This window comes from Cyprinodon tularosa, unplaced genomic scaffold (assembly GCF_016077235.1).
Source record: "Cyprinodon tularosa strain WSP-4 unplaced genomic scaffold, ASM1607723v1 ctg20, whole genome shotgun sequence".
Taxonomy (NCBI): Eukaryota; Metazoa; Chordata; class Actinopteri; order Cyprinodontiformes; family Cyprinodontidae; genus Cyprinodon; species Cyprinodon tularosa.
Genome location: NW_024038734.1, coordinates 579,761 through 1,156,476, shown reverse-complemented (window position 1 = coordinate 1,156,476; position 576,716 = coordinate 579,761). Strand labels below are relative to the sequence as shown.

At 38.7% G+C, this 576,716-nt stretch overlaps 8 protein-coding genes, 1 long non-coding RNA gene and 1 pseudogene across 31 annotated transcripts; 5 read left to right on the top strand and 5 right to left on the bottom strand.

Moving 5' to 3' along the window:
• Positions 1-3,026: 3,026 nt before the first annotated feature.
• Positions 3,027-3,091, bottom strand: LOC119783233 (annotated as a pseudogene).
• Positions 3,092-25,359: 22,268 nt separating this feature from the next.
• On the bottom strand, positions 25,360-29,005 carry hbegfa (heparin-binding EGF-like growth factor a). The gene is made up of 6 exons (XM_038284604.1): positions 28,755-29,005; positions 27,857-28,102; positions 27,110-27,308; positions 26,866-27,018; positions 26,695-26,781; positions 25,360-26,603 (listed from the first exon to the last, which is right to left on the bottom strand). Exons 1-5 carry the CDS (start codon positions 28,795-28,797, stop codon positions 26,709-26,711), a joined length of 714 nt encoding a protein of 237 aa, XP_038140532.1. The 5' UTR covers positions 28,798-29,005; the 3' UTR covers positions 25,360-26,603; positions 26,695-26,708.
• Positions 29,006-32,007: 3,002 nt separating this feature from the next.
• On the top strand, positions 32,008-43,735 carry rufy1 (RUN and FYVE domain containing 1). Its single transcript, XM_038284600.1, has 17 exons — positions 32,008-32,338; positions 32,574-32,753; positions 33,134-33,251; positions 33,421-33,522; positions 34,279-34,402; positions 34,486-34,547; positions 34,631-34,766; positions 34,842-34,943; positions 35,027-35,143; positions 40,087-40,254; positions 40,335-40,432; positions 40,510-40,629; positions 40,787-40,916; positions 42,487-42,581; positions 42,660-42,708; positions 42,819-42,896; positions 42,972-43,735. The coding sequence occupies exons 1-17, from the start codon at positions 32,008-32,010 to the stop codon at positions 43,113-43,115; spliced, it is 2,154 nt and encodes a 717-aa protein (XP_038140528.1). The 3' UTR covers positions 43,116-43,735.
• Positions 43,736-53,516, bottom strand: LOC119783214 (heterogeneous nuclear ribonucleoprotein H-like). 2 transcript variants are annotated; one of them, XM_038284602.1, is made up of 11 exons: positions 53,385-53,516; positions 52,454-52,550; positions 51,076-51,231; positions 50,835-50,978; positions 49,175-49,313; positions 48,302-48,480; positions 48,057-48,169; positions 47,827-47,962; positions 47,651-47,734; positions 45,010-45,102; positions 43,736-44,483 (listed from the first exon to the last, which is right to left on the bottom strand). In XM_038284602.1, exons 2-11 carry the CDS (start codon positions 52,533-52,535, stop codon positions 44,476-44,478), a joined length of 1,134 nt encoding a protein of 377 aa, XP_038140530.1. In that variant the 5' UTR covers positions 52,536-52,550; positions 53,385-53,516; the 3' UTR covers positions 43,736-44,475. The 2 variants fall into 2 exon arrangements, with proteins under 2 accessions (XP_038140530.1, XP_038140529.1); XM_038284601.1 differs by having other exon boundaries at positions 43,736-44,479.
• A 1,849-nt stretch (positions 53,517-55,365) lies between these two features.
• Positions 55,366-108,900, top strand: ankhd1 (ankyrin repeat and KH domain containing 1). Of its 15 annotated transcripts, none has more exons than XM_038284588.1 (40): positions 55,366-55,824; positions 58,244-58,397; positions 76,135-76,158; positions 76,716-76,839; positions 76,981-77,143; positions 77,223-77,370; positions 77,450-77,683; positions 77,795-77,889; positions 79,530-79,691; positions 79,948-80,029; positions 80,199-80,390; positions 80,491-80,600; positions 80,721-80,808; positions 81,068-81,195; positions 81,290-81,433; positions 81,539-81,641; positions 82,927-83,189; positions 83,277-83,564; positions 88,569-88,980; positions 89,082-89,221; positions 89,310-89,421; positions 89,501-89,646; positions 89,749-89,891; positions 90,938-91,151; positions 91,274-91,449; positions 91,543-91,705; positions 91,790-91,885; positions 95,377-95,493; positions 95,576-95,744; positions 95,843-96,042; positions 98,232-98,593; positions 98,701-98,853; positions 99,017-99,166; positions 103,737-105,267; positions 105,349-105,541; positions 105,733-105,858; positions 107,441-107,692; positions 107,775-107,959; positions 108,037-108,204; positions 108,275-108,900. In XM_038284588.1, the coding sequence occupies exons 1-40, from the start codon at positions 55,549-55,551 to the stop codon at positions 108,332-108,334; spliced, it is 8,046 nt and encodes a 2,681-aa protein (XP_038140516.1). In that variant the 5' UTR covers positions 55,366-55,548; the 3' UTR covers positions 108,335-108,900. The 15 variants fall into 15 exon arrangements, with proteins under 15 accessions (XP_038140516.1, XP_038140520.1, XP_038140514.1 ...); XM_038284591.1 differs by having other exon boundaries at positions 55,367-55,824; positions 76,996-77,143; XM_038284592.1 differs by lacking the exon at positions 76,135-76,158.
• A 3,295-nt stretch (positions 108,901-112,195) lies between these two features.
• On the top strand, positions 112,196-115,046 carry higd2a (HIG1 hypoxia inducible domain family, member 2A). The gene is made up of 2 exons (XM_038284564.1): positions 112,196-112,409; positions 114,114-115,046. The coding sequence occupies exons 1-2, from the start codon at positions 112,226-112,228 to the stop codon at positions 114,278-114,280; spliced, it is 351 nt and encodes a 116-aa protein (XP_038140492.1). The 5' UTR covers positions 112,196-112,225; the 3' UTR covers positions 114,281-115,046.
• Positions 115,047-118,846: 3,800 nt separating this feature from the next.
• Positions 118,847-126,318, bottom strand: cltb (clathrin, light chain B). 4 transcript variants are annotated; one of them, XM_038284607.1, is made up of 7 exons: positions 125,893-126,318; positions 123,605-123,639; positions 123,363-123,480; positions 123,118-123,229; positions 120,673-120,693; positions 120,254-120,307; positions 118,847-119,824 (listed from the first exon to the last, which is right to left on the bottom strand). In XM_038284607.1, the coding sequence occupies exons 1-7, from the start codon at positions 126,047-126,049 to the stop codon at positions 119,653-119,655; spliced, it is 669 nt and encodes a 222-aa protein (XP_038140535.1). In that variant the 5' UTR covers positions 126,050-126,318; the 3' UTR covers positions 118,847-119,652. The 4 variants fall into 4 exon arrangements, with proteins under 4 accessions (XP_038140535.1, XP_038140536.1, XP_038140537.1 ...); XM_038284608.1 differs by lacking the exon at positions 120,673-120,693; XM_038284609.1 differs by lacking the exon at positions 120,254-120,307 and having other exon boundaries at positions 125,893-126,317.
• Positions 126,319-136,391: 10,073 nt separating this feature from the next.
• On the top strand, positions 136,392-195,665 carry pdlim7 (PDZ and LIM domain 7). Of its 2 annotated transcripts, none has more exons than XM_038284562.1 (11): positions 136,392-136,558; positions 143,987-144,085; positions 159,004-159,155; positions 166,492-166,519; positions 167,324-167,520; positions 185,991-186,043; positions 186,200-186,440; positions 186,839-187,019; positions 187,115-187,235; positions 194,417-194,532; positions 194,797-195,665. In XM_038284562.1, exons 2-11 carry the CDS (start codon positions 143,990-143,992, stop codon positions 194,881-194,883), a joined length of 1,272 nt encoding a protein of 423 aa, XP_038140490.1. In that variant the 5' UTR covers positions 136,392-136,558; positions 143,987-143,989; the 3' UTR covers positions 194,884-195,665. The 2 variants fall into 2 exon arrangements, with proteins under 2 accessions (XP_038140490.1, XP_038140489.1); XM_038284561.1 differs by lacking the exon at positions 136,392-136,558 and adding an exon at positions 139,818-139,975.
• Positions 195,666-198,027: 2,362 nt separating this feature from the next.
• unc5a (unc-5 netrin receptor A) lies at positions 198,028-447,143 on the bottom strand. Of its 4 annotated transcripts, none has more exons than XM_038284572.1 (16): positions 446,572-447,143; positions 331,636-331,851; positions 281,820-281,963; positions 275,137-275,240; positions 273,887-274,067; positions 265,365-265,532; positions 256,167-256,331; positions 242,783-243,010; positions 241,757-242,056; positions 233,275-233,362; positions 232,639-232,807; positions 227,105-227,338; positions 209,128-209,277; positions 207,515-207,679; positions 207,200-207,378; positions 198,028-201,299 (listed from the first exon to the last, which is right to left on the bottom strand). In XM_038284572.1, exons 1-16 carry the CDS (start codon positions 446,657-446,659, stop codon positions 201,134-201,136), a joined length of 2,745 nt encoding a protein of 914 aa, XP_038140500.1. In that variant the 5' UTR covers positions 446,660-447,143; the 3' UTR covers positions 198,028-201,133. The 4 variants fall into 4 exon arrangements, with proteins under 4 accessions (XP_038140500.1, XP_038140501.1, XP_038140502.1 ...); XM_038284573.1 differs by having other exon boundaries at positions 242,822-243,010; XM_038284574.1 differs by lacking the exon at positions 265,365-265,532 and having other exon boundaries at positions 446,572-447,142.
• Positions 213,768-227,944, top strand: LOC119783205. Its single transcript, XR_005280765.1, has 3 exons — positions 213,768-214,758; positions 226,530-226,679; positions 227,059-227,944. It is a non-coding gene; the product is annotated as an uncharacterized LOC119783205 (long non-coding RNA).
• Positions 447,144-576,716: the final 129,573 nt, after the last annotated feature.

Here is a 576,716-nt window from a genome sequence, read left to right as displayed (position 1 = left end):
GTTAGCGTGGCTATCGAGCAAGTTTTATCGGAATTACAGAGTATTTCTTCACTGAAAGAATAGCAAAACACTGCTCTGGAGGCTTTTCTCAGAGGAAAAGATGTTTTTGCTCTTCTCCTGACTGGCTTGTGGTTGTGGTTTCGCTCTGTTAGTACGTCATATGCTTCGTTGATCTGATTGGTTTATTTGGTCTATCACCAACATAGGCCAATCAGCTAACCAGTATTTTCGTCCCTTCCCAAAATTACTTCAACGGAAGGTTTCCAGATGGATATGCGGAGCAAATCCATCTGGCGGAGTCAGGTTAAGTATTTACAGCATTTGGCTAATCTTTTCCATACGATTTCAGTAAAATAAATCAAATCGTATAATTTTAACAGGACAAAACTAAAAGGGTTCTGGTGGCACTGATGCTTTAAAAGGCACCGCCAAATGATGAAAGTGACAGCATATCTCTTTAAGTGACCTATGTGTGTTTCTAGCAAATAAAGCAAGATGACAGCTAATACCACTAATTCCAGGCAATGGCCAGACATTTGTGTCTGTCCACCCGTCATCCTCAGCTTCCTTTGCTTCCCCTTATTTTTAGCTTACTAGGAAGATTATATATTCAGCCCCGTCAGCTAACTTCAGGCTGCAAAGTGGCATTTCAACAGAAAGTTTCTGAAAATAACTCAACTGACAGACAAGTGGAAGAAAACCATGTGTGTAATGGCGAGTCCAGCTGGAAAAAAAAGGAAAACAATGAACAATCTGAGTGTTTGTGTAAGACCGGCCTTTTCTTGGGCGTGTAGGGTCAGTGGTGTATCGTCAGTGAGCTTGTAGACTTCAGTGGGTGTCTGCGTGTTGGTGTCCCAGTCTGGGTTTCCGTTTACGACTATGGAGTAATCAGCCAGGAGGAAGAGTCTGCTTAAGTGCAGACAGCGTATCTCCCTTTGCCTGAGGATCCACCCACTGTCACATACAAAAGCCCCCAGATTACATACACACACCCAGGCACACACACATCTTTGTTTTTTTGCTATGTCATTTAGAGTATAGAGGCAGCAATGTGTAGGGTTTAGATTGCAAACTGCAAAAAAAAAAAAAAAAGGAAAAAGAAAATACCAGGAAGAAACTAATAAAACGTTTTGGAAAAAGAAAAGAGCAGCAGTGAGACAACATTGTTGGGCTGTTTTCTGTGGCATAAATAGACACAATGGTCTCGACAGAAGGGTTATTTTTAGAAAACTGAATGTCAAGATAACAAATAGAATGTGTAAGAAAAGAAAAAAATGTAGGAATGTGCCAAGCGAGAACTGGAGAGGGGTAACACGTATGTCAACAAATAAATAACTGAAGTTATCTTGATGTCATTAAAAGCTTTAATAAATCAGGAACTCTGCATTATAAATTTAAACCAATTCAGTAAGTTGAGGGTTGTGAAGGCTATAAAAATATGTTTGCCCCTAAAAATTCATCCATCCATCTCTTCAGTTTCAGCTTCAGTAAGGAGGCCCAGACGTCCCTCTCCCCAGCAACTTGGACCAGCTCCTCCGGGGGAATCCCAAGGCGCTCCCAGGCCAGCCAAGAAACATAGTCCCTCCAGCGTGTCCTCGGCCTCCTCCTGGTGGGACGTGCCCAGAACACCTCACCAGGGAGATGTCCAGGAGGCATCCTAATAAGATTGGCCTAACCACCTCAACTGGCTCCTCTCGATGTGGAGGAGCAGCTGCTCTACCCTGAGTCCTCCCCGGATTACTGAGCTCCTTACGCTATCTTTAAGGGAGAGCCCAGATACACTACGGAGAAAACTCATTTCAGCCGCTTGTATCCGGGGACTCGTTCTTTCGGTCATGACCCAAAGCTCATGACCATAGATAAGAGTAAGAATGTAGATCGACCACTAAATCGAGAGCTTTGCTTTTTGGCTCAGCTCTCTCTTCACCACAATAGACCAGTACAGCGCATGCTTCACAGCAAAGGCTGCAACAATCCTCCTATCGATCTCCCGCTCCATCTTTTTACTTTTTCTTTACTTTTTCCAGAAAACAAAAATCTCACCCAGACATATAGCACCAGCACAATACAGTGAGCTACAACTCTGGTCTCAGAATGAAATCACATTGAACACGAAGACGTCTAAAAAATAAATGGTTTGATAATCACCATACTTTCTGACCACCCTGGCTGCCAACATCAGCCCAAGCAGATAAACATATTTTACTTGGTTTTATGAAGTTAAGCCGGCAAAAGGAGATAGAAGCTCCCTCAAAAGTCTTTTGATGCAAAGGAGCAGCAGCTTTACTTTGAGCCCCTCCAACATGGCCAAGCTCCTCACCCTAGATCAGAGGTGTTCAAGTCCCGTCCCCAAGAGCTACCATCCTCTAACTCTTACATGCATCTCTTTTCTAACACACCTGAATCTAAAGGCTCAATACTCACATTTATTAGCTCAGTAGAGGCATGGTAACAAGCCACTCATTTGATTCAGGTGTGCTAAAATGGGGTGCATCAAAAAGCTGCGGGTTAGTAGCTCTTAAGGACTGGACTTGAGCCCCCCTGCCCTAGATGATCCTTTCCAAGGGAGTGCCTGTCCACCCTGAAGAAGAAACCTTCATCTGCGATCCAGTTCATTTGGTCATTACCCAGATTTCATGACCATAAGTGAGGGCAGGAACATCAACCAAAATCAACAGCTTTGCTTCCAATCTATTGGGATGTCATTGTCACAGCCTCAGGTAACTATTTGGTGCTAGTTGCATGTGGCCTGTGAACATCACTTGCTGTCAGACTGTTAGCTAAAATATATTTCTTTATTTTCCCAGCGTTTTATTTTCTTTACACTGTTACAAGTACAGAGCAATGAAATGAACTCTCTGTATTTAACCCATCCCCTTGGGGAGCAGTGGGCTGCCATTGTGTGGGAGCAGTGTGGGGTTAAAGCTGTTTGCTCAGGGACTCAGAGTGGCAGTCTGTTTTAGTGGGGCTCGAACTCAGAACCTCTGGATTCCAAGCTCTATGCCCTAACTACTAAACCCCCACTCTTGTTGTTCCCCTGCAAGGAAATCTTTAGCAAAAGGTGAAAGATTTATACAATCTGAAGAGAAACAAGGCTGCATCCATTAGTGATATATTGAAATCCACTGAAAATAGAAGTTATTGAAGATTCTTTGAAAGCAATATATAGTTCAAAGGAAATTTTTATTAACTATGAACGGTTAAGAAAAGTCTAGCTCTCTGACTTTTACTTTTTTTAGACTTTGATCTCAAAAGATTTGACTTCTGTGTATAATAAGAACAATTTGTCAAATTTGAAAATTCAACACCATAAACTCCATAATATGAAGTAAGAACGACTTAATCAAATGTAAATAAAGGTGACATGGATTTACTTTAATGTTATGGCTGAAAAACAATTTTGAAAATGTGAGTGATTACGTCTCTTTTTCAATACAACTCTCGGTATCTGCCAGTTTTATACTGTTTTTAACCGTGTAGTAAAACTTTTATGGATAAACCAAAAGAATGCATCCAAAATGCCTGTTTAGGTGCTAGGATGGTAATAAGAGGTTAAAACAACTGACCCTGTGTGAAATCATTTCCGAAAGAAGCTCAAACAAATTTGTCAAAACATTTCACAAATCACACAAACAAGAAAATAAAAATAAATAAAAATTCTTGTAATCCTAAGTAGAAGTTTCAAAGGATGATGGACTAAGTTTGAACTAAAAAAACATATTGATCATGTCTACAGTACAACTGCAGCACACATGCAGAAAAGCTTTCTTGCACTAACATCTGCGATCAATTACTCCCACCCAGTCCTCTATAGTATCCAGTAATGACTGTAAAGCACTACAGTCAGTTTTTATGATGTTGTTTTCCCTGCCTGGCATTGCTTTCAGTTACTATAGAGATGGACGGGGCAGACTGGCACTAATTCAGAGGATATAGTCCAGCTCATGTGTTACAGTTGGGCAAGAAACTTTGACCGTTGTAAACTTTGAGTTTCCTTTTATGTTTCCCTACATAAGGAGTCGCGCTGAGTTCTCTTTATCACACCAGCCTCTCACACTCACTCTTCCTGTCTGTTAGAGGAAAGCCGTGGTGGACAGTAGCCAATACTTACTCACTTTACAACAATCTCCCTCTCATTATTCCTAACTCCAACTGACATGGGTTCGTGGTGATCTAACGCTCTTAAACAAAGACTACTGATGTGGCAGCTTCACTTACTGGCAACCTTTTATTCTTACTGATGCGGGGTCTTTGTTGGCAGACAAGAGGGTGATGCTATACCCCACTATAAGCTGGATAACACAATTGTAATGTGGACAGAAGCAGAAGGACGTTAAGGTCAGTTGGACTGTGGCTACGTGGTTTACCAAACTCATTCTTCCCCCTGCTGCGTCAATAAAGCCTTTGCTGCACTGACGCATTGCCGCTCTATGGACTCGGAACTGAAAGCAAATATAGAAAAAAACAAAACAACAGAAACACCAATAGAGCATTTTAGGAGGGACAGAGTTATGTGGGCACACGGACGTTGGTCTTGATGCTATAATTAGTGCAAGGAAACTCCCATAGCGGCCTACGCACCTGCATTCCCAAGCCATCGCTCCACTGAGAAAGAACCAAAGTTAGCTACGAAGGGAGATATAAATTACAAATGTGTGTGGGAGGAAATGCTGCAATTCCAGTGATGAGTAGACAAGTAGCCTCTTTTTGTTTTGCTACAGCAGAAACCTGAAACACCTATTTCAAAGATGTCAATCAGAGCAGCAGATTTGACTTTTACCCTCATAAATACAAAGTGGTCCAGATATGCCGCAAGATAACGTCAACTTAATTGGCAAGCATGTCATTTGATAAACTGCTTTTGCTGGCTTTGTTTTGCTGTTGTCAGGGAACACCTCTGAATAGGTAGAGACAGATAAAAAAAAATCCAAAATAGTAAACAGGTTAAGTAACCATTGCTAGAAATAACCGATTCCAAGTATGACAGTGAACCATAAAACAATTCAGAAAGCTGATATCATACAACCTGCAGAGCATTGTGTTAGTTTGTATTACAATGAGAGGCGATCCCTATTAGTTATGACAACTACAAGGGCGACAGTGGCGTCGGATGTAGGAGTTTGCCATGAAATCGAAGGTTTGATGGTTCAAGCCCCGGCTCTGACTTTAAGTGTTGTTGTGTCCTTGGGCAAGACACTTCACCTGCATTGTGTACTGATGGTGGTCAGAGGGCCCGGTGGCGCCAGTGTACGGCAGCCCTGCTTCTGTCAGTGAGCCCCAGGGCAGCTATGGCTAGAATGTAGTTAGCCACCATCAGTGTGTGCGTGAGTGAGTGGGTGAATGACTGAATGTAGTGTAAAGCTCTTTGGTCAAGTCTCCTGACTTGAAAAAAGGCATTATATAAGTACAGGCCATTTACAAATACAAATTAGCAGACCTGTTCTGCACGACACATCATATAGCACCGTAAGTAGATTTTTCTGGTAGAGTGCAGTATCATCTGCATAAAGGCTAATGCTACCTTCACACCACAAGCAGCAGGAGCAACAAAAACGCACATGCTGCTTCATTTTTTATGCTTGTGCAAGTTTAGTTCTGAGGCGCAGCTGAAGCATCTAGGCTTTGAGTTTGAAAAATTTGTCTGATGTGCGTTTGGCGGAGCTAACCTATCCTTTCTTTGCCTGTAGCAATGGCAGCCATATTTGCTGTGATCAGTGAGTAAAAAGTAGTTTTATTATGTTTTAAGTGAGAAAGTCCACCTTAAAACGTCATCTGTGCAGTCAGTTCATCAAGATTACAAATCTGTCTTCAAATATTATTTTGCTGTCGGAGCCCCTCAGACCCCCGTACACCGGCGGTGCGCTGTCACTAGGAACCCAGTTCAACAGCTACCTCTGACCTGGTCACCTCTTTGTGGTTTTCCACTACTGTCCGTGGCGGCTGGAATTAGATGTTAGCGCTTTTCACGTATGTAATCCAAACTGCAGGCATCAGAAAAATAAAAATGAACATATTTTGCTGGCAGGTTTCGACATTTTAAGTTAATTTAGGCGTTAATGAAATGTTTCAGAAGAGTGATCTTAGCGATCTGCATCAGCAGTGCTGTGTCTGTCTCCCTGCCAGCTGCCAGATCAGCTTCTCTGATTGGAGATCTGCATCCAGCAGCTGCTGCCTTCGCAGCGCATCGTGCGTCAGAAGCTCATGAAATGCTGCAGCAACAAAAGGTCCATGTGCTGCGGGACCTTTAAGCTATTAAGTTTGCATGTAAACTAGCTGCTTCTGCTGCCTCTGCTGCATGCGGTCTGAACGTAGCATTAGTTCTATGGTTAACTAATATCATTTATAATGCTTTTCCCCTTAGAGGCAGTGAGTCCTGATAGGCAGTGACAGTATCTCTAATCCAACGCTGAACCTTTTAGTGAAAATCACTGTCACGCAAAAATAATCTGTCATCATAATGCCAGTCCACTGACCACAGAACAGCGACAGGCACACCCCACTAATTGTTCTCACTGTTCAGCCGCAGCTAATTGACAGCATGTTGCTGAAGAGTAAAGTGTTGCTTCTTTATGTGTCACTTTAGAGCCTGAGTTATTCCTCTCTGGTGCTCAAATAAAGCATAAACACTACTTCCAGCTATTCCAGCTCATAGAAGAATGATCTGGGGATATCTATAAAAACAACAAGCGCTCCCACAGTGATGTGTCACATTCAGATGGAGGCCTAATTGTCCCCTGACAGAGCTTTGGAAGCCAAATTCCCAAAAGCCACATATGGAGAGAGGGGCTCAGGAAAGAAAGATATTTTTCACACTGAGGTGCAAAGCCATGACTCACACGAAGGGGCTGACTAACCATAATAAGCATCATTCTGCCGTCTCGACTTCTGCTGTGTGAACATGGACTCTTCATCCATTCATTTTAATGCCACATATAAGATCACTCTTCGGTATGAGACAATATTGCTGTCGAATTAGCTTTGTCAGCATATGTATGCACTGAGCAGGCTAATTGTCGTGGTTTACAAATCAGCTCCATCTTTCAGGCAGTAATGGGGAAGATTATAGTGGAGCTTTTAACATGGCTGAGCCCGCTAAAATGGTCCACAGGGGACTTTTGCAAAGCCAGCTGTTGTGTGTGGCTTGTTGATAAAGACACGACAATCTGGCTTTCGAGATTAACTGCGTTGTAATGGGCAGAGATGAAAATTAGATGTCATCTCTCTGCCATTCCTCCCTAAGTGTGTGCGTGCTTGTGTGTGTTGGCAGATGGAGGTCAGGGGCGCGTCTGCCACAAGCTCAGCTCCCGCTCTGGGAGCGCCATCACCCATGATCTCATCCAAGGAAAAATCCCCTCTTCAGCCTTTCTCTGCTCCAGAAGCTGAGCACTCCTTCTGCATTCTTGCTCTCTGAACAGCTCCCACACTGTCCCAAGGCTGCGGCAAGAATGAGGCAACACAGAGTTTCAGTGAGGAGACCTTCAGAGTCAGGCAGCAGCAGAGGGAGAAGCTTTGCTGAGGTCACAGACCTCTAATAGTCCGTTAGCTGCTTAGGCGGGTTAGCAGGGAGTATAAATCTGTCAGAGAGATGAATGCAAATGAAGAAGAAATTCACAGAGCTTAAATCATGTGGCCGGGTTCAGATGATTTTAAGTCCATCATGTAACGACCAAAGGTCAGCACAACATCCTGAAAACCTATCATATACACTTTATCTTGTTTTAGAGAATTGCCATATCCTCTACAGTGTTGTTACTGAGAAGCAACGACACATCACGGCAGATTTCTAAGGCTCTACCAATATAAGAATATTGACGATCTGGAAAACATGCAAATATGATTAAGTTGAGAAAACAGTATTAATAATAATAAGCTGTTCATGTTTTCATGACTATTTTTTTTTTTATTTCTACAAGTTTAACATCTCAGTTACTGAAATACACATCTTATGAGGGCATCAATGGCAGTTAGAGATCCTCTAAATATATCATAGGCATATATGTAAACTTGAGGATCTGGAAATGAGATAGCTCTGAGTAACTATTGCATCCCAGCATTCCTTTATATTTGCAATGCTGCATGCTTTAATATTGGGATGATGATCTCTAACAGAGACAATTGAGTCCCTACTAAAGATCCTTCTTGACACACAGACACACAAAAATAGCTTTGAATATTTATTTAATGACATAATTAAGCACCAAGCACCAACTGAACACACACTGAGTTTTCTATGGTCTAATTAAGGACAGCTAGTGGCCGCACACATATAATAATCTAACAGGCAATCTTTGGTGTCTGGCTGTTTGTGGGCCGAATGACTGGGCTTCAAGCGTGCTAATGCATGTTAAAAAAAAACAGATTGATTAAATATTTCTTGAGTCAGTTTTAGTAATGATTAATAATGCCAATGAGCAATAAGGAAGACATTTTGGAAAAGGTCCCTCAGGGTCTGACTTGAGTTAAAAACATAATTAATTTTTAAATGAAAAGCTATTTCTGATCAAAACAGCATAAAGAGTGTTCTAAACTGTCCTAAAATATCTACCTGATCCACAAGAAACTGAGAAAATATTGTGTAGTTCCTGTTATATTAGTTAAATAATTTAGGCTTACAGAATGTGATAGAAACAAGTTAGCATATCATCATGCTTAAGCATGGTAGTGGAAGAGTGGTGATCTGTAGCTCTTTTGCTCCTCCAAACCTGAGTAGATTGTTGCACAATAGTTAGAACCATGAATTTGTTTCTTCAGCAGAGACCTTTCAGGGGAAGGTGTGATCATCTGTTTCTGTCTTTATTCTGACATCTACTTGATTTATCCAACAGAACAATGATCTGAAGCATACAGTCTTTATCACCTCTGACCATGCCATAGTAAAGCCAGGGTAAAGGGTGCTTAGAGTGTGCAGGTTTAAGTCTGGATTTATTTGAAAAAATGAAAAATAAAATTCTGCCTGCGCAGTGGAGACTGGTAAATTATGTTGCCTTGTATCAAAAAGCTTTTTTAATTTTAAACTCTGAGTTTTCATCTTCCCTGTGTGTTTCTCTTCCTCCTGATCCTCGTCCTCCTCTTTCTTTAGTACAAAAGCAATAACTTAATTCGAACATAATTAAAAAAAATTACTGCTTATTTTAAAAAACTTTTTTTAATGCTTCAAAATACTTCAAATATCTCTTTTGGTCTTCGATCAGACAGGGTATCCAGACCTGATGTGAAATTGACTGCTACAGAAGATCCTTTCTACCTACAAGCCTAGGCTGAGATGTGGAGCCACCAAGTCATCAATATCTCATGTATTTATTCTACCCAGCCACTGAACCAGGTGAGTCCAACCTGCACCATTACATGGTTGTCAACCTGCACCGGACTCACCTGGATCTATGGCTGGGCAGAACAAATACATAACATAAAGATGTCTCGCTGAAACCACATCTCTAACATCTGCCAACTACCAAGCACTATGATCTACAGAATTTAATTCACCATCGGGATTAATTAAAAGTTATTGAATTGAATTGAATATGCTCTGAGGGCTGCTCAGTGGCGCAGTGGTAGAACTGCTGCCTTGCAGCAAGAAGGTTCTGGGTACGATTCCTAGCCCAGCCCAGGGTCTTTCTGTTTCTGTTCTCCCTCAGCATGCGTGGGTTCTCTCCGGGTACACCGGCTATGACTGTTGGGTTAATTCTCTAAATTCTCCTTAGGTGTGAGTGTGAATGGTTGTTTGTCTCTGTGTTTCCCTGTGATGGACTGGCGACCTGTCCAGGGTCCCGTTGCAGCACCCCTTGCGACCCCACTGGGATTAAGCGTGTCTGAAACTGGAAGGATGGATGAATATGATCTGCTAGGATCCAATCCGACTCAATCTAGTCAAATCCAATCCAAATGTAATTGAAATGGATCGGATTAGATCAAATTGAAAGTAATAAAATGTGTTGACTTGAGTTGCATGGGAATGAATCAAATCAATTCAAATTGAGTTTAATCTAATCCCCTTGAATGAATTGAATTAAATCCAAGTAATACATTTGCACTAACTATTAAAAGATTGTAAATGATTCTCGACATCCCATTTTGTAAAAAACTATGTATTGAAAAAAAATTGTTTCCAAAATGAATAATCCTGTTACACCCTTTTTTTGTTTTAATATCTTTTAAAATTGAACCTGTGTCATTTTCTGTAGGATCAAACCTCTTGGTTAAAAAGGAATATTTCTAGGTCTGAATATGCCTTCCTATTGATTAAATAGGCCCCCTGCTATCTTGAAAGATAAAAATAACTTAAATTAATGGATCAGCCTATTAGCATGAAAACCAATGGTATCATCCTCGATAGCACACTATCTTTCCAATCCCATATAAATAACATTACCCGGTCTGCCTACTTCCAATTAAGAAACATCAACCGCCTCCGTCCCTCCCTCACCCCACACACTACTGCCATACTTGTGCACAGCCTTGTCACCTCCCGACTAGATTACTGCAACTCCCTCCTCTTTGGACTTCCTCAGAAATCACTCCACAAACTACAACTGGTCCAGAACTCAGTTGCTCGAATCATAACAAGAACTCCCTCTATCCACCACATCACTCCGGTCCTCCGACAGCTCCACTGGCTCCCCATACAGTTCCGCATTCAATATAAAATTATCATGATGACTTTCAAGGCACTTCACCACCTTGCCCCCCCATATCTGTCAGACCTCCTGCATGTTCCCACCCTCTCCCGTGCTCTTAGATCCTCATCTGCTTTTCACCTGTCTGTCCCCTCCGCCCGTCTCACCACCATGGGGGGCAGAGCATTCAGCCGCTCTGCACCCCCGCCTCTGGAACTCTCTACCACCCCAACTTCGAAATACGGACTCAATTCTCCATTTTAAAATACAACTCAAAACCCATCTGTTCAAGATTGCTTATTCTCTTTAAAAATATCAATTTCACTGTCACAGCCTCTGTATTTTTTAAATGTTTTTAAATGTCTTTATAATTATAATTTTTATTTTTTCTGACACTTTTTATGTTTTTGTACGGTGACCTTGAGTGTCCAGAAAGGCGCCTTTTTAAATAAAATGTATTATTATTATTATTATTGCAATAGGAAAAGCAAGACATCAGATAAGCTTCCCGAAAAAAAATAATTTTAATGTTATAGGGACTTGTGGGCAAGACAAGTAGGAAACACCTTTTACACAGTCATGGTTAAGGTATGAAGAGGTGTTTCTCCACCATTAAAATCCATACACCTTTTGTTTGTTTTTTTCCTTTAGAACTCTCAGAAACAAAGCACCCCAATAAGTATTTCTCAGAAGTGTTTGCCTTGGGGGTGAGGAACGGTGTCGAAGGGTAAAAAAGATACAAACATTGCAGAACCACAAAGGAAACATGATGAATAAGAGGCTGGAGCTCTTTGCTTGAGGTAACATGAGTCTGCTGCCTTCCTCTGACATCCGATGGCCCCTCCTTTGTCCTAAGCTGTGGCGTCAGCCAACTCAACCAGCCTGCACGCGTTTGGCTGATCCTCTAAAACCACCAGAATGCTCCTGCTTCTCCACACACATGTGCATACTGGGCGGATATGAGAGATTTCTTTTTCTTTTTGCACAAAGAACCACAGGCTATATTGTAAGTAGGGAAAACAGATGAGTCAGGCATGGAGTCAGTCATCACACCTTCCTGTCTACTTTATGGGATGCTGTTGTTTAGGTTCTTTTCTTCAGAGTGAGTCTCTGCACTGCTGTCATTCCTCCTGTTTTCTTCTCCTTTGCCCCCTGATCACCTGCCAGCTTTCCCTTTTAAACCCAGCTTCAGTCCTTCGCTCCTCTCATTTTACCCAGTAGGTAACGTGATGCAGCCGTCAGGCTCAGTAAGGCTTAAATAGACTCCAGTGAGAATTCAATAGTGTGACCATGATACGTAACATGTTAGGGTCTCTGGGGTTTTTCTGGTGTGAGTGAGCTTCCTGTCACAGAGAGGATCTTTGCTAGTGGCTGGGCTGACAACTCATCTCTATTAATTCACTGAATTGCTGATACCCAGTTGCTAGTACAGGGTCTAGTGAAGCCACCGGTCGCCATATTGGTACTCCCTAGTAAGACCGGACACAATGTAAACAATACGTGCACGGTCGCATCAAACAAAGATTATATTCTCATTTTCTGGGAAGCTTAAAATAAAGATAAATTCATCACTTGGACACACGCTTGCTGTTTCATAGCATAAGTAGATCACTGTAACTTATTCTCCTACATGCAAATTTTGCATGCATGTCTCCATATACTTTCATGTTGTGTCCGTGCATTAGCCTTTAAAAATGTTTGAGTTGCTTTTTTTTCCGTCAATATAACATACAATACATTTCAGCACATGACTTTTTCAAATTAGAAATAGAACAAATACTACAAGAACGACAGAATCATCCTCTTAATAAAGAATTACTACATTAACATTTCACAGTGATTTACTTTCTATTTACTCTACTTTCTATTTTCTAACGTTAGACACAATGTCAATGGCTGACTCAGTCAATATCTTGGAGTCAGTCTGGGATAGGCAGACTAATGTTATGCTACCTACTATACTATAGGATACATCAGCGTATAGATGAATTTTCTGGTTTAATGCATCCACTGAGTAAAAATTAGCTGCGAAACGTCTTCCCAAAGCTGGCAAAGTGCTTGTTTTTGCAGCCAAGCACCACACACGTAGGCATTGTTATGGAGTGACTCCGTGGGAGTGGGGAGTACCATTATGGTGGCCAGTGCCCTCACTTTTTTCAGGCTAACAGCAATCCAGTGAATACATAGAGATCAGTGGGGCTGACCCATGTTGCTGCACAACTAAGAACTCTTTTGGAACTGGCTGAAATACATGGTATTCCAGCCAAAGAAGAACATCCTTCTTGTTGAAATGTGTCTTCTTGTTAATCTCTTTTATTGTGGATTCTGTTATTGTTCCAGACAACCTGTGAACCCCAGTTTGCCTCTGATCTTCATAGAAAAGGTCTCACCTGTGTGCAGCAGTTCTCAATCGTCATCACCTGCCCGTCCGCTCTCCAGCACGTCGTCTCTTAGAAGTACCAACACTCTTGGTTCTCACCAGAGATGGCAAAAGTACTCACTTTCCGTACTTGAGTAAAAGTAGAGATACTTGTGTTAAAAAATACTCTGGTAAAAGTGGAAGTACTGATTAAACTTCTTTACTCAAGTAAAAGTAACAAAGTACAGGCTTGTAAATTTACTTAAAGTATAAAAGTAAAAGTAGAAACCACTTTTTTCATGTCGTTGCCTACATTTTAAATGGATGTCTGCCAATAGGACTAGATCTCCGTTATGTTCATTTTCAATCATCTCGTCGTCCATGCTACTATGCTAACGCCACCGCCACCAAGCTGCAATGATTTGCCGTCAATGAATACCGCCGAATCTGTCGATTCATCTTGTAGTGGTGCGTCAAATGCAACGTAGATTCCCATCCAATTAGATAGAATTTGGTATTGATGACGTGAAAAATAATAACGGGAACTCCATTGAAATGATTCAAAACTAAAGTAACGAGCCAATTTTTAAAATGTAAGGAGTAGAAAGTACAGATATTTGTGTAAAAATGTAAGGAGTAGAAGTAAAAAGTCGCCATAAAAATAAGTAGTAAAGTAAAGTAAAAATATCAGAAAAATCTACTTGAGTACAGTAACGAAGTATTTGTACTTCGTTACTTCTTATCTCTGGTTCTCACTCACATTCTCCTGGAGCTCTGAGGTACAGTCTGCAAAGCCCACTGAATCAAACCCCTACACATCCATGCTAAATCCTCTTCATCCCTAAAACCAACAGAAAATGTAACTGACTTCCTGCTTCTCCGTTTCCAGATTCTTGTTGCTTTTGTAAATAAAATGTTAAAATTCACTGGTTCTCTCCGTGATTCTTCATATGAACAAAAAAACTACAAACCCTCATGACATAACAAGTGTCTGCTCAGCAAGGGGACATAAGAAGACATAAGAAGATCTGTTGGCATCATAGGCTCAGCTGCTATTGATTTCGGGAGAAGTGAAGATGCTTTTTCAGCAACGGCAACAGCAGCAACACAGTGATCATAAAGGCAAGGAGATTTAGTCTAAACCTAGCGTCTGTGGCGTACCTTTATCAAAGTGGTAGAAATAACATTTCAAAAGTCATTTGTGGGAACCCTCTTTGGCATCCCATTTAAACAACATACTAAATATGCTGAAGTAGATGCAAAAGATGCATGAGTTACATGATTTCTGTGCCTAACCTTAAAGTTTAATTCTATTTTTAATTCTCTATGTTCCCTATGTGCCCTCTGTTCATACATTAGAAGCAGTGCAGAAACCTGTACACACCTTTGCTTACCTGTTTTTTAAAACCATATGCTAAAGTCCTTTTTTATCTGGACTTAAAATCACAGTCTACAGGATAAAAGAGATATCCTCCCCTTCCTCCACTACCATCAATTCTGATATGTTGAGTAAAGGCCCTGAACATCCACTGTTTCTACTGTTAATACCGGTTCACCGAGCGCAAACCAGCTATAGATGGTAGCTTAAGAAACACCATAAAATACTTTTAGTCCTTTGAAAGTTTATTCCTTAAAGTGCAGTGGATTAATTAGATCTTTCCTGAATTAAAATCAGATACTTTTAATAAAATTTTAAAAAAGTCAAAGAACATTTGAGACAAACTGTATTTTTAAAGCTCAGGAAAAAAAGTTATGAGTCATTACCTGACTGTTAAACCACATTCAAGCGCTACAAAAAAGGATATGTCTCTCAAGTAAATAATGGAAACTGGGCTAAGCATGCAGCAGCATAGCAAAAAAATAAAAATAAAATAATGAACAATTATTTTGAGATAAAAACATCCTGCAACAAAATCAAATATAAAATGAGGACAACCGCTCAACCAACCAATACGTGTCAAAAACCGCAAAAGTTTTGACAATTTAAAGGCTTACATAAAGTCATGGACTATACATTTCAGCCCTATATTTGACTATAGTGGGCATGAATTTAAACAAATCTTTCAATTATGTTTAACATTATATGTTGAAAGATTGAGAAAGAAGTTATTTTCTAAAAAAAAAAAACATCAATAATATTCTTTTGTCTTTAGAAGAAATAAGACCTTCCTTATCTTGAGGATTTTAGCACCAAAAACTTCATTATATTGTGACATAGCAGCAAAAAACAGCAAAAAAAATCTATATTTTGTAAATCGTCCAGGCAATCAGTACAGATGTAAATAATTGTTGTTTTTTTTAGAAGAGAAATAGTAGTATCCACAGACTGATCAAGTAGTCTTAAAAAAATAGTGTTTTTAATTCAGAAAATAATTGTGTTGGAGGGTAAAGATGTTTCACCTTAACTAGAGCTTCATTTTGATTCAGTTGAGCAGCTGCTTTGGTTTCTCGTAGGTTATTATTGCCATACCGCCTTTTCAGGTGTAAAGAAGCGAAGGAAGAGAAGACAGGAAAAGGATATGAGGAGGGCCGGAATAAGGAAAATGAGGGGCTGATTCACAGGAAAAGGAGGGCAAAGGCCAGAAGGAGGAAGACGGAGGGCTATAATAGGTAGCGACAGAGTTCTCTGACACATTAATCTCTTTCTATATCTAACATGAGTGAAGACAAATCAGCACCCTCTTAAGTAGAAGTTCTCACCTTGACTCAATCTCCATCCTTCTCTCCTCGTCTCTCTCTCCATCCTCTCTTGTTACCCTCATGACCTCTAGCTCTTTCTGTTTGCCCCACCCCGTCTGCCTTTGTTGTAAACGTGGTTGCACAGATGGCGCACCACACGCTCATCCATCGTAGCTTCTCAGTGTCATGCAACCATGTCTGTGTTTCTGTCACCACCTCATCAATCAAGCCTGAGTGGTGTGCTGACGTAAACCGTCACTAAGGCCGATCATACTTCATGGCACATCTTACGAACCCTGTTTCACTCTGCTGGAATAATAAACTGTATTATTGTGCATCTCAGGCTGATTCTGGGTTATGCTCATTTGTAGATTTCAGGTAATAACGCACTCCAGTTTATAAGATCCGGTAAGAGCATGATTGTATTTGCAACTGCCGGTGTGCGCACTTCCATCTCGGTGTGGAAACTACCCATTGTTGCTCCTCAGCGGGGCAGGAAGCACCTTTCACAACAAACGCGCCCTCCTTACACTGGTGCAATCTATTACAGCTGCTACTGCTACCTGTCCACTGCAATATTTTGCCTATATATCAATCCATCACTTTACTAATGGATTTAAAGAGACATACCTTGAATAAACATTTTAAATATATATATATAATCTTTCTTTATATATAGTGGCCTATTATACAGAAGCAGAACTGGGCCAAGACCAATATGACCCTGTTAATTCCCAAAGGCATCTTGCTCACAACAAATTGATCTCCTTCCAATCAATTTTGGACTACCTTTGAGGAAATGCCTCCAAAGCTGTGAAAATATTCTTTCTAACTCTCTTTAGGAATGCTAGGAAACATCCAGAAGGTGAGGGGAAAAAACATGTACTGAGACTCATAGGAGCCAACCCTGCAAGGGTAAATGGTACACTGTGCTGGGCTTGATTTCCTGGCTCTGTGCCACCAGTCCTGCTAGGAAGACTGGGCAGTGAACTCCCAGTTTTTCTCCCTGCGTTCTGGCTCTTCTGCGGCCGTCAGCCCCGGGAATAGCTGCTATGCCAGCATGACTCCACAGCACTATTTCTGTGCACTCGGCTACTTGACATTGAGAGGCCAGGATTAGGTGGCTTCACTACTGTAAAATGCATGTGTGACTTGTAAATACATACATAGATTGGATTTAGAAACACATTTTGTTGCTGTGCAAAGTCAAAAAATGAATAATGACAATTTATTTTGTTTCATTTAGTTTGATAAACCAGCAAACAGTAATACTATACTTTTAAATAACAAGGAAAATGAAGCATGTTTTTAAAACACCTTTCAAAAAAAAAAAAAATCAAATGTGTGCTGTGCATATGTTTTTAACCCCCTTTACTTTGATGTGCATGAATTAAATCCTTTGCAGCCAAAGGCCTTCAGAAGTTTTTGATCAGTAAAGAGTCTGCGGCTTTTTTGTCATTTGATCCATACAGCTGCTCTGAAGGCCTCTGAGGTCCTTGATCAAGGTCACCAGAACTTTAAATCAGTGTGTTTTTTGTTCATTTGATTTGCTTTTGGAAAAAAAGAAAGAAAAACAAGTGGCTATGTGAGTTTTGTTTTGGAATACAAACATTTAATTCAGAATACAAAGTCGTTTTCTGTTCTGTCAAGAAGAGACGAGCAAAACATTAAAGATAATTTGAGGTTTGTCTTCCATTTCAATTTACAAAAAATTTAATTACTCTAAAACAGAAATGGAAAATCATCAATTTGTTCATGTTCTGACAGAAATACACACTATTTCAGACATATGCGTTTCAGCTCAGGCTCTTCTTCAGATTCATTTGCAAATCACCATGCATTTAAATAAAAGAACAATCCAGCAAAAAATCTAATCAACCAATCATTTATTCACAAATAAAGCCACCTAAAAACTTATTTTACAGTATTCACATGAAGAATTACAGCACCGAATTTGACAGAGTGATGTTGTTGATATAGCCCTCAAAAAGATGAATAAAATTATTTGGTAAAACAGGGCCTGTCATCCAAAGAAATCTCAGCAAGGATGTCGAAGGTGGGTGAAGGAGCTAGAACATTTATAATTGAACTTTATTAATCTCACATTGGAGAAATTTACCTCTGCATTTAACCCATCCCCTTGTGGAGCAGTGGACTACCATTGTATGGCGCCAGGGGAGCAATCAGGGGTTAAGGGTCTTGCTCAGGGACCCAGAGTGCAGGCTGCGGCGATCACGCCAGGTACTTAAGACCTTCTCAGAGCACAAGCGCACCACTCTAACCACTAGGCCAACACTCCCCTAGTTTTTTTCCACAAGAAACGTGAGATTTTGCAATGAAAATATATTAAATAGTCTGAACTTAGGGCACTGTCATGCCAACTGACAAAAAGCACAACAAAAACAGCAAACAGAACCGCTTTCATTCACTTCCATAAACAAAACTAATCTTCAGGCAGACCTGCAGGAGGCAATCGATCATTTGCATTTTGCATCATCACCAGCAAAGCACTACAACCAGCTTCCTGTCAAGGGGAGGAACTTCCTGTTAAACGGCCATTTTGAACACCAGTTCAATACATGCTGTGGAGGACAAAGGAGGAAAGTTTGTTGAGAGCAAAAGTTTGAAGAAACAAGCCAAACCAAGAAAACTAAAATCCCTTAGTTCACCGTCAAACGCAACTGGTAGGAGATTTGACTTTCTGCTTAACCATGTGGACATGTAAAATGTTTGTCACAGTTTGCATCTGACTTAGTTTATTTTAATGTTAGTGGCTTTCAGTGAATTATTTTCACTTAATTTGTTTGCCTAGGTTGAAATCAGAAGTTTATGTCAAGCTTGACGATGCAGCTTATCGTTTAAATTAGTGACTCAAACCAGTCCAATTGTTTGGAACAGCAAACCTGATGGCTTTATTGGATTTATGCTTTTGTTTGACACTCCCTTATTTGCATATCTTATTTACTTAAGTTACATTTTAAACAAGATATTTGTTAATGTGAGATTAATGCTAAAACTTAAAGGTTTATTGGCACTTATGCTGACTTAATGCTAAGGCATTGCTAGTTTGGTTGCATTCAAAGTTAGTTGTAATTGGTGATAAATTAGTGCTTTATTGATCTTTATTGTTACATTTGAATGATTTGTGTTTGTTTAAACTTGAAATAACGCAAATCTCCTGTTACTCTTCTGTTCAAGGTTTTCAACCTGAATGACTGACTGACCCCTTCACCAATCAAATCAAGAAAACAAATTTCAATAAAAACAAAAAGAGGAAATCCTTGTTCTGAGTTGTTCCTTGCTGACTGGGCTCTTTCAAGTGGAGCATTACTGAGGGGAAAAATCAAAATCACAACAAAAACTTGAAAGGCACTTTATGAAGATGGAGGACTCCAAAGCTTTTTCACACGACATGGATGCTTGCTTTACTATGTCAGAACAACCCTGACAGAACAATCAGGCCCTCTGACAACCAAAAGTAGGCAAGGCAGGGGAGTGTTTCCCCTAAACACCTGTGATGGTTAGAGCATAGGCTTGAACCAACAACCCACCACTTCCTCAAACCTCTACCCCCTGAGCGATTTGATTGCAATATCTCCTTACATTTTTTGCAGAATATCCTCTTCCTCTTGTGGTTCTGGTCCCTGTCAAATTTGAGGCTCTTGTGAAATAAGTGACCACAAACAAAACGGCCATATTTTTCATTTTTGTTTTAAAGTAATTTCATTTTTAAGTAGAAAACAAAACTCAAACTATTTCCTAAATTTCACTGATACCTTTTTGACACTGAAAAAAGAGAAATTATTCGTATTTCAAATTTAATTTTAGTGTGTTAAAACAAAAATTAAACAGCCCCATTTTTGTTTGTTTAATTTATTTTAAAAGGAAAACCAAATGACCAAAAGATAGACACTAAGCGTAAAGATATGGCAGCTGATAAACTATGGAAAAAAAATACTGAAGTTAAACACAACCCCTAAAGAAAAACTGGTGCAGACCTAAACAGAGTGGAAGTTCACCTCTCAGTAGGATGATGTGTGTTTTCCCTTTTCATTGACTATTATTTTCCATCATAATCCCACAAAATAATACACATTTTGCACCTTCCTACATAACCTTCTCATTGAGTGTTTCCATTCTCCTTAGGAACTTTTGTTATCCAGCATTTTCTGGTTTCTGCTGATTTTAGTTCATGCATTGTTGTCCGTTTTTTGTCATGTTGTACTTCATGATGATTGTGTTCTGGAATATTTGAGGGAGTTTAGTATGTTTTCTCCTTCTGTCTGTCAGGATAAGCCAGGATAAGCTAATTTTGACCCTCATACTGTGGGCGGAAAGCCATACCTAACACAGAGGCTGGAAACAAATGATATGAACTGTTTTGGAGCAAAAATGGACAGCTTGGAAATACATCCAGGCCAATACAACAAACAAACAGTAGTAAGTAATCAAATTTGAGAAATAATAAACTGCAAAAAAACATAAATCTAAATTTGTAATTTTTTTTCTTCAAAAATTTACACAAGTAGAGATACTCAGGTTGCTGCCTTACCTCGTGGCAGATCCATGTCATAGTCTCCTGACATTTCCTCCCCGACCTAATCATCGTAGTAGTATTCGTCATCATACTAGTCTTCCTTGCCTTCCTGGCCGTGCTGTACTGTTGTGGCACCTGTGTGCCGCTCCTCCTCCACTCTGTTGTCCATAAGGTTAAAGACAGACGTGTGCCGCTGCCTCTCGCCTTCATACCTGTCCACGGCAGCCCCACTGGCCAGTCTGGACACAAGCACAAGTGCCATTTACAAAATGCACTTATTTGAAGAAAAAAATGGCACTTGTTAAGGCAGAAAAAACAAGTGCATTGTCTTATTTTATGTGCATATTATCTAATTATCTTATTTCGAGTTAAAAACATTAATTCCATTTGCAAATCATCTTATTTAACTAATTAAATTAAGAGTAAATACAATTATTTAAGACATTTGTACTATTTCTAGATTATTTTTGCAGTGTTTCCAGGAAAATCCGGCTGAATCCTGGAATCAAGTTTTGCAAAAACTAATGGGCAATTATTTCCATCACCTGCAAAGCTTACAGAGAAATATTGCAAAGATTTTCAGCAGGGATAGCACAGGTTTGTCTACATTAGGGTATTAGGATACAGAGGTTCACCACACTGGAAAAACGATCTAGAAATATATAAAAATGTCTTAAATTAAGTGTATTTACCCTTAATTTGAGTAGGTAAATTAAATGATCTGCCAATGGAATTAATATTTTTACTCTTAAAATAGGATAATTAGATAAATGCACTTGAAATAAGACCACACGATTGTATTTTCTAAATTTAAATGTAAATTTAAGAACAAATGCACTTATTTTAAGAAAAAATTACTTATCTAGATTTTGATTTTTTTCCAGTGCACACTTTAAAGTTTTATTTGTTGGACCTTTTTGGTCAACTTCACAGTTATACTGTATGCTGTTTTCTCTTGGTTCATCAGATAAACCCTGAAAAATGTGTAGATGCTATAACCCTGAAGGACTAAAATCATATAAATTAAAAGTTTTTTTTTTTTTTGCTATTTCTTCCTGAAAAGAAAAAAAGTTTTCTATTTTTTAGTTTCTCAACAGATGTTATGATGAAAGCAAGTACATTTTGAAACAGATACCACACCCTTGGTCAGGCTGAAGATCTGCTTTTTAACCACCATCAACCACATTTATCATATCTTGTTTGCTCCTTAAATATAAAAAGCATGAAGTCAAACTAAAAAACAGAATTGAGGGGCATTAGCTGGTAAACATGTATGTTTTAAAGTGGATTTATGCTTTTAATGGTTTTGGTTTTAACCACATATAGTCAGAGTTGAGGCATTCCCACTCACACACCAAATTAACACACATACACAGAACTGGTGTAACAACATCCGTGTAGGAGTTAATTCAAGGGATGACTAAACTCAGGCTGGGTTTGAGTCCAGCTGGGGCTTTTTATCATTGCTACCTCTGTAAAAAAAACCTGCGTGCAGGCAAGCATGACAGCCGCTATGGCTGCCGGTACTTGCCCTTCATGGTCTCTCTGAACCTCTTTGACGCTCTTGTGCCTCCTGATGTTACACCGCCTGTCCCTTTGAACACAACAGCTGTTTGCTTGTGTGAGTAATAAAGTACGTGAGGCTGCAGTGTGACGTTCTGGTAGCCGAGTATCAGGTGTTCTCTGGTTTACACTTCTTCACATCTGCTACTCAAAATGTTTGCTTTCTCAAGCTCCCACACAGTGGGCTGCTTTTTATTTCGAGAATTTTATTTAATCAAGGCAGGACATAGAAAAAAAGCAACAAAAAAAGGTAAAATAAATTGCTATTAGAACCACACAGAGAGCCATCCAACATAGATATTCATTTTTTAGACCCAGTCTCAGCTTATGTGTTTAAAATGTTATAATTTAAAAATATAAATATTATAAAAAGCTATTTAAACTTAGTTAAATTTGACACATACACATATAAAATCGATCAAGAAGATTATCGGCAGAGAAGAATAAAAGTGCAGGCCATTCTAAGCTGTGCAGGCGTGTTTTCAGTGTTTGCAGATTTGTCTTTTTTCAGCCTCAGTTTCACCTTGAATGTAAAAACTTTCAAATTAAAAGTAAATGGAAGAAAACTAATCAAACCGTTAATTAAAAAGAGGTCTACCCAAATTAGATTGTGTAACATATTGAGTTTCAGCCCTTCATAGCTCTATTTTTATTTTACTCTGGATTCTACAGTGATGCCTCTTCACTGGCATTGAAAATGTTCATATGAGTGGGATATAAAACGGTCTAAGTGGGAATTAACAGCCTGCAATATCAAAGGACATTGTTGTTATATTTGGCACTGTTTTTGTCCAGTCGAACAATGACCGTGTGAAGTTACAGTGGCTGAGCCCACCGGCTATATCAATCCACCACATCAACAGTGACTCAGCGTTGCAGACCCGCTCTGCCAAATAAAGTGAACCTTTGAACCTCTAATTAATTTCACAGCTCCATAAATGTTGAGCTGTTGCAGGTTTTTGTGCATTTTGGAGAACATTATTATCAAGCCATATTGAGGCTACGTCATTTTCCCTGTTCTTTGCACCCTTTGCGTTGACATTTCAGGAGATGATGGCAATAAAAGAGAAGTGGGCCTAGATTAAATCTGTGTGGTACACCCATTTTACAGTAAAAAAAAAAAAAAAAAAAGTTTCATAATGTGAATTCTAATTCACGATGAGATTTTTGTAACCATACGTAGAAGAGCCGTTAATTTACGTTAAGCTTGGTCCAGCATTACAATGCTGTGAAAATGTGTTTGCCTGCTTACAGCAGTGTTGTGGTCAAGACCAGCTAACCCGAGACCAAGACAAGACCAAGACCAGAGTGTATTGAGACAGAGACAAGACCAAGACTTTTAGGGTCCGAGACCAAGTCAAGACCAAGACCGAGGGAAGTCGAGACCGAGTCAAGACCAAGACCAGCGCCAGTATGTGACAATAAAATGTGAAACATGATCAAAATCACTAAAATTGATCTAAAAGACCCACATTCACATTAAAAACACCTAGATATTTAACACACAGAACTGGAATAAACATCTTTTAAAGCTACAGTGTGTAATTTTCAGCGACATCTAACGTCCAGACTGCAGACCACAGCAACATGAACATCCCCCCCCCCCCCACCGCTTCTCCCCCCCAACAGTACGGCGAGCGTTACGGGACAAAATCTCTTCCACGACGTCCACATCACCTACCTTCTCAAGTGATGAGGTTTGTTTACATAGATAATTTTACAGATAGTATTTCATTAGTCTGTGTGTTCAGTACCGTCTCAGTTCATCTCTCTCAACTTGCCGTAGTTACTTTCGAGCGTAATGGGCGATCTCGCAATCGCTAGTTTGTTGGCTCTGCGCTGCCGTAGCGCAAAGATGTCTGCCTCCATGGCTGCGAGACCCGCTCCTATGTAATTATAAATAACGAATTCTAAGGCAACGCAAATATTAAGGTTAAGAGGCTGAGCTCGTAGATGATGATAAATAATAAAGTTATGTATAATATATTACATTTCTGACTGTATATCCTTGTAATTATTACACACTGTAGCTTTAAGTAATAAGTTGGACGTAGTCCCTACCGTCTCTGTTAGTGAAGCACTGCAGAACTTACATTGCGCTGTATGCTTTTTTCTCAATGTTGCTTTACGAATATATTCTTTGTGATTTAAATATCCGAATTTTATAACTGATGATTTGGCCGACATCTTATCCCATTCTCAGACAACCACTTGTGACTTTCAATTGAGGTGCTGCAGCCTGCGCAAACAAAAAAAAACATGCATTTACCAATGGATTTGAATCCAAGCATCCAATAAAAAGAAGGATCTTAGAGAAACTGATAATATTCTGACGATTAGCGTTATTTCCACAGTTGTGGTCTTGACCGGTCTTGAAATAAAATGCAGAGTCCTCAGCGCCTGAGACCGAGACAAGACCGAGACCAAATGCGGTCAAGTCCGAGACGAGACCGAGACCATCAAAAAATGGTCTTGAGACCGGTCTAGAGACCAAAACCGATCTCGAGTACTACAACACTGGCTTACAGATCTTCCCCATTGTAAGATATACATAACCAACATTATAGGGAGTTTGAAAACAATGAATAATGAATGAATTTGTATTTCCATTGCTTAGTGCTGATATTAGAATGTGTTTAATCAGCTGAAACATGAAATTATGACCAGAAAAGAACAACAAAGGCAGAGGGAGAAGAGAGGAAGATAACATTCATTTAAAGGCATTTTTAAACAGCTTTTCAGTTCTATCACGTTAGCAAACCGCCATCATTTCTAATTAACGATCTGATTTCACTTTTTTTTTAACTGCTCTGTAAATTAGTCTATATTTAAATCTGGATATGGTGGATAGGATTCTGATTGGTCTACAGTGTCACGCTGAGGTATGATCAGCAGACGTTGGAACCAGAGATAACAGGTCTGCTTTAAAGAGCCTCCCTATTAAAAGAAAGATACTATTATAATGACCGAGATTGATCTCTCACTGAAACTTATGATGCAATCAACATGTTTGACAAAGCAGTTTTAAGCAAGGAAAGCAAACATTATAGAATATATTTAATTTTACAATTATATAGCCATCCTCAGATTACCAAAACTAGCTTAATGACTTCATATATAAACTAAAAATATTTGCCTTTTAAATGCAGCAGGACATAGGAGGTCAGGATACAGGTGCCGTGGCTAATAAAGGTTGCAAATACGTCACAGGGAGAGGAAATCAAAATATTATGTTTACTATAATTACACCAGAAAAGAGGAAACTGATGGTATCTGTGTAGAGCCATTAATAAGTGGACCAAGTCAGGAAGTTGAAGACAGAGAGAAAATAAAGTTGGCCCTGCTAAAGAGATTAATGGAAGTGCGTGAAACATCTGGATACTTTTTGTCAGGTGAGAGCAGCTAAAAATGATGACTAAACACCAATGTTTCTAGTTTATAAGCCTTTTTAATGATCAGAACTAAAGAAGTGCTTAATGTAAAAGGTCAAATGTCTTAAAGATGCCAAATTATTCCAAATACTGTTCTATTTAAACACCCAGGATTGTCACGTCCTGAATTGAAAATCCAGACCAACATAATGAAACATAATGAAGCAGAAGCTCTCGTTAATAGTAATATCCTTTTATTTTGCAGTGAACAAATCAATCACAAATCACTTCAAAAGTTGTGGATCAGGATTTGAAAGGGTGGAACACTTTAATTCACATTTTCTCTTTGACAGCTTGACACTTTCTCCTCCGATAAGACAAAAAAAACAAACATCGAAACTTTTTTTCCCCCACGCATACAGTTCTCACGGCAGTGCATTTCATACTGGACTCTGTTCTTATTGTTTTAAAAGAAAAGAAGCTAGCCCATTCAAAAAGTTGGTGCAGAGGTCTTAAAAAAAAAATAAAACCTTTCCTGACCTGTTTTTAAGAAACCAAAGATTTATTTTCTGGCCTTATGATTCCTGAGCCTGCAGGATAAAGACGGGTGAGGGAAAGGTGCACCCCCTAATCTTTAACTCTTATGTGCCATTCATCAAAGGCCCAAAACCCTTCTAGATCTATTGGTTTCCCTGCCTAATAATCCAGCCCACCTGGTATGAGATGGAAGCTTCCAGAATGCCGTTCACACCATAACAAAATAAACAGAATTTTCTTTTTAAATTAAAAAATAAACATTTATTTGGTGTTTGTTACCTCTACTTCTTTGGATCACTTATTTATGGGTTTATCATAAATAAAGCTGAATAAATGGAGGAAAAAATAATAAAAATCTGATTCAATCAAAGAGCTCTTGCGATTTTCTTTTTCTGTTGTTTTTATAAATATTGTTCAATAGCAAATATAAAAAGAATTGTAACATTAGAATTTTAAAAACTACTAGAGGGAATACAATCCCTATAAATACATTTAAATAAATAAATTAAACTTATAAATATAACGTTTACTGTACAGAAAAAGAGATTTGCAGGAAAATACAAAATCTTCTCTCATGAGAGAAATAGAGTCCAGATTTAGCTATACTTGCTGTTTTAACATTTTTTCAGCTCCACTCGAAAAGGTTTTTCTTTTCACACAGTCAAGAAGCAGAGCAGAGTCTAAACATCATCCCTCCTTTTTCTTTACTTCCTGCCGATTCCATCCTTATTGGCCGTTAAGTAATTTGCTTCCCAGTGGAAGCCTTCTACTCTCCTGGACGACTGCGGGGATGCCGATCGAGTCGGCCGCAGTCGATCTGAAACTGAACGTCCCTCTGAGCGCGTTTCTCATCTCCACGTACGTTCATCCTTCTTCCTGGAACTCCTGTCGCAGTACACTTCTGTTTTTTTTTTCCAGTTGAGGTAGAATTTTTGCATTCATGACTGAAATGGCAGAAAGAAATTCATTGGGTTAATGAAGCATAAAGAGGCTGGTAGTTAAAGTATAATTCTAAGTTCAATTCTCACCACTTACCTCCATTTGTGTTTTCAGTTGTTGGACGCAAGACCTAACTTGACCTTTTCCTCACTCTCTACGTCATACGCTCCACGCTTGTGAAATCTAAAAGAAAAAGGGGGGGATTAGTTCAAATATTTCACTTCTTGATTCTTCTTGAAGGCATACGATGTAGGTTATTTTACTTACCTCAGCATTAATAGCAAGCCAATGATGGTGAGGCAGACGGACGAAAGCACCACAGCAATCACCGCCAAGGCCGTGGTTCTGCTGTAGCCCTCTGGGGTATGCAATGGCAAAGTAAAAAGCTGGCACCTCTCACCAGAGTAATCTGGTTCGCAGCTACAAACAAACCAAAGCATCGATCAGATGACATTGTTCAATGTTATTTCTGTAGACGATATCCAAGTAATGGCAGACGTTTGGTACTTACATACAGGACGGGGCACGGAGTTCCCTGAGGTACTGGCAGGTGCCGTGAATGCAGAAGTCCTTGTACTTTTTCAGGCAGGGATTCCTCTTCTTTCCTTTGCCTTTCCCCTTCTTTCTCCCCTTTCCCTTTCTTTGTGTTGTTTCTTTGTTTTCGGTCTCCAGTAAAGATGAAGGGTCTTTGGGTTTGCTTGACATCGCGACTAAACCAAAAAAGAAAAAAGAAAAAATGAGTAAAGTCCAGTTTTTTGAAGATTATCCAGCTCTTATTCTTCTAGACTAAGACTTTTGACAGTAAGACTTGAGCTTTTCACACTGATATTCCCTTCTCAAATTAAGCAAAGCACCCATACTTTTCTTGACTGCCAATTTACTCCTCTCATACGGACTAAATCTGAGACGTTTACCTCACTTCAAACAAGCAAGTCCACACAAAATACATTTCTATACGGCTGTTTGGGACTAGACGCAGGTGTACTGAGAAAGTTCTCAGGGTATTGATCTCTCAGTAGTGCCTGAGGAATTTACAGTGATTAGGGAGGGTACTCTAAGAAGACTTCCACCGTAACAGAGCAAATATGGCTATACTAATGGAAGTTGAGAGATTGTCTACACTGTTTGTTGAGCTGCTTTCATGATAAGGGCTGATTTCTTTGGTCCACTCAAATGTCGGTAACTTTTGTGATTAAAAACAAAAGAATAAGAAGATATACTACAGGTTTTGCTAATATAACTCAGGTTGCTGCCTTACCTCGTGGCAGATCCATGTCATAGTCTCCAGACATTTCCTCCTCGGCCTCATCGTCGTAGTAGTATTCGTCATCATACTCGTCTTCCTGGCCTTCCTGGCCGTGCTGTACTGTTGTGGCACCTGTGTGCCGCTCCTCCTCCACTCTGTTGTCCCTGGTGGTTTCCATAAGGTTGAAGACAGACGTGTGCCGCTGCCTCTCGCCTTCGTACCTGTCCACGGCAGCCCCACTGGCCAGTCTGGACACAACTTGAAAGAGAAGGGGAAAAATACTGGGATTTAATGAAAAGAAATTAACAAAAAAAGTATAAAACAGAAGATGAGGCCTTCAAGGGAAAAATTCCATGAACTGAAACTCTACCTAGAGGGAACTCGCTGGGCAAGTTTAGACATGTCGCACTCAGGGAAGCCTCAGGTGGGAGTAGTAGGGGAGGATTTTATATTTAAAAAAAACACTACTGTTCCATGTTTGGTAATGAGTAAATTGACTTATTGGGCTTTGATCCAGAGACTACAGCAAATGGTTAATATTTATGTAGTTTGGGATTTAAATGTAGTTTTATGTAAGACCCAAACATTCACACCCCCAAATTGCATAGATAGACTCTTAGCTAATGACATGGTAAGAATATGGGTTAAAAATAAATGTATCTTGTTACATAAAGCTTGCTCTAAAATAGAAAGAGGACCCCATTAGCTCCAGAACAGTCTGATACATACGTGGAAAACAATTTAAGATTTAATTTCACGTTAAAATATTAAGATTTGATTCAGGGATTTGATTAACTGTCAACTCATGTAAAATATGAGAGCAAAAGAAAATAGATGCTAAACCTGTTCCATTTGGACAAAGCAAATAAAATAAATAAAAACCCTCCATAGGAGCTGTCTGAACACTTACCCAGACTGTGAACAAGCAGCAGCGCAACGGGGAAAATCCTCATGGTGTCCAATCTTTTAAAAACAACAGCCAGCTTAGATATAAAGTAAAGCAGCAACAGGTTGTATTCCAGTAAATATCCTCTCTTCTCCAACTTTTTTCCCGTCTGGATGTCTTGTCTTTCCTTTCTCTTTTTTTTTTATTTTTTATGTTTAGATTTATTCCGCCTAGAGAGCTTAGACGTCCAGAGCTGCTCTGCTGTCCCAACTGTGGAGAGGCTGCGCTTTTACGCACTGCTGTAATAAGCACTGCTGACCACGCCCCTTCCCTCCTCCTACTGGAGACAGGAAACATGCGGTGTGTGTGTGGAAGGTGGTGTGGTATGGGATATCTATCTATCTATCTATCTATCTATCTATCTATCTATCTATCTATCTATCTATCTATCTATCTATCTATCTATCTATCTATCTATCTATCTATCTATCTATCTATCTATCTATCTATCTATCTAGCTATCTATCTATCTATCTATCTATCTATATATGTATACACATGATCATATATATTATATATATGTTTATAGTATGATACCTGAAATGCCAAAAAAACGGTGGTCATGTGTACACACACACACACACACACACACACACACACACAAATATATATATATATATATATATATATATATATATATATATATATATATATATATATATATATATATATATATATATATATATATATATATATATATATATATATATATATATATATATATATATATACGTACATATATATACATATATATATACATATATATACATACATATATACATACATATATACATACATACATATATATGTATATATATATATATATATATATATATATATATATATATATATATATATATATATATATATACATATACACACATAGATGTGTATGCATGTGTATACACACACAGACATATATAGGCCTATATATATATAAGAATATATACATATATATAAAGATATGTATATACACACATAGATGTGTATACATGTTTATACAGTACAAACAAACATAAATAGATATACATGTATGTATACATATATATATCTATATATCAATATATATATATATATATATATATATATATATATATATATATATATATATATATATATATATATATATATATATTGTTTATATATGGGGATCGAACCGGATACTTGCAATCTTCTCAATGCACAAGCGCACTTCTCTAACCACTAGGCATCACTCCCAATACATATAAATATATATATATGAGTGTGCCGCCAACTACCACATATTTGAGGGCTTTCGTGCTACAACTTCATTCTGTGGAATTTCCAAAGAGATCCTTGAAACTAATGCATAACACCAGTATGTGGTAAAAGCTTATGACTATGTAATGAGCACAGTCTGCCTGCACCACCTGTTGGTGAAGCTGTGAACTGTTCATATTTCTGCTGGTAGACATTTCTGGACTTGTCCGAAAAATGTCTCAGGCAAATTTAGCGGCCCACCATGATTGGCTATATTTTATGGGGAGACACATATTGTACTAGAGGATATATGCACACGCTGAGTGGTTTCAAGAATGAATTTATGGCAATGGAAATGAATCAAGCATAAAAAACTGTTTGATAAAAATATTATCTGTTCTAACTTCTCTATGTCAAGACTCCGTAAGCTCCGTAAGGTTCTTGAATCAATATTCTATACATACGATGTACCCTGGTTGAACAAAACGTACATTTCTCTTACAACATTTTAATAAATCTATGATAACCAAAATTAGGACAAAATATTTGAAATTCTCAATTCCTCCTAAATATAAAAAATTACAATTTTAAATAATAAATGACATATATCCTTCAAATGAGTACTTAAGAGAGATTTAAATTCAATGTTGGGAATTGTCGTTTCTGTACAACTCAATCGGAAACTACTTATCATTTGTTTTATGAATGTAAAGAAGTAAGAAACCTATATGGGATCAACTTTAGATCTTTTTATCTTCTAGATCTTTAAATGTGGACTTTAATTTCTTACAAATAATTCAGTTTGGTTTATATATCAATGTAAAAAATGTGGAATTCTTAGTTAATGCTTTGATTATAACCAAATATTATATCCATAAATGTTGTTATGCAAAATGCTCCCTCTCATTCTCTCCAGGATGGAGTCACAGCCAAACAGGAACAGACCAGATGAAGCTACTATGAGAAAAAGCAGAGAGAGCAGAACGTTAGAGATTGACCTAATAGATTTTGCAGAGTGGGAGAATAGAGACAGAATGAAGCAGAATTATGAAAAAGAGGTCCCTATGTCCTCCAGCAGTCTAAGCCTATAGCAGCATAACTATAGAGATAGATCAGGATAACCTGAGCCACCCTAACTATAAGCTTTATCAAAAAGGAAAGTTTTAAACAGATTTTTAGATAGCTTTGCATGTGCGAATTGATTTTATAAACATTTAAATTGAACCTGCGACTACTAATTTTGTTTCTGAAAATGTGACAGTTCCTTTTTAAGGGCCTTTTGGGAACCTGAAGAAAGGAGATTGTTTACTCAAGTTAGACTTGTGATACTCACAAGAATTTGACTAAAGCAAAAGTAAAAATTAAAGTAAAGTAACACTACTTCTGAAATAATTTTTTCATTTTAAAAGCGATTTAAGTAAATGTAGCTGAGTAAATATAACTAAATACCTAACCGCCTCTGCCTATGATATATCATATAAAGCTGTGTTCTTCAATGCAAGTTCAGGAATAATAAAATCTGTTCCATTTAGTTGAATAACTTCGCTTAAATTTTAAACATATTTTAATCGGTTACTTTTAGTAGTTCCCTTTAAATCTCCAAACCATAACTGAATAAACTGTGTCCAGTCTGGTTCATACTCCAATTCGGTAGGTGGCGGTAAAGCGCAACCTTTGCTTTTTACCGACCGCAGAGAAAAAGAAGAAGAGAAGAAGAAGAAGCAGGAGAAGAAGAAGAAGAAAAAGAAGTCACAACCACCAACTCATAAGCCGCTTTATATAATTACAGTCATAATTCTCTTGTTCCGCGCCGTGTTTATACGTTTTTAAAAAACGAGGCTTCGTATCTTTACATCATTTCTATCATATATCATGTTATTTTTAAGAAGAATGCCATGAACCAATGGAAAAAGGGTTCATTTCTTACGGGGCGTATGATTGAGCTAATCTGGTCACGTGGAAGTGAAGGGCGGAGGAGGAGGGGTGGGGAGCAAACATGGCCGACCAAACATTGGAAGTAAACACAGCTGTCAAGGATCATGTAGAAAAAACCGAGAATGAGGAGCCAGAAGTTTCGAGTCTTCCGACGAACGAAGAGCCCTGTGACAGGCAGGGTCGGGACTCTCCAGAGGAGCCGCATCCGGCCGCTGCAGAGAGCAACTGGTCGGCTCCGATCCTGTCTCTGGCTCGGAAGGCCACGGAGACGATCAGCATCGGGATGAGCTTCGCCGCTGCCCCGAGAAAAGCCTCTCAGGATTCTGCTGTGAGTTCTCCAGGCGAGAAGGAGGCTGAGAACAATCGGAGGAGCTTCTCAGAAACGCTTCCCGGTAAGCTGCAACTGTTTCCCACTTTATTCAACCCAACTAAGTTTCTTCCAAGTTGCAAAAACCAAGCGTGTTACTTCCTCTTTAGTTTCTATCAGCTGTCAGACACATGACTGTGGCCATGGAATGGAGTTAAATATCTGATTATAAGCAGTCATCTCACTGTGTTTGTGTTTTTATGGAGAAGTAGCGCCTGTTTTGCTGATGTAGCTTCTTTATGTATGTATTTATTTCACAGTTGTGCCTCTCAAAGACCCCATGGCGATAGAGAGATCCAACCTCCTCAGTATGATGAAGTTAAGCATCAAAGTTTTGATCCAGTCCTCCCTGAGCCTGGGCAGAACCCTGGACTCTGAGTATCCTCCTCTCCAGCAGTTTTTCCTGGTCCTTGAACACTGCCTCAAACATGGTCTTAAAGGTGAGCTTTCTGCTAGATAGGAGCGGACATTTCTGTCTCCTTGAACCCCAGTCGTCCTCGGCAGATGGCCGCTCACACCGAGCCTGGTTCTGCTGGAGGTTTCTTCTGTTAAAAGGGAGTTTTTCCTCTCCACTGTCGCTACAAGCATGCTTAGTGTGAGGGATTGCATTCGAGTCAATGAGTCAATGCAATCAACTGGTTTTCCTTTGATAGAAAACTTTGAATCAATTTGACTTTATGAAAGGTGAACTGTAAAGTGCCTTGAGATGGCATGTGTTGTGAATTGACACTATAGAAATAAACTGAATTGAATTGAATTTGTTTTCTGTAATGACAGAGTTAGTCAGCATGACTGACTTTTATATTTTCTGTTCTTTCAGCCAAGAAATCGTTCATTGGACAGAACAAATCCATATGGGGACCTCTGGAGCTAGTTGAAAAGTTGTGTCCAGAGTCTGCCAACATTAGTACAAGTGCCAGAGACCTGCCTGGTATCAGGTATGTTGTCCGCAGTTCCTACATAGACTGGAAAAGTAGGGAATTTGTGTACTTTTTGGACTGGATAAGTATAAAAAAGGGAAAAGTGATGTAAAATATGCAGGAACCCTCCATGTAAAAAACCCTTCAGTCTGTATGATTATGTACATTTTCTGCTACTTTACTGCAGAACGGGCTTAGGAAGAGCGCGTGCCTGGCTGCATTTGGCGCTAATGCAGAAAAAAGTAGCAGACTACTTGAAAGCCCTGCTGGACCACAAAGACCTCCTGAGGTTGGTGGATTCAATCAGTAAGAATTTACCCTGCAGCAAGAAAACGTCACTCATGTAAATTGAGTTTTTTTTCCATTCCAGAGTAACTTTGCTTGTTTCTCAGATTTTTTTTTTTAAACGTATGTCACATTTATTTATTTTTTTGTCTTTTATTTCATCAAATTTTTAATTTTTCCAAGTTTTTGTTTGCATTTTTCTGCTCATTTATTCACATTTATTATTGTTTTTTTATTTTTTTTCTAAAAATGTTTTTATAGATTTTGTATTTTCATTTTTTCCAGATAAAGGTTTATGAATTGCATTTTTTCAAATTGTGTTTTCCAGATTACCTTCTTTTTACTGTCCTCTGGAAAGAGGAACATTTCTATTGGTTTGCATGAATGACTATTTTTTTATTGATCAAAGTGCACATCAAAAATTAAAAAAATACAAAATTCTGTTTAAAACGAAAATATGAAAATATAATAAGTCTAAAAAGAAGTAAAAGAAAATGCAAATCTTTAGGGAAAAACTTAAAAGAATAAAATCAGGGGGAAAAAAGCAAAGTTATTCTTTTTTTTTTTTTTATTGCTTTCAAAGTTAATTTCTGGATTGCTTTCTCTTTTATTTTTTTTTATTTTGATTCGGCAAATGTAATCTTTGCTTGAAGCAATCTTGGAACAAATATCCCCCCTTCCCCACACTTTACATGTGGATTTTTTTAAAGAGGATAATCATTTCATTTTGTTCCTTCACGTGTGCATTTTAACCCCCCAGTGAGTTTTATGACTCTGGAGCTCTAATGCTGGAGGAGGAAGGCGCAGTGATGGGGGGGCTGCTCGTTGGCCTCAATGTCATAGATGCTAACCTCTGTATTAAAGGGGAGGATCTAGATTCTCAGGTCAGTAATCCAGAAAAAAGCAGCTTGAACTCTAGTTTCTGTTTGAACATTTATCTGATAATTACCTTTCCTCTCACCTTAAGGTGGCGGTCATTGATTTTTCCCTCTACCTGAAGGATCCTACAAGCAGCGAGACCCCAAAAGAGTTGGTGGATTCAAATTGCTTCTGCCCTAAACAATTATCTTAAGTGTTTATTGAATGCTTTAAAGTTTCTTTTTTCCTCTCAGCGATGCAAAGATGACAGCCATACTAGACCAGAAGCACTACATAGAAGAACTGAATCGGCACTTGACCGGCACCGTCACCGACCTGCAGGCGAAGATGGACTCTTTAGAGAAGACCAACAACAAGCTCGTCGAGGAGGTTTGCAGACTATAAAACCATAAGAGCCCTGTTTTAATCTTCACCAACTAAATAGAGTAAATGTTTTCTCCGTAGCTGACTGCAGCAACGGACAGAATCAACTCTCTGCAGGAGGAGCAGCAGCAGCTCAGACAGGAGAACGACTCCATCTTGCTGACGAGCCAGAAAAAGGAAGAGGTTCGGAAGTACTTTAAAACTACCAGAATCAAAAAAGAAAAGAAAGAAAGCTAAAGGAATGAACCATGATTTTATGTTTTCAGGCAGCACTTCAGGATAGCCAGGTGGAGCTGGAGACATACAGACAGACTCGCCAAGGTTTGGATGAGATGTACAACATGGTGTGGAAACAGTACAAAGAAGAGAAGCGGATTCGCCAGGTTTGTTTCTGATGAGCTGCTGTAAAGGAACCAAACATGTTTATAGAGCTAGGAACAATAATATACATTTCTTTTTGTTTTATTAGTTAAAGTTCAGGGTGACAGACCAAAACAAGTTACTACACAAATGATAAGTAAAACTAAAATAAGACAAACCTTTAACTGAAAAGTGTGGAGTGATGGTTGGTACACCTGACCTGCAGTTCTAGAAACGTTCTGGCTACAGTGGTTCATTCATCAGTATTATGCAAAAAGTAGAATTGTGCTTGGTTGATGTATTTCTGAGTAATCCTCATGAGTTCTGCTGCCTGACCAAAAGCCCCTTCCTTTCTGGTGAAAACAAGAGCCCCCTTTAGGAATCACCTGCCTGCAAACAAACACCCCTCTCTCCCATCAGAGGGGTAATTAAAACCCAGGTCACAACGTTTGCAACGACTTTTTAAACTTAGATCCGTTTTTTTTTTTTCCCACCTCACACTGACTGCGTATAGAGAGGCTCCTACTATGCAGAGCAGATCCAGATGTCCAGATTTTTTTTATTTTTTTTTTTTATTCTGTCTCGGTGTCCCACAAACTGTAACACTGACTTAAATTTGGGAAAGATTATAAAAAGCTATGGCTGCAAAGCCCAACTTCAGAGAATAGACTGCTCAAACCAGAACAGATGGAGGATTTTAAAAGGCTTATATTAAAAATATAATGGGAACTATTTTTAAAGAATAGACAACTTATATGCTGAGTGAGGCAGTGAGAGGTTATTCTCAGAGAGAGGTCTGTGGAGTTGAAGTTTTGTTTTTCATAAACAGGGAAGAGTGATAAGTTGAGCTTACCTGCTCTATTTGCCCCTCATTGTTTTGTTTTATATGAGGCTCAATGAGGATCACCATTTTATTACAGCTGTTTTCTGTCCACCTGAGGTTTTTTTTCCCTTGAGGAGAGTGGTTAGCTGCACTTTCCTGCACTGTCCCTCATTGTTTTTGCGAGGCTCAAAGAGGATCACTACTTTATCCGTTTTCTGTCTTCCTGAACTCCTATCATGGATGCATTAATCTGTTTTTTTTTAAGACTTATACTTTTATTATTTTTTACAGAGCAATTATACAGCCATACATCAATGGTACATAACACAAATGTTGACAATATAAAGTCTTCCATAAAATGAACATCTTAGCTAAATATCTTATGATCTCAGCCTCACATTTGTAGGCTCATCATCCTAAAACCCTAAAATAAGTAGGGATGCACGATATAATCGGCCCCCTATCGGTATCGGCCTTAAAACTGAATATCGGACATCGGCCACCCCACCGATATTTAACCCGATATTTGATCAGCTTCTGAGTTTCTAAAGTCTAAAAAAATAAATAAATGCTACTTCTTCTTTTTCCTCAAAAACTTTTTTTTTACAGACTTAAAAACTTCTAAAGACGAGGGGAAAAATATTGATACATTAAAATATCCCAATATCTTCATATGCTGATATATTGCCATTTAAAAACACCATATCAATCTCTTTTACTAATGAAATATTGCTATATGTCATCGTTATGCTACGAAATCCCCCGAAAATTCACAAAATTTTGCCATATTTTTATATGTTGATATATTGACGCCTTATCGATCTATTTTACTGACAAAATATCACAAGAATTTGCAAAATGTCGCGAGAGTTTGTAACAGAACGATGAAATTCCACGAGATTTTGAAAGTAAAATAGATCGATACCGCGTTTTTAAAAATCGATTTGATATCAGCATATGAAAATATATTTGAGTATATTATTTTTCAAAGTGTCAGAAATGGATAACAAAACTGCTATTTTCAATGACTACTTATTTTTGTCCAGCTTTAACATCGGTATCGGTTATCGGCTACATGAGTTTTAAAATATCGGCATATCGGCCAAAATCCCAATATCGTGCATCCCTAAAAATAAGGACACACTTTGGGCGGAATAGCTAAACATCTTATGCCAAGAGACAAACTTGTTGAGCTTATTTACATCAGCATAGCTTCTGCTGGCCCCCAGCGCAGGCTAAAAGTGGTTTTTTGAAGTCTTAATGAGTAGGTTATCTTTTCCATTTTATACAATTCTCTTACTTTTTGTACCCATAAGTCATAGGAAGGAGGCTCCAACGGCATCCACCTGATTGTAATGCCTCATCCCAAAAGTTTTGAAGTTTGGGACATGACCAAAAAATTTGTGTATGATTGGGGACCGCTGGGCCAGTTTCTCCAACACAAGCTTGGTACTCTAGGATCCATCTTGGCAACAAGACCTGGGGTCCTGAAATATCTACTAATAATTTTCCATTTATATTCCCGCCACGTATTGGAGTTTGTAGCTCGATGTGCCTCAGTCCAGATTCCCTCCCATGTTTCCTCAGAGATTATTCTGGCCGTCTCTGCCTCCCATCTTTGTTTTGTCCAAGTGGGATCGTTAGTGTTCATTGACAGAAACATACTTTATAACTTTGGAATCAATTCTTTATCACCTCCCCTTTTCTAGTAATGAATTTCAATTGCTGTGGGATTAAGTACTCTTTCCCAGTCCCTGTGTGCAACTAGAAAAGAGATTAATGTTTTTTAAGTATGTTACTGATTGTTTATGCTTGAGTCTGCTATATGCACTTTGCGACTCCAAACCTGACTGTTTGCCTGTGCAATTGACAGATTTTATTTTGTATTTCCCCCAAAGCGGGTGCATTTTACTTTGTAATTGCCTCTCGCTTCCTGTCGGACCCATGAAATTGCTGCTGAGTTGTTGCGTAGTCTAAATCAGAGCTATGCAAGCCGTCTTACAGAAAACAGAGCGCAATGATCATGGATCAAAGGTTAGATTAAGTCGGTATTTTAGCAGCTAATCTACACAAAGCAGCAACCTCTCTTTTTATTAGCTTGTAAAAATCATTTTCAGAATCTATTCAGCCTTCGAAGTGGTGTGATACACGTACAGAATTAAATTAGGCAGCACCCAGACAGGGTGACGCTGCTTTACTTTGAAGGCAAATCATTGGGGCTTTTTTAAATCACAGTTGGAAGAAAACGACTATATTTCATATATATTAATATATCATAGTGCTGTAGGCATTATTTCTTAATATATTTATCTATGGGTGATTTTGAGGAGCTTAAATAACAGAAGAGGGAGATAAAAATCCCAAACCTACACGGGCCTGTGTGAATAACTGATTCACCTTCTGTTAAAACTGCTCTTAAACGTGGTTCGTCACATTTTCAGCCACACTTAGAACCAGTTACCTCCTCATCTGTTCTCAAACAAGTCACTTAAATTGACTTAAAAGCTAGAAGTCCTACGGTGATCCTTAGAAATCAGTTTGGAAATGTTTACAAAGCCACTTTGAGGACCCTAGTAGAACACACTGAGACCCGTTATCCACAAATGGTTAAAACGTGGAACAGTGGCAAACCTTCAAAGGAGGGACTGGCCAACCTAAATTACCCCGAGAATGAAGCGACAACTCCGCTTAGAGGTCATAAAAGACCTTCCACAAGATCCAAAAAGTGCTGCGTTCATTACCACGTTGAAAGGTCGGTTTAGACTTTTGGTAAAATATTCTGGGCACTGATGAGATAAAAGTTGAACGTTTTTGCAATGTTTGTGTCTCGTTATTCGGTGTAAAGGAAACGGTATTTCAGAAAAATAAAACATGGTGGTAGTGGTGTGATGGTCTGGGGCTGTTCTGTCGCTTTAGGACCTGGAAGACTTGCTCTGATAAATGGAACCATGGATCCTAAAGGAAAACGCCTGGCCGTGGCATCAACCAGAAATGTACACCAGGACAATGATCCAAAACACACCAGCAGGCCCTCCTCTGAATTACTGAAGGAAAACTAAAACCTTTAAAAAGAAAGTTTGTTGTATTAAAAAACCACCAATGTGGCCAAAATTATTGCAATTCTGTCAAAATGAATGGGCCGACATTGGAAAAGAATCAATTAAAGCTATTGCTGCTAACGCTGGTCCTGGGAAATAGCTTTTTCACACAGGGCCATGTATGTTTTTTTCCCCCAGCTTTATTTATAAAGAAAGTCATTAAAAAAAGGAAGAATTTTGCATTGACTTGTGCTTTATTTTAATAATATTTGATTTTGTTTGCTGTTCTGAAACATTTAAGTGCACCAAACCTGCAAAAAAAGAAAAGAAATCAGGAAGAGGCAGAAATTTTTTCCCTTTCATGTTACCCTGACAGCTTTGCACAATTTAAGGCAAGGCAAATTTATTTGTATAGCACAATTCAGTACAATGCAAAGTGCTTTACATGATTAAAATATAGGAAAATAAAACAGAATCTAAGCAAGTAGGAAAAAAACTAAAATAAAAAATGCAGAAGCAAAAAATAATATTAAAAACAGTTGGACTAAAGAAAATAAAAAAGTTGAACTAATGATGTTTCAGTTGAACTGTTTAACTAGAACAGTCGAAGGCGATCCTAAACAAATTTGTTTTTAGTCTTGATTTAAAGGAACTTTTACAGATTTCTAGAAGTTTGTTCCAGATAAGCGGAGCATAGGAACTAAATGCTGCTTCTCCATTTAAGACCTAAATTGCATCTTTGAGGTGGCAAGTTTCTCAGTTGGATTTAGGTATGAACTGGGAATGAACTATGCAAACATGAATCTGTGTTAAACTCCTTTGTTCTTGAAGGTAAACCTCTGTTTAGAGAATCAAGTCTTTGCAACCTCTTATGCAACCTTTTATACATTTTAGTCCTCTGTTAACTCAATCTTTTATTAAATCAATCTCGGAAAATAAAGTAAAAACACTATAGCATGATGCTGCCTCAACCGTGTTTCCCCTCTATAAGGGTGTGTGTAGGTCAATCACATGGACACTCTTACAGGGCACTCTACTCACATACTCTAGAAAAGAGAAAATGTATTTGACTTTACTTTCTGTCCTTATTTTATGTGATTGGAAGGAGTTGGAGCGTGAACTTGAGCTCCAGGTGGGCCTAAAGAAAGAGATGGAAGTGGCCATGAAGCTACTGGAGAAAGACATTAACGACAAACAGGACACGCTGGCGGCGTTACGGCTCCAGCTCGACCAGGTCAAGACTCTTAACCTGCAGATGTTCCACAAAGCGCAGGTAGGAACAGAGGAGCATAATGTGTTTCATAACAACCACACTGTACATACTGGCTTCATGTTAACTGGGTTGTCTCCTAGGACTCGGAGCGACAAGCAGAGAAGAAGCAGGCGGAGGCGGTGCAGCTGGAACAGAGAATAAACAACATGGAGAAAACCATGGTGGAACTGGAGCGGCGGTGTGCATTAACACTTGCAGGATTTGCCCCTGTTCTGTATTAAAACATTCGCTTAATTAGTCCTCTTGACTTTTCAGACTGCAGAAATCGGAGCAGGAGCGCAGGCAAACCGACCAGTCGGACAAAGACATGAGAGTGGAGCTGGAAGGGAAAGTTGACACGTTCGAGAAACAGTTGACGGATTTGGAAAAATTAAGGTAAACTCAAACAGAAGACGATTACAAGATTTCTACAGCACTATGAAATAATAAAAAAAAACCTATTGCAAACTAAGAAAACGTCCAAACAGCTTAATAGAACATCAAAGCTAAAAGGTAATGATTTTAAAGCGAAATGCATCTCTTTTCTACACAGAATGGGTTTAGAAAATGAGCTTCGCTCAGAGAGAGAGCAGAGGCAGAGTTTGCAGAAGGCTCTGCAACGGGAACAGGACAACAGTGTTGAACTGCGCACCCAGCTGCAGCAGCTCCAGGGCCTCAGCACGGTCAGTTCACCTCACACACAGGTAGAAATATCAAGTTCAATAATGCCAGGAAATAAAAAAATCCAACTTACTTTAAGAATTTCCAGTGTCTCAATAGCTAACTGCTAATAGGTTTGGTCTCTTGACAATTTCACATACAATTAGTAAAAATCGATACAGAAAAATAAAATTGAAACCCTGTAAGAGGGGAAACGCTGTTATTAGGCATATAACTGGAAGTGGAAGCAAAAGGTGTGCAGAAGCATCAGGATTGAGAAATTGTGAGAGCTCTCTTCTGTTTCACCATTACTAGTCTCACACATGTACCAAGTTCCAATGATACCCCCTGAATTAAAAATCAGAATATAAATATATTTAGAGTTTTTTCTTTTTCTATAATAATGTTGTTGTGAAACAGAATAGCATGTGGGCATGGTTTCAGTGGACAACCACCCAGCGTCTCATGCTTTTTTTCCCTTACTTTTGAGACTTAATTTTATGCACTTGGTTTTTTTTAATCATTTAAATTTGGTTGGGTGATTAATAGCGCTCATTTATACTTTACATGGTCTTTAACAAATATTCTAAGCTAAAATCCCTTTATTTCTACCGTACACCTGAAATGATAAGAAGCATCTTAGCTATGCTAAAGAGAAAAAGGAAGAGGTGTACTTGGAAGTTGAAGTCATGTTTTCAGATGAGGTCAATTCTGCTTTATATTTAGGAAGTTTAGAAAAGTATTCATTTATAAGATGGGATTTTACCTGTAATTGAATAACTGAAACCAGCTTGGTTTTAAGATGTACCTGTTCACACATAAGCTTGATTTAAAAGTATTTGATTTTCACATATAGGCTACAAAATAGAATTCTCCCGAAAAGCTGCATGCTTTTCTACAGAAGAGGATTAGGGCCACTGGGGGAAAAAAAAGTTAGCTGATTTTAAAATTTTATTTCAATTTAGTATGGGAAAGAAGTCGGAATTCTGACTTTTTTCTCGGAATTCTGACTTTTTTCTCGGAATTCTGACTTTAATCTCAGAATTTTGGATCTTAATGTAGATGGGCAGCATGAAGGAAGAGATGTGGGAGCACTCAGCTTCACTGACAAAGATGTATGAGGTGGCCAGTGACACATTGGTGGAAAATGACGGAATCAGGCAACTCTTTACGTGCCTGAGGGGTCCCCTCATTAATAGAGGAGCAGAAGGTCATTAAAACAAGAGAGCTAGTCTCTAAAACAGACATGGCTATGGCTTAATGCTAACACGTTTGTTAGCTGTCAGAATTCTGAGATTAAACTTGGAATTCTGAGATTAAATTCAGAATTCTGAGAAAAAGTCAGAATTCTGACTTTTTTCATGTTACACTAGAATAAAATTAAAAAATCAATTCAATTTTTTTTTCCAGTGGCCCTAATCCTCCTCCGTACTTTGCTTTTTAATGAAGGTTGCATTTATACTTTGTGGGCACTATGAGGATCGACCTGGGTACTTAAGACCTCAGCACAAAAGCACACTGCTTTAACCCACTAGGCAAACACTCCCCTCCTAATATGAAATTAAACTTTTTTATTTGTTGCTTCTCTTGCAGGAGCTGCAGGATTTAAAGAAAGAGAAAAAGCAGCTGCAGCAGAAGTGTGAACAGCAGGAGCAGACACTCCAGGAGATGGGCTTACATCTTAGCCAGTTAGTAGCAGCAGCTTTTAACAGCAAAGCTTCCTGCTTAATGGAACATCTTTAATTCCGTTCTCTATCCTCACTCAGGTCTAAACTGAAGATGGAGGATTTTAAGGAGGTCAATAAGGCCCTGAAGGTAAATATTAATAATTTGATTAAAAAATACTTCAAAATGTTGCAATTCTAACAAAAAACTGCAGGATTTTTTTAAACTGAAAATAAAAACGTTTGATCCCACCTTCGCAGGGCCATGCATGGATGAAAGATGATGAAGCTACACACTGCAAACAATGTCAAAAGGAGTTCTCCATTTCACGTAGAAAGGTTTGTTTATTTTTAAACTCCCATCTTTTGTTATCTAGTGTGGCAGATCTCTTACTCTACTTAACATCTGTGCAGCATCACTGCAGAAACTGCGGCGACATCTACTGTAACAGCTGCTCGAGCAACGAGCTAGCCTTACCGTCCTACCCTCGGCCTGTGAGAGTGTGCGACGTGTGTCACACGCTCTTGTTGCAGAGAAGCTCCTCCACAGGCTCCTGACAGAAAAACGCTGCAGAGACTTCTTCTAACCACTAATGTTAGGGGACTAATAAGAGGGTTTGGTGTTTAGTGTTTGTTGGTCAACCTGAAATTCAGGTGCCACGTTTGTAACCAAGATGACCATGTGGACTAAAACTGATTTATACACTTTACTAGCAGAGAATAAACACTGGGCTAGCTGTTGGATACTAAACATTAACCCTGAGATGCATCATTGTCCCCTAAATTTCAGACCAATTACAGATGCTTTAGTTTTTTTTAGGTTTATTAAATGTTTTCATCATTAATTTGGATAACATTTAAATTTGCGGTTGGAATCAAAGTTGTTTCTTTAAGCCAAGAACTTGATCTTTGCATCTCTAATAATCTCACATAACATAACTGGATGTATGTCACACTGATAAAGACTGTTAGGCTTTCTGCTTATTTCTAACTTCAGCGGCCTTGTTGCTGGATGCAGGTTTATGTAAAGTAATTGTTAAATCTTAAATAATCACACTATTAAAGAATGTATTTAATGATTTTGTAGATCATGTCAACTTCTACTAAACCTGTTTATAAAACCAGGGATTGATTGACTTTTTTAAATAAATTAATAAAACTTGTCTTTCCAGCGCTTATGTCATTGTGGTATTTCAGACTACTTTATTCACTTTGTGCACAGAAAATACAAATAGCATTCAAAGCTGTAAAAACCTCCATGGTAGCAGATTTTAGGTTCATTTGCCATCCGGTAGCCCTCTTCAAGGAAAAAAAAAAGTAAGAACAGTCATAACATCAAGAAACAAAACCCCTGCGCACCTTGAAGTCAAACATACATTTCAACTGAAACACTGAACCAGCAAAATGAGGTCAAACATCCAAAAAAATACAAGTTTTTTTTTTTCTGCTCATGCACTCAAGAGTCGTCCACCAGCATGGGAAGAGTTAACCTTCAGAAACGGGCCGGTGTTTGGAGAAAACATCAAACTTCAGGACAGTGGAAAATTAAACATGTGGGGGGTTTTGTAATGAGTTGGGTCTGAGAGGAATGGGGAAGACAACACTTCGGTTACATTTCTTGTGACAAACAAATCTCGCATCTCTCTGTAAATCACCGGCTTAAAAAAAATATAAACCCCCTCCCCTCCATATTTTCAGAGAAAACAACCTCACCTCATCAGCCTATGTTTAACAAAGTGAGACATTTTCCAGTCTTTTTCAGCAAAATGCTGAGTTAAAAACATCAAATTAAGGGTTGAGAGTGAGAAAAAAACAAAAAAAAACAAACTACATTCCCCATCCCCCACCAAGTCCATTCATCGAGCCTCTGCTTCCGCCTCCACCACCGCCATAGTAACTGCTTCCCATCCCGCCCTGGTTACCTAACAAGAGAGAGAATAGACACCATAGGACCCAAGGGTTCACTTTAAACAGTCATGCACGGTAAAATGCGCTACATCTGTTATGAGGGACACCAGAAGGTTTTCCCTTAAACGTGTGTATTAAACCATTAACGTTTATAAAAGGAATTGACTTGGTTTTTTGTCTAATAGGCATCAGGTGATGTTTCACTATTTCATAGCACAGCAGGCTTTTATTTTATATAAGTTTTATTTTATATAATTTTATTTAGTAGATGCATTTCATTATTATTTTAACCAACAGCCAAAATTAATTTCATGCATTTTTGCTTAAAATTTAGCTAAATTATTTTTTCTCAGCATAAGCAGCTGCTTATTTAAGAAAAAAGGGAATAACAAACATCAGGGAAGTGTTGCTTTTGATAATTTGTTAATAAACACAGTAATCAAATATTTCACATTTTAAGCTAAATAAAACAGGTGTGACTTATAAACTCAGAAATAAAGTGTTTAATCAAATATGAAAGTAAAAAAAAAGAGCCAACACTCACTGTATTCACTGTAGCCACCCATGCTTCCTTGGCTGTTGTACCCACCAGAGTACCCTGAGCTCAACTGGCCTCCGCTGTATGAAGACTGGTTACCTGTGGTGGAACAAACCGAAAGGGGACTAAGAGGAAACTCCAGCTACACATTTATTACATAAAACCTTTGAAACAAAACCACTTTGATCAAAATCAGATTTCAGAACAATTACAGAACCCTCTGAACACATTGGCAAATTTTACACGAAAAGACGTGTAAAAAGTAGGGACGTTCCAATCTGACAAGCTTAAAAAAAAAAATAAAAAAATCGGTCTGCACCTATATCCAATATTAGGCTGAAGTTTCTGTGTTAATTTCTCATGGGTAACTTGTTTTCACAGTAATATTGCTTGATGAAGCATTTTCTAACATTCTACATTATAAAGTAATAAAAGCCGGTATGATTCATGCCAATATCGGTATCGGCCAATTCTCAATATCACTGCGGTATCCTACTGGAAATGAAAAAGTTGTATCAGGACATCCCTCGTAAAACGTTTTCAAATTAAGCACTTAAAAACAGGTCATTTTCTGATCCTGATTACAGGTGCTGGTCATAAAATTAGAATATCATGAAAAAGTAGATTGATTTCAGTAATTCCATTTAAAAAGTGAAACTTGTATATTATATTCATACATTACATACAAACTCATATATTTCAGATGTTTATTTTGTTTAATTTTGATGATTACAAATGACAACAAATGAAAATCTCAAATTCATCATATCAGAAAATTAGAATATTGTGAAAAGGTTCAAAATTGATGGCCCCTGGTGCCACACTCTAATCAGCTAATTAACTCAAACCACCTGCAAAAGCCTTTAAATGGTCTTTCAGTCTAGTTCTATAGGCTACACAATCATGGGGAAGACTGCTGACTTGACAGTTGTCCAAAAGACGACCATCGACACCTTGCACAAGGAGGGCAAGACACAAAAGGTCATCGCTAAAGAGGCTGGCTGTTCACAGAGCTCAGTGTCCAAGCACATTAATAGAGAGGCGAAGGGAAGGAAAAGATGTGGTCGAAAAAAGTGTACAAGCAAGAGAGATAACCGCACCCTGGAGAGGATTGTGAAACAAAACCCCTTCAAAAATGTGGGGGAGATTCACAAAGAGTGGACTGCAGCTGGAGTGAGTGCTTCAAGAACCACCACACACAGACGTATGAAAGACATGGGTTTCTGCTGTCGCATTCCTTGTGTCAAGCCACTCTTGAACCACAGACAGCGTCAGAAGCGTCTTGCCTGGGCTAAAGAGAAACAGGACTGGACTGCTGGTGAGTGGTCCAAAGTCATGTTCTCTGATGAAAGTAAATTTTGCATTTCCTTTGGAAATCAAGGTCCCAGAGTCTGGAGGAAAAGAAGAGAGGCACTTCATCCACGTTGCTTGAAGTCCAGTGTAAAGTTTCCACAGTCAGTGATGGTTTGGGGTGCCATGTCATCTGCTGGTGTTGGTTCATTGTGTTTTCTGAGGTCCAGGGTCAACGCAGCCACATACCAGGAAGTTTTAGAGCACTTCATGCTTCCTGCAGCTGACCAACTTTTTGGAGATGCAGATTTCATTTTCCAACAGGACTTGGCACCTGCACACAGTGCCAAAGCTACCAGTACCTGGTTGAAGGACCATGGTATCCCTGTTCTTAATTGGCCAGCAAACTCTCCTGACCTTAACCCCATAGAAAATCTATGGGGTATTGTGAAGAAGAAGATGCAATACACCAGACCCAACAATTCAGAAGAGCTAAAAGCCACTATTAGAGCAACCTGGGCTATCATAACACCTGAGCAGTGCCACAGACTGATCGACTCCATGCCACGCCGCATTGCTGCAGTAATACAGGCCAAAGGAGGCCCAACTAAATACTGAGTGCTGTACATGCTCATACTTTTCATGTTCATACTTTTCAGTTGGCCAACATTTCTATAAATCCTTTGTTTTTATTGGTCTTCAGTAATATTCTAATTTTCTGATATGATGAATTTGAGATTTTCATTTGTTGTCATTTGTAATCATCAAAATTAAACAAAATAAACATCTGAAATATATGAGTTTGTATGTAATGTATGAATATAATATACAAGTTTCACTTTTTAAATGGAATTACTGAAATCAATCTACTTTTTCATGATATTCTAATTTTATGACCAGCACCTGTATATTGAGAAATACCAAACTTTTAATCCAAATATTTTTGATTTATTGGTTTAAGAGACAATATAGAGAAGTAACTTTACAAAATCATCGGTGACACTTTTTGAATCCCATTAAATACAAGTTGCAACTGTATTTATTTTTTTTTTATCAATCTTTAAGTAACTCCTGACTTCCTGTTTCTTCCCTGGAAATAATAATGGCATGACACAAAGCTACATATAGCCCCTCCCCCAAAAAACCTATTGTAATTTAGAAAAGTAAAAAGCATTTCTGCATAAAAGTTACTTATTGGAATTACTCCATTTTCATTTGTTATACAAAAAATTTAATTTGATCCAATAAAGTGGATCAAAAAATACAGATGGAAACCATGAAATGGCTTTATTAACTAGAAGATGAGGGGTGTTTTAAGCTACTAATAATCTGGTTCCCTTACAGCCCTGATACCTACTCATGCCACCCATCATCTGACTGCCATAGGCGCCGTTACTGCCCCCTGCTGTGGAGTTTAAGAACAGCTCCACGTAGCGGTGCTCTGCAGAGGAAAATAAGTCATTATGATCGAGTAACTTCCGAATGGAGCTCTGTTAAATACAGTTATTTCAAAGTGGATCCTAACAAACTCACGCATGTTGGCTTTGTCTTTGGACATTGCTGCAACGGCATCTTCGTGTGTCGCAAACTCCACATCTGCCTCCCCCGTCACCCTCCCATCTGGGCCGACCTCAATGTGGACCCGAACAGGATTCAGCGGAGAGAAGAACTATAAAAGTGAGGGAAAACAAACGTTCGCTCAGGAGATTCTTGATAAAATACATACTCCACTCTGAAGCCCATGACAGTGAGGCGTCTCTTACATTGTATATATCTGTCTCTGTGGCTCTGTATGGCAGCCCCCTCATGTGGACGCAGTGGCCTGTTGTGCTTTGAAAGGAAGAGCCGCCGTCCCCATACCGCCCATCAGATACACCTGCACACACAATCAGATTAACACACGGTCTTATATGGACTTTACACCTTAATCTTGTTATCATTAAGAGCAGCACTGGTACAGAGAACACGTTCTACAGCAATGGTTAAAAGAATGTAAACGAACACCCACCTCCTCCATAGCCTCCTCGACGCAGCCTTTCATAGGATCCTCCCCGGCCCATCATGTTGTAACCCCGTCCAGCCGAGGGCCGGTCGTAGGGGCTTGGTCTCTGCATCCCCATAGGCTTCCGCTGGGGTTCGTAGTGGGTCCGCACCTCAGCGCGGCTGCTCTTGAATATCTCAATGTACCTAAGAGTATAGAGACAAAACACTTAAGGCCCGGGAACGGGTGAGACTGCATTTTTTTAATACTGGGCTATGCAGATGCTGTTATGATGTATTCCATTGGTAGCAATGCCTATGAGTACCTAATAGTTATTAAAACAAGCTGAATTATTTAACAACTGAGTTTAAGAAATTTTCCAAATTAACAAGGACCTTGGTAACTTTGAACTTTTCTTATGGTTATCAGAGGCAATTTAGATATCTGATGCATAATCTCTCTCTTTACCATATCTGCCAGTGTCCTGTTTTTTTTCTTTTTGGAGAGAACTCCAGCCCTACTGAACACCACTCTAAAGCATTGCCTGTAGCAGTGGGCTCTAGATCCATGTTGCATTGGGACTGATGTTACCACGACAGAGAGAGAGTCCTAACCATTTAAATCAACCTGGATTCAAACAGCTTTTATCTTCAAATTTATTTTGTTTTCCAATCAGGGTCTCATATTATTCTTTTTTTTTTTTTTTTTTTATGGGCCCTAGCATTTTTTTTCCCACGGAAAATCTTTGATGTATGCAGAGTTTATTCTCATGTAGAAGTTTTTGTGTGTATTATTTAATCATTGTTTAAGTGTAGTGGAAGTTTAGCATTTGATTCAGATGTTGAATGTACACACCATAAGAAAAGCAACTTATCCAGCCAGCCAACCAACCATCCCCACCTGTGCCCTATTCTTTCCTTGTGTTTCTTTAGAGCCTTTTCAGCTATATCCTGTGAAGCAAACTGCACGAAGGCCTCCCCCGTACTCCTCCCCTGGATGTCCACCGGCAATGTTATCCCATTTGGCACGATTTCCAACCCTTCAACCCAAGGACAGATAACCCCAGCAGGGGACATATTAAATCACATGCCCAATAACAGTGAGAACTTTCTCTAAAGTGAGAGAAAATTTTACATCACATATACACCAGTTCAGTTTTAACTGGCCATTTTAAGGAGTCACATTTATTACACTCTGGGGATAAAGAAGAAAATGAAAGGATAGAGTAAGCATATGAAAAGGGCGGGATTCGTGTGGGACACCAGGATAGTATTGGAGTGTTGATGAACAAAGAACAGGAGCTTGGTGGGTGACATGAGCAAATTTACTGTTTTCCTGTATAAATCTAAACAGTGGTCTTAAACTGTAAATAAAAATAACGTATTAGGAGACAAAACTGGGAGATGGGAAAAAGAAAAAAACTTAAAACATGAGAGGAGATCTCATCAGGGGAAAGTAGAGATGCACCGAAAATTTGTCTGGGAACTAGAAATGGTCGATTTTCCAGCCTCTTTGAAAACATGCTACCTTCTTTGCCACACAGACCAAAACACCACTCAGCATTGCAGCCCTAAAGAGAACAAAACTCTAAATACACCATTTCCAGTAATGTGGATGTTATGGTATGAACGCAGAGGAAATCAGATGCAAATCATTCAACCTACAACAGAAAATGTTGCTTAAAAAAAAAAAAAAAAAACATGGGGGGTTTGAACATCTTATAAAAAAGGAGCCAACAGAACGTTTTGTAATCATCCCGATGAAGACCACAAGCCAAAACGCATTGGTCAGCAAATTAAAATCCACTTCCTAATACTTGCAGGAGTCTTTACCTCACTAGATATTTCATCCTCTAAATCCGTCAAGTTTTGGCACCTTTTTTATTTTAATTAAAATTCTGGACGTTCTGTTAAAACAGCTGAAGGAGCATTACTTGTTGAATTTTCTAACCAAAACCTTCTGAGTTTTTTTTTTTTTACCTTTTAAAGGAACAAACCGAGTTCAGAAATTCTGGCAGCCTTTTAGAAATCACCAAGCTTGGGTAAAGGTCTGCACCGGAAGTTTATACACCACCTTAAAGGAAGCTAAAGTAATGTTATGGCCTTTAAGTTTAAAACTTTTTAAAAAGGGTTAACCACAGACCAGAGACTGGTCCCTAATCTTTGATCGGTGCATCTCTAGACGACTGTAATACAATCAGACCCGAAAAAATTGAAGCGACTGCTCTACATGGAATATGGTGTGAGGATGAAAAAGGGCATTTACAAACACACTCCAGACCCTTAGAAAATGACCAAATAAAAACCTAGCTTCAAACTTTAAACTGCCTCCCATTTATGGGTTAATTTCCATTTATTTACAAAATCATGAGCTAGATCATTTTTATTAATCTACACTCTTTCCTAACACTGAAAGTTAATTATCCTAAAGATCCCTTCTTGCACAGAACCAGCAAGAGTCAGTGCTATAAAAGAAAAGAATAAAGAAAGAAAAATGGAGTACTAATGTTTAAATCACCAACCCTAAAGATTTTACAGTAACAACCAAAAACAATTCCTACCTGAGAAAAACTGGACGATCTCTTCCTTGCTGCAGCCAAAGGGAAGGCCCCGGAGGCGCACAAGTCCATCTCCTGCTGTCTCGGGACAATTTGGGCCAGTGTGCTTCATGACCCAATCCATCTCAACATTGTTGGATTTAAACACTGCATTGAGTAAAATAAAAAAATATATTTATGTTAAGAAAATGTCCAGGAATAATTACACCACATGCAGTGGAAAACAGCCTGCTGCTGTACGCACCCTCTACATATCTGTGACCCATGGTTTCTCTATCCTTCTTCACTGCTATCTTCAGATCTTCCTCGGTCTCCAGTTCCACAAATGCCTCTCCACTTGGACGTCCCTCTCTGGTGTAGGTGAAATGTATTCCACCTCCATTGTTCAGAATTTTGCAGCCTAAAAAGAGGTTTTAAAGAGAAACAATGCCAACGTTGCAAAGTGACAAGGCAAAAAAAAACATTAAGTAGATTTAGTGTTGACCTATCAGCCAACCGTAGCCCAGGCGAAAGAGCTTTAGGCTTGCAACTAGCAATAATAACCATTTACAGTGTAAGGAAAAGTATCACACCTAAGTGAGAATGTACTTTATAGAGATACTTTAGGTACTACTGAGTGGGATCATTTTAGTGTCTTGTTGCCTTTGTCGCCATGCACGAAGCCATGGGCAAATAAAGGCAGCATGACACCGTCAAGCCTTGTAAGATCAGTGAAACAGCATGCTCACAAAAAAAAAACAGATCTATGGTATAACTATCACACCGAGTCTGTTTTTTTTGGTATGTAAGGGAAATAAAAAATACCAAGATGGAAATATTAGCTATAGAGCAGGGATCTGGAGCTGCAGATCACAATTATTTTAATGATCGATTAATCTATAGATCCTTTTTATTTTATTTTTTTTACATTCATTTAACAAGAACACTAAATTAACATTCATGGTACAAAAAAGAAAGTTTGGCACATCTTAATTGGATTCTAAAGGGCAAAACATACATGGCAATATAATAATAAAACATTGAATTTGCTAACTGATCAATTTGTTAACTACGTTAAGCAAATGGTGTTTTAATATATACATTATATAAATAAAAGAAATGCTAAAATGAATTAAATTTCCATAGCTCACGGTGAGATCAGTTTATCACTTTTCTTAGTTGTGTAGGACGACTGAAATAAAAGCTAGTTTTTGAACTCAACATGATTGTTAAACTAATAATAATAATAATAACAACTAATAAATCACATGATCAGAACTGCTAGATAAAACAATATATATAAATAAAACTATGCCACTTAAGTTAGGGAAACAGCATATTTATAGACAAAGGTCAATTTATATTTAAATCATAATTAGTAGTTTTATATGCAATACTTAGATTTTTAGTAGTTTTGTCATTTTTTTTCTACAATATTGTCTATTAAATAACTCGTCTTTCAAACGCCCCTTGTGTTTTTGTCATTTCAGAGAAGAATGAATACTGAAAATGAAAATTCACAGAGGTTTTAATATAGAGCACACAGCTGTAAAATTGGTGAACACTCCTTGTGTTAAAAGACTGCATGACATGAGTTCACATTTACTGTTTAAAGGTATTTCTTCCCCTTTTGGTATACATACCTGCAAAAAACCTCTGTACTTCATCCACTGAACAAGACCAAGGCAGACCCCTGATTCGAACAACGTATCCCTCATCAGCCATAATTGGTCCCAACCCCTGCAAAAAAAGAAGAAAAAATATATTTTATTTTGCATTTATTTAACCAAGAATATGGTAAAAGGAGCAGTTTATCTGCAACTTTTGATTTTTATTTACACACAGATCCTGAATATCATCATACTTGGATACCAGTTAGTAGCACTTTTTCAATATCAGGAAGCAGAGCAGCTTTCCTTAATTATATTAAAAGCTGTTTCTTTTGATATCTACTATAGAAAACAAAAAAGAAACTATTTATGATTACAGTTTTTTTTCTAAGCTCTATGACGGCTCTGTAACAGCGCCCCCACGAGCCCATTTTGTATATTCCCCGCTATATATCATATCATATAAAGTACAGTTCTGTATGTGGTGCAAAACTACAACGAGACGAGAGAAAACATCGAACAATTAAACAAAACATGGCTACTTTAATAAAATATCTTAAAGGTTTGGAGTTAGCGTAAACTGGTAACAGTTTACGTGGCTACAAAAAAGTCGTAGCTAGCTGCAAATATTCAATCGACATTTCCCTTAAAGTCGATGCCTCTCGATAACACTGGACACTGTACCCCCTTTAAATGCTGTATATTAAATGACCTACAACTGTGTTTGTTATAAATTATCGTTTGGCTACAGCATTCTCGCGCCGCACCCGGATACAAGAACAATAGAGGCCCTTTCAACCAGCGCCATGTTCTTAGCTTCAGATGCTAACTTGTTAAACTAACGCAAAGGCACATCTACCGACTTTATTTTACAGACCATACTCTGATAGCAAAATAGTCAGGATGATAAACGATTAGCAATAATACAATTGATGAGAACGGTATATGGTTTTTAAACATTTACCTTTTGAGCTACGGAAGAAACACGCCGGAGATCAATGGCAGGAGCTACTATCTGATGCGGCTGAAAGCTCGTGCTGTGTTGCCAGGTTTGTCTGAATGGCCCCCTTCAGCACGCCCTTTCAAGGCATAACAGAAAAGGCATAGATCTAAACACCCACTTAGTAGTCACGTCTTTAAGACGAGATGGTTATATTTCTACTAATTTTAACTTTATGAATTAGATTCAAATCAGATGACGACGCAAGAGTCAAACATTTGTGGATTTTTTTAGAAACGTATTAAAAGTACGCAAAGTGTGGATTTTTCTGCGTGTCTGGCAATCCCCAGCAGGATGACGTTGCTGCCCAAGGCCCAGTCTGGTCTGGCCTTCAGCATTCCCTGGCCTATAAATCTTAGTAAAAGTGATATACAGTGATCATCACCATTACTTTCTATTTTATTAAAACCTTTGCATATGTAAGTCACTTTTAAACACCAATCAGAATTACAATTATTATTATTATTTTTTTAAATGCTTTACGCTGAAAGGAGATATTTAGATTGCTGTGATGAATAAGTGTAACAATAACATAGGTATAACTAAAGATGTAAGATCTGATCAACAAAAGTTGCTTTTGAAAGCAGTACGGGAAAGTATGCATGCTAATTAAAATAAATAAAACCTCTGCTTGTCTTATTTAAGCTGTTTAGTAACCAGATAGACTTTTAGATGGCAATTTTGTGAATCTGAAAGATGCTTTTCAAATAAAAATTGAGCAATTTAAATAATATATTTGTAGCACTTGTTTCTATGTATATGATGATTAATTTAGCCTAATATTTTTAATTTATACTCTAATAATCCCAGAGGGAAATTACTTCTTTGCATTTAACCCTACCCCTTGGGGAGCAGTGGGCTGCCATTGTGAGGCGCCCGGGGAGCAGTGTGGGGTTAAGGGTCTTGCTCAGGGACCCAGAGTGGTAGTCTATGGGAATGGGGGATCAAACTGACAACCTCAAGATTCAAAGCCCTATGCCCTAACCACTAGTCCCTTCTTAAATACAATTGAATGCTACATATTTTTTTCAACTAATAGCTAATATTTTATAAGCTTTAAATTTTGCTTATAGTTTAACAATATTCCCACAGAAAGCTTTAATTTCTAACAAAATTTGAACTTGTCAAATAACCATAGAGATTATGTACATTTTTGTGAAACTCAAGTCTTAATTAAATTTAATTAGGTCCAGTGGTCTCCCAGTTGGACTTGTTCTGTCCAATGAAGGATTTCTTGGCTGAAAAAACAGCAAAATATAAAAATGTAAAAGTCACTCATGCTGACTAACTCTGTCATTACAGAAAACAAATAGAATTTCATTTCAAAGATTTCAAAGCCAGGTAAAGAAAGATAATTGTACTGAATTAAAATAAACAAGAAAATTTATTTTAAGCATTTTATGTTTAGACGGATTTGACTATTTCCTATGAGTTCTTTTGGGTTTGTAAAAAAAATATGCAAGGCTTTTGTTGCAAATATATATATATATATATATATATATATATATATATATATTTTTTTTTTTTTTTTTGCAACAAAAGCCTTGCAAAACTGCCAGAAAGTCCCCAAATAAAGGATACATTCTGATTTTAAACATATATTTTCATATCAATAGTATTACTTTGAAATAAAAAAATAAAGTCGTTATGTAACATAAAAATCAAACTTCATCGAAATGTACAAAGTAGTATAATTATTGATTTTTCTTCCAAATGTGCAGATTTCCCAAGTGAATTAGAGTAAACTAATAAAACTAGTAACTAGTTTAGTTGGCCTACCATGTCATGTTCCCTCAGCAGCCTCGTGATATTGGTAAACCTAACATGACGTTGCGGTCTCATATTTGACAAGCAGAAATGTGGGCCAATAAGATGCAAAAGTCCATCTTGCTCAGCCAATAAGCTTAAGAGGATCCTCCACAGAGGCGGTCTTTCTGAGAAACAGTGCGTATCGGGTTAGGTTGTTAGAAAGTTAATGGCTGGGGGAAAGAGAACCTCCTCAACCCTCGCTTCGGGAGAGTTTCTGGATTCCCTGAAGTAAAATCAAGCAAATATCTTCAAAGAAAGCGCCTGGACGGACGTTTAAGTTAACTACTAGCCCGTTAACACGCGTTTGGTGAACATAAGTATGCAGGATGCAGTAGCCGGGACGGCAATGCTGACAGACGGCTTCGAGGACGAGATTGACTCGGTGACTCCTCGCTCCCCAGTGGCAGGGATGGGGGTAGGAGCGACACCAGGAGTCGGACTTGGAAGCATTGGGATTGGTGTAAGTGGGAAGAAAGTGCGTTTGTACGGCGAACCTGGCGGAGCGGCCGCAGAAAGACTGGATTTCAAACTAGCGGCCGCGGCCGTCCTCTCCTCGGGTCCGGGATCCGGCAGCGACGAAGACGAGGTTTCCGAGGTAGCAACGCTAAGCTAGTTAGCTTAAGCTTAACCGTTGGCAACCACCCCCTCCCAGGCCGCTTAAATAACATAACCTAACTAATAAAGTGGTGATATTGTGTCTCTCTACAGCTTATACGTTTACGAACAGCTTGGTGTTCGCCGGTTTTGCTAATACTGGGGCAGTTATTCATGCCAACAGGCTGAAATGTTTTATTTATGCAGCGCAGGCTGCGGCCACGGCCTAGTTCGGGTGGAAGCGACTACGGCCTCGTTCGGTGCTGTCGTCTCGCAACACCCATCACAAGTTTGCATTCCCTCAGCAGCCTTCCAGCCACAGCGTATGCTAGATGTCCAGCACGTCTCGGACGCACAGGGCCAGCTAAATGCCAGCCATTTCGTAGTTGTGGTGCAATTACGTCACTTTCTAAATCATGTAAATCAACCGGGATCTTAACCTCTGCGAACTTTTCCAACACATTTAGATGATCACGTTGAAACCGAACAACTCCAGTGGCCCACATTTGGTTCTGATGAATAGGCAGAGCTGTCTTTACAAATCTAATCTGACCACCAAACAGTGGCGCCACACATTAGAACATCTTGGATACCTGTTTTTCATGTGTCCAACTTTCCACGTCTTTTCACGGAGGCAGGTGTGATTGCATCTGTGTGTTTATTATGACGCCAGATGTACATGTCTGGTCTATTTCTCTTCTATATATAAACTAGACAAAAACAATCCGATTATGGAAGACATCTGGCATTAAGATGAAATTCTACAATTGGCATGCAACATTTTATAACATCACTTATTTATTGAGAACATGAACTTAAATGTGATTGTATTTAACAAATGTATACTCACAATTGGATTGCTTAAGGTTAAATTACTTCACCTGTAAAGTTCTCATTATTATGATATCTGTTTTACTTCTATGCAAAGTTTACTATTCAAAGCTTAGAGGTGGATTGTTGTGCGATGTGAGGAGATTTGACACCACTGACCCTTGGACGTTGTTCCTGTTGAGGTGCCTCTGTTATACTTTACAAACATTTGAGCCAAGGATTATCTGTCTGAAATCCTAAAGTCATGGCAGCCGAGTAAGGATATCGGCTGACACCGTTGTCAATATGATATGGTGTTTTTTTTTTTTCTGCCTTAGTATCTGCATTGTAATTGGGGAAAGACACAATATCAGTTTTATCACCCACCCCTAATTCAGACAGTTGAATCAAGTTGCAAATGCATGGCCTCTCTGCCATGTTTACTGACTTGCTCTGTATTTGGAGCAGAAATTGGACATTTGTTTTTGTGTTTTGCTCCAGTGGGAAGCTTGCTGCTCTGGGCAGTGGCTAAAATCTGAGCCCCAGGATTAAGCAGATGCCATTCTAGGCCTTTCCAGCTCTCTGGATACCAACTCTCTGGGAGCTGTAGTTCATTCAAAAGGGAGAGACTGATATCCATTGTTTATCATAAAGGCCTCTCAGAACTACATCTCCCATGCTCTGATGTGCTTTATAACACAACTGAATGTCTCCTTAACACTGAATGTGGATTCACTTCTCATATTCGCTCAAAGAACGAAGCCTGTCTTAGTTTTAGTGGACTTACAAAGCAATTATTGTCCTCCTAATTTTTTTTTCTTCCGTTAGTGGACTTATAATTTAGCTTATAGGAATACTTCATCGGTTATATTGCAGTTCTGTATGATTTAAAATATTTAGTAATTATTCTGAGACGAGGTGCTTATACCTGCCTCACTAATTTACTCATCTTTCTAAGCTGATCATGATTTTTAAAATCTTTGAGGATTAATGAACCAGACCAATTGGAAACTGTTTATTCACTCATTTAAATCTGGTTTTAGTTATAATTAATCAAAAATATAATAAGCTAACCCCACTGGAAGATAATTTCTAGAACGCTAATCACTAGATGTTTTCTGTGCATGGATAAACTAGAGTGCAAAGCTTGACAAAGTGTGCCAAAGTTTAGGTATGAATTTGGGCAGCTGACTCCCAGCTGAAGCTCAATGTGTGCAGATTATTATTCCCAATTTTTATAAAGCTCCCTTTGCTTTGACTTTTGTTCCTGTGCTCTTTTCTGTTTCTTTTTTGTTTCTCCTGTTCAGATAAACTGTAAATAAACAAGAGCCACATGCCTGGTCTTTTTATAGATGGTACACTTTAGTGGATGGTTTGGGGACTACTTTTATACAGTAGAATGTAAACAATAGTTTTCAGTAAAGTCAAACTTTGATTTACTTTATTTCCCTTGCTGATTTATTTTATTTTTCAGTCACTTGCTGATGTTTGCCTTTTAAACGAGTACCTGCTAAGTTGGATTCAGGATGTCCCTAGAAGCTAACATGAAAGCAGTAAAAAGCAGTAAAAAAAAAGTGAATTAATCACCCGCCTTTTCCAATCTCTCTTAGGTGGAGTCGTTCATTTTGGACCAGGAGGACCTGGACAACCCCATTATGAAGACGGCCTCAGAGCTGCTTTTGTCCAGTGCCACAGACGGAGTCGATTTGAGGACCGTAGATCCAGAGACACAAGCTCGACTTGAAGCGTTACTCGAAGCTGCAGGTATGGCTGCTTTTGTCTGAATTAATTTCACCTCCAGACTTAACACATGGTAATCTGCTGCTAAATCCTGCATTAATGGTCACACCCATTTTTTTTATATACTCGTCTGAAGTCGTGCCTTAACATATGCTAACTTTCAGTAGGTCAGACCACACCTTTTTTTCACCTTATCCCTACAAAGGTAGTGGCCTTATATTTATCAAAATAGACATACTAACCTTTTTTAGATTTGACATCCATTTCTATGTTTGGAATTACAACAGCAAGACAGCACTGCTCTTTTTTTTTTTTTTTTTTATCTTTTACTATTTCGCATTTACAATTTTTTAAGGAGAAGGTTATAGGAAGTGAGTAAACCACCCATCTCTGGAATTTTTATATTTAGGTTTAATTCGCAACCTCTTGACGAGTCGTAGAGCCACATGGTGTGTTGAATCAAAGCCTTAATTGCAACATCACAACACCCAAAGAATTGCTTGGATACAGTATTTGTCAGTATTATATTTTAAGTCGCACCTTTCACCCCTTACCATGTCAATATTCTGTAGTCTTCAGTCATATGATACTCAAAAACCTTGGGTATGAAACGTAGTCGTCTGCTGCTGCTTCTACTGTCGATCTGTTGGTTCTGAAGGATGTTTCTGACCTGCTTGGACAGCCAAAGAATTGAATAACTGTTAGAAAGGGCAAAATATGTCAACCGGATACTGTGGTTACTCCAGTGGTCATAAGGTGTCATATTTTATAGTAGAAGATGGACATAAACTGTTCTCGGATAGAAATGAAATGATTCTGAATTAGAAAAAATAAATAAATAAAAAATCCAATAAGCGGAAATACATTTCAATAATTGGATTTTTATTGTTAAGTATTTGGATCACAATTCAGCTTAACTAGTCATGGAAACCTGCAGCTACAAAGAGGAGTGTAAGTAGAGGAGTACTTTGTAGTATCAATAGAAGTATGACTCGATAAAATGGTTATTATGGGTAGAAAAGTAGCCCTCTAGCCAGCATGTTTAGAATAGAAAGGTTCTTCTTGTCAGTATCGTATCACCCAGCAGTTTGACAGTGATTTGGGTAAATGTGCTTCATTAGAACCTGTAATCTCTGTTTAAGAAGGTCTGTATGTATTAATCCAGTAGGGCTGGGTGTCCTGGCCTCATTTGGGCTTGTGAACATTACGATGCAGATTAACGCTGGAACTCGCTTGAGCCTCCACCGCGTGTGCAGCGTTTGTGTTCAGCAGCTAATGGCTAATCTCACCCTAGTCTCCTTTCTCCAGGGCCTGTCCTTGCATAATGGACCAGTTTTGTTTTTTAAGAAAGCCCATATGATAATTTTTTTTAATTGAGATGGCATTTTTTTCTCATATATCTTTCTGGTTTTTCTATTGTATCAAAAAAAAAAGTGATGTAACTAGCGAGATATTGGCCTGAGGAAAATAACCGTAGTACCCTATCAGTTCATCACCAAGATTTTTTATAACTGAGGTGATCATTTGCTGTAGACGTACAGCAAATGTTAAATGCATTTTAACACTCGAATAAGTTGGTAGGGTGAACTTTTTTTACTCTTATTACTAAATTCTGCTGCTTCATATTGTACAGCAAAGACTGTGAGTTGATGGGATACAATCAACTATTCTCACTCTTTAATTTTGATGTAAACATAGAGCGATCAAATTAAGGTTCTCTTATGGCAGCTTAACCTCTGCAGTTTTAGCTCTGTTATAAATTCAGTCTTTCTTTTCTAATGGCAGCCATCCAAATAAAATGACATCATTGTCTCTGCTTCCTGAGGTGCTTGGATCGCCTAACACAAAGATCTATATTTTTATTACCCTCAGCAATACTAATGCTACGTTCACACTGCAAGCAGCAAGAGCTGCAAAAATGCGTGTGCTGCTTCTTTTTTTATGCTTGTACTTGTTTAGTTCTGATGCGCGGCTGAAGCATCTTTGCTGCTCTAGCTGCGCGGTGCAAAAGTGGGTCTGAAGCGCGTTGGTCGGAGCTACCCTATCCTTTCTTTGCCTGTAACAATGGCAGCTATATTCGCCTTAATCAGTGGGTGAAACGTAGTTTTTAACATGTTTTTCAGTGAGAAAGTCAACCCGAAAACTTAATCTGTGCAGTCAGTTCATCGAGATTACTATCCTGCCTTCAAATATTATTTCTCTGTCGGAGCTGCTGAGACCCCCATATACCAGCGGTGCTCTGTCAGTAGGAATCCCATTCAACAGCTGCATAAGGCCCGGTCGTCTCTTTGCGGTTAGCATTGGCGGCTGGAAGGTGATTTTTATGTACGTAATACAAACTGCTGGCACCAGGATAATAAAAGTGAACATGTTTTGCTGGCAGATTTCGTCATTTAAAGTTCATTTAGTCGTTTATAAACTTTTTCAGAGGACTGATCATAGCGCTCTGATTGGTTGATGTGGCAGGTCGAGCAGCAAAAGTAAAATTTTTCCAGTTCCAGCAGCAGCTACGTTTTTAGTGTGTGCCGCGTGTCAGATGCTCCGAAGCCCACGACACCCTGCTTCAAAACGCGATGTGGGACGTTTTGCTGCGCCTTGATGCGCGTCAACCATTGACTTTGCATGTAAACCAGCTGCTCCTGCTGCCTCTGCTGCTTTAGGTGTGCATGTAGCATAAAAAAGACACTTAATTTGCTTTTTTAATTTTTTTAAGTTGCCAGGATACTATAGGAACTCACTAACTGGTCTGCCTTTATGATCTTCTAGATAAGCTACACTATGTGGCCTGGCTGGAGGTGTGGGTTAGTCTTTCCGCCTGCCACCTGTCAGTAGAGGTGACATCATCAGTAGTAAGCGAGTGTGGGGTGTGCTACAGGTGCACTGGCTGAACCCCCCCCACCCCCATGGTTTTAAAGCTCTGTGCTGATCGCCTGCCAAGACTAACACAGCAGTCGTTAGATATATAGCATTTCATTTGAGGTTATTTTCCAGATATAATTTTAATGAACCACAGTTGCCTCATCCAGCCCAGTAAATGAAAGATAATGTTGAGTTGGTCTATAGGATTACGTAATAATGATCCCCATTTCTGCACGTTTCTCAGTAAAATATTGGAGTTCAAAGATGCTCTGCAGGCTTAATTAAAACAAACAAAATCTAAGATGACTGAGAATTTGATTATTAATGCAGGCTTCAGTTACCCCTGGAAATAAAAGTGACTTGGAATAATATCTAACATTAAGATGTTTAAATGTAGTGTGAATGAAATGTCAGGATTTAGGAAATGAAACTAAACGTAACTTGGATGGGATTAATTCTGAGAAGATGACTTTGATGTTTGATTCTTTACCAACTATTAGCCATACCTTCCAGTGTCAGGGCAACTCAGCTGTGGCTTTAAAGATTTTAAAACTATCCTTCCTATGCTGATGAAGGTTCTCAGTCATCCAGGTCAAAGTCAATGTCTCAGAGACATTTGAATTGAGAAAGCTTCCTGGAGAGGTGGCGAAACGTCTTCAAATCTTGAAAACCAAGTCCAGTGGATATTTTTTGAATTTTTACGGAATATCCTTCCTATCATTTTTGTCGTATAATCCTTCTATTTGTATTACAGAGGACAGGTTTTCCCCCGTTTGAAAAATAAAACCGCATAACCCCTCCTTCAGCTGTTGCTGCACACTACCAGTCAGAAACATCTTGCAGTCTTATATTACAACACAGAAATCTTCCTGATCTTAATTCCTTAAATAATAGGTAATTGTAAGTAGGGCCAGGCAATTCATTGCATTTGCAATATAATCATAATTTAACAAAAATAATGTTCAAATCAAATAGGCACTTAATTCTGGCAACGGTAGATTATACTTCTCTAACTTCGCAAACCAGTTTTGCTGGTATCCTTCTGCGCCGTCGGTCTGGAATTTCTAGGGACGCACAGCAGTTTCCCCCCAAAGCGCAAGGGGGTGCCTATTTGAGAACTTCGGCGGATGGTCACGAGAACTGCGGCGGCGGAAGTGTTTATCTTCCAAAACAACAATAGCGCGTCGGCAATATCTCACCGAGATGGATCTAGAGTTGCTAGACATGGAAGAAGGAACGGGTTCTGTTGATGGAGTTGCCATTGTAGTTGTTCCTCGGTTTTTAAAAATGGCTTTTACCAAGTACCAATCACAGCTGCTTTTTGTCTGGGCACTTCTGCTTGAGGTCTGCACGGTTTGCGACCGTCCGACGCGTAGTCAGGAGTTTTTTGAGGTGCGCGGCGAGGCACAGATGTGTGCAGAGGCTCTGCATCAGAAGCATAAATTGGCCTTTACAGTTAACACTAAGACTGTTTTCTCACTCCAGCCCTTCAGGTGGCAGTAATATGTTTAGAGTGGGTTTGCTGTCACAAAAAGGAAAAGAGAAAAAGACTGCAGTTATTTGCTTTAAAACGAAAGTTACGTATGTAACTACGGTTCTATGAATCCCGGATGACCGCCAGAGGGCGGTGCTGAAAGCACTGAATGTTCCCTTCGGGCATGCGCAGTTCGAGTAATTATACCAACAGAGTCACACCTGTGACACCGGATGACCACTCAGAAGCTATATAGCCTGGTGTCATCCTTTGCTCTGCTCCTACAGAATCTTCTCGCAAAAGCAAGGATTCTGAGTGACAGAGAAGCTCTGGCGGTCATCCGGGATTCATAGAACCGTAGTTACATACGTAACTTTCGTTCTATTTCATCCCTACTGACCGCCAGAGGGTGGTGCTGAAAGCACTGAATGACTAATGCCAACGATGTCACAAGGAATCCTGAGCACATACCTCACAGAGGAGGCCCAGCAGAACCTTGTAAAAGGACCTGACCCAGGGGATGAGGGGCAGCCACATTGACACTGTAGAACCTGGTGAAGGTGGTTGGGGAAGCCCATGAAGCAGCAGCACATATAGCTTCCAGCGGAACCCCTCTCAAAGCAGCCCAGGAAGCGGTGACGCTCCTGGTGGAATGTGCTCTCACACCGACTGGCAGGGAGCAGTGACCTGCAGCGTAGGCGTGGCAGATGACACTCACAATCCAATGGGACAGACGCTGGTTAGAAAGAGGACAGCCTAACCTTGGACCCCCATAGCATAGGAAAAGCTGGTCCGAGCGTCTCAGATTGGCGGTGGCTGCAATGTATGCCTCCAACGCTCTTACTGGGCACAACAACTCAGACTCGTTCTCAGTTGTACCAGATTGAGGCTGAAACCGAGCCAGCCGCAATGGCTGGTTACGGTGAAAAGGAGACAACACCTTAGGCACAAACGCAGTATTAGGCCACAGGGTAACACCAGAGCCATCTGGATTCCACCTGATACACCTAGGGCTGACAGAAAGAGCATGCAGCTCGCTGACCCTCTTAGCTGAGACGATAGCCATCAGGAAAGCAGTCTTGCAGGAAAGCCACTTGAGTTCTGCTTGTGCCAAAGGCTCGAATGGAGGGTGGCACAGAGCTGTGAGAACCAACGGCAGATCCCAATCTGGGGCTCGTGGGGCTGGCTGCTGGCACAACCTACGAGCACCACGCAGAAAAAGTGAAACCAGTTCATGGCGCCCCACTGTACGGTTGTCAACAGTTCGGTGAAGACATGAAATTGCTGCAACATACACTTTTAAGGGTCGAAGGAGAGCGGCCCTTATCAAGGAGAGACTGGAGGAACTCCAAAATAGTGGGCACCGAGCAGGAAACTGGGTTCTCATTGTGGGCAGAGCACCACTGAGAAAAGAGGCGCTATCTGTTAGCATACTGCAGCCGAGTGGAGGAAGCCCTAGCACTCAATACGGTGTGTCTCACGGTGTCTGAACACCCAGTCAACCTCCCAGGGGCCATGCCCACAGCTGGAGACGTTGAGGGTTGGGGTGCCATATCTGTCCCCCCAACTGAGACAGCAGATCCCTCCTTGCTGAAAGACGCCATGGAGTACCGTGACACAGACTCCAAAGCAGCGGGAACCACGGCCGCGCTGGCCAGAACGGAGCTACCAGCAACACTCTGTGGCCCTGCTCGAGAACCCTCCGTAGAGTCGGCCAAATCAGTGAGAGGGGTGGAAAGGCATACAGGAGAACCTGCGGCCATGGATGAGCCAGTGCATCCTGGCCCAGTGCGCCCGCCATCCCGGTTAGGGAATACCATAGGGGGCAATGGGTCGACTCCTCTGTGGCGAACAGATCTACCTCTGCCTGCCCAAAGAGGTTCCAGATTATGCGCACTATGTCGCGGTGAAGAGACCACTCTCCAGGAGTAGGTGCCTGGCGGGATAGAGAGTCCGCAACCTGGTTCTGCCGTCCTGGCAGATACGCTGCGCGCAGGGTACACAGACGGGGAAACGCCCATTCCAGGAGATCCCTCGACACCTTCAAGAGACGTGCTGACCTGGTGCCACCTTGGTGGTTTATATGATAAACAACAGAGGTGTTGTCTGTCCGAATCAGCACGTGCCTTCCCTCTAGGTGGGGCAGAAGGCACCTGAGGGCCATGTGCACAGCCCGCAGCTCCAGCACATTTATGTGTTCGGTGCGCTCCCTTGGGTCCCAGAGACCCCGAACAGCTCTGTGTTGCCACACGGCACCCCAGCCCATGAGGCTGGCATCCGTGGTGACCACCTCCCTTCGACACACTACTAGCCCCATTGGAACGCCACTGGACAAAAGGGTCCCGTCTCGCCAAGGAGCTAGGGCATGGAGGCAGCTCCTGGTCACCATTAGCCTGCGATGCCTGTGCAGCCTGGCGTCTAGGCGAAAGCTGTTGAGCCATCGCTGCAAAGGACGCAGAAGGAGCAGCCCTAAGGGCACGACACGAGTGACTGATGTCAGTTTGCCCAGCATTCGCAGGAAGATGATGTAGGGAAACTCCCTGCCCAGTCTGAATCGACGGACAAGCTGGAGTATGTCGTCCACCCTGTGAACAGATGGACGGGCCATCATGGTAGCAGAGTCCAGATGCATCCCAAGAAAGGTGGTTGTCTGAGATGGAACAAGACAACTCTTTGCCAAGTTGACTTTGAGGCCTAACAGTGACACATGAAGTAGAAGCTGGGACGTATCCCGAGAGGCAGCTACCTGAGAGGGAGCACAAAGAAGCCAATCGTCCAGGTATGGCAGAATCCTGACTCCGGAGGCCTGTAGAGGAGAGAGGGCTGCTTTCACGCATCAAGTAAACACCCTCGGGGAAAGTGAGAGCCCGAATGGGAGCACCCGGAATTGCCAATGGCGCCCCCGATAGGCAAACCTGAGAAAACGGCGATGTTCTGCCGCAATAGGCACGTGAAAGTAGGCGTCTGTCAGATCTACTGATGTAAACCAATCTCCCGCCACAATGGTCTGAAGGACCTCTGTTATGGTGAGCATGTGGAAGGGAAGGACCTTCAGGTACCGATTCAGTCCCCTTAGATCTAGAATGGGGCGAAAACCGCCGGTCTTCTTGGCCACAAGGAAGTATGTGGAGTAGTAGCCTCTGGGTTGCCGCAGAGGATCTACAGACTCGATTGCCCCCTTGCCCAGGAGGGCGGAAAGCTCCTGGTCTAGTGCCTGAGATTTCACCGGGTCCGTGATGACAGTCATCTTGACCCGGTGTGAGAGGGGGGGCCGCCGTCGGAACTGGAGCCTGTAGCCATTGATTAAGGTGGCAACCACCCATGGATCTACGGCATGAGCAGCCCAGAAATTCAGCTGCTGATGGGGAAAAATGTCAGACGGCTGGCCCGGTGGCATCATCTTCTATCCCCACGGCCCCTGGGGGGAGGGCGTCCAGGATTTGAGGCCCGGGTCTGTCTAACAGGGCGGCAGACTGGCTCACGAAAGTCCCTCCTCGGTCTCTGCCGCACATCATGGGGATAGGAACCAACAGGTCTGCCACCAGTCTGAGGTCGTGGCTGAACGCTGGGGGTAGTGGCAGGGCGGCCCGAACGCTGGGGAAAGGCAGGTATGCTCCTGCGAAGGCCGGAAAGCTACTGGCTAGTCTGACGTGCCTGAGCAGTCCGTTCCAGCGCCTCCAAGGCAGCTGATCCAAACAGCTCCCCTGGTACAACCGGGACACCCCTGAGGGTCTTACGGCATGCTTCAGTCAGAGGAGATTGTGCCAACCAGACCTGTCTACGAGCTTGGACAAGGAAAGACATGACCCGTCCAAGCTCTCTGGTCATCAGCGCGAAGGCCTGCAGCGCTGCGTCACTATAACCAACCGCCGCACTTGCACCACCAGTGTCCTGAACAGATGCAGACAGGGCAAACATGAGGTGCGCCAGAGAATTGCCAAGGCGGCCAGAACGCGCTCCTGCATTGTACGCCTTACAGAGGAGGTCATCTGTAACCCGACATTGAGTCCGCGGGCACCGGACATCAGGACGCAGGGCTTCATCTGGTGACACAATCAGTGAAGCAACAGCTGGTTCAATTGCTGGCATACGGTCCAGGCCGGCCTTCACCGACTCATGCATGGCAGCTAATACACGACCATCCGATGAGAGACGCGACAGCGCTCTCGGTTCCCGCCAACAGGCGTGTAACTCCTTCAAGTACTCCTCTGATGGAGGTACAGAAAAAGGAGTAGGAGCCCTTCCACGTCTGAAAAAGGCACTGCCGGAGCTGGATGCCTCTCCTTGTGGGAGTTCCAGCTGCAGCTGCTTCAGGGCCATAGACATGACCTCCTGCATGGAACCGTCACCGGCCTCTCCAACCGCACTCTGAGATGAAAATGAACCAGCCTCAGAGGCTTGAGAGGACCCTGCCTCCTCCTCATCTCTAAAATGAGAAGCGGAAGCAGCCAGAGAGATAACGTCATCCTCTACAACCAGCTCGGGCATTGGTGGGGAAGAGAGCCCAACCACTGGGAGCGAGGGATCAGATTGCTGTGTCTGCAACAAGGACTTCATCTCTGCCAGCTCTGCTGACATCTGCTCCACCCTTGTGGACAGGCCCTGGTCAGGTTTGGCCCGCTTCCTCCGGGGGAGGGGCACAGATGCTGTGGTCCCACCACAGCGCTTAGAACGCTTGGAGGGAACCACCTGCCCAGAGGGCGTAAGGTCCGAGCCCTCCTGGGGGCACAACTGGGCCAACCGGGCCACCCTCACTGCATGGGGCATAAAGCTGCAGTTCATACAGGGGTTCTCAGACAGCGCCTCCAAAAGGTGCTCATGTCCAAGGCAGGTAGGGCACAGGTCGTGGCCATCCTCTGCCTGCAGGGCAGCCCCACAATCCATGCAGCTGTGAGAGCCATCCATGTCGAAGGCCGACAAGGCTTAAAGAACAGAAAGTTATCGAAAATCGGGAGAGGGGGCGCAAACGCAGCCGTCACCAATTACAGCAGAGAAACGAAAGAGGCTGGGAGCACAAGGCAGCCGATACTGGGAGAGGGGGCGAGAACCGCTACCGTCACCAGGTATAAAACCAATAAACCAAAAAAGCTAACAACGTTAGCTGTATGGAAACTTAAGTTGGGAGTAGGAGCGAACAACGCTGCCGTCACCAATTAAGAGAGCAGACCAACGAAAAGGCTGCAAAAAAGGTTGATTTTGGGAGAGGGGGCGAAAACGCTGCCGTCACCATTCATAACTAAGCAGACCGATGAAGAAGGCTGCAAACAAACCAAAAAAGGCTAACAACGTTAGCCGTCTCCAACTTCGGCAAACGAAGTAGACCACACTTGGTTGGGAGAGGGGGCGAAAACCGCGGCCGTCAGTAATTATAGCAGCGCAGACCGGTGAAAAAAAGGATGCAAAAGTAGGGAATATACTGGGAGAGGGGGCGAAAACCGCTGCCGTCACCAGGTATAACACCAACAAACTAAAGAAGCTAACTACGTTAGCCGTATATAACTTCGGCAGTGAAGTTATTCACACTGGGAGTAGGGGCGAAAACGCTGCCGTCACTAGGTCGAAACAAAACAGCACGAAGCTGTAGGTAAAAAGCTAAAGTCGTGAGCCGGGAGAGGGGGCGCGGACGCTACCATCACCAGCAAACAACTCACTTACCTTCCGTAATCCTCAGAATCGACCCGTTGCAGCCCTGGGAGGGCGGAGAAAAACCGCAACTCCGGTCAAGATACAGGGGCTTCAGACAACGGGGAAGTTAGCGAACCGCTTGCGAGAAGAAAAAAGGAGCAGAGCAAAGGATGACACCAGGCTATATAGCTTCTGAGTGGTCATCCGGTGTCACAGGTGTGACTCTGTTGGTATAATTACTCGAACTGCGCATGCCCGAAGGGAACATTCAGTGCTTTCAGCACCGCCCTCTGGCGGTCAGTAGGGATGAAATAGAACTAGCATGAGAATCTCAGCCCAGTGCATGAAAACATACGCCATTTCTGTGTTTTTCTGCTTTTTATTTTTTTGGAATGCTTAAGCTTGAACAGATTGCTGTCCTCTAGATTACATTATAGGGAGTAAAAGCTGCGCTTCCGTTTGTGTTACTTATTAAAAGATTGGTAAACCCCCCGGGGTTGCTTAAATCAATACATTGGTGTCAGAAGTGGATAGAGCTTTTAGGGGTTCTTGACTAAGCTAACTGAGTCATTAGACAGAGACAGTGATTCAGCTTTTGATTTGAATTCAACATATGAAGAGGCTCATCAGCTAAGTTGTAAAGGTGTTGGCTTCCAGTGATCTGCTGCTTGAAGCATCCAGTGAAAATCACTCCAGAACCCTTCATGGCTGTGACCCTGTACTGCTTGCATCTTTCTGTGCTTCAGCACAGCAAGATGCAGGGCACCATCCCTTGAAGACTGTAGTTGTATCCCCCAGCTGCATCCTCATCTGTTAACCATCATACTGTTGTTGTGAGGTGATCACCACTAGTTCAAACATACAAAAGTAAATTGGGGATATTTGACTTTGCAGATATGCAGACCATGTTTACCTATAGATGTTTCTAAACAGTCCTGTTCTACCCATCAACCCGTGTGTACCACCTCAAACTTGCCATTATTGACGGAAAGTATAGCTGATACGTGATAGTAATGCAATAAGGATTCAATTTGTGACGAACAAACAAATAATTGATGTCTTTCTGCTTTGGGTTCAAAGCAAACACAGATCCCTCATAATGAACTGTCCTCTGCTACTAGGGAAAAATAAAATGTATGTTTTTTATGTCAGCAGCAGTGTTTTGTCATCAAAGATTTCCTTCTTGGGATCTGCTGATTTTCATTGAATCACCTTCTTTTTAGTTTTTTTATGATTTTACTAAATTATTAAGTTAATATAAATTGGGTTGATCTGATTGATCTACTAATTATTCATTTGGTAAGTGGCTGTTTTCTTACAAAAATATTCTTCTGTTGTATCAATATGGCCCTCTGTCGAAAGGTGGGTTCATTTTCTTTTTTAGTATGCTGAATTGAATGAAAAGCCAAGAAGCGCATCAATAATTAAATCTTCATTTGTTTGCATCCCTAATTGATCGGCCCATCCACATCCCTGCCTTGTGAACCTTTTGCTACTACAAAAAACAGGTGTTTAGCTAAAACTTCCCAGGAATTCATCCAAGAAAAATCACATTAAAGGTAGATCTGTTCTGTTAATTCTAGACAGTTAAAAGATAATATTGTGATAATGATGAATCTGAAAGCTAGCTCTAGCAACACTGGCACACAGCAGGGACCCCTAATATCTACAGGGAAGTTTAAGATTCAAGAAAGTGATGTTGGTTCTTATTTTTTTTATTTTTTTTGGACTTCCAAGTAGACTAGGAAACAAATATACATGCATGTGGGAAGCATTACAAGGGTGCTAGTTCAGATTTTTTATTTCCAAGATTTAGTCTTGGACATTGGAGCGAATTACTTCATTTAAAAAATGTATACTAGTCCTACTAATTTAAATAATTTGACTTGACTCTCTTATAAGACTCAGATTAAACAACTGAAAAATGAGAGAATGACAATTTATTAGTATAAGAATATATAAGTTTATCAATATTTGAACTCATTTTGTTTTATTGGATTTCTACTAGCAAGAGAGGTCAGTCTGTGATTTTTATATTTTATTCTGTTTTTTTTTAGATTGTGGTCAACAAGACTCCTTTGGAAGGTTACAAATGTTAAACTGCTTAAAGTGAAGCAGAGATCTTGTTTTAGTTCTCCTTCTGCAAAACTGAACCTCCAAGCCCCTAAAAACCTGCCACTCCTTCAGACCTAAACTGCTGTCTGTAATGAAAAACATCAACCTTGTATTTTCTATTTCTATATATTACGCCTTCAAATTTAATGATGTGAAAGTTTTTTTTTTCTTTGAGGTCAGGTCGAGCACAGAGGTCTTGTTTAGATTTTCCCTCTATGTTCACTACAGCTGCCATGTTTTAATCAGGCGGATCAGCCGTTTATCGCAGGTTGTGGGACACTAAAGGGACTCAAACTTGCTTTTGCTTGTACAGACCCCCTGATGCCTATCAACTGTCTATCAGCATGATGAATAAAATTTGACCACCATGTCTTAAGCCATGACATCTGAGACGGGGAAAGTTACTCTAAGTATAGACATGAATAGATATAAATTAACTGACGCATGTTGACAGCATTACCAAATTCTCTCTTTGAATTAACTGACACTTGTGGTTCTTATGATAGAATATTTATTTGTATTAAAACATTTACTATAAGTGGATTTAAATAACCAGGCTGAAGATGCAGCTTTTGTTCCTGTTCCTACTCTTTTAAAGATCCGATGGTAGAAACAGTTCAGATGGCTTATATGTGTTACGTTATTGGATCCACTTTGCCTCACACACAGTCTTGGAAGGAGAGCGATTCACAAGTACAGATAATATTGGAGCATCTTGCTAGCAGACCCACTGCTATGATGGCAGAGACGCAGATTGGTGTCCCCACTGACTCCCCTGAGATCTGCCTGTCGCTCTTAGATTGACACAAGGCTGGATTGTCACACATTTCACTCTTACTGTCCATACAGCCACATCAAAACTCTACTGCTACTGGAAGCAACTCTTTATAAGTGAGATTAAACGGTTTGAAGAAAAAAAAGTCAAATAACAGCATAATTCAGCCTGCTCTTTTAATCCAAATCTGTTTTCTGGTACAGAAAAAGTTCATTCCTTTTTTGCGTGAATGTTTTAGTTCACGCTTCTGGGCAAGGAGGTGTAAATGAAAGGAAAGTCTTTTACTAAGAAACAAATGTGCTGAATGTTTGTATACTCTCCTTTAATTTATAGCAAGTATGTTTGTGCAATATTATGCACACTATAAATGCTGCAAAGGACTGTTTGAAAGGCAGAATATATGTTTTGTATCCTCTGTATAAGAAATATATTATCTTGTCAGTAATATTCAGGTTGCTGGCTGTAGTAGAGGCCCAGTAGGGTTGTCAAAATACGAGAATTTTAACTCTTATCAATACATAAAATAAAATATTTTATTCTCAACACCATTTTCAATCCCTTGTTTAACATTAACGCTAATTTTGCAATTTTTTGCAATCTCAACCTGGAACATGCTTTGTCAACAGAATATCAGATTCTATTATTTAAATCAGTGTGTAAAAATACATGTAAAGTAAATAACAAATGTTACACAACTTGACTGCGTATAATATTTTTTATGCAAATAACTTAAAAACTATTCAAACGACACTTGTTTTGTATCAATAGTTTTGCTCCACCTGGGAAAGATGACAGAAGGTACTGAGAGTTAATATGACCTTAGTTTCCAGGCTTTTTTTGCCTGCTTTTTATTACACCTAAGTTTGAGTTCTACAGTGAAAGCCAGATTTTATTTAACTCGGGGCTCTTAACGACTTATTGACCCGGCGACATACTGCAGACACATTTCTCTTGTCCAAGGCAGAATTTATCTTCTATAATAATCATTACTTGTCACAGTTCAGGAGAAAACTAAAGCATTTTTTAGTTCTTGCTTGTGTCCCTTGAGCATAAAGCGCTGTAAAGAATTGTAAGGCGTTAACCCAACAGTCATTGTGATCCCAGATGTTTCCTACAGTTCGAACTTTTACACCCAATGTTGGAACATTTATTTAAGTGCTTTGCATTGCTTTTTATACTAAATCCTGGTGTTTTTTTTTGTTGTTTTTACCCCAGTACTCTTATATCAAAGCTCATGTTGTCAATGTAAATATGACGGTTATGGGCGTAGAGCTTGCTTATGGATAAACACTAGCTGAATAGGTTCTTTTTAAATTGAAAACAGATGTTTCTGTGTCCTTGGTGTTGAACTAAAAATAAGAGGAGAGTCTTGGTCAACCTTTTGCATATTAATGGATTTTGAACGCAGCTTTCATATTTATATTTGATGGATTCCAATTAATTAAACATGATCTGTTGTGCTTATGTTAGCTTGACAATATTTTTTTTAGAAAGGCTTTATTTCAGTAATTGATGTTTCTAAGATTCTGGCTCAAAGGTTAGATGTAGATGTTTGCTTCTTTTTCCTCCACTAGAAGTTTGTTTATGTTTTCATTTGTGATCTCTGATTGGTTTATGAAAAATACTGTGACGTTTTTAACCTACCAGCTTGTACATAGTTATTCAAGCAGATTTTGCTTCATTGTTGTTACAAGTAACAAGTTAAAGTTTACCAAAAAACCTTAAGTTCCAGAGTACCGTCTTCAGTGCTGTGAAAGCTCCAGATCTTTTCTACTGTACTAAAAATAGTGAAACATAAACAGGTAATGGTTGGCTGGCAAAGAGAAAGCAGCTCTCCAGTCAATGCAATCCTGTTTAAACCTTGTTATCTAAAAAAATATAATTTAAACTTACCCTAGCTATTCCAAAACCTACATTGTCTTCCTAAGAAGGCGTTCTTGTTTTGTTTTTATTTGAAGTATAGAGCATCTCTTTGCGATTCACTATCATTCAAAGCTCTCTTTGTCTTCAGCTCAGCTCTAAGCAGCAGCTAAAGATAAACATTTTTTATTAAACGATTATTTTAGCCCTAGTAGATACCCATGGCTTTTCTATCCAAATGATCTGGTGCTTAATAATGACATTCTTGTTTTTCGAAATTGGTTTGGGGAAATTGTGGGTCAAAGTTTAATGTTTGGTTTCATCAGACTGTAGGAAACAAAAGTGCTGGGAGCCTGAAGCCAGGCCGGGGTGTTTACTTTGGAAGAACTACTTCCTTGATCTGGACATGTATTTGTCACACATTTTATTCAGTGTTGCTGATGACCTCCTGGCAGCGTCACAAAGTAGTTGTTTAATGATTTCAGTGAAACCTCCTGGTCCTAAAGTGTTTTTTGCTATTTTTTATTAGATAATGAGTGACTGTCTTTCCCATGCTATGTAAAAATGTAATGCTAAAGATTTTTTTTTCTTCTAACTGATACCGTCATATAATGATATCTTCTTGATCCTTTAAAGTTACATAGTCATGCTCTTTTTAATTTGTTTTTCAAATTTATATGCAGGTAATTCACTGTAGTTGCATATTCAGATTTTTCTGAATGATTACTGTGTCCTGCTGGCATATTAGTGGTTGTTTTTGCTCATTCTGTTAGTAACTAAAGCCCCTTGTGTATATTTACAGTTAGGGCTGGGTATTGTTCAAAAATTTTCGGTACCGGTACCAATACCGATACCTTCACTTCGATACCGGTTCCTGAACGATACTTTTTTCGATACCAGTTTTATAATATCAATTCGAAGAAAAAGAAAATTACACAACATAAAAAAGTACAAATCTTGAGTTTTATTTTAAGCTCTGATTTTTCCATTTACATTTTTCCTCTTACATAAAAAAAAAAAAAAAATCAGTGTCTAATATTCACTGTAACATTGTGAGGACCTTTTTACTTAGCAGTTTACCATGTCTGACAAACAAGCCCGTTGAATGGGATCCTACTGACAGCGCACCGCTGGTATGTGGGGGTCTGAGCGGCTCTGACAAAGAATATTGGAAGGCTGATATGGATGAACTGACTGCAGTGATTAAGTTTTCAGGTGGATTTTCCCACTTAAAAACATAATAAAACTACTTTATTCCCACTGATCACAGCAAGTATAGCTGCAAGGCAAATAAAGGATAGAGTAGCTCCGCCCAACGCGCATCAGAGCCACTTTTGCACCGCGCAGCCAGAGCAGCAAAGCAGCTTCAGCCGCGCGTCAGAAGCTGGAACAAGCATCAAAAAAGGAAGCAGCAGACGTGATTTTGCTTCTCCTGCTGCGTCCAGTTTGAAATTGCAGCATTATTACAGCATTACTCCGCTCTGGCTTTGCTCTGCCCACGGGCTGCTGAGAGGAGGATGGTCGCGCCGGCTGCGGTCCGCTCTTCTTGCAGTCAAACACCGAGCAACTTTCCGGTCTTAAATTGTCTCCGTGCACGATGTATTGCATTGCGCACTATTAGCATCAGTCTTAATAAAGTGAAGCCGCACTTTTGACCTGGGGGGCATTTTAAAGGGTTTCCGCGACGCTCACAACCAGTTCACAACAGAAACACATGAACCCTGGCTGTAGGCGTGACCACCTGTGTATTTTTCCTGGATGACGCAATCACGTTAAGTGTTACAGCCAATCACCGAAACTTGGTACCGAAAGACGAGGCATGTTTCGATACCCTGTAGAACCGAAGCATTTCGGTCGGTACCATAAAAGAACCGAAGTTCGGTACCCAGCCCTATTTACAGTAACAGCTATGTTGTGACACTGCACATGTGCTCATGGGGTACACAAGGAAGCAACTAATGGCTAGCAAGTTAGCATCTTTCAGTATTGTAGAAATGGTTAAAAAGTGTGAAATAATGCAAAAAACATGTGAGAGCAATAAGACTATAACAGTGTTGGGAATATAGTATGAAGGCAGGAGTAAACAGCCATATTAATACTATAATGGTAATTGCAGTGCTATTCTACTCTACAGTTTGAGTATAAATGACAATATTGATCTTTGATTAATCTGTTTATGTTGGCTAATTCCATCCAGTGCTGAAATTCTATTTTGGCTCAAAATAGACTAAACACTGTGACGGTGGATGCTTGGTATATATAATCCTATTCTATCATGATCAAATGTTCCTTTTAACATTTCTTTAAAGTCTATTACGTGACCGTTTAACTTTTAATCTCAGCAGACTTAAGCTTTAATGATGCCAATGAGGACCTTTTTAGTTTTGCTATAATTGATGGGCAGATATCCAAAAGGACAGGCGGAAGTTTTTTTGCTTTAACTAGATGGGCTGCTATAAATAAACAAATTATATAAATATGCTAATTTATTTCAGCAATCGGTCAGAAATGGTATATGAGGAGAAAATTGCGCAGCTCATGAGGGAGAATTAATTTACGATTTTCATCGCAACAGCAAGGTCTTATTGAAAAGTCGTTTTCATAGATGGCCATTGTTTCGGTATTAAAACAACTGTTTTCTTTCTACCTCCTCTTTGAAGAAAAAAAATGATATTTATGATGCATCAAACAAGTGTCATAAACTGAATGCATTATTATTCATTAGCTGGCATTTGTTGCTGTCCAAGCACTTCTTTGTGTTATGCATATCACACCCACTTTCATTGGAATAACTGAGATTTATGAGATGGTATGAACCTCCAGAACCAAAGGCTCACACCCTCCTCACTCTATAGATGCTTTATATGAAAATACATGTATTTTTATTTTCAGTGTTAAACATGTCTGCTTTTCCTAAACACCAAGATGTGTTGTTGTCTCTCAACATAGCTGTTTGAGTCATCAATTTAGTGCTTTGCTGTGTTGTCTTTTTGCTTGTCCTTTTTTTTTCCCTCCCTCTTTTGGGGTTTCTATTCCTTTTATAACAAAATTAGTCACAAACACATTTTTGTCTCATGGTAATTTTGATGTCTTAATATGTTCATTACTTTTAAACTCTCTTCAGTTTCTCATTCTCTCAGTCTTCCTCTTAAGCTTCCAATATTCATAAATTATGTTTTTCCTTCTTTAACCATTAACCACTTTAACCATTTGCTGATGAGTTTTTAAGGACAAAAAAAACACAAAACATTTTCTTCCTTCACTGCAATTCTTGTAGTTTTTGGCGCAAATCTGAGCTAATGATACTATTGTTTCTAAATGAGAATTGTTTTTACTTCAATATTATTGGGGTGGGAAATATTTGTATATTATGCTGCATTGAAAGTAGTGACAGGATATGTTGAGCCAAATTAACATATGCTTTTGTATGTTTTCTGTGTGTGGGTTTTATCTCCCCCCCCCATTTGATTTGTGTATGCTGCTACTAACCCTGGATTGGATTGGCTGAACTGGAATTGCTTCTTCATCTGGTCTGGTGTGGTTCTGCCCCCACTGTGGTTTGCATTGCCCTATGCACCTCTGCCTTCTTGGTGTTCGGCAGGCATCGGTAAACTCTCCACTGCCGATGGTAAAGCTTTTGCAGACCCCGAGGTTCTACGTCGACTAACATCGTCCGTGAGCTGCGCGCTGGACGAGGCAGCCGCCGCCCTGACCCGAATGAGAGCTGAAAACACACTCAACGCCGGCCAAGCCGACAAGTATGTATCTCACCCGTCCTTTCAACGTCACTCTAGTTTTGAAACCTCTCCGCATGTGTGATGTGCTTTACTGTGAAGTGGCGGTGTGAACATGAGGCGTGCGTGTGTATCCACCTGTCACCGTGGCAGTAATTGTAGCAGTCTGGTTATTTTCAGCCGTAGTTTAGCGGAAGCGTGTTCGGACGGGGACGTCAACGCTGTGCGCAAATTGTTGGACGAGGGACGAAGCGTCAATGAACACACAGAAGAGGGGGAAAGCCTCCTGTGCCTCGCCTGCTCAGCTGGCTACTACGAACTTGCACAGGTATGAAACGGATTCATCCTATTTTACAGCTTTTATTCTATGTTTTTCCCCACCTCATTGTTTCACATTTCATCGACAGGTTTTGTTGGCGATGCATGCCAATGTGGAGGACCGGGGCATCAAGGGGGACATAACCCCATTAATGGCTGCCGCCAGCGGAGGTTATGTGGACATCGTGAAACTGCTTTTGGTCCACGGGGCAGATGTGAACGCACAGTCCTCTACAGGTAAAATAATCTTAAACAGACATATTTTTGGTGTGGATTATCTGCTCTGTCCAGGAGTGACCCGGCTCTCGTCTCCCAGGCAACACAGCTTTGACATACGCGTGCGCGGGCGGCTTCGTGGATGCGGTGAAGGTGCTGCTTAAAGAAGGTGCAAACATCGAGGACCACAATGAGAACGGACACACGCCCCTCATGGAGGCAGCCAGTGCGGGGCACGTGGAGGTGGCCCGGGTTCTTCTGGAGTATGGCGCCGGCATCAACACACACTCCAATGAGTTTAAGGAGAGCGCGCTCACACTCGCCTGCTATAAAGGTCTAAACCTAAATATGATGTCTCAGTGTTGTTTGTGTGTTCCATAAGTCACTGATTGTTGGGTTTTTGTGGTTAAAACTGGGACGCTGCTTCATTGTGTTGGTCCTCCAGGTCACCTGGATATGGTTCGCTTTCTGCTGGAGGCCGGAGCAGACCAGGAGCATAAAACAGATGAGATGCACACAGCGCTTATGGAGGCTTGCATGGTGAGCATCTGACCCACATCTCAGAGGAAACCCCTTTATGACCCCAAATATGATGCACTCATTTTTATTCTAATATCTTAAAGATCATTTTACCTTTTCTTTCTCCTTCCTTATATGGATGCCATTCATCCAGTTCCAGGCCCAAAAATGTGTGAATCTTCAACTTGTCTTTTTTTTTTCTTCATTTATTCCTTCTTCCAGCTGCATTTAAGTGGTTTTAAGTGTTGGTAGAATTGAATCTGAAAGTAAACGCAGGTTGAATATATTGTTTAAGATGACTACAAGTTAGTCTCCTGTCACACTGTAAGCGGCACATATACACTCAACTACTCTTAGTGATGGGTATCATTAAGGATTTATCGATACTAATACTCTAAACAATACCCCTTATTTATCCGATATTTTATTGGTACCCTTATTGATACTATCAAACAAAGAATTGATGTATGGACGCATGAAAGCACCAGAATTTCCCTTTTGTGGGACGATAAAGAGATTTTCTATTCTATTCGAAATTGATAAAAGTGCAAATAAATAACTCATACATTGACTAAAATACTATATTTTCAAAAAAATGTTGTATAATCAAAGGAGAGAGAAGTATAAAAATTTGTTTGGAATATGCTTAAAAATGAAAGAATTTATTTATATTTTACCAGAGCCAACACTACGTATATGTATATTTGATATATTATCTAATTGAACCATTGGATGGCAGGATAGTAACCCAGAGTGGATCAGATGAGAGGCTAAGTGTGACTGAGTTAGAGAGAAGATCTAGGTTCAACAGTGTTGGAGAAAAACAAAAAAACCTTCAAGATTATATTTTCATCCTGCTTTGTAATCAAGGGTGGATTAAATGAAAGCTTTCCTCAAATGTCACCGTGTTCCCTCCAAGCTGCTGCACAGCAATCCTGACTGACCATCACCTCTCTATCCTTTGAAACTAGGAGGGATTAGCGGTCACCAAACTTGTCACCAAGTCTCAAATACACACAAAAGCCACTAGAATCATCAGTAGTCACTTTTGGGGAAAAAAATAAGAATTGAGTGATTCTGATCAGTTGCTAAATATAGAGCCAGTGGTGATCATTGTAAGCCTGACCAACATGTAAGAGCAGGACATAAGCCCCTCCCATCAGTCCACTGTTGCGCAAGGAGGAGCTCAGCAGTACGTGTTTTCTGAGTTGGAGTTGTTTTGACTTTGGTATCATAACCAGAAGTCAATATTTACAAACCAGCTATTTGCTGTTATTATTATTGGCTATTATGTTTGAAAAATAGTTTTAATTAAAAAAACAAAAAAAAAACAAAGTTGTAACTAAAAAAAAAATCAACTAATCATTAAATTAACTCAAAAGATCGTTTAAAATTTTTTTTTCCTACTTGGTGAAAGTTTAAACTTTTTTTTATTTTAAGAGATTTTAAAAACAAAATCAAGAAATATTGTTACTGATTCCCTTGTTTTGTTGCTTTAGTAGTTCCATTGATTATGATGAACAGAAATGGGACTCCAGCTTATCTAATCATACCTTCGAGTGTTTTTCTATCCAGGGATGTCGGACCAATTCAGCTCCTTTTGCAGAATGTTTGTATGTATTTATTCAGGTGCTTATCTCTACATTCTCTGTGTCTCGCTGTCCCAGGACGGCCATGTGGAGGTGGCGCGGCTGCTGTTGGACAGTGGCGCACAGGTCAACATGCCAGCTGACTCATTTGAGTCACCTCTCACCTTGGCTGCTTGTGGAGGACACGTTGAGCTCGCAGCGCTGCTCATAGAGAGAGGCGCCAATTTGGAGGAGGTACTTAGAGACACATTTTTCATCTTTACACTGAAAAACTTCAAAAGGTGAAGTTGTGAAACTTTATTTTCTAAAGGACCTACCAACAATATCAATAGTTGAAATGAACTTAATCATTTATAATGGGATTAAACATAATTCCTCAACCTATTTTATAATAAGAAAGTATAACTTTGAAAATGAAATATTTAAAAGTGTCTTAGTCTTTAATCTGTGGACGGAAGCCTCTTGATGTTGGTCCTCTTCTTGTGTCCAGGTTAATGATGAGGGCTACACTCCTCTGATGGAGGCAGCAAGAGAAGGCCATGAGGAGATGGTAGCATTGCTTCTGGCTCAAGGTAGGACTTTTGTTAAAGAAGCTTCATCATCCAGTTTGTGACTTATTATTTATCTGATTCCTAATTATGTCAAAAAAGATTATTAATGAAGTTTCCTAAATAAGAAAAACGTTGATGGGGTAGGTCTGTGTGTCCTTTCTTTTATCATTTCTCTTCATTTGTTTTCCAGGTGCTAACATCAACGCGCAAACAGAGGAGACCCAGGAAACGGCATTGACTCTAGCATGCTGCGGAGGTTTCCTGGAGGTGGCCGACTTCCTTATCAAAGCAGGAGCCGACATCGAGCTGGGCTGCTCCACTCCTCTGATGGAGGCTGCGCAGGAGGGCCATCTGGAACTGGTGAAATACCTGCTGGCTGCAGGTGAGCCGCCAAAATATTTAGCATGCATGTCATGAAATTCAGAATCCCAAGCTTTAATCTTCTTTACTGCAAATTTCACGCCTTCTTTTCCGCCTTTCAGGAGCAAATGTTCATGCCACCACGGCAACAGGTGACACAGCTTTGACGTATGCGTGTGAGAACGGACACACTGATGTGGCAGATGTGTTGCTTCAGGCTGGAGCCAATCTGGTATGCTCACATCATCCCTAATAAGTCTTTGTGGGGTAAATGTTGTGAAAATAATGAAATGAAGTTGGACTATAAAAACAAAAAACCTGATTGTTAAAACCAGATTTTTCTGATATTTAGGAACATGAGTCTGAAGGGGGGCGGACGCCTCTGATGAAGGCTGCAAGGGCAGGTCATCTGTGCACAGTGCAGTTTCTTATCAGCAAAGGTGTGTCTTTAATCTGCTGTTCATATTTACCAATGTTGATGTATGAGATCATTTCTTCTAATATTTTGTTGAAAGTCTAAGATGTAGACCTCAAAATGAAATCCTACATTACTAGTTGAATCTATTCCTGTATTATGTCCTGTATGCAACATGAAGTTACTGCATTTATAGCAGTATATAGATTTATGTTCTCTTTATTAGATGGTTTGTTTTTTAATGGTGTAAATTAATCATGCGGATCCGTGTTTCTCCTGTTCAGGTGCTAATGTGAACAGAGCTACTGCCAACAATGATCACACCGTGGTGTCCCTGGCCTGTGCTGGAGGGCATCTGGCGGTGGTGGAGTTGCTGTTGGCGCACGGAGCAGATCCCACACATAGACTCAAAGTAATGCTGCCATTCTTAACAAAGACCAGCGTCGCCTCTTTCTGCATCCGGTTGCGACTCATAATGAAAACCCTGTGATTCTCTGTCTTTGTAGGATGGTTCCACCATGTTGATAGAAGCTGCTAAAGGTGGCCACACTAACGTTGTGTCCTACCTGTTGGACTACCCCAACAACATTCTATCTGTCCCGGCCCCTGACCTTTCCCAGCTCACCCCTCCATCACAAGATGCTTCTCAGGTTCATATCACATTTATCCCTTTTTTTTTCTTTTAATATTGTTTGCCTCTTCCCATATAAAGCCACGCTCTCCTACCTATGTCTAACATAATACTGTCTTATCAGGTTCCTCGTGTTCCATTCCAAGCTCTCGGTATGGTAGTGCCCCCCCAAGAGCCCGACAGAGCCCCATCAAACATCGCTACATCCCCACCCGTCTCCAACAAAGGTAAAAGAGGCTTTAATCTAAGCATAAAATTAGTTTTTTTTTGTTTTTTTTTCCCCATAAAGAGTGGTTTCTATATACCATTGAATGGCCCTACCTGCTGTGATTGTGTTGATTTGAAGCTGTTTTTCTTTTCTTTTCTTTTTTTAAAGCAACATAATATAATTTCTGAATGAAATATTAGCTTAATGTGAGATATATATATATAAAAAAAAAAAAAAAAAAAAAAAGTCAGGTCAGGATTCAGTACGTGGTGCGTAACGATGCTCTGTGCTTTAAAAACCATTTAACATGAGAGGGTCGGATCCGTCATGTGAACCAGAGCGACACTTTACGGCAGTCTGAGCTAACCTTAAACACAGCTAACTAAGCCACAGGTCGTTGTTAGATTTTTTATTTTATTCAAATGGTTTTATTGTTTTAAACAAACAAGAGCAACAATTAAACAAAATAAAAATGATAACGGGTGCTAACAACACATATCACAGGTCATTGTTGGATAACAAAATGGAATGACATCTTTTTATTTTTAATTTTTTAAAAAATTTTTATTTATTTTTTTTGGAATAAAAATGTATTCCAAAAATTTTGGAAATGGAATTACATCTGATCAGATGTAGTTTCTGGTTCTCTGATGTGGATTTAATCCACAGATAACTGTATTGTCTTTACAAATAACACCATGACTTCTACATCTGCCAGCAATCAGGGGTGCTAAACCTTGAGTTGAAACGTCTTTCTTCCCTAGAGGCTAACTGTTAGTGTTGCTTTTAGATTTTTATTTTTTTAATAGAATGATCATCACTCTAAGCTAAGCAGTGGTGAACTTGTTTAATCCTTCACCGTTAGCCTCTTGACACCATGATCATGTTGTCAATTCACTGGTCTGAAATGGATCTTTTCATTTTATTCCTCTGAAGGCATCATGACGATATTGTACGCATTAACAAATTAATTTCAAGATTTTAAGGTCACAAGAGTTCAATCTTTTTTTCTTTTTTTTTTTTAAACATAATGTTGAAAAATTAATGTTTATGTTGCTGTGATATTAATAAAACAGTTCAAATCTACTAAATATCTACTGACATGATCCGATATATTAATGCAGTTATGAGTGGAAGTCTACAGTTAAGAATGTATGATGCTAAACCCTCAATGCTGCACAATGAATAAACTAAAAAAACACTTTTTGTCTCAAGATTTTTGCCTCAAAATACTGAGGCAAATACTGAGGATTTTTGAGCCATGCTTGAACATCTTTTTAACTTGTAATCTTTTTTTTAATCAGCCGTGTCCAAACAGAGGCCAGCAGCCATTCAGCCAGGTGTCCCCAGCACGGTCGGCCGTGGGCCTGAAGCAGAACCTTTGCCGCCCTTCCACTTGTGTCCGCCGTTGGAGTGCATAGTGGAGGAGACGGAGGGAAAGCTGAACGAACTGGGTCAGAGAATAAGCGCCATTGAGAAGGCTCAGCTACAGTCGCTGGAGCTCATTCAGGGGGAGCCACTCACCAAAGACAAGATTGAGGAGCTGAAGAAAAGCAGAGAAGAACAGGTATATTCCATCTACCACATCCTGAGTGCTAATCCTCGTTAAAAGATATGAAATGGGCAAATAAAGAGGTTTTTATGGTGTTCTTAGGTACAGAAGAAGAAGAAAATCTTGAAGGAGCTTCAGAAGGTGGAGCGCCAGCTGCAGCTTAAAACCCAGCAACAGTTCACCAAAGAGTACATGGAGGCAAAGGGCTTAAAAGAAGATCTGGAGGCGGGGCAAAGTCAGGGTCCGGGTCCAGGGCCTGGGAGTACAGCTACCGTGCCGGGACAGCTTCCTTCCCCACCAGGTGGTCCCCTACCCAGCGCCGCTAAAATATACGAAGACGCTAGCACAGAGGGGGAGCAGGAGCAGCCGCCAGGGGACGAGGGGGAAGAGGTAAAATTCTCCCTCACTCTTCCTATTTTCTAAATGTTTTTCTCTGGGCTTATTTTAACCTTTTTAGTAAGTATTCTTTTAATGAGAAGCAAAGGTGGTGTTTGAGCGAGCAGGGATTATGTGGTGGACATAAAAAAACAAAAAAAAACAAAGAACATTACTTTCTCTCTGTGTTTATCCAACACAACGTAGAACATTAATTCTGAAATGTCAAAAAGGCTATATGCTTAAAAGTAGAGCATAACAAAGAAGCTCAGCCGTCCTGTTATCTGCTGAGAGTCTTTGTTTCTCAGATCCTGAATTAACCACAGGCATTTCTGTAAATGCACATAATGGTTTCCTTACATCTTCCTTCGACTTCATTTTAACCAGCTCACAGACGCTCACTTTGATCCCTTCATTCAAAGTGTGTTCTGATCAGCTGTAAGGGTGTGGGGGGGGGGGGGGGGGGGCTTTTGCGGCTGCCTGATATGTCGATTTTTCAGGTCCTAGTATCGATTTTAAAAACAAAAAAATTTAATTTAAACAATGAGGGAAGATGGCTACCTCTGTCTGGTGTATGTGTATATGTGTGTATATATATATATATATATATATATATATATATATATATATATATATATATATTAGGGCTGCAACAACGAATCGATAAAATCGATAAAAATTTTAAAAGCGTTGGCAACGAATTTCATCATCGATTAGTTGTGTCGCGCGATTATTGCGTCATCCGCCGCGCCGTCATCACTGCCTCTTGACTGAAAGAGGAAGAAAAAAAATACGGCAGAGCGAGTCAGCGCCGCAGGTGCAGTGTTGCCAACTCCGCGACTTTTCAGACCCCTCCAGCGACTATTTTTCAAAAAAGCGACTAGCGACAAATCTGGCGACTTTTTTCGGTGTCACTGGCGGCTTTTGGAGACTCTTACGTGAAAGCATGCATGTTCCTACTCTGCCGTGGGGCGCCTCCCCCCACTCCCGCAGGAGTCCCTCTCAGTCAGAGCCTCAGCGTCCAGACTGCAAATGAAGCGCGCATGCACCGGGATTGACGGCGCAAATTGATCACAATAATTAAAATAGCCTGCGCTTTGTAAAGCGAAAAAAGTGATAACATGCAACTTTTTTCAAAAGAAATTAACATGGCACGGAACCACCATGTTTGTTTGGTTTTAAAGTGGGGAAACGTAACGTTAGTTTCTCAGGTAGCTCATCTGATGCTTTCCTTACCGTGTTAGTAGGTTACAGACAGTGATAAGGTTGGCTACTTATTTTACTTTTAATTTCATTTGAATTAGCTTAAGCAGCGTTTATATTTACTTTATAAATAAATTAACTTGCAAATTATGAGGGCAAGACTTTTAAAGTTTAAATCTTCTGGCAAAGATAAAGTAAAGATGATCCTGCAATTTATAGAAGTAAAGCAGAATAAAATCCAGCAAGATCAGTAATATGTCAATTAATTATATGCCACATTCCCATGTAAATATCTGTCTTTGGAGGATGTGTTTTTTAGCACCCCTAGTTCTCTCATTTTTATTCCAAATACAATTTATAATTTGAATCACAGGGCTATTTTTATCTCTATGGTTCAGTATTTTCTCAAGTAGCAACTTTAACTGCTGTACTTTCCTGTCTTAAAAGGCAGTACTCTTCTAGTCTAAAAAAAACTCATTTGTTGAAATGGGGGGCCTATTGTTTGAACCCCTTAGAGGCTTTTAAAAACAAAAATGTCTTTTTTTGCGCTTTATGAAACAAAGTACCCTATATTTTGTGGATGTACAGCTACATTTCTCATGTAAGTTTGCGTAGTTTTAACACAAACATTTATTTTTCATATTGCACCAGTACAGTTAATGAGCAACCTGTACTTGTGTGCTTGTTTGTTCTGTCTAAAATGTTTATTTTGGAATAAAGAGGTTAATATAAAAAATATTTTTTGTCCGATTCATCGATTAATCGAAAAAATAATCGTCCGATTCATCGATTTTTAAAATAATCGTTAGTTGCAGCCCTAATATATATATATAACCATGGAGCCCTTTTGCTGTAGAGCGCAGTGCCATACCTGTAGCTCAGGCAGTGGAAAACGGGCACTGACTGACTTCAAACAGCATGGACACCAAAATAATAAATGATCAATATCTCCTGATGAACATACACAGCACTGGCTGTTTCATCCATGCATGTAATTTTCATAGGTCGGAAAAATATCGTAATATATAGGGATGTTGAAATATCACGATAATATCGTATCGTGACCCAAGAATTGTGACCTGTAACATATCACAACACCCATGCCAGTACTCGGCCCTAGTCAGCACAGCCTAGTTAGTTCACTTGGTCACTGATTGGCTTTTTAAATTCATGACCAGCTGTTTTTCCTCGCTGCATCTCTCTGACCCCTCCCCTTAACAATATACCACCCACATTTCTATAGATTGTTCATACCCAAATGCCTTTGGTCAATAAAATAATAGTATAAATCCCATATACTTGTGATGCATCCCATTTGAAAGCATTCAAATAGAAAAAAAAGCACTTTTTTATATTCTATATTTTGGATATACAGGTGCTGGTCATAAAATTAGAATATCATGAAAAAGTAGATTGATTTCAGTAATTCCATTTAAAAAGTGAAACTTGTATATTATATTCATACATTACATACAAACTCATATATTTCAGATGTTTATTTTGTTTAATTTTGATGATTACAAATGACAACAAATGAAAATCTCAAATTCATCATATCAGAAAATTAGAATATTGTGAAAAGGTTCAAAATTGATGGCCCCTGGTGCCACACTCTAATCAGCTAATTAACTCAAACCACCTGCAAAAGCCTTTAAATGGTCTTTCAGTCTAGTTCTATAGGCTACACAATCATGGGGAAGACTGCTGACTTGACAGTTGTCCAAAAGACGACCATCGACACCTTGCACAAGGAGGGCAAGACACAAAAGGTCATCGCTAAAGAGGCTGGCTGTTCACAGAGCTCAGTGTCCAAGCACATTAATAGAGAGGCGAAGGGAAGGAAAAGATGTGGTCGAAAAAAGTGTACAAGCAAGAGAGATAACCGCACCCTGGAGAGGATTGTGAAACAAAACCCCTTCAAAAATGTGGGGGAGATTCACAAAGAGTGGACTGCAGCTGGAGTGAGTGCTTCAAGAACCACCACACACAGACGTATGAAAGACATGGGTTTCTGCTGTCGCATTCCTTGTGTCAAGCCACTCTTGAACCACAGACAGCGTCAGAAGCGTCTTGCCTGGGCTAAAGAGAAACAGGACTGGACTGCTGGTGAGTGGTCCAAAGTCATGTTCTCTGATGAAAGTAAATTTTGCATTTCCTTTGGAAATCAAGGTCCCAGAGTCTGGAGGAAAAGAAGAGAGGCACTTCATCCACGTTGCTTGAAGTCCAGTGTAAAGTTTCCACAGTCAGTGATGGTTTGGGGTGCCATGTCATCTGCTGGTGTTGGTCCATTGTGTTTTCTGAGGTCCAGGGTCAACGCAGCCACATACCAGGAAGTTTTAGAGCACTTCATGCTTCCTGCAGCTGACCAACTTTTTGGAGATGCAGATTTCATTTTCCAACAGGACTTGGCACCTGCACACAGTGCCAAAGCTACCAGTACCTGGTTGAAGGACCATGGTATCCCTGTTCTTAATTGGCCAGCAAACTCTCCTGACCTTAACCCCATAGAAAATCTATGGGGTATTGTGAAGAAGAAGATGCAATACACCAGACCCAACAATTCAGAAGAGCTAAAAGCCACTATTAGAGCAACCTGGGCTATCATAACACCTGAGCAGTGCCACAGACTGATCGACTCCATGCCACGCCGCATTGCTGCAGTAATACAGGCCAAAGGAGGCCCAACTAAATACTGAGTGCTGTACATGCTCATACTTTTCATGTTCATACTTTTCAGTTGGCCAACATTTCTATAAATCCTTTGTTTTTATTGGTCTTCAGTAATATTCTAATTTTCTGATATGATGAATTTGAGATTTTCATTTGTTGTCATTTGTAATCATCAAAATTAAACCAAATAAACATCTGAAATATATGAGTTTGTATGTAATGTATGAATATAATATACAAGTTTCACTTTTTAAATGGAATTACCGAAATCAATCTACTTTTTCATGATATTCTAATTTTATGACCAGCACCTGTAATTCATTGTTGACACCTTCAGCTAACTAAACTTGTAAATTTCTGATCTCTGATCCCAAGCATTCTGAATATATTACCCTTTTCTATGCAAAAGGACAATTCGGCACAAGTAATCCAAATTAGAACCAACGGAACCAAACTGGATTATTTCCATTTTATGAATGATTTGATCATAAAAAAAAACAAATTTCTATACATAAATTTACTCACATTTTCATTCAAGCACTTTCTTTAAAATATTTGTAATTTTCAGCTTTCAGAATTTTGACTATGTATTTTCTCTGAGTATCCCATTATTTCTCCTCACTCCTTATGTACATAAAGACTTATATCTTCAGCCTGCACCAACACGTCCTTAATTGAAATGCTTATTTGCTAACAAAACATGTCAAAAGTTTAATTGGTCTTTAAGTTAGCTGGTTCAGCTACACAAAGACTATAGACACACATGCCCCTGGGGAGGGTATTTCTTATATGAGGGAATTGTTTGAAGCATTCTGCAAACTGAGAATGGAACTAATTTGGGAGCAAACCGATTGGTGAATAAGCCCACATAAAGTAGGCAGTCCAAAATGGTGGACATGCGTCATTACTCACATGAGAAATCTGTTTTTATCCTCATGTTTTTACTTTTTTTCATGGGGAAAAAAGGAGCTTTGTTATTATAGTATGATGTGGTTTTATTTTATAGGAATAAAACAGGATATTACAGACAAAATGAGTCCATTTGTGTCCACCTGAGTCCGGTGGATCGAAGTGAAGGGGTTAGTGCCCTTAGAAACATTCCTACAGCCGTAAAAGACTCCAAATACTCTGTGTGTGTATATTTAGGATGAGGATTACGATGACGAAGATGAGGGCTCAGAAGACGACGCGGACGGAGAGGAGGACGAGTACCCCAAGCTTCCTCAGGTGGGCACAATCCTCTACAGGGACGGGCCTCAGCAGCCTCCTCTTCCTCCTTCGCCTCAGAGCCAACCTCAGCCGCCCCCTCCTCCTCTTCAGCCCGCCTTCGCTCCTATCCAACCCCTGCCAGACTACAACCCTGCAGACTACCCTGGAAGCACAAGCCCAGAGCTGGAGAGGGTGCTGGTGGGGCAGCAGATGTTGGGGCAGCAACAAGGTCAGGGCCCCCAGCTGGCTGCTTTAGGCCCTGGAATGATACCCCAGCCGGCTCCAGATGGGCTCATGGTGGCGACACCTGCACAGACGCTCACAGACACACTGAATGATATCATGGAAGGTGAGGATGTTCTTTTAAAGCGGATAATGCTTTTTTTTTTTTTTTAACTCTTCCTTGCTAAAACACTTCCGGATGTTCTTTCTGTCCCCTCTGTGTTGCAGCTGGGGGAAACCGCGTGCCCATGCTACCCACTACAACCTCACCCACACCCTTGTCCCAGCCGCCCACGCAGACCAACCCAAACATGGCCTCTCCCCCCTCCGTCTTACCCCTCTACCCGTCGGTCGACATCGATGCACACGTAAGTCTTAAAGCTATTGTTATGTGAGGCTGTTTTAAAAATAAAAAGTATCTAGATCTGAGGAGAAATGTTTGCTGGTTCCTCACAGACGGAGAGCAACCACGATACAGCCCTGACGCTAGCATGTGCAGGAGGACACGAGGAGCTCGTGTCGGTCCTTATTGCACGGGGAGCCAACATTGAGCACCGGGATAAAAAAGGTATCAAGGAGGAACAAAAATATGGAGGGGGATGAGATTGGAAAATTTAGGAGTAACTCAGTGTTTCTGCGCTCCACAGGTTTCACCCCTTTGATCCTCGCTGCCACTGCTGGTCATGTAGGAGTGGTGGAGGTGCTCCTAGACAAAGGTGGAGACATCGAGGCTCAGTCAGAGAGAACCAAAGACACGCCCCTCTCCTTAGCATGTTCAGGAGGCCGACAGGAGGTAACACACAACATACAGACTTTATTTTTCAACTTTTTTTTTCTAATAACTATGATTTGTAACTGTTTTCTTTTTGTTTATTAATATCTTTTAATCCGACAGGTTGTTGAGTTGCTGCTGCTGCGGGGAGCCAATAAGGAGCACCGCAACGTTTCAGACTACACGCCTCTTAGCTTGGCCGCCTCAGGGGGTTATGTCAATATCATCAAGATACTCCTGAATGCTGGTGCTGAGATAAACTCCAGGTGAGCAGCAAAACGATTTATATAGACCTTTTTGTTTTTATTTTTAGCCTCGTATTCAGCTGAGCTAAGAAGCCACTGTTTGTTTTTACTAAATGGGACTTGGGGAATCAAAGGCAGCGTATTCAGGGTATCAGGGGGAAAAAAGGGAGTATGAAAAGTTATTTGGACTTCCTGTCCTGTAAAGATTTGATCCATACCTTCACATTTGAATATGAAGGATTAGTTTCTGTTCCAGTTCCTACCGATTCAGGTTGTTCTAAGAGGAGAATCAGAAAAGTTCACATTAGACCACTTCTAGTCTGGATGAATGAAAGCCTGAATTCCTTAATGAATTATGTGAATTTTTATTAACTTAAAATTATATTTTGTCTATTTGAACGAGTTAGTAATTATCAAATCTTGAAACTATAATATAAAAGTCATACGTTTTCTTTTTTTTATGTCTGATAAGCTTCTCAAGCTTAGTGTTTTGCACTAGAGGTAAAGGGAGAAACAGTTTTGTGTTCTTAATACCCCCACCTGCTGGATTGAAGATGTATTGCAGTTTCTCTCACGCTGAATGTGCAGGGCAGTGGGAAGGGAAGGCACGCTGACGAATAACCCTGGATTCCCAAAACCTGGCTATTGAAAATCCTGTTGATTTTAGCTTAAATATTTCAGTGAAAAAGGGATTACTGTTGCTTGGACCCTCTGGCGACTTCTTCAGTCAGTGGATTTTAACATCAAATTTAGGAATCCATTGTTAAAAATGTGAATAATTACTGGATAATTGGTGCAACAGAACAGATTCCAATCAATTATTTTCTTGAAAAGTTTATCCTGGTATCTCTTTCCTTGCAGCTTTATTGTTAGAGGGCCCAGGTTTAAATACTGACCACTCTTTGAAATGTTATTAAGATTGAAATGGTCACATTCAACCAAAAACACCACTGAACATTTTGAAAACGTCTTTAATACCAAGATGTTTACTTGGAAAATTTGTTTGGACTCTGAAATGCAAATAGTGTCCTGTTTCTCCTTTCATTGAATATTTGCTTTTTCTTCAGGACTGGCAGTAAGCTGGGAATCTCTCCTCTGATGCTGGCGGCTATGAACGGTCACGTGCCAGCGGTGAAGCTCCTGTTAGATATGGGCTCAGACATCAACGCCCAGATCGAGACCAACAGAAACACTGCTCTGACCTTAGCCTGCTTTCAGGGGCGAGCTGAGGTCGTCAGTCTGCTGCTAGATCGCAAGGCTAACGTAGAGCACCGAGCTAAGGTAGAAGCATTTAGTTTCATCTTTTTGTTTTCAATGGGTGTTAATCTTTTTTTAAGTGGATGTATTAATTATTTTTGGATTCTGCATATTTAACCATTAACTTGTCTTTCCTGTTCCTCCAGACTGGACTGACTCCGTTGATGGAGGCAGCCTCAGGGGGTTACGCAGAGGTGGGCCGAGTTCTGTTGGATAAAGGTGCTGATGTCAACGCTCCTCCTGTTCCTTCCTCACGAGACACCGCCCTCACCATTGCTGCCGACAAGGGTCACTACAAGTTCTGTGAGCTACTCATTAACAGGTACTTGTTCATAACACATCTGTTTTTCTATTGTGCTGCTGATTTCAATCCCTAATTTTAAATCCTTAATTAAACTATTATTTCTGCTTCCAGGGGGGCTCATATTGATGTACGAAACAAGAAAGGGAACACTCCCCTTTGGCTGGCAGCGAACGGTGGTCACTTTGATGTGGTCCAGCTCCTGGTGCACGCAAGTGCTGATGTGGATGCTGCAGACAACCGTAAAATCACCCCACTCATGGCCGCCTTCCGCAAGGTGAGCACTCTATTTAACGTTAGTTGTTCCCTCGCTGCACTTTAACCTTTGGCCTTTGTCACTAAAACTCCTTTACATCTTTAGGGTCATGTGAAGGTGGTGCAGTATCTTGTGAAGGAGGTCAACCAGTTTCCATCAGACATCGAGTGCATGAGATATATTGCCACCATCGCTGACAAGGTAGCAACACCACGGGAAACAGAGTTATACTGTGTCGGATACACTGTGTATGTTAACGCAGATTAACAGCAAACCAAACTCAATTTTTATGAGCCAGGAAGCTGAGCGTCTTGCTCCTTTATTACGGTCTTCTTACAATTTTGTACAATTGTGTGGGAAGGTCGATGAAAGCTTTGAGTGAAGCTACAAAGCGAAACGGAAAATAAATGTGCATCAGCTCTAAATGCACATAACAAACTTCCAGCATTATAAAACATAAATGGGGGGTTTTCAGGTGACGTCACGCTCACGTGACTACTCAGCGCGTCCGCCATATTGGGTGGCAGCCTTAGGCAATATTGACAGTGAAAAATGGTGAAATCGTGTGTAATTGTTGGTTGCACGGCCCGTGGAGGTGGAGATCAACGCTCTTTCTATCGCATACCAGCCGTAATCGTGAATCAATGTGAAAAAAACAAAACGGCTATCTGAACAACGCCGTCACCTATGGCTGACACGCATATCCAGGTCCGATTTGGACGGTGTTAAGCTGGAATACGCCAGAGTCTGCAGTGCTCACTTTGTCACAGGTAATTAACTGTCAAGCATTTAAAACATGTAAGAATATATTAATAATAGGGCTTGGGCGTCATGACGTATTACTTTCTGTGGCCGCAATGTTGACTGCCTCCGCCGCCGCTACTCAGACTACTGCCTATGACTACCGCGTACTGGACTCCCTCTCTCAGCCGTGTTTTAATTTGATTAATTTCACCTTAACTTGATTTCAACCAGCGGGAAAAGGCTCAAATATGTGAAAAATATGTTTAGGGAGGTTTGGGGAGGTTTGGCAGTTAACGTTACTAACCAAACCTTTGAAACACATAGCAGCTAGTTAAAAGTACATTACCGTATTTTCACGACTATAAGGCGCACTTAAACGTCTTTTTTTTCCCTCAAAATGTGCGGTGCGCCCTATGGTGCGGTGCGCCTTATGTGTGTTGTAACTGCGACTTTTGAGACCACCTCATTGAGGAAATGATGAAAGAGTGGCTGAATGTAAGGAGACCAGGTGTTTTTTTTTCCACTCATCACCATCGCTGTTAATATGTAACTCCATGCGTGCCCATCTCACAGCTGATGTGAAAAACATGGGGAAACAAATTAACCCTGTGCTCGCTGTTCAACCGCTCGACATCGGTGTGAACCGGACCCAGCAGGTGCAGCAGAAGCAGCGAGTTTACATGCAAAGTCAATAGTTGACGCGTGTATAGGCGCAGCAAAAGGTCCCGCAGCGCGTTTTGAGCTGCAGGTGCAGCACGTCGGGAGCGTTTAAGCATCTGACGCACCGCCAACGCGCTGCTGCTGCTCGAGATGGAAAAATTGAAGTTTTGCTGCTGGAAGCGCCGCATCAACCAATCAGAGAAGCTGATCTGGGAGCTGACAGCGAGACAGACACAGCGCTCTGATGACATATGATATTAACGCAAATGAAAAAGGCTGGATGGATGAGAAGATGATGAAAGGCAGGTGTATGTGAGGAGACCAGGTGCTTTTTTCCACGCATCACCATCGCTGCGTGCCCATCTCACAGCCGATGTGGAAAAAAAGGTGAATCAAATGAACGCTGTGCTCGCCGTTATCCCGGGGGGTCTGACAAAGGAACTTCAACCGCTCGACATCGGTGTGAAGCGGCCGTTCAAAGTAAGGCTGCGAGCGGCGTGGGAGCGGTGGATGACAGACGGAGACCACAGTTTCAGGATAAGTGGAAGGCAGCGCCGGGCAAGTTACGCCACCGTTTGCGGATGGATTGTAGATGGACTAATGTGTCTGCTGGCTCTATTGTTCAAGCTTTCGCAAAAGCCGGCATTAATTCTGAGGAGCCGCGCTGCACGGAAAGTGACTCTGACAGCGAAGAAGGGGAAACTGGCATGTCTGATTTAGCGCAGCTGTTTAATTCAGAAACAGAGGAGGATGACTTTGATGGGTTTGATTAATACTTTGTAATAAATACATGAATAAAGCACAAACATACTCAGTTTTGCTCCCGCTGTATTTTTCTCCCTGAAAACTTAATTCAACAGCAGCCTCTGGGCGCGTCTCCTCCTCTTCACCGCGGTGGCTGGCAGGTGTTTTTTCATCTAAATAATCTAAATCTTGCAGCTATATTTGCTGTGATCAGTGGGAATAAAGCAGTTTTAATATGTTTTTAAGTGAGAAAGGCCACCTGAAAACTTAATTGCAGTCAGTTCATCCAGATTATCTATTTCTGTCGGAGGCGCTCAGACCCCCACATACCAGCGGTGCGCCGACAGCAGAAATCCCTTCAACAGCAGCCTCACACGGCGGCTGGCAGGTGTTTTTCATCTAAATAATTTACAGTGCAGGCACCAGGATACCGGCAATAAAAGCGAACATATTCCGTCGGCAGGTTTCAGGATTTTAAGTTAATTTAGGAGTAATCACAGCGCTGTGTCATCTGCGATGTGTCTGTCTCATGGCCAGCTCGCAGGTTTGATTAATACTTTGTAATAAATACATGAATAAAGCACAGTCATACTCAGTTTTGGGCCCGCTGTATTTTTAAAATACGCAGTAGAGCTATTTAAAGGTAGTGGAGGATATGTACCTGTATATAAAAAATGCCCCTTTTAGTACGGTGCGCCTTATGGTCGTGAAAATACGGTACATGCCTGAGTGGTTGTTAGCACTAACGGTTAGCACTGTTTGCTGGCTTTATGAGCTGCAGCTCCTGAACTCATCCATTCGTAAACTGCACATGAGACTCCAAGGACTTGTAGCTTTGGAACTGTTCGCGCACCGCCGGCCGTTAGCCACCTAGCATAGCGAGCCCTGCGACGGAATGTTTACATTTTTACCATCTTATTAAAACTCACCCGTCCACGTATGATGGCGATTTCCTTCATGTACATCACTTCGACATCTCGTACCCAACCAGATGTGAACTGGTTGTGAGACTCTAGACCCTTGTACGCTCTCATTTCCTCAAGAGTGTGCAGAGGGTTTTCACTGAACACCGGGTAATGAACTATGTCGCCATGCTCTACATTTGGCCAATCATCTGGATTAGATGCGATCCTCCTATTTGGTAATTACTGCATGGACTGTTCAATGATGAGCGTGGTCGACATTAAACATTAAGCAAGAGCGGCGTCTTCGTTTAAACCCATTAATCTCCACTAGACATGTTATTAAGTTGTATTAGAATTGGGCATCTAAGTACGGAAGAGGATTAGGGCCACTGGAAAAAAAACAAAAAAACAAACAAAACAAAAAAGTTAACTGATTTTTATTTTAATTTTATTTCAGTTAAACATGGGGGGAAAGTCAGAATTCTGACTTTTTTCCCCATGTTAAACTGAAACAAAATTTAAAAATCAGTAAACTTTTTTTTTTTTTCCAGTGGCCCTAATCCTCTTCCGTATCAAAATCTGATTTTTCAGGTTGGGTTTTATTACATATTAGGAAAGTTCACGTGTTTTCTCCTGCAGGAGCTGTTGAAGAAGTGTCACCAGTGTATGGAAACCATCGTTAAAGCGAAAGACCAGCAGGCAGCAGAGGCCAATAAGAACGCTAGCATTCTCCTGAAGGAGTTGGACTTGGAGAAGGTAAACGCATTACCTCAGTCCTCTGAAGACGACCGGTGAACAGCAGCAAAGCAAACGTGTGTAACTCTGTGGTGTCCAACAGTCTCGGGAGGAGAGCAAAAAGCAGGCGCTGGCTGCCAAGAGGGAGAGGAGGAAGGAGAAGCGCAAGAAGAAGAAGGAGGAACAAAAGAGGAAGCAGGAGGAAGAGGAAGGACACAAAACCAAGGAGGAGTCCTCTGAGATGCTGGAGCAGAAAGAGGATTCATCTGAGGGTAACCTTTGACCCATCTGACGCCTAACACAGAAATGCTGAAGCACTGAGGTTTGTCCTGTTTTTCCCTATCTGAATGGTTTCCTTTTTGTCTCTCAGAAAAAGAAGTCCCCATTGAGCCCCCAAGTGCAACCACAACCACCACCATTGGTATCTCTGCCACCTCCACCACCTTCTCCACAGCTTTTGGTAAGAAGCGAGCAAGTGTGGCCACTACCCCAAACACCAACCGGAAGAATAAAAAGAACAAGACCAAGGATTCAGCGCCCAATGAGCCTATCATATTACAAGATCCACAGGTGAGCTCCGCTCTCCTTATTTCACCAGTCACATGAAAATGGAACACCATCATATAAAGGACATTAATTGAAACTTGGAAAATATAGATTTAGTACACAGTGATATATTCAGTGTGCTTATTTTTGTAAAACCTTGGGCTGGTTATCCTCTCGTTATCTGAGCTTGTCACAGATATTTTTGATTTATGCCCGATATTGAAGCTTGGTCTGTCCCTCTTGCGTTGTGGCGTGAAATAACAGCACAATCAGGAACTAGCGGTGGGTCTAGATACGGCAGAGGTGGTGAGGAAGTGGGGGAAAGTTTGTGCGACAATGGAGGGACATGAGGGTGAAAAAGAGCGGGGATCCAGGTGGAAAAAGGGTCTCAGTGTTCTCACGTACCTTGCTCTTCCAGCTGGTCCAACTTCATGTGTCGTTTTCCACAATGATGGTCATTCAAACAAAATAAGCTGGTAAGGTACCAAACAATTCAGTTTTCAATTCAGTTTATTTCTATAGCGCCAATTCACAACACATGTCATCTCAAGGCACTATACAGTTCACCAGATCATCCAGTCAGATTCATTGAAAGTTTTTATTTATTTAAGGAAAACCAGTTGATTCCATCGACTCATTGACTCGAATGCAACCCCTCACACTAAGCATGCTCGTAGCGACAGTGGAGAGGAAAAACTCCCTTTTAACAGGAAGAAACCTCCAGCAGAACCAGGCTCAGTGTGAGCGGCCATCTGCCGAGGCCGACTGGGGTTCAAGGAGACGGAAGCATATATCCAAAAGGCAACTGTAAAAGGCGGCCCTGTCCAGGAAACAAACAGCAGGGCAGATGAGGTCCGAGCCAGCTCCCATGTCAGAGGATGAAGAGAGAACATCCAGCCAGTCAGTCAGAGAAACAGGACTACACTGGAAAACAGGCCGATCTCCAACATCTATAAACAAAGGTGTTGATGGAAGCAGCACAGCTGATATTTCTCTCCAGGATGGTGTCACAGCCAAACAGAAACAGACTAGTCGAAGCTACTATGAGAAAAAACAGAGAGAGCAGAACGTTAGAGATTAAACAGATTCTGCAGAGTGGGAGAATAGAGATAGAATGATGAAAAAGGGGTCCCTATGTCCTCCAGAAGTCTAAGCCTATAGCAGCATAACTATAGAGATAGCTCAGGATAACCTGAGCCACTCTAACTATAAGCTTTACCAAACAGGAAAGTTTTAAGCCTAGCCTTAAAAGTAGACAGGGTGTCTGCCTCACGGACTAAAACTGGTAGTTGGTTCCACAGGAGAGTAGCCTGATAACTAAAAGATCTGCCTCCCATTCTACTTTTAGAAATTCTAGGAACCACCAGTAAACCTGCAGATTGAGAGCGAAGTGCTCTGTTAGGAACATAAGGAACAATCAGATCTCTGATATAAGATGGAGCTTGGCCATTTAAGGCTTTATATGTGGATTTGGATTCTGGATTTAACAGGAAGCCAATGAAGAGAAACCAGGATAGGAGAGATATGATCTCTTTCATTTTCATCAGGAAGCAGGAAATACACATAGTGTTGAGCGGATGTAGATTTGACCAATCAGAGACCTCCTGTCTGGGGTCACCTATGATTTTGGAGAGGTGCAGCAGAATGTCTGCGGAAGGGGCGGGGCATATTTGCTTTACTGCAACACAAACCCAGACGACCGGTTTCTGAGTATAAATCAGCCTTAATTATAACTGAAATGTTGAGTGAAAGGAAGAAATACAAAAGTTGCACAGCTCTTATTTTTTAGAGAAGCTGTATTTTGGAGGTTCATAACCTCAGTATTCACGAAAGTGTTGTAATCAACAATCATACATATTGACATAAGTGCTTGGTGGGAGTGGTGGCCTAGTGGTTAGGTCATAGAGCTTGGAATCCTGAGGTTCTGATTTCGAGCCCCACTCCCACAGACTGCCACTCTGTGGTGCTCCCCGGACGCAGCACGATGGCAGCCCACTGCTCCCCAAGGAGATGGTTTAAATGCAGAGGTAAAGTTCATTTAAAATTAAATGAAATGGTATGTAATACATCTTTAAATGGATTAACTTTTTTGGTGGAATTTCTCAAATTTGGTTTACATGATTTCCATATGTTGTGTTTTTATTTTATTTTTTTTGCGCTCTAAGATGACCTTAATTTAAATGAAATCTAATGTTTGGTTTTATTTTTTTTAGGTTGCTCTTGCACAGCACAAGGCTGACAAGAACAAGATCCACGGTGAGCCACGGGGTGGGGGCGGGGGAGTCACAGGTGGCAACAGCGATTCAGACCCCCTGGATAGCACCGACTGTGCCAGTGAGAGCAGCAGCAGCGGGGGGAAGAGTCAAGAGCTCAACTACCTCCCTGACCTCACCTCATCCGCCTCCTCCTCCTCCTCTTCCTCCTCTTCTTCCTCCTCCTCCTCAGCCCCCTCCTCAGGAGCAACCCAGTCCCAGGCCCTCATGCCCGGCCCAGAGAAGAGGCACTGTCCTCAGCCGTCGACAGACACTAAGGTGGACAACAAGGTCACAGTCTCCATCTCGAAGCCAACTCAGAGGTGAGTCCCAGATGACTGAAAGCCGTTTTACCTCTTATATCTGGCACTAATGCCAGGACATGACTTAAAGGTATCCCTGATATCTGAGCCTTTTTTTTTTATCACAGAGCACCGGATGCAAGCGACTCGTCCTCCAACTCCCTGCCTTCCCCGTTTAAGACCATGGCTCTTCCGATAACCTCTCCTAACAGTAAACTCAGCCTCACGAGTCCGAAGAGAGGCCAGAAAAGAGAAGAAGGCTGGAAAGAGGTGGTCAGAAGGTCAGTTTAGAAGAAGAGGTTTTATTTGACTCATTTAAAGGTGTTTCTCTGCTTAATTTCCTGTATAGATTTATGTATTAACTTTAGAGATGGAAAATTTAAACCACTTCTCTAAGTTAGTCCAGTGCTTACGTGACATTTAAATTTGCCGCTTCTTTCCTAGATCAAAGAAGCTCTCTGTACCCGCCTCCGTTGTGTCCCGGATCATGGGTCGGGGGGGCTGTAACATCACGGCCATCCAGGACGTGACAGGAGCTCACATCGACGTGGACAAACAGAAGGACAAAAACGGAGAGAGGTTGATCACAATCAGGTAAAAATAAAGACAGAATACGCTCTTATGGACTCTAGATGTCACTCCAGCTGTGACTTTAACCAACTAAGTTAATATTTTGCTTTATAACATCTCGATGGTCTAGTATTAAATGCATTGGTTTGATTAATTTTGTCAAAATAGAACTCATCAATGATTTATTCAGTCCTCAAAACTTTGCTTCATATCATTGTTCAGCGAGCAGAGCCTCTGCTGCTGTCGTCTCCACTCCCCTGACCAATATTTTTATCTGTTAAATTTAGTATCCAAACTGTTTCCTTGCTTCTTCCTCGTTGGCCATTTATTTACTCTAATCTCAAGTTTTGATCTTCAGAGGTTCTGTGAGATTTCTTGTCTGACTTCAGAACTTTCCTTAAGATCTGCTCGGGGCGCTGTCCTTTCTTATGACGTCATCATACGGTAACTCCCCTCGGACAAACTGTATTGCACCCGTTTCTTAAGACTAAAATCTCTTCTGCAGTCTAAACATAGTATTACCCACATTTGCTATTATTTAACATTTCATTGCCGATCTAAAGTAGCCAAAAGTAGAAATCGATCATTCTCAGTCTTGAAGGAAAGCAATGCCTTCTAAGAAAGACTGAGCTCTGCCATTTAACAAGACAGAAAAGTCTCAGCTTATTTTTATTCTTTTATTAAGATCTGAGGGCAGGGAGGACAAATGGAACGTCCTAAAAAGGTCTTTTGTAGAGATTTTAGACCAAGAAAACAGTTATTCTACAGGTGCTGGTCATAAAATTAGAATATCATGAAAAAGTAGATTGATTTCAGTAATTCCATTTAAAAAGTGAAACTTGTATATTATATTCATACATTACATACAAACTCATATATTTCAGATGTTTATTTTGTTTAATTTTGATGATTACAAATGACAACAAATGAAAATCTCAAATTCATCATATCAGAAAATTAGAATATTGTGAAAAGGTTCAAAATTGATGGCCCCTGGTGCCACACTCTAATCAGCTAATTAACTCAAACCACCTGCAAAAGCCTTTAAATGGTCTTTCAGTCTAGTTCTATAGGCTACACAATCATGGGGAAGACTGCTGACTTGACAGTTGTCCAAAAGACGACCATCGACACCTTGCACAAGGAGGGCAAGACACAAAAGGTCATCGCTAAAGAGGCTGGCTGTTCACAGAGCTCAGTGTCCAAGCACATTAATAGAGAGGCGAAGGGAAGGAAAAGATGTGGTCGAAAAAAGTGTACAAGCAAGAGAGATAACCGCACCCTGGAGAGGATTGTGAAACAAAACCCATTCAAAAATGTGGGGGAGATTCACAAAGAGTGGACTGCAGCTGGAGTGAGTGCTTCAAGAACCACCACACACAGACGTATGAAAGACATGGGTTTCTGCTGTCGCATTCCTTGTGTCAAGCCACTCTTGAACCACAGACAGCGTCAGAAGCGTCTAAAGAGAAACAGGACTGGACTGCTGGTGAGTGGTCCAAAGTCATGTTCTCTGATGAAAGTAAATTTAGCATTTCCTTTGGAAATCAAGGTCCCAGAGTCTGGAGGAAAAGAAGAGAGGCACTTCATCCACGTTGCTTGAAGTCCAGTGTAAAGTTTCCACAGTCAGTGATGGTTTGGGGTGCCATGTCATCTGCTGGTGTTGGTCCATTGTGTTTTCTGAGGTCCAGGGTCAACGCAGCCACATACCAGGAAGTTTTAGAGCACTTCATGCTTCCTGCAGCTGACCAACTTTTTGGAGATGCAGATTTCATTTTCCAACAGGACTTGGCACCTGCACACAGTGCCAAAGCTACCAGTACCTGGTTGAAGGACCATGGTATCCCTGTTCTTAATTGGCCAGCAAACTCTCCTGACCTTAAAGCTACAGTGTGTAATAATTACAGGGATATAAAGTCAGAAATTGAATATATTATACATAACTATGTTATTTATCATCACCTATGAGCTCAGCCTTTTAACCATAACATTTGCGTTGCCTTAGAATTCGTTATTTATAATTACATAGGAGCGGGTCTCGCAGCCATGGAGGCTGACATCTTTGCGCTATGGCAGCGCAGAGGCAACAAACTAGCGATTGTGAGATCGCCCATGACGCTCGAAAGTAACTACGGCAAGTTGAGAGAGATGAACTGAGACGGTACTGAACAATAGATGGCAGTATTATGCCTGAAAAGCGTTTAGTCTGCCTGAAACCAAAGAAGAAGAAGAAGCAGGTATACGGCGCTTCAGTAACAAGAAAGGTAAACAAGGCGGCAGGCGTGAGTGACTTTGCAAACTGTTTGGCCAAACATCAGACGAATGGAGGATCATGCCTACTCTGTATCACAACGAAAAGCGGCGGACACCGAACCCCCGTCATCTAAGAAGCGGAAACACGACCAGAATAAACGCAAGCGTGACAAAAAACGCGGATCAACATTGGCACGGCATTTACACGATGGAAGTCACTGATGGAGGAAAAAGGTTTTCAAAGTGACGCTCAAGTCGCCAGTTTTCTGTTGGACAGGTAATTAATCCTACACACACAATTGTCTTTTTATACACGTAATACCCCACCCCCACATCCCGTTTCAACCAAACTATTGTCAAGATGTCTGGTAGCATTACCTAGATAAGGCCACAGCTTCATAAAATTACCACAGCTGATAGTGGCGTGTGTGAGTGTGAGAGAGACAGATATATGAAGCTGCATATTAGCGAGCTACGGATATATACCTCGGTTACTTCTCTCCGGCTCCTTTGTAGATCTTCAAGCCTTTCCTCCACTGCTGTAGGCACCTCTCCCTCGGCTGGCCCTAGCTGCACGCCCACCCCGGCCTCTCTGCCCTCTTCCTCTCCCTCTTCCTTGCCTTGTAACCCCCGTGCCACAAACAAGACTTAGACTCTGTAAACGGGGAATATATATTCTTCCAGCGAACACAATCTCGCTGTTAAACTAATGACTACAATTACTTCGTCTGTTTATATCACCATGCAAAGCAGCTCACCAAAACGTCACAACGATGTAGAAAAAATAACGGGTATATTTATTATCTAAAGTCTACATGAAATCTGTACCCTACACAGACTAATGAAATACTATCTGTAAAATTATCTATGTAAACAAACCTCATCACTTGAGAAAGTAGGTGATGCGGACGTCGTGGAAGACATTTTGTCCCGTAACGCTCGCCGTACAGTTGGGGGGGAGAAGCGGTGGGGGGGGGTGTTCATGTTGCTGCAGTCTGCAGTCTGAGCGCTAGATGTCGCTGAAAATTACACACTGTAGCTTTAACCCCATAGAAAATCTATGGGGTATTGTGAAGAAGAAGATGCAATACACCAGACCCAACAATTCAGAAGAGCTAAAAGCCACTATTAGAGCAACCTGGGCTATCATAACACCTGAGCAGTGCCACAGACTGATCGACTCCATGCCACGCCGCATTGCTGCAGTAATACAGGCCAAAGGAGGCCCAACTAAATACTGAGTGCTGTACATGCTCATACTTTTCATGTTCATACTTTTCAGTTGGCCAACATTTCTATAAATCCTTTGTTTTTATTGGTCTTCAGTAATATTCTAATTTTCTGATATGATGAATTTGAGATTTTCATTTGTTGTCATTTGTAATCATCAAAATTAAACAAAATAAACATCTGAAATATATGAGTTTGTATGTAATGTATGAATATAATATACAAGTTTCACTTTTTAAATGGAATTACTGAAATCAATCTACTTTTTCATGATATTCAAATTTTATGACCAGCACCTGTACTTGTAGAAAACAAACGCTTGTCGTTGACGAAACGTCTTCAAACAAAGTCCAGTGGGTTGTTTTTTTGTTTTTTTACTTTTTTGGAATCACTGAAAGAGGCTGACCTTTTTTTCCCACATGCTGCTACAAAAATAGACAATTTTTCAAAAAAAAAAAACATCAAAAACTAAACAGATGGACTGAAATTAATGCTGCTGATGTTTGACCACTTATCTCCCACCTGTTTATAGCGTGTCCACAAATGAATTGCATACCCAAATGCCATCAGTCAGTAAAATAATATTATAAATGCTTGTGATAAATCCCATTTGAAAGCTAAGCTGTACATAAACACTATCTTTTCAGCCCACTCCTACAAAATATGCCAAAGTTTGATCAGTCACTGCACAAACACTCCAATGATGCATCGTTTCTCCAGTGAGGAATGTTTCCGCTCATTCCGTGAAGAATAAGCGCTTTTTCTTGTATATTTAACTCTTGGGGAAAAAAAAAGAGCCTTTGATTTTTATTGTTATCCACTGTGAAATGATACGGATAAAATGAGCCCATTTATGCCTGGATAGTAATTTTTTTTAGAATCCCAGAAAATGGGAAAAAGAAATTAAAGTTATGAGTTTTAATTTGATAACAGATTATTAGTTGTTGGTTTCTGTGGATTATATTTGGCTGACAGTTGAGTTTAGGCCATTTTCCTTAGGATCGCCTGATTCTCAAGAGCTATAACATGTTGCGTTTTGTTTACAGATAAGCTTGATCGATGTGTAACACATTGCGAGTTGTTCTGACTGAAACCAACTTTGTCGTTTCAGAGGCGGCACAGAGTCTACTCGGTATGCGGTCCAGCTGATCAACGCTCTGATCCAGGACCCGGCCAAAGAACTCGAGGATTTGATCCCTCGGAATCACATAAGAGCCCCGGGCTCTAAAGCCGGCTTGCCCTCTTTCCCCAGTACCACGGGGCCCAGCGGTGGTTCTACTGCAGGCCCCAAACCTCTGAGCTCGTTGGTCACTTCTTCAGGGGTCGTGTTCCAACCTCCATCATCTTCATCGTCGTCCTCCTCCTCTCAGGCCGGAGGGAAAATGGGGAAGGGCCTGCCTTCAAACGTCCGGCAGCCTTTCCCTGTATCCCTGCCCCTGGCGTACGCTCACCCCCAGCTGGCGCTGCTAGCAGCTCAGACCATGCACCAGATCAGACACCCTCGTCTGCCCATGGCTCAGTTCGGGGGCACCTTCTCTCCAGCTGCCAGCACCTGGGGACCCTTTCCAGTGCGCCCTGTGAGTCCCGGCAGCGCCAACAGCTCCCCGAAACACAATGGAGGAGCCAGCAACCCCGGGGCCCAAGCTAAGCCCTCCTCGGCCCACGGCGAGCACAGCAGCACAGCCAGCTCAGGAACTCCGGTCACCACCACCAACACCATGACCACCAGTGCGCCCAACAAATCCGTAGCCGCATCCTCGCCTCACACCCCGACTCCATACAACCCCCAACCCAGCATCCCCACCCCTTCGTCTGTCAGGAAGCAGCTGTTCGCTCCGGACCCCAAGCCGGCGGGCGTCACGCCTGTATCTAACGCAGCCGCCACTAGTGTCGGTAACGTAGTGAGAGGCACGGCTTCCACTGCACATCCCACTTCCACTACGACGACGGCTAACGCCTCCCAGCAGCAGGGCGGACCCATTTCCCAGCCTCCCATCCAGCCCACTAAAACGGAGCCCGCTCTTTCCGCCGCTGGAAAAGAGAAGCCCACCGTTCCTGAGAATCAGCCCGTATCCGTCAGCGACGCCATCAACTCTGTGGGTTTCCCTTCTCCCGCTTTAGCGTTAGGTACCAAGGCAGAACCTCGACAGCAGTTACCTCCGCCGGCTTCTTCCGTACCTTCCACAGAGGCGCACCCAGCGCTCCACAGCTCGCAGGCCGGCTCCTGCATTCCAGGATCGTCTCCCGCTCACTCACACAACGTCGCACATCCAAACAACACTGTCCCCCACTTCTCCGCTCCCGCACCCAGAGTCTCCCATCGTATGCAGCCACCGGGGCCTTACTACTCCCTTCCTGAGCAGCAGCAGTCACAACAACAGCAGCAGTTTGTACCTTTCAGCGTTCAGCAGGAGATACCAAAACAATCCCAAAGCCACACGTCCCAGCCGGCAAACTTCCCCCCTCCGCCCCACAGTCAGGGCCAGGCGCCTGGCTCCCTCCAGGCCTCGGCTAATCTGGGGATCATGAACGGTTCCCAGATGCAGCACATCGCCGGTACAGGCAAGGCTCAGCAGATCCCGCCCAACATCAGCCATGTAGGTCTCTTCAATTTCAGCAGCATCTTTGACAACAGCAGCCAGGTGACTATGAATTCCTCCACTCTGTCGTCAGCAGCATCATCGTGCCAACAGTCCGTTTAATTTTACTGTTTTTACGTCCAGCAGGTGGGAAACAGTGCAATGTGGGGTGCATGCCACTTGCCAACGCGTTCACCTCCAGAGCAGTCGTATTCAGCGCCGCCGGCCTACATGAACATGGGTCAGATGGAAAACATGATGCCCCCGCCTCCCACAGAGAGCTCCAAAGCCCCCGGCTACCGATCGGCCTCCCAGAGGATGGTCAACAGTCCCATTGGTAGGAGTCCTCCTTTTTTGATCCAAATTTGTTTGCGCAATAACGAAATATGAGAGTTCTTATTTGGATTGGGTTGTCGTACAAAAACAAAATCCATAAAATCTTAAGTTCTCTGCAACGGTTGCCATAAATGAGACAATCCTGGTGGAGAGTTCTTCCTTTAAACTGAGGTATCTGATTGGTTTTCACAGCGCTGACCAGCTTTGCCACCAGTATCTCTGGCAGCCCCGTGTATCTGCATGGTCACGCAGGGGTCGGCGCGCCCTCATTCAGCAGACAGCACTTTTCCCCTCACCCATGGAGCGCATCCACATCAGGTAGAATCCTCTCTCTACTTCATTAGGCTGCATGATTTTGCCCTAAATAAATTTAGCCATATTTCCCCCCTCAAAACGTCTTTTATTCAGGGTTCCCGCGGGTCCTTAAAAAGTTGAATTCTTCAAAATAAAACTAAAGCCTTAATTGGTATTAAAATGTCTTAAATTAGTCTTTCATGGGTCTTTTTTTTTTTTTAAACATCATAAATAGGATTATTTTTATTACGATTTATTTTTGTAATCTAAATAAAACATTAAAATTGAAAAAAAAAAACATTTTTTATTAAAAAAAAAATATATAACTTCTCGCCATTATTGGTTCTGTCCCGATAGTGGAACCAATAAAAGTGTTGTTGTGGCCGGGACATTTGGAAGATGCGAAATTTTTAAGTTTTTCAAAATTTGAAACATTAGTGCAGTGGTTTATGTTATAATAAACCTTTGGGTTAAGTTGTCGCAAGCAGGTTTTTCTTGTTTCTTGTGAATTTTGTCTTACATTTTTATTTCATATGTCATTAAAAAGTCTTAAGTCTTGAATTTAACTTGCCTTATGCTGTAGGAACCCTTTTATTTTCTATTTTCCTTTGCACTGAAAAGAGTTTAATAGATGTTGGGTTTCAGGGTTTGATGGCTTCTTAAAAGAGCTCTTTTCCAGAATCGCTAAAAAAGTGCCATGAGCATTGAGCTGCAGCCTCCGCTTCTCCTCTGTAGCAGCAAACCCACTCCAAGCGTAAAAGCTCCACCTAATGTGCTGGATCAGGAAGTTAGGCTTTGTCCAAATGTGCGCCTTAACCCCTAGATCCCTAAATCACTATATAGAGCAGGGACTATTTAGTGCACTTTATAGAGAACTCTGTTTACTTACCACTCAGACAGATGGTCACTACTTTTCACTCCCCTTTGGTCACGAGACTCCGCCTGCCCCGCCATCTTTAATTGGGCCGCTGTGACAATGAATCTGCTCGTCTAGTTCACCATGGATGATCATTTTTCATCCACTAAACATTCAGATACTCATCTAAAACGGCGTAATCACTATATAGGGCCCTATATAGTGATTAGGGCGGACGTTCGGACACAACTAATGTCTTACTCTTATAAAATGGCAAAGATTATTTTCTCTCTCTTTAAATTGAGCAGCTTTGGGTTATTATGTTCAGCTTTCAGTTATTTGCTGACATCTCCGTCTGTTTATGAGTCATAGCACAGAACAAACCGCAGCCACATCTCTTTGCAAAATGGAAAATGTCTGGAAGCTTTTTTTTTTTTGCTTTCTTTGATTTTATTTTAAATACCTCTGAGGTACGGATGAGCATATTTCATTATTGTGATAAAGAATGTTACTTTATAACCTAAAATATATTATAGATAAATTAGAATTTATGATGATTTTAAAACTTGTCAGAATTTTTACTTTTTTATAGTTTTCTTTAAAAAAATCGATTTGGTACGATTAATCGGATTGTTTAAGCCGTAATCTCTTCACTGATTGATTAAGACATTTGATGTCATAGATTCAGTTTGAAAGCTGTCCAGATATATAAACCTTTTGGTTCTCTTTTTTTTTTTTTCCCCTGAACAGGTGAATCCCCAGTCCCACCTCCTCCCACGGTATCCTCCACCGCCCTCTCCACCTCAGCCATGGCTCCCCCTCCCCAGCCTAAACAAGGCAGCTCCTCCCAGCAGGACAGAAAGGTCCCCCCTCCCATCGGCACCGAGCGGCTGGCCAGGATCAGGCAGACGGGTTCGGTCAACCCATCGCTTCTCACCACCAGCTACACAGCTTCTGTCGGACAGGGCGGCATCTGGTCGTTTGGAGTCGGCAGCGCCTCGGGTGAGGGTTCATTTATCGGTTTTTTAGCGACCCGCCATGAATAACGGCGTTGCGGACGAGCTAACTCTGTGTTTTGGTGCAGAAGCCATGTCTGGTTGGTCCCAGCCTCTGATGAACAGCCACATGATGCACCCCCAGCTGCAGGCCGAGCAGTCAGCCTTCTCCCAGCACCAGCCCATGGAGCAGGACGACACCGGCATTGCTAACCCGGCTAACAGCTACCACCAGCCTCAGCATTTGCCCAACAGTTACATGGACTTCCAGAAGGTAACGCTCTGATTTTCTCCTGCCTGTATATGAGGAAGGGGGGGCAGTGTTAAACCTATTCCCTTTTATCTGTGCAGGGGATGCCTGTGTCAATGTACGGAGGAACCATGCTGACCCCCCACCCTCCCATGGCAGAAGGCCCGGGGGGTCCGATGTACAACGGCATGCACGCAGGCGACCCCGCATGGAACCCCATCATTAAAGTGGTCCCCAACAACGCAGACAGCTCCGACCCACAGCAGCAGGTTTGTTGACGCTAATTTAAACAGTTTTAATCTGTAATTACGAAACCAAAAACTACTTTTATTTCTTCAGGTTTGGCCTGGTACCTGGGCTCCTCATGTGGGCAACGTGCACCTGAACCACGTCAACTAAGCGGCATCCACAGAAGTTAAATGCACACAGCATGACCCACCGTGCAAACGTGATACCATAAGACAGAAGAGACACGGCGAGAAAATAAAATAAAAATTCAAGTCCCAACATAGTAACTTTAGAGGCCTGAAGGTGCAGAGCAGGGGTTGAAGAAACGGAAGTTCTCTTTGACGCCATTCTTTGATGTGCCTATCTCAAACATGGAAGAGAGGAAATCGGGGCATCATTCACGTGATGATACAGTTGTTCGAGTTCACCTGTTCAACAGGATCTATTCTCTGCGTAGTTTAGCGATTTTGACTTAAACCCACATACACCGTTCTTGGGCTGCAGGGGGCTCAAAATGAAGTAGCTATTTAAACTTGGCCCAGAACTAGCTGATGATGATGATGATTACCTAAAGAGAAATCAGAACCTTTTAGAGTGGTAAATACATGTATAATTGTTTACATACTAAAAAGGGTTAAAATGAGAGTAAATTTCATGTCGTATAGTGGCTCTACTTTATGTAGCCTGTATTAATGTGAAATATTTACCTTAATATTCAATAAAAAGATTGAAAAGTGTCTGGGCTCTTTGATGTATTTTTCTTTAAAAGGATGCTTTGTTTCTTGGTCCTTTTCTTTGTCCCTGTGAAAACAACAATGGACTGGAACTTGGGCTGCAACTAACGATCATTTCGCAAATCGATAAATGTCTAATTTTTTTAATTAATTGATTAATAATGGGATAGCCTGAGTTTCCTTTACAGAGGATTTTTTTTATGAATTTAAACCAGGTGAAACTAAAACTTTTCCACTTGAAGAGTTCTGGATAGGGCATGTTGACGGATGAAAACAGTTTTTGTTTTTATCTTAAATGCAAAATATTTCTCTTTTTAATTTTTTTTATATAATTTCTGCTCTACGTGGGTCTCTCCGTCAGCTAAAAGGCATGTTTTAAAGTCTCTATACTCCGATTAATCAATTACTTAATTGAGAATTATTTCAAAAATTGATTACTCATGATAAGCACTAGCTGAAACAATCTTTTAACAATTTAAAGCCTGATCCAAGAATAAAACAACAGAAAATTACTTTTTTTTTTGGTTTGAATTCCCTATTTGCCTTTTTAACAAAATATGTAGAAAGAAAAAACAGAAATACATTTTTCATAATTTATTACTATGCGATAAGTCAAGATTATTTTTTGTGTAGTCTTCTACTGGCTGTTATCAGGTATACAGGTGCTGGTCATAAAATTAGAATATCATGAAAAAGTAGATTGATTTCAGTAATTCCATTTGAAAAGTGAAACTTGTATATTATATTCATACATTACATACAAACTCATATATTTCAGATGTTTATTTTGTTTAATTTTGATGATTACAAATGACAACAAATGAAAATCTCAAATTCATCATATCAGAAAATTAGAATATTGTGAAAAGGTTCAAAATTGATGGCCCCTGGTGCCACACTCTAATCAGCTAATTAACTCAAACCACCTGCAAAAGCCTTTAAATGGTCTTTCAGTCTAGTTCTATAGGCTACACAATCATGGGGAAGACTGCTGACTTGACAGTTGTCCAAAAGACGACCATCGACACCTTGCACAAGGAGGGCAAGACACAAAAGGTCATCGCTAAAGAGGCTGGCTGTTCACAGAGCTCAGTGTCCAAGCACATTAATAGAGAGGCGAAGGGAAGGAAAAGATGTGGTCGAAAAAAGTGTACAAGCAAGAGAGATAACCGCACCCTGGAGAGGATTGTGAAACAAAACCCCTTCAAAAATGTGGGGGAGATTCACAAAGAGTGGACTGCAGCTGGAGTGAGTGCTTCAAGAACCACCACACACAGACGTATGAAAGACATGGATTTCTGCTGTCGCATTCCTTGTGTCAAGCCACTCTTGAACCACAGACAGCGTCAGAAGCGTCTTGCCTGGGCTAAAGAGAAACATGACTGGACTGCTGGTGAGTGGTCCAAAGTCATGTTCTCTGATGAAAGTAAATTTTGCATTTCCTTTGGAAATCAAGGTCCCAGAGTCTGGAGGAAAAGAAGAGAGGCACTTCATCCACGTTGCTTGAAGTCCAGTGTAAAGTTTCCACAGTCAGTGATGGTTTGGGGTGCCATGTCATCTGCTGGTGTTGGTCCATTGTGTTTTCTGAGGTCCAGGGTCAACGCAGCCACATACCAGGAAGTTTTAGAGCACTTCATGCTTCCTGCAGCTGACCAACTTTTTGGAGATGCAGATTTCATTTTCCAACAGGACTTGGCACCTGCACACAGTGCCAAAGCTACCAGTACCTGGTTGAAGGACCATGGTATCCCTGTTCTTAATTGGCCAGCAAACTCTCCTGACCTTAACCCCATAGAAAATCTATGGGGTATTGTGAAGAAGAAGATGCAATACACCAGACCCAACAATTCAGAAGAGCTAAAAGCCACTATTAGAGCAACCTGGGCTATCATAACACCTGAGCAGTGCCACAGACTGATCGACTCCATGCCACGCCGCATTGCTGCAGTAATACAGGCCAAAGGAGGCCCAACTAAATACTGAGTGCTGTACATGCTCATACTTTTCATGTTCATACTTTTCAGTTGGCCAACATTTCTATAAATCCTTTGTTTTTATTGGTCTTCAGTAATATTCTAATTTTCTGATATGATGAATTTGAGATTTTCATTTGTTGTCATTTGTAATCATCAAAATTAAACAAAATAAACATCTGAAATATATGAGTTTGTATGTAATGTATGAATATAATATACAAGTTTCACTTTTTAAATGGAATTACTGAAATCAATCTACTTTTTCATGATATTCTAATTTTATGACCAGCACCTGTATCTGATTGTGTACAATAGGATTTAGAGCAAAATTTTTACCATTAAATTATGCAAAAGGTGTCAGACGCAAAACATTTCAGAAACCGTATGTATCAAATACGATACATTTGGCATTACAGGGTTAAAATGCAGCAAGATCTAGATTTTGCTTAACTGTTTAGTTTTTTTTAGAAAACTGAACTATTATGAGGCATTTCTTTTTAAGCCTTTATATACAAGTCTGCAAATGTTGCCTTTTCCACCCATTAACATTATTTTTTTAAAAGCTCATTACATTCCCTGTATATTTTAAACTATAACACCCATACAGTTATGGGTGCGGTAGGCCTCATAAGGTCCATATTGGTTTGTTAGTTTCTGAAGACAGATTTTATGATAAACTTTGGTTTAAGCACTGGCGTAATACAACTAGTTCATAAAAGCCTGAGTTATGGTGGAACAATAATAATAAAAAAAGTACTAACCTAAACCCTATTGATGATTTGAAATAAATTATTTCTGCTGCAGAAAACGCTGCTTGAAATGAATTTTGCCAGTTATAAATGGAAAAGAAAAAAATAGAGATGGCAAGCTTGAGTGGTTACCAAAATAATAGTTTTATTTTTATGGTGTAATTGCTTTGGTTACAACTTTAAAGATTTGCACATTTTTAATACAATTATAAACTAAGTATCAAAAGAAACGTTTAAGCGCATTATTGAAATAAAAGCTAACAGCCTTATTTACCTTTATGTATAATTCTAAAGATTTGGATTGTACAATGCTGCCATCTAGTGGTGAATGTGGGGTAAAATCTCACAATGGGGAAATTGTGGCGTTACAGCAGTAAAAGATTACAGCAGATGTAAATTAAATTTTAACGAAACATTTGCGGACATCTTAAGATAGAAATATTGCTACTATATTTATGAATAAATGTCCACTGCTAAAAATGTGCTAAATAATGAGGTTACCTTCCTGTTTAGGTCTTGGTAAATCCCACTTTTATTGTGAAAAGATCGGATAACTCAACCGGAAGTGCCGCTTTTATAATTGACAAATATTCCAATTTCAACATGGCGGTGGCAGCAACACCAGCTGTATCTGATCAGACCGAAGCACAGACTCCGGGGCAGATACCGTTTGACCTGTCCCAGCCCCCGGTCATCGAAGGATTCACCCCGTTAACGAAGGCCAAAGACGAAAGCTTCAAGGAAAAATTCCTGAGGAAAACTAAGGAGAATCCATTCGTCCCTATAGGTGAGTTACACAAGCAGGAAGACCGCTGGCGGAAGTTGTACAACTGTAGTCCTCTGTGTCCTCCAGTGCACTTAGCAGAGTTAGCATCTAATGCTACATCATAACACTGCGAGGTAACGGCCTGTAGAGCCACAGATGTTTACACCTTTTTGTAAACTTTTCTTTTATTTCAACCCTTTATTGATGTTTGGCCTCAAAGTTAGCAGCGCTAACATTTGTCTTTATTAAGCGAGGAAGGACCTGCCTGTTTAATTAAGGGTAGTGATGGTGAGAGGAACATGTCACCACCTACTGGTTAAGCGCAGAACTACAGTTGACAATATAATCTGATTTTTTTGCAATTGTTTTTCTTGTTTTTTTCCCGTTTAAGTTCCTTAGAAATTGTTAATGATTGGTATGTATAATATATTTTGTTAGTTTTTTATGCGTAAAATGTTTAAGAAGAGAAAAATCACAGTTTTTCTGCCATTTTAGTGAAAGAAGCTCTAGCAGACAGTTAAAGTGCTTGTGCAAATTGGACATTGAACAAAAGGAAAGGTGTTAGTCACTTTATTCAAACATAATAGTTTTTGGTTTTTCATCAGGTCTAAGGTTATATGTTCAACCAATCTAATTTGGCAGTGTTTTTACCCAATCTATATATGTTTTAGGGCAAACCAATACATATCAGTCACATTAGCCGCAAAAAAAAGTTTAATCCCAACTTTCAAAAGTCTGAAGTGGGTGTTGAACCATCAATCTTTAAGAGTGGATCCATCTCTTACAGATGACAAGCAAGATGACAATGATCCTAAAAGCAATCCTACATAAAACTCAATACATCTGTAAGCAGTGACTTGGTCGGATTTTGATCACTTATATTGTTTAATCTAATCAAACTAGTTTTAACCAACTAGATTGGTTGATTTTCCAACCAATCTATTCTGCAGCAGATTCTCAAATCAGACACAGGTGATGTTTCCCTAAATGCTAAAGTCATGGAAGAATTGATGGACCCTAAACCCTCCCATCTAGTGGTTGTGGGGGCTCCCCACTATTGAGCATTTTCCCTTTGGATAAACTTTTCATGCATAAATGCACTCTCACAAACAACTGCAGGTGCTTAGAGATTCACTTCCACACAGAAAGCCCATATTCTTATCTTCAGCTACTGCAGTATACATGTCAGATTAAATAATACTTAAATACTTATACGTGAGCGATAGTATCAAGGTGTTTATTGTACCTCTTATACTTTATCCGTTTGTCGTGCTGTTCTTTACACCTCTTTGCAGTGGATGAAGCAGAGTGAAGATGTTTTATCTCCTCTTTCTTTCATCTTTTCTCCTTCTTTTCTGTTTTTCCTTTCCTGTTCTACTTACATTGCAGTGTCCATAAAATCTGTAATACTCCCTGCATGAATTATAATAAAGATATTTATATGCACACTATGGCGATTGCCGTACTGCTCCACTTATGAAAGCAAAATCTGTTGGGCTCTTTTTGGCATCAAGTCAATTATTCATATTGTCACAAGATGATTTTCTCTTGCAAAATGTTATTTTGAAAGACGAGTATCATTTCCCTCTTCTTTACACTCTATGCCTTATTTTGTCAATCCTATAAAATCAGTACATTTTATGCAAAAAAAATACACTAAACAGTATAAATGCGTTTTTCATGTTCTCTTCATCCGTAAAATCCTGCTTTTTTTCTGTTCATCAGGTTGTTTGGGAACAGCCGGAGCTCTGCTGTACGGTCTCCGCGCCTTCCATCAAGGAAAAACCAGACAGTCCCAGATGTTGATGAGGGGCCGTATATTCGCTCAAGGCTTCACCGTTGTCGCCATCGTCGTGGGCGTCTTCGCCACGGCGTTGAAACCAAAGCAGTGAGGGTTCTTCGGTTGACGCTCCTCAGCAGTGTCCTTTAAACTCTGTATAAAACTAGATCCGCTGTGGACTCTCTGAATAACAAGCCATACATGTGACGGCGCTCGGATATGTAGCTTATTTATTGTGGAAAACGTTGAATTTGCTCAGGTTGATAAAAATGTTTTGCTGTAAGTCGGCTGAGTGGGAAAAGCAAAGCAGTTTCATCTCAAGTAAGCGGAGTCTGGTTTAATAACCCTGAGAGATTTTTTTTCTTTTCCACGTGGTTTATCATTGAAATAAATGAAGCAACATGTTTCTTCTTACAGAAATTCAACATGGAATGTTTTTTTTTTTCTGTTTATAAAGGTGCTTTATTTAAATTTTGTCATCTTGATGTTAAGATTAAGCCCTCCCTAACCCCGAAATCCCTCCTCCTCCATCCCCGCTCCGTTGCCGCCCACCTGCACAAAGCCAACAGCCTCCGCGGTTCCTCCCTTCACAGGAGAAAAACATGCGGTAGTAAACGTTTAATTTAACATGACATGATTAAAACTCACCATCAGCATCAATCACACACGTTTGCCCAAACATATTTTCTTCGTTGTGGGTCTTTGTAAATGAGGATTATCATACAGAATTGGTTTGTTCTCTACTTCCAAATTCAAGATTTCTTCATCCATGCCTGCGAGAAGTTTGTTTTGAAGTTATCAGATGCTCTCTTCAAAGTTGTTGTGACTGGATTTGGTGAAACTTTTAAGCCTTTCAGTATAAAAATTATTTTGATCGAGATGAGAAATCCGCTTCCTGTTCTGTTGAAGTACCAATAATTTCAGTGGTGTCAAAAGTACACACATTTGTTACTTAAGTAGAAGTATAGATACTGCAGTTTAAAACACTCTGGTAAAAGTTGAAGTATCAACTTGATCTATTTACTCATGTAAAAGTGAAAAAGTATGTGCTCCAGAAAATACTTAAAGTATAAACGTATAAAGTCACCTTTAAAAAAAACAGCCAAATGCCACTATATGAACTTAAAGGATGAGGGAGGTCTTGTTGGTCTCCGTCTCCCGATACGCTCTCGCCTGTTTCCGACCTTTCAGACGTTTCAACATCTTTTTCTGAATCCTACATTGTAGCATGGCATAGACAATTCACGTTTGCAGTTTGAAGAACACCTGCTTGCTTCTGATGATTTCCTTTAGCTAACCAATGAGTGTTTGCGTTATATGACTCATCCAATTACACAAGTTTTCACTAGATGTGTATGGTGCCAATGATCTGCATTGGATGGAGCACATGACAGGAAATAAATATTACATTAAATAATACATAATAATACATTAATACATTAAATAATACATTAAACCGAAGCCAAGAGTAACGAGTAACGTTTTGAAACTGTAAGGAATAGAAAGTACAGATACTTATGTGAAAATGTCAGAAGAAGGAAGAAAAACAAGTAATGGAGTAAAGTATAGATACCTAAAAAGTAGGGATGCACGATATAATCGGCCCCCTATCTGTATCGGCCTTAAAACTGAATATCGGACATCGGCCACCCCACCGATATTTAACCCGATATTTGATCAGCTTCTGAGTTTCTTCTTCTTCCTCAAAAACTTCTTTTTTACAGACTTAAAAACTTCTAAAGACGAGGGAAAAAATATTGATACATTAAAATATCCCAATATCTTCATATGCTGATATATTGCCATTAAAAACACCATATCAATCTCTTTTTCTAATGAAATATTGCTATATGTCATCGTTATGCTACGAAATCCCCCGAAATTTTGAAATATTTTTATATGTTGATATATTGACGCGGTATCGATCTATTTTACTAACAAAATCTCACAAGAATTTGCAAAATATCACGAGAGTTTGTAACAGAACGATGAAATTTCACGAGATTTTGAAAGTAAAATAGATCGATACCGCGTTTTTAAAAATCAGTTTGATATCAGCATATGATAATATATTTGAGTATATTATTTTTCAAAGTGTCAGAAATGGATAACAAAACTGCTATTTTCAATGACTGCTTATTTTTGTCCAGCTTTAACATCGGTATCGGCTACATGAGTTTTAAAATATCGGCATATCAGATATCGGCACAAATCCCAATATCGTGCATCCCTACTAAAAAGTGTACTTAAGTACACTTAGTGTAACGTCAGATCTTCTCAACGTTCCTTTTCCTGTTTTGGTGCGATTGCAATTGCGGATCTTGACCTGGCGGCTTCCAACAGACTGGAGCGGAGCAAAAAATAGCTTGGATCCTTATTTTGACGGAGAAGACGTACGTGGACGGTGGATATGGTACAGTTCTCATTAACATGAGTGGAGTGCTGATGGAGCATGTGGAATCTGGAGGTCAGACTTTAAACAGAAGCGGACACAATGTGGCTCATTTAGTGTTAAACATATTTGCCCTGTTGAGAGATCCAGCGAATGGCTCATTAGGGTGCTTCCATACAGACATCCTAATAAAGGGATTCAGCTGATTAATTTATCAACCAGATTTTTTTTATTAAAGTATTTATAATTCATGGGTATTACAAGATTATTTTTCTCTTTTGTAAGGGAAAAAATGCACTTGAAAAAATTAGAATCTACATAAGTAATTTTTTCTTAAAATAAGTGAATTTTTCTTAGACAAGGAGGCAAAACAGACATTTTGCCAATGGAACAAGACAATTTACACTTAAAATAAGAAAACATAATTGCATTGTCTTATTTCAAGTGCATATTATCTAATTATCTCATTCCATTGGCAAACTAATTTACCTACTCAAATTAAGGGTAAATAAAGTTAATTTAAGAAACTTTTACTTACAGGTGCTGGTCATAAAATTAGAATATCATGAAAAAGTAGATTGATTTCAGTAATTCCATTTAAAAAGTGAAACTTGTATATTATATTCATACATTACATACAAACTCATATATTTCAGATGTTTATTTTGTTTAATTTTGATGATTACAAATGACAACAAATGAAAATCTCAAATTCATCATATCAGAAAATTAGAATATTACTGAAGACCAATAAAAACAAAGGATTTATAGAAATGTTGGCCAACTGAAAAGTATGAACATGAAAAGTATGAGCATGTACAGCACTCAGTATTTAGTTGGGCCTCCTTTGGCCTGTATTACTGCAGCAATGCGGCGTGGCATGGAGTCGATCAGTCTGTGGCACTGCTCAGGTGTTATGATAGCCCAGGTTGCTCTAATAGTGGCTTTTAGCTCTTCTGAATTGTTGGGTCTGGTGTATTGCATCTTCTTCTTCACAATACCCCATAGATTTTCTATGGGGTTAAGGTCAGGAGAGTTTGCTGGCCAATTAAGAACAGGGATACCATGGTCCTTCAACCAGGTACTGGTAGCTTTGGCACTGTGTGCAGGTGCCAAGTCCTGTTGGAAAATGAAATCTGCATCTCCAAAAAGTTGGTCAGCTGCAGGAAGCATGAAGTGCTCTAAAACTTCCTGGTATGTGGCTGCGTTGACCCTGGACCTCAGAAAACACAATGGACCAACACCAGCAGATGACATGGCACCCCAAACCATCACTGACTGTGGAAACTTTACACTGGACTTCAAGCAACGTGGATGAAGTGCCTCTCTTCTTTTCCTCCAGACTCTGGGACCTTGATTTCCAAAGGAAATGCAAAATTTACTTTCATCAGAGAACATGACTTTGGACCACTCACCAGCAGTCCAGTCCTGTTTCTCTTTAGACGCTTCTGACGCTGTCTGTGGTTCAAGAGTGGCTTGACACAAGGAATGCGACAGCAGAAACCCATGTCTTTCATACGTCTGTGTGTGGTGGTTCTTGAAGCACTCACTCCAGCTGCAGTCCACTCTTTGTGAATCTCCCCCACATTTTTGAAGGGGTTTTGTTTCACAATCCTCTCCAGGGTGCGGTTATCTCTCTTGCTTGTACACTTTTTTCGACCACATCTTTTCCTTCCCTTCGCCTCTCTATTAATGTGCTTGGACACTGAGCTCTGTGAACAGCCAGCCTCTTTAGCGATGACCTTTTGTGTCTTGCCCTCCTTGTGCAAGGTGTCGATGGTCGTCTTTTGGACAACTGTCAAGTCAGCAGTCTTCCCCATGATTGTGTAGCCTATAGAACTAGACTGAAAGACCATTTAAAGGCTTTTGCAGGTGGTTTGAGTTAATTAGCTGATTAGAGTGTGGCACCAGGGGCCATCAATTTTGAACCTTTTCACAATATTCTAATTTTCTGATATGATGAATTTGAGATTTTCATTTGTTGTCATTTGTAATCATCAAAATTAAACAAAATAAACATCTGAAATATATGAGTTTGTATGTAATGTATGAATGTAATATACAAGTTTCACTTTTTAAATGGAATTACTGAAATCAATCTACTTTTTCATGATATTCTAATTTTATGACCAGCACCTGTATTTCTAGATCTTTTTTTCCAGTGTGAAGTCTGCCAGAAGCCACACTTTGCAGCACTGCAGATCTAGAACGCCAAACTCTTTAGTTAACCTTCAGTCATGCTTGACCTTCTCAAACATCATAAAAGTCTGACACTACGCATGAGGATACTGGGCTACACACGACTTTATTCAAGGGATCTCCAAAGTTTATGAAATAGTAACAAGCTTGGCAAGGAAATGTTAAATTAAAGAAATATGAAAAAAAAAATTTTTTTTCTTTTATTCTCGTCCCTTTTTAACATTCAGTGATTTAATATTTATTATGTCCAAACAGGCAACATGTGAACAATGTGCAGATGTCACATTTGAAATGAAAACCTGTACTTTAAACGTTTTAGTGTGCTGTTGTGATACAAATATGAAGAAAAAATAAGTAAAAAAAGGTGCTAATTTAAATTCCTTAATTTAGATGCTAGCAGAAGTCTTTGGTTGGGAGTCTTTACCTTTAATTTTTTTTTTCCAATAAAGTAACCCAATTGAATAACTATCAGGCTTAATACTCCTGAGGAGAGAAGGAGCGACATCAAAAGGCCACAAGCTTATGTCATTAAAAAAAAAACAAGTATAACCTTATTAATTATTGATTTCATGAATTAAACAATTGTTTTATGGTTAAAAACAGGCATGAAGGGATACAATCTTGTTGACATTAAGTGTTTTGAGCAAAAAAGGCAATCCAATGAAGTTGACCTCAAATTATAAGTTAAAGAAAACATAAAGTAACAGTATTTTCTTCAGTAAAGTGGCGTTGAAAGGTGTAACAGAGCGTTCTGTTTTCTTACAGGAGCCTCAGGTTAGGTTTATCAATATATAGGCATCAAGAAAGGCAAGAAAAGGTTCAGCATGTCAGCAACTCCTATGGAAAAGGTCTAAAAATCATTCGGATACAGCGTGTCATTCAAGCTGCTGCTGTTAGCGGGCTAAAGGTGTCTGTTTTAGGGAGATGAGAACCGAGCGCATCCTGGAGACGTCCTTCGCCTGCTTGCTGGTTTTAGGATTGAAGTCGCACAGGCGAGCAACTCGCTCCCATTCGGAGCCGGGGCTGTCGCCGTCGCTCTCTGCCAGGAAGGCCTCCTCGGACGCTCTGTGGGGTTGCAGCGAGATTAAGAGAAGAGGGGGAAAAAATGATGAGAATATGTAGGGGAGAGGTTTAGAAAAAGCTTTATTTGGGTTTTATCACGATGCAAGTCAAAAACCACTGCCATCTTTATTTATTTCATTTTTAATCAAATAACAAAAGGACACCCAGTTTTAGGAATGAATACAAAGACAAGCCACAGTTCATTTTAAAAAACACAAAAAAAAACATGCTTACGGTGACAAAAGCTGAAAATTATAAATGTTTCACTAAGAGTCCTAATGTGACCTGAGGCTTTTCAAGTTTATTTAGATATGCACTACAAACATTTACAGATATCTGATCTGATGATCCGACTGCAGGCTACAGGGAGGCATGCATCAGGTAAGAAGGAGGCGGAGGAGCATACAACGTTAGAAAGAACTCTAAACGTACACGAAGCCTATAGCATCAGAGTTGGGCTGTTTGTAGAATGCTTTGTCAGCAATCCTAGCGCACAGCCAAGGCCCAGAAAGCAGGGGGGGGGGGGGAAAGAGAAGAGTTTTAGTCTCAGAACAACAAGCAGAGCGATATTAGGCTGTGATTTAAAAGCGCTGAGAGAAAGCTCTGATGAAGAGGGAGTTCAAAAAGCTCCAAAACAAACTTATCAGCAGGTTTGGAGGAACAGATCAGAGCAGACCACCCTGGTGGTGGAAGCTGGGAGGAAAAATGTCCTCTATGGGAGCCGTCTAAAAGAAATAGTTTCTTTTTCAATACTTGGGAGGCTGGCTTTGGATTAATATCTCATCAGAACATTTTTCTCAGGGCTCTGGAAAAACCCAACAACACTACAGCTAACAGATGCAGAGTGATACCGTGCCAGACTTGGACAGAGTCTGTTGGAAAGTGGTGAGAAAACATCTAGTTAGCATGAACAAGAACAGGAGAGACTAAAAAACAATTAAATGTGTAAAAACCAGCAGTTCTTCTTTGAGAAGATCCAAACAAAGTAAAAAAAAAAAAAAAAAACAATCCACTAGACTTTGTTTCCAAGTTTGAAGATGTTTTGTTTCCCATCCAGAAAGCTTTTTCAATTCAAAATATCAGAAATCAGCCACGCCAACAATTCCATTTACCAACTAGGGCCCTATAAAATCTGTTTAATTTTTTTCCAAATTCTGTTTTATTTCCGTTTTAATTTTTTTTAAATTCCATTTTTCACATTTTATGTATGTATTTTTGCGCTTCCTATCAATGGAATGTTGACAAAACTTGCAAAACAATAGTTCACCCGACACGTAAAAGTCACAAGGGAACTGCTCGGCTCTGTACTCAGGGCTTAGCGTTGTGTTTCTCAACCTTTTCGCCGAAAGCGGAGCTGTGGAGAGCTGCTTCGCCATTTTTTTCAATGTTTTGATATTTTAGATTTTTGTTATTTTATTACTTTTTTTATACTCTAATAATCCCCAGAGGGAAATTACTTCTCTGCATTTAACCCATCCCCTTGGGGAGCAGTGGGCTGCCATCGTGCGGCGCCCGGGGAGCAGTCTGGGGTTAAGGGTTTTGCTCAGGGACCCAGAGCAGTCTGTGGGAGTGGGGGATCAAACTCACAATCTCAGGATTTAAAGCCCTATGCCCTAACCACTAGGCCGCCAGATTTGCGTCCCCCGGTGTGCATTTCCCCCCGATGTACCTTCTCCCAGACAAAAACAGGATTTCATTTCAAATGTAGAAATTCCACGTTAATTTGTCAATTCCACGATTCATTGATCGCGGAAATTATAGGGGCCTAAACGACCCCCCTTTCAGAGACATAGACAGGTATGGGTCATTGCAGGCAAACAAAGAAGCCAGATGACCCAGATTCCTAATGGGCCGACCCGTTCGTCTGTTTCAATATGCATGTTTTCTAAGCAAAAACAAGGCTCTGTTGGGTTACTGCATCAGGACTGAGTAACTTGTTAAATGCGTTTTATTGCTCTTGGAAATAATTTTAATGCCATCAACAAATACTCATGACTCTCATATGTCTATATATAAAACACAGCAAAATCCTTCGTCATCTTTACCGTTTATAGGCAGCAGCCACGTACAAATTCCTCGTTTTCCGGTCACTTTTGTTTAAATTAGCATTTTCCCATTCTCTAGCTTCCTTTCCGAACATCCGGCTTTACGATCAACTGGAAGCAGTTAGTTCTATGATATAATATATCTGACGAAATAGTTTTTATAAACATTTTAAATGCCACAATAATCACATTTAATGAATTTTAATACCAATAAAGGCCTTCATTTATCAAATAATAATTTCATGACTTTTAATGATTTTTAATGACCTGCGGAAACCCGGGGTATAAAGCCTCGAACTCGAAGCTATTTCTGACATTTTGCATTTAAAAAGCTTCCTGGATGGGAAGCAAAGTGTCTTCAAACTTGGAAACAAGGTCCACTAGATTGTTTTTAACTTTTTTTGGAATGACTATGACCTGTATGACTGAGAATCTTCACCATCATATTATTTAAGAAGCATTCCCCCCTATTAAAGCTAAATGGACCACACTGGCCGTAGGGATCAGATCGGGGTTCTGCAACCTTTCAAATTCAAAGAACCTCTTCTGCCATCATGAAATAACATTTGCCAAGAACTAAGATAAAGTTTTTATAAATAGTAAAGGCCAAAGAAATCAAGATAAGATTTTCTATTTCATTTAGGTTTTTAAAGAACAACGTTCATTTACCCTTTTAGAAAGGGGGGTAATTTTTTAGAATGAGTCAAGCTGAGTGAGCCACCATAAATAGCAAAGATGAATAAATAAAACTAGTTAAAGCTAAAACTTTTGCACCACTGCTGCTATGCTGTTAAAGATATTCTCTTCAGATAATCCACAATGAATAATGTTGCGCTGATGCCATTTTTTTGGCTTCGATACCTGGCTGTGCAGTATCGGCCCATACCGAATCTGTTTGAAATTGATGTGTGTATTATGAAGAAATGTAAAATAATTGCCATCATGGCTTTGTCAAGCTGCTGCCTACCTTTGTAAAGCAGGAAAAAGAATAAAACAAAGATAATCCAGTAGGACTTTTTATTGCCTACCTGGAATGGGTAACAATAGTTGAATGATCTTTTGGCTCTCAAAATGGTATCGGTGCCCTATTTGTTGGTACTCGCCGATACCAATACCACCACTTTAGCGCTGGATCAGTGAAAATATAATAACTACTATTGCCTTAATGTCTAGTTTATTTAGAAGTGAAGGGGGGAAAGAGAACCTTGAGCTGCACAGTAGCCGAGATCAGGGGAAACTCTGGTGTCTCACCTGTTGTTAGCCTTGTTCTTCTCCATCTGCTCGCTCTGGTGTACGTGCCAGTCCTCCAGCTCCTTCTTGGCTTTCTCTCTCCACTCTTCCTCTGCTGCCTTGGAGGCGGAGTCTGAAACAATCAAATCAGTCTGACTTTATAAGAGCTTAAATTTGAAGCTAAGCTCATGAGTTCTCATCACATCCTATTTCCACTTGGGCAGGAGAGACACTGGAAGCCATTTTTTTATTTATTTTTTAACTACCTAATGCTTCAAGGCGAGCCTTCTGCTCCTCCCTCCACTTGCGCAGACTTTCAGGTTCCTGCCGTTGAATATCGACCTGGGCGATGGCTGCATAGCTGTCTGTTGGCCCATTAGACTCCTTTCAACCAAACAAAACATTAAATAATTAATTAAACCAAAAGATAAAACAATCTATGCAAACATGGTCACATACACTCACAGAGAGATTTTTTTTTTTTCATCTGAGAAAGAAACAAGCTCACCGGGAACAAATCTCCATTCAGCGTCGCAGGCTCCTCTTCAAAGTCGTCAAACATAATGATTAGAAACAGAAAAAGTAACGTTAAAACCGAATATTTGAGGAGTTTTCCAGGAAGCCTCTGGTTACAGTCTGCTTGTAACTTCCCCGTCTGTACGTCCCGACTGAGCGGGTGTCGCTTCAATCTTGAAACAGTGAAGAGCTTAGAAATGCTGCTGCACCTGTTTGGTAACCTCCGCTCCGTTGGCCAACAAGGACAGGATTTTCAAGCGTAAAATCAACGCCTGTGACATTAGATTTTCAAGGCCTTGGGAATAAATCTCATGTTTTAAAAGTACAAAAATAAAAGCTAGGGTTTAATGTGTTTACACTGTGCTTCTGAGAACATAATTAAACATCATCAACGTGCTTTTTGTCTGAATTATGTGCATCAAAGAAGGTGTTTGCCTGCATTGGTGGGTTAAAGAAAGTGGAAGCTCTCAGTTCTGATTCCTTTATTTCTGTTTTTCTATTTGTTGGATTTTCTTTTCTTTAGACTTGAGATAACCATCACAAGTCAAGGAAAAACTAATAACTGACACTGGAACTATTGATCTGAAACCAACATAAGTCTAAATATGATTTTCCCTTACAAAGTTACAAACTTATTCATACTTTAGGAAGACTTTTTTTGGATGAATATATATATATATAAAAAAAAAAGTTTCAATAACAGGATCATTGTTTTGGGTGGAATTACCATAGCTGTTTAGTCAACTGTGGGCTGTCTTAAAAATACTCTCCTTCTTCTATGCTTTTTGATGGTTTCACCAGTGGGAGGAGCTTAACAAACATGTACTTACTACCTATCAACAAAAGTTTTGTTGGAATTATATAAAATAGGGATGAACCGAGTATTCAGCCAATTGTATGACCTTCTATTTCCTTAATTTTGGAAGATTTGCCAATACTTGGATAGGAAACCGATCTTATCCACGCACTTTATTCACATCAGCAAAACACCCATTGTCAATGCTCTAACCTTTGCATTTATATTCTAGAGCACTACCTATAGATCAACATTTTAAGTAAGATAATATTGAAATATAGAAGGTGTAATGTGATCTTAATAACAACAGACGGTGTCATTTATAATTTTTTTCAAAGGTTGAAAACCAGTGATCGGCCCAAAAACTGCAATCGGTGCAACCTTATTTAACAATGATCATTCCAAGGGCATCAATTAAAATATTCCACATTATCTAAATAGGGTTGTCTTTTTTCCTTATGTGATTTAGTTTCATTTTCCCATACTTTGAAAATAACTATAACTGACCTGTTTAATTCAGCCGATCCAATTAAACAAAGGCAGTAATTTTGAAAGTTTTACATATACATATATATGTGTACTTCTATACAGTTAATTAAATAAATAATTTTGCTTTAGATTTTTTTTCTTTAGCAGAAATAAATGAATAAGGGAATGAATCAGTTTTTTTTTCATTAAGGTTTTTTTTTGGGGGGGGGGCTGAGAGTGCTTGATTGATGCTATTAATTTAGCTCCATTTTTACCATTTTAACTAATTTTTGATTCCTATTTAGCACAGAAATGAAATATGTTAAATACATATTAAATATGTATTTCAGAAAAGAAAAATAAATAAACAGCAAAGGCAAGACTTTGCTATTGACATTAAATGTTTATTTTGTGTGTTCCAAAGAAGATTTACTTTCCAAAAAATTATATATATAAAAAATTAGTATGTAACTCAACTGCTAAATAAGAACTTTGGTAATAAGTAATTTGGTAATGATTGTTTCATTAATTAGTCGTAACTTAACAGAAAACCAAAAGCAGGAGTTGACCTTAAGGGACGACGGAAACAATGACATTTGCAAACTTTATTTTATTATTGGCTACAGGATTAGATTAATTTATTGACAAATATAACATTTATTGATAATTTCAGGATTTTTTTTGTTTTAGTTCTATTTGATTTAATATAATTCCTCGTTAAAAACGGTAGAAAGTTCATTTCTAATCGCGATACGCAGGTGAGTTAAACAAGCACACCCCTACAGCTATGCTAGGCTAAAAAAGCTAAAATTTTGTCAGATTTTTCCTCAAAGCTATGTCCACCCTGCAAACTAAACATATTTCCGTCGCCCTGTTGTATTGTCAGTTAATGTTACGACAAATGGATGCAGTCGATATTATTTTTAACAAACATAATTTTGTAGGAGCTAATAAAACAAATTGGCCAGTTGGCTCATTAATCTGCTAGCATTTAGCGAATAAACCCCAAAACTTACCATAGTTGGCCGTCTGAGGGGGCTGCGCATCGTCCGCTCCCTCTAGCGCCCCAAAGCCCTCGGCGTCGTTCTCGATCCCCGCTATCTCATTCTCTTGTTGGGCCAGGAAGGCTGCCGCAGGGTCCTCTTCAGTCAGTTGCGCCCCGTTGTCGGCCATAGTACACAAAAAAGTACAAAACTGAGGCTACCTGGTTTAGCTAGCTGCTGTTGGAAATTAAAATAACTGTTCGGTTGTTTTAAAAAGAATCAACTCGTTACACGGGTTTCCGTTGTTTCAGAAACGCAGCTACAACTAAAGATAAAAGCAGTTAAGCCGTCTATACCAAACAATAAAGGTTTCAGTGTAATAAGGCCCTCACTGGTGATTCATGATTTCTCCACTTGTTAATCCACTGTGGTGATGGGAGAAGGGCAGCAGCACCACCCAAAGGGGACCGCTGCCATTTTACTGCGTTTTGTCTCCATCTGCTGGCTGAATCAGGAACTAACCATGATACACAAAACTGCAGCAGCATTACACTTCTGTTACATAAAAACTAGCTGTTATAACTACGAAATAAACTTTTTTGGTTGTTTTTTTTTTTAACAATATATCTGCTTGATTTAGAGCTAAAAAAGTCTTAACATCACAAGTTTAAATTAGTTTAGTTGCCAGGAGCAATGTACAAAATAGAGACTTAGAGAGAAAAGAAACGAAAAGAAATTTCGTTTAGAAACAGCTCTCTGGATAAGTTCATCTTTTCTTTTAAAGTGCAGCCTTGAAAAATAGTAAAAATGACTGTACATTTTTTTTTTATTCATATTTATTTTCAATGAAAAGATGCTTTGTACCAGATTTCCAACACTAAGCAAGACTACGATGCACATCACATTATAAGATGACATATATATCTTCAAATATTAAAATGCAATTTTTATGTAGTTAGAAGAATACGACCCAATTTTTTTTGTCCCCCCTCCAATGTGACATAAATCGGATTTTAAGTGACAGAAACAACATTTGATTGAGGTTTTTTAATTTAGTCTCATTGAACACAAATTTGATCAACAAAATAAGTTGTCTAATGAAGTTTTTCTGTAAATTCACTTTAATAATGTATTACCTAAACTGGATATCAGAGGCCAATCAGAGTTCATCACTTCTCATAACTCTTTTCAACAAACACATTGTGAGTGTTCCTTAAAAATGTACTAATATAATGTAAAATAAAGGACACTTGCTAAATTGAAGAACTAAGTACACTAACTAAGTGATAATGACATTAGTTATTCTCTAGCACAATGAATCTTCTTTTACTACATTTAAAAATAACACACAGTACAGTTATTGACAAGAAAAGTAAGGTATCCAGGCCGAAATCACTTAAAAGGGTATTGTAATATAAATCAATGCATGTTTTTATTGGCTATATCTTGAGTTATTCCAGTTGCAGTTGTTTAAAATGTTATGCTTATGCTTATGCTTATGCTTATGCATTCCCACTTATTGTTGTTCACTTTAAATTTTTCTGACTCTAACTAGTCCCGCAGTTTTCAACCGATTTCAACAATTTTGGTATCAAAACGTTCAGCTTGTTCAGGAGAATTGTGCTATGTCTTTTGGTAAAGATATTTTTTGTAGTTTTTCGCGATATTCTGCTTTTTCTGTGGTTTTTTTGTCCCATTGAAATGCATGTAGAATTCTTAGATATTAGCAAAATTCAGCTAAAACTTTATCATCTTCGACCTTTAACTACTTCAGCATACTTTCAGCTAGAAACACCATTCAACTTTTAAAATGTTTCCGTATCTTTCTGCTATTACTGTTTAACTCAGCTTTTTGCTAACTTATACAGTTTTGCTTCAGTGAAGCTTCAAACTTTAAAAGAAAATTTTAAGATTTTCAGATTTATAATGGAAGTCTATGGACGGAATTCTTCAACTTCTAGAGTGCGTGCTCTAGCTTTTGAGCTGTTCTGGTTTTTTAGAACAAATTCTTCTCACTCCCTCATTTTTCAATCAATTGAAATAAATTATACATCAAAATGTAGGGATTTTTGTCAGGATTCAGGAAATGTAACCCTCATTTGTGTGGCATTTACAGTTTTCCGACAGTTTGGCCCAGACCACGTAGAAGTCTACACTTCCCCAATAGAAATCCAATGAGAGACTTTCCAAAGATCACAGACAAAATCCAAAACGATACATATTTTCGTATCGCTCCCATTTCTTAACTATTTGATGTACAAACATGAAACTTGGTATACAGCATCTCCAGACGCTTCTAGCACTCACATTGAAGGAATTTCATCAATATCATTTATGGTTTAGCTGTTTAGCTAACTTGTTCGTGCATAGGAAAACATTGATTATGAGAAAAATCCTCAAACTCAAAAAATGCACATTTTTACATCGTCACCATGGCCAAATAGTTTTTAGTAAAAACATGAAAGTTGGCACAGTCGAAGCTGAATGATGGCTGATGTCCATGGTGAAAGAATTTTTTGAATACCTTTTATGGTTTTGGCTCACCACTCGTTTGTTCGGAGGAGAAGTTTTGCTTTTGACAGCTCACCTCTACCATGGAACTCCATGTTATTTAATGAGACCAGCAGGATTTACAAACCTTTATATTCCTCCTTCCCATTAAGGTTGTGAATGAGCTACATCCATGAAAGTTATCCCAATCGGAGAAAAAGGATAGCTGTCGCTTAGACTGAAAGAATTTTTTAGATACCATTTACGGTTTGTCTTCAGCACTCGTTTGTTCGGAGATGACATTCCCATTCAAAAAAGCCTGAGAGGAAAGGAACGAAAGTGAAGCGCATGTCTCTCTGTGACTGACAGGCTCGTTAAGCGTTGTCAAGGTAACCAAGCTTCAAAGGATTTTACCTCTGCCACTTTAAACAGCACATATTGATCTAATGGAGGGAGAAAACACTGATTTAACATTAGAAAGTGGATACAATATGACTACTGGCCATGACCCTTCCCTTCACACGCAACCCTGATAGACTTTCAAAATAAGATGCCGGGGACCCTACAAAATAAAAGCACCTACATTAAACTCATATTTTTTTCCCAGCATATGGCTGAACATTATGACCCAAACTCAACCACTTTTTTAAAATTAGACTCTAGTGGGGTTTTCAGAACACACCCCACAGCAAATTTCAAAATAAAAGCCTCCCATTGCCACTTCCTTTGCTGCCCTAATAACAGGGGAAAAGAGTGATTTAACGATTGGAAAGTCATCAAGTATCATTGCTGGGTCCGACCCTTTTATCAACACACAACCCTGCTAGACTTTCAAAATAAGACTCCAGTGACCCTACACAATAAAAGCCTCTATAATATACTTGTGTATTCATTGATTCAAATGGCTCAGCATTGTGACCCAAACTCTACCAGTTTGTTTCTATTAGACTCTAGGGACCTTTTCAAAACATACCCTGGAGCGAATTTCACAATAAAAGTCTCCCATTTACGCTCTAATACAGCATCTATTCACCCAATAACATGGAAAACCAGTGATTTCACATTTAGAAATGGATTCCATATCACTGCTGGGCATGACCCCTCCCTTGACACACATTCATGATAGACTTTTGAAATAAGACTACAGGGACCCTACAAAATAAAAGCCTCTTCCTTACGCACACTCATTCATTGTGCCATATGGCTCGTAGCTATGACCCAAAGTCAACCAATTTCTTCAAATTACACTACCAAGGCCTGTTGACCACACACCTCAGTGCACATTTCTTAATAAGGCTCTAATATATACACTCTAACAAAGCATCTGCTAACCTCGTAACATGCAGCCTAATCCTGCCAACAGTGCTTTCATCACGACAGCGGCTCGTAACATGCAGGTTAGTTGTTTTTTTTGATAAATTCAGCTCCTTAAGTGGTATTATCTCTCTTTCTATAAGCTTCTCTCTCTGTCCTTCCTCTGCTTCTCATGGTCAGTCTTGCACATAGGTTTGTAGATTTTAAATCCTTTAAGGATGACAGTTTTCTTTATGCTGATCAACCGACACATTTTAAATCATTTCAAATTGTTTTGCCAAGTCTTGACATTTTGACAATTTCTAAATTTTGATACTTATTCAATACCATCTTCCTCAACATTTTACTTCCCATCCTTGAGCTACTCATTTTTTCTTCAAACATATAAGAGTCAAGTTTTTCTTTGTTATTTCTTTTCTAATTCAGCTAATTTAATACTTTTCAGCCTATGCTGAGAACTTTGGCTTCATTCTGCTCTCTTTCTGGACATGAGTTAAGCTTTTCTGTTTGCTGCTAATTCATAACACACCTGACATGTTTTTGGAAAGTAGGTAAACCCCGCTTCAAAATTTCTTTAGAAATTTTTCTAGAAACTTGGGAGACATTATATTAAAAACCTTCTAGTGCACACATTAAATACATTTTTTGATATTATGTATGGTTTGGCTGTGCAGCTTTTAAGATGAGTCTGTTTCTGCCATTTTGCTGCCAAATGATTCTACCCTACAAAATCTTCAGATGATTCAATTGTGTTCTGCAGTTTGAAGTTTCTGATGACTTCCTTTCACATTTTCATATGTTCCTCAGCTAATTTGTGCTTCTTTTCCTTCTCACAGTTTCTTTAGCTAATTTTTCTCTTTTCATTCAGCAGAAAAAAGCATTCCCACTTTGCTGTTTCAGAGAAACAGCTTTTTCTAGTCTTTAATTTTATAATTTCTTTTCCAAATAGCACTTTGCTTTGCTATTATATATTTTCTCCAATTTATAAAGCAGTATTATTCACTTTATATGCTTTAAAATAATATATGCCTCTGCTATATGATCTCATTTTGACAAAATAGTTCTTTTTTTTTCTCACTGTCCTGCATGTTTAAGGTGTTACCTAACTTTCCCACCTGATATCAGCTGATAGCAGATGGACAGGCTTTGCTGAACTGCAATGACCTCGATCAGTTGTGTTGAAGCACAGAAACATGTAAAACATGCATGGCAATGTGCCTAAAGGCTAAGGTTGAAAAACACTGATGTCGGTAGTCATAGTACATAGTACATACAGGTGCTGGTCATAAAATTAGAATATCATGAAAAAGTAGATTGATTTCAGTAATTCCATTTAAAAAGTGAAACTTGTATATTATATTCATACATTACATACAAACTCATATATTTCAGATGTTTATTTTGTTTAATTTTGATGATTACAAATGACAACAAATGAAAATCTCAAATTCATCATATCAGAAAATTAGAATATTGTGAAAAGGTTCAAAATTGATGGCCCCTGGTGCCACACTCTAATCAGCTAATTAACTCAAACCACCTGCAAAAGCCTTTAAATGGTCTTTCAGTCTAGTTCTATAGGCTACACAATCATGGGGAAGACTGCTGACTTGACAGTTGTCCAAAAGACGACCATCGACACCTTGCACAAGGAGGGCAAGACACAAAAGGTCATCGCTAAAGAGGCTGGCTGTTCACAGAGCTCAGTGTCCAAGCACATTAATAGAGAGGCGAAGGGAAGGAAAAGATGTGGTCGAAAAAAGTGTACAAGCAAGAGAGATAACCGCACCCTGGAGAGGATTGTGAAACAAAACCCCTTCAAAAATGTGGGGGAGATTCACAAAGAGTGGACTGCAGCTGGAGTGAGTGCTTCAAGAACCACCACACACAGACGTATGAAAGACATGGGTTTCTGCTGTCGCATTCCTTGTGTCAAGCCACTCTTGAACCACAGACAGCGTCAGAAGCGTCTTGCCTGGGCTAAAGAGAAACAGGACTGGACTGCTGGTGAGTGGTCCAAAGTCATGTTCTCTGATGAAAGTAAATTTTGCATTTCCTTTGGAAATCAAGGTCCCAGAGTCTGGAGGAAAAGAAGAGAGGCACTTCATCCACGTTGCTTGAAGTCCAGTGTAAAGTTTCCACAGTCAGTGATGGTTTGGGGTGCCATGTCATCTGCTGGTGTTGGTCCATTGTGTTTTCTGAGGTCCAGGGTCAACGCAGCCACATACCAGGAAGTTTTAGAGCACTTCATGCTTCCTGCAGCTGACCAACTTTTTGGAGATGCAGATTTCATTTTCCAACAGGACTTGGCACCTGCACACAGTGCCAAAGCTACCAGTACCTGGTTGAAGGACCATGGTATCCCTGTTCTTAATTGGCCAGCAAACTCTCCTGACCTTAACCCCATAGAAAATCTATGGGGTATTGTGAAGAAGAAGATGCAATACACCAGACCCAACAATTCAGAAGAGCTAAAAGCCACTATTAGAGCAACCTGGGCTATCATAACACCTGAGCAGTGCCACAGACTGATCGACTCCATGCCACGCCGCATTGCTGCAGTAATACAGGCCAAAGGAGGCCCAACTAAATACTGAGTGCTGTACATGCTCATACTTTTCATGTTCATACTTTTCAGTTGGCCAACATTTCTATAAATCCTTTGTTTTTATTGGTCTTCAGTAATATTCTAATTTTCTGATATGATGAATTTGAGATTTTCATTTGTTGTCATTTGTAATCATCAAAATTAAACAAAATAAACATCTGAAATATATGAGTTTGTATGTAATATATGAATACAATATACAAGTTTCACTTTTTAAATGGAATTACTGAAATCAATCTACTTTTTCATGATATTCTAATTTTATGACCAGCACCTGTACATATTGGTGCCTTATCCCCCAGATCCCTGGGAATGAGGAGGTCTTGGGAGAAGATAAAAATAAAACAAAAAAGCATAATTTTATCTGGTTAGTTGGACTTCAACAATGTTTGGGCTACAATAAAGCTGGAAGTTGATGCCACAAGTGAAAGATATTAAAACAAGAAGGAGTTAATCTGAGTGAGATCATCCCTATTTCTGAGCTTTGTTAGAACTCAGCAGGTATAAAAATCGACTCCACGTTAAACTAAACTGTATGAGACTGTAAGTAATAATTCTACATTTTTATGTTGCCCTCAGGAGCTTGGGGCCCCCAGTAACCTCCTTCTGATAACTCCGCCCCTGTGTGCCTTTATAATTCAGTCCCCTTGAAGCAATGCTTTGTAAAGCCCGAATGGAGGTCATTTAGCAGACTTGGGTTTGTGGCACCTCCCACTGTTAGGAGCTTCCCCACCACAACAGTTTTTCAATACCCAGTGAATGGAAAATTTTCAAATGAACTTAAAAGCAATCATAGATAAATGGTTATAATTCCCTGATATTTTTAAATAAATGGATCTCAAACACAGCAAGAAGATTAATCTTAACATCCACCTCATTTTGGGAAATTCTCTGCTATTTTGTATACGCAAATGGAAAAGCAAATAACTTAGGAACTGTAATCCCAAATCACATGTGCAATACATCATTTTAAAGCTAACGCCCTCTAGTTTCTGAATGTATAAATATATAATTGGGTGAAGAGAACACAGACCAAGCTGCATCAGTTTAAACATGACTCAAAGTCGTTGTTTTTTATCCTCGAAAATGATAGTTCTTTTTTGAACAGCAGTAATAAAGACATGCTTGATAAAAGGCAGGTCTCATTGTATTACATTTGTTCTACATCATGGCAACCAAAAATGCTGAAAATTTCAGACCTCTAGCTGCAACAGTTCCAGCGCTGTGGGGCTTTGAACTTTTGGTGTCACCAGCATCTCCAAAAATCCTCAATTGTGCCAAATGCTTTTACTCTGCTTTACTTTACTATTTGACCCATAGAATAACAGTGAAGCATTTTGATGGCCAAAAAACATTTATAAAGCAAGTATTTTCCAGAATCAGTGTATATAACAAAATGTAGAATTTTTACACCTATAATTGCATAAAAATCTATAAAAGAAAATGGTGAAACTGCTGCTTTACATAATATAAATAAAAATATGGAAAACATTTTTTTAACAATTTGGGCATTTTTACTTCATGAGCAAAGTCACTTTTAGACCCGAATGTTTTTTTTGTTTTGTTATTTTGACTGGACAATCATAAACATTATTATAAAAAATGTACAAAAACTACTTTACTTGGTATCAAAGTTTTATAACTTCAGTGTTGTTGCATAAAGTATTTACAAATTGAGGGGTGTGCTCACTTTTAAAACTGAATTCAATACTTTTTCTATGCTTTAGATGGGTAGACTGTTGTAAGCGTCTAAGCAGCAGCTTAGTTCAGGTATGCCTTGGGCTGGCTCTACCTTTTAGCTGCAGCCTTTTGGGGGTAGGTCTGTTCTTGCTTTGCACGTCTAGTAAAATTTATGTTCAAAAAGCTAAATTGGATTAGGTCCGGAATTTTCCGTAAACATGTTTTGTTCTAAACCACTCCTTTGTGTGCATGTTTAGAGTATCGCTGGAGGCACAGACTAACCTGCAGTGTGAAACTTTTTGCAGCCTGTAACAGGTTTTCTTCTTTCTCCTGCACCATAACCATCATCCTAACCATTTTTAACAACAGGGATAAAGTGCATTTATTTTACAGCGATTGGTTTCCATAAGACTCTTCTTGAATCTCCTGTCAGACCAGGGGGAAGGCTGCTCAAACATAGCCTGGTTCTGTTGGAGGGTTCTTCTTGTAAAAAGAGAGTTTTTCTTCTTCATTGTCATTGCATATATGCTCGGTGTTAGAGATTGCTTAAGAGTTAACAGCAAAATACAAGCAAAATGTAATTGAAAATGCAAGCTCATCCAGAATGAGTGTGTCCTGCAAGTCAATGACTGGATGCAATCAACTGGCTTTCCTTAACAGAAACTGTATTGTCTCTGTAAAGTGCTTTAAGATGACATGTGTTATGAATTGGCGCTACATAAATAAACTGAATTCCATTTAGATGGCGCACATGTGCATCCTATCACCTAAATGTGAGTTGCGTGATAATATTGTTTTTTGTCCTCATTTTTTTTTTCCAGAAGCAGTTTTAATTTCACTTTTTTTTTTTTTGTAAACACATGTGAACAGGCTTAGACTGGGAGCATTTTCGGCCTTGGCATTTTTCCATCTCTAAGCCCCCCAAAAAAACAAAACAAAACAAAAATAAAGATATATATATATACGCATAATACGACAACTATCACCAAGACTTCTATAATGCAGTTTTTATTGGTTATTAACACAGACACACAGTAACTTCAGCAGGGTTTCCAGATGTCACTGACTCACGTTTTCCAGCCCAAAAAACCTGTATATACAAAATCTCACCCAATTTGAACCAAAGTCTATTGATCTCTTAGGCCATAAATCAAAAGTGGCGCGTGTATGACGTCATCCGCGCGCGGACTGGAGTTCTGACAGGCAGCCCGGGCCACAGCCGGCTATGCTCTACCCCTTCTATTCATTCAGCGAGCTAATCTGAATCATTCAATTGCATTTGGAGAGCGAGATCATCCGTGTTAGTAGCACTAGACATCTTCCAGGCATGTGAGGAAAACTAGCAGCAGTTCAGCGGACAGGAAGAATGAACGGTAGCCGGCGCGCCGATGATATCATGCACACTCTGCTTTGTTTTAAAAAAATATAAATATAAAAAATTTAACTGCGGATGCCTGGGGGACAGTGATTCTCCTACATGTTATGAATGCTGGCGTACCATAAAGAATTAATTCTAAACAGTTTAGTTTGTGCCTTCAAGTCACTTGCCCATAGGAAGATGTTACTTGGATATAACCTAACCTATCTTCAGAACAGCTCCAAATGACACAAAACTCATATGGGTGAGTAGAACATAGATGTAATAACGTAAAATCAAAGGCCCAATGTAAAAAAACAGAAGTTCCCCTTTAAGCAGAACAATTTTTGATTAAAGTAGGTGAGTAATGACAAAGGAAAAGATGCTTGCCCCAGACATTTTGTCCACTATACCTTTTATTTAGACAGCATTTAAATATATGCATCTATTTGTAATCAAAAGGAAAGTATAGTTTGTCTTTATTTAGAAAATATGGATGTTGTACTCGTTCCTGTGGGACCCTGAGGTTCTGCCCCCCCCCAGTTTACATTGGTTTTTGACTGGCCACCCCTATTACAATTTTCTGGCTACGCCTCTGCCCGTACTATGGAAGACGATTAGGGCCACTGAAAGAAAAAAAAAAGTTAACTGATTCTTACATTTTATTTCAGTTTAATATGGGAAAGAAAATCAGAATTCCGACTTTAATCTCAGAATTCTGACTTTAATCTCAGAATTCTGACTTTGATCTCAGAATTCTGACTTTGATCTCAGAATTCTGACTTTTCTCTCAGAATTCTGACTTTTTTTCTCAGAATTCTGGGGAAAAAAGTCAGGATTCTTACTTTTTCCCCATATTAAACTGAAATAAAAATAAAAAATCAGTTAACTTTTTTTTTTTTTTTCATTCAGTGGCCCTAATCGTCTTCCGGACTCCACTGCTGCGGTCATAACTGACATATTTGTTACAACACACACATATCTGCGGCGATGATGATGATGGTGATGATGATGATGGTGAGAGGGAGCAGACATGCGCGCGGCACAACAATGGAGAACGCACCCACGTGACACGTTACGTCACAGCGGGGTCCTGCTGGAAGACTCAGCAGGAGGAGGAGGACTTACTGCGGCTCCTTGACCTCCGCTTTGAGGAGTAAAACTCCAGAGTTGACTTCAGACGGACTTTGTTTCTTATCGCTCGCAGGTTTTTCTTCGTCACGTCCAGCGAACAGAAGGAGGAAGAAGAGGTGAGCTGCTGTTCTGCTTTCTGTCTGTGAGGAAAAGTCTTTAAAACAACTTTCAGCGGCAGTTTGGGTGTGTTGTTCCACATCTAATGAGCCGCCTGAGTCCTGCTGCAGGGGACTTCTCTTAACTTTAAGAGATTTTCTAGTTTGTTTTTGTTTTGTTTTTGTCTTTCATTCTCGTCCAACTTTTTCCACAGTTGTGAGTCTGCACAGCATGAGCTTTAATTTGCACTTCTCTTAAAATCATTTGAAAGCAGCTCTATAAACTCCCTCCGCGTGTTTCTGACCGATTAAAGCTCCTTTAAACAAAAAAAAAAAAAAAAAAAAACAAAGTTTCAGAAATAATTTAAGATTATATAATTCTATGGTTTTAATTAATCCAATATGAATGAATATGATGTTTTTTCAGGGTTGCATTAACTGCCTGTTTAACAGCTGAATGAAAGTGCTGGTGTGACCTGCATGTTGCTGCTGTGGCTGTTTCTGTTCACACACATGTGGAAATATCAAGTTCAAAACTTCTGTCAGTACAGCTTGGAAACTTACATTTTTGTCATGCACAGCATAAAGATCAGTAGTATTGATGAAGAGCTTGAAATCAGCAGTTTTTTTTTTTCAGGGATCAAAAAAAAAAAAGGAAAAAAAAAATACAGACAGTCAAAAGACAAATATTAGAATCAATAAATTCTTAATTTATTTATTTATTATTTTTTTCCAGTTCATGAAACTACAAAAGTTGGTTAGGAGTAACCAACAACATGAGATTAGATTTTGACATCTTTTTTTTATATGCTTAATCTGGATTGATGTGTGTTATAAACTATTTATGTTATAAAATGTGTTGGTCCACTCTATAAACCTTGAAACTTAACACTAATCCAGACATTTTTATGGGAAGCGAAACATCTTTAAACTTGGAAACAGAGTCTAGTGGTTCGTTTTTTGAACTTTTTTGTAATGACGATGACCTGGATGACTGAGAATCATCCAGGTCATCGTCCAGGTGCGTTGTCGCAACACAAATATAGAGAATTTAATATAATTTGAAGCATTTATGGGGATAATCTATTTTGTTGTTGTTTTTTTTAACGCAGCGGGTTCTTTAAGGCAGATGCCGACACCGATTTTTTTTTTTTTTTTTTTTACATCAGTCTAATCCAAGCATATCCAACATCAGTCCTTGAGGGCCTCTGTCTCACAGGGGCCCGTTTGATAAAGCAGGTTTAACAAACTCGGGCTCAAATGCTCAACTCTAAATTGATCTAGCCTAAGGTTGGAAACTTGGTTTTATAAAAGCTGCTGTGAGTTAGTTTAATCAACTCTGAGTAGGTCCATTCAGTTTTGCACGTACATAAGAAGTGTAAAAAGCCATTATCAGTGGAGCCCAGATTGGACGAGTCACCATGGCAACAGGAAGTGACAATTTCACCCCACTGAGGGAAGATTATTTTACGGACTGTAGATTTTTTAAGGAAAAATTAAAAAAGAAATTGGAGAATGTGTTTAAACGAAAAAGCATTAACGCTACAGCCACATGGGAAGAAGATGGGGTAGGGTGGAGGTCTTCAACAGGGGGTCTGCGACCCCTAGGGGCTCTGCAGAAGAACTGCATGGGGGTCACGAAAGTTTTGTGTTAATGGCCTTTTTTTCAATATTCCCCCTCTGCAATTTTTTCCACTAAATGAAATGTCTTTAAATACACATTAACATGAATTCAACACACTGTAGTAAACAGATAAATGGAGGCAGAAGATGTCTTTTAATCATCAATGCACACATTCAGCTACACACAGGAGCTCTTTCAAGCTGGGCACCGTTTCATTCACAACACCTGTCCCATCAACCAGGGATCAGAATCAGAAATACTTTAATAATCCCAGGGTAAAATTACTTTCATTACATTACTCTATATGCAATAGAGTGACTATATGACCAGTTTGATATAACACAATTTCAAACAATATATATAATTAGGGGGTCCCCGCTCCATCTCGCCATCAGTTTTGGGTCCTTGGCCTGGAAAACATTGAAGACCCCTGGTGTAGGAAGAGATTGCTGCTCAGGTTAATGCGTAGGTTTATATGAAGTGTGATTTGGCAGGATGTTTTAACATTTATTAGTAGCGCTCTGCTCTCTGTTGTACCTTTTGTAAATCACAAATTTTTTTTAAATTTCTTCCTGTCAACATCACATTCATAGACGGAACTGTACTAACAGATATTCTAAATTACATTTCTGCAGCCGAAACTGAATTTGAGAAAACAAGATTATACTAGTAAGAATTAAGTTTTGTATACCTAGAAATGTTTACACACATTTTAAGTTGCTGTTTTGACAGTTATCAGATTGGCTGAATATAGACACAGGGTGCATTGGAAAAGATCAGATATGTATCGGATTCAGGACCACATAGCCGAGCGGCCTGGGTCGCATTGTAAAAAATCGGATCCGTGTTGTTCAGACAACCATGAAAAGATCGGATCCAGGGCGCATATGGGCGAAAAAATCGGATTTGGGTCGCTTCAGGCTGCTGTGTGAACGTAGCCATAGTGTTCCTCCTCATTCTATTTCTGTCTTCCATTACACAGTAAATAAGTGGTTGTTTAACGGAAACAATTACCACTGCAGTAATAGGCCAATGCATGCACATAGTGGCTGATACCCAAGGAAAACAATGCTAATATCTGCAAGAATATATTGACTGGCCGATGTATAAATCTGTCAACCTTCAAATTAGGGTCCAGAGAGACCCTAATTTTCAAGATTTACAATCCTTAAAGACCTTAAAGAAAACCAGAGAGCATGTCTACCTATAATTATTTCAGTTTTCAGGTTAAGTTCATGTTTAGTTCCCCGTTTTGCATTTTAGGTTTTATAGAGAGGTGTTAAATTAACTTTCTCAACAGGCAAACCACTGCTTCAGTTCTCTGTAATACAGAGGGAGGGGACCATCAACTCCTTAAAGCTGTTGCTTTAAGGAGTTGATGGTTGAAATGTAATTGGTGGTTTGCTTGTAATGCATCTCATTCCTTTTAGGAAGAATGCACACTGTCATTAGTTTTATATCACTTGTGGCTCTCTGCTGGTTCTCAAGTGCAGTTTCAAAAGAAAGGCGAACAAAAAAAGAAGTTTATGTAGAGGGCCTTTGCCAGAGCCTCAAGGCAGTTGACGTTACCTCTCCCAGTCCTCCTCCAGCAGCCCTCCTCACCCTCCTCCCTGTGACTCATGTGGGTGTTGGGCTGAAATAGTTTGGTGTAGTTTTACATTCCTTATATAGCCTCTGAGGATTGAGTAGAAGCTAAGGCTCGCCTGTGTCACACACAGCATCGGGGGTAGACACAATCTCCTCAATCCCCATTTCACGGACTCCCCAGCTTTTCTAGCAGGTTTGGGCTCCCCAGCTGGCCACTTGTGGATAAGGTAAGTTATCACAGTTCTCTCTTGGCTGGAAAGGCAAGTGTCAGGAAGACTAATGGCATCTGGTCAGATTGAGGAACAGAAGAAAAAGGAGCAAATAGTATCTGAAGCGAGGTCAATGTTTAGGTCAGAGTGAGAGCCATTGACAGTCTCTTTGAAAGTTGGCTTTGGTTCTTGATACGACTGTCTTATTCGATATATTATCTATATTATAGAAGATGAAAATATCTCTTGACTTGGCGAGTTAGCCAGGATCTGGTGATGTTTCATAAAATTAGCCCATTTTCATTCTGAAAATTGTTGCACCGGTTGAAGGTGTCCCTAGTTGATTAGGCGTAGGTTAGACTCGCTTTTCAGTTTTCATCTTAGCTGTCAGGCCAAATGCCATTTAGTTAAATGCATTAAAAGTAAAGGTTTCCCTAAAACAAGACGGCCAACAGCAGGTCCTTAAATGCACTTTCTGATACTAATTTCAAATCTGAACAAGATCGTAGACATATACTTTGATAAACAATTTGAGATTTTTTTATTATTATGCCTGCATTTTCAGTAAGATCTGAAAATGCCATTCTCATCAAAGATCGGACAGCAAATATTTCTTCTCTTTCACTGGAAAAAAATCTAAATCTGGATAGGTACATTTTTCTTAAAATAAGGGTATTTGTTCTTGAATGAAAGACGTAAGTGAGACACTTTGCCAATTTAACAAGACAATTTACATTTAAAATAAGAAAACAAAATTGAATTGTCTTATTTCAAGTGTATGTTATCTAATTATCTTATTTTAAAAGTAAAAATACTCATTCCATTGGCAAACTATCTCATTTACCTACTCAAATTAAGGGTAAATACACTTAATTTAAGATGTTTTTACTTATTTCTCGATTGTTCTTCCGGTGTAAACATTGCCCAAAGCTAGATTGTTATATATGAAAGAAAACTCCTTGATTTTAGACATGAATTGCTAGAATTTTTTGGAGTACTTGTAAAATAATCCATAATTTTATGAGGATTATACCAAAAAAAGTTTGTCTTTCGATTTGTGTAAAAACGTTGTTACACGCATTCAGAAAATGTAATTTCAATTAGGGCATTAAAAACAAATCCATATTTTTATGTAAACAACACAGAAAATGAGCTACATGCTAGTTGTGCTAAAGCTACCAGCTATGCTTCAAGCTAATGCTACCAAGGGATGGTTGAGAATGACTTTAAAAGGTCAGTTAAACTCCTGCTTTTGAAACAGAGGTAGAAAAACCTTCTGGATGATAAAAGCTAACCGTGCTATCTATTTAAAGATTAGCTTCATGGACGCAGACGGCTCAATGACGGCGCTTTGTCGCTACGAGCTTCCGTTCAGCTGCGCTTCCCAGGTGCAAAGTTCAACTGCTGTGAAAAAGTTAATCAGTTGACAGTTCATTCACCACCGACACAAAGAAGCAAGAAAACAAACCAGTTTGAATTTTTCATAAAGGCCCTTCAGGCTATGGTGGCTCATATTAGCAGCGCTAAATGGTACAGCCAGATTCAAGCTGACATTACGGCAGGAAAAAGTCAACAATCTTTTTCCTGCTGCAGTAAATGATTACTAAAAATTATATTAAATTACTGGAAAGACAGACATGGAACAGGGCTGCTGCTGAATCTCAGTGCAATGCAAATAAATGTCTTTTTTTCCCCCTTTAATAGGCCAGATCTGTTAGTTTTAAAGCATTTTTTTTTAGTTTAGAATGATCCTTTATTGGTCCAGCTATTTTAAAATGTATTTGTATGTATCAAATGCAGTTTGAGAGGCAAATGGAGACACATGATCAATAAATTGGGCTGTCCCGATCAGAGCATGTGAATGGAGTGGAATTCCCGCTTAGGAAGATGTTCGCTCATTCGCTCCGCCGCTCAAAGTTGCACCAAGACGCTCCGCTCAACATCCGCTCCACGCTTACCTTAAGTTTCCTGCCGCTCCGGCGAAATCGCTCCACACTCGCTCAAATTTTCAGGAGAATCATTTTCTGACATTTTTCCTTCATGTAATTATGCCAGGGCCCTGGGACACACAGAGTTTGATTTAATGATGTGACCGATACATGTTTATTGTACGGAAGCCGAGAGCGGTCGTGTCCCTCAGATACTTTTTACACTGGTTTTCTTGAGAAAACGAGTTAATTTTCTCATAATTAATTAATAGTTAATTTTCTCACCAATCATCTCGTCATAACGAGATGATTGGTGTATGTTAAAACTGATTACATCCTTCAGTATCACAACAGTGGGAGAGGATTTATAAGTTATGGCAGCCAATGTGAAATTCTTTAAATAACCCTGTGTTTAACTTTTAGGTAGAGAGACGACGTTGTTGGTTTGATGATTTGCTTCCACTTCTGATGCATAAGCAATTAGACCTATGCCTCCGCTACTTAGCATGTGGTGTTTCGCCTGTAACAGGTATAAGATGCATTACCCTACATGGTATTGTCTTATTTAACTGGCTGTTAATTTATCGAAGCTGTGAACGTAACACCTCGCTCCATTCATGTTGCCCCGCGTTTCCAATTTAATTATTCATTTATTTCACTAGACCAAATTAAAAAAGGTCACTTCGCATCCCATTGCAAATGAGAAAATAGTGTGTAATGCATGTTTGCGATCCTTTTTTTTTTTTTAAAACAGGCTCTTACCACAACGATCACTTTATTTAAACCTGTATTGTTAAGTATAGTTAGTGTATGTTTTTATGATATTTTATCCCACTTTTTTCGTTTTGCAATCCTCGTGTCGTCGATTCCATGGTAAAGTTGAAACATAGACTCTAACAGATTATAGGCACAGACTGCAACATAGGCATTGGCCTAGGTTTTAAGTCAAACATGAATTTAAATAAAGTCTATTCCATTGACTTTCATGTTTTGACCACATTGGAGCAAACTGGAGCGGAGCGAAATCCTCGCTCAGGCCTTTGAATTGAAAACCACTCTGCGCTCCACCATATTTCTTCTGCTCCGTTCCACCGCTAGCTCCGCCCACATGCTCTGGTTCCGATACAACTGTTCAATTTCCGATACGATACGGATATAGCAGTTTTCAGTATTTACTTGTATCGATCTGGTACGATATTAGCATGGATTATAGTTATTTTTATTACCTTTTTTGTAGTGATGAAAACTAGAAAATCCTTGAACAAATGATATCAATCAAATGAAAAACAGTAGTTAGCAATGAGAACTGACCCTTTTTTTTTTGCCTGATATTGGACGTATTTCTCTTATCGAAATGGGATTAGGGACATTTCTGCAATCAGGGAAGTTCCGACAGATATTAAAGATTTGAGTATTGACCAATATGACCCGATATGATACTCTTACATAATTTTAGAACATTTTTTATTGATGGATGTTAGAAAAAGGCTTTATCAAACTCAAACATCGGGTCTGAGAACAGCTGATCCATTTATCAAGAACCAATGGTTTACACAAACTTCCAGCAGAAGCGGCCAGAAGCAGAGTGTTTCTAACAGCTTGCTGTCGGAAACTCAGTTAAGCAATTCTATGAAATAACAGCAGAATAAAATGGTAGATAGTTCTATACTTTTCATTCCAAAGAATGAAGCAGCAGGTCGGCTCTAAAAGAAAGACAGAAATTGCTGCATCTCTAAATTGTTTCTCATTTAAAGCTCTGAAACTCTTGATTTTTGAGTTTAAGTTGAATGCACCACAAATTCTTATATGTAAAAATGGAATATGCATTCTTTACTGTCAGAGATTCTTTATTCTTTTAAATTTTTTAACCAAAGTTACCCTTTCAAAGGTCTAATAGAGTATATGGAAAAAAAAAAAAACCAGAGTGCTTTTGTATTTGTTTCCTCTTTATTCTTCTTTGTTGCCTGAAGTGTTAGTTTTAGAAACAAAAACCCCCACAATAAGCAGCAAAGACACAAAACAGGAAAGGATGTTTGTCCTTGTAAAGCTTTTCCTGGTTTTTCTTGCTAATTTAAACCTTTTCTTTTCTCTCTTCCTCAAGGCTATGAACATGTACACGGTTACCCTCAGCGGCCCAGCGCCGTGGGGCTTCAGGCTGCAGGGAGGCAAAGACTTCAGCATGCCCCTTACTGTGTCAAGGGTAAGAAGCAAACTTTTCTCTTTGTTTGTGTTCACTGAGTTCTCAGGAATGTGCTTGATGTTTTGCATTAATGATCACGCCAGGATGGCCTTTTATGTTTTCCCCCCTGAGCTCCGGTTTTAATTTGTGGCTGATTAACTAATAGCATTCACTGAGAAGTACCTCCTTGGTATACAGAGAACACATGCAGGCTGCGCCTCATTTTCAGAAGCTTTTTGCACGGACTGTATCTACTGATCACAAAAACATGCTGTCATTTGTCTTAAAATACTTTGCTCGCTCCATGTCGGGACGCCGCTTTTCTTCAGAATTAAGTTTCAGATAAACGATCCTCCTGCCGATGAGAGCAGCCACCGTTTTTCCGGGCCTTATAAGTGCAACGCTGCTTTGCCTGACAAAGGTACAGGCTCGATCTTGCAGTCACACATGAATGCGCTCGCATAAAATAATTCCACGGTTGCAGCCAACTATTCATCGCAAAGATCTGGCTTTTTCCTTTTGCGCTGGGATTGTTGCATTGTTTCCTTAAAAGTTTAAAATAATCCATAAATGCCAAGGTTGACTGATGTTTATGACATTATCAGCTTTGTTCAGTATGTGGCGCTTCCTTTTCCCTGAGATAATTTGAAGGCGCAGCTTATGTTAAAGTTAGGGACAACGGTCAGACGCAATGAGACGTGCTGTTGTTTTTCTTATTTTCACCCTAAACAGAGTCTGCATTGTGTTGCAAATAGCACCTCATTGGTGGTTGGGTTTAAGTGATGTAATCCGGCAATGATGGCAGCAGTTATCACCCTCCGTGTCGGTGCATGCCCTGTGTTTGCCCAGCTCCTCTCAGTTTCAGACCTGGTGATTTTCTGACAACAGACTTTCTTCTATGAGCAAAAGCAGCTCTGCAAACCTCAGTTGATAAATGGCTTCAGACAAAAAAGCAGGATTTAAATGATGGCTTCAGGGAATTTTAGTCTAGACAGTCAAGGTTTACTTGGTGGGTGAATATCAATGTGTTTATCTGTTAAATACTGTCGTACTCTCCTAACAAATATCTGCAGGCTATTTTTCTTCGGTCCCTATTTGCTACACGAAGAGAAAACGGTGTTCTAATATTAATATTGCCTCAGTGAAGTACGGTTTCCTTCAAAAGTTTTGAGACAACTTTCAGACGATTTGTCACTGATGTGACAAATTCCCAGCAAACCACATCAGTTTGGTTTACTGTGAAGTTTTATGATTCACCAACACTCATACCTACGTAATCATGATGTGTAAAGAAAAGAAAAGATGCTTTTTTTTTTTTAAATTTTCTTTTCAAAATTATTTTACAGATAATAAATCTGAAAAGTGTGGCATGCATTTGCCTTAAGATTCCCTTCACAGGGATACCCCGAAATGAAATCCAGTGCTACCAGTTAAGTTAAAAAACTGTTGACGTCTTTGTAATTCATTATGACCGAGGCTATTCAGTGTCATGGTGGGAATTTTGTTTCATTATTAAAAGAAAGCAAGGATCCCATTTTGTTATAGAAATGAAAAAAAGGAATCAATCTAGGAATGAAACTTTGAAAAACTTTTTAATCATATAAAGGTTTTGAGAGTAACTTTGCTGTTATTTCATTTTTTTTTGTTTTTAAATTTCTCATTGGATTGCATTTTTTTTAAATACAAACATTTACCTTTAACACCTTTCCAGCAGACGTTAATTGTAATTTCTTTGCTCCTCACTCTAAAGGAAATCCTGCCCCTGAAAGTGAAGAGAATGTAATCTGTAAATAAAATGATAAAAAATTGAAAATGTTTTCTTAAAAAAAAAAAAAAAAAAAAAAAATATATATATATATATATATATATATATATATATATATATATAAAAATACAAACACTTTGAAATAAAACAATTACAATAGAAAAAGAAAATCAGAAAAAAAGTGTAAACAACAACAAAATTAAAAATTGGCAAAGTGACTCTCAAAGCTTTTTTTTAATGAAAAAGTTTTCAAAGTTTAATTTCAGGGTTGAAATTTAATTTCAAATTGAAATGACAAGATTTTTGCACCAATAATGGAGTGAAATTCACTCCATACTCTGAAAGCCTCATCGGTCTGTTAAAAACGATGCAGGGATGAAAAAGCATTATGAAAACATAAAAAATATATACATTTAAAAATAAAGGCAAGTTTATTTCTATAACAATTTTCCGTAAGAAGTAGCATTCTAAGCAGGTGAGGGATAAATAAGCCTTTATGGGGAGAACGCACACATGCACAAAGCAAACAGGTGAAAGGAGACTCAAGTTTACCATGGCCAAAGCAAACACTGTAGACAACTTTAAACTACGCCACTATCCCAACACTGACACATGGTAGGGGTAGCATCATACCGAGTGGAGATTGTTCTTTGATTAGAACAGCTGGATGGCGCTGTATACAAGACGGAAGACTAATAAAACTTTTAGAGGCTGCAAAGACTTTCAAACAGGGGTTAAGGTTCACCTTCAACCAGGTCAACAACCTTAAACAGTCAGAGATCTGAAGGAATGGCTGAGATCAAAGCCAAAGATGGAGAGCACGTCACGGATGCTCTCTCCACCCAATCTGACCGAGGTTCAGCTGTTTTGGAACGAAGAATGGACAAAATGTTCTGGATGTGCAAAGCTGCTTTGGACCTACTCCAGAATACTTGCAGTAAAATTAGATTCTGCTAAACACAGACTGAAAGGGCTAAGAAAACGTTACTAAGATGCTGCAGAGTCCCCTCCTTTGCCTTACAGGGACTATTGGCTTCAGCTTGGCTTTTAGAAAGGGAACAGAAAGGTTCTGGTGAAGAGGCAATAACTCTGTTACACAAGATCCCTTAGTAACAGAAAGAGAAATATGGCCTTTGCTTCGGCAGTTTTCATTAGATAAATTCATTGGGTGGTCTGTTTCTTTTCTTCGTGTCCTTTAGCTGATGAGATAACAATCCAAAGCCGAACCCTGAGTTAAAAGTCTTTTACAAAATGAAGAACATGTGGAAGAAAATGACAAAAGGCTTTTAGTTTCTCAGCAAAGAAATGAGATTGCAAGTAATAACTCCTGAAAGATCAATGTGTTTTTTCTGTGCAGATTAGAATATGATTAGCTCTATTTGAGTCTGAATATGAAAGATGGAGGATCATAAAGCCAAGCATCACTTTTTATTTCATCGTTTAGATCCTAAATTGCCGCGCCGCAAATTGGAATTCTGATTAACTTTTCATTGATCTGGAAAGTTTGTGTCTTTTTCGCCCGCCGCCTCTTCGGAGTGAGCGGGTTCAGGGGTTTCTGAGCTCCTGTTTCCTTCCTCCATCTATTAGCTGACCGAGCTTGTGCTTTCTCAGCATTCCAGACATTTTTCTCATATCCACCCTGTCGCTGCCAACAGGCAATCCTGTTGTCTCCTTTCTTGCGTCTGTCTACACCAATCACTCTTCCCATCCGTAGGACGAACTCCCCCAGCCTCATAGGAATAGTCTCCGAGTGAGATCAGAGGAATGAAGACCATCATTTTTAAGTGAATGAGAGTGGAGAAGGAAAAGATGAGATTTGGAGCTTAGCTGGATGTCTTCTCCTCTGTCAGCTGTAAAACAAACTCAAAGTGTTTGTCAGAGATGTGAACCTCCTGGGCTTCATCACGTACTTCTAAGGTTTTGTGTAATTCTGATGTCAAATATTACATTAAAACTCCTTTATGGACACAAGCTGTGTTCTTGATAATAAGATGGGTTCATTAATCAGAGGTTTGTCTTTAACATGTTTGGAAAATCAAGCTTTCACCTTCTAGTAGCTTTGGATGAGTCACTGGTAAACATTTAACAAAGATTCTTATAAATCTTTTTCCTGTTGAAATGTATTTTCATATTCTTTTCTCCATCTTCTACAGTTAGATGATGCATTTTTAGCAAATATTGCCAAACAGGGATATCATAATCCAGTCAGCTGAAGCTGGGCGTACACTGTATGATTTTTTTTTTTTTGCCCTTTCAGGCCGACTTACCAGTCGTGCGAGAATTTTTTAATCGGTCCAACTTTCAGCCTGATTGTGCGTCGTGTAGTGTACAGGGGGTAATGTGGGGCGATCAGTCTCTCACGACCACCTCCTGATCAGGAATCGTAAGGTCGCGAGAAAATCAAACATGTTTGGAATTCAGTCGGCCGTCGTCAGCAGATCGCACAGTGCGCAAATAAGGATTCTTCTTCTTCTACTTCCTCTCAGACAAAAACACAGAGGCATGGCGAGGGGTGCGAGTGAAATGGAGTTCTTTCTGTAAAATTGACAGACCGCAGCAGCCACGTTTGCTCAGCCATGTCTTTGTGCAAATAGGTCGTTGCCTTTTCTTTTTAGGGCTTTCAGCACAAAATTGCACAAATTGTCTGACGTGGTCTTTAGACATACAGTGTGAGCAGGTCGATTGCATCAGAGTGCCAGGTTGCACAGTGTGAGAACTAGTGTTGCACCAATACCGATACTAGTATCGGACGGGGCCCCGATACTGCCCTAAAATGGTGGTATCTGTATCGGCGAGTACCAACAAATAGGGCACCGATACCATTTTGAGAGCCATACGTTTATTCAACTATTGTCACCCATCCTGGTAGGCAATAAAAAGTTCTACTGGATTCACTTTGTATTAGATTTTTTCCTGCTTCACAAAGGTTGGCAGCAGCTTGACAAAGCCATGATGGCGATTATTTTACATTATTATGGTATCGGTATCGGCCGATACTGCACAGCCAGGTATCGGGTATCGTTATCGGTGTTTTAAATTTCAATGAATTTAAGGGGGTTCCTCTCTTAAGGTGTCACTGTAATGACTTGAGATAGATTTGAAATCTGTTTCTTTCTTTGAAAGACCTGAAGGAATAAAAACTCATTAGATCAGACAGTGCTTTGTTACTTCTCATTTTAATGCAACATAATTCAGGTTAGGTTTAAGTAATCAAAGTATTTTAGATTTCAAACTACAGAAGACCAGCTGGAGTCTAGCTTCCTTTAAAGAAACTCTTGCGTAAATGTTTTCTTTAATAATCTTTACTACAAGATATGAATTGTTAGGATGCTTTTAGGGGTGTGAACTGGCAAAAAGTTGGTGATACGATACGTATTATGATATGATATATCCCGATACAATAACCTGGAAGATTAATGGGGATTTTTATACTAATATAGGTCTGGGAAGATTTTAGTGTGTGACACCTTTCAGAAAAATAAATCCCATTATTTGTTTAAAGTTGTAATTGTTGAATTCATTCAATAAAAAAGATATATAAACCTGCCGTTGGTTGTTAGATCAGATACTTTAACTTGCATTATGTCTGACAAACTTCCTGTTTTTTACTGTTTTAAGTAAAAATACTCGTTTACCATATCTTGACGCTCGTGGTTATGCTTAATTTCCTGAAACGCCTGTGGCTTTAGAAATGAAGTCTTCTGCATTATCTAACCTCGTCTTCCGTCTTGTTTGCTGGAACATCCCTTGTAAAGAGAAAAAGCAATAAAAATGAAGGAAGTTTCAGTCGAGTTCGTCTTTTCTGATTTGAAAAATCTTACCCACATCTCTGCTCCATATCCTCGTGCCATTGCAATTCAGTAAACATTATGATAACCCCACGTCACTTGTGAGCGCCATCTGGTTTTCATCAACAAACACATGCCACCCCACCGGGTTCAAAGTTTGAGAGAAAATTGCCAATGATGTCACAGCAACAAGCGGGCGGAGAGATGTTCAAATGCCTCCCCAGTCCACGTCTACAGCTGTCATTAAGTCTTCCATCTCTGTTTCCCTGTTTCTGTCTCAACTTGAAGACCATCTGTTGCTTCATTATCGCTCTTTTTCTCCCACATGGAAGAGCTGTGGGAAAGGAGGCCTTGTTAGAGGGGATAAATAATTCAGTTGATGCCATGCGTCGGTCTCAGGGGCGTTAGTATTGGCGGATATGTCCAACATATGTCTTGTGTTTTAAGGTGAGTTAGTGAGGTGTTCTTCTGCAGTCATTATGGGAGGCACGGGGTGGGGGGGGTCACATACTTGAAGGTTTGGTTTTCCATTTCTTAGAGTGATATTTATGGCTTTGCATCAGCTGTGCTGCAAGTGATGTAAAGACAGACGGTCTCCTGGCCCCCAAATATCCGCCGGAAGAATAAAAATTGTTGTGCAATCTCCCTGCCAGCTGTTTGATAAACCTTGGTTTATATTTTAATCAAAACTAGCGGAGAATAAATAAGCTGGATTTAAGGACAGCATTTTAAAAGTGGATTCAGCGTGATGCATCCTGAAAGGTTGGCTAAAGCTTTGAAATTGGATAGTGGACCAAAACGGTTGTGCTGCGGCGCTCCGCCAAAAGGCTTTGAAACCACCCATTAGCTGTCAGTCGGACCATGTTGGATCACCAACACTACAGGCTGCTCTAATGCCATTCAACCATATTCATATTCCCTACAATCCAAGCAAGATCCAACAGCTTTAAATATGTTTTTATTTTTTGGAAGGTACTACACGGTGTGTTGGAATAGCACAGTGCATGTTTTCCAGTGTCCTTCCCCGTATTGACTCCTGCCCGGAGGACGGGGCAGGTATTGGGTTTCTGTCCGCCCGTTACCAGCCAAAGGTCTGAACGCAGCAACTTTAACTGCAGGCTTGTGAAGTGAGGTAACAGCTGCACTCTGAACCAGAGCCAGAAGCACAGGTGTCTGCGTCCATCACCCCGCGCTCGCACACATTCATAAAGTACACAATCTAAAGGCCCTACAAGCTCTTCTCTTTTATATGTGCTTTTAAAAAATTTTCTTACTCTACATTTAGATGTTAGCTTTGCAGGCATCGAATAGTGACACCATATAGTGCTTTTGTTTGATATATATATATATATATTTTTTTTATTATTTTTTTTATTTACCTCAGTATGTTGTAGAAGTTCAACTGAGTTAGATTTATACTCAATTTTAACATGTTGCTATTTTTTTATTGCATGTTTATTTTATTTTGCTTTTTATTTATTTTTTATAGCAGCTGAGTTTGGAAGCGGGTGATTTTAAAATCAGACTGCATTTAAGAAACGAAGGTCAGGATTCTGAAACCTGTGAATTGTAGATGAATTTACTGGACACTAATCTGATACCGGCAAAAAATATTAATTTTTTTCCCTCCTCCTATTTACCTGTTGTGAAGTATCGTGAATCTTATACATTAGGAAGCAATTAAGTTTGGTGAAAAGCAGAATGTTTTACAATTTTTTTGTTGTTTGTTTTGTCTTTTTTTTTACCATAGCTGTTTATATAAAATACTGAAACAAAAAGTGTTTTATGTTGGTAATTTCGGCAGTTATTTTTTTAAATTATTGCAGTTGTTTTTTACTCTGTAGAATAGATATCCCGTATTGTGATTTATATTTATATTCTTTTTTTTAACTCCATCTTAGTTTAATTCGTGTAATTTGGTACCTATGACCAAAAAGTCCCCTAGTTATGCTAAAACCAAGCCAAAAAACTGAGCAGTCATTAAAACATTTTTGGTTAAAGAAGTAAGCTGCTGAATATTTCTTTGGTATATAATTGTTGCCGATACAGAAAGGTATTTTTTAAACCTTGTCGAGTAAAGACAGGAGGAAATGGGAGCAGGGCTGCATTTATCTCTGCAGGGATCCTAATTGAACATCAGGTTATGTGTAGGGAATGCTACATGTCATTTATTTGGTTCCTAGGTATTATTTTTACTCTTTAAAAAATGGAGAAATAACACTGGAAATGTTAAACTTTTTTGTAAAATAAACAAAGATGTCCTAAACTTTCTAATTGCTTCCAGCCAGAGTGAATCTGGGAAATTACAGTAATGTTTGAACGTGAATGGATTCTCTAAGGGACCCCCACATTGAGGATTCCCTCCCATGTTTTAATCCTGGCTGAAGTACGGAAGAGGATAAGGGCCACTGAAAAAAAAAAAAAAAAAAAAGTTAACTGATTTTTAAATTTTATTTCAGTTTAGTATTTGAAAAAAAGTCAGAATTCTGACTTTAATCTCAGAATTCTGATTTTTTCTCAGAATTTTGGATCTTAATGTAGATGGGCACCATGAAGGAAGAGATGTGGGGCAACTCAGCTTCCCTTGCAAAGATGTGAGTTGTTCGAGGTGGCCAGTGACACATTGGTGGAAAATGACAGAATTAGGTAACTTTTTACGTGCCCGAGGGGTCCCCTCATTAATGGAGGAGCAGAAGGTCATTAAAAGACGAGAGCTAGTCTCTAAAACAGACATGGCTATGGCTTGATGCTAACATGTTTGTTATCTGTCAGAATTCTGAGAAAAAAAGTCAGAATTCTGAGAAAATAGTCAGAATTCTGACTTTTTTCCCATATTAAACTGAAATAAAATTTAAAAATCAGTTAACTTTTTTTTTTTTCAGTGGCCCTAATCCTCTTCCGTACTGAAGTTTTGTTTTCTGTAGAGTTTTTTTTTATAGCCTGAGCTGACATCGTCCTCATGCTCTTATTACCTCTCCTCTTATGCTAGCGTTCATGTTTCATGTCTACAATCAAAGCAGCCGCTGCGATTAGCTGAGCTGAACATAATGGGAAACTATCGATTGAACGGCTCAGTCCCCGGAGCTTTTGATGAACTAACATTTGCAGGGATCTATGGCATTTGAGAGTAATCCTAATGGGGGTAAGCTCCTGCTTACTTATCTGATGCTGCATGCTTTTTTTTTTCCCTGTAGTTATCAGAGTGTTTGACACAGGTCTCAGATTTCATTAATCTGCATGGACAAGCTGACTAAGCTCTGTTTCAGAGGAGGCGGGCGGCCGGGTTATACGTGTACAGGTACAGAGGCGTTATAGCGTAGTGTCTGCTTGACTCCAGGATTGACTAATACACCAGCAGCCTCCCTCACAGGCTGAGAGGGTGAAGTCATCTGTTTGTCAGTCAGCAGCTTACCTGTCAGACGGGGAAAAGGTGGCCGGTTCATTCCAGTTAATAGTATGACTAATGGTAACATCTGGGCCTCGTCTGCAGCTGTCAAACATTTCTCTTCCAGTCTCCAGTCACATCTGCAGTAAATCATAAGCTGTCGACTAATGACATCACAATGGCCTCATAATGGCTGTTCCTGGCAGTGCCGAGTAAAAAGGACAGAAAGACTCCTCAAGTTAATTATTAGGTGTCAGAAATTACAGGAGAGTCAACTGAGAGTGATTGTTTGTTAGCACAGATATGAGGTTAGGGATACGGCGGCGTAACGTTACAGCAGAAAAGGTTTAAGACTTCCTGCGCTGCGGTTTGGATGAAGAGTTTCTATTTTTTAAAGGTGATGACAGAGGGTTGAGGCCAGAGGATTGTTCTGTCAGATTAACATTTTTCTAAACTTCCCAACAGCACGTTTCCCTGTAATTTTTCCCGCTATGATGGATGGAAACATTACAGCTTACAAATCTTAATTACTGATGTTTTCAGGTTAGACATGACACCTAAGGAATGTTGAGCACATATTACTTTTGCTCCGTTATGGCAGAAGATGAGGTAATGAGATGATATTCCAGTGCAGATTGCTCCAATTAGCTTCTTTAACTATTCTTCTATTTTTCTTTCTTTTTTGTTACAGCAAACATATATATATATATATATATATATATATATATATATATATATATATATATATATATATATATATATATATATATATATATATATATATATATACAGTGTTGGGAAAGTTCTCTTTCTACGTGAACTAGTTCAAAGTTCAGTTCACACATTTTAAAATGAACTAGTTCAGTTCATAGTTCATAATTCAAAACCAAAAAATGAACTAGTTCATAGTTCTTTTTTTTTTTTCATATATTGCTCAATTACACCATAGCCTACTGTAGAACCACAGACAGCAATTATTTTATCAGTTGTAACTCTGAAACTGTGCGTCAGATTTCATCTTCATATCCAGTTTTGAATCCTTATCCAACCAGGGTTTACATTAGCATTGAGGGGACAGCATTTCCCCATTGTTGCTTTAACGCTTTGATGCTGTCCATTCACTTCACACTAGTAGCAGCTGCAGCTTTCACCCCTACAGTATATTCTCAAAAACATCAGGAAAAATGTGCTGCTTGAATGGTCTTTTTTATGAGTAATTATTAAAAGAAAAATAGGAAAGTAGTCTTTAAGGTGCAAATGTTTTTTTTTTTTTTTTTTATAATTTTTTCCATTTGAAATTCCATTTCAATACATACTAAAAAGGAATACTGGAATCCTAGAAAATTATACCAGGCAGGTTTAACAAACAAGTTACATGGATAGTAAAACCCTCAAGAACAGGGGTCTTCTATGTTTTCCAGACCAAGGACCCCCAAACTGATGGCGAGATGGAGCGGGGACCCCCTAACTATATATATTGTATGAAATTGTGTCCTATAGTCACTCTATTACAGATGGAGTAATGTAAAGAAATTAATTTCTCCCTGGGATTATTAAAGTTTTTCTGATTCTGATTCCTGGTTGTTGTGAATGAAACGGTGCCCAGCTTGAAAGAGCTCCTGTGTGTCGCTGAATGTGAGCATTGATGACTGAAAGACATCTTTTGTCTCCATTTATCTGTTTACTACAGTGTGTTGATTTCATGTTAATGAGTATTTAAAGACATTTCAATTAGTGGGGGAAAAAATTGCAGGGGGGTAATATAAAAATATCAACTAACCATGCAGACCCTCGTGCAGTACCTCCGTAGACCCCCTAGGGGTCGCGGATCCCCTGTTGAAGACCTCCGCTCAAGAAGATTTTACTAACACAAACTGAGGGACCAGGCTGAGGTAGGAATTTAAGGTTACTGAAGTGCGGATTTTTTTACTGAAAGCCGGCGGGCAAACTTGTTGCCATCATCCTCACCGACCACCTGGTCATAAACCTGTTTTAAGTGATCATACTGCTGCTTTGTCGCCTCCACGGTAGCCTACATGCTGCTGTATCTTCCATGCTGCATTTTGTTTTGATGACGCACGCGGCTGTAGGCTACGACACTGGTAGCTGGTGTTGCCAGATTGGGTGTTTTTCCCGCTACCTATTAAGGCCTGTTTACGGTTTGATTTAGCCAGGGTTTCGCCTGGAGGACTCTATAGAAATCTGGCAACCTATTGAACGGAGCTGAACTGAGAGAGCGTGCCGTTCACAGACACCAGAATGAACGAGTTCACAATAACGTTCATCAGGTAATAATGCAGTACGTTCAGTTCACGTTCGCCCAAAATATGAACGAGTTCATGAACTTTCGTTCAATGAACGCGTTCAGGCACAACACTGTATATATATATATATATATATATATATATATATATATATATATATATATATATATATATATATATATACATTTTTTTTTTTTTTTCAATTTTATACCCTAGTACATTCAGTTTTTAACCACTTAAAAATGCGTATATTCACTTCTTCCCTCTATGAACAGCAGTGGAAAGTGATTAGCCGCCTTGAGGAAACCACACTAATGAATGAAAAAACATCTGCAGGTATCGGCTGATGCAAGGAAAAATGTTATATTGATAGTCTGAATTTCAGGTTCTTAAATGCTTCTTAATGATGAAAGGCACTAACTTAAGTACCAAGGATCCTATACCCACAGATGACGAATAATAGTGTCCAGAAATAGTAATAAATGCAGTTATAATATTAATATAATAATAATTATAATATCTGTCTTATCTATCTCTCTATGGAGAGATAAATAGATATAGACAGGGCCGTCACTAGGTTTGAGAGACATGGGTGGCTTAGCCCCTAGGTAAGATATTGAATTTTTTCAGTGCACTTTCTAAGGCGCTGTCTATAAATTCATTATTTTAAGAGCAACATACCTGGGAAACACTTCCCTCACTAATGCTACTTCACCAACTAAACTACACCAGTTAAAATGTGCTAAATTACAAAGAGTAAATGGTAGGTGCCATGCATTACTGCATAAATGGAAGAAGGCAAGTGGTTCGCCACTCATCATAATGGAAACCTTCTACAGAAGACAGTTGTCTAACCAACAGACTCCCAACATCTTCATAAACCCTTAACCTGGCCATTCATCTTTCCCCATCTCCCCTGCACCCACAACCTGTCAGGAACCCCTGTCTGCTTTGCAATAACCCTGTTTCTGTGTGTGTGCTTGGTGTGTGTGTGTGACCTGGACTTTGGCATGTCTTTCTCTACACCTGGCACAGAGAGAAACACATATATGTGAGGAACTTAACAATAAATGCAGCATTATCTTTGATAGATTTCTGCTTAATCTAAAGTTTAACCACAAAATACAAGTTGCATAAATGGACAGTAGGCAATAGGCAATAGCATCATTGCAAAGAAGGATATCCTTGAGACTTTTTCACATCAGTCTGACAAAGTTTTAATGCAAATAAAGGAAGTATTTTTAAGTACAATGTATTAATGAAAACACAAAATCAACAGTATATGAAACGTACAACTTAGAACTATAGTCAACCCAAGGAAGCACTACCATATCACACAGTGTCGCCCTATCAGACTGGTGGCACATAGATATGGGAGAATTATCCTGCCATAATGCAAGAGCACATAACTTCAATTAGAGAAAAGAATTTCATCTTCTTGCACTCAAAACTTATAATGCTCACACTCAAAACATGCGCTCTCTCTCAAATATTTTCTCTTCTCTCAAAAATCTTTGTTTCTTCTCTCAGATTTAAACAGATATTTTCTATATTATCACAGATATTTTTTCCTCTCGCTTGCCTCCATCTCCGCTCTGCACGGGTCTCAGTTACGCTCTGCTTGCGGATTTGTTTTGCTCTCTCAGACTGCAGTTGGATCGTTGCCTAGCAACCTTTCCAGCCAATAGAACGACAGCCTCGGAAAAGGTGCGCTTGTTTAACCCTACGGAGTGTGCCTGTGCTACTACGCCACTTATAAAGCGTCAGCTGAAACTGCTATTTACAGTAGTTTTGTGGCTGATTGTTGTTTAGAAATAGAAAACCTGGTTTCATTTCTTAGTTTTGCCCTGGATTTTGTAGCGTTTGTGGACGCTACGTCGCTACTTGATCAAAACAATAACGTCGCTACAGGAAAGTTACTTGATAAATAAAGCAGCGACGCTACGGTCAAGCTACTTGAAAATGTAGTTAAACTAATAGCTTCGCTACATGTAGCGGTGCTACTGCCCATCACTGCTCCTGTGACAAAACTATTATAATGATGCTAGTAGGCTACAACAACATCGTGTTTTCCCACACCACTGACTTTGTTCACCATGGTAACGTAATTCCTACTGAATCAGACAAGCTATTAGGCCTATATTGTCTCTTTCCTCACTCCAGGTAAAGTGAAGAAAATGTAAACCGCTGACATCAAATGGCAAACTCACCGTATGTATCTGCACGCAACCATAACTTTCCTAATCAAGCTCGATGACTGTGTGGAGATTCAAAGGGCTGCTATGGTCCAGTTGATGGCCGTGTACCACGTGACGTGACGCTGGACGCGGAGCCAATGAAGGAAATGAATATCCTAACGATATTAATAATTGTATAAATAATTGTGTTTGTAAATAAACTAACAGGAACTTATCTTCAGATTAACTTGCCTTCTTGGTGGCTCGTTTTCAGTGCTTTACTGCAATTGTTTGGGGTTATATGGAAAAAAAATCAATCAATAAAAAAATAACAATAAAAATCGCAAAATAATTATGGGGTGGCTAATACCAACGAAGGGATGACTTCAGCCACCCTAAAATAGGTCTAGCCACGTCCCTGGATATAGATATAGATATGAGAGAGAGACAAACTTTATTGGGGCTGCTCGTTGGCAGCAAGAAGGTTCTGGGTTCGATTCCTGGCCCAGGGTCTTTCTGCATGGAGTTTTCATGTTCTCCCTGCACATGCGTGGGTTCTCTCCGGGTATTCCTGCTTCCTCTCACAGTCCAAAAACATGACTGTTAGGTTAATTGGCTTCTCTAAATTCTTAGGTGTGAGTGTGAATGGTTGTTTGTCCTGTTTATCTCTGTTTTGCCCTGCGATGGACTGGCGACCTGTCCAGGGTGTACCCCGCCTCTCGCCCTTAGACAGCTGGAGGTAGGAACCAGCACCCTTCGTGACCCCACTCGCGATAAAGCGTGTCAGATGATGGATGGATGGATAATGGACAAACTTTATTGTCATTTTGTTCACACAGGGTGAATACAAAAACAAAATTTCGTTCAGTACAGCTCTAAAAATATTTATATTTCCTTGTATATATAAGGAAATGGAAGTATATATAATATTAAAAAAAAAATACTCTTCCTCACCCATCGCGGGTGGTCTTCCCCCTTTTTTGTTCCAAGCTCAGGTCCTCTACCAGAGGCCCAGTAGCTTGAGGGTTCTGATTAGTATTTTTGCTGTTGCTAGAACTGCACTCTATAATAACGATGAATCCGATTTATTGTTTCAGCTTCAATTGTGCTGCTTGAATCTCTTTAAGATGTACTGTGCCAGACGGTCGATATGAGCTGCAGGAGCTCTTGATGCACATTAATGCTAATCTCGCATAGATATTCTGTGTTAACTTGCTTCCCCTTGACACACAATTTGGTGTTAACGCATCATTAAACTAATGTCAAAATAATCTGTTTTGGCAACCTATGGTTTAATGCTAATAACCGAAGCTGTAGTTTTAATCTGCTGGATGTCCCTTTAAAGCTATAATCATATTTTTGATATATAAAAACATGATGTGACTTTTACATTCAGTATGTGTTTATGTGGAGCACGGTGTGTATTTTTAAAGTGAAAATGTGATCTTTGCACCTCTAATTTAGTCTCCATGAATGTGCTTTTTGTCCTGAATGATCACTTTCTTTTCTGGTATACCTGCTCTTATAAACGTCTGGAACTGATTTCTTGTTTCTCTTCAGCTTACACCGGGTGGAAAAGCAGCCCAGGCCGGAGTCGGGGTGGGCGACTGGGTGGTCTCCATCTGCGACGCCAACGCAGAGGATATGACCCATGTGGAAGCACAAAACAAGATTAGAGCAGCAACAGACTCCCTCACCCTAACCCTCAGCAGGTAGGTCGTTTTGCAGCGCGTGATGCAATAAGGGGTTAATTTGATCCCATGCTCAGAGCAGCAGGAACCGGCACGGAGCTCACAGCCTCACTCATTTTCATACAGACAAATGAGGACACCATGTATTTAACCAAGGTCTAGCTCGGTTTTAGCTGCAGCTTTATTTGTATTTCAGTGCTATATCATCTAAAGATCAAAGTGTTCATAACAAAACACTTTGTTTTTGGAAAAATAGATAAATCAAAAAATAAAACTACTGATGGAAAATTAATTTTAATGAGAAATACAGTAAAATGTGCAACAAAATGAGACAAATTATTAGAAAAGTGTGACGCTGTTTTGTACGCTTGTCAATTCTCTAGAACTATGTGTACGTTGTAGTATTGTTGCCAAAAAAGTATCATCCGTTTTATCTGTCACTCTTAAAAGTTTGAGATAATTAGCAAATAAACTATAAGGGAAAAAAAAAACTTATAATAGTAACCTTTTTTTTTTTTATGGCAGTTTCATTTTTTAAATAATCAAAATTATTCATAAAAAAAAAAAAAACTATCCAAACCAACACAGCTTTCTTTAAAAATAAACTTAGGGGGTTTGTGAGCATGAAAGAACTGTTTCTAAATCCTTAATTAGTCCGGACTATAAGTTGACCTCTCTATTCAAGCCCCCCAGAGATGGACCTAATGGTGTGCTTTGGGTCGTGGTCCTACTTCCTCTTCATGCTAATGTCTCCAACATATGGCTAGACAATGTCCTTGAAGATTGTCTGCTAGACCAGCGGCATCCAAATTATCCCTGTATTTGCTCCAAACACAGAAAATTAACTTTGAATATTGTTTTTATGTGTTTTACTGTTAAATAATTTGTTTAGCATATGAATATTAACCTACATTTTTTTTTGTCACTGCACTATTTCTTTAATCTATTGATGATAAGAGCAAAACAAAAGAAATCAAAGCTTGATTATGTGTGTGGTCATTGTCCAAGTGCAAACTTGCTCTGTTTTGTTTTAGTTGAACAGACTAGAACTATTAGGTTGCTGCAAAAGGAGAGTATAATATCAATGGCCTCTTAGCCAAGATGAAATAATGTTTCCCTAAAAAGATGTCCCTAAAGCCTTAAATACCAGTTTTGTCACCTAAGTCTGTCATATTATTGCAAGTTACATTTTATAATATTGTTGTGGAAAATTGTTAAATAAATGTGTTTTTGAAAGTGTTAATAAATTGAGGAGTTTTCCAATCGCCCCCTGGTGGCTTCCCTGGGGACTCTGGCCCCCACCTAGAAAAACACTGCACTAATGAACAGGTTCGATTGATTACAGCATGTTGCCTGGGTTGCTAAAGAAGCCCCATACTATTACACTACTGACTGTCAGTAAGATTTCCCTCTGTCTTAGTTTTAGTTCAGATGTAATTCAGTTACAAAATCTCCTATCAGTCCTCACAGTATTTTATATTGAGCTCATAGCTATGTCTAGGAGAGAAATGGGACTAAGCACTGAAGAAACAGGCTCAGCTATATCATCAATGGTAAATGGCAGTACTTATATAGCGCTTTTTCAAGTCAGGAGAACTGACCAAAGCACTTTACACTACATCCATTCACCCATTCATGCACAGACTGATGGTGGCAAGCTACATTGTAGCCACAGCTGCCCTGGGGCTCGCGCCACCGGGCCCTCTGACCACCATCAGTAGACAATGCAGGTGAAGTGTCTTGCCCAAGAACCCAACGACAATGAAAGTCGGAGCCGGGGCTTGAACCGTCAATCCTTCGATTTCAGGGCTGCATCCAACGCCACTGTTGCCCATCAATAACTGAAGGTGTTGATGGCGACAGCCCTGCTAATATTTCCCTCTAGGTTGGTGTCAAATCAGAGCAGAATCAGACCAGGTGAAGCTACTATGGTGAGAAAAAGCAGATAGAACATAAATGGGTGGAACAAACAATGCAGCAATGGAGAATAAAGATAGAACGATGGTCCCTATGTCCTCCAGCAGTCTAACCCTATAGCAGCATAACTATAGAGATAGCTCAGGATCACCTGAGTTACTCTTACTATAAGTTTGATTAAAAAGGAAAGTTTTAAGCCTTGCCTTAAAAGTAGACAGGGTATCTGCCTCATGGACTAAAACTGGTAGTTGGTTTAATTGGAGAGGAGCCTGATAAAGATCTGCCTCCCATTCTACTTTTAGAATTTCAAGGAACCACTAGTAAACCTGCAGATTGAAAGCGAAGTGCTCTGTTAGGAACATAAGGAACAATCAGATCTCTGATACAAGAGGGAGTTTCGGGTGGAGAGGGATTAAAAAGTCAGTGGTAGATTTTACATTGTGTTCTGGATTGAAGCTCTCAGTTATCCATTCACTCTTGGATTAATATAGGTAGATAAGCCTGGAAAAGATCAGTGTGGTTCACTGGAGTCCCAATCATTGAGAAATACGTTTTTAACAAGATTTCAGTGACTTTGTTTCTAATATGTTCTTCAATTTGTATAAATTGGGAAATTGTAATTTGTTTTTTGAGATTTCTGCCTTTTTCTTGTTGTTCAAAAGTTTATAGATAAAGATAAAGTACAGATGAGTCAGGTAGGTTCTTTTCTACTCACTTGATTTAGAAAGGCTGAAGATTTCCTTTACAGTTAACAAATAAAATAATTTATTACACAGGGTTCTGTTCTTCTTCGATATGATATGTTTAGGTGTATGGTGGAGACAAAAACCAGACAAATTAGTAGGGGGCAAATCCAGCCTGTGAAAGTAGACTTGAATGGATGCTCAGCATGTTCTCTGGTCGCAGCTCAGACAAACCATTATGTTCTTTGCGTTAGCTTTAAAACTTAAGAACGGAAACTTTCTTCATGCTAAAGCATCGGCGTCAATTGTCTTTTAATCAGTACTAAATAGGCATCTCATATAAGTGTTGCTAGAAATTCTTGATCACGTGTCAGGATTATAAAATAGTATTTAATTAGCAGCTTTATTATAGGAGAAAAAAAAAAGATTTTGTTTCATTAAAAGATGAAATGTAATCATTCAAGGCACAAGCACCTTCACTGTAAAAGAAGATATCGAGCTGGAGTAATAGAGCTGAGCTGGGTGCTGCCGCGGGACGCGTTTTGATTTTTTTGATCCTCATAAGTAATAGGAGTAAAGCTTTGTTATCTCGTTCACCTGATTGTTGCCTGGCAGGAGACTCTGCTTTAAAATTGTTCCATGTCTCCTTTGTAGACTTAGTTTGTGAGAACAGCTTCAGGGTATTTCTGTTCTTTTCTACAAGGCAGAGCCCCAATCTTATTGAATAGTTTAAGAGAAGTTTCTGTTTTGTGGGTATCATTTCTCACTATCCAGGCAACTATCAATTTTATATGATACAGATCCTTCTACCTTACCTGAAAAGTTAAAAGGAAGAGACGTAGAAGGCATCAATATGGAGGAAATAGATCTCCTTTTGAAGGTTGTGTTTGGTTTCCCACATTTTATATCTAAAAATGGACTTCACCTAAAACATTGTTTTTGTTTGGAACAGGAGCAGTTCTAGACAGGGGCCAACTGGGGCCAGTGCCCCTGTAGATCATGTCCTTGCCCCTGTTGTGGCCCCTGTACTAAAGACAGAATACTAGGAGAAATTCTAATGATGATATGCGCTGGAACAGACATGGTTTCTGATAGGTCCTTTGGATCCATTTAATTTTTTTCTTTAAAAAATTCTGTTTTACTAATTATTTAAAAACATAAGTTGATAACTTCAGTGATATTGAGATAGGATCCCAGTTTTCTCCTTTTTTTTTTTAAACGAATAAAAAAAATACTCTTACCTTTTACAGCTGAATTTATCAGTTTTTCTTGAGTTCTAATTCTAATTTTATAGAAAACTATAATTTTAACTTAAATTAAGTTTAAAAATTATAAAATTTCAAAATTATTTAATTACAAATCCAACAAATTGACAACTGATTAGACTACCGGTATTAGCAAAATAATTGCTACTTGTTGCCCCTTAATTGGGCCCAGGGGTGAAAATACAATATGTATATGCAAGTATAAAAAACATTTATGCTTTCTATCCTTTCCTTTTCTATCCTGATCTACTCCATTTGTCCTTTCTGTTACCTATTTAAATTCTTGTTCTCTCTTATGATACCAGCAATGAACCACCCTCTCTGATTTTTTAAAAATAGCCCGCTGATACCGAGATCAGCTTACTTTGCGTCTTCCTCCCTCAGTGAATTCATACCAAGTAGTGTTGTGCATACATGTCTTATCTCTGAATTCCAGTAACCAGTTCATTTCTTCTTGCATCTCCAGCCTTAACCTACCAAATACCCTGTTAGAGGAGCAATGGGGGAAAAAGTACAATATTAATTGGTTTAAGTTCTGGCATAAAAGGAAATATTAAATATAGATGTGATAAAGGTTAAGAAAGCCTTGGATTTTTTGCAAGAGAGTATGAATAATAAAGCTGCATTAGATTTTTGTGGAGCTCCATTTTTCTAAAAAGAAAACCTAATTCTATCCCACTTCAGAAAGTCTATGTTAATGTGACACTTAGTGTTTTATTTATTTCTTCTCTGTTTTAATCTTCACTTAAAGTGAAAAAAGGGTTCAAATCTTAATCAATCTGAATAAGTTACCTTTCAACCAGCTATATTTCTGCTTCACTTTGTGGTTTGCGCCCCTATCTTTCATCTCCTTTGGGAGTCCAGTTTCTGTAAACATTTCACAATCTTCCTCCTGTCATTTTTTGCACCAGTGATTCTCCTCTTATAAATCCCCAGTTTCATCTCTTGAGCTTGCCCAGACTTGTTATTATGTTAAAAGCAAAGCAAATGTTGTTTTCAGAGCAGAACCGTTGTCAGTTTTTCTATTTATTTGCATCTTGGCTCTTCTCCACTGTTGTTTTATGTCTAGAGAGGAGGACAGCTGCATGGTGATGAGATATAGTCTGTTGTTTACTTTAGACTTTCCTTTTTCTTCAGTGCCAATGATCGTTTTGCGGTTATGGTTTAAACTTAGGTTCTTGAGGGCTGCAACAGAGAAAAGGAACCTTATGTCCATTCTTCTAGGCGTCTGGGATCAACTCATCAGGATGTGGTTGGATTAATTATGATAAAAGCCGGGTTGATTACGGTTTCACTGGAGAGTTGTTTGCGGTAAAACTTCAGATTTTGTCTAACATCAGCCTGAAAGCCAAGTATGCATCAACTAAAATTAGTGATCCGTGAAATGAGATAGTGGGGGGGGATGATCTCATGCAGGTTTCACTTTCGGATCCAACACGGGTCAGAGTCAGCTGGGGAAAAACCAATTTCTTCCAAGAAACAGTGTTTTAATCACGGACATATCTCTGAGCCAGAATAAACAGCCACATTCCTGGTTTCCCTCATAACGTTTGACTCATCAGATTGTGGCCTTCAGAGGGCCAGACCTTTTCTGTTCGTTTCTGCACTGTTGTCATCCTTTCTTTAGCTCTGTGCCCTCAGTGGTTGAGCAGGTAATGACGGGAACTGTTGCTCATTCCTGATTGTCACAGGAAGTGCCATTTGGAGGGTGCTGAGTGACTCGAGCTTAAAACAATAACGGCGGTTTAACCTGGTTAAAGCTTTTTGTTGCATAGAAATTGGGACGGTAGTTTTGTTACAGAACTAGGTTTATTAAAAATCTCTAAATCTGTTAAATCTTTGATTTGAAGTGTTGTTTTAGCTGTAAATTAAGGTTTGGACAATAATCTCTGTCGAGCAATATGTGTTATTCTGTAGCGGCCAGATATGGCATTTCCTTTAAAGTCTATTATGGAGTTTTTTTACCGAGTTAGGTTCTTGGTTTTATGTAGTTTTATGTGTTAGTTTTTTTTAAGGACATATATCTGAATGTTATGTTAAGGGAGTTTTATAAAAATGGGAAAAATGATTGTCATACGTTTAAGTTTAAGTTACAGACATCTGCTGTTGGCATTGTTGCTACTTTTGTAGGCTTTTACTTTGTTATTATTGATATCATAATTATATTGCATGAACCAATATTAAGAAATGTATCATAATATAGATCTTGGTCATAATGTTAATACTTCAAATTGGATTTTCTAAGCCACTCAAGTAAAATATATATATTTTTTGCAACGTTTTGAAATGTTTTTTCTGACTTAAAACGGATATTAAAAATGCACCAATAGGAAATTTAATCCAACTCTGATCTTTTATTCCTAAAATACTTTTTCTTAGGTACTCTAAGTAACCTCATTGTTTCACATTTAATAGGTTAATTGTTCATGTCTCCTGTTGATGCAGTTCATGTTATTTCAGATCTGTATGAGGAGAATACAGATATAGATGATGCTAAATTTATTTTAGATCAATGTTTTTTAAAGCTTTTTAAGGGAGATAGTTGATAGTAGATTTAACAACTGGATTTAAAAGATTTTAAATGTCGTTACAGAGCCCCTTTTCCCTTTTTCTGTATGATTAAAAAACACTTTACTGTCTAAAGTTTTGAAATTTGAGAGAGTTTAATGTTGTCTTTTGTTTATCTTATGACTTATAACTTGATATTTTGTCACGATTATGTTATGGTCTGTATTTCAAATTTTATTGGTACTGTTTATATATACCAGTTTCTACCATTCCATCTAGAAATTCACTAATAGATATTTTTTTAATCTCTATACTCTATATTTAGAGCTGCAAATATTACATGACTTTTTTGAAAAAAAGAATATCTGTGTTCAAAAAATATACCACATGACATTTGTAGTTTTTAAATCACTGGCCTTTTTGAATATTAGATTTTAAAATGAAGGAAAAAAACTTGTAATAATAAAGGAAATACATTTTAAACGGGTTGCTGTAATTTGTTAGAAAGATTATAAGAAAAAGAAAAGGAAATACCAAAACATTCATATTTTTTATGTGTATAATTTCTTGGGAACATGTTATTGTTTTCTTTTTCCATCGACATAATAAAAATGAACCAAATATAATAGTTGAACAAATCTTAATTTAAACAAAAATAATAATTTTTAAATCAAAAAAGCCTGATGTGCCATAGATCACATATTATGGGATCATTTTTACATAATTTCAAGCTGAACACAGTAATGAATTAGCAAACATATCGGCCAAAACCAAGAATAAAACAAGAAACAATGCAAATATCGTCCCAAAATGTTGGTTGGTTGATCTATCAGTCTAATGGCATCACATCTATTTGTTCAATCAAGCTTTTAAATTCTTTAGTTATCCTGCATTTTGTGATGTAAAAAAATATTTAACTGGACTAAAAGAAATTAAAGATTGTATCATTTTACTGTTTTTTTCTCTGTGTTTTTGTTTCTTCAGAGCTTTTAAAGGAGATGAAGAGAGAAAGGTAAGACTACGTTCACCTGAAACAGGGAGCTGCTTTCCATGAGCCCCCCTGAATGGTTTGTAATGGTGTTTAGAAGAGAGTTTCAATTAAAAAATTCCTGTAATCCTCATTAACTCCTGCATTGTGTCACTTTTTGTTTTGAATTCATTAAAATCCACCTGCATTGTCCATGCACGGTGCTGGGAATGCTGCTTTTAGAATTGACTCTAGTTTTGTGTGTTTTTAACTTATTCCTTGCATAATCCCTGTCACCTGAATAAGTATTGATTTATGAAGTCTCTGCGCAGCCTGTTGGCAGCTACTTTGACCACCTGATTGCACCTTTCACAGCACAACAGAGTCATGAACCACACTGTGCCGGTGAAGCAGCTGGCACATACAAACACAAAGTCAATGCTCCATTTTAGTAGGCGTTTGGCGCTCCACATATAATGCTCGGTGAGAAATCTCATTAGTGAGAGATGTTGGTTATACATGACACATCCTCACTTTGAGCGTTTTCATTTTCAACTGCAGCAGCAGATTACTTTGGCTGCTTCCTGGAGGAGGGCCAATCCAAATAAAATAGCAGTGTCCGCACTTCTTAAGCGCCTCTTCTGTCTGTGTGGAGAAAAGCCTGCATGCTTTGACAGAGCTGCTAAAATACACTCTAATCATTCGCTGAGAGAGGCTGGAAAAACTTGATGGGATTGTGCCAGAGCAGACCCCTTTTTTTTATTTTTATTTTTTATTTTGTGCGTGTCAAATGTCTAACTGCATGTTGTGCCCTGTGCTGCATTGTCTCCCTCTCTCACACCCACGCAGGACTCTCTTTCCTCGGCTTCTGTGCAGCCAAAGTACTCCTTTGCCCCGAGCACAACCATTAACAAGATGGCGAGGCCATTTACAGCAGGTGGTGCTAGCGCCAACTCAGGACCCGTTATTAAACCTGTGGCCTACACACCTAAGCTTAACACTACGCCCTCGCCGGGATCCGCCGGCATGCATCAACCTCAGAATGGGTAGGTGGAAAAATGAACGCAGTTACCCTCAGAGCTGCGATGTGACTAATGTGATTTTTTTTTTCCTTTTTTTTTTTTATGGTGTTCTTGAAGTCTCATTATTCCGGCGTCTCATTAAAAAGAAAAAGCAACTCCTTCAGGATTGAGGAGAATGTAGTTCAGTCACTACTGCTGTGTACTGCCAGAATTATGTCACCATGTAAGAAACATTACAGAGTAGATAAACACAGCTAATGTCTGCTGACTCACTGCTCGACTCCACGTAATAAGTTTGCCACCAGATGGCAAACATGGAGTGTGCTTTAGATTGATGGCGGTGGAGTTTTAGAGCCACTCGCTGCACTGAGCTGGAATATGCTTAATTTAATACATCCCTACAGTGGAATATAGGAAGACAAAAAGCTAATTTAACCTAAATTATTGATTTTAGAGCCATAATGAGTCATCATTGTCTGGCCTGCTTTTATAGCCACTGCAGATGGATTTTGTCTTTGAAACAAAATGACTTTTGGTTGAAAATATTATAAGATATTATAAAAACAAAACTATAAAGTCAAATAAAACCTTCACAGGTTTTCTGTAGGACTTAGTTGAAACGCTGAAATGACAGAAAGCTGATGTTCGCCTGAAGGACCATATTTATGTCTTTGGCAGGGATAACAGAATTTATGTATTCACTTATGTCGATTTTTAAGAGTTTCTGATGCCTTGAAGTGTACAGTAATAATACTGATGGACACTTTGGGAAGGAAATGGGGTCCCACAGCATCACAGCTCCTCCACCTTACTTAACACTAAGCCTAAGGTTCTTTTTCCGCACATTAATCCTTTAAAATGATAAAATAAAAAAAATCCCCATTGATACATTTGTCATCAATCAAACGGCTATCTACTTGCTCTTATACCTATAATTGGTGACTCTTGGATGCCAGTCTTAACGGTTATTCTCTGATGGTGAGCTTTGACTATTTTTTCTTTTCTTTTGACCTCCTTCAGTCTGTTGAAGACAAGAAAAATAAACTTGCGTCCCAGTTCAGCTTTCTCTTGTCAACATTTCAGTTGTTTTAAACATTTGTTTCTAAGTTTTGGCGAGTAGGCGAGGATTTCCTGACTTGGAAAGATCAACAATCGTTTGTCTCAGACTGATGTTTTCAAGCCTTTATTTTTGTTAATTCTGATAAATTTCCACCTCCTGCTTTTGGATTAGAATAAACATCAGACCTTTTAAAAACAAAAATGTCTAGTGGAGAAACATGGGTTTAAAGAAGGGTGTTATATTTTAAAGAGGTAGTTTTTTTATCTGACAAATAAGATTCATTTTAATGAATATTTTAACTATGAGTTTAATTGTAGCATCTACCTACACGACCATCTGTTCATTTCCATTCCCATAGCTCTCTTCCTTTAAAGCAGAGATCTTCAGTATGGCCCCCTAGTGGGTTGCGTTGGTACTGCAGGAAGGCACTCTAATTCTGCAACGCCAAAAAACAAAAAGATTTATTTAATGTTTTTTTTATTACTTGTTATCATGCAAAGCAAAATGTCCAATATTTTTTTTCAACTACAATGCAATTAAAAGGTTTCTAATAAAAACACCAAATCTGAAGGAAAAAGGTTCAAAACAATTAAAAATAATCTTACCCAGATAATTTGGCTTGACAAAGTTTTAGAACTAGGATTATAGTGTAGAGTTAACCTCCCACATAAGAAATAAACTCTTAAAACAAGATACAATTATCTAACATATACACATGTACTGAAAGTTTGCATGGAAACCGGATATTTATAAGGTTATTTTTGATTTTGATTTGTTTGGAATTTTTTTAGCCGGAACTTCTAATAGACATTGTATGGGGGTCCTTTTCCCGTCTCTCCGATCATAGTTTTTCTTCAGATCTTTCCCTGATGATGACTAAAAGAGACAGATTTTTATTCATTTTTGTCTGTATGGAGATCACTCCAACGCCACGTGTCACTGCTGTGGCGTGTTAGCGGTATTCATGGGGTATCGGAGTACTACAAAGGTTTGACAAACTCCGGCAGCACGGAAATTAGGGGAAGGAGTTTTTCTTGTATGTTTGTTTTTCTCTTGGTGGAAACATCAATTTGCATCCCTTTAAAAGCAAAAGAGGACAAGAGAAGCGGCGCAGCCACAGGTTTTGTGCCACTTCTGACTCATTCTGGGTCAGAGTGACAGCAGATGATTTGACAGACAAACAATGCTGTCCTTCTGTCTAAGAGCTTGTTGGCAATAACAGCATGTCTTGTGTCACTTCTCGCGTGCTATCTGCATATCTTCTGCTGCGTTTGGTCTTTGTCACATATTGACACATTCTGCACCCCCCCAACACACACACACACACCCCCAAACACACACACTCTGACCTTTTTTCTCTTACTTTGTGTTTTTTCTTCTCCCTTCTATCTCCACAGATGGAAGCCCTTGACAAGTTAGTATTCCACTTTGGTCATTAGCCTTCTGCACAGAACGTTTGCTTTTGAATCATCAGTTTGAAGTCAGCAAAGAATAGCCTCCAAACCTTCTACTTTATATTTATTCTAAACTTAAAATAACTAACATTCTTAAAATGTTTCTTTTTTGATTAAGAAAATCCAAAAATATTGACCTTTATTTCTTATTTGTCTGTGGACTGATTGCAGAAAAACACTGCTTAATTTTAAAATAACAAACCGATCAATTCAATTCAATTTATTCATATAACGCCAACTCACAACACATGCCATCTCAAGGCACTTTTACAGGTCACCAGATCATACAGTCAAATTGATTCAAAGTTTTCTATCTAAGGAAAACCAGTTTACTGCATCGACTGATTGACTCGAAGGCAATCCCTCAGATCATAGTTCAATATTGTAGATTTTTTTCAAGGAGGGCCAATTTAGTTCATGTAAAATTTTAATATTTAAGGACCCTGATTGGTGTTGGATAAATGTCCTTTTTCAAGTTGCTCCTTGACTGTTAAGTTTTACATGAAAAGAGCTAGAATCAATTTAAAGTAGTTGGTTTCCTGCCTCCTCAGTTTCGGGTTGGGGGTTTTGCCGTACCCACAACAGAAGCTTTATGTTAGCCTTTCAAAATATTTGGAGTTCAGGGCTGTTGTCTTGTAGGAACATCCAAATTCAAACCATCTGCCCCAAATATCCCCTCTGTAGATGAAGGGAGGTTGGTTAGCATGTTCAGGAACAACACACAAGATGGCAGACTGTCCTAATCTTGGTATAACACGGCTGTGACGGTCCATAGTGAGTCGCATCACCACTGTTGCATAGAGCGTCAGCTAAGAATGAAGGTCCTACTCTGAAGTTGACATTTACAAGCTCAATTAAGATATAAAGTTACCAAATAGACAAAGAAAAAATGTTCTAGCCAGAGAAACATTTAGTCGTTTGACCACAATAGAGGTTTTTCCATCAGGTTTTTCTAATGCGCATTTTGAAATATCTCATCAGAAAAGCTTGAAAATGGCCAAATTTGAATATCCTCCCTAAAATTTGCTAAAAAAGTATCAACTAAGTGTTTATGTGCAGAACGGGAGATGGAAACAGTTTTTTCTAATCAGCTCTGACGTGGCAACTTTTAATCGCATGACCAATCAGATGTTTCTGCTGACAGAGCTGTCTTCCCAGATGAACCTATTATTGATTGATTTATTGATTGACTTTATCGATCTCACAGTGGAGAAATGTACTCATTAGATCGGCTCAATTAGTCAAAAAGAAGAAAAAGGTGCCAAAGGAAGAAAAGGTGGATGGGAGGAGATGTATATATCTATATATATCTATATTTCGTCATATCATATCATAAATATTCGTCCTTTACCGCTTTGTGGTCAGTGCTAGACTGCAGCTTCTACTTCCTGTTTACTACAGCTATGCGTGATGACGTAGTATTGATGACAACAACGTGACGCCCTGATGGTGCTGCATTAATTCGCTTCAACACAAAATTTCTTTTTCAGAAACTTTTAAAAGTTCGCCTAAAATTCGAATTTCAGTTGAATGGAAACACTGCGATAGACGAGACATTTTCAAAACCTAGAAGAACATATAATTTTTCGAGTATGGTAATGGCAGCGTCATGCTGATGTTCGTATTGTTGGTGCACATAGTGAAGCTGGAAGAAAACCTGAAAATTTTTGACGTCATCTTGATTCAGCTGCTAGGGGGGACTGCAGCCTTTAAAATCCAAATGGACTTTTTGTCTCCCTTTCTCCAAATATACCATTATTCCAATGTCATGAAATTACATGAGCCTGCATTTAAATTGCATTTATTTTATAGTTAGTTTATAAATTAAACTTTCTATAAATATAGCATGAAAGGAAATGGTTAGAATACATTTTGCTTTTCATCACCTTTTGTGTTTAGGAACATTCTCATTTTTTTTTTTATCAGTTTAAGCAAATGTTATGTTATGGTAGTGGTAAAGAACCAGACCCCCGTCATGCTCATCAGCACTGGTTTAGGAAGGCTTACATTGAGCTTGCCTTTAAAACCAAATCTAGTTCTGAAGATAACATAATTTTCATAAACTCTGATTGTTAAAACAAAAGCATGTAATCATGTAGCAGCCCTGCAAGAGACGGCTAACTAAGTGCGGGTTCATGTACTGAATGCATGCATAATTTTTACTCCTTTGGGTTTTAAAATCCATACTAACCTTAAACTCATGATTCGATCCAACTGTTTGTTTACATTATTTCCTCGTAGAAGAATGACTTTGTAAATATGAATCATTTTGGCTTGTTCTTTCCTGCTTTAAAAAGAAAGCTTCATTATCTGCCTATCAACATCAAATATTATTTATTTCTTGTTTTCTTTCCTTATTTGGTTTCTGCTCTGTTCCACAGGGGTGAAGCCACTTATTATGATGATATATACCAACAGTCCAAGTAAGAGGCAGCTGCATGCAGGCTGGTTTGTCAGCTTATTATGATCAGGTTGTTTATGAAAAGACAGCGAGCAGCAGATGCTCTTTGGTGCATTGGTTTACAGAATGGAGAAGGCGATTCATTAGTGAGCATTCATCCTCTCTCCTCTTCCCGCTTGTTGATCAATGCACGCTGCAGTTGACCTAGAGCTATGTTGTAAAGATGATTGAAGAAAAAAAAACTTCTTTTGCAGCTTCAGAAGTTGTTTATTTAAGATAAAAGCCTCAGTAAAAGTTTTTTTTTTTTACGTTCAAGGATGATCCGATATATTTGCTTTTTGAATGTTGGCTGGAAATGGGAGCCATGGTGTGCTGAGTGCATTGACGGCTGCATGGTGCGGGTCTGTTCAAATAGGAGGGTGCTAACCGTGCTGCTGCTGCCGCCCGTGTGTGCAGGCACGGCCTCAGGGTGGACAGCATGCCCTGTTTTATCCCCAACGACCGCAGCAAGAAAAGGCTGATCGAGGACACCGAGGACTGGCAGCCCCGCACCGGCACCACCCAGTCCCGCTCCTTCCGCATCCTGGCCCAGCTCACAGGCACCGACTTCAGTAAGTCAGGGCCTGGGCCGGGCAGAGAGGACGCTTTGACGAGTCAGGGGGTGGTAAGGAGGGAGGCAGCTGCGGATCTGATCATAGAGGCTCTCAGTGAGGGTGACAGATGATTGAGGGACACAGGAAGGTAGATAACAGCTTTGCCCACATTTCACAGACTTTGGCAGCTAGGAACTTTTCTTCTCATCTGTCTCTTCTCTGACAAGCTGGCCAGAAAAACACTGGGAAAGCTTTAAAAACAGTTTTTAATTCCTCTTTATGGATCTGATTTAGTAATAAAAGTAAATGATTGCTTTCGTTCTTATAAAAGAAAATTCTGATACGTCTGTCTCTCCTGGATCTCTCAGTGCAGGACCCAGATGATGAGAATATGAAGAGGTCCAGGTAAACTTCTGCATACAGTCACGGCTATTTGTGTTACTGCTTTGTTTGCAGATCTTTGATTCAGACGGTTTGTTTTAGACGGATCTCTACTTTGAAATCTGCTGTTAGTGGCTTGTTTCCATTAACTGGCACGAGTGGCGTGCATGCATTATCCTTTGACATTTTTAAAAAGGTGTGCTGTGGAGAGGAGTATCGTTTACGCTGCTTAATGCGGACTGAAAGTGTTTGTTTTGCAACCAAATTGTTCATGCGACTGTTTAACACGCCTGCGTCTTAACAAAAAACAGGGTTATTAGAAATAAAAGCCAGTTAATCGATGCAGACTGCAAATGGGAAGAGACGGCGAGTAAAAGCTGTGATTTCTGCTGAAATATTGATATAATTTCATTAATCATAAGCAGGTAAAAACCCAGTGGTGCTGGAAGATTTATAAACCGTTTTGTGCTTTAATTAATTATATTAATGATGTTTGTTTATACAAATGAGCATCAAGTTCAAGTTGAGAAATAAACAGTAGTTTGGTTGTTAAAGAAATGATCAAGTGTGAAACATCGAAGTGGCTGAAGTGGGAGGATAATTTGAAAGAAAGAAGGATAGTCATTAAGAGGAGGATTTCTGTTTGATTATAACGATGAGCCTTTTGTACTGTGGTAAAAAACAGTTTTGTTTTTAGGAAACCTTGTGAGAAAATGTATGTTTCTCACCCTGATGAATTTCTCGAAAGCATTTGGAGTCAATGGATGAGTGGGATTTTAAGAGAGAGTAACGCTCCTTCAACTAATGTTGACATCTGTAAGGAGGTCATACAGAGCAGCTCTCCAAGCTGATGCTCCAGTGCTAAAAGTGGCTCTTAGGGGCCTCCATAGTGGCTGTTAACAGCGCTGGCCAAACGTTCAAAAGACTGAGCACAGTTCAGAAATATAAAAGTTCTTAACCCTTTATTGTTACCATTTTTTTTTAACTTAAGATATTTTTTATTGAGTTTTACATAAACAAAAAGCAGAGCACAGTTATAAGATGTTGCAAGGTAGGCTTATAGAAGCAAATTGAACAACTTGCTCATACAAAAGTTTGTTAAAGTAAAAGAAATATAAGCTTCACAAATGGAGAAAGTAGCATGACAACTACAATAAAACAAGTCAAGTAGTGAAGCACAAAGATATAATACAATAAAACAAACAAAATAACCCCTTCCCCATCACCCAACCCGTCACTGCCAAAACTTACCGTTTTTAATCACTTGCATGCCCCTTACAAGTGGAGTCCCTCTCGTCCTTCAGGGAGATCTAGAAGCACAAGATCTATTTTCAGCCATTCAGCAAAGATGTTGCTATATGGCTGTACATCTTATTTCGGCATTTGACCAATTAGATGAGCCCTTGAATGATATATGACCTAGTGCAAGGGTCTGCAACATGTGCCACATGTGGCTCTTTGGATCATCACCAGCAGCTCTTAAAGGAGAATTCCGGTTTTTAACACTTTTAGCCCATTTTCTGTAGTGTCCAGGATGAAATCGAATGATCGACACCAAAATTTTGACAATTGGTCCTGTCTCTGCTTTTTGGCTCATTTAGAATCCACCCCTGGCTGCTTCAGAATGGCTTCCATTGTGCATGTCCGATAATGTTTTTCGCTTCACTCTGTGTACTCCGACGTCGAGGTGCTAACGTCTCTGTTAAACACTTTAAAAAACTCTGAAAATGGAATACGAAAGGTGGATTCTTGATTCTCGACGTCGGAGTACGCAGAGTGAAGCGAAAAGACTACAACTGTGTAAACAGGCCCCATTTCCGTTTCCGGTGGCAGGGGAATATTGACTATTCCAACAGAACTCAATGGGATTTACAAAATGCTAAATAAAACACTACAGGAACGTTTTTTCTTTACGAAACTTTTTTTGGAACGTCATTGAACAGCGCTGACGACCCGGTGAGTAGCATATTTTAAAAAAAGAACGTTTAAGGTTGTTTTAAGGACATTATCGGACATGCACAATGGAAGCCATTCTAAAGCAGCCAGGGGGTGATTCTAAATGAGCCAAAAAGCAGAGACAGGACCAATCGTCAAAATTTTGGTGTCGATCATTCGATTTCATCCTGGACACTACAGAAAATGGGCTAAAAGTGTTAAAAACCGGAATTCTCCTTTAAAATGTATATAAAGAGCTAAATAATGTACTATAATGAGTACCAGAATTAATGAATGATATCAAAAGAGCCAGAAATCTGTTTTAAGAGCAATTTTTCTTTGAATTAATGTAGGAATTATGTGTATTAATATTATTTTAAAATGTCCTTTATATAATAAAAAGAAAAATAGGTTTTTTGTTGTTTTTTTTTTTGTTATATTTTGCGGCTCTAAACAACTTCGACTTGGTCGTACTTGAAGCAAAATGGCTCTTTGGATATGAAAGGTTGCAGACCCCTGACCTAGTGTAAATTAGGTAAAAAAATCTTAACAACTCAAGAAAAAAGGTGAAAAGCTAATTGCAAAGTTAAAAAGTTAAAAGGCCTAGTTAAGAATTATAGTAAAGTTTATTAACTAAAAAATTTAAGTGCCAGTATCGGCATTAATGCCTCTAAGATTATGTTTCTTTCACTCTCATTTTTTTTTCATGAATTTCTTATAGAAGCACTTCGGGCAAGTTGGCATTTCTTGTTATTACATAGACATTCATTTTTTAATGTTAAAAAGGTAATAAGGTCTTGTCTTGGATTCTAATAACAGTATTGAGTGCCCTATAAAGGGTTAAAGCCAGTTTTTCCCTTTTTAGTGAAAAAACTAAAAGTAGAAAGAAAGAAAATAAGTTATTTGAATCAAAACAGTCAGTATGGTAGATAATCCTCAAAATTTTAATGTTTTATTTTTATGTTTAGCCAAGCTTGTGAAAAACCCATAATAATAGTAACTACAAAAATAATGACAATAATAATCATTATTAAAAACATAAGGATAATACAAATGATCATTTTAATGAAAAAGAACAAATATATATATATATAATAAAAAAGGAATTAATGTGGATTAAGTGAAGATGAAAGGGAGGACAAAGGTTGCTGCCTTTGTATTTTTCCCTCACAGGATATAGAATATTGGGAAAGTAATATAGGTATATTTCTAGAGTATATCTGTAAAGTTGTCTAAATAAAGCTTTTATTACTCTTCCCCATCTGAGCCATTTCCAGCTTTGTGTTGTTTCATGATTCACAGAAAAAGGATAATAAAACCCATAAAGATAAATGCCCATAATGTCACAAAAGACAGATAAAAAAAATCAAGTAAATTGTGTCTGAATGAAGAGTTGTTAATGGAAACTATTCCTGCTCATATTGTTAATCAGGGTTGGGTGTAAAGCCTGTAATCTGGGGAATTAACTCTGCTGGAAGCAGATTATCTATTGTTTAAAGATGACTAGGATGAAGTCCAGATCAGGTTATGTTAAAAAGACTGTTATCTAAATGTGAAAATCTAATGTCACACCCGAATCGGAGTTGTGGAAATAAACTAATTTCTTCAGGCTGCAGAGCTGATTAACATTTCCAGGAATTATGAAGGTTATTTTTTTCCCCCCGCAAGATTAGTACTGATCTCTGTTTCTCTCTTTCGCCACTCAAAAGTGACAATAATTCATAAATGTTTCTTCATAAAATGTTATCAAATTATAATTTCTTAGTTGAATTGGTTTTGCTTTAATGGTTTTAAGGGAGTTAATATTTAATAATGAAAGCCATATTTATGTAAATATCCAAATTTAAGACCTACTGGCGCTGCTTCCTGATTGGTCCGTTACTGTATAACGATATACTTATTGTTCTCTGTTTAGTTCCAGACTAAAACATCATTTAAATCTCGGTAGTTTAGCCTAACACAGCTGGATCTGAGAGTCTGGCCTAACATTTCAAATGCATTATCAGAATCAGAAATACTTTAATAATAATAAAATATATATATATATATATATATATATATATATATATATATATATATATATATATATATATATATATATATATATATATATATATATATATATATATATATATATATATATATATACACACATCCAACAACACAAGATAATAAAGATAAAAATAAAAGAGATAAAATATGTACACATATAGCTCTTCTGTATATATATCTATGTGTATGTAAAAAACTAAATCCGAGTAAAGTGAAAATCCAAGTAAAGTGATAAATCCAAGTAAAGTGATACGTGGCATGCAAAAATAGTGCATAAATGACCACAGGCAGGAATGATTTCCTGTGGTGCATCTGGGTAGGAGGAGGATATAATGACATAATATTAACATTTGCTTTGCAGATTGTGTATAATTGTTCAGTCTAGCTTTTCTTGCCTGTTTCTCTCCCTCTGCTCTATCATCTTGTCAATTTGTTCACTTCACTCCACTTCCTGCTGTAACGTTTCATTCCTTTTCTTCCCCTACACTGTTTCTTTCTGTCTTGTCTGTCCCCATCTCTGTGTCGCCTCTGGTTAGGGAAAAGTTCCTCACCGAGATTCAGAGTCCTCGTTACGCCCGTCTGAGAGATTGGCACCACGACAGGTCCGCTCGCGCCCTCAATATCAAAGTCTGAGCGTCCGAGGCCGAACCCCCTCCCCGCCCCCCGGAGAAGGAGCCTGCTCATGATAGCCGCACCGCAAAGACGATGAAGATAAAGCCAACGGTCAATTGGCGGTTTACAAATTCACCTTTCACATGGAGTGGAAAACAGAATAAGGAAGTTTGTGAAAAGAGAGAAAATCAAACCAAAAAGAAACAGTTTAGACGATAAAGTCCAAAGTGGAGCCTTGCATTCTGAGCCTAAGTGTTAAAGTCTGCCTTTGAGTTTCTGACTTCATGAAGAGCTACTATTTCACTGCACTACTGGGAGTAAACTGGTGCCAGATGGCGTTTCAGTTTAATTTCCGGAGTGTAGATATGTCTCATTTCTTTGCATGATTACTTTCATCTATACGTTTTCATTTCTCATCCCTTCATTAAGAAAAACAAAAGAAAAGGCGAAGCAAATGTATGCTTTGGTGTTTTATTCCCTCCTGGTTATAACTAAAATATATAAAAATATAAAAAAATGACCTCCTGTTTCTCTTTTTTTTCTTCCCTCTTCTAGTTTACTTATTATTCAAGCTCACGATATAAGTATGGCTTGATAAGACTCTTATCTTCTTCCTTTTTTTCCCTACTTTATCTTTCTGCAGCTAACAGAATTATGTAGCGATGCGGCTCCTCCCGTTCTTGTATGTTCCTAAATTAATGGGTTCCCTGAGATCAGCATTCCAGGTTCGCTTTTATTTCTTGGGCGAAAAAATTGTCATGCATTCACGCATAAAGCAATAAACGGTTAAACACATGAAGCAACACAGGCATACAGGTCAGAGGTGAGCGGTGAGGAAATGCATCTTTCTGCGTTCAGTATGTAATAATAAAGATCAACAGGACTATTTGTATGTTAAGTCCAAGTTAACATCCCTGTAGTACTTACATAATTAACTGACCTCTTAGACTTACGGGTAAAACTTAAATGTAAATGGCTCTCTTTGAAAAGATTCATTTTCCAATGAATTTTTATAGAAATCATCTATGAAGTTATTGAAAGAAACATTTGGTGCATCGCAGAAAAGATAAAGAAGTGTTTGGTGGTTCTGGGAATCCAAGGCTAAAAGCAGAAATCTTTTATGTATAATCTTTTATAAAAATAAAAAAGAATCTCAAAAGCAGATTTTTATTCTTGGAAACTTCTCACTAACTAATCAGCTCTCTGAGGCCAGAAGTCTGGGGTGAGGTTTAATGGTTTCGTTTAAAAAAAGAAGCCCTTTTTGAGACAGAGACTATGTAAGCAGGTCAATTATCAGCAAGACTTTTAACGTTTGTTACTAATAATGATTGTTGATGCAAATGTTTCCCCTGGTGAGTAGATGTAAATATGTCGAAGAAACTTAGCCTGAAACCGGCAGTTAAAATCTGATGAAAAACATTACATTTTTTGAAATTTGATAGAATATACATTAATCTACAGCCTAAATTTAATGAAATCCGAGGTTCCTGTGTTTCTATAAGTGTGATAAGCCCACCCTGCTAATGCAGTTAAAGCTTTCATTTGGTCAAAAATGCTTTTGAATCCTTTTGGGAAACTTTCTCCATCAATGCAGTGCAAAAATTTTTATTTTATTTTATTGAATATGCTTTGAAAAAAATGCTTAAAAAAACAAATCCAGATAAACTCTGAAAATGAACTCAGCCTAAAAGCTATAATTTTGGGAGCATTGATCTCTGCTAAAATGAACTAATATCATAATAATTTTATTAAAAGGGCTACTTAAACATTATCTGAACATGTATAAGAATTAGAGCAGGGGTCCTCAACGTTTTCCAGCCCAAGGACCCCCAAACTGATGGCGAGATAGACTGGGGACCCCTAATTTTATATATATATATATATATATATATATATATATATATATATATATATATATATATATATATATATATATATATATTGTATGAGATTGTTTTATATGAAACTGGTCCAATAGTCACCCTATTACAGATGGAGTAATGAAACAAGTATTTCTGATTCTTATTCCTCATGGATGGGACAGGTGTTGTGAATGAAATGGTGCCCAGCTTGAAAGAGCTTCTGTGTATCGCTGAATGTGTGCATTGATGACTGAAAGACATCTTCTCCCTCCATTAATCTGTTAACTAATTACAGTGTGTTGAATTCATGTTAATGTGTATTTAATGACATTTCCATTAAGGGAAAAAATTGCAGGGGGGGAATATAAAAAAAAAAGTCTAATCAACCAAAACTTTCATGACCCCCATGCAGTACCTCCCTGGACCCCCTAAGGGTCGCGGACCCCCTGTTGAAGACCTACGAATTAGAGAATTAAAGCCCATTATCATCTTCATGAAGAAGATCTCTCCTCGGAGAGATTAATATGCCCGGATATAATTAAAACCCAGAGTCTCATTATTTAAATTATGGGAAATCTTCCAAAGTAGAAGTTCTAACAATCAGGATGGATTTATTGTTAAAGTTAAAACATTTTATGTTGCGTGCCAAAAAAGAGAAAACATTGAAGGAATCGATTGCTGTTGGGAAAAATGGCTAAATCGTGCACAAAATGATAAACTAGACCCCTGCAAGTATAGAGAAGCTAACATTTAAATTGGGCAATTTGAAATTCAGTTTGAAAAGCATTTTGTTTTTGCAGTTTAATTGATTAATCCTTTATTAAATATTGGAATTTGAAAATGTATTTTCAAATCACTAAATGGAGATTTAAAAACACAAAATCTTCAATTTGATTATAAATACCTTTCCTAATCACACATTTAATTGTTCCTTATTTCATTTCCATTTTGTTTTTAACTTGTATTTTCAAATCCTTTTTGAAAATTGCATTTCGGTTTTAATTTATATCCTCCCTTTATCTTTTCCACGGCATACTGAACCAGTTTAACCAATCACCGATGCTCCTCAAATGTAAGCATCTCTCTCATTGGCCATTTTGTTAACTAAGTGTGACAGTCTAACCACTTAGAGTGTTTAACTGGTTTCCAGTCTGCTCTGGGACCAGGAGCGTCACTGAGAACTTATATGGAGTGAGAAGGATTTCAAGAAGGATTTGAATAAGATTTTTTGGCAATCTGTTCATGCACTGGAAAAACTCTTAAATGAAGTGTATTTACCCTTAATTTCAGTGGGTGAATAAGAGGATTTGCCAATGGAATTAGTATTTTTACTCTTAAAATAAGATATTTAGATGAAATGCACTTGAAATAAGACAATGCAACTGTGTTTTCTTATTTTAAATGTAAATTATCTTGTTCCATTGGCAAAATGTATCCTTCACCTCCTCAATCCAAGAACAAATGCAGTTATTTTAAGAGAAAATTAATTATAAAGATTTTTTTTTCCAGTGTGGAAATATAGCCTGTGCATCTTCATGTGGACTAGGCCTAAAAGCAGCTGTAGATGTCTCCATACCCTATTCAGCTTGCATAGTTTGATCTGAAGTCTCCTCTTATTGTAAATGACCTTATTTTTAAAATAGCCTTCCAATAATTTGCTTTGATCAACCAGCTTAGAGTGTTGGGATGTCTCCAGGAAATATCCTGTTCCTTCCTGAGTTGCCATGTTTTCAACTCATCCATCCTTCATCGGTTCTCACCCTGAGCCAAAGCACTTCCCCACAGCCTTATGCTGCCACCACCGTTCATTTGTTTCCAATTTTCAAAGTGGTTAAGAATTGTATAGATCTCAACTATGTAGAACAACTCACTGATTTTGGATGCTTGATGCCAGTTATTTGAGATAAGGAAGCTTATAAAGGAGATTTAGGTTAAAAAAGCTATTTTGACGGATAGATAGGTCATCTTTAGCTGCTTCTCTCTTCCTGTTCAGCCAACCTGAACTCATGCTCTTGTAAAGCTCCTCTACGGATGAAGGAAAAACTTGTCGGTGCTTTTTATCGCTCAATAAGAAAAACTGCTCTTTTGCTGCCTGACGCTGAGCTGTTTTTTTTTTTTTTTATTCTTCCCCACATCGATCAGGTCAGTGGTTCACAGACAAGAGCAAGTTGGACCACAGAGGAAAATCTGATATCACAGCGACACAAAGCATGAAGGGAAATGTAGCTTTCTGCTGGGATAAAAAAAAAAAGTACCTGCAGCTTTATGTGGTGGGAAGAATATTATGGTGAGTTTGAAGGTAGAAAAAATGTGGAGAAAACACAATCTAGGTCAGTGAAGGTGGGGGAACCTGCCATCATGGATGTTCAGCAATTTGCACCTTCTTTTAGAGAGGAGCAGCTAAAGAAACCTACGATGCTGCATGAAGCTGGCCTGTTTCCATGTAGGGCAGTCAGGTGGGGGAAAGCAACCCAAGGTCGGCGCTGTTTGACTGGGACGTGTTTTTCTGAGTTGTTAGGTTAAGTCCCAGAAGACGTGGCCTATCAGTGTGCAGAGTAAAGGCCAGCTGACCCAGGGTCTGTGTGCCAAATACTCTGAAAGAGGCGCTGCCCTTCATTTAACCTGGCCGCCAGAGATCCTTCTCATTTGGCCTTTCTTTTCTTTGGTTCTACAGTATTGCTTTTTTAATAATCTTTTAGAAAGTCTTTCCCTCCTGAACTTCTACACTGACGCTATCTTGTTGCTGTAGCTCTATGAAAGATTCATCCTCCTTTAATATTAAAAACTCACAGTTTGGGGAAGGATTTTGTTTCCATGCAGCCTGATTAGTTTTTCTTCTCTCCCACTGTAAAGCTAAAAAAACTCCTCCCACTTCCCCCACATCCTGATCCCTGTTCGCCGTGCTGCTTTTGGATACATAAGAACAACCAACATAGAATGAGTTTGATGCAGGGTGATTCAGTTCACAGCTTTTCCTCCCAGCTGATGAGACACGATGCCATCATGTTTCATTAGTGGATCATAGATGGCACCGTTGATGATATAAACATGAGCGATGCCTTAGGCAGGGTGTCATATTTTTCTTCCTTCTCCTTTCTCATAGTAAAACATCTCTGAAGCTCTTTCCGTTTGCTCAGAGGTTGTTTGCTCCCCAGTCGTGGTTTTAAGAATGCCGTAATATAGTGGAAACAAGAGCTTTAATATAAGGGAAACTCTTTTTTTCTGTGGTTCTCTTGAAACGAGGTTGTCTGCATCAATATCCACCAAGGATACGGTCCTGTGCTTCTTCCTGAGAATGTACCAGTTACTCACTGATCTTTATGGCTACTTATCGCTCCCAATTGAGAAGCTTATGAATATCTTCTTTTAAACACAGTTGATATTTTTTTTCATTCGATAAATATCTGTTGGGCGGCCTTGGTTTTCAAATTATGTTGAAGTATGTGGATCTCCTCTTCTGTAACACTTTAAATTTATTTAATCACTGCTTCAGGAACCTCTTTATTTCTAAAACTGCTTTTCAGAAAAAAATAATATTACATAAGAAAAGGAAAAATGGATTTTAATAGAGAAACCTTGTGGCGTACGGACTGATGAGAGAGACTGCTGACATGCCCTCGCATGGAGGGTCGTTGCTGCAGAAGCTGGCAGTTCAGTGCATCATCCAAGCATATCAAAGGAAGGTTAAGTGGAAGGATGAAGGATAGTGAGGAAGAAAAAAAGTGCAAATGCAGTGATAATAAACAACAGCCTTGAGAGGATTGTGATTCTACAGGTGAATCCAGGATATGAGCACAGCTGTGGTGAGTTCGCAGAAATGTCAGAAGCATTTTACCGGAGCGAAGGAGGAACAGGACTGCTGCTCAATATGCTGGAAATCCAGCTGCAGAACAATGAAAGACGCACAGGGATTAAAGTATTAAAGTATATTTCCGGCTCGTAGCGATTGTCCACGGGTAAAACAAATCACTCGAAAATAAATTCACTTCATTTCAGTTTATTTCTATAGCGCCAATTCACAACACGTCATCTCAAGGCACTACAGTTCAGCAGATCATCCAGTCAGATTAAATACAGAGGTAAATTTCCCCAATGTGAGATAAAGTTAAGTTGTTATTATTAAATAAGTGTTTCTGTTACTTAATTTAAACCAAAAAGCCTGGCATAGTAGATCTGTTTTAAGATTTAAAAAGCTGTCGTTTTTTTCATAGGAAGATGTAGGTTTTATTGTTCTAGAAAGTAGGGCAAAAAAAAAAAATCATCTTTCAAGGGGTTATAGAATGCTAAACTGACTTTACATTGTCACGATAATACAGGAGGGTGTTAAATCCTGCTTGGCATTTCTTCCTGTCGCACCTCCTCCGGTGCCCATGGGTCGGGTGCAGGGCCGTCAGCCAGGAACCACCATTCACCAACGTTTCGCCCCTTTAATCCTGGAACGTCTCCTGGTGGCGGGGCAGCGACAGGGACGTCTCCCTGTCACCCCCTGCAGCTGAAAGATGTTATTCCCTGCAACTGTTATCTGGGGGTTAGGTGTTATTCCCCCAGGTTCTGTCCTTACTCCGCAGCCAGAGCCAAAAGCTCCCTTTCTCCGCCTCCTCAGCCAGTTCCTTTGTTGCCTTCTTCAGCCTTCCTCCCGTGACTCCCACGTCTTTCAGGAGGCGGTTGACAACCCTGTGAAGCCTCGGCATCCGACCTCTACTGGGTAGATGGTAGTCTTCCAGCCCGCAGCCAGCTCTGAGTACTTGGCCTTCTTTCGCTTAAAGGCAGCTTCGATCCCTTCCTCCATTGGCACAGTGAACTCAATTAGGGCTACCGCTCTTGCCTTTATGGACCATGCCACAATGTCTGGTCAGAGAGATGTGGTGGTGATTTCTGGGGGAAACTAAAGCTTCCTGTCCAGGTCAACCTTCATGATCCACTCCTGGCCAGTAGTGAAGGGCATGCAGTTTCTCTTTGCTTCAAGCTTCTGATTTCTCCTTCCGCGACAAAGAGGGTGGGGTCCTCTGCTGGCGATGGTGTTCTACCACCCTGTATGCGCTCCTCCAGCACTTGGGCTAGCTTTCTCAAGACCTGGTCATGGCGCCATCTATAGCGGCCCTGTGAGAGGGCCACTTTGCATGTCATAGATGAATAACGATAGTTCAGTGGGTGAAATGGACGTACAGAGAAGTTCAGACCCCATCAACACCTCCTTTCTCTGAAAATCTCACAATTCTAAATTTCCACCATAAACCGGGCAAATTCAAATGAAGCCCAGAATTGACGTCAATTCGGAGATGTTGCCTTATTTGGTTTCTGGCCTTTACTTTTGTCACACCCCGAATTTGACATACAGACCAGCCTGCTGGTTCACTGGCTTAAGAGAGGGGGGGTATAAAGTGTCGACCGCTGGGCAGCTGACTGGACCAGACCTCAGCAGGGAGCTAAATCTAAACATCTAAATATTAATGAGCCTACCATAAAAGGAAGAAAACCTGTCATTTCATTCTGAGGCTTTTAACAAGGCTGCATTAGGGCTTATAGAACAACAAATACACCATTTTCAGCCCAACCAATGTTACACAACCTATTCAGAGACCTTCAGGAACAAATACCCTATAGAATCATTCTATCTTTAAAAGTAAAGTTTGATTTCTGCTGCTGAAGACTCTATGGAGAGTTTAGAAGACGCCAGTTCTGGTTATGTAGTCTGAAGTTCTGTATTAATGCAGTTTGTCAATTGGCAAAGAAACTGTTTCCTTTTCTGTGAAGAACCTGGACATTTTACTTACCTGGCATTTTATATAAGAAATCATTTTTCATTCTCATTAGCTGTAGCCATAATCCTCAAGATGAACAGAAATAAAGGCTGGTTATGCATCACTCTGTTATAAATCTATAGAAAACACTCCTTTCACATTTTATATGTTGCTGAAATAAATAATCTGTTCAGTGATGCCTTTATATCAGGAACTGCGTCTTTGCAGAGGTAAACCACTGATTTCCAGTCTGTCTTCCTGGTGCTTTAAATCCTCCATGCAGAACCAGTACAGATGGACATGAATGCTGATATTCTAACATGACATTCCATCAGAAGGTGTCCTGGTTTCTCGGTGCGTTGTTTTTTCTCCCTTTTTCTAATAAGTCATTTTCTCCACACAGGCTCGAGCCAACTCCTTCCTCTGCCAAGACCCAAGCTGCAGATAAACCAGATGGTGAGTTTCTGCTCCCACTGATGCATAAAACGAACTTCAACAGCATCTGGGAGGGGGGAGGGTGGGGTTCCACTAATAGAATATTATTCTTAAGTGTCAATTTGCTTATGAGCTGACCGCCATTTTTAAAACGGGGGCGTTTTCTTCTAAACCCAGGCTCTAAGACTGGAGCTGCTGCAGCGGCCACTTCGGGTCCCTCCTGCAGACCGCCTTGGGTCACCGACCCAAACTTCGCCGATCGCTACCGCCCAGACAAAACCAGCACTGTGGTGACCCAGCACCAGCAGCCGGTTCAGCCCACGCCCGAGCAGAACCGCAGCTCCATCCTGCAGGCAGCGAAGGCCCCCGAAGACAGCGGGAGGACCCCACTGTGTGGCGCCTGCAACAAAATCATCAGGTAGATCTGTAGCTCAACATGCATGCTGTACTAGAAGAATGTCTGTTTGCTCTTTCCAGACTCCTGTTTGAGATGATGAATAATTTAGGATGGTTAGTATGCGCGACGGCAGACTCTGTGTCTGCTGCAAATTAAGGCCGTCAGCATAATTCACACTGTCTGGAGACATCTTTTATCACAGAGGACAAGGATTATCCTGTCATCTCTGCCAGAGACCTTAGCTCTTATTCTGCAAGCAAATAAAGGAGCTGTTCTTTAACATTCACTCACAAAGCCCCTAAGACAGCTAGGAAAACATCTCCTCGGTGTTTGTTTCCAGAGGTCACTGCATGTCCACATAGCATGTCTGTTTTGCAGCAGATTCCAGTTGGCTTTAATGTGCTGTGAATGTTTTCCAGGGGTCGGTACCTGGTGGCACTGGGGCGTTCCTGGCATCCGGAGGAGTTCACCTGCTCCCAGTGTAAGGCGGTTCTGGAGGAGGGGGGCTTCTTTGAAGAAAGAGGCTCGGTCTATTGCACAAAGTGCCACGATAACAGATACGCACCCAACTGTGCCAAGTGCAAGAAGAAGATCACAGGGGTAACGCTGCCTTCTGCATGCAGAATTAGTTGTTGGTCTGTGAAGAGATTTATATCCCCCCCCGAACGATTAGATCCACATTTTTCTGCTTGTAGGAAATCATGCACGCCTTGAAGATGACCTACCATGTTCAGTGTTTCAAGTGTGCAGCCTGTAAGCAGCCCATCAGGAACCAGGCCTTCTACATGGAGGAGGGCGAGCCTTACTGTGAGAGAGGTGAGACCGGCTGCGGTTCAAGGTCAAAATTAAGGGGTGTACTGTGATTCTATCACGATGTGGTTGAAGTTAAAATAATAAAAGCTTTTATTTTAAAATCCTTGTTAAAAACAAACTATAAAGGTAAGAACTTAAATTGGTTACAGTTTTATTATTATCAAAAGTGGATTTAGTGTTATGTGGAGGGGACATAAGAGAGGCCAACACTAACCCGGTTGTCCCCGCCTAGAACCACCACACAGAACACAACATTTTTATTTTTGCTGCCCTTTTTTTTTGCAAAGTAGTGTGATTGCATCTAGGATGTACGTCAGCAACACATTTCAAGTTGTATAACGTATTTTCTGTTGGATTTAGTCTGGATTTTTCTGGTATGTTTTGAATCAAGGTGAAAATTAGCCCATTTGTAATATTATTTATTTAGTTCAAGTTAAACTGGATTGGTCTTCTTTTAAAACATCCCCGCAGCATGATCCTGCCACCATCATGTTACAGAGGTCTTGCCTCTATCTACTACTCCCTTCAGAGGACAGCACAAACAAGCTACTGTGGGTACTATTTAATGAAGATGCCAGTTGGGGACCTGTGAGGCGTCTGTTTCTCAAACTAGAGACTCTAATGTACTTATCTTCTTGCTCAGTTGTGCAACGCGGCCTCCCACTTCTTTTTCTACTCTGGTTTCTACTCTGGTTTGTGCTGTCCCCTGAAGGAAGTAGTACACACCGTTGTAGGAAATCTTCAATTTCTTAGCAATTTCTCGCATGGAAAAGCCTTCATTTCTAAGAACAAGAATAGACCGTCGAGTTTCAGATGAAAATTCTCTTTTCTGGCCATTTTGAGTGTTTAATTGACCCCACAAATGTGATGCTCCAGAAACTCAATCTGCTCCAAAGAAGGTCAGTTTTGTAGCTTCTGTAACGAGCTAAACTGTTTTCAGATGTGTGAACATGATTGCACAAGGGTTTTCTAATCATCAATTAGCCTTCTGAGCCAATGAGCAAACACATTGTACCATTAGAACACTGGAGTGATAGTTGCTGGAAATGGGCCTCTATACACCTATGTAGATATTGCACCAAAAAACAGACATTTGCAGCTAGAATAGTCATTTACCACATAGTAGTGATGGTGAGATGAAGCCTCATGAGGCATTGAACCGTTTGGCCAAATTGCTTCAACGATCCTCACAGTTCATGAGGCTTCATGTGAACATGTCACCACCTACTGGTGGACAGCAGAACTACAGTTTGTAATAAAATCTGATTTCCCTTTTAGGTTCCTTTGAAATTGTTAATGGTTGGTGTGTATAATAAAATCTTTTGTAATGTTTTTAAGTGTAAAATTTCTTAGGACAATCTTTTAAGGTGCACAGTCTTTCTGCCATTTTAGTGAAATAAACTCAAGCAGACAGTGAAAGTGTTTGCGCAAATTGGGCAATGATGAGCGAAATGAAAGGTGTTAGTCATTTTTATTCAAATATGATCGTTTTTCCACGTTTTTTGGTTTTAATCAGGTTGGAAGTTGTATACAACCAATCCTTTGGCTAAACCGACCTAATTTACCCAATCTGTATTTTTACTCAGGCAAAACAATGCACATAAGTCTCATCAGCCAAAATAATTACGTTTAAACTTTCAAAAGTCAAAGACAGGTTTTGAACCGTCAACCTCTAGAGTGAGAGCCTGTCTCTTTCAGATGACGCCACCTATACTAGTTAATAGTGACGTATTAACACGGACTTTTTCTGGTGGTTTCCTCAGATTTTGATCATTACATTGTTTATTCTAACCAAATTAGTTTTAACCAAATAGATTGGTTGGAGGAACAACCAATCTATTCTTAGAATCTATCCAAACTCTATCCAGCTGACAGCAGCTCTCCTCCAAACTCCCACATCTTGACTGAACACTGAGGCTGTTTAGATGCCTGTCAAAATTCTTGCGCTCCCCGAACCACTTCGCGAAGCTGTGACGTGGTTTCACGGTAGCGAGGCCTCGGACGTCATCAATTTTGACCCCTCCCCTAAATGAATCACGCCTCGACACGCGCTTCGGGGAAAACCCCCCCTCCATTACTCGACACACGCCTCGAAGCCTCATCTCAAACCATCACTACACATTAGCAATGTATAGTGTGTATTTCTTTAAAGTTAAGACTAGTTTAAAGTTATCTTCATTGAAGTACAGTGCTTTTCCTTAAAAAATAAGGACATTTCAATGTGACTCCAAACTTATGAACGTACACAAGCTAAAAAGTTCTTTAGTTCTTCTTTTTCTGGTCATGGAACGTTCTAAATGTTTACCGTCTCTCCTTCATGGCTTGTTGCAAACTGCAGACGGGACTCATTACAGCCTTTCCCTCAACATTGTCTTTCTTCCTTCCTGCCATTCATCCATTAAGGTCATTCATTGTGGAGAGCAGGACTAATAGTTGTGTGGACAGATTCTCACACCTGAGCAGCGGATCCTCCAGGGTTACCATGGATGTCTTGCTTTTTCTCAGATTAATGACAACAGGGAGTTGAATCCAAACGCATGCTGCACCTCTAAGATTTCCACTTCTAGACATTTGATTAGATTGTTCTTTTTTTATTTGTTACTTTAGGACATTTGTGCAATATTAATCAATCTTTATTTACAAATGTATGGCTTACTAAATATTTAGAAAAGAAATACGATTCTTTTTTTGCCCTGCTGTTGACTGGTCACTAGTTTTTGTGTATTTCCAGAGTCCATCTAACACAGACACTAGCATCTTCGCACCTTTCATGCCTCATTAAGGTGACGCCTCTGGTGCACGGCCTCTCTTAACGTCCAACATAAACATCCTCCTCTAAAAGAGGCTGAGAACGTGTTCATTTGTGTCCACCTTTGGGAATAATGCTAAATCCCTCCATCACAGATAATGAATGTGAAATCCTTTGAGGGGTGGAGCGACCTGAAATGCTTGGTTAATGGTATGTTTAAAGATATTTGTACTAAAGTGTTTTGGATTCAGCCGGTCTCTATTTATCAGCTGCATTTCCCTGCTTTATAAAAAGCTATCCTTTATGCCGTACATTGGTTCGGATGTTGGATGGCTCTCCAGCTTTAGCTGGTTTTATGTGTGGGTATGTAAATCAGCGCAGCCTGGCTGCAGCTGCTCTGCTCCATCACCACCCAAAGGCTCCAAGTAAAGTTTACAGGTGCTGGTCATAAAATTAGAATATCATGAAAAAGTAGATTGATTTCAGTAATTCCATTTAAAAAGTGAAACTTGTATATTATATTCATACATTACATACAAACTCATATATTTCAGATGTTTATTTTGTTTAATTTTGATGATTACAAATGACAACAAATGAAAATCTCAAATTCATCATATCAGAAAATTAGAATATTGTGAAAAGGTTCAAAATTGATGGCCCCTGGTGTCACACTCTAATCAGCTAATTAACTCAAACCACCTGCAAAAGCCTTTAAATGGTCTTTCAGTCTAGTTCTATAGGCTACACAATCATGGGGAAGACTGCTGACTTGACAGTTGTCCAAAAGACGACCATCGACACCTTGCACAAGGAGGGCAAGACACAAAAGGTCATCGCTAAAGAGGCTGGCTGTTCACAGAGCTCAGTGTCCAAGCACATTAATAGAGAGGCGAAGGGAAGGAAAAGATGTGGTCGAAAAAAGTGTACAAGCAAGAGAGATAACCGCACCCTGGAGAGGATTGTGAAACAAAACCCCTTCAAAAATGTGGGGGAGATTCACAAAGAGTGGACTGCAGCTGGAGTGAGTGCTTCAAGAACCACCACACACAGACGTATGAAAGACATGGGTTTCTGCTGTCGCATTCCTTGTGTCAAGCCACTCTTGAACCACAGACAGCGTCAGAAGCGTCTTGCCTGGGCTAAAGAGAAACAGGACTGGACTGCTGGTGAGTGGTCCAAAGTCATGTTCTCTGATGAAAGTAAATTTTGCATTTCCTTTGGAAATCAAGGTCCCAGAGTCTGGAGGAAAAGAAGAGAGGCACTTCATCCACGTTGCTTGAAGTCCAGTGTAAAGTTTCCACAGTCAGTGATGGTTTGGGGTGCCATGTCATCTGCTGGTGTTGGTCCATTGTGTTTTCTGAGGTCCAGGGTCAACGCAGCCACATACCAGGAAGTTTTAGAGCACTTCATGCTTCCTGCAGCTGACAAACTTTTTGGAGATGCAGATTTCATTTTCCAACAGGACTTGGCACCTGCACACAGTGCCAAAGCTACCAGTACCTGGTTGAAGGACCATGGTATCCCTGTTCTTAATTGGCCAGCAAACTCTCCTGACCTTAACCCCATAGAAAATCTATGGGGTATTGTGAAGAAGAAGATGCAATACACCAGACCCAACAATTCAGAAGAGCTAAAAGCCACTATTAGAGCAACCTGGGCTATCATAACACCTGAGCAGTGCCACAGACTGATCGACTCCATGCCACGCCGCATTGCTGCAGTAATACAGGCCAAAGGAGGCCCAACTAAATACTGAGTGCTGTACATGCTCATACTTTTCATGTTCATACTTTTCAGTTGGCCAACATTTCTATAAATCCTTTGTTTTTATTGGTCTTCAGTAATATTCTAATTTTCTGATATGATGAATTTGAGATTTTCATTTGTTGTCATTTGTAATCATCAAAATTAAACAAAATAAACATCTGAAATATATGAGTTTGTATGTAATGTATGAAAATAATATACAAGTTTCACTTTTTAAATGGAATTACTGAAATCAATCTACTTTTTCATGATATTCTAATTTTATGACCAGCACCTGTACTTTCCGGTTTTGGCTCCATGCGTATAAAACACGGAGTCAGCGGCTCTGATCTGGTGTCCAGTGGCTTAGAAGGCTAAGAGGCTAAGAAATCCCTTTTTGTTTTTTATCTAAGGGAATCACTGCCATACAATTCTAAAGGTTCATTAAGGACTGTGGCAACAGGAAACATTTAAATCATCTGCTGCCAACAAGTCCTAATAATTTAATAACCTTTCCACTTTTGGCTGTTAGAAGATGAATAAATACTTACAAATAAAAAATCAACTTTTTAAGCCCCTTGTAATGTGAAAGCTTTGGTTAAGAACAAACCGCATCATTGAGACGTATCCAGGGTCAGGAAGAGAGTCCACACAGTGTAACAGGGTGGTGGCAGCATTATGCTGCGGGGATATTTTCATTTAATTTAACAGTAGCAAGAAGGCTGTGCAGATACAGGACTAACCTGGAAGTAAACCTGCAATCAGAGCGATTGTGATTTATCGATTATTAAAATAATCAGCTACTAATTTGTTTACTTAGACTCTAAAACAGGCCATTAACTGAGGGAAATACCAACTACAGCAGTAATCTGGACAAAATGGTGCAAAAAAAAAATCTTAATTTTATATGTAGGTTAAAAATTCTTCCTCATATGTACACGTGCATGTTTTTTTTTTACATTTTACTATTTAAAATGTATTTAAAATGCAAAAAAAGGATATTTTTTTCTAAATTACAAACATTTGTTTATTTAGAAATGTTAATTTACTGAAATTGTCTCTTTGTAGAATATTTGATCAATAAAATAATAAAGGGGCAGGTTAATTGTGTACGAAATATATTCAATATGAGCCGATCAGGGTGGTTCACTTTCCAGGAGGAACAGTCAGAACTGCTAAAGGATAATTTCAGATAGATAGATGTACATCTATGTGTTAAAATGGCATAGTCAAAGTCCAGACCTGGATTCAAGTGACAATTAAGGGCAGGATTTAAATGCACAAGCTTCAGATGTTTGGCAAAGTCTGTGGAAATCTGTACGTTCTTGACAAATGTGGAATAGTCCGAGGGGTGTGAATACTTTTTCTGAAGAGGTTTGTGTGGTTTTTTTTTTTGGTTGATCACTCTGAGGAAAGAGAGGCTGACATCCAAAACAAGTCGTTACAAAATGCTTAAATTCAAATCATAAAGTCAAACTGCATTTAAAAGAAAAAAAAATAAAGCTTTGGCAAAAATGGGTGAAAAAAATAAAAATAAAGTGCTGAAAATCTGCTTGAAAAGATCGATTAGTTCCACTGCCAACTGGGGAACGTCTCTAACCATGTAAGGCTGTGTAACTTCACGCCTGGATCCAGGCCTACATGTTTATTATGAATGCTTACTGGTGAGACGACCACGGGTGAAGCGAGGAGGGCTGACGGGCCATCACAGGGCGTCGGCTCTGTGATGGATGTTTGATCTTCTCCCTTCGGATGGAGGAAGCGGCAGAGGGCCTCAGAACAAAAGCAATGCAGCCGCTGGTTGGAACAGAGGGGCTTTCTCTCTGTTGTTTTCTCTAAGATGGGTGCATTGTAACAGAAACTCACCGCAGCGCATCTCAAAAACCTCTTTTTTTTCCTCCCTTATTCTACCAGTCCATTTGTCAGAGTTTTGTGAAACCCTGGTGCCGCATCCCTCCAGGCTTTTGTGTCTTGAATGAGGCGACGCATACAGTATATCAAAGTGTGATGTGTTCATCCGCTCTAATCTATTTAACTCCAGTTTACCATATATTTCTCTGTTGGCTTTTATGAATGGTGTGTACTCTTCCATTATGCCATAAATGATTTAGCGGGGGGAGCCGTGCTTTTTGCTCACCGCCGACGCTCCGAAGTTGCGCAGCTGCTTTATCAGAGCAGAAGCCAGAAAGCCAAGTGCTCATATTCTGAATAGGCCTTTAGCTCTGATAAACATTCTGCTGCCTCAGCATCTTGCAGGGATTGAGCAGCTCTCAGCCACAAGCTGCATTATAACCTGACACAGTCCTTGTGATGAAAGAGCCGGGAAAAGACCGGTCGAGTATCCCCCCCCCTCCTAATCCTTCCTTAAACAGTGGAAAGTACAGACTGCGGCACAAACAGCCACGTCATCAGGCGGCCAGTGAGCATCAGCTCGTCGTTTCTTCCTCTTAAGTGGCTGTTTGATGGGAGGATTCATCGTAAATAGCAGAAACCTTTAATTTTATTAAACATAAAAGACTTTTACAATGTATGTTTGGGAGCATCCTTTAAGGTGAAGTGATGCGGTGAAAGAGGAGGTCAGGGAGATTTCCTGATCCTGAACTCGGAGATGAGATCATTTCTTTTGAATCTGGGCGTGCTTTTCATATTTCCTCTCTGTCGTGTTTTTCTTTTCTTCTCTCTCCAGACTATGAAAAGATGTTTGGCACTAAATGCCACGGCTGTGACTTCAAGATTGATGCCGGCGACCGCTTTCTGGAGGCCTTGGGCTACAGCTGGCACGACACGTGCTTCGTCTGTGCTGTAAGTCATTTTGATTGATTCGGTTTCTTTCTCTTCGGCCCCGGCTCCCGTCTGTCCCGGTACAATAGCACCTGAATCTGCTTTCTGTCCACATCTGCTAGTTTCTGAGAGAAACACTGAAAGTGAATCCAAGTCAAGTAAATATTATCTACGTGCCCTGGTCTGTTGAAAACTGTGCAAATTGACATTGGCAGTGGTGATGTCTGCCTCTTCTGCTGCGGTTTCTCAATCTGTCTCTCTGTCTGTCTTCTTTCATCTTTTAAGCTCTGCCAAATCAACCTGGAGGGGAAGACGTTCTACTCGAAAAAGGATAAGCCCCTGTGCAAAGGCCACGCTTTCGCTCCAGTGTAGAAGAGAGAAGGCTGCATCTTCAGAGGAAGCAACGCATCTCCCTCCACCTCCTCCTCATCCTGCTCCGCCCTCTGACAAACTCTACATCCCGTCTTTGCCAGCCACACACATGCAGTTCAACGCTGGCTTCTTCTTTTTCTATCCTGTGGAATTAGTTTTTATACCCTCAGCTTAATGCTAGCTTTACATGCTCACTTCACTCTTTCACTGCCTGCAAAGATGCTTCAAAACTGGAAGAAAGCAAGGAGTTATGTCATTTTTTTGTTTTTTTTTTTTTACTAAAAGATAAAATTTCTTGTATTTAAACCAACGTATCTGCAGTTGATCTACGCCGTCAACCTGAATGAGGTGACCGTAGAGAAGTGCTGGCCTCATGAAGGACCCAGACCTTCTCATCAGCTCTTACTGCAGTGCCCTTTAATCTAATAGAAACCAGTGAAGCAGTAAAGGGAAGAAGTTTCATTTCTGCTTGGTTGGACCCCACAGAAAAACCAGCTCTGCAGATTCCACTCAAAACCCACTACAGCAGGCTAGATCAGAACGTTTGACTGGTGGTAAAACCCTTAATTGGTCACATTTTAAAGGTCGTAGGTATGTTTAATGGAGAGATCACCTTTTGCATATCTCTAAACCAAAATCGTATTATGTTGTGATTTTCTGTTATCATGACACCTCATTGCTGTACTTTCATGCCGTGTATTTATGCTGCTTTAGAACTGGGCTGTCTGAGTGTTTTTTTTTTAAGCTTCAATTTTCAAATAAAAATATTTAGCTAAGTGAAAGAAAAGGCTTAAGTGTTTTTTATTTAAACCCTGGGCTGTTGGTTCTTTTTAAATTTTTAAATTAGTTTGGAGATATATGCTATTTCAAGCAATTAATCTAAAGTTGATCGATTTTATAATTGACTAACAATCATTGAAAGTGACATCAGTTTTGTCTTATTTTTATAAAGCATGAAGGGGGTAGATATAGATTTCAATATGCTAAATTAAAAAATAACACATTTTAAAAATTGTGCCAGCTGTATTAAGTAGTGACTAAATAAACAAAAAACTGTTTTCTTGAACATTATTTGTTAAGTTAAACATATTCAAAAGTTAGAACAGCAATCTATGTTACTGAAATAAATGTGAAACACTTATAATTTCCAGTGAGCAGAGGTAAAAAAAAAAACTATTATTAAAAGTCCAGGTATGTCGCTCTGATGCTGTCAGACTATTCACCACTTGATTTCAGTGACTGTTGATTGTGATATAACTGTTTGTGGTATATCAAGCATTCCAAATAAGTAAAAAAAAAAAAAAAAAAAATCCACTGGACTTTGTTTTTTTTAAAGTTTGAAGATGTTTCGCTTCCCATCCAGGAAGCTTTTTCAATTAAAAATGTCAGAATTAGTGTTGAGTTCCAACCATCAATAGAGTAGCTTTGTTATGTCTTAGAAAACATGCAAATTGAACCAGAAGAATGGGTAAGCCCCTTAGTAATGGGGAGTCCTTGATACTCTATACTGGCCTATGCATCTGAAAGCGGGGGGTCATTAGGCATTCAGTGCTGGGTGATACTGTGTGTCACTTTAAACAGGTAGTTAAATGGGGATATTTAATTTATCAATTGTTTATATTTCCAAACAGAAATATATAAAGTGTATTCCGCGTTTTCACCATTAAACAGTTTAAATTATCCAGACTCTACTTCTCTTGCAATGGCTAGTAACCCTCCACCTAGAATGAACAGCGGCGCCACTCTAGTGGACGGGGGTAACATTACAACACTTAAAGAAATAACATCAATTAATCGAATGGACCTAATTTTTAACTAATAAACCATTAATCTAAAACTGATCGTAAAATAGTTGTTTGTTTTCACACCATATCTATGTATTTAATGCCTCCCATTTTTTAAGTTTATTTCTCTGTTTGAATGAATGATGGGGATCATCATAAACATACATAATGTTCTGGGGGTTTTGCGTCATCTTGCAGTCGATTAAGATTCTGCTATCTCTTCATGTCTAACGACTGAGATTAATATGAAAATTTAAATGTGAGAAACCTGCTGCTGGTAATACTGTTCAAATTAAAAATGTGTGGTTTAAAGAAGTCTGTGTGGATTATATCAGATTTTACAAAGATCCATGTCAAAGTTGGTACCAGACATCTATAAGATTTTCTATCAAATGCTCTTTGCAACGTGGATCCTTCATGTCACTGACTTATTTATAAAAATGACAAAAAATACTAGAAATGTTGATTGAAAAGTTGCATTACAGTGTTCAGGGATTGGTGAGGTCTTTACTCTTAACATCAGTGGTCCACTGTTCCAGAATATAAGTGATGGGTTTAGTTATTTTTTATTTATTTTTTATGGGATAAAATGAATTAGAAATCTGTTTTTTTCTAATTGTTGAGTTTGACCTGCTCTTATTTTGTACCAGACATACATTAGTGAAGACGAAAACAGCAGCTGGACACTGATGGTTGTTTGGTTTTCTGCAGCTCACAGCTTCATCATCAGATGTTACTATATCCAGTTCCTTCTTTCCTTACTGGGAAAAGATTAGCTTTGATGCTTTGAGATCTTGGACAAAAGACAAGTAATGAAAAACATATTTTCAGAATATTTCCATGAGTAGCAAAAAAACAAAAACAGTTTAATGCAACTGCTGCTGTCTTTGCTAACATCTAACTAGGTGAATCCCAAAATTTGGGATGCGCCACCTATGGGGAGGCCCAATGTAATTACAGGAACGACATGATAAAAAATTAAATTTCCAATTTGAGGAGGTATTAAATAAAAGCATTTAAAAGCATCTTTTATCTGTTTATTTGAATAAAGCTTCCATTTTAAACCTAACCCTTTTCTATGTTCAACTGTTGGGTGTGGTGGAGTAAAACTGTATTGAGAACCAGAGTGGACATACGTTTGGGAATCTTAAATAATGAGTCTTTAAGTTAGTTTAGTTCTTGATTTTGGAGAAGGGACCCCTCTTACTTCTTCAGTTTTAATTTAGGCTAAATATTATGCTGGTGTTGAAACAAACATGAAAATTAAGCAGAATATTGGTAAAATAAGTTTAAGGATAGTTTTTTAAAGAGATCACCCTTTTTCTCATTAGTTACATTTTTCACGCAAAGAATCCAGCCCTTGATGTAACAATATATAATTTATTTACAACAATTTCCGATTGAATTACTATACATAGGATTCTGAAATGTCATAGATAGATATATATACATAAGGCCAAGTAAATACTTGAAAGCACTTAGAAACGAATTTCCAAAATTCTACCCACAAATCCATAACATTGTCCAAAATGTAGAGAAAAATCTCCCTTAGCAGAAGTTTTTTCCACTGCCACAAAAGGTTTGACAACAGTTTACACTGACGATAAGGAACACAAAAGTTTTTTTCTTTTCTTTTTTTCTTAAAAAACAAAACAAAACAAAAATCCAAACAAAGAAAACAATAGAAGGATTATACAATTGCATAAGCGCTGTGGCATGTAATAAATACAGCATTTTTGACTTGCAGAAAGGCAAGGAACATTGAACCAAGGAACTAAATAGAAAACCTTTCACAAATACAGAAGTCTATTGTTCTTAGTTCAAAAAGAAAACAGTTCAGTCAGTGACAGGGAGGTCTGCACACGCACGCACACACACACGCACGCACAACACACACATACTTAAATATGCGCACGTCCTCCACACCAAATAGTAATGAGTGACAAAGAGTACGGTGCTAAGATGCAACACAGAGGTGAACAAACAGCATGAACCGTCGAACAAAGTAGCTGTGTTACAGACAGGAGTCTTACTCAAAGCTATCAGTTGGAGATTTCAGCAGAAAGAAACTGGTGCTCATCACACTACAGCTGCAGATGTGCTGCAGAGACAGACGCTGAACATCCTGTCGGCTGGCGAACTACATTACTGCTCAACGCATCCAGGACGACGAGGAGGGTGTTCAAATTTTCCCGCGCTACAGTCTGAGTTCACCCCCCCCAGAACACAAGTCCTCCTGCGATTAACCTCGCCGACTGCTTCCTTCCACCTTTGCGTTTATAAATGCTTCCGAGTTGCGAAACTAAAACGATCCAGAATGAGAACAAACAGAGAAACTTCCTGTGAAAATGGCCTCTAAACCCTTAACACTGCAAATCACTGCTAGATCGCCAAAGAACAGGATATAGGCAAACACGTCACGGTTTAGACTTGACAAATGCTGCGCCAGTTAAGTGTTGCTTTTTTTTTTCTTTTTTTTTTGGCTTCATTTTAAAATATAATTTACATTTGTTTACAAAGTGATCAAATAATGCATCAACTTGCACGAACAAAATGACTAAATGAGGGGGGAAAAAAACACACTAAACGAATGATTCTGAAACTGGTTTGATGGATACAAAATGAGGATGCTGTGGACTCAAATGATATTTCTAAAACTTTGGTTACCAATCTGCTGATATACAGTATGCAAAGTGACAGCACGTGGCTGGTATAGAAAAACTATTTACAAATTACAATGTGGCGATGACTGGGGGTTATCATCTCTTTTCTTTGTGGGAATAATCCAAGTGTTTTTAAAAAGCTTACATTGGATTCTTATGGCATCTTTATATAAAAAGGGGTTTAAAGTGTTCAGAAACAGGAAGGAAAGATCGAAGTTTCCATCAAAAACAACTTTGGATGAAAAAAACTGATGCTTTTCCCCACTGAAAGAAACTTAAAGGTACATTCCAAATATCTGACAATCATAAATAAATGAGTTGAAGTTGAAAAGTGAAACATTGATGGTAGGATGGAGAGAGGGCCTTTCTCTCTACCTCTGAACACACAGCTTCACATGCAACCCTGAGGCAGACAAAACTATGGCTAGTTTGGGATTACTCTAAACGTTTGGCGAGGTGCCCTGCTGAACCTGTGGGGTTTTCATCAGACTGTTTATGTTGCCTGATTCGACACATCCATTACTAAGAAATCATGGTGGAAATGAAGGTAAAGTAAGAAGAGCAAACACCCACTTCCCAGCTTCGCTTAGAAAAAAAAAAAAAAAAAAAAACGGGTCTTTTTCAACTTTATCTGAGAGACGGCTCCTCTCTGATGTGGAAATACCGTTTGCCGCACGGCAAATATTGAATTCCCAACTAAATTGCTTTATAAATAACATAAACAAAGCTGCACAATTACCCTTTCGACGTGACTAATCTTGTGACGATTTTGAGGAATTTGTTTTTGAATTTTCTGTGGCAAAGTGCGCTACATTATTCATGTAGTTTAATAACCCTTTTTGGACACGTTCACACGCCGGAGAATGAATGTAATTAAAGGGGAGGAAATGTCACTTTTGAGAACATTTTCTGCTCACATAAAATGCAGCTGGAATGCCTTTTTGGCGCTATGGCTCCTTCATTAGCTGTGAAATATGAAAACGCACAAAAAAACAAAACTAAATATGAACGCAGAGTAATAAACTGCACAACATGAAACAAAATCAAAGGATTTAAACCAAAATGTGGATGTCAGATTAAAGACACTAAAACTGACTCGTCTTCTGAAGAAGAAGAAAGGTTCCAAACACCAAACACATGTACTTATTTTAAAGCAGAAAAAGCTGTGAAGCGTCCCTCAGAATCAAGATGTCAAGATGTTACATTCACAGTACTGATACCGGCTTGACTAAAAAGAAAAAAAAGCACACAGACCATTATGAGACTGGATTTTTTTGGGGCATACAATCTGCTTTTCAACCTGCAACGTGCAGGTGGTGCTACACGCCATCGTGATCTTTTACACGTAGGACAATGTGTCTGAGATAATGTCATGCTCACCTGCCAATTTGCATATTTCACCTGAACTGACTGAAAACCCTTTGTTATTCTGGTTGTATCGTAGGTTTTTGAAACCAAGTAAAAAAAAAGAGAAATTTGCAACATCAGCTGTAAGTAGGAACGTTTGCATTTGCATACTGCTCCTTCTTAGCCTGCTGAACAAAAAGCGTGACTGATATTATGTCTAAAAGATCTTAAGACTCTGATGAGGAGTCCTTCTTCCTAATGAAATCTGTCGTTTAAAGGCTTTTACAGTTTTGGGAGTGAATAAAAGGACTTGATCCTACTTAAACCTTTCACTATCTTCTAAAAATAAAGAAGAGACCCATTGGGAGAGCGCTGCTCTTTGTTATGTTATGTCTGCATGTTTGTTGTATTCTGCACCAGTCTCTTTCTCTCGCTCTTTCTCTCTCCATTTCTGGGTTAGCACTCTCCATCAGAGACCAGGAATATCATGGCCTCCTGTTTGCCGATGTCAGCCATGACCGTGGCCAGCTGGTTGATGTTGCCGCTGTGGAAGTGCTGCGCCTCCCACAGGTCCAGGATCACAGAGGTCGGGCTCGCTTTGGATGCAAAGAAACTCATGTGTCTGCGGAGAAAAGGAGATGAGGGTGAGAGGATAATGAGAGATCAGAAGAAAAAAAAAACAGCTTTGCATTTTCTCTCCTGCTGAAGAGTCTTTTCAGCTGATATTTTCTTGTGCCGCTGCTGCTTTTGTAGCTCCGTCAGTGTCAGCTTTTGTTCTGTATTACGGCACAACAACCCAACCACTTCTACCTACTGAAGCTGCAATGAAATCCAAAGTAGCAGATGTGGAAAAATTGGTTTGCCTTAAAATCACTTAATCTTTTACTCCTGCAGCATATTCTCAAATTCAGACGATTTTGAAAAAAAAACAACTAACAATCGGGAAAGAAAAGAAGCTGTTTTACCCAAATGGCACCGCTAACCCTCCATTGTTAGCACATCTAACTAAAGTAGTTTCTGTCCTGCTTTTAGTTTACTAATTAGAAGATTCAAGCAGCTTTTAATAAGCAAACAAATAACATTTGATCTATAAAGTACATTTTATAGATAATAATTACTCGGTGCTTCACAAACACAGAAAGCGATAATTAACAATTAAAGAAAACAAATGTTGATTTTCTGTCCCACAACACAAATATTAATATGTATAGTTTGTTAACATTTATGGAATTTTAAACTTTTCAATCAGACCTGATCGTTACGTAATTGAAACCTTTACCAGGTAGCGAGAGATTTTTTTGGCACCAATGTTATCATCCCTGCATTTACACTGTCTCAAAAAGTAGAAATGTAATTGTAAATTTTCAAAATTGTCTGTTCGCAACCGTCTGTTGCAAAAGGTTGAGTTATTAATTCATTAAAAGGAATTAGTTTTATGAGTCTTTGGGTGAAAGTAAGCCACACGGGAGAAACCTTGGTGGACATTTGTCATGCCTTTAAACTTGGTGATTGGTGGAGGAAAATGCAGTTTCACTGCATCACCACGACTCTCCAAAATACTCGTAGAACATATCAGAGAAAATTGTCAGCCATCCTGGTCATGTCCAAGTTTATAAAAGTTTAACTTCACATCCAGTTGCCTAAACTGAACTTTTTCAAGTAAGTCCCAGAACCTAATCCCAGGTACATGTGATGCTGCCCTCACCAGTGTTTGGTACAGGCTCGGACTGGTAATCTGTGATACTGGGTATTTGCCCGGTGGGCCGGTCCTAATTTCAGCGTTCGAGGGCCGACCCTCCTTAAAGGGGAATTTCAGTTTTTTTTTTTACATTGGTGTGAAAAAAACGAAATTCCCCTTTAATTAATACCAGCCCCAACATTTACTCTCGGGCCGAAGCTCCTACTTGGGACAGTAATAACTCAAGGAGCTCAAGAAGTAGAGCCTCTTCCTGCTCACGTTTTAACGAAAACCCCAAGTCTAATCCTTCCAAAACTGATTTCAAAGCTGAGTCAAACGAAAACTGTTCAAATGTTGTTGCCATCTTCCTTATTCTGCTTTCTCCAGCGTCGCGCAGCTTTGTCGTCCCGCCCTCAAAACCTGCCCGCTTTGCATCATAAACTTCAAAACACATCTCTGCGTTGTGATTGGTCCGCCAATTGTAGGGACTGAGGAATTGATCGAGGCTAGACCACTCGCAGGGGAAAATTATTTTGGCCGCTGGAGGGTGGGGCTAGTTTTCCCTCCAAAGCTCAGATGGAGGATCATATATGTTTTTTTTTTAAAGTCAGCTAATTAGTTTGCAGGTTTCTTATTTCATACACCATATACAATTTTAGTTTTGCCTTCCCTGAGCCCATGACCACCAGAGGTACATTTACTTACACTTGAGCCGCTATCAACAAAATATACTTCTGCAGTAGTTTGGTTGTGCTTTACTTTTTACTTTAGCAATGATTTTCCAGTCAGCAAGGAATAATCAATGGATCATTATCTATACTTAAAACTGATACATTCAAAGTGATTTAATAAATTTAGCGTTAATAAGTAGAAAAAGAAAAAGAAAATTTTTCGTCATGATCACTGAGTCTGGGAGCGGCCATTTTTGCTCAAATATAGTAACCCCTCCCTCCTGCCATCTTCCGGCAATGACGTCACGGAGCGGTAAGCCTAGCGCCATTCTCCCCGTTTTACAAGCAAAATCAATGGGAACTACTAGACACCTCTGCAATTTGCAACAATTATTGAAGATTTCCAGAGGATTTCACCATTGAAATTCACCAGAGCTATAGTGAAACTGACAATGCCCACGTGCATGGCAGCTGGATGCTGGAATACATCAGGGAAAAGGAAAAAAAACATTAGTTAATTCACCTTTCCGATTCCCGATTCTCCAAGGATTGCCAACTTAAAGAGGGAGGATTTGCCATTGAACTTCTGGCCAGAGGAAAAAACACGTAATATGTAGCCAACATTTTTAAGAAGAATGTTTTCAAGATGACTTGGATAATAGCGCGTTGTGACAAACACCAGATACAGCACTGGGACTTGATCAACAGCCGATACCGCACCGTGACGTCACAAACCAGTAGGTGGCAGTAGTGTTCTTTGACAAACATGGATGCCTCCAGTAAAGCACATTCAAATTAAATCCATCTTAATTAAAAAAGTTATTATTCATTGAACAGTATAATAATTTCGTATTTGTGTACTTTCAGAAGTTTGAATTCTGAATATTCTGGACTTTTCCTTAATAAGTAAACAATTTCTGGCTGTTCAAATCTAGTTGCTCTGTTGAACGAGGAACTAACATGTTTTATTTAAAATTACACATGCACACGTTTCTGGTTTGTAAACAAGCTTCTGTTGAGCGGGTCAAATGTTCGGGTCAGGGATACAGCGGATGTGTGTCCTCTCTGTCACCAAGCAAACATGATTTGTATCATAAGGGCAATAAAAAAAAAAAAAAAAACTCCTGGTTTAACTATGTTAATGGTCCTTTTTTTCAAATAACTGCAAATGAGCTGAATGAACATTATTTGTAAAGCATCTTTGCTGAAAAACATTGGAACAGAGGTGGGAGTTGACATTTATTAAAGATTTAAGAAATAAATCTATAAACTGCATTAAACTGATAACTTTGAGAGATGGTCACCCAGACGGAGAGAGGAGCCACACGTTCGCTGCTCCAGGTTTATGTGTATAAAAACACGGTTTGAACTTAACCGTCTGCAAAGCTGATCTACTTACCAGGTGCACACATGGTTTTAAAATAGTCATTTCATCTTTTTTTCTTCTTAAAGTATGAAATTAAAGGTTGTGTTTCTTTCTAATTTTTAACAGTTTGAGAAAATGATCCTGCAGAAAAAGTGGATTGGTTTTAAGTCTTTTTACGCCACTTTATCCACATCTGTGACTTCAGAGCCTTCATTGCTCTTCATTAGATGCTAAAATTGCCCTCAAACCTCATGCACTAAATCCTATATAGACTTTTGACAGTTAAGTCGGAAGTGACCTTTCCTATCTTAGCTGTAGCACCTTCCTCGATCAAACCCAATCAATGACAACAAAGCGGTGGCCCCGGCCGGCTCTAGTTTTGATGTCGTGTGGGACCTGATCCCTGCAGTAGCTGAAGATGCTTGTTTGATTTAATAGCTTTTTTTTCTTTTTCCCAAATGTCCAGAGTTTGAACGTATGGCATTAGAGGTGCAACACACACTCTGGGGTGTTTTTTTTTTCTTTCTTTTTTGTAAAAGAAGAAACAGACAATAGAAAAGCCAGAGAGTCTGTTATTTCCTTGTGTCTGCTGTCTGCCTACGGGAGAATTGGGTGATGGATATAAACATGACTGCTTTGGCTGTACGCTCAGTGCTGATAACACTGTGTCATTTCGAGCCAGCTGGATTTTATAGCACAAACAGCTCTTCCTCAAAACAACAAAGGCAAGTGCTGGTAAAAAAAAAAAAAAAGACTGGAAATGAGCCTCTGTGCCATTAACCAAATTAAAATAAGAAAAATCCAGAGCCTGGTGTCCAACATGTCTGCACCTCGGTGTGTGAAACCCCGGCTTATCTTGTGCGGCTCAGAAACAGACGTTTGCTCTGTCTTGGGAGAGAAAGATCAAATAAAAGGTTCTTGGCATTTTAAGTTTTATTGATCGGTCCCGTTCCGCTTGGTCTGAACGCTTTACGCAGTCGGAGACAAACACAGAAATACAGCATGACAGAATGCCAAGCAGCTGCTGCCTTTTCAGGAAAACAAGTTGTTAAGGACAGATCAAACAACAAAGAAGTTGTTCCTTCCTTAGACCTAAATGAGAATTGATTATGTTGAGCTGAACATCGCTAATTAAACCTGTAGTGCGTCAATTCCAGCCAGGAATTAACTGGGTAAATAAAGTTGATTGAACAAATTAGGTTCTCCTATTTGATTTCATTACGTGTAGAAATTAAATTTGCAGATAAGGAATCGATGTCTGTTACAGATGCTTGGGTGATAAAGTACAGTAACTGAGAGAACAAATTAGACTAAGGTCGGCACAGATTCAAAACTATTTCATCTCTCCCCCTTTTTTTTCTTCCTCTGGTCGCTGATGGGCAGCTAGCTTGCAGCCTTTCCAATTACAGCTGTTAAGCAGGATGTCGCAGCCAGAAGTTTAGCGCCAGACTTTAAGCTGCTTACCTGTTTCTGAGGGAAAAGGGAAGACAGGGGTCATGTTTTCTTGGAGGAATGATAGCTGTATCCATCAGGTCCGCATTAATCCTATAATGTTAGCCGAGTCGAAAGAGGATTAGTTTGCTAAAGCATTACCTTGTTTACCTGAACTTTGGAGGGAACATGGATGCACTTCACGTTCATTGATGGTGAAGAGTTTTACAAATATTGAGAAAAACATGAAACTATGATTTTTCCCACTTCTGTATTATTTTTTATTGCAGATTTCCCTGCCTCCTGAACTTCCCCTCATTGTGTTCAAAAACCAGATGAAAAAAAGTATATAACTAAGTTTGAACCTTTATTTAAAAAAAGGCGATTTTCTTGCAACTCTTCCACAAAGCTCATTTGTGGTGTTTACAAGTGGTGAAGCTTTCCCGGTCTGCAGATTATTTCATGTAGCTGGACTGATGGTCTGAGAAGAAGTCTGTGCAATGCACAAAGTTTGGTACCTTTCCTCCTTGGTTCCCATGGTGATTTTTATTTACTTACGTCCTCCAATAAACATTGGTGATCATTCATGTATGAATTGGATTGAGTTGATTAACTTATTTCAGTTTATCAGGATTTGAATTTGACATACTAATTAGTTTTGGAAATCATTTTGTCTAATTAGAAAAAAATACTTGAAGAATGAATTTGGCTTTAATTCTGAAGGTCGTTGGTTGCACTGGATTTATTTAGAGGTATTTTTAGAATAAAGAGGCCAGAATTTAAATGCCTCTCCTAGTTTTTAAAACAGTTTTCTCCTTCCACTTTGCTGTCATTAACTTTGTTGGTTTCAAGCAATAAACCTGAATAAAAAGGTTCAAATTTGTGGTTTTAATGTATAAAACAGCAAAAACGGTCAAAAGATATTTCCTAAGAAATACATTTGGATATCTTGAGATAAGTCGTATCGATTAAACTCACTGTTTCTGCTCCCTCCAAAGCTCAGATGGAGGATCAGATCTGTTTTTTTTTTTTTATTTAAATATCAACTAATTAGTTTGCATATTATTGCTATTGTAAATTTAAGCTTCCTGAATTATTTGCATTTTATTAGAACAGCACCTCAGAAAACCATAAAATATTGTCATATGATTTTATATTTGGGGTATTTGTTTCGCTCATTTGTGTTTTTCTTATGAAAAGGCATGTTGAAATTGAAGAGGTGAGATTTTCATGGTTCTAACTTTAATTATTTCTCTTTTTTTTGTCCTCATGGTGAAAATGGTGTTGAGTATTGAATATTTCCCTATGTATTGATATAGGGTATGACACTTTTGCATTGTGCCAATCCTAAAGGTTATTGTAAAGTTTGTAATTACCTCTCAAGTTTAAGTCTTTGTGCTAACATCCTCCAGTCTGCTCCGTTTGGACAGGATGCATCCAGGCTGCTGCAGATCTTCTGTCTGATGAGGTACGGGATCTGAAAGGCGCTGGGCCCGGCCAGAGCTGTGGCGTTACTGTCCATTAACAGAAACTCAGAGTCCAGAGAGCGTGTGTCCTGGTAAGAGAGTAGTAAAGAACGACATGCATAACTCTGCCTTTATTTCTGCCTTTGCTCAGCATTTAAAAAATAAAATACAACCTGAGAGTAATCAGAACTCTCGATTACAATAACTGCGTGCTCCTAGTGTTACCTTGGCGATGTTAAAGTCGAGGGCAAAACTCTGTCCCTCCCCCTCCACCTGCCACACGCACAGCTGGCAGGTGAGCTCGCAGGTGCTGAGGCTGAGCCGCTCCAGAGTGAACGTGCAGTGAAGGTACCGCTGGGAACCGTTCCAGATGTGGTAGAACGGGATCTCCTGCAGAAAAAAACATCATAATGGCACAGTCAGAGCTGCGTGTCTGAAAACACACCACAACAGGACCGCCTGCCTGTCATACGCTGAATTTGATAAGAATGGTACAGATAGTGGAAGGGAATAAATGTGCTTTTACTGACAAATAGGATCTTTAACAGAAGTGAAATATAACTGACTGAGGATTCAAGAAAAAGTCAAATGTGGAGCTTTCCAAGATTAAATGATCAGCCAGTTTTTTTTCTTTATTTTTTTCCATTTTACTGCAGCTGCACAGCTATAAGTGATGCTGAGCACAAAGTCCGCCACAGGGCAAATAACTATACAGATGTATGCGTAACAGAGAGGACTGGTTCTGCTATAAACCAATGTTTTCAATGAATTTATCAAGACCGACAATTTCAACATCTTTATTTCTGTTGCTTCATATTCATGCCTCATTTGCATCACCCAGGAGAAGCAGGGGTGGAAATACTGGAAGGAGAAGGCTTCGAGAAAAAGAAACCTTTCCACCTTCCTGAGCTCCAGTACTAACAAGATCTCAGTTGGAGACCAGAGGGCCTGCAGTGGACGCTGCTGACCAATCGGGGGCACTGTTACCTAGTCAAGAACATCAGATGGCGGTGGGTGAAAATCACTAACGTCTTCAAGCGGCTCTGGGGAAACCAATGGTTTTTCTGACTGTGCTGCTGAGAGGTGGGGGTGGGGGTGGGGTGGGGGGGGGCAACACTTCCAAATGAACAGGCACAGTCTAGAGAAATAAGCCTCTGCTCTGGGTGCATTGTTGCAGCCCCTGCTTGCTTGGCACAGCCTGCCCGCTCTTTGGGGACCCGGTGCTCAGTGCTTACACAGTTACAGCCAGAACATTTTCTAGCCCACTTTGAATAGCCCTTGTGTTGCCGTCACACGGTTGCAAGGTTGCTGGCTGTGCAGGTAAAAGAGAGCAGCGGAGGAGAGAGAGCATCCAAACTATTTACATTCTGCTCCATATTTCATCCCAGCTCCCTTTGAAAGCAGCAGCTAGTTTAATCAATAAGATTGCACCTTTGGGTTAGAGCACACAGCCCTCATATACACACAATGAAAACACAAACAGACTCCGATACGATTAATAAATGCAGTACTTACAGGAATAAACTAAAAATACCCTTTTGTGATTCTTTAAAGCAATAACATATAAGTTGGTCTAAAACATCTTTAATCAAAAGTCTGAAATAAGATTAAATCGCAGTTTCAAAGTGAATAGCGGACCATGAGCCCTCATTAATAACAATAAGCTGCTTCTGAATAACATTAATCATTGAAATTCAAAAACATCAGGAAAGAAAGTTCAATAATTGCTGATTCACTAATTTGACAGATCCAGGCGGGGGCTTGTATCATATTTCCCTTCTTCTGCACTCATCCAGACTGACCCCTGATCCCCGACCCCCCATCACCATCCAACATACCTGGTAGCCAGCGAGCAGCTTGCTCCTCCAGTGCGCCTGGGGCATGTCGTGGATGGACAGGCGCAAGTTGTGGTAGCTGTCTTTGAAAAGCAGGACGTGGGGCTCGTCAATCAGCCGTCCCCCGAGCTGCCTCTCCATCTGCATCACCTCCTGACGGGGAGAGAAAGAGCGAAAGGCATCAGGGAAACAGGTGAAATACATTCGCAGTCATCATCATCATCATGCAAGCACATGAAAAGGTGCAAAACAATCTGGGACTCATAACGGTTTACTCTTTGTGTTTCTCTCTCTCTCTTGGATGCAGAAATGTTTCATTGGGGAGAAGAATTTGTCCGTTTGCACGCTGGCAGAGATGAAAAGGACATTGCAGCAGCTCCACTAAAAATTTGGCCTCATACGGATACACACAAAGCCCTTCTTGTTCGCACATCCACACAAACCCTGACACAAGCGCAGCGGGGGTTTAAGGCAGGGGTGTGGAACATCTAAGAACCAGGATATTGTGTCCCTGTATGCAGCCCCAAAGATTGGACCGACTTGTCACCGCTGAGCTTTTGTGTCACCCCCACGAGGCCTACAACCCCGCCTCAGAGCGTTGCACACCCAGCTCTCAGCTACAGCATTTGCATGCAAATACTGCCGCCGCCCCAGCCGACCGGCTACCTGGGCTGTGATTAAGTAAGTGAACGAGCCATTAGTCAACTGCTCATTGTTCTCGCATGTTGAAACTCCTTAATTTCATTTTTGTTTTTGTGCCAGGAGAGATTTGTAAATGCATGCTTAATATTTTAATCTCAGTGGGACTTGCTCAGTGGACCATTTGTTGCCATCCAAATGACCATCTGGAATGACATGATAATATCCTCAACATTTTCCTCCGATTCTTTTAATTTGCTTTCAGCAGGATGCTTTCTGCTCAATGAATCCACAAAAAATTCCAGTTTTTGATATTCAGCACAGGCCTATCCAACTTGGTTTTAAATACATCAGAAAGTACAAATATTTCATTTATACGCTTTTTTTTTTTTTTTATAATTTCCCCAACTTTAGCAAACTTAATTCAAATTTAATTGACCCACATCCATTTCCAGGCAGTTAAGGAACCTAAAATGCAGACTTCTGATATCGGTGATGTGAGATAGGAGCTTTTTTTTTACTTTGAGGGGAGAACAAGGTGCCAGCAGGCGGGAAAAAACCCCCCAAAACAAACAAAAAACAGTCAGAACGAGCCTCACGGCTTCAGACGGCACATATCTAAAAGAACGCTGCGTCGAACATGAGATGCATGTATAGATAGCAACCATATGTTGAGTGCGACACGCCAGCGTGGTTGCCCGTGGTTATGTTGCAGCAAAGACATCTAATTAAGGAAGAGAATGGCTGTAATTTCTGTGCTCACAACACTGATTCGATTTTCTGCCCCTTTCCCCAGGAATGAGCCAGACTGATTCCAATTATAAAGGGAAGGAATCCGTTAATTATCCAGTTGGAACCTCTACCTGCGTTACTCAATGTCCTTCACTGAATGAGCCGTTCAGCGTTCAGCAGGAAAACAGAGCAGTCATGTTTATCTGCCTGCATTGTTAGTTTCTCCTATGTTGCTGTCGTCTTTTTCTGTAAACACGTACATTAGTCGTCTTGTGATGAGTTATCTTTAATTATATGCTTTATTTTCTAAAGGCGCGATAATTTGGCTGAAGAGGAGCTGGAATGCTCTGCCTCTGTAGACCTTTGTGACGTTGCTCAGGTCATTTCCTCAGAAAGGGAAGGTCAGACAGTGGCTGTGAATCAAAGCATTGAGGTCTAATGAGTTAATAACAGAGGGCAGTGCTTTCTCCACTGACCCACCCCCCCTCTCCATTATGTCTCTTAAACATACAAAAGGGACATTATGCTGGCTCTGAAAGAGGTTCATTTAAACAGCCCTTTAGCACAATTGTTTGTTGGTGGGAGAGATTAGCATTGCAAATGAACTGGTGGACTTTGATCGGGTTTCAACCTATGGACACAGATCTATAGGTCTGTTTGCAGGAGAAAGAATGCAGAATACCAATTATTTCATCATCAACCTCCTGCTACGATGAATAATAAATCGGAGTAGTTTGTCAGGTTACAGGATTTACAATAAAAAAGGGGGACTGGAATTCATCCAGCTGTTAAGACAACTCTCCAATAACAGAGGATAGAGGGAAGGAGGACAGCAATCCATGATGCACCTGCATCCTTTAGATGCATCATCTCAGCTGCGGGTCAGTTTGTACCTCCATTTGAACCCACATGGTTCCATTATTCCTGCCTACTGTAAACCAGGGATGGGCAGTTAATTCCCCAAAGAGCCACATGATTAACTATGATGGCTTTTAAGGGCCAAATTATTGTCTGATGTCAGTCAATCAAAGGTTTCTTAAATAATAAGCTAATATTTTATCTTCTGCTGGTACTTGGAGTCCTTGCACCAAAAAATAAAACATGACCCATCAGGTTCTTGCATCCTTTTGCAGGTTTAAAAAAATAATTATGTTTGACTTGTAAGTAATTATTAGTAATTAATTAAGGGCCTAATTTTCAAAGATGGCAAATAAAGGGCTTTTATTGCATGAAGAGATTTTTAAAGATAATCTACAAAGATTGTTGCACAAATGGAACCAGTGTGGTTCCACTTCATAAATTATTAGATTGTGTTTTCTACAGACAATTTGAGAGCATCTCTAAAAGAAAGATGAGGTTCTAAGCCATCTACATGTCAGGGTGAATGGAGTTTTGTAGAGGACCCAAATGCAGAGACAGAGGCAGAGATGGTTTCTTGCAGATTTAATGCTGAGGTTGGTGTCAACAGAAGCATAAATCCAGAAATAAATAAAAAGGGAACACAAACAAGAACAAAGGGTAACCAAGAACTTCAGGAGGGATAAAGAGAATCCAGCAGAAGATGAGTATGAATGCCAAACAGAACCAGAAATGGAGTAATCAAATAATTGGGAGCAGGTGTGGACAGAAATAGCTAGAAGGGAGCTAAGGGAAAATGAGAGGGGCAGTAGGGGGCAACAGAGGATAACCAGGGATTACAACAGGACTTTTATCTAACAAGGAAACTTAAATATAACTGAAAAAGAACTTAAATGAAGCTAAAAGGGAATTAAAGATGACAACATTTTCTTGTACTAAATACACTCTTTTTATATTGTCTATCGTATTTTAACTCTAATGGCTTCTTGCTTTAACTCTTTATACTCTATATAAGCTACTGGAACCATAATTTCCCTGAGGGAGTAATCCCAAGGGAAAAATAAATCTCTAAGTCTCAGAGTCTAAACAAATGAGTAGAAAATACAGAATGACCAAGAGGAAACTAGAGGATAGGGAAAGGGACTCTAGATGAAGTAAGGTAACTATGATGCCATGGTAAAACATAACCTAAAGATAACTGTAAACAATGAATGACAAAATAAAACTAGAGCAAAGACTAAAGACGAAGAGAACAGAACCAAAAGGTGCGAGGAGGGCCCTGAACATAGTATGTCAGTGTCATTATAAATCAGTGCATTGGCTTCATTTCAGTGTAACTCTTAAAAGCTTCAGCATTACCAGCATTTGTGCTCAAAAGCGCTTAATGAAATCCTTTAGGAGGGAGCCCAGATTTCATCAAAGGGCAGGTCCACTCATTTCTTATGAGTGTAGTGACCTGAATTCTAGCATAGTGGAGACAAAATTGAATGTATGTATTTTTATTTTATTTTATTTAATTGTGTAAAGATTGTCCTGTAATAAATCGTTCCAGCCTGCAAGGACCTTTTTCCATCATCATTATTTTACTGTTATTTCTGTTGGTCCAAATATGTTTCCATGCACACATAGGCTCTATACCAAGGCCTCCTTTATAGCATTTTCAGGAAATCCTATACACTACTGTTTATGCTCTAAAAACATTCTAAATGACTTTGTTTCGAGTAAATTCTGGATGCTACCCACTCAGGACACTTGGAATACATTGGATGAGCAGTATGGAGGAATATTGACACGTTTTTTGTGGACTTTTATGGACCTTTCTGTCTCGGGCACCATAGACCTCCATTATTTGAATGTCAGCAGACAGCAAGAAGCCTCCCAGATCTCCAGATGCATTTGAGATATCAAAAAAGTACTCCAGGGTGTTGTTCAGCATGGGGGTGAGTAGAAAATGAAGGCTAATCATGTTTTGGGTGTACTATTCCTTTAAGACACAAAAACCTTGCAAAGATCAGGCGCTGAGAGTAGTGCGGCACGTTATTTAGAAATTGTTATGATTATGTGAGGTGGGCATCAACGCCAGTCTGACTCCGTCTAACAGACTGCATATGTTATTGGGGTATCTACCTTAGCAATAATATGAATACAATAGTGCTTGGATGATAATATATCATGCAATATTTCTTTTGAGCTCCCTGTCTTGTTAAAATCTCCATCTGAATTAAAATTAGATTTGCGTTTGGGGTTGAAACCCTAATGTCTTCTATTGGCCATTGGAGGTTAATCATCTTCTGTCGGTAGTGTCTGATGAATGAGTTATAAGAATGCTAAAATAACACAATTGAATCAATTAATTTTTCATTTTGTTTGCTTTTTTAAGGCTTATTAGGACGCCATATTGTTATTCTCCCTCCATATGGACTAACTAAGACCTCAGATGCAACCAAAATAACTGATTTTTGCCAAAAGGTAAGAGGCAATATAATCCAATAAACAAATGTTCCGACACAGGAACATAAGCAGATTGTAGAAAATGACTTAAATAATGAAGAAGAAGGAATAATTTGGTGCATTGCTGGCACCAAACATACTGGAGAAGATTGCTCCTTTTCCGTAGGAGAAAATAAAGAGCGATCAGCAACCCTCTCAGCCACGTTTTGCTTATGTGTACGAGAAGCCTGAGTGGGTGTGTATCTGTACAGGATTTCACCATATGCTGTGGACTGAGAGAATAATAGCCCTCTTTACGCTCCATTATCCTGATAAAAAATGGCAGTGTGAACGGGCTAATAGATGAGCAGCTAAATTTGACCACGCTGTTTACTCCTTCTGAGCAAAACCAATGCGAGCTTTAGAATATGCTTATCAAGTTACATATTAATCACCTCGGGGCTGAATTCGAGATCATTCAGTTTCTCTTGAACTCTGACCACGTGTAGAAACAGATCTATTAAGATGCATGGGGCGAGGGAGAGTTTCAAGAGAGAAGCTCCCTTTTGTTCTGAGGGAATTCGTGAAGAAAAAAAAAAGAAAGAAAAGCTCTCGGTGTGTGTAAAGACTGTGAATTTAGAGTCCGACGGAGCCAAGACCACCCCGGCATTCAACGAGCCGGGCTAAAGAGCGCAGGATGGAGTGAAAAGAGCAGGAGAGACAGAGGGAGCTTAACATTTGTGTCTCCAGGTCACTAAAGTGGCCAGCTTTAGCAGGAGAGATAACAGGATTACTGCAATCATGGCCAAAGTTTTCTATGACTTCAACCCCCTTTCATTTCCTTCCCCACCCCCCACCCCCTGTCCTACTGGCACAAACCGGAGCTGGAGCTGTGATGGACTTGGGCCGGGCTCCACTGGGAAACAAGAGACACTCGTACAGCTAATCTCCTCAGCCTGGTGCTGACAGAAAGAGGTTAGTGGCTGCACCAAACTCTCTCTTGCAATGAATAAAAAATAAAAAATAAAAAATCACATAGCTGTCAGGAAAGCTAAATAACTCAAGCTAAACAAATCAAAAGTATAACCAAAGCCCTATCATTTAAAAGCCGGACTTGCACAAAACTGCAGAGTTCTCTGATAGGAAGGTCAAGCTCTTGGATGTGGTCTTCTCTTGTTCTGGCTTTGTGTATAATAAACTGATTAACTTAACCAGCTCTGATGGGGATTACAAGCTGCGTTTGATCAGTTAATTAGTCAAGCTACATGCTGTCTGAAACATAGAGGCTGTAATACCCTTATAAATTCACACCCAACCCTCTACTAATAGCAACACTGTGCCCTCATGTCCAAAAATGTGCCTTCACAAGGCCGATCCATTTCCAGAGTAGCTCTTTTTAGGCAAATGTATTTGTTTATAGAGAGTAGGCAGGCTATGTGGGCTCCATAAATCTGTGTATCTGTCAGCAGGATGTGACAGGCTTTTCCTCTCTGACTGAGAGTCTATCAGTCTGAGCTCCAGTGGCCGTGCCCGCTACAGTCAACTCTGATTAATAACTACAAATAGAAGGAACTTGTCTGCCCAGAAATAAATGGGGACTGTATTTGCTTGGGAAAAGATGCACATTTCTGCCTGATAAATCACAGGGGAGGATGAAAGAGAACAGCAGCACGCACAGGAGTACAGAAATATAATGTACAAACAATTTCTCAGCTTGGCTCAGTGATAAAGCTCACTGCCTTGTTTAACTTGATGCAACCAATTACTTGGATATGCTCATCTGCTTTTATATTTATATACCTATATCTATGTATATTTCGTGAGACCCCCCCCCCCCAGAACATTTCTGATGGGAGGATCAAAAAAACTGTTTGTATTACACTCTCACATGCTTCCTTTCCTGACTCTGACACATGAAAGCTAAAGGTTTATGCTCAGATGTAGTTGGCAGCTCTAGAGGTAGCAAAGCAAAGCCATAGTGGGAGCACATAAACTGTTTACAAGCCTGTTAAAATGAAAATCAGAATTATCTCCTGAGGTCGTACAATGGACGGAAGGATCTTTCAGCTACTATTTAACAAACCCGGCGTCCAGTTAAACACTCATTTATATTCATTTTAACAGCATTGCAGGGATACTGAGAAGTAAAATCTTGAGCTCAAACATTTCAGAAATCTTAGTTAGACTCCGAGTCAAATGCTAAAACATGTTTAAAGCTTTTGTCCTTCTATCTAGATAGAGTTGCAACACACAGCAGTTAAAAGGAAAATTGAAGCTTTATTTTTTGAAGTCAGTTGTTAATAGGAGTCAGTGTAGAAGTCCCAGTTTTAGTAAACAACTGTAAGATTGTCAAGTTAACAGGCAATTATTAAGACAGAGAAACACTAATAACGCAAGAAACCTCAGCTTGCTTAGTTTTAAAACAAAGAAAGGAAATGCACAGCAACAGTTATGAGGACAGAGGCTTGCTCTGCAGCAGCCTTTGGAGTCCAATCTAACTGGAAAGTAAAGGCAAATAGGGACAGCCTTAAAATACAAGGTCCTGTCCTTTCAAAAGCTTTGCTCAAAGAATTTTCCAGCAAACACCATCATCTAATCACATCATTTCACTAAAGCACCACTGCGTAACTTTTGACCCAAGTATTTGATTCATTTGGAATATATTCAAGGGATTTTCAGGTAATTTAGCACTTGGTGTGTATCAGTGCTGCTTTTCTAAAGAAAATACCGATGTAAATGTAAATCGCTTTAATGTCAGACAATGGGGAAATTCACTCTCTGCATTTAACCCATCCCCTTGGGGAGCAGTAGGCTGCCATTGTGTGGCACCCGGGGAGCAGTGTGGGTTTTTGCTCAGGGTTTTTGCTCAGGGGCCCAGAGTGCTAACCTGACTCCGCCAGATGGATTTGCTCTGCATATCCATCTGGAAACCTTCCGTTGAAGTAATTTTGTGAAGGGGCGAAAATACTGGTTAGCTGATTGGCCTATGTTGGTGATAGACGGGCCAAATAAACCAATCAGATCAACGAAACATATGACGTACTAACAGAGCGACGACGAAAACACAACCACAAGCCAGGCTACTCTTGCCGAAACCAGTCGGGAGAAGAGCAAAAACATCTTTTCCTCTGAGAAAAGCCTCCAGAGCAGTGTTTTGCTCTTCTTTCAGTGAAGAAATACAGTGTAATTCCGATAAAACTTGCTCGATAGCCACGCTAACGCTAGTTTCATCGGCTGAAGCCGCCATGTTCTTTAGACTGAACTGTCGCGCTTCTCGTTGCGTCACACCTCAACCCGCCTCAAAGCCAACGCCCCGAGAGGGAACGTCTATTAGTTGCCTGCAGGAGCCCATTTTTCCTGGTGCATGCTCTGTTTAAAAGTTGCTGTTTGCATCGCTCATACAAGCTTACTTTCCAAGAGATGATTTGCAGTTTCTCCACTATGTCAGACTCACCACCAGTAAGTGAAAATAGGGACAAGCATGTAGGTCGGCGTCACTTAAACATATTACTAGAATGACTGACAGTTAGGAGGACCACCTATTTTGATGATCTATCTGGAAAAAGAACATCCTCCACTATACCTTTAACTACCTGCAATTTCGTTTGTTTTTTATAGCTACAGAAAAAAGGCCAAGGTCACTTTTGTTTTTTTAATTTCCATTGCTCTGTTAAGCATCAGAATTATTTAAAATAAAGATAATGATGTACACTATATTGCCAAAAGTATTTGCTCACCTGCCTTGACTCACATATGAGCTTAAGTGACATCCCGTTCCTAATCCATAGGGTTCAATATGACGTCGGTCCACCCTTTGCAGCTAGAACAGCTTCAACTCTTCTGGGAAGGCTGTCCACAAGGTTTAGGAGTGTGTTTATGGGAATTTTTGACCATTCTTCCAGAAGCGCATTTGTGAGGTTGCACACTGATGTTGGACGAGAAGGCCTGGCTCTCAGTCTCCGCTCTAATTCATCCCAAAGGTGTTCTATCGGGTTGAGGTCAGGACTCTGTGCAGGCCAGTCAAGTTCATCCACACCAGACTCTGTCATCCATGTCTTTATGGACCTTGCTTTGTGCACTGGTGCACAGTCATGTTGGAAGAGGAAGGGGCCAGCTCCAAACTGTTCCCACAAAGTTGGGAGCAGGGAATTGTCCAAAATGTCTTGGGATGCTGAAGCATTCAGAGTTCCTTTCACTGGAACTAAGGGGCCAAGCCCAGCTCCTGAAAAACAACCCCACACCATAATCCCCCCTCCAACAAACTTTACACTTGGCACAATGCAGTCAGACAAGTACCGTTCTCCTGGCAACCGCCAAACCCAGACCCGTCCATCAGATTGCCAGATGGAGAAGCGCGATTCGTCACTCCAGAGAACGCGTCTCCACTGCTCTAGAGTCCAGTGGCGGCGTGCTTTACACCACCGCATCCGACGCTTTGCATTGCACTTGGTGATGTATGGCTTGGATGCAGCTGCTCGACCATGGAAACCCATTCCATGAAGCTCTCTGCGCACTGTTCTTGAGCTAATCTGAAGGCCACATGAAGTTTGGAGGTCTGTAGTGATTGACTCTGCAGAAAGTTGGCGACCTCTTCGCACTATGCGCTTCAGCATCCGCTGACCCCGCTCCGTCAGTTTACGTGGCCTACCACTTCGTGGCTGAGTTGCTGTCGTTCCCAAACACTTCCATTTTCTTATAATACAGCTGACAGTTGACTGTGGAATATTTAGGAGCGAGGAAATTTCACGACTGGATTTGTTGCACAGGTGGCATCCTATCACAGTTCCACGCTGGAATTCACTGAGCTCCTGAGAGCGACCCATTCTTTCACAAATGTTTGTAAAAACAGTCTGCATGCCTAGGTGCTTGAATTTATACACCTGTGGCCATGGAAGTGATTGGAACACCTGATTCCAATAATTTGGATGGGTGAGCAAATACTTTTGGCAATATAGTGTATGTAAAAAACATAACAAACAAAATAAAGAAAAAAAACTACACCATTGCACAACAACATTAGTCCATTTAGTGGCAGTAATAAGGAATAAAGTTGCCATCAGGTATTCCTGCCTTTCACCTTTTCTCACTAGTATCTCTGACAGTGTGAAGCAAACAACTCTAAACTAAAATAGACTAAACAGGAACCATTGTGTGTCATCTGAATCATTCAATCAATCAATGATATCTTTCTTTTTTCTTTTACTCTTCTTGAGTTTGAAACATGCAAGGAGTCAGACCTTTTCTCCTGATAGAGCAAGCCTGGACCACCAGGAAAGGTGATCCAACAGGTGAGCTGGCTGCAATCACATTGAAAATGTCTGATTGTAGTTAAGAGGCATCCTGACAAATCAAACATGTATTTTAGTTTTTACACAGTTATATCATTGGCTGAATATTTAGTGAAAGATTTTTTTTATATCAGAGAAAGTTTAAGGGATCAAACATGAATCAAAGTTTTTGCCACAACCCTTATCCACTTCCATCTCTTCCTTGGATAAAAGTCCTATTCCCCAGATGAAAACCTTTTATACGGCAAACTTTAAATTACTCTGGTAAAATCATATGGAAACATGTGGAGGGCCTTTGAAAGGTCCAGTAATGGAGACTAGGCTAAATAATAAACAGTAAAAACAGGCATCTAAAAATAAACCCAAAATCATCATAGCAAAACAACAACTATGATTGTTAAAAAGAAAGAAAGAAAAATAAATCCCAGACAAAGATTTATAAGCAGGTAATAACTAATTAAAATGAACAGTTATGTTGGTACAAACCCAGATTAGTTAATTGCAAACATTAAGATTAAGACCTACCATGTGAAGAAGAAAAATTATGTCAACCTGATAAATGAAAATTATGTAACAGGAACATCAAAACCATTGCTACAATTTCCTTTGGGAGGGTTGAGCTAAAAATTGGTGCACCTCCAATAGTCTCCTAAGTGAAGCAGATAATGGGTTAAAATGTTTCGGGCAGGGTGAGTACCAAAAAGAAAACTATTCTACTTTAAAATCTCTTAAAATAAAACGATATTTTTGTTTGTTTTAATGTTACTTTTACATTTCTATCATTATGTCTGAGTGGAAGTGGTTTATATTCTGTTCTCACATCAGGTTTCACAAAGGAAGATGACTGACGGCCGACAACCCGCTGCCTCTATTTCTAGTGTAAATAACAATGAATTCTGGATTAAATATTCAGCTAATGCTAACAAGCAATGCTTTAGCATCAACAAAAACCGATTTGATGCTTTTGAGATTGGAATTGTTTTAAGATTATAGGAGCTGTTTTTGTTAGCTTTAGGTGCTGGGTCGGTCCATCTGATTGTGATTCATACTAAATGAAGATGTTCAAAAACGTGTCCACTGTGAGTAATACTTCAAACTACCAAATATCTGTGTTGGAGCTATTTATTCTTTATTTCTTTATCCATCTGAATTGTGTTAATTCCTAAACTTATATATTTTTGTATTATTAAATGTAAAACAGGAAGAAATGTGGGCGGTCCACTTTCTATAATTGTAGGAGCCTGGTAAGGACCAGCAGGCATTTGGGTTAGGGGCCTATGGGTTTTTACCAGTGCAAGAGACAGGGTTCCTACAGCATAAGGCAAGTTAAATTCAAGACTTTTTAAGACTTTTTAAAGCCACTTGAAATAAAAATTTAAGACCAAATTTGAAAGAAACAAGGAAAAACACGCTTGCGACAACTTAACCCAAATGTTTATTATAACATAAACCACTGCACTAATGTTAAACATTTTGAAAAGCTTCCCATACAGGAAGAAAGCTAAAAACACACAAATGACAGATATATTTTGGTCAATTGACCAAAGGTAAATTTTAATGTTTTATTTAGATTACAAAAATAAATCATAATAAAAATAACCCTGTTTAGGATGTTTTAAAAATTAAGATCTACGAAAGACTGATTTAAGACATTTTAATACTAATTAAGGCCTTAATTTTATTTTGAAGAATTCAATGCCTTTTAAGACTTTTTAAGGACCCGCGGGAACCCTGAAGAGAGGTGACAGAGCAAGGAAAGTTTGAACTCTGTAATGTTGCAAAATATAGGAAATAAATCAACTGAACATCTACAAGTTTGGACTTCAACTTCTTTTGCCTGCGTCAAGAAAACGTGACCCCAGTGCCTATAGTGGCTTATTGGAACTTTATTGGATGTTTGGTTTGACAAATAATTGCCACTACAATCTGACTGTCCCTTTCAGATTCTGAAAAACTAAGAACTTCTTTACTTCTTTTTTCTACTTAAAACCTGTGTTTTAAGGCTCATATTTTCCAAAAAGGTACATTTGTGTCCAGATGTTCTAAGTTTATACTTGCTTGGATGACAATTACAAAAAATAGGGTTCAATTAAAAACTGTATTTAAGGGTATAACATATCTGTAGTTCATAGGCTGTGTTACAAATGTAAAGACAAAGATAATTTGGCAAAAAATATAATTTTTTTTCGTAGGATGATTTGGAATATAGATTTAATGATAGTACAAAATGTGCATATTCTAAGATGACACAAAGGAGAACAAAACAACCAAACCAAAAAGCTAAGTATGGAATCCTGAAAATAAATAAAATAGAGTAATAATAAAACAATGGATCCTGAGCAAATTGATTGGAGCTGAACCAGATGTGACAATTTAGGATCTGTACAATCTCAATTGTGTCAGCATGTAAGGATAGAAAAAATCCTAAAGATTCTTCCAAAAAGCAGACCTGCATCTTGAACGTTTGTGAGAATAAAGCCACAAGAATCCGAAAATACAAAAAGTCGTTTTATCAGAAGCTTAGGATCATACCTTAAAGTCCAAACAGACTTCTTGTTGGTGGAACGTGGGAGGTTTATAAATCTTTCTACATCTTTTGGAATTTTGTTTTAAAGCATAAAAACACTCGACTTCCAAAACAAAGACATGTGGGAGGATGGGAATAACGTTAAGTTATCGAAAACCAAAAGAGTGTGTTTTTTGTTTTGTTTTTCCGTTGTTCAAATATTGACTTTTTTCTTTGAATATAAAAAAAGAAAAAACATTTTTTTTTATCCTTTATACTCAAGTCTGTGTGTGAAATTCAGAGTATTTCAGGTAAATGTTCGCTTCCTGAAGAGACACCTTTGTTTGCACCTTTCCAGTTAATTAGACGTTGCTGATAGCTGCCTCTGTGTTGGGTTGAAGGCTCGGTTCCCTGCAGGTGCTTTCTGTCAGTTGCAACATGGCAAAACATCAGTGATGCTCTCCCACCGGTCTAGCTGGGAACAACCCGAGTGCACAGTGAGGGCGCAACCAAATGCCGGCCATGTCGCCTCTGCTGCTGTGCCAGCCTTGGCTGGGTCCATCAAGTGTGGGAGACACATTAAATATTAACTTAATTGGTCCCCGCAGAGCCCTGCTAACATATGGCAAGCATCAGACGGAAATGTCACAATTTCCCCAGAGCTCCCGTACACTTAGGATCAAAGACAATACCACTGCTTCTAATCTGCTGTAATAGCGAGATAAGCGTAAGGCAGGCTTAAGTGTTGCATGCGTGTGCGCGCGTGTCTGTCATGCTCCCTGATGGAGGCTTGTCAGAGCAGACTGACAGGGAGAAGCTCAGCTTCCAGAACAGTTTTTTCATCTCCTTTCAGAAGTACAGAAATGCTTATTTCTAGGAAACTTCCTTAAAAAAAAGTGCAGAAGCTCTGTCAGAAATTGCACCTGAAGTTAAGGTGTACTATAGATTAGTACATGCAGGTAGTCCACTGTGCCACCTACTGCAGCTTGCTACCCTAAACTCTAATAGCAGCCAGAGTGAGCGACTAATCATAAAAGGTGCATTTTAAAGATAGTGATTAGTGATTAGGCCTAGCCTCTCCAGGGAAGTTTAATCTCCACTCAAAGTAGTGAATGTACTCGCCAAATGAGCTGCTGCCTTTGTAATAGCACCAAGAGCAGCGTGGTGTCCAGATTACTAAACAGTGAGGGCCATGTTTTAAATCACTCACTAAAAACTACAAAGCCCCGGAGATGCCGTGGCTTACCACAGAACCAGGTTGTGTTAGAGACGGGGAGCTAATGCACTCAAGGGCGTCGAGGGAGACGCAGAATACGGGGAGCGCGGGTGCTGCAGTCAACAAGCTCAGATGTCCTTTTCCTGGCTAAAAGAGGCAGAATGAGAGCTAACTAGAGGAAAGGGTGGTGAGAAAGAGAGTTTTTCTGCTCTCTGAAAGCCTTCCTGCAGCCAATGCAAAATACAAGGTCACTGCAGCAGTACTGCTGGATCAAAGTGCCAGTATGTTAACTGAGGATCTGATTGCCAGTGAGTGTATGCCTTCATATCTATCAATATATAGATGTTTTTTGTTTGTTTTCTTTTTGTTTTAAATTGAACACATTTTAAATTTTGCATGAGCAGAACTTGAAGGGCTGCAAATTAATTTCAAAGGTACATGACGACAAGTAAAGAATATGTAAACTGGAACACAAAAATATGCTGTTTTCTTTTTTTCCTCCAGCCTTACATGACTAAACTTAATAAGTGTTTAATTAATGGGAAGACCTTTAGGATGTACTGAAGATTTCAATCATTTATTTCAATCAGAGGTGCTGGAGAAACAACCCAAAACAAGCAGGAGCTGTGCCGCTGGACGGGACAGTGTCATGATCTTGGCGCTGATGGTTTGGTTTTTTCCTTTGCTTCTTGCTCCCGTGTCTAATTGGTTCTGCGGCTGATTATCGCCGATCATTTCCACCTGGTTCCTCTACTATTTATGTTGTGTGTTTGCCTCCCATCACCGCCAGGTTGTTTGAGTGTTATGGTGAGGAACTCTGGGGGACAACTGCGGTCAAACCTCCCTCCTGCATTCTGCTGTGTTCTTCGCAAACGGACTGAACTTTGAATCAGGTCAGTGACTTAGCTCCAAGTCGAATTCAGCTCCACATCCAATCACTGACCTGTATTGTATCATCTCTGCAGAGATCCGTCCCGCAGCAGACGAGCAGCCCCGCGCTCCTGTTAGTTTATATTAAACGTTTTGAACTTTCACACTGCCTGACTCGCCTTGAATTCTGGGTCCAACATTCTGAGATCATTACACAGCCCTGGTTTAGTGTGTTTAAAAGGAACTTTACGTGGTAGATCAGCACACACACAAAAAAAAACGTGTTTTTCAAAAGATTTTACAAATCAGTAATTAAAATCGTATCTATTATTCCACCTTTAAGATATGAAATAAAAAAGTGCTTCAGAAGAGTCAACAATGCATAAAAAACAAGAGAAACTGATAGTAAAAAGAGATTTTTAACTGTCTTTTAAAAGATTCCACCGAGTTGCAGAGTCTGGGGACCTTCGAACAGAACCCTCTCCTTTTGTGTTTATCTTAGGATGGGGCCCCATCAGCAGCACCGGGGGACCTACAGTACGGGTGGAGAAACTAATGATACAGCCTGGTACCTGTCCATGAACAACCCTCAAAGTCAGTAAAAGATTCTTCAATTGCACTCTGAAATAAAATAGAAGCCAACTTAGATTGGAGAGATTTGTGAAAAGGAAAACCTGAACTGTTACCTCCATCCCCCCTTTACTATGACCCCCTTAAATAAAACAACTGATACAACAAACTTCCTTCTAAGTCGTCTCAATGAAATAAATTTTTAGCATAAATCCAGCTGTTCTGTGAGGGGTTTAGAGGTCTGATTGAGGACATTTATGAATAAACAGCATCTTAAAGCTGAAGTCTATAAGTTTTTAAAAATCACTTTTTTGTCATATTGGCTAAAACTGTCCCTACGCCCAGACAGCAGTACATGTGATATGTAACCTGTGAAAAAAACTGCTTCAATTGGTCCCGCATACTGCCTGTATTTCAATCTGGAAAGAAAAATTCGGGACGAGTCAAAACAACCAATCACAGCCAGAGGAGCGGCTGATGGAGTGTCAATCACAGCCCCCCCCACCGCTTAACCTGCCGCAAATCTACCAGGACCAAGGCCATATCTTTAAAAGCCTGAGTAGGTAAGGAGAGCTCTATTCAGAAGCAGTCAAGAGGTTCATGGTTATTCTGGAGGAGGTGCAGGGATCTACAGCACAGGCTGGAAAATCTGCCAACACCACACCGCAAATTTGAAATTAAAGAAAAGTATTCGTAAACTAGGTGTATTTCCCTTGATTTGAGCAGGCAATTAAACAATTTGCCAATGGAATAAGATCATTTATGTTTAAAGTTAAGAAAAGAACAATCCATTATACTATTTCTGCAGCAAAATATCTACTATTCTTGTTTTAAGGGCAAAAATACTGATTCCTTTAGCAGATCAGCTTCTTTACCTGCCTCAATTAAGATAAAATGCACTCATTTGGATTTTTTTTATTTATTTTTAGATCCGTTTTTGCAGTGCACAAATGATAGCTTGTTTGCTCAAAGTCATGTAGGGAACATACCAATGTGTAAGTTCTTTTATTAGGTTTTAGTGAAATTAACTTCTGGCTTACATGGGACAAAACAACTCAACATAAGCACTACATGCCCTTTGTGAAACACGGTGGTGCAAGAATAATGCTGTGGGACAGGGAGGCTGCTCAGATTTACTCAAAACATGTATGTATCTATATAGAGGCCAAACATGGAAGAGACTGTTTGGGACTGACCCAGACCACAGAGCCTTAGCTAATATAGAACACGTTAGCATAAAACATACACATCAAAATCAAAGGTTAAGGCAGCAGAGTTTATAGGAAATATATGTCAAAACAATATCAGTATGTGCAATATTTGTATCGCAAAGAACTGTTTCATGTATTACGATTACTACATAAGATCTTTCAAGTTCAATTATCCTGATATTTACATGCTAATTATGTACTATATAGCTAGCCTTACAGCATATGCTATGTTGGGCGACAGTGGCGTCAGATGTAGGAGTTTGCCCGGCAACCGGAGGGTTGTCGATTAAAGCCTTGGCTCCGGCTTTCAGTGCTGTTGTGTCCTTGGGCAAGACACTTCACATGCACTGCCTATTGATGGTGGTGCCAGTGTTCGGCAGCCTCGCTTCTGTCAGTGAGCCCCAGTGCAGCTGTGGCTATAATGTAGTTAGCCACCATCAGTGTGTGAACGACTGAATGAAGTGTAAAGTGCTTTGTTCAAGTCCTCTGACTTAAAAAAGCGCTTTATAAGTACAGACAATTTATCATATGTTTAAACTGCATATAAATGATTTTAACCCCAAGATGCAATTAAGTAAAGTACAAATTAGAGAGAGAAGAAGAAACTGGCACCTAATACTGCAATATTTACCATGACAACCACCATCAGGAGATGCTCTAATATAGAGCAGCTCTCCTGAATTTGACTGTTTTTTCAAAGACTTGTGTAAAACCTCCTCATCTGAATGTACAAAGATAGTAGAGACAAACCCTGAGAGATTTTCAGCTCTTGTTGTGGAAAAAGGTGGTTCTAAAACTAATAAACCAGACGGGCTAAAGTCAAACGCATCCCCCACCTTTCTCTTTTTCATTTGCTAAAAACCTTAAAAAGCATGTATCCTCTTTTCCTGTCGGTTTATCCCATATAATCCCTTAAAATACATTGAACTTTTAGGTTATAAGCCTACAAAATTGGTATCTATACTTTTACATGGTGCTGTGTTACAGCAGAGGCGTTTGCAGCTTTCAGTTTATCATCAATTTCTGGCTTTCGGCGCTAATTTCAGCGTGAACTCTGAGTAACTTCCACTGTTTATGTCCTGCAGCCATCCACAGACCGCGGTGGTGTGCCCTACCTTTGTGCGAGCGGGTCAGCCATTACAGCCAGCCCAAGTGGATTCTAGTGGAAGAGCCACTTGTGGCTGTGGGTGGTGACAGTGGAGGAGAGAGGAGCAGCTTTTGAGAGCGACTGAGAGGTATGTAGAGAGACTAAAGGGAGCACTGGGGGTTGGTGGGAAAAGATTGGGACAGACTCTCCTTTTAATTTACTAATTAACCATGCAAATGAAATCTTAACAGGCTACTCAGAGGCAGTCCTCGAGGGAGGGAGCAAAGGCATTAGCGCTTGATTATACTCTGTCCATGTGGAGAGGGAAAAAGTGCAGTAAAATATGTCAGTGCACAAAGTGCAGAGGAACTTATTGGCTTGCAGCAACTGGGCAGAGTAAAGGACATCACTGAAAGAAACAAATAAGCTCATCTAACACCACATGTTCTTATCTTAATCTACCATTAGGGAAATTCATTCAGACAAAATGTTTTAAAAGTCTTAAACTAAGCTCCCTTTTTCTGCAGAAACATAATCACACATCAAAACACTCAGGTTGGTACATTAACTGACCTTAAAGACATCTTGAGTGTCGTCCATGCAGTACACCCTGATGTTGTACTCCAGCGTAGAGCAGTAGGCGTCGGAGAAAAGGACCAGCCTCAGGCGTTTGGCTGCGCCCATGTGCAGTGACTCTCCCACCAGGGCGAAGGTGCCCAGCTGCTCGGTGAACAGGCGGCACGTCTCGGCCTCGAGCTGGCAGTAATAAGGCTCTGACACCAACTCCTCCCCCATCAGCAGGACGTCCTGGAGGACAGAAGAAAGGAACACAAGATGTGGACGGAAGGTCAAGCACCCAATTTATGTAGGAGGGAAGGGTAATGTGTTCGGCTCGTTGCCTGATGTATGTGTAGGAGTGTGTTTGCAGAGGGCTTGTTAGTAAAGTGGCGCAGCAGCAAGGACCCAAACTACATTGTTCCTGCGGTGTGACATCTAAGCCGAAGGTCTTCAGGGTAATGTTACATAAAGTTCTAGGCAGCAGTTCGGATCAGAGGAAAAGCATATACTTTGTTCTTGCTTTAGATTGCCTTTTTTCACCACAGGGACACTTACTACACGGAAAAATAAAGCCACATTCTTCTCATACAAAAGCACACGTCCTATAGAATACCATTGGTTTGCTTAATAATGCATGATAAAGATCCTCCATTGACATGAAAGGAGACCCGAATGGATTCCTGGCAAGGACAGATAGTGGAGGAATAAAGTAATGTGGAGTTGCAGTGATTAATGGATTATTGGTGTTTTTTTGAATTTTCTTCCATGTTTTTCTTTCGAGATTCGATGAGAAAGCTGAAAACAACTCGCCAATTTATCTGTACTGATGCCTGTAAAAGTGTTAAAAACAACCTGCAAGCATCACAAGAATTAATTGGTTCTTTAATTTACCACATGGTGGGGAACAACAACAGAAAAAAAAAACACACAGAAGAGGCGACACCTTGCATTTCCTGGCTTTGTTATGATAAAGTTCTGAATATTAACGAGGAAGAGAGAGAGAGGGAAAATATCCAGTTTCATCTGCAGCACTTGATAGCTTTTTATGAGATGATTCCTAGACTCTCTTGGCTAATTTGATTGAGACAAACTGGGCCCAAGGTGACAACATTTTCTCTAAAATCACATCATGCCAGTTGACTGACTCTTCCCATTAGCCAACCGCGCTAAAGAGAGAATTGTGCCTGCCAAATGCGCAGCGAGCCCCTCAAGGATCGATTCACACAGACACCATCTACATCAATAGAATTAGTATCGACACAATTCATTTTCTATGCAACCACAATGGAGTCTCCCTTCTTCATCATCTTAATACTCCTTTAGTGAAACACAAGCTCTGTTTCGCAGCAGAGAGGCTCATTTCTGCATGCTCTCTGTTTTCCACATCTCTCCTTACGCCGTCCATTTTTGTGTTTTTTCCAATAGATCTGTGTTACCTGCTCGTTTGCATCCATCTGTTTCCATTTTTTCTCTCTGCTATCAGTTTCTGTCCCTTTCTCTGCCTCTTTCCACTCTCACTCTCGTCCACCTGACTCTTAGCGGCCACGCAGTCAGGCCGTCGGGCTATATTTGGACCGTCCAATGATTAAAAGTGCTGGTCTAACCTCAGCCTCAGACAGGCCAATCCATCCCACAGACACCCCACCGCTGCCACATAGAGGTTGGGGGAGAGGCTGAATAATTTATGCACAATATCGAACATGAAAGAAGACCTAGTAACACTCCAAAGCCCACCAGCACCCTTTCCAATCTCTCTGGGTTGTTGAGATGGGTATACTGCCTGGAAGTGCGATTTTGTTTGTGAGTCTGTGTGCACACCCAAGTTTGTTCTCAACGACAGTATTTTCATCTGCGCTCAAATTTCATGGGCTGAAAAATACAGAGAAATCTGTAAATTGGAAGCAGCAGTCAGAAACGGTCAAGGAGCACTCAGAAGAGCTCTTTGAGGATGAGTAATTTGCTTACAGATTTTCTATTTTTCCCAAACATGTTGCAAAGCAAACCTTTAGCAGGAGTGAACCAGCTGATGGACAGCACAAAGGGATTTAGAAAAGTATTCCCACTATCTTCATCTGCTTTGCATTCTGTTGATTTAGAATAAAAATGGATGTGTTTTATGGTGAGTTAGTGTGTTAGACCAACAAATACGACTCACTAGTGAAATCTGTAGGAAATAAGCATGATTATTAAATCTATGCATTTGTCTTCAGCAGAGGTGGGTATTCAATTCACATGACTTTGACTTGAGTCATTAATTTTCTGACTTTAGAATTGAATTGAAATGATCCTCAGAGAATTGTGACTGGACTTAGACTTAAACAGCAATGACTTGAAGCTGTTTACTTAAAAAAAAAAGGTTTTACCCAAAACCTAAAGACCGAAACAGGGGTTACACTTTATAATAATCATACAATGGTAGACACACCATTTATTAATGATTAACAGATGGTTTATTATTGTTTGATTAATGTCATCCCTACCTGTGGTCATCAATCTCTATAATGCATATCCCCCAACCCCAAGTAATTGCCATTTATGCACTATTTTTGCACGCCACGTATCACTTTACTTGGATTTTCACTTTACTTGGATGTAGTTTTTACATATGCATATAGATATACATACATACATATACATACATATTTATATATATATATATATATATATATATATATATATATATATATATATATATATATATATATATATATACAGAAGAGATATATGTGGTGTATATATTTGATCTCTTTTTATCTCTTATTTTTATTTTATATATATATATATATATATATATATATATATATATATATATATATATATATATATATATATATTTTTTATATATATATATATATATATATATATATATATATATATATATATATATATATAACTGTAACTGGAGCGTGTAACAAAAGTAATTTCCCTCTGGGATTATTAAAGTATTTCTGATTCTGATGTATAAACTATAAAATGATGAGCACCGTTAACTAATTTCACTCATTCCCTATTAGCAAACTCAGACCATCTCTCTCTAGTTATGTGTGGTTGAGCTGCAACAGAGTCAATCAAATTGATCAGATTTATTAAAATCACAAATATTCCCTAGAAGAGTAAATTCTTAGGGGTAGATAAACTTCAAAGTACTTTATAAAGAAGGGAATGCAAAATGCAAACACGAAACAAAGGGATGGAAGAATTTCCAACTTTTGTCCAACATTTGAAGTTGCATAAAAAATTATATGTGGTGATTTTCTTTTGCTAAGATGAGATAGCTGACATCAACTATGAGCGTTTCTGAACAAGACTTAAAATTGTTCTCAGTAGCAAATTTTCAGTTGTCAAGGTTTATTCATTTAATGATATAGAATCAGTAAAAAAAAGCACACATAGTCAATTATTTCCATTTAATGTATGATTAAAATTTGTTGAAAAAAAAAAAAAATTAAAAAAAGACTTGGATTTGCTTAAGAGTCGACTCTGACTTTACTGTATTTGCTGGTGAATGGGTTATATCACAGCTCCACTATTCAATGAACTAGCCTGCTGCTTGGTTTCTTACATTGCAGGACCTGCTGATTAATCTGTGTGTGTCTGACCTCAGTAACCATGACAACATTGGCCAGCCACTACTGCCCAGCAATAAAAAACAAGAAACAAAGGAGCTGGCTGAAATGCAGGAGGTAGTGGAGTTGGGCATAGAGTCTATTGATTTGAGGCTAAAGACATAAGGCTAACGAGAAACTTGCAAAACAGTGGCTTGGTCTTTTTAACCCTGTTTACTGGAATAATCCTAAATAACATCAAGTGCAACCAATCCATATACAAACAAAGCAGTTGAAGCCAAATATATAGAGTAACACAAAAATTGTACACTGTAGTGATCACTATTTATGAAAGGGGAAACTTGATGATTTCAAAAAATAAAACATGTAAAGTTCTGCCTATAGTGTCAATAAAGGTTTATCAGGAGTTGGACTGGTCTTCTTGAACATATGAATGTTGATCACAAAAACACGTGGGAGGCAAAGAAAGAGAAACTAAATAAGACAAGAACCCTTGGACTAAAATATGAGGAGAGTGAAATAATCACCTGGTTATGTGTTCATTTAATCTGTTAAGCTTTTAGCTCCAAACAAACAAAAAAAATGTTTGATGCATATTTTTGGCAGATCTTTTGGAGTCGGCAAAATAATATTGCACAGGCATCTGTTGGGGGCATTTCTGGTGGTCTTTCTGCAGCTCATATAGTTTAGATTGATATCCAAATGATGTCATATTGAAGAAAACTATGAAATATATTGTAATATAAGCTTTTGCAATATTGTCCAGCCCTACATGGAGGTGGGTGTATCATGCTGTGGGACAGGGAATTTTGGTCTGAGGTTGATGTGAAATAGCCTCGTGAGACCATCCTGATCTCGCGAGCTTTCAAGGTTTCACTCGCAGATCAGTTTGGAGACTCTCCGTTAAAGAAAATTTGGAGCCGTTCACCAAACGAACGTCCAATCAGTGTTGGCTTTGAGGCGGGTTGAGGTGTGACGCAACGAGAAGTGCGACAGTTCAGTCTAAAGAACATGGCGGCTTCAGCCGATGAAACTAGCGTTAGCGTGGCTATCGAGCAAGTTTTATCGGAATTACAGAGTATTTCTTCACTGAAAGAAGAGCAAAACACTGCTCTGGAGGCTTTTCTCAGAGGAAAAGATGTTTTTGCTCTTCTCCCGACTGGTTTCGGCAAGAGTTTGATCTATCAATTGGCTTGTGGTTGTGTTTTCGTCGTCGCTCTGTTAGTACGTCATATGCTTCGTTGATCTGATTGGTTTATTTGGCCCGTTTATCACCAACATAGGCCAATCAGCTAACCAGTATTTTCGCCCCTTCCCAAAATTACTTCAACGGAAGGTTTCCATATGGATATGCGGAGCAAATCCATCTGGCAGATACAGGTTAGATGTGAACATGGATGAATTGAGGGTGATTATAAAAGAAAAGCTATATGTTTGCAACAGTTTAACCTTCTATTAGAGCAACAGGCCAAAACACACAACCTGAGCTGCAAAGGAGACTCTGTATTAGAACGGTCAAGGCAGAGTCTAAATGGGAATGTACAGTCAGATTTCTGTGAAATAAAGTGTATAGATCTGAAAATACCTTATGCTAAAACATCAGCTGTTGCAATTGCAGAAAAACGAAACAACTTTTAAGATTTTTGTTGGTGAAGCCCTTGAAAGGCACCCCTTTCCCATTCACTTGATAATTATACAATTCTTCCTGTTGCTCGATCAAAACAAATCCAACAAATTACATTTTAACGTTTGAAATAAAAGTGGCTAAATATAAAAAAAATTTAGGATGTAAGTACGCTCCAATTTCCACCGTTGAGGAGTGCTAGTGATGGGGGGATGGTGGTGTGCATTTCAAGACACAAGCCGAAAAAGTTTGTATTTTTCACACAGAAACAATCAATAAGTTCAGTAATACAGTAATACTGACTAGCGGCTTTGTCTTCCTACAAAAGGATTTGTGCTTGAGCTGCAGTGTAGTCTCACCTCCCAAGCGCCCTCGTAGTTCTGCTTCTTGAGGCGGACGGCCCAGTTATCGAGGCACGCATCAAAGCAGTGGTCCATGCTGAGGATAACAGGCCGACTCAGGACCACCCCTGGAGGGCCGCAGCTCACAATGGGGCTCAGCAGGGTCTGGCAGCCGGCCAGCGGTAACCTACAGCAGGAACAGGGATAGGCGTGAATGTGTTAAGATGAAGTGCTTGCAATTATTTAGATATTAGTGGGAATTTACTGCTCTCTTTGTGGCAGGGTATGATACTGTCACCCCTTCAAATTACCCAGCAGCTGGAATGCAGAATAATTAAAACCTGCCGGACTCAGAGATGAGCTGGGCCAAATTTGGGAGACTGGCTTCCATTATAATACTATCTCAGCAGGCCGCGTTGGCTGGGCTTCTAGAGGATGAGTGCAGTAAGCCAGATAAACATTGCTTTCCAAACAATTCATTTAACTTAAACAGTGCACATCCTTGTAAAAGGCTATGTTATTTATTTACATCCCTCCTCCGCAGTACTGGCACAGCCTCTTAAGCCATTCCTAATGGAACAGTAGAGCATCAAAACAAACAGCCTAGTGGCATTCAGGGAAGACTGCCAGTTAGACAGCGCTAAAGAGACCCACCTTAAATCTTCCTTCCGCTGAACAGTGAGATAAATCTCATAGATCTTTCCTCTGGGGATGGCCTCGGGAGGAATGAGCAGGCTGATTCCTAATGCAAATAACAACAAAAGGGAGAGAAATAGGAGAGGGGCGTGTGAGCATGTGGGGGACAGCCTCATTTGTTCTGACTGAACACTGCTTTTGTCATCCCACAAAGGGAGCCAGCCCACTTGACAAACTGTACTCATGAAAAATAACAAAATGGCAAAAAAAGCAAATCTATTTTGAAGGTCAGAGGCAGCCTCCTTCAGGTGCAGCGGTTGGAAATCTGTATGCCGGCAGCCGCGGCGGCACACGTCCCCGATGTCAACAATTAGCTGAGACAAAAGCGCGCGCTGCAGCACAGTTTAAATGTCCTCCGTCTGCCACAAAGTAGATAATTGAGACCATGGAACAGACTACTTCAGGAAAATTGCACTTCCCCAGGAGATTGTTAGAAATGTACGTCGGAGAATACGGGGAGATACTGAAGCAGTTTGAGTGCTGCAGCATTTATGTTGTGATTCCTCAGCTAAAATTACCCACTCAGAATGCCATTTAGAATATGGGCCAAACAGCGAATGTGACACTATTTTAACAATTTCTCATTTTTTTAAACCGGGTCCGTTCAGCATCAAACTGCATCTGTTTGAATGGGTCGAAGGTGCCTGAATGTTTGCGTTCGCATCTGAATCTATAAAGCGTGCGCTTGCTCTGAAGCTGTGATGAATGACAGAATAGCTCCTTTTACTGGATGCATGCAAGTGTAAGATTTCTTTTCCATCCTGAGTCCCTATGAGAAGATAGGTGCCAATGCGTGGTACAGTCAACATGGCTTTCAGTTAATCCACGCATAAAGAATCTGTAAGAGACGGGAAGAGAAAACACACAGACACAAAAACAGAGGGAAAGCATCGGCAAAGGAGAACAGGAAAAAAAGGCCCTTTTCTTCCAGTAGATACTGTCGTGCTGGCATCAGCTAATCTGGACAGCCTACAAAGAGCCAAGTGGAGGAACTATCTTCCGGTATAATTATATAAGCTCTATGCTCTGCTGCTGTAAGAAGGAGAAGTAAAACAGCAGAATGATGATGGACTTTTTTTTTTTCATTTTAAATTGTATCTGGATAATCTTCACTTTGACTAACTTTATTCCTCCATTCAGGCTCTTTGCACACGGATGACATCTGTGGATATGGGCTACAATTTGCACCTGCTCTGCCATTAGTCAAAGGCTTAATTGGAGTCATTTGCACAAGGTTTTATTGCAGGGATCTTTCTGAGCAGAATCTTTGTCATACAAATTAATTTCATCTCAGAACATTCATTTTTAACTTTTCATGTCTGCTTTGGAGTAAAGATCACCGATAGGGCGTTTGACCAAATTATTCACGGACGCCACCGAGGGCAGAGCTACACTTTGCTCCACTGTCCTTTCGTTTATGTTTTTTTTTTTATTTTTTTTTTAAAGAAAATCAATTTATTTTACAATAGTTTATCATCCATACAACTAAAGCGCATGGCCATCTTTTCTAACTGTTTTACTATTTTGTTGTTAAATGTTTTTCCATTAAAATAAAATCGATCCTTCAAACAAAAGGTTTCAATGTAAAAAGTTATCTGTTTATATAAATAAGGAAACAGAGTTTTCTTTAAAAAAAAAAAAAATGTTTTAAGGTCACCTGATCCGATATCAGAAATCAGTCCGATATCATCCAAAAAACGTATATCTGAATATTTTGGTCTCAATATCAGCAAGCTAATAGAAAAACTCCACTTCTATCCACATTTGTTTTAAAAGTAATCCATTAGTTGATTAAAAAAAATGGTCAGCTGTTCTCATTCCTGTTGTAACTATTGAGAAATATCCATTGATTAAGCCTTTTTTAACATTCCATGCTAGATAATAAATAATTAAAGTTGGTATAATTCATTCCAATATCATATCTGGTCAAAATCTATATCAGCTGCAATATTTGCATCTTATTATAAATGAAATTCCAGGTAGACACCTATGATGAACCCAATGGTATCAGTTAGCCCCAACGTTTAGAACAACCAACTCTACTGAAAAAAGTAACCAAACATAGCTAAAATAGAAGTGTTCAGACTGCATGTTGAACCACTGCGTGCTAAAATAATTAAAATCAGGTGATACAAGCAGAATTTAACTCTGATAAGATGTTTATCAGATAGTAGTCCATCCATTTAGAAAAATCCAAAGAGGACTCCAAACTGATTGATACCTGTTACAGTTTGGATCCTTTTGATTTCCACTGTTAAAATCCAACTTTATCTATCATGTAAAACGTGTTTGTTGGTTTTGAGCCTAATTTAAAACCAGTAGGACGATTGAGAGTGTAAAAGTGTTTTATACAGATTGTGATTTTAGTTCTACTTCATTTACGTCATCCATGGAAGGGTGCAAACGTTAGCCAAAGGGCCGATTCCAACAGTCTGGGACTAACCTGCAGTACAGTCAAAAAGTGTTGCTTTGCTACTTGTTTGACTTTTTACCTATTGTGTAAGACAGGGGTCCCCAAACACCGCGCTGCGGACCGGTACCGGTCCGTCAGTCATTTGGTACCGGGCCGCACAGAAAAAAATAAATATATATATATATATATATATATAATTTGTGAACGATCAGAGTCTGAGGGATGTTTTATTTTGAAAAATATAAAAAAAATTGGGGTATTCTCTCCCAATTGTATCAGTTGGTGCATCTATGCCTCTTGACACAGGTTAATTCAGGTCAAGAAGCATCCTATCTATAACATCCTATCTTTGTAAAGCGGGATTTTCTGCAGTCACAGCGACCAAAACAAAGCTACGGAGCAGACTGGACATCAGGAGCACACTTCGTGTGTCATTGTCTCCGATTATGCCTAGATGGGTTGGGCTTGTTTCGGAGAAACAAGCTCAGGGCTCCAACTAATTCAACATAATGGTGAGTTTTATTTTTATGCTGTTTGTATTTGATCTTATGCCAGTCGTATCATTTTATTTGATCGTATTTACCCCGCACACTTTAACCTCCTGACTACCAGGAAAAAAAATATTGTCCAATCACCATTTTTTAAAAATTCTACAATCTTTGTAAGGTAATTAGAATACTAAAAACATTTTTTTGTGAAAATAAGTTTTTATTTTTGAAATATTATGCGTCCTCTACAGTGGACATCAGAACGCCATACATTCAAAATTGAACCTTGATGGCAACCAGTTAGTCCCAAAGAAAATAACCAAACATCAACATAAGAATGAATTTTTTATTGACAACACTGTCCATCATCACAGTTGTTTTTCTTTTATGTGCTTAATTGCTATGAAACTTCAAAAAGCAATTCCCCTTCTTGGAAACGCAAAGGAACACATTGCACTTTGTGCACATCACATATGTTTGCTTGTGCAGCCAGATCTTCGACACCTTGACGCATGTGTTTCGTTCACCATCTCTGGAAGATGGATGGCACCATAGTGTCTCAGAGCTCCATTTGGCTGTGGTTTCCACTTTTGACGTGGAGGAGTGAAGTCATCTTAACTTTCACTTCCGATTCCTGCTTGGGCCTGAGTAGTCAACTCCTCACCAAGGAGCAGTTTGAAGTTGAACAACTTCAGTGGTTTCTTCCCCCAAAACTAGCTGTCACTCTTATACTGAAGCCATGAGTTGGTGATTGCCAGGTAAAAAAAGTGGACGCACTGTCCATTTCCAAGTGCGAGAAGCCATTCTGTAGAAACTCAACATTCGGTCAACCAAATCCACGCCACCCATGTTGGTGTTGTACTCAGCAATTGCCAGTGGCCTTGAAACCTGGACAAATCTTGTCTTTCTTGGACCATCTTCTGCGTGTGTCCTGAGGTTCAATGCCATAGGCAGAGGATGCCATGACAACTGGCTTGTTGTCCAACCATTTCATGACAACAACTTCAGGAGGGTTTCGTCTGACAACCATCTCTGATTCACCTCTACCCTTCTTTTTTAAGCTCTTATCCTCTATGATCTTACAATCCTTTGAAACCCTGTTACTCATGAGTGTTCCAGTTCCTGTTAACCCTTTTGTCGTGAGGGTATCAAGGAGATTGATTGTTGTAAAGAATCTATCAAAGAACAAGTGAGTTCCTCAAGGAACAAACTCTGCCAAATGAAGAACAGCTTGTTCTCCAATGCCATTTACTCCCGTAACTTGGAAGGTAGTCTTACCTTGGTAGACTACAAAGTCCAAGACCAGACCAGTTGGTGCAGCCAAGACAAACACCTTCAATCCAGTTGGATGTGGTTTGCCGGGTATGTACTGGCGCACTGGGCATCGACCAGTAAATGGAACAATTTTTTCATCAATGCACAATTTCCCTGTTTCGGAGCTCTCTGAATTAACTTCCTCTTCTTCTGCCTCAAACAATGCATCTTCACATTCTTTATCAGACAACTCTATATTTGAGTCTCCATCAATAATCCACAGTAAAATTCTCTCTGCATCTGAGAACGACTCCCATTCTTGTCATTTAAAAAATCAACAGAAAAAAACAGAACAAAACAGAGGAAGTAAATACAAATGTCCACTGTAGAGGACAATTTTTCAACTTTTAAATTCTGCTATAAAATACAGTGAAAATACTTTATAAAATGTTTCAATGTGTTGCTAAGAGACTTGTTTAGAATATGCCAACAAAATTTTAAACCAAAATTTGCACAATAAAAAGTATTAGCCACTTACTTTTTCTCTTCCCATAAAACCTGCTTGTACTGATGGCTGCCATTTTCTGAATGAGGTAAAGAAAGGTATAAAAGCCCCACCCCCTCACATTTGGTATCATTGAAAAGCCCTAAATGTCCTCTGTAGATACCAAAAGGAATTAATTCAGTAGTATGCAGTGGGTGGGAGATATTCAAGTTTACAAATGTCCTCTGCAGAGGACAAATTTGAACTACTGTTAGTCAGGAGGTTTTAAAGGCCGGTCCGTGAAAATATTGTCTGACATATAACCGGTCCGTGGCGCAAAAAAGGTTGGGGACCGCTGGTGTAATAGACAAGAAAATAGTTGTGAACCAACCATAGCACACTGCTAATGTTGCTAAAGCCACATCCACATGACCGTGCACACAAGTCAAATTATGGAGCTTACCATTGAGAGAAAGAAAAGGGTTATGACTAGGGCTCCGAATTAGACCTTTTAAAATTTTATTTCTCCTAAAAATGATAAAAAGTTAATTTGAAGACAAGCTCAGACAGATCTTATATATAAAACATCAGGTTATGTATCTTTTAAAAGTTGAAAGCATACAATCTGTGTTGAAACCTGTTGTATGTTTCTAGTACGAGAAAGACAAAGCTCACTAATCCTGGCTGATCAGCTCAGTTATTTTGGCTTTTAACTTTTTAATCAACCCGAACAACAACATAGAAAACTTGTTTTCTTTTGATCAGTTTTCTTTTAGAATAACTAAAATAACTAAATAACTAAACAGTATTTTTAACTTGATAAAACATGATTTAGGCTGATATATCTGTCCACCAATAACTGTTTAGCAGGTGCTGCGGGTTTATTGGAGTGGTGCATTTAGGGGAAAATTCTGCACAAAATCCACCTTAATGACCAGCTAAAAACAAGCTGTTAATGCACTTTTGGGGCCCGATCTTGTCCCTCTGAACGTAATGACTGCTTGTTTTTGCCTCATATTAACGCCCTGAAACACATTTAGGTGTGTGTGTCCTGGTACAAACCCATTAGAGAGCCCATATGAAGGAAGTTAAAAGCTGAATAAGACATTGAGATGTTTACAGGACTCAGCTGTTCCTAATAAACGCTCCTTGTTAACATCCAGTCGGACACATTAAAGCAGGTGTAATAAAGCAACAGAATGGACTTTATCTCAGAGCAGTTCTTCATAAACTGTAGCAGCAGATGTTAAATTATTTGGACGACTTATGCAATGTTTGTTTAAAGTTTAGCAGCATTAGAGCAGATTACTGAGATCTTCTTGCCAGAAACAGAGAGAGAGTGTCTGGATATTAAACGTCTCTTGTCTTTAAAGTCTAAGTGATGCCTCGTGTGGTGAAATGAGGAAACTGCTGGATAAACTCATCGAACCGAAACCATTCATACAGTGTAGTTGTGTTATTTAGTGCCACAGAGATCTCAAAAGGAATGAAAACAAACAATATATTGGGTACTCTTCAGTTGGGCAGCTGAGGGATGACAGAAACTAAAAAATAAGCTTCTATGGATGGCATCAGCTTTTATAAGCTTAAATAAGCATATGTGGAGCCTTCCGTAAGCATTCAAACCTCTAGAATTATTTCACCTTCTGCTGTGGTAGAAAATAAGCTTCAATGTTCTCAACTGGGATTTTATGTAATAGAATGACACAAAGAAGTGCATTATTGTGAATTAGAGGGAAAAGGGATTATTTTTAAACAAATAATCCAGAATCTGGAAGGTTTATTTTTTGGATTCAAGCCAACTCTGATAAATATATTTTAGAATAATTGTGTCGCTAAATATCTACCAGCTTTATACATTTAAAAACTTAAAGGTTTGCTCAATAGTCTTTAAAAAAAAAGCTCACATTCAATCATGGAATAAAATGAAATAACCTTTGAATATTACGTTCATTTCTAAGTCTTCACATAAATAGCAACTGAATTTAAGTCTGAACTTTGAATGAACTGTTCAAATTAATGTGGTTTGGTCTAAACAAGCTGAAGGGGAACTTTCAGGTCTGCCCAACTTTTATCTCCTTTCAACTTCCCATCAACCCAGATCAGCTTCCGGAGTTCATCTAAGCATGAGCATCTACAAGGCATGATGCTGCCACCACCGTGTTTCATGATATGTGCTCATGGTGATGTAAAGTTTTAGCTGTAGCATTTTACATGACGCAACATTTTTTCTTTTTTTATCGCATCAGAGCCCAACACATTCTTCAAATAATGACGGCACAGAACAGGTCATTAATTGTAGGGGAATCATTTTAAAAATAAAAATTTTTTCTCTCTATTTGCATATATATCCATCCATCCACCCATTTTCCGTCTCGCTTATCCCAAGTGGGATCGCGATATCTATCTATTAGGGGTGGAACGGTTCACAAAATCCACGGTTCGGTTCGATTCACGGTTTCGTGTTCACGGTTTTCGGTTTGGTTCGATTCGGTATATGTTGATTGTTACACTGAAATCCCATAAAAATTTATGAAATTAATGAAAAAATCCCCCCAAAAATAATGGATTGTAATTATTTTAAATGATCCGCGGAAACCCTGGATCATTTCCGTATGTTTTGCTGCTTTGAATTTAATCATCTGGCGCACGCTCTCTACCATCTCCAAGGGACTCAGAGGGGAGCGGACGAAGCCACAGTGGAGGCTGTAGGCTTTACTTTTAGCAGCCGGTGTGGAGCGCAGCGGGGCAGAGCGGGGGTTGCTGACGGAGTATGCGGGATTTCGGAGTTAGCATGACATGTTGCTGTTAGCATAAACAAAACGTGTTGCACAATGCTTGCACACTGTTGCACTTTTATTCACATCTTTCTTTCCGCCGTCATTGTAGGTCACTCTAAATGCAAAGCGGTCCCATACAGCAGACCTATAAAGTGCTGCTGGCGCGTCTTCCAACTCCTGTTCTTTCCCACTCGCAATACCCACACAATTCTCCACAACAACTGATTTTTTTCCCTGCTACACCGGCTAAGCTGCTTCGCTTCTTCTTCTTCTTGTTTACTACTGGTGGTTGGCTTTGGTCGCAGTACCGCCACCTTCTGCTAGGGACTTCGCCTATAAGAAAAAGGAGCAGCGCATGAACCGAACGCAACACACGCGAAACGAACCGAGACAGTCGAACCGAACGGTTCGGACGGTTTTCATAAATCGTCCCATCCCTAGTAACTATCTATCTATCTATCTATCTATCTATCTATCTATCTATCTATCTATCTATCTATCTATCTATCTATCTATCTATCTATCTATCTATCTATCTATCTATCTATCTATCTATCTATCTATCTATCTATCTATCTATCTATCTATCTATCTATCTATGAATTTTGACTGTTTCAAGGTAAGGGCGCATATGAATCATATTTATATGTATGGACTTAGAATTTTTAAGTTACAGTAGATGTGATTCACATGGAAGAACACATGTATACCTGCAGATTTGTAACGTTTTATGTTCAAAGCACAAGTAGTTGATGTGTTTTTGTATCTGATTTTCATAGGAAAATGTGAATCACAAGAGATTTCCATTTTCACGTTTTTCAACATTAAAAGTTCCGGATCCACATGTATACATGTGCTTTTTCATCTGATTCACATGTGAATTGTCGTGTGTACCACATACCGTAACAGCTGACATGTAGAAAATGGGTTTCACACATTATTCTCACATGTGTAATTCAATTTTTTTAATTGTTGCTCTTTGACTCTTTGATAGAAGCTGCAACATGAATGAAGTACCCACCTGTGTTGGGGATGGTCAACCTTCCACCCAGGAAGTTGAAGGTCCCATAGGAGGTGTTGGCCACATCACGGGGGAGAGTTTTAAAGTAGGTCTGGGTGGATAGCCTGCTCACAAACTCAGCGGGGTCTGAGTTTAGCTTGCCGTTGTGCAGAGTGTGCGATCCGTTGGGAAGGGGGTCCAGCAGAGGGCCGTTACTCATGGAAAACTTCCCAGTGGTATCGTGACGGGAGCGCAGGGTGCCCTGATAACTGGTGGTGGTGGTTGTCAGATCAGGCTGGATGGTGAGCAAATGGGAGTTCTCTGTATGAATAATGGAAACAGAAAAAGGAAAGCAGAAAGGGAAAAGTGTGAATCTCAATAAGTGGCATGTGGGAGGAATGGGGGGGGCAAAACATCCCATAGACCTCACTCTCTAAAGCTTTTTGCAACATGCACAAATAAAAATAAATAAAGAAACAAGGACTGAAAGAGACACATGGTACAGAAAACAGAGCATTCATACAAACACACACAAGCTCTGCGACACAAACGCAAATTCCACCCGAGACGCTTCAGTCCCACCCCCCACCCCCCGCTCCATCACTGCCTGCCTTTTTAGCAGCCTCACAATCAAATCCAAACAGAACTCGGTTGCAGCTTAGAATCCAGAATGCATAAAGGCTTTTTATTTCACGGTGAATCACAGACACTGCAACCCAGTTCCCCGTCTCCATCCGCCTCAGACAGTTGTATTTCTATTACTCACTGTTAAACCTCAGAGGCTCCACACAGGCTGTAAACAGAGTAGGTACATTTCCTGACAATGAGGTGGTGGCGAAATATAATGTGTCAGGCAGGCAAATAAACAGCTCATGAGCCACAAACACACACACCATCACGTCATAACTCTTCCTTGGACCACAGACAACTTTAAATGAGTTAACACCACCTCCACAACCACAGGTTCAAAGCTACATGTGGACGGATGCTTCATGGTCACAGCGGGTTGACGGACAGACGAGGGTAAAACAAGGAACAGTGTCCTACTGCAGTGGGGAGGCCTTCGTGGCCGTGGCGCCCACACACCTGGCTTGCTGGGCTTAATGCCCATAGGCTGGAAGCCAGTGGTGAGGATGGAGGAGTCGGCCACGTCGGCATCCAGGCCCTCTTTTTTGCGGCGGTAGACCAGGACGACCACGATGAGGAGCAGGGTCAGACAGAGGGCCACGGCCACCATGCCCACGTAGAGCGCCACATCCTCGGCTCCACTCACGGCTGCAGGCAGAAGATGAAGAAAAATCCATTAATCAAGATACAGTGAAGGGGGGATGTGTGTTCTGTTTATTTTCTCAGTGCTCTTGATCCAACGCTGCTGCTTTTTTATCTCTGATTTTGCTTTAATCATTTAGAAAAATATAATCTGATAAAATCCAATTTCCTAAAATATATTTCCTCTAAATCACAGTAAAAATAGTATCTTGCATGTTTTTACAACCTTCCTCCAGAAAAGTGTAATCTTTAAGCATATCTACATCTCTATAAAGATCCTTGGGCTACAGTAGAGATGTAACTCTTTAACTATTTGTAGATTTCTTGCTGCACTTTTATCATTTTCCTGCTACGTGAGCAAGGTTAAAAACAAGCATCTACTGTCTTTGGACAGCAGGCCTCACATCTGACGTCAGAGGCGAAGCTGGGGTGCAGTTCCCCTCTAAACCAGAGGGGAGCAGCAGTGATGCCATCATGTGGAAAGTCCGACTTTGATATTTTAAAGTTAGCATGTTAACTAAAAACTGACCACAAAAATACAGCAATGAATTATTCTTAATAAAATATTATAAAATAGGGAGAACTATACAGAATTCATGCTCTTCTAAGAATTAGCTTTTATATTTTATGTGGATGAGTTTGTCTCTGCAATCATCTCGGAGTCTTTTATCTAATTACTTAATGAGCTCAACTCATCAACCTATTCAGTACATTATGAAAGTCCATAAAAAATTCAAAAAGTAGCAATGTATAAATAATATTATTAGGAAAATATGGATGTTGCACTCATTCATGTTCCAGTTGGTTCATTGTGATCAGGATAGATTGACCCTGAACTGGTTTCAGCATCTAATAGTTTTCACCCACCACTGCTCCCAGAAGGTCTGGTCTCCACCTTGCAAAGATTTAAACTGCCAAAGAAGCCCAGCCTTAGATTTCAAAACAAGAAAATCTATTTTTCCCCCACCAAAATAATATAATTTGTGTCAGTCTCTTCTTTTGGGTAATGTACCAAGTACAGAATGTTATAATACTTTCTTATTATGTGGTAACATTTTTATTAAATTTCTTATTGAAATTGCAATTTACTATATGAAACATACAGTCTTCTGGCTACAAGCTTTTTCCAAAGCCTGGATGCAGCGTATCGTGGGTTTGAGTTCAAAGTTACATTTTTTCATCCAAGCTTTACAAGATTCAGAAACTTCTTAAAACTTTGACTATTAAATAAAGCTGCTTGATTTATGTCCAATAAATTGTCCATCTGCACTCAGATCTAAGTTATTGTAAAATGCAAAGCTAAAATAAAATCCCAAATGATTTAAAACCATCTGATTTTCTATCTGGTATAGACTAGTTTGATGTAAACTGGCTACTGTTAGCATCTTATATCACAAAATATTATTTTTGATTTATTAGTCAAATCCAAATTTTGAAAACAAACAACTCGAAATATATTTATTGAACTTAGAAGTGCAATTAGACTATAGAGGAGTCTAGTGGCAACAAATCTGGAATCTTTTCTTTATTCCTGGATTCTTTTAGAATAAAAAAACAAAGGTGTGGAAAGATGACAGAAAATGCTAAATCTAAGGGTAAACATAGTTAAAGCAAGTGAAATTATCAGTGCCCACAGTAACATTACTTTATTTGATTCCTTAAATGAAGACTATTGTATGAAATTGGACACTTAAGATTATTTAAACAAACTACAACTTATAAATCCTTTTTTCTTAGTAAAATATAACAAAAACTTAGTGCAGATAATAAAATATTCTACAGTTAAAACACAGAATATGTTCTACTTATCTATTTAAATACTATGTATTACTTTGCTTATATTAACATAAATTGTAAAATGTATTAATGTTGTAATGTATGTAAGTGGATATTTTACAGTTGAAAAGCTTATTCAAATAAAAATAAAAGTAAATGTTTTTTTAAAGAAAGTGTATTGTGTATGTAAATTAGATGATGTCGATGAAATGAGCGTAACTGCTCTTAAAATGAGATTATTAGATATTTTGGTGCTTTGATAACTTCAATAAGATAACAGAGATGTTTTTTTTCTTATTTTAAACATAAATCATCTTAATTCATTGACAAAGTTTTTCCTTTAACAGCTCAATTTAAAGAAAAAAACTCTTATTATAAGAAAAATGTAGATATATTTTTGCATTGCAGCTTCCCTATGCTTTACTTTCTGTTACTCTCCCAATGTAAGATGACAGGGGGGAAAAAAACAACTAGAATCTATGTTTTTTATTGAGTTATAATGACAGCATGAGAGCATTCATCCTCAAAAAGTTCATGGAAAAACAAAAAACAAAAAAAATGAATGTGTGGAGTAGTGTGAACTATGTGTGAGTGTTTTTTTTTTTGCAGGACTGGATTTGCTACAGCTGTCTCCCTGTGCTGCTGGAATTTGGTGGCGGAGGTGGAGGATTCTCCAAAGGCCTTTGTGGAGCACCATTGTGCCTGGAAGCCACTGGGGCGTAGTGCTGTCAACCGAACACAGCCAAGGAGGGGACACAAGGAGCGGTGCAGCATTGAGGGATGGGGGAACAACGGAAAAGGTTAGAGAGCTGCAGGCAGCGTGTGTGCTGAGTTGACAACAAAAGGAGGAGGACAGGGCAGAAGAGAGAGGACGGGAACAAATGTAGCAGATGGAAAATTACAAAAAGGAGGGCTAAGTAATGAGCCTGACTGAAAATTTCTGGGAAATTCCCATTTTTATCTAACATATCCCAAAATAAATCAGATCAGGACCTGATGCCTTACTTCGTCTTTAATATCTTCAGGCATTTAGGATCATATTGATGCAATGAGCACTAACAAAGAGCTGCATTAACCTTTACAAACAACCATTTGACATTTTAAAATGGTGTTAGTGAATCCAAGGCATGCAATAGAAAATTTAATAAGCAGTCAAATAAAACAAGAGTCTCATATTTATCTATTATTTGTTTTTCTGTCCTTCTCATCCACTCTTCCTTTGAAATCCCACTTTCTAGCCTAGAACTGAAAAGAAATGCCAGAATCTATTTCATGGGGGATTATCTCAGTACAATCTGATACTTTAAGTAGAGGGATTATAGGCAGCTAACCTCTACGGCAGCTCCTCATTCAGCCAGAGATCTCTTGACAAGTAATCAATCGTGAATGACTGGCTAAAGATAAACACAAGATCGTATTTTTGTTTGTTCAAAGCATATATTCACTGAACACACTTGTGATTTGAGGAATCTTCTGGGATGCACACACAGCCTTTCTGCACTCCTCATATTGTCCATTTACCTACTGTATGTGCAGTTCTCTGTCTCTGACTCCACTCTGTGTTTTTCCATCTGTTTCCTCAGGCTAGCACAGAGGTGCTTAACTCTAAGCAGCCTGGCTGAACCCTCCACCTTCCACAGTGAGCTCCAGAATCAGGAAGGGGAGACTCACTGCACCTTTCATTAAATTTCCCAAATCCAATTGTTTTTCGGTGAGTCAAAGGCCAGATGACGCTGTGATGTTTGTAGGAGTAGCTCGGCGGGCTGTTGAGGGACGTTTGGTCTCACAAAAGACAAAACAACACCCATCAGATAGGAGAGCAGCCACCTGTTTTCTACTGATTCAGATTAGCCGGTTTACTTTCTGAGGGCGCAACAAAGACACCTGGCACAGCCAAAGAGATCCAGTATCTCTTCACTTCCTTTTTCTCTTCAAGCACACCGCTCTTGCATCCAAACAATAAAGTCAGTCAATCAGACTACTCCCCCTGCCTTTCTTCCTCTCTGTCCGCCGCTCTCATCTCCTGCCCAGACTGTAATCTCTGGTGGCTTATCAGAGCATCGCTGAGTGAAGTTTTATCTGACCGACCAGGTGTCACAGCCAAACGATCCCGGTGCTCACTGCAGCTCCCCCCTGGCCTTACACACATTGATTCGGATGACGCCGGCCAATAATTGAAAGGACATCCATCACACTTTTAATTGACACAGCTAATCAGCTTTTATAATTGGATAGGCTCTACTGTAGTATCTCTCCAAAATGCCCTCTCTTTCCATGCACTCCATACCAATTTGATCCTCCCCCTCCTCTCTCTCCACCCTCCCTGCATCCTCCACTTCCACTTGACTTAATTGCACAACTTTTGATTCTCTTTGTCTGTGACCTCTCATCAGGATTGACACCTGCCTGTGGATAACCTATAGATGTGATGAGGTTTTTTTTTTTCTTCCAGACATGACCGCAAGGCAATCTTTGTTTGTCTCCTGAGCTTTCACTTCAGCTTGTTAGATTTGCTTCAAGGCTGCCAGGTTAAGGATCAGTTACAGTACTGACTAGAGATGGACCGCAATACTTCATCTCCTCTAAGGCAATGTACCTGTCCTCCATTAATGTTTGCATTCTTGCCATAATGTATAAAGTCAGAATTCTGCAAAAAGTGCACACATTTATTAAATACATATATACGGTGTTATTTATAACACATGCATGTAAATTACTCTCTCTGCACATTTTGAAATTTTATGCATGTGCATAATTTTAATCTATGTATATTTAAAACCACAAGGCCCCCAATTTGTCACAATACTTCACCTCTTCTCTGCTCTTTCTTGCTTTCTATTGTAGATTCTCTCCCACTAACCTGTGGATCTGTTTCTGTGCTCTCATGTCAAATTTTTTCACTTTAAGGGAGGTGTAGGTACCACATCTGCCCTGGCCCTGCGCCTACTAGTGACATTACACCATGGCTGTGTCCCAATGTTCGCCCTAATCACTATATAGGGCACTATATAGTGGTTACGCCACTTTAGATGAGTATCTGAATGTCTAGTGGATGAAAAAGTAGAGGACTCAAAATTTCACAAAATGCACCTTTAAAAGTAGTTATCATCCATGGTTGCTAGACCAGCAGATGTATCCTGGAAAGCTGTGCGAGAACTCTCCTCGCAAAGCATTATGGGGTATGTTGTCCCAGCAGCCCACTGTCACTCCCCAACAGCGTCGACAAATGACAGATGGCAGAGGCATCATGTGTCCAAATATAAGTAAACTGAGTTCACTGATTGAGGGATTTAGAGGTTAGGGTGGACGTTCGGACACAGCTGGTATGATTGGCTCAACGTTGCCACAATTATTAGTATTTTTTTTTCCTAAAATAAGATAGTTTGATATTATGCACTTGAAATAAGACAATGCCATTGCTTTTTCTCATGTTAAATGTAAATTATCTTGTTCCATTGGCAAAGTGTCTCCTCAAATTAAGGAAAAAAGACTTATTTAGACATGCATTTTATTGCAGTGTAGCAGATAGCAGGAGGTGACATTTAAGACCTGTTGTCTATTTCTTGTAGTTGCAGTTTAATAATGTCTATGGCAATGCTAGTATGCCCATTGCCCCCAATGGAGTTCTCAGGACTCTTAAATCTCTATAGCTCTGGCTGCAACTAAGAAGAAAACAGTAGAGGTGGGATTTCCTGAAAAGTAGCCACTCACAGGCAGTTTCCTTTTTCTACTTGGTTGCACCCTCAAAGGGGAAAAAAAGTTGACATGAGCAACAGAAACAGGTACACAGCTGTTTGGGAGAGAATCTATAGAAAGAGCAGAGAACGAACATCATCTACTACCTGATGTCAGCGCTGCATGCAAGTAAAATTTAACATGCACGTGGTGAGCAGTTTACATGCGTGGGTTCTGAATTTATAGTTTTAACAGTCAGCATAATGTCACCAAATCTCTTTAGAGTTCCTGTTCCCTTAGAAAGAGCAGTTACAGACACTTAAGGGCTTGTTTATACTCCAGCAGCAGTGTGTCGCAGTGAACTTGTTGCAGGTATGACGAAGATATTTTTGATTTATGCTCAATATTGAAGCGTGGTCTGTGCTATGGTATTCCATGCAACCACGTAAAGGGGGAAAATCACAAACTAGCCGTGGGTTTAGATATGGCCGAGGCGGTGAGGAATTGGGGGAAAGTTTGTCCGACAAGGGAGGGACATGAGGGCGAAAAAGAGCGGGGATCCAAGTGGAAAAAGGGTCCCAGCGTTCTTGCGCACCTCGCTCTTCTAGCTGGTCCAACTTCCTCTAGTCGTTTTCCAAAATGGCGTTCATACAAACAAAACAAGCTGGTAAGGTACCAAATGGGAAATATGCATAGAGCGGATGTAGATTTGACCAATCAGAGGCCTCCTGTCTGAGGTCACCTACAATTTTGGAGAGGTGCATCAGAGTGTCTGCGGAGGGGGCGGGGATGTGTCTGTGTTCACTATGCAGATGGCCTAGTTTCGAAGTATAAATCAGCCTTTTCTGTGAACTCTTAAACAGCATAGAAAGGAAGGACAAATACACAGATGGACAGACATACGGGGGAATTATTTATGAATAAATGTAAGAGTTGATGGAATATGTACAAAGAAATAAATCAATAAAATGATGGATAGATGGGAGTATTGATACATGAACAGATGGACAGATCAATGTAGGATGGAAGGAATCCATAGATAGATGGTTGGATGGATGATGGATGAAATCAGTAAATTAATTTAGGTATTCTTTGTTTTCCAAAGTTATCCAAGCCTTGAAAACCCTTAAATTCCAAACTTTTCCAGACTGCATATGCATCCTGTCTCTACCTGGTCCTTTTTTTTCCTCTGCTGCGTTGATAAATAAGAGCTTTAGAGCCTCCCGTGCCTTCTCCCCAGGGCATTTATCAGGAGACGAGAGAATATATTTCATCCCATGGCCAATCCTAGGCGCTTGCCTGAAGATGAATTACCCCCGACTTCTTAAGGTCAGGGAAATATGGCTACTAAAACTCTCAAAGTGAACGTGACCATTACTATCTCCACAATACAGTCGTCCCATCCCTCAGTGGGGTCCTGGTGAAATATGGTCCAAAATAAATGCTCGGCTATTTTTCACGCAGACCATGACCCTGCTCTGGCAAACAAACTCATAAAAAAAATGGCATCCAGTTTTCCACCCAAATTAGCTTTAAAATCCAAAAAACAGGCTAAAAATAAATGACTACCTCCCACCGTTATTTGTGACACCCCCCCCCCGATACAGGATGCTGCTGAAAATTAAGTCCATTATCTATATTACACATGCTAAATGAAATAATTGCTGTATTATTTTTGGTTATTTCCTGAGTCTGAAAAGAAGGGAACCATTGTTTCCCCCCCACTACCCTCCATGCGCCCTCAAACACCTGTCTGCCATTTAGGCTGTGGCGCGGCGCCAGCAGGTTCATCATTTCCATGTGCTGATTTTGCATAGCTGCATCTTGGGCTTGACTTGTTTGCTTTATGAAAATGATCCTGCATGCTTCCGATCTGTTTGTTTTCCAGGCGTAAAATAGGCCGAGGATTAGTTTTCATGTGTAATGCCCAAAGCAATAACCTTTTCTAACGTGTCATTTTTATCATAATGAGGGAGATTAAAACCTCAGACAGAGAAATTACTCTGAAGCTGTTATTTCCAAATTACCCTGAAAGAGAGAGACTGCCTTTTTGTTCCAGGGCTAAGTCCTCAATCATAGCTAACAGCCTCCAGATACGGTTGGAAGTTGGCAAGTTGCTGACAAACCAAAACCATCTTGCCGCTATGCTTATTTTAATACTTCACACAGCAACCGTCTACGGATTGGCATCTGCTGAGAACAGATTGGGATGGGGCATTCTTCAGAGGCCAGCGCTCTGCTCCACACTGTCGGTATAAATACTCTGCCGCTCGGTGTGCGACTGCGGGGGGAAACAGAGGAACAATGACGGCCATCTTTGTGTATATTTCCTGTCTCTCTGAGGAGGAGCTGCTGACCTTTGATGATTGGCCAACTGAGCTGCCTGGGATCACTGCGCCCAGCCAAACTCACCTGTTGCTCGACAAAAGCAAGCCCATGCCTACAGAGCGCCATACATAATGCAGCTTTTGACATGCAGTGGATCTCAGAAGATATTCTGCTTGAGTCTATTTGATCACATCAATCAGTACCCAATACCAGATTTCAGTTTATTAATTCATCACCCCGAGTCCGCTCAATCCCCCATTAGGAATTTCCGTGTTTACCATGTGGATTGGCCAAAGAGCTCACTATTTATAGTCAGTTCTGTTCAAGACGCCGCCCCCATTGTCTCTGGAAGGGAAGCTGCAATATGTTTCAGTCTTTGATATCTGTAGGGAATGATGGAGCCCTTTCTTCATGTCCATCTGGTCAGAGTTGGACCCTGCGGAGCTTCTTTCTGAGCGGCTACTGACTCTGACCCTCTGCACTCTCAGACAGAATAAAACATGTTTTCCTATTTCACACAGGGGAGGTAAAATAATACATTAAAGTTAAGACATGTTGGCTTGGGAGCAAACCGAGTCCAACATGAATGAATTCTCACCCCAAAAAGTATCCTGCTGGATTCAGACAAACCAGCCATGTGCGTTTTCACAGCCCATTTGGCTCGTGGTCATTTATCTGGCAGGTTGTGTTTTAATCAGTGGAGAGATGCTTCAATTATCACCTCTATTAATAGGTCAGGGAGCAACAGAGAGCCGACCCACGAGGTAATACAGTGCATTATGTGTCACTCTGGTGTTAATTAGAAATGATCACCTGAAAAGGTCACCCAGGTGGGGATGAGCCAGCGGTGGGTCACAGATGAACCTCACGTGGGAAAATATACCTCAAGGGAAAAGCAGCTGTTCTTTAGCGAAGCCTTTGTGAGATGAACTCATCATTCATCTCTTGATGCTGACGCCCAAAGAAAGGGTTAAATATTTCATTTATGCAGTGAAAGGAGGAGGGTTACCCCTTGTTCTACACTGGGAAAAATTCATAAATAAAGAAAAAAATGCATTCTATTCCTTTTCTTTTCCTCCTGCAGGATTATTACATTGTTTTTTCATGACTAGATTTTAAACTTTTCCAGACTTAAATTAGCAGAAAACTATAGGCTGTTTCCAAGTTAAGACCCAGAAGTTCACTATGAATTTACTGCTTCTATTGAGGTCAGGTTATTAATATAACAAAAGGAACAGCTTAAAACAGAAACAAGGAATAAAATATAGAGAAAAAATAAACGATTTAAACAAAGAAAAAAAAATGAAGAAGAGATGGAATATGGCAAATAAATGAACCAAGGAAGAGGAAGATATAAATTAAATGAGGAAAAAAAAAGCAATGCAAAGAATAAAAAAAAGGAGAGAAAAGATTAAGGGAAAGGAAATGAAAGGAAGAAGAAAATGAGAGGCGCGGATTGGAAGAGCAAAGGAAGGAAATAAGCAGAAAGAAAATAGAAAAATTAAAAGAAAGGGAAATAAAACAGTGAGATAAAACAGTGCGGATGAGGATTTCCAGTTTGAGCACCACCACGATGGCTGTGCTGTGAACGAGCTCCTGAGGAACCCTGGAAATGAATTCATAATCCTGAAAAATCCAATATGAAATGAAAAATGGCCAAAAATCGCACTTTGACCCAAAATGGCCGACTTCCTGTGGGTTTTAGGGCATACCTCCAAGAGACTTTTTTACATGACTTGAGGAGATCTACCTGTGTGCCAAATTTCAAATCTCTGTGACTTACAGTTTCCACCAACTCACGTAAGCGGGGGGCTGTGGCGTAATTTGGGGGCGGCCATTTTGGATTCCATTATAGACCTGCTATTTCACGCGGGGGACAATTTACTGCCACGTTTTCCTGAGTTTTTGAATATGCGAAGTCCCCGTAAAATGCGTTCAAAGTGCCAAAAACAAGCGTAATAATAATAATAATAAGAAACTTTCGAAATACAATAGCCCTTCGCAGCGCTTTGCTGCTCGGGCCTAATAACCTCTAAAGAGGAAGAAAGAAGGGGTTAGACAAAAATAAACCCACAACCGACGTTTGTCAGACGCCATAAAAATTTTGTTTGATTCAGTAAAGAACGCTAGCTTCTTAGGAAGAAGTGCAACACAGAGCAGAGCAAAAGGAACTAAAAAAAGGAAGACAATGGCAGAGTTGGACTTTCCTTTAGGAAATATAAAAGCTTTCGTCAAGAAAATAACTAAATCAAAGAAGAACTAATAAAGGTGAACGCTAGACTTGACGAGGTGGAGGAGAGGATTGAGAATGTGGACGGGAGGATTTAGAACACTGAGGAAATTATGTTGGAAAAATATAAAACTGCAGATAAGTGTGGAGTAAAGGTTAATCGACCTGAAGATCTGTACACGAAGGGGAACGTACTTCCCTTTATGGTGTTCCTGAGAGGCCAGAACAGGACAGCTGGTGAAAAAACTGTTGAGTGACAGACTGGGTCTGTCCCAAGATGAGACTGTTGTTTTTTTTATTAAGGGCAAGTTAAGGTAAACAAGTAATGTTTTCAAGGTGGGAGAGGTAATTAGCACAGTGATGCTATAACCTGCACTGATCTCCGTCTCTAACCTATGAGAGATTTGCCTATGGAGGGTACCTTCCTGGGAACTCTACCTTGGAAACCAAGTTCATATTGTTGTTTTACATTGTCCTTATTTTTCTCTTATGTTCTGAGTTCCACGTTTTAAACCGGGAGCTTATTAAACTTTAAAATAACTTACCAGCATAATTTAAATGTGTAGCAGATTTCTGAAAACTCTCAATCAACATCATTGGCCTACACCAGTGATTCCCAACCGGGGCTACGTGTACCCCTAGTGGTCTGCGAGTGCATTGCAAGGGGTACATGATAATATTCTATTTCTTAGGTAGTAAAATAAAGTAGGACAGGGAGCTGATTTTCTGTGTGAGGACCCAAATAATAAACATAAAAAGGTTTTTCTTCAACCAAAAAGTAAGTTTACCTTCAGCTTTGACACACACAAGCAGTGGAACTGACTGGATGTAGAGAACAGCCTGGAATCAGCTGGAGCTATCGGATCTCATCAAAGCAGCTCAGGTGTTGTGAATGTTGAAATCAAATTAAAATAAATGGAGTCAGTCTGATTATCATTTTTGTTCTGTATTTGTTCCCAAAAAAGTTCCAATAAAAGCAGATTTATAGTATTTTATTTTTTATTTATTCTGATTCCTTACCAGCTTCCGAGCGACATATACACTATATTGCCAAAAGTATTTGCTCACCTGCCTTGACTCACATATGAGCTTAAGTGACATCCCGTTCCTAATCCATAGGGTTCAATATGACGTCGGTCCACCCTTTGCAGCTAGAACAGCTTCAACTCTTCTGGGAAGGCTGTCCACAAGGTTTAGGAGTGTGTTTATGGGAATTTTTGACCATTCTTCCAGAAGCGCATTTGTGAGGTCGCACACTGATGTTGGACGAGAAGGCCTGGCTCTCAGTCTCCGCTCTAATTCATCCCAAAGGTGTTCTATCGGGTTGAGGTCAGGACTCTGTGCAGGCCAGTCAAGTTCATCCACACCAGACTCTGTCATCCATGTCTTTATGGACCTTGCTTTGTGCACTGGTGCACAGTCATGTTGGAAGAGGAAGGGGCCAGCTCCAAACTGTTCCCACAAAGTTGGGAGCATGGAATTGTCCAAAATGTCTTGGTATGCTGAAGCATTCAGAGTTCCTTTCACTGGAACTAAGGGGCCAAGCCCAGCTCCTGAAAAACAACCTCACACCATAATCCCCCCTCCACCAAACTTTACACTTGGCACAATGCAGTCAGACAAGTACCGTTCTCCTGGCAACCGCCAAACCCAGACCCGTCCATCAGATTGCCAGATGGAGAAGCGCGATTCGTCACTCCAGAGAACGCGTCTCCACTGCTCTAGAGTCCAGTGGCGGCGTGCTTTACACCACCGCATCCGACGCTTTGCATTGCACTTGGTGATGTATGGCTTGGATGCAGCTGCTCGACCATGGAAACCCATTCCATGAAGCTCTCTGCGCACTGTTCTTGAGCTAATCTGAAGGCCACATGAAGTTTGGAGGTCTGTAGTGATTGACTCTGCAGAAAGTTGGCGACCTCTTCGCACTATGCGCGTCAGCATCCGCTGACCCCGCTCCGTCAGTTTACGTGGCCTACCTCTTCGTGGCTGAGTTGCTGTCGTTCCCAAACACTTCCATTTTCTTATAATACAGCTGACAGTTGACTGTGGAATATTTAGGAGCGAGGAAATTTCACGACTGGATTTGTTGCACAGGTGGCATCCTATCACAGTTCCACGCTGGAATTCACTGAGCTCCTGAGAGCGACCCATTCTTTCACAAATGTTTGTAAAAACAGTCTGCATGCCTAGGTGCTTGAATTTATACACCTGTGGCCATGGAAGTGATTGGAACACCTGATTCCAATAATTTGGATGGGTGAGCAAATACTTTTGGCAATATAGTGTATATGTTGGTTTTTATTTGAATTTAAATTCCTAATCAGTTTTTGTACATCCCAGTCATATGCAGTCATTTATACTTCTGACTGAGAGGTACTTATGGTAGGACAAAATACCTAAAAGGGTACGCGGTAAAAAAAAAAGTTGGGAAACACTGGGTTACACAACAAAGTGAAAAGGTGAACTTCTAATATAAAAAAAAAAATTTCCAAAGATAATTTGAGGTAAAATATGTGAGTTTCTTATTTTTTTTTTTACAATATAAAAAACCCCAAACATTTTTGTTACTGTTTGTTGTATCTTGTATTCTTTATTATTCACTTTAGGGATGAAACAATTAATCGTGATTCATGCATTATTCAAATAATCGGCAAGTAATTTAGTAATCGATTAATCGTTAACTGGAGAGTAGAGACCATAAGATATGCTTATAGCTGTAAGTGACCCACTTAGAGCTCTAATTATATCAAAATTCTCAAAAAATGCATGAATACATTGCATTTAAGATAAAGAAATGTTTTTATCTGTCAATGTTCTCTATCCTGAACCCATCAAGCGGAAAAGATTGTTTCACCTGATTTAATTTTGTAAAAAAACTTCTTTCAGGAACCTTTGGCTAACTGCTTATTAATTGATTAATCGAAAAAATTTGCAAAATAATGGTTATTTGCAGCCCTAATTAATTTACTCTTTTTAACTATAGTTATAAATTTTAATAAATTCTCTGAGTTTACTCTAAAATTCATTCTTGCTCCTGAGATCACCTGTTCCTGTTGCCAATGGCTAAAAATACATCCGGAACATCATCTCTTCCATCGCTGAGCAGAGAGACCAACACTTTTGTGGTGTGTGGATGGTTTCTGAACTCACTCTGTGGACACTGCTCGCTGGTGCAGTTTATAGACTGGAGGTCGAGCCCCTGGCAGTCTTTGCCCCCGGTGCCGGGCGAGGGCTGGGAGCACTCCCTGCTCCTCCACATCGAGCAATCTGCGCCGCATGCCGACCACTTGCTCCACTCGCTCCAGCCTCCATCCACTACAAACACACACATTTAAAACATGGCTGAAGTTAAATATGCACACATGGCAACAACAACAACAAAAAACTTTATCTTTACAACTTAGTTTACAGGAATAAAACTGGAAAGGAAAGCAAGCTGAAAAGTGTCAATGAAAGATATTCAAACACAGTAAAGTATATTTATGAAACATATGCAAACAAGTTGGTGGAGGTGTGTAAGATGAGAACATGTAGATACAATGTGCAAAACCACTTGCTATGCAGTGTAATTCTGGCCCTAGAGAGGCATGCAAATGCAGTTGTGCGTACTTTTTACATCCATCACAGGCACCGAAAAAACCACGGCATATAAAACTGCTGAGGAGAGCCATGTTTGTTTCTATTCTCCTTTCTTTGTGTACTTTCAACATGTAAAGCAGATGCAACTGAGATAAACCCCAGAGGTGTGAACGTGCTGTGGCCTGGTCAGCCAACCAGATCGATACAGAAAAACTGCTTTAAAAGCACATGAATGTATACATACAGCGGCTCGCAGAGATGTTCACACTCTTAACTTTTTCACCTTTTGTCACATTACAACAACAAGCTTCAATGTATTCAATGAGGAGTCAATGTTATTACGTTGATTTTAAGTTACAGGAAAGAACAAAAGAACAATACAGAACTGTGAAATCTGAAAAGCGGGGAGTACATTTGCATGAGTCAATATTTGCTAGAAATACCTTTGACCAAAACTACAGCTGCAGGTCTTATGGGCCTGTATTGGCTACCAGCTCTAAACATCTAGATACTGATTTGATAGAACTGCAGCTGCAGCATACTGTTTGCAGTTTCTCTTACAAAAGGCCAAAATAATTGATTTGATTAATTAATTATTGATAAAATCCACAACTAATTAAGCAGCAGATTAATAATTAACTGGAATATATAGACTGCATGATTTGTAAAAGCATATATAAACACTTTGGATTTAGAGTTAAAAAAAAATGTTAGGGAATATGCCCTATCTAGAACTCCTCAAGTGTCATAGTTTTAGCTTAACCTGGTTTAAAGTTGTATAAAACCTTTAATTCAATTCAATTCAGTTTATTTCTATAGCACCAATTCACAACACATGTCATCTCAAGGCACTTTACAGTTCAACCAGATCATCCAGTCAGATTGATTCAAAGTTTTCTATCTAGGGAAAACCAACTGACTGCATCGACTCATTGACTCGAATGCAATCCCTCGCACTAAGCATGCTTGTAGCGACAGTGGAGAGGAAAAACTCCCTTTTCACAGGAAGAACCCTCAAGCAGAACTAGGCTCAGTGTGAGCGGCCATCTGCTGAGGCTGACTGAGGTTGTAAGAGACAGAAGCAGAGATACAAAAAGCAAAGCCAGGTAGACGAGCAGAGAGCACATCCAGCCAGTCACGGTCAGAGAAACAGGACCACACTGGAAAACAGGCTGATCTCCAACATCTATAAACATCTATAAAACCTTTAAGGTGCCTTTTGATCAGTTTATTTCTATAGTGCGAAGTCACAATACATATCATCTCCAGGCACAGAGTCGGTTCTATCAAATCATTCAGTCAGACTAGTTTAACGTTTAAGGAAAACCATCTGATTGCATCCAATTATTGTTTTGCAGGATTTATTCCTGCAGGATGAGCACGTGGCATCAGTATATGCTTGCATATTGTCATTAGCTATGTTTCCATTTATAGTGTGCGCAGAACTATGTTGATATTCTGCTAATTTCAAAAATGAACACTTTTGCACTTGCAGTATTTCCATAAAAAAACAAATATGGTTAAGATTTAACATGAATACATTCGTTGGCGCGATAGCTCTGAAAACAACATGGCAGTCTCAGTCTGATGTAAACACATGAGATTATGCATATTTCATTCATGACTCTAGTGGGCGCCACCATCCTCCAACTAATTCCGGTTTTCTTTTTCCTCTTATTATAAGGCAGTAAGGCCCAGTTTCAGATTACGTGACTCTTGTTATAAATAAAAAAATAAAAAAATAAAAATTCCATTGCAGTTTTGCAAAATATAAAAATTCCGATTTGACCGGAAAAATCACCCCATTTAAGTGTAACGACCTTTTATTGTAAATGTGATTTCTTTCAAAGTTGCAGTATTTCCGATCAGAGAATATATTTACTTAATAAGAATTTGCGAAATTTGATGGTCAATGGAAACGCAGCGATTGACTCTACAGCAACCTCTTATACTGAGCATGCATGCAGCGACAGTGTAGAGAAAAGCACTCCCTTTAAACAGATTTTTAACACCTTTACAAACACAATTGTATTCAAACTGTTATAATACACAACATTAAGTGAATTTGAATGCCAGACAATTACAGCGAATCTGATTAAGTACTATTAGATATTATGCCACACTTCTACCATTTTCATAAACTTCCACAATAATGCGCAACTTAATGTCTGTAAATGTTATATTAGCCCACTAAAATATGTAAATTGTGTAATTGTTATTTTCTAGGGGTGTGAATACTTTGCCTAGGTACTGTACCTCTAAACAATATTTCTTGAGAAAAGTCAAATTTTGGAGAAGCAAGAAACCTGCTTTGGTTCTATTGCTTAGTCGAACGAGACGTTACTGTAGCAACTGTGATGCCGACTGCAGTGTAACGCAAAACACAATACAGGTGGTATTATTATGAGCTAAGAAGGGAGTACATTAAAGCTGCAGGCCAGTCACAACTTCAAACAGCCCCATCATCAGCACTTGCAAAATGAGACAAATGATAATGGGCCAGTAATAGTTGTGTGCATGACCGGCTGTAAGAAATATCAGCCGCCTTTTCTTCACACAGAGAAGGAGGCCATTTCACAACGGTGGGGGAAATTTGGCATTGTGGCCATTGGAGGTGGTGGCTGAGAGCGATATTGAGAGTGACACAGCGCTGGGCCGGGAGAAGGTTACCGTTCGGCTAATGGGAAAAAGAGCAGTAATGAGCTCTCATGGGGGGAGAAAACACCTCTATCTCGCTCCTTTTTCCCAAATGTAAGGGTGAAGGGGACCTGATGACGTTCTTCTGCGCACAAAAAGTAGAAGCACACCTTTGTGACAGCGGTGACCCTACTACCCCCTAAATGACCAGAGGCTAGTGTTCATTAATCTGGGTAATAAAGAGAACAAGGGAAAGCCACAGAAGTTCAAGAGCCATTGGTTAATAAAACATAGGTAATATGCTATAATCTTTTATATTTGTATTAAAAATTGGCTCAGTGTGCAAATCTTAGTTTGGAAAAGAAAGCAAAGGGGTATCAGGGAAATTGTTTGAATAAAAATGGTCTTTATTTTGACCAAATCTGTCTTCATCAGATGACTACCAGAAAATTTGAGTGCGTCCCTGTGCCTGTGAGGGTGTGTGTGTGTGTGTGTGTGTGGGGGGGGGGGGGGGGGGGGGGGGGGGGGGGACGCTGATATAGCTTGGATTCTTTTGCAGTCAGATCAATTTGGCAGGGAGAGCAGAACCAATCGGATAATTGTCCTTGTTTGGCATTGAGTGGACCCATCCGTGGGCCAGCGGGCTCATCGTCCGGGCCCGGAATGAAAATGATTGAATAGCAAATTACATCCTAATGAATATATTATGTTGCCCCTCAGTTTATCCACATGGCTGTGAAATAAAGAGATGATATCAACATCTGCCCTGACTAGATGATGAAATTCTTCTTCTCCTTTTTCCGATACAAAGCAAAACTAATGACCATGCAAATGACATTTTCTAACGAGGAGTGCAGGCCTGGACACAAAAGCTATGCTTAGGGGATGCAGACGTGAGACGAGCATTGAGACCCAAAACCCGGTGAGAACCAAAAAAAAAAAAAGATGATGATGATGCAGGAAGGGCAGTTTTGATTGCCTGGCTCTGATTGCATGTCACACAAGAAAGAAAGCATAAAAAAATATCTCTCAGTTTGCTATTCATAGGACAGTAAAGCGCAACATTTAATGCTCTGGAATAAGAGAAAACAACTAACAGATGTCATGTTTTTCCTTTCTAAAAAAACTCTACATAAAAACTAACCCAACGCCAGGGTTTTTCCAATTTAAATCCCCACAAGGAGATTGTTACTTCCACTGCAAAAGGCACCTTAGCTGATTTTCAATCTCGCAGCGCCCCAGGTTTCAGGTCATGAACGTCTCTGAGGAGGTACAGTAATACAATAACCCAGTGGCAAGCCCTCCCCCCACCCCCTCGTCCATTTGGACATGTTGCCAAGCGAAGGAGCAAAAGAATCTGACCATTCTCTATAGGTCAATGGGAAGGCCTCACTGAGACTCTGTGTTTCAAAAAGGACAACAGCCGCTGACGAACACTCGCCTACGGATTCTGTCCTTGAAGAAAACACGGGGAGGTGGACAAATACCACTGAGAGCAGCAGGTTGTCCCTCTGCTTCTACTGTCCATTCGGTGCACCTGTGTTCACACTTCAAAAGCTGATTGAAAGAAGGAATAAGAGCCTCTTTTTTCTGCACATTGGTGAAACAGCATCTTGTTAATATCTAATCCATTCAACTTTAATATGGATAAAGTAACTGTTGATAAATAACTAAAGAAAAGCTTAGCTCACTCAGTGGTGCTTAAAGCAGAAAACGAAAGCAAAATGATATAATCTGGAGGACAAATGGCACCAAATGATTAAAAATGATGCAAGTCTGTCACCAGATGGCCACCGTCTTTTCCCAGTGAATTAATGCGCTCTGCCGCCACATTTATTACCCACAGGCTTCGTTTATTCTGCGGATAAAAACCTGCACTCTGCAGAACGGATTTCAACAAACGCATGACAGCGTACTTCCGAAGAACAATTAGACCTTCGCCTGCGGTGCAGAAAAGAGACGTATGGGAACATGTGTCGGACTCATCCATTCGCAGACGCAGACATACAGGAAGGCGTGCACAAGCACTCAAGCTCAGGGTCTATTTGTTTTTCCAGCGGGTTGAATTCTCACAACTCCTCTGGAAAGCCAGAAGGATCGTTAACATTTTTAAATAATTCACTCAAGTTATAAACCTCTTCAGGTTGTTTGGTGTTTGCTCTCCTTTCAGGAAGGATCTCGGTCTCTGTGTTGCCTTCCAATATCGGGTGACTAACTGCTAGCAGTTGGCTGTGAAGATGTGAGTCTTTGTTGGAAATGTTGGCATGATCTGACATTTTGCCGCTACTGTTGGCTCTGACTGCAAGTCAGTGCAGGGGCACAGTCAATAAAAGGGTGAGGGATGGACTGCTGAATTATGTGGGATATTTCAGCGGGATATGCTGGGATGGAGACAAGAGGACAGGAAAGAAATGGTGGCGAGTGGATTGGGGGGGGGGGGGATGAGATGAGCTCCAGCATAGTTTGGCTACTCTCTGTCTCAAGTGTTGATCTGCTCTGCTCTCAGCCTCAGGCTTTAGCCTCAGCCTCCTCCACAGCTCCCTGCGTCTCCCTCCGCCAACTCTCATTAAACACTTTGGAGACTCAGACAAAAATACAGATGAGCCTCCATGGCTTCGCACGTTTCCAATGAGAGGTGGGAGCTCGCATTTAGACACAAGAGTCATCGTGCAACAGACGTGTGGAGAGTTTTGTTACTGATGGTGCCAGGCTGTGGAAGGTGATCTATAATGTATGTGTGTAAAAATATGCCTCTGCGGCTGACCTGCTCAGGGGGAATGCTGCTTCTTTTTTAATGTGAGAGCAACCGGGTCTTAGCATATCAACCAGAAATCCACATGAAGACTTGGCTAAACAATACTCAGTTTGCAGTGGTGAATTCTTGTTGTGATGAAACCAAAGTCTTGGTTAAACTTTGTGCTAATTTCAGTGGCTTTTATTGTCATTTTATGTGACAGTTGAGCATAAAAGTAGCTCAACATCGTTAAGGGAATCGGGGAAATCATACGTGGTTAAGGATGTTTTTAGAATTATCATTCAAATCTAATACAAACTAGACATGTAGCACCTAAATTAATCTAAAATCTAAAATAAAAAAAACACATAGAAAGTTCAGCGTATGCCAGCGTTTTAGGAGATTCTACGATGTCAGGCATAAGCTGGCTAAATTGGCAAGGTGTGACAGGGGCTTAAAGAAGCTCAAGGTATGATCAGAGATTGGGAATCCGAAGTCAACAAGTCATCTCTGTCATGTGTTTGTTTTGCCTGGTCACTGAACTAGGTAAGTCCAATCTACATAGTTTAATTCACCCTGAAGATTGGACTCACTTGGTTCAGTGGCTGGGCAGGAAAAACACATGACATAGAGATGACTTATTGACTCCTGATCCCTCATCTCTGTGTATGAATACTTAGCATGGTGCGTTGTACAAGAAGGTAAAAACACCAGAGCTAATAAACTGTACAAACGATCTAGAAATAAGTCAACATTTCTTAAATTAAGACTAATTACCATTAATTTGAGTAGGTAAATTAGATTAGATTCAATTTTATTGTCATTTCACATGTACAGGTACAAGGCAACGAAATGCAGCTTAGGTCTAACCAGAAGTGCAATAGCAGCATGTGCAGGATAAATAATGGTTCCATAAATACAGGACATGGGTATTTCTACTGAATGAGTATAGAGATGAATACTATTATAAATAATGAATATAATATATAGATCACTAGTGTTATGAACTAAATTTACAGCTGGATATGTACCGAATATAATATACAGATGGATATTACTATATAAAAAAAAGCTTTTTACAGTTATGTACAATAGCATAATATACAGATGGGTTTTACTATAAAATGAATAAGATGACTTGCCAATGGAATTAGTATTTTTACTCTTAAAATAAGATGATTAAATAATATGCCCTTGAAATAAGGCAATGCAAAATTTGTTCTTCCTATTTTAAATGTTAATTGTCTGGTTCCAATGACAAAGTCTCTCTTGCCTCCTCAATTAAAGAACAAATGCACTTATTTTAAGAAAAAAATTACATCTATATTTTAATTTTTTTCCCCCACTGTAATAAAACAAACTTCAAGTTTAGCTATTTAATGAAGTCTTGAAACCAGACCAGCATTAAATCATGTAATTTTAACGAAGGAACTCAAAAACAAAGCAGTCGGGGAAAAAAGAAAAAAGAAAACACAACCTCTCAAGGCTGGCATAAAAAAATAAAGAACACTACTTCTGATTCCGAATGTCAGCAGTGTCTGAATAAATAACATGATGTCTATCTACGACGTTACAACTCTCCATGCAATCTGCTCCTCTCAAGTCTCTTTCTGAGATGGACTTAAATCACTATCTAGACCTTTGAAGGCTAGAAGCACAGCGATAATTGAAGTTGTTCTGCAGTAAGTGGTGATACTCTCTCCCTCTCTCACACGACGCAAGGTTTGCTCCATCCTGTGTGCAACTCTTATTTGCCAGTGGTCTGGTCATGCATCCAGGCTCATGATTCATCCATTTAAAGATTATTTGGCTGTTGAACCAATGTAGGACCCTGAATGTCTATCAGCAAAAGAAACAAAAAAAAAAAAACGAGTACTTGTTTATCTCACTGCATACATGAGGGCTTTGGTGCTCCTTGTAAATAAACAGTTCAGCGTTCACGTCCCCGATGTTGCAGCCTCCGGCCAGCTACAGACAGCCGGGTCCGTCAGTGCTACTGATGTTACCAGCTCAGACGGGTAAATGTGAAGAAAAAAAACCCGTCTGAGCCCCTGTTCTGTTGCCAAACAACAGGACTGACAGGTGTAAGTGGGGTCATGTTGCCCTAGCATTTCCCATCAAGAGAAAAAAATGATATTTTTCTCTCCTGAAAGTCTCTGTAAAAATATATTTTGTGGACACAATGCAATTTTTTTTTTCTTTTTTGGCACAGCCTCCTTATGGTGGGAATTACGCTCTTTCTCCTTGAGGAGCAGGAGAAAGATGAAGGAGGAAGCGGTTTGGTCTAACAATAGCAGCTTGGACTGACATTAATCTCTTTAAGCTCATGGAGGTCAGTAGCCTGCTTTGCTGTGGAGAAATGTCAAGCATCCCCGGGCACCGCTCTAATTCTAATTCCATTACTAGTTTCTCCAGCTCCGATAATTCAGACTCCGTTCACATCCCGACGCTGCGTCGAGCGTTTGTGTTTCCTCTGTCTTCCTCCTCCTGCTGTATTCCAGAGGGCCATGTTACTTACACTCATCCTTGACATGTAGTGATGTCTTAACATGGGAGATGCATAACACAACACCCTGATTGCTCAGGAAGATAGCCTCGGATTTAGACAGCGAGAAGAAGCAGCCTCCTCTCTTGTCGAAGGTGTTGTATTTCCCTCTCTGATATTTACAGAGCGTGGGAGATTACTCCTGTGGTCAGCATGGCCCCAACTCTCCGTCAGCCTAACTCCCTGCTCCGCTGCCAGAGTCTCTCCCCTTTCCTTTCTTACGTTATATCTGATTCCACCTGTTTCTATCCCACCTTCCACCTCCATTCTACTGTCCAGCTCACTCCCTTGTCAGGAGGTCTTATGTGAAGCAGCAAATGAGGCAGCTTGACTTCCATCTCAGGCTCCCAGAGATCAATAAGTGTTGCTCACTATCAGCCACGACGCTCTTTGCCTCTCAGACGCTCTCACAGGGGAGAGTGAAGCAGCAAATGAAATTCCTCTTAACTCCTCTCGCATAAACATGACAAGCAAGCTCCCATAACTCAGCTTTTTACCACACATATTAAGTAGCAGCTTGAACAGGACATAATAACAAAATGCACTTATGAATGTGACACAAAGCCAAAGCTGTGTCTATGAGCTGGGAGCTGAAATAAAAACGGAGCCTACACACAGTGCAGATAATGATGTGAACAGTAGCTTTAAATCGCTGTGCAAGCAATCTAATTGCAAAAGGCCCCAAAAGCTTGGCATCTAAAACAACTACTTAAAGGCACAGCGCAAAAAGGCAGGCAAAAAAAAAAAACACAAAAAAAACTAAAAGGTTTGATGACATCTAAATGCAAAAAAAAATAAAAGGAAGCCATGAGGAGCCAACGCCACAGGACAAACAAGGCTGCCAGGGAGTTACCTGGACAGGTGGCCACGCAGGCACTTTTCTGGACGTTCTGCCCCTCACAGGATGTGCCTCCGTTCAGTGGGGTCGGATTGGTGCAGCTCCGGCTCCTCTTCTGCCAGCCACGCCCACACACGGCGCTGCAGGACGACCAGGTGGTCCACGTGGACCAGCCGCCGTTGACTGTCAGCACGGTTGCGAGAGGAAGGGAGGGGAGGGGGGGTATTGGGTAAGGAAGATGGGAAGGTTGGATGAAGGGAAGGGAGGGATGGATGAAGGGACAGAGCAGCCAGGTTTACCCGACATGCAGAAATGAAATCAGGTGCGCTACACTTGAAAAATCGTGACTGCCTTCGCACGGCTGGGTTCCGCGCAGAAAGGTGAACACATGGAGGAGCACGAGAGGGGGGGGGGGACTGCTGCCTGCATGTGTGCTCGAATTACAGCCAAATGCAGTGAAAACAAAATGACTCAACAGGAAGCAGAAAATAACCAGACGACCTGCCACATTTCACTGCATGTCTGAAGACCATTCAATACCTGAACATTTCATCAAATTTATCCTTCCCTATGCTTTCCATAAGCTTTTTAACGCTCATGTTCAAAGAAGAATAAAAACCATTTTCTGTTTGCAAAGAGTGACATATTAATGAAGTATTTCTTTAAACCAAAATGCCCCCTGAAAACTATTTTTATAGTCATTAGACTTATTTAGAAAATTAGTTATGTCACATTAACAAATGTCAATCCTTTTTCACAGTTAGAAGTGGAATAAGAGTCAGAAAGCTACTGAAACATAAAAAGCATCAGCAACCTCTTACACCTTGCTAGTGTTATATAATGCAGTGACTAGCTACTATAGAATAGGAAGCTTCATGCATGTCAGCTGAACTTGTCCAACATGCATTTCTTGGGAGAAATGATGCGAGTCAGATACGCACCACGCCGTGATAGACTCTGAATTTTGCCTTAAATCTTCCAGCCAGCTGGCCGTCCAGATTGTCTGTAATTGCTGCATCACACACTTGAGCAGAAACGCGGTTTTAACCTTTCACAAGTCAGCTGCTGCGAGGTTTCAACTACATCGCTTGACAAGTCGGAGGACATGACCGCCGCCGCAGGTTGGTGTTGATCAGTCAAATAAAACTCAAATGAAACCAAGTGTAAATTTGTGAATTTTATGTAAAGGGGAGTGAATACTTTAAATAATCACATTTTGTTTAAAAAGCTGCAGCTTTATTTCAACAAAGCTTTTCATGAACTTTAAACACCCAAACTTTATTACTGCAGCTCTTTATTGACCCCCTGCTGTTGTTTTAAACTTTAAGTGTCAATTACGATGCAACTGATGCTGTAGAGCACCTTTCAATCATGACAGGTGATTACATCAAATCATTCAGCTTTTTTTTTCTTCTATCCCCTATCATCTCCTGTGTTTCCTTCAGCCGATCAGCTACACAGATTCCTGATTTATTGACCTGAGCGGCATTGTCATTGCCTCTCTGTACATACTCCCTTCGTAATTTCCCCTTAGCTCTCTGCGCTTGTCGCTGCTGAATCATTTCCTTGCCCTCTCTATGCAATTGATTGCTCGCCACAGCGAGGTAAATTGCCAGGCAACTCGGCCTCTGATTACCTCTTAGCACAGAGTGCAGTCACACCAGCCGGGTCTTGTTAAAATGCATCCCTCCTGTTGAGCTGCCTTAGAAAAGTAGAAGTTATTATCAGTTGCTACCGCTAGGTAGATTAAATAAAAAGGTGGACAGAGATGTTGCAAGGAAACCGGTCTACTTCAAGGTAAAGCTAGAAGAACGCCAGAACCAAGGAAAAAGAAACAATTTCCTCCCATTTATCCTTGACTAATATGAGTCATTTTATCAAGTAGCCTACGCATTAAAACGAGAGGGACGTTTCTAAAATGGCCTCCTGCATCATTCGTACGTAATTCATTGGACCACTGAATGAAAACAACCGCTTTAGGCCACTAAGAACAATGGGAGGTTTAACGCTCTCGCCTCCCCAGTAAATACAGCACTATATTCCCTTTAACAACAATCTGATCAGTTACAATCAACACAAGATATATTTTGCACCCCTGTTATGTTTTTTTATGCCTGTGGTTTAACCATGTGCAAACAATCAACACTTTTCTTTTGAAACCATTCCGATTGTAAATTAATTCTTCACTTCAGAACCACTTTTACTGTCTTTAAAAAGTATTTCTATAACTTTTAGAGTTTTTTTCATCCACTAAAAGAGGAAACCCTTGATGTCAGTGATACATCTGCCCAAAAAGGTTTTAAGTTGGAAATAATGTGAAAGAACTGAATGAGACTTAAGCCCCATTTACAGTAGCCTCTTAAACCGATCCATGCTGATTGGATCCCTTAACTACAGTGGCCCTGAAGTGCAAACTGCAACTACAAATCTAAAAGCGCAACTACATTAAGGAAATCGCAACTACATAAAGCAAAGCGCAACTACATTAAGAAAAACAAAACTACATAAAGCAAAGCGGAACTACATTAAGGAAAACACAATTACATTAACCTACCGGAAAAGGTAGGTACCACTGGGAAACATGAGACATCGCTGATTGGACGACGGCGCCGTTTGACCCTTGAACCGGAAGTCATTCTACCTGCTGCGGCTTTTGAAAACATGGATACTGTTGGCGCCCCAAACATAGCTGCCGTTATCCAGGAATATTTTGAATCAGGACATACGTACGAGGTGATACTGGATATGCTCAAGACTAATCACGAAATTTCAGTTAGTATCCATGTTTTCAAAAGCTGCAGCAGGCAGAATGACTTCCGGTTCAAGGGTCAAACGGCCTTTATGTAGTTTTGTTTTTCTTAATGTAGTTGCGCTTTGCTTTATGTAGTTGCAATTTCCTTAATGTAGTTGCACTTTTAGATTTGTAGTTGCAGTTTGCACTTCAGGGCCACCGTAGTTAACCGTGCGGAGCTTGGTTCCTTATGACCGTTTACACATCACGCTAGCACGGTTCCTCGCCTCCTAGTGGCGATCCAAGGTACTAATGCCCTCTAGAGGTAAACAAGCAAACCAACATGGAGGCGCACGTAAAATTCTGGAAGTTTGGTTATAATTGTGATTTTTCGTTGTTTGCGGAGAATTAAGCAAAGAATGCAGCCTTTGGTGAATTTACTTGACAGTCGGCTTTTGGGAAGTGGATACGAGAAACGATAGTCCAATCAGTGCTTATAGATGCAGGAAACAACGACGGACGTTGAGGCTCATCATGCTGCTAAGCAGAATCATCACGGGAAATCTTGTGGCACAGTAGGGAAGCTAGTATTTCAATGAATGTCTGAAATTTCAGGATTATGGTGGCCCATTGTGAGGAGATGACACCATCTGCTCATGCGCTCTTTGTTATCTGAGAAACGAGCCTGAACTGAACTGCGCCGAACTAGTACCATGTTAGCATGGTTTGGTTGTGTCTGGCACGGTCCGGTTCAGTTGTGCGTGCCATTTACATTCAACAGTTATCTCGGTTACCGTGCTCGAACCAATCCCGACACGGTTTCAAAAGCGTAGTGTGAATGGGGCTCTAACCTCCACAGGACATTGTGATCACAGTAGGGTTGTGGGAAAAAAATGTATACTCTGAAAAGTAGCAATACTTAAAGCTGTATCTGGATACAATACTAATTCAACATGGTTTTGATACTTTCTGGAATACTATTGCTTGTATATACCTGCTACTGTGAATTATTGAAATCTGATTTACAAATGAAAATATATATATATAGTCAGGTTTCTCATGTTAATGAAAATGTTTTTTATGCTTTTAATTATTTTCATTCTTTATCTCCATGGTATTGACTATTGAATATTTTCCTGGGGATTGACATCGAATTTGAAATTCAATCACAGCGATTGTTAACGATTGCTACGAAACAGTAATTGGTTGGATATCATATTTAAAGAACAATAGATTAACACTCTGCTGGTCAGGGGGTTGATTTACACCATATGAATATTTTAAGTGGTGAAGGACGAAATATGGGGGTGAGTTCAACTCGACATATATATATAAATTTAGAGACAACTCTATTTTCTTATTAATTCTTTTTATGTTTTGGGGGGCATTACTTAAAAAATTTCCAACAAAAATAACATTTCGAAATGTAATTTATTCACAGAGGCTTGTTTTACCAAAATACAGCAAATAAGATCTACTGAGATTTTACCATAGAGCTACAATGACAGGAATCTACAACCTCCTTAAATTAAACTGCAACTTTATTGAACATTATGATCTTAATAAAATGGAACACATCCTACTATTTGTTTAATTATTGTTGTTCCAATCAAAGGTGAAGAAATTCTATTATTATATTAGTTATTATGCAGAATTCTGTATCATTAAAAGGTCTAAAGTGCAGCAAGTTCTGCTGATTTCTCTGCAGAAATCCATTTCTCTGGTGTTGTGTTTCCACTTGCCCATGGCAGCCCATATGTGTGAACGATAAAAACACAGCTCACCTCAAATTGCTGTCACCTGTTTTTGTGTTGACATATTTGCTTCAAACACACACATACGCACACATCCACAGTATATCTGCAGAATGTGGACTTTTTTTCCACATAGAAATCTGCCAAAGCAACACCTTCAGGGAGGTGAGGATGTGTTTATTTGTCCTTCAGAATTGTAACTCCAGAGAACTCGTTGGCAAAGTGTGTCTCGTGCTCCACCTGTGCTGTCTTTTAATTCTTCAAACATAAGGTTTACTCAAGCGTCTTTTAAACTAAATTTAAATCACTTAAAATTTCATATATGGTGTGAATTAACATTCAACATTTAATAAATGTTGTTTTAGAGCAGGACAAATCATAATAGATATACATCCAAATATATTTATATATAAATAATATTAAGAAAAAACTGTTGCTGTAAAAAGATATTGGATCCTATTTCATTTTTTGGGATACTATTTAATATGACATAATAAACATAATCTTTACAAGGTAGCAAACTGTCCAGATTTAACTGTTTAAATGTGCAAACCAGGCTCATCATTTGATAATAAAGAATACTGCCAAAATGGAAAAGCTGTGGGTTGAAAAGCCATACACCGTCTGTGCTTCCATTACTTTTAATAGGTAGAGCAGAAACTACACATCAGCAAAGCCCTTAGAGAGACAACTGTTGATGCATATCAATCTGCGAATCTATAAATGCATTTTTAAATGATTTGAAGTCCATCCATCTGCATAGAAAGGGATATTTCATGAGTTACAACAGGTTCAACATTTTGCCACTGCTGCAAAGACATTTAAAATTGTTAATTTCTCCAGAATCGAAGGAAAACAACTAACAAAGTAAAAAAAAACAACAAACAAACAAAAAACTGATTACTTTAATGGTACATACTTGACATTTTTCAATTTTATACACCACTAACTCGTTCTGGTTGCATACGTTTTTAATGAGTAACTATAAGATCGTGAGTGGCGTAGTATCTGTTTTTTTTTTTTTTTCTGGGGCGACAGTGGCGCTGGCTGTAGGAGTTAGCCCTGAAATCGAAGGATTGACGGTTCAAGCCCCGGCTCCGACTTTCAGTGTCGTTGTGTCCTTGGGCACTTCACCTGCATTGTCTACTGATGGTCTGGCAATGAGCCCCAGGGCAGCTGTGGCTACAATGTAGCTTGCCACCGTGAGTGTGTGTGTGAATGGGTGAATAACGGAATGTAATGTAAACCGCTTTGGTCAAGTCTCCTGACTTGAAAAAGTGCTATGTAAGTACAGACCATTTACCATTTTTTGTCTTTTAAGCTCTGTTTTTGCTCAGTTTGTTGGTAAATATAGGTAAATATAGCCTTCCTGTGTATATTTACCATGACGACATCCTGTTAGCAGGATTACCTTACTGCACATACGTACAAATGGTCAACAAGTTGAAGCAACGGAGGTGAAGAAGTGTAGAACTCCCAGTGTAGTTAAGATTAAAAAAGTCCAAGACTAAGTGTAAAAAGGCAGAAGATTTTTGATTCCAAGAGGGATAAATAATGGCTAATGGGGCTACTGGTGTTAGCAACGCTTATCCTTCGATTTGTCGGTTTTCTTGGAGTCATCACAGCATGGCTGGGACTTTATTTAGTAGCTGCATTAATCTGGCTTGCTGGTAGTTCAGTGGTACTGCCTGTAGATGGCGCCACATCTTTTAATGTCAGCTCATATCACCCGGTGCTGAGGTTCTATTTAGGCTCAAAAGAGACGCTATCAGTAAGGAAGCTTATAGCCTGATGTTATCATAACCAACTGCATTTTGGTCTTTTAGATTAGGCATAACATTTCACTGGCCATGAACTTTCACACTTTTCCACACACAGCTTTTCCATGAACCTGTTAGGTGTTCTTCTTTTTTCAAACAGTCTTAAACACTAAACAAAAAAGAGGGAATTTTGAGTAGCTGTCAGTTTTTAGCTGAGTTCTCTCAGCTAACCAGCCCCCACCACTTTATGCGTTTTTGGGAAATCAGAACAAGAACAACCTATGTGTTTCTAAATATTCCTTTTTCATTCATAAAGCAGTTTTGTGAGTAACTCCCATGAGGTATCATTGTCCCATTTGTACCCAGCAGAGAATAAATATGGCCTGTAATGTATGGATGCTTCTATTGTGTGCTTAGCTTGGAACCCTCTGTGATAACAAATATGGGGTTTCTCTGCATTTTAATAAAGGTCACTGGGCTTATCAGGCAGAGTCATTATTTACATTTGCTGTTAATTCAGTTTCTTTTCTTTTAGTGGATTCAGGACAGAGAAGGAGGGAAGATGGCAGCCCTGACGTCCAACATTGCCAGCTTTTGCAGGACTGGCTGCCAGAAGCATTTAAGTTGGTCTAATTAACGTCCGGATGTAGTAGAGTAATTTATTGCTCTTTAAAAAATATAGAGGTGACAGGCCAAGCTGCAACCATAGGTCACTCTTTTATAGTACTCTGGTTTGTATTTAATGCAAAACAAAATAAATAATATAAGTATCCATACCCTTTGAACTTTGTCACTGTTTGTCAAGTTACAGCCAGAAATCCAAACCTCTCTGTTCTATCCATGACTTTATAGATAATCGAGCCTTCAATTTACAGAGATATGGCCTCCTACCTAAACTGACAGGCCACATTAACTTGGAAGAGATCATGACGAGGAGTCACGCAGCAAAAACTGATCTAAAATAAGCTAAAAAACTTAAAATAGTAATTCCTTGTCCTTAACTTGCAGAGGTAAATCAGATATTTTTTCCAATGGAATGAGTATTTTTGCCTTTAAAATAAAATAATTGGATATTATGTTCTTGAAATAAGAACATGGATTTTTTTTTTCCTTATTTTAAACATTAATCATTTTATTCCATTGGCAAATAGTCTCACTTAGCTGTTTAAACCAAGGTAAAAAACTAAAAGTTTCTTTCAAGAAATATGTACTCTCTTAGATTTACTTCCAACTTCTGCAGGGAATAACTCTGTAGGAACTGCAGAAATATGAACTCAAACTTGTATATAAACCTCCTGGACTGATACAACTCTTGCAGAAATATGAGAGTGAAATAGTTGCAATAGACTTTAAACTTTTAGCAAGATTTTTGTTCCTCAAGGACAGAGAAGCTATACAAACAGAGTTACAATCTAAACATGATTATTAGCGTTAGAGTGGATAGTCAAAGTGTAGAATTAGATCTTAAGAAAATATGTAGAAAGAGAATAAAAAATATGCAAATGGAGCTAAATGCTGAGTTGTCTGATTAATCTTCAGTTAATAATTTAGGGGAATTCAGATTTCCATACCTGGAAAGCTGGTAGAAACAGATTTTAAATCACTTGCAGATGCACCTGGTGGTTTATAAAGTATAACATACACTGCAAAAATGTAAATCTAAAGTCATTTTTTCTTAAAACAGATGGAGTTTGTCTTGATTTGAGGAGGTAAGTGAGACACTTTGCCAATGGAGAAAGTTTACTTTAGAAAAAGGAAAAAAGCAATCACTTTTTCTTATTTCAAGTGCATACTATCAATTTTTTTATTTTGACAGTAAAAATGCTCATATCATTGGCAAATCATCTTATTTTCCAACTCAAATTAAAGGTAAATACACTTAATTTAAGATTTTTTTTTTACTTATTTCTAGACTTTCTTTGCAGTGTATATAAAGGTGGTTGAATATAAGTCTTTCAGCAATTGTGCTACTTTGTGTTGCTCTATCAAATAAGATATTGAAAAAATACAAAGAAGTTTGAGGTCATAACACAACAACATGACAAAAAGTTCAAGGGATAAGAATATTTTGTGAGCACTGTAACTTTATGATTGACAGAAAACCTGCAACTAGGTATGTTTCATCCATGGGAGGACAAAGAGGTTAATGTGGAAATGTAATACAATGGAATACAAGAAGAAAGTAAACAAATAATTCCTGTTTTTGTTTTGTTTTTTGGTTTGCATAAATTAAAGCAAATCTGCCCCAGACTGCTGTCTTAACATCTGCTAGAAGAAGTTATCATCCCCTACCATAGACGAGGACTGTGGCGGAGTTGCTTTTGCGTCGAGCGACGATGTTTTTGGCCAGGCACGTGTAGTTGCCAGTGTCCACGAGGCGGGCTTTCTTGATGATAAGATTGTGGTCAGGAGTGATGAAAAAATTGGGGTCGTTCACTGGGTCGAGCACGTCCTCGTTCCTCTGCCACTCCACCTGGAAAACACATTTCCTCAGTTAAAACCCACCACAGGTTGATACATGCAAAACAAGGGGAATTTAAGGTTTTAAAGTGGTTTGGTGCTCTGAACCAACTTTCCGTTGATTTGAAAATATATTACTTTTTCACTGTGAAGAGAGCTGCTTTTATTTTGCTGCTGCTGGTGGTCTGTGAGCAAAGCCAATCATGCTCTGTAGTGCCTCCGCTTCTCTTTGCAGAAGCCAAAATTGAAGTTATTCCTGTCCTGGTGTATTCACGGACCGGCTCGCTTGTTTTGCTGCTCTCACTTGACCCCTTGCCGTCTCCAGAGAAGCGATGGTGTGGCAGCATTGTTGCTGGTATTACTGCCAGTTGCGATACGGCGTATAATTGGGCTTTCTTCCTTTTGCGAGCGCTATCTCTGTTTTTCTCCCGCGGTGACTTCTGCTCTGATGTTCTTTTCTGTTGAACCGCGGTTGGCACCTTCCTTCCCATTTCTCTCCAAACGGTCCCTGCTCTGTCGAGCTGTGATTGGCTTGTCTGCCGTCTCTCGTCTCTGGGCTGTCTGAGCTACCAGCCTAAGCTCCTGTTGTGTAGTTATTAGAGCAGTTAGTGCCTATCTGGGACCGGGGAGGATGCGGCACATGAGGTGAAACAGCTGGCACCACTCTGGCCCTCTAAACACACACCGGCAGAATATGAGAGGAGAGAGAAAGCGATGCAAGCAGAACAAGAGAGGAGAGAGACAGAACGCGATAAGGAGAGAGCGAGACAAATAGAGCCATTCATTATGGACAGGGCCTTTAGAGATGCCAAATGGGGAGTGAAGCCTCGGAGCCTGAGCTGAGTGATGTGACGAGAAAATGTGATATATCGCTTCTCAGAGATGTAAAAGAGATCATAAATCAATAACAGGGAATAATTAGAGGTGTAATTTATCCATATATGGATGGTTTTTCACTGTGGAAAGCATAGAGATGCAGCAGAGTCACTTTTTTCCCCCGCCCCCACTGCCCCTCTTGGAGAGGAAAGAGTAAAATGATGCTAGATGTGAGCCTATAAATATCATGTGTATCTGTGTCTCACCTCAGCTTGTGGCACTCCCTCGGGGGGATGGCAGCGCAGTAACACCTCCTGGTCCAATGCAACCTCTTTACTCTGTGGCTCCTCCTCAAAGTTCTTTCTCAGGTCTTACACAAAGAAAGACAGGGAGGGAAAAAAAAATGCCCAGGAAACATAACCAATTAGGATGTTTGTTAAACTTCACAACATATGAAAGAATCCGTTAGAAATAACACACAAACTGGGTTTGGTGATGTTTTTTTTTTTTTGCAATTCCAACCCTTGAAATGTTCAACCGTGGCCTCGTGTCGCACTCCAGTTGGCCTCTAAGCCACAGTGGAATCAGTGGCACCAGCCTTGTTGCTTATTACAGGCCGCCTGGCTGGTTCAGAGATGTTTGTCTGCTGCCAGAGGGACCTGTGCTGGGAAAAGCAATTGCATTACCCCTTCCTCCCACCCAGCCTTCCTCCCTCCGGCCTCCATCTGTGTGACGGCTTGGAGCAGCCGCACGAAAAACAATGCCCCGAGGCGCCTGGACAAGAGCTCCTGCAAAGCCCGCCTGGCTGCGTGGGGGCTTCACTTTATGTCTCATTGAGCAATCTTGTGGTTGCATCAAGCCCTGCAATATATTTGTCTGTAAACCCCAGCTGTGAATTACACAGGTAGAAGTGGCCTGGCTTTTCTTCTTGCAAAAGACAGGGAATAAACGCAGGCCTATTTGGAGCGGATGAGACAAGCAGGCGGCCGATAGCTGGCGGCTTGGTGCAAATTTGATGTGTTCACCCCATGTTTTTACTCAGAGCAGAGCAATGTGTTATCGTGTTGCAGGGGGGCTGAGGGTGGATTCCTTTAAAGGAGATGTTGAGCCTGTCCTGACCAATCGCACTGGGGGAAACGTTGAGACAAGCGGAGAGTTTCATGACATTTAATTTAATTAAAGCAGATAAAATGGGACTGGAGGACATTTGAGATGTAACAGTTCTCGAAAGCTCTAAAGTGTGTGAGTGTAAGTGGGTGGGGATAAATATTAGAAATGTCTCCTGATCCATAGCTATTCAGGCGTGTGTGTCCTATCTTACATCTCTCCGAAAAGGGTAGATAATGAATGTGTGTTTTCAAAAAAGCCTTGTGGTTTGGTGCCTGCGCTGCATTTCCTTGTGTCTGGAATAATACATATTTATGTGGGAATTAATAGGCAGAATGCTGTAAAATGCTCAAATGTAAAATGGCTCCTTCTAATAAAGCTTTTGAGGCGGCGGTGAGGGATGCGTCTGCGTTCCCCAGGCAGATTTATGATTGCTGCACAGCAATAAATTTCAATTCTGTTTTTATTCAAGTTACTTTCATAGGGATCATTGCTGATATACTGTAGCTTGTGAGAAATATGCTCATGAATACTTAAATTTAGTGTTCCACTCCCCCCCGCCTTTCTGCCTTTCTAAGCTCTATCGCATTGTTTTGAATTGTTCATTCAATAAACCGAATCAAAGGAAAAAATATTTACGGTACCTCATAACCGTACCCCTACTACTGGAATCCTATTGGATTATAAGGATTGTATTATCTGCTTTCAAATGGTTTTCATCATACATTTCAAACTGAAATTATAGTTTTCTATCAATGATATGTCAGAAACTATCACGTTGTCTTGTGGCGTACCCCAGGGCTCTGTTTTAGGATATATTCTATTCTGTTTATCCTATTTAACAGTTGAGACGCATACAGCTCTACTGTTCTTTTAATTAAAGAGAGTTTCATAAATCAAAGTCCTTTCACTTGTCTTATATTTAACACTAAATAAATGCCAACTAATTCTAGCTTAACTCAAATAAGAATGAACCCTTGATGATGCCCCCTGAAAATAAGATTTAACAAATTACACAATTTCTCTTTGTTTAATATAAACTCAGAATTCTGTCAAAAGTGCAAAGAATTACTGATGCGAGGATTTTTATTTAAAACAAATGCATGTAATCTAGTATTTTGAAAGTTTTATGCTTAAAGATTCAATATCAGACGGCACCCAATACAGAATATCAAAATCATGGCTGTACGCTTCCCTGCGCTCCTCTTGCTTTTTGTGTGCTTGTAAATTCTCACTTTAAAGGTGGAACCAAACTGATAAACTGCTTGTGTTTGGCTACTTTTCAGGAAATTCTGCATCCACTGTTTTCCTCCTAGTTGCGGCTAGCATCTTCAGGCTAGCTGTTCTCTTTGAGTCTGACTTTGTATCTGACCATCTCTGTCATCCACTGAGAATTTTATAAAAACTATGCTGGAATAAAAGAAAAAAATGCAAACTGATAAGAAATGCAAATGTCTGTGTTTAGTAGGGTTCCCAACTCCCTGAAAATAAAAAGGGGACCGCTTACGTGCGTGCCAGCTGACCGATTGCCTTTACCCCTTCTGGCGTGGTAATTTTTTTTTTTATACCCCCCCTTTGTGTGGGAAATTATTATTTTTTTAACTATTTACTCAAATCTGCATCGAATTAGATGCATACCTGTGAGTGACATGAGATTATGAAAAACAAATTATTATCAAGCAATTCACTTTAACACAAAATAAACTTTGCTGAAAAAAATAAGTATCTTAAACATAAGCCTGTCCTGCTTAACTTCAAACTGTAAAAAAATTTGATAAAACAATAAATAAATAGTGCACATTTTTGGTGCAACAGCAAACTTGTGCAAACTTGTACACATATTTGTCGAAGGTGCACCGCTCCCAAAAGCAGCGTCGGCATTTAAATTATACGGTATTTTGGATCGTCAGCTCATTGGTCACAACGCAGAACAGGGTACCGGGAACAAGTTTACCGTAAGTTTTGTATCTAACGTGCCCTTTATTTTCCATTAGCTTTTTACTGACTATTTTTTAACTCTCACAGTAATACGGAAAAAAGTGCGTTCCTTTTCCACTAAATACAGGACAGGTACTTTTATTTTTAAATACGGAGCAATTCCGTTTTTCAAGGCATGGTTGGCAACCCTATTGTTTAGCCATAAACAAGAGTTAATTCCTGCCCCAAACAGTGAAACTAAAGTTAGCTTAGCTCATAAAAAGTTCCTAATTTAATATTAATTATTTCAGAGCATATTGCTACTGCTGTGAGAACGCATTTATGACTGTATTAAACAAAGGTATTTAATGATGACTTCAATTAAAGACTTTATAACTTTGTTAGGGGAACACTGGTTAGGCTAAAGATGCTTTGCTGATATTACTCGCCAACTAGGAAGCAAACCTTAGAGGAGGAGTTTCCTTAAAAGTAGCCAATCACAGACGGTTTATTTTCTCAGGTTGGTTCCTCCCTCAAAGGGACAAAAGTTGACATGATAACAGAACCAGGTCCATAGCTGAGTGGGAGAGAAGAAAGAAAGAAGGCACACTAAAGTAGTATGACCTCATGATTTTCACACACTGAGGGCCTTATCCTGCCTGCATAAAACATTTATAATGTGCATGGAGACTAGTTTAGGAGCATGTGTTTAAAATAAAACTACAACTGAATATTCATCATGCTTGTGGACTTTTGGCAGAATACTGACTTCATAATTTACTCTTTTCAGTCCAGCCTTATAGACCTGGATGTCATTTTTTAATCTGAAATATCTGTAGAGCAATAAAGCAATCAAGCAGAAAATGTTATTTCCTTCTAGGAATATTTAAAAACTGGGAAGTTTCTGGTTAAAAATCTCACGTTGGCAATATCAATTCATGGTTTTATTTAATCTCCTTTGAGCTACTGTAACATTTTATTTCTATCTTCAAACAAGAAGGAACTTCTTCAGATTATTCAAAACTCGGCTGCTCGGTTGTTAACCCACATGAATACAAGAGCAGTAGAGCTTCCCTTCACTGGCTCCCAGGTTACTTTAAAATTCACTTTAAAATTCTGATTTGAACTTTAAGAGCTTTGCAGAGATAAGCCCCCCTTACATTTCAGATCTGATCCAGCTTCACAGAACATCCCTCCAGTTAAGGTCATTGGGTCAGATTTTTTTGGCCGTACGCCGTACAAATTTTAAACAACATAGGATTTGGTCGTTCCAAGTAGTTGGCCCATTTTTACATACGCTATTTTCTAATTTTATGGTCTGCCTCAGACCTTCTATTGTGTTTGTGTTTATATATACACATGTATGTGTTATCTGCAACAATTTTTGATGCAAAGTCTGTAAAAGATACCATATAGATACATTTTAACAACCAAGTTACCTCACCGCTTTCTATTACAGCACATGTGTAAAACTACAGGCTGACTATGGTCCATCATGACACTTTTTCCATCACTAAAGAACAAGAATAAAGGCCTATCAAGACATGAAATAGTGATACATTTATTCTAAAGAGCTCAGAGTGGCTGAAATTGCTTTTTTTTATATAATAAAAAAAAAAAAACCTGAAAGAAGCAACCTGTAAAATAAATGGGGGTAAGTTTATAACACCAGAGCAGCGTGTTTTTTGTAAATGGATGAAATCGAAAGTTGAATTTCTTTAGCTGCATCTGGCCCTTTTAGAGACTTGATGATGCTGAAGTGACCTGATATAAAAATGAGTTTGAATATCTGGTTTTAGACCTATCCCAATACAACTTTATAGATAAATAGCCAAAAGCTACACAACATTTATTAGCAAAGAGTGTTTATTTTTGATTCTTTACTTCTTCACTGTCATATAAAATTAATTTGCATGGTATAGCCTACTGTTATTTTGTTACATGGACATAATGGAAGATAGTCTTCCAGTTTTTTTTTTGTTTAACTTAACTACCATTAAATTTGATCAGAAATCATATATAATTTTTGCTAAATTGCTTGAAAAAACTTTTTTTATTTTTTACTTTTATCGACATTTTTTGCAAGTTAAAGCCTGGTAATGTGTATAGAAATCCAATTAATATATATTTATATATATATATATATATATATATATATATATATATATATATATATATATATATATATACATATATATATTTTTTTTTTCCTCTCACCTTAGTTTCGTAATATAAATGACAAATGCTATATTGTTTTCAAAACCTACCTTTGATTTCAATCATTCCCTCTGGGAGGTGACCTTAATTAAAAGGGCAATGAAATTCAAGCTGTGAAGCAGGCGTGTAAAATAATCATGTTTCACAACAAGTATCGAAAATATAAAACACTAAATATTTACAGCTAGTGGTATCACACAGTGAGCTAGTTTATCAGTTATGGGTGCACATCTATGAGCAAAACGGGATGAAATGATGTTACTCCGAGCTCTGGCAGCCAGACTAATGGATAGGTGGGGGAAAGAAAAAATCCTGATTTTGCAAAAATTAAATCTTCATAAACAAAAAAAATTTATCAATCAATACAGTACAATCGACTAATGAACCAGCCCTAATATGAAATTCTAAAACATCTAATTTGCTTTATACTAAACATTATGATCACATCAGCATCAATATATTATTTGGTGTAGATTAGTATACATTGTTTTCAGATTGCTAATTAATTAATATCTGACATTCTATGTTTGATAATTGAACTTTACTAAATTTACCAAGACGTTAGATCATAAAACGTACATTACTTTGCCTTTAACTAGTTGCTTTTATTGATATTTAGATTTTTTTTTTTATATCAGCGGTGCTGCTGCTATCAACACCTTTGTTTATAGATGTTGGGGATCGGCCTGTTTTCCAGTGTAGTCCTGTTTCTCTGACCGTGACTGGCTGAGCCTGGTTCTGCTGGAGGTTTCTTCCTGTTAAAAAGGAGTTTTTCCTCTCCACTGTCGCTACAAGCATGTTTAGTGTGAGGGATTGCCTTCGAGTCAATGAGTCGATGCAATTAACTAGTTTTCCTTAGATAGAAAACTTTGAATCAATCTGACTGGATGATCTGGTAAACTGTAAAATGCCTTGAGATTATATGTGTTGTGAATTGGCGCTATATAAATAAACAGAATTGAATAGTAAGAGCATTACTAGATCAGTAACTAGTAACTAATAAAAAATGTGGAAGAAAGCGCTTTGAGACCAAAACGTATGTATTTAAGATGGATTGTACACTTGGTAGGCGTCATCCTAAACATGCCAACCCCACTGTAAAACACAGTGGTAGTGATTCCATGTCATGTTCTATATGGGGATGCTGGTTAGAATCGATGAAAACACAGATGGAATAAACACAGAGCAACCCTGATGGTAAGAGACTGCGAAAATATTAAGACATTTTGTAGCAACGCAGCAACCCTGGACATACAGGCAGAGCTGGAGGGGAATATTATAGATGAAAGAATATGCATCCCTAAGGAGGGATCTGTCAAAATCCAGATCTTAATCCACTGTGTCTATATTTCTGTAGACATTCTCTGTAGATGGTTTTGTGCCATATAGATACACTGAACTGAGCAGAGTAGATTTTATCCATATTTGCAGTATTATCTCATACCCAATAGAATATGTCGGTATTTCTGGCTGAAATATTGGAAAAGACAGAAAAAAAGTGGATATTAACACTCTTCCAGGGCTTAATTCTAAGAGTATTATGCGAGGGATCACAATGATTTCTTGACTAATTGTTAGATAAGTTAGTCACTCTCATTCCCAGTTCTTCCCATAAACTCTTTATTACACCAAAGCATGCAAATGTGAGCACCTTGTTAAGAAACCCATGCATTTCTAATGACGGTGAGATCTTTTTAAGTGCACTCACAAGCAATCCTGATGTACGCCTTCTGGCTCTTCTGAGTTCCAGTGGTGCTCCAGGCGACGCACTGACACCAGTACTCATTGAGGCCAAAGACTTTCTCCACCTGCTGCCTGGTAACTTCAATCGTCACCTGCATGACCGGCAGTGCTGCAAAACAGGTACAGAAATAACAGCATGGTGAGCATTTCCTCCACATCAAGCTTGACTGCAGCAAAAAAAATTTAACGACTGCATTTTCTACCTTGAGTAATTAGAAGAAAGAAAAAAAAGAAAACGGCAGGCAGAGATAAATGAGGAGGCAACCATAATCCTATATAAACAGAGGGCTTGTTAACTGAGGAGAATGAAAAGAGCCTCACAGCGATCCCGGTTTAATTTGTATGCCGTTAAAATGGCAACAGTTGGGAAGGAACGGCAGAGCTTTAAACAAAAACTGCAAACAAAAATACCCCGCGTACCATGCTTCACTATTATCAAATCCAGAACTGGGAGGAAGAGTTCAATTTATGAAGCATTCCTACCACAGAGTAGATATAAAAGATTTGGCTGCAACACAAGGTTAAAAATAGCTTTATTGCTTTTCTGCCAGACTGGACTGACAAGCCTTCTCTAAATAGAGCAAAATTGGGACAAAATCCACCAGCCCAACCTGTCAAAACACTATAACATTGTCACAGGCTTATCTACGTTGAGAAATCTTTCATTTCATTTTCTTTCGCTGTTATATTTGTTATATGTATATATATATATATATATATATATACATATATACATATATATATACATATACATATATACATATATATATACATATATATATATATATATATATATATACATATATATACATATATATACATATATATATACATATATATATATATATACATATATACGCATATATACATATATATATATATGCATACATATATATATATACATATATACGCATATATACATATACATATATATATATATACATATATATATATATATATACATATATATATATATATATACATATATATACATATATACATATATATATATATATATACATATATATACATATATATACATATATACATATATATATATATATATATACATATATATACATATATATATATATATATATATATATATACATATACACTATATTGCCAAAAGTATTTGCTCACCTGCCTTGACTCACATATGAGCTTAAGTGACATCCCGTTCCTAATCCATAGGGTTCAATATGACGTCGGTCCACCCTTTGCAGCTAGAACAGCTTCAACTCTTCTGGGAAGGCTGTCCACAAGGTTTAGGAGTGTGTTTATGGGAATTTTTGACCATTCTTCCAGAAGCGCATTTGTGAGGTCGCACACTGATGTTGGACGAGAAGGCCTGGCTCTCAGTCTCCGCTCTAATTCATCCCAAAGGTGTTCTATCGGGTTGAGGTCAGGACTCTGTGCAGGCCAGTCAAGTTCATCCACACCAGACTCTGTCATCCATGTCTTTATGGACCTTGCTTTGTGCACTGGTGCACAGTCATGTTGGAAGAGGAAGGGGCCAGCTCCAAACTGTTCCCACAAAGTTGGGAGCATGGAATTGTCCAAAATGTCTTGGTATGCTGAAGCATTCAGAGTTCCTTTCACTGGAACTAAGGGGCCAAGCCCAGCTCCTGAAAAACAACCCCACACCATAATCCCCCCTCCACCAAACTTTACACTTGGCACAATGCAGTCAGACAAGTACCGTTCTCCTGGCAACCGCCAAACCCAGACCCGTCCATCAGATTGCCAGATGGAGAAGCGCGATTCGTCACTCCAGAGAACGCGTCTCCACTGCTCTAGAGTCCAGTGGCGGCGTGCTTTACACCACCGCATCCGACGCTTTGCATTGCACTTGGTGATGTGTGGCTTGGATGCAGCTGCTCGACCATGGAAACCCATTCCATGAAGCTCTCTGCGCACTGTTCTTGAGCTAATCTGAAGGCCACATGAAGTTTGGAGGTCTGTAGTGATTGACTCTGCAGAAAGTTGGCGACCTCTTCGCACTATGCGCGTCAGCATCCGCTGACCCCGCTCCGTCAGTTTACGGGGCCTACCACTTCGTGGCTGAGTTGCTGTCGTTCCCAAACACTTCCATTTTCTTATAATACAGCTGACAGTTGACTGTGGAATATTTAGGAGCGAGGAAATTTCACGACTGGATTTGTTGCACAGGTGGCATCCTATCACAGTTCCACGCTGGAATTCACTGAGCTCCTGAGAGCGACCCATTCTTTCACAAATGTTTGTAAAAACAGTCTGCATGCCTAGGTGCTTGAATTTATACACCTGTGGCCATGGAAGTGATTGGAACACCTGATTCCAATAATTTGGATGGGTGAGCAAATACTTTTGGCAATATAGTGTATATATATATATACATATATATATATATACATATATATACATATATACATATATATATATATATATATACATATATATACATATATATATATATATATATACATATATATACATATATATATATATATATATATATATATACATATATATATATATATATATATATATATACATATATATACATATATATATATATATATATAAATAAATATATATACATATACACATATATATATATATATACATATATATATATATATATATATATATATATATATATAAATATATATATATATAAATATATATATAAATATATATATATATAAATATATATATATATATATATATATATATATATATATAAATATATATATATATATATATAAATATATATATATATATACATATATATATATATATATATATATATATATTGTAGATAGTGCGATTTTTTTCCAGAGCTTCCAGCTCAGAGGTTTGACTGAAAGTGTTTCACAGACTGATCGAAGGAGAAAGACTCTGACCAGTTGCATTCAGATTCATTGAGGGAACCCTCTTTGTCGGCCATTTGCATAAAAGCACTTTGAGACTCTCTTCCACGTCGCTCACACTCCTCATGTGTCTGAACTGATCGTTTGCTGCACTGGTCTGACGATGGCGGACATGGCAGCTGCCGCAACAGCAAACATATACAGCAATTATGTCCGGCCTTTTTTGACATTTGCAAGACAACAAAATGCATATATGATAAAATGCATGGATGCTGCTTTATCCTGACTGCTCCAGCTCCCATGGTGACTTGAGGGGCGTCTCTACTGCCGGCAGCCGCACTCAGTGATGAGTAGCTGTGAGGGTCACTGGCAGACTGCCATGTATTAGTATCTAAGTGCAGCAGATTTTTCCAGATGTGATCACAGTAAATGTGACTGCATGTGCTGTGAATCTAGCCCTAAAGCACAAGCAGAGTGTTAACAACAATATATCTGCAGGATTTCACCAATATCTTTAACAAACAGAATAACGCGTTATCTCTGCATGCCTATGTTGCTTTTTAAAATGCTGCCAATTAGTGTCCAAAGAGGAAATTGATTTAAAATCAAAAATGCCTTATTTAGAGCCTGAATTTTGTCCTGCTCTTTGTCTTTTTGAGGTCAAGCTTTTTGGTTGAGTGTGTTTATGTGCTGACATAAGTCTGCAGCCAGAGTGTTTGACACAGGCTGAGAGAGCACCTAAAAGCTTAAACAAATGGCTCAAGTAACAAAATGGGCACTACAGCGAATGAACAAATGGAGCAGAAGAAACACAACTTTTTACTGCAAATCAGCAATACACCAGCAGCTTTCCCTTTTTAAGGTGCATAGTCACATTATTGGACATTTTAATTTATATGGCAGTGACTCAGTCTGGTTGCGTACAACGCTTTTATGACAAATCACAAAGGTCTGCTGGTGTAGAATCTGTTATTTTTTTGTTTTTTAACCTTTTTTTGCTCAATTCGTTAGTAAATGTAACATTTCTGTTTATATGGGATTACGTCATTGTGAACATGTATAATTGATAAACAAGCTAAAGCAATGGAGGCGAGCCAGTGTGGAACTCCCAGCATAGTTGCAAAAACAAAATCAGTCCAATATTAAGTTTTCAAATAAGAAGTTTGATTCCAAGAGGGCTAAAACTTGAGTTGAGCTTGGAAAACAGTAGAATCATTAGAGTTCACTAAAGCTGGAGCTAAAGCTCAGGAAGCATCTGATGTCGCTGTAAATTTGATAGATGTGAGTACATATACTTGCTAATAATTCTACTGGTGTTAGCAATGCCTTATTCTAATCAACACTTATTTAGAAGCTACATCAATGGCGAACATCTGAATTTCTTTTACTTTAGCGGGACTGCCAGTAGATGGCGCCAGGTCTGTTTATGTAAGCTCTTTTTACCTGGTGCTGGGATTCAATTTAGGCTCAAAAAAGGATCTGCAAAACATTATCAAGATAGACTTTTTGAGAGTATCAAATCACAGTAAACCACAGAGGAACTGATATGGAACTAAACCAGTACTTATTAGGGGACTTCTGGTTGGTTAACATAAAATAAGAGTAAAAAATCTCAGTCTTGGTTTGGAAAAAAAACCAAGCTATTATTTTTATGGGGTTCTGTCATAGTTCTGGTTCTGTTATGTTTTCTTTGGAGTTTTCAGTTTTACTTTGCTCCATGTTTTCTTGTTTTAGTGGTTTAATTCTTATTTTGTTGTGTTTTCTGGTTGTTTTCAGGTTTTTATTTGTTGCCCTCTGCTGCCCTCTTGTGTTCTCCTCTTTCTGTAGCCTAATTTCCTGTCTGCTCTGTTCACATCTGCTCCCAATCTGCTCGTTAGTCCTCTCTTTGTTTCAGTCTCCCATTCAGTTCCTCAGTGCTGGTTCCTCGTCAAACTTCCTCCTACTCCATCTCTCTGAGTCTTCCTCCTCGTGATAGTCTTCCCCCAGATGTCTCCATGGTTTCATGTTTGTTTGACTTTGTTTTCATGTTTTGATTTTTGAATTTTTGGATTTCCTGCCTCCGTTTTTAGTTGTTTGTTTATTCATCATTAAATCATCAAGAAACTCACCTCTGCCTCTCTGCCTCTGCATTTGGGTCCACAAACCTCAACCAAATCCTGACAGGTTCATTGTGGCAAGCATCACATCAAGTAGTTTTGATGACCTAATAAATACATAACCAGTACTTGATCATTATTTAGTGTTTTTGTGTCCGTTTAAGTCAAGTGAAACTACTGTACCCATTTGTTCCTGGTTAGCTATTCTGTGATTCCTCGGTAACCAAAGAGTAAAAATTTTTTGTACCTAATTGCAAAATGTTACTGCCTTATTTTATCATAATGAACTGGATTTTTGTCTTCTTCATATTGGCATAAAACATAAAAAATAAGTTATTTCATATTTACCACATAATAAATAAAAACAAAGCATTTTTTTTTGACAAACAAAACAAACTGGAAATTGTAAAATCCGGTCCAGTACATCAAAAGCCGACCAACCCTTATATTTTCCTATTTAGAAATCAGAAAATGAATTACACTATATAAAATATTCGCCCATGTGAATTATTTATTGATCATTTTATTAACTTCTCATAAAGAAGTTGATGACTGCAGCAAGAAAAAAACAAACAAATAATTGCTGCTGTAAAGCAAGGACTCACATCTAAATTTAAAATGAACTTCCTAGAAACCCACTCAGCCTTGCATGTAAAGTACAAGAAAAGCAACAACTGATAGCCCCTGATTAACACTGGGCTTTGAGCAGTTTATATGCACAAAACAGGGGGATATACCTGCATACATACATTTAAAATCTGGCCCTGAGTGCCAGTCGGAGCTTAGTGTTGCTCTGCGTATAGCATTTGATTAATGCAAACCTTCTTTTTCTCTCTTTGCTGGAGGGCGAAAGGACCACAGATCTGTATGGAGATGGATAGCACGAACAATAGCAAGCCGAGGTGAGAAATCCTAAGAAGAGCAATTTGAGGCTCTTCTTGCTAGGCTAATTGCATTCTGTTTCTTTATCTCTTCCTGTCTCTATAATTACCTGCTTTCTGTGTCTGACACCTTCCAGTAACACCCCTCTGAGTCACTCTGTCCAATTTCACTCCAATTAATACAAGGACAAAACAATCTCATCACTTTTAGAGCAAAATATACATTTCAGCCACTAAATCATTATTGGACAGGCTTCTAAGTTTACCTCTTTTGTTAAAAATATACTTTTTTTTACCCCTACTTAAATATATGACTGGTACAGACATGACATATTTACAAAAAATTAATAATTTATAGGAATAACAGCCTTCTAATAATCTGCTCTCTTGCAATAGAAGCGTTAAAAATAATAAAAAGGGAAAATCTTGCACACTTGCACGTCCTATCTACTAGAAGATACTACGTGTGCTCTTAACATTCCTGTTAAATGATAATTAAAACATGACACCATTCCCTCAGTCTTCAGTTTGATCTGCGGCCCATTTATAAATGAGCTCAAATCCCAAACCCCGGTAAAATTACAGTTTAAAAAAAAATTAAAGGGTGATTATGTGATTGACACCACAGGAATCCTGGGCTTACAGCTGGAACCCCAGTGAGTTAATTTTTAATGGCGCGCAAGGGGCAACTTAGCTAGCTGTGCTTAGCCATGATATGTGTTGAAAAGCACACATAACGTTTATAACTGCAAGGATATTTATGAAAGGCTTATTAATAGGGGACAAAAACAACATTTACACCAAAAATTAAAGTGTTTTATTGAAGAATTTGGTAACTAGTGAGATGGATTAAGCTATGACAGGCCAAATAACTAAAAAACAAAACAAATTTTACTTCAGCCTTTAGCTTGTCACCCGTTACATTTCTGTTGTACTTTTGTGAAACCTATAATTACCTAGTTTAATCTAAAAAATGCTGTGACAAAAGGTCAACCAGAGCTGAAAGTTGAGAAACTGCAATTTTAGCACCAAAATGCTAAAACTTTCTCGCTCGGTACTCCTTTTTTAAGGATAAACTGTCTTCAGAATGTATATGGAGCTACATAATGTCCTGAATTGCAACTAACTCTATATTATCTGTGTAATATAGTGCTTTGATCCAGGATTTAAAAAAAAAATCCTGTAAATTACACTGCATTAAAAGTCAGTACAAAACTTATGCTCTTGGTCAGTTCAAAAATAAATTTTATCCTACTAACAGTGATGCTAAAGCTTATGGTGAGCAGTGGATACCTGGTAATGACATGAAAAAATGGTGGAAAATATTGGCAAATGGCAACAAATATTTTCATTGCAATGTTACAAAATATCTGCAGCTTTATGTTCTTAATAACAAGAACCCTCATTTTAATTTTAGGGGATTAGATATTAGAAATTAGTTTTTTAAACCAGCTACAGCTCTTGTCAAATTTGACCCGTGGTTTAAACGCTTTTCATTGATATGTATTTACCATTTCTTAAGTAACAACTGAGGAAACTGTTTTTCTTTCCTTTTCTTTTACGTCAAAAAAACTACATTACATAAAAAAATTATAAAAATACATTAGCAACAAGTCATTTCAATTCAGAAATACCCTGTTGATACCTAGGAGAGATTAAATAATGTAGTAACTCAAAAGGGTCGCTATAAATGTTGATGGCTATAGGCAGTAATGGTCATCTGTAGCTTCTGTGTAGGACAAGATCTGTAGAAGCCTTTGACTGAAGACACTCTTTTAACGAAGAGCATGTTCACTGTTTAGTCTTAGACAACTTTTATTGTAATTTTTATACACAGTGTATACAAAACGAAATTTCGTTTTGTAAACCTTTCAGACAGTAACTGAGCAATACTTGGCAGTGAAAGGTAAAATGTAAACAGGGTGGGAGAAAGACAAGGTGCAAAAAACATTTATATGGAAGTTCAGAGAAGTGCAAAAAAAAAAGATATCTAGGGTGCAAAAATGCAGTTGAAAAGCATTTTTTTAGTTGAGTTCTGTTTGGTTTGGTGATAACAGAGTGATGCAGAGTCTCGATTTGTGATTTAGAGTGTTTTTTTTCAACAGTTCAGCAATCTGATGGCAGTGGGGAAAAAGCTGCTACAGAACCTGTTGTTCCTGCAGCAAATGCTGTGAAGCCTCTTCCTAGAGGGCAACAGGGAGAACAGTCCATGGTGGGGGTGTGAGGGGTCACTGATGGTTCTATGGGCTTGGGACACACAGCGCTGGAAATGGAGGGAAGAGGAGCCCAAATGATCCTCTCTGCTGTTCTCACCACTCTTCTGACCTTCTTCCAGTCTAAAGTGCAGCCTCCACACCACAAGATATATTTATATATAATCAGGGTTTATACAGGAATGAATAATTCTAATTTAATGTTTTTTTAATGCTCTTTTAATGCTCTTAGAAATAATTTTAATGCCACCAACAGGTAATCATCGACAGGCTGCAGCCATGCCCCAAATTCCTCGTTTTCCAACCACTTTAGTTGAAATTGGCAATCTTCCCAATTCTCTAGCTTTTTCTCCAACTCAAGCTAGTTTTCTGAACATACGTCTTTGCAATCAACCGGAAGCAGTTCCACGGAAATATATCGTGACATAATATGTCTGACGAAATTGTTTTTATAAAAATGCTTTTTTTTTTAAAGAAAGCATTTTAAATGCCACACGAAACACATTTAATTAATTTTAATGCCAATTGAGGCCTTAATTTAAAAAATAACAATTTGATGACATTTAATGATTCTGAATGACCCGCGGAAACCCTGATAATATTAATTTTATGAAGAATCCTTCTCTGTAAAATCATCTCCACAGACTCTAGAGGAGTTTCTAGAACAGAGACGACCATCTTTATCTGCTTGTTGTGCTTCTCTAAGTCATTTGCTCTGATACTGTTATCCCAGCAGATGATGTCACAAACTCTCCACAACAGACGTTCACTATAGAAGATATGCAGCATATTGCTGAAAACATTGAACACCCTAAGCTTCCTTACAAGGTACAGTCTGCTCTGTCCCTTCTTGTAGAAGGAATCACAGTTACTGTCTCAGCCCAGTCTGTTGTCAAGATGAGCAACAAGGTATTTATACTCTTCCACCACCTCCATTTCTTCTCCCATAAAAAGCCTGCTGCTGGCTGGCTACTGAGCCGATACTGATAATTTTACAAGGTACTGTCAGAGTTTTATGGACTTAATGTAATTAACAAAGATGCAAAAATGCTAAAACTAAATATTCCTCTTAATAGACAGATTGCCATTAACCTGCAAGAGTTAAATTTGTAATTGAAATAGAGAACTAGAGTAGAGATGCTACTGAGATGCAGCAGTATGTCAAGAAACTGTCCAATGTTAGTCTAGCTTGCTATGAGATACTTACTGTTTTTTATATATTGAATAAAGTGAAATGCAAGTAATCATCAGTTAATTTGTAAATCAATTCATTGATAATAATCATAATTTGCCTGTAAACCATGTATTTCAGCCAGTTTAAGATCATTGTTAAGGAAGAGTATCAGACTACCCTGTTTACTTGGAGTTAGAAATAAGTTTCTAACTTGTTTACCATTATTTTGGGGAGAATTATTTACAGTAAAAGTCTGCTGCTTTCTGTCTTGCATTATATTAACAAGCTAGAAATGACTAATAAATAGACAATTCTTGTTCAATAAAAGGGAGAATATCAATTGTTTTGGCTGGAAAGCTTAGCTTGTTTTGTTATAAGTTAACAAAAAAGTACATCTTTTTTTAGATGTTCTTGCTTCTACAAAGCAGGGCCTCATTTAGTGAAAGTAAAACAACGCATATAATTTGCTGATGCATAAGAAAAAAAAATCTGGTTGCAGTTTCTCTTCTAAATGATCAAAACAGAGATACATAAACATATTTTGATGCCAAACTTAAACTTTATGAGCCAAGATAATAAAAATAATAAAAACTACTTCATATACTTACTCTTTAGTAAACTTTTTTTTTTTTTTCCAAATGAGACATCTTTCTCTTTTATGTTTCTTATCTTTATATTTACCTCTTACTCTGGGACTTTAAGCAACAGCCCCAATAATTTTCTGTGGTTTTCAGCAACATGATGTCCTGCAGTCCAGTTTACAGTCTCTCCCTCTTTCTGGCACTTTAATGACCTTGTCAGCATAGTTTATGCATAAATAAGCATTTTCTGAATCAATATTCATGACAAACTTTAGATCTCTTAACATTGCAAGCACTTATTTTTCCTCACACAGCAGAGCAGCTGGAAACCGACTCTGATTAATCATTCTTTTTTATGTGTAAACATACAAAATCATATTTACATGATGAAGCATCAGTTAAAAAACAAATAAAAGGAGTAAAGGATTGATTACAAAATCTAAATGTCACATCACAATTAATTGACCCTGAAATGTTCATAAATTAGTTTATTTTTCATATGAAAGCTTTTGACTTCAATACTTGCATTACAAATATAAAAAAATAACTAGTTTCCATTCCTCTAAACCAGAGGTCTTCAACAGGGGGTCCGCAACCCCTAGGGGGTCTGCGGAGGTACTGCATGGGGGTCGAGAAAGTCTTGGTTGATTCCTTTTTTTTTTATATTCCCTCCTGCAATTTTTTGGACTAATTAAAATGTCTTTAAATACACATCAACATGAATTCAACACACTGTAGTAAACAGATAAATGAAAGCAGAAGATGTCTTTCAGTCATCAATGCACACATACAGCAACACACAGGAGCTCTTTCAAACCTGGGCACCGTTTCATTCACAACACCTGTCCAATCAACCAGGAATCAGATTCAGAAATACTTTAATAATCCCAGGGAGAAATTACTTTCATTACATGACTCCATCTGTAATAGTGACTATAGGACCAGTTTGATATAACACAATTTCATACAATATATATAATTAGGGGGTCCCCGCTCTATCTCGCAATTAGTTTGGGGGTCCTTGGCTTTGAAAACGTTGAAGACCCCTGCTCTAAACCCTTAAGATAATAACTTTCAAATATGGATGTAGACAAAAAAATCGATTGACGATTATTGACGATTAATGGTTTATTAGATTAAAATTGGTTCCATATGATTAATTGATAATATCCGCGTTGCCCTCCCCAATAGAGGAAACTGTTGTTTATTCTGATGAAGAGGCTTACTGGTATTTGCAGTAGAAGTAATTCCAGAGCAGATGAATTAATGGATCCAGAATCCAGTTCTGGATTATTTTTTTCTCTTTAATTGTTTGAAAAAGGCTCAGAATGAATTTAACACAATTTTGTTTGTAAATGTTACAACTCAATAAAAAAATGTCGCCCATTTAACCACAGAATTACTTACTTGGCTAAACACAAAGCAATATAAGAGTGAAAGTCCACTTCATGCAATAGTCTGACGTATGTCTGAGCGAAATACCCTGCCTTATAACAAGAGTTTTACATCTCTGTACATTGGAAATCATAAATGTTTTACATAATTCCTCTTTTTTTATTCAGTAACCAAATAATTTCTTGCCTTGTTATATCTTCTAAACATTTATTGTTATATGTTTATTAGGTCAGAAGTTGATAAAGCTGGCACAAATTTTTTTTTAAATCCATCCATCCATTTTCTGACACACTTAATCCCAAGTGGGGTCGCGAGGGGTGCTGGTGCCTATCTCCAGCTTTCAATGGGCGAGAGGCGGGGTGTACTTTGGACAGGTCACCAGTCCATCGCAGGGCAACCCAGAGAAAAACAGGACAAACAACCCTTCACACACATTTACACCTAAGGAGAATCTAGAGAAGCCAATTAACCTAACAGTCGTGTTTTGGACTGTGGGAGGAAGCTGGAGTACCCGGAGAAAACCCACACATGCTCAGGGAGAACATGCAAAAAAACTCCATGCAGAAAGACCCGGGACGGGAATCCAACCCAGAACTTTCTTGCTGCAAGTCAGCAGTGCTATCCACTTACCACTGAGCAGCCAGTGTATAAAATTTTTTTTTATTTTTTTATTTTAGCATATTGTAAAAAAATATTTAGGCCCTTATCTTAATGGAAAGAGTCTTTTGACGCAAAAGAAAAAGGAGTTATTTTATTTGCTGATGTGCGCTGATCATAACTCTATTGCTAAACTCAATAAAATGTTGATTATTTGCTTATCTGGAACTTGCCTTCCTATTTTAAACATCTAAAAAAACACCAAAAAATTACAATAATACAATATAAATGATGGATTTAAATTGGCTGTGTTCTTATGTGCATGTCAGCAGGTATTGACTGTTTTTGCTCTGCAGACACAAACAGGTCCATTCTTCATGTGATCATTAAAGAGACAAATTTTCCTCAGATCTGAATCGCCACAGATATTTCAAAATAGATTCAACTCTTTTCTGAAAAAGGCAAAAACAAGTGTGCACCAACCTTGGTTGTGAACAGTTATTTTCAAACTGTAACATCTTCAAAGCTATTATGGAGCTTCAGATATGTTGATGAAAATATGAGAATCAGCTTGTGTTTAACTGATGAGGACATATATGATAACAACCAGAAAACAGACAGTGTTTAAAAGATATTGAGTGAATCAAATCCAGGTTTTCTCAAAAGAGAGAAAGAAAGCTTTTAAAAAGGAGCATCAGTAAAAGCTTTTGGGCCATGAGGTCAGCTTAAAACACTCGATTTTTCCTCCAGACTGCCGTGGTTTTAAGAAGACTAGAGCAGATGCAGAACGACTGACTTCATGAATAACCCCGACCTCACATTTGTGTGAAAGCGCTTGTTGCAACAGGCCTCCAACTAACACTAGATCCCCTTGCACACGCACAAAAGATGTGTCTATATTCAGTTTATTGTGATCAGACAGCGGCAGCGACAAGATTATTTACAGATGCACTCCATTCAAATGTGCGAGAAGAAAAGTAACGGTTAACAAAAGAAAAGAGGTCACACTGTCAGACATCTTCCTCAAGATGTGTGTGTGGGCAGGATGAATCTTCCCCTGAGCCAACAGGGGCTCAACACACACAGGGTAAACATCCCTGGACTCAATCCCGGGTGAGTCGATATTGGTCTTGTCTGAGTGCAGGACTTTATTTTTCTCCCCCTCACTCTTGTTTTTGCTGGCTCTGACCTCAATTCCATAGGGGTCATTTGCTTATCAAAGGCAAGGACTGGAACTTGCAGGTCCTGAGTGTGTCTTCATTGTGAGCAAGGAAATTCAATTAGACGGTGCCCCTTCTGTGTGTGAGGGGTACGACTCATCAGTGGATATAGGAGGATTAAGGTTGGGTGAGTCCACATCAGGGGTGCGCAACAATTTCAAGGGAAAGAGTTCACAATGGCTGAGGAGAAACATCACAGATGAAGGCTTTTATGAATGAACTGTCTGCACATCCAGGCAACAAGTCAAAAGCAAACTGAGGTGTTCTATTTCCTCGCTGGATCATCTTTCAAACAGATGGTAGCGGTGTCATAACCGTCACTTCAGGTTCTCAACGCTTCCTTTCAAAGACACTAACAATGCAATGATCTGCAGACAAATTAAGCATTGGTGGAGGTAAGACATCAAGACGCCAGGTCAAAGTGTCAGAAATGAGTTTGGAGGTAAACAGACTGTTGAAATGAAAACAAAATAGAGTTATAAGGCTACATAGCAGCTTTAGTGGTTTTTGGAATCTGTAAACTGTTTAAGCCTTAAACTTTGAGGATTTTCAGCCGAATTTGAGACATTGTTGTGGACAAATACTTTAATTATGTCCTCCAAAAAAAACTAAAACAAAGCAAAAAGTATCTATACAGAAGATGAACCCTAAGATCTGGTTACTTTGCAGGGCATTGATCTACAGGATCGTTCTAGAAACAAATCTGTTAAATCCTGTCAGAAGATGAATAAGCAGTCTTTTTTAAATGGAGGAACTTGACCAACAACAATACTAAGGTAAGCAGGCATTTTAAACAATGCTTAATTTGTACTAAGAGGATAGTGACTGAAAAGACTAGATTAAAGTGGCTAAAAATGAGCCTGCTCTGCAGGATTACCAGATTAGGCCTCAGTAGTAGAGTAAGGATCTGAATTATCTTTGGGTAGAGTCACCACTCCATGGCTTTTAAGGGAATTAACCGAGGTGGTTCAGGTCTCTGATTCAGACGCTTCTTCGATTTTCTCAGTTTGCTGATTTTTCAGGCTTGTCCAACTGTGAACTTGATGGATGGATTAGATATCCCCTCTGGCATCGGAACACCCTTCCTAAATGAACATCTTCAGGGGGTCTTTGAGTCTCCTAATCTTCTTTGGGTTTTCCTCTCGGGCCTGTTACCTTCCGCCTCATCTTATATAAGTAGAAAATGATTGATGAATGAATGGATGGATGGAACATGGCTTACAGGCTTAACTTTTCGCACTCTGGCGAAATAAAAATGTTTTCCTTTAAGAATTTAAGAGTTTATTTTGAAGAAATTCTCCAAGGGAAGAGTTTAAAAAGTAAAATAATTTATTTACAAAAAATAATTAAAGCAATTTGTGTTAAAGACTGCATAGTTACCCTATACAGATATTATAAAGTTAACCCCGGGGTCAGAAAGCCAAGGGCTTTACTGCTTTATGACCAAGTCTTCAACTTTCTATTTCCGTGTAAAGTAGACGATGATGAGTGGCCTGTACTAGCTGGCTCTGCCATAACTGTTTCTGTCGCCTAACAAGGATAAGGTGGCCTTCTGGGTGAAGCATGGCTATATTAAAGAGCTAAAGGAGGCAGGAGCAGAAGGGGCGGAGCTAAAACGAGCACAGAGTTCACCAGGAATACTTCAAGACTTTGCGTTCAGGCATGCTAGCGGGACAGCGTTCTGGGTCAAGGCTCTGCCTCCGGTTATGAACAGCTTTTCAAGAGCTTTTTTTGATTGAGCTGTCGATTTTCTACAATGAATGTCCCCTGCAAGGCCCCTGCTGATGGACTGAATGTCGTTACAGATTATTCATGGCTGACAAACATGCGTGCAGGTAGTGCTCCAATCAATCCAGAGAGGTTCAGACCAATGCCACTCCAAGGAGACCAAGCAGCTTCGATTAGAAGCTGAAAAGAGTAAATAGTGTAGGTTAGAAGAAACACTGATGATGGTAAGTGCATAAATTACTGCTCTGATATTCTGATGAGTTTCTGGATGATCTCAGAAACATAATAGGATGCAGAAGGGAAGTCAAACGTAAACCATGTAAAAGATATGAGCTTTGCCACGCTTGAAATAATCAAACTGGTTCAGTATCTTTCAACTACTCAGGTAACATGTGAGTTGGTTGGTTTGAAGTTGGCATAAAAAAAACACTCTTAGTCTCTTGGAGGGAATTAAGAATTTAAATAATATCTTCAAGGATTTGTTTTATTTATTTTCATATAATAAAACAAAAATATTCAGCTGCGATCAGTAAACAGTTTGAAAGAAAAGTCAGCAAGTGTGATGATGGTCTGGCGGCTTTAATTAGGGTGACCAAACGTCCGTATTTCCCGGGACATATCCGTATTTCACGTCCTGTCCCGGGCGTCCCGGGTTTTTTTTAGAAAGTGAGGAAATGTCCTGATTTCACTGCGCACGACGCTCCGTGTGACGTAATCCCTGAGCCGCGTCAGTGCAGGCAGCCCTGCTCTTAATCAGTGGCTCTGTTCAAAAACCTGGGCTGCATCCTCCAAGGACGCGGTCTACCTAGACTGGATCCTTCGAAGTCCTTGAAAATAAGGAGGCTGGAAGAGTTCTGTCTGTAAATTCGAACAGGTCCACCCTTCGGCGGGTTTTACCGCCGTATGCTCTGTTGCTTAGCAACCGTGAAAGTTGACACACAAAGCAGGAAAAGAATTAATACCGAGGTTTTCATACCGGTTTGTTTATTTATTTATTTTTTAAAAAGTTAAAGTGAACAAAGACTACACTCACAAGAATCCAGAGTAGAATAAAGGTTCCAACCATTGGGAGCAGGAACAGATCAAATCAAATGTAATGATAGAAACCTTAGTCAGTTAAATAACATGCTGCTGTCATTCTGCACATCTCTGATGTTGCTGCTATTTTCAAATATCCATTATTGTAAAAATGTCCATAGCTGCATATTGGTTATTTATTCTCCAGTTTTATATTGTTAAAACACTTTACAGAATTTTATTTTTTATATTTTAACTCTTCCCTATTATGTTATTCTTATACATTTCTCTAAGGTCCTCATTTGTGTGACCATTTTCAATAATCTTTCTGCTGCTGTAAATTTGCCCATTGTGGGACAATAAAGGGATTTTCTATTCTATTCTATAAAAAGGTTAGAAATATATAAGTAAATCTAAACAATGTATCTACAAAATATATCTGCAAAATCTCTAATATTCAACAACAAAAATACTTAGTTAAGCATATTGTGCAAAACAATAATAAAAAAATTAAAATCCTATCAGATTTATAGTTCCCACTCTGCAGATCTATTAGAATCTGTCCTTAAATTACAGCCAAACTCATTTACACAGTAACAGATTAAAACCTTTAGATAAAACAAACATTACCGCCACATATCTGACTCAATAACCATTAAAACAACTATTTTCATTAATTTCAGATGGAACTATTCACAGAGTTGTATTATTATATTAAACTGAACTTCAAATTTTCACAACTGTTCTGCGCCAAGTAACATTTCCTCTGATCACGGAGCAAATCCCGATGATGAGACATTTGTTCTTTCAATATCACCCCCCCCACACGCTCCTAGGTGTCCTGGTTTTCCCAAATGAAAATATGGTCACCCTACTTTAATAAATGTAGAGTAGGAAACTTCACGTCAATTTTTAAAGAAATTGTTATTGATAGAGAAGACATGGATAAAAAGATTTCTTGGCTCATTCAAAGTTTGTCAAAACAGAAATATTTCATTATTGTTGAAAGGCCAATGCCAAGGCACACTCTTCATGTTTTACAGCTGCTTGGTGACAAAAAAGATACAAGGCTTGCAAAAATATTCAAGCCCCTTGAAATTTTTTGCATTTTGTTTTGATTCAACAACAAAATTCAGTTCAGTTTAGACCATCAAACAGATGAACGTTGATGTGCATTATTCCTTTTTAAAATGAAAGGGGAATAAATCATTATTTAATTTTTCTTTTCATTAAAAATGTGGAATGTGTCTGTATTTAGCGACTCCAGTTCAATGTTCTGTAGACCCACCTTTCAATGCCATAAAAACAGGGGCGTTGTTTTAGGATACGTCTCATCAGCTTCTCACATCAAGGAATTTATTTTTTTCAGTTTATTCTTTGCAAATATCTCAAGCCCAGTCAGGGCTGAACATTTTCTTTTTAAATGTGGACACATATTCTCCACTGCAGCTTGAATTATTACTGAAACATTCAAAAACATGAATTAGCTTTTTTCTAAACACAAGTTGCTCTGAAGTTATTCCCAGGTTATTGATGGTTATTTCCATCCTCTGTTTTTTTAAGAATTTCTTCTGAATTTGCTTGATTTAGTCTCCTGTTATATCAGACCAGCTTTCTTCTGTTGTAAATATGTATGAACTTCCTGTGGTTTGGCTGCTACCTTGGCCAGGTCTCTCTTGAAAAAGAAATTCTAAATCTCAATGGGACTTCCTGGTTAAATAAAGGTTAAATAAAATAAACAAAATAAAATAAATACTCCCAGCTTAACAAAAGCAGCCCACAGCATGATACTGAGACCACCATGTTCTAATGCTGAGATGGTGCATTCAGGGTGATGTGTTAGATCTCATTCAAACTTAAGTTTTTTTTATTCAAGCAATAAAGTTAAATTTTAGTTTTATTGGACCAGAGTTCATATTTCCATCAAATGATTGTGTCTCCAGCAGGGCTTATGTCAAGTAGCAATCAGGAGAGTTTTTTGTTTTTTTTGCCACTGTTCCATAATTTCAGTTGTTTGGATGGCACACCGCCACAGCAAAATACAAGCTCCTTTGAGAATTATTTCAAATAATATTTAATAACAATGTAAAGAATATATTACACACTGTATATTTGCACATTTATTCTAATCATAATTGAGTTTAAAATGAATCAAAATCATGAAATGTTGGAAAGACAGATGGAAAGACTTCATTATGGCTCCAGAGATACGTTTTCGTATTATTGGGGTCCCTTCCTGGAACACTTTTCAAGGACCAGACCGAGCTGAACAGACTCTCTCATAGACCCCCCCTGGTCACCCTCTAATCCTAATGTATACTTTCATACATCATTATGTATGTATGTGTGGTGTGTACACCATGTCAACTGTATTGTTTCATGCTTTGTCTTGTGCATCTGGGCCCTGTTTGCTTTTTTTTTTTCTTTTTTGTGTATATGTGTGGTTGTTTATCTATATGTTCTAAACTTTAAAAACTTAAAATAAAATTTATATATAAAAAAAAAAAAATCATGGAATGTTACAATTTCCTTTATTTTGAAAAACCAACATTCTTGTCTATCATCCTAGATAGTGTACAAAGCTAACTGGTAGCTACAGTGCAGCACACTGCTCTGTTTAGTGCAGAAAAATTGGAGATAATAGTCCAGTGTTGCCAATTTAGAGACTTTATTCATTTATTGCGGACCCTTCAGATAACTTCAGCAATTTTATTTTCTCCAAAAAGTGATTAGAGACAAATCTAGTGACATCTCTCAGTGTTTTTAGTGAGTTTAGCGACTTTACATGAAAGCACCAATCAATCCGCTGTTAGTCTCTCCCTATTTCCCTCAGTGCCGTCTTACAGACACAGGAAGCTGCCTTGTCCTGAAGTACCTGCATGCGGTCAAAAAGAGAGCAGGAGAAGGTCTGCATTTCTTTCCTACAGCTAAGGTATAACTCATGCAACGAGGCTGCTAAAGATTCTGCCCTGGACTAAAAAGCAGGATATAAATATTATGCATATATTTAGCTATTATCCTTTTTTTTTTAAATCTGTGAAATATTTACCTGATTACTGCTGAACTTCAATCACCAATTTGATGAAATTGGTTGTATGCAGGGAGAATTTAGGCATTGTTTAAAAAAAAAATCATACATTATTCGCTGCAATTTAACAATGACAGTAACGTAGTAGTTTTTAACTCTCGGGAGCGGGTACAAAGATATGCATTCGCATTTTTTATTTTAAGTGGAGAGGGCGTGTCCTTTTAAAATTAGTAAAAATCTTCTACTATAACTTTAAAAGGAGGAAATTTCAAACACAATCAGTGTGAATAGGCATCAGCCAAGAAAGACCCATGTCAGTGGACACTGGATTTCATTACAGGGTATGTAAGTAAAAAGGGGTGAAGACAAATGCAAACTAAACATTTATTTTCTCTTAAAGTCAAGTGTACTGTTTTTTAGATATACCTCAACAAAATATGTGCTACTGTGTGTTTGCCTATCACATAAGACCCTAAAAAAAGATATTGTTTGTAGCGGCAAAGGAGAAAAGCGTGGAAACAGTTCAAACAAGGTGAATACTTGTTTGGCAGTGTATGTGTGTCATTTTTGTTCCATGTATTCCTTTGCGCACTTATTTTATTATGTATAAATCTTATCTAATAGGTGACACAGACTCATCTGTGTTTATCTACTGTATTTATATCAAGCCTATGTTTATTTTCTTTGTTAAGCCCTTATTTGTGAGCAGATGTATTCAAAACAGTTATTTAAACAAACCAGTTATAAATGAACACACACACAAACATAATGTGACTCATGTTCAGATATAAAAGATGGCACGCAGCCTTCCTGAGACCGTTTGTTGCATTCATGCATTTCCCATGTCTGTGTGACTGAGTCCAAACATGAACTGCTCGTTTTGTGCTTTTTAAATGTGCGTATTCAAGACACGGCAGTGTGAAAAATAGTTTGAGTGCTCAACTGTCCAAGCAGAATTTCCAGGCCTGTCAACTATTGAAAATGTTTGGCACGCTGTGAAAAAAGGAAACCGTACAAAATAACCCTTAAATCTGAGGTAGGGTTGCTTTTGAAGGTAGGGTAATTCCTTAAACCATTATCATGAACCAGTGCCATGTTTTTCTTATGTGTATTCTGGTTTTTAGTTAATTAATCAGAAAGCAGACCTTTTTTTTAATGTATGTTGAAAAAAAACAAAAAACAAAAAAACATTAATGTACCTATTTAGACCCAACTCTGTATATTAGTTTGTAGAATTTACTGATAACCACTTGTACATAATTCTTTAGGTTATTGAATAGACAGTTGGAACATGCACGTTTCACAGATTTAAAAATGTATTTATTCAATTAACATGTTTATTAACTGATATAAAAAAACAAATATATACAAACAAAAAAATAGGATTCTTTTAATTTTCTCCAAAGTGATGCTTAATCAATTCTTTAATGATCTAATTTTCAACAACCCGACACAATGTGTTACATTCAATACATGCACTGCAAAAACATTCTGAAAATGAGTAAAAACTTCTTCAAATAAGTGTTTTTACCCTTAATTTGAGTATGGAAAATAAGATGATCTGCAAAAAGAATGAGCAATTTTACCCTTAAAATAATATAATTTGATATTATGCACTTGAAATAAGAGACTGCTGTTGTTTTTTCTTATTTCAAATGTAAATTGTCTTGTTCCATTGGCATAGTGTCTCACTTACCTGCTTAATTGCAGAAAAAATTAACTTATTTTAAGAAAAATTGGCTTACTTAGACTTACAATTTTTGCAGTGTGGATGTCTGATCACACCTAAATATTCCAGCCAATAAGCAGTTGGTGTTTTTTTTGATACTTTTGCATGAACTCTAACTACTATATTTATTATCTTTGACCTAGGATTCAGATTATTAGATGGTGAGAAAGTTTAACAGGTCCATACCTGCATAAAGTGGGAGAGTGAGATGATCTCTTTCTCAAATAAATGCTTGTTTGATTCAACAGTATTTCCCTAACACCAAATCTGTCTGCAGCTCAGCATGCAGCTGTGTTTCGACCTGCAACAGCTTTCACGGTTTGAAATGTGATAAAGATTTAATTTAAAAAACATCAGAATAGACTTTCTGTGTCACACAGTGCACAGAGATCCAACATTAAAATCCGATCTCTATCTGCAGATAGCATAATCATGTTTGGTTGCATGCAAACGTACAAAGGTCATAAGTGATTACATCAAATGCACATTGATTCAAAGCCATGGATTTTTCTATTTACGCTGTCCCTCCATAATTAGTTTGCCTAACCTTTGCGAGGCGTTCCACACGCGCATATGCACACAGGATCACAGAGGTAAGTCTGCGATTTACCACAGTGCCCTTACCAAAGTGCCCTTGTTGTAATTACTCTCCATCCAATATCCTGACCCCTGATGATTGGCAAGAGCGAAATGTTCTAGAAGCCACAGTCTTCAGGCAGAAAGTGTCTGGGACCTGTTCCTTTATCTCCCACACACACCTTGTGCTGGCGAGAACGAGAACACATCGGAGGCAGGGGCCTTAAGCACTTTCCTTCTGCTTTCATTACACTTTGCAGAGTGGGAGGATCTGATAGAACGTCACCCACATGAAAACCCAGATAATTCACCCAGACTAACCCCCCCCCCCCCTCTTGTCTAGCTCCGCCTGGTAGCAGGGTGATCTGTACCAAACAAATTGCATTAAGGTTCTCCCCTCCCCACTCGCCGTCGCTTGGGCCCTCATGTGCTTTGGCCGGGCAGTGTTGTCTGACTTGGATGCTGGAGCTTTTTGGTAATCCATTGAAGGTGTGTAGGCGAATGTAAATACTGAACAGAACAAACTGTATTTGGTAAACAGCCTGGGGGTGAAGAGCCACTATGAAGGCCTTCCTCCCAAATACATCCTGCATTCTTTCTTTGGTTTCTTCTTTGTTCCTAAAATAGCTCACAGAAATGGGGATGGAGACAGATTCTGTAGCTTATTCTGTCACGTCTTTTGAAAACAAAACTTCATTCTTTTAATCTTTTCTCAGTGCACAGAGTCTGCATAAGAGAGTAACTTCCGTTTGAACATTTCTCAAACATTAATAACCCCTATCTCCCACATTAGGGGTGTCTGGAGAACAGTTTAAATCACTTTATGTGGCCTACTACTGTAAATTCAGACTGACAGAAATTTGGACAGAGAGGAGGTAAACGCTCAGATGTTCTTTATTCTAGGGCAAGGTTTTTACTGATGAAATGCCTCTTGAGAAAATTAGAATTTAAGGTATAATAACATAACCTGACTCCGCCAGATGGATTTGCTCCGCATATCCATCTGGTAACCTTCCATTTAAGTAATTTTGGGAAGGGGTGAAAATACTGGTTAGCTGATTGGCCTATATTGGTGATAGACGGGCCAAATAAACCAATCAGATCAACGAAGCATATGACGTACTAACAGAGCGACGACGAAAAAACAACCACAAGCCAGTCGGGAGAAGAGCAAAAACATCTTTTCCTCTGAGAAAAGCCTCCAGAGCAGTGTTTTGCTCTTCTTTCAGTAAAGAAATACTCTGTAATTCCGATAAAACTTGCTCGATAGCCACGCTAACGCTAGTTTCATCGGCTGAAGCCGCCATGTTCTTTAGACTCAACTGTCACGCTTCACCCGTTACGTCACACCTCAACCCGCCTCAAAGCCAACGCTGATTGGACGTTCGTTTGGTGAACGGCTCCAAATTTTCTTTAACGGAAAGTAGCCAGACTGATCTGCGAGTGAAACCTTGAAAGCTCGCGAGATCAGGACTGTCTCACGAGGCTAATAACCCCAAGTTGTCTTTCATAAACCATTTTTTTTGTTCTTTTGCTTTTACTTTAATTTCATAGTAAAGAGGGCCTCTTGAACCTAGTAAGTTTTATTCAAAAGCAGACCTGAATAAAGCAATTTATTAAACTGGGAGAATGCTGCGGTAACGGCATCAGAACGATAACTTAAAAAAAGCTCAACAAGCTAATAATGTAGGCTAGCTCTGTTCGAGAAACTCCTGTAGAAATTATTTTTATGAATGACGAAGATTTAAGAAGTATTCTTTATAAAGGGAAAAACATTACGGAAAACATCCAAAGGCTTCTGTCTTCTGATGCAAGAATAATTAATACATTTTTACATAACCAGAAATGTTAACACATTTGAAGTGGCCATTTTGACAAATATCAGCTTGACTGAATATATATTTATGATATCTAAAATACATTTCTTCAAAGTCAAAATATTACAAATGATGAGCACTATCAATAGGAATTTGAAGATCTATAGTTCATCTCTAGACAACAAGAAAGTTTATTCTATATGTGAAGGATGCCATTTCGTTAGAAATGTTCATTTTGACAAGGAAAAACTTTTTTTTTTTTTCAAATATTAGAAATACATATCTAGTCAAACTAATATTAGTTAGGCTTGCCATAGACTCTTGTTACCATGATAACACTATTCGTAAGGAACGGGTCAAAGCATACAGCGAGGGTAAAAAGATTACTGAAGTGATTTAAAAGGAAATGAAATGCAGTTTATGAATTGTATTGAACCTAACAAAGCATAATACAAACCACAGAGAAGAACCTACCAAACTAGACTAATAATGGAAAAAAGAAATGAGAGCTACAGTAACTCTCAATTCTAGACAAGAAAACTGGAAAGATTTAACAGTAAAAATTGAACATTAGTGAGTAATGTAAGTTTTCTCAAAGAACTCTAAACAAAACGAAAATTGCCAATTAGTAGAAGGTAAGTGGAAATGTTCTCACTATAAGTGAAAATAAAAACATTCCACAGCCGTAGTTAATTTTTTCAAATCCCCACCTACAAAGGCGATCACAGCATGCTGAACTTAGGCTCCTGATTCAGCCATGTTGTTGACTCCAGCCTCAACAATAATGTGACGCAGGATGCTGAAGTGCTGCAGACGGCGCTCAGATTGAGCCTTTAAATATTTATTTCTTTGTTCAGATGTGACTGTATAAAATATTAACTCAGCAGATGCAAGACAGATATTGTGCACTTTATAAATAACCTGATGCTGAGAATTGAGAGGAAGACGTGAAAGTAGAGACTGGACCCCCTCAACGCACAGAACATGTCTGAGCAGCTTCGACTATTCAGATATAGATTACTTGGATTCAAGTGAATGCTTATGTGAAATAAGTCACCTGCTTTAAATAATTGTTCTCTTCTTAATTTTTTTAATGAATCTATTTAAATATTCTGGAATCATAAATGAAAAACGAGCAGATTGTTAATCTAATAAATAAATAAAAAATCCAAGCTTGCCCAAAATCAAATTTTTGGACTACCCAATTAATCTGTTTAGCATTCTTAAAGTTAAGAATTAAAATCAGATGTATAAACATTTTAGATAAAAAACAAACAAAAGGTTTTCTCACACCAAAATTAAATTGAAACCTGTGCTGCTGTACAGGCAAGTTAGGGCAGTCAAAATAATGGAGCAAATATCAAAACATTATATGAAAATATATTTCTTGGAGTTATAGTTGACAATAAATAAACTATAAAACACATACAACATAACAATTATCAAGGAGCATTTCTGTTTTGAGAAAAGCAAAACACATTTTGGATTACAAATCACTCCATACTCTCTAATGTTTATTGATTCTGACATATTTCCATAACAGTTTTAGTTTTTTGCAAAACTGTATATTCTTAAAATCCAAAACTTTAATACTTATGGACTTTGTTCATTTTCTGACAGCACAAATTATGCCTAAAACATTAGGAATCTTATTGTATATAAGGGGTCTGTCTTTTTTTGGTGTGTAGTTCAAGCAAAGTCCAAGCAACACAGCAGGAGGAAGAAGGAATTCAAATATTTAGATGTTCTTATTAATGATTTATGAATTTGTTTTTTTTTTAAATTCCATTTATACTTTTTTATTCTATTATCTGTATGTAGTAACATGAAGGAGCATTGATGTTTCATATACACGTTACCGATTTTTTTTAAATAAGGGGGAACGCTGCAAATAAGCTTTTTGCTTCGATTGGACATGTTAGGCATATAGGTGACTAAATATTTTGTCAGCTATGTGCCAAACTTTGCTAAATTAATTTCTTAGTATGTAAAAGAATGGTTATAATGCTTTGAGGATCCTTTTTTTTGTTGCATTTTTTCCCTTTTCTTAACTCCTTACGGAACTGTCTAATACGTTGGTTTATCATAATAATTCTTCCTTATGCGTGAAAAACACGTCTCTCCTATACTAAAACCCCCTACCAAGTTGGTGCCACCTCCGTGCTTTACAGTTAGGTCTGTGTTGTTCGGCTAGCTTGGCCCCCTTTTGTTCTCCGAAAACATAACAGTAGTCATCTGGCTAAACATTTTTTGGCTCCATCTGACTACATATCTCCGAAACTGAAGATAATTTGCTCCTGCCTACATTTCCAAACTCTATTATTGCATTTGAAATAATGGATTTCTCTTCACTCATTGGTCTTTCAAGTGTTAGTAGATTTCATTGTGCATCTTTCTTACCAGCTTCCAGGTCTGATTAACCTATTTACCTTTAAAACATGTTTATCTATTGGATAAGGAATACATTTTCTTTATATATTGAGGTTGTCATGGTGATCTTGTTATATATAACAGCTAGAAAAGTTGGACAAGGCATCAGGAAATTGAACCAGACCTGTGAAGTCAATATTTGTTTCCTTCAGATTTCCTTTTATTTCCCCATGATGCTACACAACGAAACAGTTTGCATTCTCCTCTAATGGATCAAAATGTTGTGGTTGAACATATTAAAGGCTCAACTGCTCAAGGTGTAATAATCTTAGTGTTTGTAAACTTCTAAGTTTAAATAAAGGTGAAAGAATAACAGAAAAAAATCTAATACTTTTTAGCAATTAGCTAAAATTGATTATTTATTTATTCCTAAATATCATTTACATGTCAGATTTATTCTTTGTTAATGTCAGATAAAGAGATTGTTCTTTATTTTTTTGTTATGTTTGCTTCAGCTTGAAAATATGTTAATGTAATTCTTAAGTTTTAGCGCCCTAAAAACTGGCATATGCCTTAATGGCACAAGGAAGTGTTTATTTATTAAGACTTAGCAATTTATGGAAATATCAATACTAATTTTAATACTATTTAAACATCAGTTACTGATCATTAAATGAATCCAACTCATCCAGTAAAAACTGCGCTGCAGTTAAAATTGATCTAAGCATAAATAATATAATTCTACCACTTGACTTCACAGTCGATACCAGCTGCCTCAAAACTTTGTGAAAGACAAGAGAAATAAAATAAACATTTGCGGAAAACAAACTCATGGTCTAAAACAACACAGATGAATTATTCAGCTGAATCATAAAATACTAAGAATGGCTTAAGGATGCAGAGCAGACCAGGCCTTTTTTCCCTTGTTTTTGCCTCATTGAACAGCCGCTGAAACATGTAGGCTCTGTTTTTCAAATTTTCTTTATGCTGTGTCAGTGATCAACCCAATCATGACAGATTTTCGATAAGGATGATAAACTAAATGTGGAAAAAAAAAAAAAATGTAAAACCCCCTTTTATTTTTCTTCCTGGTTTTCCACCCCATCACCCTCCTGACCCTAATTCAGACTCTATTTGCGAGACACAGTCCATCCGCTGTAGGTTGATGTAAGTTCTGAATGCACAATAAGGACCATACCTTTCCAGATGCCTTTGGTTACATGTGCAACATGTTCCCTGCATCCTAATCTAACCGACTTCCAGAGAAAAATCCTTTATGCTTCACTTCTTAAAGAGATTGAAGTTATTCTTTCTCCATTTCTAAATTAAAACGCCTGTTTACTACAGCACCAGACATTCCATAGCCAGAACACCCTGCTGCTTTTTTAGATTTTTTTTTTTCTTTACGGAAAAGAACAGCAAGTTGATGTTTGTTTGAGGACTGTGTAAAAATCCCCACACTGGAAGTCTCCTTGGGGCCAAACACACAAAGCATTAACTGTCAGCCACCAAGTTCCTCTGTCTATCAAAAACAATCTCCAAGGACTATTTAGCTGTCAGACACCCAAGTACACCTCCCAGCCCCACTATTTTTATACGAATTTGAGTAGAGCAGGTGTTGATTGACGCCACAGACTCCCACTTTGCCTCCCACTGTCAGCATAAACATTTGCTCCTTTTACTTCTTTCGGATGTAGAGGTAACTAGAAAGATAACGTAACATTACAACCAAAAGCTAAAATAAAATAGTTTCCAAGATCAATGCAGATGAAACGGCAAAGCGGGAAGGAAATTACACTGGAATGAAATTGAAATCTACAGTAAATATGTCATTTTATTCTTAAAATAAGTGCATTTGTTCTTGAACTGAGGAGAAAAGTGAGAGACTTTGCAAATGGAACAAGACAATTTACATTTAAATCAAGAAAAAAAGAATTACTTTGTCTCATGTCAAGTGCATAATATCTCATTATCTTATTTTAATTGGCAAATCATCTCATTTACCTACTCAAATTAGGGATAAATACACTTAGAAATGTTGACTTATTTCAGATCGTTTTGCAGTGATAACCTGCTCTTTCTGCTTCTTTGTAAATCTCAGTATTTTTTATAAAGCAAAGCTTAAAGAACATTGGTGAACCTAAAAAAAAAAACTGTTTCTATTTGTGAATCACAGATGGTCCTGACATGGAAGGAGTCTATGCTGTTGCCTTTTTTCATTCAGATGTATTGGTTTAAGCAAAGAAATGTTTAAGTTTGACAACTTTGCTACATTGCTTTTAATAGATACAATCACATTAATAATTTCTAGAGAAAATAATAAACTTTTGTGTTAAGAAAACAGTATTCATTATGATGACAAAGACTTTTAAACCCTTTTGTTGCCCCCTAGCACTCACACACCGACCCGACAACGGAAAGCTCCAGTGACTGTATTGATAACATGTCTGTCTCCTCTTGATGAGGGCAATAAATGAAGCGTGCTCTTGTGAAAGTAAGAAACAACTGCTAAAAGCCGCCGAAAGCGTTCCGACTTCCAGGCAAGGGCACAGCTTTTGTGTGACTGACGAATGTAAAATTAGCAGGGAGAAAGCAAAGCGTGAGGCTGACGTGGGGAATGTTTTGGTGAGAGGACAAAGGCTGTGCGTGTGGGAGACTAGAACGGCATGGTTGTTGTTTGACAAATGGTAATTATCTTTTTTTCTCCCACTTTTGTTACATTAATTGCAGTTAATTTTGACTTTTTTTTTTAATTCCCTGCTTGTCAAGACTGACTTCACAGGAACATTGGTCGAATAAATATTCAAGCACATCTTAGGCAGAATTTAGAGCACAGACATGTAGCTCTTATGTGTTCCCGTTAGCTGAGATCAATCCAAGCAGCTGGTTGCTGTTTAATCGTTGCGGCTTAAGTTTTTCTGTATGTTTTCCTTTACATGCACATGAACTGATGGTCTATTCTTGGTACTAAATGGAAAATGGATTTGCCCTTGCCGTTTGCCGCTTGCACATCCTACACATTTCATCCATCTAAACTCTGAGGCTTTCATTTGCAAGCAAATTTTAACACAAAAAAAAACCCTATACCATCAATTGTTGCCAGATATACGCTGGATTTCAAAGGATCTAGATAAGGAGAGCTGAATTGCGTGGGCGGAAGCCAAACTGCACGTGCAATAGTATTGCAATAGTATTTTCTGTAAAGTGACCTTGAGTGAGAAAGGGGCAGTTAAATAAAATGTATTATTATTATTAATAAGAGGTTGTGTTGTGGGTCATCTTTAAGGATTATGTGCGTAAAGACAAAAAGGTTCAGCCTGTCCCATTAAAATGACAGTTCTAGATTAGATGGTAAAAAAAAACATGAAGTTTTAAGCCAAGAGATTGAATTATTATTAATGATAATGATTGTTTTTTTTTTCTTTTATAATAATGTTTATAATGCTGAATGTTATTCATAGTGCATTTTACATCCCGTCTGATCAACCGGTTATGATTATTAGCAGCAATCTGAGTTTTCTCTTGTATCAAGAGGATCTTTCCATAATATGAAGGGCTAAACATTTATTTTACAATATGCTGAGTTGAAAAAAAGGCTTATATCATTATATTTTAATAACTTGTTGCTGCTAGCGTTTTAAACACTGACCGAATAACCAAAAAATGTGTTTTACTCATTTTAAACAGACATATTCATAGGATAAAACAAGACACGGAGTTGCGGAATAAGAAAAAAGATGATCTAAATTTGTAAAAAGAAAAACAAACATGATTTCTGATGTGCAGAGATGTAAAACTCTGAGATGCTGCTGCTTTCAAACATAGGAGAGAAGTTGATGTTGCTCCGCCTGTTAATTTCTGGACAACAGACTCATAATTTCGGAATATTTATATTTACAAACAGAACCGCATATGGTTCATTCTGCACGTCTTGTGCAATTAATGATGAGGCGCCTCTTATCATGCCGCCTATTGGACAGCATTGACATTATGACAATGAAATTAATTTCTTTCAAGGGGAACATGACAATTATTCTGATAAAGTTGTTGGGAGCTGGAGAAATACACCTTTTCTCCAGCAGAGTCCGCCCTGGATCCTCCCTGCTGAGCTGCTCTGCACACCTGCAGCTGATGATCTCATCTGGAGGACCTGGACTACTTAAGCTGCCTTCAGACCTTGCCTCGACGCCGCAGTGTCTTAATCAGTTGGTTTCCTGTTTTTTCCTCCTGTGAAGCTCTGGAAGAGCTTAACCTGCCGAGCCTGCCCTCCGAGCCAAACCTGAAGACTCACTCTCTGGATTTCCTAGCAGCTCAGGTTTCCGAGCTGGAAACACAAGCCAAGGTCAAACCAGCCTTTAGAAGTAAGACGCTGAAACAGCTTAAGGACTCTGCCAAACCAAGCTTTCTCCGGACCCAACAGTTCCGCTCACAAAGCCTCATCTACATTCATCAAGGTACAAATCTGAACACAATCAAGTCAAGTCTCTGCCAAGCCTTCGCTAACCAAACTGTCTCTCTCACAGACGCCAGTGAACCGGTCCCAGCCCAGAACCATTGCATCAGACTTTATTATATGTGTGAACTTGCAAATAAACTCTGTTAAACTTTCCATCCGTGTCGTCAGTGTTCTGCATATTGGGCCTCCCTGATACCCATCATGACAAAAGTACTGTAAGTTGTAATCTAATAAACCATCAATCGAAAATCCTCAGAATTATTCCCCCCCTTTTACATTTATATCCTAAAAGGCAGCTTGAGATTAGTATAAGTTCAGAAAAGTAAGTCACAAAAATGATGTTAACAGAACATACTGTATGTCATCGTGAAAACAAATAGGGTCCAAACTGTCTGGCTTTATCAATACAAAACAGATGACTATAAAAAGAAGAAACCTTCCAGATTTGTTAAAGATGGATATATTTAGGGCTGCAACAATGAATCGATAAAATCGATAAAAATCGACTTTTAAAAGCGTTGGCAACGAATTTCATCATCGATTAGTTGTGTCGCGTGATTAATGCGTCATCCGCTGCCGCCGTCATCACTGCCACTTGACTGAAACGGGGGAAGAAAAAAAGATTACGGCAGAGCGAGCCAGCGCTGCAGGTGCGCAGTGTTGCCAACTCAGCGACTTTGTCGATATATTTAGCGACTTTTCAGACCCCTCCAGCGACTATGTTTTTAAAAAAGCGACTAGCGACAAATCTGGCGACTTTTTACGGTGTCACTGGCGGCTTTTGGAGACTCTTACGTGAAAGCATGTATCGTTCCTACTCTTGTCCTCCAGCGGCAGCTGCTTCCGTGGGGCACCTCCCCCATCCCAACCCCGTTCTCCCTCTCAGCGCTGCAGTCAGAGCCGCAGGATCCTCAGCGTCCAGACTGCAAATGATGCGCGCATGCGCCGGGATTGACGGCGCAAATTGATCACAATAATTAAAATAGCCTTTATAAATAAATTAACTTGCAAATTATGAGGGCAAGGCTTTTAAAGTTTAAATCTTCTGGCAAAGATAAAGTAAAGAAGATCCTGCAATTTATGGAAGTAAAGCAGAATAAAATCCAGCAAGATCAGTAATATGTCATTTAATTATTTGCCACATTCCCATGTAAATATCTGTCTTTGGAGGATGTGTTTTTTAGCACCCCTAGTTCTCTCATTTTTATTCCAAATACAATTTATAATTTGAATCACAGGGCTATTTTTATCTCTATGGTTCAGTATTTTCTCAAGTAGCAACTTTAACTGCTATACTTTCCTGTCTTAAAAGGCAGAACTCTTCTAGTCTAAAAAAAACTCATTTGTTGAAATGGGGGGGCCTATTGTTTGAACCCCTTAGGGGCTTTTAAAAACAAAAATGCCTTTTTTGCGCTTTATGAAACAAAGTACCCTATATTTTGTGGATGTACAGCTACATTTCTGATGTAAGTTTGCGTAGTTTTAACACAAACATTTATTTTTCATATTGCACCAGGACAGTTAATGAGCAACCTGTACTTGTGTGCTTGTTTGTTCTGTCTAAAATGTTTATTTTGGAATAAAGAGGTTAATATAAAAAATATTTTTTGTCCGATTCATCGATTAATCGCAAAAAATAATCGGCCGATTCATCGATTTTTTAAATAATCGTTAGTTGCAGCCCTAGATATATTAGAGGACTTCTGGTGAAAGTTTTTGAAATGTGTGTCAGCAAAAAGGCCCAATCATGTGTGACGTCATGTTTTAAAAAGTAAGTGACATAAAAAAAAAAGAAATCAACAAAATAGATCTGCCACTATAGAACTGTCCCATTTTCAGCTATACAAGATCTAGAACTTTCTTCAATAAAGAGACCATTACAGATATTAACACTGCATCCATGGATCATTAAAAACAACTTGTTGTCCTTATTGTTTATATACATTCAGAATTTAGGGATTTAACTTTTTTTTCCACTTAATTTAAGTTGAAATTACAGTTTTCTATAAAATCTGAATTAGAATTTAAGAAAAACTGTTAAAATTAGCTGTAAAAAGTAGAGTATTTTTTTTTACATTTGTTTTGGAAAAAAACATTTAGCAGATGAAAACTGGGATCCTATCTCAATACCACGTATGCTATGTTTTTACACAGTTAATATAACAGAATTTGTAAAGAAAAAATAAAATAGATCCAAAGGATCTATTAGTAACCATGTCTGTTTCAGAGCAAATCATCATTAGAATTTTTTTGAGTATTATGTCTTCAGTACAGGGGCCATAACAGGGGCCCTGGCCCCCGTTGGCCCCTGTCTAGAACCACCCATGGACCCAAGACTCATTGTTGTCTGATGTTCTAACCTGGATGATTTGTTACAACCCTATCAATTAACATTTACTTAAAACCAGGCAAACACAAGCCTTTGCTAATCCGCTTTGACTTCCCTAATATATTTAAGGTGAGTTCCTGCTCTTTAAAGGTTTTCTCCAAACACATGGATGTAGAGTCTCAGATGACCACCCTGAGAGGTCTAATAGAACGGGCTGGCAGATGTGTCAAAGGAACAATTCACCTTGCCATCTGTTTTTCACTACTTCCTTGCCAAGCCTCCCCCCTCTCAGTAATCAAGGACACGGATGAAATACAAGTCCCATTATGTGGAGGCAGCTAATAATGTATTATCAATTAGTCCCTTTGGCTACTGATCAATGCTCAGCAGGTGGTACAAGGCTATTTCCTTCATCTAAGACTTTATTGCCCTGATTCTCTTCTTTCCTTCTGCTCATTAGGTACCGGCACTCAGAACTATCAGGTCTGAACTCAATAGTAGTTCAATATTCTGTTAAAGATTTTGTTTAATTACTACAGAGTAACTTAGGAAGACTCCATCTGAAATCCCTCAGTCTCAGATCAAGTAACTGGGAGTTTTTACCACTTTTATATAAATGCTTTTTGTGTGACGTTTCTGTAAGAGTAAATGCATCCATGTTGTGACCTATAGAGCTGAGTAAGGGAGAAAAACAAGTGAAATGGGAGAGAGGGGAGGAAAAGGTGAGAGTTGGAGTAAAGGGAGGTGATTGGCTGCTGTAATACCAGGGATGAATAGCGTGGTATTAAAATAAAGGTTACAGATCATTTAGGCTAAGCCTGGCTTATCTCCCTCTTAGATCAAAATTAAATATGTCATCACATTACGAGCCAGGAGCAGGTTATCAAAAGAAACATATTTCCTACAAATAAAGCCTGCAGATGTCAGATATGGTAGAAAACAGGGTTTTAGAAGTACTCCCATCGACAACATATATGATGTTTGGACTAAAAATGATTGACTGATCGAGTTTTGAAGGATTTTTTGATACTTTAATATCTCAATGTTTTAGGAAGTGGTTATATTTCCCTCTTTTATGCAGCTTTATTTTTCTTCCCCAGTCAGTAGTTGCTTTATGAATATGGTATGTATGATCCCACAATAAACGATTTCATAAAGCACAATGCAAATGTGTCTCCATCATCTTCTGTTTTCACCAAAGGACGCCTTGTTGACATCCGTTTCAATCAACAAAGAAAAAAATATAATCTCCCGTCCTTATAAAAGGCGGTTGCGAAGGTTTATTGAAATAAGAATGTGAAATGCATGCATTTTCCACCTGAGAGGGTTTGCTGCTGGGGTGACAATCCGAAGCGTGGATCAAAATCGTTTCCATCAATGCTGGCAGATGAAATGCAAACACAATCAAATCAGTCTGGCCAATGCATTGAGCCCACGCTCAAATGCCAATCTCGCTTCCCCTCATCATGTGTCTGATGAGAAATCATAGAGTGGGGGAATCGCCTAATCTATGCAAACACACTGTCAGTATTGATTTATTCGAAGGGGATATTTCTTTATTAAGACTCGCCAAACATCTTCTCTCGTCGACCTGGGAAAGACACGGACTCGGCCGGCTCCCTGAGAGGCAGTCACAACCATACCAATTGAGATAAGTTACTGCAGACAGGTAATGAGAACCGATAGAGTCGAGGACAGATCGATATCAGGCATTGAAACCTGGAGACTAAGGACAAATTGTGACATATTTTTTCCTTTTGTCTTTTTAAAACGAGTTTGTAAAAAAAAAACAATACAGCCTTTTGTCTGTACGTTTGTCTGTCGGCTTCGGTGCCAATCAGGCAACACAAAGCGATGCAAACTGGAACTGAACGGTAGACACAGGCAGCTAGGAATACTCTTTTGTCTTAGCTGCTCTGAATCAGGTTGAATAAAGCAGCCTGTCTGATGATAGCAAGGTCAGGTCTGAAATAGAGTCTTATCCACATGTCATGTTTTCAACCAGCTGGACTTTGAGTACTGAGCAGTCCCCGGTGAAAAACACCTGCACTTCAGCTCTGGGTCCGTTATTAATTCAAAATTTCTCTGACATTTGAGTCTGCTGGTACTGAGCAAAGGATGGCGGTTGCTTAATCCAGCATGCGCTTTGCCGGGCCTTCCAGCAGCACATTAGATATTCCTTTAGATTTGCTCCAGAAGCAGGAGGTCAAGAGATTTACATCTCCGCTGATTTGCAATCTAATATTCATAACAATCATTTGTAAAAAGCTTCTCTCATACTAAGCTATGGCTCTAATTAACAAAGATTATCTCTTAAGTTTTCCAGTAATTTCCTGCTCACATCTTATTAGCAGAACAGCAAATGTTCACCTTTTAAGTTAAAAAGGTTTCCTGCAATTTGTATTTTTCAGTTTCAGATCGTTCCTTACAGTACACAGTCAAAGTATAACTTTTATCCACAAACAGTGGAAAACTAAAGAGGAAAGGACTATGAACCCCTAATACCAATACAATGATTTTCTATTAATTTAATGAATTTAAACCGTTGAAGCAATATGTTAAGATATCTAGAGCCTCTACAGTATATATTTACTGTTCTGTATAAATTAAATAAATACTGTAAGAATGGTCTAAGAATAAAACTCATTATACTCATTTCAGGATTTATTTACATGGCAACCGCACTAGATATTAAACTTGGAGCTATGACAGGGTTCCTACAGCATAAGGCAAGTTAAATTCAAGACTTTTTAAGACATTTTAATGCCACTTGAAATAAAAAATTTAAGACCAAATTCACAAGAAACACAAGAAAAACCTGCTTGTGACAACTTAACCCAAAGGTTTATTTTAACAAACCACTGCACTAGTGCTTCAGATTTTAAAAAGCTTCCCATACAGGAAGAAAGCTACAAACACACCAGTGACAGATATATTTTAACAATTATTTAACTGAATTCACAAACTTTGTTTTAGCAAGGAACAAAAATCAGATTTAAAGCCACAACATAACCAGTGCTAAGTCTTTTTTGCAGCCATTTTTCTTTGTATCGTTTTCTCAGTATGTTTGATTTGGTGATAAGTGGAGGCGTTGCAGAGACAAGGGTGGAACTAAACTGAGAAATACCGGCTGTTTCTCGGTAACTCTATTTTGACGCTTTGTGTTTCGTGCTTCGCATGTGCGACTCCACTGCCTTAATTCCCATCGTTCAGAGCTTGAATCGCTTCTTGCACAAAATCCACTGTGCCTCATGTATGTTCCCTGGTTTTAGCCATGGAGAAAACTCTTGGCTGGAGCCATTTTTAGTTACATTTACACTTGCTCATATTTTCCAGACAAAAAGTTAATGACGCATCTCCCAAATGTCCCGGCCGCTACAACGCTTTTATTGGTTCCGCTATCGGGATGGAACCAATAATGGCGAGCCGTTATTTTTATAAATAAAAAAAAATTGTCAATTGTAATGTTTCATTTAGATTGCAAAAATAAATCGTAATAAAAATGATCCTATTTATGATGTTTTACAAATTAAGACCTATGAAAGACTGATTTAAGACATTTTGATACCAATTAAGGCCTTAGTTTTATTTTGAAGAATTCATTGCCTTTTAAGACTTTATAAGGACCCGCGGGAACCCTCTATGAGGAGATCTCAGATTTTCTAAAGACTAAAATGGGCATTATTGTATTTTTTTTTCTTTTTTTATTACTGGAAACTTATTAAAACTGACTACAAATTGATGGTATAGAAATAGTGATTTGTTTAAGTTCTGTTAATAAACTTCTTGACTTCAGCGTGGAGGTTTTATTGACAAATTCATTGGTGCTCAGAACATGGTGGAAGAAGCCGATGGTGGATACAGTTGGTCTGCGTGTGCGGAAGGTTAGAGACGTCTTTCACCTCCGGAGTCTGAGACTATTGGTGGAGTAATAATAGGCTGGAGCGAGGCCGAGGAGCTGCACTGATACGCTGGAGGAGGAACGCATAAACAGGTGATTTTTTGGCAGATAAGAATCTTTTTCAAGTTTAATTAACACCTAGGCTTCATTTGTTGGATTATTCGTCAATCACTCAGTTCCAAAATTCCTATATTCCCAAACTTTTAAATATTTCCTTTTCCTGGTGAGGAAACATTGGGCCTGTGTTAATTGTGCTAAATTAACTAGATACTGTCTAATTTTAACACTAGGCTAATTGGCACAAAAAAAAATCTGTATGAATTCCAATGGACAGCTTTAAGTTTGAATTGGCAGATTTCCAGCTTACCATTTATCATTTAACTAGTATTTCAAGATGCATTTTCAATAGAGTAAAATCATTTGCCTGCTGCAATAAAAGCTCCTTTGGTAATTGTAACTTATTCATCCTGGTCTGCATGGTTAGCTCAGAGCAGCATAAATGCAACATACAGCAGAGCTTGTACAGTATTTTTTTTTTATCATTATTTTATGTTAACATTTATTTGGTCACTGCATGTGAGAAATTTTCCTTGACAGAGACAGTTTCATCTCTCATTGCTATAAAGCTACTTAAAGGCAGACCAATACTGGCTCCGGTTTATGTTTTCTTCAAGCTTTATTTTGTTCTGTTTTTGAAGATGTGTGAATGAAAGTTCTCAACTCAACTCAACTCAACTTTATTTATAAAGCGCTTTCAGTCAGCCAAAGCTAAAATCAAAGCGCTGTACAGGTCATTTGAGCAGATTATAAAACACAATTATCACCACAACACAGGACAAACTCAAAGATTAAAAAAACAGTAAGAGCAAAAAAAAAAAAAAAAAAGTCGAAGTCTCACTCAAAGGCCTGAGAGAAAAAGTGGGTCTTTAAAAGGGTTTTAAAAGAGCTGAGTGTAGGGGCCTGTCTGATAGAAAGGGGGAGGGCATTCCACAGTTTGGGAGCTGCCACAGAGAATGCTCGGTCCCCTCTGAGCTTCCGCTTTGCTCTAGGTGCTTTTAGAAGGAGCTGATCAGCTGATCTAAGGGACCTAGCAGGGCAGTAATTCTGTAGTAGCTCAGAGAGGTATGGTGGAGCTAGGCCATTTATTGACTTATAAGAAAATAAAAGAATTTTGAAATGAATTCTAAAATGGACAGGGAGCCAATGAAGTGAGGCCAGGATTGGTGTTATGTGTTCCCTCTTCTTTGTCCCAGTTAAAAGTCGTGCTGCAGCGTTCTGTACGCGCTGCAAGCGAGAGAGGGAAGACTGGCTGACTCCTGTATACAGAGCATTACAGTATTCCAGCCGCGATGTAATAAAGGCGTGGACCACTGTTTCCAAGTCTCGGTGGGTTAAAAAGGGTTTGATCTTTGCCAGCCGTCAAGTGTCATTTAGCAACTTTAGAAAGTTCAAAAGTTTTGGTAAACACATACAATTCTACATTTGTATGCATGAAATAAAGCCTTATTCTGTTGTCACTAATGTGTGCTGAACTCAGCGGTCTGTATGGAAGTTTCTTGTATTACTCTGCGCATTGTTACAACCCTAATGTTTTGTATTCTCAATATAAAATGATTTTACTCACTTAGGTTACTTTTCTTTCTTCTTATGTTGAAGGCAACAGTCAAACAAATAACGTACAGTTATTCACACTTTCTCCTGATTCCCCCAGGTTTAAGGACAAAACAACTGGGATTGACTTTGGGTCATAAATAACCCAAGTCAGTCACTTTTTTTTTCCTAGCTGTACCATTTATAAGGCCTTGTCTTTGAAAGATGGAAGGATTTGCTTTTTAAGATTACATTAGTGCCTATTTCTTTCAGGTATTTACCATTTCTGGTTCAAAACAGAAATGTTCAAATTAATCAATTGTGGGCTCCACAGTGGTGCAACTTGCTGAATTTTATAATGAAGGTTCTGGGTTCAAATCCAAGCCAAAGTGCTATTTGCAAGGGAATGTCCTCCCTGTGCATATGAACCTTCTCTCCAGGAACACTGACTTGCTTTTACAGTCCAAAAACATGACTGAAAGATTGATAGGTGACTCTAAATTGCTCTTAGGTGTGATTGCGAATGATTGTGTGTCTTTAATTGCCCTGCAATGGACTGGAGATCTGTCCAGGTGTGCCTGACTTTCCCCCCAAAACTGTGGAGATTCCTGTGAAAAGCAGCAGAGGCTGGAAAGAACTCTGAACTGAATAGTTTCTACTTTTAATGCTAGACTTAAAACTTTCCTTTTTGATAGAGCTTATAGTTAGAGGGGCTCAGGTTATGCTGCTATAGGCTTAGACTGCTGGAGGACATAGGGATCCCTTTCATCATTCTGCTTGTTCAGTCTCTATTCTCCAGTTCTGTAGCATTTTTTGTTAGACCCCTTACTTTAAGCCCTCTGCTTGTTCTCATCATAGTAGCTTCATCTGGTCTGTTCCTGTTTTGCAGTGCTTAGTCCTCTTTCACTCCTTCATATAGCTATGGGCAGCTTTTACTGTGACAAGCTTTATGTGCTCTTTCTTTTTTTGACAAAAAAACTGGCTCAGAGCTCATCTGATTTACCTGTTTATTTCCTACACAAAGCCACCTATGGAGCTAGTTTACAGTTACCTTCCATAACAAAGACATTTTGTATGGATCAGAACCCCAGTCGGCCTCAGCAGATGGCCGCTCACACTGAGCCTGGTTCTGCTGGAGGTTTCTTCCTGTTAAAAGGGATCTTTTTCCTCTCCACTGTCACTGCATGCATGCTCGTTATGCGGTTTTGCTCCAGAGTGAATGACAAAATGCAAGCTAATATCTACTATTGCCACATGCTTATCCAGGAAGGGTGAATTCTACAAAGCTAATGACTCGATGCACTCAGCTGGTTTTCCTTAGATCTGACTCCATGGCCTGGTTGAATCGTCTCTGTAAAAGGCCTTAAGATTAAATGTTTGTTAATTGGAGCTATATAAATAAACTAAGCTAAATGACACTAATACTTCTATATTGAACAGATGGAATGTTTTAACTAGCTGTGTGCTATTAAGAAAATCGTACACTTAAGAAGCCTAAAAAAAGCATGACAAAATCTAAAACATCTTAATTAAAAAAACTAATTATAATTTCCTACAAAATACAACTTAAATTATGTTTTTTTTCTTTTGAACTGGATATATAGTTAAACCCCAAGTCTCATTTAAAATCCCTTTTTCTCAGGGCATGGCTTTGCCTTCGGTCAGTTTCTGGTGTGACTGAAGTGCTGGTTGCTTGGTAACAGGTACAAGTTTAGAGTCCTGGATGATCGTGCTGACCAGGGTGAGAGGACCGCCTGACAAGCCTGTACTGCACATATACAGGTTTTTTTTAGGATTATGGATTGGACTGAGGTGTCATGAACTCCTCGAGGCATAAGGTGGCATTTAACAGCACATGAATGTGAAAGATGGAAGAAGGTACAGCCAACTTGCTTAAATGTTCTTCATAGCTATGAAGCTCTGTACATGAAACATGGAGCATCAAAGGCAGAGAAACCAGAGAGTAAAGATGGGGGCTGTGAGGAAGCCATGAACTTCACAGGGTTTCTAAAGATGGAGCCCCTCACTGCTGCAGGGGTCTGTGGCAGCCTGCATGCCAGATTTGTTTCATAGACAAATAAATGCAAGCTGTCACAGCTCACACACAGACACATGGTAAATGGGGCATCATCATTAAATGCTGGCAGGGCGATGTTGGGTTCGTAATCTGGTTTTCCCATAAACTCTGCAGTTTACAGCCTGCATCACGTCTTCTTTTATAGGGAAAAGACAATTCACAATCTCCATGTCAAAGTTAAAGAGGAGTCTTCAGGATGCCGCCCATCTAAAAGCAGCATAAAACCTAGTGTTGCACATACCGTGTTCCCTTGTTTGCTCATAACAAGAATGAACTGCACATATGAATTGGAGTAAAAACAAGTAGTGATATATGTCAGAGCCATGATCTAGAGTATTGCTGATATCATTCAAAATAGTGCGGAAAAAGCCCTAAAGGTAAAAGGTAAATTTTGCTCTTAGTGGTTATAAGTGCACCTTGCACAGTTGTTTAAATAAATAACAACGAATGAATAGATATTTATTTCCTTATGCATTTGTAATATTTACAACTTAAATATGTTTATATATGAACAAAAAGGAGGAGAAATTAAATTTATCTAAAGAAATAAGGTTTTTATTTCAAAAATATTTCCTTTCTAACCCTCTCTTTACACAAGGGGTGGGTATTGCCAAAGAAGTCACGATTCGATTCGAATCACGATTCACAGGCCACGATGTGATTCTATCACGATGCATCACGATACTTGAATTATTGCGATGCATTGCAATATTTTCTCCTCCATGTTTTGTTTTTGAATGACTCGGCACAGTATCCCACGGCCGGAAATGCTTGTGACACAAGGCAGCGTGCGTCAACACATTTGCAGCGACATCTACTGGACTGGAAGTGGTATTGCACTTGTATTTGGCTGATGTTCGCCAACCATTCATGCAATTTTATTTATTCATTTTTTTAAATTAATGCAGTAATTGGCAATCGATTCTTGGCATCAAGAATCGATGCAGTAGATCACGAAAATTAGAATCACGATGCATCATCATCACGATTATTTTGCACACCCCTACTTTACACCCACTCAATGTCTTATACATGTCTATAATATAACCACACGTCTAACATTTAAAAAATTATATTAACATATTAATTTTTAATATTAATGTTGCTGTATACATGGCAGAAAACTACAATGTACTACATACTGATTATGATTAACACAGATTTTACCAAATATGACCTTTGTTTTACTTTATCACAACGCCCCATCAACCCTGTGATCCTGAGCAAAACACCAATTTAAAGTCTATAAAATATCATCAAATATATCCCTGTGATGCAAAATTTAAATGCATGACAGCTGAAATGTAACATCCTAGCAAATAATGCATCCGAGCGGTCCTCTGTAATTGCATTACATTCAAATTTTGATGTTTTCTGTGGGGCTGATCCTGAGGTCACAGATTGAAGAACATTTTGATGATGTCACCATCTAAAGAAACAAGGTTTTTATTTCAAAAATATTTCCTTTCTAACCCCCTCTAACACCATATCAATCTCTTTTACTAAGGAAATATTGCTATATGTCATTGTTATGCTACGAAATCCCCCGAAAATTCACGAAATTTTGCCATATTTTTATATGTTGATATATTGACGCGGTATCGATCTATTTTACTAACAAAATCTCACAAGAATTTGCAAAATATCACGAGAGTTTGTAACGGAACGATGAAATTTCATGAGATTTTGAAAGTAAAATAGATCGATACCGCGTTTTTAAAAATCTATTTGATATCAGCATATGAAAATATATTTGAGTATATTATGTTTCAAAGTGTCAGAAATAGATAACAAAACTGCTATTTTCAATGACTACTTATTTTTGTCCAGCTTTAACATCGGTATCGATATCGGCTATCGGCTACACGAGTTTTAAAATATCGGCATATCGGATATCGGCCAAAATCCCAATATCGTGCATCCCTACATCTAACATTTAAAGAATGACATTAATATATTAATTTTGCTGAGTCTGTTTCAATGAACTGAATGTTGCTTTATACATGGCAGAAAACTGCACATGACTACAATGTACTACAGACTGATTATGATTAACACAGATTTTACCAAATATGACCTTTGGTTTACTTTATAACAACGCCCCATCAACCCTGTGATCCTGAGCAAAACACCAATTTAAAGTCTATAAAATATCATCAAATATATCCCTGTGATGCAAAATTTAAATGCATGACAGCTGAAATGTAACATCCTAGCAAATAATGCATCCGAGCGGTCCTCTGTAATTGCATTACATTCAAATTTTGATGTTTTCTGTGGGGCTGATCCTGAGGTCACAGATTGAAGAACATTTTGATGATGTCACCATCTAAAGAAACAAGGTTTTTATTTCAAAAATATTTCCTTTCTAACCCCCTCTAACACCATATCAATCTCTTTTACTAAGGAAATATTGCTATATGTCATCGTTATGCTACGAAATCCCCCGAAAATTCACGAAATTTTGCCATATTTTTATATGTTGATATATTGACGCGGTATCGATCTATTTTACTAACAAAATCTCACAAGAATTTGCAAAATATCACGAGAGTTTGTAACGGAACGATGAAATTTCATGAGATTTTGAAAGTAAAATAGATCGATACCGCGTTTTTAAAAATCTATTTGATATCAGCATATGAAAATATATTTGAGTATATTATGTTTCAAAGTGTCAGAAATAGATAACAAAACTGCTATTTTCAATGACTACTTATTTTTGTCCAGCTTTAACATCGGTATCGATATCGGCTATCGGCTACACGAGTTTTAAAATATCGGCATATCGGATATCGGCCAAAATCCCAATATCGTGCATCCCTACATCTAACATTTAAAGAATGACATTAATATATTAATTTTGCTGAGTCTGTTTCAATGAACTGAATGTTGCTTTATACATGGCAGAAAACTGCACATGACTACAATGTACTACAGACTGATTATGATTAACACAGATTTTACCAAATATGACCTTTGGTTTACTTTATAACAACGCCCCATCAACCCTGTGATCCTGAGCAAAACACCAATTTAAAGTCTATAAAATATCATCAAATATATCCCTGTGATGCAAAATTTAAATGCATGACAGCTGAAATGTAACATCCTAGCAAATAATGCATCCGAGCGGTCCTCTGTAATTGCATTACATTCAAATTTTGATGTTTTCTGTGGGGCTGATCCTGAGGTCACAGATTGAAGAACATTTTGATGATGTCACCATCTAAAGAAACAAGGTTTTTATTTCAAAAATATTTCCTTTCTAACCCCCTCTAACACCATATCAATCTCTTTTACTAAGGAAATATTGCTATATGTCATCGTTATGCTACGAAATCCCCCGAAAATTCACGAAATTTTGCCATATTTTTATATGTTGATATATTGACGCGGTATCGATCTATTTTACTAACAAAATCTCACAAGAATTTGCAAAATATCACGAGAGTTTGTAACGGAACGATGAAATTTCATGAGATTTTGAAAGTAAAATAGATCGATACCGCGTTTTTAAAAATCTATTTGATATCAGCATATGAAAATATATTTGAGTATATTATGTTTCAAAGTGTCAGAAATAGATAACAAAACTGCTATTTTCAATGACTACTTATTTTTGTCCAGCTTTAACATCGGTATCGATATCGGCTATCGGCTACACGAGTTTTAAAATATCGGCATATCTGATATCGGCCAAAATCCCAATATCGTGCATCCCTACATCTAACATTTAAAGAATGACATTAATATATTAATTTTGCTGAGTCTGTTTCAATGAACTGAATGTTGCTTTATACATGGCAGAAAACTGCACATGACTACAATGTACTACAGACTGATTATGATTAACACAGATTTTACCAAATATGACCTTTGGTTTACTTTATAACAACGCCCCATCAACCCTGTGATCCTGAGCAAAACACCCATTTAAAGTCTATAAAATATCATCAAATATATCCCTGTGATGCAAAATTTAAATGCATGACAGCTAGCAAATAATGCGTCCGAGCGGTCCTCTGTAATTGCATTAGATTCAAATTTCTATGTTTTCTGTGTGGCTGATCCTGAGGTCACAGATTGGAGAACATTTTGATGATGTCACCATCGGGATTGCAGTGACTGATCTGCAACAAAAAGTCAGGTTGAAGCGGCAGATTGTGAGCTACAGATTCACAGAGAGTGGTTGGGGTGGTTATATTGACTGAGTCTGACTCTTCAACATGAAGTTTAGGCAGACCATAAATCCCCAAACACACCAAGTGGAGACAGCAAAGCTTTTTCACTGCTTCTATGAGTGTGAATTTTAAAAAATTAATCTGAGGCTCAGCTGGCCTTTTAAGACTTCAAGGGGCCACTTCAAAGTTTCTAAAGCGCTTGTATTAGCTCCATTTCGAGTTGCTTTTATTTTAATTATCTCTCCTTTTCTGCCTTCAGCACTATACTTTTATTTTGTCCTTTCTTTTCTTCTCCTCAGCAAATAAATTCACATAGAGAAAGACCTGCATCAGGATACATCCTCATGGGAAAGTTTCATTTCAATTCTTCACCCAGGATCTGTTATGCTCGCAGAAAGCTAATAAAACAATAACGAATTTCTTGCCATACATTATTGCTTGCCGAAGCTTTAAATCTGTCTGTAGCTCATAAAGCTAAAAAAGATTTTTTAACAACCTCATTTACATCAACAACTGTAATAAAGGTGGTGAAGTCTAAATAAAAAAAAAATGAAGATCCATTTTTATGACTATTGATTCTAACTCAGTAACAATTCTCCATGATTATTTAAATTCATAAATGGCTCTGTGAGTCATAGTCATCTCTGTAGCCTGTTTTCCCTGCTGTTTACATGAGGAGGACTCCAAAAGGAGTACAGCATCCAACCCAGGCTCCTCACACAAAAAGTAAGGAAATGAAATGACAGAGGTGTTGCTGAAGGACATAGTGGCTTTTGGGCGTGACGAGAGGGGTCATTATCAAGACAGCAGGTGGATTCAGCTCCTCTTTCACCCACAGCCACAGCGCCCACGCAAAAGTCGCAAAACTAAGCCCTTTTCAAACAGACATCCATTCTTGCCTATTTTATGCAGCATCAGGAAGCTTAACAGCATTTAAAATCCTCCCAAAGTCTGTAACTCTGTACGCTTTATGTGCAGATATAATTTCCTTTAGTTTTATATGACTATTTCAAACATGCTTGCTTTTCATGCAGTTCTGGCCATATTAATCGGCACCCCAGGTAATCTATTACTGTAGCAGCACGATTTCCCACACACACTAAAAAATAAAAAAAAACAACCGTTATTTTTCAGTAGGGGGGAAATAATAATTATATATAACAAAATCACCACGGGGCCAAAAATTATTGGTCCCTTTAACAATTCCTAAAATGAAATAGGTAAAGTGTTTTCAGGAAGTTAAAATGAATACTCAGCACATTTCTTCCCAGGGGATCGGGTATTTTTGTGACACAAGGGCCCCTTTTTGTAAGCCACTAGCAACACGGATGGACATGGAAAAGTTTTTTTCTTACCTCAAATCACAGAAGAAAATGTTGGTGGCTCTGTGTGAGGTACCTATTTTCAAAACCTGGCATTCAGAGGTCAGCAGATCTTCATGACCAGGATTCTAACCTCTAGCTTACAAAGTTACAAATAGAATTCATGCATTTCCAAATATATTTATATGTGTGTGTATATATAATCAGCTGCCCACGTTAAATCAATATAATTAATGTAGGTCATCTGATCTTACCCTGCAGTCAGGGTGATATACCCCATTGTACACTGCAAAAACAAACTAGAAAAAAATTAAAATGTCTTAAATTAAGTGTATTTACCCTTAATTTGAGTAGGTAAATGAGATAGTTTGCCAATAGAATGAGTATTTTTAACCTTAAAATAAGATGAATAGATAATATGCACTTGAAATAAGACAATGCAATTGTTTTTTTTCTTATTTTAAGTGTATATTGTTTTGTTCCATTAGCAAAGTGTCTCACATCTGCTCGATTGAAGAACAAATTAACTTAATTTAAGAAAAATTAACTTATCTAGATAGGGAATTTTCCCAGTGTACAATAGAATTCCTGAAAATATCTGGATGCCCAAAGACAAAAATTTAAATTTGAAACATTTTCACCTAAAGTAGGAGATGCTCCATGGAGCGCCTTTCAGCTTTGCACCGCGGCAGAGCACAGATCATAAGGAGGGTTGAGAAGTTACTAAGGCAGAAGGATGGAGATGGACAAAGTTAAAGTTAGGGTTAAAAGTCCACTTCTTGAGAGCTTTTGTTCGGCCCCTTTTAGATGTGTTCCTGCTCAAACACAGATGAAGAAAACAGCTAAATATCACAGCAACATGGAGCCAAATTAAAGAATCCTGCCAACGACCTGATTATTTGACCCAGGTGTTTTCAAACAGACACATTCGGGAGAGTGGTGGTCTAGTGGTTAGGGCATAGAGCTTGGATTCCAGAGGTTCTAAGTTTAAGCCCCACTCCCACAGACTGTCATACTGGGTCCCTGAGCAAGCCCCTTAACCCCGCACTGCTCCCCGAGAGCCGAACAATGGCAGTGAATTTCATTGCTCTGTACTTGTGACAGTGTAATGACAATTAAAAAAAAACTGTCTGGAAATATAACAATAATCCGTTTAGACAACCTTCCGATGTCAGGTCTGTGATCCATATCTGGATGTAGTCACACATTCGAACTTCTATGCATGTAAAATGGAATCTAGGGATAGTAGGATGCAGGGGCGTCTCTAGGTTTAAGAGACAAGGGTGGCTTAGCCCCTAGAAGATAATGTGCACCTGCTAAGGCGTTGTCTAAGACAAGGGTGTAACTTTGTGTTGAAAGTTGGTGGGGACGGCTCATAAGGAAAGGGAGCTACCTGCGCGACGCCTTTTTTTTGTTGTTGGAAAGGATAAAGCCAAAAAAATGCGAATAACATTTATCAATTTAATGCTTACAGTTGAAAACATAACTGTTACAATATTCACTTATATATTTTGTGCAAAAGATATCACATAAATCTAAACAGACAGTACAAATCAAAGAAATCAAATAAATATATCAATTTTGCAGAACATTTATTGACAGTCAATTTTGGGTCACTTTTTAAAATTAATTTACTTTTAAACCAGGACTCGGACAAGATCTTATGGGACCTTAAGCAGAATATGATTAAGCAACTCCGTCTTTCTGTCAAGAACATCCACCAGCAGGGTATCCAGGGGGGATTTACCATTAAACCATACTAGGCAGTTGCCTAGGGCCCCAAGTTCTGGGGGCCCCATAAAACTCTGTTTCCATGTATGGTTAATACAACTAATCCTTATTTGTGCACATTAATTATGTTTTTGATAAAAATCCTTTGGCTAAAATGCCATCAGAACGCTGATAGAGAGGAAAAAGGGACAAGAAGAGAGGGACAAAACCTAGAACAAATAATAGATGTCTATTCTATTAACATTTCTCTATCTGTAGAATGGGTCTGTTTTATGGGTTTTCTTCTCAGGGGGCCCCCTGCCTGTCTTTGCCTAGGGCCCCAAATTTCCTAAATCCGCCCCTGAGGGTATCAATACTGATTTGATAGAATCTGGGAGAGCGGAGTATGTTCAACCATCCATTTTCTTTAACCTTATCCCTCAGTGGGATCAGGAGGTGCTGGTGCATATCTCCAGCCACGTTCTGGGTGAGAGGTGGGATCACCCTGGACAGGTCACCAGTCTGTCGCAGTATGTTCAACCAGCTTAAAAGTAATCGGTAATCAGATTTATTATTTGCACTTTTACTAAGTGAACTTTCTAACTCCCTTAAATCTGAAATTCCAATGCCAAAATTGTTTAAAGCTTTTATCTTTGGACCCCCTGCAGAGTGACGTCACACCTGCAAGATCCTATCCTTACCTCGCTGCTAGATTGCAAAAAGCAGCTTGCTCATGAGTTGTCAACTTAACACGCTAAATCTTAAATGTACGTGTACATATAAAAGAAAAAGGGGCGCAGTGCTTGCTACTGAATGGCAACACTATCAAAGTCAGGAAAAAGTTTTAAGTAAAGCCGGGATTAAAACAGTAGCTATAAGAAGCTTCAAATAAAAGGTGTTCTTTATGTTCAACCTAAACACCAACTCCGATAGACCATCAGTAGAGCAGGTGTTTAAATTAATCAATCACTGCTTAATAAACGCAAAATAAACAACCCTCTAAAAACGGAAAACTGTAATGGACTGAAAATCCTGTTTTTTATGTGGGAAATTATTTGCGTGTGTTTTAGTATAATTCTGATATATTGGCGCTGTTGTCTGTTTCTATGGTAATGATACTGAATGTAGTGTAGCTTAGAGACCTGCATGGGTCGAGTTTTACCAACCCGCACCCGCCCGAACCCGTTAGGATGACTACCGAACCCGACCCGTCACCCGCGGATATCTTCAATTCAAATGTTATGGGGAGAGGTTGGAGGGGGGTGATGGGGAGAAAGCGAGAGGCAACAGATTCTTTTTTCTGAGTTTTTTGTCTGGGTTTGTGGACGGTGAGCAGCGGGGAGAACTTTTTTTATTTTCTTTCTGAGGAGCGGCATGAATGGGGTTTTAATCAGATATACACAGCACCGAAAGCAAAATACGTGTACAAAATATTGGTGGGGACATGTCCACACCAGTCCTTAAGGAAGTTACGCCTATGATTGTTCAGATTAACTTGTCTTCTTTATGGCTTTTATTCGGTGCTTTACTGCATTTGTTTTGGGAAAATATGGGGAAAAAATAAATACAGAAAAATATATAGCTATATTTTTTAAAATCGCAAAATAATTATAGGGTGGCTAATGCCAAAGAAAGGGTGGCTGAAGCCACCCTTAAATAGGTCTAACGACGCTTATGGTAGGATGTATGTTTTCAGCTTGTATAAATGGAATAAAGGAAAACTAAGAGCTGTCTTTTTGCCTCAGGGTATGAAAGCATTCACAGCAGGAGTCCCTCTAATGCCACCGGTGCTTTTGCTAAAACAATATTTTTTTCTCACTTCTGTATAAATGTACTTAAATTGTTTAAGATTAAGTGCTGCAGTACAATGAATTCATTGAAGGTCTTTTTACAGTGAATCTAAGCTGTTTTACCTGACTTCAGCCCATCCATTGGGGAAGTTACAATCTATAACCTGGCCTGCAAGCGAAGTCGCATGCATAGCTGCTGCTATTACATGTGTTTTTTTTTTCAGAATCAGTGGTTTCATTTTTAATTGGGGAACAGGAAGAGAGTAAAAGCAAAAAACTGAGTGAATTTGGTGAGATTAAATAAAGCAATCCAGAAAGGAAACTTTAAAATCTCATAATCAAAAAAGGTTGTAAAAGTAACTTTGTTGTTTACATTAGATCTTATTTTTTCTAATGATCTTTTATATATAATTGTATATATATAATTTTTTATTTTATTTTATTTCTTCCAAACAATTTTTAAAAATATTTTATATTTTCAAACTTTACTTGTTTTTAAGTCCTATTTAGATTGAGGTCCATGAACTGCATTATTTTGGATAGTAGATATAGGAATACATGAACCTTATCTGTCAACAGCAAACCTCATTGTCAAAGTCATTTCATGCAAAGTGGCAAAAAATATTCTCCTCCAACTTTATGGGCATCAGTATATCCCCAGTTCTGTGTGGATTTATGCGATAGCCCGCGGTCTGTCATCTCCCTGTTTCTAGGCGGCGAAGGGGCGGTTTAAATTTGCGGATCACTTCTGAATCTCACCACATCTCAGCACATCAGTGTCATACGTGTTTATGACACTAGTGGTGAGGGGGTGGGAGGGTTTGCAGCACAACAAAGGGAAAAACAAACAGGTCTCCAAGGTGATCGAGGAGATTTCTGAGAATGAAACCAATGTGCTTATTATGAGAATGGCTGAGAGAATGAGCCAGGACTCTGATGGGGCACAGTAATCGTCTGCAATTTGCCGACCTTAGTTTCAGCACACAAACACTAAATAATGTCTCCAAGTGATGTTGGTCTGTAGATGATGACTGGAAGAAAAAAAAAGCTGAAAATGCATCTATCTTTAGAGGAAAAATGTTAATAGTGTTTTAAAATGAAGCAGGAAGAGACCATTGATGTAGGAAGCGGGGAGCTCTAAGTACCTGTGGCCGGGTCGACAGTTCGCTCAATCACGTGGTCGTTCTGATTAACCCACTCGCTGTTGCATTTGAAGTAGATCTGTGTGGCCGGAGTCGAGCGGCAGGTCAGAGTCACGGGCTTGTTCTTCACGATGTACTCGTCCTCAGGCTCCACCAGGAAGTGAGGCAGCAGGTCCGAGAACGCAGCGGGAAGCGCTGCTGTGGCAGCGTGCTCTGAACCTCGGAGAACAAAAGAAAGAAAGATTTTAAAGGACGGCAAATAGAAAAACGAAATGCATTTCCAAGCTTTTGAAGTTTTGTCAGTGAGGCAGGCACCCTTCTTCCTGCCTTCTTGTTGTACCTGTTGAGCAAAGATCAAATGCAGATCGTAACGTCCTTGGTAGAATTCAGCTCATACACATGCATGTGGAAGAAGACAGAAGAAGATAGACGGACAAAGAGGAGGAGGAGGATAGAGCTGGCAGTGACAGAGCTCGGCCTTGTGTGCTCCTGGCTGGGTCAGAGGGGCACTGAAGTCCATGTCTTCACTCTGGCTCTTAATCACAGCCCTTTTAACATCAGCGCTGATGGACCAGCAGCCATAAATCCTGGCACAGAGACAAGACCACTTCACGCTGTGTTATAGTGCTTTCAGCCAGGACTCTAACCCAGCCTACACAGCAGGAAGGACAGAGGCTAAAGAAAAGTGACAGTTAAACAGCCCACTGACTCCAAATCATTTATCTGCAGATGTTTCTAATTACTTAAGCATTCTGTATGATGAACCCAGCATGTGGAGGAGCAGCAGGAAACACACTGGCAGGTGGAAAACTATTCCATTTTAAAACCATAAACGTAAATGAAATGGACAAGATTTTTCAAAAAATATCCAGTCTGAGAAATATCGATACTCAATGTATCCGGATACAATACTAGTTTAGCATGGTATTGATACTAAAGACAATTTATTTGATTAATCGTAATAATCGATTATTGAAAAAATTGTCAACTGATTTAGTAATTGATTAATCTTTAATAAGGAGTAAAGAGACTCTAAAACATGCATTTAGCTGACAGCAACTCATTTTGAGTGGTAATTGTACCAATGTTGTAAAAAAAAACATAACGTAACATTTTGCATTTAAGATATAAAAATAATTTGTCTGTCAATATGCTCTATCCAGTTTCACCTGGTTTCATTTCATAAAAAGTCTTCTTTAAAGAATATTTGGCTATCTCATTATTAATCGATTAAAAATTAATTGCCAGATTCATCGATTTGCAAAATAATCGTTACAAGACAAGTGTTTGCATATTTTTGCTATTGTTAATTTTGGATTTCGGGATTATCTTGTACATTAAAGGAATAATACCTCGGACAACCTTAAAATACGTTAAATTATATCATATTTCACTTTTTTTTTATTTTGCATTATTTGAACCACTTTTTAAATAACATCTGTGCTTCTGTTGAGAAATCATGGTTCACAATGAGGTTAAAAATGGTCAATTCCATGTTAATAAAAGACGTTTTTATGCCCTTATTCATATTGTTTTTTAATCCCCATGGTATCAAAAATGGTATAATTAATAAAATACAATGCTGAGAATTTATATTGAGTTTAAAATCTATTATTTTGACAACCCTATTAGGTGAACAAACAACTTCCAAATTTGGGAAATAAAGGAAAGCATACCTTTTTTTCAGTTTTTGGGTATAAAAAAACTAAATAAACTGGTGTTTTTCTATGTTTAGTACTCCTGAGTCTACAGTATACTATATAGGAACAGACTCACTGCTGTGAATCCTATAGGGTTTTGTTTCCACCTTTAGCACATCAAGACGATAAAACGTTTGTGAGAAGAAGGAGAATATGAACAGCAGTCTTTATCTGGTGGCAGAAATTCTTTTTTGGATTTATTTTCTCCAAGTTTTCCCTGCTTAACACAGCCTCCTAATAAATTTACCGCTGCCACAACCGTGCTCTGCTGTTTAGGATGATCTGTTGAAAAATGTCTGCCTCATGTTGGTCGCTTTAAAGCATTAAACTGTCAATAATTAGTTTCTTTTTGCAACTATTCCAGGAATAACTGATTATAAAGGGAAAGTCTAAAAGTTTTCCTAATTTTCTGGGGGGTAAAGTCTGTTTTCAAACCACTTTGTATAATGCTTTGTTAATAAAACCTTTCAAAGTCATTCAGTTAAATATAAAACTGCTAATATTACATAGCATCAGGTGCTTTCTTAATAGTTTTAATGTTTTTTTTTACGCATTTATCACCTCCTTTGCTTTATTTCTTTCAAATCTTATCCCTTTTTCAACTTATTATTATTTTCTTTTTTTTTTTTTTTTACATAATTTCATTTATAGATGCATATAAATGCATATAATTTGCTTTCTAAGCTTTCTTACTCAGTTTCAGTTTATTTTTTTCCTAAACAGACATCACAGCTGACACGTTCAATGGTTTTATTTCCCAGTATTTATTTGTTCGTCCCTCTTTTTTTCCACATACGTATAAATATGTTCGCAATGCTTTGGAAGTCATTTCAGCACATAAGAAGCTGTCCTTGCTTGGCTTAAACACCACCGCCTACCGCAGACTTCTGTGCTTCTTAAAAAACATTTAAAACAAACGCAGGATGACACAAAACTGCCTACAGCGCACAGATCCTTCCTCTATGAACATGGTTTCTCTTTCTCTAAACATATTAGCCCTGCGAGAGAGATAGCAAGCGGACACAGAACAGAGCAGAGAGAAGGGAAATAACCTCTTTACTCTGCCGACACTCAGGGGAGATCAGTAAATCCCAAAATAAAACCCCTTTAAAAGGAGCGTAATATTAATTTACTGCCCTGAATCCAATATGGCTGACAGGCCAGACATTAACAACCTTCTCCATCACTTCCCGTGCAGCAGGAGAGGGAAAAGGAGTCCGCATCTCTCATAATGAAACGGCAGCACTCATCCTGACCTTTCTCTCCGCTCCCCTCCCATCCTCCCATCCTCCCGCCCAGCCCTTTGTTCATCCTTACAGCACGTTGAAGCTCTAGTTGAGGATTTATATGAAGTTGTGTTATAAATACCAATCTTTAGATAGAGATGTTATCTGACAGTTGCTTCCCTCTCTACACGTCTCCTTTTTTCCTTGCATGTTTTTTTTCCCCTTAGCCTCACCCTTGTGCTGAGTTGCTAATTCATCAGGATGAGATACAGAGAGGGCACGCAGGCACTGCTGTCGCTGAACCCCATTAATGTTTCGTGTACGTGTTTAACTCTTAATGAAAACTAAATGTTCTGTGTCCAATGAACGATATACATCACTTGCTGATACGTTGCCATTTTCCCCTGTTTTTTTTTTTTCCTCCCCGGCACATTTTCCTCATCGCACACATTTGGGAAGGAAAACATGGCAGCTCTCCGCACACTACAACAGAACCGCCTGACATTATTTACCCTGTACACAAGCGTGTCTCCTGTCTCATGGTGTCGGGGAAAACAAGACCACAGTTCATCATGAATACTGACTATAATTGCTCTAGAGCAACCAAAACTTCGCTAATAAACAGCGAGGGAGCAATAGGTCAGGTTGTTTGAAATTGTGTTGGGCCTAATTATGGCGACTTCTTCTAATGTGGCCATTTCCAGCTTTGTGGCTGCAACCATTAGCTGGCTAAGCTGAAACCCCTCCATACTCCCAGCAGGCTAAAGAGGACAGCTCGCTAAGACTGTGGGTGGGAACTGCCGAACACCTGCCAGGTTAATCATCTTTTGAATGACAGATGATATTGAAGCAGTGAGATAAAAAAAATCCCCCAAAAAAGTCTTACGAGTTGCAAAAATGGCTGCTTGTCATTTGCAGAGGTCATAATCATTGTGAACTCCCAACTTTTGATGATGTTTCCAGTTTGTGTTTGTGTGTGGGCGCACGTCGCTGCGCTTCAAAGGAGGTTGGGGGGGGTGAGCCTTCTGTTTTATCGCGTGTTCTTTAGGTTAATGAGGTTAAATGCGTAATTTCTTTGGAGATGTAAATGATCATTTTATGGGAGGGCATTCCAGTCACGCGCTACTTTATGTCAAACTCATAATGAAGGGCTGATGGTGACTAAATTGGCTTAGATTATTGTCACGGCACAACATGCTTCAAAGTCAGTCTGCACACAAACACACGCCGGGAGTATAAGCCACTTAGCAGGCTTCTTGCAGGTCAATGCACACATCAAATCGGCACATTATAGCTCTATAGGCTGCACATTAGATTCCTCTGAGTGGGATTGGTTAAGGCTCACATTAAGAGTCAAAAGCATGAAAGGTCACTGACAGGTCACTGCATATGCACAGACAGCAAACACTAGAAGCGATCTATCTCCCTGCTAAATCAGCCAGTCAATGAAAATGATGAATTCAATGCAATATGTCGGATTTGATGCAGGACGACTTGCAAAATGTGTTGCAAACTACTTGAAAGAAACACACAAGGTTTTGAACTCATATTTGGGTGCAGCTGCTTCTTCAGAGACGAATCGGCGGACAAAACACGCACTAGCACACATTCATAGCTAAACACGCGGAACACGGATGCACCAGCTGTCAGTGTGCTGAGCCATGATGTCCAGGGCAGATTTCCTGCTGCAAACAGACTCCATGTCTCATCTGTCCAGCTGACCATGTCAGCTCCCAAGTCAGGGTCACATCTACGGGAGGAGGAAGTGATGAAGTGTTTGTGATGCAGGAAAAGAGGCAGCTGGATGTGGTTCTGAAACCCAAAATAGAATAATGGAGTCAGAGCAGAGCTAGGCCATGTAGAGACAGAATAGTTCATGATGGAAGTCCTTTTTGGCTGTGAATCTCCAACAAACACAAACCCAGGCTACCAAACCATGCCAAACACACCGCCCTGAACATGTATTTAAATACCTTAAACATTAACTACTTGCTTGAAAGGTTTCAAAAGTGGTGCAGCTATTGTATTTAGCCCCATTTGCAATGAAAAAATTTTCAGCATCCATTTGCATTCAGGCGCTGCAAAAATTGTTACTCTTCACAGAGAGTCCAGGTTATAAAGAATATATTTGCACCAGTAAATTTAACCAACATTTTAAGTTTTTTTGATAGCATGTTTTTATATTCATAAAAAATCCCTGTCTTTTTATTGTATTGTATCGGTGGATATGTGTTTGTCGTTTAAAGGAATAGTACACCCAAAACATGATTAGCCTTCATTTTCTACTCACCCCCATGCTGAACAACACTCTGGAGTACTTTTTTGATAACTCAAATGCATCTGGAGATCTGGGAGACTTCTTGCTGTCTGCTGACATTCAAATAATGGAGGTCTATGGCGCCCGAGACAGAAAGGTCCATAAAAGTCCACAAAAAACGTGTCAATATTCCTCCATACTGCTCGTCCAATGTATTCCAAGTGTCCTGAGTGGGTAGCATCCAGAATTTACTCGAAACGAAGTCATTTAGAATGTTTTTAGAGCATAAACAGTAGTGTATAGGATTTCCTGAAAGCGCGCGCCCGCACGTTCACGATGCTACGGAAACCGCGGCAGACCAAACCGGATGAAAGTGCGCATTCAGCTCGGCAAAGAACTCATGCTCTTCCTCAACACTGAAGTCCTCAGACATTTTTCTTTCGTTGTTTCTTTCTTTGCACAGGTAAACAGCACATTTCTTCTTCTACGCTTGCATTATCGGCAGAGCAGACGCGAATGCGCACTTTCATCTGGTTTGGTCTGCCGGCTTCCGTAGCATCGTGAACGCGCCAGCGCGCGCTTTCAGGAAATCCTATACACTACTGTTTATGCTCTAAAAACATTCTAAATGACTTCGTTTCGAGTAAATTATGGACGCTACACACTCAGGACACTTGGAATACATTGGACGAGCAGTATGGAGGAATATTGACACGTTTTTTGTGGACTTTTATGGACCTTTCTGCCTCGGGCGCTTGGCACCTCCATTATTTGAATGTCAGCAGACAGCAAGAAGCCTCCCAGATCTCCAGATGCATTTGAGATATCAAAAAAGTACTCCAGAGTGTTGTTCAGCATGGGGGTGAGTAGAAAATGAAGGCTAATCATGTTTTGGGTGTACTATTCCTTTAATACTGTAAGTGCATTCATGATGCATCCCCCGTCTGCAATCCATTGTTAGTGTTTAGTTAGATTTGTTAATAGATCTTTGTTTGAATTGCAACTAGTGTAACATAAGTTATCATAGCATGATCTTTATCATGTAAATGGAGGAAGAAAAATCAATATCGGCTTTACAGAACAGATGGGGAAGCAGGTCTGAGTTGAAGGAAGATGGAAAATGTAGTTGAACACTCAGCCAGAGCTACAATCAAAAAATGGTTTAACTTAACACACGATGGTGCAGTATAACATCTATCTATCTATCTATCTATCTATCTATCTATCTATCTATCTATCTATCTATCTATCTATCTATCTATCTATCTATCTATCTATCTATCTATCTATCTATCTATCTATCTATCTATCTATCTATCTATCTATCTATCTATCTATCTATCTATCTATCTATCTATCTTAGTTCACCTTAAACCATTAAAGGATGCTGATACCTAAATAAAGTTTACTGCATGAATTTTATTTTGAAAAATCCAATTTTTAGAAGTGTTTTCTCTCGTCTGTAATCATCTATCATCAGTTCTTTTCCAGACTTTTTTTCCCCCTCTAACTGTGTCTTTGCACACACCAATCTCTAGTCTAATTTTGAAACTGAACTCCAAATACATATGCTCTTTTATCCTCCACCAGTGTGCTGCTTGCTGTCATCGTGTCTTATCACCATCTGTAAAACATGCATGTGTTTTTTTTTTTTTTTTGTGGTGTTTTTTTAATGTCACCCCTATCTGCTTGTAAAACAAAATTGTAGAATGCACCGCTGTTACATCAGCAGGGGAGGAAATCTTTGCCGGCAAGGAAATATAACCCTCTTTTGTGTTTCTCCCTCCCAGCATCAACACATCATGTGCCCTTTGGAGCCAATTACATTTTTTTTTCTCGAAACAACATCATGTCCCTGAAGGAAGGCATCATTGAGCAATCACTGACCGTAATTTACATCACAATGATGAACAGCAGCTGTAACAAGTACTTTATGACACCATCAGTCCTTACGATGTTCCCCGAAATTAATTCAATTAAAGTTACCGTCCAGTGTATTAAACAATTTCAAGTTTAGCAACCATTAAGGGGCAGAGATTTCTCATCTACTGATGTTGATGGGTTTTTTCCCTCTAAATCCTTGCGTCGTTCAAGTGGTTTTCTGCCTGATTTAAAAACATTCCTGCTCTTTATTTAGCAATACATCTAAGTCTGATGTTTGTGCATAATGGTTCCTGTAACAGCAGTCATTTTCATGCGTTCTTGGGAAATATCATCCATAAACCAATGACAACATTTACACAGGGAGTTATCAAACACACCAAATAAAGTGGAATTGGATGTGCACCAGGGAGAAAAAAGCTCCATCCACCTTCATATATAAGCTGAAGAGAGGCTAACTGATTTATGTTTGTCCCCAAGATGACAAATATTTACCCCTCCGCATGTCTGCGGTTCAGAGTACATTTTTCATTGAGACAACCATGCTTCAGCAAGCATTCCTTCAACTACAGACACAAGCTCTGTGTCAAGCCTATGGAGAAGGTGAAAACCTACCCGCACATGTATGCAGGAACAATAGGGAAGAAAGAGAAGCAAGAATGCAAAGGAGGAGAAGAGGCTCCTAAACAGATTTTTTTTTGTCTTCTCAGATAAAGCAAGCCTGAGAATTATGCAAACCTCACGGATCATTAATACCAACCGGGAAAACGATCACTTTCTGTCATCCGCTGTATTCGTGTTGAACATTTTGCATTAAATAAACATGTGGGAAAACTGGAATCTGTGGCAACGTGAACTTGATCGCATCGTGTTTTGAGGTGGGGTGCGAAGGCTTGAAAGAAAATAATCTTTACAAGGACAGAGGGGGAAGATGGGCCTTGGAGGATATTAGCTAATATGTAAATCAGTCTCACACATGCAAAATGATATTATTACTACCCTACTCTTTATATGCATACAAAACTGGCTGCAGACTTGATGCAGGACTGTGCATCTCTGGATATTTTTATTCTGGGGATGATTTCACACAATGCTAAAAGCACGCCTGCTAGAAACGTTTGCATTAAAGACGACCTTTTTAAACCTTCAGACGCCAGCTCTTTTAGAGAATCTAGATCTAATATTTCTAATGATGTCACTAATAGGTTCCTCAAAGAAGAAGAAGTTGGGAGTCAGCTTGTGTAAATATGGCAAACATCAACACGATTAATGAGCCTTGCACCTTCCAACAGGAGCTTACACGTTTGCTTTTTCCGGTTTGTTGATTCCTGTTTATTAATTTTTCTTGTCATCTGTTTGAAGTTCCGACTGAGCGGGAAAGGGAGGGGGGTCTAGGTGGTGTCGTTTACCGGCAGCGCAGAGGCGACGCTCGGCGACACCTTCCCTTTTCAGCTCGCTTTCAAGTCGGCGCCGTGTTGAAAGACGCGTTTGCCTTGAAAACCTACGAGACCATTTTAAGTCCCTGTCAGTGTAAAACAGCTGACATTTTGGGAGCGTAATGTGAGACGCATGTTTGTGTGGGAAATGTGTTTGTGTGAATACACAGCTCAGAGTGATGCTTCCAGATGAACAGCTGAGAAACTTAAAAACTTCTGTCCGACATCAAGAGTGCGAGACAAATTCATCATTACGTTTTCCTAATTGCCGTGTGGTCAAACGTGTGATTCCAAAGCTACAGTCCTATTCTTGGAGGAGTCATTAACAGTGTTGACTAAAAGTCTAAATTGGAAGAAATATTCATATTCATCACTCAAGTGCTGCAGCTGATGCTTTGTCCCCCTTCAGCCCCAGATGTTTCTGCAGACAGTCAAGCTTTGGGGCTAAAACAGCATCTCCAACAATTAGTTCTGTGCATAGGGGGCTTAATCACCGGCTGTGACTTTCAAATAAACTCATTAGGCTGCACTCTAAATTCAGCCATTAACCAAACTACATATATGGCCTCTTTTATAACAAACTTTAGGGAACTATGGTGGGGCTTTTATCATTTACTAAAACATCCTTCAAATAGATTATTCGAAGTATTGTTCTCTGATGTTATAACCAGTAATGTTTTTATTATCTGTTGTAGAAAAATGTCACATCTTACATTAGTAAATAGAAAAACCTATAAAAAAATCAGTGTGCTTTATGCCTTTATCACTTTATAAGATACAAATCAGATCATTTATGGGGCTGAACTCCACTCAATAAAAACCCCAAAGTAGAGGAAACATGTTACTTTACACCCAGTATGAATTGGATGCTTAACCCTTTAAAGCCCGATCCAAGAATAAAACAAAACAGAAAATAACTTTTGGTTTTAAGTCCTTATTTGGTCTTTTAACAAAATACGTAAAAAGAACAAACAGAAATAAATTTTTGATATTAATAATTTATTACTGTGCGATAAGTCAAGATTATTTTTTGTGTAGTCTTCTGCCCTCTGTTATCAGGTATATCTGATTGTGTACAATAGGATTTTGAGCAAAGTTTTTACCATTAAATTATGCAAAAGGTTTCAGACGCAAAACATTTCAGAAACCGTATGTATCAAATATGATACATTTGGCATTACAGGGTTAAATAAAAGTCCATCTATGTGTACAAATGTCAGTGATGATTCATCTTTGCATTTCACATCATATTCTTTATAAAAGGAGCTTCCCAATCACAATTTCTTGTCTGGATGCTACATCTTACAACACCTTATTTTATTTGGAAATGAATTTACTACTACTACTACTAATAATAATAAAAAAAAAAAAAAAAAAAAAAAAAAAAACAGCAGTTAATTTGTGCAGTAACCGAGCAGATATTATTTAAGCTGCAGTCTTTGGGGTACTCAGCAAACATGCTAGCTCAGCATGAGTGATTGCTGCAACGTCAACAAGTCAAGGTAATCAACCAGACTTCCTTAGAGACACACCTTTTCATCAACTAGCATTGCACACAGAATTTTACTACATTAAATTACATAACTATAATAGAACAGGCCTTAGCAGAACAGTTGGATTTATACAGAGATTAGATTAGAGAGGTAGTCTGTCTTCTCTAATTGAGTTATCGGGGTGGGTGGGCTGTCTGTTTGTGTGTGTGTGTGTAGGGGGGATGCAACTGAGCAAAAAGGTTTTAATTTTTTTCCCATAAATGTATCTCTTCCTGTTTACAGTTAGTATCCGTTCATAACATTCCTGCAAAATGTCATGATGTCTGTAGCTTTAATGTGGAACAATATGCTCAAAGCACATAAATCCTTTAGCAAGACAGCATAAAATACATTCAATGTCTCTAATAAAACAAATAATAAGACTCTTAGGATGAAACATAGCTACAGAATGTCCTGGAAAACTGAAAAAAAAAAATATATGTACAAACCTTTCCAGACACAATAGACATGTAGTTTATTTTATAATTTAAAAGTCTGCGCTATTGCAAACATTTCTGCAGAAATGTATAGAATTCTTCTGTGCATCAGCTGTTTAACTTCAGTTCAAAACGTTTTTTTTTTTTTTTTTTTTTTCCAAGAGAGCTGAAGAGATTTAAACACATCTGACTTAATAACTACAAGCAAGCCTCAAAGGAGCTGCAGACATCCATTGCTGAGGGGAGGGGCAGACGACTAAGACTATTCTATCCGGGGCATGACACGCTTCTGGATTTGTTGTCCCCTTACGCTTAGCCTGAAACAAGGTTATCAATACAAAAGTTGATTATGGAGCTCACATCTGGCACAAGAGAGGGAAACAGTAATGCACATGGATAAAGCAAGAGAAAAATCCATACATTTAAAAAAAAGGAGCATGGAACTAATTATAAGGAGGAATAAGAAGAAAAGAGACTATTTAGATTACCAAATTAATCCTTTGGTTAGCAGATCCACCTAAAGCTACAGCAAAGCTGGAAGCTGAAGCACCAGAACCGTCAGCTAAAGAGGAAGACTTCATCTAATAACATGACAGAATACCAGTAAAGGCAGGAGGAAAGAACTCAATCTTTTGATTCGGGGGGTAATTGGGTATGGGAGTCGATGAACTCTTTAATTATTTGAATGCAAACACAATCTGTTATGATTAGCTAGTTTACCAGAACTAAATGCATTAATAAATTATTTTGTGTTTTTTTTTTCTGTAAAAAATGATGTTAAATGTTTATCTAAGGCAACATTTGTTAAACTAGACGTCTTCTGTTTTATTATATTTTTTTCACTTTGCTTAAGCGTTCACTTTTTCTTAACCTCTCACATTTTGTCACATTCAATGCAATGTTAAGCAGCTTCATTGCACTAATATCATCATGTAAGACTTACCAGACTTGCAAAAATGTTTAAAAAATATATATTATGTTCCAACTACTTCCAAGTCACTCATTAAAGAAATAGAAAAAAAGAGAAGAAAGAAAATAGAAATAAAAGTTAATAATTTTGCTTCCCTTTTACTATAAATGACAGGGATTTATAAACTCTCTGTGAAGTTAACTCTACAAATTAAGGACTAAACCTCACTATTAGCATTTTTCATCTTAAGAAAAGCAGATTTTTTTAAGGTCTTCCCTGCTCCATCAACTTGATGTGCCTGGTGTTCCTTTGAAAACTGGGAAATGACACAAAGAATGCAAAGGACCTAACTGCCTGTGTCTGCAGAAACGGCATAAAAACCCCTCCATCTCAAAGGGTTTCTGACACTAACCATTGTTACTGAGCCCGGTGACACTCATCAGCCACCTCTAACTTCCTGTTCCCTCTCCTCTCCCTCCTTGTGTCACTGTGTAGCATCCTCCTTGCTAGGATCTGGGTAGAAACAAATGGAGGATGACTTGAACTATCTAATTAGTGTGACAGGGCTCACAGGCTTTGCAGCACATGACAGAGAGTTAGAACACAACACAAAGGTATGATGCATAACAAGGCTGGGAGAAGGCATCACCTGTTTAACTCAAGTAACTGGAAAGAAAAGCCAGCGTCCAGTTTCTGCAGGTGATTTACAGGCCAGTAGTTCTTAAGAGGCTTCCTATTAGACTAAATTTACAGTCACGCTTAAATTGATCAGACGTGTGTTTAATCCGACATGGTATTTCACAAAAATATGAATAGCTAAAGATAAGTTCATTCTCACTGTTAGATTTACTAGAAAGAATGTGATTAGCTCTATGTTTCAATGTGAAACCATGAAGTGTCATGCTGCAGACACAATATTTGCAGAGTGTGATAAAAGTGGGTATAATGAGATCTCAAGACAATAACGTTACATTTTCCAATATTCAAGCCCCACTATGTTTGTCATAGAAGTAAAAAATGTTAATCAAAACTTGTTATGTATTGCTATCTACTATGCCTTGTCTGTTTTTGTTTTTTGGGACTCAAAGTTTTGATAAATATCAGTCTATTTATTGTAAAATACTTTCAACAGAAAACTGCTTTGTTTAAAGTGAAAATATTTTTCAAACATATGGGGTACCTCAGGGCTATGTAGTGGGCCCACCTCTTATATAGCGGTATATATCCACCCCCTTGGACAGATTACATCCAGATCTACTGTCTTAATCACTGGATTATGTAAAATAAAACAAACAATTCAAGAAGCATCTCCCTGCAGTGGAAGTGGGAAAATAGCAGATGCCTAATCCTTGAGCAGAAAGCAGGGATTCTATGATCAGGCAATAGCTTCAAACTTGGCTGTAAAGCAAACCTTAATGAATCTCAATTTAGTCAACAACTGGTCATTTACTGTGTTTACATTGATTGCATTATAAGATTATACAATTTATATTGAGATAAGTAATGAGAACAAAATGGCAGATAGGGCTAAATAGTATAATGTAAAGATGCAAATCGGAATATTCTGGTAGAATTCAGCCAGTGCAACCAGCCACTCAAAGGCATAAAAATTCTCGCTCAGGTCATCCATTCATCCGTCCATTTTCTAACACGCTGTATCCCAAGTGGGGTCGCGAGGGGTGCTGGTTCGCTCAGGTCAGCTCGCCGCAATTAGAATAACTGATCCTGACCAGTGTCTCAATGCATGCAATCGGATTGTCCATCAGCGGAAACCACCCCTCTCAGCTGGATTACTATTACGGGTGTAATAAAAAAATCGATTCAATTCACTTTATTTCTATAGCGCCAATTCACAACACAAGTCATCTCAGGGCACTTTCCAGTTCACCAGATCACCCAGTCAGATTGATTCATAGTTTTTTTTATATAAGGAAAACCAGTTTATTGCATCGACTTATTGACTCAAAGGCAATCCCTCACACTAAGCATGCTCGTAGTGACAGTGGAGAGGAAAAACTCCCTTCTAACAGGAAGAAACCTCCAGCAGAACCAGGCTCAGTGTGAGCGGCCATCTGCCGAGGCCGACTGGGGTTCAAGAAGACAGAATCAGTGACAGAAGACAGTTGATGTTAACTCAAAATATGACTGAATAGATCTTCAATATCCCATATACCATGCACCTTTTTTTCTTCCTTTTGTATTTTCTTCTTTTTTGACTATTTGAGCTGACGTAACGAGTAAATTTCTCCACTGAGAGATGAATAAAGTCAATCAATCAATGTAAAAAAAAATATTCATAGACAAACATCCTTATTTTGTCTTACTTTTATATAACGCTTAAATCTCCAGCTGTTAGTTAGCAGTGCACCCCCCAACAGTCTATTTTTACTGTAAGGTGATCTGAGCAGATGCAGCAAAGTAACAAGATCCCGTGAGATTTATTAGAGCTATATTACTATAAAACATGCAATAAATCTTTGTCTTTGTTAATATATGGGGGTATATCCATTTAAATTGTATTGTATCAACAAATTATTGCCAATTAACATTGATTATTACAGTTTCATTCCACTCCTGCTGAATAAGATCAGAATATTCCCAACTTTCCAATTTTCCATTTTAAGTCTAATCAGCTCTTTATTACTTATGTACATGTTAACGAAGATAATGTCTAATATATTATAATAGACTAATATAATAGTCCTTAATGTAGTGAAGTTTGATTTACAACTTTAAACCATTAACTTCTGAAATGGTTATCAGTTCGTCTAACAATTCATTTCAAAATTCAGCATTTTGTATGGCGAGACGTCTTCTTATGTTACTGAAATATTAAACCCTCACAATCCCGCTCAACCCTTAAGGTCTGAAGACATAAAGACCATTTCTTTTTACAATTGCTTCTACCAATTAAAAACCTTAAATATCCCCTCAACAACTACAAATTTAAAATATGGTTTATTTGTATGTGAAGCTAACCAACGAAACAAGCTTGTTTGGCCTTTTTTTGTAGATTTATTGTCACTAAAATATCGAACATTTAATCTAAAGGGGCTGCATCGAAACATCATGTAAAGTTGTCAGGATTCATTGATTTGGTATCATGAATACCTGAATTTAATACTCCCAAATTAAACGGAAGTATTTCATTCACAGCAGAAACAAGATAGCCACTTCCGTTCTTATATCTATGTAGACGATGCAATAATATTTTTGCATGATTGATGTCCTATAAACACATAGCATCTGTATGCCATGGCATTAAGGAGAATAATGAATGTTATGAGAGAAAAACATGAAGAAAGGCTGAAAGAGCATCATCCAAAACAATCGTTTTTACCAAAGAGTCATGTGTGCAAAAATGAAAAGCTTTAAATCCAGAGGCTGTGGAGCTGAAAGAGAAATATGGCGGAGAATAATGTAGATAAGTGTGAACCTGTCTAGAAATGAAAGGCAGAGCTGGTTATCTGATATGACTTTCCCTCCAAAGCATAACCAAAGCACATCTCAACTCCACGCATGTTTAGGGTATCAGTCCTAGGCAGCACAAGCATGAAGAGTCGGAAACTCATTTCAACCTGAACAGCTTTTTGATTATTTTCTAGTTTTTTTTTTTTCTTTTTTTCATTCTCACTCTAGCTTCTTCCAGTCCTCTTAACATAAAAACGAAAAGCAAAGACAAACTGGTAGCTCTGGCTCAGCAAAGCATGAATACAAATCAGTTCGGCAGAAGGCCCTGCTTTCAATGAACGACTCCTACCTCTCAGATTAAAACACCTTACAAAAATGAAAGCATTTCCTCAGCCAATTAAAGGAGGATCTATTTGATTTTAAATACCAACTTTGGTGACTAAAATGAAGCTGTGAGAGCCCTGCTGGAGCCACATGTCACAGTCACACCAGCTAAGGCTAGAGCAAACCCAGATGAACTACAGTCTAAACCAGACAGCTTAACCTTCTCATTTTAATGAATGTTGTCCTTAATAAGAATGACTCATGTTATTTGGCCTTTATCTGTGCTTTTGGTAATCACTCTTATAATCTGTACATGACTCCATAGACAGTCACGATTTGTCTTAATAAAAAACGTATTATTTTAACTTGTCAATACGCCTTTAACACATTAGGACTTGCAACACTTTCCTACAAATGGGAGCGGCTGAACCTGAAGACTGCCACATGTCTCAACGGCGGAGATGATGCTGTTTTTAAAACCTACAAAATCAAATACATTAAAATACAGAAAAAACTCACTGACTTAAATTAATTAATGATACAATTTTCTATATTTTTACCAATTTCTGATGGGTTTTTCACTCCAAAAAATGAACCATGATACCATGAACCATATAAATGAAGTAATTTATTAAGCATAACTTAAAGTTTTTTACAGAAACATTAAATTCTGAGATCCATTCCATTTTTATCTATTTTTTTTCCAATTTCTGCTTCAATTCATCTAAAATTTTCTGTTTCATCTAGTCTGTTTGTGTGCCTTTCCCTAAACGCTTTGGTTTGCACAGATTTGATGATCTGCATGACCAAAAAAAACAAGCTGATTCACCCAGCATGCCAAAAGGTGCATTAAAAGAAGCTCCTGCCACCAACCATCCTGCTGCAGATTTAGTGTACATCTCCAGATAACCTCAATTATTAAAAAAGTTATCCAAAAACAGGTTTATTTTTTAGTTTCTAATGTGACATTTGATGTAACTCACCAAATATAATACGGACATTTACAAAACAGATCCATAAAACTTAAAAATGTTTTTAATACTATATCAGAAAGATGTTATTGATTATTCCAATGACAAAATCAGATTCAATAATCCTTCCTCTGCATGCTCTCCCCACCACTCTTCCTCTGGAGACATAGATCTGCGTTAGATGATGCAGAAGTGACAGTTTAAGTGCAAATCATGTTCATCGGCAAACCAATTTTAAAACTGATTTCTCCTTAAACAGTAAAACTAACCACTTGTGATGCAAATACTGCACACATGATTACAGGCATGCTGTTCTCCTATGCATTTATTGGAACCCTGATAGGGAAGTTCTGATTGCTTTGCATTATAAAAAATGTACGTACAGGGATATGTAGAGTTACCACTCTACTCTGCTGCACTGCTTTTGTGACCCTTGGCTTTGTTTTGCCAGCTGGCTTCACACATATTTATGTGACATTTTGTAATGCAGGTATGATGTTGATGTTGCAAAAAGTGACGTGAGTTGCTTTAATTATTTATGGGTTCATTAATTTTTCACCATGAAATGCCTCTAGCAGTGTTTTTAAATAGAAGCCTGGTGTCTATCAAAGTAAAATTATTTGGGATTGTGAGTCTTGTGCTCATTTTGAGCTGGATTGGGACGTATTATCAAAATTTCATTGGTTTAGAAAGGAAACATTTAGTGCTAAAAAGTTGCCCCCCTCCAAAAAAAAAAAAAAAATTACATATATTAGGTCGGTATTTGTTGTTGTTTTCTTGCATCATTACTGGTCGCTACGTGCAAAAGTTGTCTGATAAGTTAGATAAGACATGCGTCCAGGTCACAAAAAGCTCATAAATTACAGCTTCTTCCATTTGCGATCTATTCTTAATATTTTCTTTCATTTCTTAACACATTTTTCTTTTTTTTTTGTTTAAAACAAGACTTTTTAAACACTTATCAATGTGTCATTTTTTATAACATAAATTGAGTGGTGGCCTAGTGGTTAGGGCATAGAGCCTGGAATCTTGAGGTGAGTTTGAAACCCATTCCCAAGACCTTTAACCCCCGATTGCTCCCCAGGCGCCCCAAGATGGCAGCCTCTCATTTAATCCAAGGGGATGGGTTAAATGCAGAGGGATTAGTTTCTCTAATGTGAGATCAATTTAATTAAATAATTGTTACTATTAATATATATATATATATAAAAAAAAGCTATATATTTTCTAAGAATGAGCCCAAAAACATCAGCAGCATATCGAGGATCGGTTAGACTGATGACAAAATAATTGCCTTTTGCCTAAAATACCCTCTATCGGTCGCTCTCTCATAGAAAGTGAACTTATTTGGTCTAGTCAGTTACAGACTCTGCAGGAACAGAGAGGTTTGTATTATTTCCTAGAGATAAAAACAACAAAAAATAACATCTTTCACTTCTAAGAAGTGCTTCTAGAGTTCTTCCAGCATTTTTTTGAGCACATATTCTGGGGAGACCTTATTTTTTTTCCTTGTATGACTTCCAAGAAATATGAAGTGGGTGTCCTGCAGAGGAAGGAGGCCCCCACGAAGAGTTCTGCACTTATCTTTTTGCAAAATATGAAATGTTTTTCAGAGCTGTAAAAGGCTAAGCACATTATCAGCTCCATGAGATTTTAGTCTTGTTTTTTTTTGTCTTTAAACTGAAATTATCTAATTATCAAAACCTACAAAGTAAAACCTGTGTATGAGCAACAGCTTTGTAAAAGGGTAAGGCAGGTAAGCAAAGATTGTAGTTCTAGCTTCCAATAATGCTTGAAATAACCAAGTGATGATATTTAAAGCTCAGTCTTTATTTGTGTAGAAAACTGAAATGACATTTGAAAATGTAATCTTGCTGAAGTTGTGCTCTGGCTGTTTTTCAACACCAAAATCCAAAAATGATTTGCTGTGCAGTGAGCTAAAAAAAAGGCAAGATGTAATAACCTTTTTTTCTTCTCTTGTTTAATTCGCAAAGCAGGAATAAACACAGAAGTATAACAGGGTGAAGGAAGAGGGTTTGCCTTTCTCTGCAGTCAGTGGAGTGACCGTTTTATCTCTGTCAGTCCAGAACAACTGAAAACTGTTGCATTGTGTTTTAGTCACGGTCAGCACGACAAAGCTGTCGTCATCATTACACAAAGGTTGAGTCAGCTGATGTAGAAGGAGAGTAAATCCATGATCACAGCAGCTTTTTTCTCTCTTCTCAATCAAATTTAAAAACAAAAACAAATAAAGCAAACCGTCACTTTTGGGCTCATCTTCTTCATACTAGTGCTTTTTAATCTGTCATCTTTGCATGGTGATAAAAAAAAAAAAGGAGAAACCTAATGTACAAGGTTGGTCAGCAAAACCTCACCAACCCCAGGAACAGCGAGGTCTGCTCCAGTTCTTTCCTCCTTCTCTGCTTTATCCAAATCCATAAAAAGCCTTGATGGCCACGCTCTACATTACAGAGACAGAAATTGCCTCCACATCCAACCCAATAATGTGCATGAACAATAGCAAAGCATTAGGTGACTGGCAATAAATATTTGAAAAGAGGCACTTTGCTCCTGGAAAATATACCAATAGATTTCAACCTATGAAGATAGTGGACTAATCTTATCAGGGCTGTAGAGCGGCGCATATAAAACTGAAAAATGGTCAAAGTGCTGCAATTGCAAGACGAATCATTATCAAAATTAATAAAAGGCCCTGTTTTATAAATCAAGTCGTCATGTCAGCTTTTTCTTTCTAGGTAGAAGTGCAAAAAATAGGGTCCTAAAGACTTACTGCAATTAGGGCCTTTCTTGTTTGACTGTAAAACTACCTGGAAAATGGAAGTCTTAAACTATAGGCTCACTCTGAGAGCATTTGAATGTCATTTGGATAATGGATCCGTATTCAGGTCTTTTTTTTTTTTTTTTTGAGTTGCTGCTTTGAAATGCAAGGCAGGTGTCTTGATAGAAAGGCCACGTTTGAAGGAACCATCCTGTCAATTTGGTTTTAATGACAATTCAGCTTCTAAGAAGGGGAAATGTTAGTCACTCTAAATCTACCACGACAGGCCTGATTTCACTCGAACATTTTCCTTCTTTAAATGACGAGCCAATTCGTCCAAGACGGCAGGATGTGGTTTAACTCACAGGTAAACGTGAGCTGAGCACAGGTGGTCATTTTCAAAAGAACAGGAATAAAGACAGGCTCTAAATCACGGAGAAATTAGAGAATACGTATTAATGCTGCGGCAGGTTTTGAATCAAAATGCACACTTGAAAGTGAATTTAAGATTTTTTTTCTATTCGAAATGTAAATGTCTTCCCTCTCCTGCTCCCTAAATTAAATAACAAAGATGTTTCTCAGCCTTCGCAGGTGAAAGAATCAATTAGGGGGAATCTAATAGCTAAGCTCTCTCAAGTAATAACTTCATTTCACTGTTGCCCCTGTGAGACACAAACAAATTTCAAATGAGACAATGAAAACAATCAACAAATCAAGCTAGAAAAACAAGCGACCAAAGCAAATAAGAGCTGGATGAAAAAAAAAAAAAAAACGCTACTTTATAAAGGTTAAAAACAGTAAGAGGTGAAACGAAGACAAGTAGAGCCTTTACCTCAGAGCAGCAGTGCTGCTGTCAGTCTGCAGCAAGTGCAAATTATCTCATACAGAGTGAAGGGAATGATTTGAATGTTCTCACCAAGAAGACAGAAGGATTGTGTAATGAGTATATACTGAATATCCGCATACATTGTGTCGCTACGAGGCTATTTAGACCTTTAAAACAAGGAAATAGTCCATGCTGCTAATTATTTATCAAACTCTGTATCCTCATTAAAAATCCTCTACAAGCTAAACAAAAGTTTATCATAACGCAGAAGAAACTGCAGCAAAATAACAGCAAAGCAGCACAGAAATATTATTTCAGACAGAATTATGTTGAACAGATAACACTGTCATGTTATTTTGGTAATTTCTAAGATCTTCTGTAACAAAAAGAGACAATTGTCAAAGCATTGCAGTATATAAAAGCTTGAGGCACGGCTCACATCTTTGCAATCGGGACTTTTTTTTTTCTCCTTCCTTCTAAATCTCATGAAGAAAAATGAACAGTGGCAGCGCATGAAATTCTGTAATTAAAGCCAGATTAGTAATAATGCTCTGATTGTAGTCATGTCTGCTCTGCATATATTTAGTTACCAGGTGGTGATTATGATTTACTGATTATGAGGAATTATTAAACAAAAAAAGAAGAAAAAAAACATTTCAAAGGAATAAATAATTCTAAATATATTTTAAATAATCTTTTCCTGTAACAACTTTTTTTTACATTAAGGCTTTTTTTCTCTTCCGTAGCATTTCAGTGAGACTTTTCCATCTGTTAAGCTACAGATCTGTAGAGTGAATTTCAACAACAAATGTACCATGAGAGCTGGTAATAAATGACACAACCTGCCTGAATCAATGAGTTGAGGAAACTGCTTCTGTTCAGCAGTTATAAATGGTTGTCACTGTGTAAAACACAGCCTTTCTTCCAGGCGGTGAAGGATCGGAGCCGCATGTCCAGTGGCAATCCCGACAACCCCTTCCCGTATTCCTTCAACGGGAAAGACAGATTGCATTTTTCCCCATCACCTCTACCAGGGGCCGGGGCCCATCACATCTGGGAGGCAGGCACAGTTTAGTGTTCTCCCTGTCACCTACAGGTCTATTGATGTGCAGTGGCTGGAAGAAAGTCATAGAAACTCCTATTTGCAGTTCTCTACAAGCCAAGAAGAGGAAAGGTGTCTGGTTCGGTGATAGCGGAATAAAATAGCATGTGTAGCAAAAAGGAAAAAACAGGAAAAAAATAATAAATTGTAGCATAGTAGTGGCAGCATTATGCTTTCGGGAGGAATAATGGGCAATGCTGAAAGAGAAACTCTTAGGGGCTGCAGAAGACTAGAGAATATGACGGAGGGTCAACAACTATAGAGGTACAGAGGAGAGGTTTAGATCATTCCTCTGCAAACCTGCACATTTGACTATAGATGTATTCCTCTTCCAACACACCTAAAGTCTAAATTACCCCCAATGCACGTCAGCATGTTTTGCAAAATCCCGGTCATTAAGCACTCATTTGATTCAGGTGTGTTGGAGCAGGGATGCATTCAAATGCTGCAGAATGGTGGCATGCAAGGACGGGAGTTTTAAACCTTTGGATTAGATCAATGTAAATGTGCAGTATGTGTTTAAATGGCCTAGTCAAAGTCAAGACCTTAATTAGAAAGAGGAATCTGCTGCAAGAGTTAAAAAAAAAAATCTCCAAATGTGTTCTGATCCTAGTTGGACTGAGTTGGAGTTATTTTGAAAGGAGGAATGGGTTAATCCTAACTCTAAGTGGTAAATATTTAAAATGTAATATTGATCATATTATAAAATATAAGTATAACTTAAAAAAGCAGTATACAGCCACATTCAACCATACACTGAAACACAGATCTGGAGGCATCTTGAGATTAAGAGCCTTGAGTGATGGGGGGAGGATTGGAATCTACTAGCAACCTTCAGATTGCATCCCTCTTTTCCTTTAAAAATATATATTTTTTTAAAGAATATGTTAAAGTTTCTAGTTGTAATATGAGAAAAGGTTGAAACATTGACAGGATGTGAATACATTTGCAGGGAAACCATGCAGCATCTTGGACGGTGCTTGCAACATTTTAATCCCCCATCCTCTGACTAAATCAACATAAGAGTATTTAATTGACTCGAGAAAAGCTGCTGATGGCAAGAAAAGTTGACTCTCAGAAAGCGGCGTAATTTAAGACTTGATTACATCTGAGAAGCTAATTCTAGGATTTAAGATTCAGTGAGACTTGATAAAACCATTTTTTATAAATGCATTCAGAGATGTTAACAATCTAGCCTAAGCATTGCAAATTGCAGGCTGCTTTTGTTTGAGCCCCATTGATGATTAAAGTAAAAGAATTCAATGGTGATTAGGGTAAGTGCATGAAAACAAACAAAAGGTCACGATAAATACATGCGCTGGCAATCTAAACTCATCAAATAATCAGCTGGAATAAAAGAAATAAAAAAAAAAGAAAAAGCAAACAAGAAAATCACACCTTTGCTGCTATTTAAATACAGGCTACTGGATAAGTCAACAAGATGGGAGCCGTGGGGAGAATCTACCTACCCTGTTGAGAAAGATGACGGAGACGCCCTTTTCAAAGTTTGAGCCCATGAACCCATGAAAGGTCTGTTCATGCCCCTGCCGGCATGAATAATCACCCCCCCAGCTCCCCTGTAATGTGCTGCGGATGATGTATTGGGCTACATTTATTACTCCTTCGCTTCCACCTGGCTGGGAGCAGCAAGTCCTCCATTAATAAACTTAAAAATAAAAAAATGGCAGTGCATAAAGATTTCTGCACAACCCACTGTGTCTGCAGGCTTAGATCTACTATTAAAACCATGTGACCTAATTGGAAGAAAATTAAGAGTCATTTTCACCGAAACAAAGTGTGATCCACAGTTCTCCGTGTTTCCGTTTACCACAGCTGCTGGTTAGACACTAAAGGTCCAGCTTTGGTTAGTTAGCACTTACACATTGCTCCTAACATTTAAAGATTAGCTGTGCAGGATAACACATTCTTATTTAAATGTTAATATGGGATTAATACAGCTAGCAGTGGTATTACAGGATTAAGGCACCAGCATATGTCATCCTTTAGCTCCAAACTGAGAGCATGAATCTGCCTGACAAATACATCACACACAAAACAAAGCCTGGACTTTCTGACCTCTAAGTGACAAGGTCAGAAAAAGTGGACTTAAAGAGACAAGATTTAATGGCTAAAATAAGGAGTTTAATGACAATGAGCTGAATAACACAGAAAGAAAAAGAAAATGTGTTGCCTTAGCTGCACCGAGGCTTGATAATTAATGTTAGGGCTTCTCAGCAAAGGATACAAAACCAGACAAAACGATGGAAACTGTTAAGGTTACTTTTCATACAAAAATTGTTAAAGCTTGTCCTTAAATCTTAAATCAGTGGGTGGGTTTATTTTCCAAAGGTGGCCACGTAAATAACCGTGTCAGACTACTGACTGGACTCTATATTTTCCAAAATACACAATTTGACAGTAAATTCTAAATAAGTTTTTTAAATATCGGTGGGTAGAAACTGAAATAATAAAACATGAGCTATCATACAGACAAATGAAACATAAATGGCAATATTTACAGTGGTTCTCAAAATGTTTTTTTCCGGTATAATGTGAAATGTTTCTGTTCCAAAAGGAGAAATAACCTGTTTGTATAAAGTGCCTGGTTAAAGCTCCTTTTGATTATCTTCAGCAAACAATCTTCTTGGCTTCATATTTACATCATTATATTTAATTTTTCTGACATAGAAAAAGAAATCCGTTGTCTTAGTTATAATATCCAGACATTTCCTCATTTGCAGAGGAGTTAAAAATATCGTTTAGTTTGAACGCTGTTAGATTTTGTGTTTCTGTTATTTGTGTTTAGTTTTGATTTTTTGATAACTTTGTAACACTTGCCCAGAGATAACAAAAGGAAAAACTATTTTGTCCACTTTAAACATTATATTTATCAGTTTCTTTTTATTTAAATGCTCTTTCTTTGTTTAACAACCCAACTTGCACCCATTCTAAGCCTGTTAATACTGCCCGACAAAGCCAAATATGTACCAAAATCTGCAGATGAAAACCCTCAAATTCAATGCCCCTTTCCAAATAAAAACTAGCATTCACATTTGCATGCAGAAATCACATCTCAGATATGTGTGATTTCAGAATTTCCACTCAGAGACACCTAATGGGCCAGATGTGGCCACATAAGCCTTCAAATGCCCAGGTCTGTTGTTAACTCGGAAAATGTTCCTGGCTCCCTCGCCTTCTTTAATTCATCCTTTAAGCTGCAAGTACTGCAAATGGAGGCTGATAAAGGTCACCATTGTTAGGTGTGTGTATACAAGCAGGAATAGCCTTTGTTATTGCACCAAATACTCGGATGCTGAAATCCATAACAGATGAAAAAAAACACCATTACATCTAGATAGCGAACATGGAGTTGTGGTTTTTCTACATCTGTTTGCATGTGTCTAAGAATGCACACATGTTAGAAAGGTCTCAATAGTGAATCTATTTAAACTCACCCTCCACAGAGAAATTACTTATTTGTCCAATTTATTACAGGCTGTTTCATTCTATGGAGAGAGGCCTCGAGAATTCACAGGCCTCTTGATTGAAATCATTGCCGCTGGGAGAACGGAGCCAACACCCTCAGAGGAGCTGCTATTCCGAAAGTGAGTGAATCATTGATTTCCAGCAGGAAATCATCAAGACAAATGTATGGTAAATGAGAGAGCCGAGATGGCAAATGGTCCAGTTCAGCGGGATATTCAGTTATCGCTGTATTTTGCTTGAGATGGGCCACCGGTGTCCAGCTATTCACAAGCTTGTGGTTAAGTGAGGTCTGGTAACTCACAGAGGATGTTTGCTCTCGTTCGTAGTGCAGGTGAAAACAAAAAGTCCCTCTGAAGCGAGCTATGTTTTTATAAAAGCAGATTAAAATGGATTGTTATCCTGCAAAACATATTGAAACAAAACAAAAACGGCAAAAGATCTTGAACAAATACAAATCTTCAGGCACATTCTATGCCAAAGGGCTGCTCTAATGCAGCGCTATGTAGTTTAAGGAGATATTCTTTTTAAATCCCTGCAAGAAATGTATGACAATTAAAATTAAAATAACCAACAAAGGAGGAAAAAAGTTCAAATTAAATAAAGTATATGTAGTTATTCTGATATTCCGCTATTCTCAATTAAGAAAGCTTCCTGGATGGGAAGCGAAACGTCTTAAAACCCTGGAAACCAAGTCCAGTGGATTGTTTTTAAACTTTTACGGAATGACTATGACCTGGATGACTGAGAATCTTCATCAGCATAGCTGTAGTTATATTAAAAAGGTTATTTGCTTTTCATTCTGTAGCAGGAACGTCGTCTTCACTTCTAAGAATGTCATAAAAAGCCTTCAAAGATCAGCTACACAAATAAAACAGCTGTGGTTTTTATGGATTGATGAAAAAAACAAAACAAACAAGGCATCCCAATCCTTTATTCACCTCAGAACAAATCAAGATTTTCTAAATTGAGGGCATTATTTGATTTTAATGAAAATTGACGAGTTTTGAAAAAAAAAACAAGAGAAAAAGTGAAAACTCAAAGAATGCAAAGTGAGAGAAGCAGCATTCTTCAGAATGAGGTGTTTGGCTGTAGTGCCGTGACAGACGGAGATAGGAGGGGAAAAAACAAAACAAAAAAACTCTTTGTTCTCGGAGCCGATGTCCTTGGTATGGAAATGCTTCTGCGGCTAAAGAATCTAAGATGATATCTGATGTTGTGCCACTTTCTCCAAAGAAACGTTGGAATGCTCCTGCTTTTGTTGCTGTGTCTGTTCTCATTTATCTATGTAAAGCACACACTGAGGCGTAGAAAAGGTCACCTTAGAGGTTTATAGGATACAATCCATGTGACATATACGATACACAGAGCAGGGCTCCCGGGTCTTTGATGATCCTGTTTCACATTTAGCATATCTTTGAAATGAGCTCCATAAAAGCATCGCTGGCAACAACGTTGACCAGCAAAGGCAAAGAAATAGAAAGAAAGCTGGTTAGTTGGTCAATTATCTGCTCTGGAAACCAGCCTGCAGTCGGCAAAACCAACATGCTGATTATTGTGAACTGTTATTCTAAAATAATTTTACCTTAATAGAGCTAATCTATGTCTACTTTTAAGGCTGGGCCTGAAACTTTCCTTTTTAATAAAGCTTATAGTTGGACTTGATCATGTTATCCTGAGCTAGCTCTAATATATACTGCTATAAGCTTAGAATGCTGGAAGACATAGGGACCACTTTAGATAATTCTGCTTCAGTCTATTTCTATTCTCCAAACCCTAACTTTATGTTCAGTCTGCTTTTTTGCATCATAGTCCCTTGTTTATTGATGTTGGAGATTGGCCTATTTTTTGAGCTTAGTCCTGTTTCTCTCCTAGACTCTCTCCTCTTATTGTGACTACATTTATGTGCTCTCTTTAAAATTGGCTTAGAGCTTGTCTGCTTAACAGTTTTTTTTTCCTAGTCACATTTGGAGATAATATAGAATAGAAATATAGAAAATATTGATGGATCAGTCTGCTTCTCTCTTTTTGAACTCCAGACGGCCTTGGCAGAAGGCCATTCAAACTGAACCTGGCTCTGCTGGAGGTTTCTTCCAGTTGTTCCTTTCCACTGTCGCTGTATGTTTGCTCATTGGGAGGGACTGCTGTAGTGTCAACAGAACAATGCAGACAACACTGGATTCTACAATGTGACACTACAACGGCAATAACTTGTGCAATACATAATGTGCAATTACTATTTAATACTCAGTGAAATAACCTATTTCTTTATATTTGGTACCCAGTAAAATAGCTCTATCTATATATATATATATATATATATAATTATCCATGTAAATACTCTATGCAATAACCCACTGTATATACTGTATTTACTGTTTTTACTCCATGCACCTTTTCTTCCTTTTGGCACCTTCTTCTTCTTTTTGACGATTTGAGCTGATGTAAGGAGTAAATTTCTCCACTGTGAGATCAATAAAGTCAATCAATCAGTTAGCTGGTTTCCTTTAATAGAAAACTTTCAACCAATCTGACTGTATAATCTGGTTGAATTGTCTCTGTAAAGTGCCTTGAGGTGAGATGTGTTGTGAATTGAGGCTGTAGAAATAAACTGAATTGAATTGGATGGAAGCCCCTTTAGTTTCACACGGTGATTGTCTAAACAAAAAAAAACTAAACTAAACCAAACCTTGCAAGGTGGGTAGATGGCAGTGGAGGGGCTCTATTTTAAGTCTGCTGATGGGCAGCAACATGTGTGGGAGGGGCAGTACCTGCTACCAAAGGCCTCAAACAGCCACAAAAAGCTCAATCCGATCCTTTCTCTGGGATCCCTTCAAAATATATATAAAGTAAGTGATTTTTTTGATAGGTTTCGAGCTTTTTGAAACCTTTGCAGACCTTGATAATTGGTCAATGTCTTGATGTGTGAATAAAAACCTGAGTGCCTTTGTGACTTCATTTTCCCAGCAGCTTAATCAAAAGCGATAAACAGAAACCAGGCTCTGCAGCCCACAAGCTGCTCCCTGTGGCCGTCAAGAATTCATTGCCAGATTGTCAAGCAGGAGGAAGATGACCAAAGTGTATTTAAAGGATTTCCGCAGTCCTTAATGGTATTTATTACTTCTCAGCTGCTGCAAGGAGAGCCCACATGTAATTGAAGCAGTGGATCTTTTGGTTTGAAGACTACCGGTCGAGATGGATTCCTTTTTTCTGCTGCTAAGATTGACCGTGAGTGAATCCTTGTGACTTAGAGAAGGGACATTATTTAACAAGGACCCTAAGTGACATTAAGGAGCATTAGGTTCCGGGATTGTTAAGGCACTTGTCACACCCCAGAGGCATCCATCTGCGCAACGCTGGTTTCAATCAATAGATAAGTAATCGACTGCAATGGGAGGCAGCGAGCAGTATTACTCACACAGACTGGGTCCTGAAACAGCCTCACCGCCCAGAGAGCGGAGATGCACAGAGCACACGGGGAACTTATCTTGCAGCTGAGCGCAGAGGTATCGACAGGCCAGCACTAAGAGCATCTTAGTATCGGTGCGATCACTCAGAGCGACTGTGCTTTCATGTTACGATCTTTCATTGCCTGAAAAGTCAATGCTGCAGATAACACGGGAACCAACATGCCTTTAGATAAATGTCCTATTTGATATAAACCATAATGCTGTCATCGTTTAAAACCTATAAAAAAAAAAGCCAAACAAGTGACCAAAGCATAAAGGGGAAAGTAGCGCAGCGGCATCGCCTCGCTGACATTTAATTTTTCTATTAAGAGCTGTGAATTGTTGCACATGAAATGATGGGATTGCTGGCGGGGGGAAGAAAAAAGCAGATGTGTGGGAAGCACGTCAGCAAAGGTGAGAAAAAAAACTGGAATCAATGAACTCGGAAAGGTTGTGGGAAACAGCAGCAGAGAAATGGTCAGTGTTCAACAATGATTGACGTCAGCTTCTGAAGCTGAGGTGCCTGCTCGACTTTCTCATCAAGCATGACATTTATAGACATGTTCGGGTAAGACGTCGGAGATTATTCTTGTAAGGAAACTGAAAGTAGGACAAAAGTAATTCCTTTTTCCACATTTGGCTCACCTATAAAAAAAAAAAAAAAAAAAAAAGGTCATTATGTTAGCGTGCTGTGAAATCCTAACAAAGGCAATTACACCTGCTTTATAACTGTTCTACACCAAAAAAAAACAATTCATATTCACTAATGGTCCATACAGGAGCTACAAATGATTTGTCAATGTTTACTTTAGCCATAGCGTACAGGAAGAGCCAACAAGCTCCTTGGCATACTAAAGCTTATTAAGAACAATGACTGTCGTGTCAGAGAAAAAGATAATTAGTTCTTCAAAAGAGAGCCTCCTCTGCTCCACTTTCCCTGTACAATAATACCATGTATGTAAAAGGAAAGGAAAAAAAGTGACGGAACAAAGAAGACTCAGAACTGTGATCCTGGATTTTTTTTTTAGCTTAATATGACTAATTATTTCATAACTGATTAGCGTCAAAACGAGTCTATTCAAATAGTTCACCAGCTGATTTACGCAGAACATTTAATCAGCCTAAAAATCCGCGGTAGTGGTATGTCTGGAGGATAAATCAGGGCATTGGTAGCAACAGCAACCGTGGTGCAAGAAAAAATCTAAATTAGATGGAGAAAATGCTTGATATGCCCACAAGTGTCCAATGTAGCAAGCAGCAGTGATGCCTCGGGGCTCAGAGGCCTTTAGAGCAACACCAACCACTGGAAAAACAGAATATCATTGAGCGCAAATAGTCTCAACTTGGAGAAAAAAAAAAGGAATAAAAAAAACAAAAAAACACTGACATGAATTTAACAACAAAACAAGCATATCAGGGGTTTCCAAGGGAAAGGCAAAGGTTGGCTAATGCGCTTTGCTGCATAAGAATACAATAAGTCTTCACATGATCTGCATACTAACCTTCCCAACAGACGTAATTACTGCAGGCTGGAGCGGAGAGCTGACTCTCTGCAGCTTTAGGAAAAATGGAAATAGCATTCTGATGCCATTTCATGATGCTAACGTGAGCTTGGTGTACATGCAAAGTATTACCTGAAGCTCCAAAGTCATTTTATCATCCTGAGTTTTTCTTAAAAAAAAACAAAGTACATTTATATATTTTTTTAGGGGGCTCGTTTAACTAGAAAAATAGTGAGTTAGACAACAAACGTTGGATCAGCATGCAGATATCTACACATTAAACCTGAACATGATGCTTTATATTGTGGAAGTCCGCTGGGATTTTCTATGGTTTGATGGACGTGTTACATTTGAGAGCTGCACACCTGTTTCCTTTTAGCATGACTTTTATTTGCATGAGAAACTCAAATTCTATTAAATGTTTTGGTAAGTTTGTAAAATTAAAGAGATTATTTTATTTTCTAGAAAAAGTAGAACCATTTGACAGACTAAAAAAAATAAAATAACAGGATTAACATGATAAATAGGTTTTTTTTTTTTGGTCAGGCATGGTCTATTATTTGGTAAAAAGATGCTAGCAGCTGAACGGGGCATCTACTGTATGATGCCCCTGTCTAGAAGTGGAGACTATCCATAGTCCACACCTTTACCTTGGATGTATTCAGTACAAAGACAATGCAAAGTGCTTTACATGATTAAAATAGAGGAAAATAAAACAGAACCAAAGCAAGTAGGAAAAAATAAAAAATAAAAATGCAGAAACAAAAAAGAACATTAAAAACAGTTGGACTAAAGAAAATAAGAAAGTTGAACTAATGAGGTTTCAGTTGAACTGTTTAACTAGAACAGTCGAAGGCAATCCTAAACAAATGTGTTTTTAGTCTTGATTTAAAGGAACTCAGGCTTTCCGCACTTTTACAGTTTTCTGGAAGTTTGTTCCAGATAAGTGGAGCATAGGAACTAAATGCTGCTTCTCCATGTTTAGTTCTGGTTCTAGGTATGTAGAGCAGGCTGGAGCCAGAAGACCTGAGTGGTCTGGAGGGTTGATACACTGATAGCAAGTCTGTGATGTATTTAGTTGCTAAGCCATTCAGAGATTTATAGACTAACGGAAGTATTTTAAAGTCTATTCTCTGAGATACACGGAGCCAGTGGAAGGACTTTAGAACTGGGGTGATGTGCTCTACTTTCTTAGTCTTAGTGAGGACACAGGCAGCAGCGTTCTGGATCAGCTGCAGCTGTCTGATTCACTTTTTAGGCAGACCTGTGCAAACACCGCTGCATTAATCAATTCGACTAAAAATAAAGGCATGGATCAGTTTTTCCAGATTAGTCCTTTAATCCTGGAAATGTTCTTCCGGTGTGTTATGTGCGTCAGGCATATTAATTATTTTGTTTCCTTTTTTTTCCCTTTTAGTGTTGTATAGACCTTAGTTGAGTCACTTAAATTTTAGAGTTGATAATTATTTATTTTTTCTTTTGTAAATGATTCGATTACGGTAATTTGTTGTGATTGGTCCGCCTATAAGTAGGCTGGGTTTTTCCCCTCTGAGAACCTTCTGATCGAGCCACCGTCACAGAGAGAGCGTCCAGACGCAATGTGCACGTCTCCCGTCTTTGTAGGCCGCCGCTGACCTCTCCAGCCTGCCATGTGGTATTTTTTTTTCCGTCAGCCTTTGTTTTTTGCTGATTTTTTGTAACTTTGACCTGGTGGGACCGGTTGTCCTGTTTTTGTTTTTTTAATATATATATTTATTAGAGTTTTTCCGTTAGTTCGGTACTAGCAGAGGCTTCGACGGCCCTGTATAGGGTTGGCCCTCAGCTGTACAGTTTTGTTGATTTGGATCGGCTCACCAGGTCCAACTTTCTGTTCATACTTTGTTTTGTTTTTTTCTTAGAGTTTTTTTTGGACACGGGGAACTGGGTAAAAATCTGACTCTGTTTTTTTGTCTCTTTGCAGAAAAACAAAACAACTGATCTAAAAAGAAGTTCCAGAGATTAAGAATAAAATAATTCTTTTGAACCTCATGTTTGTCTCGTGTCCTTAAATATGTTGTAGCCTGGGTGGTCGTAGCAGGTGATAGAAAGCCAACCTTGTAATTGTCTTTAAATGCTTTTGGAGGTTCAAGTCTGAATCCAGCACTACACCTAGTTTTCAGGCCTGATCAGTGGTTACTAGCTGAAGCGACTGAAGCTGTGTGCTATCTTTAGATCTCTCTTCTATTGGTCCAAAGATTATAACTGAATAATTTTAATTTTTGGCAGCACACATCTTCCTGCTTGACAACCATAGAAAAATGTCTCTCTGGAATGTTGCACACGGTCTCCAACGTTAACTAGGCAGCTGGTTTTTGTCAAAGTTGTATCCAAATATGTTGTAACACCCAAAGTTTCCCAGCAGGACATTGAACAATGCATCACACTGTTTGGAATAATGACCCCCTTCATCCAGTGCATCGTGGTTTTCCTTTACTCAGTGATCCCCTTCTGCTGCTCACATGGTCATCTTTTGGGGGGTCTCGGGGTCAATATAGGCAATTTGACTCATTAGCAGCTACACAGTCCCATACACAGGGATTACTGCATGAATGATCTTCTATCTGAACCAGGAAGGGTTTCTTGAGCCAATCAAACTGAAATAGCTTGTGTAGATCAGAGTAAATGGGCCAGGCTTCAAGCCTCACTACATCAGTAAGCCTTGTTAAGGGTCCTGTTATTTTCTTAGACCAGGTTAGATAAACACTTATGAAGTAATAAAGAGAACATCTAAGAAGAGATGGAGTTAAAGACCCTGGTTTTCAAGGCATGACATGCTCAAAGGCATTTTTCTGCTCCTTCATCAACTCAGAAAAGAAAACCTTTACTAATTCATACTATATTCCTTAAACAGGTAAATGATGGATCTAGTGCACGCTCTTTCCTTTCTCTGATGGTCTTCATGGTATTAAGCCCGATGTGTATTAAAATGCAGCTATTGCAACCCATAGCAAACATGTAGGAAAAAAAACACTTGTAAATAACACAGCTTTTGTTAAAACAGCATAATCTGACACTCAAACTGGAGCAGTAGTTCTCTTACAGTGAGCTTCGGAGACGCTAATTTACGACTGTCTGTCTTTGATCCTGCTGGGTTTCTTGTTTGTTTAGCTCTGCTTTTTAATTGCTCCAACTCTAGAGATAACAGGGTTTTCTGAATTGAATTGATTACCTTATTTTAATGTCATGACATTTTTTTAAACACTAGAAATTACATGTGTGTCGCGTTTTATTTTTACCCTTGGGAAACAAAGAAGCTGTGAATTAAGTAATCATCTCAGTTGCACTCTTTTTTTGTGTGATTTTGATCAATTAAGATATTTTTCTCCCGTGTTAATACACCTAAAATAAAGATCATACTAACATAGCATAACTATCTCTATAGTTATGCTGCTATAGGTTTAGACTTTTGGAGGACATAGGGACCCCCATTTCATCATTCTGCTTCATTCTCTCTCTGTTCTCCTATTCTGCAGAATCTGTTAGTTCAATCTCTAACAATCTGCTCTCTCTGCTTTTCCTCAGAGTAGCTTTGCCTCGTCTGTTCCTGTTTGGCTGTGACGCCATCCTGGAGAGAAACATCAGCTGTGCTGTTTCCATCAACACCCTTGTTTATAGATGCTGGAGATCGGCCTGTTTTCCAGTGTGGTCCTGTTTCTCTGACCGTGACTGGCTGGATGTGCTCTCTTCGTCCTCTGGCATCGGAGTTGGCTCGGAGCTCGTCTGCCTGGCTGTGTGTTTCCTGGACGGGGCCGCCTTTTACAGCTGCTTTTTGTCTCCTTGAACCCCAGTTGGCCTCAGCAGATGGCCGCTCACACTGAGCCTGGTTCTGCTGGAGGTTTCTTCCTGTTAAAAGGGAGTTTTTCCTCTCCACTGTCGCTACAAGCATGCTTAGTGTGAGGGATTGCCTTCGAGTCAGTGAGTCGATGCAATCAACTGGTTTTCCTTAGATAGAAAACTTTGAATCAATTTGACTGTATGATGTGGTTGAACTGTAAAGTGCCTTGAGATGACATGTGTTGTGAATTTGGCGCTGTATAAATAAACTGAATTGAATTGAATACTAAACATTTCTTTACATTTAACACTGCTGGCTCTATACATCTAAAGTCTAAAGCAATATCATAAAAGGTATGTTCAAAATCAAATCTGAAATATATCTCAGTTACATTTTAAATGGGTGTATATAAAGAATATAACACAATAAGTTTGCAAAGAAAAACACAGACTTTAACAACTTTAACCACACATATCACAATGTTAGGGTCTAAAGATACAAAATCTTAAACAGCGGGCACATCGATTAGCCCTCTTAACAGAACAACTTGCTAATCTTTCCCTGCTCCATTTGCCATATTTAGTGAAGACATGTCATTCTTCTGCTGATAGTGGATATTGATTTTCACAGCGCTTTGCTCTAAATATCACACTTGTACAATAGAGTGGGCACAAAGGCTTTTCTCTGGAGGAGATTGCTGCGTAGGAACAGGGGCGCTGCTCCAGAAATTTAAAGGAATTTTTCATGGGAATCTGAAAAGCTTTTCAAACAGCCTATTGTTGTTCGTCCAGTTGTGCTCACCTATAATGGGCCATCTTGTTTTGTGGATGCAGTGGGAAAAAGAAAAAAACATTTTGGGTTAATGTGAGAGGAGCTCCACGGCTTTAAAGCAGCCCACCTCGCCTCCCCTGGTCCTAACTGTCCTTCCACAGCTCCTCTTCCCATATGTGGCAGAAATTTGATTACTTGCCATTTTCCAGCTCATTAATGAACGCTTATGTTGCATTGGTAATGAATGTGTCCTAGCTGAAACGTGATCAAGCTCCTGGCCTCACTGAGTGCCTTTTCGGATTATTGCTTTCACCTTTGTGGTTTGTTTTACCGCTGTGGCAGCAGGAAGCCATGGCAGAGGCCCCGAGCGCAAAAAGGGAACATTTGCAGAGGAACCTAATTACAAAAGGATTTGCTTGAAATCATATACAGGGAGCATATGAGATGTGTTTTAAATAAAAAAAAAGAAAAAAAGAAAAATGAGATGCTGTTCAAAACGATATGAAATAAACTTTATTCAATTCGTTCTTCACTTAAACAGACTTTATCCCAACATAAAGTTTTCTTTAACCACTCCCAATCATCTCCCTTACTTGCTTTCTCCCTAATATCACTCAAACAACTAACCCTTTGTTTAAAATAAGATCCTTATTCTTATCAAGCTGCAACAAAAGACCTCCACAGCTGAGAAGCTAAACACTCAGCTATGCCTTTCAGTCAAAAATCGAGCTGCATTCAGCCTCTGCAGATGGGACCGTTGATGCACATCAGCAGCATTCAGCAGAAGCAGGATATCAATGCATGACACCCATTTGCATCCATACGCCCTGTGCCAATTACTCCCAGTTTATTGTCGCCTGTGTTTACAGTAATTGCAGCTTATTACACTTGTGACTTGCAACCTCAGAAATGGGAGTCTTTTCTTTCCGTTTCTCTCAGTCGAGCCAAAATCTTCTATTTGTCGAATTCTTACTTCGGGTTTCTGGAATAGTTTAAAATTTAAGTCGCTTTTTTTTTTTGTGTGTGTGTCTCAAGAGTTACATAAGAGGATTGATAGTCTAGTCATGCTCTATATGAACTGAGGCACAGCAAGGAGCTGATTAGTTTTGTTTTAACATAAAGAACAAAAAAAAGAGGTAAACTGCCTGACTCCATCAGGGATTACAGACACTAATTAACACCACATATGTTTTTTTTTTTTTTCACCCTGCAGAAAAACACATGTAAAAGCAAAGACCTCACTCAGAAACAAAAAAAAACTGACAGCGTTGTTTCTGAAGTCGAACATCAAAACCCCGAAAATGCAGCAATGCTTGCAAGATGCAGCATTAACATTGGGTGAAATGATTATCTTACAGCCCACTCTTAGTCTGTTCTAGAAGCGTTCATTTGCAACTTTAATTCCACAAATGGACTCCAAAAGTGTTTAAAGGGAACGAGACGGCCTTAGCTGCGACAGCTCGAAAGCTGTTTCGTCATAATAAATACGCTAATGCTGCATAATCAAGTCACATGTACATTACTGTCTGCTTGAAAGCTTCTCAGAAGCCCATGTAGATGCAGAGCTCTATTAAAAATTAATCCTGTGGGAGTCTTTTTTTCAATCCTACATATGACATATTTGTAATTTGGATGGAAGCTCAGAGATACAAGCGGGAAATCTAATTGCCTTGGATGCTAATGATAATATACAGCACTAGGAGATTGTTTTGCTATAATAAACTGCTCAGGTTCTTGATTTTAAAAACACTTTACAAACTAAAACATAAGAAATGCATTACACTCCACACTTATGATTTGCATATATAAAAAGTCTCAGAATAATCAAATCTTTTAGTGCTGCCTTATAACATAATAATTAAAGTATAACTGAAATTGTAAAATAAGAAAACCTTTAGTCATTTAAGTTTAATTATTTTAGATGTATCTTAAAAATGGTATCAGTCCAACGTGGAAAATACTCATTGTTGGGTATGGTGGAGGACCTGTCATGCTGTGTCCCTGGTTTCCTCTAGTGCAGCGGTGTGCAACCTTTAATATACAAACAGCCATTTTGGTAACCTGACTCCGCCAGATGGATTTGCTCCTCATATCCATCTGGAAACCTTCTGTTGAAGTAATTTTAGGAAGGGGCGAAAATACTGGTTAGCTGATTGGCCTATGTTGGTGATAGACGGGCCAAATAAACCAATCAGATCAACGAAGCATATGACGTACTAACAGAGCGACGACGAAGAGGAGCCAATTGATGGATCAAACTCTTGCCGAAACCAGTCGGGAGAAGAGCAAAAACATTTTTTCCTCTGAGAAAAGCCTCCAGAGCAGTGTTTTGCTCTTCTTTTAGTGAAGAAATACTCTGTAATTCCGATAAAACTTGCTTGATAGCCACGCTAATGCTCGTTTTAACGGCTGAAGCCGCCATGTTCTTTAGACTGAACTGTCGCGCTTCTCGTTGCGTCACACCTCAATCCGCCTCAAAGCCAACGCTGATTGGACGTTCGTTTGGTGAAATGCTCCAAATTTTCTTTAATGGAGAGTCTCCAGACTGATTAGCGAGTGAAACCTTGAAAGCTCGCGAGATCAGGATGGTCTCACGAGGCTACCATTTTGGTCCATCCAAGTAAAAGTTGCAAAGTCTATTACACATCCTTTTAGTAAAACATTTATTTTTTTAAATACCTGCCATCGAAAATCTGTTGCGTGTTTAAACAACCAAAAATTTAGTTATACTTTTAGCTTATAGAATATTGACAAATATACATTTGTATATTGAAGATATACAAACATTTCATAAGTATGAAATGTGAATTTTCCTCCATAGAATTATATGTGATGTAAGAAAATAAAAATTCTAGTTAGTGTCATTGTGAAAATTCAACCCAGATATTCTTAAAAAATTACTAAAGCTTTTAAGATTTTATCAGTTATCATATACACTATATTGCCAAAAGTATTTGCTCACCTGCCTTGACTCACATATGAGCTTAAGTGACATCCCGTTCCTAATCCATAGGGTTCAATATGACGTCGGTCCACCCTTTGCAGCTAGAACAGCTTCAACTCTTCTGGGAAGGCTGTCCACAAGGTTTAGGAGTGTGTTTATGGGAATTTTTGACCATTCTTCCAGAAGCGCATTTGTGAGGTCGCACACTGATGTTGGACGAGAAGGCCTGGCTCTCAGTCTCCGCTCTAATTCATCCCAAAGGTGTTCTATCGGGTTGAGGTCAGGACTCTGTGCAGGCCAGTCAAGTTCATCCACACCAGACTCTGTCATCCATGTCTTTATGGACCTTGCTTTGTGCACTGGTGCACAGTCATGTTGGAAGAGGAAGGGGCCAGCTCCAAACTGTTCCCACAAAGTTGGGAGCATGGAATTGTCCAAAATGTCTTGGTATGCTGAAGCATTCAGAGTTCCTTTCACTGGAACTAAGGGGCCAAGCCCAGCTCCTGAAAAACAACCTCACACCATAATCCCCCCTCCACCAAACTTTACACTTGGCACAATGCAGTCAGACAAGTACCGTTCTCCTGGCAACCGCCAAACCCAGACCCGTCCATCAGATTGCCAGATGGAGAAGCGCGATTCGTCACTCCAGAGAACGCGTCTCCACTGCTCTAGAGTCCAGTGGCGGCGTGCTTTACACCACCGCATCCGACGCTTTGCATTGCACTTGGTGATGTATGGCTTGGATGCAGCTGCTCGACCATGGAAACCCATTCCATGAAGCTCTCTGCGCACTGTTCTTGAGCTAATCTGAAGGCCACATGAAGTTTGGAGGTCTGTAGTGATTGACTCTGCAGAAAGTTGGCGACCTCTTCGCACTATGCGCGTCAGCATCCGCTGACCCCGCTCCGTCAGTTTACGTGGCCTACCTCTTCGTGGCTGAGTTGCTGTCGTTCCCAAACACTTCCATTTTCTTATAATACAGCTGACAGTTGACTGTGGAATATTTAGGAGCGAGGAAATTTCACGACTGGATTTGTTGCACAGGTGGCATCCTATCACAGTTCCACGCTGGAATTCACTGAGCTCCTGAGAGCGACCCATTCTTTCACAAATGTTTGTAAAAACAGTCTGCATGCCTAGGTGCTTGAATTTATACACCTGTGGCCATGGAAGTGATTGGAACACCTGATTCCAATAATTTGGATGGGTGAGCAAATACTTTTGGCAATATAGTGTATGACTTAATTTGCTGGTTCTTTATATTATTTTATCCACTATTAAGAGCCATTGTAGACGGTCCAAAGAGCCACTTGTGGTTCCATGGCCGCATTTTTCAGACCCCTGCTCTAGACCCATTGGAACCCCTATTAGCATGTTTGGCCTTTAGTAACATTAAAAGATTTAAGCCTTTGATTTAAGTTAAAGTGTTGAAAGGGAAAGGTTTACTTTTCTACATAGGCCCCCATATCTAACTTATTGGCCCCTCAGTCAATATTTTAACGGACCCAGAATCCATTGCAGCTTTCTGACAGCAGGCACCAGATTATTATCTACAGTAAAGTGTCCTGGAGTATCAAAGAGTCCATAATATCAGGCAATGTAACAACATCCTTTTGTTGTTCTCCACAGATCTTTCTCAGAGATGCCTTTCCCATGCATTCAACTATTAATGCTGGACTCCTCTTCAATATTATTTAGCAAATCTTATTTTTTTATGTACTATTTCTATACTTCATGAAAGTGATCAAACTAAAAGCTGGATTTTCTATCTTTCATCTAAGATTATGTCCTCTAAAAACCAGACTAGAAGGCTTTCAATACATTTTGATGATAGACATTTTTTTTTCTTTTTTCATGCTGAGTTTATGCTGATAAAATAAATGTTATTTACTTTAAAGCTTTTTCAAAAACTACATCCTGGTTATAAATGTGGAGGATGCTATACGTCCGCCCTCTGTATTCAGCCTAAGTTGGCTGCTAAGACAGCTAAGGCTTTATTCTTAAGCTGTACAGAGTGTGGTCCTTCTGTTTCACCACCTCTGCTTTGCTAAAAGCCTGGTGATTGCGAAGTTGAGTCAGTCTGGAAAAATGAGTCTAACGAGTATGTGTAAGATGGAGGGATGGCTGATGACGCCATCAAAGAGACGTCGGCCTCCTCTGGCTGAAAAAAAGGGTGGAAATTTGCAGAGTGAAGGGAATTAGCAACTTCCTGCTGAGCCAATCGAAGGGATACGGGGATAAAGGAAGGGAACAGAAAACTCCTTTCTGGTGGAAAAAAATAAGAGCTACAGACGGGGGCTGGAGAGCGTGTGTGGGTGAGTTGTGAGGGTGGGCCCCGTTGGGAAAAAAAACTCCAGAGCCAGGTCACGTCTCCACAGAGAGCAGCTGTGAATATTGTGTCCCTGGAAAGGAACAGGAGGGGCTCAGAGTCAGAAGCCTTGTATCTCCTACACCAAAGCTCAGATTCTTTCTTGCTGTCTTCACCCGGCACAGGTCTGCAATAATAAAGCCAATTAAAAAGCCCAGGAGAGAGGCTAGCGCAGTCTCACAGTCGCCGCTCGCTGACTTTGCAACCAGAATTATGGCTCTAGAGAGTACCTTTCAACATCAAATATTGAGAATACCAGCAATTATCATTCAATACCTTCATTCTGCAACTCCCTCACTGATGAGGTAAAGCCATTTTAAATTCATACAAGCCTACCCTCCTGAGATAATTGATGCCTCAGTCTAACACCTTGTGTTTAGGTATTAATGTTGCAAACCACAGAGGGGTGTTTTATTTTGTAATAGTGGAGCCACTGCTGAGGTTTTCACTGCTCAGTAGGTGGTGCTTTAGTTGGCATTTGTTTTCTGCTGGATGTCACACTGCATGACATTAAATTTTCTTTTTTTTAAAGGCAATCTTTGATACTAAAGTATCTTCTGGGTGACAGAAGAAGATGAAATTTATCTCTGCTGCACAACAATACTGTGAAGATGTTGCTGCAACATCTGTTGATAAATTAAATATTTGATCGTTACTATTGTTGAGTCTTATTTCTTCTATAAATAATATTATAAGAATTAGGATCAAATGAGAATGACTAATTGATTTTTGGTGTGTTTGTATGACTGGGTGTAATTATGTATTCATAGATATGAATCTTGTCGTCTGGTAAAGAGCCTTGAGGTGGCATTTGCTGTGAATTGGTGCCAAACAGCCACTGACCGCTTTATTAGTTATCCCAGTTCAATTGCTTGTTAGCATAAACAATGAATGAGTCAATCACATGACAGCGACTCATGATGAATCAATCCATTCTGCTTTGAATCATGGGTTCAGGCTGCTGCCGGGGGTGGTATAATGATGCATGGGTTATATTTCGCTGGAACACTTTGAACCCATTAGAACCAAGTGAGTCCCATTAACCCTACGAGTGCCGATCATGGCTGCAGCTAATGATTATTGCCATAACCCATTAATAGGTTGATTATTTTTACGAGTAATCTATAAAAAATATGATAGCAACACTCTTCATTGAATTAAGTAAGTTAAAGCTAAAACTATGCCAGTGTTCTAGCAAGATAGTAGATATTTACAGACAAAAAAAGTTTGTCATCTTTAATGCTAATTATGCTTTAATGCTAATATTTCTCAGAGTGGGTTGGTTTCAGCTAAAGGCATTTTTTAAGAGTTTTTTTACTTCAATAGTTAATCGATTGTCAAAGCAGTTGATTATTATTTTGATTACATTTATTTTTGATTAAATATAGTTGATTACAATGTCCCTCCCTTTCTCATAGCACTGTAGAGATGAGTTTTCTGATCCAATCTGATATCGGTAGATCATCTTAACTTCTGGTTGGAATTCCGCCATAAACTGTCCATTCTATAAAGGTTTGGACATTTTCAGGCTTGGCTTTGAGCACCTTGACATAATCCTCGATGTGGGTCATGTGCGGCTTATTGTCTGGGCTCAACGTATCGGTCGATATCTGATACCAATCCAATATAACTGCTGATTGAATGAATAACCCATATATGAGTGAAGATTTAGAATCAACTCACTGGACTTTGTTTCCAAGTTTAAAAACATTTTGCTTCCCATCCAAGAAGGTTTTTTCAGTTCAAAATGTCAGGAATAGAGTTTGAGGGTTTATACAGTAGCCCATTAAAACCTTGTTTTTGTTTTTAAAACATGCAAATTGATATTATTTTTATTATTTCAATTTGCATGTTTTTAAAACAAAAATAAGGTTTTGATGGGCTACTATATAAAACCTGGAACTCAACGCTATTCCTGACATTTTGAATTGAAAAAGCTTCATTGATGGGAAGTGAAATGTCTTCAAACTTGCAAAGTCCAGGGGATTGTTTTTAATTTTTTATTTTTTTTTTGAATTACTATGACCTGGATGACTGAGAATCTTCACCAGCATATAGAATCGACATAAAAATTGTAAAAAAAAAAATTAACAAATGAACACAGATACGAATGTACTTTACATTATGCATTTACAAATGAAGAATATTGGATTAGTGCATCTCTACTGTATTGTACTCATTTTCTGATGGCTACTTTTAGCAGGATCATTCACCATGTCAAAAAAACTCATCTTACACTGTTTCAGTTGCCAGATTGATTGCAAAATAAAAGCAGTGCTGGACTTACATCATGAATGTACAGTAAAGAAGCAGTACGTATGCCTAATAAAGTGGCCATTCAGTATGTAAATAAACCAAATAATATAGAATAGATTTGAAACTGCATTAATGGCCGCCCGCTGTAGTGGCCTTGAGAGGAACAATAGCAGATCCTTTCCATCTGCGGTAAGGCTTAAGCTTTGTGTTTCTCTTTCACTGTCATCTGCTAGATTTGGAAATCCCTTCCTGATCGATTGTGCTAAAAGCTCTAATCTGATTGTTAAAAGAGCTGATTTGACAAAGCTGTTATCAAGCTGATTTAAGCACCAATCAATAGTGCATTACGTGCGAGCATATCTTTTTTTTTTCCTGTTTTGTGCAGAGTTTGGAGGACCTATCTATTGATCTGGCTCTATCACCTCTCCAATCACACCAGACACAATAAAAAAACAAGAAAAATGTCAAACACCTCAAGTGTAAAACGGAAAGACTATCATAACATTCTTTTTGTGAAGGTTTTGAGATTAAATAGTGTCTACTGAAATGAGCTCCCAACGTGTTTGATTGTATTATTAAGGGTAGCGTAATGATCCATGCAGAGTTGTGTAGTTCCCCTCGAAGGACAGCTTCTTAATTAAAATAGGAGCGTACGCACACAGATATTTCAACTTTCCTTCCCCGTTCCATGTTTCTGCATCTTTTGAAATTCATTTCACACACGTATTCAATGGCGGAGGGCAAATAAATTGATTGCCAGCAGCTGAAGGCACTTATCTCCCAGTAAGTCGGCTTTGCATTTAGAGACCTCAATACACAACCAGGAAGCACTTCATTACGTTGATACTTAACAGCAACAGAAAAAGACCAAACACTGGAACAACACCAGCGAGCTCCGGGTACAAACATGGTAGGACCAAGATAGAGTGCGACACGGTGATCAAGACCTTCGGGCTAAACAGTGTTCATTAGTGGTGGTTGTGCAGAATGAATAGGAAATGCTTACTTATTCTGCAAGCATCTTAGTGTAAGCAAGCAAGCAGGAACAGAGCTAGCCTTAGCCTTATGCTTGCCTGGGTAGTGATGGCCAATTAGGCTCCTCACTGATGAGCCATGCACAGGCCCTGTAAGCAATTAGGAAGGCCAGGAATTTGCTCGTTAAAGCTGAAGACTATCAAGCTTTGTCCTGTGTAATGCATATCTGCACCTAAAAAGATTTTAGAGATTCCTGTTAAATATTGGGGTTACCATTTATTAGAAATAAAAGAAAAAAGAATGCACTGCAGTCACCATCTTTATTATATTGTTACTGCAGTAACATCTCTACCTGATGAAGAACCCACCCTGCAGGCTCACCACGGGCCGATTGTGGAAAGACAGAGTCTTTGATTTGACATTCCCTATTGTCTTTTCAAATGTGATTTGTCAATATGATGTTGATAACCAATAAAGGAGCTGACACAAACTAATGCATCACAAGCGATATTGTCTTTTGACTGACAGCTTGCTGCCTCCTGTATTGATTCAGCTCATAGTTCGAAATGCGCTGCCAGTTTGGGCTTCTAATACAGTCAGGAAAGCAAAGACAAATTGTTATTTTAAAGGTAGCAAAGCATGGTAACTGACCTGGGTACTGAATAGAAGTTAGAAAAAAATAACACTGCTTGGAATTTTTAAACTTAAGAAAAAGGAGTATATTTAAGTGGGAATATGATATGGTAAAATGGGGAATTGATGTCACTTGTATAAAAGCGGCTTTCTCAGATGGAGATCCTACCTAACAGGTGTTGATTGAATGAAGAATATTTAAAACTCAAAAGTCCAGAACATTTCTGATCAGTGGACGCATAACAATTAGGAATGTCAACAATCTATCTGATTAACGCATAACATCCGATCAAACGGAGTGTTTTTCAGTTGTGTTGTGTTACAGTCGGACCCAAAACAAAACAAAGCGGAGTGTGTATGACATCATCCGCGCGCCGGACTGGAGTTGCAGGCGGCTATGCTCTACCCCTTCTATTCATTCGGCGAGCTAATCTCAATCGTTTAATTCCATTTCGAGAGCGAGATCATCTTTGGTAGTAGCACTAGACATCTTCCAGGCATGTGAGTAAAACTAGCAGCAGTTCAGCGGACAGGAAGAATGAATGGTAGCCGGCGCGCGCGGCTACAGGGCCTGTGCATGGCTCATCAGCTTTTTGTGTTTTGCCAGAACAGTGATCTACTTTTCTACTTTTCTGCAGTTCATGATCTTTTTTTTTCCCTCTACCACTTAAGCAGGTTGAATAATTAAAAACTTTTTTTAAGCACTAGAATCGGTTGTCTGTACAAACGTCTTGCCGATCTGGTCAATTGACAGAGCCAACTTCAGGAGATATTGATTGTCTTACACCAAAGTTGCTCTATCTTAACCTACAGCTCTTTTAAGGAAGTTAAAGGATCGGCCATATTTTTCTCCCATTTCAGATACTAATAATTTTGTTCTTGTTTTGAAATAATAAAACTTTTTTTTTCTGTCAAACCTTTAACATCACACTGCTTCTGCTCCCGGTAATAAGGGCTGCTCATGGTAGGAAGGGAGAGAGAAATATTATAAAGGCTGCTAACTATTGCTTTTGACGAAAGAAATTGCAGGCACATTCCAAAAACTGATATTGACAAGAACTGACTCACAAATATCTGATCAGAGCAAGTCTATTCACAGAAGCTGAAGTACAAATAAACATGACTCACTTTTAAGTGCTTTGTGTTTATATTGTACATCAAGGGTACAATTATTGCTTCCTTGTATAGATCTAGACATGTACACTTTATTGTTAAGTCCTAAAATTACTTTATAAACGGAAAATGTCCAAAAGGGTGATACAAAAGAAAATATTTTGGCAGCACACTTTATTCTTTTAGTAAAAGCTCTCTCCTCCAGCTGTAGCCGTCATGTGGTAAAACACCTGACCTTAGAATCAGAGGAAGTCCATTAAATCTGTTAGGAAACATCATGAATTTTCTGCTCTTATCGAGGATGAATTTGCCAAAGTTCAGTTTTCAACCATCTGGCCACCAACGCAAGAAAAACAGTAAGTGGTCAACTTCAAGGGTTAAAGTGATGGAGATCAAAGAGAAGCATTTATCACCCGCAGAAGGATGCTGCATGGGTTTGGTTTTGAACTTTCTGGAAGTGGGTTTACAACTGAGCAGTGAGTAGGAGGAATATGCCTAATCTTCAAGAAAAAAAAATCTATTCATAGTTTGTATTTAAGCCCAGAGAGCAACACTGTGAAGCTGCTTGAATGTACAAACCTAAGATGATTAGGCCAGTGGGAGTAATATGCAGAGAGAAGCCATATGTGAGAAGAGAAATGTGGCTCTTTTCCCAAGAAATGAAAACCTTCCCCTGGAGGACTATTCGCTAACACCCAACCTGTGGCAGTCTTCGCAAATGAGAGCTTGCAACACACAAACACAAGAGGAAGAAGCTCCCTATTCCAACTGTAATGATGACTGATTAGGTTTTATGACTATTTAATGTGATAGAGCAGCAGTAGTGGGTAACTGTAAATTGGACGGAGTATAATACATGGCTCTGAAATTATCTGAAAAGTTTGGGTAGGCATTTATATTTGGCCCCACAGAGAGAATACACTGTAGGACCTCTGCTGCAGACACAGGTGTAAGTAAACTATAGACAGTACTTGAGTTCAGGGGGGATGAGGGGGGATAGCAACCCCTTCCTAAAATGACCCCCCCTCCCCCATACCATCCCCTGTGACATTATATTTCTGAATGTGTAACAGTTCTACTATATATTAGTATTAATGGCAATAATATTGCCCTTTCAACGTTTTGCGGGATGTGAGCTTATGAGTGGCCTGAATAAAATAATTAAAATCAAAGTGACCTATCATGACTATGAAGCTGATCGCAGTGGAACATTAGTCCTTTGCATTTGTTCCTAACTCTGTAGGGGCAGTGAAAGCCATGCCAGTCCAGGGACTGACTGTAGTTCTACTGTAAGGTGCCTTGGCCAATTTCAATGACCGCCGTACCTGACATGTAACAACCAGACCATGCATATTACTTTAGGTTAATAGACTATATTTATTAGGCTATGCATGCTGCAAACAAACAAAAAAAAAAAACTTTTTTTTTTTACAACTAGACTACTGATCACATATATAGATATATATTATAGATCAAAAGTTACTATAGACTATAGATCAAACGTTTTCACTCAATAGATTTTAGATCTGTGCTTTGACTAGACCATTCTAACTAATGTGGCGCCGATGCCATTTTTTGGCCCAGATACCGATACCTGGCTGTGCAGTATCGGCCGATACCATACCGATACCATCTGTTTGAAATTGACGTGTGTGTATTTATGAAGAACTGCAGACTACTTGGTTGTAAAATAATTGCCATCATGGCTTTTTCAAGCTGCTGCCTACCTTTGTGAAGCAGGAAAAAGACTGATACAAAGTGAATCCAGTAGAACTTTTTATTGCCTACCAGGAATGGGTGACAATAAAAAGTGTTTGTTGCAAGTTGATTTCATTTACAAACTTGGAGACTAAAAAGAACAATCTAGAGTTTGGGAGAAGACATTTCTTCAGTATCATCCAAGCTCAGAAAGTTGATCTAAGTTCTCCTTGTTTCTCCATATTTTAACCTAATTGAAAGGGTAAATTCCTCCATATGGGTTGTGATGGCAGTCCTTTTCCGGAGCATTTGGTTTAGGATACAGTCTTGTTAGGACCTTTTGCTCAGCAGTTAATCATATTTTAGTGAGGAATGGATCCTCCCTTACTTTTGCAATATTTCCCAAAAATCACAGTGCACTCTTAGGGATGCTATAACCTTTCTTATTGCAACATTGATAGATGACCAGAAAGATAGAATTTTACGACTATTCCTCTCTACAAGCTTGCCAAGTCTTTTATAGTTTCTCAGGCCCACAGCATGATTCTGCCACCACTATGTTCCCCTCTGGGAATGGTATATTCATGGTGTTAGTTTTCCCACACACAGAGCATTTTACATGTAAGCTACTAGGTTCATATTAATTTCATTTAAAGAGAACAACCTCCTTCCACGTGTTTGCTGTGTCCACTATGTTGCCTCAGGCAAAGTTTAAGACAGACTCGTTAAGGCCTTCCCTCGTTAACAGCTTTTTATGCTCCACAAAGCCAGATTTGTGGAGTGTGGAGCTAACAGTTGTCTCCTCAACGGATCCTCCAACCTTTGCCGTGGTTCTCTGCAGCTCCTTCAGTCACCATATGAACATCTTGGACGTTTCCCTGATAAACGCCTGTAGCATCCTTGCTTAAGCAATCAGCTGAGATGGACAGCCATGCCCCCAAGGGTTTACAGTTGTGCCAAATACTTTCTCTTTTTGGATGATGGATGAAACGCAGCTCCTTCATCATTAACCCAGCCTTAAACCTCTCCACAACTCTGACCTATATGATGTTTGAGCACTAATGTTCTCTAACCAGCCCCAAGGCCCTCATAGAATAGCTGTAGTTAAACTTGGAAATTATACGCAGGCCCTTTTTACTAATAAGGTAACTTAGCAGTGATGTATTTCATTTAGTGTAAAGGCTGCTAAAAATACATAAAAATTAAAATTTTTAGATAATCTGTTTAAGAAGCTTTAAACATCTTTCACTATTTCCCTAATTATGCACTAGTTCCTCTTGGTCTATCACATTAAACTCCCCAGATGTTAGAGGCTGTAATGTGGCACAATTTAAAAAATCTCTCAGGGGTGTGAATAATTTTAAAATATGTATTGTAACACTTCTCTCTAACCCTCCCACCACTGCAAATCACTTTCATGTTTCTTGGCTATAGCAGAGTCATAAATCTGGCATCAAATGCAAGCAGCAATATAACTAAAATAAAAACATTCAATTACATACAATAAAACATGCAAGGCTGAAATACGTCGGATCATAATGGCTTTAAAATTAGGCAACGAGCAATCCACCCGACAACAGGCATTGGCTGCCGTTCCGTTTGTAGCTGTATCAAAACTGACATCAAAGTGTGAATAAGCTGAGAGTCAGCGATTCTCACTCCTTAGCAATGCAGTCCAACAATATGACATGAACATTTCCAATTACGAAACATATGCTGCAGCGGAAATTTATGCAGAGTAAAAGATAATCAGAATGACTGAGGAGACGGTGAGACTTGACATTCATGCTTTAGATACCCATACTTTTTTCACGGCACAGTAAATAAACTTCCAATTACAAGAAGCATTTTCTCTGAATCTAATCTCCCCCACCAGTCTTTAAAATGCATTTTACATACACTGCTACACTCATGCAATTATCTTTGCTAAAATTAGCATCCGGAGTGAAAACAGAGGGCTTGATGAGTTCCGGACGGTGAGCATGTAAAAATGGGAGGGCTGAGGATTGCCAGGGAAAAAAACAAAAAAAAAACAAAAGTGCTTTTGTGAGTCACTGCAGAAACACCCAAATCTAACTGGTGTAAGCCGTACCACATAACACAAAGGCTTGTTTAAACACCTTTAAGGACAAACAGGCCCATCTTGCAGGGTGCTGTCTCATTCTCAGTGGCACCTGTTAAAGTTTTGATGGATATTGAATGACATGTGAGTGAGGAGCTGCTGGGTATCCAGGGGATCCAGAGCTCAGTGCAGCCGTGAACATATGGACATTAGCATAGGCTGCTGACAGCCTGCTGTCCCTCACACCGGGGTAAGTCTACCTGATGCTGCGGCGGGTTTCAGTCGGACAACAAGCTCCCAGCGCTGGCAGAACTCCAGCTTTAAAGCAGGACAGCTGAGGCTGGATGACGGCCAAGGTCATTTGTAGAAACTTTAGTTAACTGACAGACGGAAGAGACTGACAGCTTGCCTAATTTTGCTCTTCCTTTTTTGGTTGAGAAGGTTCAGCCTGACGAGCTGAAGCTGTCTGCTTTAACCTGAGCGAGCAATAAATTCACATGGAAGTCACTAACCTTGTCAAAAAGAAAGAAACAAAGCAGAGCTTCCTTTCTTCCTCCTACTGTAGCAACGTCTGATTGGGTTAGAGGAGTAGAGGGTGAGGCCTGCTTTCCAATGAACTTCCTTAAAGGAATAGTACACCCAAAACATGATTAGCCTTCATTTTCTACTCACCCCCATGCTGAACAACACTCTGGAGTACTTTTTTGATATCTCAAATGCATCTGGAGATCTGGGAGGCTTCTTGCTGTCTGCTGACATTCAAATAATGGAGGTCTATGGCGCCCGAGGCAGAAAGGTCCATAAAAGTCCACAAAAAACGTGTCAATATTCCTCCATACTGCTCGTCCAATGTATTCCAAGTGTCCTGAGTGGATAGCGTCCATGATTACTTGAAACGAAGTCATTTAGAATCTTTTTAGAGCATAAACAGTAGTGTATAGGATTTCCTAAAAGCGGGTTCACGAGTCTACGGAAACCGCAGCAGACCAAACCAGATGAAAGTGCGCATTTAGCGTCTGCTCTGCCGATAATGCAAGCGTAGAAGAAGAAATGTGCTGTTTACCTGTGCAAAGAAAGAAACAACGAAAGAAAAATGTCTGAGGACTTCAGTGTTGAGGAAGAGCATGAGTTCTTTGCCGAGCTGAATGCGCACTTTCATCTGGTTTGGTCTGCCGTGGTTTCCGTAGACTCGTGAACGCGCTTTTAGGAAATCCTATACACTACTGTTTATGCTCTAAAAACATTCTAAATGACTTAGTTTCGAGTAAATTATGGACGCTACCCACTCAGGACACTTGGAATACATTGGACGAGCAGTATGGAGGAATATTGACACGTTTTTTGTGGACTTTATGGACCTTTCTGCCTCGGGCACCATAGACCTCCATTATTTGAATGTCAGCAGACAGCAAGAAGCCTCCCAGATCTCCAGATGCATTTGAGATATCAAAAAAGTACTCCAGAGTGTTGTTCAGCATTGGGGTGAGTAGAAAATGAAGGCTAATCATGTTTTGGGTGTGCTATTCCTTTAACAGTATAAGCAACACATTTCCTTCTTTAAATTTCTTATTCATTTGCAAACATTATCATGGTCATGATGCTATTTATTTAAGCAGGGCGGTCATGCAGTTAAAAGTTAAAATCAATCATATTAATAAATGAAACAGCTTTAGGTATTTAGCTCCATTGTAACCATTGTAATAATAATAATTAAATATATAACTCCTTCTGGTGTACATCATTTCACGTATTATTAAAAACGCAAGTAAATACCTTGACATTGTTATTGCTGTTCCTGCAAATATGTCATGTCAACAGCTGGGTACTGAAAAGCAAACAACCAGGGCATAAACTCAACCACTCACCGCTGTCAGCGTCGGGGATAAACAACAAGCAAATATGTCAGGTTTGTTAGCTAAACCTTCCTGCTTTTAAAAAGTCATTATAATCATGACAACTAAATATTCGCAATTAGATTTTTACATTTTCATTATGATGGGCTTTTTCTAAAGGGAATATAGAAGTTTTACTTTAACTTCAATCAACATTAATATAAAAGGCCTGTTTTTATCTGCAAAGATTTCCAAAATTCAGAAACAGGCAAAGCACACATGACAGCTACTTAATACTACATCATTTTTCTTAACGATATAACAAATATTTAGCTGCTTCATGGTTTGAAATGAGTCCTTACATTTAGCCTTTTAGAAAAACAACACAAAAAAAAAAGTCTAAAGCCAGAGGAACCGTGTTTACTTCAGCTTCAGGCTGACATTAATTAGTTCATCCACAATGTTGCGTTTTAAAAGCCTGGCACTTCTTAACTGTTAACAGTCATCCAGAACAATCCGCAGCACAGGCAAAACTAATGACTACCAAATTCTTAGAGGAAATATACTACATTTTAATGAATGTTAAAGTGATGGAAAATCTAGAATATTATATGTTATTAAATTGCAGGAAAAATAATATTTCAGTCTTTGGTTAAGATGTTCAAATGAGGATTAAATAAAATAAGCAGTTATTTAAAAAATGGCAAACGTTTAGTTCATCTGCTAAGAAGAGTAAACTTAAACAGAGCTTCACCAAACTAGAGACGTCAGGATAAAAGTAAAGATTTGGGAAAGTAATTATTTCTTTACTAAGATAAACCAGTCAGTCCCTGAAAAAAAAATAAAATTAAATCCTTATACAGTACAAGCAAATGAAACCAAAATAATCAAAATAGCTGTGCTGCAGGCTTTACTGATTCCGGATGAAATATGGGACGGGCATTGAGTTCCTAAACATTCTCCCTCCCCTACCTGCTGCTGCCAGTCAGCTGATTACTAAACAATTACCCTAAAATCAGTGATTACTGAAATGAATCAGTTTGCTCTCATACAGGATAACAGGATAATATGTTCGCCAAAACCACGTAAAAAATAAAAAAGGCAAGTATTTTACTTTTTCTCTGTGTCTAGATCGAAATAATAATAACAGATACCAATAACATCCTTTTATGGCTGTAATATTCCACATGGTGAACTGTTTTAGCAGCTATAATGGTTAGAATTTAATCTGATTTAATTCTGTATGATAGTTCTCTCTTATGTTTACTGTGAGAAATTGTTATTATTGGTTTTAGCATTAGTTATTCTGTTTGGGTTTAGCCGTGTTCTGTTATTTTGCTGCTGGTTGGGTCGGGGTTACCATATTAAAAAACAAAAGAAAAAGAAAATTTAAGAAAAAATAGTTGAACTTTATCAACTCGCACTGGAGAAATTCACCTCTGACTTTTCTTTGTCCAGGGTTTTATTGTCATTACACTGTTGCAAGTGCAGAGCAACGAAATTCACTCTCTGCATTTAACCCATCCCCTTGGGAAGTATTGGGCTGCCATTGTGTGGCGCCCTGGGAGCAGTGTGGGGTTAAGTGTCATGCTCAGGAACCCAGGGTGCAGGCTATGGGGATTGAACCTGGTCACAGGACACAAGTATACTGCTCTAACCACTAGGCCAACACCATGTTAGTTAGGCTTGTCTACCATTTTGTCAGTGATTTTCAAGTTATTTTTCTTGTATGTTTCTTAGTTATTTTATTTTATTTTTCGTCTTAAGTTGATTATTCCTACAATTTTAGAACCCCTTTGTATTTTTCATCGTTTTCCTGCCTAGACATTTTTTCCTCAAGCAGACTCCACACATACTACTTCAAGTGTTCAATTCATCAGCCATGCAGCTTTCCTTATTTGATGCAGGACCCATCTGTGCATCACCTTTTATTTTGAAATGTACCGGATCCGCTTAACTTTCCCCACATATGACTTCCTGTCTCCCTCATTTGGTTTTGAGAGATAAACACATTTTGCTTCATCATTTATCACAATTAGACTCAATCCTTATTTCTAATGGAAGTCGGAGGTAAGCTGTGCGGGATACTGAGTCGGTAGGAATTAACACACAAAATAGAAAAACCTCTAATGGTGACCGAACAGTTGTTCCCCTGTGTTACAACCAGTTCTTGAGGTATTGCTATTTTGAAAAATAAATAAAACAAGCTGGTGATGTATAGTATTAATATTTTGTTAAAGGTTCTGTGTCACACTGAGACGGAGGTATTTTTCACTTTTGATGACTCACGCCATGAGCCTTGACTGCTGTAATTGAATTTATACAAAGTTCTTGTCTATTTAATGCAACAACATTTTAATCCTACATTAGTTCACATTTCAGGGATGTTGATTTAATATAAACATAAGAAAATAAGGCAACTAAAGGCAGTAAGTGGCGCTGCCTTCTGACGCTGCAGGCCGATCATGAAGATGACCAGGATATAAATTAGCCACTTTAATTCACTAATTCTAATCGTATTTATCTTAAAATGTGAAAATTTAAGTAAAGACAGAATAAATTAACTTAGAACAAGTAGATAAGCCTCAACAGGAAAGATACACAAAGTCGTACGACTGTTAATCTGTTACAAGTAGCTGAAGTACTTCAGCAGCAAAAGAATGAAGGCTTGCTTTGAATAAGCATAAGTTAAAATACTTTAATGAGATAAAGAAATATCAGAGGATTTTTTTAAAGTTATGTCTATAGCTAGATTATCAACATAAAAAGTAGGAAAGGAGAGAAGAAATGTGTGAATGTCAATTTAAAGGCTTTTTGAAAGCTTGTCAGATATGCAGAGATACAGAAAATGAAACCAAATCGGATCTTTTGTGGAATAAGTATAAAAAAAAACAGTCTTTGAATCTTTAAAATTGAGCTTTCAGTCAGATAGCGGACTAAAGAACTCACTCTGAACTCTGACAGTGGTGTGAAAATAGTCTTTAGTGACCCAGCTTGATATTTATCTTTGATTTTACTCCTGTAAAGCAAATGTTAAGTCTACCGTTACATGACAGCAGTCCATACAGTGCCGTCAATTTATTTATTTGTGCTGCAAGAAAATATGTTCTTCCCTAATATTTAACCTGCAGCAACTAACAACTATTTTGTTGATCAATTAATCCAATGATAATTTTTTTCAATTCATCAATTAATAATCGTATAGCAAAAGGTTCCTTCAAGAAGTTTTATTTTTCCTGAATAGAGCATGTTGACAGAAGAAAAAGTTTTTTTTCCATCTTAAATGCAAAAATGTATATATATATTGCTCTAAGTGAGTTTCTCTGTTAATTAAAGGCATATGTCAGTCTCTATACTCCTGTTGATCGATTAATAAATTAGTTGACAAATATTTCAATGATCAATTTTATAATCACGACTAATTGTTTTAGCCCTACTCATAAAATATTTACATTACATGAAATACTTAGCAAACTGCATGCTAAATATAAATGCACATAAAGATGATGTGCAACTAAATTCATCTTAGGCATAAGAAACATTTGTCACAGAATGTTTCTCTAACAGCTCATTACTGCTAAGAGTTAGTCAGAACTGGAAAGATCTCCCACACGAGGAAACAGGACAACTTATGTCAGCGAGGTTGCAGGGATGCATAACAACCCCTGCATTTATTTCTGACAGAAACACCACTCTGCACCACCTACTTCTAAGGGAAGCAGACTCCTTGTCTTGGATGTAATATTCATCATGTAAACGTCTTGCAGGCTCAGCTTCTCCCTCTAAATCCACTCTATATGTGTGCTTCCCCACATAGGGAAGCACAAAACCTGGTGCCGTATTAGGTGCTCTGCACTGCAAAGACACGTTTTTAAATGTAGGCATTTGAGAAAAGAGGTTTTAACATTTGAGTGGGACCCATTCTGTCTGTGCACTCCCTCCATCCAGTGCTGTGCTATCTGCACTGCAGGATAAGCAGATACAAGCCCAGAGCACCGAAGTGTGCAGAGATATATTCAGAAGAAACACAAGAGCTAAAGTTAGTAGAGGTCTCCTTGGAGCAGATGTGACTGATTTCCATCAAGCTGGCTTGCTTCCACATATGCATTACTTCTGTGCAATTACACCTCTTCTCACGCAACAGAAAGTAAAAGCAAGCACTGTTCTAAGTGTTTTCTTTTTTTAATACACCGCATTATACAGTTAAATGACCCCAACTGAGCTCTCACCTTTCTCTAGTTTCTCTGCTTGAATGTTCTTTTCAGCATGCAGGTAATCTCTTCCTTTTTTTTTTTTTAGGTTCGAGTGTCATCTGACATGCACCTTCAAGTAGATCCCATGTGAAAGGCACGGCTAAATGCAGGATGTGATCCCGGGGTCGGTGCACCTCTCAGATTTACATTCCATTAGATGGCTAGAGCAAATCCACCTGGCGTGTGCAACCATTTGCCCGGGCAAACCGCTGCAGAAGCCATCTGGATGGAGGAGGGGAGGGGAGGGGGTTCTGGTGTGTGAGAGTAAATGTGATGAACAAAGCAAATATGCTCTTGGTCAAGAGATTCCTGTGCCACAGCGGACTTAACATTCTACCATAGGATGCGTTTATTTTTACCCGTCTCATCCATTTTGGATCAATCTCTCACCGCAGAAGTCTGCCGGGTCTTAAAGGTGAGAGGAGTTTAGTTTATACATCTTAAAACTTTAAAACTACTTTTAAACACTTAGAACTATTCTTTCCAATCCTCGTTGTTAGTTCTGCAAGAGAAGGCAATAATAAAGGTATTCATGCCCTTGAACTTTACATTAATTATATTCGGTTGCAAGCCGTCACAGCCTTAATATACAGTGGAGGCTCAGAATATGGATTTCATTTGTTTCATATCATATTTGGAAACAGGATTCTCATTGGAAGTAATGCAAATTAAAATGATTTGTTCCACTTCCTTATTCATAACCTGTAAAAAGACAAACACACCTGAAACTATTTTCCATCATTGCTAGAACCACTGTAAGGTGAAATAATAAGGTAAATAAACTAGTGTTGCGCCGATGCCATTTTTTGGCCCCGATACCGATACCCGATACCTGGCTGTGCAGTATCGGCCGATACCGATACCATAATAATGTAAAATAATTGCCATCATGGCTTTGTCAAGCTGGTGCCTACCTTTGTGAAGCAGGAAAAAAATCCAATACAAAGTGAATCCAGTAGAACTTTTTATTGCCTACCAGGAGTGGGTGACAATAGTTGAATAAACTTATGGCTCTCAGAATGGTATCGGTGCCCTATTTGTTGGTACTCACCGATACCAATACCACCATTTTAGGGCAGTATCGGGACCCCGTCCAATACTGGTATCGGTATCGGTGCAACACTAAAATAAACCCATCCCCTCAGTTTAACATGGTCAGGATAATCAGGATTTGTTCTTTTTATTAATCGAATTCCTAATAATATATTAATCTATATAATATATATTAATAACAATAAAATACATGATTCTTCGTTCTCCATCCTAAAAGATTCTGAATTGGGCAAAAAACCTACAAATTAAAGATATTTGTGTGTCTCTGAGGAGTTTTACACATCTGGGGTCAGAAGAGGTTTAGCCAACACTAAAGACAGAGCGAATATCAGCCGGCTGCTATTTTTGGCTGATATTGGCTTTTTTTTTTTGTATCAGGAGCAGCGATAGGTTTGTGCAACCATGGCTTAAGATCATGGGAGGGGCATGCATTTTGACTGGATCCATCAGATTAACATTGTTTATATGTGTTGTTTGATTTATTAATAAGTGTTTATTTTTTGAGTAAATTGAGGCTTTTACATTTGTGTCATTTTTATGATGCAAATGGAGGAAGAGAAAGCGATATCTTCCTAAAGAATCAGCCCCCCAAAAAATCAACAGCAGATATCGGGGATCGTTTTGATTGATGCTATTTTTGGCTGAAATGGGCTTTTTTTATGTATCAGTAGGAGCGATAGGTTGACCAATTCATTTGTGCAACCATGGCTTAAGATCATGAGAGGGGTATGCATTTTGGCTCCATCCATTAGATTAACATTGTTTATATGTGTTGTTTGATTTATTAATAAGAGTTTATTTTTTGGGTAAATTGAGGCTTTTACATTTGTGTCATTTTTATGATGCAAACGAAGGAAGAGAAAACAATATCTTCCTAACGAATCGGCCCCAAAAAATCAACAGCAGATATTGGGGATTGGTTTGATTGATGTTAAAATAATTATAAGCATTGACCTTAAAAAAGAAATGTACAGGTTGATCTATAGCAAACACCCCTTCAGACCCCACACATCCTAGACACAAACTGCTTAGACTTTTATGCCAGCGCTATGGAGTCATTTACAACAACCAGCCACCACAGAGTTAGTTTCCTAGTCCAGCTTTCTGAACACCTTACAGCTTGAATATTCACTTTAAATGCTCTAAAATAAAATACATATATTTTCACATATCCATAACCTTCTTTTTCATGGAAATCAAATACTAGACCACGGTCACGGCCAAATAAAGCTAATTTCCATGCGTAGAATCACTGAGTGAATGAATGTCACTACTTTAGGGCTGACAAATAAAAAGGAATCAGTTTAAGGACACTCAGTTGTCTCTGTCTTTAACATGCCAGCTGATTGTGGCCAATGCTGTGCTCAGAAATCTTTTGAAAATTGCACACACCTTCTTGATGCCTCTGGAAGTGGGCACCGACACTGTTGTTGTTTTGCGTGCGGCCCATTGGGGAAGTGGGGAAAACATCACAGGAGAAGCAGAGCACATGCAGCAGATAACAGAGCTTATAAAGGCACAATGTGTTCCCACACACAAGCTAATCACATTCTAGATACTAGTATTCAAGAAAGCATTCATTTTTCATTGGGGTTTAGTCGGATTTTGGGGATTTTCTGTTTTATACCAACACAAATAGATCCGTAAGAAAAATCATACATATTTTAGTTTTTTTTTTTTACATATAAACACCTAAAAAGGCTGGTTCGGAAACTTCTTCCAGCATGATTACCCACAAAATACACCCAGTTACATCAATCAAAATATTTTGTCAGTATAACTAAATAAACCTAAAACCAATAGAGGATTTCGGGCATTATCAACTAATGCACCCAACCTGAATGAGGCTGAGCTATTTTTGTAAAATACATTGGCAACAAATTCAGTTTCTAAATGTTTAAAGTTGGTAAAGAAAAACCCGAAAAGTCTTGCAGCCAAATGGGAAGAGACAGACAGTGAAACGTCTATCAAGATTTGACTGAATGCTGATCTTTTTCTGACTTTCATTGAAGCTGGTTCATACAGCAAGGTAATAAAACAGATTTCTGCCCAATCTTCTCCTTCCAAGAGCCCCCAACATGGAGAGGCTGTCAGGATGCATAATTGGAGAGATAATGCTGCGGTGTCTGGTGTTTTCAGAGTGATCACGTCTGCTTGGTACAATGTTGTGACCCCTCAGATCACAAATGGGGTAAATCCAACATGTTGGATTGTCTTAGCCTGGTATCCTGTAGCGTGGGGCATCCACCCAGCCAGGCGCTTTCAAGTCATGTGTACATTAGGGATGGAACGGTTTATGAAAACCGTCTGAACCGTTCGGTTCGACTGTCTCGGTTCGATTCACGTGTTTGCGTTCGTTCCATGCACTGCTCCTTTTTCTCATAGGGGAAGCGTTTACACTCCAGAGCAGAAGGTGGCGGTACTGCGACCAAAGCCAACCACCAGTAGTAAACAAGAAGAAGAAGAAGCGAAGCAGCGTAGCCGGGTGTAGCAGAAAAAAATCAGTTGTTGTGGAGAATTGTGTGGGTATGGCGAGTGGGAAAGAACAGGAGTTGGAAGACGTGCCAGCAGCACTTTATAGGCCTGCTGTATGGGACCACTTTGCATTTAGAGTGACCTACGATGACGGCGGAAAGAAAGTTGTGGATAAAAGTGCGCAAGCATTGTGCAACACGTTTTGTTTATGCTAACAGCAACACGACCAACATGTCAGGCAACAATCAACATATACCGAACCGAAAACCTTGACTACGAAACCGTGAACTAAACCGAACCGTGGATTTTGCGAACTGTTCCACCCCTAATGTACATAATGTGCAGATAGTGCCGGTCTATTTCATGAAATGGGCTGATGGTCTGCATGTTTGTTCCAAAAAGTTCAGAGTATGAATCATGATCACACAACATCTCAGACATTTTGCATTACATTCCAAAATTTATGAAGAAAAAAACAAAAATCTTTTCTCTGCTTTTGAATTTTCAGGTTGTGATTTGAGCAGTGAGACAGAAACAACATCTGCAAAAAGGCCTCATGTGCAGGAGCGATGGTTACACCTTTAAAAGCATCTCTAATTGTAAGCAGCTGACCTAAACTTAATCAGAAGAATCTGGATCGATCCCCCAGAGGCACAGTGAGTTTTGACAGTGGGTGCTTTTTAGAAGGATGAACCTCCATCACTCGGACGTAACAGGAAGCTCCTGACCACAGGCAGAAAATGTTATTCAATTAGTAGACTGACAAATAACGTTATGAGATAACATCGCTTCGACCTTTTGGGATCTTGAATGACCTTGTGTTGATCTTCTCTGGCCTTTTATTGATCAAATTAATTATCGCAGAATAAAAGCATCACATAATCCATCTAGAAATAATTAAATGATGAATGTGATCACCTTTAGCAGAGAATTACTACTGGGAATCATATTATAAGTTGACATTTCTTTTTAAATCCTCTTAAATCTTCTCCAAATGCACCTTATATGTTGCTGTGATTTTTGAAAAGTCAACTGTTGATCAGTGATTATGAAGATCGAAAGCGCAGCTTTCAATATGACCTCTGCAGTAGGTGAAACTGTGAGATTATGATGCATGATCTGAATAAAAGTCCCTTTCGAGGTATTTTGATTTATGAGGTTTTTTTTCCACACATTGAACCAGCACTATCTGCATTATAAGGCTTAGAAAACATTCTAAGTGTAATAACCCGTTTTTTTGTCTGGCATTAGTCGGTCCTTCACATTTCTCAATGATGTCAGTGAATCATGGCTGCATTTCTCAGATGCTCTCTTGATGCTCCATACGAATAGCTCCATTGATCAGAAAATGCGACAAAAGGTTTTATTTTTTAATTGCAAAGCAAGTCAATTTCTTTGAATTTGTTTTAAACCAGCTTATCTGCTCTTTAGCAGTTTCTATTTGAACTCTTACTTGGTTTTCCTTTGTTGAGAGGTTAATTAAAAGACCAGAGTTTATTTTAAAGCAATTAACGTCACGCCTGTTTTAGCCCATTTGTTTTCTCTGACTGAACGGATGCAATTTCTCTGATTACATTTTTAAAAATGAATTATAGAAGCCGGCAAACACCGTGAGATAGCGGTGGCAATGTTTTATACAACTAAAATAGAAAAGTAATAACAGTAAATAGAATCAGAAGCAAGTGTCGAGTAGGTCATAAAATTATAACCCTGAAAAACGCGTTGCTTCAAAGACTGAGGACGTTTTTCTCTATTTTACACACGTAGCAAAAGAGACGATGTGTAACCTCTCTTTCTCCAACGTGTAAGAAAACAACACAGTGATTAGCTTGAACCATCATTTGAAAATAGACTCAGGCAGCAAACCTTTGTCTCATAATAGCTTCCAGTGCAAATACTTGAACAGCATCCAGCAGCTTTGAAGCAACCCCACTGAGGGTCCTGATCCTCCGGTTGTCTCTGTGGGATGGCTGCATCGTGCCACGCAACACCCGGGTAAACATTTATGCACATAGGCCGACTTAGGGCATATTCATAGCAGTGGAGATCCCTCTGATTTACGATGTTGCATTTCCTCCCCGTTGAGCTCAGTTTCAAATGGTGCAGGAAAAAATATGAACCAACAGTGACAAATTGAGTAGGACGGTAAATGTGTGACCACTGTGGAGTAAAAGGGCTTGTAAATACACGAATGTCAGATTAAATGAATAAATGGCTGACAGACTGAGGGGTTTCTTATTCTCACCGCTACCTTTCTGATTTGCCCTTTAAAAATCTTGCATAACCACAGGAGGCTGGAATCGGTCAAGATGAGTCAGTGCATCAATACATTACTATATATGAAGTTCTGTTTAACTGATGTAGAAGCTGCTTCCCTCGTGTGGAGGAAATCTATTTCTTCTGTTCACACAGAGATGTTACTGCTGGAAGAATTAAATTTACCTTTGGAATGAACCAAAATTATTCAAAGCTATCTAGGATGGAAATAGATAGGCAGGTTTGAGAGGTTTTTAGCTTGCAGCTGGGATGGAGTTGGTTAAATACAATTCCGGGCAATATTTGTTTCTGTACGTCAGATTAATTCAATTTCTGTTTGAATGGCTTTTAAAATGATCCTCTGCGCCAAATTTCATAGCTATTAAGGCATATTTGCAGAACAATTAAATGACTCCTGCCTTTAACAGCATCCTGCAGTTATATCAGAGCATCTGTCCCAGTGCACTTTCTTCTCTTCATGCTGTTGTTATATTGAAAGCCTGGGTGTGTTTGGGATAGCCATGGGCTGATATCAGATAGAGACTGTTTGATGCTGTTCAGAAACGACATTTTATGGCATTATGGTCCTGATTCAATGAAACAGAAATGTTAAAATTAGGTATAACCTGATTAGAAGGTTTATTTAAAACACAAATAAATAAAAATACTGTAACTATTGTTTTGTTTTTCTTTGTATCTAAGGTATAAATCATATTTTACTATTAGCTTTCCGTTAATAAGTTTATGAAAATAGGGTTTTAACAGTGTGAGAAATCTGGACTCAACTTTAAGTTAAATCGTATGTTGATTAAAATAAATCCCAAAAACTGATGCAGACAGTGAATTAGAAGTCAAGTGAAAATATATAAAAAAATAAACACTTGCTAAATTTAACTGTAAATATATACCTGTTGCACAGCAACAGTTTCATATGATGTTTTTTTGTGCTGTTCTGGTTTTTAAAATGAAAAATTAGACATCTAGCACAATGATACGTATGATTTGGGGAATTATCCTGTTATTCTGTGTAGTGAGGCTGCTGTGGGCTGTTTATTTGACTGACAGACACAGTAACTCTTATAATTTCAAAACCTTTGTGTTGGAAACAGACAAACGACCAGAAAAAGCTGACTTTGCATTATTTGTTTATTCTGTTGTTCTCTTTGAAAAGTGCAGGGAATCAATTGAAGGACATTAGCCTTAATCTCTAATGCCCATAAGGCCAAGCGAGTTAGAAATTCACCTTTACATGTAATTAATGTCTCAGAAATGTTAACTAATTTTGAAATTTCGGCTCCAATTATTCAAGGAAGAAAAGGAGTTAAATACGTACAGCACAGATGAAAACTGTTTTATTGAGGGTCTAAATAAATCAAACCCCTTAATTCCTTTAAGGTAGATAGTCACTTTACATTGTGGGACAATAAAGGGATTTTCTATTGTATTCTATATATATATATATATATATATATATATATATATATATATATATATATATATATATATATATATATATATATATATATATATAAACACATTTCAGTTGGTTATCATAAAATAAAGCCATATACTCCAAGGGCTGACCTGATAATTTTTTGATCATCCTTTGAGCCTAAATAGAACATCAGCACCGTGTCTGATGAGCTGACATAAACAGACATGGCGCCATCTACAGGCAGTGCTACTGAACCAGCAGTAGCAATTGATGAAGCTACTAAATAAGTCCCGCCTGTGCTGTAATGCCACATGAAAAGCCAACAGCTCTGTGGAGAGGGCTTTAAGGCATTGCTAACACCCATAGCACTTTTAGCAAGGACATGAACTCACATATCTACTAGGGGTGGAACGGTTCACGGTTTCGTGGTCACGGTTTTCGGTTCGGTATATGGTGATTGTTAGCCTGGCATGTTGGTCGTGTTGCTGTTAGCATAAACAAAACGTGTTGCACAATGCTTGCACACTGTTGCAGTTTTATCCACAACTTTCTTTCCGCCGTCATCGTAGGTCACTCTAAATGCAAAGTGGTCCCATACAGCTGACCTATAGAGTGCTGCTGGCGCGTCTTCCAACTCCTGTTCTTTCCCGCTCGCCATACCCACACAATTCTCCACAACAACTGATTTTTTTCTGCTACACCCAGCTACGCTGCATCGCTTCTTCGTCTTGTTTACTACTGGTGGTTGGCTTTGGTCGCAGTACCGCCACCTTCTGCTCTGGAGTGTACATGCGTCGCCTATGAGAGAAAGGAGCCGCACATGAACCGAACGCAACACACGCAAACCGAACCGAGACAGTCGAACCGAACGGTTCGGACGGTTTTCATAAACCATTCCATCCCTAGTATCTACCAACTTTGCAGAGACATCAAAATGCTTCCTGAGCTTTAGCTTTGGCTTTAGTGAACTTCAATGCTCTTAAAGAGCAACTAAAATTGTATCTGTCTTGAAACCAAACATCTTGTGATGTTTTACACATGATCCTGGACTTTTCTTTTTCTGACACTACTATAGGAATTCCAAAGTTGCTTGCCTCCATTGCTTTGGCTTTTTGACCAATCATATGCATGCATAGCGAGGTAATCCTGTGAATTTATGGTAAAAAGACACAGATGGGCTATACTTACTAACAAATTTTGAAGAAAAAAAAAAGCTATGTGAACTTTAAAGCAGAACAAATCTCAGAATTTGCCTGATATCTTCAGCATCAGAGGAAGCAGAGGGCAGGAGTGCATCCCAGCTTCCTTCTCCTGATCCTCAAACAGATTGAAATATGCTTCTTATTCATTCACAAAGTTCATGAATCATTGAGACAGATGACTCTTGGATAACCTGTGAAAAGGTCTGTTCAATTAAAACAGAAACCATTGTGGGTGCAGCTCAATTTGAAGAGAATAAGTCAACTTGTTCGATCAGCTTGAATATTAATGTGATGCCAGGAATGACCAAAGACATAAACACAATGATAGTTAGCAAAATTTCTAATACTTTATGCAATGAGGCATTATGTAAAGTGAAAATCAAGAAAATATCCTGCTCACTTAAATAAATATTACCTTGTTTTAAGTCTAAAAAATCAATGTATAGCATGAAAGGAAACAGAAGAACCAAGGCAGTTATAAGAGTTTTATTTTATGCTAAACGTGTGCCGACTGACAAAGCAACATCTTCTTAAGGCTTTGCTGGAGATTGGCCTAAATCCTGCTCATAAATTTTATATAAATGCCAGAGGTAAGCAAGGTTGTTATTCCAATGTATTTCTCCTGGTCCATTAAACACATCTAATAAACTGCAACACTCTGTCATTTCCCCATCTAAGTAGCTCAGTTGAATTGCAAAACTTGTGCATAAGAGACTATTTACTCCTTGCAGAGTCTGTTGAGACTTTAGCGGCACCTCGCTGCCGGCGCTGGTCGGCTTAAAGATGGGGGGAAAAAAAAAACTAACAGTCTCACCTTGCTCTGCAGCTGTAGGTACGTTAACCTTGTCATCTTGGGAGATAATAAGACGAGTTTTTAAAGTGCGGATCATGTGGAAGGGGAGGCAGACTCTCTCAGATCTTACTTAGCTCTCTGTTGCAGCTCATTCCCTGGGAATAAGCAGTTGACTTGATAACAAGTCACGAAATCTTTCATTTCAGGGAAATATAAGAGCTGTCTATCAACACCTTTTTTTTTTTCCTACCATTAAAAGAGAGAGAAAAAGCAGCAATTTGTTAAACTTAGCAAAAACCTTCAGCAGGTAATGCAAAAGTCAGAGCTTTCACCTTTTTTTCTGCATGTTTTGCGATTTTGAAGAACTTTCCTGTCAAGGTTCCCTCTACAACCTAAGTTCTTACGCCTGTCATTATCTCAATGAGGATGCTACCATGGCAACACAACCTTGTGTTCATATACCTCCAAAACCAAATGAAAATAAACATACCCTATAGTCCTGCTAGATTAGGTCATTAACATGATATAGCATGTAAATAATAGACCCGAACACAGATAATGAGTTCTGCTTACCTGAGTGAACTGAAATCCTGCGCTCTACTGACAGGCTAAATTAGGAGATCCCTTCCTTACTGTACAGACTCTGGATGTTTTCTAATAATTTATACAAGCACAGCCTCACTGGACTAGTATGGTAATTAACCAACCGTAAGAAAACACTAAAAAAAACTGCAGCGCAGGTTCATATATTCAGCATTCACAGTCTAAATGGAACCTTGCTCTCAGAAGAAAGTAGAAAGCTTTCTCGCAGCAAGACAGGAGCAACAACACCGGTTTGATCTCTGCTTGAGCTCCACTTCTCTGTTGCTAGTCGCCGAGATGTGAGAGCACATGTCTGGCATTTAACAGCCATGAAAAACAGTCCGGGAAGAGCCTGGCTCAGAGACGGCGTGACTTTTACTCCGTTGTCAAAAACGACGCTGATAGACAAAAACATGCAAGCGGGGACGCAAACGAACGCACACAGACAATTAAAAAAGGGCTCCTGAGATGGCAGGCCGATCTGTTTATCTGCAACGCGGCAAAGAGAATTGAAATCCACAGCGCAGATAAGACATCAATCTTACTCAGTGGGCTGCGTACAGAAATCTGATTATGAACAGAATTATTTCCCTTCTACAATTGTTTTATCTGCTCATTCCATGCCTCAGTACCAGATAACTGAAAAAGCTCCTCACAAGGTGACTGCTTACCTTATGCCTGTCTAACATCACTGCTGGAGGAGAGTGGATGCAGAAAGCTTAGCCTTACACCACAGCAGACCTTCTAAACCTTCATTATTCGAATCATGTCACAACAGGTAGCTGTTAAAAATGGTGACAAAAAATCTCACACTGACAGAGGAAAAGTGATCCTCCTCTCATTGGGTTTAATTATTAAGTGGAATAACATTTAAAAAAAGAACCCCAGAACTGACTGTTTTTATGCAATCAGCTATTTAACATCTGTGTTTGGAAATCATGAGAAGTTAATTGTCGTAAAGATACCAAGGCCGTTTCTCAATATGAGTACTTGTGCGTTCTCATGTGCTCGTGAAACATCATCAGCCTCAGCCCTGGCACTGTTCCAATTCACAAGAACAGCAGACCGATGTTGTTCTCGCCCCTCCCTCTTTACCCAGCATGCATCAGTACAGATTTGTCCGCTCTTGAGATTGACAGCTTTCCCAGCATGCACTGCAGCAGCTGCAGCTCTCAATGGTGAGCTCCATTTAAGGTTAAAAGTTAAATTTTTTTGTTTCTGTTGTTCTATAAAAGTACATTTTAAGATCATTTGAGGTGAGAACATTATACTTTTAAACGTCACTATAGGGCCCGTTTACCGGTTTAATGCGTGATTAAAAAAACATTTCCGAAATTGAGAGCACCGCGGCAACCAGCGAACCTCCGAGGCTAACGGCAGCCAGGGCTAACCTCAGCATGTCTGCAGCAGCTCTCTATCGGCATAGACGTGTGTGAAGGTCCGCTGGCTATGATGGCGATATTTTTATTTGACAAAATGTTTATTTTATTTATGTTTATCTAACTGTGTTAATTATTATTCACCCACTAATTGAAAAAAGTTAGAATTTATTATTTTCTAGAGACTGTTAATAACAAGAGATGAAATGCAACTCCAGACGAGCCGGGTGGTGACGTCACAAATAAGCTTCTGTTCCATTTGATCCATATTTATGCTGCGTGCTCCCGTTCTCACCAAGTCCATACTTTTCCCTCTTCTTCTCAAGAACATACTTGGCGAGGACACGAGTCTGTACTCGTGTTCTAGTGAACTGAAAGCTGGAATCCTCCTCCAAGTTCCTGTAGTTGCGAGGTTGTCGTTCACCAGGTGGCCTTTAGGGTGGATTAGATTATCTGCAACAGCAGGAGTTTTGATGTTGCTATTGTAGGGCTTAATCAATAACTGAAATAAATGCAACTAATTTACTACTTGAATTCTTACCTAGACTGAAACATACCATCTGCTAGAAAGATAACCTACTTAGAGCAGGAATTAAGACAAAACGCTACAGATATGAACTAAACAGAATATGTTTTTACATTAAATATAAAATTTCTTATTCTTATATATAACTAAGTGTGAATGGATTTATATTTGTTACATATTTTTCCAATTTCAATTAATTTAAAATGTGCAATAACAGCTTTATTTATTCAGTGTTTTATATTTTTTAAATGTTAATTTCAATAGCAGTAGCTCGTTTTAGATTAATTCACAAAAAAAGAAAACAAAAAAGAAAACAATGGAGTAATCCATTCCTAAAATAAATGTTAGGGGCAGTCCTATTTTGGGGAGTGGCGGCCTAGTGGTTAGGGCATAGGGCTTTGAATCCTGAGATTGTGAGTTCAATCACAGACTGCCACTCTGGGTCCCTGAGCAAGACCCTTAGCTCCATACTGCTCCCCGGGTGCCGCACAATGGCAGCCCACTGCTCCCCAAGAGGATGGGTTAAATGCAGAAAATTAATTTCGTTGCTCTGTACTTGTGACAGTGTAATGACAATAAAATTGAATTATATACATTATTTTGTAAAATTAGTTGCTATTGAGTCCTTGAAGCTAATTAGCAGCATTAATAAAGACAGAAAGAAACAGTTGAAATGTTGTTGTGGACACATAACTGTACCCTGAACTTCAACTGTACTGTAAAAGTAAAAAATAACATCTTTATTTTGAAGGAAATGGTCGTGGTGGACTCTTAGGTGACTTTTATAAGCCAATCTTTTGGTTCAGATCATAACAGGGAGCCTTATGAGCACCAGTACTGTGCATTGTGCAAGGATGGTGTTGGATTACTAATTAAATGCTCCAAGATCTCATATGAGCTTAAAAGCATAAACAGAAAAAGGAAAAGCTGGATTACATGCTACAGTAAACAGGGATTAATCCATTTGAAGGCTACACTTCCAGTTGAACATGGGGGCATCATATGAGCATGTTTATTGAAACCAAAGCCAACAGATGAGGAGTTAGATAAATGAGAAATGGAAAACAGAGAGATGGAATAAAAGCAAGAGGGCTTCCTGAACGCGAAGTGTGACAGGAACCAGCAGGCCATTTCTCTGCTGCTCACAACAAAGCCAACATTTTTCCACCATGTCAGGCAGCTAATTTCACCATTATTCTGCACTACAGTCATTTAATGGCTTTGCATCAGTTTTATCAGAAGTGAAAAAACCATATGTCTGTTATTGATAACTGGTCTAGATGAAAAAAGATTTTATCTTTACATTAACCAGCAGCAGGATAAACTTAGTCAGTTGTTAAACCAACATAATAGTTTGCTGCTGATCAATGCATTGAATAATTTAGTCTGTTTGATACATAACCTCAACATTTCACATTAAGAAAAAAAACCACAGTTCTTCCAGCAGAGGCAGCCATTAGTTACGGTACGTGGGGCGAGATCAATGTTTGTTAGAAAATCATGGCAAAATTGGATAAGAAAACACAAGCATGTCAAAATACTCTCTGCTCTTTAGGGCAAATAATTATTCTATCAGAATTAAACTAATTACCACCCGTATATTAAGACACTGGATGTCAAAATACATTCTGAATAAGTGAGTAATTGCTATGCAACATCCTTTTGTGGATCTAAAACAATTATTAAACATGCACACTGAAGTCACTCCTATTTAGCATCAACCATGTAATTTTGGCACACTTAAGATCTCTGAATTTTTCATCGAATTTTCTCTCACGTGCATGAATGAGATCATGTTATACAGGAGCGTACAAACCTTTTACTCAGATCCTACTGTTTGTTTTCACAGCCTCAGGTGAGCAGGACTCCTCTACCTTCTAAATAGATTTCTTTGCTGGATCTGATAAAGCTTTAAAGGCATTCAAAGTGAGGTCAGTTCTCTCGGGTGACGTTAATAAGCACCGACTGCCACTAAAACGAATTCGGGAGAATAAGACAGGCCAGCGACGGAGCACATCTGCATTGCATGAGCTCGCATTCAACAGACAAGCACCGTGACAAAGCATTCCCTTTAAACGCAACAGATAAAAGACTAATTTGGTTCAATTTTGCCAGAGGGATGCTTATCTCAGAATTCAAATAAGGTCAAAAGAGAAAAGTGCCACAGCCAGCGATAAGATCACAGTGGAAAAAACAAAACAACCCCTGTAACCTCTATGAAAACGAGTTACGCTCTGGATCCTTACAGATGTGCTTATGCCTTTTATTGCCATTTACCTCCACCGAGGACATGACTGGCCACAATAAATCCGAATAAAAAACTGATGAATGGAGGGAAGAAGGAAATGCAGAAGTTTTGCTTATCAGAAGAAAACAACAGCCAAATTTGTCTAGCGCATCAGCGCAGATAAGAAGAGCGTAGCTCAATGGAAACAAACAGACCCCATAAATCATCCCGGATTAAATGTTAGCATACGATTCTCCAGCTTAATCTCCTCGACCACCGGTGACTGTCGCGCTCAGGATCTATAATGCTTATGATGAGAGCGTGTTTGGAGAAAAAAAAGAGGAAAACCACTTTGAATCACCTTCAGGTTGCATATCAACACTCAATCAACAGTATTATATACAGTCCCACAAACATAAAGTCTAGAAGTTAGGAAATTCATCAAACTAGCTGATAAACCACGTCTGGATAAGGACAAAAAGTGTAAGGACGTTCAAACTAAACGTCTAAGGTCTTATAGATGTTCTGTTCATGTCCTAGCAGCAATGAGGCGCAGCGCAGACCCTGCAAAATGAAACGGTAATGAAAAAAAGCGTTTCCATCAGCTTACCGCTTCACCTGTCCTCAGATGAAGAAAAGAAATGAAAGATTGCTGTAAGCGAACTGTCTATCACTTATGAACCGCAGCCCATCAGAGCAGGATTCCTCTCTGAAGACACGCGTGCATCGCAGCACTTTCCCAGCACACTTCCTCATTTCAGATCAGGCTCTGAAGATGACAGCTGCCTGAGTTATTGGCAAAGGGAAATATAAAGTGGAGAGGGTAACTGGAGTTTAACTAGCACATCAAACAAAGAGACAAAATCAATTTCTTTAAACATTCTCTTTCGGGTTGAGTCTATAAAATTTCCAAATGATTTGAGAAACTCCACCGAGTTACAAGAGTGGAACACTTGTCAAAAACCTGACCATACTTACCAAATGCAGACATGCACAAATTCAACATTGTTCAATATATTGTGCAACAAGGAAACAAGAAATGCACCATCTGATATCCGATGTGTAAACCAAACTGGATAAATTAAAACAGGGTAAAGGTATTAGAAAACGTATTGATTGATTAGAGCAATAATGCTGACAGAGTTGTAATTTTAAAGCTTATTCTGTAATAATTGCTGCTCGTTTCTTAGCTTGAACAATATTCTATTTATTTATTGTATCTGCTTGGTTAGATTAGGAAGGCATTTCCTCTGGTTTCTTTTAAAATCAACATCAAACATCTTAATCTGTTCAATGCTAATGCAAATAAATCCTATAAAAATAGATAAAACAAAAACATTGACATTAAAAAAAGGAGTTTGCTGTATTGTTTTGGTTGGTTGGTTGTTGAGCACGCAAAATACATTCTGCTTAGCGACTCGTGAAACTTTTCAACAGATCTAAAATAAACCCAATCTGACAATAAGAGCCGGTAATTTCGGACAAAGACGAATCCGCCGGTTTTCCAGAAATCACTGAAATACATTCTACAAATCTGAGCCTCTTAAATGGAGGGAAAGGAACTTTAAAATATTTTTCATGATAATATTAATATTGTGACACAAATATGCAGCAGTCTGGCTTTCCCTGATCAGTTATTTTACTAATTTTCCCAGTTTCTAACTTTGTGTTTCTGGAAAACACTGGAAAATAAATAAACCGCTAATTATTAAATGCATCCTGAAATGTATCAAGGAGAAAATTAGGAATTAAAAGACTTTTAATGCAGAAAATCAAGATTTTGGCATCAATGTAAAGATTACTACCAAAAAGAAATAAGGTCAGGCCTCCGAGGGAAAACAAATAAAATCCCAGAAAAATTAGGAAAAGCATATAAAAACAAAATGAATGAGTTTTGATAAGGGTGGGATGATATCTGTAAAACTCAGAGCACAAGTTACTCCAGAACATGGAAAATTTTCATTTGGAGAAATATAATAAGATTTTTTATTACAGCTAAGATACATGAAGGACCTTTATTGGTGCAGCAACCATGTTGGAGATTATGTGGAAAGCATGATGTAGATCTTTATCACATCTTTTATATATATATATATATATATATATATATATATATATATATATATATATATATATATATATATATATATATATATATAGATTTAGCAATGTATAAAAACAGATGTAAACTGTTTAAGGAAATTGCAAAGATTAGGTAAAGGTGCAGATAGTTGAGATTTTACTGGCAGCAACCAAGACAATCATTACGCTGAAATGGGGAAGGTGGACCCCCACATCCTAAACATTTGGATGAACATAGTGGAGGAAACTCACAGCATGGAGAAATTTACATACATTCTAAGACTAAAACAACCAAAAGCTGAAAAACTGTGGGATATTTTTTAGGAACCTTAACAGGAACTTTAATTATCTTAATTATTAAAGTGACCCTAAGTTTAACAACAATAACAAATAAAAAACAAATACTTTGAAACTTTTAAATCTTAATGTAAACTCCTAAACATTTTAAAAGATTTTTATTAAACTCAAAGCCAGTCTGTTTGTTAGCTGATCCAAAATTCAATTAAGTGATGGAAAAAAAGATCTCTCTTGTATCCTAATTGGCACATTTTCACTAATAAAATCAGAAACATATCTATATAAATGCACTGACAAAAACAATCTGCAGGCAGAAACCAACTAACAAACACCTTTGTCCCGCAAAACATTTGACGGTTGTTTATGTTACCAATATTACAGAACCAAGCAAACACCTACACACACACCACCATGTTGTCACTACTCTAGAAACTGTTATTTCTCTAGTTATTCTCAAATCCCTAAAGTTAAAAGCATAACTTAGGTGTGACAGTGAATGCACTATACAGTATATATAAGAAACAAGCCACAGCATGCCAGCCCCTGAAGCTAGAAACAGACTGGTTTACACATCACTGTGAACAAACTTTTGCCTTCGGCGAGAAATAAATGTCACTCTCAATAGAAAAACCATAATGGCCATAGTTACTGGGAAATTACATCCATATCTGTCCCATGGGGCAAGATAGCTGTTTATGCACCTTCACTAAAACTCTGGTGAGTTTCTTAGTTTAAACACAATCAATAAATCTATCTATCTATCTATCTATCTATCTATCTATCTATCTATCTATCTATCTATCTATCTATCTATCTATCTATCTATCTATCTATCTATCTATCTATCTATCTATCTATCATTTCATACACTTTGAAGAAACAACCACACAGCTGAGACTTCAGCTAAACACCCACCAATCCTGTCATGCATCACTATCACTGTTACTTACATACCTAATGGCCAACCCTCTCCTAACCTAGCAAGCTGGATTAATGATGTGTAGAACTCTTCTGCCATCACTCCGGGAAAGCTCCCATCAAATCCATTTCGGGGAAAAGAGAGATATTTTCTAGAACTTTAAGAGCTGATTGGGCAAAGTGACACCTAGTGTGAACCTATCAGAGCTTGGTTTTAGCAAAGTAGGAGGTGCAAAGGTCATGTTTGCCTCACTAAAGGTTCCAAAGGGCCTCTTGCTTTTTTTTTTTCTTTCAAAGATAAAATCATTGACTGTAACCACCTCCTCACCGGTTAAAAGGGCACAAAAGTGCTTGCACTTCCTGTGGAGGATGAGGAGAGCCCACCTGCCCCCACCATAGAGAGCGTTCTGACCAGCAGTGAGACTCTATGGTGTGGAGGCTGCAGCGCCTCAATGGCTGGTTATACTCCCCGCAGCAGTGTGTCGCAGTGAGCTTGAAGCAGACATTTTTTAATAATGCTCAATTTTGAGCGTGGTCTGTGAGGAAGTGGGGGCGAGTTTGTCCGACAACGGAGGGACATGAGGGTGAAAAAGAGCGGGTATCCAGGTGGAAAAAGGATCCCAGCGTTCTTGCGCACCTCACTCTTTTAAATGGTCTAACTTCACAAGTTTTGTTCTGCAATTACGGTCATAAAAACAAAACAAGCCGGCCTCTGTCTGTGGCACTGTCTCCGGTCACCTACAATTTGGGAGAGGTGCAGCAGAGTATCTGCGGAGGGGGCGGGGACGTCTTTTTGTTCACTGTGACACCTACACAGACGACGTAGTTTCGAAGTATAAATCAGCCTTCAGACTGGAAGAAAGTAAGAAAAGTGGCAAGAATGGCAGAAAAGATCATCGGGGCTCCTCTTCCCTCCATAAAAGACTTTTCATCCCAAAACTGCGTGCCCAGAGTCGTAACATCATCAATAACCCCTCACACCCCCACTATGGACTGTTCTCCCTGCTGCCCTCTGGGAAGAGGCTTCACAGCATTAGATGCAGGTCCAGCAGATTCTGCAACAGCTTCTTCCCCACCGCCATCAGACAGCTGAACTGTGGAAAAAAACTCTAAATCATGTCATAGACGCTGCATCACACTGATAACAGCAAACCAATACACTGCATAATTGCACCACATTAATTTAAGACTCTAAACTTCCATATCAATGCGTTGTTTTGCACCATGTTTTTTTTCTCCACACTGTTTACATTTGATCAATGCTGCACTTTAAAAGCATGCTATGCAACATTTTTCAGTTAATTAATGTGTTCCATAACGTTTTGGATGATTAAATGAGTCATTTCAGGTTGAACAAAGGTTTTCTCGGCCGCCCTGGTGGTCTGTGGGGGAAATACCGCACTTGCAATTGCAGGAGCCCTCGGCCCGCACCCACAGGCTCAGAAGTCTCGCGAGAGTCGGTCTTGCTTTACGGCGAGAACTGCTACACGCCCCCAGTTAAAAGCATGCTCGTTGCTAGCACAGTGGCGATCTTTGTGCAGTTATCATGGCGGAACCAGCGAGGAAACAGCGAAAGCCCATGTCGGAGAAGGCAAGAAAGAGGAAAAGGGCTCTGGACAGAGAGAGGAGTCGTACACGGGTGAACCTCGGGCAAGCTTTTTCCGAATGGGGAGAGCTAAAAGAAAAAGAGGGCTGCAAGTGTGACGCCGACCTCGCGTTTCTGCTGATGCGATTGTAAGTAACATTGGAATGGTTTCTCTCTCTCTGTGTGCATGTTCATACTGTCTGCTAAGCTCAAAACAACCGCGTCTGGCTTGACGGAGAAACCAGGAGAACAGCTGAGCATATTTACGACAGTGCACTTTTACTTTCGCCCTCTGGGGGGAGCGTAGCTGGAAAATCAACACCAGTTGCATAGTATACCTTTAAGAAAGTAAAATGTCATGAGAGCTGTATAAAACGAAATATAAAATCTAAGTCTGGATTCTAACAAAACCAATGCAATAGTAGAAGCAGCTACTAGTGCTTCCTCCAGTGCTGCCATGTTTGAATCTCTGCGGGGTCAGATTTCCTCCATAAACCATAATACTGGAACATGATTGGCTGACCAAATTTGGGTGGTTCTTTAACCATAAGGTAAGTGGATTCTCATGTGTAAATACACAAATACCATGAAAATTCAGTTTGAATATCTCCCTCCCCCTCCTGAAACACACATAAAATATGAACATAAACACTGTTAATATTGGAACAGTTTTACAAATCAGATCATCACCAATATGATACATAATTAGCATTGGCCAATTAGTGTAAGCACAGGCAAATCACACATCCCTACATTGAAGAGCTGGTGTCACTTATGATGTACCGCTGTTTAATATGGTGTGTGTTATCAGGATAAAGGGTGTAAAAGTCATTGTTCAACTGCATTAGAACTTTACCAACTCTTTCACCTTATTTAATTATCAAAGAGACCATCTTTAAAGTCATCTAGTACAGCTCCTAAGTTATAAAACAAATATTTGCTGTACCATTCATAATTTAGGTTGAGCTGCTCTCAGTTGGAGCCACTACAAGCTTCCACCATGCTGAGTAAAATGAACCCTCATAAGTACATCTATGTCAAGCATAGATTAACATATGATAAATGACATTATTACTGTGTTGGAACTGCAGTATTTATGCAGCACTTACATAAGTTTTATATGTGTGGTAAAAAAAAATGCTTCCACTAATTTTGAAACTCAAGTCCCAGAGTTTTTCAACATGTCTAATAGGTATTAATAGGTAATAAGGTGATTACATCTATGCTTACGAAGGCAATCCGGGGGGATTACTTTCCTCTAATCTTATTCCACTGAAATAAAAATCATATACGTAGTTGTGTTTTTAGGTATACAAGTTCCTGTCATGTAATTTCAATATTGATGATAATAACTGAAAATGTGAGTATTGTGAAAAGGTTCAATACTGAAGACACCTGGTGACAAACTCCAATCAGCTAATTAACTAAAAAAAAAAACAAACTGCGAAGGCCTCAAAATGGCCTCTCAGTCTAGTTCTGTAGGCTACACACTCATGTGGATGACAACCATTGACACGTTGGACAAGGAGGGCAAGACACAAAAGGTCATTACTAAAGAGGCCAGCTGTTCATAGAGCTCTTTGTCCAAGATGATTAATAGAGTGGCAGAGGGAAGGAAAATATTCAGTAGAAAAAAACTGCACAACCAATAGGGAGAACCGAAATCCAAACAAAACCCGTTAACAATTGTTGGGAAGGTTCACAAAGAGTGGACTGCAGCTGGAGCCAGTGCTGCAAGGTCCACCACACACAGACATAATACAGGACATGGGTTTCAGCTCTCACATTTCTTCCGTCAAGCCAAAAAAAAAAATGTATCTAAAGTGTTTCTTCTGAGCCGTAAAGAAAAAAGACTGAATGTTGCTGAGTGAGGAGCCAAGGTTATGTTCTCTGATTGAACTAAAGTTTGCATTTGCTTTGTAAATCAAGGTCCCACAGTATGGGGGGGAAGAGGAGAGTAGGGATGTTCGGATGCAACTTTTTGATTTCTCATTCAGTACCAATATTGCAGCTTCTATTATTGACAGACACCAATATCGACCTGATACGATCTCAGCATGAATCCTACATCCTTTTATTACTTACTATATTTCATAGTGCGATAGAAAAGGCTCAAGTGATATTTCTTAAATAGAGAAGCCAACTTCACATCAGGTAAGAGAACAACTGGCCCATTTCTTATGTACCAGGAATTAAAAAATATGTAAAATATATAAGGTTTCTAATCAGAGGTTTAAAAGGAAGGACAATATATTCAGACATTCCTTTTTGGCTGATATCAGGCCATTTTTCGCTATCAAAATCTAATCTGGACATCCTTAGACTAGAGGCACAGACTGTGTTTGAACGTCTAATCACTATATAGGGCACTATATAGTGATTATGCCATTTTAGATGAGTAGCCGAATGTCTAGTGGAGGAAAAAGTATTGGAGTGAAAAGTTCTCACAATGCACCTTGAAAGGTAGTGATCATCCATGGTCACTAGACGAGCAGATATACCTCAGAATGCTTCAAGAGGAGAGCCCTCACAAAGCATTCTGGGATAGATCTGGTCATGGGATTTGTTTCGGGGGCGAGAGAGAACAAATATGGTGCAGGCGCCATGCAGGGAGTCAGAGTCATGTGACCAACCAAGCCAAAAGTAGTGATCATCTGCCTGAATCGTCAGTTAACTGATTTCACTATGAAGTCCACTATATCGTCCCAATTCTATACTGTATAGTGATAAAGGGATTAGGGTGGATGTTTGGATACAGCCACAGAATCCAAGATACTTGAAGTCAGTGATGGTTTAGGGTGCCATGTCATCTGCTAGTGATGATCCACTGTGTACCATCTGGTACGCTGGTGCCATCGCTAAGGACAAGAGCAGACTGCAGCGTGTCATCCGGTCTGCAGAGAAGGTGATTGGCTGCAATCTCTCCAGGAGCTGCACTACTCTAGGACTCTGAGTCGTGCAGGGAAGATTGTGGCTGATCCCTCGCACCCCAGTCACAGATTATTTCAGTCAATTCCCTCTGACAGGAGGCTGCGGTCCATCAGGACCAGAACCTCCCGTCACAAAAACTGTTTTTTCCCATCTGCTACCGGCCTTATCAATAAGGCCAAAAGCCGCCCGTGACACTGGATAATGTTTGTCTCCCCCATTCAGGATTTCTGCGTTACATTAACGCAGTCTACTGTGTGTATATAGCTTCTGTGTATATATATATATATATATATATATATATATATATATATATATATATATATATATATATATATATATATATATATATATATATATATATATATATATATATATATATATATATTCTATCTCATTTTGTTTTTTGTCTGCACTAACAACACCAAGTTAAATTCCTTGTAAGTGCAAACCTACTTGGCAATAAACTTGATTCTGATTCTGTGTTTTCTGGGGTAAAGGTCAATGCAGTTGTCTACCAGGAATTTTTTATGCCTCTTGCTGCTAACAAACCATATGGAGATGCAGATTTCATTTTCCATCAGGACCTGGCACCTACAGACAGTACCTAGGCTGCCACTACCTGGTGTAAGGATCATGGTATACCCCCTTTTAATTGGCCAGCCAACTGGCTTGACCACAATCCCATAGAAAATCAATGGAGCATTGTTAAAAGGAAGATGTCATATAGCAGATCTAACAATACCAAAGAGCTAAAAGCCACCATCAGGCCAACCTGGGCTCTCATAATGCCTCAGCGGTGCCTCAGACTGATTGACTCAATGTCACTCAAAAGTAAAAGAAGCTCCAACTACATATTGAGTGCTATACATGCTCAAACTTGTCATGTTTATACTTTTCAACTAAGATTCAAATTTTGTAAGATTCCCTATTTGGGTTTTTAATTACTTGTCAGTTATAATAATCTAAATTAAAAAAAATACCCACCTGAAATATATCATGGAAGTAAATTATGGAAGTTTTTCTTTTTGAATGGAATTACTGAAATAAATCAACTTTTCATTATATCCTGATTTATATGGCCAGAACCTCTAGATTTGATATCATTAACATTTTTTTAATCAAAATTGGTTCTGATTCAATTGATTTTAATTTAATAAATTACAATTACTCTAAGGAACAGTACCATATTCAAAAAATTATGAGCGGACTCTCCTTAATATTAATAAAACCACAATAGAGTATAAGCAACATGTTTATTAATGCATTGATGGTGTAGATGGAGTTATGTGAGGTCAAAATCAAAACTCTTGAATAAATAAATGTTAGAGAAAAAATTGCTTTAAAACTAATCCTTTTTGCTTTTCATTTTCCTCCCACCCACAGTATTTTTCACACATGATTATGGTTGCTAAAACATGATCGACTAGCACTCTCATTTGTTTTAGTTAGGAGGGATGGTGGATGATTCATTAATTCCACTGTCTCTTGAATAAAAATAGAGGGGTAAGTTTTGCAAGTATTTTTCGTGGTAAATCATGTCAGCCTACTGGTTCTTTGCGCAAATACAACCTAATTAGCCCACTTCGGTTTTTATGTGAACAAGTCCAATAAGTATAATTTCAAAGCTTGATCGTTAATCATAGGGAAAACAGTTAAACACATGCAGCTGCAGAAAGAGGGGGAGGAAAAAAACAAAGCCAACGCACAAGTAGTCAGATGCAAAGCACCAAAGAGTAAACTTTGTGCTAGACAGTTCCTCACAGCTGCTGCCTGCTAGCAGTGACAGCCTGGGTGGTTGTCTATTAACAGAGGATGGAGATTGAGAGCAATTTCCCTCTTGTTTTCAGATATGCATACATTACACACAAACGTAACACTGACCAATATATTAGGCTGCCACTCCACATGAGATGAATGATGATGACTGTATGCATGAGAGCGACCATCGCACCTGTAGGCCTGTGGTCATTTGTTTAGTAATTGCTAAAGGGCATACTGTGATAGGCCCCCTGCGTGAGTGAGCTCGATTTGGACTCACTGTGCTGGTTTATGTCTGACCTACCACAGCTGTATCATAAGGAGGGTTATTAGGGAGGGGGCTGTTGTTGGTTATAGAAAGGTGCTGATTAGCATTTCCTATGTGCTGTGTGAACAGTCCTCTGTATAATCTCTCAATTTAGATCCTGCTGCTTGTGCAGCTCATGACCCATTATTTAAATATTAAACCATAGTTTAAATCGATACAGACAAAACTATGGATGAATTTATGACGTTGATAATGAAGAACAATTTTGGTGACGTTATTCGTCAATAATGTTTCTATTTTAAAATGAAAACGACATATAATATTAGCATCTTTTCACTCATGTGATAGTTTTAACTGCTAAAACTTGAAATTTAAATATATTTTATTGTATTTACATATTTTGTATATGATCAGCTAAACAGCATTCAGCAAATATCAGGTAAAGCAGATAGAAGAATACAAAAAACCTTCTTTTTCTTTCCTTATTGCTTTGATAGATGCAGAAAAAGGCTCACGGTAGGAACAAACAGATTAGTATAAACACCACTGACATCAGTCTGTAACAAACACTGGTTAATGAGTAAAGTGCAAAAAGTTGGCGAACGCCCCACAGAATGAAATCTGTCTTTACATTTGCCTTACAAATTCATCCGTGTAACTTCTCCCTTGTTAATATTGAGTAAATGTCACACATGTGAGTTTTAAACAATCTAAGCTGCATCTGCAAATTGTGGGCTCACTAAATAAATGCTAAAACCCTGGAAAACTCCGAAAAGGTACCTTCCTGCACACTTTTTTAAATTTATATGAATGATTTTTTAAAATAATTGCATCTTTTAAAGGTATAGTGGAGTATTTTCGTGAATTTTCGAAAAGACCCGCCCTCTCCTAGCCTGGGTGCCAGTCCGAACTTAGTCCCGCCCACAAGGTTTGAGTTCGGGGAAGTTCGGTCTGGCTCTGCTCCATAGTAGCAGAGTATTATCGCCCACTGTCAGGCGATCCAATCAAATTGTCAGGGCGGGCTTTATACGATGATGGACAGATGATCAACAGTAACGTAATCAAACACGTGACCAAAGCGCGCTTGGGTGACAACAATAATGGCTGCCGCTGGAGAGTTTGGGTGAGTAGATTCTGCTATTAGGTCTGTTCTAGAAGATATCGACAGCAAATTAATTTTAAAAGAGGAACAGAGAAACGCGATCAAGGCTCATCTTCTTATTCTAGGCGTGCAACTGCACTTTTTGATTTTTGTGGACAACAACTATGCCTCGCTTAACATACGTCACGCACTCCGTTGCTCTTATTGGTTGTAGGTCTATCCAATTGAGTGCAGAGGCATTTTTTTTCCTGGTTCGTTCGAAACACGCCCCATAATCACAGCTCTATGGAGCAGTATCAGACTCATATTCTGACTAGAATTGAGTCGGACTACGTCAGGCTAGCCCTCTCCCCTTTAAAGGTATACTACGCAACCGGTGTTGATTTTCCAGCGAGGCTCCCCCCAGAGGGCGAAAGTAAAAGTGCACTGTCGTAAATATGCTCAGCTGTTCTCCTGGTTTCTCTGTCAAACCAGGCGCGGTTGTTTTGAGCTTAGCAGACAAATCACCATGTCTACTGCGGTAAGTGACTATTTTGTTCCAATTTTGGAGTTTGAAAATTCTCACTGGTTCCGCAATGATAACTGCACAAATATCGCCACTGCGCTAGCAACGAGCATGCCTTTCACAGGGGGCGTGTAGCAGTTCTCGCCGTAAAGCAAGACCGACTCTCGCGTTGCACGAGACTTCTGAGCCTGTGGGTGCGGGCCGAGGGCTCCTGCAGTAGCAAGTACGGTATTTCCCCTACAGACCACCAGGGCGGCCGAGAAAACCTTTGTTCGACCTGAAATGACTCATTTAATCATCCAAAACGTTATGGAACACATTAATTAACTGAAAAATGTTGCATAGTATGCCTTTAAAAAACACAAAAACAAACACATGCACAATCCTGTACCCGCTCCTGAGAGGGAATGTCTATTTAACTCGCGCGAGAGCGTGCACGAGCCCATTTCTCGCCATGCCATGTTTAAAAGCTGCTGTTTGCATCGCTCATTCAAGCTTACTTACCAAAAGAAGATATGCAATTTTTCCAGTATGTCAGACTCATCACCGGTAACTGAAAATGGGGACGAGCACGTAGGACAGCCTTACGTAAACCTACCACCAGAATGATTGACAGTTAGGAGGACCACTTATTTTGATAATCCTCCTGGAAATAGAGCATCCTCTATTATACCTTTCAGTTGGCATTTCCAAATAGGAAAAACAAATAAGCTGAAAAAGGGACTCAATGCACAGTCTCTTGGAAAATTTACTGAAATAAAACTAGTTTGTCGCATTAATATTTCTTGACAATTTACATCTAAAAAATTCAAAATATTAAACTATGAAGAAAAACAATCAGAAATAAAATGATTTCCATGCATCAGCTAAGAAAAAAATGAAGAGGCAAGCTGATCCACAGCTGGGTTGAGACATCTAAACATTATTCTGCACAAACTATCGGTAACAAAAGTGGATAATGAAGATAAATGTTACACTTTTCAGCAGGGTAACTTGACTACTTGTTGGTGCATGCTGCACATTTTCAAGGCCACGAGTAAGCTGCTTAACTCAACCTCACAAAGTGGACCTAGTGAGTGATAACTCAATAAACTGCCGCTCTCCGAAAGACAATGCTTACTCATGGGTTTCCCTCCTCTGCAAAATCTGGACGCTGCCTGAAATCACCAGTGACAAAACAGACAGCTGTTGACTGGGAACATGGCAGTGAGGAGGATAAAATCCAGCGCACAAACTCATCCTGGCGCTCCTGCATCATCACACTGACAGCACTGAGAGGGAGCGGGGAGAGAGAGGAGGTGAACGTTAATGTTTCATTCATCAGAGCTCCACACCCTGCCTCTGCTGCAGCATGAAAACATAACTGTAATGAAAATCCTATCGATCGGAGTCGCTTCCTTTCAGACAAATTGCCCTGTTTTCTCAGCCTTTCAGTGTTTAGAAGGCAAATGTAAGGAGCAAAGATGAAAGCTCTTGGGACATCATCGCCAACGCTCCATCATGACAGGCAGACCTCGGATCAGTTTTAGCTGGGATAAAAGCCTTTAAGATTGTTTTTTCTTTTTTTTTTCAAGCACTCAACATTTTTTATAAACTAGCAAATGACTATATTCAGTGAGTAAACTGGTAGGTCAAACTGAAAGGTGGCAAAAAATAAAGAAAATGTCTGTTCCTTTTATTGTTCTGCTTAAAAAATCAAAAAACTTTGCATAAAAGGTAGAAAGAAAGTACAGTCAACCCAAATCTACAGGGATAATTGAGAAGGCAGAAGAAGGTTTGTGGTTATAAAGATTACCTCTGCATGATTCCCCAACAACCCTGCAAAGATGTCCTTGAGATGCAACTGTATGGAAGCTGCCCCTGGTCGCCTCTGTGCCTTCACCCTTTTACAGCAACGCAAACATGCGCATCCCAAAGGACAAACCAAAAATAAGCAAACTCCAGAGATGTGCTTCTCATGTCAGTAAACCGGTTAGTGAGCCCTCTAGTGTCTTGTCTTTTAGGGCTCAGAGGCAACAAGATTGATTTTTTAAAGAAATTTCTGACTCCATTGGCCCTGCCAGTAGTCGCAGGGGGGGGGAAAAAAAGACAAAGAAAACCATTTTCGGGTACTATCACAAAAGCCTGTTAGGTGGTCCCAAAGGAGGCTTTCTCTGAGCTAACATGCATATAGAAATAAGACAGACAGAGTGTGGATAACCATCTTACCCATGGAGTCCTCCTGCATTTCTAAATTAAAGATAGGAAGATAGTGCAGCTGTTATCTCTGCATGCGATCTCCATTCACTGGTGAGGTAAAGCAACTTGAGGGAAATAGATCGTCTCAGCATCTTTGGGGTCAAGGGTTTATTTAATGAAGTCGTATCAGAGATTTCGGCAGCTCTGTTATCATCAGACACTGTTTCTAACCGGAGGATGGTGATGAAGTTCAATAACGACTTAACTGAAAAAAAGGCTATTTTTTCTCATGTATTGTCAATACACATACACATAATAATTACATAAATTAAACATGAAAATACAGTATTGTCACCAGTTGGCATTCATTGTAAAATAAATGGTTGTTATGGAGACTTGGTGATGGAGAATTTTAACCTCCCTTATAATCATGCACAGATAAACCTCCCGGTCCGTTTTAGTTGTTTTAAACATCTAAGTCATTGCACCGACTCTTGTTATATAACAGAGGTTTAAGGGAGAAGCTATTTCCTGACTTATTAAGATGTCATACACTGTTGTTTTTCTCATTTTGACATGTGGCTGAGCCAAGGAAGCCTCCGAGCCGCATTTGTACCACAGTAAATCATGAAATCATTGACTGTTAAGAACTTATATAAAAAGTATTAAATGTCACAAGATTGTCTGTTACATTTATCTATAGAAATTATTAGATCTACATCCATTCATTAAATCAACTAAATTTAAAAGTGGAATTGCTTCAGGTCTTTACAAATTGTATACCATTCTTTTATAATTAACGATATCTAAGAAGAAATGTTTAACAAAAATCTACCCAACTTTAGCAATGCATCAACAAATGGTGGTCCCCAGTGTTAAGGCAAATATAAGGATGGCTTAACATAAAAAGTAGAGCTGAGCAAATAATTGCATTTACAAAATAATCCCAATATAAAGCAACACAGCATAACTTCTGACCCAAGTATTGGCTTAATTGAAGGTTTTTCTGGTCAATATTCAGAATCTAACTTATATCAATGCTCCATCGTCCGTCTCAAACACTTCACTATGTGACTTGAGAGGGTCGGATCCGTCACTGAATATGTCATGTGATCCAGAGTGCCCATTTACCACAGACTAAAATCCCCTGTTAGTTAGTTAAGCTAAATGTTGTTAAGAATCACTTACCTGATCAGACATATTTACAGTTCTCTGACAAATGATTTACTCTAGAGCAGGCATCCCCAACCTCGGTCCTCGAGGCCCACTGTCCTGCAGGTTTTACAGGTTTCCCTGCTTTAGCACAGCTGATTATAATGATTGCAGTAGACCCAAAGCCTGTTAATCAGCTTTCAATTAAAATCAGCTGTGCTGGAGCAAGGAAACGTCTAAAACCTGCAGTGCAGCGGGCCTCGAGGACCAAGGTTGGGGATGCCGGCTCTAGAGGGCTGAATGTATGGCATTAAGGTTTTTACCATTGCCAGCTAATACTATCATGATCTTGGCCCTGATGACTGACCTGATTACTCATTTCATTCACCTGCCTAGCCCAGCGCACTTCTCATTACCGTTCATCTGATCCACCTGCTTCAGCCTCTGTTTAACCTGCCTTCAACCAGTCATCACTGCCATATTATTCAACCCTTTGGTGAGAGTTTTCTAGCATTCCTGAATGTTTCTGATCACCTGATCCTGACCTGTTCTGCCTCTGGACCTCTGAGCCTGCCTCTCCCTGTTCTGATCTGTTCGCCTGAGATGTTTTCATACTTCTGCTGGAATCTATCTGTTAACTGAACCTGGAACTGATTCCTGACACCGTCCTGGATTCCCCCTTCAGTATCTCTTCAGATCGCTGATCTCTTGGTCCTGATTCCTGAGAATGTCCTTGACACCAGCTTTGGCTTCACCCTCTGGATTATCCTGCCTTCCCTGATCTGCTCTGTTCTGATCTACTGCCTTTTGCCTGCATTTCTTTATCCTTACTGTCTCTCCACCTCCAATATTGGGTCCTCTTGTTCTAAGCCTGAAAAAGTACTATAATTTTTAAATTAAGTTTGAAAAAAAAAACCAAACAAACCAATGGAAATGGGAATAAAAAAAATGCAACAAAAATTAAACTTTGAAAAACTTAGTAAAAAAAATTGAGAGTAAGTTTGCCCTTTTCTCAGGTTTATATTTTCTTATTTTGCCAAATTAATTGTTTCATAATTTCAAAATTTATTTTAAATTTTGTTATTTTATTTTTCCACATTATTTAATCAACTTTTTGTTTTTCAGATTTGAGTTTTTTGAATTACCCTTTTTTTTTATTACATTTTACAGATCACATTCTCTTCAGTTTTGGAGGCAGGGCTTTCCTCTGGAGTGAGATGGCAGAGACAAATTTCTATTGGTCTGCATGGACCAACAGCATTTTTAATTGGTTAATGTTTGCACTATGAACGCACATTTGAACCAGACCTGAAGTGAACAAAATATGACAAATATGATAAAATAAAATTTGAAAAAGACCATTTTGAATAAAAAAAAAACATCTGTAAAGAAAACTTTAAAAAAGTAATATATGACAAAAATAGCATTTGAAAAAGACAATGTATGAAAAAAATCTGAGTAAACAGTAAATTTACTTTCAAAATATTTTTAGATTAATATTTTTTTTTTCAGATGCAATCATTTTTTGATTGCATTTTTATAAAATTTCCATTTAAACAGCATGTTTTTTTTATTACTCTCTATTTACAAAAGGTGTTCTTTGCTTGCAACAATAATGGAACAAAAGTAATTCCATACAGGTGTGACTTTGTCTTTGCAAGTAACTCCATGACCTGAAGGGAAACATCTACATGCTTCTGTTAAGTGCAAATGGAGATCAATGTCATACTGCAATTTGGATTTTTGGCAAAACATTAAACCAATATGAAGTATAATATAAGTAAAAATCTATGTAGAATTTACACTGTAAAAGAGTTTCATTTACTGCAAAAAGCATGATTTAAAGACTTCTTTACAGCAGTGGCTGCAAATGAGAGGTTTTTTGTTTGATTAATAGAGCCTTAAATGGAAACTGGTACTACATATTGAATTATATTATATATTTAAAAATATTTTAAAAGAAAAATCATTGACTTTAAGAATTAATGTTAAAACGAGTCAGTTAACAAACCATGAGCTGATTTCCCAACCCACAAAGGTCTCTACAAGTGAGGTATAAAAAAAACGTACATCTCGTTGTCTACCACTGTGCCACCAACTGTTCATGGAGAACAACAATAGGAGTGGGTGGAGACCCTGAACACTGCTGCTTCTACAAGCATATCAGGACTAAACCAACAAATCCACATGAACTTAAGCTGTAACTGAGAGAACATTTGAATATTTATGGACATATGCAATGCTTAAATACAAACTAACACATAGTCTCATGAGCTTTCATGTGTGAGAAAATGATTAAAAAACATATTACACATTCTCAGATGGGTGACTCCTTCCAAGTAATGCAAAGAAAGAAAGCTATCAGTGAAATTAAAAGGCCAGAATTTGATGATAAACACTCCAGGAGCGTTGGCGGCAATAACCGAACATGCAGGGGATTTAGATGGGATATTATTTCAAAATGTGTCAGACTGTGCAGCTTTCCTGATGAAACCAAAACAGGGGCTAGCATATAGCAAACCCAAGGAGCAGGAACGGTGAGAGAATTACAGCATACTTCAGAAACCTTTTTGAAGGCCTTTTGAGTTATTAACTAACTTTCTTGCAAAATATTTATGACAAAAAGCTGGAAACAGAGCCGCTCTGTATCATGACAGCTTTTTGAAGGGCACGTATTCCCAGGCTTGTGTTTTGACTCCAAATGTCACGAAGACAGAGATTTAATGTGACAATGCTGATGCCAAGTGTTGTCCTCCCACAATGCACTGCAGAAACAAGCTCATCAACATTCTTAATTTAAGTTTCAGAGAGTCCTGTGTGGGATGAATGCGCAGAAAATGTTTATTTAACCGAAATCTTGACCTTCAGGAGAGACAGAGACCATGATTAGGTTTCCGAAATCAGCTTTGCTTGGGAAAAGTGACGCTGAACCGGAGGCAGTAAAATCACAAATCTGAGTATTTCTTGCAGAGATTGACAGTTTCACCACTGGAAAACTGTCACCCACATTTTTTCCCGTAGTTTGGGGCTATGTATGTCATTTAGGATTATAAAAAAGAAACAAAATTAGATAAATTGGGCTAAAAACTTTTTTTTGTCAAACTAGTAACTCTAACTCAGACAAAAACAAAAATTGGACAGATAATATACCATATATACTGTTATTTTTCCCCCAACGCAGCAGAAATATGCATTCTTTGGTCAAACACATTAACCTTAACTCCCAATGATGACTTCATTATAACTAAGACAGAATAAACAATACTCTGCCAATGGTTTCAATTAAAAAACTGCTATTTTACACTGATTATTAGAAGGATAATAAAAATTTGCATATAATATAATTAAATTTAGCAGGAAGTAATTAATAGAAAAGATTTTCAGCATTTTTTCCCCCCAAAGCTACAGGAAAATCAGAAATAATAATTAATAATTAATCTGCATATGGCTTTGTTTTAAGTTCACCTTTTTGAATTTACCCTCATAAATAAAAAATACAATTTCTTTCCCATTATGAGTTGATTTAGTTGTGCTACCAGCCTCAAACCTTGAGGATAGCAGTCATGTCTATTAGAATTTGCTTCTCTATCTTTGTCTTTGTTGGCACTCGTTATCTGCCCGGCATGTGGGAGAAACTGACGCGTACGCATCAAACCCAACACCCTATAATTGTTCCTAGGTTCATATCTGCCAGGACACTTCCGCAAGAATGCAGCCACTGTAACAAAACACATTCGGCAGCATTAATGGGGTCGCTTTATCCCTTCCTCTGTATCTCATACAACCAGCCTTTGGTCCTCAAAGCACAATCTGGAGATGCCATTAGTGGGGAGGAAGACAGTGATGTTTAGTGACAGTCAACGACTCGTCTAGTCAAGAGAGTGCCCTGGAGTCATCAGAGTGTCACACACACTCCTCCGCTCTGACCGAACACAGGCCTGGCTCCCCAAGTTCACCTTTGTTCTCGCCATCAGAAAAGAAAGGAGCTAATTGTATGACAGGGTCACAACGGGCAGGACCCACAACAGCCTGGGTTGTGCTACGGCACAACACTGCCGGGCAATCTTGTCAAAAACATTGGAGGAGAATCCAAATGAAGAAAAAAATAAATAAAAAATATATATATATATATATATATATATATATATAACGAGTGAGGGAGGCCTTGGTTTTGCTGCAAGTGGCAGTTTTAGTCTTTGTTCTCCGTTCATGATTATTGTCATCGCATTTAGGGCTGAGCTCCAAAACATGGTGAAATTCTGCATGGGGCTGGGTAAGATGATAAGAGAGAAGCTACATGGCCTGTTTGGAGCTGATAACTCAGACTCAGCATAAATCAAACACCTTCTGGTGGTTCAAATCATTTGTACAGTAGGCCATCATATGCAAAGAAAGGACGGAGGAATTTACTGTAAGAAAGTATCATGCCTCAGTGCCCAAAAATGAAAAACTGCACAGTTGTCAAATTATATCTTCCAAGTGAAATGCTTATGCTGTAAAGTCGCTAGCAGGGCCGTGTACAACACACTTTTAAACTATTAACTGAGTACCTGCCAAATCCCCTCTGACAGATTTCTAATTTCATTTAATTTTACAGTAGGGATGTGATGATACATTCAAGCCAGATGAGATTGGTAGAATTGGCTTTAAAGAAATATAAAAAAATATAATAAATATAAAAAATTGCTCTTTTGTTTAAACAAATAGACCTAAGTTTTGAATAAATCAAAAAATATCTCATTTATAGAACTTCAGGAAACTAAATTTGCAAAACCCCTTTCTTGTCAAGTTAGCCTCTAAACATCCACCTCATTTTGGGTAATCCTCAACTACTTTGCATACCCAAATGGAACAGCAAATAACCTAAGAACTGTAAGCCCAAATTACATGTGCAATACATCATTTGAAAGCTAACCCCCCCTAGTTTCCTAATATATAAATCAAAATTGGGTGACTAGAACACAGACCAACCTGCATCAGTTCAAACATGACTCAAATTTGGTGTTTTTTTTTATTCTCGGAAATGATAGGTCTTTTTTGAACAGCAGTAATAAAGATATTCCTAATAAAATGCAGGTTTTATTGTATTATATTTGTTCTTAATCATGTCAACCACACATGCAGAAAATGTCAGATCTCTAGCTATAATAGTTCCAGAGCTGTGGGGATTGGAACTTTTGGTGTTAGCTTGGAGCTGCGCACAATGGCTCCACCTGCTGGTAAAAATTTTACCGGTTGAATTTTATGCATTCTGAATTATTACCCCCACTTAAGGTAACCTGACTCCGCCAAATGGGATTTGCTCCGTATATCTATCTGGAAACCTTCCATTGAAGTAATTTTGGGAAGGGGCAAAAATACTGGTTAGCTGAATGGCCTATGTTGGTAATAAACGGGCCAAATAAACCAATCAGATCAACAAAGCATATGACGTACTAACAGAGCGACGACAAAAACACAACCACAAGCCAGGCTACTCTTGTCGAAACCAGTCGGGAGAAGAGCAAAAACATCTTTTCCTCTGAGAAAAGCCTCCAGAGCAGTGTTTTGCTCTTCTTTCAGTGAAGAAATACTCTGTAATTCCGATAAAACTTGCTCGATAGCCACGCTAACGCTAGTTTCATCGGCTGAAGCCGCCATGTTCTTTAGACTGAACTGTTGCGCTTCTCGTTGCGTCACACCTCAACCCGCCTCAAAGCCAACGCTGATTGGACGTTCGTTTGGTGAACGGCTCCAAATTTTCTTTAACGGAGAGTCTCCAGACTGATCTGCGAGTGAAACCTTGAAAGCTCGCGAGATCAGGATGGTCTCACGAGGCTACACTTAAGGTCCAACGGGTCGCGGTTTTAAGAGGTTAAACACTCCACATTTCTCCACATTTACCCATTTGTCCTGACAATCACTCCAAGGTCTTGGTGCCAGGGCCTAAGTGTCATGACCTGGAGCACACCGACATGTGACGGCAGAAAAGTGAAATTAAATCCACAAATGTCCAATTTCAGACTGAAATTCATACAGCGTAAAAGTAGACTCTGTTGTCTGTATAAAGTGCCTTAAAATGACGTGTGTTGTGAATTGCTGCTACATATATGAACTAAATTGAGTAAAAAGGATCAGTTTCCCCTAAATATTTTGGGCAGCAAAGACTCCTCAAAGTGTGAGATAGCCCGTTAGCACATTTAGGAGGATCTGAAACAGATGCTAAAATTAGCAAAGTTAATATGTATGAGATATTATGCATAATTGGTCAGGTTGTGTGGAGGTTTTTAGAGGACCCAAATGCAGAGAGGGAAGCTGAGGTGTTTTATTGTAGATTTAATAACAAATGGTGGCAACTGAAGCATAAATCCAAACATAACTCTGAACACAGAAACCAGAACAAATGGGAAAACATAGGTCAAGGAGGGACTGAATGAATGAAGTGAATCTAGATAACAGTAACTGCAGAAGAGGACTATATATGCCAAACAGGACAAAGAATGGAGTAATCAACTGATAGGGAGCAGGTGTGGACAGAGGGATCTAGAAGGGAGCTAGGGGGAAGGAGACTGACACAAGGGGGCAACAGAGAGTAAACAAGATATACATAAGAACTCAAACACAACCAGAAAACAGCTAGAATGACACCCAAATGGAAATTAAACTAATGAAACAACAAACAGAACCAAAAAGTGGAGAACCATGACGTATTTCGAATGTGATGCAAATTTTAAGCAAACGTGTAAAAAGACAAAAAAGAAAATGGAATTTTGTAATTTTTCCATCCATTAGAGCAAATAAGACATTAATAAATGTGCTGTAATTGGGCAAGTTATATACATATATATGTTAAATACATATATATCATCCAAAGGCAATCAAAGTGAAGTGTGTAATTCTGCATTCAGAATGACATGGATGGAAACAGCTGATCAGCCATGGGAGTTGCTATCACCACGTCAAAACAAATCAGAAAAATGTGTTTCTATCTCCTCTTCAGGGCATTTACACTAAGTACAAAAATCACCTCAAGCGAGGTAAAAACTATTTTGTCAAATGTTTCTAAAGAGCTCTTCCAATTCAATAATTTAAAACGCCCAAAAATAAAAGTAGATGGACCTGATTCAGCTCAACACTGCAGAGGCTGCAAAAATACTGTGGTATTTCAATATTGTGAGATCACACAGCAAAAGTTCTCATTGCACCCCTGTCCAAAACTAATCCTTATAAAGAAGCAATGTCTTCACTATTTGTTATGAAACTTTAAAACAGATTTAAATTAGGCTTTTCGCTAAACATGGCTTAAAAAAAGCTCATCTCTGATTTTTTTTCCTACTTTATCCATTTAATTGATTTCTTTCAGGATAAACAAAAACAAACTAGCTTTGATTTCAATGTGGACCAAAGTCACCTTAATTTAAAGAACAATACATTTCGAGCTAAGAAACAAGCTTGAAAAATAATTGTGTTTCACAACAAACAATGAAAATATAACAAACTAAATGTTTGCAGTATCACACAGTGAGTTAGTTTAATCGTTATGAATACACATCTAATAAAAAAAAGTGATGAACTGATATCACTCTGAGCTGTTGGCAATGCAGATTTTCCAAATATTCAATCTTCATAAAAAATTCGGTTACCAATAAAATCCATTTATCGTCCAGCCCTTTTTTTATCCAAGTATAAAGATGTACTAAAGCCATTAAAAGTAACAGTTTGAAAACCCCAAACATTTTCTCTCATACAGTAACTGTCCTTTTTTATCTGCAATACTTTGTGCATTTTAAAGTCCTTTCTAATGAGGCAGAGACAGTCCTGTGTTCCCTGTAGGTCAGCTGGCTGAAAAAAAGGAGACGCTTTTCACACAGTCGTGCTGTAGGAAGCACCACCTATTACTCTTCCTGAGTCAATTCATTTAAAACCTTGACTGCTAAGCAATGAATAGCACTCGAAGCCTACTGGTCCAACTAAAAAATTCTATAATTATATAAAAAGCAAAACTGCCTAACGGTATAATATTCACTGCAATAAGCAAATTAAGGTTTTTCAAAAAGATAGGAGTTTTTTTGTTGAAGTTTTGCACCAAAATCACAGCAACTCAAATGATGTCACAAGCAGGTGTTTACCGTAAAACACTATATAGAAGGTAACGGCTTTACTTGGCTGCTCTAAACTGGAGGGACCTCTGGTCTTGCTGTTTGCTTTTGGCTCTGAGGAAGCTTCTCAGCATCACTGCGGTACCATTGAGCTTTGCTACTTTGCAAACTGCACATATTCTGGAAATATGTCTTCTGATAATCTATAGATGGGTATATATAATTGATTTAAATGCATAAGACTGATATGGGAGATGAGGAAAAAAAGGCACAAATGATGGACTGTATTCTCTGTTAAATGACTGAGCTAATTAACAGGATGAGAATTATTATTAAAAAAAACAAACCTGAAAGCTAAAAGGAGTTTGATAAAAATCAAAGCTGAGCACTGCTAAGGGGATACAAAAACAAAACAGAAAAACACCGTTATAGGATGTTAGACAAAAGGAGAGCTTTGAAGAAAACAACAACTTGGAGCTAGTTTGTTCTTCATATTAACCTTTATTCTTTGATTACAAAAGGAACAAATCCTTTTTAATGTTCTGGACAAGATTATTCTCAAAATTATTCTCAAAGATCACTTTGCAGCAACTTATCTCCTTGAAATAATGACTGTGCCTTGTCAGGTGAATTCTTGAAGTTTTACACTTTTAAAAGGATAGAAACAAGTTAAGAAAAGTGATTAGCGACATTCTGACAACTTGGCTGAGCCAGAAAAGTTGTTTTAATCGTTACATGGGCGAAAATAGCCTTAAAAAGCTATATGTGGTGTATGTTGCAGAGCAAGAAATTAGAAATTAAGCCAAATTGCATTTGGCTTAATTTGTAATACTTCCGTCTACAACTAATTTGTCTGGGGTTTTCAGTTGTTTAATTTAAAAAACGGAAATATGAACTGAAATATTCGAGTACGGACGGATCAACCTCCGGGTTCTCTTCGTGCTTCTTCCTTTTTCCATAATGAAAGTGTTTTGGAAACACGGTTTAAAGAGTGGCTTCAGGAAGTAATTAAAACACAGGGAAAATGAAGTATTGTGGGAGCACAGGAATTTCAAATAAGACTGGCAGTTGAGTGAGAAAGTTCCATGTTCGGTGACAAATTCAAAGACATTCAATTCTTTGTAAACCTGCTGGATCGATGGAATAGAAGCGGAATATTGATATAGATAATATATATATATATAAATCCTAAGAAGCTTTAGATGTTACCAAACAGTATTTCTACAAATAAATGAAAAATATGCTTAACCTGAAGAATGTGCTAAATTATTTCTCTTTTGTTTGGGTAACTTTAACATTTGGCGATATAAAAAAGAAGGTAATGGGTAAGGCAATTAAATAAACCCAGCAAAGAGAAAGTGAGTGGCTAATAAATAACTTTCTTTTTCTTCCCTCTTTAGCTTTTTTCCCAAGGACTGTAATTCATTATCTCCTACCGGTTCTCTACAAGACACTAATAAGAACACAGAGCGGTAATAAGACCCTTGGATGGGTGCTGCTCAGTGTTCATCTTTAAACTCTCTGGGGAGACACTACCCTATGTGGATTAACTCACCTTTGTAAAGCTGCCACAACTGAAGGAGAGCAAGGGGACCTGCAGCATTAAAATGTAACCCAGGGGAGACTGGGCTGCCATAAGACCTGGGCCAGAGAATCAAACTAAAAATATATATTAGCTGTGAAAATGTTGGAAAGTCTATGACCATCTCTGGAACTATCCAGGCTCAGGCCAAGATCGGAAAACTGGGTGGGAAAAAAAATAACCTTAAAATCTGCACCTTTACACTTGACTGAACCCATAACCTGTAGAAATGGAAAAACCCTCTGGAGACAAAAACTTTATGGTCAGATGAAAAAAAAAAAACCTGACAGGGTTTCTGAAGGGGGAAAAGAGATTTTTTTTCTAGCTAATATAAAACAGTGGTACAGTAGTATAATGCTATAGGGTGTTTCAAGGTGATACTGGTGGTCAATTGTACTAATTGGGTAGAATAATCCATGAGGTTTTTGTTTTACTTGTTCTATCAAGATGATAATATTAAACACATAAAAACTGTGTTTGTTAGGGGTATAGTAGGTTAAAGGAGAACGCCATATTTTTTTTTTACATTGGTCCCTTGATTTTACGTTATTACATCATGTTCTACTCACGCATATGAGTTTTGTGTCATTTGGAGCTGTTCTAAAGATATTCGGTTAGGTTATATCCAAGTAACGTCTTCCTATGGGCAACGAGTTGAAGGCACAAACTAAACTGTTCATAATTTATCATTTATGGTACGCCAGCTTTCATAACATGTAGGCAAATCACTGCCCCCAGACATCCGCGTTTTTTTTTTTTTTATGGACCGTATTTTCACGACCATAAGGCGCACCGTACTAAAAGGTGCAGTCTCAGTCATGTGTGCCATTACTGTATTTAACACACACATAAGGCGCACCGGATTATGGGGCGCGGGTTTTATATACTGGTACATATCCTCTAATATGTTTAAATATCTCTACTGCGTATTTAAAAATAGAGAGGGAGCAAAACTGAGTATGATTGTGGTTTATTCATGTATTTATTACAAAGTATTAATCAAACCCATCGAACTCATCATCCTCTGTTTCTGAATTAAACAGCTGCGCTAAATCAGACATGCAAATTTCCTCTTCGATGTCAGAGTGACTTTCTGAGCCGTGCGGCTCCTCGGAAATGATGCCGGCTTTTGCGAAAGCTCGAACAACAGCGCCAGCAGACACTTTAGTCCAAGCATCAACAATCCATCCGCAAACTGTGGCGTAACTTGCCCAACGCTGCCTTCCACTTTTCGTGAAACTGTGGTCTCCGTCGGTCATCCATCGCTCCCACGCCGCTCGCAGCCTAACTTTGAACGGCCGGTTCACACCGATGTCGAGCGGTTGAAATTCCTTTGTCAGACCTCCCAGAATAACAGCGAGCACAGCGTTCATTTGTTTCACCTTGTTTTTCACATCGGCCGTGAGATGGGCACGCATGGAGTCACAGATTAACAGCGTGGAAAAAAAACACCTGGTCTCCTTACATACACCTCCCTCAGCCACTCTTTCATCATCTCCTCATCCATCCAGCCCTTTTCATTTGCCTTAATAACGACTCCAGCTGGAGAAGTCTCTTTAGGCAAAGTCTTTCTCTTAAAAATCACCATAGGCGGCAGTTTCTGTCCATTTGCGTAGCAGCCAAGCTCAACACACAATCCACGCCCACACTTCCCACTTTAACGTTCTCATGGTGGTCTCAACAACGTCCGCAGTAACAACACACATAGGGCGCGCCGCACATTTTGAGGGGAAAAAAAGACGTTTATATGCGCCTTATAGTCGCTAAAATACGGTATATCTTTTAAAAACAAGCAGTGCGGAATCCTGAGGTTGTGAGTTCGGAACCCACTCCCACAGACTGCCACTCTGGGTTTACAATTAATCACCACTGCAATTTAAGAAAATGGAAATGTCATGGAAGCTATAAAAAACAAAATATCGTTTTGTAGACACTCTGTGTATACAACATTTCAATAAAGTTTGCCTAAGTATTGCCTTTTCTGGTAAATCTCTAATGCATTTAGAATGGTGAAGCCAATACTTTCTACTATTCATTGTTGTTTTATAGAAGATAATATCTACACAGTAAAATATGCTATCAGACAGATGGACATTTGGCAACATCCTGTAATTACGTCACCATAGCATTTAATGTAAATTCTTTACAAAACCTTAAAATCTAAAAAGTCAGGCTGTCATTTAGCATGAGACCAATTTTATTCTCCAAATAAGCTGTCAAATTTGGAATTAGAGATTTATGCGACTCCATTGTATCTTTTACTTATGAGTGATGAGATCTTATGAACTAGTAGCAGCAATTTGTATTAAAAAAGTAAGGATAAACGGAGTCAATAAAGGAAGCTGTTAACAATATTGTTTTAACTGGGTTTGGTTGGAGGCCAACAGGCTTTCAGTCACTGCTTGAAATTGGACACCATCTGACACCCATTAAAAGGCATCAGTATAGGATAAATACCTTCTAATATTCATGACAATTGGGGACTAAATGTCTCCCTTCTCTAATGGTGGTGGCATATAATGAAATGAATAAACAAAATGAAGCTTTTTTTGTTTGTGTTTTAATTTTATATGTATGTTACAGCTCCAGCTTCTAAAACATGCCATGGGAAGATTAAAATCACTATTCTACTGAAGCACTTTCAGATCATTAAATAAAGTACCAGAAAGACACATTATACAGAGTTTAATTAAATCTAAGAGGCGTCTGTTGAAGCTAGAGAAAAGGCCCTTTTTTTGACAGAAAAGGCTTAAGGACCAGCTGCAGTGTATCGTTACTCCACCCACACAAAGTTTCAGTCTGTCGTCAAAATATATGTTCCAAGCAGACTGCGCTGGGCTTTCATAACCCATGACCCAAAGGCTTACTGACTGCATATCAACTTACTCGATATACCAGCCCCAAGCAGTTGATTAAATATAAATTAGATGTGTGAAAAAGGTTAGCCTCTTCTTGCCTGAACAGTGCTGGAGAAAGCCTTAAAAAGCTAAAGCTGGACACTGATTAGAGGTCAGCAAACAAAGCCTTAAGGGGCTCATCTGATTCAAATCACAGAAACCGGTCATTTTCATACGTGTCCTGGACACAGTGATCTCAGAGCTTTGCCTCTTTACATTCCCATGTGGTTAACCAGCTTTCATTGTTAAGGTTTATAATTTCTTAATGGAGATCCTAACAATTTTGTTCAATTGCTACAAGCATGGGATGATTTAATTACAGACAGTTCTAGAAAACAACTAGTGATTAACATAATATCACGTACTTTATTTAAACCATTTTCCCTTTGGTTCAATAAAACCTTAACTGTTGTAATGCCCTACAGAAAGCCCTACAGGCTAATGTAAAATGCTATTTTCAGCACACAAAAAAATAAAAGTCCATAAGAAAACAGCAACTCCTATGTAATTTTTTTTCCTCCCATAGGTATAAAGAAACAAGGCTGAGAAAAACAACAACTATGTGCTATGTGGATTTTCACTGAATGGCAAAAACACCTGCAGTTAAAATAACAATCACTGGTATTAAAGGTATAGTAGAGGATGTTCTTTTTCCGGGTGGATCATCAAAATAAGTGGTCCTCCTAATTGTCAATCATTCTGGTGATAAGGCTGTCCTATGTGCTCGTCCCTATTTTTACTTAGCAGTGGTGAGACTGACATAGTGGAAAAATTGCAAATATTATTTTGGAAATTAACCCTATAATGCCAAAGGTATCATATTTGATACATACGGTTTGTGAAATGTTTTGCGTCTGACACCTTTTGCATAATTTAATGGTAAAAACTTTGCTAAAAATCCTATTGTACACAATCAGCTATACCTGATAACAGAGGGCAGAAGACTACACAAAAAATAATCTTGACTTATCGCATAGTAATAAATTATTAATATCAAAAATGCATTTCTGTTTTTTCTTTTTACATATTTTGTAAGTAATTTTCTGTTTTGTTTTATTCTTGGATCAGGCTTTAAAGGGTTAAGCTTGTATGAGCGATGCAAACAGCTACTTTTAAACAGAGCATGCAAGAGGAGAAATGGGCTCCTGCATGCTCTCAACATGTTTAATAGGCGTTCCCATTCTGGAGCGGATACAGGTTTGTAAATGTGCATTTTCTTTATTAAGTGCAAAAATCCTCCATTATACCTTTAAGGTAACACTGGTTACGAAACACTAAAAAATTCTGCAGGCTAGAAGCAGCTGACTGAAGGCTAGTAATTTACCAGCTAACATCAATTGGTAAACTTGTGCTATTCTCTAAAGAGCAGAAGTATTAGAACCTGCAGGTAAAGGTCAAAAAGATTCAAAATAACATTATATACTATAAAAAATAGGTTTTATCATTAGATTTCAAATGAAAAAAATTCCAGTATGAGTAAATGTTTGTAAATATCATAATACTATTAGACTTAATCTATTAAACACATTAAGCACTGGCCTGAATTTGCTTTTATTTTCATAGCTGTTTATTCTATTTATTTTCATAGCTTCTGGGGATTTGGCATCATATTTCCGTTGTCGGTCAAACATAGACCACCATCAAACACAGCCGAGAAAATAATACTTTTCAGTCACCAACATTTGTGTAAATGTATTAACTCTATGCTTATGTAGACTGACACTATGTCAATTAACGTAAGATGGGCATACTACGTGCCTGATTTATTTACGTTGTTTATGATCATTAACGTGATGTTAGCATTCAATTGCTAGCTGTGGCCGGTATCGATACATTTGAAAAAGTGTATTGGATTCGGATACAACGTTTTAGTATTGATACTTTTTTGAGTGTCGATACTTTTGACAACCCTAAAATGTAGCCTGATCTATAAATTTACGTCATCAGTCCTTCAGAAAATTGTACAAAGTGCTTTAATTGGTCCTTCATAAACTAAGTTGATAGAGGTTCTATTTGGTATTTACAGACTAAATTATGGAAAATTACATATTTTTATGACTACAATCATTTATGATCTCTAATGACATGCAAAAGGCAGTGAAATTGATTAGTCACTTTTCATTTTATGGAGTAAAACAAACTGAATGATTCACTCCGTCTACAATCTATAATCCCCACATCCCTGAACTAGAATCAGTTCCCTATATCATCTCATCAATGGTTAAAATATTCCACAGTATTTGTCTTACATCATGTTCAATATCATCTAAAACTAAAAGATTAGAGGAGCATGCTGTTAACAAACAGCACCAGAGCAAAGCTGCTCTCTAGTTATCATGCTTTTCAAATTCAAGCATTGGTGACAAGTTACTGCAGGTATGAAAACGCTCTTTGATTCAACATGAATGCATTGTCAGGCGGCATTTAAATCCATAGGAGCTGTAATCAAGTGTAAGGCAAGCTGTAAGGAAAGAAATGGCATAAAGCCTCAGTGGTAGTTTGTGTCGTCATGATTAATTCTTCTTATTTTAGTTTTCAGTGAGCGTTGTGTTCCTAAAGGCTTTGCTGAAAGAATCTGCTGCTTGGCTTTAAGCTTTGAATCTGTAATGCTTAGAAAATGGTTTGTTTGGGGAAAACAATAAATAAACCCACATAGAACAGAGAGGCTATTCTCCCTCTCTGGAATGCATTCAGGGAGCGTAAGAAATGCATGATTTTTTGGAGGGCATCAACTCTTGCGATGTAACAGAATGATTGCATTTTAGCCAAAAATAAAAATTTTACTTTAAGGGTCTGACTTGATCCTTACGTGCCTGCTTTTGTAAGCAAATACAAAAAGAATATTTTTACCACATATGTTTTGCCTATATCAACTTGCGGAAAAAACCTAGAAAACTTATGAGTTGAAAAGTATGATTTTTTCTGTTTGATTGATATTTATTGTTAGCATGCCAGTTAGAAACACAGAAATGCAACCTTTACATGTTTGAAAAGATCAATCCTGAGTGCTTTGGTCACTAAGAGAACAACACTCATCAGTGTGGAAGCATTTAATAACAGAAGATTTCCGTAGGGCTGGGAAAGTCATTAAAAATCGCTACTAAATTTGCACTTGTGATCTTATTTAGATTTTATTCTGCACAAACAACAAGCAAAATCCCTACAGATTTCCATGTTTGTAGACACGGTCTAAGCAGACCAAGAAACTGATCTAATTTCTTTATGATGCTAATATTATTACCTAATAAATAATAGCCTAGTGAGTCTAACATCAATTGTCGTTTAACAAAGCGCAGAGTGCAACTAAGAAAATAGTCTATGTAATAAACCAGTTTACTGGTTCCATGTTGTACCTCTATGTTTAAAAGAAGAAAAATTGGCCAAGACGTTAATGTAGATGATCAACTGTTTAAAGGGAATGTTACTTTTATGATGTGCAAATAAGAATGATTTTGGTTAATTTTACAGTAAATTCCTCACTTATTGCAATCTTAGGCATCTTTACCATAATAAAAAAAATAATATGGTAAAGATGCCTAAGATTGCATATAGTCGTGTTCCTTAAAACCAAATGAAAGACATGCGCTGGTGCAGTGAGGTATGCTCTGATCTTTATATTGGAGAAACCAAACAACCTCTCCACAGACGCATGGCCCAACACAGAAAAGGCGACATCCTCGGGACAAGACTTATGGACGAAGGACATTGTTTTGAGGACCATGTTGCAATTTTAGACAGAGAAGACAGGTGATTTGAAAGGGGCGTGAAGGAAGCCATCCATGTTAAGAAAGAAAAACCAAACCTTAAACAGAGGGGGTGGACTCAGGGTTCAGCTTTCAAAAACCTACAATGCAGAAATTGAGTAGAATACTTCCCGCTATCATTGCAACCCCCATCCCCTTACTGGGGAACAAAAGACCTCCCCTATTCAGCCAGAGCCAATAATTCCCTTTAACAACCCCCTTTCAGAGATATAGACAGGTATGGGGCATTGCAGGCTAACAAAAGAAGCCAAATGACCCCCATTCCAAAGGGAAATTTGCATATGCTTTGCTGGGCTACTGTATAAAACCTCAAACTCAACGCTATTTCTGACCTTTTGAATTGAAAAAGTTTCCTGGATGGGAAGCGAAACGTCTTCAAATCCTGGAAACAAAGTCCAGTGAATTGTTTTTCAACTTTTCACCTGAAAAACTCCATAATATCACTGTCTTCTTGATCTTGTCTTTTTGACCTTGAATGCTCTCTTTTCCAGAGTCCATTGTTACAGAATTTTACTTCTGCTTTGAAAAGTGCGTACTTCTGGTCTGAATACATAGATCTATGTGCTAGCTGTAACTTTTTATTACCTTCTGTGTGGTAGCAAACCTATATTAAGCACATTGATGACACCTAAAAAGCTGGAGCAATTAAAGATGCATCGTACTCTTGCTCAATATATCATAACCAAAATTTGACTGCATTTGCAAAATCCAAATTATATCGTAAATTCCACCAATTGTCAAGCTCTAATTCTTGGTACAAATTCATAGGGAGCAACGAAAGCAGTTTACAATGTAACAGAAAGGACATAACTGTGGTTGACTAAAGCTGGAAGGAAATGAGAGAGCAGAACTCTGCACAATCAACAGGAAGGCAAAACAGAATGTTTGAGCTTAAAAATGATGTTAGATTAGTGTTTACAGTGTTTTGGACAAGTCATAGTGAAGTTAAGGATATGCATTTCCTGGAGAAAACCCAACCAGACAATTTGAGCTGAAACGACTGCAAAAATAAGAAGTTAAATCAACTCTTTATTGTCGATTTCATTAGTAATTATGTCTTTCTTTTGAAGAATAGTAAAATAATGGTTACAGGCATTGCTCTCCTAACACTAAATGACATAAACTATAGTTTTTAAAAAGGAATCTGAAAAAAAAAATCTGATTCTGGAAGCCAAGATTTAAAAAAAAACTGCAAAACTCTTTACTGTGTGCATCATTCTGTGTAGGCCTAAATGTGGCCCAGAATGCTGAGCTCTGTTGACTTAGTTGAATTGCTTGCCTTAGGCTCTTTTGACTGCCTGGACACAAACACATAATTAGGAAAGGTCACCATCCCTCCTGTCTTGTCAACAAAATCACTTGAAAATGACAAATTCTAGCTCCAGCTGAGCAAACCCTCCCTGAGATATCCTTGCCAATCAAGCACCAGCAGGGGTATCTAGCCTTAGGTGATTTATAATTATGACTTTTACATGCCATGCTAAATAGGAGTAAGCAAACTAATAAGCCAAACATTTGGGGGGAGGTGTGTAATAGGGTAGCTTGTATTAATTAGAGAAGGAGGTAAAATCAGAAGAAAGTTTAAGTGAAATGAAAGAATCTAAAATATATTTCTCTTTAACAAAACAACAGATTTGTTATACAGTAGCAGTATGAAAACATCTAGGGAGTTCTGTGTTTTGCTTTTAATTATAAGGGACTGTAAGAAAATCAATTCTTTTCATGTGATATTTGCTTTTTCTTCAAACATACTTTTGATGATTATGTTCAACTTTGACCGTTTCGGAGCTCGGCAGCTTTTTTAATGACTCCCACACTGGCGCTGCATGGGTGTCAGAACTGTGCTTCTCCTGTGTCAGCTAAATCATCCTGCAGCTCCTCCATAACTATGCCAAGGGTTGGAAAACAATGCAGCCTAACAGGAAAATTAGGGAGCGTTATGTTAAAGAAGGGCGGCATTCTTCCAAAATATGGTTGGGACATTTAATAAGTCTAGGAACAGGAATATACAGTATGTATGCGCTTTAAAAAAAACTATAAAAATCCAAGATGGAGACTGAAAAAAAGATCTGTTGTTCCAAACTCTGCCCTCCAGCTTCTGCCATATCACATGGGGACCAAACCATAAACGATACGATTTAAAGTTTTTGATATTTTTCCCGGCAGCACACATGTCTTCACTGTCTGAGTTCTCTGTCCAGCAGGCGTGTTATTACATGGCTGACATAAAACAGAAATTGGAGATGGCCACGAATAAAAACAAACAGATGCCTTAATTTGGTATTCAATCTAATCCATTGGAGACTGATGCAGCCTGGCAAACATTACAGTCTGGCCAGAGACGCTGACCCTGAGCCGTCCTTAGCCTAAGCTGCTGGGGGACATTCCGCTGTGGTCAAAGACCCTCTCTAAACTAATGTCTTTACTCCCCTTGAAACTATTTGCTATTGTTGGAGTCATTAACTTTGTGTTTGTCTTTGTGAGGAGCCCTCAATGAATGATTTTGTGAATATTTGTATCTCTGCCCTCTCTCTTTCCAATAAACTAAGGCAGAGCATGGCTGGCCCTCAGTCTGGTTCTTTTCTTCTATAAAGGGAATTTAACTTTTTATTTTTGTCCCTTCAGTGTCAAAACCAGACAAACCAGTTAAAGAGTTAATAGGATACTATATAATGATGTTATGTTCAGACTGCACATGCTAGAGGCAGCAGAAGCTGTGCAGCAAAAGGTCCAGGTGGAAAAATTAAACTTTTGCTGCTGAACGCGTCACATCAACCAATCAAAGAAGCAGATCTGAGAGGTGGCAGGGAGACAGACACAGCACTGTTGATGCTGTGCACTATGGTCACTTCTCTGAAACACTTTATTAACGCCTAAATTAACTTAAAATGTAGAAACCTGCCTGCAAAATATCTTTGATGTTATTATTTTGGTGCCTGCAGTTTGGATTATGTATGTGAAAAATGCCTTTCAGCAGCTGCGAAAAGGCTGTTGTTGAACGGGATTTCCAGGGACACGCGCACCACCGGTGTACAGGGGTCTGAGCGGCTCCGACAGCTAAAAAATATTTGAAGGCAGGACCATAATCTTGATGAACTGACTGCACCACGGATGTTTTCAGGTGAACTTTCTCACTTAAAAACATATTAAAACTACTTGTTACTCACTGACAGCAAATATAGCAAAGCCGCTCTCCGCCATTGAACATAGGAGCAGCAGAAGCATCTGGACACACTTCGCCTCAATGTGTACAAGCATTAAGAAGCTTTTTTGCTGCTTCCTACCCTTGTGGTCTGAACGTAGCATTATTCATTATAATCAAAGCAACTTTTTCGTTTTCATCCGCCATTGTTACGACAAAGAAAGGATAGGGTAGCTCCGCCCAACACGCATCAGACCCAGTTTTCAACTGCGCAGCTAGAGCAGCAAAGATGCTTCAGCTGCGCATCATAACTAAACTTGCGCAAGCATAAAAATTGAAGCAGCACGCACATTTTGGCTGCTTCTGCATCTTTCCATCTACTAAACAGCATGAGAGTTTCTTTGCAGATACATTTATCAAAAAAGTCATCTCTAATTAATCGGTTTGTTGAATGATTAAGAACTGAAGCATATAAATACATTTTAATGAAGAAAAATGCCATAGAGATTAAACAGAATATAATGTCACCTAGAAGAAAAACAACTTAAATAAGTCTTAATTGACCGTTACTGTAAAGTAAGGATCAAATCATCTGTAAATTGACAAGACCTTTTTATGTGTCATTAATGATCATGACTGGGAATTGGTAGTTTTTCCTTTCTAGTATAAAAAGAATTACAGAGAAATGTTGAAATGTAAACCAAGGTACGGTAAATGTTAGGGGTGGGTATTGCCAAAGAAGTCACGATGCAATTTTTATCACGATTCACAGGCCACAATGCGATTCTGTCATGATACATCATGATACTTGAATTATTGCGATGCATTGCAATATTTTCACTGAACACTGTTAGAAAAAAATACAGCAATTACCAGTGGCTGACTGGCTGTGTATGATCTGGGTAGTGTCTTCCAATTGATAAATAACTGAAAGCAACTGAATTCCTACAAAGCTGTATTTACTGAAATGACTTTTGGAGGTATTGCCATGAAAATTGCCATATTACTGTAACTGGACACAAATATTACTATTGCTGGAGTGGATACATTGACAAAAAGGGCTTAGGATTTATAAAACTAAAAATAACAAAATAAGGATTATCATGGCCTCAGTGCTCCTTTAACTCAATGAAATGAAAACATCTTCGGCTCTTGATTTTCTGGATGACGCCTCTGCATGTGTGTTTTGAGGTTCGTTGTGTTCCCACAGTATTTAATTCTGGTGTAGCAGTGTTTGCAAATTGCGTGCGTCATACCAACTTCATTTTTATCTTTGTTTTTAAAACCAAAATGCTTCCAAACATCAGATTTGAAATGTGATGGAGCCGGACGAAGTTTCTCAATCTCCTCTATGTTTTGTTTTTGAATGACTCTGCGCAGTATGCTTGTGACACAGGGCAGCGTGCGTCAACACATCTGCAGCGACATCTACTGGACTGGAAGTTGTATTACACTTTTTTTTTTTATTGGCTGATGTTTGCCATCCATTCATGCAATTTTATTTATTCATTTTTTTAAATTCATAATCGATACTTGGCGTCAAGAATCGATGCAGTAGATCACGAAAATTAGAATCACGATGCATCATCATGAGGATTATTTTGCCCACCCCTAGTAAATGTCACGATCAACAGTTAAAGGAAATACCAAAGTAATGGAGATGTCTTACCACTAGTGATGGGCCAGTGGTTTGAAAAAGAAAGAATCTCAAAACAGAAGACGTTTAATACTGCTCCTAGAGTTTAAGCATTATTTTTTTTATCAGAGCTAGTGCTCAGGTTGTTAGCAGCTGCAGCATCAGGAACCATCCCCCCTGTGCACCCCTTTGTAGCTGCTTGCTCTACAGGTCGAATGATGGCTCAAGGAGGGAAGAGCCCCAGACTTTTCACCCTGAGTCGGCCTTTGCCAACAGAGCACAACGCGAGCACCACTGCGCTCTGGAACTAATTAAAGTCAGCTATAAGAGATGAAGACTGACATCGACGGCTTGGAGGAAGAAGGTTGCCCTACATTTGTTCGGACAGTGACAGACAGAGGAAGCAATACAGCTATTACAAGTGCATATGGAGCATCGCCTGACACTATTTGCTATATATGAGGTAAAGTTTATGCTGTCTTGAAATGAACAAGACACCTTTAGCCTGAGGCATTAGTGAAACAAATACTACTACTGTTACTGAGGCAGACAGCTTGGATATTCTGCTGGTGATTATGTGCCTGTTTGCACTTTTTACAGTCTGACTACGTTATAAATTAAGTTCACCTTCCAAGTGGAATGACTCAAGTATAAGCTATCTTTTATCAGGAAATGTAAGAGAGAAAAAAGATAATCAATTGGATTTGGTAGGGGGAAAAAAATCAAAGAATAGATTTTTAGGTCATATCAGCCAGCCCTATCTGCTGGTAATATATACCTGTCTTAAAAAGAGTTAGCTGTTCTTTTTCACCTTGGCAAGAGGGTTGAGCTAGAAGAGTTTCTTAAAATAACTTATTACTCAAAGCCAACAAACATTTCAGACTTGAATAGAAGGTCTACGATAATGATTACACGAGGCCACAACTCAGTTTATTTTTAAGTGTTTGCTTGCAACCCTAACTAATGATTTCACTTAGCTGTCAAAAAGGCTCAGTTTAATGCATTTTAGCCAAAGGAAAGCAAAACTTTCTGTACAGAACTGTGCTATATTAAACACAACAGCTTTCCAATGGTAAACCGATAAAATATTTTGAAACATGATAGAAATCGAATAACCTTCAGAAAATTTTAAATCTCCCGTCTCGTACCATGCTCCTTACACTTTCCAACCAGACCACTGTATGATGAAGTGGAAATTGCTTTCACATCGCTCCCTTGTGGCCTTACTAAGGAACTATTAATCTATGGCTCTCCATATTGCATTCAGATCTACCTTCCCTAGTCACCACCTGGCCTGAAGTAAAGGCCAAAAGAGGACCCAGAGGACAGGACAGGCTCTTATTATGAGCTGCTCCAAGACACCTCTGGGCTTCTAAGCTCTTCTCCTGACAGTGACTGATAGCCAATTAGCTGTTTGAAGAAGAGTATTGATCACTTGGTGAAGAGGAAGAAGCTGAAAACATTTCCTTATACAAGACTGTCCTCAAAGTAAAATGGGTGCAGGAAGCAAGGGCTTTTATATAAATACTAAAAACACACAATAACAATTACCACTCTACAGTCTAAATCTTTAAAAGTGTATTTGACACATGTCACTTGTCCGTTCAGACAGACTCCTTATAAGCGATATATTTGAGTTTACTGTCCCTCGAGTGCTTTTAGTAAAGGGAAAGCTCCACAGACACTGATATATATATACAAAGATATAGAACTGCAATATTGGAACGCTGATATCTAATATAGTTTTTGCTGCAGTGTAAACATTAAAAATGTTTTTGTCTGAAAAGTTTTTGCAGCCTCTAAGCCCCATGCAACATGACATAAATTATCTAGAAGCTTGTTTTGTTGTTTTCTTGTTTTGTTTTTCTGAATCTTGCAGCCTGACACATTCTCTACTGTTCACTGATTTTTACCAAACCTGAGCTTTCGCATGAAAGTCTGCAGTAACACCTACATACATCTCTCTAATAGTTATGTAGGCTGCAGTGAAGAGCCATCAGGATAGTTCATATGGCTGGTTATAATCAACACATGGATCCATTATTCATTCTAGGGCTGCAACTAGAGATGATTTTGCAAATCGATTCATCTGTTGATTATTTCTTATGCTGCCTTCACACCGGACGCAGCAGGAGCTGCAAAATCGCGTCTGCTGCTTCATTTTTGCTGCTTGTACCAGTTAGTTCTGACGCGCGGCTGAAGCATCTTTGCTACTCTGGCTGCGCGTAGCAAAAGTGTGTCTGACGCGCGTTGGGCGGAGCTACTCTATCCTTTCTTTGCCTTGCAGCTATATTTGCTGTGATCAGTGGGAATAAAGTAGTTTTAATATGTTTTTAAGTGAGAAAATCCACCTGAAAACTTAATCAGTGCAGTCAGTTCATCCAGATTACAATCCCGCCTTCCAGTATTATTTCTGTCGGAGCCGCTCAGACCCTGTACCAGCAGTGCATTGTCAGTAGGATCCCATTCAACAGCAGCCTCTGGCCGGGTCGCCTTCTCGTGTTTCACCGTGGCGGCTGGTAGATGTTTTTCATCTAAATAATCCGAACTGCAGGCACCAGGATAATAAAAGCGAACATATTCTGTCAGCAGGTTTCAGCATTTTAAGTTAATTTAGGTGTCAATAAACTGTTTCAGAGGAGTGATCATAGTGCTCTGTGTCATCAGCGATGTGTCTGTCTCCCTGGCAGCTCTGAGATCAGCTTCTCTGATTGGTTGATGCGGCGCATCGAGCAGCAAAAGTTTAATTTTTCCATCTCAAGCAGCAGACACGCTGCTTCAGCTGCTCAGACGCGCTGCGCCTGCTGCTCAAAACGTGCTGCGGGACCTTTTGCTGCGCCTTGATGCACGTCAACCATTGACTTTGCATGTAAACTTGCTGCTTCTTCTGCGCCTGCTATGTCCGGTGTGAACGCAGCATTAGATCATTGGAATAATATTCGGATGGCAAAACCTTTCTGAATTAAGATTTTTTACATTAAACCAGGTGTAACTAATACTTTTCCACCTGAGGAGAATATTGACAGACAAAAAAGTTTTTATCTTAAATGCAAAATGTTTACATATATATATATATATATATATTTTTTTTTTACAATTTTGACATAATTGCTGCTCAAGGTTTGTTGCTCTGTCAGCTAAAGGTATGTTTTAAAGTCTCTATACTCTTAATGATTAATCGATTACTAAATTAGTTGTCGATTATTTAGATTATCGATCAATCTGATTAATTGTTTCAGTCCTAATTAATTCATTAATCCCCTAAATTCACTGATGTGGAAGAATTTCAAATCTCACAATAAAAGTTTTATAACTACAGGAATAATCACAATTTGCTTGAACTAAGATGAATAGCATGTGAATTTTAATATATGATGTGAAAGAATGGAACAAAGTTAGTGTTGAATTGAAGCCATTTCCAAGCAGGGCATTGCTTAGGAAACGAGTCAAACATTTTTTTTTTTTTTTAAAGGTTTGAGATGGAAAAAAAGCAGTGAACATTAGTGATCACTCGTAGTCAATATACATTAGTATATGCATTTTCTGGGTAATGCATGTGGTCATGTGGGCTATGGATAATTCAGTAATTGTACGACTGAAGGTGTGTGAGGGCAAATACAATTGAAGTAAACCATAAAGCAAAAAAAAAATAATAATACAGCCTGCATAGACCTAAAAACTACCATATTAAGGTGTAATTACTTTAAGAGTAACTATTTATATTGCTTTGTAACAGAATTCAGCATTTTTATCAATATTCTTTAAACTACCTCTCTAAAATTGGCAATATATCCAGTTAATTTCTACTATTGTTAGCATTTTGTAACTTTTTATATAAAAAATAAATGCCTAAAGAATCCACCCGCAAAAAATCAGCTGCATATATCAGGAACCTGTCAAGAAAATTGGTATTAGCTTTAAAAAAAATCTATATCAGTTTAGCTCTAGTGTATATGTTTGTTTATATATTTTCTGAAGCTTATTTTTTGGCCGATTTAATGGATTTCTAAACAGCATGGACTCATTAGTTAAATAGGAATTGGGAAGATTGTTGATGTGAAGGACTACAGGAAGGAGTTCATTAAATAAGTTACACTTCTACATATCCCTAGTCAGATATATTTTCTTTTAGGCAGCTGGTTTTAATCACGCATAAAAGAAATTCATAGCAGATATTAGCATAATATATCGAGTATCAACTACATTTTACCTACTAGACCATGATTTGACATTTTCTGTTCGATAACAATTCATGTTTCATTTTATTTTATCTGTGTAGGAGATGTTCTTTTTAGTACTATAAGGTGTAACAGAGAATAAACTTGAATAAAACTCCTTTGGAACTTAGCAGCAATTATAAACTGGTCCTTTTTCATGCAAAGCATAGGTTTGTAAACTTTATCCGCCATTGGCTGATGGGTTTATAGACTACAAATGGTTAATTCTTTTTAGTTTATTTAGTTCTTTTTATTTGTTGTTGTTTTTTACCAATCAGGAAAACAACTGATTCCTATTTCTGCTGATTAGTAGTTGATCAATGGTTGTAATAGGTTGATTGTTGGTATTAAAAATCATTTTAAGGAGCCGAAAAATGTGATTCTGGAGCACAGAGTACCAATGCCCCTCCCCCTGGTGCAAAGAAAAAAGCAATAGTTTTTTTCAATATTTATATAATTAGTTTGTGTAAAATAGGAGCATTCCTGCTCAATATTATCATATTCATAATCTCAAACTGTTTCATGTCACTTGTTAGTATCACTCAGCTAAGTCAAGGCTGATAGACTGAGCCGAATAAACATCAGAGAGCTGCCTTCTGGCAGTGGGAGTACTTTTCCCCACGACTGACCTTCGGGATTCAACGTCAACCTTCACATATCCTGTGTTTTTTGCTGAGGTGATTTTTTTTTTTTTTTCCTGTGGATGAGAAGGCAGTGGCATCCAAGGTTAAATGTCAACCCCCCTGCATTTTTGTTTTCTCTGTGACAGCAAAAGTTAGGACACCCGCAGAAGAGAACATTCCATTAAACCCTTCAGCGACATAAAATTGAGACTCAGCTCAACAAGTTCACACCAACTTCTCACTGGAGGCATTTAGGTGGTCACTTGCATCATACGGTCGGTGGCAACAAAAACACACCAGCATAAGCTGAGGCAATAGTTTAGAACGTGGCCTTCCATTGATGAGAAACATACTAGGTCAGTTTTGTGCACCCAAGACAAACCAGTAGGATCTGTGACTGCTGCGTGCTGCACTTGAAGAGCCGACAAGGCTTCCTCCAAGCCATCTAAGCACTCTCACACAGACCTGAATCATAGAAACGGGGTAATTGAAACAAAAGGGCAGAGTTTGACAGAGATATAGTGGTTCCATGGAGCCTCTGCACAGACTGCAGAAAACAACGCCCGACTCCTCCCCTCAGCAAGGTTCATCCTCTGTGTCCTCCGTAAAGGCTGCGTCCTTCCTTCGCTTTTCAAGACGGCCATTTGCAAATGATAAGTGCAGGGACACAGCCTTGTGAAAGATAAGGCGGCCGGACATTTGTCACGTAATCGAGCGTGCTCCTCCGCTGTTTAAGGCTGACCTACGTTTACATGCACTGTTTACCTTTTATTTGTTTATTCTGAACTATTATCTCTCCCTTCATTAATCACCACCAGCTCAGACTGAGGAAATTACTTTGCAGACTTCGGACAGGAAAATATTAACTCGAATTAGGTCCAGCTTCCTGCTGGCAAATAAAAAATGCAATATTTGATTAAGTGAGTCGAGCAAATAAGCAGCTCGGCTCTGTTACTGTGATACTGTCCGTTTCCAACTTGAAATTCTCAAAAGCGGTTTGCAAACCCGAGGCGAGAAATCATTTAAATTTGTCTTTGTGTAATTGCTTTCTTTCCTTATGTCCTGCATTTTTATTTAATGTAAATTTAGTGTCTGGAAACTGAAGTCAAACTTGCATACTGTGCTGTTCAAGTCGCCCCTTTGCTTTTAATATTTGAATTTATCTCCAGCAGTGAGAGAAAGCAAAAAAACATAAAAAAAAAAGAATTATTTTAGGCTGTAAATTATCATTTCCCTTTGGAAGACCATATCCCTGCAAATGCATGGCGATCATTTAACATGCATTAGCTACAGGACAAAAACGGATTGATTTTAAATTCCTCTGACCAGAAGGCAATTTCCTCCCCAATAAATTATGTTAATTTCAGCTTTTGCTTTCCTTATCACATTCTTTAGTGAGTCAATGAGGAGAGACAAAGCTGGCTGAAAGAAAGACACTCTGAGATGACTCACAGAGTCATTCACAGGAAAATAACGAGAGACGACTGGCTTAAGCTTTTCTCTTTGATAACACAGCAACAGCAAAAAGGGAACTCACAAATTACTGTATTATGCAATAGATTTCTGCTTGTTGTCATTTCATGGCCAGCCCCTTGCATCATTGCAAGGTTTACACCCCGTGGAAATTGCTCACACAAGTAAGAAGGTGCCTGATAGCAAATCCCAGGTTCCCTTGTCAAACCAGACAACAATTGCTTGGCAACGCTCTCACTGGGAAGAGGGGAAGAAAATAACAAAAAAAATAGAGGGAAGAATCTTATTTTTCCTACATTGATATATCTGCTCTGATGATCTTTTCAGATGGAGGTGAGACATCATGAAGAAGCAGTGATCTAAAGTCTGAGCAAATGGTAAACAACAGCAGCAACAGGAGGTTGAAATAATCTGCAGACCTAGCACACAACCACACACAAGCATGTATGCAAATCTGTGTGGAAACACCCTCCCACACACACACCAATGCACTTTGCATACTAAAAGCATCAAGAGGTGCACGCACACAGACAGGCAAAGCAGAACAGTTTGTTTTTTTTCTGTTTCTGTTGATCCTAGAGACTCTGAGCCGAAGCAAACTCCTTAGACTGTTCCGTCAGATCTCTCACAGCTGTAAGGAAGGAAAACTGCTCAAACTTAAGATTGACAGCCCTACCTTTGTTACTGACTGAGTTATGTTTCCCTGCAACACACGTAAAAAAAGAAAGGCAAGCCAGCTTTGATGACAACGAGCGCCGAGTCAGCAGCTTGGCTCAATGCAGGAGATGGCTCGACTGATCTCAGCTAAGGCCATCCCGAGCCTGACGCGGAAAGGATTGGCTTCCAAATTGCTATCCAATCCATTTCTGGAACTCACTTTTTCTAATAAAAGTAGCCTCTGAGCTATAAGGAGAGCTTCGAAAATGCTTGTACCGGCCAAAAAAAAAAAATATAATAATAGTAATCAAATGTCTTAACTGAAGCCTTTGCTTCTTATTTTCTGTAGGTATACTCAGTGCATGTTGGGTTGAAGCCATGGCGGCTGCTGTAGCTTTCCCTAAAATTGGAAAACAGCAAACCCAAGCCATCCATCTTATAACAGGGAAAAGAAACAACCTATGGGAATCCAGAGTCTTAAAAATCGACCTATTTCTGCAGTTTTATGGTGTGTGGGCGTAAATGAGGCGCGGATCATGCAACCTTAACACTAAACTGATTCACCACGTTATACCCTTCAGCTAAGAACCAAACATCACCCATACTGCCCTAAAATCTAACCCCAAATACACTTTTAGGAGTTTCAAATTGAGTTAGAAATAATACCAGCTCTGTGCTTCCTCTTTTGCTTGTTATACCGAGTCCCTTGAGCATTTCTGTTTGTTTAATCTTAATATATTCTTAATTATGCGGTAATTAATGCAGGCAAAAGGGCCCTCTGAAATCATCAGCTCGGTGTCCTGAAGCAAGAGGCAAAGCTACAACAACTTAAACATGTTTGCCTCCTGTCCAAAGCAAGGTTAACCAGACGGAAACAATGTGAGGCAAATGGTGTGGGGGGGCTTCTTGGGTTGTGGATACAAACCAGCTGCCTCCAGATGTTCGCAGCTGTGAGGATGACACCGAGCTCAAGAGCTTTAAAAATGACTACCGCCGTGTGAATTCCAGGAGGGAATAGTGGGGTTAGATTACCTTAATTAAATCACCCCATACTTACATGTTTTTAATACTAAAATAGGTTTAGTGAGCCAAATATGGAAGAATCCACATTTTAGATTTCAGAAAAGGGACTGTACATATGAATAAGATCACGTTAAAACGCTGTCAAATTTTATCTTCAAGACTGAGCTGAGTAACAAAGTCGACCGCTGTGGTCTATAAAGGAAAACCTGGCTTTGGACAAGCTTTTCCTTAGCAGTCTATGAAGGAATGGACCAAACTATACAGCATACCTTTATTTTTTCTCAGGGAAACAGAAAACTGTGAAAATACTCATGCGTTTACTTGTAAGATTTATTTTTATCTGGATAAATCTTGAAGTATTTTATGATTAACACTTCATCTCTGCTTTGTAAGTTTGGATTTTGCATGGTTTCATCTACAAAATCCAAACTGCTGCTTCTGTACAAAGAGTCTTATTTAGATTGGTGACTGCAGAAGGAAATTAGTGGAGAAAAGTTCAGTGCATTTCTACTGTTTTAGAGTTCAATGTTTCTTCAGAACATTGTCCACCAGTTTTTCCTTGTTTACATTTTGATATCAGGCCGTTAACCCTACCTTATCTTTGACCTAAGATATAGTTTCCCGTATTCCCGTTTAGCGAGCCAAAGCTGCTTCACTTTTTAACTGGAAGGTTCGACTTTGATATAAACATTCCTACCATGTTTTCCAGCTGTAAAAGTTGCAAACTCTTAAGGACATTGATCAAGGAGTTTCCTCCATTAAAAAATCAAGAGCAAAACCCAACTATATAATTTAAAAGAAAATACTAATCTCTTTCAAAAGTACATGTTTACCACTTCATTTTTTAGCCTTAAGGGTGCCAAACTAAACAAACATTGTCTAATTGGTGTCTAATAATTTAGACTGCTAATTTATTACAGTCTTTTTTTATATATTTTCTAAGTAAATAAGCCATCTGATGCCTTAAACCTTAAAAAGTAAAAAAAAAAATCATATTTTTTATATTAGCCTGGAAACACTCAATATCTTCATTAAAATGTATCTCTTTTGAGACTTAAGTTTAGCTTGTATTGTTATAATAAACTTAAAGAAAAACTTACTTATTTAGTTTTCTTTTAAAAGAGTCCAGATTGTGCAGGAAAATGGAATCCCATCACACAAACAAGCAGAGAATCATTGATAAACTAATTGTGACATTACATTTAGACTTTTGACATAATGATACAACTTTTAAACGTTTCTATGTTTAACTGGTAGATATATAATCTCTTTTGATCAATTTTTACTTGAATATCCATAGTTTACATTAATTACCCATTAGTTTGTCTATTACTTTTCATCCTACAAGGGGCGCTGGTGCCTTCTTACACCTGGACAGTTTTTTTATGACAGAGCAACTTGGGCTACGTTCACACTGCAGCCTGAAGTGACCCAATTCCGATTTTTTTGCCCATTTGTGACCTGTATCTGATCTTTTTATGACAGTCTGAACGACACAGATCGGATTTTTTCAAATGCGACCCAGGCCACTTGGATATGTGGTCCTGAATCCGATACGTATCTGATCTTTTCAAATGCGACCTGTGTCTGTACAGGCAGGTCGCATTCATCCGACCTACACGTCATTGATACTTGACAAATGTTACTAAACGTTACTAATCTGCGTCCTACTAAGCGGAGGCGAGAAAAACTAACAACCATTGCGGAAGATAACACAGAGAGCAGTCAATGGAGAGAAAGTGAGGTTGCTGACTTAATTCATATTTGGAAAGATAGCTCGATTCAGATCAAACTCGAAGGGTCTTACCGGAACCTGGCTCTCTTTCTTTTTGATCTTCTTAAAAAGATTTCGTTCATAATGTGCCTGCTCCTGTTGGAGAAGAACTTAAAGAACGCAATATACGCTGCGGTATTCCGAGTCATGTTTACTTCCGCAAACACTGAGGACGCTTGCTACATGTGACGTCATCGCGTCCTCTAGTGCGCATGCGGGACACTTCGGTTGAACGCTTTCAGTTCACACAGTAGATCACATACATGTCGCATATACTTGGAAGTGTGAACGGACACGCAAAAAAATCCGATTTCACAAAAAAATCGGAATTGAGCATTAAGGCCTGCAGTGTGAACGTAGCTAAAGATAAAACTATTAAAAATACTCAAAATAAATAAAATAGTAAATAATAATAAGTTTGCTTTTTCGTGTAGAACATTCTTTAAAAAACAATGTTGAGGAGCCTCTACTGGCCTTAAAAACTGTTTCATAGTTCGCTTGTTCTTCGGGCTGGCCCTGGCCATGGGACCAATGAGAGGCTGCCTGCTGCAGCTATCATTAAAACAGGGATCATGTTGGTCCTCATGCTTTTTATACAGCTGCTGGGAGAAACTTGTCCCTTATGCTCTGGGCTCAGCTCACTGAGATTGTTTTTGTACATCAGGGCTCATTTGCATGCAATCTGGAGCGTCTGGCCAGGGCTACATCATAAAATATAACTCATCAACGCGAGTAGGTCGTCAACCAACTCAGTAAAGCTGTCAGCATCCTGCGAATACAGCAGGAATGAGTGCTGGCGGCGGGACGAGGAGGAGTTCAATGATCCTAGTCGGCTGCAGCCAGCAGAGGATTCAGATTCAAGTGGATGAACTCATGCTGGGAACAAAAAGAGCGCAACTTTTATCATCATAAGGAAGGTCGAATGGAAGGTGCACGTGAACACGTGAACAAAGACCATTTCTTTTTTTTTTCTTTACTTCATTACCTCCTCAATCATCTTTTATGCGGCAGGTTTACATGCAGGTGCTGCTCAAAGTTGCACCAAAGGCGAATAATACGCAATAAACTCCAATGCTTTGGTTATATTTCTGGTATTTCTGAAAGATGAAAGAATAAAAAACACTAGATTAAGAGAGATTTTAACCTTGGAGGAGCTGTAACCTTGTAGGTGTGGGCTAATTGAGGAGTGATGTACAGCTAGCAAATTACTGAACAATAACCGCTGCCAGGAACGTGCTCCATCATGCGCTCCATCATGCGCTCCAGCTTGAACAACAAAAGAATCCAAAAATAAAAGAAGAAAGAAAGACAATCTAACAGCAGATAACTTGCGATGTTATCATTTCTGTATTTCCAGCCAGCGCGTTTTTAACAAAATAAAATAATGAAACTAATCACCTTAATGATAAAGTGCAACTTACCACTGGTGGAGGAGAAAGCAGCGAGCCCGAGCAGAAGGAGCGCAGCGCTGAACCAGCAGCGGACAAAGGGGCCCCGACGTAAGGGCATCTTTACGCTCTTTAAAAGCGATGAAACAGGATGATAAATCTTTTTCAGGTCCGAACAGTGTCCTTTAATGCACTTTTTCTGTGCTTTTCTTTCCTTATTAAGTGTATTTCCTCCCTCAGTATGTATCCTCGTGCCGCGCCGTGGCCATCCACATCCAGCTCGTGCGTCTCCGTTGCTCAGAACAACGCATCACAGGTGTGGTGGAGGAAGCCTGTGCTCGCCTCTACTGTAGCCTCTACTGTATCGCTCCAAAGCCGTTTAAAACTCTCCTTGTGTCGCCGAATCGAGGAGGAGGAGGAGGAAAAAGGAGGAGGGCTGCAGTTTCTGCCTCTTCTCGTCACTTTGCAGCCTTTGCCTGCAAAGGTACCTTCTCCAAATGCGAAAAAATGGAAAGAATTGGCAGCGGAGGACAGAACATCTGCTTGCACAGCAATGCCGGAGTGCTGAGAGTCAGGGGAAGGTATACACACTGACACACACACCATGCATAGGAGGCAGGAGGAGCAAAACCAGGAGCGGATCCCGTTCGGGGAATGGAGCGCGCCTGCTGTCCAGCGTCTTATGAAAACATTTACATATCATCAATACGCACAACTACAAACCAAAGCACAGACAGCGCACCAAAGGATGGAAATGAATGCGCCCGGTGTGCTTTCATATCCTCTGCCTTACATGAAAATGATGGATATGTCATTCAGCCCCGCATGATAGGAATCACAGCGGTGCTTTGCATACAAATTCGGCACAGATCGCATCTGCATGTCGTTGAGTTTCAGTTTAATTCGCCTTTGGTTTGTCTAGCAGCACATGAGTGACGGACAAACACAGATGAAGTAACCTGAGGATTAGCGCGCCCAGCAGAGCCCAGGCACCTGTCAGCAAACTGAACTCTGCAAACCTGGATCTGACTCCAGGAAGCTCTTCTTGCATTCTTAAATAGGATTGTCAGAGGAGAGAATGTCCACCTGCTTAGTTATTCCGCTTTTCTACTCCAAAACTAACAAAGTGACTCAGTAAAAGCAAGAGATGGATATTAAACAGAGGATTTCTAAAGCAGGATTTCACCAAATAAAAAAGATTGAGAAAAATAACTGTCAGTTGTAAAGAGAGGCAAGAGATGATCTATTAGAAGGATCTGGATTTTATTACATCCTTACCTGCTGATGATAATACAAATGTGAACTATAGATATGCCGCATAAAGCCATTAATTTATCATGTCCAGTTCATTTATTGACTTTTTTCATTATTTAACCCTTTAAAGTATAAATGATGGGATACTGTAATTGTCAGGAAATTGACATTTTTTTAGATTCTGTATTGAATATTCTATAAAAAATGAAAATAAGATACATCTTGAATAAGTTAAGTTAGACAGACATCAACCGATACATGGTTTTCCTTTTATTTTCTTAAAGCCGATTATTTGACATTAATCCCTGAGATGCGCTGCTGATATTTTCAGACCGATTCTTGAAGCCAATACTCCATTTACATGACAAAAAAAGTCACATTATTTTATATTTTTATTTTTATTATCTTGTGTAGTTGGATGTGTATATATATATATATATATATATATATATATAAACTGTCACTGGAGCATGTAACAAAAGTAATTTCCCTCTGGGATTATTGAAGTATTTCTGATTCTGATGATAACAAATGTGACACAAGTCCTAAATAAATAAAATAAAAAATAAAAAACATTTATGGATAAATTAAACAAAATATTGAACAGAACATGAATCGCCAATGAAGGGAGCTGCGATGCATGTGCCTCACTTGAGCTCAAGGCATGGCTGCTGATGCACTAATGCATCTGCCAATGCCTGGACGTATCATCCAATACAAGAAAAAACACTAGTACCACTAATAGGTTATGTGTATCATTTTGAATTTTCATGCAATTCATTTTAGGTTTCCATTCACTTTATCTGACTAAGTCAAAACCCAAATATTGAATATCATACACACGGTTTTAAAGGGTGGAGACATTTCATTTTTTATTTAAATTTTTATTTCCAAAAGCAATTTGAATATGTATATGAGTAACATTCTCTGCAGCTTTGGCTGATGAAGCTGAACAAGACAATGGAGAAAACGCAAACTGATGGATATGATGTGGAAACCAAGCCTATACCTGGTGGATAAATTCTCTCCAGAGGACAAATGGCGTCCGACAATCATGACAGAGCTTTGGCAGAATTCAGTGAACATATTCTGAAGCATATGAACTACATTTAAAGGAAGAGTCCAGTCAGCAAGGAATAATCAATAGGTCATTATCTATACCTAAAACTAATCAGTAAAAAAATGAAAACGAATTTTTGTTGCGATCACTGAGTCCGGGAGCGGCCATTTTTGGCCAAATATAGTAACCCCTCCCTCCTGCCATCTTCCAGCAGTGACGTCACGGTGCGGTAAGCCTAGCGCCATTCTCGCCGCTTTACAAGCAAAATCAATGGGAACTACTAGACACATCTGCAATCAACAACAATTATTAAAGATTTCCAGAGGACTTCACCATTGAAATTCACCAGCATTATAGTTAAACTGACAATGCCCACGTGCATGGCAGTTGGATGTTGGAATACATCGGGTAAAAGTAAAAAAAAACAACATTTTATTAGACCTTTCTGATTCCTGATCCTCCACTGACGGGTTCGTCGTTGGATTGCCAACTTGAAGAGGGAGGATTTGCCATCGAACCTCTGGCCATAGAAAAAAACAGGTAATATGTAGCCAACATTTGGAAGAAGAATGTTTTCAACATGACTTGGATAACAGCGCATTGTGACAAACACCAGATACAGCACTGGGACTTGATCAACAGCCGCTACCGCACCGTGACGTCACAAACCAGTAGGTGGCAGTAGTGTTCTTTGACAAACATGGATGCCTCCAGTAAAGCACATTCAAATGAAAATTACTCTTAATTAAAAACACTTATCATTTATTGAACAGTAAGTAATAATTTCATATTTAAGGAACTTTCAGAATTCGTGATTTTCCTTTAAATTAGTTCTCTAGAAGCTCTCTTTATGAGTATCAGGAATGAGTTTATCAGAGGGTCAGCTCATGTTGGATGTTTTGGAGAGATGCCAGATTGAGACAGTGTGGACATCTACAAAGGAGGGATAGCGAGTAAATCAGCAGAAAGATGTTGAGGCCAGGCAGGAAGCCTAAAGGAAGAGCAAGGAAGAGATTTATAGGTAGAATTAAAGAGGACATGGAGGTGGTTGGTGTGACAGAAAAAGATGCAGACGATAGGGTTGGATGGAGACAGATGACTCGCTGTGGCGCCCCCTGGAAGGGAGAAGAAGAAAAAAGAAGACCTACGTTTAAAGTTCAACTTTCATGCTATGAGTAGGAAAGCTGAAGCAAATTGTTGCGAGGACAATATTAATCCTTAGAACTTTAATAAATCTTTTTAAACCCTGTTAGAATTTTCCGCTGCATTGGTTTTCTTCGATATTTGCCGTTCTTTTTGGGATATATGCTGTTTTTTTTGGATAATCTGTTATTAAAGGGGGAGGAATTTACTTCCCCAATCCTTTACTTATATGCAAATTAAAATACTAATGTTTTACTTTTATTGAACGTATTAAACTTATTTATTTTCCATTCTTTACACGTTTGAAGTAAGTTTTCCAAAAGCTAAACAGTTATTTCATTGTCAGTGTAGCAGCGCCACATGTAGTTTACTACATAAAGTGTACTAAGTTAGCATGCAGACGTTTCAGTTTCTAGCTACTGAGTGATCCCGCTTATTTCTTTCTTCTTTTCTCCTTTTGTTGACTGAAATAAAAGTGACAGAATCAGCTGTTCTATGTTGGATAACAGGTAGGAAGGAGCTCTTTCTATCAGGAGGTGTAGTGGGTGATGAGGAAATCTTTTTTCCAGGAAACGTCAGTGGGTCACTGAAACTTCAAAAAATAATTATAACGGACAAGATCTAGACCCCATGTCTGATTGTTTTTCTTTGTAACAAGATCTACATAATCCCTGAAGGTTTTTAAATATGAAATTATGCTATCCAAATTTATTCCTGCTCATTTTTATGAACCACTTACATGTGTTTGGTTGTAGGAAAATGTTCCAGTGTTCTAATAAATCACCCTCAGGTTATCTCCTCAAAATAAAAGGAAACGCATCTGAAGGAGGAGTTAGATTAAAACCTGTGACAGGTAATATAAAACTAAAAATGTTATCCCAGTATTTGGTGTTTTTTATGGAAAATATAAAATAACTGCTCTAAAGCAAAACTTTGCCATTATTGCATACTACCATACACCAAATACTATTACAATACAATACAATAAGCAGCAATCAATGACTGTATTATAATAATAATTGAACTTTATTGATCTCACACTGAAGAAATTTACCTCTGCATTTAAACCAATTTCATGGGGACTAGTGGGCTGCCATTGTGCGTTGCCCTGGGAGCAGTGTGGGGGTTAAGGGTCTTGCTCAGGGAGCCAGGGTGCAGGCTGTGGGGATTAAACCGGGTACTTGCAACCTTATCAGAGAACAAGCACACTGCTCTAACCACTAGACCAACACTCCCCCCTTCAGGCTTTGCATGTTTTTTTGGGTTATCAATTATCATCATAATCAGTATAAATGATATTATAATTGATCATTCCTAATAAAAATGAATAAAAAGGGAAAAAAGATATAAATATCCCAATATCTCAGCTGCCTTGTTCCTGAAATGATGTAATCTAAGACAGGTTATATATATATACACATATATATATATATATATATATATATATACACATATATATATATATATATACACACATACATATATATATATATATATATATATATATATATATATATATATATATATATATATATATATATATGTTCAACAGGTGGTGCAGTATATCTAAAAAGAGTTTCACTCATTTTACTAAAATATATGGCTAGTGGCTTTAAAGAGGGTGTTTATCTATGTCTCCATAGTCAACAGAATAAAAAGTAGAAGCACATAGCTGGACCAATGTCTTAGCAGCTAATTATGGGGCTCATGTAGATGGATGATTCCTTACATAGAGCTCAGCTATTACAGCCTGCAAACTCATTAAGCCCCTCTCTGTGTCCAGCATCCCGAGCTAAAGGTCAAAGTCGGAGTGAAAATGACACCAGCGAGCACGGACACATGCAGAAATGCACAGCCATAATCAAACCCTCACAGGCACGCTGAATGCAAGGGAGGATGGAGGCAGTTGCAAAGCGGCCAAATGGAGGAGAGTGACTCAGCCTTGGTCACTTGTGAGGTTGCTCGTAATGATCTCTCTCATTCTACTAATCTGCTCCGAGTCCTATCGGGCTGTGCAAGCTGCAGCGTGTCTCTTCCAGTCACTGCTTCCTCCTTTTTTTTATTTATTTTTTGCTGGAGAAAGCATTTAAACTACATGCATTTCAAATGAGGATCAGAGCATATGTATTTATATAAGCGCATAGTCATTTATACAATCCCTTTCAAGGACAGAAATGGTGCTTCAGTCCTTTCAAGGAGTTATCAGAATGTGTTTTTTTACTGTCTGTGGCATGTGTTTGCTGAGTGAAAGCAGGGCCATAACCTCCTCCACACTCTTCTGGGTCTTCGTCTGCTTCCTCAATCAGGCGGCAGTGAACAATCACAGCTCTTTTGGGAGTTGACACAAGCAGTTGTTCATCGATCTGTGGTGTTGTAATTAATTTTCTCTCCGTCTTTGGCTTGAGTTACAATATCCTAAGACGCGCTGCAATCAATCATAAAACCAAGACAGACCCATCATTTCTATTGTGGCGTCCAGAATGAGCCGCAGCATCCACGACCCAAAAGAGACGCGCTCGATGACCTGACAAGTGTTAAGAAAGCAGGCGGCATTGTGCGTTTTTTGTGTTCCTTCAACCAGCGGAATTACACTCACAGCCTATTAGGATAACTGATTCTCTACATCAGTATGTATCGATCTAAAGGAGGTGTCCAGCATGAAATTAATATTATTGTTTACAAACAAAACATAGGAGGTCCCCTGAGAGAGAGGGCAAGGCATTCCCGGCCTCCGCAGTCTCTGGCAGAGGCTCGTTGAACCGGGTGTATCAGCTTCCATCATGACCACATCTTCACGGCCTATTGTTTTGTTTATATCAATTTAAACTGCAATGCTACTCTGGAGAGATATAATTGACCACAGTCTTAGATTAAATGACTGTAAGGATCTTAATAAGCCATCTGCGGATTGCATATTACATTGCAAAGCACTTATGAGGATGCAGTCCAGTGAGAATGAAATTGAGGTTCAGATTTGCACGCCGCAGCATTTTCATCCATTAATTATATGCAAAATAACTGTATGATGATCAATAGGGTATCAATTTAATTAAATATTATTGATCTGGGGTTAGGAAAAATTAATTAAAAGCCAGACAGGTCCCAGAGATGGTAAAATAATATGCATTACTTTAATATCAGAGCATGGGTGTTTAGCCCTTATAGCAGATAAGGGATTCAGATGCCTTCCCCGGTAAAGCACATTTTATCCATGGGTACAATAAAAGCCATCGTCGTATTAACTCCTGGTTGGAACTCTTGCTACCCTGCTAAAGATGTGATGATCAGGGTATATAGATACTGCTGTGTTCAATTATATAATTCCACATAAGTGCAGATGAAGAAGCTACAAAGAGATCTCAACGCATCCTTAAGTGAGCAGGAGAAGCAGATGAGAGTTGAAAAAACAGAGAGGAAGAGCTGTGAAAGTGGGGGACGGAGGATGAAGGAGCCTTCTGAAGGTCTCTCATTTCAGCAGCACAGACTGCTGATGAAGCCGAACTTCCAATATCCCACCACTTCAGCTCTGATGGTTTCTCAATTTTACAGATATGGCCCCAGAATATGATTTGATGAAAATGTAAAATGGGATAAGCAGCAAGTCACATGAAATGGCCCGAATTTTAATCCATGACTATAAATCAAAGGCAGACACTCTTAAAATGAAGGTTGATTTCGTGTTTTTGATTTAACGTATCATTCACAGAGGAATCAAAAGTGTCCTGTCTTTTTCACAAATCCGTTTTTCGGGTAGATTATTTGAAGAGAAAGATTGTAAAATGGAGACTTTATAAATGTAAGCAATTTATTCATAGAATGTCTTTCCTTTCCAAATAGATTCCCCTAATCTTAAGAACTGAAATTATTTTTTTCCCACTTTTTGGTTATGAATTTTAATTCTGTCTGCAAAATGGACTAAGATACCTGCAACTCATCAAGCTCGCTGCTTACCCATTAAAAAGTTCAATATCTTCATATTTTTTGTTTAAATCATCTATTTAGCAACACATTTCACTGGGAGGAGTCTTTGCAACCCAAAGAGTCATTTTAGCTCTCAATTCAGCTGAATAAAAGGAATTTAGAGCTAAAAATGTAAACAAAATATTTTATTTATATTTTCCTTAAAATATCTGCTGCAGGGAATGAGTTGCCTTTTTAAAATACTCCTCTCTGTTTTAAAGGTGTTGAAATAAGCAAAAACCTTTGCAGATTTTCGATGGCTTTATTTTCTTTTATGTTATACTGATATTTGTGGAAAAAAAAAAAAAAAGGACAGGTTTTCAACCCAAAAAACAAATAAAACAAAACTACTTGTTTTTAAATTATCATCTGCTACGGAAATTACTTTAAAAATTACTTAAAAAATATATAATGGCCAAAATTTGAATTTCTACATAAAACAAAACTGTAATTGTACCTTTCATTTCTAGCCCAAATTATCTTGAGTCATTGTGGGAAACCCTAAGAGCCGCTTGCAGCTATAGAGCCAGAAGCTGCTCAGCCCCGAGTTTGAAAAGAAAATAGGTGAAATTAGACTGAAATCATGAGCCAATGAGCTGCAGAAGAGAAGGGAAATTATGACACTTTTTCCCACAGGCAGATTCTGAGGCGGTACATTAGCATAAAAGGAATAAATATAGTTTGATTTTGGACTATGAAGATATTTGATTAGCTCTTAATAGTGGATGACTTATTTAAGAAAATCTTCTGCTCTCAGAACAAAAGTCTCCTTTTTCCTCCCATTAAATTATGTCTCATTTATTGTGAGTCCTGTAAGCGTGAAACACAGCATGAACATGACATCACTGCATCTATTTCAGCAGACAATGTGTGACAGTGACAAGTGTCAAACTAAACATTTTTTAGAGCCTAAGCTTTTTCCTCTCATGTTCATTTTAATATTCCATCTCCTATCCCACACCTCAGATAACAAAGAACAAAAAAGGGCGGCTTCCTGAAACGTGTTTCCTGCACCGACCGTCGCTTGTTGTTTTTAATCTAACATTGTCTCAGGGTCATGCTAGAGAGGATTACATGAATGATGTTGATAGTTTTATGACTCCCTGTTTTTGTTTCACAGAGTCTGGGCTCCAATACAGCATGAATTTGCCTCTTTTAGATTTAAACAAAGTAGGTTAGTCACAGTGGATGTTTACCCTTTTTTTTAGATGTTAAGATACCAGTTAAATAAGACGGACAATAGTTTGATTTTACATTTTAATCAAAGAAAAATGAACCGCTTTAGTCCGAGCCATGCTCATTATCCTTTACATTTAAATCACTTCTTGTCCTTATATATTCCAAAGAGCAGCAGGGAAAGATTAAAATAAAACACATTGACTTACATAAATTGCCTCCAAGCTACTTACATTACTCCATATAATAAATCTGTTAAGGATTTAAGTCTTCGTTGCTGAACAGATTTAAAAAAGAAATATTGATACGTTGATTTGTTTTTTATTTCCTGTCAATCTGACCACATTTCTTTCTATAAAAGCTGTAATTAGACCCTAGTATTTTGCCACTTATGCCTGAAAACAAATTGTCAAACAAAACCTGCCACCAGGTCAGTTTTGTGAAAGATTATAATTATCAACAATAGAATGAATTTCCTGTCAGGTACAAGAAGTTGGTATAAATGTTGTGCAATGATTGCATATATGTGTCGATTGAGAAGAAATTGGTTAAATTTACAATTTGTTTTCGTTGTTAAACTATCCGTACATTTTCAGATTCTGCAGAGTCAAAAACATTTGCCATGTTGTCTAGAAGATACAGCAGAAGTCTCTTTCACGTTACCTGATCATACTAAGATGGGTTTGTCTTTCGTTTATGCTTACAGAGCATCTTCATTGAATAGAGTAACATAAAACAACATTATTAGGTCATTTATTGGACCTTCATTACATAGGTGTCAACTGTTTTCATGTATTTATTGATTAGCTGTTTTAGTTACTTGTTGTCTTATTTAAGGCCTTACCTTCCAGTTGTAACTTTGTTTGTTCCTCCTTGACCCTGTCGTTCTGTCGTCATCCCTGTTTGGATCCAGTTCCTGTGTTCCTGATTTAAGATTAAATCTCCCTCAGCATCATGCGCCTCCAGATGTGTGCCTTCCACTTCTGTGCTTCGCTTCCTCAACAAGCGACAATAGGTGCAGAATGTTTGGCTTTTCTGATCTGCCAGATTCTCAATGCAAGACTAGAGCTGTAGATCAGATCAGGTATTATACGAACAAAAGCAATTATTTTGGTAAGTTTGTTATGTATTGAAACATTTTGATAGATACAGTGTGATAGAATACTAAAGATTAAAGATTCTTTTTTTCATGGGTACCACTAACAATAGAGCAGGGGTCACCAATGCGGTGCCCGCGGGCACCAAGGGGCCCTCAAGGACCACATGGGGTGCTCTGTTCGTCTTCTGAAAACAGAAGAACTCACTCAGTGGGTTAAGTTTGATTTTTTTTTTATTCTGTTGCTCTTCTTTTTAATCATTTATGTTAGGGATGCACGGTATTGGGATTTTGGCCGATATCCGATATGCCGATGTTAAAGTTGGACAAAAATAAGTAGTCATTGAAAATAGCAGTTTTGTTATCCATTTCTGACACTTTGAAAAATAATATACTCAAATATATTTTCATATGCTGATATCAAATTGATTTTTAAAAACGCAGTATCGATCTATTTTACTTTCAAAATCTCGTGAAATTTCATCGTTCTGTTACAAACTCTCGTGATATTTTGCAAATTCTTGTGAGATTTTGTTTGTATCAATATTCTTTCCCTCGTCTTTAGAATTTTTTTATTCTGTAAAAAAGAAGTTTTTGAGGAAGAAGAAGAAGCAGTATTTTTTTTTTTTTTTTTTGACTTTAGAAACTCAGAAGCTGATCAAATATAGGGTTAAATATCGGTGGGGTGGCCGATGTCCGATATTCAGTTTTAAGGCCGATACAGGCCGATACCGATAGGGGGCCGATTATATCGTGCATCCCAAATTTATGTATTATTTCATCATATTAACTATTTCATCATATTTCAGTGGTTTCAAAATGACAATATTAAAAAGAAAATTAGAAATGAATAAAAGAGTAAAGTAAGAATAAAAAATGAATTTTTATGGATGAGATTTACTGTAGGTGAACACTGATCCCTCCAGTTCATAGGTCAGTATTGGTAGCCCTTCCTATGACTCGGTAGCCATGAAGTAGCGCTCAGCCTTAAAAAGGTTGGTGACCCCTGCAATAGAATAACTATAATCTTAATCAGATAGAAAATGGAGCCATCTTTGCCATATTAGCTATTTCAAGAGTTAAGCATGGTGAGGGGACCTTTATATTTGCACAGAGCTGTGCAGACAATGATAACAGGATATAGTATTATTAAAACATGTATTTGATATTTAGAGAGTATTTACCACACTGAACAGTGTATGACTTCCTTGACACACAACACTGAATTTTTCTGTTTGTCATAAGAATTTTTAGTAACCATGCAAATGTACATGTGCTTCAGCATTAAGTGAGCAGTAACACAGTACACCTTGTTTTTAATTCACATTAAAACAACAGGAATGTCCCAATTACTTGTATTTGATGCTTAAAAAACATATAAAGCAGATCTGTCCCAAACTAAAAAGTCTTTTTAAAGCTTTTGGAAAAATGCTCATAACTTTCACACAACTGCGTCTCCAAATATCTAATTTATGCAGATTTTACAGATAAACTGGATTTAAAATATGCAGGAATGTCTGAGAGGTTAAAGCACAACAAACAGCATGTCATGATCATTACTTGTTTTATAACATAAGGTTTCTCAGTTCATGATTTTCATTTATGCATCTTAAAACTCTTGTGTTACATAAATTAATTGTTCAGTTTTGAATTACTGGACATTTTGTCCTTCTTTTACACAAGTTATAATTAGATTAACTTTTAATTTAACCCTAAGGTCATAACATAGAAAAATGGGCAGAGGCACTTAAATATAGAAAGAAAAACATGTTAAAAGAGATGATTGTTAACAATAGATGAGCAATGTTTCTGTTACTCTCCAAAAGGAATGAGCGGCATTGAAGTCTCACATAACAATAATAAATAAGACATGTATTTGTCAAATCAGAGCTCAATACTCCCTTTGACATTTGACATCCAAACAGATTCGGTTTCTACCTTAATGGAACGAATGGATTTTTCTGCCACACAATCCAGCCGGTTCAGTGACACTTTAATTAACTTACATTTCCAAACGTGCAGGTATGAGCCAAACTCCCAGACAGACGTCTAACAGTAACAGTAGGTTTCAGCTAAAAACGCCTTCTCTATGAAGATTGTGTTGCGCTTTTTTAAACCAGCCTAATGCAATCCCTTTCAGCTGCTGGTTTCGTCCGTTCAGCGGGAGTTCCAGAATAAACTGAGGTAAGCAAATAATTCCTCTGTGTATTAAAATCTTTATTTTGCTTTTTTTTGGCCTTCAGTATATGAGGCCTGCAATCCCTTTCTCTGAAAACGTTGTTGTAGAGATGTCAGAATTGCACCAACAGAGACCAATCGGGAGACAGCGAACATATTGTTCATTCCTCATATATACTCTTCATTCAATTCTGGGAAAATTGCTCTGCCTCAAAAAAAGGTTGTCATTATTTTGTCACTCTATATCCCAGGTGACATTTACTGCAAATAACCTTAGTGGCTAAAAGAAAACGCCGCAGAGAAAGTATGAAGTAATGTTTTCATACTGAAAACAAGGTTTGGGCAAATATGAAAAATCCCTATCAAAATAGTTAAAGAAAATTATAGTGTATAAAAGTGCATACAGCATATATAAGGGTCACTTGAGTTAATAGTTTAGTTCAATTCAGTTTATTTCTATAGCGTCAATTCACAACACGTCATCTCAAGGCACTTTACAGTTCACCAGATCATACAGTCAAATTGATTAAAAGTTTTCTATCTAAAAAATATCAGTTGATTGCATCGACTTCAAGGCAATCTCTCAGACTAAGCATGCTTGTAGCGACAGTGGACAGAAAAAAATTATTCTTAACCGGAGGAAACCTCTAGTAGAACCAGACCATCTGCCGAGGAGACAGAAGCAGAGATACAAAAGGAAACTGTAAAAGGCAGCCCCATCCAGGAAACACACAGCCAGGCTGACGAGCTCAGAGCCAACTCCCATGTCAGAGGATGAAGAGAGCACATCCAGCCAGTCACAGTCAGAAAAACCGGACAACACTGAAAAATCTATGGTTACACTCAAAAACAGGCCGATCTTGAACATCTATAAACAAATGTGCTGATGGCAGTAGCACAGCTGATATTTCTCTCCAAGAATGAGAAAAAGCAGAGAGAGCAGAACGTTAGAGATTAAACTAACAGATTCTGCAGAGTGGGAGAATAGAGGTAGAATGAAGCAGAATGATGAAAAAGGGGTCCCTATGTCCTCCAGAGGTCTAAGCCTATAGCAGCATACCTGTAAAGACAGCTCAGTATTTCAACTAGCTTATAGTTAGAGTGGCACAGCCACTCTAACTATAAGCTTTATCAAAAAGGAAAGTTTTAAGCCTAGCCTTAAAAGTAGACAGTGTATGCCTTGTGAACTAAAACTGGTAGTTGGTTCCACAGAATTTTAGAATTTCTAGGAACCACTAGTAAACCTGCAGATTGAGAACGAGGTGCTCTGTTAGGAACATAAGGAACAATCAGATCTCTGATATAGGATGGAGCTTGGCCATTTAAGGTTTTATATGTGAGAAAGAGGATTTTAAATTCTAGTAGGGGTTAAAGTTCAAAAATTAAACAAAACTGATAAAAAAAAAAACATTAATAAAGAAAATTACCTTCAGCTTTGTTTGCTTTTTTTCACAAAGTGGCAAAAATGAGAGCAGTTTTCCAGTGTCCTGTTTTCACACAGACCACATGTTTCCGTAACATTGCTAGAGCGTTATAAGCACGGCAGCTTGTTGGATTTTCTTTTTTTTTTTTTTTACTCCATGTGACGATTACTCCTTTTTTTTATCACATGTGAGATTATTCTAAAGGTGCTTTTGGCTTTTTATGCATAACATCTTTTGCAAAACAGCCAAAGATTGGTTTTGAGTGCTGATTCACATGTCCTGCTCCGTACCTGCCAGGATGACAGATGGCTACTTTACAGATGAAGCCAATTTAATTTAGTTTGGTGCTGGATGCTGCAAAGAGAGAACACCTGAGTTTCTCTTCATTTGTCCACCAACGGATACGGTTACACCCAAAAAACACAATCAGCTTTCGAGATTGCTGTTCCTATTTTATCCAATATTATTTGTTAACAAACAATACATGTTTAATCATTTTAGAGTGTGAACCTGTACAGATTATTCACACTCATCTGGTGAGAATACCAGACACTCTTCCGTATTGACATTGGTGGATTTCTAACTGGGGTAATGAGTTTCTTGCAGCTACTACAAATTAAACACAGCCCTCCAAGCTGTTAAGCAGCATATATTATATTAATGAAAATTGGAAACACTGACCCAAGCTGAACAGCTTAATCGGATGACCCAGGTCAGCTAGTATCAATGTTACAGGCCCCATTCATTAAAGGAAATCCTCAAGCCTTCTCTTGGGGCGTGTTTCTTCAAGTGTTAAAACCTGGGAGTCCAGTGCATGTCACTGGTAATTGATGGCAGTTCTTTTGGTTAAGCCATTTGAACTGCTCATGCTGAAGCTGAGAAGATGACATGTCTTCACTTTTTGAATTTTAATCTGAACTGAAAATGGCACAGACCACAGATATCTATGGTTACATTCACAGCGCAGGTAAATTTGACCCGCACCGGATCTTTTTCACCAAATGAGACTCATATCCAACTTTTTCATAATCAATTCTGATCTTTTCTCCACCCAAAACTCTGAATTGTGTCACCTCCATATGTGGTACTAAATCAGATAGATAGCTGATGTTGTTTGAACACTCATTTCACATTATATCCAACCCCTATCCAGGTAATGACTACTGCTACATAGCAGTTACTGCTGAACCAAAACAATTTTAGTAGCGCTGCTCTCTTTTTTCCTTAACTTTCTTCATCTTTTTCTATTGACATCATGGTATTGTTGCCTCACATTGTTCAACTATTTATAATACGACAGAAATGGCAACATCTGTAATAACTTCAGTAAACAGTGCGCTGCTGTGTGACGTCTACGCTGACCTTCTGCATCATTTTTGGGCTGTGAAACATTTCAGACTGGAGTCTGATGGTGGCCACATTTAGATAGCAGCCTGACCATGCAAAAAAAAAAACAAACAAAAAAAAGTGGCATCAAGATATACAGCACAGTGTGAATGTTGCCTAGGATTAAGAGGAAGGACCAAAACCATCTGCATCTTCATTTACATCTGTTTACATTTTATCACTGCTGCACTTTAAGAAATGAAAATGTCTTGAGAACCGTACTGAACGAAATTCCATTTTGTATACATCCTGTGTACAAAATGACAATAAAATTTGTCTAAGTTCATGTCTTCATGTTAAGTCACCTGATTTGTCAAAAGAGTCAGCCGGTGTGAAATTTATTCTCCAGTATAAAACCCGCCTCCTTCGAATCTATTTACTGAGAACATTGATGAACAAATAGCATCACGAAGACCAACGAACACAACAGACAGGGCTTGTATCGCCAAAAAAAATTTAAGACAGTGTTAATTATGAGCTCTGAAGATCTCTTTAGACCTGTTCAATCAATGATCTGGAAATACAAAGTTATAGGCAATGAGCCTATACTGAGAAAACATGGCCGTCCAGCCGAAGCCACAAACTCACCAAGGAGAGCATCAGTTATAACTTTGGAGGAGCTCCAGAGATCTAAAGCTCAGCTGTCCTACACAAAAAGGGCTTTTACGAAATCCAACCCTGCAGAGATTTCTATTTGCAATTTTTTGAAGGACATGTTGCAATATATTTTTTTAGGAGAGAAAAATTCTCACTAAACACACCAATGCTAAAAGGGAAACATGTTGATTTTCTACAGGGACAGGGAAGCAGGTCAGGGTGACAGGGAGATGGGTGCGGCTTGTTTCCACTATCATTGTGATCTGATTCCTGAGCAATGTCGAAGGGAAAACATATATCATGAAATAGATAACTGTAAAAATCTCATGAAATAAATAGATTTAATATTTATTTTGATGTAATACATAATTTAAATATCAAATATAGATACTATAGCTACTCTATAAAGCCTGGAACTCAACGCTGCTCCAGACATTTTGAATTATAAAAATTATATTTAAAATTATTAAATAAATGTCTCGTTAAAAATTTGATTTATTTAAAGACAAATATAATTCCTTAACTTTTCATGTATAACCAATATAAAGTAATTATATGTACTTCTAGGGGCTGCACTGATATAATTAGGTTTACAGGATTAAATGTTTGGGAACCACTGCTCAGGATTTAAATATCAAATATAACATTCAATTGTAAAATCTAAAATTAAATATTAAATAATTAAAATGATGTTGAATGTGATAGATAAATCATTAAATGTTTTTTTATATGGATAGAAAAATGGAATAATATTATTAATTCACTTTATATGTATAAATAAATATGTAGTGAAGTATCAATATGTATTTTTAGGGTTTGGCAAATATGTTTCATATTTATTTTTGGGGTCAGGGGTTTTTATGTTTAAAACCCTGCTGTAAATCAAAATGCATTGCTGTGTTAAAATGATGCAGTAAAGGTCTGGATCTGATACAGATATAAAATGTAATCCATCTAGTCTAAAGTAGTTTTTTTGTGTGCATTTATTCAGCATTACGTTGGGAAAACCTATAAGAGACATCCCCCCACATAATTGAAGCTGTAACTTAAGTTCCAGGGGATGCAAAATATTGAGTAAACAGAAATGTCCTGTTTAGTCTCTAATCAAGGCATTATTTCCCTTCACATATCCACTTCACTATGGACTACTTTATGACAGAGTTTCTATGTCAGCCCTTCAGCTTTTGACACGGTTCCACACTGACATGCACATTTAAACAGACCACACATTTTCTTCTTATAAGACTCTGCAAAATTGTCTTAGAAGCATTGGGCCTTCCAGCAATCATGGAAAATAAGGCAGTAAAAATAGTTCAAAGAACCATAATGGCGGTTCTGGTAAAAAAAAAAAAAAAATCCTTTCATCATTTATCTGCTGAACCTCTCCATCAGGAGAAAGTGCTTCGCTGGTACTGTACCATCTTCACAAACAAAGACAGATTTTGCTAGGGGGGGAAAAGTGTCTTTGCCTGTTGAGGTAGATGCACACTCGCCAGAAATGATAATGACAATTCTGCAAAGCTCGCCCGCAATGGATGTTGATTAAGTGCTGTCATGGTAACAATAGCTTGCGATCAGCTTTGCTCTTCACCTTAAGCATTTCATGTTGTCACCGCCTGAAGCATTGGATTAGTGGAAACCTAAAGTGTGGGCTGTCTGAGGATGCCTGGGTGACATATTGCTAAATTTCTGCCAGCTATCAAGCCTGTGTGGTTTCATCTGAGCCTCTGAAAACTGAGTTGAAATTGATGAATGATTCAGCTTAAAAGGACTTGTTTAGAGTTCAGTGAGACAAGCCGTCCCGAATAGATCCAAAAGATCACATGTCAGCAGGATGCAGAGATATTCTTACTCAACCAAGGTTGTGTGTGTCAGAGAAATTGTATCCAGCTTCCTGATGGAGTTCACTTTTTTCCTTCCCGATGCCTCTGATTAGAACTCCTTCGGAAAGAGAGGATTTTATGTGATGTGACGACACGTCAAGACAAAACTTACACTGTGAGTCTGCTGTACGGGTGCCAGCCTGATTCAGACAACGTTATTTTTGTGTGGCGCTTGGCTTTGTTTTTGGAAACTTCTCATTGTTTGGAGCGATATGGTGTCAGCACCCTGTTCTGGTCACATACTGGATTACGTCCCATCCCAGGATGATGAAACATGACTCTTCCTTTCTCTTTTTTTTGGTATTTTTAAGCCTTTTCAGCCATCTCATGCAGTAAAAAACAAAAATGACAAAAAAAACAGTAACAACCTGGGAGTTCTGAGTGAGGTATGTGGCAATAAATGTGTTTAATAATGAATGATTTCCCAAAATTTAATAAAATTTCCGGCAGACGGAGAAACCAAGAATCGACAGATGAAAAAGGAAAAGAAAAACTACTTTTAAAAGAGCAGTAACTGCAAAGGATCTGGGTGCAGTTAGCTAATCTTAATTAAAGGTTTAGTCTATTATAGTGGATGCCACATGGTACCCTATATAGCCCACCTGGAGAGTTCCAGTTAAATTGATTTACATTATTCCTTTCATACAATAAGGATTTTCAGACTTACCGTATGTTCAAATGAAAAACTGAAGAGTGTTATGGGATCATGCTGAAATGCTGGAAACCTGGTGTATAAAAACACATCTTTAGTTATTATTTCAGTCTAGCTACTGTTTCCTATTCTTAATCATTTAGCTTTTATTAATCAAATTCAATTCTGTTTATTTATATGGCGCCAATTCACAACACATGTCATCTCAAGGCACTTTACTATCCAATCAGATCATACCGCTGAATTTATTCAAAGTTCTCTATCTAAGGAAAACCATCTGATTGCATCGACTCATTGACCTGAAGGCAATCCCTCACACTAAGCATGCTTGTAGCGACAATAGAGAGGAAAAACTCCCTTTTAACAGGAAGAAACCTCCAGCAGAACCAGGCTGAGTGTGAGTGGCCATCTGCTGAGGCCGACTGGGGTTTAAAGGAATAGTACACCCAAAACATGATTAGCCTTCATTTTCTACTCACCCCCATGCTGAACAACACTCTGGAGTACTTTTTTGATATCTCAAATGCATCTGGAGATCTGGGAGGCTTCTTGCTGTCTGCTGACATTCAAATAATGGAGGTCTATGGTGACCGAGACAGAAAGGTCCATAAAAAGTCCACAAAAAACGTGTCAATATTCCTCCATACTGCTCGTCCAATGTATTCCAAGTGTCCTGAGTGGGTAGCATCCAGAATTTACTGGAAACGAAGTCATTTAGAATGTTTTTAGAGCATAAACAGTAGTGTATAGGATTTCCTGAAAGCGCGCACATGCGCGTTCACGACGCTACGGAAGCCGGCAGACCAAACCAGATGAAAGTGCGCATTCAGCATCTGCTCTGCCAATAATGCAAGCGTAGAAGAAGAAATGTGCTGTTTACCTGTGCAAAAAAAGAAACAACGAAAGAAAAATGTCTGAGGACTTCAGTGTTGAGGAAGAGCATGAGTTCTTTGCCGAGCTGAATGCGCTGGTTTGGTCTGCCGGCTTCCGTAGCGTCGTGAACGCGCATGTGCGCGCTTTCAGGAAATCCTATACACTACTGTTTATGCTCTAAAAACATTCTAAATGACTTTGTTTCGAGTAAATTCTGGATGCTACCCACTCAGGACACTTGGAATACATTGGACGAGCAGTATGGAGGAATATTGACACGTTTTTTGTGGACTTTTATGGACCTTTCTGCCTCGGGCGCCATAGACCTCCATTATTTGAATGTCAGCAGACAGCAAGAAGCCTCCCAGATTTCCAGATGCATTTGAGATATCAAAAAAGTACTCCAGAGTGTTGTTCAGCATAGGGGTGAGTAGAAAATGAAGGCTAATCATGTTTTGGGTGTACTATTCCTTTAAGGAGACAGAAGCAGAGATACAAAAAGAAGCAGAAAAAGAAAAAGAAGCAGAGATACAAAAGGCAACTGTAAAAAGTGGCCCCGTCCAGAAAACCCAGTCAGACGAGCTCCGAGCCAGCTCCCATGTCAGAAGGATAAGGAGAGCACATTCAATCAGTCACAGTCAGAGAAACAGGTCTACCCTGAAAAACAGGCCAATCTATGTACAAAAGTGTTAATGGCAGCACCACAGCCAATGTTCCTAAACATATATTTATATTGTATGATTATTTATATTTATTTTTATTATTCGCCATATCTTTTTCATAAAATAGTACTATTTTAATGTTTTACTTGTATTGTCTTTAAATATTAGTGTTGCCTCTATGCCACTGCAGTGGACTTTTCTTGTTTTCTTTTTTTCTCATGTACAGCACTTTCGTCTTGCCACTAAAATGTGCTCCATAGTTATACTTGCATTATGCTGATGAAGATTCTCAGTCATCCAGGTCATAGTCATTCCGTAAAAGTTTAAAAAACAATCCACTGGACTTGGTTTCCAAGTTTTGAAGAAGTTTCGCTTCCCCTAGGGGCTTCCTGGAGGGGAAGCGAAAGGTCTTCAAACCTTGGAAACCAAGTCCAGTGGATTGTTTTTTTAAACTTTTACGGAATATACTTGCATTGCCTGTTTGTTTTGTAAAAAAATCTATTATTCTGACTAATCATAGTACACAACTATTACTCAATTAAGCGTCTGTTAATGAGGAGAAGACAGGAGAAACAGACAATTGTGGACTGATAGAACTGAGAAACTGTGGCCAAATGGACTAAATAACATTTCTAATTGTTAACAGTTTGGTTCTAAATTCCATAAATACGAAAATGCCTCAGCAGGAAACAGCTGAGAGAGAGAGACCTGGCAGAACCCTGAGCAGGTTCTAAGAAAATAGGTAATCCTTGTCCTTAAAAGGTGTTATCTGGCATCAGAACCTATTGGACATTTGTTTTTGTTATTTTCATTTTTTTTTACTCTTTTACAATTCACATTGTGTTTAATTCTTAAATACAAGATAAAAAATCAAGTTGATCAAATGAAATCTCTACTAGTTGAAAATCAGAACACTATTTTTTTATGCTCTCTTCTTTATGTACTGTTGATTAATAATAGTTATAATCAGTTCCAGCCTCCATATAGTGATCCATTAGAATAATATATTTGGATCATATAATCCTCTAACCCTTCATGTGCTGTTCAACAGAGGCTTACTGAGAATTTAGCCCTCAGACAAATTGATCTGTAATAGATTTAAAACTGATAAGAAAACATTTGGTGTAATGGGGGTTTATAGATCGCCAAACAATTGCTATTGACCTTTTGCTAATGAGGCCGATCTGTCCCATTGTAGTTGTGGTCTTAAAAAAACAGAAGGAATTTTAACCATGTTTCAAACCATCAACTGATTTTCTGCTTAAATGTTGCATTGAAACATTCGCCTTGTGAAAATGAAGCGATTAATTGTTCAGCTTGTAAAATTGTAAATAAATGCAGGATCGTTTCTGAGTGAGATGGTTTTGTTTACCTAATTTTCGCCCCATTTTATGGATGAATGTTACCTGTGAATGTTTTTTACTTACAGCTCTTAATCTTATTTATATTTCATCTAGTTTCCTAGACAAGAAAAACGTAATATGACAGTCATGGCTGTGGTTGACACTTAAATTGCTTCCTGCTGCAGCAGAAAAAGGAATCAATTAAAAATGTGACTCAAATGACACACAGGATATTTGTCTTCACACACACACACCCACCCATATACACGTCAGCTGCCATAGTGATAGATTGTGAAGTCCTATAATGAGCTGTTGTATCATCAGTTAACAGGCCACAGAGGTCAGCAGGATGAATACTCGGTGAGAGCCTGTTAAGGAGTCCAATCGAGCATTTTCTTTTCCCTTCGACTGGAAGAAGATGTCTGTGAGGCCTGAAAGGACTGCAGCATGCTCCGATGCGAGGTGATTGGATATGGAGTCTAAAATTCCTTGACAAGTGAGTGACATGTGCTGCAGACGCAGCATGATAGGCTGGAAACAACATCAACAGTGCACGCGTGCTGCCAGCGACAACGCTGTCAGCCATGCGTGTCTGACATATCATTTTATTTTCAAGATTGCACCATCTAGAGTTAATGGCGCAGCGCAGAAAGTGTTTTTATGAAAGCAGTGTACAAATAGTTGCTCTTCAAATTACCCAACAGCATGAAATTACACCCCCTCCCCCTCCTTCCATCACCACCAACACCAAACAAAAAATTTTTTTTTTGAAAAGTGGCAGCATTACAAGATTAGGGGTTTTGGACAGCGTCATCTATTATCCAGAGAGAGGGAGTTAAGTGAGAAAAAAAAAACGGTGCTTCTGTAAGTTTTCAAGCCCATCTAAGCCAAGCCCAAATTAACCACTAACAGTTTGACCTACTTCATACCCAGAGGGCCTGCTTTTTTTTTTCATATTTGCTGATGAGGCTAAATAAGTTGCATTAAGTATGGGCTGCAAAGCAAGTTTCTGCTAAACACATAAGTGGGAAAAGTGAATAAACAGAAGAGAGCACAGCTCACTTTGCCGCATCTTGTATAAATAACTTTTAATTGGCCTTCTGACCTTTGCCAACATGTCTTCAACTGATGGGCTAACAGCCTCCACTATGGCTTACTGCATGGAATCGGATCATTATAGAAGTTAAGGCATATAAATGATATTTTTGAATTCATTTTAACATATCGAAAAGAGAAATACTACAACAGAGTATTAGGGCCAGGCTAGAGATGTTTTTGTTTTTTATTTTGAGAATAAAGTCGTAAAATTATGAGAAAACAGTTGTAATATTAGGAGAATAAAGTCATAACATTACGAGAGTAGTGTTGTAATATTATGTGAATGAAGTCATCATACAACAACACGAAATTCAGAAATAAAGCTTTGAGCTCTGACCACTATATGATGGCTGACATTCTGCCCAATTTGATGCTGGTGCTAAAAAATGTCCTTATTTGTCAAATTGATGCCAAAGAATAACTTCACATGATGCTCATTTTAGGGAAGAAAGTGCTTCTTGTAAGAGTTGTCATGAAATACAACTTGTTTCTCGTGATTTTCAGACTTTATTCCCTTAATATCATGACTTTATTATCGTAATTTTATGACTATTCTCGTTGTGACTTTTTTCTCGTAATATTAAAACTTTATTCTCGTAATTTTGACTTTATTTTCGTAATTTTACAACTTTATTCTCGTAATGTTACAACTTCATTCTAGTAATTTCATGACTATTTTCGTAATTTTATGACTATTGACATTGCATTTATTCTCGTAATTTCACGACTTTATTCTTGTAATGTTACAACTTTATTCTCATAATTTACGACTTTATTCTAGTAATTTTATGACTTTACTCTCGTAATTTTATGACTATTCTCGTTGCGACTTTATTGTCGTAATAAAAAATAAAGAAATAGTTCTGATATATGATAAAAAAAAGCTTTAGGTTCACATCGATTATCGGGTTTGGTGGAGATTTTGAAGAAGACCCAAATGCAGAGATGAAAGCTGAGCTCATTCTTGCAGATTTAAAAAACAAATGGTGGCAAAAGAAGGTTAAATCCAGAAATAACTCATCACCGAATACAGGAACCAGAACAAACGGGAAAACATCATGGTCAAGGAGGGAATGAAGAGAATCGACCAAACAGTGGCTGCAGATGAGGAGTATAAATCCCAAACAGGATAAAAAATTTAGTAATCGACTGATTGGAAGCAGGTGTGAACAGAAGGAACTAGAAGGGGCCTAGGACACTGACACAAGGGGGCAACAGAGAGTAAACAAGAAATATATAAGAAGTCAAATACAACCAGAAGACAACTAGAAAGACACAAACAAACATAATTAAACAATAAAAATCAGAAATGTACAGTAATATATTCAATTAGCCATGATTTCTTTAAATACTCAATTAACAAAGTCTGAAATTCTATGCACAACTTAGTTTAAATGTCTAGTTATACTAATTAGTCATTACACTGTCAAATATGGCAGTGACTTGTTTTTTTTTTAAATTAATTTGTTTATTTTATTAGGAAAATGATTTCAGAATACATGAAAACCCTAACTTTGCACCAAAATATTTCTTAATGATCTAGCCTTGATACCATAAACTGTGATTCAGATAATTAAAAAGACATTTTCTGTGGATTAATCAATCACTTTTTATAATCAGAAACATTTCTCACCTTTTCTGACTGCTCACACTCTGAGCAGCTCGTTGAAGGATAAAACAGCTTTTCATTTTTGCTGCCAGTGGCCAATTCACAAACATAAACACAAGGTTTGTGAAGCAAGAATGAAGTGTTTTATTTAGTTGCTATTCTGAATCACCGCTATTTGAAGACATCCAATGCACTTGTGATGAGTGAAGCAGTAAATGAGCCAAACCAATGGAGAAAAACTGCAATGCAATTATTTTCCAACTCAATGCACTCTCAATGCTATGATGTTTACGTCTAACATGAGAGCTTGTAAACTTCAAATACAATACCTAAGATATTATGAGAATCTGTATCTCCTCCAAACATCTATAATAGAGAGAGTTCCCTTCAAAATACCCAATGTCCCCTGAACTTAACACGAGGACATTTAATTGAAAGTTTATGTGATTTATGAACAGAAAGCAATGCATGGTTAGGGAATGAAAGATAAAATAATATGGGAGTTTATTTTTCAAAATAAATTAGAAATAAACATCTGACAAGAGTAGGGAGCATGAATATTCCCCTGAGTCGCTAAGCTGCGATATATTTCCTCTGCAATTACAGCAGCAAATCTTCATATACAGTATGGCTGGTATAGTGTACTGAACCATCTGTGCAGAATCCAAACTGGAGACCCCCGGGTCATAACTGGAGACACCTGTCGAGTTGGTGGAGGATGACAGATCCAAGATCCTGTGGGACACAATGTTAAACCTCTATGACTACTGTTGCAAGGGTTTGTATTAGAACCACTTCTGGTTTAAATATTAAGGAATCTGAAAACAAATGTTCTGGTTATAAATGCTCTCTAGGGAAGCAGCAGTTTTTAAATCTGTGTTAATTAGCTGCAGCAGTGCAAAGAGGATCAAAACAAAGCTTAATCAGATATTTATGGTTTCGTTTTGTCTTTTATGTGATTAAAACATGATTGTCCTCCATTTAGGATCACCATTTTCATGTTGGAACTCAGCCTGCTTGACTTCTAACTGCTGCGACACGGCAACTTAACAAGTTCCTCCATATATATACGTATGCCATAACCCATGATATTCATTTTGGACATTGGGGACCAATGTCCATTCTGGTTCTCTGGAAGCTCTGGAAGTTTCAGAAGATCCTTTCACGTAAGTTTGTACCCCAAATACCAGACGTCATTTAGATGTTGATTTTTAGGCTATATCTGGTCGGTCCACCATAGTCTTAATTTAAAGGTATAGTCTGGTCATATTCAGAATTCAAACTTCTGAAAGTACTTTAAATATAAAATTGATAATGTTCAATAAATGATAAGTAATTTAATTCAGAGTAATTTTCATTTGAATGCGCTTTACTGGAGGCATTCCATGTTTGTCAAAGAACTACTGTTGTGATGTCACTGTATCGGCTGTATGTACTGTATCTGGTGTTCGTCACAACGCGCTATTATCCAAGTCATCTTGAAAATGTTCTTGAAATGTTGGCTACATATTACGTGTTTTTTCTCTGGCCAGAAGTTCGATGGCAAATCCTCCCTCTTCAAGTTGGCAATCCAATGACCACCACGGTGGATCAAGAATCAGAAATGTGAAATAAATATTTTTTTTCACTTTTACCCGATGTGTTCTAACATCCAACTGTCATGCACGTGGGCATTGTCAGTTTCACTATAGCTCTGGTGAATTTCAATGCGAAGTCCTCTGGAAATCTTCAATAATTGTTGTTGATTGCAGATGTGTCTAGTAGTTCCCATTGAATTTGCTTGTAAAGCGGAGAGAATGGCGTTAGGCTAACCGCACCGTGACGTCACTGCCGGAAGATGGCAGGAGGGAGGGGTTAGTATATTTGGGCAAAAATGGCCGATCAGTGATCACCACGAAAATGATTGTTTTCATTTTTTTACATATTAATGCTAAATTCATTAAATCACCGCAAACATATTAGTTTTAGGTATACACAGAGATGGCAAAAGTACTCACTTTCCGTACTTGAGTAAAAGTACAGATACTTGTGTTAAAAAATACTCTGGTAAAAGTGGAAGTACTGATTAAACTTCTTTACTCAAGTAAAAGTAACAAAGTACAGGCTTGTAAATTTACTTAAAGTATAAAAGTAAAAGTAGAAACCACTTTTTTCATGCCGTTGCCTACATTTTAAATGGATGTCTGCCAATAGGACTAGATCTCCGTTGTGTTCATTTTCAATCATCTCGTCGTCCATACTACTATGCTAACGCCACCGCCACCAAGCTGCAATGATTTGCCGCGAATGAATACCGCAGAATCTGTCGATTCATCTTGTAGCGGTGCGTCAAATGCAACATAGATTCCCATCCAATTAGATTGAATTTGGTATTGATGACGTGAAAAATAATAACGGTAACTCCATTGAAATGATTCAAAACTAAAGTAACGAGCCAATTTTTTTAAAATGTAAGGAGTAGAAAGTACAGATATTTGTGTAAAAATGTAAGGAGTAGAAGTAAAAAGTCGGCATGAAAATAAGTAGTAAAGTAAAGTAAAAATATCAGAAAAATCTACTTGAGTACAGTAACGAAGTATTTGTACTTAGTTACTTCCCATCTCTGGGTATACATATTGATCCATTGATTATTCCTTGCTGACCGGACTCTTCCTTTAATCCAGAAATAGTTGTTAAACATTAGGCTGTGTTTGGTCGGTCTGATTTTGTCCCACTTAAGTCCAATAAATGTTGCAAACCCACTTTTCAACAGTCTGAAAATTACGGTTTTACACATTTCAACCAAATGTAGGCGTCGTTGGGAGGTATATCTTATTGTCTTTTCGACCAATTTTTGCTCAGTGGGTGGAGATGCCAAGTTAGGGAAAGAGTTTACAGCTAAGCAACTTGGGTTTTTGATAATTTTTGATAACTTCATGTGTTTAATGAATAAATTAAGCTAACTAAGATGCTGTATGGTACCTCATGATGACAGGTTTTGAGCTTTTGGTAAAGCTACAACAAAATTTATTTCACTAAGGGTTTAAACACTAATATAATGTTATGTGTTTCCTGATATGTTCATTACAGTTTATTGCCTGGATATAACCGGGAGTCCCCTTAATTAGAGTCCTTTCATGGCTGCTAGCTACTAGCCTCAATGTTTCACCAGACCTAGCAAAAGAAGCTAGCTGGTTCTTACCTGCACTATTCCCCTGGGAACAATCATTTAAGATTTTAAAAATATTACTACATAATCTTTTATCTCATCCATGGATTTGTTTTGTGAATTGGCTTAAATAGAGTCCAGTTACTTCAAATGTGTTAAAAGCTAATTTGACCTTATTCCAAATTCTTCAAGATAAACTTTGGTTCTCAGGCATAAAATTCATTTTGAACTGTGATATAATACAATGATTTTTTTTATTACCATTCTGATTTCATGTTCTTTTAGTACACAGTAGCTTAGTCTGGTGGAGTTCCCCCTCCGTTTAATATAATATTTTTGCATAATAATCTTCTCTCATAGGGTGGCCATTTCTATAGCACCAAAAAGGAGGACATTGTGCGGCATATCAATAAATTACTAAAAGAGGATGCTTGTGTAGCTGAATAGAACAAAATATTAAAGAAATGTAAAAAAGAATTGGTTCCCAGCATTTGTATTTATTTAATACATTGTGGTGTTTAAAAAGTGACCATTTTTTAACACGATTAATTTGCGCAGAACTCCTGCAATTGATCATAAAGCAGTTGTTTGGAAAAGAAGCTCGAGAAAGAGCTAGAGAATAGGACGATGCAAACTGCAAAAAGTGGCTGGAAAAGAGGAATTCATGACATGGCCGCAGCCTGTCGAGAGTAAAGATGATTTCACCATGTTCTCTATCTATCCATATCTATATATATATATAAATATATATATAAACTTGAGTCATGGAACTGTGCTTACAGCTCCTTATTTCATGTAAACTAATAACTTGTGTACATGATACTTGTTGATGGCATTAAAATTATTTCTAATAGCATTAAAAGAGCATTAAATTAGAGTTCCTCATTCCTGTATAAAACCTGTGAACGCTTAATTTAATCTGACATATTAAAAAAATCCCCATCATCATCCAGCAGATGTTCAGTTTCTGCCCAAATATTTTCTTTCTGTTGTGGATTTTTGTAACAGGGATAACTAGGATCATACATAGTTTGTATGAACTCTGTTTATTCTCTGCTTCCAAACTCATCATCTCTTCATCCATTCCTGCAATAAGAATTTTCTTTTAAAGTTGTGAGATTCACTCTAGAATCTCACAACTTCTTCCTGGTCTGTTGAAGCACCAATAGTCTGCATCCGATTATTTAATTAATTGCTCTTAGTTTTTGGGAATATATACAAACTATGCTCTAATTTCTAGATACCGATCTGTTTTTACTATAATTTAATTTGACAAACCGGGTCTTCTCTACATTCTTTTTTCTGTTTGGTGCGATTGCAATAGCGGGTCTTGATCTGGACGGACCGGAGGGGAGCAAAAAATAGCTCAGCTCCGTATTTTGACGGTGAAGGACGGAGAAGACGTACGTGGGCGGGGACGAGCGGAGGATGTGGAACAGCTCTCATTGATTTACATGACAGACAAGTACTCCGTACGTGAGCGGGGCGGAGCGCTGACGGAGTATGTGGAATCTGGGAGTAAAGGAGGACAAATACACGTCCGGCTGGGTGCAGCGCCGGACGCCGGACAGTGCAATGAAAATCCGGACTGTCCGCCCTAAAGCCGGACATCTGGCCACCCTATTCTCTCATAATTCAAAAACTAAAGTAAAACACCTGCAGTGGGGAATTTATAAGTATTGTTTGAATTAGCAAATTGAAAAAAGAGCTTTGTAAATACAACAATATTTGCTTCAGGCTCAACATGCCTAAGCCACTGGTTTCACTTTTTACTATCTAGCTGGATGGGCGAAAAGCTCAGACATTTTGTCAACATAACAGAGTACTCTGTCTTCTATAGTGTTTGGTTTTAGTTTTAATGACAGTGAAAATGCAGAGAGCTGCACTTTGTCTGACATTTATCACAAGAGTAGTTCAACTTTGCAAACTTGCCTTTGCAGAGCACTGATTGCAAAAGATTAGATTCATGCGCTTTACTGTGTGTTGTGTTTTTTGTTAACAGTAGATGCATTTTTGATAAAGAAAATAAAATAGCTTTTATTGAGCACTGCAGAGCATGAAGGAGAAAACAGACATCACAAGAAAGGCCTGCTGTGGCTCGATAAGACGGGGTTTAAAGATTCCTTCTGTGCTGTGTAGCAAGAGAGGGTTCCTGATGTGGATGAGAGTCTGCAGACCAACAAACAGTAACATCAGGAGGTGGATGAAGACGAAAATGTAACTTGCCAAACAGAGGAGCGTACAGTTCTGCCTGTGGGTGTTTCACTGTTTACATCCTTATTGTTGCATTTCCTAACTTTTTCCCCATTGCAGTGCTGGGAAACATTAGTTTCCCATCGTGGTTTCTTTTTTTTTTAAAACCACAATGCGAGTTATTTTGAGACACAATCACAGGACACATCTTAAAAATGTATGGGGAATAAGATGTTTTCTTTCTGTCTGTGTCTCATGCCTCACTAATCTCTGGATGTTGTTTTACAAGTTTAATGCAAACCTCCAATTTTTGCAGTGAGGTTCCGGTATGTCATAAGTAACGACTTTTATGACAGAAATGGATAAGTTTAACATTCTCTCTGTTATATTGCTTATCTGACATCATCATTGTTCATTCTCAGAGCGGTCCAGCAAATTATGATTACACTGTGTTTATCTGTTATTTATTTTTATTTGTGTCTTCCTTTGTATAAATGAAAATATATTATTAAAGTGCTATGAAGTTCAAACATAAAACTCCTCATTGCAACAATTATTTACAAGTCCAAGGCCAAGAAAATGAACTGCAGGAAGGAGGATAGGATCCCAGTTTCGAGACATATTAGCTACAGAAGCATAATAAAACAGAAAGGATGTAAATGCATCTATTCTCTCAGAAAAGTCAATATTAATCTTTAATACAAAGTAGTTTAGTAGTTTTTTTAGAATTTGAAAGTGGAAAAAAAAGTTATTGTTGTCTTTTTTTAAAAGCACAATCCATGGCAACCCAGATGTATTCTTATTGCACATGCGTAAATAAGGTGACAATCAGTGTTTTCAAAAGTACACACATTTGTTACTTAAGTAGAAGTATAAATACTGCAGTTTTAAAACACTCTGGTAAAAGTTGAAGTATCAATTTGACCTCTTTACTCAAGTAAAAGTGAAAATGTATGTGCTCCAAAAACTACTTAAAGTATAAAAGTATAAAGTAACCTTTAAAAAAAAAAACGCCAGATGCCACTATATTAACTGAAAGCTAAATTTTTCGACTGTTTCGAAAAATTCTTTGAGATAGGGCCAAGGATGAGGGAGGTCTTGTTGATCTCCGTCTCCCGATACGCTCTCGCCTGTGTCCGACCTTTCAGACATTTCAACATCTTTTTCTGAATCCGACTTTGTAGCATGGCATAGACAATTCACGTTTGCAGTTTGAAGAACACCTGCTTGCTTCTGATGATTTCCTTTAGCTAACCAATGAGCGTTTGCGTTATATGACTCATCCAATTACACAAGTTTTCACTAGATGTGTATGGTGCCAATGATCTGCATTGGATGGAGCACATGACAGGAAATAAATATTTATAAACATTAAACCGAAGCCAAGAGTAACGAGTAACGTTTGATTTAAAAATGTAAGGATTAGAAAGTACAGATACTTATGTGAAAATGTAATGAGTAGAAGTCAGAAGTAGGAAGAAAAATAAGTAATGGATTAAAGTATAGATACAGTATATAAAAAGTGTACTTAAGTACAGTAATGAAGTATTTGTACTTCATTACTTGACACTACAGATCGGTAGGGACAGCTAGAATTACTTTAACACAGCAGCATTACTCCAAGACATAACCTGGGTCCTTTGAATTAGATAAATCTTGGCATTTGTCTGGAAAAAATTTGCAGAAAAAAACCAAGAGGAAACATTGTTTTCTTAGCACGGAAGTTTTTGAGATAAAATAAAAAAAAAAAAAGCTGAGAATAGTATTCATGCTTTAATCTAAAACATACATTCATACATTCTTTCTTATAATTTCTTCTTCAATTATGCTCTTTTCGTTGAGAAAGCAGACAGTTGAAAATGACAAGAGATTTATCTTTAAGGGATAAAATGCTGAACTAGTTTACTTCTAGTTTCTTTTACAGAAAATTCTGAAGTATCCTTACAGAAATATGTCTTTAATACTTTAAATCCTGCAAACGGATCACTAGCTTACTGTAAATGTGCTAAAGAGTATTGAAAGTGATCTTAAAGCCATATGTGTAGCTTTATCATCAGTTCTTGTTAGAGAGCTGTGCTAAAGGTGCAGAGAAATTACATTTACAGCACTGTAAGCAGTAAATTATGTAGGAGTTTTGGTCTTGATGTTCATACTATTTATAGCAGAGACATGGAGAGGCGTCACCGCAAACATTGCTTGAAATAAAAAGACCTGACACAAACTTTGTGACTTAGCCATTGTGTGGATAATCAATTTTTCATGACTGGGAAGTCAACAGGGATTTAATTCATATAACTGCTGGGCATCCAGTTTTCGCCCCAAGATTTATGAAAAAATTAGTACAAACACATCTGCGACTACACAAACACGCAAAAGTAAACAATATTTAGTAAAACAAGCAGCACAGTAAACCCCTGGAGAAAATGGAGGCTCAGAACTAAATAGTAGGATGTGGTGGTGCTGCTCTCCCTGATGGCAGCCCAATCTGCTGGAACCTATCCCTATGGAGGGTTTTTATGTGCGCTCTCAAACCCACATACACACATTCTATTACTGGATGTGTACTCATCAGACCATGCTGCCATTAGGGCAAACTCAGGTTAGCTTTCTCACGCCATCTGGAAAAGCATGCCTCCTTTCAGCTGGTTGTTATGCCCACCGCCCCGCAGGCTCCCAAAGGCAACCAGATATTTTTTTTTTTTTTTTTGCTGAATTCTCATGCATCCTTGAGTAATAACCAACTTGGTGACAAAGCTGTTGAAGGGGTTGATCTTTTTCAGATAATTGGATACTTGACTGTTGAATTTGTTTTCCCTGTGACATTTCACAAGGAAAACAGATTTCCCCCCTTGGTACATGAGACACCACATCCTGCTTTCTTCCCAAAATAACAAAACACAGAAGTGCCATAAACTGTGCATAATAGGCCATTTTCCCACTCCTCTTTCTCCCTGATAAATATGGACTGAGAGACAGAGCATGAGTGAGTTTTAGACCAAGTGTCACAACATTTCCTGCTTTAAAACACCACTAAATGACACAACACAGCCGCTATATTGTTGTGTAAATTGCAAATGTTTTGACACCTGGAAAGTGCAGCCAAGAGACAGAACATTTTCATGAAATTTGCAACACGCAAGCTGTGATTTTCAATATGACATCATCCTTTTTGATTCTGTTATGACGCTTTTAAGTTATCAAAAGCGGTATCATAGCTGTGAGTCATGCAGAGGCACAGGAAATGGATGTACCACAAGCAAATTGTGACAATTATTTGTGACATGGGATGCTGTGATCTGCATGTGACTGCAAGTCAATTTGTGAAACCTGCCCCAGGCAGTTTGGCTTTGTTACCAAAAATCTTGAATAATTTGTTTGGGGGGAAAAACTGTGGACCGCTTTTTCATCGCTGACTACATTAGGCTGTTACTATGAGCTCTAGATGGAGGTCCAGAGGTCAGTAACAACTGCAACCACTTGTAGGAAAATAAGATTCAGGCTGCCTGAAATATCTTATTTCAGTTAAAATGCTCCCTTTAACCAACATCGTACAGAACAATCTTGTCTACCAGCTTATCTAGTGAACGATTTCCCTAATTTTCTATGCAAAACAGTTCAAGCTAAAGCAAATTTCACAGATTGGGTCTGTGAACATGATCTTTTAGGTCTTATTACTGACTCAAAATTTAGGTTAGATCTGGAGTTTTACGGCCCTTTTCTAATATATCTAAACTATTCCAGCAATTCAATTCTGAACTGAGAAAAATTTCCAGTTTACCAGTTACATTTTTGCTCTCTTCCAGGGTGTATCTGTTTTTAGCTTCATGCATTTAACCACTAACTCAGAGTGTCTCTTCTTTCGCTGCTAAAAAGATGTGAGATGATGTACAGGGTTAGCTCTTCTCCACATACAGTGTTGTAAGATGTCAGGTTGGGCTGATTAAATAATATTCTTCCACGTATAGTCTTTCTCTCATATGTTTTGTGTGATTATTAAAGGTGCATAGACACATTATATACCTTTACAAAAAACAGACAAAAAACTATTTTAACCCTGATAAAATAGGGCATATACACAAAGTGTCCATCCCGAAAATGTTCTGATTGCATTTTTTAGGCCTAGATAGTATGTGCCTTTAGTGTGCCTTCAACTCGTTGCCTATAGGAAGACTAGGAAGATTTACTTGGATATTACGAAACCGAATATATTCGGAACAGCTCCAAATGACACAAAACTAATATGGGTGAGTAGAACATGATGTAATATCATAAAATCAAGGGGCCAATGTAAAAAACACTGTAATAGAGCCGTAGCGTCCTGCAGTGCCTCATGGAAAAAGCTCGACAATCACCTGGTCGAAGACTAACCATCTAATTAATCCTCCCCTGAGACTCCTCTCAGGACATCAAGCAGAAATAAAATTCATGTTCCTAACAAACACACCATAAAGATAACCTTTTCATTTGATAAATCACAAATCAAATTCATTCAAATATTATTTCTTTACGAAGTCTAGTGTTGATGAGCCCTGAATTGAATCTGATCTTGAGTAATCTTCTGGATTTAATCAGCTGTGACAGAAAACTGCCCCTTCGTCCCGCTTTTTTTTTTTTGTGCCATTTATAATGTTGTTTGCGTTTAACTGCAGAGACTAAGAATAGCAGTTCTACCACAGGTATAAAAATAATAAATCCGTTTACTCATCCATCAATTCCACAAGGACATCTGAATTAAAAAAAATGCCATAACACATGACCAGGGGCGGTTCTAGACCAAATGTACCAGGGGGCCAGGAGGGGGCCAGCGTGTTTTCATGGGGGCCCAGAAAAGCATGCAATGAAAAACAGGGCAAGGGATTCAAATATATTAAGATAGCTAAATGACATGACATTTCTATTCAATTAAGTTTAATTAAAATTCTATATCTTATTAGGTCAATATACATTCAGAATTTATTAATTTTACACATTTTTGATTTAATTTATGTTAAAATTACCGTTTTCTGTAAAATCTGGATTAGGACTCAAGAAAAACTGATATTTTCAGATGTAAAAAATGTGATTATTTATTTTTGTTTTGAAAAAAACTTTAGCAGATGAAACCTGGGTTCCTATCTCAATACCACTGAAGCTATCACCTGTTGTTTTTAAATAATTAGTAAAATAGATCCAAAAGACCTATTAGTAACCATGTCTGTTCCAGCACAGATGATCATTACAATTTCTTTTAAGTATTATGTCTTTAGTACAGGGGCCATAACAGGGGCCAGGACATGATCTACAGGGGCACTGGCCCCTGTTGGCCCCTGTCTAGAACCGCCCATGCACATGACTATGCCAATTTTATGTGAATTCTTTTGACTTTCAGTAACGAAATTCCTCTTCTTTATATTTCATCAGGGCAAGATTTATAGCTGACCCATCAGCAACATCTCATCATTCATCTTCTTCCTGTACACAGATGACTGCATCTTCTTGGACCAGACTCCATTAGCTCTCAGATTACTTTGCTGTCATGTGTCTGATACAGGGCAATGACGAGTCTACATACAGACAAGAGGTGGAGGTGTCCCCTGGTGCACTCGGAACCAGCTAGAGCTTTATTTGCTCAAGATAGTGGAGATGAGATGATAATGGAGTCCTGAAGAACACCCCTTGCCACCCCTTGCTCCTCACCATCCTCATCATCACTCTGTCTACTTTAGATCACTTCTGGCTTTCAAGGGACCGTCCTTTCTCTTGAATCCTCGTAAAAAGTCAGCTTTAAGAGGAAAGCTCAGTAAAAACTGTACTTCCAACAACTCAATAAGTAAAACCTTCCCTGTAGCTGCTCATCATCTTCTACTCTATCATTATTCAGTCTGTCCTCTGTATTTCTATGGTGGCTGGAGGAGTTTTCTCCAGGGGGGGTCATAAATTCAAAAAAGATGTATACCAAAAACCGATCAAATGTATACTAAGGTATCACACCAGTATATTTATATGAATGCCAAAAACAAAAAACTTCATAAAAACAAAAACATAATTTCATGTACAGGTTTACTTTTTGTACATAAATCCTGCCCTCCTAAGGCTTTGTGAAGGCAAATCTGGGTTTTGCATTGTCCAATATGGTGTCACAAACCCCAAAAAATAATGTACCAGTTTAATAATGGAGAAGCTATTAGTGAGCTTCAAATTAGTAGTCTTCAAAAGACAATTTATTTTCTCAGAATGTGTTTATTTAAGAGTAGCTATGCAAATTAAAAAACATCTGGAAAAGTACACTACACTATAATATTTTCCATGTGAATCCCAGATTGTTCATTCTTCTTTGCCTTTTCTAAAAAGTGCTTCAAATCAGTCCTACCTGTCTTTGTCCATGCTGGATCCAGTTGAAAAAAAAAAAAAGGAGGCAGGCGGTCAAGGCAACAGTGACTCCATGCAGTTAGATAAGCCTTGTAGCTAAACCAGGTCCTGGAAAAGGACATGTCTTTCACCATTTGTCTCTTCCTCTCCAATCCAGATGTCCTTCTTTCTAGCCACTTGGGCCAGCTCCTCCGGGGGATTCCCGCTCCCAGGCCAGCCGAGAAACATCGTCCCTCCAGCGTGTCCTGGGCCTCCTCCCGGTGGGACATGCCTGGAACACCTCACCAGGGAGACGTCCAGGATGCATCCTAATCAGATGCCCGAGCCACCTCAACTGGCTCCTTTTGATGTGGAGGAGCAGCGGCTCTACTCTGCGTCCTTCCCGAATGACTGAGCTCCTCACTCTATCTCTAAAGGGGAGTCCAGACACACTACGGAGAAAACTTTTTTCAGCCGCTTGTATCCGTGAACTCATTCTTTCGGTCTTGACCCAAAGCTCATGACCATAGATGAGGGTAAGAACGTAGATCGACCGGTAAATGGAGAGCTTTGCTTTTTGGCTCAGCTCTCTCTTCACCACAACAGACCGGTAAAGCGCATGCGCCACAGCAGACTCCGCACCAATCCACCTATCGATCTCCCGCCTCATCTTCCCCTCATTCCTGAACAAGACCCCAAGATACTTAAACTCCTTAATTAATGATAGCGATTTGATTAAAATCTCTTAGAAAGGTTTTATTCTGTTAAATGAGGGACCAAACAACTAACAGCCATGTCCTTGCAGGGCTGTAGTTGCACAAACCTTCAATCTAGATGGGGATTTTTTATTTTTCAGAACTTTATCCTTAATCATTCTGGGGTACATCCTGGTCTTATTGATGATATTTTTACTGCGTGTCTCTAACTTGACATAAGCATTTGGTGGTACTGGATTTTTCTGGGGGGTACCAGTGTCAAATTATCTAATCAAAAATGATTGGACTACTTTTCATATAATTTTTCTTAAAAAAAACAAAGCGAAAAACAATCCACTTTACAGTCATTCAAGGCTTTTTGATGGAATATCAGATGCAGTACAATCCCAGTGAAATTCACAGAGATTTGTAACATGATAGAAGGTTTAAGGGTATGACTGGTATTGCGAGACACTGTATATGTAACACCCTGTTTTGTATTCAGCAACCGATTGAACATGGGGAATGTAGGATACAGATATATGGCTAGTTTATGTAAGAATATTTCCAGACGGAAGAAAACACTGCCTGAGATGGAGCCGCCCTGCACAATTTCCATGTGTTTGTAAATCATTCATATCCTTGAAACCCAGGAAACGTCTCTGCATCGAGACATTTGGGAATTATCTGTCTTGCTACCACAAGAATGACCTTATTCACAACATTTCCTCACAAAGCCCAGTATTCAATTGGTACTAAACCTATTTATCTGTTATCTGTACTTAATTCTTCCAAGGGGCCATAAAAAGACATGGAGTCCCTCCCAGCAGTCATTTTATGTAATATCATAAAATCAAGGGGCCAATGTAAAAAACACTGTAATAGAGCCGTAGCGTCCTGCAGTGCCTCATGGAAAAAGCTCGACAATCACCTGGTCGAAGACTAACCATCTAATTAATCCTCCCCTGAGACTCCTCTCAGGACATCAAGCAGAAATAAAATTCATGTTCCTAACAAACACACCATAAAGATAACCTTTTCATTTGATAAATCACAAATCAAATTCATTCAAATATTATTGCTTTACGAAGTCTAGTGTTGATGAGCCCTGAATTGAATCTGATCTTGAGTAATCTTCTGGATTTAATCAGCTGTGACAGAAAACTGCCCCTTCGTCCCGCTTTTTTTTTTTGTGCCATTTATAATGTTGTTTGCGTTTAACTGCAGAGACTAAGAATAGCAGTTCTACCACAGGTATAAAAATAATAAATCCGTTTACTCATCCATCAATTCCACTCAATCAGTAAGAGGTCTGGGGTCCACCTTAGATAGGTCGCCTGTCCATCACAGTTCTAAGACAAAACTATTCACGTACGCGCTCACAGCTAACCTATAGCTAAAATAACATCCTTTTTAAAACTGTGAAAGGAAGCTCAGGTTCATGAGGGAACATGCAAATTACACACGAGTAAACTCCCTTTATGTGATACAATGTTGACTACCAAACAAATAAAGTAAACCCTGACATATCAAGAACAATCCAAGGAATTTCATTGCTGTTTAAACATTATCAAGTATTTTAACATCTGTGCCAACAGATCTTAAACTGCCATTGAAAGCATAGCATGAATTTAATTAAATATCTAAATTAATTACGCAAATAAAACAAGACCTCTGGCTGTTCAAGGACGCTCTGATTGCGTTGCTTTATATAAAAAAAAAGCCATGTGGAATTTTTCTTTTTACAAGAAGTCAGGTTCAGTTATGGTGAAAGGACAGAATGAACAAAATCTGATGTAAGGAATGATTTGGGCTATAAAACTGTATTTATTTCGATCCTTAGTGTGACAAATACCTTTTATTGCTTATTAGCAATGATTGAAAGATTTTTTTTTTTAGAGAAAACAGTTGCAAGACAAAATATTTGCAAGACTAAATATAAATCTAAGTTTGGAAACAGAACAGTATGCCACTCACACACATAGTAATACTTTCCTGCAGTAAAGGTGTGCGTTTGATCCACACTGAGTTTATTATAACCTTTCAGCCATTCTGCGCTGGGCCTACACTGAGCCATCGTTCCCACCTTATATCCTGTTGATGGAGGAGGGTGTGCCTGCCAGTGGATCTGCGTGCCATCCGCCTCGTCGGTGCTGTAGGTTTTTTCCGCCGCAGAAACCTGAACTGAATCTGTCAAAAAGGCTGATGAGAAATGCTGCTACGGCAGTTTGGAAGAATGAAGGATTAAACCGTTTTTTCCCCACAGACGTTCTAAATTCCCACAGGAGGGGGAGGCAGAGGTGGATTTATAATGGTTGCATTTCATTTAGAGAAGTGTCAATGTCATTTTTTGGGGTACTTAATGGAACCAAACCATCATTAATTCTACCTGTGCGTTCCATAATGTGATAAGTTAAAATGTCTGCAGTGAAAAATGATATGATTACTCCTACAACGTGATGAATTAGGACCTCCTTAATGTGAATTCAAAGTCTCCATTATAAACCATGTCATGTATGTGATCAACTTGCAGTAAATCAGCTTTTGCACTGGCCACAAATCTCTTTAACCTCCTGTAAATATAAGAAGCAGCCAATGAAGTCTTAGACAGCTTAGAAGTTTCTAGCAATAACATCAGACACGGACACTTGAATCTTGCCTTTCAAAACTGAATTGACGTTAGCCTTTGGCCCTTATAGTTTAGAGAAGGATTCAAAGTGGAGCCAGTCGATGATCGCAGGACTCTGACAGACACAAATGAGTGAATAAAGATTTCCATAACCCTCAGACATACAAACAGAACTCTGCAGATGGCGTTTCTAGGCGTCAGGCTAAACAGCAGGGCTCACAGCAACATTTCAGAAAGTCTTGTTTCTTCTCTGTCATTCATTCTGTGCACAGTTACAGCCTTACATACATTTTTTTTTTTAGCTTGGCGTGACTTTTCATACTTCTGCTACAATCAAAAAACTAACAGAATCTCAACACAATCAGCCGCTTGGAACTGCAGCAAACAAAAAGAAAGGAAATTATGTGAAAGAAACAAATTTTGTTTCTCTAGAAACAAAACACTGAAGCTTAATTTTACCAACAGCGATAAGGAATTGGGCTGTCAGTACTCCTTCTGAGATGCTTTTATTTTATCGATTTTTGACTTAGGTCTTTTACTCTATTCATGCAGTTAGAGTTTAGGGTTTCCCCATTTCCTATTCACACAGTTTGCCAAATGATCCTTGCCTCCAGCTTGATCTGAGCTCCGTTCGAATGAAATACAGCTGGATAAATCTGAATTCCAGGACACGTTTGTGACACTTGGGAATTCTTTCTGCATAGGGCACATTTCTTTTGTTTTTTCAAATTCAGATGAGTTTTCCCCAGTGAACTGCTGTAGCAGGGAGAGTGCAATGTTTCCAGCCAAATATGGGTTCAGGTAAGGTTGTGATCATCTGGGGAGCTTCTGGCATCGAGGTAAAATGATTGGTCTCCAAAAACAGACAAAAAAAAAAAAGGAAACGAACAGAAAACCTGGAAGTCATCACCTGGGGGTTCATTAAAAATGTTTCCCTTCTGGGAATCAACAGGAGAACAGCATCCGGCTGCAGGAAATTTTTCACACTGAGGTTTACATGGGTGGAAAACTCCTGGGATTTCCTCCCCAATTCAGCTGTGTTGTTGTGTATTGCTCACTACAATAATGAACCTGCCCAGATATTCCAGAAGTTTTGCATGATTGAGCTTTAAAAGCTATGTTTTATTGATTAAGGTGAAGGTCCTAAAACAACTACCGTATGTTTATAAAACCTGCAATGATTTACATACAGTGAATGATCATAAGGCAAAGGGAATGTTATAGCTTGGAATGGGGATCATTTGGCTCTTCTTAAATGGTTCCCCAAATATAACCTTGTTGGGGAATATATGACTTCATTCTATGACTGAGAGGAAATTGAGAGAAGCTTTCTGAATAACTTACCCAGGCCTCACCCCAAACCTGACTGACAAGAAACTGAATTGAAATTGCATGTGTTTTCATTAATAAGTCATATGATTTATTAAGTTTTAGATTATTGTTCACTTACATTATTTATGTTTTTTTCTCTTTTTGAAGTATTTTTGGGTAAGGATTGCCTTCTTTTCACAATAGGTAATTCATTATTTTATTTTTTTTTTCAGCATGTCCCCTTTCTCCATTATAGCATTAAGAGTTGAGGTTCTGGTGCTGAATAATTTCCATAAGGTTTTACTTGATAATTAGCTATGAAAACCTATTAGTAACTTTGGGAGACAATCATATGCAATGGACAATGAGATGGAGAGGGAGATAGGAAAAGGAGAGGGGAGAGGAGAAGTCTGCTTCCACACCTGCAAGAAACAAGAAGGCACAAGAATACATCATACTCAATAACAAAGGGAGTGTCCCTGAATTGAAGTGAGTTTTGCACAGTGTCCTTTCCTGTCCTTAAAGGCATATTAAATAGAATGCATTCTTCTTATTATTATTGCATGTATTAAATTCCCTATCATCATTTCCCCCCATCCTAAACCTGCGGGATGTTTCTTACTGTTAAAAAGGGAGTTTTTTTCTCCCCACTGCCACTGTATGTATGTTAAGTGTGAGGGATTGCTGTTGAGTCAACAACAAAAGGACTTGTTGCAATCTGCTGGTTTTCCATAATTAGAAACAAATGACTTAATCTGACTGAATGATCTGATTGATTTATTTCTGTAAGTGGCCTTAAGATTATGTATGCTGGGATTTAGTGAAATATAAATAAACAGAACTGAAATAGACTTTAAATCTTACCTGATGGAACTGATGGAGCACCTTAGAAAGGACTCAATTGTATTCAGTTTATTTCTATAGCGCCAATTCACAACACATGTCATCTCAAGGCACTTTCCAGTTCACCAGATCATACAGTCAAATTGATTCAAAGTTTTTTATCTAAGGAAAACCAGTTGATTGCATCGACTCATTGACTCAAATGCAATCCCTCACACTAAGGATGCTTGTAGTGACAGTGGAGAGGAAAAACTCAAGTCAACTAACCAGCTTCTCCTCAATGTTCCATGATTATTAGCTCATCAATCATTTGACGTGGTCATCCAATATATTACTGTAGCTCTATCACCTCAGACCACAAAGTCTTAGAAATGTTTTTCTGAAAGGGATTTATTTCTGTTCCTCCGGGTTGACTTACAGATGCCTGATTATTAGACAACTTAAACGTTCTGGTTTATTTATTCTTATTATAGGTGAATTCTGCTTGCTATTGTTGGTGTAACTGAAGCACCATGATCAAGGGATTTAATTTAATATTCTTTGTAAATAAAGTTGACTTTGACATTGAACTACCTTTGTACAGCACATTCATGATAAATGATCATCCTGCACAGTATTTATTTAATCTAATCAGCTTTTTAACAAAACACAGGAATTATTACCCCCACCTTTCCACCCCAGCTTCCCAAAAGACACCAAAAAAAGATATATTTTATTTTGTTTCAAACTAACGACGCAGATTAATAATAACTAAGAACTTTGTTCCTAAAAAACACTGATTATCTCTGATTAGGACTTCATTGGTGCTTTTTTGTAACTTAATTATAACAAACTGGCAAGTTATTTCTGTTTTATGCTTTATTCAAAGTGCTGGCTTTTTGTATCTCAGAGGAGATATAAGGACATATAGGTACTAAAAAAACAGCAGTTTATAATCACAGTATTACCAAGCTGTCATTTGTGTTTGTCATTGTGAAGTTAGAACTACTGCTATGGCTATGTGTACAGTCAGACAAGCTCGGAGAAATAAACATACATACCTCTGCGTACTGTAGAAATGACATTATTCCTTTTCCTCTCTGCATCCAACCACATGTTCTTTTGTTTACATGCAAGATTCCTCAAAGACTGGGAAAAAAAAAAAAGCTTCAGAGACAGAAATGCTTGTTCAACACCAGACATGATTCTCTGGCTAGCACCTGCTGAAAATCTGATTACTGCACCAAAGAGACGATAATACAAATAAAACAAATACTTATTTACATAATTAATGAAGTGCACCAGAAGTGCTTTGGTATTCCGTGTAGACAGAGATAAGCTCGTTGTTGACTTGTGTATTACTGCCAATGCTGTGCAGTCAGTTATTGCTTCATGTATTATTTTAAGAAATCCCACTGACCCTGTTTTTTTTAAATAAATAAATCACTATTTTTACAGAACTTGCTCCGAATTCAGGCTTCATCTTCACCAGTGCTTATAACGCCTTCACCCTCTCTTTCTCCTGCAGAATAAATGTAATCCAGTGTCTCACCTGCCACGCTTGTGTGGCTTTTGGCACTGAACAGTTGGGCTGTGATTTTCTGGCAGGCAAGCATCAACACATCTCCATCTTTAGTTTTCTGACAGCTGAGCATCAGGAACGGTGTGTTGCAGAGTGCCCTGTGGGAAAACAGCACCAGCACAAATCTGAGGAGACCTCACCCCTGCAGCTCTCCTTAAAAAAGGCTCTCCTCCTCCCCTCTGCAGGGCAGTCAATCTCAAACACTGCAAATACTTAGCTTTACAGGAAAGATGCCTGCACTTCACTGTGACATGTCAATAAGAAATGCATCCTTTGATGATTGGATGTCTGGATAGTTCAGAGAGCGAAAAATAAAACCTCAAATTATCACATTATTCACGCCTCTGTACTCTGTCACCTTCAGGTTATAGCCAGAGGAATTATTAAGGATCACTGATGCTCTGTACCCTTCAGGGTTGGAGCCTAGTTTCAGCTTTTTTTTATTTTTATTTGTGAAAATAATTTTGCTATGCAGTACATCCACCCTTTTTCTAGTTTTTCTAGATTTCATGTATCCGACATGGAGATTTAACTTTAGATGATCACATAAAACCTTATATGTAAATTCCATGTACAGAAATAACAGGAAATTCTTATATTATAGTACAAATTCAGCAAAGTTTATATCTTTAATACCTATTGAAATTATTATTGAAGTTGTTAAGATTCAACATGTCTTTTTAGATTCCTGGTGTTATTCCATATGCTATAATAATAATTTTGGAGATTTGCGAACAATGTAGCAACTGCTACTGGCTTGTCCATTTTCTTTTGCCAAGATAGCTCAAAGGAAGCTCGACATTGGGGAAATCAATTCAATTCAATTTATTTATATAGCGCCAATTCACAACACATGTCATCTCAAGGCACTTTACAGTTCACCAGATCATACAGTCAAATGGATTCAAAGTTTTCTATCTAAGAAAAACCAATTAATTGCATCGACTCATTGACTCGAATGCAATCTCTCACACTAAGTATGCTTGTAGTTACAGTGGAGAGGAAAAACTCCCTTTAAAAAGGAAGAAACCTCCAGCAGAACCAGGCTCAGTGTGAGCAGCCATCTACCTTGGGTTCAAGGAGACAGAAACAGAGATAAAAACAAAAGCAACTGTTAAAGGCTGCCTGGTCCAAGAAACACGTAGCCAGGCAGACGAGCTCCGAGCCAGCTCCCATGTCAGAGGATGAAGAGAGCACATCCAGTTAGTCAGTTAGTGAAACAGGACTATACACTGTAGAAACAGGCCGATGTCCAACATCTATAAACAAAGGCTTCGATGGCAGCAGCACAGTTGATATTTCTCTCCAGGATGGAGTCACAGCCAAACAGGAACAGATGAGTCGAAGCTACTATGAGAAAAAGCAGAGAGAGCAGAACGTTAGAGATTGAACTAACAGATCCTGCAGAGTGGGGGAATAGAGATAGAATGAGGTAAAATTATGAAAAAGGGGTCCCTATGTCCTCCAGAAGTCTAAGCCTATAGTAGCATAACTATAGAGATAGCTCAGGATAACCTGAGCCACTCTAACTATAAGCTTTACCAAACAGGAAAGTTTTAAGCGTAGCCCTAAAAGTAAACAGGGTGTCTGCCTCACGGACTAAAACTGGTAGTTGGTTCCACAGGAGAGGAGCCTGATAACTAAAAGATCTGCCTCCAATTCTACTTTTAGAAATTCTAGGAAATACTAGTAAACCTGCAGGGACATAACAAACAATCAGATCTCTGATATCAGATGGAGCTTGGCCATTTAAGGCTATATATGTGAGAAGGAGGATTTTAAATTCTATTCTGGATTTAACAGGAAGCCAATGAAGAGAAGCCAGGATAGGAGAGATATGATCTCTCTTTTTAATTTTCATCAGAACTCTGGCTGCAGCATTTTGGATCAGCTGAAGGTTTTTAACTACAGTTTGTGGAATTCCTGATAATAAAGAATTACAATAGTCTAGCCGTGAAGTATCACCCCTAACTTTTGTGATATTGCACAGATGAAAGAAAGAAAATTCTAGAAATCTCTTTGATATGGGATTTAAATGACAGGTCCTGATCAAAAATAACACCAAGATTTTTTACTTTATTATCTGAAATCAGTGTTATCCATTTCAAATTAAGTGACTGACTAATCAGCTTATTTTTCAGAAACTCTGGTCCAAAGACTCTCCTGTAGGACGTGACTTCAAAGGCGTGAGAAACCCCGCTGCTCTCTGGGGAGCACAAAATAGTAGAGCAAAAGCCTTAAGCCTAGTTTATGCTCAGAAACCAGGTCGTCTGCATGTGTGTTGCAGTTAACGCAGACATGCCCCCCCTTCCACACACTCTGGTGCACCTCCCCAAAATTGTAGGTTACCGCAGACATTACCACAGAAATCGTCGCAGGGAGGAGAGAAAGGAGGCCTCTAATTGGTCAACTCTACATCCGCTCTACACTATGTGTATTTCCTTACTGGCTTGTTTTGTTTGTATGACCGCCATTGTGGAAAACGACTCGTGAATATGGACGAGCTAGAAGAGTGAGGTATGCGAGAACGCTGGGAGCCTTTTTCCATCCAGATCCTCGCTCTTTTTCGCTGTCATGTCCCTCCGTTGTCGGACAAACTTGCCCCTTGCATTTTTCAACTTCCTCACCGCCTCTGCCGTATCTAGACCCACAGCTAGTTCGTGATTGTCCCTCTTGTGTTGTGCCGTGGAATAACATAGCGCAGACCACACTTCAAAATTGGGCATAAATCAAAAATATCTGCGACAAGCTCACTGCGACACACTGCTGTGGGAGTATAACCAGCCCTTTAGCTCCATGACTATATATGTAAGAGTAAAGCAATAAGTTCTTTCAGGTCACATGAACTGGCCAATTATGGTGCGTCTTCTCCCAACTTACATAGTCAGTATTTCAGGAGGGGGGCCCCGCTCATAGCACTGATAGGGTCAAACGCTGTGTATTGGCCTGAGAAATCATTTAAAATGACTAATTTGAGTCACACAGTCCGCGGTGTGCCTTTAAAGCAGAAATGATTACTTTTTTAATTCAATTCAATTCAGTTTATTTATATAGCGCCAAATTCACAACACATGTTATCTCAAGGCACTTTACAGTTCAACCAGATCATACAGTCAAATTGATTCAATGTTTTCTACCTAAGGAAAACCAGTTGATTGCATCAACTAATTGACTTAAATGCAATCCCTCACACTAAGCATGCTTGTAGCGACGGTGGAGAGGAAAAACTCCCTTTTAACAGGAAGAAACCTCCAGCAGAACCAGGCTCAGTGTGAGCGGCCATCTGCCGAGGCCGACTGGGGTTCAAGGAGACAGAAGCAGAGACACAAAAAGCAGCTGTAAAGGTGGCCCCATCCAGGAAACACACAGCCAGGCAGACGAGCTCCGAACCAGCTCCCATGCCAGAAATAACGTTCTAAAGTTATTTCAATCTAACCTAAAGTCCAAGATTCATACAAAAAAAGCCAGGGTTATGCAATAACTTTACATTCGAAATAAAATATTTTTGTAACTTATGTTGAATAAAAAAAAAGGATTTACGTAAAATAAATAAGTTATTTTTGGCACCTACTTTTTATCACTTTAAATATTGACATATTTTCTTACTTTCATTCATCCTATAGCTTTTTCACTGTTTAAGAGGCAACTTTCACTTTAAAGGTTGCTGACAATGATAGTATTAGACTCAATTTTTACACAAAACTTTCTTTACTGTTTTTGATTTATATTTACTGATTATTAAAAAAACAAAACATATTTTAAATATGTCTGAGTTGACAGACTTCAGGCTAAAAGGCTAGGTTTTAGCACAATTATTGGTGAAACTCAGAAATATGTAAAAAAGACATTTAACCTTACATGTTCACACTCACTACCACAATTGGTTACAACTCAGTAATTAACCCAAATGTGTAGGCTTTTTTTTTTTCTTCAGGTTTTGGAGGTAAGTGAAGCACATGGAGCATATATGGTGGTAAATGGGCAATCAAACCAGAAACCTGAACTTGATTAGCTGCAAACAGCTGTCTGGTCTTTCATGTTTCAAACAAAAGCTATGAACCAGATACTGTATGTAAAAGAGAACTCAAGCAACAAATGGATTCATTTGACTTAAAAATGTTAGGTTTCTTAATGCAGGTTTGAAGATCAGCGATTACTAAGATGCCTCAGGGAATGATTTGAGAGACGAATAATGACTCTTTGATAAAAATTCATTTTCAGGAGTTACAGTGCAGAGTCAGTTTGCAGAATGCACAAGCAGTTCAGGGAGAGAGTCTCAAAGTGATCTTTTCCAGGCATGCATGACTTATCACATCATTCAGATGCAGATATTTTAACTCACTCTTTACACAATGCACAAGGATAAAATTAGTATGTTTCAGCTTCAAGACATTCAGGACCACTCGTACTGTTTACGCACTTTTTGCATGACCAGTTAACTAAGATAGGGATCAATGACCTTAAAACATTAAAACTAAAGTTTGATTTATCAAAAACAATTTCTTAGTAGAGCAATGTGAGCCTACTAAAGGTTTGTCCCTGTAGTGTGAAGAATATGCACTCAGTAGTCAGCCAGGGCTCTTTTTTTGATGGAAGTGATCAGCTTGTAGCCCTGCTGAGGTGTGAAGGATCTTGCAGCTCCTCTGGACGGTTCACATTAGAATTTGTTTTCTTCTTCACAACACTTACAGGTCTAGTGCGGGTAGTTTGGTGATTTCTGTTCATCTGATTTTTTTGTTTTAAACATGATGTTTTTTTTTTGTTAACTGTTTTTCCTGTATCATTTGTTACGAGTGACTGTTCTCCATAGAAATAACAGAGAGCAGACCCCGCATTGACTGCAGTGGTGCATTAAATATGGCCGCTACCTTGGCTAAACCAAAAAAAGCAAAGAAGTGTTCAAATCCTTAGACTCCTCCCATCTGGGATAAGGGGATAATTTTTCTAAGGCAACGCAAATATTAAGGTTAAGAGGCTGAGCTCGTAGATGATGATAAATAACATGGTTATGTATAATATATTACATTTCTGACTGTATATCCCTGTAATTATTACACAGTGTAGCTTTAATAATATACCTTTATTATTTCATGCTTCTCATTATAATTTTAATTGCTTATATATATATATATATATATATATATATATATATATATATATATATATATATATATATATATATATATGTTTATATATATATATATATATATATGTTTATATAAATGCTAAGATCACATCTGCAGTAAAACGTGTATAAAGTTGAGTCTTTAGTGACGTGTGATCGACTATATTATTGGCTATTGATTGATTGACTTTATTGACTTCAGGAAGCTCAGCAAATATAATTACACTGATTGGAGAGGGCGACCTTTCCAAGATGGCGACCCAATGGCTCCACAGTGCCAATAGGCAATAGAGGGGATGTCTGTTATAGGATGAGATGTCTCTTTTTATATTTCTATTATAATCATCTACCACACAGACACATTAATGTTATCTATGTGACTCATTTATTTGTATATTTATTCTGTGTCTAACTCATGAGCAGCTTGCCTTTACTAATTCCTCTTCATCCATTGAGTCAGCCATTCCATATTTAGTTCTAACTTTTTTATTTTGGCCCAGCTTGATTTGCTTCAGTTTTGGATACCTCTGCTTCAATTGCAGTTTTGTGTGTTGACCTTGGACAGCATTGAAGGATTATTGATTTTATATCACTGTGTTACATTTGAGTCCTCTATCCTTGTGCTCTATGACAACTAGTTCTCTGAAGTTGCCTCTTGTTCATGAGCAGCTTAGCATAGAGAGTGCAACAGTAATGTTTGAATCCAATTGCTATCCGTGTCTTATGATACTCTTTTAGTGTGCTCTATTTACAAATTAACAATTTTTTTTCCTCCACTGAATTTTCCAAAAATAAACATGATTGCCCTCTTTGTTTTTGCATTTTTTCTTTAACTATTCAATTATTTTTGCATTTTTACATTCATATGATCTTGAATGTCCTAAAACTTGGAAGATGTAGATAAAATTCCTTGTTTTCATGTTCTTAATTTGCACTGAGTAACTTTTGCACGCTATTCTCTAGCAGACACAAGCACAGAAAATGTAGGACTCTTGCAATTGTAAAGATTTCTTCATTGTAAAACAAATTTGCTCTTTGCTGTGGACCAACATGGCATTACAAATGTATGATGTGTTGACTGGAATTTGTGCCTGCTGCCCCAGATCATGATGCTAATCAAACTTCAAAGTAAATAGCTACACCACAGGATGGATTTTTTTTAATGATCCCTTTATGTAAATGACCCGTTTTACATCTTTGCACGACTTTTATTTTTTTCCTGCACAGCCCCCGCTTATCAGTACCAATGACCATGAGACGTCCCACTGTGAGGGAAAATCTGGGCATGCTAAGGAAGCCCGTTGAAAACTAGCCTACCGGGGGGTATTTCTAATTAAACTGGTGCCCAGTCCAAGGCTGTGGGTGATGGGGCATCTGCTGTGTGCAGTGGCTTGAAATCTTACAGCTGCCCAACTGCAAAGCTTCTCATCTGGCTTCCATCGAAGAAGGTGGTTAAGGGAAAATGCCTCTATTTTCCCTAATCCCCCCCCCCCCCCCCCCCCCCCCCCCCCCTTCTCTTCTACCTTATCCATATTTCATGAAGAGCTCTGGAGGTATGAAATTGTCTGAAACTAATCCACTACTGGATATTTAGTCGCAGATTAAAATCACTCGCTCCACTGCCTCATAATTCTGTTCCTATTGATTGCCTGAGTCCAAATATAAGTCAAGGATGTATGGAACATTTTGCCTTGGGCTCTCTGAAACAGTATCATCCCAACTTCCTTGCATTGCATTCATGCAAATGTTTTCATCCTTGCCGAGCATCTTTTTAGCAACTGGAAGTCAGACCTGCTTTTGTTTAAGCCGTTTTCTCTTTTTATTCTTCCCCTTTTTTTTCCAGGCTCACATTTCCGACTTGTTGTAAACACCTGAGAAAGTCCCACCTGCATACCTACAGCATAGTTTAAAAAGCGCTCATGCAAACCCGAAAACATTCCCCAGTGATCAAGACAGACAGCTGGAGATGCTCCAGCTTGGAGTCTCTCAGTTTTTAAAGGTAAAAAGAGGAATGTGGGAGTATTATGGCATGTTAGTGACACTCAGGAACACATCAAACCTTTGTTGCCTGAAGGAAAAGTGTGGGTCTCTCTCCACGAGCCTATAAAAGAAAGCCTGTCTGTCAACATAAAATAACACTATAGGGGCCTGAGATCTAAGATTTTCTAAAGAGTGTATTTTAATTCCAGCAACTAATTTTTTCTAAGGCATATTTTCACAGTTCTTCCACCTTTAGTTGTCACATCAGGCTATTCATAAGAAGCTGACAGCACCACAACAACCCAATATCTGTGCTGAAAAAGCCAAGGTGAAGGGAGAATAGTCGTGTAGCAGCTCAGAAACACAAAGCAGCAAGAAGTCCCTGAATCAATTTTCTTCTGATATCAGTCAAGTGCCTTTCTATATATTTTTTTTTATATCTTATTGTGCAGAAATGCTTAGAAAAACGTCCCAAACTACAGAAATGATTTCTGTTTCTCAGTAATGTTTTAAAACAGGTCATGCAATGTGTCTCTTAAGTAAGGGGGTACTCTATCGTACACAAACAGGAGTAAATACTACATTTATTTAGGAAAGCCAAACACAATGGCCTCTCTTCTGAACATGTAAATCAGAAGAAGCATTCATGTCAGACTGATTCAAGATGAAAACATATAATCTGTCACACAGTACAACGCTGTGGTGATAATTTTTATTTTGTAATGCTGTAGGGGAAAATCAGCTCCAGGAAATAAACAGTTACCTAAAACGGTCTTTTCTAGCTGAAGAGGTGTTCATCATTTGGATAAAAGGTTACGATGAAAAGAAAGGATGAGCCACCTTTATGAATTAATGATATTTAGAATTTATAACCAGGCTAGTCAAGGACATTTCATGCTCTGTCATATTTTATCAGCAGATTAGGAGCAGGTTGACATGAAATTCCCAAACATAGAAGGAGCTTCCACTGAATACACAAGAGGCATCAACAGTTATGGCTAAAAGTAAGTCATTCATTAGGCTTTGCTTCAGAGTGAGTGGTACAGATTTAATACACACACAAATAAATAACACTACAGCTGAGTGCAGTTCTCAGAGAAGCGGTTAAAAGGAACAATATTGGCCACCATATTTAAAAGGGAACTGTTGCCATTGCTGCCCGTATGAGCACCACTGTTTGGTCATTTACAAATAATTTGGACTTGGTCTGTCAGCTAATTTTCTCTGAAGTGAACATTTCAATATTCACACTGTTAGCAATTAATGAAAATAACAGAAAATCTGCAAAGAAAGCCATAAATAAACAAACAAACAAAAAAGGTTACGTCTTGGGACTTGGAACTATGTAGATTTAAAGCTACATAGCCAAGTTATTTGACATTTCTTTTTATTTATATGCCAATAATTGACTCTGGTTAAATATAAAGTGCTAATGACAAATTACAACATCTTGTTGCTCAGTTTGTTTGTACTGTAAATACAGCCTTTCTGTGTGTATTTGCCATAATAACACCATGGGACCAGGATTAACTCACTAAGCATGCATAAAATTTGTCAAAGAGCCGAAGCAATGGTAAGTCCAATATCAAGTTAAAAAAAGAACAGGAAGATGTCTGATTCCAAGAAGGTTAAAACTGGGAAAACAGTCTGACAGTTGGAGTTAAAGCTGGAGGTAAAGCTCAGGAAGTGATCCGATGTCGCTACAAAGCTGATAGACACCTGTGTAATGTCATGATTTTGGCGCTGATGGCTGGGTTAATTGCTTATTTCATTCACCTGCCTAACTCTGCCGTTTCTCATCAATGCTCATCTGATCCACCTGCTCCTACTTCTATTCAAACTCCTTGGTCCCAGCCATTAGTGCCAGATTATTCTTGAGCCTTTGGTGTTGAGAGTTCTCTGGTGTTTCTATAGTGTTCTGATTGTCTGATACTGATCTGTTTCTGTATTTTGACTTTTGAGTCTGATCTGTTTGCCTGACCTGTCTTTGGACTCCTATTGGATTCTTCTGTGGACTGAACCTGGATCGGCCTCTCGACTTTGCCCTGTGGATTATCCTGCCTTCCTTCATCAGCTTGGATCTGATCTCCTGTCAGCTCTGCAGGCATCTAGGCTTCTGTGTCTCTCTGGCAACATCCGCTGCGTCTTGTCAGCCAACCGGCTGGAATCCTCCTCGTTCTCTAAGCATGGACTGAACTCTCAAACCAGGTTATTGACTGACGCATTGATAATCATCCTACATCAGATTTTTGTGGCTACTAACCTGTATTTCTCTCTTATAGATGTTAATTTTATGTATAGACGCCCTAGCCGATGATACTGCGGATCCACAGCCCGGTTGTTAAACGTTTTAAGTTATTCCACTGTCTGTCTTGCCTGAATTCTGGGTCCTCTGTTCTGAAACCTAACGGTGTACATATCCTTGCCATTAGTGCTACTGGTGTTAGTAATGTTTTTAAGTCCTACTGTATCCGTTGAGCATTTGATTTTACAGGAAGTACAACATAATTGATGGGCAGGAATATATTTTGTAGCTGCGTCAATAGCCCCTATCTGGCTTTCTTGTGTTTTTGCTGTACTGCCGGTAGATGCCGTAGGTTTATGCAACTTTTTACATTTTGTGGAATCAGCAAAAAACTTGGATCCATTCTTTTTTTATTCTGAATGATCAACATATAGAGAAGGAAAGCTAATATTAACCTAGTGCAAAATTAAAAATCAACCTTCATTTCATGCTTACTGACATTATTAGTACAAACTGATGAGTTTTCAAGGTTTTTTGCTTCTTTCTTACTGTAATTCAAATATGATACATATGCTTTGAAAAAACCTATATTCTTTCCAAACATATGGTGGTCATTTTATATGAAACTGTTGACCTTTCATAACTGATTAGATACGGTTTTAGTTTAAAAATATATGCTATTAGAAAAGGTACATTTCAGTAAAGATAAAAGAGGAAAATTAAATTTGAAAAAAATTTTTTTTAGTACTTTAGGTTTACACAGCTGACTAAAATCATGCAATGAAAATTTTTAGGACAATTTTGCAACTTCTGTTTTATGTCTGTGGCTTTTTACCACAGTTGTGGTGCTGCAGTATCTTGTTGCCTTTTTAGTTATTTCTGTTTTGTTTTTCCATCTTGTGCGTGAATGAATGTACTTTGTTGTTGGAAGTTAAGGATAAACGAATTGCGACTGAAAAACTCTGAAGACAATTTGACTTACTTTGTAACTTATTCTCAGAGATAATTTAGGGGATTAATTGGTCATGAGGAAACTTTCAGTGACTTTACCCCTGTTACCGTGGTTGGGATGTGTGAAGAATGCCTTGCAATGATTTAATGATTTCATCCATCTGGAATGAGACACTGTGGTCAAACTGATTCATTGATTGATTGACTTTATTGATCTCAAAGTGGAGAAATCAGCTAACTGGTCAAAGAAGCAGAATGCGCCAAAGGAAGAAAAAGGTAAATGGGATATACACTACCGTTCAAAGGATTGTGGTCACATTGAAATGTCCTTATTTTTGAAGGAAAAGCACTGTACTTTTCAATGAAGATAACTTTAAACTAGTCTTTACTTTAAAGAAATACACTCTACACATTGTTAATGTGGTAAATGACTATTCTAGCTGCATTTGTCTGGTTTTGGTGCAATATCTACATAGGTGTATAGAGACCCATTTCCAGCAACTATCACTCCAGTGTTCTAATTGTACAATGTGTTTGATCATTGGCTCAGAAGGCTAATTGATGATTAGAAAACCCTTTTGCAATCTTGTTCACACATCTGAAAACAGCTCGTTACAGAAGCTACAAAACTGACCTTCCTTTGAGCAGATTGAATTTTGGAGAATCACATTTGTAGGGGTCAATTAAACGCTCAAAATGGCCAGAAAAAGAGACCTTTCATCTGAAACTCGACAGTCTATTCTTGTTCTTAGAAATGAAGGCTATTCCATGTGAGAAATTGTTAAGAAATTGAAGATTTCCTACAATGGTGTGTACTACTCCCTTCAGGGGACAGCACAAACAGGCTCTAACCAGAGTAGAAAAAGAAGTGGGAGGCCACGTTGCACAACTGAGCAAGAAGATAAGTACATTAGAGTCTCTAATTTCAGAAACAGACGTCTCACAGGTCCCCAACCGGCATCTTCATTAAATAGTACCCGCAAAACATCAGTGTCAACATCTACAGTGAAAAGGTGGCTTCGGAATTCTGGGCTTCAGAGAAGAGTGGCAAAGAAAAAGCCATATCTGAGACCATAAAAGAGACAATAAAAGAACAAGATTAAGATGGGAAAAAGAACACATTGAACAGAGGAAGACTGGAAAAAAGTGTTGTGGACGGATGAATCCAAGTTTGAGGTGTTTAGATCACAAAGAAAAACGTTTGTGAGATGCAGAACAAATGAAAAGATGCTGGAAGAATGCCTGACGCCATGTGTTAAGCATGGTGGAGGTAATGTGATGGTCTGGGGTTGCTTTGGTGCTGGTAAGGTGGGAGATTTGTACAGGGTGAAAGGGATTCTGAATAAGGAAGGCTATCACTATTGTGCAACGCCATGCCATACCCAGTGGACAGCGCTTGATTGGAGCCAATTTCATCCTACAACAGGACAATGACCCTAAACACACCTCCAAATTGTGCAAGAACTATTTCGAGCAGAAGCAGGCAGCTGGTATTCTATCGGTAATGGAGTGGCTAGCCAGTCACCAGATCTGAACCCCATTGAGCTGTTTTGGGAGCTGTTTTGGGAGCAGCTTGACCGAATGGTACGCAAGAAGTGCCCATCCAACCAATTCAACTTGTGGGAGCTGCTTCTGGAAGCGTGGGGTGCAATTTCTCCAGATTACTTCAACAAATTAACGGCTAGAATGCCAAAGGTCTGCAATGCTGTAATTGCTGAAAATGGAGGATTCTTTGACGAAAGCAAAGTTTGATGTAAAAAAAAATAAATAAAAAAATATTATATTTCAAATACAAATCATTATTTCTAACCTTGTCAATGTCTTGACTTTATTTTCCTTTCATTTCACAACGTATGGTGGTGAATAAGTGTGACTTTTCAGGAAAAAAACATAATTGTTTGAGTGACCCCAAACTTTTGAACGTTAGTGTATATGTACTGTATATAGAGTGTGTCAAAATATGACAGTCTTTTATTTTTCATAGTAGGAGCGTACCACATCATATAGGGTTATTGCACAGGGTGTTTACATGGGTATTTATATAGATGGATGTGTATATTTATATATACAGTTATTGCACTCGTCGTCAAATATAGAGGAACAGTTATTGTACAGGAAACAAAGAGGGTGTAAAAGTCTTTCCTTACAGGATTGATGGTTGTATTGAAGTATTTTATTCCAGGAAGTTAGCATGAGCGTCTTAACCAAATGTCATTTAGTGTTTTGTGAGAAGAAAACATTACCCTAATAATTGTGTAGTTCCCACCTCATAGTCATACATAAAATGTCTATAAATTTAGTAAATTTTATTTTTTTGCCACTTCTGACAGGAACAGTGCATTTTAATCAGCAAGAACACTGCAGTCCATCATGTAAATGTGTCACACTTAGCCATAGAAGCTAATCTCCATCTGCGGTCCCTGTGGTCAGATGGAGTGAAATGATAATTAAAACACTAAAAAACAGGATTTGTTAAACGACAACATATTAGATAAAAATCTTAAAGGGGTGAAAAGTAGAAAAAAAAAAGAAAAAAAGAAAGACACTGCAAATGTGAAAGAGTAAAAAATCTAAAAAGGAGCACAGTTTTGAGTTGCCAACCACTGTTTAATGGATGTGTAGAACTGTCTGTTAGATGTAATGCTCCTTAGCGCTGTTGGTTCACTCTTCTAAGTCTGAGTTGCTCCATAAAAGAAAACTAATGGTCCAACAGCACTTTACCTACATGGAAGCTGACAGATTCCTGTTTACAGCTCTCCTGGCCAACTTTGGATTTTGTTTAGCAATGTTTAGAAGGGGTCAAATCATGCAGCCTTTTATCCAACAAGAAAACTGTGAAATTCTCTTTGAAATCATGTTGAATATCTATGCTTAAATGCAATCATTATAGCAACAATAGTATAATGGATTAGCACAATCAAAAATCTCAATAATTATCTTTCAGCTCTGTTGACCAAGACAGTTAAAGAATATTCGAATAACTTTTCACCAGCCGCTTTATTAATTACCCCCTGTTCAGTTACTTAATTTCAATTAATGCATCAAGCAGTCGCAATGACTCAACTCATTTAGGCATCTAAGTGGGACCAAAGTAACTTGCTGAAGTTAAAATGCAGCATCAGATTGGGGAAGCAAGGGGATTTAAGTGACTCTCTATGTGACACATGGCTGCCGGTGCCAGACGTACTGATCTGAGTATTTCAGAAGCTGCTGATCTCCTGGGATTTTCATGCACAACTTTCTCCCAGCTTTATGGAGAACAGAGGGAGAAAAAGAAAATAGTCAGTGGTCTAGATACATCCCCCTTAGGTACAAGAGTGTGCATGCACAGTTGAGTGTGCATGCAGAGTTTTCTTTCCTGTTTGTGTCATTGCTGCTCTTTGATTGGCTGGTGACCAGTTCAAGGTCAGGGAACTGGTTTGTCATCAAACCCGTGACTCTGCAAGGATAAAAAAAAGCAACAAAATCCATCCGTCCATCCGTCCGTCTGCAGCAAATCAGTCCAGTTTCTAGAAGTAAAGTAATTACTTTACTGACCAGGGAAATCAATTATGTAGTGTTAATAAGCAAGTCAAGTTTATTGTTATACCACTTTTCAGTAGCAAAAAAAAAATATATATATATATATACACACATATACATATATACACATATACATATATATATATACACACATATACATATATATATATATACATATATATGTATATATATATACATATATATATACATATACATATATACATATATATATGTATATACATACATATATATATATATACATACATATATATATATACATATATGTATATATATATATATACATATATATACATATATATATATACATATATATACATATATATATATATACATACATACACATATACACACACACATATACATATATATATATATATATATATATATATATATATATATATATATATATATATATATATATATATATATATATATATATATATATATATATATATATATAAATAAAAAAGAGACTGTTTTGAAATGCTAGTTAATAACACACCTAGTCAAAGTAACACCAGATATGATGAAAAAAAAGTTGCTTTGAAATACAAAAGATAAATTTAACAGGAGAACTGCATTATTTTCTTTCGCACTTTATATAAATCATCTAAAGTGAAGCATAATATGTGCCTTTCAGAAATATAAGTGTGATGACCTGCAATGCATAATTGCGACGTCCATCCTCTGCACAGCATCTACCAGACCACCTGATGCATGGTTCTATAATGCATTTCCTTCACCATAACTCCTTTAAATGCTGCACAAATCCAGCAACCACTGCTGCGGTCCCACTGTGCATAGACTAGAGTTAAAAATCAGAAGTGAATGACATTCAAAGGATTACCAAAGACAGAGATCTTTATGGTTGATTTGAAGTGCAAATCTGCAAGATCTCCTTCTAGCTTTGCTTCTTAGAGCTCGAGATTAGACAGTAAAGCCATCCTCGATTGTGAACATGAAAATAAAGCCTTTATGAGGCTTATCAGCCAAAGTCTGAAAATCTCTCAGATAAACAGAAAGTAAATAAATAATTACCTGTGAAAATAAGCTATGCTAGTTGTGATAACAGAAATACAGTATGAGATCAGATCTGTGGACAGGTAAATTAAAGTTTGATAGATTTGATGTTTTTAGTATCTTAACATTAAAGTGTACTAAATGAAATCAAGCCTCCATTATCTTCAGCACAAGAACAAACAAATTGTTAATATGGCAATGTTTAATGCTAATGATGCTTTGCAGGAAAATGACATGGCCCCATAAATTAAGACTACTGTCTTCCTGTTTCTCAACTCAGGTGTTTATTATTGATATTATGATTTATTAAGATGCTTCTTATAAAAGTTCACTGTTTTCTCCTGTCTCCTTCTGTCACTACTCTTACTGTCAAAATGAATGTACTCGTGTCTGGTCTCTGCATACGTAGACAAACAGAATTTGTCTGTTTTTTCCTGTTTCTAGAAATGGCAGTTTTTCCCAGACTGGCTGATAGCAATTAACCTGGCAGTAGCCAGATTGATATGTGTAGAAGTGACCCGAGTTCTTTGTTATCAATCTGGGATGGCTGCCATTGAATCTGTCCGTGAAAAGGAGGAATGTTAAGTAAAATACTTCGAGCTGATTCGTTGACGTGCCAGCTAGTACCTGCCTTCCATAATATGCTTTCAGCCAATCGTAGCAGCAAATTGTGACGTTTTCAAAACTAGCAGAGTAACCTGGTTAATCAAACTTTTTCCAAATCCTGTTGGAAGAAAAGCATGGACATCTTTCCCCTCAACAAATACACAAAGCACTTCTCTTCTTTTTAAATTAAATTGTCGCTATTTTAGCTAAAATCAAGTCAATTGTGGTAATATAATAGCGCACCTTGTAGTGAATAGCATTGCACTGGAAAAAACTGAAATCTAGATAAGTTATTTTTTCTTAAAATAAGTGAATTTGTTCTTGAATTGAGGAGGTAAAAGATACATTTTGCCAATGGAACCAGACAATTTACACTTAAAATTAGAGAACACAATTGCATTGTCTTATTTCAAGTGCCTTTTATGTAAATATGTAATTTTAAGAGTAAAAATACTAATTCCATTGGCAAATCATCTCATTTACCTACTCAAATTAAAGGTTAATACACTTAATTTAAAACTATCAATCCTACTTGTCAGGAGGGATACCCGTCTGGTACCTCTCATTGTAAACAAAGAAATAAGCTCACAAATTAACTAGGAAACTCTGCCATCAAAACCTGAACTAGCATATGTAGTTTGATCCAATAACTGAATAGCAACCCTTTATAGTGTGAATGTGTGAAAGTTTGATTTTGGGGTGAGTTACGCTTTAAGGAGCCCTGAAGATTCCGTAAAAGTTGAAAAAATATTCACTGTTGAATATTCACTGTTTTAAAAGTTCAAAAAATATTCAATTCAGTTGAGAGAGCTTCCTGGAGAGGTGGCGAAACGTCTTCAAATCTTGGAAACCAAGTCCAGTGGATATTTTTTTAACTTTTACGGAATGACTATGACCTGGATGAGCCCTGAAGAGTTTGTGCTTTTCTTTCTTTCCTCTAAATAATTAGTCTGTGTTTTATTCATGGAAATGTAACGTGCCTGTGACTAGCTTTTGTATTGAATAAAGAACATGGGAGAAAAGTATTTGATAAAGGATGTAATAAAAGACGATGGCCCATTTCTTTGTTAAGATTAAAACACTCCTAAGTTGGGGATGAAAGAGAAATTGAGAATCAATAACATTACTTTTAAACAGCAGTATTTTCAGATTGCAGCTGTTTTTGCAGATTGTGAAAAAACAGCAATAATATGGTAAAATGGAGAAACAGAAAGTTATATCAGTGGGCATATAATATGATAGAGGAAGGAGGACCTTGAAAAGGCTATTTTCATGCATTTTAGTATGTATGTATTTAGTTGCCAGCTGGATAAATGCTCAGTATATATCAGCAGGACTATGTTTGGTTAATAATGAAAAATATGAAAAAAGAAAAATGAAATAAATAAAATCTAAATAGAAGATCAAACATAGGGCCAACAAGAAAACAGTGTAAGATATGAAGGTGTATACTGTATATTAGCATATATCACGCAGAATAATAGTGAAGAAATAACTTTTTGTTTTTTTTAAACTCTGTGAGGAATGCTGTCTTCCCTTACCTTGGCTCTCTGGTTGATTTTTCCCTCTATTTTCTACCAAAATAAAAATGGAACAAGCACAGGAGTAAGATGTGAGTCCACTCAGAAAAAAAAAAAAAACTCTTTTAAAATGCAATCTCACATACTTGTCAGGAGGCCAAGCAGTTTTGCAGGTTGGACCCAAACTGGTCCACATGCTCCAAAGAGTTTTCAGCTGACATGTCTTTAATTTTTTTCCGGTTCAGCACAACAACCACAAACAATAGGAGACATGTTTCTTATATAAAAGTGGAACTAAATTGGAAGAAACCATTATAAAAGGATATACAGCCGCAAAATAAGAAAATATTAAATTTGTTTTAGATGAACAGCTAATGAAGAAATACATTTACCAATCAAATCAAAAAACTAATATTTTAATGGAAACCCAAACAAATACCCAAAACTTAACATAGAAAACACCATACATGTGACCAAACTCCCCCCTTTAATTCTCCAATGGTGCAGTCCTATAAACACCTGTTTGGAGAGGGAAACAGCATAGGTGAGTAGTTCACAAGGAGCTTTGATATTTTACCTCTGTAATTCATGCTTTTTCCTTTTAGGAAAAGTTAAGCAACAAAATATTGTAAAGTGAAATCAATTTACCTTTTTACAAAAATGAAAACTACATAGAATAGAATAGAATAGAATAGAATAGAATAGAATAGAATAGAAAATCCCTTTATTGTCACACAATCGGGAAATTCTGGTGTTTACAGAAGTAAAAAGATTCCAGAAAAAAATTGTCACACAAATATGGACCTTAGAAAAATGTATAAGAATAACATAATAATGAAGAGTTAAAAGATAAACGATAAAATACTGTATTGTAAAATGTTTAAACAATATAAAACTGCACCTGGAGAATAAAATAACCAATATGAGGCCTTCCAATGAAACCACACCCTAAACAAACCCACTGCACTCAAAACTACCAAAAATAAACAAAACTACTGTTATCTTTAACCACTAAACAGGTAACAACGGCTCATTGTTACACCCAACAAGTCTAGTTTACATAGATCATTTTATAAAAAGTATATTATTAGTCTGTGTAGGATTGTTTATAGGCCTAACTTGCTGTAGTCCTATTCCAGCATAATGGAAATATCCACAGCCATTAGTTTTTCGGCTTTGCTCTCTCATAGTGCAGAGAGGTCTGCCCCCACAGATGGTAGACCTACACCCATATAATTATAAATAGCAATTTCTAAGGCAAGGCAAAAAAGACTTTCAGTTTATAGGTGATAATAAATGACATATGTATGAAGAATTTTTTACATTTCTTTCACTAAATCCCAAATTATTACACTCTGTACCTTCAAAGTTTGTCAATGTGCACTTTGACGCAACGCATTAGAAGAACTATTAGGAAATAGCAAAATTTGAATCAACTGACTAAATTTGACAGGAAAATTTTTTTTAAATTTGATTCACTTTTTTCTTTCTTTCTTTCTTACTTTTTATTTATTTTCTGCAAACAAATGAATTGTTATTAAATGTTTTAGAATTAAAATATGACAAAACATTAAAAATGATATTGAAAATTTACAAAACAATAAAATTAAAAACCAAGCAAATTAAGTGAAATTATAATTAATGAACTGACCATTTTTAAATTTTATTTAATTTCATATTATTTATCACTATAATGATTAATAAAGGATTTCCACATAAAAAAAAACTCTTCAAAGTGTAAAATGTATTTATGGTTTCAATAGTAAAACTAAACAACCAGAAAGTTATTCAAATTATTCATTCATATTTCAGAAAGTTTTTGCTCTATTGTCTAAAACAACAATCTTTTAATAATCCATTGTCTTGAGCTTTCTTATGTGTTGATTACTTTCAGGTTTATAATTAATCTCTTTGTTTATTAGTCATTGTTCATAAAATGCTGATGGTAGTTCTGTGTGCTTTCTTATAACCTATTTTTTTAGTATCATGGAGGTCTCCTTTCTCATGCCTTTATGTGTATGTTAAAGCCGAGTTGTCACTGTATCTTTCATTTCTATAACACCCCCAGTGACTTGGGACCTTTATTGGATGGTTGATCATATTCAGACTACACTGATATCAGGACCAGAAACACATAAACATATCTTTTTAGAAGCATAACCAGCAAAGATCATTTGATGGCTCCTGGGAAATACAGGAACCGCAGCCCACTGTGGCACAATCATCTATCTGCTTGTCAACAGAGAGCCTGACACAGGGAGTTTGAAGAGGAAACTGAGAGCATACAAAATTGATCGACTCTTTCACAAAGTGCTTCCAAGTCTTTGTCTCATCCTACTGATGTGCATACACTTAACCTGAAAGGAGAACAACTGCAAGAATAAAATAAACAAGTCTACATCAAGAGTGAAATAAGACTGATTTCTGTTCTGCCTTTGAAAGGAATGAAAAAAATAATCAACAGCACTCTCACTAGATAAAAGTTAACTTCTCCCACTCAAAACACCACAGAACTATATTAAGATGGATGGATGGATGGATGGATGGATGGATGGATGGATGGATGGATGGATGGATGGATGGATGGATGGATGGATTAGTGTTTAGACGGACGGTTTTGTGTTTGGATGGATGGATGGATGGATGGATGGGTGTTTAGATGGATGGATGTGTTTGGATGGATGGATGGATGGATGGATGGATGGATGGATTGGTGTTTGGATGGATGGATGTGTTTGGATGGATGGATGGATGGATGGATGGAAGGAAGGAAGGATGGATGGATGGATGGATGGATGGATGGATTGGTGTTTAGATGGATGGATGTGTTTGGATGAATGGATGGATGGATGGATTGATTGGTGTTTAGATGGATGGATGTGTTTGGATGAATGGATGGATGGATGGATGGATGGATGGATTGGTGTTTAGATGGATGGATGTGTTTGGATGAATGGATGGATGGATGGATTGATTGGTGTTTAGATGGATGGATGTGTTTGGATGAATGGATGGATGGATGGATGGATGGATGGATGGATGGATGGATTGGTGTTTAGATGGATGGATGTGTTTGGATGAATGGATGGATGGATGGATGGATGGATTGGTGTTTAGATGGATGGATGTGTTTGGATGAATGGATGGATGGATGGATGGATTGATGGATGGATGGATGGATGGATTGGTGTTTAGATGGATGGATGGATGGATTGATGGAAGGAAGGATGGATGGATGGATTGGTGTTTAGATTGATGGATGGATGGATTGATGGAAGGAAGGATGGATGGATGGATGGATTGGTGTTTAGATTGATGGATGGATGGATTGATGGAAGGAAGGATGGATGGATGGATTGGTGTTTAGATGGATGGATGGATGGAAGGATGGATGGATGGATGGATGGATTGGTGTTTAGATGGATGGATGGATGGATTGATGGAAGGAAGGATGGATGGATGGATGGATTGGTGTTTAGATTGATGGATGGAAGGATGGATTAGTGTTTAGACGGATGGATGTGTTTGGATGGATGGATGGATGGATGGATAGAAAATTTGGCTAATTAGCTCAGAGGGTGGATTCAAATTAACGCCTACATTAAATTTCAAGAACAAGATTTTTTTTATGAATAATTAAAACCTTGAAAAATGCAGTGTTTGGTCCTTTATTAAATTGTTTGGGTTCCATCTTAATTTAATGGTAAATAGGATGCAAAACCCTAAACCTTTACTGAAAGACAAGATGAATCTGAGCCTATTAAACTTACCAAAAAACAACATGTTTCTTAAAAATTTAAATTATAATTTTTAGGGAGTTTTATTTTTTTATTTCCTTAAAGCAAACACATAAGATAAGATCTCCATTTATGCTTCCACTCTACAATTATCTATAGATACCTTTGTTATGACTTTTATTGGTTATTAAAGTAAAATCACTGCAAAGACTTCAGTTAGGAACCAGAACTACATACTAATTTGCATATTTGGACAAATTTAACTCTGGAGAATTAAATCTGGTGTTTTTCTGATATTTGTATTCAAATGGCTGATGTCTGAACTTGGTCAGTTCTGATAGCGACGAATACCCATAGAAGCAGTTGTAACCCTCCTGAGTGACGCATGATAGACTAAATAGAAAAAAATTAAAATTAATTACAAAAGCCCCCACTGCTGTCAACAAATGAACTGTGTAAAGAAAAGTTGAACTCCCACTTGTATCTTTTAAATAAACCAATCAATTACTGTCATGTTTGCCTCTGCATTGTTTTGATGGGAGCGTGCCCTGTGGGTTGGAACATAACCTCATAGAACTCGCAGGGTTCAGCCATTTTAAAACATGTGGAGAAACAAAAATAATATCCCAAATCAAACCTTCAGCATGTGGAATTCAGTCACAACAATTGTGCACTCAGAGAAAAATAGTGTGAAAACAGGACCAAATAAATATATAATGTTCAGCCTGAAGGGAAACCTGGGGATTTTAACAGATTGGATTTGTGCATGTTTTTGATGACAGTAGCTGCAGCATGGTGTTCCTTTGTTATTTTTAAAGAAGTTTGGAGTCCAGCTGTTTTGTATGAGTCAAACATTTGTTATCCAGTTGTTGCAGGGTTTCTTTTTTTGGATGTTAAAATCCTTTTCTCTCGCATCTATTGATGCACAAGGCCTGCTATCTTGTCCCTCTCTATAGCTTTGTCGTTTTATGTTCTCCCTGCGTGATTTAAATTATTCATTTTTCTTTGAATAGACACAAATTCTGGAGAAATAACTGTTTAGAGCCGAAGGGGTGTAGAGCTTGAAATGGATCGCAGGTAATCAGATCTGGATGTGAGGTCTGTGGTGGCGGAGAGGTGCGGCGGTACTAGGGTGAGCTGGACTGGCGTCTGTGGGATTGTTTATATTTTTACATTACAGCATTATTCATCTCAAGCGCTGTTGTGCTGCAAACTAATAAAGAAACATCACGCTGTGATTTACTCACTGCATTTTTTATGAAGACACCACAGCCATTAGCTGCAACTTTTAAGAGCTGCTGTTGGTGTTTTTATTGTGATGCCTGTTCTATCAGATGCTTATTTTTTTAAACACTCCCAGTAGTTAAAGTAAACAGCTGCATCATTCACGGCCATGACATTAACCTCTGCTGTTTTTAACTCATCATTTTTCGCTTGTTTATCAATTGAAGGCAAAACTGAAATGAGTCCAAATTCTTACAGTAAATGCCTCTGCAATAACCTCCCCACTCACAGTTTCATCTAAGTAAAATTTAGCCAAGCAATGAAAGTTAATTAGTGACCTGATGGCTTCTTGGGGTGTATCATTACCTGAATTATTAGGCATCTTTCAGAAAGCTTCTTTCTAAATTACCAATGTGCCATTTACTAAACTAATTAAGTCTACATAATGTGGAGCACATCTTAGACATGGGATCATAGGGTCATTTGTGGATTTCTGCTGCTCTTTATTCAATTTGTGAAGACAGTGGAAAAAGAATGTATTCATATTTTTTACAAATGCTTCTGAATAATGTCTTATTCCTCGCCTATTGGCTGTAGTGATCATAGCTTGGGGTAAGGACATCAAAGATTCAAATTAGCTTCTTTCCTACACAAAGTTAAATACTATATCATATTTAAGCGAATTTTAAAATACTTTTGAATAATTTAACAACAGATTCGGCATGCATATTGTAAGAATCGCTCCACAGCATCAGCTCTTGCCCAAATGATGGCTGATTTTCGTGATTCCGATTATCTTATCGATTCTGTGAAGCAATGAACTTGGTAAGTGCACGCTGACTTTCGTCTACCTTCGCCTGGGCCTCTTAGCCAGCCAGGCACAGTCATCTAAATCTAATGGAGAAGGCATCCGTTTAATGAATAAGCATTACTGTACAATTTTGGGAAATAAACTCATCTCCCCCTGATTTAAATAAAAAAGCATCACCTTTCTCTAACTCTCTAAATTGCGGAGCAACATTGAAGCATGTTTTGTTACACGCATTGCAATAGCTAGAATCATGTAAGAATTCCAGCTACCAGTTCTAATTAAACATGCTTGCAATGAAGGGCTGGATTAAAGAGAAAGGCGTACTCCCTTAATAACCCCAAAGAGAGGTAGGAAATGGGTTTATTTCCAGAAATGGCATATGATTTACTAGGAACCACATTAAGTACAGCCAGTGATCTAAAACTAGCTACTTACCACCAGAGTTGCCTTCCATGCTCGTCGTAACTTTACAGTAGCTTCTGTCCGGAAGCATCAAAAGCACGACATTCAATAAAATGTATGCCATGTTGTGTGTGCAGGTGTTTCTGCAGGTTGGATGTATTTCCTCTTGCAGATGTTATTGCCACTTTCCATTGATTTCAAAGAGCCTTGTTGCCATCCTCCTTAAAATGAAGCCAAAATTTCGATCGCTTTACCCGATGGGACGCCTTTTTGTTTGTTTTGCATCTCTAGACTTACTACTGGTCACGTCGTACTTGCTTACTGAATGCCATGTGCGTAACTTGCGTACAAAACGTAACAGAAGTTATGCTGCCCAGAGCAAGGCTCTGGTAATGCCTGGAATTGATAAGAGAATGGTTAAGTGAGCTGCCAAACAGTGCCATGGAATTGGAACACACAGAACCGGGTCTGAACAGGAACTGGTTTTCAATTCCCATCCCTACTATTGAGAGCAAAGTTGTTGCTGTTTTTGCTGTTGATGCTTAATTTCTTAGAAACATTCGACTTAATTAACCTCAATTTATTGTTTTAAAAACTTGGATCTAATAGATTTGATTCATCATCATCGTCCTTTTTAGGGAATTATTTAACAGATAGAAGACAATTAGTTTTCTGGAATAGTTTTTAGGATGAGAGTTTGTAGTTTTGTGGAGTACTGATGAGCAATTAATGGAAGTACTACTGTTTAATATCTTTACTAGTGGTTTAGTACTTGTTCTGAAAGGGGCGACAGTGGCGTCGGATGTAGGAGTTTTTGCCCTTAAATTGAAGTGTTGATGGTTCAAGCCCCATCTCCGGGTTTCAGTGCTATTGTGTCCTTGGGCAAGACACTTCACCAGCATTGTCTACTGATGGTGGTCAGAGTCCGGTGGTGCTGTTGTACGGCAGCCTGGATTCTGTCAGTGAGCCCCAGGGCAGCTGTGGCTACAATGCACCACCATCAGTGTGTGCGTGAACGGGTGAATGACTGAATGTAGCTTTGGTCAAGTCCTTTAACTTGAAAGAGCGCTATATAAGAACAGGCCATTTCCATTTCAAAATCGAAATAGCAATGTATGCAGATGATTAACTATTTGCCCCTGCATTTCCTACAAATGAGTTCAATTCCATTTAAAAAGAAAATCTTAGCACAGTTCTAGACTAAGTGAATAACAACAAGAGCTGACCATGAGAAAAAAAAAACCCTCAGTTAAGGCTAAAAATTAGAAAATAATTTTTAAACCAAGTAAAAGAAACCAAAGTTCTTGGAGTCATCATGGACTGCAAGACTCTCGTGGAAAGCAGACATATATAATGTATGTATAAAGTTTAATAAAATGGGAAACAGGGCAAAATTAATAATACAATCTTTAGTCTGGTCAACCCTCAACTACTGCTCAGTGGTCTGGCCAAATGCTACATCAGGGATTACCAATAAATAGTGCAAAACTGAGCAGCTGGTATAAACTTAAGTTGTGATTTCAGAACAAATTGAATCAAAGTTCAGAGAACTCTGTGCATGTTAATGGTAAGAGAAAGACTGCTTTATTGGTGTAACTGATACTCACCCAGGGCTGCTGGAAGTAATTTTGAACAGGGGATGCTGTGAATTTTTTTTTTGGACAAAAGATCTATACAGTAGGGTGACCATATTTTCATTATTTTAATTATTTCTTTCATTTCAATGAAAGAAATGTCTTATCTAAACATTCTTCACTTAACAATAAAAGTTAACAATAACTCTCAACTCCCAATAACAGATGATACTCAGCCTCAGCAATGAACAAAATAATGTCTGTTCTGTAGGCTATTAGAAAAAATAAATTAACAAATGAGCTAATTAACAAAAAATACCTCTTGTGTATCAAAAATTATTCAAAATGTACCAAAAACGAACAAACATAGACAACAAACAATAGACTATCTTTACTTTCGGTGTCCAGGTGGCTTTTCAGATCCCTTGCACCTCTATTGGACACCGAGACATATGTGCCTGCTTTGCACACTGTGCACAAGGCCTCCCATTTGTCTCGACCCGGTCTGAAAGCGGGGAAACTCTTTTGTAAATCGTCGGTAAATATACATTTGCGCTTTTGCATGTTGTTGGCGTACTGACAGCCACGCTATCTATATTTAATTAAGAACAGGGCTGCCCGCACTGACTCGGCTCAGGGATTACGTCACACGCAGCGTCGTGCGCAGTGCCCTAGTGCCTGTAAATTTAATGGTCCAATTAAGGTAATTTAAAAAATCAGGACATTTCCTCACTTTCTAAAAAAAACCCGGGACGCCCGGGACAGGACGTAAAATACGGATATGTCCCGGGAAATACGGACGTTTGGTCACCCTAACCTATAGGCCTATTTAAAATAAAATAATAAAAATAAATAAATAAGTAGACTGAGATTCACTACTTTACTGTCATATACACGCAACCAGGGTGTGTAACACACAGACATCATTAATCACATCAATCATGAATCAGTTCTCAGGTGACTATATGCGCCATTAATTAAACTTCACAGTAAAAAAAATGTCAGTGTCTTTACATCAATTTAAAAAGTTAAATTTATCTCTAGGTTTGACTTTTTCTCTGACTGCTTTCAGACAAACGAAACCCAAACTATGATCAGTCTCTTCCACGTAATGCAGCCACTGCCATCCAGCAAACCAAGCTGGTGCCAGAGAATGTGAGAACATTTTATTACCACAACGCCGTGCAGGAAATTTCAAACTGGATGTTGGCTGGAAGGGTTTGTCTAATCCAATCATGCTAGGTTGGGCTGCGGGTGCTGGGACAAGGCCTAGCTGCACAACCGCCATCAGAGGTGCGCAGACAGGCTCCTCAGTCGGGATACTCTCCGTTGTCGTCGTTGCTGTACTACTGTTCTTCCTCACTGGTGGTGGTTTTCCCCAAAAAAATCATAAATGCGTTTCTCTCATTAGACTATGTAAGACTATGTAGACCACCAGCATGCTTGACATTGACATGACATTGTAACTTGTGAACTTGTGTTGATTAGGCCTCAAAATTATTAAATTAAAATCCAAATACATACAAATAGTAAAATAATGAAAAAAAATCTAATCATTTCCTAAAATATTCATTAGAAATGTATAAATTGTGCAAGTATTTTTTAAAAAGTCTCAACCTCGCACTAGGGGGTGCTACAGTAACCCCCCAGTGCCGTTCATCCCGTGGCCATGTATTCACTAGTCTATCCATCCCAAGAACTCCACTGGTCCTTTATGTTAAATAAAGTTACTGTTCGGATTATTACAACTACAGACAAGTTTCAGATGAAATTTTTTGCTTCCAACGATAAGCAAAAAATGCTAAAAGACCTATATTCTGTAGAGCAATGTCAGCATTTGAGACACTACCCAAAAACATATAGCAAATTTTTTATCTTTACAAGAATTCAACATGTTGTTGAAGAAACAGAACCTTAATATTAGAACCTTATAGGATACAGCAGCAAATTGATTACTTAGGATCAGGCACAGTATCATTGTTTAAAAAAGCCCCTGCTTGGAGGATTTTACAATTGCTTATATTTACTTTATGTAATACATTTCGAGATGTTTTATTGTATTTATTCAATGCAAAGCACCTTATGATTTTTATCTGTAAAAATGCTTTATAAATAAATTTTACTTAGTTTTTAGTTAAATTCAGTCTATTTAGAAAGTGTCAATTGAAAACACACATCTTCTCAAGGAACTTTACGGAACCAACCTTCTACTTACTTATTTGGACTAAAAATGTTTGTATTATGCTATATTGTTAAAGAAAACATTATTTCGTTTTCATATGATTTTATTGGTAAGGTATTTTGTCTGCTAAGGATAGCATCTTTTTTTTTTTATTAAACATTTTGCTGTAATGTTACTGTATGAAAGTAAAATGTGTCAGACCCCAGGAAGAATAGCTGCAGCAACACATAGCCTACAGCTTATACCATGTTCTTTAATTATTTAGCATTCAGTATTAAAGACTTCCACTTTTCCAACTGTCATTGCATAATATGCAAAATGAAAGCTAAAGCTGAGCTGCCCTTTTTCTGGAAATGCAGTCTGCAGAAAAAAATCAGACATCCACAAGATTTAAGCAGGGATAGTGGCAAACAGGTGCTGTTAAAATAACGATTAACTGAACACCATCTATTGTTTTATAGCTTACATAAAAGCAGACTGCTTTGGTGTTTGAAGGTTGCTCTAGTACCTAGAGCTGCCAGAATTGGTGGATTGCTCTAGTGTAAGCTGCCAGAATTGACAAAGACTGATGGATAGGTGTCAAAATTTTTGAAAAAAATAAATAAAACTGAGCTAAGATGCCCAAGGTGCCTCCAATTGGAGGCTGTTTTGTTTTTGGCATTTAAAACAGCTTCACACCCTTTAACGAGTTAGTCTCAGTTTTAAACCCTGGAATTAAAAAAGGCCTTAAGTGTTGTGGGGGAATTCTCTTAGAAAGAGGAAGTCAAGGTAAACATACTAGAGCGCAAACTGTTAAGTGGAAAACAAGCATGGTGTTGGAAGGGTGATGATCTGGGCCCTTTTATCTGTAGCACCTTGCAGTGATTGAGTGGACTCTGAACTCCTCTGTATACCAAAGTACTCTACAGCCAAATGTGAGGCCATCTGTCTAACATTTGAAGCTTGTATGACCCAACATGTGTTATTAGCAGGATGATGATCTCATGCACAGCAGAAAATCTACAACAGAATGGCTGAAAGAGGAAAAAAATTAGTTTTAATTGAACTAAATCAAAACTTTAAGAGGGCTGTGCAGAAATTAATTGTAAATTGTCTGTACTTAAATGTCTGCTAACGTCAATGAACTAAAGCCTCATTTCAAATCATATTGAAAACTACTTCAGGTCATAGCTGTTAAGGTTGGTCCAGCAACTGAAAAAAATTATTGGTATATTAATATTTTTCAGAAAGCTCATTTTTTTTTGTTTAGTTTCTCTATATAATTAATGACATGAGGGAGTCTGTTGTTTGTTTTGGTGAACTTAAAGTGTGCTCCATCCATCAATTCTATATATCTGCTTATCCTTGCTGGGTCTTGGGAGTTGGGTTGGGGTAACGGTGAATGGGAAAGAGACAGCATATTGCAAGGTAACAAAAACTCACAGCACAAATGATCATGAAGGGAAACAATGATATCTACCATAAGAGCAGTTTAAAGTAACCACTAAATGAAAATATTTTTGAACTGTGGAACAAAACCTTTTTTATGTGGAGAGAACCCACATACACCCAGGACATGCAAATGCCAGACAAAAATGTTCTGTTTTCAAAAACCTAAGACCTTCTCTCTGTCAGAAGGCTCTCTAAATGGGGCTCCATACTTACTAAAGTACAAGTCATGCTGTTCCATAGCCTTACTTTCACCAACATGTATTTAAAAAATACTCCCATGAGGGTGATGCCTGGCTGCACAGGACACGCGTGGAACAGGAAATACCGTTGCCAATTTAGCGACTTTGTCACTAATTTAGAGACTTTTCAGACGCATCTAGTGACCTTTTATTATTAGAAAAAAAGGAACAAATATGACTTCTTTCTATTTTTGGAGACGATTGCAACCACCTGAATGTACCAAATCGCCCTCAATTTGTTGTCTTCGGTGAGTAGTGAGGGCTGCTGCAAGCCCCTCCCCCCTAAAGAGCACTGACAGGCATCTATCCTCAATAACAAACTGTGTCTGACGAGAGTGACTCTCTTCTGTTTTCCATTTTGAAAATGAGGCTCACATGCACCAGACTACCACTTATCCCCGCTGAATTAAAAAGCGGAGTGCCCCTGTGTTCCTCTGCTAACTATCTTTAGGTAGAATTTGAAAATGCAACAAGATTGATTTATGTAGTATTGGTTTTGTTGGTTGTTTAGTTTATCTTTAGTTGTAATAGTAAATTTTAACTGTTTTTAATAACTTTCTGTATTGCCAAAGTTGAAATTTGTTTCTCCTATGAGATGGATTAAAGCATAACCAAATACATAACGTGATGATGTCATCTAGGAACTCACGGCAACTTGAAGGACCTCCAATAGTGACTCACTCACTGAGAGTAAGAAGTTATTAATGTTGCTGATTCCTTCTATCACTTATACACAATCAGGCGCAAATTCATTCACATTGTCAGAATGTGTTACCATGTAAACAGATCATGTCCTGGATTATGTACAGTGTGAATCACACAGAGAGTTGTGGTGTTTTACTTACTGACATAGTGAAAGAGAAAGGACGGACGTGATCTGGAATAGATTATTGGATCATTTATGAAATGTCTTGTTCCGACGTTCTGTAAAAATATTTATTTAATGTAAAAGTCAGTAAAGTTGTATATTTAAAAAGCTGACTGACTTCCATTTGTCTGAACTACGGTAAGGTGAAACCCTGAAAAGGAAGTCTGATCTTTATTTTTTTTATTATTAACTATTATTGCAGATGAAAGATTTTTAATGTTGTATGATTAGGACTTGTACTCTTTATCTTCTGCTGCATCAGGTCCCACAAGCCAGCCAGGCTTGATTGGACTCCTTCTTCAGTGTGACAGCATCCCTTGCTGCTGGTGTCCACAACCGGGCTCGAGGATTGCCACCATGACAGGCACAGCACACCTTACAGCCATAGCTACGGGTGGCCTTCGACAATGGAGGGAGAAAACAGGTCCCACTCAGTCTCCATGTCTCTAGCTTCTCCCGGAATCTGGGAGAAGATCTCCCGGAGGTGAGAGTTAAACACCATGACCCAGGGCTTCACCAGACATTCCCAGCCGATCCTCAGTTCTCGCTTGGACCTGCTGAGTATGTCTGACTTCCCTCTCTTACAGTGTATCCAACTTACCACCAGGTTGTGATTGGTAGACAGCTTCACCCCTCTCTTTACCGGAGTGACCAAGACATCCGGCCGGTGGTCAGAAGATAAAACTATAAAGTCAATCATTGACCTCTGGCCTACGGTGTCCTAGGGCCATATGCACTGATGGAAATCCTTATGCTTGAACATTGTGTTCATTATGGACAATCCATGACTTGCACTGAAGTCCAATAATGAAACACCACTCGGGTTCAGAGCTGGGGGTCCATTCCTGGCGATCATGCCACTCCAGGTGTCAGTGCCGTTTCCAACATGATCGTTGAAGTCCCCCAGCTATCCAACAGCTCCCCCAGGGACACCTGAGAAGGCCTTGTACTCTCAAGACAAATGTCATGATGGGCTTAAAGGACTTAACCCACACACAGAACACTACTGGAGACTGAGTAAAAGTTTAACAATGTTTATTATGAGAAACACACAGAGTACATAAAGACTGGTTCAGGTGCAGGTCCGGGACTGGTTTCACTTCTTATCTGGAGAGATGAGAGTTTGATTAGCTTTGCAGTTTGATGACTTGATGAGAGAGTTGAATTCTGAATATACCTTGAAGAGATTCTGAAATCTCCTTTGAGAGGGGGAACCGGTTGGGTCCAGAGACAGTGGAAAGCAGAGAGTTCAGCAGCAGCAGCAGCGTCTAGCTTCGAGCTGGAGAGTTTTCTGACTTGGGTTTGTTTCCTAGCTCTTCTCTGAGAGCTGATGGAGGAATCCAGATTGAGATCTTCAGGTTTGGCTTACTTGGGCAGGCAGGCAGGCTTTCTGATTAAGCTCATCCAGAGCTTCAGACGTCGGTCGGGTTTTCCTGTGAGCAAAGAAGACAGAGGCAGATTAGAACGCTTGTTTCTCTCAAGAGTCTACAAGTTTTCACTAAGTTATCAGAGGCTCAGGTTCGCTAACCAAACTTGGTCAACACTGCGGCGTCGAAGGAAGCTCTGACTGCTGCTTATGAAGGGAGGTCTTCTGATGAGCTGATGATCCTCAGGTGTGCTGAGGACTCCAGGTCAGGAAGCCCACAGCGCTCTCTGCTGGAGACAGGTGGCAGATCTCCAGATCCCAACAACAAAGGGGTGTGACCCTCTCGTCCACTCGGGTATACTCCAACACAAGTCAGCTGAGCTGGGGGGAGACAAGCAGACCCACCCCTGCCTTCCGTCTCTTCTAGCGGGCCACACCACAGGCAAAGAGAACCCAGCCTCTCTCAGGGAGCTGGTTTCTATGTGATGTCACATGCCTCGATATGTTAGTCCTCATAAGGGCTTTTTGGACCATTCTTTTTCTGACCTGTCACCCAAAGACTTTGGAGACCAGGAGCTCAATACCTTAGCCTCTGGGATCACCCAGGCATTGAAACCCCTCGACCACATTAAGGAGAGGTATGTTTACAACTCTTAATGTTATAAAATCCATGGTTATTGCCTATTTTAAATGTAAAGCTAAAATAAAAGCTTTGTAAATAACACACCAAACATGACTGAAGCTACTGTATGGCTATTGCTTGTTTTAATTGTAAAACTAAAACTGTATTTGCATGTCCTGAAAAGTCGGTCCTCGAGGGCCTCTGTCCTGCAGGTTTCAGACTTTGCCTTGCTCCAGCACAGCTGATTTTTATTGAAAGCTAATGAACAGGCTTTTGCTCAATGGCAATCATCATAATCAGCTTTGCTAAAGCAGGGAAACCTCTAAAATCTGCAGGACAGTGGCCCTCAAAGACAGACTTTGGGGATGCTTAAAATGATTGAGTCAACAAATCTTTTGAATGAATAATTTCAATGTACTAATTCCAGTGATTAAGTTACTAAAAAAAAAAAAAAAAAAAAACAACATTACTATCACTAGGCTGATTATAGGTGCTGCTGTGTGTCTGCTCCTCCTCCTACATATAGTGGCACTAGTTGTTACAATCAATAAATATTTCAACCAAACTTTTGATAAACAAAAAATTATGTTTATGTCTTGTGACCAGTTGATGTAAAACCAATCCCAAATACTATTCTAGACTAAAAAGACAAGACACACCTCTTTGTTTGATTTAAATTTTACTTTCTGTAACAATTACTTTTTACCCTCTTGTTTGTTCAACAGCTTTTCTTACATGTACAAACAGACACAAAATGAATGCAAAATAATATTAGATTTGACAGATGATGTACGAAGACGTGTTAATGTGCAATTTTAATATATTTTGTATATTTTATGATATTTTACATTAAAGAATTTAATTATTTTTCTTTATAGAATAAATTAAACTTATATTCAGTCTCGAAGCAAACCACCTTGTGGAGAGAGAAGAGTGAGTCGCTGGACAGGGTAGATCTGCTTACCTCAGTTTCTCTGTAACATCAAAACCCAGTAGTAAAAATAAGAATCCCGTTTAAACTGTTAAAAAAAGCTACATCAAAACATTCATTTCCACTTTATAGGAATTTTAACATTGACGTTTCAGATGTTTTAGCCCAAAGGCTAAAATCAGCTTTTATACGCATTAAGTGTTAACATGAGTGTGGAGGTTGGTTGAAGACCCAGAAGCAGAGATGAGTTCTTGCAGGTTTGATAAAATAAAAAGGTAACAGAAAAAAATCCAAGAACAAAATACTAGAAATCAAAAACCAAGGGAAAACACACATGAGGAGCGTAGCAACGACATGGAACCAACAAACAGTAACTGAAGAGGAGGAGTATAAATGGGAGACTGAACAAAGACCAGGCTAATCAGCAGATTGGGAGCAGCTGTGGACAGAAGAATCAAGAAGGGAGCTTGGAGAAGGAGACTGACACAAGAGGGCACCAGAGAGCAACTAAAAAAAGACAAGACTGCATAAATATAACACAAAATGGAAAAGAAACCGATGAACAAGAAAAAAACAGAATAACATAAATTTAAGTTGAACTAAAAACTTAAAAAGAAACTCAAACAGAGGTCCACAAGGGGAGGACCATTACAGTTACTATTTCTATAAATAGATAATAACTCTTTGTAAGAGTCGAGTTCCAACTTTGTCCTTAATATTCTGAAATAATGCAACCATGCCTCCTCAGAGCTGAAAAAAAAAATCTTCCCCATAGAAACATAAAACCATAAGACTTTGAGATGATAGTTCCCCTGACCCTAATTAGCAATGTCCATGGCATTGGGTGAAGCCATTACTAAGACTTTAAAGCCTATCGCTTTCATTTCTCACAGTTTTTTCTATACCACTGCTCTGACTAATAAGAGCCTGAAAACACTCAAGCAGACATGTTTGGGTGCTGGAAGGGCATCAATGGCCACTGAGGTAAAAGCTCAGAATTAAGTCCAGCCCCTAACTAGCTTTGCTTTAAACCTGTTCCTAACTCCACTAAGTCCAGCTACTTAGAAACCTGCAACTAAATCCCACAACTTGAATTCATATGTATTCTGCACTACTTTAATCTTTAAGATTAAATCTGTGACCTGAGGAATTTCTGAATATTAATGCTTGTTAAATAGATTTCTGTGTGTATTTATTATAAAACTTTATCATCTCTAAGGATTTTAAAAGCTGACAAGCATAATCGTTTTACGACCGTTGATGCACAGTGCAGTTTTTTTTACCACCTTGCCACACAGCTGTTCATATATTTGGTTTGTGCATATTTGTGTGTATGTGTGGGAAGTGAAGGCCAGAGGCTTGACAACCATCCCAATATCAAAGCAGGTGATACTTCAGCTGGAGATTTTTCCCCAAGGCAGAGTGAGCAGAGTTGACCCGATTGAGTGGCCATCCATTGCATTCCTTTGAGTACACTCCAACCATAATAACACTTCACCACCTCTTTCATCTATCAGCAGCAAACTGTGTGACTGCTAACTCTTTTCTTGCAGTACCCTTTATACGATCCCGGTAATGAAAACAGATAATTCTAAAATGGAAGTGATTAAATTAATTGTATTGGTATAAAAAAACTTCCAAACATGGTCTTTCATTTACAATGTGAGAGAATGAAAGATTAATCAGATGTTTTTCTATTCACCAGAAGGACATTAACAGCTGCTGATAGTCACAGTGGCCTGGAAGTTTGTTTTTCCATATGCTCACACAAAGAAGCAAGTATCAAACATTCAAAACTCACATCTTGACAAAAACAGAGCTGACTGTAATGCAATCTGACTGACAGTACGGGATTTTCTGATTACACGCCTGACAGCTTGCACTTATTGAAAATGATGATGACAGATGTTTGCTCAGATCCACTTGCAATTAGATTTTGACTTCATCAGAACTAGAAATTAATTGAAAGTGAAAAATAAAAAAAAAGATAATTTTTTCCTTATCTTATATAAAGTGTCTTTGTGTTTGTTGTTGGTTGGCATGCATGACTGATTTCTTAACACAGTGCATCTTTCCCATTAATTATTTCTCTGTGAAAAAGTCTCCTCCTCATTGGATGATTTTTGCATTAATAAATCAGGATGTGTCAGTTGGACTGGATTTTAAGTGATTGAATCCTAAGATTTGTGTGTGGCTGAGTTGGACTGGCTTGTCATCAATTCACGACAAAATCTAATTCTTTATCTGTCAAGGTTAGTGTTAAAGTGATTGCAGTAGAAAAGGAAAAAAGTAAAACTTTATATATCCTCCTTGATAGATTTGAACCTTTACATATGAAAATACATATTCTAAAGTAAATAACACTGTTTTGTTTCCTAATCCAGTTACAAAATACAATAATTAAGCAAATAGCTTTTTGTATTTCATCAGGCTTTTATCATTTTTGATTGCTTAATTCTTTGTGTCTATTTCAGCACCTGTTTTATCTTACTTCCATGGACCTTAAAACAGCGTTTTTTTGAGTACTAGTGGCGCTGGTGGAGTTTTCTCCGGGGGGGGGGGGGGGGGGGTGGGGGGGGGGGGGGGGCTATGAATTCAGATGTAAATCAAAAACCAATAAATCATATACTAAGTTATCACACCAGTTTTATTGATCTCTCATTGGAGAGTTTTACCTCTGTATTTCACCCATCCCCTTGGGGAGCAGTGGGCTGCCATCGTGGGGTGCAATTAGTGGTTAAGAGTGTTACTCAGGGGCCAAAGTGGCAGTGTGTCGGAGCGGGTTTCGAACTCACAACCTCAAGATTCCAAGCCCTATGCCCTAAACACTAGTCCGCCACTACCCAATGCCAAAAAAAAATAAAAAATAAAAAACAATTTATAAAAACAAAACATAATTTCATGTACAGGTGTACTTTTTGTACATAAATCCTGCCTTTCTGAGGTTTTTTGAAGGCACATCTGTTTTGCATGGTCCAATATTGTGTCATAACCCTAAAAAAATGTATATACCAGTTTAATAATGGAGAAGCTATTAGCTTTGTATTTTTTAATATATACAAACTATTTATTTTCTGAGAATGTGTTTATCTAAGACCAACTATGCAAATTAATCTAGAAAAAGAATCCCAGATTGTCCATTCTTCTTGACCTTTTCTACAAGGTGCTTTAATTCAGTCCTGCCTGTCTTTATCCATGCTGGGTCAGATCCTGAAGTTTGAAAATGGCGGCAGGCAGTCAAGAATAAAGCGTTAGACTCATTATATGCAGTTAGCCAAGCCCCAGTAGCTAAACCAGGTCCTGGAAAAAGACAGAGGTTACCATCTTCATCTGTCTTTGGACTGCAGATTCATTTTGATGTTTGGCTGATCAGGTCAGAACGATTTCAACTCTAGCTTTTTTTGGTAAGTTTGCTTCCCTCCCACGACGCGGCCGGTCAATCACCCGCACAACAACCGTGACGATAGTTCCTGTCACCTCAGGGCGTACTTTTAGTGGGCCCAGAGCTCTCCTATACTTCTGTATTGCAGAGGAGCTACTGCACATGTACAACTTTTAACGAGAGTCAATGGGCAAACATTTCTGTACCCTAGGGCGGAAATACATCACCAATCCAACGAAAAATGAAATGATGCCATTAAATGATGTCATTAAAGATTAAATATTTATCGTGCACATCTTAAAAATATATGTTAATGTATTTCAAAATATTTTAATTTTATAATGTAATTTAAATAATTTTTTAAATGTCTTAATCAAGGTCATACAGCTGGTGGGACGGCGCCCTAGCGCCCTCTATTGGCCAGCCGCCAATGGTGGGTACTAAACTGCAGACAATTCATGCAATGTAAACATGGAAATGAGCTACAAAGAGAGGTGAAGATATGATGCCATCATTTAACCCTGAAAATATGAGCCATAACAACCTTTACCTTTAAAAGTCTCTCAATTTTTTTTCTATATGAACTGAATTTCAGATAATGACATGTTTTGTTTGTACATACTGACACATGGAACCGTAGGTAAAAAAATCTTTCTAGTCTGTGTGCAAACTCTTAAAACTTCACCTCCATGCAAATGTAATGCCTTAAAGACTAAATACATTTGTGGATACACTTATCTTAATTTCTACGTGGTCTCTGGCTCCATCTGAAACCATCCAATTATAGCCCTTGGCTCCTGTTCACCTTTAATGGGATCAACCGTACGAACTGTCATAGGTGGGAAAAGAAACTCCATACTGCTGTGCCAATTCCTGACAGCCTTTAGCCTTCCAATCATTACTGCCAATGGAAACAAGCATGGATGATGCTAGTCAAAACCAGGTGCTACAGCCTTTCTAATAAATAAGAACTACAGAAATAACCTCGATCTGAGTACCTCAAACTGTAGCTCCCACCTCTTTTGCCTAGCGCCTTCCCTTTCACCTTTGGCGGGGTCAACAGTAAGTACACTATCCAGGGTAGGAGAGAAGCTCTGGACTGCTGTGCTGAACACGGACAGCCCTCAACCTGATAGACGCCATTATGCAGCAGATACAAACATGAATGAGGCTGGTGAAGTTGGGATCACAGCCTTACAGAAAAGAACGACAAAAATAGTTGCAGGGATGTAGTAAATGGCTGAAGCTGTTTGTCATAAAACTAAAAGGATAGGAAGGGGCGGACATGAGTGTGTGTCACATATAATACCTGCCACAAAATAATAAATCCTCGTTAAACTGAGGTTGGCTATGACTATATGTTCCGTCATGAAAAGGATTGTTGGAAACCATGTGCTGTAGTTCCTAGTAATCTATTATTTTTTTTCTTTTTAAAAGTTATGGAGCTAGATCGGTCTCAATTTTCACAAACACACATATATGATTCATACATGCACATGACAACATCCACTCATGCACAGCACGATTCACGCAAGCACACAACATCCACTCATGCACAGCACAAGATTCGCCAAAGTATTTCTGTTCCATAAGAAAATTATATATTGAATTATAAGGTACCAGTAGTCTTTAAATTTCTCTGCATTTATCTTTGGATTTTTGAGACTCCCCTGATGTGCCTCGATACACATATGCATTTTTTTTAAAGGGAATGGTTTGCCACCAATCACAAACTCCCTTGTATAAGCCAATCACAAAAGTACCAATACAGTACATGGGATGACTTACCCCCAGATTCCACATCCTAAAAGCTGCAACAAATGAAAACAAAACAAAAAACCATCTATCCGTGTTCTGCATCTGCTTTTACTTGCAGGGCCAGGCTGGTAACCCGAGTCAGTGCCCAAGAGTCTATTCTAAATATTCTCTAGAAATTAAATCATAATATATTTAATAGTTTACACTTTTGTCGTTTAATTAGAAAATTATTTTAGTGACACAGATCTCTCTCTTAAATACCAAGTTTTATTTTTTTACTCTACTTTCCTACAAGTGTAAAGAAATGTATTGATGATTGTCTTTGACATGTGTCTGCTGCCAAACTAAAACACTGAGCAGAACACACTTGGTACTAAAAATAGGCCCTGATCTCTGGATAAACTTCCCAAAAAAACCCAGACCCTGTTCTGATGTAAGTGGTTTGTCAAAGCTGATAGTAACGGAGGAAGCGTTTTAAAGCGTGATATAATAAGAACATTAAAAGGACAGCGCACAACATCTGATAACAAGCCGCTTTTTTTTAAAAGACATATGTAAACAACAATGCATTATACTAAGTTTTTGTATGGCTTAGAAGGCACGTAACTGCCTGGCTGTGTGTTTCCTGGACGGGGCCGCCTTTTACAGCTGCTTTTTGTATCTCTGCTTCTGTCTCCTTGAACCCCAGTCGGCCTCGGCAGATGGCCGCTCACACTGAGCCTGGTTCTGCTGGAGGTTTCTTCCTGTTAAAAGGGAGTTTTTCCTCTCCACTGTCGCTACAAGCATGCTTAGTGTGGGGGATTGTATTTGAGTCAATGAGTCAATGCAATCAACTGGTTTTCCTTAGATAGAAAACTTTGTATCAATTTGACTGTATGATCTGGTTGAACTGTAAAGTGCCTTGAGATGACATGTGTTGTGAATTTGGCGCTATATAAATAAACTGAATTGAATTGAATTAACTTCACTTTAAAAAAATATCTGTTCAGGAATTTTAGACAATTTTCAACCAAGTTGGCAAATGTATCTCTTTTCAGTTTAACCAAGGTAAACGGTAAATATTTCCTGTATTCTCAAAGCTTTTTTCATGATTCTAAAACAAATACTTTATGTGGTATTGTTTCCACAAAAGCCTTAGTTCTTTTTTTTTCTTCTGGTAGGTAAAATCTGGTACGGATAAAGCATTACCTACGCTAATGTTTTGTCCATGAGTTCAATAAAAAAAAAAAAAAAAAAATTTATGACTAAAAAAAAAAAACTCATATGGTCACATTTATTAAATTTCCACTCTCCATATGTGTTTTATAGGCTTTAGAACCACAGGACACCAGTATTACACATATATGAATCAATACTTCTCTGTCTGCTGAAATACACTTTAAAGTTAAAGGAATATATATAATTATACACATTGATATATATATATATATATATATATATATATATATATATATATATATATATATATATATATATATATATATATATATATATATATATATATATATATATATATATATATCAGGGCTTGATGTTAACCCTTGCCGGATCTCCCGGGGCAAGTACTTTTTATTGTCGGGAGAGTACAAATTTCATTGCATAAGCGTTGCCGGCGCAATATTTGTTGTTTTGTACACATTCTCGCGTGATTAGAAAAAGCCGCGTGATTTTCTGCCAGATGGCGTGATTTTTGTTCCGGAATTGGCACTAATCAGACACATCTTTTTCGACTTGGCAGGCTAAAAAACAACAACAAGGTAAAAAAATGTAAGTACAGTCACACACCCACCACCTATTTCACCCACCACCCAGATAACCCTAGATTAAAAATTATCGGCCAAGGATTAGGAAAATTGGCATAATTGTATGCCATGCCCACAGTGTAAACATGGCTATCATATGGCAGTCTTCTGTACAGTGATGCAGGTCATACATTAAAAAATGTTCATTAATTTATTTTCTCTTAGACATTGGAGAGGTGCATTTAAATGTTATAGAGCTAAAGATGTTAAATTGGTGACCTGTTATGTTATTATTATTATTGTCTTGTTGCTGCATTTATTTTATCAGGGAAAACTATCATAAAACTAAAAGTCAGGGAATTCTGCAATTATGTAAGACTATGGAAACCCTGTATAAAATAGCTATGTATAATGATTCTCTAGAAAAGTCACATTATATTAATAGCATTATCTTGTATAAACATACTGTGGCTCTGAAATAAAAGATATTCATTTGTGACATTGACTTCTGTCTTGTGATTTATCTGAAGTTTTCAACCTGTCAAGGTTTTTTTTTAGATTTTTAACATTACAATTTATATTTTTCCAAGCACACAACAGTTTTAAGCAAAGTTTAGTTTGAAAAGAATGTGCAGGAAGGATTGAAAAGCAAGTTAACACGGTAATGTAGGCTTGAGTTCATTATCTGACGCATTCATGTACACACCAGGAACCTGTAAACTTAAAAAACACTGAATTACAAAAAACATTTAAAAAACAAACATGTTTCATTGATATATCTACAAAAATTAAAATTAGGAACTATATTTATCAAACATTATACTGGGCAAGTAAAAATTGTTTCTGGGCAAATGAAATGTGAAAGTCACTATCACAATAGCTTGAGTCACTACTCAAGCTACAGTATTGTCGCTAGGCCTTTTTTAATATAGATGAATGTTTCCCCACTAAGATTTTGAGGACCATTTATTTCAGTTCTCCAGCTTGTAGTAATTATTAAATAAAATATGATATTAAACCCCTCCTTTTTATAGTAAAATCTACTAAAAGATTAAAAAGAACATAGCATAGTGATTATAAAATCATGATGATCACTGAAGAACAAAAGCAAACATGCAGTTGTTTAAAAAACACCTTACCAAAAATGCATTTTAAGTTATGCACTATAGTAGAAAAAATAAACCAAAAAACAGCTTTTATAATTACTTCTCTTTTCTCCGAAGGTCTGTAATAAAAGGCAATTTGTGCGTCCATTTTGACATCCAATACTGCCTTTAGATGGATGCCATGATTACCTATAATCATTTCTTGACTAGAATAAAAGCCTTTTTTCAGTTGAAATAAATTGTCATGATGTTTACTGAAATTGCCTTAGCAACTTTTGTCATTAAACAAACTTGATAGCACCGAGATGCCTAAGAAATGCTGCTGGTTAAAAGGATTTAGAGATTAAGAGCAAAAGGCTCTGCAACACATGATGCAGCACATTTGGCTGAGAACTATGGGCCCATTAGTTAGAGGAGGACTCAATGGTCCAGAACTAGGAGGGTACAAGCAATTAACGAGGGTGGGGACTCTGGTGAGGGTAATTTTGTTTACCTAAAAACTTTGCAGCACGCAGGGCTGCTGTGATTAGCACGGTGGTTATGATTGTTGTTATCCGCAGAGTCACTGTGCTCAACCCGTTGTCAGTTTCAATTACTGCCGTCTGTGGCTCCAGATCCTCACACAGCTTGTGCAGCTCCCCCTGACAGCCTTATTATCGTTAAAAGAAAATCCATACACATCAGGTTTTCTTTGTGTCTTTGCACCCTTAACAGAGTATGATAGAGAGGCGCTGATAAATTCATGCTAGGCCTCGTGTGTCATCAAGGATTTCATATGACGACACTCTTCCTCTCTGCTTTTGAAAGACACAAACGTCTTTTGGGTTTCAGTCCATGTTTTAAAGTTCAAGTAGAGCATCTCTGATGTGCAGCTCTAACTCCGATCAGGCAGTGTGTGTCTGGAGTGACAGGTGTGTGTTACTGAGCTTACTGACCTCTCAACAGATGTTATATGCACAGGTTGTAATTGCCCTCTGTTCCATGTACTTTGCTTTCTATTTGTTGGCAAGCCTCCTGACTGGAAAAACGTGTTATTGATCTGAGCTTTAGAGATATAAAGAACACATAAGATAATGGTAGCAGATGTGGCATCATGCCGATAGATAATTAGATAATTGCAAAAATGCAAGCAATTGTGGTTAACTGTCCTTGGCTCATTTCTAATAGGAAAACAGCCATTTTAGTAATAATGGATTGGCAATAAATCAATTATTTACTCAATTAAGAAATCACTGAATGACAGGCTCTTTTCCATGACATTGAAATCATCCCTGTACACACAATATGAAAGATATACCGTATTTTCACGACTATAAGGCGCACTTAAACGTCTTTTTTTCCCCTCAAAATGTGCGGTGCGCCCTATGGTGCGGTGCGCCCTATGTGTGTTGTAACTACGACTTTTGAGACCACCTCATTGAGGAGATGATGAAAGAGTGGCTGAATGTAAGGAGACCAGGTGTTTTTTTTCCACTCATCACCATTAATCTGTGACTCCATGCGTGCCCATCTCACAGCTGATGTGAAAAACATGGGGAAACAAATTAACGCTGTGCTCGCTGTTCAACCGCTCAACATCGGTGTGAACCGGACCCAGCAGGTGCAGCAGAAGCAGCGAGTTTACATGCAAAGTCAATGGTTGACGTGCGTATAGGTGCAGCAAAAGGTCCTGCAGCGCGTTTTGAGCCGCAGGTGCAGCACGTCGGGATCGTTTAAGCATCTGACGCACCGCCAACACGCTGCTGCTGCTCGAGATGGAAAAATTTAAGTTTTGCTGCTGGACGCGCTGCATCAACCAATCAGAGAAGCTGATCTGGGAGCTGACAGCGAGACAGACACAGCGCTCTGATGACATATGATATTAAATGAAAAAGGCTGGATGGATGAGGAGATGATGAAAGCGTGGCTGAGGGAGGTGTAGCCTATGTGAGGAGACCAGGTGTTTTTTTCCACGCATCACCATCGCTGCGTGCCCATCTCACAGCCGATGTGAAAAAAAGGTGAATCGATGAACGCTGTGCTCGCCGTTATCCCGGGGGGTCTGACAAAGGAACTTCAACCGCCCAACATCGGTGTGAAGCGCCCGTTCAAAGTAAGGCTGCGAGCGGCGTGGGAGCGATGGATGGCCGACAGAGACCACAGTTTCAGGATAAGTGGAAGGCAGCGCCGGGCAAGTTATGCCACCGTTAGCGGATGGATTGTAGATGCTTGGACTAACGTGTCTGCTGGCTCTGTTCTTCAAGCTTTTGCAAAAGCCGGCATTATTTCTGAGGAGCTGCGCTGCACGGAAAGTGACTGACAGCGAAGAAGGGGAAATTGGCATGTCTGATTTAGCGCAGCTGTTTAATTCAGAAACATAGGATGATGACTTTGATGGGTTTGATTAATACTTTGTAATAAATACATGAATAAAACACAATCATACTCAGTTTTGCTCCCGCTGTATTTTTCTCCCTGAAAACTTAATTCAACAGCAGCCTCTGGGCGCGTCTCCTCCTCTTTCCCGCGGTGGCTGGCAGGTGTTTTTTCATCTAAATAATCTTAATCTTGCAGCTATATTTGCTGTGATCAGTGGGAATAAAGTAGTTTTAATATGTTTTTAAGTGAGAAAGTCCACCTGAAAACTTCATAATTGCAGTCAGTTCATCCAGATTATCTATTTCTGTCGGAGGCGCTCAGACCCCCACATACCAGCGGTGCACCGACAGTAGAAATACTTTCGTTCACCGCGGCTGCTGGCAGGTGTTTTTCATCTAAACAATTTAAACTGCAGGCACCAGGATGCCGGTAATAAAAGCGAACATATTCCGTCGGCAGGTTTCAGGATTTTAAGTTAATTTAGGAGTGATCATAGCGCTGTGTCATCTGCGATGTGTCTGTCTCACGGCCAGCTGCCAGGTTTGATTAATACTTTGTAATAAATACATGAATAAAGCACAGTCATACTCAGTTTTGCCCCTGCTGTATTTTTAAATACGCAGTAGAGGTATTTAAAGGTAGTAGAGGACATGTACCTGTATATAAAAAACGCGCCCTATAGTCCGGTGTGCCTTATGTGTGTGTTAAATACAGAAATGGGACACATAACTGAGAGTGCGCCTTTTAGTACGGTGCGCCTTATGGTCGTGAAAATACGGTAGCTATCATGGAAATTAAACATTTTAAGACCCAAAGGCTAAGTAAGCATGACAGTCAAAAACTATATGAACACGTATCAGATGAAAAATAGGAACAAAAACAAAGGGCTTAATGTTCAGAAGGTTTGCATGTCTGAAAAACAGGTGCAAACCTCTTCGCCTGCACAGAGCAGACCTTCAAAGAAGTCACCAAGTGATCTGAGGCTTCAGTTCAGCAGACAGGGTGTGCAAACATTTTTTTTGCCTGTTTGCAAGCCAGCTGACAGCCTTGGCTGGGCTCGGGACAACTGACCTGGTTGTCCCCCCATCGGTGGGCGTGCATCAATATGCAGATCACATTCTTATGACCAAAATGCACAAATTCCTGAGTTAAGGATATGCAAATTCAAGCATTTACGACTTGAAAAGAACATTTTGCAACAATGAAAGTGTACATCTTCTAATATAACATAACCCTGCACTAAGCATAGTTAAGTTTTATCCTCTTTTACTTTTGTTCTTAGCCCATTGAAATAGGTTACAGGTTGAACTATTAATATTTACTACTCTCATTGTCATTGAAAAACATTCTTACCTGCATCTTCGTGGCTTTGAACTCCATCTTTCTTTTACATTCACTTTTAAACTGCCATTATACCATGCAATCTGCTTCTTCTTTATGAACCAACATTTGAAAAGCAGTCTTTGTAGATCACTTGCAACATGCCTAGTTATTGATCGTGTAATTTAGCACCCTTAATGTATTTGTTATCTTTAAAGATTAGACACTAAAGGTGGTATAGACCTTTTGTAAAAGAGTATGTAACCAGATTGTGAAGAGTGAGATTTAAATAGTCAAATATCTTGAGAGGGAATTATTTATTCTCATTGATGATATAGAAAATGGTTTCTTTTTTATTTATAATTTTGAGATGAGTAGCATTTCATAGCATTTAAAATGTTCTGTATAATGCTTTTTGCATCAGTTTTTGTCAAGGTCACCCCTGCAAAAATATTTTAAATATCAATGTGTCTTTCTGTTAATTAACAAAAATAACACCAATGAAAAGGACCTATTTAGTAGATTGCTGTAACAACCAAGCAATAGCTTTTTGAATGCCTCTTATTTGCTTTAGCAAAGCTTTTTCTAGTTCAGTGAACAGTCAACAGTGATAATGTTTCATAATGGAAAGTAGCAAGTAGTTAAGTTTAAATTAGAAATTATTCCAGAGTATGTTCCAGGTGATTTATATGTATATATGATGAAGATATTGTCATAAAATGGTACAAGGTAACATCCAAAATTTGGAATGAAAGCCAGTATGGTGGATGTAAAAAAGGACCAGGTGTTAGACCATGGGGAACCCCAGAGGTAAACAAAGATTATGTTTTACACAGAATCTATTTTCTAGACAAAAGAAGGAGAAAAGTGGCAACCGCATTGAAATGCTTAGTTTAAACAGCAAAATTTAAAAATTGTTGAGTTATTTTCAAAGCTTAAAAGAGGCAATGCTTCACAAAAATAAATTTGAGCTATGACATGTTTGGTCCTAGAGGGTGGTGTACAGCCACATTGCAAACACCAACATATTTAAAGGGCTCATAGAATGATTCTATAGGGTATTTGGTGCTGGTTCTTAAGGTCTCTGAATTGGGGTTGTAACATTGGTTTGGCTGAAAAGGGCATATTTGCTGTTCTATGAGCCCTTATGCAAGCCTGGTTAAGGGCCCCAGAATGAAACAACAGGTTTTCTTCCTATTATGGTACGCTCATGAATATTTCGATGAGCTATGCGCTGATTGGTTGATTTACAATGAGCGAAGCTTCTGAGCAAAGACGCATCATAGCAACAAGCACTCACTCACTGAAACATCACAGTGTTGATATGGTAGGATGACCATAAGTCCTCTTTTTCCCGGACATGTCCCACTTTTCATACCTAAAAACAATGGCCGGGGGGGAATTTCACAATCGTCCGTGCACTGTTAAAAAAGTAAATGGCAATTGTTGTTCTAACACACAATTGTATTGTAATCCGACTCAGAAATATAAATTTGACATCTAACAAATAAATACACGTTTGCCCAACTCAAATTCTCAGAAGTTGGTTTAACAAGGAGTTTTAAATCGCCTATACAAGATTTTTTGAGTTCCCTCAACTGTAAACTCATGGGCATGCGCACTGCTTATGTTCATGGACACGCCCACTACGGTACGGGGTTTCCTATCCCTTTCTTCAAGGGCACAGCCTTTTTCCCTCGTGTTTGAGAAGATTGGCGGACATTGTGATTTTATGCATCTGGAGAACCACGGAGGAACGACCCTGGGACCTTACCAGTTTTCCCGGTGAGTGCTGCAAAGTACAGACAGTTAGCGGTTAGCTCCGTGAGTTAGCATTCCCTTGTGGTGTATTGCCACCGAGTTGAAGCATGAGTTCACATGTTTTTCACGTTCTGATGAAAGGAAAAGCAGCGCACGTGCACGTGTATAATGCGCGTGTGCGCGTGCGTGTTTATGCCGCGCATGTGCGGGTGAGTGTTTATGCATAGAGAAAAGAGTGTGCCTGTTATTTTCATTGTACAAATGAAAAGAGACATTAAGTTGAGTGTAATAACTTATTAAATTTCTAAATTGTTTTATGTAGTGCAGTGTTGTTGCACTCAGGCACAGAATATTACAAGACTACATTATTTTACTTTCTTAATCCGATGTGGGTATTTACTGTTATTTACATTATTTACATGTGGATTTTTTGCTTTCATGATTTTATTTGCTTTACAAGAAAAACAGTGACATTAACATTTTATATGTTAACCCTGTAATGCAGCAGTTAATTCGTAATGAGTTAGAAAAGTTACATTACACACTGAAATTTATCATACTTGGAGAGATATAAACTGTACAGTTAAGAACAAGAAGTGAATGGATTTAACTAAGCCCTGTTGTGCTATGCAGGCTGGGTTTTTTGGATACCCTGGATTCTGGATTCTCTCCTTAAATGGAGATGGCGAGCCAACCGTGTGAACATCTGGATTTGGATTGAGGAGAAGGATTTGGACTGAAGAGGACTTTCTTTTTTTGCATTCATCGTCCTGTCGGAGTGGTAGGACTAAAAAGAAAAACTCAGAGATAAAAAGGGAAAACCTTTTTCTTTTTCCGTTGGGAAACAAGACATTTTATTTCATTTTATTTTTTTTAAAAGGGTGCACCCAATTTAAAGAGACTACAATTGAAAAAAACAAACTGAAGGCCGTCCAAATTTGTAAAACTGTTATTTTTTCATATATGTTAATACACTTACTTCACAAAAAATTACCTGTGTGTTTTCCTCTTACTAAAATGGTGTCTTACTGTTTTTTCCCTCATCATCACTCTTACGAATCTAGAACATTCTGGTCCAGTGTCAGGTTACTTTGATCTGTGCAGTTAAGATTATGTTGTTGAACATGGTTTTATACTGTATCTATGCAATGTTTGGCTTGAAGCAATAAAAATGTTGTATTAACATAATTTTTTGTGTGTTGAATGATTGGTAGTGAAGACGATTGGTAGGACTAAAAAAACTGAGTTGATAGAACTCAACTTGCAGATAACACTACAAAATCTATATGTCAAACTCATAAAACAAAGTTGATAGAACTCAGAACTTAAAGGTGAAACTCAAAAACCTAAGTTGGTAGAACTCAAAATTTCTATGTAACACTCCAAAAACCTAAGTTGGCAGAACTCAAAAATCTTTGTAAACTCAACCACAGTGAATTTAAGTAAGGAAAACTCAAAAAACCAAATGCATCACGTTGCCTAGAAAATGTAAGTTCTGTCAACCTCTATTTTTTTTTCAGTGTGACATTGTTTGACGACAGTGAAGCAGAACCGAGCCACCAGCTCCAGGGCTGGTCCGGGAACTCTGGCAGACGGGGGGTGGGAGCCAGCGAGGGACAGACCGAACCCGTTTTGGTGAACCCCCGCTTGCCTTGCCGGGACCAGCCCAGGAGCTGATGGCTCGGTTCGAATGCAGGTCTAATCACCCCCCCTGAAAAAAGGGTCCTCCTTTTCAGAAAACCCAAATCTGGACATCATAGATATGCTACCATTGCCATCAACAGCTTGGCAACAGAATCATACTTACAGCTCACAGTTGTGATGGCCTTATGTTCAGGCCAGAGCAAAATAAGGCAACATCCCTGAATTTACGTCAATTTGGGGCTTCGTTTGAATTCGCCCGTTTTATGGTGGAAGTCTAGAATTGTGAGATTTGCAGAGAAAGGAGGTGTCGATGGGATTTGAACTTCTCTGTATGTCCATTTCACCCACTGAACTATCATTATTCATCTATGACAATGTAAACTCGGTTTTGAATTGTAGGCCTTTACTAAAAAAATTAGAAGTTGTACGCCATGTTTTTCTCCAGGAAACTTCACTCAAATGTTCAAAGCTGTTTAAATGTTCACAAGCAGCAGATGCTGGAGTCTGAAAAATGGAACTTCTGCTGCTCAACACGCCATATTAATCATCATCTCAATTCACTTTACTGAACGCGCTTCAGGAGCGTCAAAGATGCTCTTGAGCTTAATGTGTGCAAGCATCAAAAATAAAACAGTAGGCGCGTTTTTCCTGCTAAAATCGTGAGCCCTGAAAAGGTGATACACCAATGTGTACACCCTATGAAATAATCCTAGCTAAAATCCTGGGGTATAATACAAAGAAAAAATTCAACTGCTACTTAAACATGAATAAAGTTCTGACTTACTAAAAATAGCCCCTTTTCAACCAAGTTATGCAACAAAATGTTGGCAATATAAGCCCTACCATGCAAAGGACCAACAAATCCATCTCCAAAAGAAGCTCGCTCTATTCTAGAACCAAAGAAATGAGATAAAATATGAACTCAGATGGACCAATGTTTATACATGATGTTGCAGTAAATGCAAAAATAATTGAGGAAAAAATGTTTTTTCCTGACTAAGTAATAAACCCAATACCCCCTTATAGACCAAGGATATCTTTCCATTCTCTCTTCTCCAAAGTAAACTTCTGTGTGGAAAGGTTTTTTTTTTCTTTGTAAAATCAAATTAATTGCACTTGGGTATTTCCTTAGGCAAGGTTTCCTGTGCAACATTTTAATCCGTATATGGAGAGAAACATACATATATAATGGATGCACTTCCAATTGCACTTAATATGAAAAGTAATTAAAAAAGAAATCATTTTAATTCAGCATGCTTATCCCAGCAGGGTTTTGAAGGAGACGAAACTGATGAAAGAGGAAGGTGTGTTGGAAAATGGAGGTGTGGGGCAGGAGGAGGCAAATGAAAAGAGGCAATGGCACTGTTGGAGTGTCGGAAAGGAGGCGGGAGGAAGTCCTCCTTCTCCTGGAAAAACAGACACCCCCCGAATCCCAAGGCTGAGCATAATTTTGTCGTTACACTCAGAGCTTTACACCCTTCTTTTGCAGTCGACTGTATTTAACCCTCTGAAAAAGGACGAAGCTATTTATAACGAAAACAAATCTTTACCTTGGTGCCAGAATTTGAAATGCAACCATATAAAGTCCTTGGTTCGTTTGTGACTTTCGAAGCCTGCCACTTCACACAAATAAATGTGCTTGGTTCCCTTAAGCAGCTCTTTAGCATGCCATTATTTCTTCAGCCATTCACAGATGGCCGCCCTCCACTTCCCAGGGAGAATTGCAATTATCAGGAGGTGTCTAGTTTTATTTTCATATGCTTTAGATGTGTTAACACAAGGCAACAAGTCTGAGGAGAGTGAAAAACATGAAATTCTGCCATGTCAACAACTAAAGAAGCTGGTTTGACCTTGTTTTATACAATTTTTCTTTTGGCTAATTTTAAACAATATACCATTTAGCCTTTTTGAATATTATATTTTTTAAAGGTAAAACTGACATGGAGTGCTTTGAATGTTGGTGTTAGAAAGTAATTGCTCTTCTAAAGATGTTGCCATTTTTTCCTCAAACAGTTTTCTTTCACATAATAAATCAAATTTAAAGGAGTGAAAAAAGAAAACTATTTTCTTTTAAGGGTAAAAAAGCAATCAAATTTTCCTTCGGTAAAAATAAACTGTTGAATCCCGAGCTTACAATAAGCTCTGCTGATTTGGTGGCAACTACGGTTATCAAAGATTTGCAGTATGAAAGATATGTTTTTTTTTAATTGCTGTGGAGGAATTTTGATAAGATTTTGATAAGATTTTTGCAGAATTAATATAATTCAGCCTGATTGGAGGATTTTTAAGTATGAGTGCCTATATTTATTATGTCATGCCATGTCCTGCTTTGACTAGACCATTGGATTTCCTGGTTTTTTAGATGAATCCTTGTTGCAAAACCCAATAGTCCTTTAGTTTTAGGTCACACACCAATAAACACACCTTCTGTTTCAAGATTATTTGGCAGAGAACATAATCAAATGCTCCAGAAATTACCATCATACTAAAACTGGCATGTATAACAGTTTGAGGTTCGTTTTCTGAAATGTTAGTGAGTTAAAATGTTAGTATTAAACAGAAAGTTTCCTGTTTGTGTCACCAGTCCATGTCTGGAGGATTAACTGATTGCTTTTTGGCAAATGTGAGACAAACTCTTTTTAGTCATTGATTTTTGGATCTTTCTCCCATAGGTAAGGATTTTTTTATGGAGTTTCTTTTTGAGGAATCGTGAACAATAACCTTCAGTAAGTTTATTGAAGCATGAAGTGTTTTTTTGGGGTGGTTCTCCTGGGAAAGTACAGCACTGTTCAACATTTTCTCCATTAGTGACTAATAAGTCTTAGTGTGTTTTACTGGACTCACAAATCCTCTAAAATGGCATTACAACTATTTTCCACAAAGAGAAATATTAATGCATATTTCTTTGCTCTGTTATTTCAGTTTATTTTTTATTTTTTGCTTTAATTGCTTTCAAGATCCTCTAACTCTACTTTAGGATGTCAGATCAATCATATATCTTCATTTTCTCCATGCCAGGAATGATCAAGCCAGGAAGAGACTTTACAGTGGCTAATAACAGATAATTCATCATTGATAAAAAGTGGAATATGACCTGTTTGGACAGAACCAGACAGATTTAGAAAGTATTTTCCCCTTAATACATAACAAACATCAAATAAAAAACGTATTTTTGAATTCACTTGTGTGGTATATGTCATTTATTCATTTTTTAAACTTAAACATGAAGTGTTTCAAACTGAAGACATGTACAGTGAGATTAATATTTTTTCTAGAACATTATGTTTTTGTCAGTGCTTTGATAAAACAACTTTTAGTAGGTTATTAATGTGTAATCTTTAGTGGATAGGTTTCATTTTCTTCACTCAGTGTTGCTTCATGAGTGCAGCAGCAGCCTACAGAAATTACACCTTCAGATATTCAGCCACTCTGCCTGGTTGATGTTGGGTGGGAGGGGGTGGGGTGGGGGGGATATTCTCCACTCTGCTGCCCATTTATTCCACAGATACGAGGCTGCTCGGCTTTTACCGAATGTTTACTCCTCAGGGGGAATTGGCTCCATCCTGTTGAAGTTCAGGTCACCTGCTCCCCCTGCTTACTTTCTACCGCCGCTGATTTCCCACCACTTTAGTCAACCTCCTTTTTCCACACAGTGAAGCCAAATGGTGGATAACATCAGCAATATTTCGGGATGTGATGCAGTTTCCTTTGAACATAAGTCTGTTTCTTAACTTCAACCGACAAACAACATTATTGTGGTAAAATTCTGTAAAAAACCTTTTCTGGAAAAAAACGATTTAGACAGTGGGAATGACACGCACAACAAAAAGCAGAAGCTGTTTTTAATTTTTACATGAACTTAAATTTAACTCCCACAATATCGAAAATAATTTAATTGAGTGAAAAATTGAATTAGCTATATTTTAAGTAAGCAAAAAGTGATTCTGCTTACTTTATGTAAGAGTTAAATGTTAAGATTATTATCAGAAATTATGTTTTCATGCTGAACATAAACAGGTTAGTTTGTATTTTAATAACAGACAACAATAAATAAAGGTTGGAGTGTTTAATATAGAACAGGTGTATGTGCTACAGCAATTCATATTTTTCACATTTGCTTCTGATATAGGAAATTAAATCAGGATATTGCTTTTGCATAACTCTTATGGTTAGATTAATACTTAAAATGATATTTTAATCTGAACATAGACATGTTTCATTGTATTTAAACAACAAAAAAGACTTTAATTCGACTGCAGATAAATAAACTAATAATGTAATCCTGTCATTTTAAACATAATAGGTATTTAATTAATATCATCTCTAGCAGTTAAGGAAGGACTTAATATTATTTCCCAGGAGACTTGTTTTTGTATCCTCTGTAAAACCGTGAGCGAGATGGAAGAGTGTTAAATGGATCCATTAATCACAACAAAACTCCACCTTAGTTCTGCAGTTGAACTCAAAGTCATTGCTGAACCTGAAGATTTGTTTTGTTATTATGTTTGACATTTATCAGCAATGGTTTGGTTACATTTATTGAATTTCTTAAAAGGGTCAGAATTTCTTTTACTTTCTCTAACTACTTAATCTAGTTATACCAACTTATTCTCTAAACTAGGTTGTTTAAATGCAACAGGAGTATATAATTCAACACGATAAATGCATCTCAACAAACATTTATTAAAATAAACGAAAATGGCATAATAAACTCTTATGAGCATCTGTTAAACTTAACTTCACCTCATTCTATAATGCTGGATTTAGAGATCTCCATTTTTTTCATTACTTTACTTATTGTGTTAAAAGTAAATATGTAATACTCTTTGCATTTAATTAACTAGTGAAACCTGTTGACACAACTTAGTGAAGTAAATTCAACATCTTATTTTTTAAAGTGTATATACTACAGTCGTAGTCTTTTTCTTTATGCAGACATTCAGTTTGTAAGAAAATGCAAAGGTAATTCTTCAAGGGATATTGTGTAAGAATAAATGTCATCTGACAGTCAAATTGAGGTATTTTAATAAAAAGAACACTGTACCTTAGTGCCTCAAACATGTATTTCTGCAACATTAGCTGCCGTGTGACCAAAGACCTAAACAACACAGGTTTAACTTTGTGATCCAAAGTGAAGTCTATAGAAGCTGGCATTTTCCATCACAAAATGCCAGCGTTCACCATGGCTTTGAAAGCTACTAAACCCATACTGTACAATTCTGTACCAACAACATTGGGATATTTTTGCGAAACCTACTGTTTTGCTTTCGACAGTTATGAACAACACCAACGCCTTATCAAAGCTCATGGGAAAACTTAGCTTTGCGCTAACTTAGGAGGTACAATTCACTTACCTGTCAAGAAGAAACCGTTTCTCAAATCACTAGAACGTTAGTACGGACTTGTGTCCATGCCAAGTATGTTCTTGTGAAGAACAGACTAAAGTATGGACTTTAGAACGGGAGCACCCAGCATAAATATAGGTGAATTGGAACAGAAGCGTAGTGATGATACTCAGCTCGTCTGGAGCTGCATTTCACCTCCTGTTATTAATAGCCTCTAGATAATAATAAATTCAGACTTTTTTCATTTAGTGGGGGAATAATAATGAACACAGATAAAAATAAATCAAATGAACATTTTGCCAAATAAAACTAAAATATCACCATAATAGCCAGCGGCCCTTCACACACAGCTATGCTGAGAGAGGCTCCTGCAGACAGGCTAGGAATAGCCCTGGCTGCCGTTACCCTCGGAGCTCCGCAGGTTGCCGTGGTCTTTCCAACTTCGGAAAAATGTTTTTTAATCACGCATTAAATCGGCCATATATTGACGCTTCAAAGTGTGATGTTATCTTAAAACTTACTTTTATAGAACCTAGGCAACAGAATTTAGAACATAATACTCTGAGCTCCTTTAAAAGCTGCTGCTTCAGCAGTGCATGCTGGGACAGCTATCAATCTCAAGAATGGACAAGTCTGCTCTGATCCATACTCGCTAAAGAGGGAGGGGTGAGAACAACATCCGGGGACTTTGTCCGTTCTCGGTCTGCTGTTGTTGTGAATTGGAACAATACTAGGGCTGATGATCATGACGTTTCACGAGCACATGAGAACGCACAAGCACACATATTGACAAACGCCGATGGTGACTTCTGCGTCCCAATTAAAATATTTCTCCTTTACTAGCTCCTTTCACCTGGAGAAGGTTTGTCTGATGTTTTTCTCTGGTTTTATTGTCTTTTAAGTTCTCTTTTCCACTGTCATGGAGATGGTGAAACTGTTTGTTGTGCTGCTGCTCCATATGCATGGCCCTGCTTTGTGCAGCAGTAATGCAGACGTCCAGTTGTTGGGTTAGATTCTCCAAATGATCTTCACCACCGCCTCTCAATCACACTAAACAGCCAGCAAGAGCAAATGCATTGTTCTGCACGTTAGTACCATTTTATCCCTTGCCGGTGTCTGTACTTTCAAGATGGCAGACTGACATGGGATTTTGCAAACAGATGAGCAACCTTTTTTATCCACTAATATAAAACTGTATAGTTACAAAAATTTATGTGATTATTAGTGGAGGTAATTATACAGCAATTATAACATATATGTAAATGCAGTAAAAGATTTAAGGTAGTTAAAAGAGAGAAATTCTATCACAATATCCCTTTAAGACTTATATTGGCATTTCTTTACAAATTTAATCTGTTAAGCCATGTTTTTGTTGATTTGGAAGTTTACCATAACTGACACCTAAAACCTTTCTTATTTCTTGGACTGTGGAAAACTCCTGTCCCTCTAAGTCCCCAAAATATATAGATTTACATATATACATACAGTTGTTGACTAAAAAAGGTTTGATCATGTAAACATTTTACTTTTATTTAGGTTTTTCTTGGCACAAGACAAATACTGTGTAAAAACTGTGTATTTGTATTATTAAAACTGTGACATGGATGCATGTTTGTGTCTTTGTTATTTCATCATCAATTGAAGTGTATGGGGGAGTAAAAATATTTCCAACTGAAATATTCTGTTTTTGAGCCATAACAACAACAACAATAAACTATGAATGAATAAATGGCGTATTAAAGTAGAGATCTGAATGTCAACATACACCAGTGATGATTGGTGATTCCAGAATCTGTTTCATCGTAAACAAAAATCTTTTAGCAACATTGCATCAAGAAACCAGCTCATTTTTAAGAAGAGGCAAAATCAATATGAACCAACCGCTTCATGAGAAAAGGAATGGAAAACTCTCATTAGATTCACTTTCATAGTGTGTTGATTTGTCAGACCTGAGCCTGAACAGCTCCCAAACAGCAGCCTTTAGTTCAAGGAGTTAAAAATGAATCATTTTTTAAAATTATGAAAAAACACAGATATGATGAAACTCGCAGTCACTGTAGCTGGTGATATAGAAAATGATCCTAAGCTTCACACCCCAGCAGCATCGCAGTTTTCACAGGTTCAGCGTCTCTACAGGTTCTGGGCCAAGTGTGATTTATATCTGTGCGATAGTAAGTACATGTATTTTAATGATCCAACCTAATGTACCCTTTTCATTAATAGCATCATAGGAAATAAAACGGGAGCAACAACACAGTAAGCCGTTTTTCAGATAGCAAGCAAAGCAGTGGCATCTGCAGCTATAGGCCCCTGACACTGATCATGTGCGTGAAGATAAATCTATAGTGAATCCAGAACCCCTCCTCTCTGCCCCATCAGGGAGCATATGCCACATGAAGGCTTTTCACACAGCCTGCTGGACAGGAGAGTCAGGCACACAGCAGATCTACTTAGTTACTTTATCATGAAGTGTAACTCAAGGGACAACAACACTTGTCAAAGTGAATATGGGAAGAAATCTTAGTCCCGCAAGGCCATGCTCCTATGATTTAGTGACCTTTAGAGAATGTGCCCCATTTAAGTGAGGGGTGTTTTTAAAGTGACCGCAAAGCTGTGGAGAATTGACCAGAGGGTGTTACCATCACTTTGTTTGGTAGACTTCGCTTTATAAAGGACAATTGAGTGGCTAAAAATCTTCTTTTTCTTAGATTCATGTGTTTCCTCTTGTCACAACAGATCTGGAGGATTTTGCATGCCTTCATTCATGACTTTGGTATTAAAAAATACATTTGGTCAGAATACAATGAAAAACATTGCTATTAATTTGTATTACACTGAAAAAAATAATGCAACCGTTTTAGGGATTTACTTAATCGTATTTAGTTACTTTAACATAATTGTTTCATTTTAGCAAAGCAACACTGCATAGCATTTGACCAGGGTAATATGTGCCACATCTTATTATACTAAATGATAAAACCTGAAAGTTTTAGGTTTGCACCCCTGGTGGCAAAAATTTATAACCTGACAACAGCCAGATGCATGTCTCGCTCCGCCTAGCTCCACTCACATACATCTGGGACACCGCTCATTGAAAGTGATTTCCCCAACCGAATTTATGGTCTGGCCAATCAGGACGCAGGGCGGGTGTGTCCTGCATGTGACGTAGTGGAGAAGCGAGTTCTGTAAGTCGTTCGTCTATACTTTTTTGGTTGGCTTCTTTTTTTAAAATAAGTCTGCTGTGCACAATGTTGCCTTTTATCCGCACATTTTCATGGCACAAACAACATTGATCATTTACCGACATTGCGCTGATTCCACTGTTGCTATATCCAAGATGTCGGCTGTTCTGTTTTGTTTTTTTTCCTGTGTAGCTCTCACAGCGTCACGGGTTAGCTTCGGTGTGAGTGGTTGAAATAGCACGTCGATAAAGATGACAGACAAGTGGCTTATCCAATCATATGCAAGGAGTTTTGATAAGGCCCAGCCTTCAGTAAAGGCAATTCCTATGGCGGTGTCCCAGATGTATGAGTGGAGCTAGGCGGAGCGAGACATGCATCTGGCTGTTGTCAGGTTAAAAAACTTACACAATGATGTTCAAATGAACAGATCAACTTAAAGTAGCAAATGATTGTAAATTAGCTGCAATATCTTGAGATTGTCTGTGTTCAGTAGTTTGAAAATGTTAAATCAGTTAGTTTTAAGTCAGAAATTCTACTAGGCTTTTCTAATAGGCTTTCAGTCAATATAAATATACTCCAATAATCCTAAACGGAAGTTAAAGATTTTAGCTAATGTCTTCTTATCTTTTGTCAGTTCAGATTGGCATGTATTTATCATAATCTAGTGCAGGGGTCTCAAACCAGTTCCAGAAAGGGCCGTGTGGCTGCAGGTTTTCCAACCAAGCAATCACACACAAGGCTCCATTCATCTCATCAAGTCATCATGTTCAGATTGGACTCAGTTGATGAGATGAATGGAGCCTGGAGTGCGATTGCTTGGTTGGAAAGAAAACCTGCAGCCACTTTCTGGAACCGGTTTGAGACCCCTGATCTAGTGATCTAGTTAGTTTAATCCAATCTGACCATCTTCTTCTTCTCTGCTTAGGAATCACCACAGCATGATGCAGCCACCCCTATGCTTCCCTCTCACCTTGAAAAAGAAGGACTGTAAATCTAATTAACTCGTTTATTATGTCAAATTGACCACTGATCAACCAGTTCCAGAAAGGGCCGTGTGGCTGCAGGTTTTCCAACCAAGCAATCACACACAAGGCTCCATTCATCTCATCAAGTCATCATGTTCAGATTGGACTCAGTTGATGAGATGAATGGAGCCTGGAGTGCGATTGCTTGGTTGGAAAGAAAACCTGCAGCCACTTTCTGGAACCGGTTTGAGACCCCTGATCTAGTGATCTAGTTAGTTTAATCCAATCTGACCATCTTCTTCTTCTCTGCTTAGGAATCACCACAGCATGATGCAGCCACCCCTATGCTTCCCTCTCACCTTGAAAAAGAAGGACTGTAAATCTAATTAACTCGTTTATTATGTCAAATTGACCACTGGAACCACTTACCCAAGAGTCTGATTTATCCAGCCGCTTTCAGAGAGCTCTTACATTGACCAACTAATTTGTGGTTAAGGAAGCATATTGCATTTAGGATTCCCAAAAGAATATTCTAATGTTAGCCTTAGCTTCGTGCTAAGAGAAACTTAGCTATCTAAACAATATTTACATTCTTTATATTCTATAACCGAAATCCAGAGAAAATCCAGGGCAGAATTCAAGAGCGAGGTCAGGGCTCGGAAAACAGGTTAGAGATCTAAAAACACACCAAGTCTGGTAGGTTTGAGGCAGGCTCAGATAGTCAGGGGGCAGAATCGGGTCGGAATCAGGTTGACAAGTATACAGGAATACTGAAAAAACTCACCAGTTGTTTGTGATAATCTGGCACTAGTGACTGATCTGAGAGTTGATCTGATGGAGACTGATTGGAAAAAGGCCAGAGCAGAAAGGTGTGTTGAATGATATCCAAACCAGTAATAGCGCAAAGAATCCTCACAATTTAAAAGTCTTTGGTCTGTTTATACTGACAAATCTTTAATAGATGTTCTCTAGCAGCTTTGCTGTTCCATATTTTCAAAACAGGTCTAGCTCAGTTAGACTGGTACCTACAGTATGTAGCCCAGCAGTAATTAGAGTAGAGGTGATGTAGACCAAGCACAGATTGTCAGTCTGCCATTGGGCAACACAGAGGCATAAAGGGGAATCATGCGTGCATGCAGTCATAACTATAGGAATTTTAGAGAAATCAATTGACCAAAACAGGCATGTTTTCAGAAAACATGAAAAACAGACGTTGAAATACCTGTTCAGGGTTCAAACCCTAGACCAGGGGTCACCAACGTGATGCCCGCAGGCACCAAGGGGCCTTCAAGGACCACATGGGGTGCCCTCAGCATCTTATGAAAACAGAACAACTTACCAGTGGACTAAGTTTGAATGTTATTTTTTGCTGCTGCTGTTATATTTTATCATTTATAGAGCATTTCATCATATCAATAATTTAAAACATACCGGTATAAGCATTTACAGTAGGGTGACCAGACGTCCCCGATTTCCGGGGACTGTCCCCGTTTTGGACCACCTGTCCCCGGCTAAAGCTGTCCCCGGAAATGTCCCCGATTTTACCGAGGCGAAAAATGTTGCGTGTAGACTGTTATTACGGTAGAGCTGTTGCGCGCAAAAATAGGTATTACGGTAGCTGGTTGCGCTGCTGATAACATAAAGATAAGGAACAGAGCGCACCACTAGAAGGGCGATAATGATCCTTTTGGATGTCAGCTGCCATTAAAACACAAAGAAGAAGAAGAGCGCATCACTTTTAAAACAGAAGAAGAAAAAGAAGTGGAAGTTCGTTTTTTACAACCTGTGGCAACTGATGGGGAGCTACGCTGAGTGATGGTAAGTGTGTTAATCAATTAATTTTATTCTGATCGGGCTGATCTTGTGATAAATGTTTGGTTTGTGTCCAGGTTAAAACAATAATAAAAAGTAAGACAAGACCACGAGTTGAGCATGAGTAAAAGACGCTGGGTTAAAATGTAGCAAAATGATTGAAAACTCCTTGTAAGGCGCTAATCTGGTACGCTGGTTCTCCAGGGATCAACAAGGGTTTGTATAAAGATGATTTAGAATGGATAGGTGACCTTTAGTTTATATTTCAGATAGTTATTATAAGTAGAGTTATTTCAATTTGTTTTGATGATTTATGGTTGTGATTTATGAGCATAGACTTCCAGTTTTTGGTGTGTTTTTTTTACTGCTCAGTTTGGATATATATGAAAGTTCCTTGTGAAAAAATAGGAGTCAGTAACAGGAGAACTGAATAAGACAAGATCTACATGATCTGAGAATGATGGAGGAAGAGATAACCACCTGTTTAATGTTCATTTATTATGTGGTTTTTGCTTGTAGCTCCTAATATTGTGGTAATTAGCATTTTTAGTATTTAGATGAGATATTAATAATAATAAGTTTTCATGTTGCACATCCTAATTTTTTTTGGAGGTGATTTTGATTATATAATGTCTCTGTTTTAGAATAATGTAAGATTGATGCTGGAGGAATGAGGAAGAAGATAGAAAGACAGAAAGGAGATTGAATTAGAGAGGAGGAAACTAGGAACTCTGATAGAAAAAACGGTTGACAAGAAGGGAGAAAAATTTACTTTGAGGAGTAAAGCAGAGAGCAGGCAGAAGTCAAAAGAGGGCTAGAAACGAAAGCGAAGGTGGAGAGGGAAGAAAACAGACAAGACTGAATGACCAGATGGCTCTTTCAAAGAAGAGGAAGTGTCATTTTACGGAGAAATTACAATCAGAATTTCCATTGGGAAATTATATATGTATATGTTATTGCTGTTTATAAATATGGACTATTCTTGGATTATATACATTGTGTTGATGTTAAGCTTATTCTGCTGTTCAATGGTTAAACTTGTTTAAGATATTTAAAAAGGTTATTTTGCTTTTTTTTTGCTATGTCTTCTCTTATATTATTTTACCCAAATTACCAGGGCCACTGCCTCAGACCCTGTTCAGTTAATATTTCTGTTTCAAACATTTAAAATGTATAATATGTATTAATAAAGTTCAAGTGATAAAGCGTTGACATGATTTGAGTGATAAACTAACTTATTGAGTGATGTAGTGTGCAAAGTATGCTGTGGAACACAGAGTGGCTGTATACTCAGGTTAGTAGGAAAAATGAACCTGCTACTTTGAGACACACAGGCCCCTGATGTGGCTAGGTGACAGTAAGAAACATATATGAACCTTTACCTGCAGGCTTGACTACTACTTGCTTTTTTTATGTTAATGAAGAAAAAAAATATTTCTTATAGGTATGTACAGTAGATGTAAACAGAATAAGTATTTGTTGCACTTTTTTGAAGAGGTGGGGGAACTCTGTCTCAACAGACAGCCACAGGCATAGAATAAATGTTTGTATTTACTTTTCTAAATTTCTTTTCCTCATGTCACTCTCCCCTTAGGAGGCGGCAGAGCTCTTTGGGCCCGACAAAATTGGAAAGCCCTGCTAATGACCCTTGACCCCTCCGCTCCCACCCCCACCACTTTGCCCCAACCCAGAGACACAGTTCTAGTTTTCTACTAATAACACTATTCATGTTATTAATCTTAGGATACACTAAACGTTTGGAAAGGCACATTCCTGGCTTTTACACTTGATTTTTGTTGTTTAAATATTAATAAATATGTAAAAATATATGAAACCATTACTGTCCCCGTTTCCTAATTTCATCTCGATAGGATGTATTGATTTTTATCCACGAGCAAGAAATGTCCCCAGATTTGATTTCAGAAATCTGGTCACCTTAATTTACAGGGATTTCAAAATGACAATATCTAGAAGCAAATTAGAAATATAAAGAAACAATAGAAATCTGTTTATTATCTATAAAGTTTAGGTGAACGCTGACTCCTCCAGTTCATAGGTCAATATTAGTAGCCCATCCTGTGTAGCTCCTATTCATAAAATGGTTGGTGACCCCTACCCTAGACCTTGCTACAGACTAACAGCCGCTATCAAATGTGCCTCGGCTCAACCCATTTCCATTATTTTCTTGTTTATTTCTTTCATACTAGCCATATTAGTTTGCTTCATGAAATTTAGTTTCATATTTATTTTTAACTGTATTTTTTTAGCTCAGTATTTATTTTCCACATGGTGAACAGCTTCCATCTTTCTGAGTGTTGATTAGTCTACCTCCCACAGTCTCCCTTCATCTTTCTTCACACTTCCTAGAGAATTTAAGCTCACTGTCCTTCTTTTCTGAATTCTCCCATTAATTCCTATAAAGATTCAGTTTAGTACCTATGATTTTAGTACCACTGAGTCAAGACATTGATTAGGTCAAATAATACAGTTTTTTTTATGTTTAAGTTTGGTCCTCAAACAGAGTGAACGTCTGGGTTTTCTGTCAAGGTTGCCATGTATTTATCTAAACTAATATTTCTGCAATATCTATCCCATTTTCTTGTCCTTACTAAAGACAATTTCTTCAAAATGCGATGCCGGTAACCCCCAGTACGTGTAAATACTGCATATCTTCATTTTCAGGTTTGCGTTTTGAAAACAATCTTATTTTTTCCTTTGGCTTACATAAGGCAAACCACTGTTAGGGAAAAAACACAGTTTGTGGTGATAATGAGACAAATAAAAGTAAAGCAAAAAAAAAAAAAAGAGATTAATAGTGTTGAAAGGTTCTATTAGCACACTAGGATAGAGAATATTTGTTATATTTCTATGATTTTTTTTAAACCATTGAAACATCTCTGAAGGTGAGAAGAACCTCAAATACTGTAAATCCTGACCTGTAATTTACCCATAGAGTGTGGGTTAATTTCCGACTCAGCTGGGATTGATTTGTGAAACCAACAATCTGCTAATTAATGCAAATTGGGTTTAGAAAGGCACCAGCTAATTCTAGGACCCAACACAGCACTCTGGCACCAACAAACGCAGACAGCAGAGTTGCAGCAATCTATTTTCACTGTGGTTGAAAAGGGCCTCCCAAGCACACAATGACTCCCTATTACTAGCACTGTGATGTTCAGGAAACAATGAAAACACAGTGAGCGCCTATGTGGCTGCAATCAAAACTTGAAAGCGGGCCTAATCTGCTGTCCAGCTGGCCATTTAAGTGTGATATGGTCAAAAAGCCTTTTATCTTTTACTGCACAAGCTCAGTGATGGCAACTATTACAGATGTTCTGCCGCAGAGAGAATGGGGAAGGCAGTACATAAAGCAAACAAAAATAAGATTTTTATATAGTTTTAATCGGGCAATATCTGAAATTGTTACCTTGATGGTTGTCTGCCTGCTAAACAAATATATGGTGTCCAAAAAAGTTTTGCAGGAAAGCATTTAAGAAGTTTCTCTCTATATTAGATGTCAAATATTTTCCAATAACAATCTGTTTTTCCTTAGCTAAAGTAAAAAAAAAAATTAAATAAAAAAATGAAAGCCTTACATGGATGTTTTTATCCATATTTTCTCTATTTGCTGGTAAATTGTGCTGCCTCTGACGCCAGCTTTATCTGAATGCCTGCAGGTTCCCTGAATTTAAATTTGATGTTTGTATCTCTCTGTAGTGTTGCTCTATGTCAGGGTTATGTTAATTGACTTTCAGCAGGTGGTTTTCTACAATTTTTTGACCGGTAGGAGGGGTTGCAGACTTGCGGCTTTATGTTTGGCTCCTTCTTTTCATTTCACTTTTCCCAGGTTCTTTTCACATGTCAGAAGTAAATCTGCTTGGAGATAGATTCATCCAACTTGAAGACATCGTACATCATTAAAGTGGAAAGGCTTTGCAATTTAATTAAAAGATTTCTTTTCGCTGCGGCACAGCATTCAAATCATCAAACAAAACCGTGTCAAGGATAATTATGGCATGTAAAACATAGGTTAACCTGATCTTAACCCAGCCGATGAATGTGGTTATTTCAGGTCAAGCAATTAGAGGCTGTGTTTGGAGAGATGGAGCCAGAGGAGAAGAATGATTAGTGCGAGGGCAAATGACGTGTGACTGAGCCTCGTAAGAAATAGCTGACACTGAAATTGAGACAAATAATACAGGAGGTTTCAAACGAATCCAACAGCATGGGTTCCATGCACTGTGACGCACCTGTCTATAATCATAACCGAGAAAAAAAAAGAACCACGGCTGCCTTTGTCTTTTTTCCTGAAGCAGCACACGCACCACGATCTACAGTATTCACCAGGAAGTGCCTGATGCATACATCTAGTGTGAAGATGAAAAGGCAGGTCACGGGGTTGGGCATATTACAGAGACAGACGGAGAACAGAAATCATTTGGACCGGTTGCAAGTTCAGGCTTGTGCACTGTTGTAAGTCGGATCAGTGATACTGACTGAAGAGGCCGTAAAGGCGAGCTGCAAAAGGTCAGGAAATCAAGTCCAGCACTCACTCTTATCGCAGCACCAATCAACTGTGTACAGCCGCCCTTTCCCACCTGTCAGTCGTAAATCTAGCCCTGTTTAGATTCAACAACCTTTTGTGTTCCAAATAGCATAAATGTTGCATAAAGACACAATTAGTATTAAGTCGCAGGCATTGTTTAAAGCTAAGCTAATGTGGAGTAGAAAGATCTAAATACACTATGATTATTATTTTATTCAATTTTTTTTTTTTTTTTTTGGGGGGTTTGGCATGTCTGTTTTCTCGGGGGGCGGGCAGGCCTGCTGGGTGGGGGTCCTGCTGGCGCCGCACCGCTGGTGTGTGCGGGTCCGGGCGGCTCCGGCGGGGGTGGTGTTGGGGGGCCGGTCTGGGCGGGCTGGCTGCGCTGGCTGGGTATTCGGGTGGGTTTTCCCTCTTGGAGGCATGGCGGGGCTGCTCTGTTCCCGCTGATCGCGGCGGGTGGGGCTGCGGGGCGGGTGGGGGCTTGGAGTGGCTATGGTCGGCGCGTGTTGGGGGGCCGGGGCGGCGGAGCTGCTCTGGCCGCGTGTCAGGGCCTGGTGCGGGCGGGGGAGGGGGGGCGGCGGACGTGGCTTTGCTGCTTTGGCTTCGTCCGGTGGGGGGGCGGCGTGGTTCGCTCCGCTCTGGCTTTGTGCTGCCCCTCGGGCTGCTGGGGGGGGGGGGTGGTTGCGCCGGCTGCGGTCTGCTCTTCTTGCGGTTTTGCGCCGGGCGGCTTTTTTGCTCTCGGGCTGATTCTGTGCGTGGTGTGTTTCGTTGCGCGCTGTTGGCATCGGTCTTGGTGGGGTGGGGCTGCGCTTTTGGCCGGGGGGGCGTTTTGGGGGGGTCCCGCGGCGCTCGCGGCCGGTTCGCGGCGGATGCGCGTGGGCCCCGGCCGGGGTATGGTGCCGGGGGGCGGGGCGTGTTTCGGTGCTCTGTGGGGCTGGGGCGTTTCGGTCGGCGCCGTGGGGGCGCTGGTGTTCGGTGCCCGGCCCTACTTCGGGGTGGCCGACTGCCGGCGGGGCCCGCGGACTCGTCCCCACGGCTCCCCGGGGCGCCGGCATGGCGGTGGCTGGGGGGCTTCTTCGTGGCTGTCTCTCCTCCTGCCTTGGTGGGGGTCTGATTTCCGGGGCTGGCCCCGCCTTGGTGCCTTCGCTTCTGGGGTCCCTTTGGGCGCCTGGGGCTTTGGGTCTCCCGGCGCTGGACTCAGTGCTCTGGGGGGTGTGCCTCTCCGGTTCTCCACAACCACTATTGAGCATTTTTTCTATGGTTAAAACTTTACATGCACAAGTTCACCCTCACAAACAACTACAGGTGCTAGGCTTCAGGTACTTAGAGATTCACTTCCAAACAGAAACCCCACATTCATATCTTCAGGTAACACAGAGTACATGTCAGACTTAATAATATTACTTTAGTGATAGTTTCAAGGTGTTTGCTTTATTGTATATCTCGTACCATGTCTTTTGGTTGTGCTGTTCTTTTTTTTTCATCTCATTGCAGGTGATGAAGCAGACTGAAAATGTTATGTCATTGTCTCCTTCCTATCTCCTCTTTCTTTCATCTTTTGTCCTTTTTTTTCCTTTTTCTTTTTCCTTCTTCTTCTTCTGTTTTTCTGCTCTACTTACATTGCAGTGTCCATATGAACTGTAAAACTCCCTGCATAATTATAATAAAGCAATTTATATACATGAAACAAGTGGAGCAGTATGGCAATTGCGATACCGCTACACTTGTGAAAGTAAAATCTGTTGGGCTCCTTTTGGCATCAAGATAATTATTCTTATTGCCACCTTGCCAGACAGGACACTGTAAAAAATAAAAAAATAAATAAATAAATAAATACACTATGATTAACTCAGAATGCTTAGTCTTTATACAAAGGAAATTATGATATTCTTGACTTTAAAAAACAGAAAATGATGGATTAAATTCGATGGATAAAAGAAGAAGGAGGACTAGAACAGCAGTGACATTTTGGTATGTTGTTTTGAACCATCTCTCTAGAGGTATTTCCTTGAATTGAATTTATATGCAGGGTTTCCAGTAATTACCTCACTGATCAGGAGAAAGAGAGAGAGGGAGACAGAGATTGCTCTAATTGGATATTTGGCCCCTCTGGATGTAGGCTGAACCATGGAGCAGCATCATTATACTCTCTCATCAGGTTCTAATTTGAATGCCCACTCCCCACTGTGCACCACCGACTTGAAAGTGTTGGAAGTCTACACAAATCTTTATGATTATTACAGATATAGATAAAAATTAGGCTGATATTTGAGCAAAGTCGTAATAAAATAAGGTATTTTTTCTGAGATCTACACAGTTTTTATACACACTTTTCTTAATCTTTATCCAATCTTTTACAGTAGCTGTATAAAGAACTTGTGATTTTACTAATAATGCTCTGCCCAGGTTTGCAGGACTTGACTGAGTGATCTAGAGTTGTGGCCATTTATGCGAAATTTTTGTAACTTGTTATTTCTACCAATTTAGTTTTTGTCTTTTGGTATATAAAATATATTTAAGTCAATTTAGAACCAAAATGTGTTATTTATTTTTTACATTTGTAATTGTTTGGAGTAAGTTCTTAATTGTTAGACCCTCCCATTATTTTGAGTGATTAAGAGCACACCAGGTGTTGGAGGATGGTTTGGTAAATGTCTAGTGTGGACAGGTGGTTTTGAAAAATTATTTTTTGACCACCTTTTTGGGAGCTTAAAACATTAAATTTCATTTCTACTAAGTTCAAAGACATTTGAAGTAATTTTTTAAATATTTTTTGCTTTTTAAGTCAAGCTGGAAGTGCGTACAAAAACAAAATCACCTGTTACCACCCACGGCCTTCATTGGAAATTTTGGTATTTTATTTTTGTTGGAACAGAGGGCTGCGACATTTAAGTCAAAAAAATTATTTATTTTTTGGTTTTTTGGACCTGCTTGAAAAGTTTGGAATTTGGAAAAACTTGGAAGATTGATAGTCCTCTGGATATTTCAAATTTTTCTGTATGATTCTTACTAATTTCTGCTGTGACTGCATTTTGTTTTTCTTTATTTTCCCATGTTTATATTTTTACATTAGTACACCTGGAATGGCCGGAGAAGAAACAAGTAGGTTCAGATCAGAAAATTTATACTGTAATGATCATTCTGAACATCATGCTGAAAGGAAAGTAGGGTTGAGAGAGTCGCAAGATGTGCAACAAAAGACCATGGGCCAGGACTTAAATTTGAGATGGCTGCATCAGGTTGTGCAAATTTTAGTCATCCATCCATCCATCCATCCATCCATCCATCCATCCATCCATCCATCCATCCATCCATCCATCCATCCTGCAGGGTCATGGTGGGATTGGTGCCTATCTTCATCAGTCTGTGGGTGGGGTACACCCTGGACAGATTATCAGGCCATCACATGACAGCACAGAGACATGTAACCAAACACACACTTCAGACATGCCAATTAACCTGTTTTTGGACTGTGGGAGAAAGCCAGAGTAGCCAGAGAGAACTCTCAAATGCACGGGTCGAGCATGCTAACTCCATACAGAAAGACCCTGCACAGGAAATAAAAAAACAAGAACCCTCTTGATGCAATGCAAAAAACACAAAAAACAAAAAAACAAAACAAAAGAATGCTGAATGTTGGAACTGTAAATCACATACCAGTCTTATGTTTACATTAAATGACCATGTTTACATTTAATCACTGTTTTACTTTAGAAATAGAAAGCTACACTGAACGAAATTTTGTTTTGTATATACTCTGTGCATAAAATGACAAAGTCTGTCTGTCTAAGTCTAAGTCAATGCAACAGTGCTACAAATTGCACCACCATGCAGTCCAATTTAAGTTATTGACACCTAAATTAATTAAAAGGTGATCTAGAACTCAAAACTGACCAGATTTAAAGAGACACCTCCCTCTGTCAGCCACTGATTTCCCCTTATCTGAGGTAAAATTGCCTCCCCTGTCATCACATGTTGCTGACTACTTCTGTAAACATTTGTGAAAGTGGAGGTAAATCTCAGGAGCAGCAGATAAAAGCATGGCTTCATTAAAGGTGCCACCTGTACAATAAACCAGGCTGTGATGTTTCCTCAGTGAATAGTTTGTGGTACTGTACGGTAACAAAGTGGAAGTGATTGATAAAAGCACCTCAGCTTCAGGGTGATCTAGTTTGGGAAATCACAGATAAATGTCAGTGGATGCTGAGGCAACAGATGTCACCAATTACCTACAGAATCAGCAGGTACAGAACAGAAAACTTTATGTGGACTTGCTGGATTGGCTCGACAACAGTTGCAGAGAGTTTCATTGGTGGGTTCATTAGGCCCAGAAGCTGCTCTTTAACGAGGCCTTACATCAAGTTCAGTGCAAAGTGTTTAATGCGGTGGTGTAACACAGTCACAAACACTTGTCTCTACAGCCCTGAAAACATGTTTTCTGCATTGATAAATCATTCCTCGGTGTCAGTCAGACAAGCTTATTTCCATTTGGCATTTAGCAGAAGAAAGAAACTTGCCTGATTGCAAGAATAAAGTAGGATGAAGAGGAGATCATGTTTTAGGTCTGCATTACATAGTTACATTAAATACTTAAAACAAAAAGCCTAAAATCCAGTGGCTTATAACAAAATAAGGCCGTATTGTCATGATCTTGGCGCTGATGGTTTGGTTTTTTCCTTTGCTCCTTGCTCCCCTGTCTAATTGGTTCTGCGGCTGATTATCGCCGATCATTTTCACCTGGTTCCTCTACTATTTAGGTTGTGTGTTTGCCTCCCATCAGCGCCAGGTTATTCGTTTTGTTTTGGTGAGACGTTTCCGAGCAATCTTTAGTCTGTCTGTTTTCCTGATGACCAGTTTTCTGCCCTGTGGATCTCGAGTTTTGCCTTGTCCCTGTCTGCTCTGTTGCATCTGCTCTTGGATTCTACCGGCTTCTGAACCCGGAACTCTCCTGACTTCGGCCTTGGATTTCCCTTCTGGACTCTGTTGCTGCTCGGCGTCTGCTGCTCGCTCTCTAGGAACCCCGGGGGCGTCGCCCGCCGCAAGTGCGGTCAAAGCTCCGCGAACGGACTGAACTTTGAATCAGGTCAGTGACTAGCTCCAAGTCGTATTCAGCTCCACATCCAGTCACTGACCTGTATTCTCCTATCCCTGCAGAGATCCACCCGCAGCAGACGAGCAGCCCCGTGCACCTGTTTTGGTTAATAAACGCTTTGAACTTTCCCACTGCCTGTCTCGCCTTGAATTCTGGGTCCAATATTCTATCCTGATAGTGTTTCGATCGTCCATTTTTAGCCTAAACAGAACCCCAGCACTGGAGTCTATGAGCTGATATAAACATTTTGGCCCCACCTACCGGCACCACTGCTGAACTACCAGAAAACCAGATGGTGAAAAATTGCAGTAGCTACCAAATACATCACAACTGAATTAACTGTAAGGGTAAAACAAAAAAATTAACAGAGGAAAAAACCACTGCTAAGACCAGTAGTACTTTTAGCAAGGACATGAACTCATATTTCTATCATCTTCACAAAATGCTTCCTGAGCTTTAGCTCCAGCTTTAGTGTACTTCAACAGTCAGACTGTTTTTCCAGCACAACTCCAGTTCCATCCATCTTGGAATCATACATCCTTATGTGTCTTTTTACACCTGATCTTGGACTTTCATTTTATTTTTCACAACAACACTGACCTTTTTTCACTCACCTCCATTGTTTCGGCGTTTTGATCAATTAAATTAATGCAGAATGTCATAATCCCAGTCACATGCTGTTGTTAAAGTAAATATATAAAGAAAGAAAAAACGTTATTTGCCAACAAAATCACTAAAAACATAACTTTAAGGACAAAAATATAAGATACTAACCCAGCAGGACAATGTAATTTGTCATAAAAACCTTGTAAGAGACCGTATACTTCTTTTTGACTGAAAATAGCACGTTAAAACAACATCATATTAAACCTGATCAATTCAAAATGGAACATCACTCAGGCTCATGTATGTGTGAAAGCAGGAAATACCTTCAGCGTATGTGAAAATACGTGAAAATCACAGAGTGATAAAAAGCATTTGATGTAACACTTCCAGTGTTTTCTTTTTTTATTTGTGGCTTAATGTTTTGCACCGTGGAACATATGATGGAGATATGCTTTAAAGTGTTACAGCAGGTGTGCATTGCATATATGGACCTTTTCTCTTTCAGTGGTTGTCAGGACGACAAGCGAGCTAAGTAAAGACCGATAAAGTGTGCATATGATCAGCAAAATCAAAAGTTTGATGTTTGTGTGCAACTAACTCTAATCTAAACATGTATGTGAAATTGCACGTTTGAAAAAAATTGAGTTTTAAAGTCATATACTCGAGGAATGTATCGAATAAACAAATGCAAGGGACCGGGTTGGTTTGCTGAATTTGTTATATTCTGCTCAGGCAATATATCTACTAATCAGCTGCACAGTTTGTCTCATGCTTTACCAATAACGCTCAGAATAATTCACAGGAACTGTGTGGCGGAGTAATTTTCATTTTAAAACACTTTTGGGCTTCTTCCTGTGGGTGTGTAGCCACCAGACAATGACTGTATGGATGCGGCAACTATAAACCCAGAGCAATAGCTTTTATCACTGCCTCCTCCCCCAGCTTTGCTTCCTGTCTGGCACAGTCTGCATGCAGCCTTTCATAACAGAATGTGGACTTTCACATAAAACCTAGTGAGGCAGAACCTTCTAGCGAGGTCATGTGTAGGTCTGGACACATTTATTTGTTCTTAGAATGTAACTGTTATAAAAACAATCAGTAAATACAGATTTATTTCTCTGATTTACTGCTTTCATTCAGCCTGCTTTGGATTCATCTATTAACTGCTCATTCACAGATTTTATACCAATGCTTGTGAATCAATGGTCCAGCAGGTACAAAAATCTGAGCTTAAAGTACCTTAAACATTAGGCAACATTATTGATTATTGATTGAACATTATTGATATTAAAATTGTTCACTTTTTCAAACTGTGGTTGCTTTAGTCGAGTTATTTTCAGGATAAAATGGTGGTTTACCCTCACAGCGAACTTCAATGTCTCTGTGACGCACTGAACAAAGTAGCATCTAAGTCAAATGCTAAACAGATATATTTAGGCCCCTAAAATTTTTTTACATGTTTTTTCTATCCAAAAACATTGTGCAATAAAAGTTACCACTGATGATTTCCTGAATACACAACTGTCTTGGTGAACCATGGTGGTGAAAGCATCATGCTGTGGGGATGATTGTCCAGAGACAATAGGAAAATAAAGAGTGAAAAATAGAGTAATATTTGAAGTATATCATTTCCAACAAAGGCCTTGGGACGTAACGGCTGGTTTTTGGATCTGGACACACTTCCGGCTTCATTTATGTATTGTAAAAGTAGAAACAAAATAATCATTAAAAACATCTTGCAACCTAGTCAAAACAAAAATTGATGTTCATTTAATGCTTGAGGCTCTAAAAAAGTGGTCAAAAAATAATTTACAAAACTTCCTGTCCACATCAGACATTTACCAAACAATCAACCTCCCCCCAGAACCCAGTGTGTTCTTAATTACTCAAATTAATGGGAGGGTTTAACAATTTACAACATAATCTAAACATTTCCAAATATAAAAAAATATACAAATTTTGGTTTAAATTAACTTGAATATATTCTAACTACATAAAGAAGAAAACTGAATTTGTAGAAATTACAAACTACAAAAATTTAGCATAAATAGACACACTTATGTGCTGGAACAGCATAGTCAAAGTCCTAACCAAAACGTAAACTATAAGGCAATAGTTGTTAATGATAATAGTTTTGTTACCTGTTATAAAAAATGTATTATAAATGTGAATTCATTTTAAATGAAAAATAAATAACCAAAGCATTGAAAGATAACTGTTAGTCAGACATACAAACATTGCCTTAGCTGTTTATGGCTGTTTAAAACACCTTAGACCAGTCATGTCCAAAGTCAGTCCATGAGGGCTGCAGTCCTACATGTTGTCAATGGCCCTATCCAAAACCTAAACACTTCCCCTAAACTCGAACCCTCCGTTTGTGTGTTCCTGGGGAGGGTCTGCCACATTAAGGGGCATCCAAAACCACTAAGTGGGTAGGGCAGGTGGACCTCTATCCCTTAAATAGGGAGTCTCAGTCAGCACAGTCTCACTGAAATTTAGCAACAAGTGTAACAGTGAACTACAGCGGAAACACCTGCATTTAAATGTTCCGTTGTTTGCGGCATCTTTGTCACAATGGCAGAAAATGCCAAGTTAGGAAAAAGAAAGAGACATCATTGATTACAAGAAGATGGTCTCTTAAATATTTTATTTGACTGTCTCTAAGAAAGGGTAAAATATTTGATTTCATGTCAACCTGCGCCACAGAGCTACAGCAATTATACCCTCCCCATCTTAAACTATAAAATACCAGAAATTACAAATAACTTTACATTTTGTCTGCCTTTAATCCTTCATTTACGTTAAAGTACTCGATTAGCCTTTTTTATGAAACACATTTTTACTCTTACTTGGGTAAAAACATGATAAAGTATAGTTATTCTGACTTTCAAGTACATTTTTGGGCACTCTACTGAACTCTGGGTAAACTTGCAACTTGATGCATTGACGCAGTCGGCTGACCTAAACACATCAAAGACATAGAAAATATGGACATATTAAATAAAGCCTTGTCTATTCATGTTGAAATTTGATATAAAAAGTTATTATTAGTTTCTGCTCTTGAAACATAAACAATTCTTATATCCTTAAAATAGTTCAATTAATTAGTGAACAATTAGTAAACAATATAAAAACAAAAGTTTTTGTATGATAAATGCCATTTGTTAAATGTAACCAGATAACAACTAATGCAGGAATCAAATTACTAAGCTTTAGCATTGTATTGTAATAGGATGGATAAATTACATTTTTAAAGAAAATGATTGGTTGACACCTCATTTGGACTTCAAATGGAAAAAATTGACTTGAACTTGGGAAAAACACTTTTAATATAAAGGCATTTTCGAAGGCAAATCAGTTTCTTCAAAAGTCAAACTAGATTTCTAATCAAATTCATTCTTCTTTAACTTTGAACAGGCACACACAGACACACACACTCATCCTTATAAGCATAAATGATTGAACTCACCAAGCCATCATCCTACTTATCATCGAACCACTGAGCTGTGAGGTTGTTTCTGACTGCTGGTTGTAGATAACGTGAACTCACTCAGGGCCCCTAAGGCTGCTAGAACTAAGCTCAGATGAACCCTGTCAGCTCCATTACCTGCAGATGTGAAATGACCTAATGACCTTTGAATGCGCTGGGAAAAAAAAGGCCAAATGTAGCATTTCACTGAAACCCCACTATAGAATGGAAAAGGTTGCCTTTAGACATGGGAGGGAAAAAAGCATGTCTGCTAAGATAACGCTATAACAGACACGAATGTTAGGAGTCAAAGCATGTATTCCTGCAAATGATTTTCATCTTGAGATTCATTTTTCTAGGTCATTTTAAAATCAGTTTTATCAAGTTGGAGATGAGGCTAGAAAGCAGGGAGCCTCTGGAATGAATATGCCATAGGTCAGTCAGGAGCCTTGTATCTTTACAATCAATACTTGCACATCAAAGAGGTATGCCACTGTACACGCTTAACAAGTGCAAAAAGGGGTGAACCCTGGAGGATCAACCCAATAAGTAGGTCAGAAAACACTCCAATTGGGTTAAATGATGATGTGCTTTAAGCTCAGAAGTGCAGCGTATGTGTCTTTGCATGTGTGCTCGTATGTGTTCATTTACATTTGTCTATGATTTTAAAGCCTCTTTATATCACTATTGATTGAAACAAAGCTCCTGCAACACCTCCGCACGGAAACCATGCCTGGTGAATAAAATCCTTTACTTAGCACCATTCAGCATTTCTTCACAGGAATCCATGTGTAAATTAATCTACTCAGCTAAGTAAGTGATGTATTAGCAACATGAATGTGTCTTCGCTTTGCCAAGCAAGTAAACATAATTGATGCAACAGCAGTAATTTCATTGGCCATAAATCAGCACCTTGTTGTGTCTAATATGTGGAGCCAGGAGGCACAGAAAATGTTAGATGTGATTTGATTCTTGGACAGCCCAAACAGCCGATCACCAGAGCCTGATAGGGTGTAATCACAATGAAATCTTATCAGAGTGCTGCATGTTGCAGATACCTTTGCCCTGCTCGGTTATCTGCAAATGGTGCATTTGTGCCCCTGTGCCTTGTGTCCATACTAGGAGATAATTTCACTCACCTTTCAGGATTTGCAGGCATTGGAGTTTCAGTTCTGTGTAGGTGTACATGTTCACATTCGGACCCAGATGTCACCAGGGGCTTTGATGCCTGAAGAGCAGAGAGAGATAAGAATGCTCTCGAACAAGCTGAGAAACACCAGCTCTTGCCTAAAAGGTTTTTAAGATTAGAAAAGATCAATAATATATTTTACCCAGAAACATACCTTTACTGAGGAATTACCTTTATGTATTTTACAATGTATGTACTCCATACTTAGAGCATCTTTTGCATGAATCATTGCATTAATGCAGCAGGGGCGGAGGTTGGGGTCATGACCTCACTTTGGGGTCATTGTTCATGCAGTATGAGGTGATCACATCCATTACCGATATTAAAAAAATCTATAATGTATGTTTAAGTTCTTAAAAATAATGGACATAAAAATTAGAAAATCAACTGCTTTAGTGATGCTGTTTGTAATAACAGTAGTAATTCACTCTGTAGAAATGTTTGGGTCATGAGTACGGCTTCTATTACCTTTTTCTGGGTCACAAGCTTAAAGGTTTGGAAACCATTGATCCAAGGTGTTGGCAAAGGTCCAGGCTGATTTAATACTTTTTCTCAGGTACATTTCACAAAGTGCAAAATTTTAAATAAAGATCACGCAGAAAAGATATGGCTTCATATGGCTTTGGAAGCCAGTGGTTATCGGTCTTTTCATATGTGGCTCTTTAAAACCTCTTAGTTTGGTCAATGCTATATTTAAATATGATTTCCACAACAGAATAAAAGCAATTCATTAAAGTTCATTTGTTTCTATTGAGTTTGTAACCTGCATCTTCTATAATTTTTCATAGATATATTTATTTCATTTTTAAAATTATGATATAGCCTTCTTGTTTTTTGGTTTTGGTATTTTGGTTTTCCATAAGCTATAAGCCATACCCGGAACTCTTGATTTATATCACCCTAAATTCATCTTTATAATTTAATAATTAAAAATTTCAAACTTTGAAATTATCCTAAAGTCACCTAACTTTGAAAACCCACTAAGAAACTCCATGATGTGAAGCAGAAAATGCTAAATCTGTAAGGTTTAGCAGATTAGCAGGTTAAGAAGCATTTAATGTTTTAAGAATCTGATTCAAATGAAAAAACAGGATTCCGTAGAATCAGTCTATTGTTTAAATGTTTGCAGCTCTTTTTTCTTATTTTGTTAAACGGTTTTGAAGGTCAATTGCATTTTTTGCTCAGGAAAAGTTCAAATTGTCATGGGATTCATAAAGCCCTCAATGTCTAACAATTACAGAGCTGGAAGGGATGGATAAAGCAGGAATAAACACACAAACGCAGAAGGTTTTACAGGAATAATATTTGTTCAATTGGGCTGACAGAGTGTTCAGACACGTCATTCACACCAATCTGACCGCTGGAACATTTGTGCAGGCTGTGCTTATCCGCCCTGAGCACACTGTGCAAGTGTGACGGTGTGAGTGTGTCTTCTTTCAACTCTGACTGAAATCAGGACCCGACAGAAATTCTGCTTGATTACCTCGTTTGTATAAAGCCCCCCCTCCCTCTTTTTTTTTTCATTTCCTGCATAAAATTTTTTCTCCATTTTAAACAAACTACAGTCTTGTTTAAAATGTCAAGTCATTGCAATGTGCATCATATGATGCTGTTTTCAATATTAGAAATATGCTTTATGTCAGAAAGCTTTATAACTAAATGATGAAAAACACCAAAGGGGGAATGAATCTTCCTAACATGTTGAATAAAGCTTGTATTTAAAAAATCCCTCTTCCTCTAAGAAATGTAGTTTACTTTTAGCTCCACGTATACCAAAACATGATTTTTTTTCCGATTTTAATTGCGATAAGCTAACTTTCAGTGATGTTTTGAAGATAACAGAGAACTTGTTATGAAGGAGAATCAAAATCATCAACTCTTAAGGAGGAAGTTAGCTGCCAGAGTAAGGATGCATAGAACTAGGTGTGCTCACGAACAGCAGCTAGGCAGCGCAGCTGTTATCATGTTTTCTACGATTGCACTATTCGATCACTTTATACCCTTTTCTGATTTTTGGCAGACATGTAACACTATACTTTATCCTTACAAATATAGGCTAAATTCGAATTTAGGGGCTGCGTCATTCAAAGGCCAGATTCAAAGATATATTCTAATATATCTGCAGCGTGGGGACTATAAATCTGATATGATTTTTATTTTTTAATTGCTATTTTGCACAATTTGCTTAACTAAGTATTTTTTGATTTTGTTCAATATAAGAGATTTTGAAGATCTATTTTTTATATATACATTGTTTATATTTACTTATATCTTTCTTCCCCTTTTATATCATTACATTGGCTTTTATTGGTTCCTGCTCCCGGTGGTTGTAACCTTTATTCCACTCTGTATTCTCATGAGTGTAGTATTTGTTCACTTTTGAATTAAAAAAAAGAAAAAAATTTAAAATAAACAGTTTTGAAAAGTTAGGTATGAACTTCACACCCAAAACTCTTCTGGTCTCTTTATGTTTTAAGAACTTGGAAGGACCCAGTCCAGGTAGACTGCTTCCTTGGAAGACGCAGGCCGTGAATTTAAATTCATCCATAGTTTAAAAACCAAAACAGGAAGTGAAGTACCGGAAACAACTGGAACATCGACCAGCTTTAATAATATGAAGATTAAAAATTTGCCTAACGAATGTTGACAACTGAAAAAGGAGTCACACCTGGTGTGTATTGGGTGATCAATGTAAACATTTAGCCAGTTTTTACTGTCACACATAAGTTTATTCTTAAGTTTGATTATAAATACCTTTCCTAATCACACATTTAAAAACGTTTCTTTCTTATTGCATTTCCATTTTGTTTTTAAACGTTTTCAAATCCTTTTTGAAAATGCATTTGGGTTGTAATTTACAAGCTCCGTTTACCTTTTCCGTGACCGTTTCAGTCCCACGGCATACTTAACCAGTTTAACCAATCTTAAATCTAAGTGTTAAATCTAAATCAGAATATGTATTCTATCTCCAAATATTAATCTCATTCACTGAATCTTAAACATTAGACCTAAGTTCTTAGAGGATGTGCTAATTAACCACATGCCTTTATTAACAGATACACTTGTGGCCACACCCCTAGCACATGGGAGCACCAATAAGAAGAGGAGTCATCTTTTGAAGGACCGGTCCACCTCCTCTTCTCATTGAGAAGATATAAGAGGAGATACATACATATATATGAATTTATATTTGGATTTAGATTCAGCATTTGGTTTTATGATAGATATATGATTTACATTTAATCTGTAATGTTCCAAAAATTTCTAAATGTGAAAAAACGAAAATGCTTATTTATACATATATTGAACACTAATCACTTATCTAAAAGCACAAAAAAGATAAAATCTTTATGTTTTTTCTTGTTTAGCTCATCCTATTATATTACAGAGATGTTATATCGATTTAGATATCATCTACAGGCTAATTGAATAAGCTACGCTGTTATACATTAAACACCTACCCCCTTACAGAAGTTTAAGATGAGCTGGTGATGTAAAAGGGACATTGCCTGAAGTTTCTGTTGAATTTCACCAGTACTTGAATGACGCTTTAGTTAACTTGGCCTTTGAAAGCTGAGAAAGACGATCCTCCCAAGGACGCAACAAGTGAATTCAGAGACATGTACTGATTTTTATTCCATCCTATTGGGAAAGTAAGAATTTGAAGAATATATATTAAACATGGACCAAACCTCGCTCCACAAAATTGCATATAAATTTCATACATTTTTCTTGTAATTTGCCTTGAGATTCATTGTGAATTGGGGCTTTGTATAATAAAGAAACTCAACCAAGCAGAATTATATAGTGAATAGTGTGGATCTACAAAAACTCTGAGAGGATGAGTATGTCTCTTGAACTATAGCAGAGGAATAGTTCATTGAAATAAATAAAAAACAATGAATAGAAAATGGTTAATAAAAAAAAAACAAAAAAAAAACTGCAACCTGTTTGAATCTAAAGCAAATCTCCCTGTTTTTTTAGATGGTATTCTCCATGCTGAGGAAGATGCAATCAGTTATCAAAACTATTCTCACTGGGGATGGTCCTCTTCAACACAATCTGACCAGCTTCAAAGATTTGAGTTTCTCTGCTAGGCAGACATTCTGCTGTTCAACTTTAAAACACAACAACTGTTAGAAAGCTTCAGCTCCAGCTTGGGTAATAATATTTTTTTAAACAATGTGCTATATTTCAGCCATTCTCCTCAGACTTTTCAACGATTCATGTTTCTAAACAAGGGCAGAACAGATTGAAAGGAAAACTTTCACTGAATTGAGTCAGAAAAAATATTACTGATAATTCATAGGGAGAGAGGGAAAAGTTTTATAAAAGGAGCTTAGAGGTAAGGAAAACGATTTTAATCCTGATTCCAGCTTACAGCAGCTTTGAACAAGCAAAGATATTTATTATTTTCAATCACGTTCAAGCTTGCAGCATAACATAGTTATAATGAATTAATTTCCTTAAACAAAATACAGAAATGCATGAAAAACAAAAAGCTTCAAAGAAAAGAATAGTCACTAAAGGGCACAAATGCTGTAACAATAACTAAAACTGATGATATTTTAAATGACAAAGTCACGGATCCATAAAAAAAACACAATATCAGCCAAAACAAAGGCACAATATTCATCTCTAAATTGATTCTTCAAAGTTAAGATGTGTAATGTTATTTTTTTTTTTTTCAATGAGATAGAGGAAATTATTTATTGACTGAGTATCATGAAGACTTAGCAAACTGAGACTGAGAAGTGAATTGTGATAATCTTCCAGCTGGGAATTACCCTAACTGCAAAGAACAAAGCAGATAAACATTCAGATAAATTCTATAATTCTTACTCTATTTCTGACCATCATTCTTACTCCAATCACGACCAGTACTCGTGTTGAGGGGGAATGGCATCCCCCCTTCTTAAAAAAATCTTAAAAATCATCCCCCTTCTTAAAAGATCATCCTGTATACCATCCCCTGTAACATTTTATCACTGAATGTGTAAAATTTCTATTATATACTATGAGTAATGGCAATAATAATTCCCTTTCAACCTTTGGCAGGCTGTGCACCTATGAGTAGCCTGACCAAATTACGGTGGCCCAGATGGCACATGCGATTTCATTTTCGACCTCAGTGGCGTAACAAGAGGAGCAGGTGACGGTGTTCTGAACAGCATCACAGCCAAGCGGCAAAGACAACACGATTTGAGGAACTTCATTTTTAAGAAGTCAAAAACTAATGCTTCAGGTAAATCAAGAGTCAGAAGCAATGGCATAACTTTCGGTAAGCAGAGACTGCAGTTGCTTACGGGCCCATGACCTCTTAGAGGCCCCGTCACTGACACCTGGTTGGCACCCTACGCAATTGTAGACTAGCACGTCTCTTTGCAGATGTAATGCTGCGAAAAATTCCTCAAAAAAAAACCTGATACTGTAGTGACTGACCACACCGGTCCATATTTATAACGCAACAGATGGCAGATTTCAACATGATGGTGAGCCGTTTAAACACGACACCAATAGCAAAGCAGACTTTTAATAACTATGTATAGTTCATTAGACGGTTGTTAAAATAATACACCCATATTATATGTTTCAAACCGCAATAAAGTTCTTAAAAGAACAATTTGTTTGAGTATTTTATTTTTTACACTACGACTTGGAATTATGGGTAAAGAGAGTGTAGATTATAACAATGACCTTTAGAGACTCGAAGGTGTCATGATTTTACTAAAGTTCAGACCCAAATGCAGAAGACCAAACAGGGAGACCAGGGAAAAGGTTAAACAGGTTTTATTGAGGAGATAATTCAGAGGGAAGTGTTGCTCTGAACACTGCTCAACCGGAACTGAAAGGTGAGGGGAAGACACAGAGGTTAGTTCAGGCTCAGTGGGAAATTTGACTCGTGAACTTGGAGAAGAGGATTTGGTTGCTGACTCAAATTTCCAGAGAAGTTGTTGAATCCTTGACTCCCGTCTGTATGCTGTAGTTCTAGTGTTTGTCTGATTCAGTGGAGGACGGAACGGGGTTTACCCAGAATGCGGTTGTTTGTAGGTGAACGGAGAAACTGACTGCCACTCAGATTTCCTGCGGTACTTGAACGGGTCGTAGTGGAGATAAATCCCTTTCTCAGTGCGAAGCTCAAACGATCTCTTTGGGAAAGTGGATCTAAACCTCCTGTTTGAACCCCAGCTCAGTTTGAAGCTCAGTCGATCCTTCCAGGGAGAGAAGGTCCGAAAAATCCAGTTTGCAGGATGACTTCCTGCCGAGAGGCAAAGACAAAAACAAAGTTAAACTCTGGTTGACAAGAACTCCGTTTGAATCAGCAAAACATAGCTTGACTAGAGTACCCAAAGCTGGCAAACACTCTGGCATCGAGGTAGTGTCAGTCAGCAGCTTAAGAACCCTCTGTTAACGAGGAAACCAGCAGGTGTGTGAGGAGGCGGACCAAAGCCAGGCACCTCCTGGTGGAGGAAGGGAGACAAACACAGAAACACAAACACAAAGACAGGAGTCCTGACAGAAGGTTTGAAAAATGCATTTTAATTAAGCAATTTAAGACTCATGTTAAGAATATTATCTTGAAAGAACTGCCCAATGTGATGTTAATGTCTTGCCAATGGTCATAAATGAATTGCTTGTTGACATCTGACTGCAAGGTCCCTCGTGTGACTTTCAGAATGCCTGTCATCTGATCAATGATAAATAGCTTAGTTCGACTGACCCGTTAAATAGTTTTAACTCATTCATTGCCAGCATGTACCCTAGCTTACTTTGAATTAGATTCAGTCTTATTTGAATGTATTTGAATTTGTGAACAGTTTTTTTTCAGATTTTGAAAAATTTAAATACATACTTGGCTTGTAAGTATTTAGATTTTCATTTGCAATGTTTTGTGAGGTTTTGTTCCAAATCTTGATAGATTCATTGCCAAAAGATTTTCCAATGTAAAATCATAGAAGTGGCCTACCATGACTATGAAGCTGATCCCAGTGGGAAATTTGTCCTCTGCATTTGTCCCTAACTCTGTAGGGTAGGTCATAGCCATGCCAGTCCAGGGACTGACTGCAGTTCTACTGGAAGGTGCTTTGGTCAAAGTCAATGACCGGTGTACCTGACATGTAACAATCATACCATGCATATTGCTTTAGGTTAATAGACTTTTTTAATTAGGGTATGTATCCTCTAGATGTTGTCATTAAAATAACCTACTGTATATTAACAGGAGATGCAAATGTGCAGGTCTAACTTTTCTCTTCATAATCAATTATTGTTTTATTGGCAGTTTTTTTGTGTTAAAATTGTCTCTTTGTCAGCCATCTCTTTTCATCTCTATACATCTGTCTGTAGTTTATTTTTCTACAACATATTTTTTGTCTAAAATCTTACTTTAAATGACAGCTAGAGCTACAGGTGTGATAAACGCGTTTATAATTCTGACATAAAATCTAACATGAATTGCAGATTAATTCAAACATTTAGCTTGGTGTTGATCAAAAGAAAGCAGCTGAAGTTACAGCTGAACATAAATTTGTAGAGAGATAAAGACAAAGTTCAATTGGTGAGTCTTATATTAAATAAGATTATCTGTGGATATTTGTGCATCCTTTTTTATGATAAAGGAGAGAAAGAAAAAAAATGTTCTAAAAGAAAACATATCCTTACCCGATAAACTGTATGTTAATAAAAACAGCTGCACTCAGCTTGTGGACTGGCTGTTAACCCCCTGCTTGACTTATCTCTCTTACCCATGGCATGACTTGTGCTTTCCTCTTACTCAGGATTACTGTAGTATTGTTCCTTATCTGCAAACAAATCAAAGAGATGAAAACAAATTCTCTTTTCTTTTTGCTTTACTACCATGAAGATAAGTGATTCTTACTGGTGATCGACCAAATATCCATTCAAAAACTAGGACTGCTTTTTGGTTACTGTAACACCGTTTCAAGGGTTACTGGATGTAAAATATGAAAATCGTTATCCTCTTAATACCAAGAACAATTCTAAATTAGGATTATTTTTTTAAGGCATAATCAAATCACTGTTGTGAGCAACGTTTCACTACAGAAGTAATTGTTATTGTTGCTTTTCTTCCAGAGGTAATCATTAAGAGCCAGCTGGTGACTGGGCTTACTGACATCACAGTTCCTCTATAGAGATCTGTACCAAATTCAAGGCAGTCCATATTACTGAAGCAAACAAAATTTCAGGAAAATATAAACTGAGATAAACCAATATGTTAATAATTTATATCTGTGGTGAAATAAAAAAAAAAACTAAAGAAAGTTTTTCTTTATTTAGGGATTCTTGGGATCCATTTGCTCTTAGAAGTGTTTACACTCACATGGTGCTGCTTTTAGCACACACACCTTCAAAAATCGATCATTCACATCCCTCACACATTTGAAGCAGGCAGGAAGGATAGAGTTTCAAAATGAAGGGTTTGAGGCTGATCCAGACCAGATAAAAAAAAAATCCAATAAACTGGGGTTTAGGATTTTCAGTTGGTTTGTGTGCAGGTATATGTCATTATTAGGCAGCTGACCATTGATGGTTTGCACCATGCCACAGTGTATCAAGCTGAAATGTCAGAGATTGGCTTCAGCTCCATGACTTGTGTGTTTGAAACCTCTGTGGCAGCTAAGAGTACCTTTGTCATGGTGCATCTATATATCCATGCATCTACACCAACACCTGGCCAATAGCATGTGGCCCTTATGCCAGAAGAAATTTTCTAATTAGAGTATCCAGACAAAAAGCGAGAATTCACTTGCACCTGACATATGGCTGGCAGTGTTACCTGTTAGAGTGTTGCAGAAGCTGTAATGGACTCCCATCGCTCCTGAAGCTGCCCTGCAGGCTGTCTACTAGCTTTTAAAAAAAAGTCTTTCTCCCAGCTTGTTTCAGCTTGTTAAAGCTTTGCAAAAAGCAGACATTATTGAGTGAAAAAACAACATTACAGAGCGTAGCATCTTTTAAACTCATCTATAATTGAAAAAAAAAAAAAAAGTCCTGCTTGTTAATATGAGGTGATAGAAGTGTAGGACGCTGCATTCAAACCAACCAAATTGGAAAATAAGGTCTCAGAGGGTACAGACAGCGTAATACGTGATGCCCTGTCAGCCTAGGATGATCATTATCCAGTATTGTTTGATTGGCACTTTAAAATGTTTTGTGCAAGAAAGAAATATGGGTATGGCACTTTCCAGTGCTCCTTAACAATCCACTTCACGAGGCCCTGAGAATAGCCCTTCCTCCTCTGCAGTATTGTTAAGTTTGTTCAAACTCTCTGCCACTTTTAAAAGCTGAGGAATATCATGTATTTTTAGCCTGATGTGTGCACATCTCTGTGGGTTATAAACCGTCTGTGGACACTAAGGTCAGCAGTTGCTGCCCGCAGTCTAACTCACGGGAACAACCGAGTCCCTAAACCGACTGAAAGATAACAAAAAATTTACATAATGAGTTAATTACCTTAATCAGTCGGCACTCATTTATCAACCATATGTCTAAATTGCTTTCTGTCAAGGTAAATTGATTTTAATTGCACTTTGACCTTCGATGTTATTCTTTCATGTCCAAGCCCTTATTGCTTCACATGACCTACGTACATCATATCAGCTACGTGTGTTATTAGCTGGATTTTTATACCAGATAAAGCCTAATCTACCTTAGCTTTCCCATACTAACGGAATATTGAGGTAGGATCTCCTAAAAGTTTTAAGTTTTTGTGAGAAGATAATTAGTTTCTTTTTTTTTTTTTTACTGTTTCTATATCTGTGCAGCTCCCCACCTGCTTCACGGTAACTTTCTGTCACTGGGCGCTTCTCCTCTGCTCTCTCATGTTCCAGGACACGGTCTGGAGAGAAAGGATAATCAGTTCAGGAAGAGTTTTCTGTTTTGGGAAAGTGTTTCATTGCTTTAAGATTAATAGGTCTTTAAAAATACCAAAAAAAAACACAAAATGCACACAAAAAGTCTTGAATCATATGCATCTACATCAGGGATTGATACAAAAAAAAAAAAGCTGTGTAAGGTTATATTATTAAACCAATATTCATGGGATAAAAGCTGGACCCAGACTGGATTCCAGTTTTAATTTACTCGACATTAGAACTAACTGGGTATTCATGTGTAGACTTATGATCAATCAAATTACTTTCTTTTTACTGGCTGATTTCTTGCAGAATATACGGCATTTTATCCTTTTAGAGCCTTTACAGACCAAACCTTTATTGGTTTGACAGAAAGCTTAAAAATGTATAAAATTAGAAGAACATTCAACAGAAACTTAATATCAAATAGTTAATATGATGCAGTAGCTTTGTGTTTTATTGGAGGACAGACTTTGTTGTTTCTATTCATATGTCAAATTTTGTGTTGAACAGAAAGAAAATGGGAATTACAAGTGTTTCCATCCACTGGAGCGAGTTAACCAGGCACAGCAAAGTGTAATGTTGTCTTATGTTTATGTTATGCTTGGCTGTAATACACAATAAACTAGCATGGCCCACAGTCAGTAATGAACCAAGGTTTAATTGAATTTGTTATAATTAGGCAAGTTGTTTTTACATTAATATGTAATTCTGCCTTATGTTGGAAATGTGTATGGCGTCAAGACTGCGCCAAAAGTGAAGCATGAGCATATTTTATGCTCCACGGGTGCATTGGGGTCACCTATTTTGATTCACCTCATCTCTTTTCATCTCACTACAGATCTCACTACAGATCTCATCTCACTACAGATCTCACTACAGACTAAAGCAAATTTGCTTTAGTCTGTAGTGAGATCCAAAAGGTTTTTGCTAAAATCACCGAGCTTAAGTGCCAACCAAGGGGAGAGATCAGGCCTGGTGGGTACAATATGTAGTCATGATAGAACAAAAAACCCCCCAAAAAACCAACAAAAAAACACAACAAGATCCCCAGAACATTTAAGCTGTGCAAAAATGTTATTATTAATGATCTCCGCCGGATGATCCAGGTGGACATTCATTAGGTTTGTTCCTATTTAACCTTTTTTTAAATCCTACATTGTGATTCTAATATAATTCCCTTGCCTATATGTCAGTTATAAGTGGAGCGTTTCATTTTTTCAACTATTCATGTTATCTGGTCTTGATAAGACCCTATATAGGCTGTGTGCAACTGAGTGTGCAGCTGTTCAGAGGATCTCCATCTGAAGTTAAGTTATTTTCTCTGTGATATCTCTGTATCTAAGTAACTCTAACTGACTACTTTAAAACATAGCACCTTCTGCTGCACTTTTCTACTGAGCACTTGTCAGTTTCACACGGTTTTATTTCTGACAGCAAGAAGTAGCTAGCCTAGGCTAGCGCTAGCTTAGCATTGCTATGGCTTCTCTCTCTCCCTCCCTTGACTCTTTTCCAACTCTTCCTTCTTCCTCTCCTCTCTCCTGCTCTCTGTGTCAGATGTTCAGTTATTCCTCTGCCTCCTTTAGTGATAATGGGATGTGTAATAAGTGTAGTATTTTTGTAGCTTTGGAGGCGAGGGTGTCAGAGTTAGAATCCAGGCTTCAGGCTGTTGAAGTAGGCCCCCCACGTAGCTGTCCTCCAAAAGTGCCTGAGCAGCCAGGCGATTGGGTAACTGTACGCAGAAAGCGTAGTCGTGGATCTCTGCCCACTGGTCACCACCAACCCGTTCACGTTTCTAACCGGTTTTCTCCACTCAGTGACACACCCACTGAGAAGCCCACTCTGGTGATTGGCAGCTCCATAGTCAGAAACGTGGCATTAGAGACACCAGGGACCATAGTCAAATGTTTGCCGGGGGCCAGAACGGGCGACATCAAATCCTACCTGAAACTACTGGCTAAGGATAAGGTTAAATACAGTAAGATTGTTATTCACGCTGGTGGTAATGACACCCGGTTACGCCGATCGGAGGTCACTAAAATTAGTGTTGCTTCGGTGTGTAAGTTTGCCAAAAAAATGTCGGACTCCGTAATTTTCTCTGGTCCCCTCCCTGATCTGACCAGTGATGACATGTTTAGCCGCATGTCGTCATTCAATCGCTGGTTGTCTAGGTGGTGCCCTGAAAACAACGTGGGCTACATTAATAATTGGCAATCCTTTTGGGGAAAGCCTGGTCTGATTCGGAGAGACGGCATCCATCCCACTTTGGATGGTGCAGCTCTTCTTTCTAGGAATCTGGCCACATTTATTAGTCCTCCAAAACCCTGACCACCCAGGGTGCAGACCAGGAAGCAGAGTTGTAGTTTAACACACATCTCTGCAGCTTCTCTACTGTTACCCACTCTTTACTCCATCCAGACAGTGTCTTGCCCACGACCAAAATCTAATAAATTAGCAAAGATTCCCAAAGGAGTAAATCATGATAATCTAATTAAAATCAAAATAACTCCAATTGGGGAAAAAGTTAAAACAATTAAATGCGGTCTGTTTAACATAAGATCGCTTTCCTCTAAAAGTCTACTAGTTAATGACTTGATTTGTGATAATCACATTGACTTGTTTTGCCTTACAGAAACCTGGCTGAAGCAAGAGGATTATGTGAGCATAAATGAGGCAACTCCTTCAAGCTATTTAAATTTTCACATCCCCAGAAGTTCTGGGCGAGGAGGAGGAGTAGCAACAATCTTCGAGTCTGACTTACTGATTACTCCCAAAACAATTAATTCCTACAACTCTTTTGAACATTTAACCCTTAATTTCCCTGATCCAAATTTCAAGGCAAGAAAACCTCTTCTTTTTGTAACTTTGTATCGTCCACCAGGTCCTTACTCTGAATTTTTAGATGAGTTTTCAGAGTTCCTTTCTGATTTGGTATTAAATACTGACAGGGTCATCATAGTGGGAGATTTTAACATCCATGCTGACATTGAAGGCGATAGCTTAAGAGCAGCCTTTAATGCTATCTTAGACACTATTGGCTTTGTTCAAAATGTGAATAGTCCCACGCATTCTCATCTTCATACTTTGGATCTTGTGCTGACATACGGCATAGAATGTGAAGAAATAACAGTATTTCCTCACAACCCTGTCCTCTCTGACCACTTTCTAATAACCTTCAGGATTACTTTAACAGAGTTCTCCTCCCCCAAAAGAAGGTTCAATTTTAGTAGATCTTTATCAGATAGTGCAGTTATAAATTTTAAAGAATCTGCTTCACTTTCTCTCTGCTCTGTGTCACTGAGCAGTGCTGCAGAGTGCAAAAGCTTAGCTTATTCCCCTTCACAGGTTGATGATTTTGTTGAGGGGGTTGCTAGTTCTCTGCGTATTGCCTTAGACAACGCAGCTCCTTTGAAAATGAAAACCGTTAAAAATAGAAAGCTTGCTCCTTGGTTTAATGCAGAGCTGCGTACTTTGAAGCAAAATGCTAGGAAACTGGAGAGAAAATATCGCTCCACAGGCCTGCGAGAGTCCTTCCTAGTCTGGAAAAATGGTTTACTGCTGTATAAGAGGACCCTTTGTAAAGCAAGAGCAGCATACTTCTCCTCATTAATAGAGGAGAATAAGAATAATCCTAGATTTCTTTTTAATACAGTTGCCAAACTCACCCAGAGCCATAGCTCTGTTGAACCGTCCATTCCACCTGCTCTTAGCAGCAATGATTTTATGGGATTCTTTATAAATAAGATTGATCTTATTAAAAATAAGATCATAAGCACTCCTCTATCCGCGATTGTACCTGAGGTAGTCATGGAATCTGAACCGGGTTTAGACTGCTTTGATCCAGTTGAACTCTCTGAATTAGCAAAATTATTGTCTTCATCTAAGCCTTCAACTTGTATGTTAGATCCAGTTCCAACCAGGTTATTTAAGGAGGTATTCCCTTTGATCTCCTCCTCCATTTTAGATGTGATTAATCTATCTCTGTTACAGGGATATGTACCTAAAGCTTTTAAGATTGCTGTAATTAAACCTCTGCTTAAGAAACCGTCTCTTGACCCAGATGACTTGGTCAATTATAGACCTATATCCAATCTTCCTTTCTTATCCAAAATTCTTGAGAAAGTAGTTGCCAAACAAGTTTGCGATCACTTCCACCATAATGAACTTTTTGAAGAGTTTCAGTCTGGCTTTAGAGCTCATCATAGCACTGAAACAGCTCTGGTGAAAGTCACTAATGATATTCTCATGGCCTCAGATAATGGACTTGTATCTGTGCTCGTCCTGTTGGATCTTAGTGCTGCATTTGATACAGTTGACCATAATATTCTTTTAGAAAGACTTGAATATTTTGTTGGAATTAAAGGAACAGCACTAGACTGGTTTAAATCTTATCTATCTGATCGAATTCAGTTTGTTCATGTTAATGATAGATCTTCAACACGCTCAAAGGTTACCTGTGGAGTACCACAGGGATCAGTGCTAGGACCAATTCTCTTTACTTTATACATGCTCCCAATTGGTAGAATTATTAGACAGCATGGGATTAATTTC

What these genes read in the sequence shown, in the direction of transcription:
- hbegfa (XM_038284604.1), bottom strand. Translation starts at nt 28,797, where the DNA reads ATGAGGATTTTCCCCGTTGCGCTGCTGCTTGTTCACAGTCTGG. An exon ending in TGACATGGATCTGCCACGAG is followed by an intron (nt 27,309 to 27,856) that starts GTAAGGCAGCAA and finishes TTTTTGGTTTAG; the next exon opens with TCGCGATGTCAAGCAAACCC. An exon ending in CTCCGTGCCCCGTCCTGTAT is followed by an intron (nt 27,019 to 27,109) that starts GTAAGTACCAAA and finishes GTTTGTTTGTAG; the next exon opens with CTGCGAACCAGATTACTCTG.
- rufy1 (XM_038284600.1), top strand. Translation starts at nt 32,008, where the DNA reads ATGGCCGACCAAACATTGGAAGTAAACACAGCTGTCAAGGATCATGTA. An exon ending in ACGGATTTGGAAAAATTAAG is followed by an intron (nt 40,630 to 40,786) that starts GTAAACTCAAAC and finishes TTTTCTACACAG; the next exon opens with AATGGGTTTAGAAAATGAGC. An exon ending in ATGGGCTTACATCTTAGCCA is followed by an intron (nt 42,582 to 42,659) that starts GTTAGTAGCAGC and finishes ATCCTCACTCAG; the next exon opens with GTCTAAACTGAAGATGGAGG.
- LOC119783214 (XM_038284601.1), bottom strand. Translation starts at nt 52,535, where the DNA reads ATGGCTGATGAGGGATACGTTGTTCGAATCAGGGGTCTGCCTTGGTCT. An exon ending in AGTACAGAGGTTTTTTGCAG is followed by an intron (nt 51,232 to 52,453) that starts GTATGTATACCA and finishes ACCTCTTTTTAG; the next exon opens with GCTGCAAAATTCTGAACAAT. An exon ending in GGGTGGCTACAGTGAATACA is followed by an intron (nt 44,480 to 45,009) that starts GTGAGTGTTGGC and finishes CTCTCTTGTTAG; the next exon opens with GTAACCAGGGCGGGATGGGA.
- ankhd1 (XM_038284584.1), top strand. Translation starts at nt 55,549, where the DNA reads ATGCAGGATGCAGTAGCCGGGACGGCAATGCTGACAGACGGCTTCGAG. An exon ending in AGCGTTACTCGAAGCTGCAG is followed by an intron (nt 58,398 to 76,682) that starts GTATGGCTGCTT and finishes GGTGTTCGGCAG; the next exon opens with GCATCGGTAAACTCTCCACT. An exon ending in GAGAGGTTGATCACAATCAG is followed by an intron (nt 99,167 to 103,736) that starts GTAAAAATAAAG and finishes TTGTCGTTTCAG; the next exon opens with AGGCGGCACAGAGTCTACTC.
- higd2a (XM_038284564.1), top strand. Translation starts at nt 112,226, where the DNA reads ATGGCGGTGGCAGCAACACCAGCTGTATCTGATCAGACCGAAGCACAG. An exon ending in GAATCCATTCGTCCCTATAG is followed by an intron (nt 112,410 to 114,113) that starts GTGAGTTACACA and finishes TCTGTTCATCAG; the next exon opens with GTTGTTTGGGAACAGCCGGA.
- cltb (XM_038284607.1), bottom strand. Translation starts at nt 126,049, where the DNA reads ATGGCCGACAACGGGGCGCAACTGACTGAAGAGGACCCTGCGGCAGCC. An exon ending in TGAATGGAGATTTGTTCCCG is followed by an intron (nt 123,481 to 123,604) that starts GTGAGCTTGTTT and finishes TTTGGTTGAAAG; the next exon opens with GAGTCTAATGGGCCAACAGA. An exon ending in AAGAACAAGGCTAACAACAG is followed by an intron (nt 120,694 to 123,117) that starts GTGAGACACCAG and finishes ACTTTCCAACAG; the next exon opens with ACTCTGTCCAAGTCTGGCAC.
- pdlim7 (XM_038284562.1), top strand. Translation starts at nt 143,990, where the DNA reads ATGAACATGTACACGGTTACCCTCAGCGGCCCAGCGCCGTGGGGCTTC. An exon ending in CTCACCCTAACCCTCAGCAG is followed by an intron (nt 159,156 to 166,491) that starts GTAGGTCGTTTT and finishes TTGTTTCTTCAG; the next exon opens with AGCTTTTAAAGGAGATGAAG. An exon ending in GCCTGCAACAAAATCATCAG is followed by an intron (nt 186,441 to 186,838) that starts GTAGATCTGTAG and finishes AATGTTTTCCAG; the next exon opens with GGGTCGGTACCTGGTGGCAC.
- unc5a (XM_038284572.1), bottom strand. Translation starts at nt 446,659, where the DNA reads ATGCCCTTACGTCGGGGCCCCTTTGTCCGCTGCTGGTTCAGCGCTGCG. An exon ending in GTTGACCATCCCCAACACAG is followed by an intron (nt 233,363 to 241,756) that starts GTGGGTACTTCA and finishes TATTTGCATTAG; the next exon opens with GAATCAGCCTGCTCATTCCT. An exon ending in TCGACTTTAACATCGCCAAG is followed by an intron (nt 207,379 to 207,514) that starts GTAACACTAGGA and finishes CTCTCTTACCAG; the next exon opens with GACACACGCTCTCTGGACTC.